The sequence below is a fragment of the Geotrypetes seraphini genome, chromosome 2 (genome assembly GCF_902459505.1).
Source record: "Geotrypetes seraphini chromosome 2, aGeoSer1.1, whole genome shotgun sequence".
Taxonomy (NCBI): Eukaryota; Metazoa; Chordata; class Amphibia; order Gymnophiona; family Dermophiidae; genus Geotrypetes; species Geotrypetes seraphini.
Window position 1 is genome coordinate 354,289,063 of NC_047085.1, and position 541,230 is coordinate 354,830,292.

The following is a 541,230-nucleotide window of genomic DNA, read 5'->3' on the forward strand; positions in this document are numbered from 1 at the left end:
TCACCAAGACAGGGCGCGTTGGCAAGGCGGTCTTGGTGGTTGACATCCAGGTCAGATACTCTCAGCCAGGCAAGGCGTCGCATAGCAATTGCCAGAGCAGAGGCACGGGAGGAGAGCTCGAAGGAGTCATAGATTGAGCGTACCATGAACTTCCTGAGCTGAAGGAGGGTAGAAATTTGTTGCTGAAACAATGGGACCTTGCGTTCAGGGATGTACTTTTGCAGAGCAGAAAGTTGTTGTACCAGATATTTCATATAAAAAGAAAAATGAAATGAACAATTGTTGGCTCTGCTAGCCAGCATGGCATTCTGGTATAGGCGCTTTCCAAATTTATCCATTGTTTTACCCTCTCTGCCAGGAGGGGTGGAGGCATAGACACTGGAACCATGAGATTTCTTGAGAGTGGATTCTACTAGGAGGCTCTCATGTGGCAACTGGGGTTTATCAAATCCCGGGATAGGGATGACCCTGTATAAACTGTCTAGTTTCTTAGGGGCACCTGGAACAGTAAGGGGGTTCTCCAAGTTTTTATAAAACGTCTCCCGCAGAATATCATGGACGGGGAGTTTGAGAAATTCCTTGGGGGGTTGGTCGAAGTCCAAGGCTTCTAGAAAGGCCTGGGACTTCTTGGAGTCGGACTCGAGTGGGATGGAAAGAGCCCCAGACATCTCCCGAAGGAATTTTGTAAATGAGGACTGCTCGGGCTTGGAGGTGGATTCAGCCATGGAGGGTTCCTCATCAGTGGAAGAGGCATCCTCCTCGGTACCGAGGGGGGATTGCTCCCATAAGTCAGGGTCCCTGATGGCCGGCTCAGCATGGCGGGTTTTAGAAAGGGACTTGCCAGATCTCATGGATACGGTGCCGGGGGATGAAGACCGGTGCCGATCTCTGTCCCGGGAGGAGTGGTGTCGATCCCGGTCCCGAGACGATCGATGTCGATCTTGGGTTCGGGATGGGTCCTCCGCCGTGCAGGTCTGTAATGTAGGCTGTGCCGATAAGACCGGCATCGAAGTATTCATCGGTACCGAGGGGGTGGCCACTGGCGTAGTGGTGCGAGGCTCGGGCCGGACCGGTACCGGAAGGAGCGGTGCCAGCAGGGTTGGGAGCAGTTCCTGAAGCTGGTGCTCGAGTTGCTCCTGTAATTTAGTTTGGAGGATGGCCGAGATACGGTCCTCCAATGGGGGCACCGGTACCGTTTTACTTTTCTTCGGTACCATAGGTGCCGCTCTACGCTCCGGTGATGAGGAGGCCGATGAAGAGGCACTCACCGTTATCGGAGCGGAGCGCTTACGGGACTTGCGGGACGTCGGAAGGACCGGTGTCACCGCCGTGGCTGGAGGGCGCTCGAGGGAAGTGGAAGGCTTCTTAGCTGGCTTACCTGGCGCCATCGACCCCGCAGAAGGATCAGGTGGTGTCGATGTTGACGGTGCCGATTTCGGCGGTGCCGTCGACGTCGGGGTCGGATCCATAGCAGAACCGGTGCCGAAGAGGAGATTCTGCTGAATTTGTCTATTTTTAAGTGTGCGTTTCTGAAGAGTCGCGCAGCGGGTGCAGGTGTCAGCCCGATGTTCCGGACCCAAGCACTGTAGGCACCAGTTGTGTGGGTCCGAAAGGGAAATCGGGCGTGCACACCGCTGGCACTTCTTAAAACCCGGCTGAGGGGGCATGAAGGGGAATACGGCCTCAGCGAAATCAAAGCCGGAGGCTTGTATGATGGCAACAGGCCCCGCCGGGGCCTGTTGAAAAATAAAGGAAAAAATGAAGTTTTTTTTTTTTTTTTTTTTTTTTGTAAATTAGACAGAAAAGAAAAACCCGAAGGAAAAAAGCAGAAAAAATCAGAATAACGCGAGCGGGAAGGCAAAAAAGGAGTGTTCAACAGCCGTTGAATACCACATGCGTCTTCTTCGCTCCGCGGAAACGAAGAAACTGGAGACCACGCACTCCTCCGTCGGGCGGGAAGGCACTCGCGCATGCGCGGTGCGGCCAACTAGAACTTTCTAGTTAAAAAGGTCCGTACCGGGGCTCCGTCGGTGACGTCACCCATACGTTAAGAATATGCTGCCTGCTTGTCCTGGGATAAAGGGACACTACTCTGACTGGGAAGCAGTCACGAACGGTGTCCTGCAGGGGTCAGTGCTGGGACCACTGCTGTTCAATATATTCATTAATGACCTGGAAGTAGGGACGAAGTGCGAAGTTATAAAATTTGCGGACGACACAAAACTCTCCAGTAGGGTTAGAACTGTTGAGGAATGTGAAGAACTACAAAGGGACCTGAACAAACGGAGCGAATGGGCTAATAAATGGCAAATGTGCTTCAATGTAGAGAAATGCAAAGTCTTGCACATGGGGAAAGGAAACCCGATGTACAACTACACGATGGGGGGATGGTATTGGGGAAGAGCAACCTAGAAAGGGACTTGGGGGTTTTGGTGGACCAGACAATGAAGCCGGGGGTGCAATGCGCAGCAGCCTCAAAGAAGGCGAACAGAATGTTGAGCATTATCAAAAAAGGAATCACTACCAGAACCAAAAAAGTTATCCTGCCGCTATATCGGGTGATGGTGCGCTCGCATCTGGAATACTGTGTTCAGTACTGGTCGCCGTACCTTAAGAAGGATATGGCGACACTCGAGAGGGTCCAGAGAAGAGCAACAAAAATGATAAAGGGCATGGAAAACCTTTCATATGCTGAGAGGCTGGAGAAACTGGGGCTCGTTTCCCTGGAAAAACGGAGACTTATTGGGGACATGATAGAAACTTATAAGATCATAAAGGGTAGAGAGAAGGTAAAGAGGGACAGATTCTTTAGACTGGCGGGGGAAACAAAAACGAGAGGGCACTCAAGAAAATTGAAGGGAGACAGATTCAGAACAAATGCTAGAAAGTTGTTCTTCACTGGATACCTGGAATGTGCTTCCAGAGGAGGTGGTAGAGCAGAGTACAATTTTGGGTTTCAAAAAGGGGTTGGACAAGTTCATGAAGGAAAAGGGGATTGAAGGGTAAAGTTAGAGGGGTACTATACAGGACAAAATATCTTAAGTAAAGGATCACTTACAGGTCACGGACCTGGGGGGCTGCTGCGGGAGCGGACTGCTGGGCACGATGGACCTATGGCCTGACTCAGCAGAGGCGATGCTTATGTTCTTATGTCTTGTTCTAGGCGTTTGGGGCTTGGATGAATATTTGGACAAGAATGTGGTATAAAGATAGATGTAGTGGCAGTCTGGACAATCAAATGTATGGACGATTTTTGGAAAAAAGTATACAGTACTTTAGATGTATTTTTCGAGAATGGACATTTGTGCCCTGCCAACTTTGGGCAACTAGAGCCCTATGTCCAAATTGGAGTTAGATGTATGTTTTGATTATGCCCCTCCATTTGTATATTTAGAGGACTTTAATTATCAAGCTTCTTTTTGAGACAGCATTTTTATACAATGTGGGTATCCAGAAAAGACTTGTTTCAAATGCTTAGGTTGCTTGTTCCTGAACTTGTGCATGTGGTCTCATTAATGGTGATTCATTCTATTGTATTTTTCCTTTTTATTGTGATTTCCTTATCTCTTTATTGGGAAAACATGTTTTTCCTTTGTGAGAGGATGGTTGATTACAGTGAAATGCAATTAAAAAAACAATTCTTTCTTCTGATTCTTATCTTCTTGATGTGCAAGCTTATTCAGTAGAATTTTCCAGGTTACATGTAATCTATTGATCATTACTTGTGGGTCTTTTTATATATATAACAGCTTTAGATATAGTACTAACAGTTCGTGTATGTGTATATATATATATATATATATATATACATATATATATGTATATATATATATATATGTGTGTGTGTGTGTGTATATATATATATACACATATAGATAACAGCTTGTGTATATATATATATATATATATATATATATATATACATACACACACAAGCTGTTAGTGCTATATCTTTTAAATATTTAATACCTTTAGGGTTCCCTTTACTAAGCTGCACTAGCGTTTTTAGCGCACGCTAACCCCACGCTACACAAAAAATGCTAATGCAAGCTCTAAGGAGGCGTTAGCCTGTAGCGCACGTGGCTAAAACCCCTAGCACAACTTAGTAAAAGGAGCTCTTAATGTATGAACTGGTGGGTCCTCCTTTGCTGCTATTCCACTAATGGTTGGTGTACCCAAGGGCTCTGTCTTAGGACCTCTTCTCTCTCTACACCTCTTCCCTCAGTGCCCAGATCTTTTCCCATGGCTTCCAGTATCACCTATATGCTGATGATTCACAGACATACCTCTCTACACCTAAAATCCAAGAAAAAGTCTCAGCCAATCTGGCTGATATTGCTGCCTGGATGTCTTGCTACTACCCGAAAGTAAACATGTCCAAAACTGAAGTGCTCCTCTTTCCTCCCAAACCCTCTGCTCCTCTCCCTCTCTTCTCTTTCTCTGTAAATCAGGGGTGTCAAAGTCCCTCCTCGAGGTCGCAATCCAGTCGGGTTTTCAGGATTTCCCCAATGAATATGCATGAGATCTATTTGCATGCACTGCTTTCATTGTATGCTAATAGATCTCATGCATATTCATTGGGGAAATCCTGAAAACTCGACTGGATTGAGGCCTTCGAGGAGGGACTTTGAGGAGGGACACCCCTGCTGTAAATAATACTGTTATCTTTCCTGTCTCTGCTTGTGACCTTTCATTGCCCACCCACTTCCAGCAGACTGCTGAAGCCTATCACTTCTATCTCTACAACATCATCAAAATTCGCCCCTTCTTCCCCGAGCACACTATCTGGATCCTTTATCTGTATCCTTCTACTCCATTTCCAATTCCAGACTTCATTCCTTTCATCTCGCTGCCCCGTATGCCTGGAATAAACTACCTAAGTCCATCCACCACAATTCTTCCTTTCCCTTATTCAAAGGTAGGCTGAAAACCCCAATTTTTGAGACAGTCCTCAACCCCCTCTGCTCACTGCTCACCACTCTAGCCAACAATTTAACCACTCCCCTTAACTGTAACCCCACCCTAGCATGTTTCTGTCTTGATAGTTTAGATTGTAAGCTCACTTGAGCAGGGACTGTCTCCTTTTTGACTCTGTACAGCACTGCGTAAGTCTGGCAGCACTTTAGAAATAATTAAAATGTAACCTGCTAGTTCCCCAAGATAAAATTCTCAACAATGTAGTCGTTTTAGCCAAGAGTATAATTTAGGGCTCTTTTTACAAAGGAGCGCTAGCCCACTCTCTAGGCTAGCCGCTACTGCCTCCTTTTAAGCAGGCGGTAATTTTTCAACCAAGCGCACTAATCTTGTGCGTGTGTTAAAAACGCTAGCACACCTTAGTAAAAGGGGAAGTAACAGATTTACATTTAAAAATGTCCTTATCCCAAAATTTTAATGTTTGTATTAAGTATTTAATACCTGGTTTTAAGAATTTGAGTTATCCAATAGGCAGCTGTTTAACTAACTGGATAAAACCCCAAAAACCCAAGCTTAGGCTTTAGGTTAAAATTTTAATACCGGGATAAAATAGGTAAGTAAAAGAAAACTATCAACAGCTGATAAGCGCAATAAATTTTAATGTGGCTTTGCACTTAATTTTGAAAGCACTAGTTTTTTTTAATTATGTTGTAAACAATAATAACTATTTCTCCAAGGGAACTGATACTTTGTTTTTCTTCTCTCACGGGTTCTCTGCCAAATGGATCCAGATAAGCAGATTTCTGATTTTTCCTTGGTTTCGGGTTTGATTATCTTGCGTTGGGTACCTTCTCCTTCTGTGTTCTTGCTTGTAGAATCTCCTGCTCTCCTTGGCAATTTTAGAATTCTCGCCAGCACTGCTGACTTCTGCAGGATATTTGCTTATCCAAAAAATTACTGGTTGCAGATACAAGACTTTTTTGGATAAGACTCTCGCATTCCAAGCAGGTAAATGGCAATTTTGGCTGGGTAAATACATTGGTGAAGCTATGTTGTCTTATGATGCATTTCGTAAAGAAATTAAGTCAGTGCTGTTTGACAAATTTATTGGGTACTATTGTTAGCAAAACTCTACTTTGAGTATATCTAAGCAACTGTTGTATTTTTTTTTTACTATTTGTATTTCGCTGATTGTCCAGCCTTCTTTGGTGTAAACTGCCTAGAAATCGTTTGGTTATGGCTGTATAGAAGAATAAAGTTATGGACTTCACTATAACCTGAGAAATAACCTGATTTCATATTTTGGTATTTTACCCTACTCATTATTTCTACTTGTTTACTCTGACTTACTGTCAAAACTTTTGGCAAAATATATGAAACAAAGAAATCAATTTTTTTCTTATGAGTGATCCTACCAGTCACAGTTCATAGTAAATAAACTAAGAGTGTATATTCAACAGTGTGATATTCAAAGGATTTAAGTTTCTAACTTTGAGAGTTATGCTTCTAATCTGACTTCTTTGAAAATTTGCTAGTATGTTAACTAAGCTACTATGATATTTAACTTGCACATCCCTAAAATAAGCTTTCTGTCTTCTAAATTACTGCGGCATCTTGTCTGCATCAGCATAAAGCTTTGATATCCATGCTTTGGTGCTTTATTGATCTGAGTGGTACTGAGAGAACACTGTCACAATGTTATCATAGTTTCCTGTGAGTGTATGAAAACTAATGCACAAAAACAAACTACTGTGTGTGTCAAATGAGGTGTATAAGTTATATCTGGCCAAATCAATTTGTGATGTTGAGCTCATAAAGCTGAACTGATGGTGGGTGGGGAGGGGAGAAGTCAAACAAACGGAGAGAGGCAGAGAGGTACAGAATGAACAAATAGGATCAAGAAATCTATAAATTCCTTTCTGCCTCCCCCTCCCCTCCCCCCTCTTCTCTTACTGTGAACTATTTGCAGCCATCTGGATACTCTAGCTTGTCAGGGCTCAGACACTTCAGTTCTTTACACTTAGCTGTGGGCAATATGCCCCCTCTTATTCATTCAGATTTATTAACTGTATTTTCATGATGAGATTCACCCAAAGCAGTTTGCAATACATTGAATAGTAATCAGGTAAGAACATAAGAATTGCCATACTGGGATAGTCTGAAGGTCCATCAAGCCCAGTATCCTGTTTTCAACAGTGGACAACCCAGGTCCCAAGTACTGTCACCAACCATCTCAGGACAACTGGCCCTGAGCGACTGGGACAAGAAAAACACTTGTGCGGCGGCTGCGGGCAGCACAAGGAAAAAAATGGGAAGAAAACACCACCACATCAGGTAAGTCAAGGTTTCTTTGTCACAAACTTGGGCTTTATTCTTTAGTTCAAAAATAAACAAAAACTTGGCCAGGATGTTTCTGCGAATGAAAAATAGTCCCAAGAAACAATAATCAAAAATATATGAGCAAACAGTCTCAAAGTAAACTCTGGTAAAATATAGCTTCCAAATTCATACAGCATAAGCCTTTCTCAAAACTGGGCTGGTCCCACAGCCAATACTCAGTGCATACATTTGAAGAAAAACAAACTCCAACACAAAAACAGTCTTAGGGCTGATCACTTCAGCCTTATTCAGAGCTATGGCTCTGACTCTTCCAGCAGCAGATGTACTGGCCAGGCAGTGTGCTCCACGTGGTAACAAATTGCCAAAATAGACCCACTATCCCACCACTGAATACGCGGGGCAAACCCCACTGCCTGGGACTACAACAGTCCTTTTCTCTCACGAGAAAACAGAAAATTGTAGAGAAAAAACAGATAAGTCTTTTTAGTTCTTCAGAAGCTACACCGCTCTTCAGCTCCCACAGGGTTAACACAAAACTTGAAAGTCACTCAAATAGCAAGGGCTCAGCTACTCACTCAGGTAATATCAGTTGCTTGCTTTTTATGCAACAAACTTCCATCGGAAGGACTTCATTCAAAGGCTCAGCAATTGGCTCCGGGTCTAGCTCCATATCATGAGGCTCCTCAACCATACAGAAAGGTGTTTCCTCTCCAGCCTCTGTCAGCTCCATGCATTCTAGCAGTTGACCATTATCCAGAGCTCTCAGCCCTGAGTGCTGCTGCCTGTCCTTCTCCTCTGCTCTCTCCGACTCTCTAGTAGCTTAGTTCTGTGAGAGAGCAGTCTGCAGCCCCGCCCCCAGCCTTCAGGTAAAACGGATTTCCTGTAAGCTACCTTAGGATTGAGAGGGGGATGGACAACCTGCACTTCTGCTCTTTGACTCCCTCTAGAGGTCAAGGAGGAAAAGTCATCTACTGAATCAGATGGAGGTATAAATGGGCCAGTAAGTGAAGGTTTTGCTTTTAAACTATGCACTGCTCTGGGGACACTCCGAGCAGGCATAGGCTGCATACCACAGTACCTACCTTGATCCCAAGCAGTGAAACAGATTTTATGCTTCTTATCCTAGGAATAAGCAGTGAATTTCCCCAAGCCATCTCAATAATGGCCTATGGACTTCTCTTTTAAGAAATTATCCAAACCTTTTTTAAACCCTGCTATGCTAACTGATTTCACCATACTGATAAGTATTATCTTTATTTGTACAGGCAGATTCACAACCTAACTGTGGTACCTGGGGCAAACAGAGTTCTAAGTGACTTGCCCAGAGTCATATGAAGGCTGGGATTGAATTTGCAACTTTCAGGGTGCTAGAGCAACAGCTCTAACCTCTCGGCCACATCTCACAGGACTTTGTGTGATCAGCTTTTCATTTTAAGTAAAGAATCCTGTACCAACCATGCAAACTAAATGCTTCAGCTTTCTGCAAAAGATTATGCACTCAAAAAATATTCCAAAGTGCTGCTATCAAATCTTATAATTAAGCTTATGTGTTTCACTCTCTGAAAGCTTTGCACTGTTTACTATCTGTAATACACTTACTTGTAAAGTTTTCTCAATGCATATTTTAACTTTATTTTACAAAGCCAATTATTCCTGTCTATTCATGCATTTTGTGGTATTTTCTAGTACTATGTCCTTGGAGAACATCTGTCTTGCCTAGAACATTTATGATTATCAATTGTAACAGGTTGGCACCATCTTGTGGCCATTTGAGAAACTACAAAGATGAAGAACTAATGATGCAATAGGCAGAAACACAAGTGCAGATAAAGGCCGAATGGCTCATCCAGCCTGTTCATCTGCACAATCCACTATCTCCTCCATGTTCAACACTGTTGAGGTCAAAAATAAAAATCATAATTGCACAAAGTATGCATGCTTGAAGTCATTCAATGTTTTGGATTTGTGGGTTTTGTTTTGGGTTTTATTTCAGTGGGGGAAGGGAAGACATGATTCCATTTCAAATCAGTGTGTAATTTAAGGTGGTAAGCTCTGGAACATGAAAGATTTACATTTTGCAATCTTGGTATTAATTCGTTAAGGTGTTTAGATATGACTGGCAAGCTACTAAAGCACAGCGACCCATGCTATTGATAACACATGCTATAGTGTCAGTTAATTAAGCAACCAAGAAAAAGTGTGGAACGGACCCTGCACATTAGCCTCAAGAACAATCAATTTATTATAAACATACTAGTCTTATAGCCCGTTACATTAACGGGTGCTAGAATATATGTGTGTGTGTCTGTCTTTATTTCTTTCTCTCTCTCTCCTTAGCCGCTTTCTTTCTTTCTGTCTTTCTTTTTCCTTGGCTGCCCATCACCACCCCTTGCCTGCTCCCCCTGTCCATTCTCCCTTCCTTTTACCTCCCCTGTGTCCACCACTACCCCTTCACTGCTCTCCTTATGCAGAAGCAGCCCTTCTCCCTTTGTTTTACCTCTCCCCTGTCCATCAGCACCTCTTTCCTTCTCCCCCTGTCCAGCAGTAGGCATCCCTTCCTTTTTCTCCCCCTTCCTCCTTCTTATCCCTATGATACACTTACCTTGCTCTGCCCCTGATCAGAGGTTCCCGACAGCCGCCCAGTTGCACCCATTGGAAAAGTTCCCTCTGCCACATCCCGCACTCCCCTGACGCGACTCCCGCTGTCTTTTTTTCTGTCTCTGTCCCTGGCCCCCTTTGTCTGTCTGTCTTTCTGTGTATCTCCCTGCCCCTGTGTCTTTCTTCTTTTCTTTCTGTCTCCCTTCCTCCCTCTGTCTGTCTATCTGTCCAAAGCAGCATTCCCTCCCCCCACACCAGTTCCCTGTGCACCAGCATTAGCGTTTCCTCTACCCCACTTTCCCTTCCCGCGGTCCCAACTACAAACCTGGTGATTCCAGCAGCGTGTACAGCAGTCTCCACACGCTGCTTCGGGTCCTTCTACTGCCCTTATTTGCTCTGCCGCGTCTCTGATGACATCATCAGAGACGCAGCAGAGCAAATCAGGGCAGTAGAAGGGCCCAAAGCAGCATGTGAAGACTGTTGCACATGCTGCTCGCCACCGGGCGGCGGGGTCAGTTAAAGAGCCTGGGCGCAAAGTTGCTGGGCCGCGATCCCTCTCCTCCCCGCTGGAGGTTGGCGGCTGGCTGCCCGACTGGTGGAGGCGATCGGTGCCGCAGCTCTGTCCCGGTGACCTCCGAGCGGCGGCGCTGGGTGCATGAGAGAAGCCTGCTGCCTGAAGAGGAGGAGCGGCGGTGTCTGAAGAGGCTGAGCTGCGTCATAGACCTCAGCTGGCTGCAGCGGTGGTAAGCCCGATGCGTGATAAGCGCGCATGCGCACTCTCATGTCCACGACGGATCAGGGAACATGACTTTAGAGTGCGCATGCGCGACTAACATTTTATTATTATAAATAAAACATTAAAACATATGTATGGAATAATGCAAGCCTATTAGAGAGTTCAGTATAAAAAGGATCAAAGACTCTCTAATAGGCTTGCATTATTCCATACATATGTTTTAATGTTTTATATGATTTTAATAAATTGATTGTTCTCGAGGCTAATGTGCAGTGTCCCTTCTCCACGTTTTCTTGGTTTCTGTATTATGATTTTCTTGGTTTCTGTATCATGGAGTTGTGTTTTCCTTTCTGTTGTAGAACTTAATTAACTCAGCACCATGTTTTTATGGAGATGACTCTAACCCAGGGGTGGGCAACTCCGGTCCTCGAGGGCCAGAATCTAGTCGGGTTTTCAGGATTTCCCCAATAAATATGCATGAGATCTATTTGCATGCACTGCTTTCAATGCATATTCATTGGGGAAATCCTGAAAACCCGACTGGATTCCGAGCCTTGAGGACCGGAGTTGCCCACCCTTGCTATAACCCGTATGCATTAACCTATGTTAACAAACTGACCCCCAGGGCAGTCTGAAGAAATTGATGGAGAAATGACGGACGAGATTAAATGCAACTGCAAGGGAGGCAATGCAGTTATCATGGGTGACTTCAATTACCCGGGCATAGACTGGAACCTAGGCACCTCTGGCTGCGGTAGGGAGACCAAGTTCCTGGATGCTGTAGGCGATTGTTTCCTGGAACAACTTGTCAAGGAAAATACGAGAGGAAACGCAATTCTGGACTTAATTCTAAATGGACTATGAGGACCGGCACAAGGTATAGAAGTAGATGGGACGCTGGGAACCAGTGATCACAATATGATCCGCTTCGACCTGAACACAGGGACGAAAGATTGATCCAGAACAACGGCCACAATGATGAACTTCTGAAAAGGAGATTACGAAGGGATGAGACTCATGGTGGGGAAGAAAATTAAGAAGAGGATAAGCACTGTAAAAACGCTAGAGCAAGCATGGTCCCTTTTTAAGGACACAGTCACCGAAGCACAAAATATACCGCGTATCAACAAGGGACCCATGAGGAAAAAGAACAAGGAACCGGTGTGGCTCACTGTAGCGGTGAAGGAAGCAATCAGAGACAAGAAGACTTTATTTAAGGAATGGAAAATGTAAAAAACAGCTGAAAACTGGAACAAGCACAAACAGCATCAAAGCAGGTGACATGAGGGGCCAAAAGAGACTACGAGGAAAAAATAACCAAGGAAGCGAAAAACTTCAAGCCATTCTTTCGATATATTAAGGGGTAACGACCCGCGAAGGAAGCGGTGGGGCCGTTGAATGACCATGAAATAAAGGTAGTGCTAAAGGAGGACAAAGCCATCGCCGACAAACTGAACACATTTTTTGCGTCTGTGTTTACTGAAGAGGATATACACAACATATCGGACGCTGACAGGCTATACGTGGGAAATGAAGATGGGAAACTGACAGGGTTGATGGTCACTCTAGAAGAGGTATGCAGGCAGATTGATAGGCTTAAAATGATAAATCCCGGGGATCGGATGGCATCCATCCGAGGATAATCAAGGAACTGAAAGGGGCTATACCTGAACTGCTTCAACTAATAGCCAATCTGCCGATCAAATCGGGAAGGATTCCGGAAGACTGGAAGGTGGCAAATGTTAGGCCAATCTTCAAGAACAGTTTGAGGGGTGATCCGGGAAACTACAGACCGGTGAGTCTTACATCGGTACCGGGAAAGATGGTAGAGGCGCTGATAAAGGAACGCATCATTGAGCACCTTGACGGACACGATCTGATGAGGACCAGCCAGCATGGCTTCAGCAAAGGAAGATCTTGCTTGACGAACTTGCTGCACTTCTTCGAGGGAGTAAACAGGCAGATAGTCAAGAGTGACCCGGTTGACATTGTATATCTGGATTTTCAGAAGGCATTCGACAAGGTTCCACATGAATGTCTACTTCGAAAAATTGTGAGCCTTGGAATCGAGGGTGAAATACTCACGTGGATTAAAAACTAGCTGGCAGATAGGAAACAGAGAGTGGGGGTAAACGGACTGAAAAAGCGTCACCAGTGGAGTGCCTCAGGGTTCAGTGCTTGGACCCATGCTCTTCAACATATTTATAAACGATCTGGAAATTGGTATGACGAGTGAAGATGCACGAGGATTGCGAAGATCTGCAACGTGACATAAACATGCTTGAGAGATGGGCCGCGACATGGCAAATGAGGTTCAACATGGATAAGTGTAAGGTGATGCATGTCGGTAACAAAAATCTTATACATGAATACAGGATGTCTGGGGCAGTACTTGGAGAGACCCCACCAGAAAAGAGACTTGGGAGTACTGGTCGACAAGTCGATGAAGCCGTCCGCACAATGTGCGGCGGTGGTGAAAAGGGCGAGCAGAATGCTAGGAATGATTAAGAAGGGGCTCACGAACAGATCGGAGAAGGTTATCATGCCGCTGTACCGGGCCATGGTATGCCTTCATCTGGAATAGTGCGTCCAGCACTGGTCGCCGTACATGAAGAAGGACACGGTACTACTCGAAAGTGTCCAGAGAAGAGCGACTAAAATGGTAAAGGGGCTGGAGGAGTTGCCGTACAGCGAGAGATTAGCGAAACTGGGTCTCTTCTCCCTTGAAAAGAGGAGACTGAGAGGGGACATGATAGAAACATTCAAGATACTGAAGGGAATAGACTTATAGATAAAAACAGGTTGTTCACCCTATCCAAGGTAGGGAGAACGAGAGGGCACTCTCTAAAGTTAAAAGGGGATAGATTCCATACAAATGTAAGGAAGTTCTTCTTCACCCAGAGGGTGGTGGAGAACTGGAACGCACTTCTGGAGGCTATTATAGGGGAAAACACCCTCCAGGGATTCAAGATAAAGTTAGACAAGTTCCTGCTGAACCGGAACGTATGCATTTAGGGCTCTGGTAGGGCACTGGTGTTTGACCTGGGGGCTGTCGTGGGAGCAGACTGCTGGGCACGATGGACCACTGGTCTGATCCAGCAGTGATAATTCTTATGTTACTGCATTTTAATGAACTGGGTCAGAAATTAAACACCTTTAAAATGAGCATGTTTTTACATGTTGAACATTAGATTTAAAAAAAAAAAAATTAAAATTGGAGATGTAGAACATTGACATTGGGGTATTGCTAATATTGGATTGAGTAACTGAATGACACTCAGATTTTAGTGTGCTGCTAAAATTGACATTTGCGATCAGTGTAATAAATTAATGGATATACACAATCCCCTGGATTCTAAATAGGCTTGCCCATAACTGGGTGCTAGAATTTGCACACCGAACTGAGATCTGCATGCAACTTAATGAGGAAATGGGCACCAGTTGGTCACTTATTTGGTGCTAATTGATGCTTGATTGAAGTTGTATGAAGTCCTGTGCACCACTCAAATAGGTACATAGCGATGGGAGGAGCATAGTTGGGTCATGGGCATTCCTTAAAGTTAGGAACCAAGCTATCGGGCATAAGTCTGTTGTCCAAAGCTAGTTGTGACCTGTACACTCAGGCAGTATTCTATAAGGTTAGGCACCTTTTATAGAATGGGAGCTCGGATCTTTTCCATACCTAACTTTCAACATTATATTTAGAATTTTCTCCATTAGTAAAAAGCCCAATATAAAGCACATGCAAGCCTTTAAACATGTTTACACAGCTCCATGCTTGTGCTCTTCCTCTGCTTTCTTTGGAACTGGTGTTTCTGATTCCCAAGTTGCTTTGCTTAGTTCTCTAATAAAATTGGACATACTTCTAGATGACTGTCTTCGTGATTATGGTTGTGAGACCATTGCCCTCGCCCTACTTTTTTTCTGTGTGTTTCTGATTCCCCGCCATAAGACCAGGGTCTCACCCCTAATATTTTGGTTCAGCCCACTTTCCACCTCAAAGCTGATCTTGAGTCTCTGCACTGAAACCAATCTCATTCCCAATGTTTTTTGCTTCATCCACTCCCCATCCCAAAGCTGGTGTTTCTGAATCCAGTTTCATCCCTGATGTTTTGGATCTGCCCACTCTTCATCACAAAGGTAACATCTGAGGAAGTAACGCAGATTGTCATGGCAACTGAGCTTTGAGGCCCACAGGATTTTTCAGCATGGTATGAAATTAAATCTTTCTAAGGACAAAGCTATGTGGGCTTCACATTGCCTTCCTCTTCCTCCCATTCAAATTGTTCTAACAGTTATCTTGTTCCTCTCTTTGACTGAATTACAATCCTTGGCTACAAATTGAAATCACTACTAACTTTTGATTCTCAAATTGCAGCAGTTTTCAAATCCTCTGTATTTTGCACTCTGATACATCCAGTGAAGCCCTTTATTGCTTTTGAGGATTTGAAATCAAATTTGTAATCCTGAATTATATGTGTTATTACAACTCCCTTTGCTTTAGATTAAAACAGATACTGATTCACAAATTACAGCCTTTCAAAATATGGCTGCCAGATTTTTACAGGTAATAATAGTAGATTAGGACATAAAACTCCAGCTCTTAAAAAAACTTCACTGGCTACTAATAGCTTTAAATCCAGAAAGTTCTTCATATTAGTGTTCCAGTATACCTTTTTGACTTTCTTATTCCCTATCACTCCACTCGCCCCACTCATTCTATAAGCAACCAGCCATAACTTCCTTCTCCAGCCAGCCACCTTCTTGATACAACCAGGTGCGCTGCTACAGTATCCTGATTTATGGCCCCTTGGAGTGGAACCCATTTTTCCATCATCTGAAAAGAGAAGCAAATCATGCTCGTTTTAAAGCAGCTTAAAAACAGAATTTGTTTCTCTGGAACACAGGCAGGGTTGAATTCTAAGCTCTGTGGACTCTAATGAAACACTAGCCCTTTTTGTCAGCCTTTTTAAAAATGGTTTTAGGTGGCTTTATTCAGGATTCTACATTTTGTTTCTCTAGGTTTTAAGCTCTTTTATTGTAAGTACTGCCAATTCCATGAAGACAATCACAGTGAAAGAGTGAGAAATTTTTTTAAACATTTCTATTTCATGGGGGGCTAGGATATCTAATCTATTGTAATCTTCAATTTGTGAGTTGCACATACCTATACAGGCTCAAGGCGATAGATCAAAGAGGAAGGGAAAGTTGTAGGGGTAGGGGGCATGGAAAAGCAAGAGCAGGGACATAGAAGTAGGGGGTGCTATACAAAACTTGATATCAGAATCAAAAACTGTGAAAGGCACAAGACCTCTGTTCTGTAACAACATAACAATGTCTATGTAATCCGTAGCCAGGCACAAGCAAGAACTCCTACACTGTAGTCTTACTAAAGTGTTTTGTGATATTTTGCCTGTTTGTGTGTGCTAACCTGCACATTACTTGATTTTTCTAGAAATATTTATTTGGAAGGGGGTGTGATATTAGCAAACAGCGGGTGTTCCTGCATTATCCAACTAGTGAAGTGGTTCTCAATCCAGTCCTTAAAGCAGCCCTAATCCCATCAGGTTTTCAGGATATCCATATTGAATATGCATGAGATAGATTTACATGCCAAGGAGGCAGTGCATGCAAATCTCTCTCATGCATATTCATTAAGGATATCCTGAAAACCTGATGGCACTATAGTGTGCTTCATGGATTGGGATGAGAAGCACCAAGCTAGTGCATTATGATTAGCACATGCTAACCAGAAAATGCATAGTTAATGCAGGAGCGCTTACTGCCTCTTAAACAGGAAGCGTAGAATGCACTTGCATTAATTCTTTGCATGTTAATGATGTCACAACATATGTAGATTTGTGCTGACACTTTCATTTTTGTTCAGACATGCATACATGAGCTGTTATCTCCCATCCATATTTTAAAGTTGCAAGCACTTGTTCCAGTCACTGAAAAAAATAAAGACAAAACTGGAGTTTAAATCCCCCAAACTGAAATTAAATCCCCTCAACCAACTCTCTATGTAGCCTAGATCTGTCAAAATTTTTCTCACATTGTACGTGCATCAATAGCCATTATTTCCTATGCATTGCACAGAAATATTTAATGGCCTTATTACCATTGATTTTTAATGCAATGTGCACCCATGTGAACTATGCAAGTTAACACCTACACACAACTCCTTTTTGCATTGTGTGGCCAGTAATGTGTGCATACATCCAGCAGTAGCTTCGGCTTGTGGTAGCTTTCTGTATCTGCCCCTCTGAGCATTTAGAACTGGGATGGAGCAAGATCTGGTGTGTAGGCTGGATGGTCTATGCACTGAAACCCCAATTGCACAATACATCCATCGTTTTGCCAGCCTTGTGAACAGGTGCATTGTTTTGCAAAAAGAGAACTCCTTTCTGCAGCTTCCCTCTCCTATTTTCTTTCAATGCCTCCTTTAATCGACACAACAGACTGCAGTAGTATTCCTTATTAACTCTTTGGCCCCTTGGAAGATAGTTATTACAACACTTTCCTTGAAGAACCTGAGTGCCGTCATGGCATAGACTGTTGTTTTGTCTCAGGATCAAAGTGGTGCAACCATGTTTCATCAGCACTAGTCTTTCCAAAACGTTGGCACCAGCTGCAAAATCAACTTGGAAGTGTCCACTCAATGTTGTTTCTCATCAGTATGCAAACATTTTGCACCCTCTTGGCTGACAAATTCTACATACCCAGCTGCTCATGGATTATACACCCAACATGTTCACTGGATATCTGTAGTGTCTCAATTGTTTTGCCATTCTGCAGACCTCCTCAGGGGAGACAGCTCTAGCTTCGGCCCATGAAGAAGCCATACTACTGGTAGAATGCGCCTTGATGGAATCGGGAGACCGTTTCCCAGAAAGAATATAGGCTGACAAAATGGTTCTACAGATCCATCTGGAAATCATGGACTTGGAAGCAGGAGCATCGTGCTTAACCGAATGAGTCATCACAAACCTCTCCTGATTCACCTCACAAGCTGTGACAGCCTTTGCTCACTGTGACCTGTTCTGGGAACATGCTGCAGCCTGCCTCAGCTCACTTACAGTATCTGGAGTCAGAGAATCACTGCCTCTTGCTGGGAATACCTCTTCAATACTAATCTTCGAGCTGCCAGTCAGACCACATGCCTGACTGCATTTCCACCCCTGCAGACCCACGGATGCACTCAGGGACGGGCAAAGGTGAAAAGATGCAGCCAGCACCCTGCGAGACACCGCCACATCACCTACAGATCCCAACAGCCTGCGCTCGAACCTTTGTTTGGCAGAAGGAGAAATATGGGGGCAGCCCCAAGTTCCTGTAGCAGGTGTCAGCTGCAGACCGAAGTCTGTGTGATCTTAATGCAGGCAGAGCTGAAGAATCACTCAGAACACAAGAAATCCTGAAAAAAGGGATGAAAAACACAGAATGAAATAATAAAATGGAGAGAGCAGAACACACTCCCGCTGGTACGCATGCAAAAGGGAAAAACTGTAGGTGGAGCAAGAGAGCACAGTGAAGTACAGCAGAGGCACAGAGAAAAAATCCTGAGTGGCTTCCTTCTGCAGATGGCACGCGATCATTGGGACACAAACAATCTGTCTAGAATGTCTCACCTATTGCACTGGAAAAGATGTTAAGCCCTTAATGCACGGTTAGTGCATGCTAACCAGATACTGTAGAAACATGTTGAAGAAGAAGCTCATTAACCTGTCCTGGGGTCCCCCAGCCAGTCGGGTTTTCAAGATATCCCTAATAAATATGTATGAGGCAGATTTGCATACCTGTCACCTCTATTAAATGCAAATCTGTCTCATGCATATTCGTTAACTCAAATTCTTAAAACCAGCTATTAAATATTTAATACAAACAAGAATTATCTGAATCAATTCAATTTTAATCTTATCTCCCCCACAGTTCATTTCATTACAGTATTTTTACAACTTACCAATACTTAATTTATTAATAAATATCGGAACAATTTAGTCAGTGAACCTAATCCCCATCACTCACACTCACTTCCCAACTTTCACACACATACTACAGTCATTATGATTACTTTTATCCAAAACTGGATCTTGATTAGTTCATTAGTCCATAATCATCTAGTCAAAGAGGCTTCAAACTGAGAGTTGCTCAACAGTCTAGCACATGAAAATCACAGTTTCTTAAACACAATCTCTGTCCTCATGATGGTCCTGTTCTTCAATTCATAAAGCATTCAGCTCAACACAAGACTGTGTTTCGCCACCTGGCGTCTTCAGAAGCTGTGTTTGCAAGGCTCACCAACATCACAATTTCACCTACAATACAAAATCATTCACATACATTCCCTTTCATTCATACTAAAACCTCACCAAATTCTTTAAAACACCTTTCACCTACCAGTAAACTACCAGGTGGCGAAACACAGTCTTGTGTTGAGCTGAATGCTTTATGAATTGAAGAACAGGACCATCATGAGGACTCCATGTTTGAACATTTTGTCCCCTGTGAGTCTTAGCCGTATCCTGAATAGACTCCAATTGTATTCTGCCATACCTGTTCTGACATCTAACCACCGTCTGTGCAATGTAGTATTTCTGTTGGTGGGGGAGGGAGGGAAGGGGGTGGGAGGGGTTCTTTCTGAAAGGTAGGGGTGGTTTGTTGTTTGACAGTGGCTGTGGAGAACATAAGAGTCCAGTCCTCCGTGGTAGCTAGTTTCTATTGTAAACATTGTTTTACACTTTTGTTGTTCCTGCTGTTGTCACTGCTTAATAAAAAGATTTAAATATATAAAGGTAATCTTTTACAACACCTTGATAACTTCCCCTAACAGATCCAATGAACAAACTGGAAAATCTTTAGGGTTAACAATTTAAAAAAAAAAATAAAAAATTTGGACATTGTTGGAAATTGGCAGTGAGTAACACTTTAAAGCTTCTAAGGGTGGGTGATAAGAGCATATTATTTGTACCATTGATGATTATTAAGTGATATATTTATTGTTAATTTGTATGGACATATTGTCACACTTATTGTAAATCTGAAAATGAATAAAGAAATAATTAAAAAAAAGCTTCCAAGGGTTCATGTTTTTAAAATTGCAAATGAAACTATTTTTCTTTGACAAATAACCAACTCCCAACTTTTTAATATTGCTCATTTTCAAGGTGCAGTTAGATGTGAGAAAGAAAAACCAAGCACAATCAATATAAACCATGCTGAAACAGTTTAATTAACATGTCAAGAAAATAACATTAAAAGGAGAAGGAAAGATAAAGAAGAGTTTGTGGTGATGGAACACAATGACATAGCATAAATTTGCAGTGCAAAGCACTGCCATGAATTTACATTATTTTAATGTACAAAAATATTTTTAACACTCTGAAGGTAATCTCAAAATTTTGGATTGATTTGTCATTCAATACTTTGGCTGACGAGGTCTGAAGACCTTCTGTATAAATTCTATGGCTACAAAAATACTAGGAAGGCTGAGATAATCGGTCCTCTGCAGTACAAAAAAATTTACCTGATTTGTTACAAAGTCTTTGAGCCCGAGATAAAAAGCCAGTTCACAAATACATAGATTGTGGTTGTATGCCCCAGAGGCCAAGTAACAAGATTTAGAACTCCTTTTACAAAGGTGCGATAGCGTTTTTAGCGCATGCACCAGATTAGCGCATGCTATAGCGCGCGCTAGCCGAAAAACTACCGCCTGCTCAAGAGGAGGCGGTAGCGGCTAGCACGCGTGGCATTTTAGCACGCACTATTTCGCGCATTCAGGCCCTAATGTGCCTTCGTAAAAGGAGCCCTTAAACTCAGGCAGCAAAGCAAGAAGCTTAATTGTGGCTTAGCTGTGACCCCCAGCATTTTGTATATTTCATTGCTATCTGAGTTATTTTCAATAATTTTGCCATGATGAATTCCTGCATAAATATTTGATAATGGCTAAAAAAAAAAATCTCAATAAAACCAGCATGTGAAAAAAGCTCAAGTGAAATAGAAGCAGACTTCAATCACTATTCATGTTTCTAGTGTTACACCTGAGTCCAACCCTTATAATGTGCTTTCTTTCTAGAATATCCTGAGAAAAATTGTTGTGTTTTATTTATACTGATGAGATCTTTGATTGTTCCTATCAAATCTAGTACATGGCATTGACATTTAGGGCTGCTTACAAAGGGTTACATCCAGAGCTGTTCCAAATAGCATATTTTATTATTTGGCTGAATATGAATAATGAAAAATATTATTTGGCCAAATACGATTAATGGGCAATGAGCTTTAACATAACAAATAATAAAAGAAGCAACATGAAATTGAAGATCATATTGTGCATGATTTGGCACAATAGAGCACAAGATTATTTGTATTCGAATTTAAATCACTATTCAGCTGAATAGGAATAGTATATTTGGGGCACTATTTGGAGCAGAATCAAATCGAATATGAATATTCAATACAGCCCTAGTTACATCCCATTAGGAAAAATTCTTAGCAAAAGTTATTCCCTGCTCCCCCCCCCTAACACCGAACTCCTGGAATCACAAAAATCATAGGTCAAAAAAGTACTTCTCATCCACAAGGCACTCTGTCCCTCCGCTCCCCCCCCCCCCACACTTTTACAAAAGCGTAGTGTGGATTTTAGTGCCGGCCGCAGCATTAACAGCTCCGAAGCTCATAGAATTCCTATGAGCGTAGGAGCTGTTACCGCTACTGTCGGCCCTAAAAAACGTGCTATGCTTTTGTAAAAGGGTGTGTGTGTGTGTGTGATTCAACACTTTTACCATCACTTACTCTCTTGTTGTCTAACCCCACAGAGCTACTGTAAAATAAACTGCAGAATAACCTTTCAAGGTATAATATAAATAGTATTTGTGCTCAATCCTTAATGCTATCATATGAGAAACTGCCATTGTATATAGGTATCTAAAACAAAACACATAAAATATTAGAAATATAGCACTTTTAACTTTTTCCTTTTTTGACCTTTTTTTTTTGCCTATAAAAATGTAGATCTTTCTGTTGAAATCTACAATAATACTGGTAACTTTAAAAAAAAGCCCAACAACACGAGTACGCTAATCATTGAGTTTTGCTCTGCAGAAGCGTGATCTGGAATTTAAATGCACTGATTCATTAGCAGACAGTTTCTCACAGTATTTCCTGTTTCAGAGGCAGCAACACCTGAGTCCCAGTCCTTGGAGGCTTATCATGTTATAGGTCTGCTGTGCATCCTGCTCTGATGAGGTAGATGGTGGCTCTTGACATCAAAGCTGCGTCTTCAAAAGGTTGGGATGGTTCCAGTCTCCCTCGAATGTCTCATCCCTTGCTCTTTTTTCCATTTCCTTCAAAGTATTTTTAAATACATTTCCATGTTCTCAGGTTAAAAAGGAGTGTGTCTTTTATCATGTCTCTGGAAAATTGCTCCCCTTGAGGCATTTGTACCTCAGCTCTCTCTCTCTCGCTGGAAACTGGCTGATAACTGTCACAGTTCTCTGATGAAGATCAATACAGAAGTCACTAGACTTATTTACAGTATATGCAGTAGGAGAGGAAGAGCATACAAAAAACTCAGAGTTAAAAAAAAACCCCACTAACATTCATTTTCCTCCTTAGGAGATATGGAATATTTTGGTAGATCTGTTTGTTTTGTCAGTTAAACTATTTGACCAATGATTTCAAAACTACAGCTTTTTGCTCTTTGTATTTATACCCCTGATGGAAATCCCAATTGTGGGACTGAAACATGAAACCTAAAATATGTCAAAATATAAGAAGCCCAAGATCCACCTAGTCTGAAAATGTACTTCCTGATGCAACAGACTCCAGATGATCTCTGGATCTCCCTTCACACTTCTACCTCTAACCCTCTGTTGTAGTTCCTTCCTATTTCTCCTACTGTAAACCGCGTCGAGCTCTACGAACGTGGAGATGATGCGGTATACAAACCTAAGGATTAGATTAGATTAGATTCATGGCTAAAATTCCTTTAAGCATTATTGAATTCTTATACTGGTTTTGTCTTCTGCCCCCTTTCTGTAGAGGCATTATTTCTAGTGGTATGCCTTACTCTACCTACTTTGGGCCTCGTGGCATGTGTTTTCTTTCCAGATCATCCTTTCCAATGAGATAGATTGTTTCCTGAACATCAACATACTCCCTTATAGCATTATCCAGTTAGGCAACAGGTCCTCCTCTGACTGCCTTTCTCCTTCCTTAGTGCTATCTGAGTGTTTACTGGAAGCGATGAGTTGGGGCTGCAGCAGCTGAAAAGCCCGAACTGATATCTGTCCCGTCTGGACTTTTGCAGTTGCGATTATTTAAAATATGCCAAGGCAACAGAGCTGCTTCAGGAAATTGGACTTCTGCCAGACTTATTTGATTTTGGTTTTCAATTTTTTCTTCCAGTTTATGAATTATTTTAAATTTTATTCCATTGTTTTTACCCCTATTCTTTTTATTTTATTAACTGAATTCTATTATTTAACGGTTCCTCCCTTCAATTCCTTTTTACATATTACTTTAATTCATTTAGATATCATTTACATAGATGGTGCTCCTATCTATGAAATATTCTACATACTTCTCTCCTCTCCACTCCTTCCTGCCCTCCATAGTCACCCCCACCCTCTTCTAACCCCTTCCTCTGTAATGTCACCTAGAGCTTGTATAGGTACGTGAGACGCACAAATGGAAGAAATAAATAAATAAAATAAATAGATTTATTTCTTGTGCTTTATTTATACCGAGGCGATCTCTGAATAACTGTATCAGATCCACCTTCTTTCTCTCATTCTTTAGTAGCCTAATGGTTCGTACAGTGGACTAAGAGTTAAGGGAGCTGGGGTCCAATCCCACTTCAGCATTTGTTCTTAATTATGAGCCCTCCAGAAACAGAAAAATATCTACTGTACTTGAATGTATAAGACACCTAAACGCCTGAAGGCTACTGGAGTGGTGTACATTCAGATACTGTAGGTGTTTTTTTGTTCCTAGAGAGCTCGCAACTAAAAAAAAAATCGCAAATAACTGAGGTGGAATTTGAACTCTAGTCTTCTGATGCTCAACCCACTGATCTAACTATAGGCTACCCCTCTGCTCTTCATGGGTATCAGTGTGGCCATTTTATAAGACCAACTGTCCTATGCTGACACACAAATATCTAGGCCCCTTGATATTCCTGTTTATAATTTGGATGTTTCAGTTTGTAAAATGAATGTTCATGGCTTGGCGTCCATATGCTCAGCTGACTAATAACCAGAGAAAAACGACATGTGGAAGGGCATTTTTAAGACGTCCTAAACAATTATCCTGATCTCAAGCCACAGGAACTCTTTCATTTTGTAGGCTTCAGTGACAAGGAGTTTCATTATCCTTTGGCCTGAGGTAAGTTCTCATACATTTGTCACATGTAATTGTACTACTTGGAACTTGAGTAAGGCTTAAGGATCATCGTCTATGCTCCGGTTGCAGGTGCATTAGCTTCATTGGGTATGTTCAGATAAAAAATGGCACCCTACGTACTGAATTAGACTGTGTTCTTTCCAACGCTTTTTCAAAGCTCTGTGTTTTGATTGTTGTATTGTGCCTCTGTTTTTGTTGAAAATTGTCCTCTTGACACTTAATGCATCTGACATCAGCAGGATTAGGAATTGGATATTTAACTATTGGAGGCAAGCACGTTTATTTCTTTACAGCAAACAGAGGCCTATCAGGCACACTTAACCCCTATAGGTATTCAAGACTGAGGGAAAAACCTATGCATCTACCCCAGGGTTTGTTCCTGATGTAGACTGTATCCTGAACATCAACATACTTCCTTATACCATTATCCAGTTAGGCAACAGGTCCTCCTCTGACTGCCTTTCTCCTTCCTTAGTGCTATCCAAGTGTTTACTGGTGCTTCCACCGTTATCCTCCCAATCTGCTTCACTGGCAACTTCCTATAGGATCTACTATTAAATCATTCATACATTTATCCCCTGTCAATCCTCTGCTGCCCTACGTTGTCCTATCTGCTGGTCCTGCACCACTGTAGACCTAATTTATATCCTATTCTTCTTTCTTTCTTTTTTTTTTTTTTTTTGTTGCCCTGTCAATCTTGACTAAATACAGAAAAAAAGGAAAATGAAAGAAGATAAAGACCATATGGCCTTTCTAAGTCTGCCTATCCATGTCATCGACTTTCCCTTCCTCTCCCTTAGAAAGGAAGGACAAGTTGATGGAGTGGATAGGCAAAACTAGATATAGGGGAACTAGAAAAGGTTCAAAGAGTGACCAAGATGATAAAGGGGATGGAACACCTCTCGTATGAGGAAAGACTAAAGAGGTTAGGGCTCTTCTGCTTGGAAAAGAGACGGCTGAAGGGAGATATGATTAAAGTCTACAAAATCCTGAGTGGTATAGAACGGGTACAATATTTACAAAGAGTAGGGGACACTCAATGAAGTTACAGAGTAACACTTTTAAAACCAAAAGGAGGAAATATTTTTTCACTCAGATTATAGTTAAGCTCTGGAACACAGAGGATGTAGTAAGAGCGGTTAACATTGCTAGTTTTTAAGGTTTGGACAAGTTCCTGGAGGAAAAATTCATAGTCTGTTATTGAGACAGACATGGGGGAAGCCAATGCTTGCCCTGGGATTGGTAGCATGTAATATTGCTACAATTTGGGTTTTTTGCCAGGTACTTGAGACCTGGATTGGCCAACGTGAAGGCAGGCTACTGGGCTAGATGGACCATTGATTTGATCCAGTAAGGCTATTCTTATGTTCTTTCTTGAATTCAGATACAGTTTTTATCTCCACCGGGAGGCCGTTCCATGCATTCACTACCCTTTCCATGGAAAAGTATATTTTGAGGATTGTAAACTCCATAGAGTAGAAACTGTCCATTGTCCCCTTCTTTCTATAACAGGTCAACTAAAGTTAGGTGTCAATTAAGCATATAAGTTATAGAATACTAGCACTTAAGCATGAGACTGTTACAGTTCCACGTGTAATGCTAATTGAGCACTATGCCGGTGATCGAGGCAGACAACGTGCCAGACTTTAAGAATAAATGGGATACCCATGTGGGATCCCTACGAGGGTCACGATAAGGAAATTGGGTCATTAGGGCATAGACAGGGGGTGGGTAAGCAGAGTGGGCAGACTTGATGGGCTGTAGACCTTTACTGCCATCATCTTCTATGTTTCTATTCTATAATTATAGCATACAACTCGCTTAATTCACACTGGAAAGGGGAAGCTGCATGGGTGGGGCACATGCAGGTCCCATATTTACACACATAATTAACAGAATTCTGTAAATTATGCGCTAAAGTGCCGCATTTAGGTGCACGCATTAGCCTACTAGTGACATGGCATATGTGGGCGTGCCTAAAGATTGGCGCATCAATGCTTAAGATTGATTAGGGTAGCGGAATCTGGGCGCTGAGATACTGTTACAGAATTAGTGGCTTGCGCACTGTATCATGGCATCTAATTTTCGGCGACCTTCATAGAATGGCCCTCATGCACGTGTCTGTAGTGTGCTATTTACATTTTGCATAATCTACAAGTGATTAATAATAAAAATAATAATTATAATAATAACAGAGTACAGACGTTCCTTTTCTACATAGCTTTGAATATAAAGCAAACTTAACTCAAGCGACTTTCTACCTGGATTGAAAAGCTGTAGTTATGCCAGCAAGAGTTCCCAAAGCCTGGGACATTGTATCGGTAGCAGATCAAAGCATGGCTTTAAACGGTCTGTACATGGTACAGAACGGTTAGTGTTCCTACAACCTAAAGTCTCTCAGTGTATATAAATAAAATATGGCTGTTGTAAATATTGCATAGTATTCCAATTGCGTGCTTGTCATTTTTAGTGCATGCATATTATAGTGTTTTCTGAAAAGCACAATAGAAAAAAATATATCTTCAGACTAAAGAAGATCGCTCCCGTCATACACCACAGGCCGTTCGACTGTCAGATGATAAAGCACCTTTTTCGAGATGAACCTGCACAAAAGAAAGCAGAAAGAAACAGCAGGTTAATATCAAAACTGAAAACAACAGAATTATGGCTGAATCACCACCGCCGATTTCTGCTTGACTAGTAACACAGATGCTAAGTATTATAACTGGAACGTTAAAAGGCCCAATTCATCACTCCTCCCTCTGTTAATTTATAGATAATGTTATTTGGATTTAGGGCTTAATTAACCCAAACACAGAGATGCCTATTTACTACGCTGCACTAAGCAGGTAAGGTGAATTAGTATATGGCAACCGTGCAGTGGGTTGATTGCATGTGTATTTCCACATTTGCTGCCTAACTGCCCAACTGTTAACGGAGCCAGTGACATGAAGCAGTTACAACTTCTTAGAGTGTGGTGCAGTGATTAGAACTACAGCCTCAGCACCCTGAGGTTGTGGGTTCAAACCCCGCACTGCTCCTTGTGACTGTCACTTAATCCTCCACTGCCCCGTTAGATAGATTGTGAGTCCACCGGGACAGATAGGGGAAAATGCTTGAAGTCCCTGTATGTAAACTGCTTTGAGTGAGGTGGTATACAAGTCCTAATCCCTTTCCCTTTAACAGGTGCAACTAACTGCATCACATTATCTGCCATACAATTTGGGAGGGGTGGGGAAATTCTATAACAGGATGCCTTCAATTAAGTGTCCCAAGGGGGGTAGGGGTGATAGAAACTCCATTCTATAATGGAAACTAGGTGCCTAGGCTCCATTAAAAAATAGTATCTTAACGTGGTATCAGCGCACCTAACATTTAAACACCCGCAGCTACACTAGCCATAGAGGTATGGGTAAGGGTAAAGCATTTGATAATACCACCTTTCTGTGGAACAACCAAAGTGTTTTGCACATTTCCCTGAATTCTATCAATGGCACTAAAAATTGGATGTGTGCCCAATTTGCATGCAAACTTTAATTGAAAAATGAGCCAATTAGCTCAAGAATTGGGCTCTAACAATGGGGGCTTAATAGAATCAATCAGGATTTACATCAGGGTTTAGTTTAGTCTGGGGTGTAGAGGAAGAAGTTTGTAAATCCTGGAATTTGGCTGTGTTGTTGCGTGGGGGGAGGGTGGAGGGAGAGGATTTAACATAAAACTTATATAAAGTGAGTTAAACTGAGCTTTGTTTTTGTAAGTCTATACCAGTGGTTGGCAAACTGCGGCTCTTTAGCCACTTGAGTGCGGCTCGCGGCTCGTCTAGAGCAGGGGTGCCCAACCTGCTTCCCTTCCCTTCTCATTGCCCTCCCCCAAGCCACCGCCATTGGGGAACAGGCCGCCACTGCCGCAGGGGAATAGGCTGCCACCACTGCCATCGGGGAATAGGCTGCTACCGCCGCCATCGGGGAACAGGCTGCCGCCGAGTTCTGAGCTCTCCCTGCTTCCCTTCCCCGTAATGAGGAGTGCGGGGCCAACCAACTTTCGCCACCCGACGTCAATTCTGATGTCGGAGAGGAAGTTCTGCGGCAGCCTATTTCCTGGCGGCACTGGTAGCATTTTCCCCAATGGCAATGGCTTGGAGGAGGGCAGGGAGGGAGAAAGAAAGAAAGGAGGGGACAGGGAAACAGAAAGAAAGAAGGGAGACAGGACACAGACAGAAAGGGGGCATGGAGAAAGAAAGACAGACATGGAGCATGGGAGCATGGAAGGAGAAAGACAGACATGGAGCATGGGAGCATGGAGAGAGAAAGACAGAAAGAAAGAAAGGGGGCATGGAGAGAGAAAGAAAGAAAAAGTTGAGGGAGGGAATGAGGTCTGGAGGAGAGGAAGCATACAGGATTTTGAAAGAAGGGAAGAAATATTGGATGCATAGTCAGAAGAATAAAGTGCAACCAGAGACTCATGAAATCACCAGACAACAAAGGTAGGAAAAATGATTTTATTTTCAATTTAGTAATCAAAATGTGTTCGTTTTGAGAATTTATATCTGCTGTCTATATTTTGCACTATGGCTCCTTTTTACTAAACCGCAATAGCTGTGTTTAGCGAAGGGAGCCTATGAGCATCGAGAGCAGCGCAGGGCATTCAGCGCAGCTCCCTGCGCTAAAAACCACTATCGTGGTTTAGTAAAAAGGGAGGGGGTATATTTGTCTATTTTTGTATAGTTGTTACTGAGGTGACATTGCATAAAGTCTTGACCTATTTGAAAAAAATCTCAGAATATAAATGATAATTAACATTTTCTTTGTGTACAGTGTGCTTTGTGTTTTTAAAAATTTTATTGTTGGTAGATCATTTTGACTTAGCCACGAAGGTAAGGGAGAGGGAGGGAGGGGAGCTGCTGAAAGACATCTAGTAATCCTTGTAGGCTTGACTGTGCAGGGAATTATTTTTGTAAAATCATGTTTTGTTATGTGACTGGCATTATTTAGACTTTAATTCCTATGAATGAATAGAATGAAAATGATATAAAATTGCTTCCTTGTTTTTATTTATTTATTTATTGAAGGGCAGTGGAGAGAGTGTGGGCTGAGGATGCTGAAGGGAAATGGGGGAAGAGAGAGTGGGGAGAAGATGGTGATTTATAAATTGACAATTGTACAGAATATTGTTTCTTTTTATACTTTAATATAATAAGTTCAGTATAAAACTATTCAAGGCTTGTGTGGATAGGATCAGGTAGTTTGTGGGGATGGGGACAGAGCTCATGGGGACAGGGCGGGGACAGAAACAAATTTTTTCCCTGTGTCATTTTCTAGGCTCTGCCACGAATCGATTTCAACTACGTGCGGGTGAGCAGGGTGTCAGTTGGGTTGATGTAGCCATTGTAGCGCAAGCGGGCACAGGGTATGGCTCTCAAAAAAAAATCTTAATCGTTACACTGCTGATTTTGGCTCTTTCGATTAATGAGTTTGCCTAGGTCTACACTGGTCTACACTGTTCGTTATGTTATTCAGTAAGTGTGCTATATTTTTGGGATGTGTGGCTATAAGAGATATGTTCGTGATTTGTTCCCAATATTGTACCCTGTTGTTTCCCCGAAAATAAGCCCTAGCATGATTTTTAAAGGCGCTCCTAATAAGCCCTAATTAAGATCAACTCCCAAAGCCTCCCCTCCACCCAGAATGTCCTTGACACTCCCTAACTCCATCTCTGACACTAGCGCTGACCGATTCGCCAAAAAAATCAAACTCGTCAATTCAGTGACCCCCCACCCCAGTAAGACTGACATACCTCCGTTCCAAGGCCTCCTAAAGCAGCAGCAGTGGCAGTGCTCTGAACTGGCTGCTTAATGGCCTTCCCTGCTGGGGCCTTCCCTCTGCCGTGTCATGGTGGGATGGTCAGTGGGACTCTGCTGCACAGGGGGATGGGAGGGAGGGATAGGAAGATACTGCAGAGGGAAGACCCGGCCATGGCGGGGAAGACCGCAAACCAGCCCATTCATAGCGCTGCCGCTGCTGCTGTTTTTGGAGGCCTCAGAGTGGAGGTATGTCAGTCTCATGGTGGGAGGATCGGTAGGTTTCTGCTACACAGGGGGATGGGAGGGATAGATAGAAAGATGCTGCACAAGGGGATGGGTGAGAGGGGAGGAAAGATGCTGCACATGGTGGAGGGGAGGGGAGAAAGGAAAGAGGAAGAATTGGGGTGGAAGAGAGGTAGGGAGAGATGATTGTTGTACATGAAAAGAAAATAAGGCATCCCCTGAAAATAAGCACTAATGTGTTTTTTGGACCCAAAATTAATATAAGACAGTGCCTTATTTTCAGGGAAACAAGTTAATATTCATGCTGCACTTGTTTCAGTAAAAGACCTTGTTAAATTTAAAAAGAAACCAAAAAAAAAACACCCTGCCTAACTAATTAACCTGGTTAAAATTTCCTGGTGCTAAATTACCCAATTTTCAAAAATAGAATAACCTATTGCCAGATTTCCAACCTTCTGCAGGCAGTCAACCATTTTTCACCCCTGTCTCCTTTACAGAAGGCTCTTCAATGTGCAAAAATCCCCTTAGGAGTAGAAGTCAATACTGAAAGTCAGAATCAACTCCTCAGCTCGATATTAAATAATATGTAGGAACGATACTAAAAAATAAAAACTTAGGAAAATGCACACTAACCCACCCCGTCCCCTTTTTTCAAAGCCGTGCTAGTGACTGCTGCTGTGATAACTGCCTCGGAACCCATAGAGATTTAGGGCCCCCTTTACTAAGTGGTGATAGCGTTTTCGCGGCTAGAACTAACTCTTCAGCATTTTGCTGGTTTCCAATTTAGTGTTTTTTTAAGTTGGTGGTGGAAGGTTCATCGTCTTTCCTACTTATTATTTAATATCGAGTTGAGGAGTCGATTCTTCCTCTATCCCAGGTGACATTTCTTTCCCTCCCTGGGCCACTTGATGTGCACTTACCTGGAGAAAGTATTGTCAAATATCAAAGTGTAAATGCCAGTATTTCTGACTTTCAGCTGCCCTCTGATGATTTCCTTGTGGGAATTACACCGTGTCATAGGAATAAGAACCTGTAAAGATGAGGAGAAAAAAATACCTACTTTTTGGTTCTGCTCTATAAGGCTGAGGTTTCCATTGTTGGTTTTAACTTTTTATAAAATATCTATCAGCGTATAACAGCATTCCAACTTAAACGGTTTATTAATAGGTGGTTTTGGATTTACAGTGCTTTGTTTTCTAGTGCAGTATAACGTAACACTGATAAGGGGTTAAGTTTCACACGGCAGGGTCCAGTGCACAGTAGTACCTGAGTACCTGGAGAACTAGGTTTGATTCCCACTGCAGCTCCCTGTGGCTCTGGCAAGTCAATTAACCCTCCATTGCCCCAAAATTAGTACCTGTATATAATACGTATATTAGGGTTACCATATGGCTCCAGAAAAAGGAGGACAGATTGAGACATCCAGGTTTTACTTCCATTGCTTATTCAGATACGGCAGCACATATCAGCTATTCCCCCGATGTGTGATGCCGTATCTAAATAAGTTAGACCACTGGGGGCCAGAACGTGAGAAAAATGAATGGAGTGGAACAAAGAGGTACAAAAATCTTATTACCTCACATAACCAAGAACACAGTTCATCAGAAAAAGCAGTTACTGGCAGAGAGAAAAACTTGAAAGAATATTACCCCTGATGTAGCCCTGTTTTGGGTGAAATGTGGCCCGCATCAGATATTTTTAAAGGATTTTGTCAATAAAGCTCTGATTATTAAAGTATTGGGATCTGCTTCATGTTTTTACGAATGGATAAATAATTTCCATGCAACCTTAAGTAAGCAGGTTGATTGGAAGCTCTGATAAAAGGCACTTATGTGGGGGCTTGAATGCATACTTTTCTCTCAGCGCAGACTTTCTTAAAGTGATAGTGCCTTGAGTAATGAGCTGTATATGGGGGAAATAGAACTGCCACATAGTGAGGAGTCCTTCTCTATGGCTTGCGGGAGCTTGGATTTTAAGGTAGAAAAGTTACTGCATTTGACCCCCAGGAAACAGTATAGTCCAATACCAACCTTACCTTGCACTGGTCAAGAAGGGCATCTTCAGATTCCTGGTAGACAACACTGAAGGATATGCTCTTTGTGTCAGAAGAAAACAACCAGCTAACTGTAATGCCCACCTCAGCCACCGTTAGGCAGATAGTGCTATAGGTGCCAGATCTGATGAACAGCTCCCTGTTGCTATCCCCAAAATTTGAAATGTCTTCCAGAGTGAGAGGCAGTCTTAACCTGTACAGAACATGGAGCAGTACTTCAAAAGCATAACAGAACAACTTTTTTAAAGGTAACATAGTAAATGACGGCAGATAAAGACATGAACAGTCCATCCAGTCTGCCCATAAGTTATACCCATTAAAAAATACATGATTAAATTAGCTTGTCTCTTCTTTGATATTTCTGGGCCGTAGACTGTAAAGTCTGGTATTGTCCTAAGTTCCAAATGCTGAAGTTGCCCACTCCAGCCTACCCAACCATCCCGTTGTTTGCAGGATATCTACCGTAAAGTCTGGCCAGTAACATCCTCATGTTCCATATTAGCGGAGTTCCCATTGATGCCCTCCCCAGCCCTTCATACACCGAATCATCATATATGGGACACAGACCGTGCAGGTCTGTCCAATACCGGCCTTAGTTCTTTAATTTACATCCTTCGTTTTCTAATTAGAGATCCTCTATTTTTATCCCACACTTTTTTGAATTCCAGACAATGATGAACCGACAAAGAGAAAGAACAGGAAGAAAGCTGGTGTGAAACCACCACTGATTTTGGGTCAAAGAGGCAAACAGCGAGAAAGAGGGGAGAGAAAGATTGTGCAATGAAAAAAACAGAAATAAGAAAAGGGGATCAGACAGAAAGTATACCTAGGAATGCAGGGTTCAGTGTTACTGTTTGTTGAAAGGGCTCAGGAATGTTTCTGGAAATCTTCCAAATATGTACTCATAGGTATACGCAGGCACTTCCTGCGTGTTGTCACCACCTGATGCCTGCACCTTCACCAGATCCCTGCATACATAGTTTATGGGTGCACACCTTGCTATGGATTTGAAGGCTTTTACTCCCTGTATAAACTAAAACATATCCGTCTTACTCAATAGTGCCTGAAAGAGTTCACCGATTGTACTAAGTGCACTCACGTCAGTTCTCCAGACTTCAACAGGCATATTTCATTCTCTTGTGTGCCTTGGAAATCCTCCGAGTCATCAGGAAACAGTGAATTAAATGAGTTATTCCTGTAATAGACAAGTATGATGATTTGTGCTATGTCATACTATCTACAACCATATGAAAAGAGTAGTTAAATCATCATGGGACTTTTTTTTTTTAACTAAAGAGCGTTAATCACTTAGGACCATATTCTTTAAACGGTGTCCCAATTGAAGGCAGTGGTAGGCATCCTACTGCTGTCTAACCAGTTAATTGGGATGCATGTTTTCTTTAAAAAAAAAAAAAAACACCCGAGGCAGGCTGCCTACACTGTAGGTGTCTGTCGTGGGTGCAGGGAGGAGCCTAGGTACGCTTAAGCTCACCCAAGGCTAGGCGTGGGCATGGTTTCACCCGGAAGTGGCCTTAGGCGAACTTAAGCAGCCCTAGGTGCTGGCCTATATTTCAAATAGTTGTGGCTGCTAAAATGATCGTAGCAAGAAAATCTCCTTGCTGCAATCAGCTGAGTGCCCATGGCAGGGAACCCCTGAACCCCACTGCAAGTCAGCCAGCTAGAGGGATGCCCACTCCCTCTTGCCAGCAGCCCCCCAAACCCACCACCCACCAAAGCCTACCCAGACCCCTCCATACCTTTAAAAGCAAGGCCGGCCAGAGGGATGTCTACTCCCTCTAGCCGGCAAGCCTGCCTCTTCAGAATGGTGGGCCTTCCCCTTCCGGTGCATCCTGGAATGGCCTAAGGGGAGGGGCCTAAGACCCTGATTGGCCCAGGCGCCATAGAAGGGGCTTTAGGCACCTGGACCAACCAGAATCTTAGGCCTCCTTCCCAGTGCATTCTGGGATACACTGGGAGTGGCCTAAGACTCCGATTAGCCAGATCCCTAATGCCACTCCCATGGGCATGGCTTTAGGTATCTGGCCAATCAGAGTCTTAGGCCTGTTGACTAACACCTTTTGGTTTTTACAGCCCCTGATGCAATCCTTATGAGGGTGAAATATGGCTGAGTCGAACTTTTAATTATTTATGCATTCATGATTTTATGTGGTGAATAAATTTTGCATTGGAGTTTTGGATCTCTATTCTAATCTACTGGTTTTTTGAATCCTGGATCTTATGGATTGCTGCCCGTTTGTTTTCTTGCACATTAAATGCAACCTCCCTTTTACACTTTAGGAATTCCACAACTACTATGGTCACTGGAGAGAAGTGGTCTCAAACTCAAACCCTTTACAGGGCCACATTTTGGATTTGTAGGTACTTGGAGGGCCGCAGAAAAAATAGTTAATGTCTTATTAAAGAAATGACAATTTTGCATGAGGTATAACTCTTTATAGTGTATAAATCTTTCCTTTTGGCTAAGTCTTAATAATAATATAGTAATTTATAGCTAAAGAGACATATGATCAAGAAACTGTTTTATTTTACTTTTGTGATTATGATAAACATACTGAGGGTCTCAAAATAGTACCTGGCGGGTCGCATGTGGCCCCCGGGCCACATGTTTGAGACCACTGCTGTAGAGCAGGGGTTCTCTCCCAAGTCCTTGTGACATACTCAGCCAGTGAGGTTGTTAGGATATCCACAATGAATACGCATGAGAGAAATAAGCATGCACTACCTCCACTGTATGCATACCTATCTGGTGCATATTCCTTTCAGGTTTCCTGAAAACCTGATTCGCTACCTGTGTCCTGAGGTTTGGCTTGAGAATCACTACTGCAGAGGAAGGTAATGTGATCTGTAGGTCACTGAGATGGCTTTCATTGAGACTGGAGGTGCACAGGTGTCTCCTTCTTGGTAGGTGGAGAAATGAGGGAGGGAGGCCTGGAATAAATGGCCATAAGATCTCGGGAAGTGAAAATTGGTTGTGGTCCCTGTAGCAACTATTTTCACTTTAACAATAACAGGTTAAAAATGTCACTCATTTTTACAGCTGAGAGGGAAGAGATTGAAGAAAAGAAAGAGGAAGCTGAGGAAGAGTAGGAATACACAGGGGAGGAAGAAGAGACTGAAGAGGAGGCATATGAGATGGCAGCTAGAGAAGCAACCCCAAGCATGCTTGCACTGGAGCCAGTGATCCCAGAGGAGGGCGAAGCAGGAGGGCCCCCACCCCTGGAAGCCATCCTGCAGGGGAAGGGGAGAAGAAGGATGAGCAGGATGTACAATAACTGGGCACAATCTTTCCTCTACAGGGGGAGCAGCTATAGGGGGAAGATGACAATCTTCCTGCACTTGAGGACACATCAGACCCTGTTCCACATTGCCTCTTAAAGCTGCTGTCCACATAAGACCAAGCTATTATAATCGCTGAGGCCCATGTGGGTGACCATGAGGCTCAGAAGGCAGGGTTGTTCTATGAGGTCCAGCAGCAATTCAGGCCCCTCAAGCAGGACCTACTGCTAGACTTCACAAACCTACTTTGGATCCTAGGCCTCTTTGTCACCCAGATGGAAGCCAGAAACATGGTGAAGGACCAGGATGTGATGTCATAAGGAAGCTGAGATTGGCACGAGCAGCAGGTGGAAAATGCTGTTTGCACTGGCAAACATTTCAAGAGGTACACGGGGTGGGGGGATGCATGGCATGGAGGGGAAGAGCAGGGGGGGCTCATGGTGGCTCGGCGATGCCGGGCACCACCATCCTGGGTGCCAACCTCCCTTGCAATGCCACTGGGCATACTGCAAGGCTACATTGCCACCCCATAGCTGTGTATATGATGCAGACATGTTGCAAAGCTGCCTTTGGCCCAGGGACCTTCTCTCCCTGTGAAGAATATTATGAGGAGGCAAATCCCTAGGGAGATGGTGACATTCTTCTGCCAATAGGACAATGAATCACAAGAAAGTCACAGTGCTTTGGAACTCCCTCCTATTATATCTGTGTACAGAAAAATCTCTTAAATCATTTAAATCACACTTGAAAGCCTATTATTTCAAACTGGCATTTGACCTTAGTTCTTACCACTTGTTTAGTTCTTCCTTTACTTTCTTCTTTTCGCATTTTTAACCTACCCTCTTGTTCTTACGCTATTTGTTCTTACTTCTTGATATTGTAAACCTTTCCTGCCCTTGTCATTTTCGGCCTCTTTTACTAAGCCGCACAGAAACAGCCCCAAAACCCTTTAATTCTCTATGGGCTTCGGGGCCGTTAGCGCAGAGCTGCCACTAGCGCAGCTTTGTAAAAGAGGCCGTTTGTGTCTAGTATTGTTAATTGTACCGGGTACATTCTCCTGTTGTGTTTTATTTTATCGATTTTAATTATTTCCCATTTTTATTTTTTTTTTCTCTATTGTTAACCAGAAATAAAATTGTATCTATCCATCATATGTCCTTATACAAGAATTCCATCTAGCCCACAAACGTGAGAGAAAGTTTTCACATTTTCAAAGAAGCAAAGAAGAAAAGGAAGATCTAGGACATTACATCCTAAAATCTTAAGCACTGATATCACAATTTAAGTCCCCTTAGAAATCAAAAAATAAACAAGTCAGATCTTACTTCTCATTAACCTGCAGAAATAATTCTAGTTGTGTTGGATCTCCCCAAATATAATCCTTATTTTGCACATGCAGCACACATTTGCAGGGAAATTTCAAAAAGAATGTAGTGCCTAGACCCACTGCTCTTGGTTTCAAAGCTCCTGAGCTGTGTGGGTCTAGCCACATCAGGGAAAATCATAACTCACCATCTTTCTTTTAGCACTATACTTCTCACGTAAATACATCCATACTACCCGTGATCTTTCTAAGATGCTATACACAGCCCACACTCGATACCTTGTCTCTGATGCAAAACAATGTATTCGCCATGTGTAGCCCAATAGGTTCAGCAGCAGGTAAGAAGTACGTCGTCACTGCTATGACTACCTGTGTAGTATCCCCACCACTTGAATACCCCTCGCCAGCCACAACAACCATTAGTCAGTTACATCAACACAAAGCGGAGAGTACATCACATGATCAGCACAGTTGCTTGTGTGTCAATGACAGCATATCGCTGCAAGGTATATCCTAACCAGTTCATAAAAAGTCATCGCCACAGGATATTTAGAGGGGTGGGCGGAGGTGAAGGGAACACCTTCATGCCACAGGTACATTAGACAGACTGTGAGCCCAACGGGACAGATAGGGAAAATGCTTGAAGTATCTGTATGTAAACTGCTTTGAATGCGGTTGTAAAACTATAGAAAGGCGGTATATAAGTCCCAAACCCTTTCCCCTTTCATGTAAAATAGGAGAGTGCTAATACCCGCCCTTTCAGACACAGGACATAAAAAGGGAGAAACATATTTTAAACCAATTCTCAATTAAAGTAGGTTATAGTGACATGTGTACCTGGGACTTTTAAATGTGACTTTCACTACAGCACTCCCTAGAGTGCCTCTCTGCTCTGCTGGGTTCAGCTGCCCTGTGGCCATCTGTAGCTGTAAGAGGGGTATTGAAAAGTTCTCAGCCCAACCAAGAAGAGAATGACGTGGATATGGTTCAATCAATGATATAAAACAATGTCAAAGCATAGAATTTTGTTTCTGCAAATGGGCACTTAACGAAATAAGATAACACTCTTTACAGCTACAGTGGCACAGTAACGCTCAGAATTTAGGAAGTTGGTTGGTTGGACTGAGAATTTTCAGCGCCATCTCCATAATACAAGCTAGAATATACTGGGTTTTTTTACATCTTTGGGTGGTGGGAGGGGACTCAGTGACCAAAGGGGAGTAAGGGGGGGGGAAGGGTCATGTCTTAATCTTTCTAGTGGTCATCTGGTCAGTTTGGGCACCTTTTTGACCCTTATTCATTTTTTAAACAGGTCTAGCTCCAAATGTCTAATAAAAAGCCCTGAACATTTTGTTAAAGGTTTAATTACCGGTATCCCTGCAGAATGTCCAAGTCCTAAGCCTGCCCTAGGCCCGCCCAAAACACCCCCCTCCCCCCTTTATGATTTAGATGCACTGAAGACAAAACAACTAGAAAGACATCTGGAAGATCAGTTATGAAAATGCCCGCTTGGACGTTTAGACAAGTAAGACGTCCAAGTACCAGTTTATGCTTTCTTTTGGATGTCTATCTTTTTTGAAAATGAGCCCCATAATAATAATAATAGCAGCTAAAGGAAAGAGAGTTGATGTACCATTTTAGGTACACAAGAATTTATTTTCTCCTAATTAAATCAGAAATAGCTCCCCTCCCAACCCATCTCTTATGTCCTCTTAAAACTGTTTTTACCACAGCCCATCATGTCTGTCACAAGCTAGTTTAAATTTCTTTACAGTGCCAACCACCACTGTAATTCAAACATGTTTCGAGAGAGGTGTGGGGAGAGGGTGTCATCAGTAAACATGGTGAACTTTTCCTGTGTGATGCTTTTGCTGAAATATATCTTCCCTGGTGTAAGACTATGGAATCAATATTCAGTGTGGTTTAAGCAGGTTGTGTTTTTAATGAGAACTGGGGCCTCAAACACAACTTTAATGCATGATATAGTGAGCCCTCAAAATCCACCCAGAACCTACTGTACCTACATAAAGATGACACCTGTAGGCATAAGGACTATTGTTGTGGTGTACAGATGGGTACAGTAAGTTTTGGGTAGGTTATAGTGACATGTGTACCTGGGACTTTTAAATGTGACATTCACTGCAGTACCCCCTAGAGTGCCCCTCTGCTTTGCTTAGATGTCTGTGTGGCCAGTTTGCTGCTGTCTGCTTGGATGTCCCAATAGCTTGTGTTTTTTTATTTGGCCAAAAAGATAGACGTACTAAGGGTCAAAACATCAAGATAGGTCATTTACAAAAAAAAAAAAAGATAAAATGTCTTGCTGTTTTGAAAATGGACATTTTCTCTACTGGATTTCTGGATGTCTCTGCCTCCTTAGACATCCTATCGAAATACCCCACTGTGTTCCAAAATTGTCTTGTTTGGCACTGCATTTTATATTTCAAATTAACCCCCTCTTTGATGAAACCGTGTTAGGGTAAAAGCTCCGATGCTCATAGAATTCCTATGAGCATTGGAGCTTTTACCACCACAGCCCGTGACATAAAATTCTAACGTGGCTTAATAAAGGAGGGGGGGAGGTTAAAATATTGAATTGTATTTCATAATATTTGATTAAAACAATTATACTAGTGGATTATATTTTAATGAAGGAGTATCCTAGCAGTTAGAGTACTGACCCGACAACCATGGAAGCCTGGTTCAACTCCCACTGCCGCTCCTTGTGGTGCAAAAATCACAGTGTAGGCCCTCCAGGGACTGAGAAATACCTACTGCACCTGTAAGTAACTCACCTTGAGCTATTACTGGAAAAAAACGGCGTGAGCTAAATGCCAAATAATTAACAAAGCAGCTAGTATCTCAGCAAACTTTCTTACTATTATTCCGCAAACAACTGAAAACCTGGCTTTTCAGCAAATTGTAGCTCTATCCTTCCCCCCTTTCTCTCCCCCCTTCTACACATAAGTTCATGTAATCCTTTTTCTTCTTCTCTACCCACTATTTTAAGTTCTTGTAAACCGTGTCGAGCTCCATTCTCATGGAGATGATGCGGTATATAAACTTAAGGTTTAGATTAGATTAGATTACTAGAAATTAAAAGTATTCTAAGCACTGATGATGCTAGTATCTTCACCAAGCCGGAAACAAATCATTTACATATAAAGGCTCATATACATGTCTGTCTGGCTTGGGCATGAGTACTCCAGGAGACCACAGAGCAGCTTCTCGGTGAGTTCCTCAGTCTTTCCTTCCTCAGATTACTGAACAAGAATGTCATATCTCTGAGAACAGGAAATCTATTTTAGCTCACTCTGTTTTTGTTCGTGTGCCACACTACTTACATTTTATTATTAAGTGAATAGCTTGAATCTAAACAGTGCAATGTTGTGAATATTCCTTTTTTGACTGAAATTTCTTTGTGAGGTTTTATATTTGAAATTTTAGAAGAGGGAATGATGCAGTAGGGTTACTTGTTGCAGCTTGTTTTGTGTGAAGATTATGTGGAATAGTCTGCATTGTTTTTATTATGTCATTTCAATTTTTATTGATTGTATGTATTTTCATCTTGTTGTGAACCGCTTTGAACCTTTTTTTGGTACAAAAAAATAAATTATTATTATTGTTTTATTGTAATCTGCCTAGGTTGTAGGCGGAAAAGAAATATTTAAATTTAATAAATAAATAAAAATAGAGAAAGGGAGACTTTTGATTATGTTGGTACAGTCTGTTGGTTCTAAGTAGAAATCGAGAATCTAATGACTAGTTTAAAGAAAAAAAAATCCTCTGAACTGTAAGCCAACATTTTACAATGCCAAGCAAACGTTTTCTTGATTAAACTGAAAGGGTTATATACCATGTGCAATATTTATCTTTGAAAAAAGACTCAAAACTTTAGATGCCCGTTGGGAGGATTTCTGGATTACAGGAGATGCAGGACTTAGTTTTGATATGACAAACTACAAAGGTCAGCTTACGTTTACATCACTGACTCAACAGAGGTTGAGATGAGTAAGCCTTGTTGCTGAAAGTAGTATCTCTTGTTCTGCAACTTCAGAAAGCAATATAAAAAAATGTAGAAGCTGGCAAAAGTGCTCTAATTAAGTACACACTTTTAAGATACTAACATTTCATTGCTGCTGCTATTTCCTGAAGCAACACCACACTGAGCCCCAGAAAAACTTAAAAGACTTCGATTGCTGTGACATAAGTTGGATCTAATCAACTGCCTTTCCAAATCCTCACTCAAGGTAAAATACAGTTGGCAGATCTGTGCCCCACAGGACTTACAAATAGAGAATGACACGGGGACAAATTCCCCGCGGAAACTCATTTTCCCATCCCATCCTGTCCCCACTTGTTCTTTTTCTGTCCCTGCCCCATTCCGGCAAGCTCTGTCTTCATCTGCACAAGCCTCAAACACTTTAAATCATAAGTGTTCAAGGCTTGTGGAGTTAAGGCAGAGCTTACAGGAATGGGGCAGGGACAGTGACAAAACTCATGAGGACGGGACGGGGAAATTGAATTCCTTCGGGGACAGGGACAAATTTGTCCCTGTGTCATTCTCTATTTACAAATCAAAGCTGACAGCTGAGGCAATAGGCCGAGGTTAATTGCAAATATTCTGCTAACTGGGCTGGCTTGTGGATCTCCCAGGACAGGTGTGGGAACCTCTGTAACAGAGGAAGATATGACTTACTTAATGTTACAAAGAACATGAACAGGAGAAGCAGGTTTTGAACCCTAGATTCTCCAGGGCTCAGCCCAAAATTCTAATCACTTTATCTTCACACTTTTTTTAAAATTATTATTTATTTATAAATTTCAACATAATATCAAGCATTGAACTTGTACAGAAAAGAAGTTAAGCCAAATACAATCTACAACAAACCCAAAAATATATATAAAAGGACATAAAAGTTACAATGGCTTAACTTTACTCAAGTCCTCAAATTAGATGCAAAACTTACACATTTAGCAAGAAAATAAAAGTAAACTTAAAGAATCACTATCTTAAGCTGAGAGCAAAATGTATAACTTTCTAATGAGCTTAAGATTTTCCTTTATCCAACCGGGATATAGACAAGAAAGTAGTTAATTGAAAAGATTCATAGAAAACATACTTATTCATTTGGTGATGGACAATACACTTGCATGGATGACACAAGTAAAAAGTAGCCCCTAAAGCTAACACTCCTGACTTAAGTAATAGAAATTCACGCCTACGCTTCTGCGTCTCACATGATAAATTGGAAAACATCTGTATTTTATGTCCAAGAAATTCTTTCTGTTTATTCTTAAAGAATAGACTCAAAATCCATGGAGAGCTACTGAAATTATTAGTGTTGCTGGGGTCGCAATTTCTTTATCTGACATCTCGAGTAATGCTGAGACGTCCATTGCCTCTTGAGCACTAGACCTCTGATGCTGACTTTGACCACCAGCTGGTAGATAAGCCTCCACACTTTTTAAACTTAGGTGAGAGGGAGGACAAACAACATTGTACTTAGGTACTTCAATTCCCAACAAAAGGGCAAAAAGATCTTGGAATCTGATACTTAAAGCCTGGGATCTCTGTATGCCATATTACATATAGGGAGGCTATTCACATTGACTCCAGTATATGCAGTCTATGATAGGTAGGCAGTGAATGAGGAGGTCTTGATGACAAAGACGCGGGGCAAAAGTGAATAGGAATATGAACTAATATCTATTATATCAAGAATGAGGTGGCCGGGGGATTCAGAATCAGATTCTAACCTGTATGCTCAATCTAGTAAGAATACAGAACTGGAAATTATTTACTCAAAGATTACATTCAAGGATAGCAAGATAATTCAGAAAGTATAAAACTTCACAACCTACCCTGATTAGAAAAATACAAAGAGATATGCACAACCCTCAAATCACCTGAAGAAAAAAAAAAAAAAAAAAAATATATATATATATATATATCCCTGGTCTAAGTTTGTATAGAAGAAAGGGTAAATATATTTTGCTGTATGTTTTTCCCATGTGAGTGACTGGAGGGAGTCTACATATCCTCATCTTCAAATGTAGCATATATTGTTCAATGCAAAAAAATGTGAAAAAGGATGGTATATTGAATAGACAGGTCAAATGCTTAAGATCAGACTGAATCTACACAGAAACCACATCAGAAACTATAGTGCTAACTAGGTTGATACTTCTGTAGGATAGCATTTTGCCAAACTAGATCACTGCACTAATGACTTAACGGTGAGAATACTAAGAGGAAATTTCAAAACCATCCAGGAATGTAAAACCTTTGAACTTAAAATGATGAAATATTTTGGCACCTACAAGACAGGATTTATCAAAGTTCTGGGTTTCCGTGCGACCCAGCTTCTCCCTCCCTCCCTTCTGTGCCTCCCTCTGGCGGGTAGTTTTCTGGCTGGCTCCCTTGCTGCAGTTCTCCGCAGGCAGTGACGGCTCCTCGTGCATGATCTGTGGCTGTGTCAGAAGCGTTCTCTCTGACGTCACGACGTCAGAGAGAAGGCTTCTGAATCAGCTGTGAATCACACGTGAGGAGCCGACAACGCCCGCAGACGACTGCAGCAAGGGAGTCAGCCAGAAAATAAATACCCACCGGGAGGCACAGAAGGAAGGGAATACTTCCAGCACAACCACTGATTGCGTGAGGAGCCAGCCACCACCGCCCACAGCTTTCACCAGAAAAACAATTGCAGCATGGTAGCCGGCCAGAAGGGAGGAAGAAGGTCGTGTTGGGACTCGAGAGGGAGGGAACACAAACTTTGGACAAATGAGGAAGGAAGGAGGGCACATGAGCCATAGGATTGAAGAATGGAGGGAGTGAGGGGGAGGGAATTGGGTGTCTGAGAGAGGAAAAGAGATGGTGCATATGGAGAGATGAAGAAAGAGGAGAACTTTGGGCAGAGAGAGGAGGGAGAGAGAGAATTATTGGATATGGTGGTGGGAGAGGAGTGAGATAGAAATGCATGGGCGCGGAGAGGAGGGGGAGAACATGCTGGGCAAAGGAAACCTCCTGGACTGTTTGTTTGTTTTTTTAAGTACAGAGGGGGAGGGTATTAAAAGAAGTGCTAGATTGGGCATGGGGGGAGAGCTTATGGGGCCAGAAACAGAGGACAGAGAGAGAAATGGGCAATGGTCTGAAGGGAGAGAAGTTGAATCTGGGGTGGTGTGGAGGAAGAGGGAAAGAGATACTTGAAGGGAGAACTGTTGGGAAGATAAAGGGAGAAATGGGAGACCTGGGGGAGGCAGGCAGGCAGGGGGAGAGATGGGGTGGGGAGCAGTTGGGAAGAGAAAGGGAGAGAAGTTAGACCTGGGGATGGAAAGGAGGTAGGGAGAAATTTTAGGCCTGTGGATGGAAGGCAGAGAGATGCAGCATCTCTCCTTTTTTTCCCTCCATTTCATTGTTCAGTATGAAGGGGGGAGGGAAGAAGAAAAACAGAAAAGAGAGGGAGCAAAATGTTATACCATGGGGATAGAGGAGGAGAGATAGAGGAGGAGAGATGGACCCATGGGAGGGCAGGAAGGAAGAGAGCTGGGATATGAAAGGGGATGGAAAGAAAGGTACAGGGAGTTATAGCCTAACCAGTGGAGAGAGAGAGGGGGATTCTGAAAGTGGTAAGCCATGTGAATGAGGTCAAAAAGGAGATGACAAGATGAGTGAGAGAGCAGTGAGTACAGTGGTAGAAATGTGGTAATGGGGAGGAGATAGCAGGAAATAGGAGGCTGGGAAAGGAGTGAGATGGGAAATGGGAGAGCTAGGGACTGAGAGAAGATGGAGAATTGAGAGGTAGCTGAACATTTAAAAAGAAGAAGGGTGAGAAAGAAGGCACGATTTGAGTGAACAGAGGCAAAAAAGAAAAGAAAAAGTTAAGAAAGCTGAAAGGGAAAAATCAATATGTTGGAGACAAGCATAAGGAGGAAATGGAACAAGAGAGGAGAAAAAAAATGAACAGCAGACACTGGAAATAGAATTAGTTGAAGATAGACAAAAAGCAGAAAGAGAAACTGGGATCAAGATGATGGAAAAACAAAATATCCAGACAACAAGGTAGAAAAAATTGTTTTATTTTGAATTTATTAACTGGAATATGTTAGCTTTGGGATATGTGTATCACAATTATTTTTGTATTCAGTGGCATAGTCATATACAGCTGATTTAGGAGAGGGATTGGAACCCAAAATTAGTGGATGGGCACCAAAGTTTCTCCTTGCCTGAGTGCAATTTACAAATACTTGAGCTATTGGGGATTCCCAAGCCTTGCCAACTGAAGACATCTTCCTCCAATCTGGCAACTCAAAACCTCCAAGCTTTGCAGCCAATGGCAATATCCTCAAGCTGCCACTGCTTTCATGCATGCATGAAAGCCAAAGGGGGGGGGGCAGGGAGGAGGGAAGGTAGCAGCTCTGCAATATTGCTGCCAGCAGCAGAACTTGGGAAGTTGGAGGGGGAGGAGGTGGCTGTCAGTTGGAGAGGCTTGGGGATCCCTATTAGTTACAGCAGGGGAGATGTTCATTTTGAGGGAGCCTAAGCTTAAAGTGGGAGGCCCAAAAAAACAGTAATATTTACCCTGACTGAACGATGTTCCACGTGCACTGCTGATAGCTGATGCAGCAACCCTGCTCTGATGAGGCTCACCATAGCTGTAATAGAAGTGAATGGGAAAACCAGGAGCGCGCATCCCTGCTCATTAGAGTGGGGATGCGGAAGCCTGTGGCTGCTCCCACTGTCAGCGGGGCACATGGAGGATCACTCAGTCAGGGTAAGCATTACTGTTTTTTGGGGTTCTTCTCCACAATATCCCTTTAATGAAGGTTTATTATTAGATACGTACATCTTCTATTTTTAGTGATTGCAAATTTGGGACCTTCTCAGCCTTTTTTTTTCTCATCAGCTAGTGTTAGTGTTTGTGCGGCCCCAGAAAAAATTTTTTCCGGACAATGCAGCCCAGGGAAGCCAAAAGGTTAGACACCCCTGATTTAGAGTATATTGCAGAGAAAGGATAAGCAAGACCCTATCAGGCATGCATTTATACCATCCTTTGGATCAACTCATGAGAACAGTCTTTAAGTTTATTGAATTTACTAACCACCTTTTTCATGAAGAGATTCATCCAAAGTGGTTTATAATACATTGAATAGTAGTTAGGTACTCTTGGCCATTTTTCCTTATTAAGCCCAGCAGGTTCAAAATCTAACTGTGGTACCTGGGGCAGAGACACAAGGACCAAGTTGGGATTGAACTTGCAACCTCAGGACGCTGTGGCAGCAGCTCTAATCACTAGGCCGCTCTCCCCCCCCCCTAAATGGCAGAATCTGAGTGGATTAAGATGATGGAAAGCTGGTGAAATGGAAATATACTAGCTCCCGAATTCTATAATCTTAGCACCTAAATATAAACATTATTTATGTATACAAGTGTTCTAATCTTGTACTGTTCTAACTCCCATTAGTATAACATCTCCAATCTAGTTGTGAATATACCTCTGCAACCTTTAATCCATTTCTCCAGTATATTGTGAATGTACCCTTAATCCTATGTCTCCAAGGGATTGCGAATGTTCTGGGCTCCTGGGGAGGACGGGCTATAAAACTAACTAAAATAAATAAATTTGCATAGTAAGATAACATCAGCTACATTATTAGCATTATGCCCATGAAGTAACACTCATGTGGGTAAATGATGATTAGGTGCTACACATCATTCTATAAACGTACCCCCAAATCTATACTGTATATTGCACCTATAAAATTTGTGCTGATCAGGATGGTGCTTAGCGCGATTCTGGCTCCCATATTCTGTTACGCAATTTGCTCTCAGAGCCCTGCATTTTAATGCCCTTTGATATCCAAAGAATAAATAGGACTCGTACATAGCTGAGCATAATGTCCGAATGTATGCAGAGTTTAATTCGTGATAAGGCGTATGGGGACAGACTTAAAGATCTCAATCTGTATACTTTGGAGGAAAGGCGGGAGAGGGGAGATATGATAGAGATGTTTAAATACCTACATAATGTAAATGCGCATGAGTCAAGTCTCTTTCATTTGAAAGGAAACTGCAATGAGAGGGCATAGGATGAAGTTAAGAGGCGATAGGCTCCGGAGTAATCTGAGGAAATACTTTTTTACAGAAAGGGTGGTAGATGCGTGGAACAGTGTCTGAATTCAAAAGGGTCTGGGATAGGCACGGCGGATTTCTCGGAGAGAGAGAGAGATAATGGTTACTGTGGATGGGAAGACTAGATGGGCCATTTGGCTTTTATCTGTCAACATATTTCTATGTATTAAAAAAAAATAGGGGATAGGATTTGATATACCGTATATGCTCGAATATAAACCGGGATTTTTAGGCCCAAAAATGGGGGTCCCGGTTTATATTCAGGCTAGCGTCCAGCGCTCAGCACCCACCTGCCCCCTCCCAGACTTATTGCAGGCTTGCACCCTGTCCCCTCCTCCCTGCCCTGTCCATTGTACCTCCTCTGCCGCTGGAATCCCTGGTGGTCCAGAGGTGTAGCGGGCAGGAACAAGCTTTCCATGCTCATGCCCCACTACTAACCCGGTTGGTTAATACTGCAAGTTCCAGCTTCAGACACTGACCGGTACTGAGCAGGAGCGCGCCTTGGCGCTGCTGCTCAGCGCTGAGCAGCTTCCTGAATGGCTCCTGCAAGTTCTCGTGAGAATTTGCAGGAGCCATTCAGGAAGCAGCTTAGCACCAAGCAGCAACGCCAAAGTGCACACCTGCTCTGCTCAGCGCCTGAAGCCAGAACTCGCGGCAGCAACTGACCAAGTTAGCAGCGGGGCATGAGTGTGGAAAGCTCGCTCCTGCCCACTATACCTCTGGAGCACCAGGGATTCCAGTGGCAGAGGAGGTATGATGGACGGGGAAGGATGGTGAGCCTGTGAGGGAGGGAGGGAAGGGGGCTGTGTGCAGTGCCTGAAAGGGAGGGGGCTGGGTGCAGAGCTTGACAGAGGAGGGAGGGAAGTGGGCTGGGTGCAGAGCCTGATAGGGGAGGGAGCACTGGGTGCAGATCCTGGTAGGGCAGGGCACGTGAATATTAAGCCGCCTGACTTATATGCGAGTCAACCATTTTTCCTCCTTTTTTGGGGGGAAAAATGGAAGTCTTGACTTATATTCAGATCGGCATATATTCGAGTATATATGGTACTGCCCTTTTGCGGTTACAATCAAAGCAATTTCCACATTATATACATGATATTTTGTACCTGGGGCAATAGAGAGTTAACTGACTTGCCTAGAGTCACAAGGAGCTGCAGTGGGAACTGACCTTGGTTCGAAGGACAGTGTACTAACCATTAGGCTACAGGGAACCATAACAAGTAAAACTAGGAAAAATTATTATTGAGTTTAATAATCAAACATTGTGATTTCTAAAATGTTAGTATCATGATGTCCTAGTTCTCTTTGCATTATTCCAAAACCTCAAAAGTTCACAACCAGGAGATCAGAAGCGAAGCTTGCTATTTGTTGAGTGAATTTGATTTGAGACTATCAGGCCTATTTAACACCAATTTTTCTCTTTCAAACATTTGCAGGTATAAAACAACAAACATGGAACCACAATATTATGAAGAGAGTGATTTTGAGCATTATGACAGCCATTATGGTCCTTATGCAAACAGCACCACAGAATCCAACAAGCAAAACAGCATCTCAGAATCCAACATGCATAACACCTTTCTGCCATGCATGTATTCCTTCACTTTCGTCTTTGGACTGGTAGGGAACTCTCTGGTCCTTGCTATATATATTTTCTATGAGAAGCTGAAGAAACTGACTGATGTCTTTCTGGTGAATCTGGCCACAGCCGATATCCTCTTCCTGTGTACTCTTCCATTCCTAGCCTATGATGCTGCAAACCAATGGATCTTTGGCCTTTTCATGTGCAAAATCCTGCGGGGCCTGTATGCTGTGAACCTCTACACGTCCATGTTGACTCTCACTTGCATTACTGTTGACAGATATATTGCCATTGCACAAGCCACCAGAATGCACAGATTTCAAGGGAAACAACTGGCTTTGGGCCTCGGAATCTGCACTGCAGTGTGGGTGGTTTCTGTCATAATTGCCACACCACAATTTATTTTCAACAAGCAATTTACAATCGACAACAAGGTGAAGTGCTATCCGCAATACAATCCGCCTCATCTTCAGTTGATGGTAAATGGACTTCAAATGACATTTGGCTTCATCTTACCTCTCCTAGCTATGATCGTTTGTTATGTAATCATTATCAACACCATAATTCATGCCAAGGGACTTCGGAAATACAAATCATTGAAGATAATATTCATGGTGGTAGCAGTGTTCATTGCTACTCAGCTCCCTTACAACACTGTGACCCTTATTAGTACCATAGACCCAGCTGCCAATATGCATCTAGACTTCATCCGTGCATTAACTATAACTGAAACTATTGCTTATTTGCATGGCTGCCTCAACCCTGTTCTGTATTTCTTTATTGGTGTGAAGTTCAGGAAAAACTTGGTGAAAATCCTGAAGGATTTCGGATGCGCTGGCCCTCGTGGAATTACCAGTGCACTGAAAACAAGTGATGCCGACAGTTCTAAAACATTCTCTGCATCAACTAACGTAGAAGCCACCAGCATGCATCCAATATAACATGATCTAAAGAGAGCCATCAGCTCCAGTGTGGCCTCAATAAACAATATATAAAGCTGTCTGATATTTTAAATATAGTTTCTGTGCAGTGCTGTTTTTCAAGACTGGGTAGAGAAGAAGGAAAAGTTGACTTGAAATCCATATAGGTCCCATCATAGGACTGCTGCAATACCTGTCGATTGGTGATTACGCACTCAATATCATTCACTAGTAAACAAGTTTAGTGCTTTCCTGGGACTTTCCTGTGTGATAAGTCCATTACTGGCACAGCTGTAAAATACCACAAGAAGAGTCCAACAGGACAAGATCCCACAAACACCGAACAACAGAGAAAGGAGTGGGAACGGACAATGAGCAATCCACAAGAGCCAGCGGCATGAGTCAAAGCCTTGTTTATTTTGATCCAGGACATACAGTAACATGGACCCGACACAGTACTGTGTTTCGACGAACCTTGTACTCTGTTGGATTGGATTTATGCATCAAGAAAGAAGCCATTTTGCTTTGTGAATTCCAATTTACAGTGACTTCTGATGCAGGCGCTTATGTTCGCCGAAACACAGTACTGTGTCGGGTCCATGTTACTGTACGTCCTGGAGTAAAATAAACAAGGCTTTGACTCATGCTGCTGGCTCTTGTGGATTGCTCATTGTCCGTTCCCACTGTTTTCACAGCTGTAAAATAGTCATTTTTTTCAATTGTTGAATTTCTGGTCCTGCACGAATATTAGCGTTAGTACATGGCCACTGAAAAAAATTAACACAGGAACCCTTACTGACTCCTATTTAGGAGGCGCTAAGGGCGCCCATGATAAATCAGCATTATTCAGTTAGCACACACTAACGTCAGTGTGCTAGCTGAATAGCACTTCCATGCCTATTTCTCACTCATGCCACGCCCCATTCAAAATATAAATAGAAAAATATAAATACCGTGCAGTTAGCGCACTGAAAAGGGACAATTCCATACAAAGCTCTACAGCATCCTGTGGTAAGCATTTTTCAGAGCACTGAGCCTATTAGGGCTTCATGCACCTTAGTAAAGGGCCCCTTGTTTGTTATTTGGCATAAAAAAATCTTGTCAGCAAAATCAATTAAATGCATATTAACCTATTTTGCCTCACCCTTAGTCATTTAATTTCAGGCACCTCTCCGGTTTTACCTTGTTTAATTTATTATTGTATCTATCAATTTCTTTATTTTATACTTGGATCATTTAAACTGATTACTCTGGTACATTGTTAGAACTTAGCACCTAATATGTCTTATTTCCTTTTCCTGAACTAATGTCTTTTCATCTTCTATTCTATTTCTGATGCATTCATTCATTTCATGACTATTATCCCACCATGGATGCACTTAACATTTGTTAATGACATTGTTATAATGTGCTCCTTGTTGGAGCACGCATATTGTTGGCTTTGTATTCATTTTTTATAAAATCAATAAAACTCTTTGAACTAAAAAAAAAAAAAAATTCTAATGCAGGGGTGGACAACCATGGTCCTCGAGAGCCACAACCCAGTTGGACTTTCAAGATTTCCACAATGAATATGTATAAGATCGATTTGCCCAGAATAGAGGCAGTACATGCATATCAATCTCATGTAAATTCATTGTGGAAATCTTGAAAACCTGACTGGGCTGTTGTCTTTGAGGATTATGGCTGCCCATCTCTGTTCCAGCGTGCTTAGAAATTTTTATTAGACTGAATGTGTGAAACTAGCCAAAAAATATCCTGAAAATAAGAAAAAAAAAAAATTCCAAATTACATTAATGAACTGAAAAGTTTTTGCCTGCGCAGAGCCCTTATTCTCAGTCAGAAATCTTTGGAAATTTTACTTCTTCTGCTAGAGCTGAGTCACTTTCATATATAAGGAATGTTCATTTTGGATGCTGGATGGGTGGGAAGAGACAGAAGAGGAGAATGCATAGAAAGGGCATAACAAGTAGAGCATGTGTGAATTTTTAAATTTCTATCCGGTGGGGTGTCCAAACCAAGAATAGGAAATTCCTTCCGTCAGCATTTACCACAACAATGTAAACAAACCTTCAATATGAGATTTTTCCAGCAAAAGATAGTATCCTTCAGTGTAAAGTTCTAAATACATTCTTCTCTATTGGTCATTCCAAAAAGTAGATAATTTTTATTGTGCAATAGGTTTTACTGTAATAATGAATAAAGGACTTTACAGAGAAGGAACTCTAAAGAATGGCACAGGGAAAAACTCTGTCCTTATCCCTGCCCCGTCACCATCCCCGCCTCATCCCTGTGGGCTCTGACCTTGTCCCTACCCTTTCCCTGAAGACTCTGTCCTCATCTGCACAATCCTCACATACTTATAATTTTATAGTTAATTTTTTTTAATTAAAGTATAAAAAAGGACAATGTTCTGTACAACTCTTATATGTAAATCATAAATAGAGCCTTTCATTTTGATCTGGTTTTGATACAACTTTCCCAAAGATTCAGTTGCCTGTGTTTTTATATCATCTGGGAAGATAATTGGATTCTCTATGAGACAAGGGTATAGAAGAAAACCAACACAGTGTAGCGGATGAACCGAAAAGTAAGTGTCCGTTAAATGGTGGAAATGCTCCTTGATGCCAGCAACAATGGATGAATCTATTGTAGTAACAGTAAGATGCTTAAGCAACTGGGCACATGATGGAAGGATGTTGCAGGTGGTAGGACCATGTTGGGTCCTGCTCCATTAGCAGACTAGGTCCTTTTGATTTGAATGTGGATTTCCATTTTCTATGTGGATTATTTTGTTTGTTTGGAAATTGGTTTTTCAGTATATATTTGGAACTCTGACTCTTTCATTAAAGTCCATATCAGGATCATCGTGTTTCCACAGTGTTTTTTTGGTTTGTTGTGGTAGGAGTCTGATCAGCAGACAAGACAAAAATGATATCATTTAGCAGTAGTTCATTAAAAAAAAAAATTGCAGAAGCTGATTTTGGGTTTAATCATTGAATTTAGTTGCCAGTTGTCTAAGATGTGCTAAGTGTTTGATCTTTTATTATTAATTTCAAAATAATCACACAAGTATCTACTTGTTCATAGCAATACAGAATAAGTAATCAAAAGAGCAAAACAAAAAAAGTTATACAAGAAATACAATATACTTCTTCCTTAGACCACAATATTTAGAGAGGGTGTGAATATAATGATAAGGAGATGATTATAGAAAGAAAATAGAAATTAGATGAAGAAAAAGCTCTAATGTGAATACATCCCCAGTCTTTATAATAGCAATCCAAAACAAGCTAAGAGACTTAGGTGGGCAACTTCTTTAGATCAATAAAGGCTCTTATTTGCTCTGGCTGATAATATACATAAGTTGTACTCAAATATTTAATATGACATTTACATGGGTAAACCAGCAAAAATGTAGCCCCTGAGGACAGAACTTCTTGTCTCAAAGCCAGAAAAGGTTTTTCTAGATTCTTGAGTTTGTCTCATCACATCTAGATAAATCCACATTTTTTTCCCCCCATAAAATAAAGCCTGGGAATTCTGAAAATACAACTTCAACACTAAGGGTTCCTTTTACTAAGCCATGGTAGAGATTTCTACCGCAGCCTGGAGCACTAAATGCTCCGCTGCTCCAATGTTCAAAAGAAATTTTATGAGCATTGGAGCTTTTAGCGCTCCGGGCCACAGTAGAAACCTCGACTTTTCAGCATTCAGGTTATAGTTCAATCTCTTGTATTAAGTACCCAGGATTATTGTAATGTTATTTACTTGGGATCCTATATATATAAAAAAAAAAACATCAAGAGATTAAGAATTATTCAAAACACAGTGATTCGCCTAATTTTTGGTCTGAAAAAATCTGAACCTATCACCCCATATGCCCTCCAATGTTACCACCCCAGAAGACTTCTTGTCAGCAACTATGGCTGTCTGCTTCTTAAGCTTTTCAAACAGTCCCACGAATTCAGCTGCAGCCTCACCTCTCCCCCCCCCCAGACTAGGGCCTCAGAACTAATGACTTCTGCTCAAAGAGCGGCAGAGGCCATGTCTTTGTTTCCACTACCTCTACCGGGAGCCTATTCCTTGAATCTACCACCCTTTCAATTAAAAGAGATTCACGTCATGCGTATTTATGCCACATAGATATTTAAATGTCTCTATCATATCTCACATCTTCCACCTTTCCTCCAAAGTACACATATTGAGGTCTTTAAGTCTGTCCCCGTACGTCTTATGACAAAGAACACCAACCATTTTAGTAGCCTTCCTCTGGACCAACTCCATCTTTTTTATATCTTTTTGAAGGTGTGGTCTCTAAAATTGTATACAATATTCACAATGAAGTCTCACCAGTGTCTTATATAGAGGTATCAATACCTCTTTTTTCCTACTGGCCATCCCTTTCCCTATGCACCCAAGCATCATTTTAGCTTTCACCATTGCCTTTTCAACTTGTTTGGCCACCTTAAGATCCTTACATACTATCAGTTCATCTCAAAATATCTTTCTGTGCTGGGCTAATACTCAATTAGAATTTACTTTAATAAACAGTTAAAATTAAAGGTATTACATATTATTTTTTTCTTAAAGATGTTTTACTCTTCATTTATTTTATCGGTGAGAAATTTTGGACCAATGTATTGCATACTGTTTATCGATATAGGGTCGCAATGAAGGCAAATTCATTCTAAACCTATTGTCAATATCAAGAAATTATTTTTCATTCGAGAGGTTGTCATATAAAACAATTTAAATTCTAATTCAGACATCACTTGAGTAACAGCAACATAAAATTCCTCCATTATCAGAAACTGTAAAGTAGCACAAAACCATGCAAATATGCTACTCAGAAACTATGTAGCAAACAGAACCTATAGATAGCAGACTTACATCACTTTAGGCTCAATTTAGGCTCTTAGGTAGGAAGCTAAAATTCAGAGCCTCCAGGGCACCGGACCCAAGAGACAGGATGAGCACCAGAGTCTCAATGTGTGGATGAGGTGATGGTGCAGGGAAGAGGGTTTTCGATTTGTTAGGAACTGGGCAACATTCTGAGGAAGGGGGAGTCTATTCTGTAAAGTTGGGCTCCACCTTAACCAAGGTGGAACCAGGCTGCTGGCATCAACATTTAAAAAGGACACAGAGCAGATTTTAAACTAGAAACTAAGGTCAAAAAAGCATGATTCGGAACAAGGTATCTTTAAAAGATATCACCATAATAGGGAAAACAGGGCATTCGGATAAAGAGGTTACAGTAGAGGCCACAGTAGACCAGATTTCCTTAAACACAAAGCAGACTGATTTTAAAGATTGCAAATTATTAATGCCAACTGCTGGGCAAATTATAAATAGGAATGGCAAATATAGTTTGAAATGTCTGTATGCAAATGCCAGAACCCTAAGTAAAAGATGGAAGAATTAGAATATATTGCACTAAATGAAAACATAGATATAATAGGCATCTCTGAAACCTGGTGAAAGGAAGATAACCAATGGGACACTGTCATACTGATGTAAAAATTATATCACAGTGATAGGGTGGATTGATTTGGTGGAGGCATATATGTTATATGTTAAGGAGGGCCTTGAGTCAAATAGGCTAAATTTTATACAGGAAACAAAACACACCTTGGAATCCCTATGGATAGAAATTCCATGCGTAAAGGGGAAAAGCATTCTCTTCCCAACTATCCTCTGTGACAAATCTAGCTCTCTTACTAGCTTCGACACAGGATTAGGGAAGAAGAGCAGGAAACCCCGTTGCAGGAGAGCAGATCAGGTTGGCCCTGCTGATGTTATAAGCGCTGACTTCACTGTGACTAACCCAGGAGCTAAGAAACTACAGCTCCCAGAAGGCCAGTCTCAGCACAGGAAGCTGTCACTGAGACAGGCACAGCTGCAAAGAGATTTCTCTCCCTTCCCCCTCTTCAGAGCAGGGAGGGGCGAATTAGAGGGGGTTAAAACAGAGCAGCTGAGAGAGAGTCAGGAGAGGAGGAGCCGAGGAGGCTTCCGGGGGGGGGGGGGGGAAGCAGCCTGGAGGCAAACGGGAGAGATTCATCCACAGCCCGAGGAGGCTGGAGACTGGCAAATGGTGGACACAGAAGAGCTTACTGCTGACCCAGGGAGTGAGGAAGGAACCCCAGGGGAACCCATGGAAATCCAGGAGAGTCTGGTAGGACCGGAGGAGGTGTCCATGGACACTGATAAGCAGTAAGGGGATGTGTATTGCCTGTGTCCACAGTAGTGAAGCTACCCGTTATGCCAGTGATAGTTTAAAGGGGAGTTGTAGTTCTCTCCCTGCTGATAATGAACTGTTAATTGCTGCTTGAAAGCTTTAGTTGTAAAGCTAGCAAATGTTTTGGCATTTTTTTTGTTCTCTCTGCTAGCAGCCAAGCTGAGCCGAGAGCGTTCTTCCTCACAGCTGTGCATAATTAATTACTTGAAAGGCACAGCAGGGAGCTGTGCTGAGAGCCTGCACGGACCTTGTGAATTCTGTGCTAAAGAAGAGAATACGGTTTACAGAGCTGAAGCAGCTTAGGGAAAGTTACTAAATCCAAACTACTCTGGTGAACAGGACTTAACAAAGTCCAGAGGCTGTGGAACTGTAGGTTAAGATGAGACACACCCAAAAACCTGGACACTGGATTTCTTTGAAAGTTTTGCTCTGTTTGAACAGCTTGTGTTTTGCCTCATAGTTTTGAGTGCTTGTTTTGAGGTCTGCTAAGCAGAAGCATTTTTTCTTTTGTTCAATGCAACCAGTGAACATAATAAAACCTTTGTTTGATTATTCTACTCTACTGGATTTTGAGGTGTGTGAGTTTCTTTTCCCTTGCCTGTTTTTTCTTTTGGTAATATCAGGGAATCTGATATTATACCTTAGGCAGACGCCTAAGAAGGCCTGAAGGGTACCCTGGTTAAAGAGTACACGTATGGACAGGAACAGTCACAGTGTTCCAGCTCGCTGCCGTGAACAGGAGCTGGGCAGGTGTGACACCTCTCATCAAGCATCTCTCCCACCCACCCCCAGGTGGGAATGTACCACCATCTGCCTGACCGGGATTAACAGGCAGATACTAACGAACTGGGTAACACAATAATACTTCAACTACCCCGATATTGACTGGGTAAATGTAACATTAGGCTATGCTAGGGAGGTAAAATTCTTTGGTGAAATCAAGGACTGCTTTATGGAGCACCTGGCTCAGAAACCAACAAGAGGCTAAGTAATTCTAGACCTAATTCTTAGTGGAGGGCATGAATTCATGCAGGAGGTAATGGTGATGGAGCCACTTGATAACAGTGATCATAACATGATTAGATTTGATATAATCTCTGAAGTAAGTACATACAGGAAATCCAATACAATAGCATTTAACTTTAAAAACGCTTCTTTAGAGGCAAATTAACTCCCCCTCCATCCTTTGTATATATTTTTTTTGTCTTGATATATTTTTTACCACCTCTTGTACCTCCCTCCCCTATCATGTTAGTCTTGTGCAATATTTGTAACCTCCTCCCACTCCTCCACATTTAATTATCATGTGGTGGTGTGTGTTTTTAATGTTTGTTTTTAAATATTTTTATTGACTGTAAAACCATCTAGTTAAATTTTGATGGACGGTATATCAAAGAAATAATAAACTTGAAACTTAGAAGAACAGCTGTAAATGTCAAAAATTTACATCAAACATGGATGTTATTCAAAAAACACCATCCTGAAAGCCCAGACCAGATATATTCAATGTATGTACTTTGGCATTTGTGTCGCAGCTTTTAGAAATCAAGAAAGAAATTACTAAATAAAAAATGAGGAGGAAGGCTAAACAGCAGCCAGCATGGTTAACAAGTGAGATGAAGGAAGCTATTACAGCTAAAAGGACATCCTTCAGAAGGATCTGACTGAAAATAATAGGATATAGGTTATCAAGTAAACCAACCCTCTAATGAATCCCCTATGATATTTCCAAGCAAAGCATACCCTTTATATTGCTATTATCTTCAGGTAATGTTACTAATTTCAATAGGATAAAAACGCCTCAGAACTGGAGCCACAAACCCATCAGGGTCTCAAAAGTGATACAATCACTATGCTCCTAATAGGAAACCACACACCGATTTGGTGTTCCACTAAATGTCAACAAGAATGCTATACTTCACTCTATCATGCTGATGTATTATATATCACAACGGGGATTCTCAGAACGCCACCCTGTCCAAACAGGAACAGCACTCGTCACTTATTCCAACCCAATTATGCGATATGAAGTACTTTTATGCTTTTTTAAAATATATTTTGTTATAAATTTATCTTAATTTCATATTAAATACTGAATTCTCCATTTCATTTCATTTCTTTTAGAATTACTTAACTCATTTCATTTCCTTTCCTAAATGCTAAGGGGCTCATAATTGAAAGAGAAAAACGTCCAAAAACCGGCCTAAGTCGGCACTCGGACGAACATTTCTGAAAAATGTCCAAGTGCCGATAATAAAACCGGATTTTGGACGTATTTCTAAACGACCTAGGCCTTCATAGTGCTGCTCAACGTCCAAAGCTAAATGGGGCATTTTGGGAGGCATGTTGAGGGCGGGAATTGGGCGGGACGTGGGCCAGCTTAGACTTAGTCGTACAGCATGTATAACCCAAAGTTTAACAACAGAGCCTAGACGGTCTAAGTCACAAAAATCCACCCAAACTCACTAGATAAGCACAGAAAACACATAATACAGACCCCCCCCACACACTACCCCAGTGATCACCAACCCCCCCACCCCATAAAAATTTTATTCACAACTTTAAATTTCAGCCTCCAGACCATCATCACCTGGCCACCTGGCATGGGAAAGCCTAGTCGTCCATCCCAGAGGCAGCTTAAGTCATCTTGGGGGTGGGTTAGGGACCCATAGAGAAGAGGACCCATGCCCATAAGCCCCTGTAATCACTGCATTGATACATATATATGTGCACTGCCCTATACACCCCTTAAACCCATTTGCTGGCATATAAGTGGCTCCTGCAGCCATAAGGGCTATTGGGGTGGTAGATAAGTGGGTCTAGGGGATTCTGGAGGTGGTTTTGGGGGCTCACCATAACCTATAAGGGAGCTGTAGGGAGGAGAAGACATGGCACTCTTTTTGTGAATTTCACAGCAGTGCCCTGTAAGGTACCCCACTATTTAGGTGGCATGTCTGGGTGTGCAGTCCATCACTTTGCAGACCCCTCCCACGTCCAACAGGGCTTGTTCTAGGCGTTTTGGACTTGGACGGAAAGTTGGACGGAAATGTGGTATAAAGATGGACGATTTAGTGGCTTGGACGATCAGATCGGCAGGACGTATAATTAGACGATTTTCGAAAGTAAAAAAAAGTTGGACGTATCTTTCGAAAATGTGTCTTAGGCTCTTTTTAACTTTGGACGACTTGCGAGATGGACGTAAACGGACTTAGACGTCCCTTTCGATTATGCCCCTCTAATTGGATTTAAACTTAGCTTTATGCTGTTGTTGCACTAGTCCCCACCAACGTGTTTCGAATCTTCCTCAGGAACAACAACAGCATAAAGCTAAGTTTAAATACAATTAGCTTTTAGGAAAGGAAATGAAATGAGTTAAGTAATTCTAAAAGAAATGAAATGAAATGGAGAATTCAGTATTTAATATGAAATAAAGATAAATTTATAACAAAATATTTTTTTAAAAAGCATAAAAGTACTCCATATCACATAATTGGGTTGGAATCAGTGAAGAGTGCTGCCATGCTGTTCCTTTTTGGACAGGGTGGCATTCTGAGAATCCCCGTTGTGATATATAATACATCAGCATGATAGAGTGAAGCCTAACAGGAAACAACATAAGGAATGGCGAGTAAAATGCAATGCACTGGTATAGAAGGCAAAGAGACATTGAAAAGAAGATAAGGTTGGAGGCAAAAACACATAGTAAAACCTTTTTGAGGTATATTAAAAAAAAACAAAATGCCAGGAAAAGAATCAGTTGGACTGCTAGATGACCAAGGGGCAACAAGTGCGCTCAGGGAAGACGAGGTCATAGCAGAGAGATTAAAGGAATTCTTAGCTTCCCTGTTCAACCTCCCATTAAACAGAAATGGAAGATGGGTGGGGGGATGGGAGAAACGCTGGATGGGAGGGCAATTGGGATAAGAGAGATGGTGGAGCCAGGAGTGGTAAAGAGGAGGAGAGATGATAATCCTTGGGGTGGTGGGGAGGGAAGGAGGAGGAGGAAGAAAAATAAGGGAGAGATGCTAGATGGTAGAGTAGTTAGGAACAGAAAGGGAGAGGTGGTGGACCCATGGGTGGTGATGGGGAGGGAGAGAGAAAGGGAGAGATGGTAGACCTGAGAAGGGTGGGGAGAGGAGGAAGAGGAAAAAGAAGAATTGAGATAAGCTGGATAGGTGATACGAGCACAGGGTAGCAACACCAGAGTCAGAGAATGAGAAGATTAGAAAGAAAATCACCAGACTGCAGATGTAAGATAAATGATTTTATTTTTAGTGTAGTAACTGAAATGTGTCGATTATTAGTATTTATATCTGCTGCCTCTATATTGCACTGTACAAGGGGAGCTTTTTAATCGTAATTAATTGTGCAATTAAAAATTTTAATTGATGTACATCCCTAGTATATACTACTATTTTCGGACAAGTGAGCACTGTAGTGTACACATAGGATTTATGTGAGGCACTTCATTTACTTTATGGAGTTTATTATGGGACTCACCCATGACGGTGTGTAAGAGCAGTGATTCATAAAGTCATGTTCACTCATGACAGTTCGTTACATAATTAGCTCTGAGATAGGCACCCAAAGATTATTCAGTGACTTTTTTTTTACTCTGGAGGGTGAGCCTCATTAACATTTTTATTATTAAGAAAACATCATTTTGATTTGGTACACACATATAACCTTCAATTAAAGATTCTACAGGTTTTTACACTTCAGTAGCTCATGTGATTATTTTGGGCGCGTTTGAATTTGCTACAACCTCCAATTTACAAGAGTGGAAACAAATGAATCCAGTTTTAAGCTAACTTATACTCACAGTTCTGCAGTACTATGGTCTGGCGAGTCTTCAGTGTGACTTTCTGTCTGGATGGAGTCAGTATCTTGCACTTCATTAAGTTCTTCGTCTGTGATAATATGAAACACTGTATCTTCAAGTATTTTGGAGGCTTCATCTGTAACTACCATACAAATCAAAATCAAGGTGTCTGTTACTATTCTGTGCACCCAGAAGGTACAGTATTTCCCCATATATATGCCGCCCCCATGTACAGGCTGCAGCAAACAGTGATCTATGTTTTAAAACCGGTAGATAAGACGCCCCATGGCATTAGCCGTGGCTTATCTTACCGGTACATTACCTGCTGGACGGCTGCCGGCTGCCTCCTCGAATCTCGCATCCAGCGGTGCAGGGCAGTTGCGATCTTTTCGGCATCCAACGAGAATTGACGGAAGCCATTCAGCAAGCGGTACGGGGCCAGGCTGGATGCCGAAAAGATCGCAACTGCCCTGCACCGCTGGCCGCAAGCTTCAAAGAAGCAGCAGGCAGCCGTCCAGCGAGGGACGTATTTAAGGGAGATTTTAAAAAGGTACGGGGGGTGGGGGGGGTGATTTAAAAAGGTACAGGGGGTGGGGGGGTGATTTTAAAGGTTTAGATAGGCCGCCCCATTTAAGTAAGCCGCACCCCATAGGCAGGTTTGTAAAACCCATGTATAGGCTGCGGCCTATATATGGGGAAATACGAAACATTTTGCTAAGGCCTCTGGACCCTGTAAAATATCACCACAGACCTAAATTACCCGGAGAGATAATCAGATACTGGAGCTGAATCATCATTATCTGCACAATGGTGACAACTTACAGACCACCTTGATATCCAGCAACCAGTATCTGGAGAGCAGCCAGAGCAAAATATCAGTGTATACATTTAAACACCACAGCCATTGTGGAATTTAAATATTAACCTGTACATTTCTAGTAAACACATTTCACTGCTCCAGTGTAGTTACATACAGTAGAAGGGGAGTCAACTTGCCACTCATTAGTATCCAAATTAGGGGGAACAAAGTTTCTTTGTTGAAGTAAATGACAAAAGAACAGGAGAAACCAGGTTTGGACAAACTTTCTACTTTCAAAGGTCTCAGAAGAATTGAGGTCTTGAGAGAGAATTTATTTTTTATTTTTTTTAAATTCTTTATCGATTTTTCAAACTACAAATGCGCAATACACATCTCCCTCGTTATTCGCGGGGGATAGGGGCAGAGCGAATAGGGAAATACTGCGAATATCCGGCTCTGACCCACCCTCGCCTCCCTCCCCTGGCATCCTGGCCTTACCTGGTAGTCTAGCGGGCTTTCAGGGCAGGAGCGATCTTCCTACGCTCCTGCCCCGTGCAGATCGCCAATAGGAAATAGCTGCTGTGAGTTCCCGTAGTCTCTCGAGATTACGACGAGAACTCCCCACAGCCATTTCCTATTGGCGATCTACACGGGGCAGGAGCGTAGGACAGGAGCGTAGGAAGATCGCTCCTGCCCCGAAAGCCCGCTAGACCACCATGTAAGGCCGGGATACTGGGGGGGAAAGCAAAAATATGGGTTTGTTTTTTCCCCCTTCCCCCCAAAAAAAATCACGATTATGTGAAATCGCGAGTGCGGAAACCGTGAATGGGGAGGGGGAAGTGTAAATGATTCACATATTTGCACATTACATAATAAGCGCAACAAAACTTACAAATACTACTGCATAATGAAATTTCCCCCACCCTCCCAGCTAATAAACAAATATAATAAAACCTTCATGAAATTATTCATAAAATACTTGAATCAATTCCAGTTCTATTCCCTTCCCCCCCCCCCTCCAGGATGTGTATGTTTACTTGACTATAAAATTAAATTAATTATTCCTCTTTACAGTATTTAGCCAATGGCTCCCAAACATCCATAAAATTCTTAAAACGTCCCTGTTGTATGTCCTTGCAATGTTCCATTTTATAAGTATAACACATGGATTCCCACCAGAATGTGTAGTTCAACCTATCCCAGTTTTTCCAATTTCTTAAAATAAGCTGCATGGCAACCGCTGTCATTACAAAAAGTAGCTTGTTATCTCACAGATAATTGTCTCTCATAAGTGTACCAAATAAAATAGTATCATAAGATTAAGCCACTGGATTCTCTAACATATTTACTTGGTCCAAATAGACCTCCAAAACTGCAGTATGAAGGGACAATAGTAAAGTAAATGATCTAAAGTCCCAGCTTCAAGATGACAATGCCAGCATCTATTAGACTTGGAATCATCTAATTTATGTAAATGAACAGGGGTCCAGAAAGCTCTGTGTAATAAGAAAAACCAAGTTTGCCTCATAGATGCTGACACCGTACATCTCATCCTCCAAGTCCAAATTTGTGGCCATCTTTTTTTGCTCAGCAGAGCAGTCTTGAATGCATGTGTCATGACTTCTAGGGCTCCTTTTATCAAACCGCGCTAGCAGTTTAAAGCACGTAATAGCGCACATTAAACTGCCGGCACGCTAGCCGCTAACGCCTGCCTTGAGCAGGCGGTAGTTTTTTGGCCAGTGCAGGGGTTAGCGCGTGATTAAAAGTCATGCGCGCTAACCCCGCTAGCACAGCTTGATAAAAGGAATCCCTAGTCTAAGCACTAGACGAATATTGTTCAATGCAAGAACTGTGGGACAATGGCGGCCACCACTGTCATTCTGGATTTTTTTGCTTGTTTTCTTTTGTTTTTTTGCAGCTGGATGCAGGCCATAGGACTTACGTTGCATTATGCCTTGGCTGGAGCATGTGGACTCTAAGCAGTACAAAGCGAGTCTAGGCTGAAGCAGTGCCGCTTGATTCCCTGAATGTCCATTGAGGAAGTGCCTTCTTTTTCGACATCATCGAAGCCTGCTCGAAACTCATGGACAATGGTAACGATGTCCTTCTGGTGCTGCTGGATCTCAGTGTGGCGTTCGACCCTATTGACCCATCCTCTCCTCATTGGAATCCAAGACATTGCGCAACAATGGTTCTCCTCTTTCCTGAATAATAGATTCCAAAGTATTCTGTGTGTGGCGCAGTGGTTAAAGCTACAGCCTCAGCACCCTGAGGTTGTGGGTTCAAACCCACGCTGCTCCTTGTCACCGTGGGCAAGTCACTTAATCCCCCCATTGCCCCAGGTACATTATATAGATTGTGAGCCCGCCGGGACAGACAGGGAAAAATGCTTGAGTACCTGAATAAATTCATGTAAAACCGATAAATTCATGTAAAACCGTTCTGAGCTCCCCTGGGAGAATCGTATAGAAAAGGGAATAAATAAATAAACAACACACTATCAAAACTGATCAAATATGGTGTTCCACAGGGGGCTCTGCTATCCCCCCTATTATTCAATCTCTCCATTAGACCTGTCCTATACGGGATCCGGAAGGTTCGCCCCCCACATTTCGCCCCCAGCAATTCGCCCCTCACATTTCGCCCCCGCACATTTCGCCCCCCGGATGTTTCGCCCCCACACATTTCGCCCCCGCACATTTCGCCCCACACATTTCGCCCCCACACATTTCGCCCCCGCACATTTCGCCCCTGAGCGTTGGATTATGTGTACTGCACATTTCGCCCCTGAGCGTTCCTCCGTTCTCTCTCTCTCACTCTAACTTTGTATCCCTTCCCACCTCCCCTTTCTGGTCTGAGTCATTCTTTTCCTCTCTTTATCTTTCCCCTACCCCACCCCCAATTGTAGGTCCAGCATCTGTTCCTTCCCACCCTCTTTTCTGGTATGGGTCACTTTCTCTCCTCCCCTCCCCACTTATGGTTCCAGCACTCTGAAGCAGCAGCGGCCGCCGATCCTGACAATCTCACTTACCCGAAGCAGTAGTGGCAGCCTGTGAGCAGAGGCAGTGCCGTAAACAGGCTGCTTTCGGCCAGCCCTGGCAGGGGTCGGGGGAGACGGGGCCATGGGGGGGGTTAATGGGAGCTTTTAGCCCAAGTCCGACGTGGACTTCATGAGCTGTTCGGAGCAGTTGTCGGTTGGATTGGGATCGAGGTGAGCTGGAGTGACGGGGAGGGTTTCAGGCTTCTCTCTCTCCTCTTCCAAGTCTGTCCTTCCTCCCGTGGGAAGAACTCTTAGCCTTCGCTCCGGGCCTAAAGTTGGCCCGGGTTCTGTGATTTGACCCCCGAGGCCTCTTTCTCTTGACAGCTCATGTCCCAATGCCAGAGTTGGAGGAGGGAGAGGGGGGGGGGGGCACCGCCGCTCACTTCGTTTTCCACGAGGTGAGCTGGAGTGACGGGGAGGGTTTCAGGCTTCTCTCTCTCCTCTTCCAAGTCTGTCCTTCCTCCCGTGGGAAGAACTCTTAGCCTTCGCTCCGGGCCTAAAGTTGGCCCGGGTTCTGTGATTTGACCCCCGAGGCCTCTTTCTCTTGACAGCTCATGTCCCAATGCCAGAGTTGGAGGAGGGAGAGGGGGGGGGGGCACCGCCGCTCACTTCGTTTTCCACGAGGTGAGCTGGAGTGACGGGGAGGGTTTCAGGCTTCTCTCTCTCCTCTTCCAAGTCTGTCCTTCCTCCCGTGGGAACAACTCTTAGCCTTCGCTCCGGGCCTAAAGTTGGCCCGGGTTCTGTGATTTGACCCCCGAGGCCTCTTTCTCTTGACAGCTCATGTCCCAATGCCAGAGTTGGAGGAGGGAGAGGGGGGGGGGGGGCACCGCCGCTCACTTCGTTTTCCACATAGACCCTCACGAAATGTTTCCAAAGAAAAGTCGCTTTGGTTTTCCCCGTCTCCTCCCCTAACTTTTCGCTCTTAAATCTGGGGAAGTCTTGGCTTTTCTGACCCTAACTTCATTCACTTCGCAGCCCAGGTGAAAAGGGCAGGAAGGAGGTGCGTTTTCTTCTCCTCCTCTCTGGCTTTGGGGGTAGCGGTGGCCAAGTGGCCTTTTGGCCATTGCTTCAGCTGCTTGAAAGGAGCCGGTGCTGGCTGTGGGCTGGCAGCACCGCCGTCCATGACAACACCCACTCCCTCCCGCACCGCCGTCCAAGTGGCCTTTTGGCCATTGCTTCAGCTGCTTGAAAGGAGCCGGTGCTGGCTGTGGGCTGGCAGCACCGCCGTCCATGACACCACCCACTCCCTCCCGCACCGCCGTCCAAGTGGCCTTTTGGCCATTGCTTCAGCTGCTTGAAAGGAGCCGGTGCTGGCTGTGGGCTGGCAGCACCGCCGTCCATGACAACACCCACTCCCTCCCGCACCGCCGTCCATGGCAGGCAAAGCACACAAGAAAGCCCCCACCCCACCGGGGATCGCGGAGGGGCCCAGGCAGTGAAACAGGTGAGACGGCAGCAACTAAGCTCATGTTCCCTTTCGGCGGACCTGCGGCTCGTCGGAGGCGCGCGGCGTACGCTCCACATCAGCAGCGCCTGAAAAAGAAAAGTCAGGCGCGCTCCGAGTCAGGCGCGCTCCAAGACGGATTTCTTTTTCCCCTCAAAGGCAGGGGCGAAATGTGCGGGGGCGAAAAATACCTGGGGGCGAAATGTGGGGGGCGAAATGTGAGGGGCGAATTGCTGGGGGCGAAATGTGGGGGGCGAAACTTCCGTGAACCGTCCTATACATAGCCCAAAAATATCAAATACAGATTCACTCCTTTGCGGATGAAATTCAACTGTACCTACTGCAAGGAGAACCCTGTGATGCCCAGATTGCAAAACTCCTAAACTGCTTCTTAGAAATCAAAAACTAGATGTCTGTCAACAAATTACAACTAAATGCCACCAAGACTGAACTCTTTTTGGATCCACAAAGAACGCTGCAACCGTGCCCATCCCTCGCTGCATTGTACTCGACTATTAAAACTGCAAAAGACCAAGTGCGCAGCCTAGAAATACTCCTTGACTGCAACCTGTTATTTTACTACCTCAGAAAAATAAGGAACTACTTTTCAGAGTCTGACTTCGCCCAACTACTCTATGTCTTAATACTACACCACATGGATTACTGCAATGTGCTATTCATCAGGTTCGCGGCGAAAGAATGTACGTCGTCTCCAGCACGTTCAAAACGCCGCAATCAGACTCTAGCATTGGCTCACTGGCTGCCCATTAGAGCCTGATGCTAGTGTTCAAATCCTTGCACAACATGGCGCCGGGCTACATGATGGGTAAACGTCTTCCGTAAATGCCGAACCAGTCCCTCCGCTCCCAGGATGACATACGCCTCAAAACGTCCCCTGGTCGTGCCCTTCGACTGCAAACCGCCACACAATTGAAAGGATTATTAATATTGAATGACACTGCCTAGGATCCATGATAGCTGTTACAGGGAAACACAAGTACTATGAGAACGAGCAAGGCCAGAAATTTTTCAGCACCTGATGATAGGTGCTTGACAGAATCACACCCTCCCCGCACGAGATAAGCAAAGGGGGTAGGGGAAAAAGTATCCAATCCATAAAGAGGGGCTGGGTATACAACCCACGAGCTAAGCTAGTTGTTTTCAAGACATGCTGATTGGGAATTACCCTCTCAACATGAGGTAAGCACGCGTTTGTATATCCAATCTGGAAAAAGGGGATGGGGAAAAAGTACAATTTAAGGGAGGAAAGTTACCTGTAAAGCAGGGACATTTTTTCCATTGCTGATGAGCTATGTGATGACAATCTGAATAAGCCTCCTACTCGTGGTCCCTCTGATGGAGTGATGATAACCGGTAATGTATTGATTCAAACTCTGTACTTAATCAATGATTATGGCTAGAAATATTGTATATATGTAATAAAACTTAATTTGTATACTATTTTAATTTCCTGGCATTCTGTCCAGTGCGGAAAGTGACTGAAGGTCTTAAGTGAAGCCTTTTTAAATAGTAATACATTAATTGGCGTAGTCGGCAGGATTTCTCTAAAGAAAACCTGAGCGCTCTTGTGATACAGGAATGTTCAGGAAGAGAGAGAAATCCTCAAAAGAACCTACAGAGGTGCCCGGCTGGACCGAGGCACCGTATAATTTAATAGCACAAGAACTAGCCAATAATCATGGATTAGCAGAGTCATGGGAAAAGGTTCTGGGAAGTGCAGAACCAATTGATCTTGTACAAGTTTAGAAAAATGCCCCGATAAATCGGGTGATGTCGTTTAGAAAAAAAAAATGCCCCGATAAATCGGGTGATGTCGTTGCTTTGGCTCAAAGGAGCCGGGTATTAACTTCTGCATACCGAATAGTGCACATTCGGTTATGCAAACAGCAGTTCAGGAACAAATTAAAGCAGAACGGGCGCAGGTGGAAATAGAGAGGCGTTGTCTTATGCTGGAATGTAGTGGTAAACTTTGAAGAGATAAGTTAGATCACTATCAAAAGATAGCTGAGGAATCTGCAGTTCATATTGCTGCCATAAAATATAAGAAAAGGCACGGAAAAGGCGCGGTCGAGTAAATAGGATGTTGGAGTAAAAGTTCCTTTGTTTGAAAGAGTAAACTGCAAAGGGAGGGATTTTCACCCCCACCTTTTTCCTCCTTCAATGCTAACACGTGAAAGTTCCTTTGTTTGAAAGAGTAAACTGCAAAGGGAGGGATTTTCACCCCCACCTTTTCCCTCCTTCAATGCTAACACGTGAAGGTTCCTTTGTTTGAAAGAGTAAACTGCAAAGGGAGGGATTTTCACCCCCACCTTTTTCCTCCTTCAATGCTAACACGTGAATACTAGGCAGAGGGGAGGGGGAAAGAGACAGCATGGGGTCTGTCTGCAATTCTACGAATGTTGCAAAAACAGGGATCGATATTTAAAATATGCTTAAATATTAACAATTTGTAATGAAATTAATAATGTAAACAAGGAACCAAAGGGTTTATGGATAAAACTTTACCAAGCCTTATGCTATTTGGAGTTCCGATTAGCCGATATAAGCTACTTGAAGTTAATTGAAAGTTGTTTTGCTGTTCAGGAAACAAAGAAAGTTTATTTAAGTTTGAAAGAGTTTCTGTAGGGTAGATCTATGCTGTTAAGAACAATGGAGGTAATTTAGAAGCTATTTGTCTGATGTAGCCTGAATTTTTTTTTCTTTTCCTTGTTTCTTTAAGAGATGGTTAAAAGCAGGGAGATAGTCTGTAGAACGAACGTACAAGAATGTGGAAGAAAGCTTTGTGAGACGTGTTAAGGAAGGATGTGCCTTTTGTTGTAGTAACAAGCAGGCTGACTAGTCACTGTCTGAAAGCGTAACAAGCAGGCTGACTAGTCACTGTCTGAAAGCTGGCCGCGGACTTTTCAGCAGTCCGAAATAAGTTTTTAAGAACGATAAAATAATATTGGAAATGTTATAAAATGTTAATGTATATTCCTGTAAGTAGGTTTCAGGTTTGTTTGAACGTGCCCAATCTCAATTTGCATTCCCATGGCAAGGGAGACAATTTACTTTTACTAGGCTACCACAGGGATGGTTACATAGTCCTACCATTTGTCCTCAAATAGTAGCGGAACATTTAGATGAATTTCAGAAATTCACCTCTATACAAATTTCTCATTATGTTGACGACATATTGATACAGGGAACAACGAAGGAAGAGGTGCAAGGGCAGTTGGATTTATTAATTGACTATATGAAAAAAGAAGGGATGGGAAATAAATCCAACAAAAATACAAGGACCGGCAACGTCGGTAAAATTTTTAGGAATTCAGTGGAATAGAGGATATGGGGAAATCATTGAGAAAAAATATTAGATTTTCCCACTCCAAAGAATATACAAGGTAACTAGTAAAAAATATGAGTTTATGTGGGGAGAAGAACATCAGGTTGCTTTTGCCAAGTCAAATAGAGTAGGATATGCTCAGGAACAAAGTATTATTAAATGGAAATGGTACATTTCCCAAAGAGCTAAAATAGGTGAGCATGGGGTAGCTACTTTGCATGAAAAAATAGCTAATATTCCTAACGAAGAGCTGGAAATCATAAAGCCAGTATATGCTCATGAATCCCCAGTGAAATGGGGAGTGGAATATCTTTTTACTGACTCCTGGTCGGTCGCTAATGGTCTTGCTACATGGTTAATGGGGTGGAAGTCCCATAATTGGTTAATTCATGGTAAGGAATTGTGGGGTAAAGAATTGTGGCAAGACATAGAAAAAATTGTACAGGAGACAACAGTGTCAGTATTTCATGTAGATGCACATATGCCTGTTGATTCAATGGAACGATTGTTTAATTCCCAAGCAGATGCTGCAGCTACCATTTCTGTAACAACTACTAATGAAATTCCTAAGGTGGAAGAATGGTTGGAAGGTACAGCCATTTGGACACATCAGAAAAGTGGACATCTTGGAGAAAAAGCTACTTACAGGTGGGCTCAGGAACGAGGGATTCCTTTGACAATAGATGTGATCAAACATGTGATCGGAAAATGTCCGGTGTGTCAACATATCAAGAACGGGAAGTACCACATAAGGTAATGGGGCACGGGGTGATTTGCCAGCCCAGATTTGGCAAATGGGTTTCATAGGACCGTTACCCGAAAGTCATAAATGTAAATATATGTGTACTGCTGTAGATTATTACTAGCATTCCCTTGTGCTTCTGCGTCACAATGGAGCACTCTAAGGACTTTAGACATGATTATTCAGTATTATGGTATGCCCTTACAAATACAAACTGATAATGGATCACATTTTACGGGAGGGCAGATAAAAGAATATGCTAAGGAAAATAATATTGAATGGGTATATCACATACCCTATTATCCCCAGGTAGCGGGATTAATTGAACGGATGAATGGACTTTTGAAAGAGGCCCTTAAAAAACTAACTACAGATGACAAATATGGGCAGTGGAGGGATAATGTAACCCCCAATTTGACGATTAGGAAACTGTCCATAGCCAAAATCTGGATTAGCAATCCTAAAGGACCTCCGGAACCAGCGGAGGTGATTGCAATCGGGAAAGATAAGGCTCTCCTTGTAATGAAACCGGGAGTGGAAAAATGGGAATATGTCCCTCAGGAGAAATGTTATTTGAGAGAGTAATAATGTTTTCTGAAACTTGCAGATATACGTGTGCCTTGGAATCCTTGGAATATGGTATGGGGTAAGAGGCGCTGCCCCCGGGCGACGTATTACAATTAAAGAAGGGGTCGTTATGTCATGGAGATGGAAGCATTCTTCAATGAATCGGAAGCAAGATAACTTCACTTGCAGCACTAACTCCAGATGTATCATTGCAAATGTGACAACAAGAGACCATACATGGACTACAGAAATTAAAAGCAATGAACACACTAGAAATGAGCAGATATGGAGGACCGTGTTTAATAAACAATTTCAAGCACTAGAAGTACAATGTAATGATACTCATGTGTAAATATGTAGTGTTACCCCTCATACTAGGGGAACCTCAGAAGCAATTTTTCTGGGCACCTAAATTTAATTTTACTCCACATTGCAAGGGCGAATTTGTAAATTACAATCAATAATATATGATGTGTGTGAATGGACTATATTATTGAAATAGCACCACGCGTAATATGTGTGGTGACTAATGAGCCAATAATTACCAAAAATGATAGTACCCTTTGCAGGATGCTTACACAATATGTCAACACTTCTTTGGCAGAATCAAACTTATGTTTGAACACCTGATATAGGATTTAGAACAAATGTATTCTGGGAGAACAACTTTTCCGTTCCAAATTGGGATTTAAAGTTGGGAAAGTTAAAAGCTATAATACTATGATAAATCAGTCCATAAGGAATTTGAACAAAAGCATCACCAGATTAGTAATTATATTAACCATAGTAGTACTTGTTCTGTCCTTGTGGAATTGTTATGTGGTTTATGGACTATGCTGTAAATCAACACGGCCCACGATGGTATCCTATGGCAGTATCACTCAATAAGGACCGAATGTGATACAAATGTGAAACGTATGATATGAAAGGATTATTAATATTGAATGACACTGCCTAGGATCCATGATAGCTGTTACAGGGAAACACAAGTACTATGAGAACGAGCAAGGCCAGAAATTTTTCAGCACCTGATGATAGGTGCTTGACAGAATCACACCCTCCCCGCACGAGATAAGCAAAGGGGGTAGGGGAAAAAGTATCCAATCCATAAAGAGGGGCTGGGTATACAACCCACGAGCTAAGCTAGTTGTTTTCAAGACATGCTGATTGGGAATTACCCTCTCAACATGAGGTAAGCACGCGTTTGTATATCCAATCTGGAAAAAGGGGATGGGGAAAAAGTACAATTTAAGGGAGGAAAGTTACCTGTAAAGCAGGGACATTTTTTCCATTGCTGATGAGCTATGTGATGACAATCTGAATAAGCCTCCTACTCGTGGTCCCTCCGATGGAGTGATGATAACCGGTAATGTATTGATTCAAACTCTGTACTTAATCAATGATTATGGCTAGAAATATTGTATATATGTAATAAAACTTAATTTGTATACTATTTTAATTTCCTGGCATTCTGTCCAGTGCGGAAAGTGACTGAAGGTCTTAAGTGAAGCCTTTTTAAATAGTAATACAGGTCCTACTCCTACTTCATACTAAACCACTGGAATCGACTGCCCCTGCAGATCAGATCCTTTGAAGGACTCCTCAGCTTCAAAAAATCAATAAAAACATACCTCTTCACCTAATAATAATAATAATAATAATTTTATTTCTTATATACCGCTGTACCGTGAGGTTCTAAGCGGTTTACAGTATAAACAGAAGAAATGCAATAAGTAAGATTAATTAACCCCTGCCCCTGACCGATGGACTACAAAGAAACATATGTTGGTACCAGAACCAGCGTGTGTCACGTAAGGAAAACTTGTATTGTAAAATCTTGCACTATAACTGTGGCAAATCTAACCTGTAAATTGTCTATTAGGATAAAACTTGCACTGAAAACCTTTCACTGTAATGATAACTTTGGCAAATTGTAACTGGTAAACTGTATATTAATATTACACCCTAAAATATGTCAAGTTAGGATAAAAACTTGCATCGTAAACTTGTGCTGAAATTATATATGTTTAACCTGTAACCCATTCTGAGCACTTTGTGGACAATGGGATGGAAAACGAATTAATTAAATAAATAATATATGTGAGTAAATTCATTCTCACACCATTTTGGATTTGTCCCTCCTCCTCCTCCTCCCAAGTCTCTCCTACCTCCCGCCCTCCCTCCTCTGGTGACTAGAACTTCCAGCGCTGATCCATTTAGTCCTGTGGTGAATGACACGTCTCTCTTCCCTCCTCTCCCCACCCTCACCGTTACCAGCATATCCCTTTCTTTCCCCTGCCTACCTTCCTGAAGTGACTATCATTTCAACTTACCAGCAAGCCTAGAGGCTGACGCTGATACAGAAATAACTGCAAGCAGGATCGGTCCGGGGCCTTGAGCATCTGTGCATGCTTGAGGCCTGCCAGCTTCCTGAGCATGTGCAGATGCTCAAGGCCCCAACTGGCCCTGCTTGCCGTTATTACTATGTCTGGTGAGTGTCAGCTTCAGCATCTAGGCTTGACGAGATCCCAATTTTGGGGCTCAAAAACCTCAGCTTATATTCAAGTATATACATTATATATTTTATCCTCAATAATTGTCAAGAGATCCTTACCTAGTTACTTGTTTGCTATGTAATATAAGCAGCTACTTTTATTGTTCTTCATATCTAAGTTGTGATTTGCGTTTAATCAAAAATTTTAATAAACTTGAAACTTGATATCTATTTAAGAAAATGGTTGAGTCTGATACTAACCAGTGACATCATAGGTATGTAGTGTATCTGAGGCTTGCTGGGCTGGTTGTTTTCCTGCTTCAGTTTCAGTCTCAGTCTCAGAATCCACCACGCTGTTGAATTTATTAAAGCAAGCCTGACAGCAACGCTCCTTCTTGCTGCTGTGTTTCGTCATCACATAGTTGTTGCTGCAGTAGTAGCAGAAAATGCGACCGCACAAACTAAATTTTGAAAAAAAAAAAAACCAACAAAAAAACCCTTAGCATTATTACTTATGCATGCTAAAGGTTTCACTAATAAATAGGATCCATTTACAAATATTTTGCATAGGACATTTATGTGGAAAGTGGATGCCCACAGGTTGGGGAGTATGTAATTTAACATATATTCTACAATGCAGAATGCAGAGCCTTATGTAAAATGCATATAAGGGTATGGAATAAGGGGGCATGTATTTGATACACAGTCAAACCTTGGTTTATGAGCATAATTCGTTCCAGCAGCATGCTTGTAATCCAAAGCACTCGAATATCAAAGCGAATTTCTCCATAGGAAATAATGGAAACTCAGATGATTCGTTCCACAACCCAAAAACTTTACTTCGCTCATTTAGAACAGTCACTACACTCCCGCAGCGTCAAAGAGAGAAGAACCATTGGCTCAGTTGTGATGATGTGATGCGTGCATACTGTCTGTACTCATATTGCAAGACTTTGCTTGTATATCAAGTTAAAATTTAATCAAATGTTTTGCTTGTCTTGTAAAACACTTGCAAACCAAGTTACTTGCAATCCAAGGTTTTACTGTACTATCTTTCTGTGGTACAACATAACATAACATAAAATTTTATTTAGAGCTTGCTGAGCCTTACAGCTCACACCGGCTTACAAAAGAGTCAAGCTGAACAGAAACAGCAAGAATATAAATCTGACATCATTAAGCAAGTTTTAAAAAAGGTCTGAATATTTTCCTAAAAGAAAAGTTCATAAGTCATTAAGATGGACTTGGGGAAAATCTACTGCTTATTTCTAGGATAAGCGGCATAAAATCTGCTTTACTTTTTTGGGATCTTACCAGATGCCCTGGGTTGGCCACTAATGGAAACAGGATCCTGGGCTTGGTCTGTCCCAGTATAGCAACGCTTATGTTCTTATGTAACATAGTCAACAAAAGAGCAGAGACCTGAGTGTGCAAGCACTGATTTTACCACCTACTCAAGTGTTGGATTTTATAAAATTGGATGTCAAGGAAGTTAGGCAAAAAAAGAATCTTTTCAGGTAAACTTAAAGAGGTAAGTAGAAATGCCCCATTAATCACTGGTGGAAACCCTATGTCTAATGAGCAGTTAGCTGACATTTATACCTGCCTTAAAGTAGGGCTGGCCCAGAAGCATCTGACATCCTGTGCTAATGCCATTTGTTCCCAATCCTTGGAGGCTGCCAATATGTAAGTTTTTGCCCGGTACTTGTGACTTGTATTGGCCATCGTGAAGATGGAATACTGGGCTTGGGAGATCAGAACCAGGATAGTTATGCAGGAACTTCTAGTACAGAATTAAATCCCTGATGAAGCAGGTGAAACACTGGCATATTTCCCAGTTACCGTATATACTCGAATATAAACGAACCCGAATATAAACCAGGTTAACCTTTTTTTCCCAAAAAAGGAAAAAAGATTGACCGGGGGGGGGGGAGAATATTCAAGTGTAGTGCCTCGCCTTGCCCTGTCAGGGTCTCCACACTGGCCTCCCTCCGTCACTGCCCTGATATTCTCTGCACCCAGCCCCCTCCCCCCCACCAAGTTCTACACCTTCCCCCCTCCCTCCCGATGCCTTGCAGGCCTCCACCGGGCCTGCTGTGAGACCTGATGGTCCAGTGGTAGCCATGACAGGAGGGATCCCAACTGATTCTAATTATTTTTACCTCCCTCCCGCCTCCCCCGCATACCATAAGTATCCCTGGAGATCCAGCGGTGAATTGCGGCAGGAGCGACCTTCCTTCTATCCTGAAGGAAGTGATTTTATGTCAGTCACTCACTGACATAAAGGGCTCCTTTTACTAAGCTGTGATAGCGGTTTTAGCGTGCGCTTAGCGCGTGCAGAATTGCCGCGCACGCTAGATACTAAGGCCAGCACTGAGCTGACGTTAGTTCTAGCCGCATAGCGTGGGTTTAGCACGTGCAGCAATTCTGCGCACGCTAAAAATGCTATCGCTTAGTAAAAGGAGCCCAAAGGGTCTCTTCCATCAAACTGCGCTAGCAGTTTGTAGCGCAATGAGCTGCACTGAGTAGCCTGCACTGCTCCTGATGCTCATAGAGTTTCTATGAGCGTCAGGAGTAGCATGGGCCATTCAGCGCAGCTCTCTGCGCTAAAAACTGCTAGCGCAGTTTGATAGAAGAGGCCCAAATTGTCTCAGTCATTTTCTTATATCTTTTGATATTGAGCCTATTGGTTCTTGATTTTATTTTCATTTCTTCACCACCACCACATTTTCTAAGGAAACTTTATTAATCTTCCTAGCCAACAGGTACTTATATTTTTTTTTTCAGATTTGTTATGCTGTTTCTAAGTTATTTCCTGAATATATTTTTCAGTTTTGGCATTCACTTCAATCTTGGTTACAAATTGATTTCCTTTATACTATCAGCTTGACAAGAGATTATAACACATGGAGGCGTATTTTCAAAAGAACATCCAAGTTAGAATTGGGAAATCCCACTCATAGTATCTAAAAAAAAACCCTGTCCATCTCACAGGTATTTTTGGACAGGAAAAACATTGGGGTTTCCTGATTGAAAATCAAGGCAGGCGTTAGCGGCTAGCGCGGCCGGCGGTTTAACGTGCGTTATTATGCACGTTAAACCGCTAGTGCGGCTTGATAAAAGGAGCCCATAATGTCCAAATTATGAATACCCAAAAAAACAGGGACAAGGACATTTGTATGAAAATGGCCACACAGATGTCCCTACAGAGCAGAGGGGTAGCCTGGTGATCAATGCAGTGGACTTTAATCTAGGGCATCCAGGTTCATATTCTACTGCAATTCTGATATTTTAAATAGTGTACCCTATAGAGACAGGGAAATACCTACCATACCTGAATGTATACCACCTTAACAGCCCTCATGCTTGCAGGTATCTTCAATATTTAGGGACCAGAATTTAAAAGTTGAAGTGGGATTTGATCCTGGGTCCCCTAGTTTACAGTCTATCACTAGGCTACCCTTCAGATCTGCTTCAGGGGTGAGAAAGGGAGGGAATAGGGACTTACGTACTGCCTTTTTGTTGCTTTGGCATTTCAAAGCTGACATTCAAAGTGGTGGATACTGGAGGATTAAGTGACTTGCCCAGAGTCACAAGGAGCAGCACTGGGATTTGATCTCACAACCTCTGGGTGCAGAGGCAGCAGCTCAAGCACTGAGCCACTGAAGGATTCATGAAGGATCATGCCTTAATCCTTTCAGTTGTCAGCTGTTCAATCAGAGCATCTTTTTGTACCCTGGATGTGACTGAAATGTGTAATAACAATGACCTTTTCAGACTTGGATGTTTCCTCCTATTCGATTATCGCTGTTGAATGTCCTTCTTTTGCCCTCCCCGGTAGTTCCACCCCAAATATGGCCCCTTGCTATTTGGACTAACTGTAGTGTGGGGTTTTCAAATTCTGCCTTTCAAAAATCGTGACTTTGGATGTTTTTGGCAGATAGACTTTTTGGGGGGCCATTTTGAAACATCCATCTACTTTGAAAATGAGCGCCTTAGTTGTAGACCTTCTTCTCCAGGCCAAAGTATTAGACCCTGTTCCACCACAGGAGAAAAAAATGATTTTTTTTTTCTATTCATGATACTTTTTTAATCCATACAAAAAGGAGGCTTGTGCCCTATACTTGATTCTGGGGATGCGAACTGTTTCATTTTCAAGGAGAAATTCAGAATGACCACTATTTCCTCCATGCTCAATGAAGGAGATTGGAATATGTACTCTATAGTTTGGGAACTGCAGTCTTACAGAACACTAACTAGAAACGATACCATAAGCTTTGTGATGGCAAGACACAGAAATCAGACAATACTTGTAATGCTTTTTCTGAGATTCCGGTACCTTAATAAAGTCACATGTGGGTCATGTGAATTGTGGTATATGTATCAAAAGGGGAATGCAGAAAAATATAAAGGTATACAGAGTTGTGATTGCAGACTACTGAACCAACAGCATCTATATAGTAAAGAGCGGATAGTGTAGCTGGTTTTAAGAAAGGTTTGGACAATTTCCTGGAGGAAAAGTCAATAGTCTGTTATTGAGAAAGACATGGGGGAAGCCACTGCTTGCCCTGGATCGGTAGCAAGAATGTTGCTACTCCTTGGATTTTGGCCAGGTACGAGGGACCTGGATTGGCTCTGAGGAACTGTGGAATGAGGCATTATGACATCACAATCTCAGCTCCGGAATGTTGCTCTCATTGGGGTTCCAGAATCTTGCTATTCTTTGAGATGCTGGAATGTTGCTACTCTTTGGGTTTTGGCCAGGTACTAGTGACTTGGATTGGCCACCGTGAGAACAGGCTATTGGGCTTGATGGCCCATTGGTCTGACCCAGTAAGACTATTTTAATGTTCTTATGTTTTAAAGACAGGGAAAAGAACAAGAGAAAGTAGATGGCTGTTAAATTGGTCTTCCCCTCCAATTGCTTTATTAAACTGTGCCCAGTTTCCACATTCCTAAAATCTTCTCTGTCCATTAGAGTACATTGATCCTCCCAAAACTAGAGCAAAACTGTTGTCCGCACTGACCGGCAATGATGTTTCCGCACCATCCAGCTAAACGGCTTCTGACAATCTAGGCAATGATTAACTTCTGTGTCAACCAGCCATCGCTCTTCTGCTCGGATCTTCTGTTCGAATTCCAATGCATCAGATTTCTGCCAAAGGGCATCCTTATCTCTATTAAAAAACGCACATATATTAAGACAATACTGGAGATAATGTTTTACTTATTTCCACAGATACAGTAAAACATACACAAATTTAAAAAAAATTAACTTTATTTATGAACACACACACCTAGGACAATATCCTGCAAGGTATCAAAAGGATCAATATTATCAATCACTAGTTGATTACCCGGCGTTGCCCGGATATTTATTTATCCCAAAATGTCCAACCCCCTACATGTCCCACCCCCCTATGTCCCACATGTCCCACCCCCCACGTTACCCCCCCCACATGTCCCATATGCCCCACCCCCATGTCCCAACTCCCTACCCTCCACATGTCCCAAAGGAATGTCCCTCTCTATGGGGCTGAACTTAGACTTAAACGGCATCGGGAGTGTCGGTATTCATCTCTGCGAGCCCGAAAACTATGGGTTGGACATTAATATCTGTCGCTTTTGATAATTTTAACATATCACCCCCTTCCCACCCCCACAGTATTTTACCCCGTCCCACCTGCACAATATTTTTCCCCAGTTAGTAAGTCATATGTGTACCAAGTTTGGTTGAAATCTCTCCATGCGTTTCAGAGTTATGCTGAGTATTCATGTGTGAGCCCGAAAACACTATGGGGTAGATACTAAAATCTGTCATTTTCAATCATTTTTACATATCCCCTCCTTCCCACCCCCACAGTGTTTGTCCTCAGATAGTAAGTAATGTGTATGTCAAGTTTGGTTGAAATCTGTTCATGCATTGAAGAGTTATGCTGGAACATACATACATACACACACACACATATATTCAAATTATAATGTGAAATATTTGACAAAATGAATACAATACAACTAACGCAAAACGTGATTATAAACAACATTTTTAGTTTCACCTCCTGGAGCAAGAACATATAAATTCTTGGGTGAACCCACCCTTGAGCAAGCAACATAGAGTTGTGGGCCGCGAGACCCCCAGAACATATCACCCCAGGTAGTGAGGGATCTGCATACCAAGTTTCGTTCAAATCGGTCAAGCCGTTTTTGCGTGATCGCGGCACATACACACATACATACCTCCGATTTTATATATATAGATTTTGTTTAATATCTACCTCAAAGCATTAGCTGAACAGAATTAGTTGACATCTAAAAATTCTACATTTATGCAGATGTCCCCTAATTCTATATAAAGTGCTCAAAATTGCACACGCGATGTCAAGCATGCGTCCAAATTGTGCATGCAATTTAACTGCTTTTAAGAAACCAATTATCACCAATATTTGGGTGCCAACTAGCAATAATTGGAATTTACACGTGCATCTTTATAGATACTACTAGTCTTATAGCCCGTTACATTAACGGGTGCTAGAATATATGTGTGTGTGTCTGTCTTTATTTCTTTCTCTCTCTCTCCTTAGCCGCTTTCTTTCTTTCTGTCTTTCTTTTTCCTTGGCTGTCCATCACCACCCCTTGCCTCTCCCCCTGTCCATTGTCCCTTCCTTTTACCTCCCCTGTGTCCATCACCACCCCTTCACTGCTCTCCTTATGCAGCAGCAGCCCTTCTCCCTTTGTTTTACCTCCCCCTGTCCAACAGCACCTCTTTCCTTCTCCCCCTGTCCAACATTAGGCCTCCATTCCTTTTTCTTCACCCCCCTGTCCATCAGCACCTCTTTCCTTCTCCCCCTGTCCAGCAGTAGGTGTCCCTTCCTTTTTCTCCTCCCCCCCTCATTCTTATCCCTATGATACACTTACCTTGCTCTACCCCTGATCAGAGGTTCCCGACAGCCGCCCAGTTGCACCCATTGGAAAAGTTCCCTCTGCCACATCCCGCACCCCTCCTGACGCAACTCCCGCTGTCTTTCTTTCTGTGTGTCTCTGTCCCTGGCCCCCTTTGTCTGTCTATCTTTCTGTGTATCTCCCTGCCCCTGTGTCTTTCTTCTTTTCTTTCTGTCTCCCTTCCTCCCTCTGTCTGTCTGTCCAAAACAGCATTCCCTCCCCCTCCATTTCCCTCCCCCCACACCAGTTCCCTGTGCAGCAGCATTAACGTTTCCTCTACCCCCCTTTCCCTTCTCGTGGTCCCGACTACAAACGCGGTCCCGAGTCCTTTGCCGCCCCCCCTTCCCTTCCCATGGGCCCGACTACACATGGCGATTCAAGCAGCGTGTGCAGCAGTCTCCACACACTGCTTCGGGTCCTTCTACTGCCCTGATTTACTCTGGCATGTCCCTGATGACATCATCAGAGATGCGGCAGAGCAAATCAGGGCAGTAGAAGGGCCCGAAGCAGCATGTGAAGACTGCTGCACATGCTGCTTAAATCGCCAGGTTTGTAGTCGGGCCCGCGGGAAGGGAAGGGGGGGCGGCAAAGGACTCGGTCCCGGGCAGCGGAAAGTTGCTGGGCTCCTCGGTGGGGGTGCTGAGCGGCCGCGATCCCTCTCCTCCCAGAACCCCCTCTCCCCCTCCCCCCCCTGGAGGAACGGAGATCGGCGGCTAGCTGCGGTCCCGGCTTGTGGAGGCGATCGGCGGCTGGTGACGTATAAGTGCGCATGCGCACTCCTGCGACCACAGACCTACTGATCACGGAAGCACGCAAATAGGAGTGCGCATGCACGGCTAGCCTTTTATTATATAGGATTAATGGCAGCACACTAATTGCTCAATTAGTACATAGCCATTAATTCTAGAAATAGGAAATCGAGCAATATCCGGGCGTAGCACAAGTGGCCTTTAAAGCACAGAAAAGACCCGCGTAAGGAGCACACTAAGGGCGCTTTTGCTGTAGTTTTGGTAAAAAGACTCGCTGTGACTCCTAGAGGTAGATGTCCAAATCCAGGTGCAAAAGCCCATAATGTGGGACAAATAAAGAAACATAGGGCTCCTTTTACTAAGCTGCGATAGCGTTTTTAGCGCACACAGGATTTTTAACGTGCGCTAAACCCGCGCTACGCGGATAGAACTAACGCCAGCTTGATGCTAACAGTAAGGTCTAGCATGTGCGGCAATTCAGCGCGCAATAAGCGCGCGCTAAAACCGCTTTCGCAGCTTAGTAAAAGGAGCCCATAATGAAGCAACGCTCAGAAGAAATTCTACGCAAATAATATACGCACTTAATTTGCACTAGTAGACCAAACGTAGGGGAGGAACATGCCTTGCACATGCGTACAATTTGCGGTAAGCGCACCTTTTGTGCACATGTCCAGTCAAAAAAACTGGAAATGCAAGCACACATCAGCGCCTTTAATCATTGTAGTTCTCCCCTTTTTTCCAGTCGAGTATGTTATTGTTTTGTCTAATCGTGTATGTTTATTTTGTTAAAGTTATGTTAATTTGCATTATCTGTTTTTACCCTATTTTAAAATGTATAACCACCTTGAAATAAATTGATAAGCTGGTATATAAAATCCTATATAATAAAACTCTAGAGCTCGCATGCGCTCTTGAAAAATTGTGATCCCTGGCGCCGTGTTTTCTGATCCGTGGCCACGTTCCATTTTAGAACGCGGTCAGGGATCACTCTGGCCACTCCCCTCCTCACTCACCAATCCGAAGCAAGCTCCTCACCAACCAGAAGCAAGCACTTCACCTCCCGCCCTCGCTCACCGCTGCTGCTGCCCCTGCCGCTGATCCTTCTCTTCGGGGCAGCCTGCGATCGTGGCCGGCTTTGGCGGGCCTCGGTGGCACATTCTCTCTGACGCACGGGATCGCGTTGGGAGGGAGCGTGCTTCCGGGTTGGGGAGCGGCCTCTGAGGTTCGCTGGGGCCGGCCACCACGATCGCGGCCTGGAGCAGGCCAGAAGACGCCGGGATGCAGGGAGGGTAAGCAGGGGAATCAATACAGGGGGCCAGAGGGAGAGGGAAAGGGGGCTGCTTTGGGGGAGGGGTGTGCTGGGGGAGACAGAAGGGGCCATGGAGAGATAGGGAGAGGGAAAGGGGGATACTTTGGGGGAGGGGTGTGCTGGGGACAGACAGTTTTGCACTGGGGGAAGACAGAAGGGGCCATGGAGAGACAGTTAGGGAGAAGGAAAGGGGGCTGCTTTTGGGTAGGGGTGTGCTTAGGGCAAACAGCTTTGCTCTTGGGGGGAAGACAGAAGAGGGCCATGGAGAGACAGTTAGGGAGAAGGAAAGGGGGCTGCTTTGGGAGGAGGGGTGTGCTGGAGGCAGCCAGCTTTGCTCGGGGGGGGGGGGGGAAGACAGAAGGACATAGACAGCGGCCAAGGAGAGATAAAGAAACATAGACAGACAGACACACATATATTCTAGCACCCGTTAATGTAACGGGCTTAACGACTAGTTTTTAATAAACTTGAAACTTGATGAGCCTTTCAAAAATTGTGCTTAAATTTTTAAAAGTGCAGGAGAACAGGCACAGATGCAGAGGCGCCAAGGTTGGCCCATCCCAAAGCTGGACATTAACCATCTCAATGCTGGAGATTGAAGGTCAATGAGTAAAGTTTTTCTCGTGGGCCCCAGCCATGTCCTTTCTGAGAAGAAAGAAAAGAGGGAAGAGGACGTTCTCTTTCTGAAAGGAGAAGAGGATACATCTTTCTGAGAGGAGAGTAGAGGACATATCTCTGAGTAAATATACATTATTCTTTGATAATTTGGGGAATAAAGGTTAAAATTGTAGGTTCCTTTACATAGAAAGTTTAGATCTTAAAAGAGCAAACTTTCTAAGCTAGTTTCCATAGAATAAAAGCCTTTTATAGTTTTACACACTTGAACTTTCAGCAGCAGAATGCTAGACCATCATCTTGACTGCAACTGAGCACTTTAAAGACACCCTGCCTGATATTCAAAGTGATTTTAAGTGGGCAGGAGAGGCTCCTGTTGCCCTATTCTGAGGCTGATCAAGGATCTACCCCACCCCCTTAGGCCAACATCTTCACTGTAGTGTATCATTTCCCCTCTCTTTCCAAGCTCCCTAGATGGCTAGCATTTCCCCTCCCTTCACTACCCCTATCACCAGTGGTCAACATCTCCTTTTCCTTTCTCCGTCTTCCATAACCTCAGGTGGCCAGCATTTTTGTTTTCCTATCCCTTATTTTCAGCATTTCCTCTCCTTTCCCACCTGTGTCCAATCTCTCATTTTCCCTTTCCTACCAACCCCCCCCCCCAAGTATATAACATCTCTCTTTCTCTACCCTATGCCCCCAAATGTCCAGCATCTTGCCTTTCCTTTCCTTCCCTCCCCAAGGTTTCCAGCATTTCACATTCTCTTCTCCCTCTCTTTGCAATGTTTTTTTTTTAATTTTGGTTTTTGCTCACTTTCCCTTCCATACTCCAGCCTATTCTATGTCCAGAATTTCTTGTCTCCCATGGGAGCTCAGAACGGTTTATATGCATTTATTCAGGTACTCAAGCAGTTTTCTCTGTCTGTCCTGGTGGGCTCACAATCTATCTAATGTACCTGGGGCAATGGGGGGGATTAAGTGACTTGAGTAGGGTGACAAGGAGCAGCGTGGGTTTGAACCCACAGTCTCAGGGTGCTGAGGCGGTAGCTTTAACCACTGCGCCACACTCTCCCCAGGATGGATAGAATGGGCTCCTGGGTTACACGGTATTGGAGGATGACATTAACAAAGGGCATGGATAGCAGCCCAGCCCGGCTCCTGATGTCAAGGACACTGAAGACGTTTCCAACAATAACCAGCAAGCTACTTCAACACTGTGTGATACAAGGTATATCGGTGACGGGACTAAATCGCGCCAACAACTGAGCGCAGACAACTGAGCGCAAGGTTGACGGCGCGCCGAAGAAAAGCACTATTTTAAAGGGCTCCGACGGGGGGTGTGGGGGGGGAACTTTACTTAACAGACATTGTGCTGGCGTTGTGGGGGGTTTGGGGGGTTACAACCCCCCACATTATACTTAAAATTGAACTTTATCCCTAAAAAACAGGCAAAAAGTTTGGTTTCAAGTCTAATGAGGGGGTTACAACCCCCCAAACCCCCAACGCCAGCACGATGTCTGTTAAGTAAAATAGGGGGGGTTCCCCACCAACAGCAGCTCCTGATTGGTGAGGCCCGACTTTAGTACAGGAAGAGGCGGTTGGAGCATACAGCGAGTGATTTCCTTCACTCACTGGCCCTCTGGTTGCCCTCTCCTACCTCTCCAGCTGCCCTCTCCTGTCTCCCCTGCCTAAAAAACGTATTCGCGTTTTTTTGAAATTCGCGGGGGTTCCTGGAACGGAACTCCTGTGAATTTCAAGGGAGTACTGTACTTTAAAAAGAGATTAACAAGAAATAAAAAGAGGCATATTAAAAGAAATGTCTTATCAAATGTTACAAAAAAAATACAGGACAAGTTCACACTAACGTACATGGAATGAAAGGGAAGAGGGGTAGGGAAGGTTTTTAAATACATCGAAGTAAAATAAAAAAAAAGAAAGGGAGGTAAATGGAGAATGGAAACACAATGGGACAGGGATCGCTTCAAAAGAAGCGTTTTGGTGTATCGAAGCAATTCAGCGTATTTTTCCAAAGATGAACGCCCATTAAACAGTATAATAGCATTCCGTGCCGATTTACACTCCCAAATTTAGGCACCAGGACTTATGCCTGCTGAAATCAGGAGTAATTCTCTGGTATTTTATAACCCTTTGTGCACATTTTAGGAATGCCCTTGACATACCCATGCACCTCGCGTGGCCATGCACAATTTTAGGTTGTATGCTATGTGATTTGGGCACATTGATATAGACCAGTGTGCAGCAAAATGTTTGCCCAATTCCAAATTAGCACTGATTAGTACCCAAGTATTGGCACTAATTGACTCCCCAATCAATTTAATTGGGCACAAATCTTGGATCGGTGCCATATATAGAATCTGTTAGGAAAGAGAACAGCATTAGTGAGAACCCAGAACCAGTGGACACCTCTGCCAAAAATACCACAACAAGTATGTCTGCCATGTTGGACGACAGCCCACAGATGCCAGATAAGGATCAGTGCCCGCTGCGCAGAAAAGCTCTGTCTAGACTTGCAGTGGATGGCACTCAAAGTCACCTCAGTAACTTGATCAGTATGACATTTACAATAGAAAGCTAAGCATAGTTCAAAGGAGAAAAAGGCCCGTTGTTATTTCATCATTTTCCGTCCTGGTGGTTGTCACCTGTAACCTTTAGCTGTAATGCAGCATAGCTCCTGTTCACCAGCTATATTTAGTGCGTCTTTATTCCTATCTCTGAAACAGCTACCTCTTGCACAGAAATAAAAAGAAAACTCAACACACACACTCTAGGGAACTCTGGCTTATACTGTATAGAGCTATGGCAGAAATATTGCAGCCATCCCAGCCGGAGGTGCTGTAGCAGAATTATATATAACTCCTGTTCATCAAGTTGGTATGGCCCTGAATCCAAGAGCACGCTGGACTAGTGAGCATCCTGAAAAGATCTATGCACAAATAGTTTAAAAAACACAAACCTGAAAAATTGCTTGAGAAAAAAATAAAATATACAATAAACATATTCCTTCAAATAAAACAATTTAGGGATTTGGACTTATATAATGCCTTTTTTGTAGTTATACAACCACACTTAAAGCAGACACCGTGGAGGGAGTGGAAAACATGAAAAAGGATCTGCAAAAGTTAGAGGAATGGTCTAATATCTGGCAACTAAAATTCAATTCAAAGAAATGCAGAGTAATGCATTTGGGGATTAATACTCGGAAGGAATTGTATATGCTGAAAGGTGAGAGACTGATATGCACGGAGGGGGAAAGGGACCTTGGGGTGATAGTGTCCGAAGATCTAAAAGTGAAAAAAAGTGTGTGACAAGGTGGTGGCTGCTGCCAGAAGGATGCTGGCTGTATAAAGAGAGGCGTAACCAGCATAAAGAAGGTGTTGATGCCCCTGTACAGGTTGTTGGTGAGGCCTCACTTGGAGTATTGTGTTCAGTTTTGGAGGCCGTATCTGGTGAAGGACATAAGAAGACTTGAAGTGGTCCAGAGGAGGATGACGAAAATGATAGGAGGTTTGCGCCAAAAGACGTATGAGGAGAGACTGGAAGCCCTGAATATGTATACCTTAGAGGAAAGGAGGGACGGGGGAGATATGATTCAGTCGTTTAAGCACTTGAAAGGTATTAATGTAGAACAAAATCTTTTCAAGAGAAAGAAAAATGGTAAAACCAGAGGGCATAATTTAAGGCTGAGGGGTGAGAGACTCAAGAACAATGTAAGGAAGTTCTTCTTTACGGAGAGGGTGGTGGATGCCTGGAATGTGCTCCCGAGAGAGGTGGGCAGACTAGAATGGTCTGTGTTTGTATATAGCCATTTGGTTGAGGATGGGCTGGGGAGGGCTTCAATGGCTGGGAGGGTGTAGATGGGCTGGAGTGAGTTTTGACGGAGACTTCAGTAGTTGGAACCCAAGCACAGTACTAGGCAGAGCTTTGGATTCTTGCCCAGAAATAGTTAAGAAGAAGAAAAAAAAATTAAATTGAATCAGGTTGGGCAGACTGGATGGACCATTCGGGTCTTTATCTGCCATCATCTACTATGTTACTAAGTTTACATACAGGTACTTCAAGCATTTTCCCTATCTGTCCTGGTTGGCTCACAATCTATCTAATGTACCTGAGGCAGTGGAGGCTTAAGTGACTTGCCCAGGGTCACAGGGAGCAGCACGGTTTGAACCCACAACCTTAGGGTGTTGAGGCTGTAGCTCTAACCACTATGTCACACTCTTGTCTCTTGTTCAACCAATCATTGTGTTATACTACTGTTGAATCTACTTCAAAGAACCTGTCCCCATAAATACATTAATAGAGATTATCAAGGAATGTTAGAGAATTTGTTATTTGCTAACCTTATGTAGCTTAAGGATCAATTTTTAAATCCAAATCTTTCTGTTTTTATTTTCAGTCTTCTTGGCTTGAAGGGGAGGTGGGTTCAAACTGTTTAATGAGCCCAATGTTTAATGACAAGATATTAGACCCCCGTTTTGTATGTTTACAATCTTAGCCCAAAAGCAAAGCAATGGACCATTAAACAGACCTTATTTCTTAAGCAGGAAATTTAATCCTTATGTTTTTTGACATTGGTTATAATATCGTCATGTCCCCAACAGAGTCACGAGCAGGGTTATAGCTTCTAGCATTGTATATGTTCTCAGTCCTAGTCTAAAAGTCAAGAAGGAGTCACCATCAGTTAATACTTCAGTCCCTTACATTAGAATCTTAGCCAAAATGCAATTAAGATCTTATACTTGATCTGAGCTATCATCTTTAATTTTCAAATATATATGTCTTGGCATTTTAACACTTGCTACTGGCTGAAGTTTCTTCACTAACAAACTTACAAAAAGTATCTGAATTTTTACATTTAAAATCCCTTTTGACATATGAATACACATGCAGTTAGAGAAAGAACGCTTGAATTTATAAAGCAGAAACCCTGAAAAACCAAGAACTCAAAAATCTAACTGCATATTGATCTGCAGTTTCAATGACTTCTTCCTATATATGCAGACATACAATTCCCAGCTGGAGGCTCTGCTATGTGCATGTGGCATTTAAAAGCTCCCAGGGTTGCCACAGCGAGAATATGGAGCAGCAAAGGGCAACTGAGCTCTTTTGTATTTACCCATGTCAACCACACCAAGCAGTGGAATGGAGAAACAGAGAACACCAATAAGAAACGAAAAACCACTTGCAAATGTTTAAGCAATCTTTTTTACCAACCACTTAACAATATACTTCTGTGGTTGTGAAATGCCACAAATGCGTAAGATGCCTTCAGTGAGAATATTAGATAGATGGAGAGAGATAACAAGTCACACTTAGAGAAGGAAACGAGCAAGCAATTTGCTGCTATCACTGCATGCTCCTTCCACGATTCAGTTGTTTGTCTCCCTAACCTATTTGGGGGTGAAGTCTACTTTCAAGAAGGCTGTAAGTCTCTAAGCAAGTAGACTTTCTAAAATATGGTAGAGTTTTGTCCTACTGGGCTTACTACCCGAATAATTTTGCAATGAGCCTGCTCCTCAAGCTTAGCTATATTTGGCCAGATATGCATCTTGTGATTATACTGGTGCAAATAATGTACTTTATCTAAAGCCTACAAGTTCTATCTTTGCAGGATTACTAGCCTCATGAACACTCAGGCCCATACAAGCAAGAGAAGAAAAGGTAAATGCATGAAACATCTAATCTCCATCCTTATGACAGCAAGTGATGCAAATTGACTTTGTCACTAGAAGTATCAGGGTTGTAGTCATTCCTTCTGATATACCCCTATTACAACATCTAATTATCCATCCCTTCCTCCTTACTGCTACTATATCGAGCCTTATATTGCTCCCAGTTGAAAAATAGTAAGATATGATTCTAGGGATGACATTTACACAGGGGATTTAGTGCTAAATAAGAGAGACTCAACTGCACCAACAGAGCACTTCTCACCCTCATATAAACAACCAAAGGGGATTGGCAGCCTTAGCATCATACCTCTCACTTCAGCAAGAACACAAAGGGCTAGATTCACAAAGCAAACTGATCGTGCACCGACCGGTTTGCGACCCCTTTACCACCAAATTTCCCTCCGGCCTGATTCACTTATCTCTCCTGCGATCCGCTTCCAATCCATGCATGCAAATGAGGGGAAACGCATGCAAAGTAGACAGGAACGCGATTCACCACAGAAATTTTGTGCTGGCTGATCAATGCAAGAAGCGACTGCTGGGGACCAGTCGAAAACGTCTTTCCGACTCTCCTGCTCTCTGCACGCCCCGAATGCTGCCCTGCTCTGCCCCGCACTACGAGTCCGTGGTTTTAACCCACGGGTTAAAACTATGGATTCGCTGGACTACAAAAGTAAATTAAAAACTCACGGCTCACAAAGGTCTTGACGCATACGCAGACCATCTACAGATGGTCAGCTTGTGCAGACCAGCTACAGATGGTAGCTTGTGTAGGCTACATGAGAGTGTTCCTCCGAGCGCCCTCATTTGAATGTTTCCATTTCGTGAATTTGTCAGACCTTCCCGGATCAGGCCCCGATCGGGCAGGTTCGTGAATCTAGGCCAAAGAAGGGCTTGGTGGGCCCAACCTAACACTCCCAATATACAAGAGTGGCTTGGTGGCGGTAATAGTTCCCACCCACTGTGAAGACAGTGGAACTCAGTTACCCTAACAAACCCCACCCCATATTACTTCCCAGTCCTATTTCTTCTTCTGAACTGTATCCAACAGCTTCTTTTCCCTGTCTCTTCTCCCTTGCATTTCCCTCACTCATCCACTGTTCCTTCATGCACACTGCTCTGCCCCTTATTCCGATATCTACTGAACTTCTCTCTCTTCTCCCACCCTTTCACACTCTCACCCCACTACCTTTTCTTCCCCTCCACTGATCCTCTCTTCCTATCCTTACCTCAATTCACACGCTCCTTTCTATCTTTAACCCCTTTTATCCTTTCCTTTTTGTGACCTGAGTTTCCCTCATTCTGTCCACCTTCTCTCCTTTTCCTCTTTTTATCTCACATACCCCTTTATCTTTCATCCCTCCCCAGGCCTAATCCTATTTCTCTCCCCGGTTTGCCACCCTAAACTATCCCATCCGTACAACCAACCCCTCTCCTTGGAAATCTTTTTATTTATTTATTTAAAAATGTATTATTAGCGCCATCCTCTAGTTCTGTGCAAGTTATAGAATAACATCCAAAGTTAAAACACAAACCACAAAATATCGCACATATTGTACAACAGCGCTATAAAATAACTGCATGCTAAACATTCTTCTTACTGTCCAAACAATCAGGAAGAAAAACTGCGTCTGAATAACTCTGTCTTTAGTAACTTCCTAAAATTTAATAAAGTTGCTGCTTTCTTTACTTCAAGAGGTAGATCTTCCCTAATACTGCACCCTGAACTGTCGACAGACCCCAGACTTCACCTGTTTCAAGGAGGGTACCTTCATGCCCATTTCCATTTTTTGTCCCATTTCCTCCTATTTTACCTTTCCAAGATTCAATTCCACCCTGTTATCACCTATTTGTGCTCCCCTTCTATTTTCCCCCTCTTGTTCCCTAAACTGCTCCCCCCTTACACCTGCCAGGCCAAAAAAATGCACTTCTCCTGCCACCATGATGATGACTCAACCTCCCTTTTTTTTTTTCTTTTAATGATCCATGGAGACAGACAGGGAAACATGTTTGAGCACCTCAATAAATTCATGTAAACCGTTCTGAGCTCCCTGGGAAGAACGGAATAGAAAATTGAATAAATAAATAAAATGTTGCTGGGGAAGGGGAAAAGTCAGGGACCACATCAACAATATTTTGAAAAGGAAAAATGCACCACCTGTCACAACCAGGCTCTACCCCGTGCTCTGCCTCCTGCCCCTCCAAGCCACTCACTGCTCTGCCTCCCCCCAACAAAAAAATATAACTGCAGCTAGGACAGCCATACATGATTCAGCACTTGAAGGCCACATTTGACGGCTGAGGGTGGGAAAATACAAGAAGTTGTACTCTTCAGCCCCCGTTGAATCAAAATCCCCCAATACATGTATGCTTCCCCCATACAGCATAGTTACTTACCTGTAGTCGGTGTTATCCAAGGACAGATATTCTTAAGCTCGTGCTTACTACTATGGGGAATTCAGGAAACGCCTAAAAACAAATCTGTTCCTGAAATATTTAGGAAACCAACCTGTACAATCTTAGCCCTCAACAAACGATCGCTAGAATTGTCAATCACTAAGTCTGTACTTTGTCTATTCCATTCAATCTGTAACATTTCCAATCATTGTAAACCGCATAGAACTTCACGGTCCTGCGGTATATAAATTGTTGTTATTATTATTATTAACATCATCCATGGAACCCAGTACGGACACTGCCAAGTCCACTGTCATTTTAAATGTTTAGACAGTGCCTTCATGCACAACATCATCTCACGGGACCATCAGTTCAGTAACAAAGCTAAGAAGCCAACTAAGGGAGGTGGGTGAGTTGTGAGAAAATATATACCTGCTGTCCTTGAAGAACACCTGCAACAGGTATCTTTGTTTACTTCAAGGACAAGCAAGCATAATATCCTCACATGTGGGATTCCCAAACTGCCAGCATCATGTCCCTGGAAGAGGAGCCTGGCAAAACCCTATAGGATCGGAGGGAAAGTTGGCTTTAATGAAAGATTAGGTTCTTACCTGGATAATCTTCTTTCAGTTAATCTATTATGGTGTGTGTGGTGATTTATCCGTTCCCATGAACTGGACTTTCAGAGAGAGAGAGAAAGAGAGAGAGAGAGAGAGAGAGAGAGAGAGAATACTTATAGTTTCAAGCACTTTTCCCAAAAAGGTGGAACCCCAGTCCACATCTCAGTTAAGTCCCAAAGCAAGCTTCACTGGACAAAGGACAAAAGACAAAAGAGGAGGCTAACGGGGAAATTCCCCGCCAATAACAAACAATTCTGGTCTGCTCTGTAACTTAGAAAACAAGAATTAGAAGAAAACATTAGAACAATTGAAACACAAACACAGAGAAACAACCTGCTGTGTGCAACTGGCACTAACATTAAGGGAGCCAAAGGCTGAGGAATATACTTATTCATCCAGGTGTCTAGGCATGTAGCCATCTCACAGACAGGAGAAGAATTCCAGGCCTGGGACACAGAAATATCTGAGGCAGAAAACAGGCGATACAGAAAAGACATAGGGTGGGCCATATGAAATTTGTAGTAGCTTAACTGAAAGATTATCCAGGTAAGAATCTAATCTGTCATTCAGTTACATCTATTCCGGATTCCATACGTGTGGGGACATACCAAAGCAATGGCTGACGTCAAAGGAGGGGCAGAAGAGCCTGCCCGCAATACTGAGGACCCAAAAGCAGCATTCTACTGAGCCGCTACATCCACTCTGTAAAACCTAGAAAAGATATAAAAAACAGACCAAGTAGCTGCCCGACAGATGTCTGTGGGAGGAAAGGCCTCAGACTCTGCCCAAGAAGAGGCAACACTCCTGGTTGAGTGCACCTTGAGAGAGACTAGCAGTTGTTTCCTGCAGGCAATGTACACTGAAGAGATTGCCATGTGAATCCTTCTAGCAATAGAGGCCTTACACGCTGGTCTGCCAAACCGGGAGTGGATGGTAAACATGAACAGGTGGTCAGAAAGGCAAAAGTCATTTGTCCTTTCCAAGTACTAGAGTAAAGCTCTGTGGACGTTCAGCTTCTTCAAAACTCTATCTTGTTTGCCAGACCCTGTGGACTGGAAAGCAGGCAGACAAACTTCCTGGTTGATGTGGAAATCTGACACCACCTTTGGGAGAAAGGATGGCACAGGACGCAGAGTGATGCCCTTAGCTGTGATTCTGAGGTAAGGTTCTCTGCAGGAAAGTGCCTGCAGCTCTGAGATTCGCTGCACCAAAACAATCACCAACAGGAACACAGTCTTAATTGTGAGGTCCAACAGAGATGCATCTTTGAGGGGCTCATACAGAGCCTTAGTGAGATCCTTCAGAACAATGTTAAGGTAACAAGTCAGAAAGGGATGTCGCAGAGGAGGCCTCAATTGAAGAGCTCCCTAGAGTAATCTAGTCAAATCAGCATGTGCCATCAGCGAAGATTTGCAATCTTGTGACAGGAAGCAAGAGAGACCGGCCACCTGTACCTTAAGGGAAGCAACATATAGGCATTTCTTCGGCCCAGCCTGAGGCACTTCTTCAGTCCGGCATGAAGGAAAGCCAGGATGACTGGAATGGGAGGTTGAAGTGGTTCCACTCACTCCTTAGCACCCCATTGCTGAAAAGCCCCCCAGGCCTTTGCCTAGGTAGCCAGATTAGAGGCTTTTTAGCAGTGTGGCAATAACCACATCAGAATAGCCTTTGAGTACTAGTGCTGAGCTTTAAGACCAAAGTGCTGTGGAGTCTCCATGGAGACTGGCCCCTGACTGAGAAGACTGCAATGATGAGCCAGTCTGAGACTGTCATCCTGCTGAAGATGGACCAGCTCCGCATACCAAGGCCGACGATGCCAATTCAGAGCCGCCAGGATCACAAGACCCAGATGAGATGCAATCTGGTGGATGACCCTGTCCAAAATGGGCCTAGGAGGGAATACATAAAGGATACCGAGAGGAAGCCATGGTTGGACCAACCCGTCCAACTCTGCACTTCCCTCTTCCGCTCTTCAACTAAAGAAGCGTTTGGCCTTCGCGTTCTTGTCCAAAGCCATCAAGTCCAACACTGGTCTGCCCCAGTGCTGCACAATCAGATCGAACATGCAGCAACATTTTACTGGTATCCTATATATGGTGTTTTGCCTACTCTTCCCCTCTCCTTCTTTGATGGTGTTGGCCTGATGTTCCCCACTGCTGTTGCAATTTTGCATTTTCTGTGGGTGACGGTTTGATACCACCTGCTTTCCTTTGTCACCTCCATACGCTGGTTTAAACGTCTAGTAAAATATTGCCTTAATTTTTCAGCAAGTAACCTTCTACCTGCCATAGAAAGATGTAGGCTGTCTCTACAATATAGTCTTTTGTTTTTCCATATATTTCCTCATCCTCCGTGTATCCTAACACCTTTTTGTTGACACCAGATTTTGAGCCACTTGTTGAACTTCTTTGTATTATGATGAACCTGATCTGTCTGCCAAGAAGGAAGCTTCCAATGGCTCTAAGTCAGTGGTCTCAAACTCAAACCCTTTGCAGGGCCACATTTTGGATTTGTAGGTACTTGGAGGGCCTCAGAAAAAAAAATAGTTAATGTCTTATTAAAGAAATGACAATGAGGTAAAACGCTTTATAGTATATAAATCTTAACATTTGGCTATGTCTTAATATGGTAATTTATAGCTAAAGAGACATATGATCCACAAACTATTTTATTTTACTTTTGTGATGATAAACATACCGAGGGCCTCAAAATAGTACCTGGCAGGCCGCATGTGACCCCCGGGCCGCAAGTTTGAGACCACTGCTCTAAGGGTACTGTTTGTAGTAAGCTTGCTCCAAAGGGGCATTACAGCACCATGATATGAAAATTCAGATTGACTAAACAAGATAGTGGTAGAAAACAAAATCTCAGGAAAACTCACACATTGCATTAACCCAAATCCACAAAATGTAGCACTAAGGAGATTCCATTACTCACTACCAATGGATGAAAATATCTTACAGAATATTCAGTTTTAGGTAGGAAAAAAATTGCAACATCTGTTAGGCAAAGAGTGTGACTGTGAATGCCAGTGGGACTCAGCTGAACATCTGAGTTATTCCAGAGAAAACTAAGAGAAGAAATAGAATAATTGCTTGGGATAAAAATAGTTGAAGCTAATATTTTCAATGTAGGGAGGAATCAGAGGTCAAGCAGATTTCTATGGCACATTGTAGATACAGTCACACTGAATATAGTAGAGGGTGTGTGTTGTAGCTTAAAGGGCAAAGAAGTCAAAGTAATACTGTATAACTGGATAAGACTTCTCAGTATGCAAATAAGCAAAATATATGTCTGGCTTATAAAGTAAGTAAAGTGTTCACATACACTCAGAATTGTGAAATTTGACCAAGAGCGTTAGCTCCTATAGCCAAACCCACCTCCCCATCATTGTGTATGACTTATTTTGAAAAAGAGCTTGAAATGAACATACTGTTCAAATGCTCAAATAATTTTCAATGGCAAAAGAGAGAAAGACGTTCCCACTTAGCTTTCAACTGTGTCAAGAGGTCCCAAATTCTTTCTCAAGGGACCCAGAGGGTGATATAAACTGCTCAAAATGCCAAGGAATTAAGAGAAGTGTGATACGGGCAAAACACCTTGTAATCATATACATAACGTAACTTTACTTCACTGCTTCATATGAGAAAGAATTTGGGACCTGTTGACACAGTTGAAAGCTAAGTGGGAACGTCTTTCTCTCTTTTGCCATTGAAAATTAGTTGAGCATTTGAACAGTATGTTCATTTCAAGCTCTTTTTCAAAATAAGTCATACACAGTGATGGGGCGGTGGGTTTGGCTATAGGAGCTAACGCTCTTGGTCAAATTTCACAATTCTGAGTGTATGGGAACACTTTACTTACTTTATAAGTCAGATATATATTTTGCTTATTTGTATACTGAGAAGTCTTATCCAGTTATACATTATAGACACAAACATGAACCCATAAAAGATGCAGCAGAAGCAGAAACAAGTATCATACACAGGGCACCTGCTCACAGATAAGGGATTGACCACAGATATGCTAGCTCAGCGTGACATGAAGGGCTACAGCAGCTGGTGAGGATGATGAAGTGCCTTGCCAAGTTCTCTCCCCAGCTGCCAATTATTATAATGTCTGAAAAAGAGTGCATAAAACTGGGTATTAAATGAAAATGGAAAATGTCACAGCAAAAGGCTTTATGTGAGATGAGGTAGAAAACTATTTATTTAAAAGATTTCATAACCGCCTATAACTAGGCGGTTTTACAAAAGACTTGTATAAATGCGCTGTCTCACAAATATATATCCTTGCATAGGTATTCTAGAGAAAAACAGGGGTCTCAAGTGCTCCCGGCCAGAGGCTTGAGGTATACTTCAAAGCCACTGACTGATACTGTGAGCTATCATCGGTCCCGTTTATATTCTCTATACCAATGACTAATGGTTTTTGTATTTACGTTCTCTTCTTACGTTTTTACGTTCTTTTTTATTTTTTAAAAAATATTTTACTAAATCAGTTCTTTTGCCAGTCTGTGCAATTCAAAATTACTTAGCTTTTTTTCTTCCTCGTTGACTCTTTATTCTCCCTCTCATTAACTCTACGGAAGATCTCCGTTTCGCACCCGTACATTAACAAGGGGCTTCTTCAGGAAAGCGCCAAGGGCCGCTGTAGAAAAAGCAAAACAACCTTAATTTTTATTCATATTCCTTTAAAAAGTTAAATCTAATGTTAACTTTATCACATATAATTGTGACTATTTGTGTTTAACAAAGCTACGAGGCATAGCACTTGGAGACTCCGTCATACCGATTATTCTCTATAGTTTTTGTATTACTATTTTAGTTTTTAATTATATACTGGTTACTACCCTAACCTTAGTCTAGGCAGTCTGAAGACCACTTGGGCACAAACGGAGGACAACATTAATAGTATTACACATTGTCCAAACATACCTCATAGTATCCCCAGCGTAGTTCTACTATTTTTCTATTGCAAAATGGAATCTCCTTCCTCATAGGATTCCCACAGCATAAAGAGCGGAGAATGAACCCGGTGCTGGGAAACCGGACTTTTAAATCCTAGGAAAGCGTCTGACGTCACTTCCGGCGAACAACTCGCCGGAATTAAACCGTCGGAAGTTGGACCAACCCATCCCTTTGACATCTGCACATGACATCATGAATTATTCCCCATGCTTAACATACTGGAACTTCATTCGTACAACCCACTTCATAGCCGTAATGTAAATGTCTGTTAGCTTACCCAGATTAATATATCCAACACAATTAGACCCCCTAGCTTTTTTTATGTATGTATATTATTAAAAGAAGGTCTGCCAATTAATAGCCACATTTAAACCTTGGGGTTGTAAACACCCTAGGCGGTCAATCCACCTCTGTTCTCTTTTTAACAGCTTTTTCCCTCTATCCCCTCCCCTTACTGATGCCTCAATTTTGTCAATTATCATACATTTTAGCTGGTCAAACTCGTGGTTACATTGCAAACAGTGTAATACCAGCGGAGCCTCCTTCCTGCGATATTTTAAACAGGATTTGTGCTCCGCCATTCGGATGTTGAATTGTCTAGTCGTATTTCCTACATATATTTTTTGGCATGGACACATGATAACATATACTATATTATCTGATTTGCATGTGGTGATGTGACGTAATTTATACTGTCTGTGATTTATTGGATTTACAAATACATTCCCTTGAATAGTCAAGGGACAAATTTGACATCTCCCACATTTTGAATGGGAACCCTGACTACTTGATGGCCACTCCGGATCTGGTCTCAACTTAAGGTGTTCCCTAAGGTTCCTAGCTCTAGTGTAAGTTAATCGTAATCTGGAATCTTCAAAACAAGGACTACGTTGAACTATTCTCCAGTGGTTATGAATGATTTTGGCTATATGTTCAGATTCTACGTTGTGCCTAAGGATAAATGTTTGAACCGCTTCATCACTATTAAACTCACTATCTTGTCTTTGGGAATTACCCGAATTAGCTACTTCAGATGGTTGTAAGAGCCATTCTGGATGATTGTATTTATTGTATTTTTTACCGATGGCCAGAAATTATATCTACAAACGAAAGGGGTGGCCATGGGAGCCACATGTGCCCCCTCAGTAGCCAATCTCTATATGAAAAATTATGAAGAAACATTTTTAATATCTCATCAATGGAACCTGTATATAGCAGGTTGGAAAAGATACATTGCCGACGTCTTCATGATATGGCAGGGTACCCAGGACCATCTTTTGGAGTTTGTTGATTGGCTTAACAGTAGGGATAGTAATATTCAATTTACTCACAATCAATCCACTTCGGGAATCAATTTTTTAGACACTTGGGTTAGTATAGCAGGGAACCATCTTGAATCTAAACTATATATTAAGCCTACAGATGTCACAAGTCTGTTACAATATGACAGTTGTCACCCCACGGCACTAAAGAATAGTTTACCGTTGGCCCAATTTTTGCGCTTTAGGCGCGTTTGTACTCATATAGCTGATTTTAAATCGTCAGCTAATAGGTTAACAAAAAATTTAAAGAGTAGAGGGTATCCAGGCAGTGTGCTAAAAAAGTCGTATCGTAGGGCTAAATACAATCATCCAGAATGGCTCTTACAACCATCTGAAGTAGCTAATTCGGGTAATTCCCAAAGACAAGATAGTGAGTTTAATAGTGATGAAGCGGTTCAAACATTTATCCTTAGGCACAACGTAGAATCTGAACATATAGCCAAAATCATTCATAACCACTGGAGAATAGTTCAACGTAGTCCTTGTTTTGAAGATTCCAGATTACGATTAACTTACACTAGAGCTAGGAACCTTAGGGAACACCTTAAGTTGAGATCAGATCCGGAGTGGCCATCAAGTAGTCAGGGTTCCCATTCAAAATGTGGGAGATGTCAAATTTGTCCCTTGACTATTTAAGGGAATGTATTTGTAAATCCAATAAATCACAGACAGTATAAATTACGTCACATCACCACATGCAAATCAGATAATATAGTATATGTTATCATGTGTCCATGCCAAAAAATATATGTAGGAAAAACGACTAGACAATTCAACATCCGAATGGCGGAGCACAAATCCTGTTTAAAATATCGCAGGAAGGAGGCTCCGCTGGTATTACACTGTTTGCAATGTAACCACGAGTTTGACCAGCTAAAATGTATGATAATTGACAAAATTGAGGCATCAGTAAGGGGAGGGGATAGAGGGAAAAAGCTGTTACAAAGAGAACAGAGGTGGATTGACCGCCTAGGGTGTTTACAACCCCAAGGTTTAAATCTGGCTATTAATTGGCAGACCTTCTTTTAATAATATACATACATAAAAAAAGCTAGGGGGTCTAATAGTGTTGGATATATTAATCTGGGTAAGCTAACAGACATTTACATTACGGCTATGAAGTGGGTTGTACGAATGAAGTTCCAGTATGTTAAGCATGGGGAATAATTCATGATGTCATGTGCAGATGTCAAAGGGATGGGTTGGTCCAACTTCCGTCCACTGTTCCCTCTAAGCTGAGCAGGAGTCCTCCACCCACAGTCTCACCAATAGAGGGTGCTGTTTTACTGTCACATTTTTCAATTGTGAGGGACAGGCAAGTTCTGCAGGACTCCAGGGAACATACCTGTCCTTAGCGACTGAAAATATTCCACCCCCTAGTGGTAGCAATGCAGCTGGAGGACACCTGCTCAGCTTAGAGGGAACACGGTTCCGACGGTTTAATTCCGGCGAGTTGTTCGCCGGAAGTGACGTCAGACGCTTTCCTAGGATTTAAAAGTCCGGTTTCCCAGCACCGGGTTCATTCTCCGCTCTTTATGCTGTGGGAATCCTATGAGGAAGGAGATTCCATTTTGCAATAGAAAAATAGTAGAACTACGCTGGGGATACTATGAGGTATGTTTGGACAATGTGTAATACTATTAATGTTGTCCTCCGTTTGTGCCCAAGTGGTCTTCAGACTGCCTAGACTAAGGTTAGGGTAGTAACCAGTATATAATTAAAAACTAAAATAGTAATACAAAAACTATAGAGAATAATCGGTATGACGGAGTCTCCAAGTGCTATGCCTCGTAGCTTTGTTAAACACAAATAGTCACAATTATATGTGATAAAGTTAACATTAGATTTAACTTTTTAAAGGAATATGAATAAAAATTAAGGTTGTTTTGCTTTTTCTACAGCGGCCCTTGGCGCTTTCCTGAAGAAGCCCCTTGTTAATGTACGGGTGCGAAACGGAGATCTTCCGTAGAGTTAATGAGAGGGAGAATAAAGAGTCAACGAGGAAGAAAAAAAGCTAAGTAATTTTGAATTGCACAGACTGGCAAAAGAACTGATTTAGTAAAATATTTTTTAAAAAATAAAAAAGAACGTAAAAACGTAAGAAGAGAACGTAAATACAAAAACCATTAGTCATTGGTATAGAGAATATAAACGGGACCGATGATAGCTCACAGTATCAGTCAGTGGCTTTGAAGTATACCTCAAGCCTCTGGCCGGGAGCACTTGAGACCCCTGTTTTTCTCTAGAATACCTATGCAAGGATATATATTTGTGAGACAGCGCATTTATACAAGTTGCTAGTGTGACACACAATATCTATTAAGTGGTTTTACAAAAGAAACAATCATATAAAAATAAGAAACATACAGCACATGTTATACAAACATGAACAACATTTCCTTAATATCAGCCATATTTTACAGCACTCGACAGCATATCAATACAAAAACATTCATGACCCAGAAAAAAACATTTTTTGAAATGCTTCTACAAATAATGTCGTTTTCAGAAGTTTCTTAAACTTCTGAAAATATACAAGAGCTCTTAGTGGTTGAGTCAACTTATTCCACAGCGTTACTCCCATAAAAGAGATAGTGGAGGACCTAGTACTCTCCTAGTGCACTGCTAAGAAACCTATCAATGACAATCGTACTGCCCCTTCAGATCGTAATGCTCTGAGTGGCCTGTAAAGTGCCATAGCCTGTGGCAAATAACATGGGATCCCTTGGTGAATGACCTTGAACACCAACACTATTGTCTTAAAAATAATACGTGGTTGTACAGGCAGCCAATGAAGTTTTTTCAACCACGGCGTTATAAGGTCAAATTTTCTTAGACCAGAGATCAACCGTGCAGCAGCATTTTGAATCATCTGCAGAGCGCTTACATTGCATGGTCGTAATCCTGAGATAAAGGGCATTATAATAGTCTAATTTTGAGATTTCTACTGTCTGCGCCACAATGCGAAAATCAAATGACATCATCGGCTTTAGTCTTCTCAGCAACCGCAACTGAAAAAAAGCAGATTTTACTACGGAAAGCATCTGATCCTTCATACTAAGGGTACTGTCCAACCAGACCCCTAATATTTTCAGTTTTCTCTGTATCACAAGTGTCTGATTACAAATGTCTGCATCACAAATGCCTGATGTCTGACTATTTAAGCACATAAACCTGGTAAACCTCTAAAGCTCCAGTATAACAGAGAAGAGCCTGGCTTTGCTATAGGGACAGAAACCAACAGCATATGATAGATTTCAGCCACAGAACAAGAAGAAGCACAAATCAAAGCACTTTTGGATATACCAGTAGTTTTTGGAGTGCAGCAGTTCTATTAGTTTACCTACAAGCAGGCCATGGTGGTGGTATCAGATCATAAACCCTCTGAGGTCATAAAGTGTAAGCAGATACTAGGTACACAAAACAAATAACTGAAAAAGATGTTAACGCACCTTCAGCGACAGCAGATAGATATCAAATAAAAGTCCAGAATGATTTCATATCCCAAAAGATACAAGGGGTTGGATCTTTGGGACGAGTGTATACAAGGCATCAAAATAAGGAAAATAGGAGATGTGAGGGGGCATTTTCAATATGACGTCCAGCTTGGATGTTTTGCAGAAGATGCACAAAAATCCAGTATCAAACATGATCATTTTTAAAACTGCAAAACATCTATCTTGGGTTTTGTTGTTGTTGGGTTTTTTTCAAAAATGGCCATTTTTCAAATGTGCATCTACCTTTTTGAACCTTTTTTTTTTTTTTTTTGGGGGGGGGAACAATTCCAAAAGAAAAACACACAAACCAAGTCATTGGGATGTAGGAGTGATCGGTATTTTTAGTAGGCTGGCCACAAAGACATCCCAGCAGAGCAGTGGGGCATTTCAGAGGGCACTGCAGTGAACTGCACATAAAAGGTTCCCGGTACACATCTCATCATAATCTCCTTATATTGTATGATGAGCCCTCCAAAACCCACCAAATACCTACTGGGTCCAACTGTACACCACACCAGTAGTCCTTATGCCTGTAGGCGCCACCTATATGATGGTCCAGTAGGTTTTTGTTGGTTTTAGGAGGGCTCACATCTTCTACCACAAGTGTACTAGTTAGAGTGAAACATGGACCTGGGTCCCCTTCGCTGCAGTCCACTACATGGACCACCAGGTTACTCCAGAGATCTGCTTGCTGCTCCACTGGGACTGTCCACTTACATCTGAAGCAGGCATACAGGCAGGTATGTAGTGTTTTCATTTACATCTTTGGAGGGTGGGAGGAGGGTCAGTGACCACTGGATGTGGGGAAGTCATGCTATATCCCTCTGGTGGTCATCTGGTCGCTTTGGGCCCCATTTTGTCCCTTGTCATTAAAACAGGTCTAGCCCCAGATATTCAAATTGTGCCCTAGATGTATCCTAAAATGTTTGATTATAGCAGAAAAATGGGTCTGAGCACTACACATAATTTCATTACATTATTATTTGGACTGTGATTTTGTTGATGGTTGGAAAAATGTTCAATGAAAACAAAAAGGAAGAACCAACAGGGTCTGCAGTGAAATGTGCGAAGACAAAACAAGGAAAACTGCAGACCCACGTACAAACTTTGCCTGTATCATTGTACGTGGATCTGCAGTTTTCCTTGTTTTGTAGAAAAATGTTCAAGTGATAAGCCTGCCCTGGTCCCGCCCACACCACACCTCTAAAATGCACCCTTGAGATTTAGATGGACTGCGGACGAACAGCACAGATATCTGTCTAGGAAACAGGTTTTGAAATTAGGATATTGAAAGGGTTTGGTGAGAAAAATGTCCATCTGACCCTTCAGGCTGCTTTTTGGACGTTTTTCTGTTTTGAAAATGAACCCCATAGAGGCACATTTTTAAAGCACATAAACGTACACAGTTACATATGTTACTATGCAACTTTATAAGTCTGTGACCTTTGAACATAAGAATAGCCTTACTGGGTCAGACCAATGGTCCATCCAGCCTAGTAGCCCATCTTCACAGTGACCAAGCCCAGTCCCTAGAACTTGGCAAAAACCCAAAGAGTAGCAACATTCCATGCTACCAATCCAGGGAAAGCAGTAGCTTCCTCCATGTCGGTCTCAATACTAGACTATGGACTTTTCCTCCAGGAAACTGTCCTTTCTTAAAACCAGCTACGTTAACCACTCTTACCACAACCTCTGGCAACGTGTTCCAGAGCTTAACTAGTGTCTGAGAGAAAAAAAAAGAGCCACTAGATTAATCACAATGATGCTTTACCTTCCTGTATCCGCAACAAAGCTGAAGGAAATCAAAACTGCCACAGGAAAAATGACAAGCCTTCTAGCTGTCATAAAGATCATAGAGGTGGGGGTGGGGGTGGGGGACAGCATACAAGAGTAAGGTGCCTTCAAAGCTGAACAATAACTTAAGGCTGGAGCTCAGCATGCCAGATGGCATTTTGTTGTGGAGACAGAAAGCAGTCGTTCCAAAATCCATGTGCAAAGTAGAAACTTAAAAAATACTGTACAAGCATCACACCTTAGACCAGGGGTGCCAAAGTCTCTCCTCGAGGGCCGCAATCCAGTCGGGTTTTCAGGATTTCCCCCATGAATATGCATGAGATCTATTTGCATGCACTGCTTCCATTGGATGCTAATAGATCTCATGCATATTAATTGGGGAAATCCTGAAAACCTGACTGGATTGCGGCCCTCGAGGAGGGACTCTGACACCCCTGCCTTAGACTGACACGAGACTTCAGTAAGCTAGAGCATGTATCAATTGGCCAGAGATGAATAATATATAGTTGAAAACTTTGTTTGGACAATTGTAGCATTTATTGAGTGCATAACACCCCAGAACCAGAAGGATCCTTTAGACCAGGGGTCTCAAAGTCCCTCCTTGAGGGCCGCAATCCAGTCAGGTTTTCAGGATTTCTCCAATGAATATGCATTGAAAGCAGTGCATGCACATAGATCTCATGCATATTCATTGGGGAAATCCTGAACACCCGACTGGATGGACTTTGAGATCCCTGCTTTAGACTACTTCAATCTGCTCGTCACATTTCAGCTGCTGATTCTTCTTTATTGCAGTCTGTTCACAACTCTACAGAAGAACCTATCTTCCTTCAATGCTGCTACAATCATGTAAACCGTTCCTTCATATCACCATGATCCTATCCGCTTCACATAAAATTCAAACTGCTTGCTTTCACTTACTAGTGCATTCACTCTACAGTGCCTCGTGGCCTCTCGTCTCTCATTTTATCACATACCTCTAGTCCCAGGCTTCTCTCAGAGGAAAGGCTGCTCTTATTTAGGTCCTTCTCCTTCATACCAAATTTTGATTTTATACCTTCAAGTTTGCCTACTCCCCCTCCTCCCTGTTTGGTAAGGTACATCAGAGTCATGGGATGAGCTAGCCTAGGCTTAGGTCATCAGGGGTGTAGCCTGGCCTACCTCAGGTAGTGATCTGGTGGGGGGGGAGGTAAATGTCCAGATTCAGTTCCTGTCCATGCCAGGGTCGGGGTCCACTGGACCACCACGGTCTTTTTGTTAGGAAGCTGAGAGGGTTCCATAGGTCCACCAAGAACATTTTATTCATGGTAGGTTGGGCGGGCAGGGTGGTGGCATCACCAGAAGACCATTTGGGACAAGGTGATCAGGTTAGTGAAAGAGAAGGGGAATCATTAGACATCCTTTCTCTCAACCAACCCTTCAAATGCTGCCCCAGCCCTGGTGTTATTTTTTCTAGCACTAAATGTGCCTGACAGAGAATTTTTTTAGCATGCTGCTGGCATCCCACTGGATACTTAATGACTGCATTTAAATACATTTAAATGCATTTACATACAGTCTGCGCTAATGTTTTCAGCACCAGAGCCAGTGCTAAATCGCCTTTTAACACCAGTGTTAGGTTTTGAACATCAGCCCACAAGTGCCTAGAAGAGCTGCCCTAAACCAGTGTTTCTCAAGTTCTTCAAGCCAAGTACCCCCCTAAGCCTAACAAATACTAACTGAGTACTCCCGTCCAAGCTCCACCCCAGACCCGCCCAAGCTCTGCCCCTGACTCCACCCCCATAATAACAGTACTAATTGTAATGCAATTTCTTCCATCCATTTTTCATATACACACAATATATTCCTATTAATACATAATGGGGCTCAAAATAATAATAAAAAATGTCTAAAAAGTGGCCTAAATGGGTACTTGGACGATTAAAAACTTGATCTTCCAAGTATCCATAACCAAAGCTGGTTTTAGACTTATCTAAAACCAGCTTAGGTATTTTGCCTGCCTCTAAACGCATAGAGCGAAAAGAGGCGTTTTTAGAGGAAGGGAAAGGGCGAGAGGTGGGCTGACCTATACCTAGGTGTACAGCAGGTATAACTAAGGTGACCATTATGTCCCGTTTTGAACGGGACAGTCCTTTTTCAGATCCCCTGTCCCGTTGTCCCCGCTCACAGCTTCGGGACACCAAAATGTCCCGTTTTCAGAGAGGGTGTCCCGAAGCTGTGTGGGGATAAAGGGACAAGGGATCACAGCCTGGATTCAGCAGCATCATCACTCGGGCCCCGCTGACCCTCCTATTTCTCCCTCCCATGCCGACCCTCCCAGTGAGATGACCGAGCAGCAAACATCCCTCCAGTAGTGTTGGCAGTCGCACCATGCTAAACAAGCTGCTTTGCGGCTTTCTCCTGCTGGTGAGTCTCTCTGCCACGTCACTGATGACGTCACCGTCAGGAGAAAACCGCGAAGCAGCCTGTTTAGCATGCTGCGGCTGCCAACGCTACTGGAGGGAGGTTTGCTGCTCGATCATCTCGCTGGGAGGGTCAGCAGGGTTCGCATGGGAGGGAGAGATAGGAGGGTCAGCAGGGGTTCGGCTGGGAGGGGGAGAAGCGGTCTGCCTCAGGTGCCCCAAGGCCTGGCACCATTACCTTCTTCGGGCAGTAGCAGCGTTTACAATTCGCTGCTGTTGTTGGCTTCAGGCCTTCCTCTCTGCCAGGTCCTGCCTATTTCCTGTTTTCATGAAGACAGGACCTGATAGAAAGGAAGGCCTGAAGCTGGCAACAACATTGAATTGTGAATGCTGCTGCTGCTGCCCGATGAAGTTCAGGACACCAGGCCTTGGGTGACAGAAGGAGGAAAGGGAGCAGAGGGGGAGAGAATTGGAGAGAGTGTTGCTGTACCCAACTGGAGGGAGAAGGAAGATGAGGGAGGGAATGAAGGAAGATGTAAGAAGAGATGCCAGGGCATGAAGGGAAGGAGGAAGGTATGCCAGACCAAGGGAAAAGGAAGGGGGAAAGGAAGGAGGAGATGTCAGAGCATGGAGCGGGAGGGAAAGATAGAAGAAAAGGAAAAGAGAGAGATGCCAGGGAATCAGGAAAGGGATGATGCCAGACTGTGGGGTGGGAAGGAAAGAAAGGAGAAGGTAAAATTATGGTCTTACCTGTTAATTTTCTTTCCTTTAGAAGCAGCAGATGAATCCAGACTAGTGGGTATAGCTCACATCGACCAGCAGGTGGAGATAGAGAACTGATTAACAGTTGGCCTTAAAGCCTGGTGTTCCCTCTGTTGCTTCAGTTATGCATTTTGCCCAAGCAGCCCGAAAGGAGCATGAACATCCACAAAACTTCATTCCAGTAGAAAATGTGCCATCAAATAATACAATTACCAACCATATCCCAACTGAAACCATAAACAAACACCCTACATATATCCAGTGCACTTGGGGAGGGGCTCTGGATTCATCTGCTGCTTCTAAAGGAAAGAAAATTAACAGGTAAGACCATAATTTTACCTTCCATAGCAAAGCAGCAGATGAATCCAGACTAGTGGGATGTAGCAAAGCAAACTCAAACCGGGTGGGACGCCAATGCCGCCTCCGCCAGCACTGCAGCGCCAAAACTTGCCTCCGCGCTGGCCGCTACGTCTAACCGGTAATGCTTTGAAAAGGTATTACCCGATGACCAAGTGGCCGCCCGGCAAATTTCCTCCAAAGACATCCCCCCGGACTCCGCCCAAGACGTAGCCAAAGCCCGAGTGGAATGAGCATGAAGGTGCTCCGGTACCTTCTTACCTGTCAACACATAAGCCGAAGCAATTGTCTCCTTGACCCAACGCGCAATGGACGCTTTAGACGCCGCCATCCCCTTGTTCTTACCCGCGAACAATACAAAGAGATGGTCCGACCTACGAAAATCATTCGTCACCCCCAAATAATGGAGAAGCATACGCCGTACATCCAGTAGACACAAAGACAAAAATCGTTTACCCCAATCCTCCTTCCGGAAGGACGGGAGGAATACACTCTGGTTCACATGAAACGAAGAAATCACCTTAGGCAGGAAGGATGGCACCGGCCGTACTGACACCCCTGTCTCAGTAAAACGTAAAAAGGGTTCTCTACAAGAAAGCGCCTGAAGTTCCGAGACTCGCCTCGCCGAAGCCATCGCCACCAAGAACACTGTTTTCAGCGTGACATCCTTCAAAGTTGCCGCTGACAGGGGCTCAAAAGGTGCCCCCTGCAATCTCCCAAGGACGAGTTTAAGATTCTAGGATGGACAAATTCGCCTTACCGGCGGGCGGATATGTTGAACCCCTTTGAGGAAACGGACCACGTCCGGCTGCGAAGCTATCGACGCGCCAGCCACCCGGCCCCTGTAACAAGCAAGGGCCGCCACCTGAACCTTTAAAGAGTTATAGGCCAATCCTTTCTCTACGCCTTCCTGCAGAAAGGCAAGAATAGCCGGCAGCGAAGCATGAAAGGGCGCGATTCCCTGTCGTCCGCACCAAGCCTCAAAAATCTTCCAGACTCTCGCATAGGAGGTCGAAGTCGAAATCTTCCTAGCTTTAAGAAGTGTAGCAATCACCTGCTCCGAATAGCCCTTCTTCTTTAGCCTTGCCCGCTCAAGAGCCAGGCCGTAAGACCAAAGCGAGCCGGATCTTCCATCCAGATTGGGCCCTGAGTGAGTAAGTCCGGAGTTACCTGGAACGTCACCCGATCGCCTACTGAAAGCTGAATGAGATCTGCGTACCACGGTCGACGCGGCCAATCCGGAGCCACCAGGATCACCCTGCCGTGAAAGAGAGAGATGCGTTGCAACACCCGCCCTATCATGGGCCAAGGCGGGAACACATACAGAAGGGAATTTGGAGGCCATGGGAGGGCCAACGCGTCCACCCCCTCCGAGCCCTTCTCCTTGCGTCTGCTGAAGAAGCGAGGCAACTTTGCATTGCGGGACGAAGCCATGAGATCCAACTCTGGCAACCCCCACCGACGGACTAGCAGGCCGAACGCTCGAGCCGACAATTCCCATTCGCCCGGATCTAGAAAATTTCTGCTGAGGAAGTCCGCTTGCACGTTTTCGTGACCTGCAATGTATGCCGCTGACAGAAGCGGAACATGCCTTTCTGCCCACTGAAATAATCTCCTTGCCTCTTCGGCCAACTGCGGACTCCGAGTGTCCCCCTGACGATTGACATATGCGACTGCCGTGACACTGTCCGAAAAGATTCTGGTCGGCCTGGCCTGAATCAGGGACTGAAAAGCCCTCAGCGCCAATCTGATCGCTTTTAATTCCAACAAATTGATGGGCCACTGGGCTTCCTCTACGGACCACACTCCCTGCACCGACGCTTGCAGGCACTGGGCCCCCCAGCCTGGCATCCGTTGTCACCACCACCCAATCCGGCGTGGCTAACGGCATGCCCCGCCACAGGTGCAACTCGTGGAGCCACCACTGCATGCTGCGAGCCGCCCGAGGACTCCATTGGAGACGCACATTGTAGTCCAGAGAAGCCGGGGACCAGCGAGAGAGAAGCGACTGCTGTAAGGGCCTCATGTGGCCCCGAGCCCAGGGGACCACCTCCAGAGTCGCTACCATGGAGCCCAGAACTTGCACATAATCCCAAACCCGAGGTCTGGGCGACCCGAGAAGCAGTCGAATCTGAGTCTGCAGTTTCTCTCCCCGGTCTCGGGGCAGAAATACTCTCCCCAAAGCCGTGTCGAATCTGACCCCTAGATGCACCAAAGACTGCGACGGGGACAGAAAACTCTTGGGAAAATTGACGATCCACCCCAACGACTGGAGGAGAGAGATTACCCTCTGAGTGACCGACAAACTCTCCTGTCTGGACGAGGCGCGGATCAACCAGTCGTCTAAGTAAGGGTGTACCCGAATCCCTTCCTTGCGAAGAAAGGCTGCTACCACCACCATGACTTTGGAAAAGGTGCGGGGAGCCGTCGCCAGGCCAAAGGGCATTGCCCGAAATTGATAATGCTGGCCAAGAATCGCAAACCTCAGATACCGCTGATGCGGAGGCCAGATCGGGATATGTAGGTACGCCTCCTTGAGATCTAGGGACGTGAGGAACTCTCCCAGTCGAACAGCCGCAATGACCGAGCGTACCGTCTCCATCCGGAAATGGCGAACACTGAGAAATCTGTTGACCACTTTGAGGTCCAGCACCGGCCTGAACGACCCCCCCTTCTTTGGAACAATGAAGTAAAGGGAATATATCCCGCGGCCTACCTCTTCCGGGGGCACCGGTACCACCGCCCCCAGATCGAGCAGCCCCTGAAGAGTCATGCGGACCGCCTCTCCCTTGGCCGCCCCATGGCACGGGGACACCAAGAAAGAATCTTCGACGGGAGAGGCGAACTCCAACTTGTACCCTTCTCGAACAATGTCCAACACCCACTGATCTGACGTGATTGTGGCCCACTCCGCCTGGAACGCCGAAAGCCGGCCCCCTAAGGGAAAGGCGGAGGGAGCCAAGCTCCCGTCATTGCGGAGTGCGACTTGTTGGGGTACGTGTTGGCTGACCTGAAGAGGGTTTCGTCGTACGAAAGGAACTCCTCTGCTGAAACCTAGGTCTCGCCGCAGAGAAAGAACCACCGGCTGATCTAAAGAATGGTTTACCAGACCTGGATCGCCTCCCATCTCTGAAGCGCGGTCTAGACGAGGAGGACCTCACCGGGGGCCTAGCCCTATCCTCCGGGAGACGCTGAGTTTTGGTATCCCCAAAATCCTTCACCAATTTATCTAGGTCATCTCCAAATAATAACCCTCCTTTAAAAGGGAGTTTCACCAGCCTAAGCTTGGATGCAGCATCTGCTGCCCAATGTCGGAGCCATAAGGATCTGCGCGATACCACTGACAGAGACATCTGTTTCGCAGATGCTCGAATAATGTCATATAAGGAGTCTGTCAAATAAGCCAAGCCCGACTCCAAATCAGCCAGTTCTGAAGGGACAGAACCCCCGGACTCCATTAAATGGTCTGTCATCCCTTGCGACCACTGCAAACATGCCCTCGCCGCATACGAGCTGCAAATCGCGGCCTGTAAGGTAACCGCAGCTACTTCAAAGGACATTTTTAGCGAAGACTCAATCTTCCTATCCTGCGCATCCTTTAACGTAACCCCCCCTTCCACCGGCAAGGTAGTCTTTTTAGTTACCGCTGCCACCAAAGCGTCCACCCTAGGTACCCTAAACTTTTCAAGTTCAGTCGGGTCAACCGGATACAGGAGCCGCATGGCCTTTGCCACTCGCAAACTTGCCTCCGGCGTATCCCATTGCGCCGCGATCAGCTCCTGCATGGCTTCATGCACCGGAAAGGACTTAGGTGGCTTACGTGTACCTGCCATCAGGGGGTTACCCGACACCTTAGTCTCTTCCTGAGAGATATTCAAACCCTGCAAAGCCTTAGAAATCAAGGAGGTCAGCTCCTCTCTATGAAACAGCCGGAGCGCGGACGGATCATCCACTTCCCTGCCCGGGGGATCCTCTGCCTCCCAATCTAAGACCTCCCCTTCCTCTAATGATTCAGGAAGGGAAAAAGGTGATAAGGGAAGATTACCTTCTGCGTCCACGGTCGCGAGTCTGCGTTTCTTCGCCCCCTGCGACCGCCCAGGCGACAGCACAGGACCCGTAGTTGGGCCGGCCTTAGCACCGGTTAAACCCGTGGAGGTAGAAGGCCCAGGGAGAAACGGACAGGTCGCCGGTACCGACTGGGCCGGCTGCGAGCCCTGTAGCAGAAATGCTCGGTGTAATAACATCACAAACTCCGGGGAGAAGGAACTCACCCCCAGTAAAGTTGCCTGATCACTGCTAGGGCGCGCAGCCGCGCCGTCCCCTAGCGACCCCGGCTCCCCGACCGCCGCTGACCTCCCCTCAGCCGCGGAAGAGCCTTGCAGTCCCCCCGAGTCGCCCTCAAGGCCCGGGGACGTAGACCGTGCCTCACTGACACGGGAGAAGGCTAACTCACACGCTTGCAGCAAAGCATCTTCTGCCGGTGTGTCCCCACACCCTGCAGAGCAGAAGCCCGACAGTGCTCTGCGCTTCCCACAGCGCGAGCACCGCTGAGTAGCCTCTGCTGCCATCGCTAAAAACGGCGATTCAAAAAAACTTTTTTTTTTTTTTTTCACACACGCGGCAACACGCCGCCGACCGCTGACTCCGCCCCCCCCCCCCGCGACCGCCGGAACGAACACGAACGACCGACTAACAAAAGAGGAGGCAGACAGCAAACAAAGTAACTCACCAACCGGTCCCCGCTCTAACTGCAGTCGGGTTACAGCTGGTAATCGCACTGCAAGCCACACGAACACAGCATGGCTCAGCACAAGCAGGAAGACGCTGGTTTTTTTTTTTTTTTTTTGTACTGGAATGAAGAACTCCAAGACGAACTTCCTGCAGTGGCCCAAGAACCCACTCAAACCAACGGAGGGGAGGGTGGAGAAGGGACCTGGGAGGGCCCAGGTGTAGCTCCCAAAGCCGGCACCGCTCAGCCAGGCACCCCTGTCCTACTGAAGAGACCGAGTCTCAACAGAGGAAGCCACTGGAACACCACCAAACCGGCCCCAGCCAGAATCCAGGAGCTAGTAGAGTAAGCTCCAGTCCTGTTGGGAGATAGAGCAAAACTGAAGCAACAGAGGGAACACCAGGCTTTAAGGCCAACTGTTAATCAGATCTCTATCTCCACCTGCTGGTCGATGTGAGCTATACCCACTAGTCTGGATTCATCTGCTGCTTTGCTATGGAAGAGAGAGATGCCAGAGCATAGGGGATGGGGTGGTGACAGAGAGAGAAAAATGGAGAGGTAGCAGAGCTGAAATCAATCATGTACAAAGGAGAGAAGGGGCACAGGATAGATAGTTTATGGAAGAAGCATAGAAAGAGGGAAGATGCTATATGGAAGAGTGAGAGAGAGAGGGCGGACACTGGATGGAAAGGGCAGAGAGGACAGTGAATGGAAGGGGCGAGACAGAGGGTGAACAGTAGATGGAAGGGGTAGAGAGAGGAAACAGACACTGAATGGAAGTGTGAGGGAGAGGAGGGACAGCCGCTGAATGGAAGTGTGAGGGACAGGAGGAGCAGACGCTGGAAGGAAGTGGGGAGGAGAAATAAAAAAAGGGCACATGCAGGATTGAGGGAAGAGGATTGAGTTAGTTACAGGAAGGGGTGAGGGAAAGAGGTGGCAAGCTATAGGTAGACACAGTGAAAGAGGGAAATTGAGAACTGAATAGTAAAAAAGAATTTAGACAGAGGCAGAAAATAAATTGAGAAGGAAGACCAGGGAAGAACAGGAGGAAGGGAGCGAAGATAGAGATGCCAGAGCAGGGGGGAAGGAGAGGAGACAGATACCAGATCTGGGAGGAGGAAAAGAGGAAGGAGACAGATACTAAATCTGAGGGGAAAAAAGGAGAGAGATATGCTAAAATCTGCTGGGAGAGAAGGAGGGAGGAAGGAGAGAAGGAGAGAAAGAGGCAGAGAAAGGGGAGGGGGGTTGTAAGCACATTAGAAAGACTACAGAGAAAAAGGCTTGGACGAGAGGGGAAAGACAAAAGGCAGATGCAGGACTATGGGAGGTTCAGAGGGGGAGATAGAAGGAGACCTGGAACAAAGGTAGAAAGGAGAACTGACACTGGATCTGGGGAAGGTAACAGAGGGAAAGAGAGAGAGAGAGATCTGGACCCAAAGGGGATGGGGATGGCTCTTGATCCCATACAGTTCATCTAGAACTCTCAGATCATCTTCACAATGTACTTTAAATGTCCCCTCTCTTAAAATTATAGGAACCCGCCGTGCTTCAATTTTCTCTGTAACGGCACCAATGTTATGGAATTCTCTTCCATTATACTTAAGATTAGAACAGGATTTAAAAATATTTAAAAAGAATCTTAAATGTCTTCTTTTTAAAGAAGCTTTTAACTGACAGATTACAATTTCTCTTTTTTTCAGATTTCCTTTCAGTTTCTCATTTTTTCCCTTATCTCCCCATTGTGTTTTCCTTTTATGTAATCTTTAAATAAATATTGTATTTCCTCCCCACCTTCCTAATGTTATCAGTTGTCTTCTTGTCAAAATTGTTTCCCAGTATGTTTATATGAATAGTAATTGTATAAGTAAGTCTACTCTATTTTATTTATGTAAAACGCTTTGAAATTTTAAAAGCGTTTAATCAAACAATATAATAAACTTGAAACTTGAAACTTGAAAGAAATGTTGGATGCAAAAGAAAGAAAGAAAGATTGGATGCACAGTCAGAAGGAAGTGCAACCAGAGACTCATGAAATCACCAGACAACAAAGGTAAGAAAAATTATTTTATTATCAATTTAGTGATCAAAATGTGTCTGTTTTGAGAATTTATATCTGCTGTCTATATTTTGCACTATATTTGTCTATTTTTCTATAGTTACTGAGGTGACATTGCATATTTTAAAGTAATCTGCCTTGACATCTTTGAAAAAACCCTGAAACTCATAAATGATAATTAACATTTTCTCTGCTTACAGTGTGCTTTGTGGTTTTTTTATATTTTATGTTAACCATTATGAATTAATAAGATATTGTGTGTACATGAAAATGAATGGAAGAAATTGGGGGTGGGACTGGGGGGTGGGGCTAGGGCGGGATTGGGGGGCGGGACTGAATATTAATATACTAGTCTTATAGCCTGTTACATTAACGGGTGCTAGAATATATGTGTGTGTGTCTGTCTTTATTTCTTTCTCTCTCTCTCCTTAGCCGCTTTCTGTATTTCTGTCTTTCTTTTTCCTCGGCTGTCCACCCATTCTCCCTTCCTTTTGCCTTCCCTGTGTTCACCACCACCCCTTCACTGCTCCCCTTATCCAGCAGTAGCTCTTCTCCCTTTTTTTAATCTCCCCCCTGTCCAGCAGCACCTCTTTCCTGTCCCCCTATCCAGTAGCAGGCCTCCCTTCCTTTTTCTTCCCACGTCTCTTCCCCTGTCCATCAGCACCTCTTTCCTGCTCCCCTGTCCAGCAGTAGGCCTCCCTTCCTTTTTCTTCCCCCTACCCGTCGTCTCTTCTCCTGTCCAGCAGCACCCCTTACCTCATGTCTGCCCTCCGCCAACAGCCGCCGCGGCATGCAGCCGCTGACACATTAACGGGTGCTAGAACGGGTGCTAGAACGGGTGGGTGTGTCTGTCTTTATTTCTTTCTCTCTCTCTCTCTCTCCTTAGCCGCTTTCTGTATTTCTGTCTTTCTTTTTCCTCGGCTGTTCACCCATTCTCCCTTCCTTTTATCTTCCCTGTGTCCACCACCACCCTTTCAGTGCTCCCCTTATCCAGCAGCAGCCCTTCTCCCTTTTTTTTATCTCCCCCCTGTCCATCAGCATCTCTTTCCTGTTCCCCCTGTCCAGCAGTAGGCCTCCCTTCCTTTTTCTTCCCCCCTCCGTCTCTTCCCCTGTCCATCAGCATGTCTTTCCTGTTCCCCTGTCCAGCAGTAGGCCTCCCTTCCTTTTTCTTCCCCCCTTGTCCATCAGCACCTCTTTCCAGCTCCCCCGTCCAGCATTAGACCTCCCTTCCTTTTTCTCCCCCCCCATCTCTTCCCCTGTCCAGCAGCACCCATTTCCTGCTCCCCGGTCCAGCAATAGGCTTCCCTTCCTTTTTCTCCCCCCGTCTCTTCACCTGTCCAGCAGCACCCCTTACCTCATGTCTGCCCTCTGCCGACAGCCACCTCAAGCCACCACGGCCTGCAGGCGCCGACAGCTGCCGTGGCCTGCAGACGCCGACAGCCTCCGCGGCCTGCAGACGCTGACAGCCGCCACAGCCTGCAGACGGCAAGAGCCACCGCGGACGACAGCCTCCACAGACATCCGCCTCGGGAGAGAGAGAGAGAGATGCGCGTGGTAAGCGCGCATGCGCACTTCTACCTGTGAAGACCTACAGCGCACGGAAAATGGAACACGCTGGGAAGAGTGTGCATGCGCGCTTAGGCTTTTATTATATTAGATGTCCCGTTTTGATGAAAAAATAGATGGTCACATTAGGTATAACCAAACCTTTTGACAGGTTGCCTAGTCGGCACTTATACGTTTTGACTTAGACCAAGTCAAAACAGGTATAAGTACCGAAAAAGGGCCCGCTGAGCTGATGGCAGCTGGTGCGAACAGCTCAGTGGGCTGGCAACCTACCCATCCCCCCACCACAACCATCATGGCAGGAGAGATGGCTCATCTCCCCTGCTGCGATGCGATCACCCCTCTACCCAAACTGCCGCGACTCGGGGGTGGGGCGATTGGGGTTTGGGAGGGCGATCATGGGAGGGGGGTGCGTCAAGGGCAGGAGGGCCTGGGATCCCTCCTGCCTGTATATTAGTGGGGGTGAGGGGTAGGGGGTTCCCCTGGCCAGGAAGGCTTGAGCTCCCTCCTGGCCCGATTGTAATCGGCCGGGGCATTGCGGTTCACCAGGGAAGGAGGGCTTGGCCTCCCTCTTGCCCCGATCATTGTGGGGGGATCGCAGCTCGCCGGAGCAAGAGGGCTTGGGCTCCCACTTGCCCCAATCATTGTGGGGGGGTCGTGGCTCGCCGGGCCACAAGGGCTTGGGCTCCCTCCTGCCCCGATGTTGTCGGGAGGGGGGTGGATTCTGTAACCGGTGTTGTTTTTGACAGACACCGGTTACAGAATTCAGCTTTTAAGCAAAGGACTGGCTCCTCCTTTGCCTAAAAGCCCTTGTTTTGGGCGTTTGAGACTTAGGCTTTTTTTAGGTTGATGATATGGTGGAAGTTTAGACAGGGCTTATTTGGGGGGTAGGTCTTATTTTCGAGGAAACACGGTATATGAGTCTGTAATACATTGTGTACACTTGGCAACTTGGCAACATGGTAATAATAATACATCACAGTCATAGAAAAGGAAAATGTTTGGTTTATAGAAAAGGCATTACTGGGTGAAAATGGACTTGATGAAAATCAACAGGACAAAAAATAACACAATAGAGTAATTTACAAACTGAAGGTGAAAGACCCTGGAGCACAAAATCAGTAGCAATACCAAATATGACTGGAACTCTTGGAGCAACACCAATGAGACTCTCAAAATATTTTGAAATTTTAAATTTTAAAGACATAAAAAAAACTACCCTACCTGGAACAGCATATCATTTTGCACCAATCTGATTCCCTGATCCTTGGCAGGTCCCAAATGAATGCAGTTAAATAGTCAGAATTGGCTGAAATGTATCCCACATGAAGATATAATAATAATAAGCTACGAGTTCAAAAACAGCAGATATTTCAGCGATATTCAAATAATTTGTTAGCTCATGGGAATTTGAACTCCAAACTTCTTTACCCACATATCTGCAAATTAATAGATGGGTGAAGAGTGTTGTAAAGACAGTCAACTGATTCCTTTGCAAGGTTAGCACTTCAAGGTCTGACCCTTACCTGGCCCAGATGGTAAGGGTTTATACCCCGTTCTTTTCTGTTTCATTATATTTCATTTTATATTTACTTATCGCTTGTCTTATGGTTACTTTTTTTTTTTTTCATTTGTGTCAGCCACTATCCATACAGCTAAGCAGTTTAATTTAGGAGAGCATAAAGCGCCCTCCGCATATATTAAGTACCATTGCCTAGTCACATAACAGCACTGAATATGCCATTTGTTTGTTTATTAAATTCTGTGCCCAGCATTTATAATAGCGCATCCACTACAGTAGCTGAATATTGACCCAGAGGGTTTTTTTTAATGCAAATTAAATTTCACTTTCTGGTGGGCAAATCTATGTCAGTGTATAAATATGAAAAAATGAATGCTGATTTGGCAGGGAACACAAAAATATTCAAATTAGGGTGGGGTCCATTGGCGTCTTTTGTAGAATTGTTGTAGCTTTATTTTTACTGATATAGTACTTGCACATCCAGGGATGGGAGGGTGGGTATATCTTTATATGATTCCTTGCTCTTTTCTTTGATGGTTGGGAAGGGAGGGGGGTATTTCTGGGTATTGATAAACTGATTCTGAATGTTTATAAGTTTTTAATTATTATGGTTATGACATATATGTTAGGAATGCCCTTTTTGTAAGATCTGAAAATTTAATAAAGATTTATAAAAAAAAAAAAAAAGATTAACACGATAAAAAAGAATACACATTCCTACCCAACATATGTAACCCCATATTTATGTCAAGAAGAAATTATATGTATGGGCAATAAAGGAATAACTATATTTAGTTTTTTCTCAGTATCAGGGATTAGCCTTCCAAGACACATTCTTGTATCTTTGCAATGTATGTTAATATTAATTTCCATTTTATTTATGTCTACCGTTGCAATTTGTACCTGTATATGCTTTTTTTTTCTTTGTTTATAAATAAGCAAATCAAACATCATATAATCCATGTGCCATACAAAAGTTCATAGTATATAGCAAATATTCATCATGTGTGTCTTTTATGGTATTCTTAACTGCAAGATTCTATGAGGCCTATTGATCTTAGATTTGAAAAATGGATTCCTTGCACGCTGTGATACCTTTCACTGGACCAATATAAGAATTTTTTTCAGATCTGATTAATGTATGATAAGCTACACAGGTCCCTTTCTCAAATTAAATTATAAAACAACCAAATGTTATATACAAACTTATAAAATGTTAGCAGAAAAGGGCATATTCTTAAAGGACTAATTACCAAGGTGTGTTAATGCAATCAGGCATTTTATTTGCCCTTTAATGCTTGTTTAACAGCAATAATATATGCAGATTGTTTAGGTTACTATGAAAAACATACCCCCTCCTTTACAAAGTCGCACTAGTGTTTTTAGCACTGGCTGCCACGGTAACAGCTCCTAGAATTCCTATGAGCGTCTGAGCTGTTACCGCTGCGGCCAGCGCTAAAAATGCTAGTGTGGCTTTGTAAAGGAAGGGGATAATGAGTTGTAAAGCATGCAAATGCATGCAAAACAACTTAACGAGCATTTTCAAAACACAAAAATGTCTAAAAATCATCACTTGGATGTTTTTAGGCATGTTTTAGGTGGGATTTGTGCAGGCTCTGGGCTAGATTAGACTTGACATTTTGCAGGACGTCCTAGACAGAACTTAGATATTCCAAGCTAGACCTGTTTTAGAAGCATCTAAGTGCCAAAAAGGTACTTACACTGACCAGATGATCACGGGATTAAATAATGACCCCCCCCCCCACACACACACACACACATTCTCCAAGAGGCCACTAACCCCATTCCACCCCAAACTATGAATAAAACAGTATACTGTATACCTGTCTGCAGAACAGCAGCATCTGGTATGGGAAAGGTTAGTAGAGCAACACACAGGTATCTTAAGTAGCCTGGTGGGTGGGTTAATGGGCCTTAGAGAGGATGATCCTGGCCTATAAGACATTCTAATCATTACATTTATGGTAGAAAGTGTGAGGCCACAGAAACATCCATGTTGAAAATGTCTAGACCATTTTGACAAGGGAGGGACCATCATTTTAATGGACTGGCCCAAAACCTACTATACACACCTGTCTCCCATCCCAATAGCCCTTATGGCTGCAGGTGGCACTTACAGTATATGGCAGTATAGAAGGAATTTGGTAGATTTTGGTGGATTCACACTTTTCAACGTAAATGTAGTGGTTAGAGTGTCTTATGGACCTGGGTCCTCTTTTCTATGGCTAATTAGACCATCCACCAGGCTACTTAAGAGACCTCTGTGATGCTCTACTAACTTTTCCCATATCAGATGCTGCTGTTCTACAGATAGGTATGTATTATTTTATTTATTTTTATTGGAGGGAGGGCTGAGTCCACCAAAACCTACTACAATCCTACTATACTGCCATATAAGTACTATCTGCAGCCATAAGGGCTATTGGGGTAGAAGATAGGTTTGGGGTAGTTTTGGAGGTATCACCATACATTAAAAGGGGATTATGATGAGATGTATATCTGGCACCCTTTATTTGAGGTTCACAGCAATGCCTTCTAAGGTGCCCCACTACTCTTTTGGTGTGTCTATGTAGCCAGTCCATTACAATGCTGGCCTTTCCCATGTCTAAATGATGCCTATTTAGACGTTTCTAACTAGGACTTTTTGGGGGTCCAAAATGGCAAATAAAGTTAGACATCATGGTGGGCAAGACATCCAAGTAGGGGGGTTTAAAAAAATTATTTGGATATTCCATTCGAAAAAGGTAATTTCAATTCCTCTGACTTTGGACATTTTGCGGGAAACATCCAAAGTCGGACTTAGACGTCCTATCGAAAATGGCCTCCCAAGTATATCAAATAATATATCTAGTATTATTTTTCTTGCCCAGAAGCAATTGATTATTAACTCATGACCCAATGCTCCCAGATGGCAACTTAAAGGAGCTAGAACTGAAGACATTCACTAGTACAAACTCACTTCCCTGAAGAGCTCCATCTCCCTGTATTCCCCCACACCAAATGTCTACCTCTCTCAATTTCTGGTTGGTAGTCCAGAGGATTCTGGGGCAGGAGTGAACTGCAGTTGCTGTTGCCCTTGCCAGCACTGGTGCTATTATTAAGGGTCATGCTTCCATATAACAGCAAAAAGCCACAAGGCTACTTCCAGGGGTCACTGGCATAGTTTTGGACCCAGCACCAGGAGGAGCAGGAGCAACTGGAGATCATTCTTGACCCATAATCCTCTAGACCACCAGGTATTGGGAGTTGTAGGCCTGATGGGCCTATGAGAGGGTGGGTGTCTTTAGGGAGTAGTTCTTTGGGAAGGGGGAGTCTGTATATGGGTATGTTTGGTGGGGAACATTAGGGGTGGATGTCTATTTGGGGTGGGGGTCTGCAGGGAGTGATGTCTTTGGGGGAGGTCACCATAGCTATTTTGATGAGTAGACTGTGCCGGGCAAGATTGAATAGACATCACTCCTGCTCATTTTGCCCTAGAGCACCAAGGACCCACGAAGGTAAGCCCAGAGGGGAGCCTACAGAGTGAGGTGAAGTCTGGGGTGGCTTATATTTTTTCAAGGGCTGGGGGGATCAGAAGGGAGGGATTGACACCTGTTCAGAATTTTTTTATTCAGTTGGGACCCACATCAATGTCTGACTTGGAAGTTTCAAGTTATATCAGGATATTCAGCACTACCGAAATAGATGGCATTGCAGAGTATAGCTATGATTTTAAAAAGTTTAGATTATTCAAATTATGTGTTTACTATATAGATGAATATTGATGTTATAATATTCATGGTAGAGTTTTTAACCTATGCAAAAACTAACTGTATTTCATTACAAAGGCCCCGTACAGAGCATTTAGAAAGCAATTTAGCCAGAACCAGTGGAAGGTATAAGGTGCCTTAAATGAAACTTCAGTCTTGTGCTACACTCTGCTCCCCACTGAGCTTACCTACTGGCAGCAACTTGGGTACACCCTGTCTCTCATCTTTCTTCCCCAATTATATCTTTCTCATATCTACCATCCATTCTTCCACCTGCTTCCTCCTTCCATCTCTAACTTACATCAGCAGGAGAAGGAGCATTTAATAGTGCACTAGCTTATGCTCTACTCAGTGAGACTGATCTCATAGTATGAGCCACATGGATCGCTATGTATCTTGAAGCCTGAATGATTCTGCATGACAGCAGAAGCTATTAAGTGGCACTCAGCTTGCTAGCAGGGTTTGGAAAGTGGAGGGCAGTACAGGACAGCTTGGAAGGAGGTAGGAACAAAAGCCATGCTTATATGTGCCTCTTTTTCTGTCAGCAAGGGTGTGGAGGGCATGCTGCATTGGGGTTAGGTGATTTGGGATGATGGTAAGCAGACTCAAGTGTATGGGGTTCACACACCCATATCTAATGATGTGCTCTGAATTTAGTTGTTTAATTAAGGAGTTAGCCACCTAGAGCAGACAGAACATGTGTGGCTACTGACCTCCCAGACTTAATGTCCTAGGTGTACTGAACATAAAAGTTGTCAAAAGACAGAGTTTGCACACTAGACTCATTTTCAAACTGATGGATATCAAGCCCAAAGTTTTCTCTCCCAATTTTATGCCACTTTTGTGATGAAATTTAATAAATTGAAAGATGTATCTGCAGTAAAGGTTAATGTCTACGCTACACAGTAACAAAGGAAATGAAGGCAAATGGTCCATCCAATCTGCCACCAACTCCTTCAAGTCTTTTACCCAGTGACTCAACTTCATTGCTTCCATTGTCTTTCCAGATCTGTCCCAAGCAAGCCCAAAATCTGTTGCAGTGGTATCCTCCACCATCTTGGCTAGTAGACTATTTCAAACTACCACTTTTAATTTTCTTTTCTTCAAAACCAACAGCTGTGCTGACATTCGGGCCCCCTGATTACCAAGTTTTGCAAAGGTCACCAGGTTAGTGAGGATGTTGCAAAAATTTGATCTCCCTGTGCTTACTGAAGCTTGAGATTCCCCAAGCAGTTCACTTCAGCCATCTTGGAAGACTGATACTGTTTTTACCATTACAGTTTGGGTACGCAACCACTGCTCTCTGCAGATTATCCCAATGCTTTTGTGGAGGCCTCTGTTCTTTGGGGCCATATTACAACTGTCACTCTAAGAAAGTTAGGTTGTCCCAATGCATTTTTGGAAGTGCTGCATTTTGGGCTGAATGGCTGTTCTGTGCAAATTACACCAGTGCTTCATTACCATCATGTTTCTCTGTTGCTATCATTTTGCTACTATAGAACAAATGTGTTTATCCTAGGTTTAATATTCAACTGATGGTAGCAAGCATTTTTTTTTATACGCCATCAGCATTATTCCCGGATATTCAGTGATGGACTATGTCCAGGCACTGAATATTCGGATTTATGTGGCGAGCTATCTCATAGGTGGTTAAGTGCAATAGTCTGCTCTTAACCGCACAAGCAGCACTACATATAGATAGGATTGATTTTTACACGGTCCAATTTAACTGCTAAACTTAGGGGATAAGTGCTGAATATCAGCACTTAGTCACATAAGTGCTAACTCCATTCCTGGACCACCCACAAAATAGTCAGCTTTGAGTTTAGTGATCTGTGGTGATATTTAGTGGCACTAACTGGTCTTAAAAATTATAAGCTCTGCAGGGACATAAAAATACCTACTGTACTTGAATGTAACGTGCCTTGAGCCATTATTGAGAAAGATAGTATCTATTGGTAAATCGAAATCCAAAATTCAATGCCAGGTATAGTGTGAACTTAAGTAATACAAAACGCTACAAATATCACTCAGGACTTACAGAGCAATTCTGACATACCATAATAGCAGTAACTCCAACAAGTCACAGAAGTACCTACCTAAAAACAGACAGTACCAAAAACACTGCAGTGACCACTAGAACATCAATAAACCTATTGGAAAACTAAACAAACCAGATTAAAACATATCAATCATAGAATCAATGCTAACAGAAAACCATGTCTCTTTCAAACATGCAAAATACAGATCTTTACCTAGTTTAGAATAAGTAACAATATAAAAATAGAAGTAAAAATTAAACTAAACCCCCAAGAAGCTAGAAACTTCATACAGTGCAACACCAGAGAATGACTAACATATTCTAACCACTACATTACACGTTAACAAATGCAAATAAAACAAAAAATGACTTCATTTTATTGGACTAAATGCATTTTTCAATTAGCTTTCAGAGGCTAAATCCTCCTTCCTCAGGTCAGGACAGTATACTGCTGTTATGGTATCCTGTCTTAGACTGAGGAAGGACGTTTTGGTCTCTAAAGTTAGTCAAAAAGGTATTAAGATTATTCCAATAAAAAGATAACACCTTATTTCCATTTTCTACATATTTTACTTATTGTTTATTAACACAGCTACCAAGCTACTTTATCTTATACTAAAAACAAAATTCTTTTTTTTTTTCTATCTTTGTTATCTGGCTATTTTACTTTTTTAATTGTGTCTGGTTTCTAGCATCTCCAGTTTTACTTTCCACCTTCCATCATATCTCTCCTCTCTCCCCCCCCCCCAACATCTGCCCTCTCTCCCCCCTATTTTACCCAGAATCTATTTTCCCAACTTCTATACAGCATCTGCTCCCCTCTCCCCCTTCCATCCATATCTTCCTCGTCTATCATCCAGTGTCATCAACCTCCCTTGTCTCTCCCCCACTTCCATCTGCTGTGCATTCTCTCTTCTTTCTATCCAGCATCTCCCCTTTCCCCTTCCATCAACTTCCACTTCCATTCCTAATCCTCTATCCTTTTGCTCTTTTTCTCTCCACCCTTTTTCTCTTCCCATTAGTATTTCCTAGTGTTTTCTCCCCCCCTCCATACAGCATCAGCCCCCTCTTTCCATCCAGTGTCTTCCTGTCTCTCACCTCATCCCCCTTTCATCATATCTCCCTCCTGTCTCTTCCCCACCTGATAACTGGCTGCTGCTGCTTCTTCTTCTGCCATCCATCAAGAGCAGCATGTCCCATCCTACCTCCAATGTCCAACCCAGCCACTGCTACTGCTTCTCTAAATGAGCAGCAACAGTGGCAAAACAGCCTACCTCATTCTTCTGCGGGGCCGCAATAACAGCCTCAGTCTGCACAGCTGCCGGTCACACCCCTCCATGGTCCTCTTCCGGTTCTGGGTCAGAGCCAGCAGCTGATCTTATTAAGGCTTTATTAAGGTTTTACCTGGCTTATTAAGGCTTATTAAAGTTTTACCTGGCCTAATGATGCCTAAGTTTACCAAGTTCACCCCTAACTACGTCTACTTTTTAGATAGGCGTCATTAGGTGTTGGGGGTGCCTTGACTTAGGTGTCGCTAGGCACCAAGTGGATATCCGCATGCAACCTTAATTAGTAATTTTAAAAATTGTTTTTAAACGGTTTTTAATGGTGTGGTCAATTACCTTGCCATTTAACCAATTAAAAACAATATGGTTGCCTGCAGATTTTATTTAGGCGTCACTAGCAGTGCCTGACCTAGGCACCATTTGTAGAATCAGACCCCATGTGCATTTTAGGTCTGACCTAAATTTTAGGTGAGACAAAGGTTTACATGGTAAACCAGGGTCAGAAAATATCAGCAGGTGTGTTCCTGCAGGATAATGAGAAGAAAAAAATTTAGGCCCTCTTTTACTAAGGTGCGCTAACCAATTAGCGTAAGCTAATCGATTTAGCGCGCTAAATGCTCACGTGTGCATATTAGTCTATGGGGGGGGGCTAGAAAACACACTTTAGTAATTCTATTGGAAGTGCATGGTATGTTCTCCAAAATGCACTACATACAATTCTATGCACTTGCCCTTTTCTTTTCTGGCTTCAAAACTTTTGAATGACATTCCTCCCTCCCTTTGCAGTGAATAGTCTTACTGAAAGTTTAGGCCCCCTCCTGAAACTCATTTTTTTCAAAACTGGCCTTCAGAGGCCGAGACTCGGGTACAGTGGTCCAGCAGTCCTGCCTTATATAGAATATGGCCCTTAGAACCAGATTCTATTAACAGCCCTGAGTGGTGCCTAGACATAGGCACCATTCCATTAGGCCACCTTTTCACTTGCCTAATTTGGCGGTGCCTATGTCAGATGCCTAATGACGCCAAAGTCAACCACGCCTATTCTCCACCCATAAGCACACCTACTGTTTAAGATAGGCATCGCTAGGCATCGAAAGAGTTTGGTGCCGGATGCTTTAATTATTTAATGTATTTATTCTTTTTGATTGGCTGACAACCACCATGGTCAATTACCATGTCGATTAAGCCAATTAAATAATAAAAGTTAGGCACAAATACCAAACTTAGGCGTTGCTAGGCAGCTGCAGTTAAGGACGCTTTCAAATAGATCTGTCATAGCCTATAATAGTTTCAGGAAGACGACCTAATAGAATCAAGCGGGTATTTGTTCCCAAACCTTTTGTGACTTAACCCTCCCCTGGTTTTATCTTTAATCTTTTTTTTTTTTTTAGAATTGTATTTATATTAATTGTTGTTAATCCCTTCCCTCCTTTCATGTTCTATTGTATTAGTAATGATTGTTGGTTTTTAATATTTTACATAATTTTGGAACTTGTGTAAATCGCATTGGATTTGGACTATGCGAGGTAATCAAAGAAATTAAATAAACTTGAAACTTGAAGATACATAATATAAGCGCCGTTTATAGAATGCCCCAGTTTGTGTACAAATAGTTAAATTAGGCGGTAATTGGCACTAACTGTAGTTACATGTGCAACTACCTGTAATTCAATGACCTTAGCATGTAATTCCTTTAGTATGCAATTGTGGATGTGGGAGAGGCAAAGATGGGTTAGGGTGTGCCCAGCCCTTACATTCTAAGTTTACTATCAATTATGCGCCTTACTGACAGCAGTTAGGCACATTTATACCAGCTTTTGAACATGTTTTAAGTGTTCACCACTAAAGTATGGCGCTAAAATGCAGATCTATGCTAGTATTCTATAACAGAAATTATGTGCATAATTTTAGATACAGAATTTGCACTTAATGTCCAGCATTTAGGGCTGGATTCTGTATAGGATGCCCAGTCTCAGCAGCCGCCTAAGCGGTTTTTGAGAATTGCACATGAGTGACCACCCCAATTCTCTAAGCAGCGTCCATGTCACAGGCTCTGGTTAGAGAATTGTGTTGCCGGTGACCTCATGTGGCTTAAGGGATGTGACCAATCAGAATCTTAGGCTACTCCCAGTGTATCCGAGAATGCACTGGAAGAGAAGCCTAACATTCCAGTTGACTCAGGTACCTAAGGCTCCTCCTATGGGAGGGGTATGTCTTCAGGAGGAGTTCCAGCAGGAGGGACTGGGCATCCCTCCTGCCGGTGATCTTTGGGGAGTGGGTGGGTTTGCGACAGGAGGGACTGGGCATCCCTTCTGCCGGTGATCTTTGGGGAGTGGGCAGCAGCAGGAGGGAGTGGGCATCCCTACTACTGGAGGATGTATATGTGTGGTGGCAGCAGGAGGAATTCAGCACTCCTCCTGCTGTGGACATTCAGGGGTGGGGGGCTTCAGTGGTTCTGACAGGAGGGAGTGGGCATCTCTCCTGCCGGATGACTTTGCGGGGAGGATGGGTTCCCTGCTGCAGCCGCTAAACCGATTGTGGCAGAGAGATTGCCTTGCATTTTGCTGGCCTACATTTCAGGCACCTATTGAAGCCCTAGGGAGACACCTAGGGCTGCCTAAGCTCACCTAAGGCCACTTCCGGGCGAAACCACACCCATGCCCAGCCTTGGGCAAGCTTAAGCGGCCCTACGCACCTCCCTAGGTTTGCGAATATGCCTACAATGTAATCACCCAGTAACACACACTCAGGTAATTCTTATACTTAATGAGTATTGGGAGTTCAGATTCCACCAATTCAAACGAACTGGAATGGATCTTAAAACGTCAGCAGAAGTGAGAAATGGAACAAGCTTTTGCTTATCCTTAGTTCCCCCGACCTTTGATAAAGATACTCGAAACGCGTCGGGAAGGGGAACCGGAAGGACTAAAAAGATAAGTTAAATTTTAAACTACATAAGTTATAAAGAAAATTAAGTCATAAATTAGAAACAAAAATTATAAAAGGGAATTATAAAGAGCACCACTCCATTCCAGTTCGTTTGAATTGGTGGAATCTGAACTCCCAATACTCATTAAGTATAAGAATTACCTGAGTGTGTGTTACTGGGTGTTTTACACTATATTGGTGTGTGAACAAAGTTAGGTTGATGGCTCAAATACAATGTAATCAGCCTGCCTTGGGGTGTGGTGGTTTTTTTTAAACCTGCATGCTAATTGGCTGATTAGACAGCGGTAGGACACCTACCATCGCCTACAATCGGGACACCGTTTATAGAATTTGCCTCTTAGTACCTTCCTTACTTTAGGCAATCTTTATAGAATTGCTCCCCTCCCCCTTTATGTGCAAAAGTGGTTTATAAAATTACCTCTAGTGCACATTATAGTACATAAGTCTGAAAATTTGAATTTTACTTGGGATTTTATGATTTTTTTAAAAAGTATATTTATACCATGCACAGGATGTATAGTTCAAATCCTGCTTCTCCGATTTATATGCATTGTGATCTTGGGAATATCACTTAACCTCTATTACTTTAGGGAAAAAGCTCAAGGTATAATCCTTCTTTACCTGTACATATTTTACCTAAACTTTTGATTTGAAAGGCAAGTAATAACAACTGGAATGAAGTTGTAGCCTAATGATTTGAGCAGTGGGCGAAGAAACAGCAGCCAGGTTCAAATCTCACTGCTGGTCCATTGCCTATGGTGCAAACCTAGATTGTCCTTCTGGGACAAAGAAATATTGAGAATGCCTTGATCCTCCATCCATTCAGGCTTGGAAGTACCACTTGCAATATATCTGTACCATAAGCAATTTTAGGGCTATCTGCTTGAAGGTTTGGGAGAAATGGGAAAAATTGTGCGGTCCCTTAACTCAATTTTGTTTGTAAAAGAACTATCTCACCTTACTGTATCTTATTATTCTTGGGTATAGATGGAGAAGTTTGTACAGCCTGGATGGATGGAGGGGAGAGGGGATTTATCATAAAACTTATATAAAGTGAGGCTAAACTGAGCTTTGCTTTTGTAAGATTACACTATTTGCCATGCTATACATGTGCTGTATTTCTTGGATCTGTGTGGCCATAAGTTCATGACTGCTTATTTGTTTGCTGGCTCCTAAAATTATAATAGTCATGCTTCACTTGTTTCAATAAAAGACCTTGTTAAATAAAAAAAAAAATGTAAAAGAAGCAAAAATTTGTTCAAACAGCAATCTGATTGATGCTTTTCCCAAATCTCCATGATGATGGCTCTGGCAATGTGAAATTGCATCAGTTTCCTTTTGAGACAAGTTTGACTTTTTCAATGATTTATTTTCTCAATTTGATTCTCAAGGCAGTGTGTCAAATGAATTTCCCTGAAACTTAACCTTTAAATGCCTTAATTTGGATCTCAATCCTTTAATTTAGTCTAGTTATACCAAGGGGTGCACAAGCCAGTCAGGCTTGCAAGATATGTGTAATGCATGACATAAATCTACATGCAGAGAGAGCACTGCTTCAAAAAGGTTACAGATTTTGCCTTCAGGCAGAATGCTGGTGGATCACTTAGGCCTAGATTATATAAATGACGCCTATATTTAGGCACCTAGATCAGTGCGCCTAGCCGATCTAGGCGCCTGACAATTCTTTAAAAGACCTAATCGGTGCCAATAGTTAAAAATTTGTACCTCGTAATTGACATAAATTATACGTAATTGGATGGTAGGCGCCTAAATTGGTAGTCCAAGGTAGTCCAGGTAGTCCAACGCGCCTACCAGAAAGTAGGAATGGTTAGGGGGCAGATTGTGGGTGTGTTTTTTTCAAATAGGCGCCTGTTTTGATTTAGGCCCAGAAAACCCTGGCTAAAATAGGATGCGGCTAAGGTTAGGACAACTATTGATGCCTAAGCCCGATTCTATAAAGTTTGCCTAGGTTTTATAGAATCGCACCTAAGCGCCACACTACTCAGCGTCTATCTTTTAGGCGCCATTTATAAAATCGGGGGCCTCAGTGCTCAATGCTGTTCATTCGAACTTGCTGCTAAATGTCTGGTCATTAAGGGGGCATTTCGATAACTGGGAGCCTCCATTTAGGTGCCCTGAGAACAGGTGGGGAAAGCCTATCCTATAATAGCATCTGGGTGCTCAGGTTCCATTACAGAATACTAGCATGACCTGGAGTCAGCGCGTCCACTGTTACGACAGTCTTAGAGCTCATGTGAGTGCAGGTGCTCAAATGCAGCAGGGACACACACAACTTACAGTGTGTAAATGGAAGCACCACCTCTTTCATTTGCATGCTATGTAAGTTAACTACGGTATAGTCAGGGATAATAACTGTAGACCCAAGGTCAGAAAAAGTCAATAATATCTAATTATACAACTGACCTAAGTTGGTTACAAAACTCATGGAGAGTGATCAAAATAAAGTTTATAAAAATAATAATAATAATAATAATAATAACTTTATTCTTATATACCGCCAACAATCTTGCGACTTCTAGGCGGTTTACAATAACGAGAAACTGTACATACAGCGAATTACAGAGTATAACAGTGTACATCTGATGATAAGAACATTAAAGATAATAACTACAGTTCGTATGCTGCAGGGCCGTGATGTGCCATGCGGCTTACGAAGGATTAGAGAAATTTCATAAATAGAATGGGGTATTCATAGTTAGTGATTAGGGGTTAACAGTTTACAAGTTACGAGGGGGCCTGTTGTTTTGGTTCGTTACCTAGGTGTTTCGAGAACAGGTAAGTTTTTAGGTGTTTCCTAAATTCTCCATAGTTGTTTGTGTGTGTAATTAGTTTTTCTAAGTCTTTGCCCCATAAGGCTGCTTGATACGATAAGAGTTGTTGATGGTATCTTTTATATTTGCATCCTCTGGCTGGTGGGGAGACGAACTTTAGGTGTGTACTTCTCTCATGTCTGTTGGTTGGGAATGAGAAGAGGTCTGTTATGTATTTAGGGGCTTGACCATGTAGTACCTTGAAGCAGAGACATCCTAGCTTGAACTTCGTGCGTGCCTCCATTGGCAGCCAGTGCAGGAGTCGGTAGGAAGGGGTTATGTGATCGGACTTCTTCAGTCCGAAAATCAGCCTGACTGCTGCGTTTTGTATCAGTTGAAGTCTTTGCATTTGCTTCTGGGGGATTGCCAGATGGGTAATGTTACAATAGTCAAGGTGGCTTAGTATAAGGGATTGTACTAGAATTCTGAATGCTGAAGCGTGGAAGTATGCTTTAATGGACCTAAGTTTCCAGAGAGTGAAAAACCCTTTTTTGATTAGGGAATCCACATGGTCTTTCATGGTTAACCCTTGATCTAGTGTCACCCCCAGAATCTTCATCTTTGGTTGAATGGGGTAGTTAAGATTGTTAATGAGTAATGATTTTGTCGTATTATGTGCATGTGGCGAGGCTATAAAGAATTTAGTTTTATCTGAATTGAGCTTCAGTTTGAATTCTGTGGTCCATTGTTCCATCAGGTTTAGCGCTTCTGTTGCTATGGGGGTGATTTCAGAGGGTGACGTATTAAACGGGATAATGATTGTGAAGTCATCTGCATAGCTGAATACTTTTATACCTCGCTTGGTTAGCTGCGTACCTAGTGAAGATATATAGACGTTGAAGAGTAGAGGGGATAGTGGGGACCCCTGTGGAACGCCTGATGGATTTCTCCATATTTTAGAGAGGTTGTAGTTGAAGCGAACTTGATAGGTGCGGGTTGTAAGGAATCCTCGGAACCAGTCAAGCACCTCACCTCCGATGCCGATTGCGTCTAAACATTGTAGCAGTTTTCTGTGATCCACTAAGTCGAAGGCCGAGCTCATGTCGAATTGCATGATTAAGGCATTATGGCCTTTGCTGAATAAGTTGCGTATGTATTCTAGGGTCGCTGCAATTACCGTCTCGGTGCTAACCAGAGGTCTGAAGCCAGACTGGGTTTCATGTAGTAGCGAGAACTGGTCAAGGTAGTCCATCAATTGGGTATGTACTAGACCTTCCATTATTTTTACGAAAAATGGGATGGATGCTATCGGTCTATAGTTAGTCGCTGATGTTAGGGGTTGTTTACGATTTTTCGGGATTGGGGTGATTATAATGTGACCGTTTTTCGATAGGAATTTTCCGTTTTTGAGATTATTGGACATATGACTCCATAGTGTTAGTTTAAAGTCTAATGGGGCTGCTTTCATAATTTTGGGGGGACAGGTGTCTAGGATGCTGTTTGATTTAGTATATTTGTTGTAAAGCTTTGTGAAGTTATTCCATTCTATTTCCTGAAAGGAGTTCCAAAACATGTCCACTGGTATTTCATTTTCATGTATGTTGGTTATTTGATGTTCATCTGTGTTGTTTGTTGGGCAGTTGTTCCTTAGGTTTGCAATTTTTGAGTCGAAGTGTTGTGCTAGTTCGTCTGCTGATGGAAGTTTTATGTCGTGCATGGATTGACTGTGGCGTGTGGTGTCGAATAAATTTTTAACCAGGTTGAACAATTCATGAGTGTTGACTCCTTTTGAACTCGTGTTGGATGTATGTATTTTGGATGAATAGAATGTTTTTCTTTTTTCTTTTATCAGTTGTTTGTAGTCCTTTATGTTTGATCTCCAATTGTTCCTGTCAGATGTTTCTCATGTTTTGTTCCAGATCCTTTCTAGTCTTCGAATTGATTGTTTCATTTTAATAGTTCAGAGTCGAACCAGTTATTGTATTTATTTGAGTGGTTTGTTCTGTTTCGTTTGGGAGCTATTTTGTCTAAGATGGATGTGCTTGTTTTCGTCCACTGTTCCCAGAATTCACCCTCTTCGTTTATCTCCTCTCGCGATTCGTAATGATCCCAGTATTCCTCTGGGTTGATATGGCCCCTTGTGAGATGTTCTTTTTTTATCTTTGGGTGAGTTTTTTTTTCTTTTGGTTGGTTCCAGATTAAGTTAAAGTAGTAGGTGAAATGATCGGACCAGATGTCGTGGTTCCAGGTTCCGTCGGATATGGAAATAATGGGATTTAGGATTTCTTTTGAGGACATAGCTACCAAATCTAGCTGGTGGCCTTTTACATGGGTTTGTGTGGGTGGAGGGAGAATGAAGTTGAGTGAGGATAGGAAGTTTTTAAAATCTTTTGTGTCGGGATTGTCTTCGTTCTCTAAATATAGGTTTACGTCTCCTACTATAATATTATAAGATGGAGTGATTGAATTGTGTAGGATGAATTCATAGAAGTCTTCTCTGGCCAATGACCAGCATTTTGGCGGAACATAAAATAGAATACAGGAGAGGTACTCTTCTAGTTCCTTATTACTTATTTTGCATGCTAGTGTTTCTAATTGGTTGGTTATCTTGGAATCTACTAATTCAAGTTCAAGATCTTCCTTGAGGATAACTACTAGACCTCCCCCTCTTCTATCTTCACGGTTTAACATGTGAATTTTGTAATTATCTGGTATTAGGTCATTTAGTATTGGATCCTCTTCAGACTGTAACCATGTTTCCGTTAGAAAGAGGCAGGCTAGATTCTTGTTGATGATCCAATCTTTGATTAAGAAAGCTTTATTCCTCACTGATCTAGTGTTGAGGTAGGCGCAGGGAATGGAGGTAGTTGTAATGGGTATGGTGGGTGTAGTGATTTTGATAGGTTTTATTTCCCTTGACCTTTTATTGAGGGTACGGTGAGGTCTACTGTTACTTGTGATTATTTTAATATGATTTACTCTTTCTTCCTGTTGGTTAATTAGGAGCCTAGTGGGTGTGTCCGGGTCGAGAACGGGGATAAGCTTTGGATAGAGTGATATAACGTGTTTAACGTTATTGCTTAATAAATAAATCAATAGGATTAATAGGAGCTTCATGTTTGCTGGTTTTTGTGATTCCTTCCAGTAGTGATTGTTGAGGGAGCTGGCAAAGAGGTAGGATTTAGCTGGTTGTTTCTGACTTGGAGGTCAACTGGTGTTCCGGTGGAGCTATCTTTGGGCGTAGGTGTTCCACGTAGGTGTTCCACGCAGGTGCTCCACGAAGGACGCTGGGCCCTTTTGAGAATGTAATGTCCTCCGGCTGGATCGGGGGGGGCGGAGCAGGGCTCCCACGCCGGTCCCGATCTGGCTGGCGTCTGTTTGGTGCGGGCGCTGGGTCCTTTTGAGAATGTAATGTCCTCCGGCTGGATCGGGGGGGGGCGGAGCAGGGCTCCCACGCCGGTCCCGATCTGGCTGGCGTCTGTTTGGTGCGGGCGCTGGGCCCTTTTGAGAATGTAATGTCCTCCGGCTGGATCGGGGGGGGGCGGAGCAGGGCTCCCACGCCGGTCCCGATCTGGCTGGCGTCTGTTTGGTGCGGGCGCTGGGCCCTTTTGAGAATGTAATGTCCTCCGGCTGGATCGGGGGGGGGGCGGAGCAGGGCTCCCACGCCGGTCCCGATCTGGCTGGCGTCTGTTTGGTGCGGGCGCTGGGCCCTTTTGAGAATGTAATGTCCTCCGGCTGGATCGGGGGGGGCGGAGCAGGGCTCCCACGCCGGTCCCGATCTGGCTGGCGTCTGTTTGGTGCGGGCGCTGGGCCCTTTTGAGAATGTAATGTCCTCCGGCTGGATCGGGGGGGGGCGGAGCAGGGCTCCCACGCCGGTCCCGATCTGGCTGGCGTCTGTTTGGTGCGGGCGCTGGGCCCTTTTGAGAATGTAATGTCCTCCGGCTGGATCGGGGGGGGCGGAGCAGGGCTCCCACGCCGGTCCCGATCTGGCTGGCGTCTGTTTGGTGCGGGCGCTGGGCCCTTTTGAGAATGTAATGTCCTCCGGCTGGATCGGGGGGGGGCGGAGCAGGGCTCCCACGCCGGTCCCGATCTGGCTGGCGTCTGTTTGGTGCGGGCGCTGGGCACTTTTGAGAATGTAATGTCCTCCGGCTGGATCGGGGGGGGGGGCGGAGCAGGGCTCCCACGCCGGTCCCGATCTGGCTGGCGTCTGTTTGGTGCGGGCGCTGGGCCCTTTTGAGAATGTAATGTCCTCCGGCTGGATCGGGGGGGGCGGAGCAGGGCTCCCACGCCGGTCCCGATCTGGCTGGCGTCTGTTTGGTGCGGGCGCTGGGCCCTCCATAGAACTCTGTAAGGAAGGCTTGAAAACCTCCCATGGGTGAAGAGTTCACCTTCCAGTCATTGTTATTTTATAAAAACTTTGATCACAAACTCCAAAAGATATTGTTTGGCTCAATTTCAAAAAATTTTCACATAAAGGATTTCAATATGTTCAAAAGTCACTGCATGTTGTAGTATATGCAAAATGGCACTTAGCTTAAGCAGGATTTGGGGGGTCCCAATGCGGCCCCATTTCGTTCTCTGCCTCAGGGGACCCGAGTGATGATGTTCAAACAGGTTCCTGGTTAAATGCAGCTGGTAAATATGTACTCATGACTGAGAAGTAATTCACTACTGGAAAAACTGTTGGTTAAATCTTGAAATTTCAAAAGTTTTTGAAATAGAGCCAAACAATATCTTTTGGAGTTTGTGATCAAAGTTTTTATAAAATAACAATGACTGGAAGGTGAACTCTTCACCCAAGGGAGGTTTTCAAGCCTTCCTTGCAGAGTTCTATATCTCTGAGTATTTTTATAAACTTTATTTTGATCACTTCTCCATGAGTTTTGTATAATTAGATGCTATGTAAGTTAGGCACACCATAACAGAACAGAACTTAGGCACCCTGCCAGCACTTTTTTGTGGGTAAGTGCACGTAAGTACTTGTTTGTAGGTTTGAGTAAAGGCACGCACCTAGATTGCACAATTGCTCTTTATGAGAGTAATGTAAAAAAAATGGCCCCTTGGGTAGGCACTATTTTATACAGACAAGCAGGCGCCTACTTGTTTTCATAAAATACTAGTATACATGGCAGAGAATGGACATTGAATCGCTTACTTGAGAACTAGTGTAAAGGAGGTGCATACATTACACACAAAGATTAAGGTAGTTCATAATTTAGGTACATAAGTGCTAGCACCATGCATGCTCTGGCCACACTTTACCCCTGTGCCTGCCCATCAGTCAAGTACACGCCACCATGTCCCTGGCACATACTTTTGCACCCGTTGGTATTTTATAAGAGGTCACTAATGCACACATGTGGCCAAATATCAACATTCCCTCCAAGGAATAGCCTGGTATGAGGGGGTGCTGAAAAGTTTTCAGCTCCACCAACTTCCTAAATTCTGAGCGTTATTTTGCCACTGTAGCTGAAAAGAATGTTATTTTATTTTGAAAAGTGCCAATTTGCTGAATCATAATGCTACGTTTTGGCATCGTTTCAGATCATTGATTGACCCATGCCAATGAAAAGTGTGGAATTTTCAAGTGTGGAACTCAGAGCCGTCATGAAGTTCCTATTCCTGCAGAAAACTCCAAAGGAAATCCATGAACGTATGATGAAAGCATTGAGTGACAAATGCCCATCATACTCCACAGTGAACATAAGAACATAAGAATTGCCGCTGCTGGGTCAGACCAGTGGTCCATCGTGCCCAGCAGTCCGCTCACGCGGCGGCCCTCTGGTCAGAGACCAGCGCCCTAACTGAGACTAGCCCTACCTGCGTACGTTCTGGTTCAGCAGGAACTTGTCTAACTTTGCCTTGAATCCCTGGAGGGTGTTTTCCCCTATGACAGACTCCGGAAGAGTGTCTAATCTTCGGTTTAAAAAAATGGGAACACATTACCCCTTACTTCCAAAAACTCCACTGGTTGCCTGTGGAATCTAGAGTTCTCTTTAAGTTTGCCTGCATTAGCTACAAAGCCGTTTTCGGGATGCTACCAGCTTACCTTGCCTCTCAGTTCACTTTAAACTGTTCCAACAAGAGCGCCCACAGAATAAATCTATTCAATTATCCCTCCCTGAAATCATGCCAATACAAGAAGTTCTTTGACAGAATGTTATCATTCCAGGCAGCTAAACTGAATACATGGCTTGGAAAACCCATACTAGAGGCCATCTCTTACGCTGACTTTAGAAAACTACTGAAGACATGTCTGTTTAACAAGTTCTAAATCTCAAAGCATGTCCTACCTATCTCATCTTCAAAGCATGTTCTACCTATCCCATCATCAATTCCCAACATCTGTCCACACCTTAATCACGCCACTGTAATAACTTTCAATCCTCAGAGCTATCTGATGAACTCTTTCAACCGTTATTGTATTTCAGAATGAATGCTTTTGTACTTCTGACCGAATATTCTATGTATTTTTGACCGAACATTTGGCTTGTATCTCTATCTCTGACTAAATGTATCTTCAGTTGTATCTTCTGTTGTAAACCGTTTTGAACTTCTGGTATAGCGGTATATAAGAATTAAAATTATTATTATTATTATGTTTAACCTATAAACATTTCTGAGCTCTTTGGGGAGAACGGGATAGAAAAATGAATTAAATACATTTATACATAAATAAATAAATAAAAGGCCCCTCATTACTGCTCCTCTAGGAATTTCTGCTACAAAGGAGGAGGATTTTTATTTGAAATTGACTCCTGGAAGTTTCAGCTCATGTGTTAGTAGATTGATGCCTCCATCTCTTGAGGTATAGTTAACATTTTGGAAATAATGCACCTTGAAAATATTTATGCAAATCACATTGTTTCTTCTGCATAATAATGAGTAGTGTTGCACGCAGTGTTGCATGCACGCAATGTTGCAGCAAAGGCAGATCGTGTTTGACAAACTTGCTGCACTTCTTTGAGGGAGTAAACAGGCAGATAGACAAGGGCAACCCAGTCGACATTGTATATCTGGATTTTCAGAAGGCGTTTGACAAGGTTCCACATAAACGACTACTTCGGAAAATTGCAAGCCATGGAATCAAGGATAAAATACTCATGTGGATTAAAAACTGGCTGGAGCATAGGAAACAGAAAGTGAGGGTAAATGGACAATATTCGGACTGGAAGAGCTTCACCAGTGGGGTGCCGCAGGGCTCAGTGCTTGGACCCATGTTTATCATCTTTATAAATGACCTGGACATTGGTACGACGAGTAAGGTGATTAAATTTGCGGATGATACAAAGTTATTCAGAATAGTGAGGACGCGAGGGGATTGCGAAGATCTGCAACGTGACATAATCAAGCTCAAGAAATGGGCATCGACATGGCAAATGAGGTTCAACGTGGATAATAATAATAATAATAACTTTATTCTTCTATACCGCCATTTTGAAAGAGATGCAAGCACATTTGAATAGAAATATGAAGAAGGTAGGCCTGGGCTTTCGGGGATTCCAAGCAGCCTTGTTGCTGTGTCAGGGGAAAGGATAGGAGTCCATGGAAGTATCCAGGCATGCTTGTTTCCTTTTGCAATACTAGAAATTCATCATCCAGGTGGTCTTATTGTGTTGCCCTGAAGGGAGCTGTGGATAATCAAAGAGTCTAATACATTAGCCTTTTTCTCATTTCCACTTCCTTACCCCCCTCGCTAATTCTTTCACAATGATGTGGCCATAAGAAAATTAGGGTCCCTTTTATCAGGACGCAGTAGAGAGTTTTAGCACGAGCTGGTGAGGTAAATGCTCTGACGCTCATTCAATTCCTATGAGTGTTGGAGCATTTACCTCACTGGCCGGCATTAAAATGCTCTACCGTGGCTTAATAACAGGGGACCTTAATGCACTTTCTTATACAGGATATTTACTATTTATTTAATTTGATTTCTTTAATGCCTGATTTAAAATATGCTACAAGTTATCCCCTCATTTAAGTAATTAGCACATGCTTAAGTTTTTGTTTGTTTTTTGATTTTATTACCTGCTTTTTAGGAGTTCATTCAAGCTTTTATCATATCCTTACTATTAGGACACTAGAATTTCCTTTTATAATGGTACTTTATTTTTCCAATGCTCAATTTAATACCATACTCTCCTGAGGAGCTCTTGGCACTCCTCCAGAACTTAAAAAATCACACCCTCTTCTTTACCTTTTTTTGTTTTATCATCCCACACAAAGGAGAGCAAATCTGTGCTCCTAAATGTCACCTGCTGATTTGGGTAATTCAGATGTCCTCTGTTCCCTCCAACAGAGCACAATACCTTTGAAAACCTTCCCTCCCCCCCCCAGTCTCTCTCACTGGCAATGATGAACATCAACTTTAGAATCCCAGGCTGGGCCGCAGATGTATTGTGATAATTAAATTTCACTAAAAACACCAAAAAATTCAGAATGCAATGAAGTACAGTTTAATAGCTTGACAATCTTTCTACAGACCTGATTAGCTCTATCAATCGCTCCTCAAGGAACTGCTTGGTTCGCATTAAATCATCCACATTGGCCATCAGTTTCTGCTCGTTATTCTGCCTCTCTGTCTCTGCCTTGGTCAGCTTGTCTTGGTATTCTTTGACTTGATCACCTGCTTTGGTGAGTTCTGTTTGTGTCCTGTTTAAAAGAGAAAAAAATTGTGTGTATGGTTAAATCAGATTCTTTCCTGATAGCGAGCCAACCTCCAATAACCACAAAATCTTCTACTGAGACAATGTTAACTAAAGAGGTAGGTGCAGAAGCAAATAATTGTGACTGCACAGAGCTACTTGTTAACAACAGGGAGGATAGAGAGGCAAGACATGAAGATATGTAGAAGGAAGACTAAGGTGGGTCCACTCCTTTTCAACATATTCATAGGGGATCTGACTCAAGGGCTTCAAGGTAAAATAACACTATTCGCCAATGACGCCAAACTATGTAATATAGTAAGTGAATGCAGTTTACAGAATTATATGGCGCAGGACCTGCTTACATTGGAAAGTAGGTCCTCAACCTGGCAGCTAGGCTTCAATGCTAAGAAATGTAAGGTTATGCACCTCGGAAGCGGAAATCCATGCAGGACGTACTTCTTGAATGGAGAAACTTTAACTAGGACTTCAGCAGAACGAGATTTAGGAGTAATCATCAGTGCAGACATGAAAACTGCCAATCAAGTGGAGAAGGCTTCATCTAAGGCAAGGCAGATATTGGGTTGTATCAATAGAAGTTTCGTCAGCCGAAAGCCTGAAGTCATAATGCCGTTGTACAGGGCCATGGTGAGACCTCATCTGGAGTACTGTGTGCAATTCTGGAGGCCACATTACAGAAAAGATGTGCGCAGAATTGAATCGGTTCAGCGGACGGCCACCAGGATGATCTCGAGGCTCAAAGGTCTCTCGTATGAAGAGAGACTGAACAAATTGCAGCTCTACACTCTCGAGGAACGTAGGGAGAGGGGAGACATGATCGAAACATTTAAGTACCTCACGGGACGTGTCGAAGTGGAAGATGATATTTTCTTTCTCAAGGGACCCTCGGCCACAAGAGGGCACCCGCTCAAACTCAGGGGCGGAAATTTTCATGGCGACACCAGAAAGTATTTCTTCACAGAGAGAGTGGTTGATCATTGGAACAAGCTTCCAGTGCAGGTGATCGAGGCAGACAGCGTGCCAGACTTTAAGAATAAATGGGATACCCATGTGGGATCCCTACGAGGGTCAAGATAAGGAAATTGGGTCATTAGGGCATAGACAGGGGGTGGGTAAGCAGAGTGGGCAGACTTGATGGGCTGTAGCCCTTTTCTGCCGTCATCTTCTATGTTTCTATGTTTCTTTGTATATGGCTTATTTAGATTTACAATGGGTGTATTGATGTTCTAGTGTTCACTGCAGTGTGTAAGATGCTGCCTTTTCCTAGGTACACTCTTGTTATGTGACTTATGGATTATTACTAAAAATCATGTTTTTTTTTCATATAGAGGAAGGGGAGTGTTAAAAAATTATCAGACCCTGGTGTCACATATTCTAGATACGCTACTACTCAAGTTTATGGAGGGAGGGAAGGAAGAAGGGCTTTCACAGCAGCAACAGCTGCTGTCCAAGAAGTGACACTGAGGGTGCATCTTGGAGGATGGTAATCTAGTGCTGCCTTAGGATGCCATCTGGAGATCAAAAACAGGGAATAAAGAGGGAAATAAAAAAAAAAACCTGGATGTCTGTCAACAAATTACAACTAAACGACTCCAAAACAGAACTCCTTTGGATCCACAAAGAGCACTGCAACTACATCTGTCCCTCTTTACACTGGGACTCATCAACCATAACTGCAAAAGAACAAGCACGCAGCCTAGGAATACTCTGTGACTCCAACCAATGTTTCTATGTTTCTTTGTTTCAAAGATGCAATATCTAGAAGGCTATTGGACAAATTCTACTGTCTGTGCCCCAGTGCTGCACAGGGATACATTATCATAATGACTTACATAGTGGTATTTCTGCAGAGTACAACAGCCAGGATGATTTTTGGCCTGAAAATGTATGATAGATTAGCTCTCTTAATAGTACAGTTACACTGGCTCCCAATTAAAGTATCTTGTTCTATTCATAAAATCTTGCAGGTATAAGCTGCTAACTGATCATGTGACAGACTATAGAATTACTGATATCCAATCATAACTGCCATTTTTCAAACCATGTTTGCCTGTCTGTATAATCTACATGTATACATACTAACTCTGCACATGCGCCACCCAAATTCCACCCCCTGTGTTCACCCACCAGCAAAGCGTGCATCATCTTGTAATGGCACAGACTTTTATGCCCAATTTATTTCTTAAGTACTCCTTTATGCATGTTAAGAGGCATACTTAAGAAAATGTCTTCATAAAATCACTTCCTGTCGGGGAATTTGAATGTGTCTAGCCCCAAAGTGGACAAACAGCCACTGGGTTGAATGGATGGGCAGTCACGCTACTATCAGACTGACCTCTCCAAGTTCTTCTTTAATGACACTTTCTCATCTTCATGCATAGACAGGGTTGATTCATAGTCTGTCAGTTGGATCTGGGTTTTGCTCAGCTGCTCCAGTAGATCAGAGTGTGAAACCTGAAAAATGTTTTTAAAAATATTTAAATGCGTAGATATAACCCCCCCCCCCACACACACACACACACACACATTTTACTAAAGCGTGATAGTGGTTATTAGTGCAGGGAGCCACGCTTAATGCTAATGAGCGTCAGGAGCAGCGCGGAGCATTCAGCGCAGCTCCCTGCGCTAACCACTATCGTGCTTTAGTAAAAGGGGGGGCACAGTGTTTCGCTGAGTTATTTATTTGTTTAAGACTTTCTATACCATTTTAACTGAGAGGCAGGACAAAACGGTGTACAGAGTAAAACAAAACAACAACACCAAAAAAAGAATGGAACTACATCTCAAAGTCAGGAGAGATCATCATTTATCCAAATACTTAAGAATCACACCACACGAGTAATAATGATAAATAGCTGTAATATAATTTATCCCAGTTTGCTGCAATGTGGACACTGAGGTCCTCAAATAAGCTAAAAATTAATAATAGATGAATTCCTTGGTATTCACTTTCAGTCCTTAAGTGCCACCAATAGGTCGTTTTTTCAGGATATCCCTAATTAGCATATTTATGAAAGAGATCTGCATGTCTGCCACCTCCATTGTATGCAAATCTCCCTCACACATATTCATTAGGGACATGCTGACTAACTTGCCCTCAAAGGCTGGGTGGCCCTCAAAGGCTGGGAGTGGTACCATTGAACTAATCTAGTACATTTGTGAATGGTTTTCCAAAGTTAAAGCTCCGTCAGATCAGTGCAAAATGATCTAACTGGTACATATTTTCCACGCAGTGGTCAGTTTTTCTTAAATGATGTAGTTGGTTAAATGAAGCCTGGATATTCAGGGCCTCATTCTGTATATGACACTTAGAATGGCAGGTACCTAGCAAATTGGTATCTGCCACATGTCAATCAAATCTAGATTGCTTGTGTCCAGTGACCCCTTGAATATTCACAAATATTAATAAATATTAATTAAATGGACTTCAACTGCCATAAAGGGATCAAGACTCAGGGAAAACATATCTCTACTAAAGAGTCTGAACTTTTTTTTATCATAAGTATGCTTCGTAAACAGGCTAGCGAGTTTTGGATGTCTCCTGGTGAACTGAATCTTATAAGAGATGCAGTTTTAGAACATGGGAAGGATTACAATCATTGCTTCATCAACAGAAGACAGACTGTGGTGGTTTGGTATCCACTTTCCTGTATAAAAGAAAGGGGGGGTGCTATTTTTTGTACAGCTTGCACATTAATTTGGATGTTATCATAAGTTCCCAGGTACATCAGAGTAACCCTTTTCACATTTTGGCCCGGATTCTGTAAATGGCATTCCGACTGTAGGCAGCGGTAGGCTAGCTTACAATGTAAGTAGACACGGCTGCTAAGCTTATCACGACAAGGGATCTCCCTGCCGCGATAAGTTTAGTGGCAGTACCAGCGGCTGCCTGTCCCGCCTGAATGAACACGACAGGAAAGATGTGCAGTCCCTCCTGCCAGAACCCCACCCCCACCCCCCTGTAGATCGCTGAAAGGAGGGATGCCCAATCTCTCCTGCCGTAACCACACCCCCATAAATTGCGCAGCTCACCAAACCCCCCTGACACCCCTCCCCCCCACTAGAGCCCCTCCTAACCCTCAGACCTCCTCTAAACTGTTAGGATGGACGAACAGATGGGTCTTCCCTCCGTCCTTCCGGCAGGCCCGCCTCTATCGGAATGAGGCAGGGGATGCACCGGGGAGGGGGCCTAAGGCCTGACTGGCACAGGCATCTAGGCTGGAATCTTAGGTTGGCCCATAGGTGGGGCCTTAGGCACCTGGGCTAACCGGAATCTTAGGTTGGCCCTTGCCTATGGGCAGGGCCTTAAGCACATGGGTTAACCTAAGATTCTGGTTGATCCAGGTGCCTAAGGCACCTCCTATGGGAGGGGCCTATGGGAGGGGCCAATCAGGCCTTAGGCCCCTTGCAGGTACATCCCACAATGCACCAGGAAGGGGAAGGCCCGCCTCATTCTGACGGAGGTGAGCCTGTCGGCCGTCGGCCGGAAGGAAGACCCGGCCGGCTGGCGATCTATGAGTGAGTGGGAGGGTTCCAGCAGGAAGGATTGGGCATCCCTCATGCCGTCGATTACAGGGGGAGTTCCGGCAGGAGGGATTGAGCATCCCTCCTGCCGCATTGGTCCGGGGGAATGGAGGGCTGCTAAACTTATCGCGTTAGGGAGATCCCTTGCTGAGATAAGCTTAGCGGTCACATCTACTTACAACTCGATTCTCTAACCGGCATCTGTAAGATGGACATCAGTTAGAGAATCGAGTTCACTTTAGGCGGCCTTTGCCTGATTCTATATGGGACGCCTGTTGGCTTCTGAGACCGGGCGTCCTATACAGAATCCGGGCCTTTGTGTTGCAAGCTCCTTCATTACATTATTAAATTATTTAGCCTGTTTTATTTTGCTTGAGACTTTTCTCCAATTATGAAATACAGGGAGTTTTTTTTCTCTCTAGCTTGTTTTCGGAACGGACCTATGATAAAAAAGTTCAGACTCTTTAGTAGAGATGTGTTCTCCCTGAGTCTTGATCCCTTTATGGCAGTTGAGGTCCATTTGATTAATATTTATTAATATTTGTGAATATTGAAGGGGTCACTGGACACAAGAAATTTGGAAGATATTTATCTTTGTTTTCACTGTGAGTATTTGTATCTTCCTTCCCAATTCCTAATAGATTTTCATTTTGAATCAAATCTAGATGCCATTCATAGAACCACGCCTATCGGCGCCTAAATGCACCTCTTGCAGCCTTCTATCGGTCGTGCTGCAGCAGTCTGAATTAGTTGCAACTAATGCAAACTCTTTTTGGTTTGACCAGTGTACAAGGCATTGAGCATAAGAACATAAGAACATAAGCAGTGCCTCCGCCGGGTCAGACCATAGGTCCATCCCGCCCAGCAGTCCGCTCCCGCGGCGGCCTGAACAGGTCACGGCCTGTCTGAGTCACCAGAAGGGGCCCCCTTGCCACCTTGGTTTCCCATTGAGTCCTATCTTCCCATCGAAGTCCTAACCCTCCAGTCTTGCACATGCACGACCTGGTTGGATTTCTATACTTATTACCTGGTTAGCTTTCTATACCTGTGTTACATCCCAGCACCTCTCTCAGTATCCCACGATCCCCCTATCCCTCAGGAATCCGTCCAATCCCTGTTTGAATCCTTGTACCGTACTCTGCCTGATCACTTCCTCCGGTAGCGCATTCCAAGTGTCCACGACCCTTTGGGTGAAAAAAAACTTCCTTGCATTTGTTCTGAACCTATCTCCCTTCAGTTTCTCCAAATGCCCCCTCGTGCCTGTTGACCCCTTCAGCCTGAAGAATCTGTCCCTATCCACCCTCTCTATGCCCCTCATGATCTTGAAGGTCTCTATCATATCTCCCCTGAGCCTCCTTTTTTCCAGAGAGAAGAGCCCCAGCCTATCCAACCTCTCGGCGTATGGGCAGTGTTCCAGCCCTCTTACCAGTTTCGTTGCTCTCCTTTTGAAGTAGTCTATTTGTGATGTTATCATGGCATGGACCACTGTGGTCAGACATGTCTTTTCACTATATGGAGAGAGATTTTGTAGCTGCTGAAGATGATAGAGACGATTTTTAAAAGTTGTTTGAATTTGTGGGATTAGAGTAAGTGATGAGTCTAGCAGTATCCCAAGATTCCTGACCTGTGATTTTAGGGGGAGTTCATACTTCCTAAAAGATATTTTGAAGTCAGGTGTTTGTCCACTTGTGGTAAGAACTAGAGAATGACACGGTGGCGGTTTACCCGCGGCCACCGCATTTTAGCCGCGGGTCACCCGCCGAAAACGGGGAAGAAAACTAGCAGTCGCTGCGGCGACGGGGACAAGGCCATTCACCGCCCGCGGGGCGGTGAATGGTCTTGTCCCCCGCAGTGAGGCATGAAGGATCGCGCGGTCCCCGCAGCTCACACCCGCCCGCCCAATCGATTCCAGTGTCCAGCCAGCTCTCTCCCCTCTCCTCACCCCAGTCCGCAGATCCTCCTCCTCGGCGACCCGCACGCTACCAGAGAGCCGCGCACAGTCGCCGCTGCTCAGCCTCGATCTTCTGCTCTGACGCAACCGGAAACAGGAAGTTGCAGCAGAGCAGAAGATCGAACACTGAGCAGCCGCGCGTGTGCGGCTCCCTGGGAAAGCGCGCAGGTTGCCGAAAAAGAAAACCCACAAACCAAGGTGAGGAGAAGGGAGAGAGCCGGCCAAACACCAGGATCGACCGGGCAGGCAGGTAGTGGCCGCGGGGACCGTGCGATCGCTAGTGTTCCCGGCTCAAATTGGAAGGAGGGAGTGAAAGAAAAAAGGCTTATATGGATGCAGCGGGGACGGTGACGGGGCGGTGAATGGGATGGCAGTGGCGGTGACGGGGCGGTGAAAGGGATGGCGGTGACGGTGACGGGGCGGTGAAGGGATCGGCGGTGACGGGGCGGTGCAGAGGATGGTGGGCCGGTGACGGGGACAGATTTTTTCCCCGTGTCATTCTCTAGTAAGAACCTAAAGAATCACTGTTTTGCTTGGGTTCAGGCAGTTTGTTGCTGTTTACTCAAAGCTGTGGGTAGAGCTGGTTCAATGGGTATGAGCAGACACATAGAAACATGATGGCAGATAAAGGCTAAATGGCCCATCCAGTATGCCCATCCCTAAGAGATCTCACATGTCTGTCCTACACTTTCTTGAATTCAGACAGTCTTTGTCTCCACCACCTCTACTGGGAGACTATTCCATGCATCTACCATCTTTTCTGTCAAAAGTATTTCCTTAGATTATTCCTGAGCCTATCACCTATTAACTTCATCCTATTCCCTCTCATTCCAGAGCTTCCTTTCAAATGAAAGAGACTCACCTCGTGCGCATGTATGCCACATAGTGGGAGAGGAATTCAAAATCACCTTGTTCGCTGATGACATTTTACTAACTGTAAGTGACCACCTTTCTTCCCTCCCTTGTATTAAACAGGAACTGCAAATGAATGGGCCCTCTTGGGATTTAAAATAAATGCCACAAAATCAGAGCTTTTGAATGTCAATGTAGATACCACAACAATTGCATTTCTCAAGAGGGACAGGCAACTTCTTACATTCAATATTTGGGGATCAAAATCACAGCCAACTTGTTGTGACTTTATAAACTGAACTGTGGTAAACTTCTTCAGGAACTCTCCATAACACTTCATCATTGGCACAGGTTGAGCCATTAATGGATAGGAAGAGTGATAGTTGATGGAACTCCTCATATGAGGAATGGCTAAAGAAATTAGGGTTCTTCAGCTTGGAAAAGAGTCAAGGGAGTAATGACCGAGATCTACAAAATCTTGAGTGGTATAGAACAGGTAAAAGTAAATTGATTTTTTTTACTCTTTCTAAAATTACAAACACAAGGGAACACTCAATGAAGTTACATAGAAATACTTTTAAAACAAATAGGAGAAAATATGTTTTAACTCAATAATTAAGCTCTGGAATGCATTGCCGGAGGATGTGGTGTCAGCAGTGTTATGCCATGGCTGGCCAGGGCAGCCTTTGGCAGTTATATGTAGCCACTTTGGCTAATAGGTGTTAATCTTCATGTCTGCTTGCTTTTTAGCTGCAATCCTTGCCTTACATCTGTGCCAGACAATTAGCCAGCCTTTTCGTGAGAGCAAATTGTTATCAGCTTGTGTCATATCTTATACTGTTTCATGTCTTGCCGAGGAAGAGTTCTCATGCTAATGGAGGGTTCGAACAGCAGTTAACATTCCATCTGTGAAAGTTAGGAGATAAGGGAGATACCTGTTGTTACTGCAGAAACAGCAGTGTCTGTGTGTATAAGAGATTCAGCACTTTCTGTGCTATATAAGACTGAGAGTCACAGACTGGACTTTGAATCTTGCTGCAGCCTAGGGAGTGCCGTGGATTGGGTCCTTTCCCTTGATCAATCAGATTCCTGATCAGTATTGGAAGGGGGCGTGCCAGACATGGTGAAGTATTCTATTTGGTATATATAGATATTCTCTGCTGATATCTTTTATAATATCTGATGTCTATCTGCATTAATTGTATATTATCTGATGTTTATGCAATAAAGAATCATATTACTCTGAAGCTTTGGTGGAGGTGACTTCTACATACCCATGTTAGATATACACGTGGCAGAACAAGCAGTTAGAATCTGGGTTTAAAGAAAAGTTTGGACTATTCCTAAAGGAAAAGTTTATAGTATGTTTTGAGATGGACATGGGAGAAGCAACTGCTTGCCCTGGATCAGTAGCATAGATTGTTGCTATTATCTGAGTTTCTGCCAAGTACTTGTGACCTGGATTGGCCACTGTGGAAACAAGATACTGGGCTAGATGGACCATTGGTCTGATCCAGTATGGCTATTCTTATGTTCTTATACTATGGATCTTTTTACTGTAGTATCTATGATGATACGTTCAGATCCCTCAGTTCAGGTTGCTGAAGGTCTCCATCTCTTTCTGCCAATTCCTCCTTTATTCTGATCTCAACTCCTATGCTCATCCTCTTTTCTTTGGCTCCATCTTCCTTATCTCCTCTAGTACTTTCTCTATCTCTCACATATCCCCCACCTTCTCCTATTTCTTACTAGTCATATTCCTTATAAGCACATTCTCAGGCAGGCACTTAGCCCCTTTCATGCACCAGCCTTACAACTGCCATACACACACGCACAATCCAAAGATAAAAAAGAGTAATTGGGCAAATGAAGACAAACCAACAGACTTTCATTACCCAAACACTGAAGGGCACAAAAACAAGCCAAAACAAGGGCAAAACTAACACAACAGATTAGATGTGTAAAACTGCTGTCCCACAGTGCCACAAAGCTGTCCAGTTTTCAGAACAGTCCTAATGAGTATTAATGAAATAGATGAGCATGCAGTGCTTCAGCTGAACACAGATATCTCATATGTACTCATAAAGTGTATCCTGAATATCTGATGGGTTTGCAGCCCTCCACGACTGCAGTTTAACCTCTGGAATAGGCGAACAGGAACAGCATATACAGAACTCAAAATCTGCGTCTCCTTCTCTCTTTAACCTCCACACTTGGGTCCAAGTATCATTTCGGGGTGAGGCTTCAGACAATATTCTGTAGGTCTTTTTTAGTCAAACTATAGACACAGAAACATGAGGGCAGATAAAGACCAAATGGCCCATCCAGTCTATCCATCCGTAACATCCACCGTGATAGTATGTGAAGAACTTAAGGGGGCCAAACATTTGTAGAAGTGAGGGCGAAAACTAGAAGGAATGGCCAGTAGGAAAAGGAGATATTGATGCCCCCTGTATAAGACTCTGATGAGACCTCATTTAGAATATTATGTTCAATTCTGGAGACCACACCTTCTAAAAGATATACAGCGCTGGCATTTAACTGAGACACGATAGGCGGCCACTTTTAAGGCAGCTGCCAACAACAGCGCTGGTTACAGAATCCGAGTTATCAAATAACATCAGCTACAGACACATAAAACTTGCCCTTCATTCTCTGCTACTCAGCCCCCAGAAGTATATGAAGACATACACATCTTTAGTCCTATCAAGAACTGGAGATAATTTTGTTCTTCTAAAGAGAGGCTGGTAACTCATTCAAGATCCTTGAGCCACAACTAAAAAATCAGTTGCCCTGACAATGCAAGAGGTCCCTCTCAAACAACAGACGCAAGAAAAGACTACAAAAAAGTTCTAGAGAGACACACCCCCTCCCCTCATGTTGTGAACACAAGTGCTTCAAGTACTTTAACTAACACGTGTTCTTTATGGGGAAGCACCACAATACTTGATCCAGACCCTGAGAAAGCACAGTTACTTACCGTAACAGGTGTTATCCAGGGACAGCAGGCAGATATTCTTTACACATGGGTGACGTCACCGACGGAGCCCCGGTACGGACCTTTTTAACTAGAAAGTTCTAGTTGGCCGCACCGCGCATGCGCGAGTGCCTTCCCGCCCGACGGAGGAGTGCGTGGTCCCCAGTTAGGATAAGCCAGCTAAGAAGCCAACCCGGGGAGGAGGGTGGGACGTAAGAATATCTGCCTGCTGTCCCTGGATAACACCTGTTACGGTAAGTAACTGTGCTTTATCCCAGGACAAGCAGGCAGCATATTCTTTACGCATGGGTGACCTCCAAGCTAACAGAGAGGGAGGAGGGATGGTTGGCCATTAGGAAAATAAATTTTGTAACACAGATTGGCCGAAGTGCCCATCCCGTCTGGAGAAGGCATCCAGACAGTAGTGAGTAGTGAACGTGTGAACTGAGGACCAAGTGGCAGCCTTGCAGATTTCCTCGATTGGCGTGGAACGGAGGAAAGCCACAGAAGCAGCCATAGCTCTGACCCTGTGGGCCGTGACAGCACCTTCCAGTGAGAGACCGGCCCGAGCATAACAGAACGCAATACAGGCAGCCAGCCAGTTGGAAAGCATCCGTTTAGAGACAGGACGACCTAGACGGTTAGGATCGAAGGTCAGAAAGAGCTGAGGGGACGAGCGGTGAGCCCTGGTACGGTCAAGGTAGTATGCAAGGGCACGCTTACAGTCCAGCGTGTGCAACGCCTGTTCCCCAGGATGAGAATGGGGTTTAGGGAAAAAGACAGGCAACACAATGGACTGGTTGAGGTGAAAAGCCGAGACCACCTTGGGAAGGAATTTAGGATGGGTACGCAGAACCACCTTGTCATGGTGAATAACAGTGAACGGTGGATCGGCGACCAGTGCATGCAGCTCACTAACCCTCCTGGCAGAGGTGATGGCAATGAGGAAAAGCACCTTCCATGTTAGAAGTTTGAGCGAAGTTGTGGCAAGAGGCTCAAAAGGAGGTTTCATGAGGGCTGATAAAACCACATTCAGGTCCCAGACGACAGGAGGAGGCTTCAGAGGTGGTTTGACATTGAAGAGGCCTCTCATGAACCGGGAAACCAGTGGATGAGCCGTCAGAGGTTTTCCGAGGATAGGCTCATGAAACGCAGTGATGGCACTGAGGTGGACTCTGATTGAGGTAGACTTGAGGCCAGCGTCGGATAGAGAGAGCAAATAGTCCAGTACAGTTTCCACCGCCAATGAGGTGGGATCGTGATGATGCCGTCGACACCAAGAGGAGAACCGGGTCCACTTCTGATGGTAACATTGGAGGGTGGTCGGTTTCCTGGAGGCGTCCAAAATGCGACGGACAGGCTGAGATAAATTTTCTGGAGAGGTCAGCCCGAGAGAAACCAAGCTGTCAGGTGGAGCGAAGACAGATTGGGATGCAGTAGAGACTGACGTTGCTGCGTAAGTAGAGTAGGAAACACAGGAAGAGGAATGGGCTCCCTGGAGCTGAGCTGAAGAAGGAGGGAGAACCAGTGTTGGCGAGGCCACCGAGGAGCGATGAGAATCATGGTGGCCCTGTCCCTGCGGAGTTTGGATAACGTCCGCAACATCAGAGGCAGTGGAGGAAAGGCATAGAGGAACCGATCCATCCAGTCGAGCAGGAATGCGTCTGGGGTGAGACGATGAGGAGAGAAGAGTCTGGAACAGAACTGGGGCAGCTGATGGTTGTGAGGGGCTGCAAAGAGGTCCACCTGCGGAGTGCCCCAGCGAGCAAAGATGGAGTGGAGTGTTGAAGGGTCCAGAGTCCACTCGTGAGGTTGAAGGATGCGGCTGAGATTGTCGGCCAGGGAGTTCTGTTCGCCCTGGATATAGACAGCCTTGAGGAAGAGATTTTGGGCCGTGGCCCAGGTCCAGATGCGGAGAGCCTCCTGACAAAGGAGGCGAGATCCGGTGCCGCCTTGCTTGTTTATGTAGTACATGGCGACTTGATTGTCTGTGCACAGGGGAAGAACCTGAGGGCAGAGAAGGTGCTGGAAGGCCTTGAGAGCATAGAACATGGCTCTGAGTTCTAGGAAATTGATGTGATGTTGACGCTCCTGAGGGGTCCAGAGTCCTTAGGTGCGTAGATCTCCGAGGTGAGCTCCCCACGCATAGGGGGAGGCATCCGTGGTGATGATCATGGAGTGAGGGGGCAGATGAAAGAGTAGACCCCTGGAAAGATTTGAGGAGTTCAACCACCATTGAAGAGATTGCTGAAGAGACGATGTCACAGATATGGGATGAGAAAGAAGATCCGTGGTCTGTGACCATTGGTTGGCAAGAGTCCATTGGGGTGTCCTGAGGTGGAGTCGTGCCAGGGGAAGCACATGTACCGTCGAGGCCATGTGGCCCAGGAGGACCATCATCTGTCGGGCAGGAATGGAGTGATGAAGGAGCACCTGACGACAGAGGTGGAGCAGGTTCCGTTGACGATCGGAGGGGAGAAACGCCCTCATTAATGTGGTGTCGAGAACTGCTCCAATGAACTGAAGTCGCTGCGTAGGAAGAAGATGCGACTTGGGGTAGTTGATCTTGAACCCCAGGAGATGGAGGAGGAACTCCTTAGGCGGTTGTTCAAAATCCAGGGCCTCCAGAAAGGCTTGGGATTTTTTGGAGTATGATTCTAGAGGGAGAGACAAAGCTGCTGACATCTCCCTGAGGAACTTGGAGAACGAGGATTGCTCAGGTTTGGAAGTGGTATCGGGCGCTGAGGGTTCCTCGTCCGATGAGGAGACATCCTCCTCGGTACCGGGAGGGGATTCTTCCCATAAGTCCGGGTCCCGGACCTCCGGTTGTGCATGCCGAGAAACCGGGGTGGAAGGCTCGGTATGGTGGGTCTTAGATAGAGACTTGCCCGAGCGCACCGAAACGGTACCGGGAGAGGAAGATCGGTGTCGGTCCCGGTCCCGGGAAGAACAGTGTCCTGCCCGGTCCCGAGGTGGATCTGTAGTGGTATGTGAGGGAACTACAGGATGGGCACGGAGCTGTTCAGCCGAGAGAATCGGCATGGATGTATTAAGTGGCACCGATGGGGTGGATACCGGTTGTTCGGTGCGGGGCTCGAGCCGGTCTGGTACCGAAAGGAGCGATGCCAGGATAGTGGGTAACAGGTGCTGGAGTTGATGCTGCAGCTGTTCCTGTAATTGCTTCTGGAGGATGGCCGCGATGCGGTCATCCAGGGGTGGCACCGGAGCCGCTTTCTTTTGTTTCGGTTCCATAGGTGCCGCTCCACGCCCCGGCGATGAGGAGGCCGATGACGAGGCACTCACCGAGATCGGGGCAGAGCGTTTCCGGGGTCGGCGTGAAGCCGGTAAGGTCGGTGCCGCCACTGTGGCTGGGGGGCGCTCGAGGGAAGAGGAGGGCTTCTTAGCCGGCTTACCTGGCGCCAGCGGCGCTGATGTCGGATCGGGCGGTGTCGAAGTGGTGGGAGTCGATTTTGGTGGTACCGCCGCCGCCGCCGTGGATTCCATCGCAGACCCGGTGCCGAATAGGATGTTCTGCTGGATCTGGCGATTTTTAAGTGTTCGTTTTTTAAGAGTGGCACAGCGGGTGCAGGAGTCCGCCCGATGCTCAGGACCCAAACACTGCAAACACCAATTGTGTGGGTCAGTGAGGGAGATCGGGCGTGCACACCGCTGGCACTTCTTAAAACCTGGCTGCGGGGGCATGAATGGAAATACGGCCTCCGCAAAATCAAACCCGGAGGCCTGTATAGTGGCAACAGGCCCCGCCGGGGCTGGTTCGAAAAAGAAGAAAAAGAAAGTTTTTTGTTTTTTTTTTTGCAAATGAAAAGAAAAAAGGAACCCGAAGGTAAGAAAGTAAAATAACAGGAAAAATTCGCGAGCGGGAAGGCAAAAAGGTAGATTTCAACGGCCGTTGAAAAAACACACGTCTTCGCTCCGCGGAAACGAAGAAACTGGGGACCACGCACTCCTCCGTCGGGCGGGAAGGCACTCGCGCACGCGCGGTGCGGCCAACTAGAACTTTCTAGTTAAAAAGGTCCGTACCGGGGCTCCGTCGGTGACGTCACCCATGCGTAAAGAATATGCTGCCTGCTTGTCCTGGGATAAAATATGTTCCAACCCATATGTTGCGTTCGCAATCAGCAATGAAATTGTCATTCAAATGTGACCAGGATGTGCATTATAAAAAGACCTGGATGTCAGCTATTTTTTTAGCTAGCCCTAAATTGTGGAATGCTTTGAATGGATCATTAAGATTATGTTCTAACTTTGAATCATTCAAAAAAATTATTGAAAACCCACTTATTTGTAAAAGCCTTCTATGAATAAGGAATTTCTGCTTTAATGTACTTCTCCTAGGATTCTGTTATTTGCTGAATTTGTTTTTATTTGCAGAATTTGTTTTTTTAAGTTAGTATTTTTACTATGTGTTTTAGTTGAATTTGCATTTTCTATAGGTCTCAATTTGTGTACGTTCATCTTTAATCCGCCTATTTGCTAGCCGGAATAAAAATTTTTATAATAAATAAATAACTATTTTACCTTCAGCTCCACAACTTCTTCCTCTACAGCAGTCCGTTTTTGCCTCTCATGCTCAAGTTTCTGTGTTGCACGCTCAGATTCTTCAGCAACAGCCTAATGCCATTGATAAAAAAATGTCTGTTGAAAATTCAGTACATTGAAGTAGACATCTTACATTATTGTTACTTTCATTATATCTTAGACACTATGGGGCTCATAATCGAAACTGAAAAACGTCTACAAACCGGCCTAAATCGACACCTGGACAATCTAAAAGACAAGTCATCCAAGTGCCGATAATCAAACCGGGTTTTTGACATATTTAACCAGGTTTTGACATATTTAAACAGGGTTTAGACATATTTAAATGGGACCGCCTCACAAGTATAATCAAAACCTTGAACTGGTTTAATCTCATCTCCTCTGCCACGATCCTCACTCCGAAGTGCCACGGTTTGCGGCACTTCGGGGGATCGCTATCACGACAGAAGAGATAGACAATCTCTCCTGCTGAGATGCGACCCCCCCACCCCCAAACCAATATGGGCAGGAGGGAGCCAAACCCCTCCTGCCGACGATGACCCCCCACTAAGATACAGGCAGGAGGGATCCCATCCCCTCCTGCCCATGACACCCCCCCACCCCCCACTAAGATACAGGCAGGAGGGAGCCCAATCCTTCCTGCCCACGATGACCCCCCTCTAAAATACGGGCAGGAGGGATCCCATCCCCTCCTGCCCATGACACCCCCCCACCCCCCACTAAGATACAGGCAGGAGGGAGCCCAATCCTTCCTGCCCACGATGACCCCCCTCTAAAATACGGGCAGGAGGGATCCCAGGCCCTCCTGCCCATGATGCACCCCCCCACGAACCCCCAATCGCCCCCTCACCCTGTGACCCAAGCCCGTCACCCCCCTGAACCCTTGATCACCCCCCCATCACTCTGTGTCCCAAGCCCATCCGCCCGGCAGGCCCTAAGGCCCGCCATTCAGTGGATGGCGGGCCTGCCGGGTGGACAGGCTTGGGGACCCGTCTGCCCAGCCAACTGATTGTAAGAGGGGGTGAGGGGGGTGGGAGGGCTGGTCAGGGGGTCACGGGGTTAGGGGGTGCGATCAGGGGTTTGGGGGGACAATCGGGGGTTTGGAGGGGTGATCATGGGGGGTGCATCGTGGGCAGGAGGGGTTGGGCTCCCTCCTGCCCGTATCTTAGTGGGGGGGGCATCGTGGGCAGGCGGGGTTGTACTCCCTCCTGCCTGTATCTTAGTGGGGGGTGCGTAGTGGGCATGAGGGGTTGGGCTCCCCCCTGCCCGTATTGGTTCAGGGGGGGTGGATCGCAGCAGAAGAGATTGGGCATCTCTTCTTTCATGGCAGTTCGGGGGGAGTGGATCGCGGGCAGGAGAGATTGGGCATCTCTCCTGTCACGGCAGTTTGGGGGGTCTGATCGCGGCAGGGGAGATGAGCCATTTCTCCTGCCGCGATCGTTGAGGGGGTGGAATGTGGATTCTGTAACCGGTGTTGTTTTTGACAGACACCAGTTACAAAATCCAGCTTTTAGGCAAAGGACTGACCCCTCCTTCGCCTAAAAGCTCTTGTTTTGGATATTTGGGACTTAGGCTTTTTTTGAGATTATTATAAGTTGTAAGTTTAGACATAGTGGTTGTCTGGCCATTTAAACTGCTGAATATAGAGGCAGGCCATTCTCAAAAAAAAACCACCTCATTTTGAACGTTTTTGGGTTTTTTTTAGAATGGACATTTTCCTTGCTGCTACTTTTAGCGTTTAGGGCCTTAGGCCAAAAGGGGACTTAGACGTTTGTTTTGATTAAGCCCCTCTAAGCGTAGATGTAAGTGTTAACACTTGGGACCTGGGATGGCCACTGTTGGAAACAGGATGCTGGGCTTGACAGATCTTTCGCCTGTCCCAGTATGGCAATTTTTATGTTCTTAATACCAGTTCTACGGCTTGTGTACTTTCATACTAATCAACACTTTATAAGAGGTTATGTATTGGCCACTTGCACAAGTAAATGACTAAAGGGCATAGTTATCAGTGTAGGTTACCATTAAGGTGCGACATTTTACTGTTAACTCCAATTATTAGTAACTAGTCCATAGGTCCTATATAGATTGGCCAAAGTTACGTGACGGAATCTGCACATGGATCAAAAGATTCCCAAGCAACTTAATGAGGAAATAGGCACCAACTGGCTACTTAATTGGTGCTTGATTGAAGTTGTGCACGGATCTCCCCTGCACACTGTTCTATAACTTAGGGCCCCCGTTTATCAAGCCGCGGTAGAGCATAGAGTCTATTAAGTCAATTGCTCCTCCTACAGCTAAGTAGTTTAGACACATTTGGGAACATACATATTTTTGGAAAAATCTGGATCTTTTGAAGTGTCTGACTGTGGGTGGGAGGGGGATGAGCCGGTGAAGACCTTTTCCCTTTCCAGTGCAGCAGTAATCATCTATTACGCACGGGGATCTGAGGCTCTCCCCACATCATGCAATATTCATTATTTAATGAGATTTGATGCAAATTAAACTTTTCAACGAACCTGTGGTGCAATTTATTTATTTTTGAATATATAGTGAGAAAGTTATTGGATTTAGAATTGATTTTCTTTCTCGTGCCTGTATATTGGATATTTTGGGGGATATGGCCAGGGCTCCCATTTATAGGCGCAGCTTATAGAATGCGGTAAGTTATGCTCATCCCTGACCACAGTTAGGCCATGTCTATGGCTAGTGTAACTGCAGACGCCTAAATTCAACGCACACTTATACCAGGTTACGCTAGTACTCTGTAAAGAAATTAGGGCATCCAGATGCCATTATAGAATAGGCTCTCACTGCATGACACTGAGGTGCCTAAATGGAGGAATTTACTTATAGAACTACCGCATAACCTTTGACAACTGACCCCAAACACTTAGCATTAGAATGCTCTTTTCCCATTTATTATATATTACCTTCAGTTTACTCTGATAATTTATAACATTTGCGCTCAGTTGAAACTTCAGGGCAGAGATCTCTTCTTCGCTATCTTCCTGCAAGCTTTTCGCCTGCTTCTCTGCTTCACTCAGTTTGGTCTGTAACACAGAAACGGTCACAGCACTTTCCTCCAGCTCTCTCAGTTTCTCTTGCAGGTTTTCATTCTCATGCCTGAGAGTGGCCACGTCACCATGAAGCCCTTCTTTCTCGTTCATCGACAGCCTTTTCATTTCTCGGAGCTGCTCATTGACCAGACTGAGCTTCTGCTCAGCATCTTTTTTCTCAGCTATTATGGCACAGACCTGGACACCTAGTTCTGCCATGTCTGTGTGTGACTTATTAAGGTTATCTTTGGATTCCATATTGTCTAATCTAGCCACACCTACATACTCCTTTTTCTTCACTAGCTCTTCTCGAAGGCATGGCATATGGTTCTCCAACTTTGCTCTGTGAAGTATTTCTTCCTCCTCCTTTTTCATCACCTCCTCTTTTTCTTTGCATGGCACGAGATCTACCACATGCTTCCTGTTCAGTGTTTCAATTTGTTCTTTCAGCTGCTGAACCACTGATGTGTGCTCACCAAGAACAACCTCCGTGGAACTCAGCTTGCCCTTAATTCCATCTTTTTCTTCTGTCACCTGTTGAAGCTTTGATGTCAGTTCTGCAACCTTCATCTGTAACTTAGACACTTCAGACAAATGACATTCCCATTGTTGCTCTGCAAAAGAGAGCCTGGAAATCATTTCTTCTGCCTGTAGTTGAAAATCAGTTTGCTCCAACTGTATTTTCTCCAGATTGTCTTTCTGTCTGGTCAAGGTTTCAATGAGTTTGGTTTGATTAAGTGATGCTTTTTCCATAATTTCCTTTTCTTCTTGTAAAACCAAGATTTGTTTTCTGCATCCCTCCAACTTTTCAAGCAACTCTTTATTCTGGCTCTCCTTCTCTTGCAGCACAATATCCTTTTCATTCATCTCCTTCCTAAGAGAGTCTTCAATCCGTTTCATAGAAGATCGACTTTTCTCCAGCTTGGCAATATGTAGTTCTGTATTCTTATGCTCCTCTTCTAATGCAGAGAAAGAACCTCTTATTTCATCTTCCCGCTGCTTAAGTTCTTTATAATCCTCTTTTAAAGCATATAGTGCTTCTTTTACCATTTGCATCTGCCTGATCGCATTTTGCAAGTCTTCATACAAGGTTTTATTTTCTTCCCGAAGGCTTTTCTCCTTTTCATCCACAGACACCATGGCATCCTCTATCTGACTCTGCAGCTGCTTCTCAGATGATCTCAGCTTTGCTAACTCACCTTCCAGATTCTCTTTTGACTTCACTAGCCCTTTCTGGTTTTCTTCCAGATTATTCTTTATTAGTCTCAGATCTTCATTCTCCATTTGCAGCTTCTTCATCTTATCAGTGACTTCACTAAATTCCATTGTTTGCTGATGAATGTGTCCCTCCAAGTCTCTTACAGTTTTATCGAGGTGCTCTCTATCACCGGTAAGATGACTTTTCAGTTTTTCAAGGTTTTGTACATTTTCATTCTGATGTGACAGACGGTCTTCCTGAAATTGTACTTGTTCCATTAAGTCTCTTATTTGATGATCATGAGCATTTTTTTGATCAATGAGTGCTTCCTGAATTTTTTCTTTTTCTCTTCTTGTTTCTTGAAGAGTTTCATTCAGTAATTTAGAATGTACCAATGAATCCTTGCGCTGCTCTTCAAGATGTGCAACTAACATTTTCTCTTCTGTGAGATCTTTTTGAAGCTGGTTAACTTCACCTTCTATGGTTGCAATTCTCTCCTGCAGTTTCATAATTTCCTCTTTAGATGCTATATCAAGATCACTTAATTTTGTTTCAGCTTCTTTTTGTACTTCTTCTGCCTTGCGTAGTTTTACAAGTAGTTCATGAACTTTAAGGACAGATTCATATCGAGTAGCTGTTTGTTCTTCTTTTTCACTCAAAGCAGTGTCAATTTTTGCAATAAGATCAAGATTTTTTTGTTCAGAAGATGCTAGCTTTACCTTGAGCTCATCCATGTCCATGTCTTTTACAGCAATAACTGTCTTGGTGGTTTCCAGTTCCTGAGTCAAAGGCTTTAGCTGTGATTTATACCTCGTATTTTCAGATTCCAATTGATCAACCTTCACTTGATATTCCTCTCGCTTTCTGGCTGCATTCTGTTCCAGAACCTGCAGGCAATTCTGCAACTCCTGAATTGTATTCTTAGTTGAATGGGAGACTTCACATTGTTTTTGTAAGTTCGCTATCATTTTGGTTAACCTAGTGTTTTCTTCCATAGTGCTATGACTTGCTAGCTTGTCTATTCGGCTTTGCTCTTTTTGGATAACTAAATTGCCCTTTAGCTCTTGGTTAGCCTTTTCCAGAAACTCGATGTGGCTCTTCATCTCATTCTGTCTGATTTCCGATTCATCAAACTTAATGCACATATCATCTAAGCTCTCCAGTGGTTCTATTTGTAAAGAATTATTGCCATCGAAACTGGGGGAGCGTTCTTGTGCCTAGTGAAATAAAGAATATAACTGGTTGAACTGATATTTCAAGGAACAATTGTATAAAAAACAAATGTTAGAATCAAAACATTAGGTTTTTAATTCAATAATCTTGTTTCTGTTAATATACACAGGAGTCCGTACTTTAGCTGTTGATTCCCATTAACCACGAATCTGCATAAGGGTGTCACTTTAAGATCTTGAACTCCTCCCCTTCTGTAGTGGAGAACAGCTCCCTCTTCGTATGGTATCAAAGCAATCAAACTCCACTGAAACAGAAGAAAAGAGAAGGAGGGGCACGGGGGAGCATCACTGGCAACAAACTTATTCTGTTCTGCTCTGAAACTTATGCAATAGAACAAAGATCAATAAACGACAATGTAACTTAGAACAACAAATCATGCACATGAGCAGCTATGAATCAATCTGCTAAGAGCAACTAGTAGGGGTTAGAGACCTCCAAAAGGGAAAGGAAAGAAGGAGCCCCTTGTTCCTGCAGTGATGTCTCGGCTGAATCTGCTTTGCCTCCGCAGTCCAGGGGAGCTGTGTCTTCAATTAATGGCGCTGTGGAGACCACCTGAGCAGAAGGGAGTACTGGAGCAGGGGCATATGAGCTTTTGCCCAAGGAACAACCTCCAGGGAGGCCACTTTAGTGCCTAGCACTAGAGAATGACAAGGTGGCGGTTTACCCGCGGCCACCGCGTTTAGCCGCAGGTAACCCGCCGAAACGGGGAACGAAAACTAGCAGTCGCTGCGGCGACGGGGACAAGGCCATTCACTGCCCCGTGGAGCGGTGAATGGTCTTGTTCCCGCAGTGAGGCATGAAGGATCGCGCGGTCCCCGCAGCCCACACCCGCCTGCCCAATCGATCCTAGTGATTAGCCATCTCTCTCCCTTCTCCTCACCTTAGTTTGTAGGTTTTCTTTTTCGGCGACCCGCACGCTATCAAAGAGCCGCGCACCCGCTGCTGCTCAGTTTCGATCTTCTGCTCTGACGCAACCGGAAACAGGAAGTTGCAGCAGAGCAGAAGATTGAACACTGAGCAGCCGCGCATGCGCGGCTCTTTGGGAAAGCGTGCAGGTCGCCGAAAAAGAAAGCCTGCAAACTAAGATGAGGAGAAGGGAGAGAGCTGGCTAAACATTAGGATCGATTGGGCAGGCGGGTGGGGGCTGCGGGGATTGTGCGATCGCCCGTGTTCCCGGCTCAAACTGGAAGGAGGGAGTGAAAGGGAAAAAGATTCTGGGCCAAGGGGATGAAGACGGAAAGAAAAACCCACAGCAGGAAAGAAAGGGAAGGACAGGCAGGTGAGCCAGATGCTAGAAGCAGGGGGGGGGAGGAAGAAAGAGGGAAAAAAGCTAGATGGGGTTGAAAAGAAGAGACACACTGGTATGGAAGAGGAAGATAGGGGAAATCTGGACACAGGAAGGTATCAGAAAGAGGGGAAATTATGTGCATGGGGCATAGGGACAGAGACATAAAGGGGACATGCCATGGGGATGGTATATGGACACAGGGGGGGAGGCAATGGCAGATACATAGGGGTGATATTAGAATGGGGAAAATAGGAGCACAGAAGCGAGATGGTTTGTGGGGATGGGGCAGGGACCGAGCTCGCAGGCTCCAATGGCTTGCACAAATTACATTGTAACGTGGCACGAAAATAAGAGGGAGGAAGGTAGATAGGCCACGCGAGAGGAGCTGAAGGGTGGTAAAAAGGAACAGATGGTAAAGGAGGGAGGGAAGGGTGGTGGTGGAAAGGAATAGGACAGACATTGAAGGAGGGTGGAGAGGAACAGACCCTGAAGGGAAATGTGGAAGACAGAGTGGGAAGAAGACAGATGCCAGACTATGAGGGAGCGGAGGGAAGAAGATGGGTGCTAGACCAATTGGGGGGGGGGGTGAAGGGAGAGGCACAGTAACAGCAAATGGAAGACGCAGAGAGAAGACACACAGTGGATGGAAGGAATTGAATGAGAAGATGTGGAAATCAGAAACCAGACAACAAAGGTAGAAAAAAAAAATTATATTTATTTATTTATTTTTTGCTTTAGGATAAAGTAGTATATAAGTTGTGTTGATAAAAATTTATAAACAAAGCCCTGCCAGCTGAACATCTCTTTCTCTAGTTCAGCAGCAGGAACTTTGATTTATAAGAAAGGAATAAGCTAAATATTACAGTACTAAGGCTTATATGGATGCAGCGGGGACGGTGATGGGGCGGTGAATGGGATGGCAGTGGCGGTGACGGGGCGGTGAAAGGGATGACGGTGACAGTGACGGGGTGGTGAAGGGAACGGCGGTGACGGGGCTGTGCAGAGGATGGTGGGACGGGGACGGGGCGGTGACGGGGACAGATTTTTTCCCCGTGTCATTCTCTACCTAGCACCTCCAGGAAATACCAGGCCATTGGACTTGGAAAAGCCAAGATCTCCACAATCTGCTTTCTGAGCTTCTGTTTGTATGGCTCAAGAAGAAAAACACAGCCCTGTGCCATATTAAACCACACTCCCAGATAGTCCAAGCACCAAATTAGATGAAGGTGACTCCTTCGGAAGATGACTGTCCATCCCACATTCTCACCACCTGCTGAACCATGTGCTCGTCATCCTCCAGAGGTACTTGGACACCCATACTGTGCAGGTGGGCCACTAAAACCACCATCACCTTGGTAAAGGTGCAGGGAGCTGTAGACAAACCGAAAGGGAGTGCCACAAACTGGAAGTGTTCCAGAACATGAAATCTCAGATATTTCCTGTGATCTGGAAAGATGGGGGATGTGCAAATATGCCCCTGACAAATCCAGAGAGACAAGGAAATCTCCCAGAGCTACTGTCACTATGACAGAGCAGACCATCTCCGTGCAAAAACAAGGGACCTTTAGGGTCTCATTTACTGACTTCAGATCCAGAATGAGCCTCCAATCTTCAGTGCCTCTCTTGGGCACAATGAAGTATAAAGAGTATCTGCCTGAGCCCGACTCTTCTTTGGGAACTGGTTCTATGGCATGAATATGAGTCATTGCACTGTCGCTCGGACTCTGACCTTCAACAGCCGTCCGGCTGGGGAGTCAAGGAACAGATCCATCACCATGCACTTGCGTTTCACCCCATCACTGCACAGATCTTCTGAGTAGGATCTCTTCACCTAATATGGCAACCGTCAGGAAATTTGCACCAAAAATGGGCCGTTGGAGCTAAATCCATAAATAAAAAAAATAGTGATTTTAGGGTTTTGGAGGAGGGGGAACCGAATCCTAACCTCAAAAGCCCTGAAAAATGAAATCATTAGACCCGCCCTCCCCCCTGATTTACCTCCCTGTGACTTCTGGTGCTTGTCAGCTTGTAGCAGCCTGCCTGCAGGGAAAAGGATTTCTGCCTCAGAAATTGTCAGAACTGGACCGTCAATGGTTGCCGGTCAGAAGGACCTTGACCACTGACTCCTATCCCCAAAATTCCTCACACTGCGACCGGAGGGGGTGGGGAGAAACTTCGCAGCCAGCTGCCTGATACCCAAAGGGTTGTTACACAAGGACCTCATAGTCTGTGCTCCAACCCCTGATTAAATCAGCTGGTGAGCAGCTCCCAGGGGAATAGACCCTGAGCTCCTGAAGGGACACAAAGCAGGTTGGCTCCACAGGTACTCTATGAGATTGGCCTGGGAGCAGCTGTCTATCCATGCAGGACAGTCCACCCATGCAGCAAAGTAAGCTCAAGAAGGGGGCCTCTGAGCACTGATGCCATAAAGAAATTTGAAAAACCAATGGAAAAATACCCCAAAAGAACAAAAAGAAAAAGAGCAGATCAGAACACACCTTCTGATTGCTTAAAGAAGGAAAAACTGAAGATGGAGCTGTTCTCCACTACAGAAGGGGAGGCGTTCAGTTAGTGGGAATCAACAGCTAAAGTACAGACTCCTATGTATATGTACCAGAATCGAGGCTTGTATACAAAAGGGTATAATTCTGCTACAGTAGAATCTCAGCTATCCAACACTCATGAGGATTGGTGGATACCGGTTATCTGTTTTTCTGGTTAATTGAGAATGTGTTAGAAACCTTGTCTAACACAGTCTCAATTCCAGCCCAACCCGAAGCACCAGCATGGCAGCGGTCCTGAGCTGCAAAGCCCTCCTCCCTCCTTCCCTCAAGCTCTGAAGTGGCAAAAGCAGGCAGCATCCTGAGCCGTGAACCCCCTTGCTCCCTCCCTCTCTTCGTTCCATAACCAAGCACAGCTAGTCAGCAGGAGGCAGCCTTAAAACAGGCTGCTTGCAGCCAGCCCTGGCAGGGCCTTTTTTCTGATGTGTTGGAACTGACACATCAGAGGAAAGGACCTACTGGAGCTGGCTACCGTGAGAATAGGCTACTGGGCTTGATGGACCACTGGTCTAACCCTGTAAGGCTATTCTTATGTTCTTGGGAGGGGCATGGGCAAAACTGCCACTTACAAAATACTTTAAGTTATGTGTGCTCTTGCTATCTTTAGATGCCCCCCAGTTATACCAGGCCTATATTTTAGGCACCCTGATAATAGAATCTGAGCACCCAGGTGCTAATATAGAATAACCTCTCACAGCACTGTATTGGGGAGCCTAAAAGGAGGCCCCAACTCATAGAATCATGTTACCTCCCATTGGGATTTTATAAAGCTTTTTCAGTGTGCCCCCACACACAAAATTAAGCACATGGAAAGGGTATGCCTGTTTTACACAATCTGTAAATAGGTGTTCCTGGAGGAGTATTTGAGGGAGTATAATATATATAGTTGGTTTATAACTAGGCATATACATGCATTTACTTCCTCATTGCCACAGAAGTAAATTTATGTAAGTGCACTTCTGCACTACTAAGCCTGATTCTGGATGTCTATTTTATAAAAGTATATTGATATATTTGTTGTCTTTACAAAAACAGTTTTATCTAGGCACTTTTTTCTCAACTTTGTAATCTGTGCCATTATAAAATTAAGTCTAACTAGAACGTTTGCAAAGATGCACTAAATGAGAGTGTGTGAAAGGGGAATTTCTCAGGGTAGGTGGTTCCATGAGGTGCCACAAGGTGGAGGGGAGAGGAATTAGGAAAAAAACAGATTCCATTATGCAGGTTCCAGTTCATATTCAGGCAGGGCTTCCATAAATATCTTATGCGAATCCTGGTTGAATGTTGGCTAGGACCAAACTAAGTTCTGGCAGCTAGAACAAATATGACAAGAGATGGATATTTATTTCTGCTGCCTGGTCATGGTCCAGCATTGATTATCCAGGGCTATTTTAGCCCGTGAGAGTCAGCATTTAAAAAAAATGCTAACCGCTGCCAATTGGATTTTGACTTGGAACCATGTGATACAGTGGTTAGGAGAGTATGGTGCAATAGGTTGAGCTATAGCCTCAGCACCCTGAGATTGTGTAGGGTTACCAGATTTTCCCGAAGGAAAATCCGGACCCATGGCCACACCCTGCCCATGACCATGTTTGCTGTTGCCCTCTCAACGTCGGAAGCTTTTCAAAACCCGGACAAAGTTTTGGAAAAGCCGCCTGGACCCCCGGACATGTCCTCAAAAGGAGGACATGTCAGGGGAAATCCGGTTGTCTGGTAACCCTAAGATTGTGGGTTCAAACTCTGTGCTGCTCCCTGTGACCCTGGGCAAGTCACTTAATCCTCCACTCCCCCTGGCAGACAGATTGTGAGCCCACCATGACAGATAGGGAAAATGATTGAAGTACCTATATGTAAATCGCTTTGAGTGTGGTTGTATAACTACCAAAAGGCGGTATACAAATCCCTTTCACTTTATTTTACTTAGCTTATTTTAACCTAAAATTACCTGCAAGTATCCACTCAATAAACTATTCATACTAGAACTGCGACTGGGCGGTTTCCACATATGTACATGGGAGCCAGGTACAATCAGTGTCCTCCTGCAAGTTAAATGAAACAACAAACCTATGAAAAGCAGAATTTTGTTGGCATCCAGAGCAATAGTAAAATAATTCCAAGAGCATCACCATCAAGAAACAACAAAATACAATCTTCATCGTCATAATAGTAAATGCGATTTTCACAGCCACTTGCCTAGGTAAAAATTGATTCATGAATATAAACAGACTGTCTAATTGAAAACAATGTATAGACTATATTTTCATATCTAAGCACTCTGTAGTGCGGCTGCACTTTGAATACTGTGTGCAAATCTGATCGCCACATCTCAAAAAAGATATAGTAGAATTAGAAAAGATACAGAGAAGAGTAATAAAAATGATGAAATGGATTGGGGCGACTTCCCTAAGAGGAAAGGCTAAGGCCTAGATGCACTAAAGAGGATCGATAAGGTTGTGTGGGTCTGTTCCGATCTGATTTTTGGCCGATTCAAAAAGAGCAGTTCATGCACTAAAAAGTTTGCAAATGATTCACATGGATGTTCGTCATAATCCTCGACTCTACTGTCCAATCGATCACTGTGAGAGCAACCCTCACACATGCGCAGAGCCAGCAGGGAAAGCCTGAACATCTGAGAGGCAGGGGAAGCCCCAAAAGCAGCCTCCTGCCACTCAGCTGTTCGGGGCAGGAAACCTTTTTTCTTTTTTAATGGACACAGATGCTATGTGTGTTACACACACACACAATAGCTGCCTCATTAAAACAAAAAGAAAAAAAAAAGCCCCCCCCCCGATGACAGCCCTCCCCAATGGCCCCGATGAATATGGTAGCGAAAATCAGCAGGAGGGATGCCCATTCCCTCCTGCCATTCACCTCCCCCCCCCTTGCGCAAGAAAAAAATGTCAGGAAGGAACAACTATTTTACCTCTGATTAAACCTAGAGGTGACTCTGGAATCAATTTGGATGGCACTAGATTCTCTTCATAAGATATGTGCTGGGATCTCATCATTCATACAAATTCATTCTAATAAACTACAGAAATGTAAAGAAGATATTAAAGTCCAATCTGAAAAGATAAAGGTCTTGGATCAGAATGTCTATAAGGTTCAATCTGTTCAATCTACTATGATGCAGGAAAAGATGGTGATTGAACGGAAAATTGAAAACTTTGAGAACTTTACTCGAGAACTAAAGCTTAGACTTTTAAATTTTCCTAAACTTCTCCTTCTCGGGACTTATTTTATAGGTTTTTGAAAGAAATGTTTCAATATTATGAAGAGGGCCTTCTACCCCTTCAGAAGGTATATTTCCTACCAAATCCTATGAAGCGTTCTTGTCCCAAGGCTGATGAATATGTTGGGGATGTATCAGCAGTTTGAATCTTACTAAGATCTTGGAGTCTTCTGTAGAAGAAGTTATATTGAGATCTACACTGTTGGTATAATTTGTTTTTCAACAAGATAAAGAGGCACTTATGAGACTTTTCTTTAAAATGAAAGTAACAAAATTTTTGGATAGTAAGATTTCTATATTTTCTGATATTTCAAAATGGACTGAAGAGAGAAGGAAAAGATTCCTGTCACTAAAGCATTTGTTATTACTTTGGGGGCAAGATTTCGGTTACGATATCCTTGTAAATATTTGAGTTATTTTTTAACAACATTCCTATGTCTTTTTCAAGCCCTCTCAATTACAGTTTTTTCTTGAAGAGAAAGGTGTGATAATTTTTCATGGCAACCCCGACTAACAAAACCATCGATTCTTCAGTCAACTTAGATGGAAGAAACTTCTATAAACCTTACTATAAAAATCCTAGGCATCACCATCGACCAACAACTCACGCCCGACACCCACACTGACCTCTTAACCAAAAAATGCTTTAGCCTACTTTGGAAATTATGCACACTAAAACCTTACTTCGACTTCCCATCGTTCAGACTGCTAGTTCAAATCTCTAATTCTAAGCTCACTGGACTACTTCAATATAATCTACCTGGGTTCCCACAAAAAAAACATTAAGAGACTAAGAACATCCAAAACACAACAGTTCGGCTAATCTTTGGCCTGAAAAAATCTGAGCACATCACCCCATTCTTCAAAAAATTTCACTGGCTACTAATTGAGTTCCAAAATCATCTTCAAATCTGGCTGCCTATGCTACAAGACACTATTTGGCACCTCTCCTAACTATCTCCTGAAACACTTCACCCTATAGTTCAACCTCCGCCTCTCCCGAAAAACACTTCTATTTTCATTCCCAATGCCCAAGGGTTGCCACTATAAAAGATTCCTGGACAGGACCCTGTCCTTCCAAGCAGGCATTTGGAACAATACCCTAAACAACCTTCTCCTGAACTTGCCATCATATCAATCTTTCAGAAAAAAACATGAAAACCCACTTATTTGACAAGTTTGTCTGATCTTCCAACCTTACCTTCCAGACCTTTTCATTCTTCTTCCCCTCCTCTCACTCAACTCATCTCGCCACTCTATGGCCCACCCTCCCCCTCTCTAAGCCTACCCTGTAACGTTACTGTTCTCATGTACCTTATCCCCCTACATGTACTGATACCTGTATCCACAATTTCCAGATTGTACTCTTCTTTATTGTATACCGTCTTGAACTGAAAAGGTATGACGGGATATATTATCTGGTCCAAATCCATATAAATTAGGTCAATATATGTAATGAATGTTAATACTGCTATTCCTAAATATCTTTATTCCTGTAATTCCTCAATTAATTGGAATTGTCTCTCCTTTATGTGGACTATTTAGAGTTAATTGAAATTTCTTGGTTAACTTTTCTTGTTAATTTAATGGAGTACAGTGGTGCCTCGCATAACGAACGCCTCGCACATCGAACGCTGCGCACAATGAACTTCTTGTCTTGATTCGTACAACGGACTTCGTTTCACACAACGAAGTCGCCCGAACTGCATCCTTCCGCGCAGGCACTGCGCTTAACTGCCCTCTCTCACTTGTTTCCCCCGATTATCCAGCATCTAGCCCTCCCCCCCAAACACTTCCTGTTTCCAGCGAGGCGGCCCGCGTCAGAGAGGACAGGGTATCGAAGCGCGAGCGAGCTGCGGAAGTGGTGTTGGTGGTGGACGGCCTCAGGTATGAGTTAGGATGGTGGGGTGGGAAGGGGAGGCCTGAGAGCGAGCATGCGCGCACAGGGAGGAGACGGGGAGAGACGCGCTGGATTGGCAACTGTTGCTCTCTGTCGCCTCCCGGCTCCAGCGGCGTGACAGTTTTCAAACAGGCGCGTGGTTCTTTCTAAGCAGAACCACCAGCTTTAACGGCGCTGACTCCCGACTACAGCCTCCAACAGATGACTGCTTCCCATTGCATCCGGCCGCTGGCAGGTCTCGCGCGCAGCAGCCAATGGGTGCCAGCCACGAGTCGGCCAGCACCAGAGGGGGGAATCAGGAGAGACGAGCATCAGAGGGTGGAGGAGAGGCAAGGTAGAAGAAGAAAATCAGAGAGGAGGAGAGAAGCAGAGAGAGAGAGATTGGACAAAGAGGAGGGGATGGTGAAGGAGGAAGAGAACAGAAAAGGAAAGCATAGGAGGAGCATTAGAGAGGGAGAGGAGAAGACAGTTTGCCAGCCTGAGAAACTCCCTAACCCCTTATGCTGCTGCACAGGGAAATGGGGAAAAATGACAGACAGACAGCGGGAGGGAGGGAGACAGAAAGAAAGAAAGAAAGACACAGGGGCAGTGAGAGGGACAGAAAGACAGACAGAGATAAAAATAATAACAAAAAATTTATCTTTTTTTATGTCATCTTAGCATATTTTATGCTACAGAACGAATTATTTTTTTTTACATGTATTGTTATGGGAAAACGCGTTTCACATAACGAACTTTTCGCATAACAAACTTGCTCCTGGAACCAATTAAGTTCGTTGTGTGAGGCACCACTGTATTGTGTTTTGACTATTTTCCTTTTCCTTGATTTTTCTTTGATGTAATAATAAAAACATAATAAAACCAGAAATAGGTCCAATCAAAGTTTGGAAGGAAATTCGAGACATGAGAAATCTAACTACTGATAACTTCCTAGAGGCCTTGTCCTACCTCCATGTGGATGAAACTATGACAACAGTGTCATAACAGATTGATATCTGGAATGCATGCTTAGCAATGGCATTAGAAAAACAGTCCCTTTAAAGAAGTCCTGTGCTCTATGAATAGGGTTAAACATATATCTCTATCATTTATTTTTTTCAGTTTTATACCCGTCCTTCCCAGGAGCCCAGAACAAGTCACACAGAAGTTTCAGGAACAATAACACTCATGTTACAAGGACAGTAACTAGCTACAGAATCAGTACACATGTGCTACAGAGAATTAAGACGGGTTTCAATAACACATGCTATGGGGAACATTGAGTACAAACATGCTTTAGTGAATCTAAGAGTGGACAAGCAATATAGAGTCTCAGAATGAGGAACTAAGAACACACATGCATTAGTGAATCTAAGAGTCTACAACCTATCTAGAGTCTCAGACTGATATTCACATGGCTGCAGTAGATAAGAGCACAGCGATGGCTGACAGATTCAGGTGATTCAAGTTACGGCATGCCAGGTCCCGGTCGGTTAAAGTTTGAGACCAGGGGTGAGGTGATTCCTGAACAGTAGCGTTTTTACTGCCTTCTGGAAGGGCAGTAGGCTATCGATTTCCCTGATGGCAGAAGGGAATTGGTTCCATAGTTTAGGCATACTGTAGGAGTTTGATCACTTCCAGGTGGAGGCGGTTTCCTGGAAGATTGGACAGCCTGAGTTCAAGTTGCGATCAGAGGGGCCACCGAGGGTGGTAGATTGGGAACTTACTTGGTAAGGGGGCCATGTCGTGGAAATGTTTAATGGCCAGCATTAGTTTTTTTAAGATGGAGCGTTGGTGTATTGGGCTTTGTTCAGTGCGGGGAAGATGTGATCGAAGGGCCAAGGTTCTATAGGAGTCTCACTGCTGCGTTCTGGACTCTCTGTAGTCAATGTTGCTCTTTGGCCAGTAGACCTGTATAAAGACCCTTGCAATAGTCCAGGCAGGATAGTATGAAGGCATATAACAGCTAGGTGAAATCTGTTTCAGTGAAGTAGTGGCAGATGGGTTTAAGTTGTCGTAGGTGGATACTGGTCTGACTAAGAGTCAGACCAGCATCCATTGTAATGCCCAAGTAGGACACTTGGTCTTTGGGTTCCAGAATGGTGTTGTCCCAAGAGATATGTGGACGAGAGGCGAGGCAAGTCTCTCGGCAAATCCATAATAGTTCTGTCTTAGATGGGTTCAGTTGAAGTTTGTTGGCTGTCATCCATGCTTTAATCTCCACAAGGCAGATCTGCGGAGACTCAAATTGCGTGGTCCGTGCTTTGCCCAATGGGATGTAGAGTTGTATATCATCTGCAAAGGAGTGGATGTGGATTCCTGCCTCTTCACAATTTCAAGGGCCGGTCTTATGTAGATGTTGAATAGTAGTGGGAACAATAATGCACCTTGGAGTACTCCGTGGTTCGTGGTTATCGGTTTTGAAAGTACCAAGTTCGCCAGCATGCGTAGTTGTCTTTGGACTGATCCCGATTTCAGATAGTTTGATAGTAGGATTCCATGGACGAGCATGTTGAAGGCTGCGCTCAGGTCAAGTTGGATAAGGAGTACATCCTGGCCTTTGTTCATATAATTCCAGCAGTCATCTATTATATCCTGGAGTACTGTTTCGGCGCTGTAATAGCAACTGAAACCCGATTGGTGTGAGAAGAGGATATTCTGGTTCTTGATGAATGTAGTTATTTGGTGTAGCCCAAAAAAAACTGGGAAGAAAAATTCTAAAGAAATAGCACATTCCCCAAGGTAGCAAATGCAAAAATGAAAATTATAAGTGGCTCTACTTAGTGAAACAAAGATGATTCAAAACACTGTTTACACACATTTTTTGTGCTCAGAGATCTGGTTGTCAGATTACAGTACAAGCCCGCATGGATGAGCGTCTGAAGTAATCACCTCTAATCATAGCACGTGAATATGTGTATATATCTTTTGGTTTTTTATATTTGCAAATTTCATAAATGAAAAATCAAAAAAGTAATACAAAACTTATCTGAAAAGTTGGCTGTAAGGGGTTCAGAAACACGTTCTTAGGTTCTGATGCATTTCACCAAAGCTGTATCAAAGAACCCGTACAGATGGAATTCTGCCGCACACAACCACAGACTTGATTCAAAAGCTTATGAGAAAGGAAGTATTGATGTCCCTGTATGACTCTGGTGAGACCTCATTTAGAATACTGTATACAATTCTGGAGACCACACTTTCAACTTCGGAACTTGAGCTCTCTCCAAGTTTTCCGCAAACATCTGAAAACCTGGCTTTTCTCAAAAAATGTAAGTCTCCCTCCAACTTAGGAATCAAGGAAACTCTTATATATTGGCATCCCAAGTCCTCTAAATTTTCTTCACACTTCTACCTCTAACCCTCTGTTGTAGTTCCTTCCTATTTCTCCTACTGTAAACCGCGTCGAGCTCTACGAACGTGGAGATGATGCGGTATACAAACCTAAGGATTAGATTAGATTAGATTAGATTAGATAAACAGGATAGAGTCAGTCCAGAGGACGGCTACTAAAATGATCAGTGGTCTTTGTCATAAGACATATGGGGACAGACTTAAAGATCTCAATATGTATACTTTAGAAGAAAGCCGGAAAGGGGAGATATGATAGAGATGTTTAAATAGCTACATGGCATAAATGTGCTTGAGGCAAATCTCTTTCATTTGAAAGGAAGCTCCGGAATGAGAGAATGAAGTTAAGAGGTGATAGGCTCAGGAGTAATCTAAGGAAATACTATTTTACAGAAAGAGTGGTAGATGCATGATGGATAGAGGTAGTGGAGGCAAAGACTGTCTGAATTCAAGAAAGCATGGGACAGACATGCGGGATCTCTGAGGGAAAGGAGGAGATAGTGGATGCTACAGTTGGACAGACTAGATGGGCCATTTGGCCTTTATCAGCCATCATGTTTCTATGTTTCTAACTATAAGTGCAGGGTTTCTGTAGCTTATTTAGCACCAAACACAGGATGATGAATAAAACTGAATTCTAGCCCTGCAGATTTATATCACTGGCCACAGCACTACATAAACAGCCCACACAACAAAGATATGAAGACGGCATAGGCATCTAAACAAGATGATACCCAGCAATGATTAATGCTGCACTGTGGCTTTTGCAACAGAGCAAAACCTTCCATCCTGTGATATGACCTATATACTCCCATAGCTTGCCTTAGCCTCATTTCTAGCTGACAGCATATCATTGGCCGAGCAAATACAAAAAGAAAACCAGTGCCTTTGTTATTAATTGCCTGGGTATTATTTGTTTGTTGGGCACAGATGTTGTTTTTTTTTTATTTGGGGAGGGGGGTTAATAAAGAAAATGTATTTTATGATTCTGCAATTTAGCTCTAATTTTAGAATTCTAATTTGGTCTTATATTCTGTAATTTTGTATGTTTATTTTTATGGAAACCACTTTGTTTAAAGGCAGTATAGAATTTTTTTAAATAAATAAATAAATAAGCACGGACAACCAGAAAAGGTAAGGCGATCCATGTTTGTTAGATTTATTAAGACCCTCAATCGTAACAACACAATATATGCCAATGTGCCATCTTGGGTCAGACCAAATATCCATCAGCCGATTCAAAAGGATCCAAGGAAAATATATTTCTTACTGGTCCTGTGTCCCCTCCTCAAATATGCTGTAACTCACGTGCTCAAACCTCTACTATGCTGTGTCTCCCAAATATATTCAAGCTCTGTGCGCACATTCACTCTAATCCCATAAAGATTCTCCAGGATTGACATACTACCTGACCTTCATGTTTTCTTACAATTTCAGACCGAGGTACTTTGGATACAAAAAAGTGCTCTCCAAATTCAAATAAATGAAAATGTTCTAAAAGGCAAAACCAATAAAAGTTCAGACCTCAATTCTATATATGCTGCTTAAAAAATTGGGGCTGTCTAGTGCGTTGCTAAGTGTAATTCTATAAAAGGCATACTGGATAGAATTGCACCTAAGTGGCCTATGCAACCTAACTTTTAGGCGCACCCTATTTATGTCAGAGTTTTCTTGGCCTAAATACCTGTGCCCAAGTTAGGTACACATTGGCTCATATTCTATAATCATATACATAACTAAAAAAACCCACCCAAGATTCACCCCTAACGAAGCCCACTTTTAGCTAGGCGCTTTGAACATGGCGTCTAACTTTTACAGAATCATGCCTACCAAGTTATGTGCTTAATATTCAATTAACCTTAATTCCGAGTGCCAATTATTGGCGCCAATTAAGCCTATTAATCAATTAAGTTAGATGCCCAAATTGGCTAGTTACGCCGATATAGGTGTTTAACTTTAGGTGGACTTTATAGAATTTGGGGGTCACTGCCTTAGGGAGTAGAAAATTCATCTTGGATCTGGTATCTCAGGTAAGGTTACCAGACATCTGGGAAAACTCAGACATGTCTTCTGTGTAGAGGACTGTCTAGGTGCCAGGAGGGATTTCTAAAACCTAGAAGTTTGTACGAAAGTCCCTAAGCTTGGGGCCGCGTCTGAAGGCTCTCTGCGCATGTGCAGACAATGAAAGGATGCCATTCGCACGTATGCATGCACGTGACATCATTGCATTGACATCCTCGCCTACGTAGATGTCCTTTAGACCTTGGGGAAGGGCTGGGGGCAGAATGAGGCAGAGCTGGAGGTGGAACGGAGCTAGGGGAGGAACGGAGCAGGGCCAGGTGTCCTCTTTTTTTTAAAGAGGAAATCTGGCAACCCTAATCTCAGGCAGTAGTAGGATTAGCTGGAAGCCAGTGCATCATTTGAGAACAGGGCAACAAGAGTTAGCACAGTCTCCAGGAATGGCAAATTCAGAGATGACTCAGCATAGAAAGATGTCTTTGGAACAAGTTGGGGTATATAGCAGAAAAGAAAAAGTCGGTGAGCATATCATATTTCCAAATTTAATGCTCACCGAAAACAGGAAGTTGCATCAGAGGAGGTGGAAATTGACAGAGGGAAAGTTCCAAGCTGGCCAGACAGCCTTGTCTTCAGTGCTGCTAGTCACAAAGGTAAGTTTGAAGGCCTGGGGGAAGGGAGGAGGGGGAGGGAGACTAACCCTCTCTTCTACTAAACCATGCTAGCGGTTTTAGCACAGGGAGTCGTACTGAATGCCCCGTGCTGCTCCCAATGCTCATAGAGTTCTTATGAGCATCGGGAGCAGCACGGGTCATTCAGCGCGGCTCCCTACGCTAAAACCGCTAACATGGTTTAGTAGAAGAGGCCCTAAGAGCAATCAGATTGGGCGGGAGGGGGGAGAGAGAGAGAGAGATGCCAGATTATGATGATGGAGAGCAGGAAGCCTAATGCATTAATGAAATTAAACTTTATTAATGTGTATTAAAATATTAATTTCATACATATTTGCTTCTGAACACAGTGTACAAGACCTATAAGTAAGACAATCACCAGGGTCCAATTCAAAAAGATGTGGAGAAAAAAATACCTCAGCCCATGGGCACCTCATTGAAAAAAAAATCAAAATACTTAAGAGGTATTATTGTGGTGCTCTCTTTCTCTAAATCTTGATCTCAGCTCACATAGCTGACTAATCTATGCAAATATACATCTCTCTGATAATTCAGCCATGTTGCTTTTATTCTCCACTCTGATCTCCAGAAACCGAGCTATATTTAGAAAGGACATAAATTTCTGTTTATGGAAAGTAGCTTGCGTTACTTTCCATAGACAGATATGAAACTCCTCAAACTATATGTCAGGGGTCTCAAACTACAGACCACAGACTAAAGCTTAGCGTTTCAACCATCTGGCACCTTTCAATCCAAGTTCAAATTCAATTTATTTTGACATACTGAAAATCAAGGCAGACAGCTTAAGGGGTTTATAAAGCCAAAGTACTTAAGAGATGGCTCATAAAAACAAAAAAGATGCATGAGGTTAGAGCAAAAATGCCAACAAAAAAAAACAAACCCCACATGAAGAGGAGAAAAGGTTACAATTTAGATAACAGTGCAGGGAAGGGGGATAAAACATAAGGGTTACTTTTACCAGTGGTAAAAAGTAGCTTTAGTGAGCCCTTACATGGTTTTTCTCCTATGTGCTAAGGACATGTTTAATGCAGCAGTAAAATGGCCAATTTTCCAGGGTTTTGTTTGTATTAATGGCCAAGACTTCCAGCAGCAGCCATTTTCCTCGCTGAAAGAGCATGGGAAGGAGCAAATGGAAATCACTTCTGCCCCAATGTTATTTCTAAACCACCAGGGAAACAAGGTAGGCCTGGGGTTCTTTCTCTGGGTCCTGGATGGAGGTTGTTGGTGTCTACTCAGATAGGGAGGGGAAACGCTGCCTTTTCTTGTTGGGGGGAGGGGTGTTGACGGTATTTTTTTTTTTCATATTTATTATTTTAAAAAAAATAATGAATGTCCAATCATCCAGATTTTCCATTATCCAGACTCCACTCTGCCAAAAATTAGTCTGGATAATCTGCATTCTTCTATACTTCTATTTTTTTCAGGGATTCAAGACAAAGTTAAACAAGTTCCTGCTGAACCAGAACGTACGCAGGTAAGGCTAGTCTCAGTTAGGGCACTGGTCTTTGACCTAAGGGCTGCCGCGGGAGCAGACTGCTGGGCACGATGGACCACTGGTTGGACCCAGCAGCAGCAATTCTTATGTTCTTATGGAACACATTGCCAGATGTTGTGGTAAAAGCAGATAGCGTAGCTGGTTTAAGAAAGGTTTGGACAAAATTCCTGGAGGAAAAGTCCATAGTCTTATTAAGACATGGGGGAAGCCTCTGCTTGCCCTGGATCGGTAGCATGGAATGTTGCGATCCTTGGGTTTTGGCCAAGTACTAGTGACCTGGATTAGCCACCATGAGAACGGGCTACTGAGCTTGATGGACCCAGTAAGGCTATTCTTATGTTCTTATGCAGTTTGCTGCATTTCCTTTGTTAATGTCAGTTCTGATGTGGTCTACTTTTGCTTTGAAAAAGGTTGCTAGTTCTTGTATTTGGTTGTTAATTCAGTTGGGTTAGCTAGGAGGTGTGTTATTTGAAATAATTTTTTTTCAAATCTGGTTTTCCTTTTCCATTTTGTTGTGGGGTTTTGTTTTTTTTTTGCTTGTTTTGCTTGGGTTTTGTAGTGGTTGATCTTTTTTTCTCCATGAGATTTTGTCTTCTTCGGTTTTGCTGCTTATTCCATTTTCTTTCTAGGACCCTGCGTTTCTGTTTCAGTGATAATAGTTCTTTTTTCACTATTAGGATATATTTTGTCTAGTACTACTTCAACCTTCTTGTTCCATTTGTTGATGGCTAGGATTTTTTCTTGGTTGTGAAGTTTTTCATCCATTTTTTTTGCCAGAATACGATATTATCTATTTTACCTCTGGTTTCTTTGGTAATTCTGATGTCTTTTGTGTTCTTATTTTGGGGTTTTTGCCAGTAGATGGTAAAATGCGCTAGGAAGTGGTCTGACCATATTATGGGTGTTCAGTGTTTTGCTATTATCTTTGCGATGTTTTTCCTTTTACTATTGCTTATTATAAAGTCTAGTTGGTTACCTTTATTGTGGGTTTTTTGGAAGGATAAGATCTCTAGTACAGAATGACACGGTGACAAAATTCATCACCGTTCCCCTCCCCGCGGGAAATAATCCCATGTCATTTTCTAGTGTCTATTTCAACCTCAGTCCTTCTACACCAGCATTCTTCAAAGCAAAGCTTGCGGGTCAGTGGTTGTGGCCATTCATACTGATTCTTCCTTCTTTCCTTAAAGAATGACATGAAGATGGTTTCCCGCGGTTATCCGCAGGGGTGGGAACGGTGATGAATTTTGTCACTGTGTCATTCTCTAATCTTCCAGGAAAGAGAGAAACTCTAAGGTGCCTTTGTCTTCTGTTTTGTCTAAGTGTATGTCTTGTCTAAGGGCTCCTTTTACAAAGGTGCGCTAGCATTTTTAACGCACGCACCGGATTAGTGCGCGCTATAGCACACGCCAGCCAAAAATCTACCGCCTGCTCAAAAGGAGGCGGTAGCGGCTGGCGCATGCGGCAATTTAGCGCACGCTATTCCCCGCGTTAAGGCCCTTTGTAAAAGGAGCCCTGAGTGTTTTGTCTAAGTGTATGTTCAGGTCTCCTGCAAATTATTTTTTTGTTTATACAACAAAATTTGACAAATCAACAAAAGTCATCATTTCAAGATACAGTATAAGAATTTCAGCAGGTCTCGCTCAAAAATGTTTATGTCTGATTAAGGCTTGCTAAGTCCTCAGAGCTGAATCAGCAACAAGCTTGTAATGAGGGGACTTTTGCACCTCTATCAACTCTGTTCTCTGTATACTGCTAGAATTGAGGAGGAAAAGGAAAAATAAAGAAACACACAGACCACAGAGCTTCCTGTCTGAGTCTCTCTTGTCATAAGCAAACTTGCTGCTCTAGCCACAGATCTAATGCTCTATTCCTGCTCTCTACACCAGAAAGAAAGGCTTTACTTCACAGTTATATATCATATTCCAAGTTATCTTGATGAACACATAGCACTTTTGCAAAACAAAACAGGAGCTCACTTTGATGTTTACTGCATTGCACGTGCACTCCAGCATCACGCTCCTCAGTACATTTCTCCATTCTCAGCCCACCCACATTTTTCTCTAGCCCATCTCTCTACATTTACTGTATTTGTGCTTCTCCCACAGACCCCGGTCACATTATTTGCTGGGGTCAGTTTCTTATAGCATTTTTTTTTTCTGTTTCTCCATTATCCCAGTCATAGAGAAAAGTCTGCCGCACTCTATGCTACGCATTTGGTATAAAACCTGCAATACCACCAATCCAGCTCAAAGGACAAACTAAATATGAACCACTTTTAAGAAGCGATCCCCTTTCCTGATGTTATATCCTCCCCCCTCTCTTCCTCTCTTTTTAATTTGTTTTTAATGATGTAATTATTAACTTTCCCTTTCCCCTTAAGCTCATGTTCGTATTTGTAATTTGTCCATTCAATGTTCACAATTCCCCGCCTCTTATAATAATTTATTTTAACCTTTCATTATTAACATTGTAAACCGGCCAGGTGCTCGGCAATGGTCGGTATATTAAAATTAATAAACTTGAACTTGAACTTCTTACTAATTTTGATCAGGTTTTTATATAACTGCTCAAGACACGTGGAGGGGCATTTTTGAAAGGACTTCCAAATCAGAATACAGACGTCCATCTCATGTCCAGAATGAACACCCAGTACACACATATTTTCCAATAGGAAATATGTCAGGTTTTCCTGCTTGAAAATACTACTGCTACTATTTATTATTTCTGTAGTGCTACCAGGAACACATAGTGCTGTGCATTAAACACATATGAGATGGTCGCAAGAGCTTACAATCAGGACAAAAAGGGGGAAATGGATGTTCATGTGCTAAGGATATCCAGCACAAAGAGTGGCATAGTAAGGGGAGCGGGGGAGGGTGGTCCGCCCCGGTTGCCATCTTGATGAGGACGCCAGCAACTCTACTCTTATCTGACCCCTTGCCGCATGTGCGCCTTCCCTTCCCTCTGACACCCCAGACAGCATGCGCCCCTCCCCCACCAGACACACACACCTTCTGATCTCCCCTCTCACGAAATCCTGGAGATCTAGTGGGCTGGGGGGGTCGGATCAGATCACCCACCAGCTCGAGAACCCTGCACCCTAGACCCTGCCCACCCCATACCTTTTGTCAAAAATCAGGCAGGACAGATGTCCACTCCCTCCTGCCTTCAAGGGCCGCCTCTTCATAATGGTGGCCCATCCCCCTCCCGGTGCATCTTGTATGCACTGAAAGGGGTCTAAGGTCCTCATTGGCTCAGGTCTAAGGGAGGGGAAACGGCCTCCATTTTTAAAGAGGTGGCACTTTAAGGTAGGAGGGAGTGGGCATCCCTGCTGCCTGATTTTCGATGAAAGGTACAGGGGGGCGGTGTCAGGGATAGAGATTCCGAAACCCCCCAGCCCACTAGACCATCAGGATTTTGTGGGAGGGGGAGGGGTGATCGGAAGGCGGGGAATGCTTGGTGTCAGGGGAGGGATGCCAAGGGGTCCCAGTTTTGGCAGTGAGGGAGGGGGTGTGCACACTCGGAAGTGCGCCTCCAACCTGGGCGCCCCCTATCCTCTCTACGCCACTAAGCACAAAGAATTTCCAACATATGAATGGCAAAAAAGCAGGGACAAGGATGTCTGCCTGGCTGCATTCTTAGAAAAATGGCCACACAGATATATCCCTGCAGAGCAGCCTAGTGGTTAGTGCAGTGGACTTTAAACTAAGGGCTCCTTTTACTAAGGTGCACTAGCGGTTTTAGCACGCACTTAACGCACACTACAGTGCTACACGCACTAAACGCTAACGCCTCCATAGAGCTTGCGTTAGTATTTTTCATTTAGCGTGTGGTTTGCGCGCGCTAATCTTGAGCGCACCTTAGTAAAAGGAGCCCTAAGACACTTAAGTTCAAATCCCACTTTAACGCCTTTATTTTGTAATCGTGCGCCCTCCAGAAACATAAAAAATGCATACTGTACCTTTAAATTAATGTATTCCACTTTCAGTCTTGCAGGTGGTTTATATATTTAGGTATAGTATGTATTTTTCTGTTTCTGGAGGGTTCACAATAAAAAAAGCAATACGAATTGAAGTGGAATTTGAACAGAGTTCCTTGATTTAAAGTCCACTGCACTAACCACTTAGCAACTCCTCAGACTTACTTCATGCCTTGCTAAGAATGCCCACAATACCTGAAGCTGTCATAGAACCCGGCATCCCCTTTCAGTTTCACTTTCAGGGGAGAGAAGCATGAACCACTAGGGCATTACAATGTCATGCATTAATCCCTACAGTGGTCAGCTGTTCAGTCAGAGTACCTTTTCGTACTCTGGGCTGGACTAAAATAGGTCTAATTTAGGAAATCCTTTTTAGACTTGGCTGTTTCTTCCCATTCAGTAATCGCTGTTGGACATCCTGATTTTGGGCCCTCTGCCTAAAGCACACACCCTTGTTATTTGACGTCCCTTTTCTGCCTTTGCAAAATTGGGATCTGGATGTTTCAATTACATCGATGTCCATTTGGGCATTTTGATACATCCGTATGCTTCGAAAATAAGCTTAGAGTCCATCGTGTTTGGAATCTCTTCAACTTTAAATCCTTTCTAAGGTAAAAGTAGGAAACTAATTGTATTAAGAGGAGATCTTTGTCAAGGCTTGCTATTGTCCCCAATCCATGCCCCCGGGCCATTTATTTTCTGTCTTTCCCCCTCCATCCTTCTCTAAGCGATTCTTCCCGCTTTCCCTCCTACCATTTATTATATTTGCTCCCTCCTTGTTTCCTTCTCCTGTTCTATCAGCTTGATCCTTTTCCTCTCCTTCTTTCCCAGGATCATATCCCTCACCTTTCTCCATTCACTTCCCTGTTCCTGTCCTTGCCCTCTCTTGCTTTCCAAGAGCCTCTCCTCTTTCCTACCTTTATCTTTCTCTCTGTTTCCTCATGACTCTTGGCCAATTCCTCCCCCACCCTTTGCTCCCTTTTTCTTCCAGATGGTATTTCACTCTATATTTATCCCTTCTTCTCCCAAATCCTCTCTTCTTCCTTCCTCTCTATTCTCTCCACCTCTTACTCCCTGCATAAAGATCAACAGTTTCCCTCATGATTCTAGTTAAATCTGATCCCAGCCCACAGAAGTGAATGGATGCATTTTGAAGAGATGTTCTTCCTCCTCCCACTGCTAGACAAGGGGGCACAGAGGACATGAACTGGCCAATCAGAGTCTGAGGGAAAAAAACATAGGAGGAGCACAGAGGAAAAGAGGGAAAATGACAGGCCAACAGTTGGAGAAAGAGCAGAGAGCTTCGATCTCCACACAGTTATGCACAGCTGTCTTTCCAATTCAACTCAAATCCCTTTTTTTCAACCTAATTCCCTTGATTCCACCAGGACTGCCAAACCCTGTGGCAAAAGGCTAAATTCTTCAGCCCGCACCATGGCAATGGAAACAAAGGAAACCCCCAGACAATAGGCTCTAGGGGCCCGATATTTAGGTTCGGGAGACATTCCAGCTTTCTCCTACAGTTGGTGGCGAACCTGGAAATTCAATGCTAGACTGAATCGAGTGACTGGCATTGAATTTCTGGGGTGTTTTTGGCTGCTAAAACCATAGCAGGTTAAGCTGATATTCATCGGCTGGCCAGCTACAAATAAATCTGCTGTTTATGCGGATCCATCTGACCACTCAGCTTAGTTGTTCAGCCAATGAATATATAGTGACCGGGCCAGCTAATAAATGCTAATATTCAGCGGCCATCTCACACTGAATATTAACGCTTAGCTAAGTGCTATTTAACGGGCCAGGAGCCTGGTCGGTTAAACAGCACTGAACATCAGATGGTATATTTATATATTTTCTTAAGAACATAAGAAATGGCTTCGCCAGATCAGACTCTAGGTCCATCCAGTCCGGCGACCAGCACTCATGGAGGCCAAGCCAGGTATTCCCTGCTGAGAAACCTTGTTTACTCTTATCCCCCAATGTGATTTGCAAGAAGGTATGCATCCAACTTGCCCTTGAATCCCAGAATGTTGGTCTCCCTCACGACCTCCTCTGGGAGAGAGTTCCAAGCGTCCACCACTCGTTGCGCGAAACAGAATTTCCTGATATTTGTCCTGGGCCTGGTGCCCCTCAGTTTCAGTCCATGACCTCTTTAAGCATTCCCTTTGGTCTGACCCACTATATATAATTTAAATGTAATCAAGAATACAACTAGAAGAACGCAACAGATTATTTTAGACATGCTCAAATAAAGCAATTAGTTTGTTACACTACCTTGCAAATGTTGGCCATGCAGCATCTAAATCATAGTCCCTTGGTGCCAAGTCAAATTGAATCTCAGTCAGCTCATACAGTTGGCCAACAATATCCGAATTTTTCTTGGGCTTCAAAAAAGGACTTCTTGCATAATACCAGTCACTAGATTAAAAACAAAACAAAATTGCCTCAATAAAGCAAACAAAAGGAGTGCTAATATACAAAGGTGTGAATTGTCCATTCAGCAATTTGTACAAGGAATTAGTCAAATCCCAGAGCTGGATGGATAGAATTAGTTGTGCTCACTTTTTATAACCTGTGAAGTTTTAACAAACTTCTACATAACTTTCTGTCATCAGTGGCAGGTTGATAAAGTGCTGGACTCCCAAAGGGTTAATTACGGTAATCATAACGTAAAGCCTACACCAGCTCAGCATTTTCCACAAATAGATTCTTCCAAGAGTTTCCATAATAGCAATCCAGTGCAGAGCAGTTCTTGCCTGTGGTAACTATAATTAGGACTTTGAGGTTTTACATAATCAGACAGGCTGATCCAGTCCTGTTCTTATGTTGGTTTTGTGTCACTGAAGGCAAAGAGTTTTAAGCTCTTGATGTCCCAGTTCTTCTCTTCAGATTAGCCAAACTTCAGCTTCCTGCATGGAATGGGGCAAACTCAGAACCAGAACAGCCTGTTTGGCTGGTGTGGGTTGAAGTGCTAATTCTAAGTTTGCCACTCATTTCAAATCCTGCTTCCTTGTATACAGTAAGGCAGGAATTTATTTTGCATCTCACCTCAGAACCCTATGAACTGTAAAAAGTAATGTACTCCGTGCTCCCGTGAGAGAAATTTAAATAACCATTAAAATTCAAATGGAACACAGTTCAATCTCACTGGAGGAAAAAATCCTTAGTAAATTAGGTCTCAATGGAGAGCAATTTTCAGTTGAATCGTACTTGTAAATCATCACACATGTAAATGACTTCAAAAACTATCTTTGTTAGGGGGAGGGTTCTTATATTCTGGGTTTCTGTACCTTCATTGACCTTCATATTGTGTAATATCAATAAAAATTATCTAAATTTAAATTTAAAAAGACAGTATTTGTTATGTTTCTAGGATATTTAATGCTCTTAGCATATTCTAAATTCTTCATAGCAGCATTTCAGCAGTAAACAGTATATTTCATCGCATACTCTAAAAACACAGAGTACAGTATTCAACGGTCAGCAGGTTTTAAATTGCTGATAGCCATGAGCTGAATTTAGGGCAGCTATTCAATGCCAGGCCACGACCAGGCTCCAGCATTGAAATCTGAGTTAGTGAGGTCACACTCCAGGCAATATTCAGCTTTATTTGACTATCTCCCACTGAATATCCCATTTCCCAGACTGGCCAGTGACCGCCAATATTCAGCAGCTGGCCAGACCCGCCTAGAAAAAACACAGGTCATCTTTGGCCACTAGGCCTTGGCGGGCCAGCTGCTGAATATCAGCTTGGCCGGCTAAGTCCACGCTGGTAAACTTTGACCCAGATATTCATGCTGGTGGCCGGATACAGCCCCGGCACTGAATATCTGAGATTGCCTCCAATCGTGGGAGGTAGCTGAGCTGCCTCCTGCGGTCTCAATATCAGGCCCCCTGAAGTTAACCAGGCACTGGCCTGGTGCCTGGTTAGCTTGGTGCATGAAATTAAGACAACCTTTTTGGTTGTTCTAACCTTATCCAAATACTTGCCCAATAAGCAGATGGAATATCACTGCAAATCAGGTAAATTCCAGTTTGCCCCCACCCCCAATTCACCCCTATAACTGTCCGGGCAGTGCCATGATGGTTAGAGGAGATATTCAGCATCACTGCCTGGTTAAGTGCCATTAAATATCCCCTCCCATTCAACTTATCATTGTTTAACCAGGCAGGAATCTTTCCTGCTCATTTAAACCCTTTTCAATATCGACCCCCGAGTAGTTAAATGTCGGCAACCAAAGTAAGCCAACAGGTGGACTGTGTAGGCTCATCTGCTCCCGACTTAAGAACGAGATATTAAATGTAGTACTGGTGTCTGCTTTATGAGGCACTGTCTATAGCTTTTGTTGGAAGTACGTCAGCAAACTACCCCTCCCCACATATGCTATATTCTTTAGGGTCAATATTCAGCCGGCCGCAGTGAGCAAAGGTATTATTCCTGGATACTGAATGCCAGGCTATGTCCAGGTTTCAGCACTCAATACCTGGTTTATATGGAGCTAGCTAACACATGTCCTGTTAAGTCAATATTTAAAACTTAACCGGTCATGGGTTGCCGCATAAAGGTAGGACTGTGTTTGATGTGGTCCGATTTGTGGCCAGTTAAGTGCAGAATATTGGCACATAGCGCCAGCTCTGCCCCCCTGAACACCCTCAAAATAGCTGGCTTTCACTTAGGCGTTAACCGCTAATTTTTATGAGCAATAACAGGTTAAGTGTTGCTGAAAATAAGTGGATAGCCCCGAATAAATGATTTAACCAGTCAACGGCCGTTTCCAGCCGGATAAATCTTTTTGAATATCAGCCAGTGTGTTTTTTATATAACTGACAACCTTACAAAGAGTCATTTTATAGAGGACTTTTCATTCATAAAGACCTTTTTACCCTCATAAAAGGGCTTTTATAAAATTACCATCAGAGGTTACATGTGCAAAAATGCACACAGTGACAAGAAGGCATGTACTTTTCTTTGACCCGGGAAGAGTGCAGGCAGAGTTGCAATTTACACATGCAGTTTACAAATTTGTGTTTGTGCACAAACTTTTGGCTGGATTTAGTAAATGGTGCCCAAAATTAGGTGGCATTAAGATCTGTGCTAAGCACCAGTTCTATAAAGATCGTTTAGTGCTAACTCACCTTTCTAGAACAGTGCTTACAATGGATTTCCTAGTGTAAAGGCTCATGCCCAACTGATGACAAGCACAGTAGTAAGGGGCGGGGGGAACCGTCCCAGGTACCATCTTAGTGGGGACGCCAGCATCTCTTTGCCCCCCCATATCACTCTTGCGCCCTCCCTCCCCTCCCCCCACCAGACCACTTTAAATCTTCGACAGTGTGTGCAATTTCTAATCTAATCTAATCTTTGGTTTTTATACCGATTCAACCCAAGAGGAGGGCTCAACTCAGTTAACAAAATATTAGTAAAGTTATACAGGAGATTAGAGCAGAAACTATATCTCTGGCCTGATGCTCGCGCTGGTCTGGCTCTCCTCTGAAATCATATCTTTGTCACGGGGATAGGAAGTTACATCATAGGAAAAGCCAACTGCCGGTGCAAGCTTCTCGCGCTTGTGAAGATTTAAAGAGGTACGGAGTGGGAAGGGAGGGCATGAGTGTAGCATGGAGGGCAATGAAGGAGCATGGGGGGAGGCAGAGAGGAGTGCACAGGGGGCACCACCGCCCCGGGCCCCTCCTTCCCACACTATGCCACTGGTTAGGCATGCAAATCCAAGTATTCTATAATATTGAGCCTTATTTCTGGGATTGCCCTTGACCCACTCATGCTCCTCTTATGGCCACACCCACTTCTGAGTTGTGCACTATGAAATTTAGAAATATACATAGGCGTCGGAACGGGGGGGGGGCCACAGGGGCCGTAGCCTCCCGAAAAATTGGCACTACCCCAGCCCCTTTCCCTCCCGTCAGGTTCTTCATCCGCAGGACTGGGTTTCTTCTGCCGCATAGCGGCAACAGTACTGCCCCAGGCCCCTTCCCTCCCAACCCCTGTCAGGCTCTTCACCCGCGGGAATAGCTTTCTTCTGCCGCTCAGAAGCAACAAGCAGGTGCACGCTTTGGTGCGCCTGCTTGGCAGTGAGCAGCTTGTTGACTGGCTCCCGTGAATTCTTGCAGTCAAAGAAAAGTACATGCTCATTGCCGCTTTGTGGCAGAAGAAACCCGATCCCTCAGTTGAAGAGCCTGACAGGGGAGGGAGGGAAGGGACTAGAGGGGGAAGGGAAGGGAGCTGGGTGCAGTGTCTGTCAGAGGGGGAGGGAAGGGGGATGGGTGCAGAGCCTGACAGAGGGGGTTGGGGGAATGGGGATGGGTGCAGAGCCTGATAGGAAGAGGCAGAGGGTAGGGAGTTGGAAGTTGGGAAGGCAGAGGACATATGCGCAGGGGTTGGGAAGACAGATACTGCACATACTGGGAGAGGGTTGGGAAGGACAAATGCAGGGGCTGGGGGGGTAGGCAAGGAGGAAAAGAGAGGGGGGGCTAGGTGTAGTATAGTGCCTGACTGAGGGGGGAGGAAAGGGGGCTGGGAACAGAGCCTGACATGGAGAGACTGTGTGCAGGGGGTAGGAAGTTGGGAAGGCAGGGAGGACAGATGCTTAGGGGTTGGGAAGACAGATAGAAACATAGAAAGATGACGGCAGATAAGGGCTATAGCCCATCAAGTCTGCCCACACTATTTACCCACCCTCTTTAGTCTACTGACCCCCTAAAGTATAATTGTAATTATACTGTCACTCTACTGACCCGCTCATTCAAGTCCTAGTTACCCTATCCCTTGGCATGACCTCGTAGGGATCCCACATAGGTATCCCATTTGTTCTTGAAGTCTGGGATGCTGCGTGCCTCGACCACCTGCACTGGAAGCTTGTTCCACTGCTCAATCACTCTCTCCGTGAAGAAGTACTTCCTGGCGTCTCCACGAAACTTCCCTCCCCTGAGCTTGAACGGATGTCCTCTTGTGGTCGAGGGTCCCTTGAGAAGAAAGATATCATCTTCCACCTCGACCCGTCCCGTGATGTACTTAAATGTCTCAATCATGTCTCCCCTCTCCCTACGCTCTTCGAGAGTGTAGAGCTGCAATTTTGCTCAGTCTTTCTTCGTACGGGAGACCCTTTAGCCCCGAGACCATCCTGGTGGCCATCCGCTGAACCGATTCAATTCTGAGCACATCCTTACGGTAATGTGGCCTCCAGAATTGCACACAGTATTCCAGATGAGGTCTCACCATGGCTCTGTACAATGGCATCATGACTTCAGGTTTCCTGTTAACGAAGCTTCTCTTGATACAACCTATCATCTCCACTTGAGTGGCTGCTTTCATGTCAGCACTGATGATCACTCCCAAGTCTCGTTCTGCCGTAGTCCTGGTTAAAGTTTCTCCATTCAGGGTATAAGTTCTGCAAGGATTTCCGTTACCGAGATGCGTGACCTTACATTTCTTGGCGTTGAAGCCCAGCTGCCAGATCAAGGACCAACTTTCTAAAGTACGCAGGTCTTGCTCCATAGCATCCTGTAGATTATAGCCGTTTACTATATTGCATAGTTTGGCGTCATCAGCGAATAAGGTTACCTTGCCTTGAAGCCGTTGAGTCAGATCCCCAATGAATATGTTGAAGAGGAGTGGGCCCAGAACAGAACCCTGTGGCACTCCGCTAGTCACCTCCGACATTTTAGAGAGGGTACCGTTTACCACCACCCTCTGAAGTCTGCCACTAAGCCAATCTTTAACCCATGCAGTTAGAGTCTCTCCTAATCCCATCGATTTCATCTTGTTCAGCAGCCTGCGGTGTGGGACGCTGTCAAACGCTTTGCTGAAGTCCAGGTACACGACGTCCAAGGACTCTCCTGAGTCCAGTCTTCTTGTTACCCAGTCAAAGAAGCTGATTAGATTGGACTGGCATGACCTACCCTTGGTGAATCCATGTTGGCTGGGATCCCGGAGATTTCCCTCGTTCAGGATCGTATCTAATTTATACTTAATTAGTGTTTCCATGAGTTTACACACTATTGAGGTGAGGCTTACCGGTCTATAGTTCGCAGCCTCAGCCTTGCAACCCTTTTTATGTAAAGGAACGACGTTGGCTGTTTTCCAGTCCAACGGAACTTTCCCCATACTTAGTGAGAGATTGAAGAGCACTGCCAACGGTTCCGCCAGAACATCTCTCAATTCTCTGAGCACTCTTGGGTGTAAATTGTCCGGTCCCATGGCCTTGTTTACCTTTAGCCTTGCCAGTTCGTTGTAGACATCCCCAGGTGTGAACTCAAAATTCTGAAACGGGTCATCCACGTCTTGTTTTATCATCAACTGTGGTCCATATCCCGGTGCTTCGCAGGTGAAGACTGAGCAGAAATATTCATTTAGTAGTTTCCATCCGGTTGTCTAAGGCGTACTATACCGTCTGTGTTCCTTTTCCTATCACTGATATACCTAAAGAAGGATTTGTCCCCTTTTTTAATGTTTTTTTGCCAGAGTTTCTTCCACTCGAAGTTTGGCCTCCCTAACTGCTGTTTTGACCGCTACGGACCTGGTCTTATATTCTACTTTAGTTTCTCTTCTCTGCGTACGTTTGTAGGGAAGAAATGCTTTTTTCTTCTCCTTAATGAGGTGCGAGATCTCTTCAGTGAACCATTGGGGTTTGTTGTTTCTTTGCCGTTTATCTACTGATTTTATGTAGCGATTAGTTGCTTCGTGTATGGATGATTTCAGGTACGACCACATAGTTTCCACATTGCCAGTCTCTGCTTGGTCCTGCAGCGTCTGATGAATGAAATCTCCCATGCGTGCGAAGTCGGTGCCCCGGAATTTGAGCACCTTTGTTTTTGTAATTGATTTAGGGGATCCTTTCCCAAGGTTGAACCATACCATGTTATGGTCGCTGGAGGCTAGCGTATCCCCTACCGAGACCTCTGAGACTCTTTCCCCGTTGGTGAGTACCAGGTCTAGGATCGCCTGGGCCCTAGTGGGCTCCGTTACCATCTGTCTGAGATGTACTCCTTTTATGGAGGTCAAAAGCTTCCTGCTGCTGCTGGTTGTTGCTGAAAATGTGTTCCAGTCTGCATCAGGCATGTTGAAGTCCCCTAGCAGTACAGTGTCGCCCCGTAGAGTTATATTCTCTATGTCTTCAATTAATTCTGTGTCCATGTCTTCCGGTTGTCTTGGAGGTCTGTATACCACACCAAGATACAGGCATTTTTTGCCACCTCTTGCCAGGTTTACCCAGAGGGACTCCCCGGTATACTTGACATCAGTGATCCTGGTGGTTTTGATGTCCTCTTTAATGTATAGTGCTACCCCTCCACCTACTGTACATACTGGGAGAGGGTTGAGAAGGACAAATGCAGGGGCTGGGGGGTAGGAAAGGAGGAAAAGAAAGATGCTGCACAGGTGGAGTAGTGGAAAGGGAAAGAAAGAAATGCTGCCAGTGGGGGAGGGAAAAGGAAAAGAGAATTGTTGGACATAGGTGTGTGGTGTGAAAGGGAAAAAGAGATAATGTATATGGAGAAAGGAAAAAAGAGGGAGAATTGTTAGACATGATAGTAATGGAGAGGAGGGAGGGAGAAATGTTACACTTGGAAGGAGAGATGACCCAAAGGGAGAGATGTCAGATCACTGGAATGGGAAGGAGAGAAAGAGAGATGCCAGACCACAGAAAAGAGAGGAGAGAGATGTTAGATCTCGGAAAGAGGGAGGGAAGGAGAGAGAGATTCCAAACCACGAGAGAGGAGAGAGATTCCAAGCTATGGGAAGGAGAGGAGAAAGATGCCAGACCATATGAGAGGGGAAGGGAGAAGACAGAGATGGCTGACCATGGGAGAGGGATGAGATGGTGCATAGGGATGGAGGGGAAGGGGAGACAGAGGGAGAAGATGGTGCACAGTAATGGGTGCAGCAGAAATGCTTCTTATGGATAATAGGAGTAGGGGAGAAGAAAGAGGGAGGAGATGGTACACAGGGAGATGGAAAGGGAAGGCATGGAAAAGTAGATTTTGAGAAGAAAGCAGGAAAATGGAAGAAAGTTGAATGTTAAAAGTTAATGCTAAACATGAATGTATGGCAGAAAGTGAAGGAGAGAAAAACAGCAAATGGATGAGGTGGCCCTGGATATACAGTTAAGAGCACAGACAGAAGAAAGTGCAGCCAGAGACTGGGAAAGACAGTATGAAAACCAAAATCACCAGACTACAAAAGGTAGGGGAAATGATTTTATTTTCTATTTAGTGACTGAATTGTGCCAATTTTGGGAATTTACATCTGCTGTCTATATTTTGCACTGTTCAGGAAGAAATTCATTTATTTCTATTTCTCTGGGGTTGTACTACATGCAGAGTCTTGACTCTTAGGGCTTCGTTTATATATATTAGTACTTTTAGTTTGTGGTCCCATATTTGCATAGGGGTTATCTGTGTTCTGGTAGAAATGAATGTTGAGAAGCATAAGTACAGTGTACTTTGAGTATTTTAATTTTGTGGTTAACCATTATGTATTGTTAATAAGATTATATTGTGTGTGTGTATATATGAAAAATGAATGGAAAAAATGGTATTACAATTAGTACTATTATGGGGGCGGGGTCTGGGGCGGAGCTTGTAGGCCCCCAAACAAAAAAGCGTTCCTCTGCCTATGGACATGGATATTATAAAATTGTGACCAGGACAGTTGCATACAAGTTCAAATTGGCGCTAATTCAATTGGCCCCAATAATGAATTGTTAGCACCTAGCTGACTATTTAGTTTGCATGAGCATCTGGGATCTGTGCCCACATTATGGCACTCAACTTTGGGTGACCTATACAGAATCCAAGGATTTGCGCATGAACATCGATGCCTACTCCTTGAGCAGGTGTAAACGTCTGAGGCTTCAAGTTAGGTGTGATTTCTAGTGCATCTAATATGTAAACTGCTTTGATTGTAACAACAGAAAGGCGGTATATCAAGCCCCATCCCTTTTTCTGATTTCATTTGTTTTGTCCCAAGTATTTTATAAAGATACATTAGCACCTAGATAACTTAATAAAATATCCTCAAAATATACAACTAATTGACCTTCACACATAAGCAGCCTGTTATATTATTACTCCCCCACTGTCCACACAAGAGCTCTTTTATATACTATGACTCACTTCCTGTTTGACAGGAAGAACCATAGAGAGTGCTCCAGAGCTAGCCAAAAGCAGCCTCCGAGAACTGCTGCTGCTCTGAAGCTACTTTTCACCAGTACTGATACACAGGGACCACAGTGAGTATTCTTGGCCTGGTTGGGGGGGAGGGAAAGAGGAAATTACTTTCCATCTGTTGTGGGAGAGAGAGATAGCTGCTAGCCCAATTCCTCCCATTTTGGAGATATTTATTGCACCGTAGTGTCTGTCCTCACCTACCTCTGCAAATGTATAACAATTTTTGTGGTTTGGCAGTTCAGGAAGGGCATAATTTGTAAAGCCAGTCACAGATTCAGTAGTTCTACACTCTATTACACTTCTCCCTCCAAATCCGCGGTTTCAGCATCTGCGAATTCGGTTATTTGTGATTATTTTTTTTTGATCAGTTTTCATTTTGGGAGCTATTTGTAAGCCCTCTTAGACCCCCCTTAAACCTTACCTGGTGGTCTAGCGAGTTTATGGGGCAGAAGCGATCTTCCTATGCTCCTGCCCCGTGCAGATCACTCATAGGAAATGGCTGCCGTGAGCTCTTGTAGTCTCTCAAGACTACGACGGGAGCTCACGGCAGCCATTTCCTATGAGTGATCTGCACAGGGCAGGAGCATAGGAAGATTGCTCCTGCCCCGAAAACCCGCTAGACCACCAGCAGTGTTCTCCCTAGGGCCTTTTAGCTGGGCGGTCCACCCGGGTAATTTTGATGAACGCACGGCTAAATTCTGCTGCTGCCGCAGCTGCTCAGCATTTTAAAAAAAAACTGGCTTGAAGATTTCAGTCTTAGCCCGTAGTGAACTTATGCTCCGGGGCTCTAACATATGCATGCAGGCTTCCCTTCTCTTCCCTCCGAAACCGGAAGTTATGTCCGGGGGGGTGGGGGAGGGAAGAGAAGGGAAGCCGGCACGCACATGTTAGAGCCCCGAAGCATGCGTTCGCTACGAGCTAAGGCGGGAGACAGGTCAGTGAAACTTACAATTTGATCTTCTTGCTGCCAGGTCCTGCCTAATTTCTGTTTCCGCGAAGGCAGGACCCGGCAGCATTTCCCCAATAGGTCGATCGTGAGCTTAGGCCGATCAACCTTCCTCTCCCCGACAGCAGAATTGACGTCGGCAAGAGGAATGCTGGTCGGCCCGAAGCAGGGAAGCAGGGAGAGCTTGGGGCGGCAGCAGCGGCTTTGGGGCCTGTTATCTGATGGCGGCGGCTTGGGGGCCTGTTCCCCAATGGCAGTTGCTGTGGCAGTGGCTTGGGGGAGGGCAGGGAGAAAGAAAGAAAGAGGGTAAAAGGTAAATCGTGCCAAACGAACCTGACTGAATTTTTTGATTGGGTGACCAGAGAGCTGGATCGAGGACATATGCTAGATGTAATTTACTTGGATTTCAGCAAAGCCTTTGATACAGTTCCTCATAGGAGGCTGTTGAACAAACTTGAAGGGCTGAAGTTAGGACCCAAAGTGGTGAACTGGGTCAGAAACTGGCTGTCGGACAGACGCCAGAGGGTGGTGGTTAATGGAAGTCGCTCGAAGGAAGGAAAGGTGACTAGTGGAGTCCCTCAGGGTTCGGTGCTGGGGCCAATCCTATTCAATATGTATGTGAGTGACATTGCTGAAGGGTTAGAAGGAAAAGTGTGCCTTTTTGCAGATGATACCAAGATTTGTAACAGAGTAGACACCGAAGAGGGAGTGGAAAATATGAAAAAGGATCTGCAAAAGTTAGAGGAATGGTCTAATGCCTGGCAACTAAAATTCAATGCAAAGAAATGCAGAGTAATGCATTTGGGGATTAATAATAGGAAGGAACCGTATATGCTGGGAGGAGAGAAGCTGATATGCACGGACGGGGAGAGGGACCTTGGGGTGATAGTGTCCGAAGATCTAAAGGCGAAAAAACAGTGTGACAAGGCAGTGGCTGTTGCCAGAAGGATGCTGGGCTGTATAAAGAGAGGCGTAGTCAGTAGAAGGAAGAAGGTGTTGATGCCCTTGTACAGGTCATTGATGAGGCCCCACTTGGAGTATTGTGTTCAGTTTTGGAGACCGTATCTGGCGAAAGATGTAAGAAGACTTGAGGTGGTCCAGAGGAGGGCGACGAAAATGATAGGAGGCTTGCGCCAGAAGACGTATGAGGAGAGACTAGAAGCCCTGAATATGTATACCCTAGAGGAAAGGAGAGACAGGGGAGATATGATTCAGACGTTCAAATACTTGAAGGGTATTAACGTAGAACAAAATCTTTTCCAGAGAAAGGAAAATGGTAAAACCAGAGGACATAATTTGAGGTTGAGGGGTGGTAGATTCAGGGGCAATGTTAGGAAATTCTACTTTACGGAGAGGGTAGTGGATGCCTGGAATGCGCTCCCGAGAGAGGTGGTGGAGAGTAAAACTGTGACTGAGTTCAAAGAAGCGTGGGATGAACACAGAAGATTTAGAATCAGAAAATAATATTAAATATTGAACTAGGCCAGTTACTGGGCAGACTTGCACGGTCTGTGTCTGTGTATGGCCGTTTGGTGGAGGATGGGCAGGGGAGGGCTTCAATGGCTGGGAGGGTGTAGATGGGCTGGAGTAAGTCTTAACAGAGATTTTGGCAGTTGGAACCCAAGCACAGTACCGGGTAAAGCTTTGGATTCTTGCCCAGAAATAGCTAAGAAGAAAAATTAAAAAAATAAAATTAAAAAAAAATTTAAATTGAATCAGGTTGGGCAGACTGGATGGACCATTCGGGTCTTTATCTACCGTCATCTACTATGTTACTATGTTACTATGTTAGGGCAGGCAGGGAGACAAAAAGGAATGAAGAGAAACAGAGAAAAAGAAAGGGGGCATGAAGAGAGAAAGAAAGAAAGGTCATGGAGAGAGGAAGAAAAAGTTTGGTGAGGGAATGAGGTCTGGAGGAGAGGAAGCATACAGGCTGAAAGAAGGGAAGAAAGATTGGATGCACAGTCAGAAGAAGAAAGTGCAACCAGATACTCGTGAAATTACCAGACATGGTAGGAAAAATGATTTTATTTAAAATTTTGTGATCAAAATGTGTCTGAATTTATATCTGCTGTCTATATTTTACACTATAGTCCCCTTTTACTAAACCGCAATAGTAGTTTTTAGCGCAGCTCCCTGCGCTAAAAACTGCAATCGTGGTTTAGTAAAAAGGGAGGGGGGTGGGTATTTGTCTATTTTTGCATGGTTGTTACTGAGGTGATAGAGTCATCTGCTTTGACCTCTTTGAAAAAACCCCGGAATAGGAATGATAATTAACATTTTCTCTGGGTACAGTGTGCTTTGTGTTTTTTTTTAATTTTATTGTTGGTAGATCATTTTGACTTGGTCATTTTAAAAGTAGCTCGCAAGCCCAAAAAGTGTGGGCACCTCTACTCTAGAACATCGCTCCTTAGTTTTATCAAGTGGTGCAGTGTTCTCCCTAGCATCTTTTAGCCGGGCGCTCCACCCAGCTAATTTAGGTGAGCGCTCGGCTGCCTTCCTCTAATGACACACTTCCCCCATGCCAGCATTTTGCTTTGGGGTATTTACGGCTGACTTACCTAAGCCGTATGGCACCAGCACTGCCCGATTCGCCGAAGGACTACATGTTTCCCCCTGGTCTCACCTTTAAAAGTAATTACGGCAGCATGTGGAGGATCACTGGTGCTGTAGCGAACCTAGCAGGCTGCCTGCGGCTTCCGTAGCATGTTCCCTCTGCCGCGGACCCGCCCCTGATGTCAGAGAAGGGGCAGGACCGCAGGCAGAGGGAACATGCTGCAGAGTCTGCCGGCAGCCTGTTAAGTTCGCTACAGCCAGCGATCCTCCGCAGGCTGCCGTAATTATCTTTAAAGGTTCGTCCTTGACAAGCGGCAGCCAAAGCGCGGAAGATGACCTCTCTCACTGGGTGTGGGAAGCAGAAGCGGTAAGGTCCAGCCTGTTGCGAGGACCCCGGCAGGATTGCCATAGAGACACTGGATCTGGGGACGGGGACTAGGAACTTTCAGACCTTCCTCATCAAATGGTGATATGTAGATCAAAATAAAATAACAGTAAACATAGTCCCTATTGCCTCACGTCTCTAACTTCCTTCAGTGCTGGCTTGCTTATCTTTCTGTCAAGTTTCAAGTTTCAAGTTTATTATGGATTTGATTAATCGCTTATTCAAAATTCTAAGCTACCTTCCTGGTTTTTGCTGCTCTACCTTCCCGTTTTTCTTGCTCATAGCTAGAAAATTGGTCTATATAATGTATTTATCATCTCTGTTAGTCTTTAATCTGACTTTCTGCTGGAATGTTGCTTAAGGTCTCATGCGAAGAGTGATGCATGGGTTGTATAATGCAGCGAAAAAAGACAAAAGGGTCCATCCACATTGATTAATTCTACCAGGGATGGCATGTTTCCTCTGTGGATTCTCTGACAGCCTCTACTCTTTTTTTTTTCCTACACTTCCTCATCCTGTATATTATCATTTTACATCTACTTTTACTCATGTAATAGTATCTACCTGCTTCCCACACCGTGTTGGGTATTTATCTTGGAGGGGGGGAGAAAGCAGACTTGAACCAGAAGACAAGGCAGATGCTGGACTAGAGGGGGTAGAGAGGGGAAATCCCCTGAACCGAGGAGAGACAGAGATGCCAGGCCCTGGGGAGGGGGAAGACAAAGAGAGTGAGAGAGACAGAAAGACCTGGAACAAAGGTGGGAGGACTCAAAATGTTAGCAGAAGGAAGATAGAGAAACCTGAAACAAAGGGGAGGCAGAAGAGAAGGGGGCAGATGTTGGACTTGGGGGTGTATAGAGGGAAGAGAGAGAAAGAGACTGCAGAGAGGTGGAAAGATTCTGGACCAGGGAGGGAGAAAGGAAGAAGTGAGAGGCAAAGAAAGACCTGGAAGAAAGGAGAACAAATGCTGGACCTTTGGGGGGAGGGGGGGGTTGTAAGCAGAAGAAAGACAGAGAGAATGAGGGCCAAAAGGGAAAGACAGGAGACAGATACTGGACTGTGGGAAGTGCAGTCAGAAGAGACAGAGGGGGGAGACACCATGAGGAAGAACAGAGAGATGCAAGATCAGAGGAGGGAGAGAGAGGGATACATGTTGCCAATAGGGGTGGAGGAGAGAGGAAGAAAAGTTGAATTCATGGAGTACTCATGGTTGGGGAAGGGAATGAGTTTCAGAGGAGAGCAAGCATGCAGGAGGCAGAAAGAAAAAAATGTTGGATGCACAGTCAGAAGGAAGTCCAACCAGAAACTAACTAAATCACCAGACAACAAAGGTAGAAAAAATGATTTTATTTTCAATTTAGTGATCAAAATGTGTCAGTTTTGAGAATTTATAATCTGCTGTCTATATTTTGCACTATATTTGCCTATTTTTCTATAGTTGTTACTGAGGTGACATTGCATATTTTAAAGTCATCTACCTTGACATCTTTGAAAAATAAAACAAATATAAATGTCAATGAACATTTTCTCTGCATACAGTGTGCTTTGTGTTTTGGTTTTGTTAATTTTGTGGTTACCATTATGAATTAATAAGGTATTGTGTGTACATGAAAAATGAATGGAAGAAATTGCATTCACTATTATAATGGGGCTGGGGTCAGAGGCAGAGCTTGGGCTGGTGTACTTGGTTGGTATTTGTTAGACTTAGGGGGTACTTGGCTTGAAAAAGTTGAGAAACACTGGACTAGGTGACTATGGAGTTCACTCAGTAAGGGTCCCTTTTACAAAGCCACAGTACCAAGTCTCCCATGGCAAATGCACAAAAGTCCATTCAATTCCTAGGGGCTTCAGTGCATTTGCTGGGGCAGAATTGCTATCGCAGCTTTGTATAAGGAGTCTTAAGGCAGGAAAGCAATGTTACTTACCGTAACATTTGTTATCCAGGGACAGCAGGCAGCTATTCTCACTAGTGGGTGATGTCATCCGACAGAGCCCCGATACGGACATCTTGCAAGCATGTCTTGCTTGAAGAAACTCAGAAGTTTCGAGATGCCCGCACCGCGCATGCACCAGTGCCTTCCCGCCCGATGCTCCGGGCGTGTCTCCTCAGTTCAGGTAGCTAGCAGAGCAGCCAACCCAGGGGAGGTGGGTGGGACGTGAGAATAGCTGCCTGTTGTCCCTGGATAACAACTGTTACGGTAAGTAACATTGCTTTATCCCAGGACAAGCAGGCAGGTATTCTCACTAGTGGGTGACCTCCAAGCTAACCTCAATGGGATGGAGGGAGAGTTGACAACTTAGGAGAACAAATTTTGTAACACAGTTTGGCCAAATTGCCCATCCCGTCTGGAGAAAGCATCCAGACAATAATGAGAGGTGAACGTATGAACCAAGGACTAAGTGGCAGCCCTACAAATCTCCTCTATCGGTGTCGATCTGAGGAAGGCTACAGAGGCTGCCATTGCTCTGACCCTATGTGCTGTGACCTTACAGGGAAGGGGTAATCCAGCCTGGGCATAGCAGAAAGAGATACAAGCCGCCATCCAGTTGGAGATGGTGCGCTTCGATACAGGTCGTCCCAACTTGCTTGGATCAAAGGAGACGAAAAGTTGAGAAGCAGTTCTGTGTGGTTTGGTGCGATCCAAGTAGAAAGCCAAAGCACGTTTACAGTCCAGAGTGTGAAGAGCTGATTCTCCAGGATGAGAATGAGGCTTTGGAAAGAACACTGGAAGCACAATGGATTGGTTGAGGTGAAATTCAGAGACCACTTTAGGCAGGAATTTCGGGTGAGTGCGGAGGACCACCTTGTCATGATGGAATACTGTGAAAGGTGGGTCCGCCACCAAGGCCTGAAGCTCACTGACCCTGCGAGCAGATGTGAGGGCCACCAGAAAAACCACTTTCCAAGTGAGAAACTTTAGTGGAGCCTTGCTCAGAGGCTCAAAAGGAGGTTTCATAAGCTGAGAAAGGACAACATTTAGATCCCAAACCACTGGAGGCGGTTTGAGAGGAGGATTGACATGAAAAAGTCCTTTCATAAATCTGGAAACCACAGGATGAGAAGAGAGAGGTATCCCTTGTAGAGGCTGATGGAAAGCCGCAATAGCACTCAGGTGGACTCGTATAGATGTCGACTTGAGACCAGACTGAGACAGATGTAAAAGATAGTCCAAAACAGAGGATAGGGAGGCTCGCTGAGGCTCCTTAGAATTGGAAATACACCATGAAGAAAATCTAGTCCATTTTTGGGAGTAGCATTGACGAGTAGCAGGCTTCCTGGAAGCCTCCAAGACATCCCTCACCGCCTGGGAAAACTGGTGCGGAATTACGTTGAGAGGAACCAAGCTGTCAGGTGGAGAGACTACAGGTTGGGATGAAGCAGAGACCCCTGATGCTGAGTAAGCAGTGAAGGAAACACTGGAAGTAGGTACGGTTCCCTGCTGCTGAGTTGAAGTAGAAGGGAGAACCAAGGTTGCCTGGGCCACCGAGGGGCTATCAGAATCATGGTGGCATGTTCGGACTTCAGTTTGACTAGAGTCTTTTGAATGAGAGGGAATGGCGGAAACGCATACAGAAAGCGATTCCCCCAATCCAGCAGAAAAGCATCTGTCTCGAGGCGATGAGGAGCGTAGATCCTGGAGCAAAATTGAGGCAGCTTGAAATTGTGGGGAGCCGCAAAGAGGTCTATCTGAGGCGTTCCCCACTGAACAAAGATCTGGTGAAGGGGCTTGGAGTGGAGTGTCCATTCGTGAGGCTGGAGAAGACGACTCATTTGTCCGCCAAGACATTGTCCCTCCCCTGAATGTAGACAGCTTTGAGGAAGGTGTTGTGGCGAACCGCCCAATCCCAGACTCTGAGAGCTTCCTGGCAGAGGGAGGCCGAGTCCGTGCCCCCTTGCTTGTTGACATAATACATGGCGACCTGATTGTCGGTGCGAATGAGGACCACCATGTCGTGAAGCAGATGTTGAAAAACTTGAAGAGCATTGAAGATGGCTCTGAGCTCCAGAAGATTGATTTGATGGAGTCGGTCCGCACTGGTCCAGAATCCCTGAGTGCGAAGACCATCCAGATGAGCTCCCCAGGCATAGGTCGAGGAATCGGTTGTGAGAACCTTCTGGTGGGGAGGAGAGTGAAACAGCAAACCTCTGGATAGATTCGAAGAGGTCATTCACCAAAGCAGAGACTGCCGAAGAGCAGGAGTGACGATGATGTGTCGAGTCAACGGATCCGACACCTGAGTCCACTGAGATGCCAGAGTCCACTGAGGAATCCTGAGATGGAGTCTGGCAAACGGCGTCACATGATCTGTAGAGGCCATGTGGCCCAGGAGGACCATCATGTGTCTCGCTGAGATGGACTGGCGAGAAGACACAGACTGGCAGAGATGAAGAAGAGCGTCCATGCGCTGAGGAGGAAGGAATGCTCGAAGCTGAATGGTGTCCAGTACCGCCCCGATGAAGGGAAGGGACTGGGTAGGCTGCAGATGAGATTTGGGAAAATTGATCTCGAAGCCTAGGCTCTGCAGGAAGCAGATCATGGTCCAGGTCGCCGAAATGACCTTTGGAGCTGACGGGGCCTTGATGAGCCAGTCGTCGAGGTATGGAAATACCTGAAGACCCCTGTTCCGGAGTGCAGCGGCCACCACCACCAGGCACTTCGTGAAGACTCTGGGAGACGAGGACAGGCCGAATGGAAGCACTTGATACTGCAGGTGTAGATGTCCCACCCAAAATCTGAGGAACCTGCGGGAGGCCGGATGAATGGGAATGGGAGTGTAGGCCTCCTTGAGATCCAGAGAGCATAACCAGTCGTTCTGCTCGAGGAGAGGGTAGAGAGAAGCAAGAGTCAGCATGCGAAACCTCTCCTTGACTAGGAATTTGTTGAGGGCCCTGAGGTCCAAAATGGGTCGCAGGTCGCCCGTCTTCTACGGAACAAGGAAGTACCAGGAGTAAAACCCCTGGTTCAGTTGGTCCGATGGGACGGGCTCCATGGCACGAAGCCGGAGCAAAGCCTGAGCTTCCTGGAGAAGAAGGGCGGTCTGAGTCAAGTTGGAAGGATACTCTCTTGGAGGGTGGTCCGGAGGGACCCAATGGAAATGAAGAGAGTATCCTTCCCTTATGATAGTAAGGACCCAGAGGTCGGTTGTTATGGCCTCCCAGCGATGATAAAAGTGATGGAGGCGCCCTCCGATGGGAAAAACAGGGGGAGGCAGAACAAGGTTGGTTATGCCCTCGACGAGACAATCAAAAAGGCTGAGTGGTCTTAGGGACAGCAGGCGACTGAGACTTAGGCTGACCCTTCTGGGGAGGCTGGCGCTTCGCCGGTTGCCTTGCAGGTGGAGTTTGCCTCGGCTGATAACGCCGCTGATAAATCAACAGCGGACGAGAAGGTCGAGACTGCTGAGGCTTAGGCTTCGGCCTAAGGATAGATTGGAAGGACTTTTCATGGTCAGACAACTTCTTCGTAACAGTCTCGATGGATTCGTCAAAAAGATCCGCCCCAGCACACGGGACGTTCGCCAGGCGGTCCTGAAGATTCGGGTCCATATCAATGGTCCGCAACCAGGCCAACCGGCGCATCGCCACCGAGCAGGCCGCCGCTTGGGCTGAGAGCTCGAACGCATCATAGGCAGATTGCATTAACTGAAGCCGAAGTTGGGACAGCGAAGCAACCACTTCCTCAAACTCAAACCTAGCCTGGGACTCGATGTAGGGAGTGAACTTCCGAAGCACAGGTAGAAAAAATTCCAAGTAGGCTGCAAAGTGGAAATTGTAATTCAGGACTCGAGACGCCATCATCGAATTCTGATAGATGCGTCGACCAAACTTATCCATGGTTCTGCCCTCACAGCCAGGAGGCACTGAAGCATAGACCTGGCCAGGATGAGACCGCTTGAGCGAGGATTCGACCAGGAGGGACTGGTGAGAAAGCTGAGGACCCTCGAAGCCTTTATGATGCACCGTGCAGTACTGCGCATCCAATTTGCCAGGGACCGCCAGGATAGAGTAAGGAGACTCGAAGCATCGCATGAAGGTCTGGTCGAGGAGCTTGTGCAGGGGAAGTCGCAAGGACTCCGCCGGAGGACGAGGCAAGTGCATGGTATCGAGATATTCCTTGGAGTATCGAGACCCAGCATCGAGAGTAATGTCCATGTCATCTGCCATCTGCCTGAGGAACGATGAAAAGGACAGTTGGTCCGCCGTCGCCGGTCTGCGAGACGGACTAGAAGAAGAAGAGGCTTCAGGCTCCAGAGAGGCCTGCGAGCAACAGGACGAGTAGAAAACCTCAGGGTCCTCGAACTCCGGGCCCGGAGGAGGAGACCCAGTCGAAGCAGCATACCCCAACCGAGGCAATTTCTTCTGAGGCGAGACGGTCGAGTGCCGAGAGGAATGCTTCGAAGAATGTCTGGATCGATGCCCCTCCCGATGCCTGGAAGGGGATCGAGCCCGCCTGTGAGAAACTGGTTCAGACGCCGCCAGGGAGCAGATTGGACTCGACGCCGTCGATCGCAGAGGCGGAAAAGTAGGCGCCTCCCCCGACGACGCCCAGGTTTGATAGGGGGTTCGGAAGAACTCGTCCTGCTTCCTGCTATGCCCAGGACTGGGTGGCCCCGAAGGTGGACGCCACACTGAGTCATGGGGCGGAGTAATCGGTTCCAAGGGAGGCAGGTCACTAAACGAGGCTTTCCTCGAGGGGATGGGCTCCAAGGGAGGCATATCACTAAGGGAGGCCCTCCTCGAGGGAATCGGTTCCAAAGGAGGTACAGCGCTAACGGAGGACCTCCTCGAGGACCCGGACACCGCTCGCCGCTCCTCCTCGCCGAGCAACGAGGTCGTGCGGCGAGGAGGAGGAGGAGGGGGCGGTCCGCCCCTCGAAGCCAAAGCTGGATGGTCACCCTGGATGGTGGCAATCAGCCGAGGCCCCATGGTCTGCATGAGCTCCAGGAACTGAGCCTCCAGAAGGGACCGCAACGAAGCCGATATGGAAGGATCCGCACCAAAAGAGGGCCCTTCCGCACGGTCTCCGCGCTCCTTCGGTGCTGCGTGCTTCTGCTTGCCAGTCTTCGGCACCTTGAACACCACCGGTGGAACTGTCGGGGTCGATACCTGCTCCGAGGAGACGGAGGAAGGCACCGGCGCCGAAGCCGGGGCCGAAACCGGTGTGAACGATGCCAGTTTCAGGAGGCCCGAAGCAGCCGGGGAGGCAGAGGGCTTCGCGGAAGGAGTCGAAGCACCCGTCGATGTCGAAGTCGAAGCTGCAGGATCCGATGAAGCTTCCATCTTGAACATGGACTCCCACAGCAGACAGCGGCGCTTAAACGCTCTCGCCGTCAAAGTGGAGCAAGGCCGGCACGATTTCGGGAAGTAATCTGGTCCCAGACACTGTAAGCAGCGTTGATGAGGGTCCGTGAGCGAAATCGCGCGCTGGCACTTGCTACACTTTTAAAACCGTAATCGGCCGGGACATAGGCCGGAAAAGCTCCGCCGCAAGGTCAAAGGCGGGGCCCCAGCCCCGCGGCCGACCCGGTATCGGAAGGCAAAAATTTGTTTTTTTTATTTTTTTAAAAAAAGAAATCAAAGAAAGAAATAAATGCACAGGGAGAGCCAAAAGAACTCAACCCCCGCGCAAATAGAAGGCAAAAAAAAAAAAAAGATTCAATGGGCGCAAATTGAAGATAGACTTCTCAGCTCCGCGGAAGAAAAAGAACTGAGGAGACACGCCCGGAGCATCGGGCGGGAAGGCACTGGCGCATACACGGTGCGGGCATCTCAAAACTTCTGAGTTTCTTCAAGCAAGACATGCTTGCAAGATGTCTGTATCGGGGGCACTGTCGATGACCATCACCCACTAGTGAGAATACCTGCCTGCTTGTCCTGGGATAAGGGGTAAGAACGTCTTCGGACACCAGCTAGCCCGCCTGCTTCAAGGGCTTTAAACTAGGTAAGTCGGGGGAGGGTACCCATTCACATATTAGTGCAGAAAGGAATTATCCTGATGAGGTGAGTCGAAACTCCGCTTCCATGTCCAAGTTAAGTAACCACATTGCAAACAGTTCTTTAGGAGTCACACCGACTCGGGTAGAATACGCCTCAAAGGGACTTAGCAAACACAAGATATGGAGGGCCATGTATGTCAATGCACACAGTTTAGGTAACAAAATTCTAGAATTGGGGGCTGAAATAAGAAATGCCGACCTAGATGTGTGGCAATATCTGAAACTTGGTTCACGGACTCACATGAGTGGATATGGCTATACCGGGCTACAATCTACTTCGTCAGGACAGAGAGGGCAGGTTAGGAGGGGGGGTAGCTCTATACATTAAAGAGGACAATCAAAACCACCAGGATCACAGATGTCAAGTACACCGGGAGTCCCTCTGGGTAAACCTGGCAAGAGGCAGAGAAAAATGCCTGTATCTAGGTGTGGTATACAGACCCCCAAGACAACTGGAAGACATGGACGCAGAATTAATTGAAGACATAGAGAATATCACTCTACGAGGAGAAGCTGTACTGCTAGGGGACTTCAATATGCCTGATGCAGACTGGAACTCATTTTCAGCAACAACCAGCGGTAGCAGGAGGCTCTTAACCTCCATAAAGGGAGCACGTCTCCAAACAAATGGTAATTGGGAGCCCACTATGGCCCGCAGGCGATCCTCGACCTGTACTCACCAACTGGGAAAGCATCTCAGAGATCTCAGTAGGAGATACGCTAGCCTCCAGCGACCACAACATAGTATGGTTCAACCTTAAGGAAAGGCTTCCCTAGATCAAATACGAAACAGAAGGTACTCAATTTCCGGGGCACAGACTTCGCACACATGGGAGATTTCGTCCATCGGACGCTGCAGGACCAAGCAGAGACCGATGATGTAGAAGCTAAATGGTTAACACTGAAATCAACCATACATGAAGCAACTAGCCGCTTCATAAAATCAGTGAATAAACGACAAAGAAACTATAAACCCCAATGGGTTCACCGCAAGAGATCTCGCACCTCATTAAGGAGAAGAAAAAAAGCATTTCTCTCCTACAAGCGCACGGAGAAAAGAGAGGCAAAGGTAGAATATAGGACCAGATCTACAGCGGTCAAAATGGCAGTTAGGGAGGCAAAACTTCGAGTGGAAGAAATTCTGGCAAAAAACATTAAAAAGGGGGGCAAATCCTTCTTCAGGTATATTAGTGACAGAAAAAGGAACACAGGCAGGATAGTACGCCTTAGAAGACCAGACGGAAGTTACGTGGAAGCAGATTCCGATAAAAGCCGAACTACTGAATGAGAATACTTCTGCTCGGGTCTTCACCTGTGAGGCACCGGGACAAAACGGTTTCGCAGTTGAAGGCAACACAAAGCACAGAAGACCCGTTTCAGAATTTTGAGTTCACACCAGGTGAAGTTTACAGTGAACTGGCAAGACTCAAGGTGAACAAAGCCATGGGACCAGACAATTTGCACCCAAGAGTGCTCAGATAATGAGTGATGTCCTGGCGAAACCGTTGGCTGAGCTATTCAAATCTCTCCCTAAGATAAGGTGAAAGTTCCCCTGGACTGGAAATTAGCTAATGTCGTTCCTCTGCATAAAAAGGGTTGCAGGGCAGAGGCTAGAGCGAATTAGAGACCGGTGAGTCTCACATCAAGAGTGTGCAAACTCATGGAAACACTAATTAAAAGCAAAATTGGGACACGATCTTGAATGAAGGGAATCTTCGGGATCCAGTCAGCATGGATTCACCAAGGGTAGGTGCCTGCCAATCCAATCTCATCAGCTTCTTTGACTGGGTAACAAGAGAATTTGACTTGGGAGAGTCTTTGGACGTCGTGTACCTGGACTTCAGATAAAGCTTTTGACAGGTGTCCCACACGCGCAGGCTGCTAAGCAAGATGGGAATCGATGGGATTAGGAGACACTAACTGCATGGGTCAATGATTGGCTGAGTGTCAGAACTTCAGAGTGTGGTGGTTAATGGTACCCTCTCTAAAACATCAGAGGTGACCAGTGGAGTGCCGCAGGCTCGGTCCTGGGGTCCACTCCTTTTCAACATAATCATAGGGGATCTGACTCAAGGGCTTCAAGGTAAAATAACACTATTCGCCGATGACGCCAAACTATGTAATATAGTAAGTGAATGCAGTTTACAGGAATTATATGGCGCAGGACCAGCTTACATTGGAAAGTTGATCCTCAACCTGGCAGCTAGGCTCAATGCTAAGAAATGTAAGGTCATGCACCTCGGAAGCGGAAATCCATGCAGGAATGTACTTCTTGAACGGAGAAAACTTTAACTAGGACTTCAGCAGAACGAGATTTAGGAGTAATCATCAGTGCAGACATGAAAACTGCCAATCAAGTGGAGAAGGCTTCATCTAAGGCAAGGCAGATATTGGGTTGTATCAATAGAAGTTTCGCCAGCCGAAAGCCTGAAGTCATAATGCTGTTGTACAGGGCCATGGTGAGACCTCATCTGGAGTACTGTGTGCAATTCTGGAGGCCACATTACAGTAAAGATGTGCGCAGAATTGAATCGGTTCAGCGGACGGCCACCAGGATGATCTCGGGGCTCAAGGGTCTCTCGTACGAAGAGAGACTGAACAAATTGCAGCTCTACACTCTCGAAGAACGTAGGGAGAGGGGAGACATGATCGAAACATTTAAGTACCTCACGGGACGTGTCGAAGTGAAAGATGATATTTTCTTTCTCAAGGGACCCTCGGCCACAAGAGGGCACCCGCTCAAACTCAAGGGCGGAAAATTTCATGGCGACACCAGAAAAATATTTCTTCAGCAGAGAGAGTGGTTGATCATTGGAACAAGCATCCAGTGCAGGTGATCGAGGCAGACAGCGTGCCAGACTTTAAGAATAAATGGGATACCCATGTGGGATCCCTACGAGGATCAAGATAAGGAAATTGGGTCAATTAGAGCATAGACAGGGGGTGGGTAAGCAGAGTGGGCAGACTTGATGGGCTGTAGCCCTTTTCTGCCGTCCATCTTCTATGTTTCTATGAACTACTGTCTCTGTGCTATATGTCTTAAACAAAAAACAGATTGCCAGGATGCAAAGCATTAACTAATTCAACACGAGTTTGAAGTTGGTTGACTATCACTCCTCAAGTACAGTAGTTTTGAAAGAAATGGAAGGTTTGATACTAGCCAGTAGTTATTCGGAATAAGAGGATCTGCATTACTTTTGTTCAAGGGTGGCTTAAATGCTACTGGAGCACTACCTAAGTGTCAAACCTTAAAAAAGGAAGTCGTATTGAGCACTGGAAAATAATTAATAATAATTAACTAGAAAATAATGCACATTTAATTTTCCCCACCACCAAATTTTCCCGTCCTGCCCCCACCCGGCTACTTTTTTTCATGCCACCTGGCTGGAAAAAATTTATGGGGAGAACACTACACCAGGTAAGGCTTAAGGGATGCCGGGGGGGAAGCAGTGGGTGGGTCAGAGCCGGACCAAATATTATTTGCGGTTTTTTTTTAATATTCGTGGACTGGCTCTGCCCCTAACCCCCATGGATACGGAGGGAGAAGTGTATTCTTTTTCCTCTTTTCCACTCTACTGGAACATGCCAGAATTCGTCAAAAGTAGAGGAACCATCTAGGAGAGAATAAAGTCTTCCTAACAACACATCAGTTGTGAAACTACTAGTTTTCAAAGAACTTTGAATAAAATAGTCTAAAGGCCAGATACTGTAAGAAGCAGGGGTTGGCAACCTCAAAGGCCAATGACTCAGTTGGGTTTTCAGGATTTCCCCAATGAATAGGCATGCAATCTATTTCCATACAATCCTGAAAATCCAAGATTGCCAACCCCTGGTATAAAGGCAAGTAGAAGATTTGACAACTTATCTTTATACATGATAAATGGCCCATTTGTTTAATTAGGTCAGTGGAAAATGCAGTTCTAAACTTAAATGATTAGGTTATCTGTTTATAGTTATTATTTCTAATTACATGGTCCTGCCAGATGGATAAATATCATCTCTATACAATAAATTTAGGCTGGGATTCCGGAACTTGGAGGACAAGCAGATGGCTGGCTAACGGCTTGAGCTCCCTCTCTAAGAGCATTTTTCAGTTGAATTTGAATAATAATTTTTCTTCTGATTTAAAAATAAATTCCTGAAAATGATTTCAACTAAGCAAAAGATCCATGAAGTTCCTTCTAAGTCAACTGGGAAGACAAAAAGAATGAAAGAAGGACTCTCAGTCAAGTGAGGTTCCTCTGCCAATGGATGCTTTGGACTTATATTGAAGTGCTAGAAGAACTAAGGAAAATAAACATTAATATAACGGAAGTGAAACAGGAGATTAATATTATAAATAATAAATTTGACATATTAAACAACAGAATGGACAAGATAGAAAATAAAATGGAAAAGATTGAAAATTTACAGCAAAATTACAAAGAAGATCATACCATATTAATGGACATGAAAAAAAAAATTAATTGATATGGAAAACAGATCGAGAAACCAAAATTTAAGAATATTGGATTAAGAGAAGATGTTGAAGGAAAAAATATGATCTCTTTCCTAGAAGAGGTTATTCCAAAAATCTCTCCCAATAAAAACAAAAGGAATAATAGAAATAGAAAAGGCACACAGGATTGGCAAGAAGAAACATCAAGAAAAAGAGAAACCAAGAACTGTTATATTCAGGGTAAGAAAATTTCAGCATGTTTAGATATCCTACTAGCTGCAAAGGAGATGAAAAAATCTCACATATAAAGATATCTAAACTGTCTTTTATTCAGGATTTTGCTAAAGAAACTGTACAAGTTAGGAAACAATTTTTACTCCTAAGACAACCATTGAAAGAAAAAGGTGCTAAATATGGATTATATTACCCAGCATCTATGAGAATTACATATAAAGAAAAATCTTTTCAATTTGAAGATCCAGCAAAACTTAAAGAATTTATATCATCTCTTGAATTACCTATGAGTTAAAATATATTGGTATCTGAAAGATGAATGAAATATATTTTTAATAATATTTATTTAAAGTCTTTTAAATAGATAAAATATTTATATCTAGAAAATATAGGAAAAATATAATTTTTATATGCTTTAAAAGGATGTAAAATGGCACCTGAAAATGATCTACCAACTGTTTTTGGGAATAGTTTTTAAAATAAGAGAAAGATTCCACTTAAGAATAGTGATAGCAGTAAGTAAACAAATATTCACATTTACCTGACGTCAAGGAAACAGAATGAAGAGTGATTGGAATTTTGAAAGGGAATTCTCAAGAACCTTAAGGAAGGCTGGACATTTTTCTGAAGTGATTCTAAAGAAGAAGAACAGAGGTGATAGGAGAGAACAGCTGGCTGTGAAAATGAAAGAGACAGCTTCATTATAATATGGACTAAGAATTTGTTGAACAACACAGCAAAGAATAACAAAGTACAGCCGGATACAGGAAGAGCTGATTGATTCTAGACATGAAACACTGGTGTAAAGACAATAATCTAAGAAGAACAGACAAGAATGTAAGAACTGAAACCCTTGGAGGTGGAACTAAAAGCCTTGCAAGAAGGGAATAGCTACTTGATAGGGTCTTTTTATGGCTCTGGCATTCAAGCAGTGGATAATAAAGGATTAAGTAACTTGCTGAGGGACACAAGGAGCAGCACTGGGATTTGATCTCCAAACCTCTGGGTGCAAAGGCAGCAGCACTACCAGTGAGCCACAGACCTTCTCTCTCAGAAAATTACAGAGCACTAGTCCTAGAGCAAATGGACTCGGGCTCCTGTGTAACCCATGGATTATGGTGGGCTTTAAATGTTAACACCCAAGAAAGTTGCCTGGGTTACCTACACATAAATCCAGTCTAGAAATAAAAGTGTTTCTTTTTAGCTTAATCTTGGGCCCTTTTTACTAAGCTGCTAGGCAGCTCATGCACTACCTAACACAACTTAAAAATAGCCTAAAGTGTCTAAAATATCAGAATCCTTGTTTCTTTTCTATGTGCTGCCTGATTAGACTAGAATACATGACAGATCTTATACATCCGTCACTTATTCAAAAAAAATTGGTATGTGGATGCAAATGGGAAAAATAGTGATATTTATTTAGTAAAGATGAAAGGAAAGATGAGTACAAGGTTTGAATGGAATGAATGGAATATGTACACTTGAGAATATGAATGGTTGTTTAAATTGGAAAGATTGATGTTTCCCTTATTGAAACAAAAAGTAAAATCGTATATTCAGATTAAATTGTTTCGGTAATATATTCATAAATATAAATGAAAAAATGTATATTAAATTTCTTCATATGGATTAAGATGTATGAATAGAGAATTTCGTCAGAATATTTAATATAGTGGGAAAATAATAAAATAAAATAAAAATAAAATAATAATATACATAAATACAAAAAAAAAAAAAAATAAGTATATATATATATAAAATGGATATGAGGTTTACAACGCTGAATTGGGAGATATGTAAAGAGGAAAAACAGGAATTTAAGTATTTAAAATGTTTCAACTTATAGAATATAGGGGAAATAATGAAAATGAATTGCTTGGGAGGGGGAAGAGGGCTAGTCTGATAGTTTGACTTCAAGTTATCGCATTCTAAGAAGGGGTGGGATAAGGGAGGGATGTAGGGATGGGTTTCGGGGATTTTATTAATATAATCTGTAAGAAATTAAGGGAGAAAAGAAATATATCTTATAATAAATTAAGGGAAATATAAATTTTTACAAAGAAAATATACATTGCATAATTTATTGAAGTTCATATTTGTTATTAATAATTCTAACAATGGAGCTTAAAATATTATCGCTTAATGTTAATGGATTGAACCATCCTATCAAAAGAAAGAAAACCCTTTTATATCTGAAACAACAAAATATAGATATCTGCTATATTCAAGAGACACACTTATCAGCTATAGAAATCTAAAAAAATTAAAAAATACATGGATAAAACATTGTTTTTATGCACCAGCTGTAAATAAAAAAGCAGGAGTTGCAATTTTGGTAAGCAAGAGATGTACTGTAAATTTCAAATTATTTCAGCTGATCCCTTAGGAAGATGGTTACATATAGACATAAAATGGGAAATACTACCATGACACTGTTCAATATATACGCACCTAATACGAACCAAATTGAATTATTTAAAACTCTGCAACAAATATTATTACCACATGGCTACTTCAAACTTAGTGGTGCTGGGGATTTTAATGCTGTTATAGATCCAATTATGGACAAAAAACCTAGTAAAAATATGAAATCATTAGGATTAGATAATTTAGTAACAAATTGTGATTTGAAAGATATATGGCGAATATTTCATTTTAATGACCGGGAATTTTCATTTTTTTCCCATGTTCATAAATCTTTTTCAAGGATAGATTATATATTGGTTTCAAATTCATTAGTTCAACTAGTAACACAAGCCTCCATAGATCCAATTATTTTATCTGATCATGGTGGAGTGTGGATTAAAATTAAGATAGTTGATAAAGAAGACAATAGACCTATATGGAGATTTGATAATGCCTTGCTTGTTGAACCAAATTTTATTGAGGAATTACAAGTGAAAATCAAAGATTATTTTCAAACTAACAATACAAAGGATATTTCAATAGAAATATATGGGATGCTTTTAAAGCAACCATTAGAGGTCAAATTATTTCCTTTTCGGCATATATAAAAAAAAAAATTAAAGAACAATTTAATAATTTGGAAAAAGATATAAAATTACTGGAATCTAAATTAATTAAAAAATGGGAATATTCTACATTACAAGACCTCTTGAAAGCTAAAGGGAAATATAATGAATATTCTTCTAAGTTAATTAGGAAAGATTTATTTTCTCAACAAGCATTGTATTATGGAAATTCAAATAAGGCGGGAAGAATATTGGCAAATTATCTAAAAGCTAAAAAAAGGAAAACAAAAATAGCAATGATAAAAGATGAAAAAGGAAATATTTATTCTCAAAATGGACCGATTATAAAACAATTTTTAAATTTTTACAAAAACCTGTATTCTTCTGAATCTTACTTGGATAAAGAAAAAGATGGTAAAAAATTTTTAAAATCAATTAAGGGACCGAAAATTCCTGAGCATATAAAAGAAAATTTAGAAAAGCCAATATTAATAAACGAATTGCAAACAGCATTGAAGTCCCTTAGAGTTGGATCCGCTCCAGGTGGAGATGGTTTTACTATAGAGTTTTATAAATCATTTCAAATTACCATATTACCATATTTATTAAATTTATATCAGACTCAACTTACTAAAGGATATATTATGGGTACCATGGCTGAATCGTTAACTATTGTTTTACCAAAGCCAAATAAAGATCCCACACTGGTTTCCAATTACAGGCCTATTTCTTTAATTAATATTGATGGAAAAATATTGGCTAAGATTTTGGCTATTCGTTTAGCTAAAGCTCTCCCTTTTATTATTGGAATACACCAAACAGGATTCATTGCTCAAAGACATTCTTCTAACAACACTAGAATGGCATTACATATGTTGACTTTGTCCAAAACCTTAAAAGATCCAGTTTTCTCTGTATCTCTTGATGCAGAGAAAGCTTTTGATCGTGTTGAAAGGACCTTTATGTATCAAGTGATGGAATGGTTTGGAATTGGATCAGGATTCGTTCAAATGGTTCAAACTTTGTATAGTTCTCCTGTTGCTAAATTATATATTAATAATAATTTTTCAGAAGTTTTCAAATTGCAAAGGGGAGTTAGACAAGGCTGTCCTTTATCTCCTCTGCTTTTTGATATTGTATTGGAACCCTTATTATTAACTATTCAACAGACAGAGGAGATAGAAGGTATTCCGCATAAAGATCGAGAATATAAGATTTCAGCTTATGCAGATGATATATTGCTCTATTTGAGAAATCCTGAGACAACCATTCCTTGCTTACTTAAGTTAATTGAGAATTTTGGGAAATATTCAGGATATAAGATAAATTGGTCCAAATCAGAAGTTCTTCCACTCAATGTACATTGTACAAAAGGCTTATTTTGATTCATTTCCTTTTCTCTGGAAAGAAAGATGGAATAAAATATTTAGGAATTTTTATTAAAAACACATTGGAAGAAACAATAAAAATAAATGAAAAATTATTATTGCAAAAGGTCACGGAAATGTGTGAGCAATGGAATCCTTTACACCTTTCATGGTGGGGGAGAGTTCAAACTATTAAGATGATGATTTTGCCTGTAGTTTGTTATCAGTTGGGCATGCTAACTGTATTTTTTCAAGGGTCCTTTTATAAAAAGTTAAATAGCATTCTATTAAAATTTATTTGGCTGGGGAAAACTCCTAGAATAGCTTTGGTATCTTTACAAAGATCAATTTCAGAGGGAGGGGTAAATTTTCCAAACTTTTATAGGTACCATCAAGCCTATATTTTGCGTCATGGTATGTATTGGATCCTCCCAGAACTCATGGAAAAACTCCCAGATTGGTTATATATAGAATGGCAACTCATGTCTCCAATTCGATTGTCACATGTTCTCAGTATCAAAATGCCTAGTTATAGTAAAGATAATAAAATACTAGCAGATACATGGAAAACTCTAAGATATATAAGCAATTTAACAACTATTCCAATTTACAAATCTACAAATCAATCTATATGGGTAAACTCCAGGATTCAAATTGGAGGAGAAAGACTACTCTGGAAGCATTGGATGATAGCAGGAATACGTATATTAGATGATATCATTTCTAATGGTACTATGCTTGAATTTTCACAGTTGCAACATAAATTTGGACTGAATAAATCAGAAAATTTTAGATGGATGCAACTGAAGCATGCCATTCAGGCGGGGTTCCCTGACTGGAAAAATCTTAATAATCATTATAGTATGGAATTCCTTTGTTTTCAGACAGACTTCCTGGGTCACCAGGCCTCCCAGTGGTATAAATTATTAAATGGATTTACTAAGAAGAAATTAAAAACTGGTTTAAGAGATATTTGGAGCATTGAGATTAAGCATGAAATTACTGCATCTCAATGGCCACGAATTTGGTCTTGGAGGATGAAATGTACGGTTTCAGCATCTATGAAACAAACTTGGTTTTTTCTGTTGCATAGAACGTTATGGACCCCTGTTAGATTACAAAAACTAGATAGTTCTTTGTCTAATAGATGCTGGCATTGTCATTTAGAAGTAGGAACTTTAGATCATTTATTGTTTCACTGCCCATACATTATGAATTTTTGGAAATCAATTTGGGACCAAATTAATAATTTATTAGAAAACCCAGTGGCATTGACTTATGATACTGTAATATTTGGTATGGAAATGAGAACCAAAAGTCAGATTTCGGCAAATAACAACAAATTATTACTAATAATGACTGGAGTTGCCATTCAACAAATCACATTTAACTGGAAAGATTGGAAGAGATTAAACTACAATTTCTGGTGGAACTCTTTATGCCATATTTATAAAATGGAAAGGTTTATTGCAGTACAACGGGGCTATCTTAAAAGGTTTCAGGATATATGGAAACCATTAATGAAATATTATAAAGATTAAAGTAAAACTGATTCCCTTATATTAATTATTATTTTAAGATGCAGGGGGGGGGGTATTTTAATATCACATGTTTTATATGATAATAAAATATATGGGTGGGTGGAATGGGATAGGGATGGGGTTAAGAATTTATGAGATGTATCAATGAATAATTCTAAGTGATGTATTTATTATTTATGTGAATGAATATATTATAACACTTTATGTAATCTTGAAAATGAATAAAGAATACAAAAAAAAAAAAAAAAATTTAGGCTGGTTTGGGATCCCTGCATTTAAAGAAAAAACAGATGTGGTCAGAACCCAATGCTAACTGCATAGAGCTTCTGAGCATCAACCCTGCTATTTTCTGCTTAGAAGAGATCACAGGGCATTTCAGCACAGCCAGATCTGCATCAGTAAATCAAAATAAATGACTAACATAGCTAGTGTTTTAATGGGAAAACTGACCTTAGGGAAATAGAATTTGTACCGCTTCAACATTAAACGAGAGCACTCAGGTGGCATCCTGCCTGGTTTCCACTATTTCTTTGTAGAGTTTATAGTTCATGAGAATGATGCGTTAAGAACTGGATCTGTTTGGTTTTTAATCTACTTTTCAAAGGATATAAAATACAGGAGGTTGCTGGTATATACATTCACGTGTGCTTGACCCTAGTTACTTTTCTATTTGGTATCCCATCCATACCATGTTTTCAGGACTCTAATAGGGGTGGATTATTTTCATATCTGTGCATATGCTCAGACGACATACACACCTCAGAAAGTAGGCTTCTTGAGTTCAGGGTTGAACTTCTTAATCTTTTTTAAAAGAAATACCATTCTCTCCTTTATCCGTTCAGGTTACAGAACGCTTACAAGATATGACAGGAAATGGAAATTCTGGAAATAATTATTCACTTTGTCCAACATTCTGTCAGTCAGAAAGATTCTCTTCCCATGTACCTGGTGACCTTGTTGTTCATGAAGCACTGCTGTAGGGTGTCAGCCAGACGCTGATGTACCAGAGAGTACCGAAGGAAGGCTCTCCCCTTTCCCAGGGAAGTTTTCAGCTAAACAGAGAGATGCATGACAAATGAGTAATAAAACGGAGACATGTATGCTTCTATTGCATTTCATAATCTTCTTAAGGGGTCAGTATCTTTAGCCATCCTGAAGTAAACTCAAAACACTACTGCACTTAGTATAGGTGGGGGTTCCTGGTTGAGTGGGAGGGGCTTCCATTGTGACATCACAGGAGTGCAAGCAGCCTTGAGCAGGGTCAGTATGTGAACTGCTTCCTATGTGAAAAAGATAAATGGAGGCATGTTTTCTGAACATGAATGATCTCAGTCTGATTTACCATTCTCCCCCCCACCCACCCCCCGCTAATTATTTCCTTTACCAAAACAGGTGCACATCTTTAGAAGGATGGCATGGCAGAAAGTTGACTTTTGATAAAAGATCAGGAAAAAAAAAAGCAAGCAACCCCAGTGGCTCCTTAACAAGCTTCTACCTGCTAAGCAGCAAGATATATTCACTCTGCATGATATTCAGCACTATATAACTGGCCATGGGGGGAATTCATCAAAGGGCGTTAATCACATTAGTATACGTTGATGATTAGTACGTGCTAAACACTAAAGATGCCCCTTATATTCCTATGGGCATCTTTAGCATTTAGCGAGCGCTAAAGTGATTAGCGCACACTAATGCGGTAGCCTCCACTGATAAATCCTTAGTCAACTAAGTTCTAATATTCACCACGAAATGGCTGCTGAATATTAGCACTTAGCGGCTAACCCGGTCACAAGCTATGTCACATGACATAACCAGTTAGCTCCAATATTCATTGGCTGACTAGCTAAGCTGAGCAGCCAGATAGACCCACATAAATAGCAGGTCTATCTTTGGGCGCTATAACTTAGCCGGCCAGCCAAAGAGTATCGGCTTAACTGGTTATGTTAAAAGCGGCTAAAAATAGACAAGTAATTCAATGCCGGTTGTCAGATATGGGCTGGCACTGAATTTTCAGGTTCACTGCCAACCGTGGAGTCAGCCTCGCTAACTCCTACAGTCTGAATGTCAGCCCATGTAGAAGCCCGGCATTCTCTGCTCAGGGGCTGACTAAGTGGGCATTGCAATGTCTGCAGTGATTATACAGAAAAAAAGCAAAATCAGAAGTGTACCGTATATCAAAAGGCCCTTTATGGCCATGGTACGAATATACTATGAAGAATCCCCGTTAGATTTTGTTTCAAATACATGTGGATGTATTTGAATGCTTCTCTCAGTTACTCTCACCATTCTGCTCCTCAGATAAATCTGGACTGGGAGGGGAGGGTACTACATGAATCCCTATCAGAGTATCCTGCTGATCCAGGCACTACCAGGAGCATCTGACATGTGAATTCAGAGACTTTTTTAAAAAGAGGTTTGGCTAAAATATGAAGATTTTGTGGTGGAGACGTGTGCAAATATCAACATGATTTTGCATATTCTATGCATTTGTGAACTGTATTTTAATAACGCTTTGAATACACTATTGTAATTTCATACGTCTTCTCAAATTTATAAAAAGTATAGGGCTCCTTTTACAAAGGCGTGTTAGGGCCTTAACGCGCGGAACTGCGCGGGCTAAAATGCCGCGCACGCTAGCCGCTCCCGCCTCTCTTGAGCAGGCAGTAGTTTTTCGGATAGCACACACTAATCCGGTGTGTGCGCTAAAAACGCTAGCGCACCTTTGTAAAAGGAGCCCATAGTCTAACGGGATTAGGAAAGTTAGATTAGATTACAAAATTAATTAGATCAAGTAGAAACAAACAGAAAAAGCAATGGATTCCAGAACTGCATTCATGTTTTCAACAAGATACCAGGCTGTGTCAAAAAAAAAAACAACATTTTATAAATAAGAAAAGCAGAGGTTGTTATACCGTTTTCCTTTTGTTTCTCACTGGTGCAGTCTCCCACATCCCTCATTAATCTCTTATAATCCTGCATGGGAATGTGAAACTGATGCAGGAGTTTCCCTGTGGCAGTGTTAGAGAATAAAGAGAGGAGAGTGGCTTCTACCCTACCACTTCCCACCAATAACAGAGGCAAGCAGCAATGTAAGATGTTGTGAAGCAGCTGTGAAAAGCGGTGAATCTTCTTTTGCCAGGCACAGCATAATGACTACCAGGACATAGCACAGGATGATGAAATAGAGGACTCCATGCACAAAGGGGATGGATGAGCTCATCGCTTGGCCAATAATGTATATGTACAACCTGCAGTAATCACATGGTTAGGCTCACTGTAGCTTTCATCACTGGCCTGGAAAAGAGCCCTCAGTAAATTAAACCTGAGGAATGGCACTTTTCAGATGCACGTGTAAATCGTGACGCACATAAATTTATTTATTTATTTTAAAAATGTATATACCGCCTTTAAACAAAGCAGTTTCCATAATTGCTTTTGGTTAAAATGCCCTTTTAAGGGCCAAGTTTATAATCAATTTTTAACCTTTTGTTATTTTTTATCCAACCCATCTATGTTTTACCTATCCTATATCAATTGTAGTTCTTCCCTATCTTCCCATAATGTTGCCGTATGTCTGTGTAAGTCACCTGTTTTCCTTGTTTTTCACACGTCTCAATGTAATTTTATAATTTGTTTTTATGTAATTTTATTTTGTTAACCGCTTAGAAATTAGAATAAGTGGTCAAAAAAATATTTTAATAAACTTGAAACTTGAATTGCATTTTATTATTGATTAAGTAAAGGGGTGGGGGGGAAATATTACTTTCAATTATTTGTAAGTTCAAAGTGCTTTTCTTTGATTTGTTATATGTTCAGATTCATATGTAACGCACTGTTACTACTTGAAAATCAATAAAGATTTATAAATAAATAAACAAACATACATAATTGCAGAATACAAGACAAAATTACAGTTCTAAAATTAAAGCTAAATTATAGTACCATAAAGCACAGTTACTTACCGTAACAGGTGTTATCCAGGGACAGCAGGCAGCATATTCTTGACTGATGGGTGACCTCCAAGCTAACAAAAAGAGGGATGGAGGGAAGGTTGGCCATTAGGAAAACAAATTTTGCAAAACAGATTGGCCGAAGTGTCCATCTCGTCTGGAGAATGCATCCAGACAATAATGAGATGTAAAAGTATGAACTGAGGAGCAAGTGGCAGCTTTGCAGATTTCCTCAATAGGAGTGGAACGGAGGAAAGCTACAGATGCTGCCATAGCTCGGACCCTATGGGCCGTGACAGAACCTTCCAGTGTCAGTCCGGTCTGAGCATAACAGAATGAAATGCACGCTGCTAGCCAATTAGACAACATACGTTTAGAAACAGGATGTCCCAATTTATTCGGATCACAGGACAGAAAGAGTTGGGGAGCTGATCTGTGGGGCTTAGTACGGTCTAAATAGTAAGCCAGAGCCCGCTTACAGTCCAAAGTATGCAGAGCCTGTTCTCCAGAATGCGAGTGAGGTTTCGGAAAGAAGACAGGCAGAACAATGGATTGGTTGAGATGGAATTCAGAGACAACCTTAGGGAGAAACTTTGGATGTGTACGCAGAACCACCTTGTCATGATGGAAGACTGTAAAAGGTGGATCCGCAACTAGTGCATGTAGCTCACTGACCCTCCTGGCAGAGGTGAGAGCAATAAGGAAAAGTACCTTCCAAGTGAGAAACTTGAAAGAAGCGGTAGCCAAAGGTTCAAATGGAGGCTTCATTAAGGCGGAAAGAACCACATTGAGATCCCAGATAACAGGAGGGGCTTTAAGAGGTGGTTTCACATTAAAAAGACCCCGCATGAACCTGGACACCAAGGGATGAGCTGAGAGGAGTTTTCCATGGACTGGCTCATGAAACGCCGCAATAGCACTGAGATGGACTCTGACTGAAGAAGACTTGAGACCAGAGTCAGATAAAGAAAGAAGATAATCCAACAAGATCTCCACTGCAAGGGAAGTGGGATCATGATGATGGAGAAGACACCAGGAAGAAAAACGTGTCCACTTCTGATGGTAACAGTGCAGAGTGGCCGGTTTCCTGGAGGCATCCAGAATTGAACGAACAGGCTGGGACAAAAGAGTATCATGAGAAGTCAGGCCGAGAGAAACCAAGCTGTCAGGTGCAGAGACTGGAGGTTGGGATGTAGAAGAGTCTCCTGATGCTGTGTAAGCAGAGAAGGAAACAGTGGAAGAAGAAAAGGTTCTCTGGAACTGAGTTGAAGTAGAAGGGAGAACCAATGTTGCCTGGGCCACCTCGGAGCAATCAGAATCATGGTGGCTCGTTCCCTCTTGAGCTTGAACAAGGTTCTCAACATGAGAGGCAGAGGAGGGAAAGCGTACAGGAACCGATTGGACCAATCGAGGAGAAATGCATCTGCTGCCAGACGGTGAGGAGAGTAGAGTCTGGAGCAGAATAGGGGCAGCTGGTGATTGAGAGGAGCTGCAAAAAGGTCTATCTGAGGAGTGCCCCACTGAGCGAAGATGGACTGCAGAGTGAAAGGATCGAGTGTCCACTCGTGAGGCTGGAGAACTCTGCTGAGCTTGTCCGCCAAGGAATTTTGTTCTCCCTGAATGTAGATAGCTTTCAGGAATAGATGGTGATCCGTGGCCCACGCCCAAATCTTCTGGGCTTCCTGGCACAAGCTGCGAGAGCCCGTCCCTCCCTGCTTGTTGATGTAGTACATTGCAACTTGATTGTCTGTGCATAGCAGGAGGACTTGAGGAAAGAGAAGATGTTGGAAGGCCTTGAGGGCATAAAACATCGCTCTGAGTTCGAGGAAATTGATATGATGTTTCATTTCCTGGGCCGTCCAAAGTCCTTGAGTTTGGAACTCGTTCAAATGAGCTCCCCAGGCATAAGGGGAGGCGTCGGTGGTGATGACAAGTTGATGAGGAGGTAGATGGAACAGAAGACCTCTGGATAGATTTGAGGATGTCAACCACCATTGGAGAGACTGACGAAGAGATGATGTTACAGATATGTGACGTGAGCAAGGATCCATTGCTTGGGACCACTGGGTAGCCAGGGTCCATTGAGGAGTGCGCAGGTGCAGACGGGCAAGTGGTGTGACATGAACTGTGGAGGCCATGTGACCCAAGAGTATCATCATTTGCTTGGCAGAGATGGAACGTTGTGGAAGCACCTGCTGACATAGAGATTGAAGCGTTTGAAGACGGTTGGATGGCAGAAACGCTCTCATGAGGACTGTGTCTAAGACTGCTCCAATGAATTGAAGTCTCTGCGTAGGGATGAGATGAGATTTGGGTAGACTGATCTCAAACCCCAGCAAACGTAGAAATAGGATGGTCTGGTTGGTGGCCTGAAGAACTGTTTGAGATGAATTGGCCTTTATCAACCAATCGTCCAGGTAAGGAAACACCTGAAGGTGGTGGGAACGTAGAAAAGCAGCCACCACAATCAGACATTTGGTGAACACTCTTGGAGAGGAGGCTAGGCCGAAGGGTAGCACCTTGTACTGGTAATGACAATGATTGATCATGAAGCGTAGGTACTGTCTGGAGGCCAGATTGATTGGTATGTGAGTGTATGCTTCTTTGAGATCGAGGGAACATAGCCAGTCGTCTTGATTGAGAAGAGGGTAAAGAGTGGCTAAAGAGAGCATCCTGAACTTCTCTTTGACTAAGCATTTGTTGAGATCGCAAAGATCTAGGATAGGTCTGAGATCTCCTGTTTTTTGGGGGACTAGGAAATAACGGGAGTAGAAACCCTGCCCCTTTTGCTCCGGAGGAACTTCCTCTATGGCGTTCAGAAGGAGGAGGGATTGAATTTCCTGAAGGAGGAGGGAAGACTGGGGAGTGTGCAAAGCAGACTCTTTTGGTAGACTTGTGCCTGGGAGGGTTTGAAAGTTGAGAGAGTAGCCGTGGTGGATGATGTTGAGGACCCATTGGTCCGAAGTGATAACTTCCCACCGGCTGAGGAAAAGAGATAGACGCCCTCCTATGGGTTGAGGCAGGAGTGGTGAAGTTTGGATGCTGGCTATGCCCTGGAGAATCAAGTCAAAAGGGCTGAGTCGGTTTTTGTTGTGGAGGCTGTTTGACAGGTTGCTGCTGCTGCTGTCTAGGTGTTTGCCTCTGCTGCTGACGTTGCCGCCTAGGTTGTTGAGGGGCAGACTGTAAGGGACGAGCCACATAACGGCGTTGGTAAGTCGATTGCTGTCTGAAAGGACGTGCTGGTGGAGGCTTCTTTTGGTTTTAAGAAGGGTATCCCAGCGTGTTTCATGAGCGGAGAGCTTTTGGGTAGTTGAGTCCATGGATTCTCCAAACAGCTCATCCCCTAAACATGGTGCATTAGCTAACCGGTCTTGATGGTTAACATCAAGTTCGGATACCCTCAACCAGGCTAAGCGGCGCATGGCCACAGACATAGCCGTTGCTCTAGAGGTAAGTTCAAAGGTGTCATATATAGATCTTACCATAAATTTTCTGAGCTGAAAAAGAGAAGAAGAGCATTGGTGAAAGGCCAAACATTTCCTCTCAGGCAGGTACTGCTCAAAGGAAGCCATGGTGGTAAGGAGATGCTTTAAATAAAAAGAAAAATGAAAAGCATAGTTGCCAGATCGATTAGCTAGCATCGCATTCTGATAGAGACGCTTACCAAATTTGTCCATGGCTTTGCCTTCTCTACCAGGAGGGACAGAAGCATACACACTAGCTCCTGAGGACTTTTTAAGTGTGGATTCCACCAGGAGAGACTCATGTGGGAGCTGGGGTTTATCGAATCCTGGAATGGGGATAACCTTATACAGGGAATCCAATTTACGGGGAGCTCCCGGGACAGTGAGAGGAGTCTCTAAATTTTTGTAAAAAGTCTCCCTCAAGATGTCATGAAGAGGGAGTTTCAGAAATTCCTTTGGAGGCTGGTCAAAATCAAGAGCATCTAGAAAGGCCTTAGACTTTTTAGACTCAGCCTCCAAAGGAATGGACAGAGATTCACACATGTCTTTTAAAAATGACGAAAAAAGACGTGGAATCATGTTTGGAGGAAGGATCAGGAATATCAGGCTCATCCTCCCCCGAAGAACACTCACCTTCTGAAAGAAAAGCTCTTCGGAATCATCCCACAGATCAGGGTCTCGAATATGGGAACTACGGTCCCGAGACTCAGGGGTGGATGGTTCCAGGTGTCGGGACTTGCGTACCGACTTACCCGACCTCATCGAAGCGGTACCGGGAGATGTTACCGGTAGCATCGGAGCCGAGGTCTGTACCGACTGGTGTTGAGTTGTCGGCTCCGGTGCAAGGATTGGCATCGACACCGATGAGGCCGAGTGTAGCGGCACCGAAAGAGAGGAAGTAGATAATATAGGTCGTTCCACTCTCGGTACCGGCGGCTCAGACGAGACCGGCACCGGAAGGTTCGGTGTCAGGATAGCTGGAAGGAGTTGTTGGAGCTGCTCCTTCAGCTGTACCTGTAAGATGGCCGCAATGCGATCATCAAGGGAGGGCACCGGTACCGCCTTTTTTCTTTTGCGGTACCTGCGGTGCCGCTCTACACCCCGGAGATGAGGAGCCCGATGTCGAGGGACTCACCTCGATAGGGGCGGAGCGCTTCCGCTGGCGCCTCACGGTCGGCAGGACTGGACTCGCTGCAATGGAGACCGGAGGGCGTTCCAGCGGGGAAGGCTTCTTAGCCGGCTTACCTGAGTGCTGCGACGCCAGCGCAGTGTCGCGAGGTGTCGACGAGGATGGTGCCGACTGGGTAGGAGCCGATGCCGGTGCCGATGTTGCGGGGTCGGACATCTCGGTGCCAAAAAGCAAGCGCTGTTGTATTTGGCGATTTTTCAATGTTCTTTTCTTAAGTGTGGCACAGCGGGTGCAGGAGGAAGCCTGATGCTCCGGACCCAGGCACTGTAAACACCAGTTGTGTGGGTCCGTAAGGGAGATAGGCCGTGCACACCGCTGGCACTTCTTGAACCCTGGCTGAGGGGGCATGAACGTAAAGACGGCTTCTGCCAAATCGAAGGCCGAGGCCTCGATGGTGGCAGTAGGCCCCGCTGGGGCAGACCGAACAATCAAAAAAAAAAATAACTCGATGAAGTAAACTTTTTTTTTTTTTACAACAGAAAAGAAAAGAATAAAAGGGCAAAAAGACCTGAAAAAGAATACGCGAGCGGGAAGGCATTAGAAAAAATTTTCAACAGCCGTTGAAAATGCGACTTCTTAGCTCCGCGGAAACTAAGAAACTGGGGACCGCGCGCCTGTGTCGGGCGGGAAGGCACTCGCGCATGCACGGTGTGGCCTCTAGAACTTTCCAAGTTCTTAGAGTGCAATCACTCTAAAAGTGTCCGTACCGGGGCTCCGTCGGTGCCGTCACCCATCAGTCAAGAATATGCTGCCTGCTTGTCCTGGGATAAAATACATTTTCTTTAAAAAAAAAAACATTTACACCCAACAAACAAACAATACTCAGGCAATTAATAACAAAAGCACTTAAGAATCCACTTATTGATTCGAACAAACAGAGTCAAGACAGAAGTTACATCTACCAGGGAATATATTAATATGAAGGCTGAACAGCTCTACAAATAGGCGTCCACAAATAGCTTGGTTTTCAACAGCTTTTTGAAACTAAAACAGTCGGTGCTTTAATCTTAAGATGTCCCGACAGCTTATTCCAAAGTGACATTCCAGTTACTGAAAACATTTTAGATTTTGTAGCTACATATCTCACACTTTGGAAACTATCTTTGTTTCATTAACACTATTGTAGTCTGTGTGGCAGACAGCGTGTTTCCGTCCATCAGCAACAACAACAAAAAAGTATTCTTATCTAATCTCTTTGCAACTATGCATGTGGACTATGTGAGGCCATCTGCTCCAGACAGAGAAATAATATGTTAAGTTTAGCATTGGTGTCTCATTTATATTAAAGATGGGGGAGTGACAAAGCTCATTTGATTTTCTTCTGATACCATATGTCAGCAACTACACCAGTGGCTCATATCTTTGAGTAAATCCTATTTAATCTTCTCTTTAATCCCCTTTGAATAAATATTTTCTGTACCGAGATTTTGCTTCTACAGAGCTGCTGAAGTCAACAAACTGAGAAAGTGTAATAGACTGGCTGCCTCAATGAGATTACTGCCGTGTACAATTTATAGAAGGCAATCAGTGAGAGGGGAAAACAGGCAAAATACACAAAGACGCAAACCAAAAGCAGTAAAGGTAGCAGGTTCCTCCCTGAAAGGACTTACAATATAAGCAAAGTGATAGATTGAAGAGGAAACATAAGGAAACAGAGATGGAACAAGAGAACTGATGTTGAATGATTGATACATCAAGGAGGTAGAGGGAGCCAATCTTATAAAAAGGGTCAAGACAGAGTGGGGCGAGAGTTGAGGTGCGATGTATCTCAAAAAAGATATAGTGGAATTAGAAAATGTACAATGAAGGGCGACAAAAATGGTAAATGGGATGGGACAACTTCCCTATGAGGAAAGGCTAATGCAACTAGGGCTCTTGAGCTTGGAGAAGAGATGGCTCAGGGGTGATAAAATACTTAAGGCCTCTTCAATCAAACTGCACTAGCAGTTTTGAGCGCAGAGAGCCGCGCTGAATGGCCCTTGCTGCTCCCTTTTTATATATTCTCCAAAAAGCACAGTGCTAGCCCGTGGGTTTAACCTGCGGTTCTAACCCACGGGTTTAAAGCGTGCTCTGTTCCATAATCTGGCTTTACAAATTGAAATGATTCCTTTCAAAATGTCCACTCGTAGGGCCAACAAGTAAACTGCAGCCACCTCTCCCCCTTTATTTTGACCTCGCTTGTGTGAAGAGCAAACGCATGCGCAAATCGCATCTACAACCAATAAGGATAATCTGCGCATGCATCTCAATCGCTCTATGGGATCGCTGTAGGGTGTATGTCTGATCAGATCATTTGCATGAAGAATCTGTAGTGAATCGGTCGCTCGGCAAAACTCAGCCAAGAATCGCCCAACGATCCAGATCGGTGAGTTAAGTGAATCTAGGCCTATGTGGCTTCTAATTTTCAATCATAAGGAGACAGTGTGACTGCAAAGGTAGGCGCGGCTACACATGAGGGTATGGCTATTGGGATGGATGCTAAAGTCAGAGAGATTGCTGCATGGAAAAGGCTCACAAGTGGAATGCCCCAAGGGTCTGTACTGCAACTTTCGTTGTTTAACTTATTCATATGACATGGAGACTGGAGTGATGAGGAATGGACTCACAGTTATGGTACTAAATTAATCAAAGTCATTAAAATTTATGAGAATTGTGAGGATATGCAGAAAAGTCTTGTGAGAATGGACATCTAAGTGGCGGATTAAATTTAATGTGGATAAATTAAAAAGTACTACACATAAGGAAAAATAATTCTCAACTACAGATATCAATTGCTGGGTTCTGAGTTAGGAGTCACCACCAAAAAAAAAAAAAAAAAGATCTTGGAATTATCATGGAGAATATGTTGAAATTTGCAGCGCAGTGTGCTGTAGATGCTAGAAGAGCAAATAGAATATATTAAGAATTATTCAAAAATAGATAAAAACAAAAAACTGAGAATATCACTGTGCCTCTGTAGATCTATAGGTCCCTAATGTGTCTGCACCTTAAGTATAGAGCAGGGATGTCAAAGTCCCTCCTCGAGGGCCGCAATCCAGTCGGGTTTTCAGGATTTTCCCAATGAATATGCATGAGATCTATTTGCATGCACTGCTTTCATTGTATGCTAATAGATCTCATGCATATTCATTAGGGAAATCCTGAAAACCCGACTAGATTGTCGCCCTCGAGGAGGGACTTTGACATCCCTGGTATACAGGTTCAGAGAAGGAGTACAAATTAACAATTCCTTTATGAAGAGAAGCAACATAAGTTAGGGCTCTTCATCTTGGAGAAAAGTCTTAAAGGTGATATAAAATTATGAGAAGGGTAGAATAGTTAAATAGGAAATGGTAGTTTAGCCTATTATGGACAACACAAACCATGGAAAACGACCACCATGTCAAAGAAAATCCAAAAGAAAAAGTAGGAATGGATGCCACCACTTGGGATCACTCCTCAGGAGTCTAATATTGCAATGTTGTATCTCAAAAGCCCAAGCTCATCCTAAGCAGTATGAAAGACAATTGATCTTAGTCTCTATATGGCCATTGTTTTGGCACTGAAAAGTGCCTTCCTATACAGAAGTGTTTTTTGAGAGTATTTCCCTGCTCTATATGTACATGAATAAATGGCATTGTGAAACTACGTGATCCCCAATGATGGCATCTATCCATCCCTACTGTTTAGCCTATTAAGCAACACAGAAATAAGAGGGCATTCCATGAAATTAATGACCAACAGATTGAAACAAGTTGTTGAAAGCTTTTTTTCAAGCAGCGCATAATTAACCTGTGTAATCTGCTATCAGAGGATGTGGTTAAGGCAACCAACATAGTGTGACTCAAAAGAGATTGGACAAGATCCTGGAGGTAAGGTCCAGCAAAAATTATTAGCCAGGTAGACTTGGGAGAACCACTGTTCATCCCTGGAAAGGAATTATGGGAAACGGATCTATTTTTGAGATTTGCTGGGTAATAAACACAAAAATAATTGTGACCCAGGCTGGTCACTGTTGGAGACAGGATGATGAGCTCAATGAATCCCAGTCTGACACAGCATGGCTTTTCTTATGCTCACTTCAGAATTTGTAGCTACACCTCTGATAACTGGAGTCTGCCCTCTGTGGATTTTGCAAGCGTGGCTCTGATAATGGGCATGTTGGGGTGATTCCTGCTTTACCTTTTGGAAAACTGCAGGCCTGAAACTTAGGCTAAGAACCATCTTTGCTGTCCTGAAGCATTCTGGATGTGGTTATAAGATCTGTGGGTGCACAGCCAAGGATATCTACCATCAATGGATCTCTGTTGCCATGTGAACGTGGAGGAGAGGTAGCTTCTCATCTCTGGTTATGAATAGCGCCTTATGCTGTTATCATTTTAGCATGCCTGGCTGTCTCCCAAGGCCATTCCACAAGAACACTATTCATTATTCCTCTGTGTGACCAGAAAGCCCCTGCTGGACTGGTTCTGATTGGTCCTCTATGGGTCACACCTGTGCACGCCCTAAGAATCTGTGCGCTATCCTGAGATAGATAATTTGGGGTTTGGAGGAGCTCAGACCTATAGTTGTGTAGCACCTTTGCACTATGCAGAGGACAATAAGAACTGATAAGAAAGAATTTCCCTTGTGTGTGTTTGCTCTTGGCTAAGAGCTAGGGAATTGGACACTTTGTTTTTGGGACACTGGTGAACTTTGTCTCTGATTTACAACTTGCACCGCGAAGGACTGGCAATCGTTTGCATTGGCTGTTACCGGAAGGAAGCGACCTTGTGCTGACTGAATGAGGTTTCTCCATCTGCTGGACTACTTTTAAGGCTCGCTGTATGCCTGTAGCCTAAAGAAGATAAATCCATCACTTGGGGGAGCTGAAGTCTGTTGGACCCAATGGTGAGACAGAAATCTATCTCTTAGGGCCTGTTTTACAAAGCCATAGAGATTTAAAGGGCTTCGGGGCTGTTGCTGTGCGGCAGTCGCTAGCGTGGCTTTGTAAAACAGGTCCTTAGTGATTACATATGTACTAGTTGTGTGCTGACATATCTTCTGAGATATTTTTGAATAATTATTAGTTTGTTATTGTTTACAGCTGGCTATATATATATATATATATATATATATATATATATATAAATAAAATTCTTATATTTTCATAATAAAATCAGTTTTAGATAGTCTGATCTCATCATTCTAATAAGACTGCGTAAATCTGAACCTGGCTGGTAGCAGTGGATGAACCCTTTCCCTAGACATGAGTTACAGATGCTTATCTGACAGCCTGACAGTTTTATTGCACCCAAATTAGTGCTACAGGCAGATGAAGGAGCGATGCCAGGCACTGACATATGGATAGATCAGACTCAGTTGCTTACCTCTGCAATAGACTTAACAAAGCGGATTCCATCATTAGCTCCTTTCACTTTGGCTAGACAGTCACAGAAGTAATCCCAGTAGTCTTTCCTGCTTCCCAGAAGTGTAAATTTTTCCTTCTGGTCAAACTTCATGGAAAACACCCCAAAGAATAAAACAAAACAAAAATGTCAGCACAAAAGATTTGTCACAACGGTTAAAATATGAATCTTTTTATTCAAAATAACTGAAATATTTCTAAACAATGGTTTATTTCCTAACGTTTCTCGATGATTTAAGGAGCATATAGTCTGTAGTTTAAAACACTACTTTCAAAATATTTTCTTAGGTGTTTGAAAAACATTTGTGTGACTGATAGTAGGATGACTGTTTTGCAGAAGCTTTGAAGCTCTCTCTTCCTCTGGTATTATACGCACAAAGAGAAGGATTAGTTTGATTCTTCCATTTGCTCTGGCAAGATTGTATTAACATACAAAGTCAAATCCAAACATGCACCTATGATGTGCATGTAAAGTTTTATGATTTCTGGTTGAAAAATCATGCTACTTCCACAATTTATTCATTTTGTATTAGGATGTATCTCACACGTTTCCAGTAAGCGACATTCTAGTTCAGTAGATTGTCCTCAGAAAGTTTACAATCTAAGAGCTCCTTTTACTAAGCTGTGGTAGAGGTTTCTACCGCGGTCCAGACCATTAAATGCTCTGACACTGCTCTGATGCTCATAGGAATTTTATGAGCTTCGGAGCAGTGTCGGAGCATTTAGCGCTCCAGGCCGCAATAGAAACCTCTACGGTGGCTTAGCAAAACCCAGCGTAAGCTTATAACTGAGTCAACAGAGGATAAAGAGACTTGCCCAAGTTAAAAAAAAAGCATCACTGAATGAGGATTGGTGCATTTGCAATTCTGAACAGGGATTGGTCCCTTCACTGGCAACTCGATGAGATGGGACCAATCACTGCGTGGAAACATGAAGCAACATGCTAAAACAGTGCAGGCTAGAAATTGGATCATCAAAAGTGAAAAGTACCACAACGACAGCACTCAACTTCAAAAAAGGGAATTATGATGCTATGAGGAAAATGGTGGGAAAGAAACTCAACGGCAACGCAAGGAAGATAGAGCCTTAGAAAAAGCCTGGCCCTACTCAAGGGCACGGTGCACGAAGCACAGAACCTGTGCATCCCCAAGTTCAGGAAAGAGTGAAAAAAAATAGAACAAAAAATCCAGTGTGGATAACAAATGCAGTGAAAAAGGTGATAAGTGACAAAAAAGCAACGTTCAATAAATGGAAAAAGGACCAAACAAAGGACAACCAAAAGGAGCACAAAGAACACCAGAGGGAGTGTCACCGAGTGGTAAGGAAAGCAAAAAGAGAATATGAAGAGAGACTGGCGGGAGAGGCAACAAACTTTAAATCATTCTTCAGGTACATTAAGGGGAAGCAACCAGCAAGGGTGGAAGTGGGACCCTTGGATGATGGAGACAGAAAGGGAGTAGTAAAAGAGGAAAAAGAGATAGCTGACAAGTTAAATGAGATCTTCACGTCAGTCTTCACGAGGGAGGACACAACCAACATTCCGGAACCCGAAGAAATTGTAAATGGAGATCAGGATGATAAACTGGTCCAACTAGAAGTGAGCCGAGTGGATATCCTCAGGCAAATAGATAGGCTAAAGAGCGACAAATCGCCAGGTCCGGACGGCATTCACCCAAGGGTACTCAAGGAACTAAGGAACGAAATAGCAGAGCCACTTCGACAAATATTCAACCTATCCTTAAAAACTGGAGAGGTTCCGGAGGACTGGAAAATAGCAAATGTCACGCCCATCTTCAAGAAGGGTTCAAGGGGTGACCCGGGAAACTACAGGCCGGTGAGCTTGACCTCGGTCCCGGGAAAGATGATGGAAGCACTGATTAAGGACAGCATCTGTGAACACATAGAAAACAATGGACAGCTAAAGTCGAGTCAGCACGACTTTGAGGGGGTAAACAGCCAGGTGGATAAAGGGGAATCCATAGACATCATTTACCTTGACTTTCAAAAAGCCTTCAACAAGGTACCACACGAAAGACTGCTTAAGAAGCTATGGAACCACGGGGTGCAAGGGGAGGTCCACCGATGGATCAAAAACTGGCTGGCAGACAGGAAACAGAGGGTTGGAGTAAAGGGCCATTACTCGGACTGGCAATGGGTCACGAGTGGAGTTCCGCAGGGGTCGGTACTGGGACCGCTCCTGTTCAATATATTTATTAACGACCTGGAGGCAGGAACAAAATGTGAGGTCATTAAATTTGCGGATGACACCAAATTATACAGCAGGTTTAAAACCACGGAAGACTGCGAAGATCTCCAAAAGGATCTGACGACACTGGAAGAATGGGCCAAAAAGTGGCAAATGAGCTTCAACATAGGGAAATGCAAGGTCATGCTTGTAGGGAAAAAGAACCCGATGTTCACTTACAAAATGGGGGGATCACCGCTAGGGGTAAGTAAACTGGAAAGAGACCTGGGAGTGATGGTGGACACAACATTGAGGGCATCGGCGCAGTGCGCCACAGCCTCAAGGAAAGCAAACAAAATGTTGGGTATCACAACCAGGACGAAGGAAGTCATCCTGTCACTGTATCGTGCAATGGTGCGCCCGCATCTGGAGTACTGTGTCCAGTACTGGTCGCCGCACCTCAAGAAGGACATGGAAGTACTTGAGGGAGTACAGAGAAGAGCAACTAAGCTAGTAAAGGGTATGGAAAACCTCTCATATACTGACAGACTGAAAAAGCTGGGGCTATTCTCCCTGGAGAAGAGGAGACTTAGAGGAGACATGATAGAAACCTTCAAGATCCTGAAGGGCATAGAAAAAGTAGACAGGGACAGATTTTTCAAATTATGGGGAACCACAAGTACAAGGGGGCACTCGGAGAAACTGAAAGGGGACAGGTTTAGAACAAACGCTAGGAAGTTCTTTTTTACCCAGAGGGTGGTGGATACATGGAACGCGCTTCCGGAGGCTGTGATAGGCAGAAGCACGTTACAGGGCTTCAAAAAAGGTTTGGATAGGTTCCTAGAGGACAAAGGGATTGAGGGGTACAGATAGGAGTAGAGGTAGGTTATAGGGATAGGAGCAAGAGGTAGTTATAGAAATAGTCAGGGACCACTGCTCAGGCAATAGGCCTGATGGGCCGCCATGGGAGCGAACCGCTGGGCGAGATGGACCTCTGGTCTGCCTCAGCGGAGGCAACTTCTTATGTTCTTAGTACTTATTATTAAACTCTGCACAATGAGGTAAGAACTTCTCCCCATTTTGGGAGCTTTCTGGACAGGTTTTGTTCTTTTTTTTTTTAGGGGGTTGATTAGAGGGCATAGAGAGAAGAGGGTATTTAGGTTAAATCATTGGCTTTGCTATTTCAAGCCTCCACAAAACAAATCTGGCAGGGAGCATTTCCTCTTAGCTGGGCAGAGGAAACCATAACGTATCCGGGAGTAATTATTCCACCAAAACTGAAAAAGGTGTAAGTGACAAATCTGTGCCCCTGCTAACTTACACTTGGCAATGGCTTCAGATGTGGCAAACCTATCCATTCTCTTTGGTTGGCAGAATAATTCTCTATATTAGCCCTTAAATGGCTATATATGTTTCAGATGCTACTGCTCTTTTTATTACAACGACATGAAGGTCATCTTGATAAATGCTTGTTAGAATGGTAAGAGAGCTAGACTACTTTCGAAGAAAATAACACCACCTTGGGAGTTAGGAGGTTTGGGGATGCTCATGTTGCTCTCCAGAGCATTTAGAATAAGACATCTTAATGATTGATTTCAAAGTACTGTACTTCGTACTTCTCTTTTACAGCCTTGGAAACCAAGCTGCTTCCTAATGAACATTTTAGTTACATGTTACATGCAGCAAAGGCCATTCACAAAGGCCACTCAATAAAGTGCCCAGTGTACGATCTTCAAGTTATTGAAAAGGGTTTTGCAATGGCATGGACACCAATCTATAGTGACACCTTTTCTCCCTTTACAGAGCAACAAAGATTTTCCAGCCGGTATTCATACCAAGATGCCAAAAAAGTTGGGCAGACAAAGAATCCATTATCTTTATCAGCTCATTGATAAGAATGGTAAACTTGCAAGCTTGAGCACGGAATTTAACCTGGTCATCAGGAGATGCATTTTCTTATTCTCAAGTGAAACACTGTGTAGACTCGCTGTCATTACCTTCCCTGTATCCTGACATTCAGGAATCCTGACCATAGCTCTCTCTCTAGATTCCTAAAAGCTCCGTTGAGATACCATCACAAGGAGGTAAGCAACCAGAGCTAAACAAAGATCTACTAGCTCAGACTTGGGTCACAGAACTACATCTAGACATTCTAGCAGATTGCCTGAAAACTGGATTAACTACTAGTAAAATGGCCTTCTGTTGTACAGGGGTTAAACTGTGGAATTCACTTGTCAGCCAATTACTAAAATGTTGTGAAAAGGGCAGTTTCAGAAAACTACTTAAGACGCAGTTATTTGTAAATGCCTTTTCCTAGATAATGATTCTTCATGACTGCAGCTGGTTGAAGAATTTTCCTATGATGGTCTCAAACTCATGGCCTGGGAGCCACATGGGGCCTGCCAGGTACTATTTTGAGGCCCTGGGTATTTTTTTTATCATAATCACAAAAGTAAAATAAAACAGTCTCTTGATCATATGTCCCTTTAGCTATAAATGACATTATTATTAAGACTTAGCCAAAAGGAAAGATTTATAAACTATAAAGAGTTCTACCTCATACAAAATTGTCATTTCTTTAATAAGATATGACAATTTTGCATGAGGTAGAACTCTTTATAGTTAATTTCTTTAATAAGATATTAACTATTTTTTCTGAGGCCCTCCAAGTACCTACAATTCCAAAATCTGGCCCTGCAAAGGGTTTGAGTTTGAGATCACTGGTATAAGCCTATCGGCTTTCATTTTTATAGTTGATCTTCTGAGGATTATTTGTTCATGTCTGTCTGATCTTATTTGTTTTATAGCATTATGTATGTAAAATTATGTAAACGGTTTAGAAATTTTTAAAATAAATACTTATCATTTCTATAGTGATGCCAGATGCACACAGCAATGTACAATACGTTAACTATGTAGCATAGTAACTGACAACAGGTAAAGATCTGAATGGTCCAACTAGTCTGCCCAATATTCGTACACATTATACATTCATGGTTACATTGTCTTTATACCTTTAATATTTAAGGACCATAGACCATGGAAGTCCAACCAGTACCGTCTTTAGATTCCCACTACCGGAGTAGCCATCAAAGCTCACTCCAGCCTATCCTAAACATCCTGTCATCTGCGAGATACAGATTGTAAAGTGTGCCCAGTACTGTCCTCACGTTTCCATCCTAAACTGAATTGCCATATACCGTATATACTCAAATATAAACTGAGATTTTTGTGCCCCCCCAAAAAATGGCTTTCCCTTTGACATCACTTTCGGGTCCCGCAACCAGGAAGTGATTTCATAGGGGAACCAGGCCAGAACGAGCAAGAGGCCAGAGAAGCTCACGCTGGCAAAGATTTTAAAAGGTACGGGAGAAGAAAGGAGGGCATACGTGTGGCATGGGGGGGTGGAGAGGTACCAGTGCCCCCACCAAGACAGCCCTAGGGCGGTCCACCCCCACCCCCACCCCTTACTCCCTTTTTTTGCTGCTTATGCTTCCTGGGCAGGAGAAGGGGTATAACAAAGGGAAGCTCTGAATGTACTTGCTACAGCACCCTCAGAGATGGCTCGTATATTCAGGGTCAGAGTGTGGGAAGAGCTACAAGTTACTGCTTAGCAGCAATATTCAGATCATTAACTGGGTTAGCGGCCTGGACAAAGGTAAAAAATAAAACCGTTGTCATAACTTTATCCAATCACTTATCCAGGTACAGCTCTAAATATTGATGATACCCAGATAAATAGCGCAGGCCAGAGCACACCCAGATATTCAGTGCCATCTGTTATTCAGATCCCGTCAGCATTTAAACTAAACTAAACCTTAAGTTTGTATACCACATCATCTCCACAGAAGTGGAGCTCGGCATGGTTTACAGGAATTGATATAGAAAGGAACTCCAAAGAAAAGTAGAAGAACTTGGTACAGAGAAGTTTAGAGAGACTTAGTATATCGAAGAGGGAGAGGTTGTTACATTTTAGAGAAAAGCCATGCTTTTAAATGTTTTCGGAAGAGTTGGAGGGAGGTCAGACTCCCAAGCGGGATAGTAAAGCTGTTCCAGAGTTCGGTGATCCTGAAGAAGAGGGATGCCCCTAATTTTCCTGCATGGGATATGCCCTTTAAAGAGGGGAAGGATAGTTAGAATTTTTGAGTAGATCTGGTGGTGTTGGGATTCGAGGAGTTCCAAGAGAGTGGGGAAAGGGGAGGAAGGATGCTTACTACTGAAGACTGAATATTACCCACATCAAATCTGTCTCAGGGATTATGAGAACTGCGACAGGGAGAGCAGTGGATATAAAAGATTGCTAGTGGACATAATGAACCATAAATCCCTTGACTTTTTCTTTAAAAAAAATACCTCTATAAGCAGTTCCAGTTTTGAGGCAGTAGAATGATTTGCTTACTTGCAAGAGGTACTCGAGCTTGTAGGAGAACTTATGCAGGGCATTACTGTCATCCGTGATAGGCTCCCCGGTTTCTTTAAACTCATTGCTTAACTCCGTCACAGCATCTTTAAAATAAACAAGAGAATGCATTAAAAGGGAGGCATTGAGCTGACACTGGATCTTGTTTCAACTCTCCCACTAAGGGCTGATTGTACCAATACAGGGGCTAGGCAAGTGCCCCTTCTGGCTTTATGTTATCTGCTACAGAGCTGCACTGCCACAGCTGTTCATTCATGTTGCTTTCTAAACTTTAATGGCCCTGTTGTGAGAAGTTGAGAGCAGGAGGGATGCTCAGTCCCTCCTGCTCCGAGGTCCGACACTCCAAATGGCGGGCCTTCCCAGCCCCTGTGCATCATGTGATGCACAGGGAGGGGCCTAAGGCCCTGATTGGCTCAGATGCCTAAGGCCCCTCCCAAGAGGGCATACTCAGATATTCAGTGCCAAGGGGTGGGGCCTTAGGTGTCTGAGCCAATCAGGGCCTTAGGCATGGAAGGAGCGGGGGGCTCCTCCTTCCCTCACTACACCACTGAACATAGGTATACAACAGGGATCTGGATATGTTTTGCATATTCTGCAAACTTATAGCCAACTCAGTGGAAAGTTCCACATACTATCATTCACATGATCTCTCCAAGTTCAGGGCCAGGATTCTGTTCTCTGTTAGCATGGCGTTAACGTGACCATAAGACAAAAACTCAACAATATTCACAGGAGACAGGAGAGGCTCCTACCTGATTAAATCGTTTGGGACCACCCAATCACTGATATTCAATGGTTCATAACCAGTCACTGAAGAGGAAGAGTTGGGAAGGAGCCAACAGTTATGTGGGTTCTGGCAATATTAAGTGACAGCATCCGTACAGCCTAAATTCACTCAGCTAGCTGTGCAGTCCCCAGCTGAATACTGGCCGAGACCTGCATAACTTTTGAAATTGCGTTCAGCCCCTCTGATCCTTTCCCCTCCCCACAACCTTGAAATTTCCTCCTTTCTGATTCCGATCCCACACACCCAAAATATCCCCCCTTCTTCCAATCCCCCCAGTAAGGATAAAAAAAACCTCACACCCTCAGACACGATAGGCCACCCCACACAGGTTCTACCTAAGATCCCTGGTAGGCTAGTTGGGGCGGTTGGGGCAGAAGCAAATCCCACTCGCTCCTGCCCCTAATGGAGTGGTCTCCAACCTTTTTCATGTAAAAGGCTACAGTATGAATACAAGAAAGCTGTGACAGCCACCAAAAGATTTCAAGCTAACACATACTACAAATTTTAGGAACCACTTTGACCTGCTTGTTGAGACTGGCTATTAAAAATGAATACTAATATTGATTCTACAACACTTCAAGTAAGTTTCAAGTTTATTAAGTTTATTATTTACTTGATATACTGTCTATCCAATATATCTAAACGGTTTACAATACAATATAAAAAAAAAAAATTCTAAAAACAGTTGTATTTAAAGGGGGGGGGGGTTGCATAGATAAAATAAAAACTGACATGAAACAAGGGGAAAGTGGGGCAGGGGGTACATAATAACATTGAGAGAAGAAAATAAAAAAGGAAGGGGAGAGCTCCTTGAGAAAAGTTAGTTTTCCTCGACTGATAGTTTCAATGTCATGTATTAGAAGTGTCTTTGAAAAGAAATGTTTTGAGTTTGGATTTGAATTTTTCCAAGGAAGATTCTAATCTGAGGTCAAGGGGCATGGCCTTCCAAAGTGAAGGGGCCGTAACTGAAAAGACTGTCTTACTATCAGTAGTATCGTAGACAGTTTGGCAGATGCAGGGTATTACTAATAGAGTCTGAGAATTTGATCTCAAATGTCCTCAATAGGGTGTAAGGGGTAAGGAATTTATCAGTAAAAGCTGGTGTGTTTACAAGTCTAGTTTTAAATGTGAGAATAAGTAATTTGTAAGTTATACGATGTGGATTTGGAAACCGATGGGCGTCACAGTATACGGTATATTTTAAAAACTCACTTTATTTTGGATTGTCAACGGTAGCAAATTCCATACATAAGACACCTGAGTAACGTGACTAAAGAGATTGCAGTTACTATATCAAGTGGTTAAAATTGAACTTAACACATTTACAGGATTTGAAGAGCATTCCAGCCAACTATTTGAGGGCCACAATGGAAGACTTCATGGGCCATGCATTGGAGACCACTGCCCTATTGGTTGCTGTAGCAAAGTGACTGTCGCAACCTCCAACTGCTTTTAACTGTTAATCCCTTAGTCACTGGTTAAATGACTAAGGGGTTAAACCCATATGCTGTTTTAATAATTTCCATAACAGATGAACTTCCTAACCCCTTACTGGTCCTGTTTGTCTGTTTCGAATAGATTATAAATTCTGTCGAGCAGGGACTTCTCTTATATCTTTGTATACAGTGTTGCAGTATAGAAATTTTAAGTAGTAAAAAGGGTTTGGAGGACTCTATTAACCAGTAACTGCTGAGAAAGCATGGAGACTGGAGATTGCTACTTCCTAGATTTAGAATATGCAACAAAAAAAAACAACCTTCCCATTAAGATATGTTGGTTGTTACCAAGTTATTAACATTGGTCACTACCAAGTTCAATTCCGTATGCATCTTGTAGGACTCTTCGATCTAGTAATCAAAATGTACTCATCATCCCCTCGATAAGAGAACTCTTCTACGACACTACTCACAAATCCATCTTCTCTGTTACAGCTCCCACCTTGTGGCATGCTCTTCCTGCTGATCTTCGTTTAGAAAACTCTTTAGATAAATTTAAAATCAAATTCAAAACTTGCCTTTTTAAAGACGCCTATAACTTGTAAACCCTGATTTCCACAACTATTGTTCCTTTTTTGTAAAACCTTTTTGACAATCAAAACGCTTCTTTTGAAGCAACCCCCCTCTCCACCCAATTGTACTTCCCTTTCATTTTGCCTCCTTAATAATTCTCCTCTCCCCATTGTTTCACTTTCGTATCATGTACGTCAATGCATAAGTGCTTTCCTCCTTTTAGTTTAGCCATGTTTTTATTTTATGTTTTTAATTTTTATATTCTATTTTATTGTTAACTATTTAGATACTTGTCTGATAAACGGTATATCAAAAATAAAGAAACTTGAAACTTGAATGCTGGCTAAATGGACCATTAACCTGACAGTATGGTTTTCTTATGTTTTTGTATAATTATTCTATTTAGTTTTTCATAAGTAACATGATCATGCTCTTTAGTTCATGTATTTTCCAGTTTTTGTGCATGATAATAGCTATTTTGATTCAAACACCTTTATTAAGGAGCTTTATCTGACTGTCTTCCAGCATCCGTGTGGATTTTCTCTCACTAATCAATGTAGCCTTTTCTCTCTGCCTGTTGTGCAGTCTGGTGTGTATGTGAGAAAAACTGTCCGGTAGTGGGGCAACAGGGGGGTCCTAGTGGTCACGTGACTGCTCACATTAGAAGATCTGGATTTAAAAGTGAACACCACTGTGGCATCTGCACAACGGCGCCATGCGTCAAAGGAGCACGCCCAAGGATCTGGTTATATTCCTTGGGGACAGCAATGCAGGTAAGTAGGAAAGCATAATTTACTGAAGGTATTGTTTCCTTTTCTTCCTTTTTTTATTATTGGTAAGATTTTTTATAGGTTTTAGTACTTAACATTTACTAATCAAGTTTCAAGTTTATTAGATGACTTGATAAATCGCTTAATCAAATATTCTAAGTGATGTACACTTTAAATTTAACAATTATTAAATATAAAAAACAAAAACAAACAATACAGTACATACAATTATTAAATAATGGGTAAGAACTCTTGATTATTAACATTGATAAACATAGGAAAGAGGGGATGAACTACAATTCATAAAGTAAAGAAGAAACTGAGGGGAAACACAAAAGGAAATAATTAACACAGGTTTCATATAGAAAAACATAATACTAGGACTAAAATTATGATATAAAAGCATCTTTAAAAAGGAAGGTTTTAAGTTCAGTTTTAAATTTTCCAAGTTCTTTTTCCTCTCGTAAGAAAATAGGTCTATACGAGTCACACGTTAAAGATGGAAATGGGTGGTTTTATTCCAGTTTGAATAACAAACCGTATTACATGAGGTGGTTGTTTTAACCGCTATCATGTTAGACAAAATCTGATTCCTATTTGTGTGAAAATGGTTAATAAATGTAAAAAGCCATCCAATCAGCTTTTCAATTGCAAATGTCTTTTGTTGAACTGTCGGTCTATAAGGTCAAAGATAGAAAATCTTTATTTGTTGATTGATCAGTTGCAACCTGATTTGATATGTTTAATGGAGTCCACAAAAACAACAAAGATGCTGATATCCCACGAAGAAAGCCAAGCTGACAGAACAAAGTGGGAATGAAAAATAGGCATATGATGATTTCCCCAATGGTGAACACTAGTAGAACAGCACACCTTGCCATTTTTATGCTTCCAAGTAGATTTGCAAGGGCACCATGCCTCTACATGGTACAAAGTTATAGGTCAATATTTACTTCAAAAACCTAAAACAGGATTACGTGACATTTGGAGCTTAGAGATAAATTATAATATCTCAGCAGCTCAATGGCCTCAACTTTGGAAGCGCAGAGTGCAGTGCACAGCCTCAGCTTCCATGAGACAATCTTTGTATTATTTTATTATACAGAATTCCCTGGACCCCAGTGAAACTGCAAAAAATTGATAAAACGCAGACTAACAGGTGCTGGCATTGTCATTTGGAGGTGTACGGAGAGGGTGGTTGATGTGTGGAATGCGCTCCCGAGGGTGGTGGTGAAGAAAATGGTGGCAGAGTTCAAACTAGCATGGGATGAACACAGAGGATCTCTAATCAGAAAATAATGGGCATATATTGAAGGAACTAAGGCCAGCAGTGGGCAGGCTTGCTCGGCCTGTGTCCCATACATGGACTATTCAGTTGAGGACAGGCTGGGGAGAGTTTCTGTGGCTGGGATGGTTAAGATGGGCTGGAGTGAGCTTTGATGGAGACTCCAGTAGAAGAAACCTAAGCACACTGCTGGGCAGGGCTCTGGGTTTCTTGCCCAGAAATATCTAAGAAAAAGGACCGTTTAAACTAAATTAATTTATGGAGCATGTATGGTTGAGCAGACTGGATAGACCACTCGGGTCTTTATCTGCCGTCATTTACTATGTTACTATGACAGCAAGGTGTGATATGTACTGTCCTACCAAGGAGGTGTAATAACCACCATTTATCGAAAACTCACCAATAGGAATAAGCTTTTATATTATCAGAGTTTCCATGTAAGAAATTTAAAAAGATAATTTAACAATGAACCAGTTTCTTAGATGGAAAGATTATATTCCTCCCCAGGAGTGGTTGAAATGAAAGGATTATCCAACGCATTGCATTATTGCAGGTCACAAGATACAGAGAAAAGAAGCAATTAAACCTGACAGGTAATACAGCAGATTGAGGAAGAAGAGATGTAATGAGGCCAAGCAAGCAAGATATATAGGAAAAAATTCTTTACTGTAGCAACTCAATACGGCTGTGTTTCAGTATTAACAGCTGCATGAGGAGTCAATGTGCCTGGGTTTGAAGAGCCAATATCTTTCTGACTTCAATTCAGGTAGTAAAATAAATGGCACTAATTAGTGGCCAATGCAATTAAGGTGGTGTGCAGGTTTCTTTAGACAGCTGCCTCACTCATTGGTATTTAACTTTATTTGTGACATTCAAATGACCTCTTTTTTTTTTTAAGTTTTACTATGCCGCTGTGAGACTCATAAAATTCCTATGCTGGAGCAGCGTCGGAGCATTTAGCACCCCAGGCCACAGTAGAAACCTCTGCCACGGCTTAGTAGAATAGGGCCAAAGTTTTCTTTATATTATGTAAAAAAAAATTATTTTTTTCAGTTTTTAAAATTTGACCCCTTTTTAATGAGGGAAGCGTTTTCCAACAAGGTTTTACCAAAATGAGCATTTTTGAATTACTTTCATAAAGAGTTTAATTTTTAGCTTCACTTTACCTCCCCCCCACCATTTACTAAGCCACGGTAGAGAATTTCACCGTGGCCTGGAACGCTAAATGCTCCAACGCTGTTCCGATGCTCACAGGAATTCTATGAGCATTGGAGCATTTAGAGCTCCAGGCTGTGGTAGAAGCCTCTACCGCGGCTTGGTAAAAGGGGAGGGGAGTTGTTTTAAAAAAACACTGCCCCCTTAAAATTATGATTTTTTTCAGCATTTTTAATAGTCATGTTTGCCTCCTTTAATTTTGCCTGTTTTTGTTCTGATGTTCTTACGTGTAAAACCTCTCTTATTTGGTTTATTTCAAGGCTTTTGGTATGCTGTTTTGCCTCAATTTTATTTTTTATGACTTAGGGGTCCTTTTATCAAGCCGCGCTAGAGGGGTTAGCGCGTCGGACATTTCATCACACGCTAACCCCCGTGGCCGGCTAAAAAACTAACACCTGCTCAATGCAGGCGTTAGCAGCTAGCGTGGCAGGCGGTTTAACGTGGGGTATTATGCGCATTAAACCCCCCTACCGCAGCTTGATAAAAGGACCCTTTAATTCCTTTTTACACTTCCTAATTTTTTAACCTCTCAGTAGCAGCAGTGTTTATGTTCACTCCCTTCTGTACGCTGTGCCACTATGTGAGATTACTACTATCTAATCCTATGAACTAGTTATGCCTGCACAGCTTCAGTGCGTTTAATGGCTGGGATATCTTCATATATCTACTACTACTACTCCTGATCATTTCTATAGCGCTACTAGTCATACACAGAGCTGTACATCAAAACATAGAAGAGACGGTGCCTGAGTGTGTCCCGCAGTACTTCATTTTTTGATATGTTATGCACGTATTAGTATCTAACACAGATTACCGTATTTTCACGCATATAACGCGCGCGTTATACGCGTTTTTACCTACCGCGCATACCCCTCGCGCGTTATATGCGTGAGCGCGGTATACAAAAGTTTTAAAACATAGTTCCCACCCCGCCCGACGCCCGATTCACCCCCCCAGCAGGACCGCTCGCACCCCCACCCCGAACGACCGCTCGCACGCGATCCCACCCGCACCCGCATCCACGATCGGAGCAAGAGGGAGCCCAAGCCCTCTTGCCCGGTCGACTCCCCGACGTCCGATACATCCCCCCCCCCCGGCAGGACCGCCGACTTCCCGACAATATCGGGCCAGAAGGGAGCCCAAACCCTCCTGGCCACGGCGACCCCCTAACCCCACCCCGCACTACATTACGGGCAGGAGGGATCCCAGGCCCTCCTGCCCTCGACGCAAACCCCCCTCCCCCCCAACGCCCGCCCCCCCCCAAGAACCTCCGACCGCCCCCCTGCCGACCCGCGATCCCCCTAGCGACCCCCACGACCCCCCCACCCCCCTTCCCCGTACCTTTGGTAGTTGGCCGGACAGACGGGAGCCAAACCCGCCTGTCCGGCAGGCAGCCAACGAAGGAATGAGGCCGGATTGGCCCATCCATCCTAAAGCTCCGCCTACTGGTGGGGCCTAAGGCGCGTGGGCCAATCAGAATAGGCCCTGGAGCCTTAGGTCCCACCTGGGGGCGCGGCCTGAGGCACATGGGATCCCTCCTGCCCGTAATGTAGTGCGGGGTGGGGTTAGGGGGTCGCCGTGGCCAGGAGGGTTTGGCTCCCTTCTGGCCCAACTACCAAAGGTACGGGGAAGGGGGGTGTGGGGGTCGCCAGGGGGGTCGCGGGTCGGCTGGGGGGGGCGGTCGGAGGTTCTTGGGGGGAGCGGTCGTTGGGGGGAGGGGGGTTTGCGTCGAGGGCAGGAGGGCCTGGGATCCCTCCTGCCCGTAATGTAGTGCGGGGTGGGGTTAGGGGGTCGCCGTGGCCAGGAGGATTTGGGCTCCCTCCTGGCCCGATATTGTTGGGGAGTCGGCGGTCCTTCGGGGGGAGGGATGTATCGGACGTCGGGGGGGGGGCATCAGGCTTTCAGGATGGGGACAGACCTTCAAGGGGGGACAGTGCACGGAAGTCAGGGGGGGTGAACGGAGAGTCGGGACAGCGCACGGAAAGTCAGGGCGGGCGAAAGGAGCGTCGGGCAGCATGCGCGGTATACCCGTGAGCGCGGTATACCAAAGTTTTTGTACATATCATCGTGATTTCTGCGCGCTATACCCGTGTGCGCGTTTTATACGGGTGCGCGTTATTTGCGTGAAAATACGGTAGTACCTTGTTTCCCCAAAAATAAGACCTACCCCGAAAATAAGCCCTAGCATGATTTTCGGGCTAGGTCTTAATATAAGCCCTACCACAAAAATAAGCCCTAGTTGAAGTGCTGGATTCGCCAGCAGCAGCACTTTACCCCCGCCCCCTTCCCCACACACAGTTGAACCCCCGCTGACCCTTCCATCTCTCCCTCCTATCTGAACTCCGCCAACCCCGAGACTGACATACCTTCTTCCAAATGGCAGCAATCTAAACAGGCTGCTTCGTGGCCTTCTCCCACCAGGACGTTCCTCTGTCGCATCACTGATGATGTCATCAGCAAAGCGGCACATGGAACGCCCTGGCGGGAGAAGGCAGTTAAGCAGCCTGTTTATATTGCTGCAGACGCTGCAGTTTGGAAGAAGGTATGTCAGTCTCACGATCAGCAGGGTTCAGCTGTGCAGCAGGGGGGATAGGAGGGAGGGATAGAAGGATGCAGCACCGGAGGAATGGGGGGAAGGGAGGGATAGATGCTGTGCAAGGGTTCTGCTGCACAAGGGATGGGAGGGAGGGATAGAAAGATGCTGTGCAAAAGTTCTGCTGCACGGGGGGGATGGGAGGGAGGAAGGATAGGAGGATGCTGCTGAGGGAAGGCACAAGGTGATGGGTGAGAGAGGAGGAAAGATGCTGTACATGTGGGGGAGAGAAAGGAAAGAGGAAGAATTGGGGTAGAGGAGAGGAAGGGAGAGATGATCATTGTAAATGAAAAAAATAAGACCTACCCCAAAAATAAGACCTAGTGTGTTTTTTGGGCCCAAAATTAATATAATACAGTGTCTTATTTTCGTGGAAACACAGTAAAAGGATCCCAGAATTAGAAACATAAATCATTTGTATATCACGTTCCTAGCTTTTCCCTTACAAATCTAGCCAGATTAACCCCTTGGTTAGCCAGCTAGATGCATTTGAAAACTTACCTTTAATAAATACTGCCCTCATCTACTATTGTTAGAGCCCACAAGATTTCATAGCAGTGTCATCAGAGTTGCACATCAGCAATATAGTTACTGATAGTTAAAAAAAAAAAAAAGATATATCTGTGAAGTCCATAAAAATAACGACGTCTGTAAAATTGTCAGCCTGCACCTTGTATTTTTCTATGTTGTGAACAAAGTAAAGAAAACAATTTCCCACTGTGATTTATAAAAAGAGTGGCTTGCAAGTTGTGCTAAATATTGATTTGCAACCAATGCACTGTGTGCAAAAAAGAAACAGGTCTAATGTGAGAACGCTGGATGTAATAGAGAGCTCAGCTGGAACGAGGAGCCGAGTCAATTAGTGCGGTGAGGATGTGAGGGGGGCATTTTGTTGTTGTTATTATTTTTGAACATGTTCACATTATGTAAAACATGGATCTGTAAATGTCAGGTTGTCAGTATAAATTGAACAAATTGTCAGTAAACAATGTTGCCGTGAGTTTGTCAATCTTTAGTCATCTGCTGTGGCTCCTTCACGCCTACAACAATATTTCTGTACCAAAACAAAGCCTTGATATTAGGACTGCATTTCAGCTTGTCTGCTTCCTGGCACTGCTGCTTCCTCTGTAGCTACTCTACAGAAAAAAATAGTAAGAAATGTGACTTCTAAAGACTCAAGTTTGCTGGTAAAGTGCTCGCAGACCCAAGTTGATTACTCAGGCTATGACCTCGTCAGGTCAGAGCAAATCCTGGGATCGGCCTGACCCACACTGCTGTACATGTACTCACCCACCTTCTACGTACAAGGCTACATTCCTTCAATGAACTGTTTCACCTCTCTGTCTACCGTGTTTCCCCGATGGTAAGACACTGTCTTATTTTTTTTAGAAGGCCAAAATATGCTCTAGGGCTTATTTTCGGGGGGATGCCTTATTTACCCTTTCAATGTCTTTCCACCCTCCCTCCACTCCGGCCCAGCCCAGTATGAAATATTTCCTTTTGTTTCCCTCCCCTCTCTCTTCTCCTCCCTCACCCACGAGTCCTGCATCTGGCCCTCTCCCTTCTACCTACACCTGGCAACATCCCCCTGCTCCGCGGCTCTCTTCAGCAACTCGTCAGCAGCGGTAATCAAGACAAGCTGCCGACATCGAGGCCTTCCCTCTACGAGTCCCGCCTTTGTAGAAAAAGGAAGTTGAAACAAGCGGGACTCGCAGAGGGTAGGCCCCGACGTCAGAAGCTTTTGTCGATCGCTGCTGCTGAGTTGCCGAAGAGAGCCGCGGAGCAGGGGATGTGGCCGGAAGCAGGTAGAAGGGAGAGGGAGATAGGAAGGCTGTAGATCTCCGGAGCATGACACCGACCCCGGCCAGGATGATTTCTTTTTCAGGCATGCAACTTACAAGTCCGGCGTCGCGGCGGGAAATAGCCATGCTGAGCAGTGAGCTCAGCACTACACAGATGAAAGCCTTGCTTGCTGATTGGTCCGGCGGCACAGCCGCCGGACCAATCAGCAAGCAAGGCTTTCATCTGTGTACGTGCTGAGCTCACTGCTCAGCATGGCTATTTCCCGCCGCGACGCCGGACTTGTAAGTTGCATTCCTGCGTGACACACTACCGGAGCCACGGCAAAGGTGGAAAAGAGCCACATGCGGCTCTGGAGCCGCGGGTTGCCGACCCCCGCGGTAGACGGAGAGACCACACGGAGTCACCCACCGTACCACCCGATTCGGGTAAGCGCAGGTATCGGTGGGTGGCTTATTTGCGGGGGGGGTGCCTTATTTTACAATTTTTTCTAAAAAGGGGGGCTGTCTTATTTGATGGCCCTGCCTTATCATCGGGGAAACACGGTAGTCCCAGATCGGTTTCTATAACCATGTTTAAGCTCAGGGGACATAAAATATCAAAATATTTAGAATTACTAGGGAACTAATAAGAGAAAGAATGGATTCAGTGGACAGCAGTGCCTCTTATGGGTTATTAGTGCTTACCTATGCAGTTCACAGGGACAATTTACTTTTCATGAGGGCAATAAACTCTCCAAGGCCCTTAGCTGGAGGAAGGGAGGTGACTTACTCTCCAATGCCATAAGTAGAATACTGAATTCAATTAAAAAAAAGTCTATTAAAAAAAAGGAGAGAGGGTACAAGGGATAACCCTGCCTCATCCCTCCAGCCAAATCAAAGAGACCAGGAAAACCTTTATTAATTCACACACAGGCCTTCAGGTTGATATAAACACTTGGAACCAACTACAAAAGCCCTCTCCTAAATCCACCCAAGCTAGACGCTGATTCATAAATACATCAAATAAAAGAATGTTCTCAGTGGTGGCTCTAAGGTGGTGGGACTCCCTTCCTAAGGAATTAAAACTAAAAAAGGACACCAGAAAGTTCAAGAAAGAGATAAAGACCATCCTCTTCAGAGACTACTTCAACTACCGTATTTTCGCGGATATAACGCGCGCGTTATACGTGATTTTACGTACCGCGCATACCCCTCGCGCGTTATATGCCTGAGCGCGGTATACAAAAGTTTTTAAATATAGTTCCCACCCCGCCCGACGCCCGATTCACCCCCCCAGCAGGACCGCTCGCACCCCCACCCCGAACGACCGCTCGCACGCGCTCCCACCCGCACCCGCATCCACGATCGGAGCAAGAGGGAGCCCAAGCCCTCTTGCCCGGCCGACTCCCCGACGTCCGATACATCCCCCCCCCGGCAGGACCACTCGCACCCTCACCCCGAAGGACCGCCGACTCCCCAACAATATCGGGCCAGGAGGGAGCCCAAACCCTCCTGGCCACGGCGACCCCCTAACCCCACCCCGCACTACATTACGGGCAGGAGGGATCCCAGGCCCTCCTGCCCTCGACGCAAACCCCCCTCCCTCCAACGACCGCCCCCCCCAAGAACCTCCGCCCGTCCCCCAGCCGACCCGCGACCCCCCTGGCCGACCCCCACGACACCCCCACCCGCCTTCCCCATACCTTTGTGTAGTTGGGCCAGAAGGGAGCCCAAACCCTCCTGGCCACGGCGACCCCCTAACCCCACCCCGCACTACATTACGGGCAGGAGGGATCCCAGGCCCTCCTGCCCTCGACGCAAACCCCCCTCCCTCCAACGACCCGCCCCCCCCAAGAACCTCCGACCGCCCCCCCAGCCGACCCGCGACCCCCCTGGCCGACCCCCACGACCCCCCCACCCCCCTTCCCCGTTCCTTTGGAAGTTGGCCGGACAGACGGGAGCCAAACCCGCCTGTCCGGCAGGCAGCCAACGAAGGAATGAGGCCGGATTGGCCCATCCGTCCTAAAGCTCCGCCTACTGGTGGGGCCTAAGGCGCGTGGGCCAATCAGAATAGGCCCTGGAGCCTTAGGTCCCACCTGGGGGCGCGGCCTGAGGCACATGGGCCAAACCCGACCATGTGTCTCAGGCCGCGCCCCCAGGTGGGACCTAAGGCTCCAGGGCCTATTCTGATTGGCCCACGCGCCTTAGGCCCCACCAGTAGGCGGAGCTTTAGGACGGATGGGCCAATCCGGCCTCATTCCTTCGTTGGCTGCCTGCCGGACAGGCGGGTTTGGCTCCCGTCTGTCCGGCCAACTTCCAAAGGTACGGGGAAGGGGGGTGGGGGGGTCGTGGGGGTCGGCCAGGGGGGTCGCGGGTCGGCTGGGGGGGGGGGGGTTTGCGTCGAGGGCAGGAGGGCCTGGGATCCCTCCTGCCCGTAATGTAGTGCGGGGTGGGGTTAGGGGGTCGCCGTGGCCAGGAGGGTTTGGGCTTCCTTCTGGCCCAACTACACAAAGGTACGGGGAAGGCGGGTGGGGGTGTCATGGGGGTCGGCCAGGGGGGTCGCGGGTCGGTTGGGGGACGGGCGGAGGTTCTTGGGGGGGGGGCGGTCGTTGGGGGGAGGGGGTTTGCGTCGAGGGCAGGAGGGCCTGGGATCCCTCCTGCCCGTAATGTAGTGCGGGGTGGGGTTAGGGGGTCGCCGTGGCCAGGAGGGTTTGGGCTCCCTCCTGGCCCGATATTGTTGGGGAGTCGGCGGTCCTTCGGGGTGAGGGTGCGAGTGGTCCTGCCGGGGGGGGGGATGTATCGGACGTCGGGGGGGGCATCAGGCTTTCAGGATGGGGACAGACCTTCAAGGGGGGACAGGACTTCAAGGGAGGACAGTGCACGGAAGTCAGGGGGGGTGAACGGAGAGTCGGGACAGCGCACGGAAAGTCAGGGCGGGCGAAAGGAGAGTCGGGCTGCATGCGCGTTATATGCCTGAGCGCGGTATAGAAAAGTTTTTGTACATATCATCGTGATTTCTGCGCGCTATACCCCTGTGCGCGTTTTACAATGGTGCGCGTTATATCCGCGAAAATACGAAGGCAACATAGAGTAGATAGCTGGCAACTCCCCATTAGGAACACAACATAGAACACGATACAAGTATTATATGTGAATATACGTAGGATGCTGGACTACAATATAAATGTATACATATATGTAGGATGATTGATTATGGTTTTAATGTATCTGTATTGAAAATCATCACAAACACCTTTACAGAAGCTCATGTATTGTAACCCCATTGTAGAAGCTCATGTAAACCGCTCTAAATTGACTCCCCAGTCATTAGAAGCGATATAGAAGCTTTCAATAAACATAAATCCCCAATATATGCAGTTGAAAACCTTCTCAGCATCAGTACGCAGAAGGCAAGTCGATACCATACACTTTCTACCTAGATGGATTAAATTGACAACCCTACATATACTGTCAGAGCCCTGCCTCTAGGCAATGAAACCTACCTGATCAGGATGGATTGGAAAGGTTTTGGGTGGGCAGGGGTGTTAAAAATGAGGAAACAATTGTTACATTGAAAGTGAATCTATCTTATGTTGTGGTTTTGATTCAGTTTGTAATTGGCTATCTGTGCTAAAGCTGAGTCGCCGTATCTGTTTCTGGATTCTTCCATCTACTTAGAACTGTGCTAATTCAGTTTGGCTTGTTATTTTATAACATTCTTCCAAAATCTTTTTTTTTTAAAGTGTCTTCCATACCAGTGAGAAAATCAGATGGCATACGGAACCGAAGGGTACATTGTTAGTATTTATGAACACTACCTCTATACCTTGCAAATATCTTCACATAGTGGGAGGGGTGGGTTAGAAGGGGGTTACATTCTGTTGTCTAAAAAAATACAATTCAAAATGCATTAGTTGTTTCACTGATATGCAATATATTTTACATTCTTCACCTGAAATATTATAGAAATATTTTTAAATAATCAAGAAGCCAAGGGGCCATTTTACTAAAGTATGCTAAAATTATCAGTTAATGATTTTCGCACAGCATTTTATTGCACATTAACTGCAAATTTCACATGGCAGTTTTTGAAGGCTTTCCCGCTTTTTTTGCAGGTCATGCACTAATGGTCCCATTAACACAATATTAACTTACTGTAGGAGGAAATGCTCCACATTAATCATGCGTTAGCCAGTTAGCCAAAAAGGAGGTGGTGGAGAAGAAAACAGTAACAGAGTTCAAACAAGCGTGGGATGAACACAGAGGATCTCTAATCAGAAAATAATGGGTATACATTGAAGGAACTAAGGCCAGTCCTGGGCAGGCTTCAATGGCCTGTGTCCCATATATGAACATTCAGTTGAGGACGGGCTGGGGAGGGTTTCGATGGCTGGGATGGTTAAGATGGACTGGAGTGACTTTGATGGAGACGCCAGTAGATGGAACCTAAGCACACTGCTGGGCAGGGCTCTGGGTTTCTGGCCCAGAAATATCTAAGTAAAAGGACCATTTAAACGAAATACTTAATTTATGAAGCATGTATGGTTGGGCAGACTGGATGGACCACTCGGGTCTTTATCTGCCGTCATTTACTATGTTACTATGAATTAACTAGTTACTGGAAGATTCTATAACAGACACCTAAAGTTCAGCACACCTGGCCAACCTAGGCATCTAACTTAGGGCTAGATTCTCTAAGCAAACCGATCGTGTACCGATCAGTTTGCGACCGCTTTGCGACCCAATTCACTAACCTCTGTCCCGATCATCCTCCGATCAGCGCATGCAAATGAGGGGGAACAGTATTCAAATGTAGGCAGGCAGCAATTCACTAAAAAAAAATATGAGGGACACCAACTGGGCTGACCGATCAAAAATAAGCGACTGCTGAGGACCAGTCACTCAGGTCCTTTCCGACTGCCCTGCCTTCTGCCGCCCTGCTTCTCTGCCCCAATCTTTTTTTGCTCTCTGCCCTGACTTTTCTGCCCTTCCCCACTGTGCACGGGCTCGAAAGTAAAGTTTTAAAGAAAAAAAAAATTGCTGCTTTTGTTTAAGCATTGATAGAGATAGATTCTGACACTTCTGATTTAGTATCTAAAGTAAATCTGTCTCTCTAAATTTCAAGCGTGGGCCCAGTCTGTCCGGATGAAACTTAACGCGTCTAAAACCAAATTATTATGGCTTGGCCCAAAATTGGATTGTTTTCCTAGTTCTGTAACATTGGCTTCTGGATCTTCTTTACAAATTGAGTTTTCTGCTAAGATTCTGTGAGTCCTCTTTGACTCCTTGCTTTCTTTCAAGGAACAAATTAATTCTGTGATTAAGAAATGCTTTTTTTAATCTGCGTATGCTGAGGAAGGTCAGACATCTCTTTTACCACCGTCACTTTTCTATTTTAGTTCAGTCAATTATATTATCACAGCTGATTATTGTAATGTCATCTACCTCAGTATTACAAAAATCTGCCTTTATAGATTACAACTGGTCCAGAATACAGCAGCAAAACTGATTTTTGGGAAATGTAAGTTCGATCACGTGACACCATTGCTTCAGAGTCTTCATTGTCTTCCTTTTTATTTTAGAGTTCAGTTTAAATGTGCTTGTGTTATTTTTAAAATTCTTTATGGTATCTTCACTCCTCTAGTTCCTTTATCCTGGAATCTTTACAGATTCTCTTTTGCAAGGGGCAACAAACAATATAAATTATTTCTCCCTTCCAGAAAAGGGATTAGAGGAGTTAAGATTTTGGCCAATCTTTGATTTTTAAATTTTCTAAACTTTGGAACGATCTACCGCTCCTTATAAGAAGCTCTGGTTCTCTTCTATTTTTTTCGTAAGCTTTTAAAAACCACTTTATTCACTAAACATTTTGGAAATTAATTCTTTTCAAAATTTTTCTTTTATGGTTTTATATTTTTTTAAGTTAACTATTGTAAACCGGGTCGAGCTTTCTTAGAATGAAGACTCGGTATATAAAGCCAAGTATTAGATTAGATTAGATTAGATCTACAGGCAAAAAAGATGGTCTGCGCATGCTTCAGAATCACTCACTAGCGATCTGTGTAGTCAGAGGGGGGCGTTCCTCCGATTGCCCCCATTTAAATACTGACCCTTTGTGGATCAGTCGGCCTGCCGGGGGTCAGCCACAGATCGGGCACGATTGACAGGTTAGTGAATCTAGCCCTTAATTATTTAAAAAGCTTAATCAGTGCTGATAACAAGCAATTAGCACCTTATAATTGGCTTAAATTAAAATTAATTGGCTAATGGGCACCTACCACTTTTAAGTAGGCACTTAGTCCAAGACACCTACCAGAAAGTAGGCATGGTTATGCAGCAGATCATACGTGTTTTTGTGTAGGTGCTGTTTTGGACTTAGGTGATGGTAGGCGCCTAACTTAGGCACCAGTATTTAGGCCAAGAAAACCATGGCATAAATAGGGTGTGCCTAAGGTTCAGAAGCCTACCAGTGCCTAAGTCTATTTTAGGCACCGCTAAGTGTGATTCTATATACGGTACCTAGCTTAAGATTGGCATGCTCTATGTGTTGCGTTCCTAGGTGCCTATGTTTTAGGTGTCATTTACAGAATTGGGGCCTTAACGCTTCCATGCCATAGGCTCAGACAGAAATATTCTTAAACATTCAATAATGCATGGTTAAGCACATGGAAACATGGAAAATACCACAAAACTCTTTAATGCATTTGTTCAGAAACCAGTTTTTATAGGTTAACCATTCTTTAAGGGGCAAATTCTATAAACGGCATCCCAATTGTAGGTGGCAGTAGGCATCCTACCACTGTCTAACCAGCCAACGGGTACGAACGTTTTTTTTAAAAAAACATGCCGAGGCAGGCTGCCTATTTTGTAGATGTCTTCGTGAGTATAGGGAGACGCGTAGGGCCACCTAAGCTCGCCCAAGGCTAGGCGTGGTTTCGCCCAGAAGGGCCTTTGGCAAGCTTAGGCAGCCCTAGGCATCTCCAATGTAAGCCAACAAAATAATGGCCTACATTTCACATAGGCGTGGCCACTGAACTGATCATGGCAAGAGAAGGAATGCTCAGTCCCTCCTGCTGGAACATACACCTCCCCCCCTCCCAGCACACCCGGACCCCAAAGTACCTTGTTTTAAGCTGGCCGGTCGGCCAGATGCTTCCTCTGCCTGGCCAGCAAGCCCGCCTTCACTGAATTGCCTTCATGGGATGCACTGGGGAGAGGCCTAAAGTCCTGATTGGCCCAGATACTTAGGCACCTGGGTGAACTGGAATCTTAGGCCTCTCTCCCAGTGTATTCTGGGATGCATTGGGAGTGGCCTAAGATTCTGACTGGCCAGATCCCTAAGGTAACTCTTATTCTGATTCTGCTTTTGTCACTGGTCATCAGTCCACTGAAGTGTTTAGCAAAAATCCTTCTAAGGCTTGCATTTCCTTAAAAGTGGACAGTAGAATTTGTACAGTCAGGTTATTCAGAGCCAGTCAAGATTTTCTCTTAATATCCATTTAATTAAATACACTGCCTAGAATTGCTCTTGATATACAGCACGTCTAATATTTAGTTTTAATATGCTTCCCCCTCCCCCTTCCTAATGCCTTCTTGGCGTTTTGAGTATGCTGTAGTTATAATGGCTGGTTGTATGCATTAAGCCTGCAGACTGTCTCTCTCAGCTGGAAACTCAGCAAGACAAGTTGTCAGATCAGTCTGAAAGACTCTGAAAGCAGCCTAATTTAGCATGCAGTCATATGTGGGATAATTCATCCATTGCCCGGCTCAGCCTGCCAGTGTAAAATGAGGCTTTGCAGGCAGCTGAGCTGATGGCTGTATGATAAATTGAGTAATTTCTATTGGTAGGAGGACAGCCTAATTGTTTTATACTATCATAAGAACATAAGAAAAGCCTTACTGGGTCAGACCAATTTTCCATCTAGCCCAGTATCCTGTCTCCACAGAGGCCAATCCAAGTCACAAGTACCTGGCAAAAACCCAAATAATAGCAGCATTCCATTCTACCAATCCAGGGCAAGCAGTGGCTTCCCCCATGTCTATCTCAACAGCAGACTATGGACTTTTCCTCCAGGAACTTGCCCAAACCTTTTTTAAAACCAGACACAGCTCTACCAGCTACCAGCTCTTAACACATCCTCTGGCAATATGTTCCAGAGCTTAACTATTCTCTGAGTGAAAAAAATATTTCCTTCTATTGGTTTTAAAAGTATTACTCTGTAACTTCATCAATTCTTTGTAAATCTTGATGCAGTAAAAAATCAATCTACTTATACCTGTTCTACACCATTCAGGATTAACATAAGAACATAAGAATTACCGCTGCTAGGTCAGACCAGTGGTTCATCGTGCCCACCAGCAGTCCGCTCACGTGGCAGCCCTTAGGTCAAAGACCAGTGCCCTAACTGAGACTAGCTTTACCTACTTACGTTCTGGTTCAGCAGGAACTTGTCTAACTTTATCTTGAATCCCTGGAGGGTGCATTCCCTTATAACAGCCTCCGGTAGAGCATTCCAGTTTCCACCACTCTCTGTGTGAAGAAGAACTTCCTTACATTTGTACGGAATCTATCCCCTTTTAACTTTAGAAAGTGCCCTTTCATTCTCTCTACCTTGGAGAGGGTGAACAACCTGTCTCTATCTACTAAGTCCATTCCCTTCATTATTTTGAATGTTTCGATCATGTCCCCTCTCAGCCTCCTCTTTTCAACCATCTCTTTTCCAAACTGAAGAGCCCTAACCTCTTTAGTCTTTCCTCATACGAGAGGAGTTCCATCCCCTTTATCATTTTGGTCGCCCTTCTTTGAACCTTTTCTAATGCCACTATATTTTTTTTTAGATAAGGAGACTAGAACTGAATGCAATATTTAAGGCGAGGTCACACCATTGAGCGATACAAAGGCATTATAACATTCTTAGTCTTGTTTATTATCCCTTTTCTAATAATTCCTAGCATTTTGTTTGCTTTTTTTGGCCACCGCCACACATTGCGTGGAAGGTTTTAACGTATTTTCCGTGATGACACCTAAATTCTGAGCATTATTTTGCTACTATAGCTGAAAAGAGTTATCTTATTTCATTAAGTGCCAATTTGCAGAAAGAAAATTCTATGTTTTGACATTGTTAATTTGTCCCCGTTCCCGTGGTTAACCGCAGGAAAAAATTTCCATGTCATTCTTTAAGGAGAGAGGGAAGAATCAGAGTATGAATGGGCATAGTCACTAACCTTCAAGCCTTGCATTGAAGAATGTTGGTGTCGAAGGACTGAGGTTGAGACAGACACTAAAGAATGACACAGGATGGTTTCCTAAGGTTATCCATGGGGACGGGGACAAATTCAGTGCCCGTGTCATTCTCTATAATCAGATCATTGATTGAACCATATCAATATTATTCTCTTCTCTGCAGAGCTGAGAACTTTTCAGCACCCCCTTGTACCTATCCAACCCTACCTTGTTACACCCAGAAATGGTCAGCTATTATTCAGCTAGGGGACCCTAACAATTTCTGGGAAAAGGTTTAGAACTGTTAAACATAAATCAATGAACCATATCCATATCATCCAAATTCCATGCCATTCCCAAATACTCAAATTAAAATTTTGATTCATTTATATTTTACTTCTTATATAAGTGGAGCTTTTCAATATTTGAACTTTGCTGGAGGAATTGTGGGTTAACAGGTCATTTCTTATATATATGGTGGTCTTGTTCTCTCTTACAAGCATTCTGGGCGCACATTAAGAATACTGTGAAAGCAATTTGTAGATATAGACTGAACTTCACTATTGACTGTTTTCTTTTGGGTTGCAGAGAGAATGTGGCAGCATCACAAACCGGAGACAACTCTTGGCATATCTACTTCTGGCTCCACAATGGTTATTGCCTGCAATTAGAAGCATAATGGCCCCAAATACTCCTTGAAAGGAGGACTGAAGCTTTGTAGATCTCAGACAAGGAGAAAATTGCTTATACACTTAAAAATAAATACTGTGACATATGGCGATCCTTTGATAATTATAGCCCACAAAGGGATAACAACTGAATTCTTTGGTCTCCCTTTACTTTCCCTACTGTTCTCTGACTTACTCACTCTACCGAGACCTAGATTTCTTTCTTTTACTTAATCTTCTTTCTTTCCTTTTCCTCCCTTGTTTATATTACTTTATTAATTACTTTATATTATTTATCTTTAATCTTATCTATTGTTTTGCCTTTTGTCTTTGTTTTGTTCTATTTCTATCATTTAAATTTCTCCAGAATTCTACTGTTCAACGGCTCCCCCTTCTGCTTCTATTCCTTTCTCTCCTCTCTTCTACCTTCCAAAGTATTTAGATCAATTCTGTCTTGTTAAAATGTTTATTTTATTTTTATTTTTCCTCTAACTCTACTTTTCACTTCTCTATTACCCTCCAGGTACTTTAGTTAGATTGTGAGCCTTCGGGACAGTAAGGGAATTTTTCAAGTACCTTTCTTATTTCTAATCTTAATGTATATTTTCTGTAAACCGCTTAGAACCTAACGGATGTAGCGGTATATAAGAAATAAATTACATTACATTTATTCTGTATCTAATCATTCTGAGGAATATGCACTTTTGGTTGGTGTAATGAATCATCCTACTGAGAATGCAACCATCATGCTTCTTTTTTTGGTTGATTATAATAACATAGTAACATAGTAGATGACGGCAGATAAAGACCCGAACGGTCCATCCAGTCTGCCCAACCTGATTCAATTTAATTTTTTTATTTTTTTTTTTATTTTTTCTTCTTAGCTATTTCTGGGCAAGAATCCAAAGCTTTACCCAGTACTGTGCTTGGGTTCCAACTGCCGAAATCTCTGTTAAGACTTACTCCAGCTCATCTACACCCTCCCAGCCATTGAAGCCCTCCCCTGCCCATCCTCCACCAAACGGCCATACACAGACACAGACCTTGCAAGTCTGCCCAGTAACTGGCCTAGTTCAATATTTAATATTATTTTCTGATTCTAAATCTAATGGTTACTTTTTGTTTTATGTTTTCTTTACGTGCAAATTTATGTCTCTATTTGGATTTCTTCTTTTGCGATGATAATTTGTTAGACCTTAGATTTGGATAATAAAGAAGTTATCGGTATGCTTCACTTTTAAATGTCAATAAAATGTATTTCAACAACAAAAAAAAGGGAGCAAGAAACCATAAAATCCTAACCGAGTTAAGTCTTCAAACTCCTTTTCCAGCAACAACAGCTATGAGTTAATTAATAAAAGTGTCTACCAGCTGCACAGTGAGCTGGTGCAGTTTTTACTCATTCCAAGTAAATAAATCCCAAGCTCTTTCAGGTTAGCAGGGAATCTCCCTGTGCACTGCAATCTTCAGGTCTTGCCACAGATTTTTTTTTAACACCTCTTCAGTTAATACTCTAAGATATTATATTTTTATTAAACCTCCTTCAGTCCTTGTGTATCACAATCATATATGCTGTCTAGCCAAAGACCTCAGAAACACCACTCCTTCGTCCCATATAGGTACTATTTTCCGGGGAGAATTTTGTGTTAAATCCTCACTGAAGAGGTGTTTTTGGAAACTGTAAGGGCTCCTTTTACAAAGGTGCGTTAGGGCATTAACGCGCGGAATAGCGTGCGCTAAAATGCCACGCGCTAGCCGCTACCGCCTCCTCTTGAGCAGGCGGTAGTTTTTCAGGTGGCACGCGCTCTAGCGCATGCTAATCCGGTGCGTGCGCTAAAAACGCTAGCGCACCTTTGTAAAAGGGGCCCTAAGTGAAAATTGCAGCCATTGATTTTTGCTATTGAACAGATTTTTTTTAAGTCATGCCAGTGCTTTGACTGAACCACTTAAGGACATTCAGTTTCTTCTTGTTCAGTAACTCAATTGTTGCTCTTGTTTTATGCTTAAGATCATTTTCCTGCTGAAAGGTGAATCTTATCCACAGTGCCAGGTCGATAGTAAGCTGGAACAGGATTTGCTCCAGGACATGCCTGTAAGATTTACAATATCCATCTTTCTCTTGATCTTCATACTTCTCTCTGACCCTGCTGCTGGAAAGCATCCCTACAACTTAGGGCTTGTTTACTAAACTGCAGTATGTTTTTGCATTTATTGCACCTTAAATGCAAAATATAAGGTGCAGTACAAGTGCATTTACTGCACAGGGCAGCCATGCCTACATTCCATGCCTACACAGATAAACATAGAAACATGATGGCAGATAAAGGCCAAATGGCTCATCCAGTCTGCCCATTAGAGAGCTGCATGGGAACGGGGACGACGGGAATCCCGCGGGACCTGCGGGCATCCCGTGGGTTCCCCCTTTGGGTCACGGGTATCCCGTGGGGACGCCCCTAGGGTCGCGGGGATCCCGTGGGGACGCCCCCTAGGGTCGCGGGGATCCCGTGGGGACGCCTCCGAGGGTCGCGGGGTTCCTGCGGGGCTGGATGTACTCAGTCGCGCGGCTCTTCTCCCTACCTTCTCTGCTTGCAGCACAGAGCCGAACTGAAGTCTTCCCGACGCCAGCGCTGACGTCGGGAAGACTTCCGTTTGGCTCTGTGCTGCAGGCAGTGCAGGTAAGGAGGAGAGTAGCCTCGCGGTTCGAGTGGCTACCAAGGGAGGGGGCGGTCCGCCCCGCCACACCCCGCCCCGGTTGCAGCACAGCCAGCCAGGTCCCCTTACTTTTGTGGCACTTCCCCGACTGACCGACAACAGCCCCGGTCCGACAATCCTCCCTGCCCTGTAGCCGCGAATCTAAATTATCTTCTTACAGCAGCTGTAATAAGGTAATTTAGATTCGCAGTTAAGGGCAGGGAGGTTTATCGGACCGGGGCTGTTGTCAGTCGGTCGGGGAAGTGCCACAAAAGTAAGGGGACCTGGCCGGCTGTGCTGCACCCGGGGCGGTAGAGAAGGAGTGGGGAGAAGGACGCTGAAAGGCCATGGGGAAGACGGGAGGAGGGGGGGGAAGGACTCTGAAAGCACTTGAAGACAGAGGAGGGAGAAGGACGCTGAAAGCACATGGGGAATACAAAGGGGTGGAGAAGGACGCTGAAAGGCCATGGGAAGGGCGGGGGGGGGAAGGACTCTGAAAGCACTTGTGGAAGACAGAGGGGGGAGAAGGATGCTGAAAGCACATGGGGAAGACAAAGGGGTGGAGAAGGATGCTGAAAGGACATGGGGAAGACAAAGGGGTGGAGAAGGACGCTGAAAGGACATGGGAAGGGCGGGGGGGGAAGGACTCTGAAAGCACTTGTGGAAGACAGAGGGGGGAGAAGGATGCTGAAAGCACATGGGGAAGACAAAGGGGTGGAGAAGGACGCTGAAAGGACATGGGGAAGACAAAGGGGTGGAGAAGGACGCTGAAAGGCCATGGGAAGGGCGGAGGGGGAAGGACTCTGAAAGCACTTGTGGAAGACAGAGGGGGGAGAAGGATGCTGAAAGCACATGGGGAAGACAAAGGGGTGGAGAAGGACGCTGAAAGGACATGGGGAAGACGGGGGGGTGGAGAAGGACGCTGAAAGGCCATGGGGAAGACAGAGAGGGAGAAGGACGCTGAAAGGACATGGGGAAGCAGAGGGGGGAGAAGGACATTGAAAGCACATGTGGAAGACAGAGGGGGGAGAAGGACGCTGACAGGACATGGGGAAGATGGGGGGAGAAGGACACTGAAAGGAAATAGGGAAGAGAGAGTAGGGAGAAAACGCTGGCAGGGAAGAAGACAGATGCCAGACTATGGGGGGAGCGGAGAGAAGAAGATGGGTGCCAGACCAATTTGGAAGGGGGAAGAAAGGGAGAGGCACAGTAACAGAGCAAATGGAAGATGCAGAAGGAAGAGAGACAGTGGATGGAAGGAATTGAATGAGAACATGAGGAAAGCAGAAACCAGGCAACAAAGGTAGGAAAAGAATATTTCTTTTTTTTTATTTTGCTTCAGGATAAAGTAGTATATTAGTTGTATTGATAAAAATTTATAAACATTAGAGGCTCTGGTAGAAACCCATTTGCAAAGTATGTATTCTTCCCAATTAATATTTTCAAATTAATAAAGTCTTTTTGCTTATTTGTAAACGGGTTTCTACCAGAGCCTTAATTCAGTAGCATAATTAAATGAAATAACTATTTCTGAAGTTTATATGGACGGGCGGGGACGGAGGGGATTCCTCGCGGGGACGGGTGGGGACGGAGGGGATTCCTCGCGGGGACGGGTGGGGACGGAGGGATTCCTCACGGGGACGGGTGGGGACGGGTGGGATTCCTCACGGGGACGGGTGGGGACGGGTGGGACTTTGGCGGGGACGGGTGGGGACGGGTGGGATTTCTGTCCCCGCACAACTCTCTACTGCCCAATCCACAGTAGGCATTAATCTCTTCAAGTGGGTGCATCTGCACTATCCACCAAGATATGGAATGCAGAACCCCAGCACCTAATGAGGTGGAAGCACAGGGTGACCACTCCCACTAGATTATAAGGGAAACCTCTGGGGAAGCCTTGGGAGAGTTGGGGGGAGGTCGAGTTATGGGCAATGGATTCTGTTTGGGTGGGAGATCCTATGGAGGACTGAAATGGGGGGGGTCTGTTTTTTGGGAAGGCCTTGTTTCTAAGGATAGTTGTTATGAAGCTGATTGGGGAGTGGGACCGGCCGGGGGATGATCATATTTCAGGGATACATTTTCAGCAGACGATTGGGGTGGGGGGAGAACCATAAAGCTGTGACATTTTTAATGCATTTGTGAAGCAGCTGCTGTACTATCAGTAGCACGTGGTACCATGCAGTATGCTTTTGTGTTCATTTGGTGTTTTAAACTGAGCATTCACAAAAACTTTTCAATTAATGACTGTTATGTTGTATTTTTTCTTTATAAAGATTTTTATTTTTATTGAATTTTGATAATGTCTTACTAGTGCCAAACTGTTTCCATTTTACAATGATAGAGTTAACAGTGCCCCAATGGTATATTCAAACACAATGGAATTTTCTTACAGACTACACTCAATCTTTGACTTTGAATAACTTTATCCAGGAGTTGTTTTGGAAGTTTTGTGTCCAGCATGTTTAGGCCTTTGCTTCAAATACACTTACGGTGCCAGAATTGGCCAGCGCCTGAAAAAAAATGGCGCTGGTCCCACGTCATTCAAACTATGGCATCATTTTGAAAATCGCGGTCTGTGTCAAAGATAGGCGCTGGAAATGTAGGCCAAGGTTTTACAGGCCTACATTTCTCATGCCTATCTTCAACACAGAATCAAGCTTAGTGGCGCCGAACATCAACCCCACCCCTAACCACGCCTCTTTTGATGATCGCGCCAATAAGCATCTGCGTAGACATGATTCAGGTGCCTTTTTTGTAGGTGCCTCATGGCGCCTTATTTTTTTCCTTAATCAGTTTTCAATTGAACAGCGCAGTTAATTACCACATTGTTAATAGCTAATTAGCACTTAACAGGCGCTGTTCAGGCACTGTTTTCAGAAACTGGGACTTAGTCCAAACGAAATAGCTTGATTCTTCATCCTACTGTGACTGGACATAAGTGGGATCTACCTAATTTACTATGGGTCTTGTTGTGGCAATGTTTGGAACCAGAAACAATTCCGGCCTGCTATTACAAAGGCTATGAAGATTTATACAAATCAATAATATCATTGCTAGTTTAATATTCCTAGATTTGATCTTTCACATCAAAAATGTCAAGTAGGTTGTGTTTATCAACTGATCAAACTCTTACTCTAATGCATTTTGAACTGTATTTTTTAGACAGTAGAATGTGAAAAATATGCAACGGTGTGAAAACTTTTACAAGGCACCGTACTACTATTATAGCACTATTCAACGTTCATAGCACCATACGCTAAGATGCAATCGCTGCTCCACAGAGTTTATAATCCACTCAAGATAGACAGAAAGAAACAAAGAAAATTCAGGTGTTTTCTTTATTCTTGGAAAATGGCTCAGCACCACCTGGGTCTGGAAAGGAAAATAAGGTTTTAAAACATTCTCATACAGCTGGGTTTTCGGGCTGACGTTCAATCAGACCAGAGAGAGAGCATGACATACCAATTTGGAAAGTCTATTCCCAGCACAAGAACAAAGTGGAAAGGATGGAGTCTGGCGTAGGCAGTGGAGAAGAACAACACAGAAGAGACTAATTTACCTGACAAGCGAAGCTCCCAAGGAGGGGTGTAGGGAGAAATAAGAAAACAGACATAATCAGGAGCTGCTGAATGAATGCACTTTTAGGTGAGTACATGTACAGTGCAACCACCTAAACAGAGGCAAACATTTTTAAATGAGACAATGAGCATGTGGCATCTTCCACCCTACCATGTAAATCTCTGATGATCCTTTCTAACTGGTTCTCTCCAGGACTAGCAGCCATCATGAGAATCAGAGGGTCCTGGGTTTCAGCTTGGCACTCAGCGAGACCAGAAGAACACCGCTGAAGTTACTTAACACTCCATTCTGTCTTTCGTCAAAACTTCAGAGAATGAAAACAGAGAAAAAGAAATGAATTTATTCAGCATGACACTCTCAAAGACAGATCAATAATGATTCTCTAGTGTCTTTTACATTATGGCTGCTAAGCTGCCTTAAAACATTTTTTTTGTCTTCCCAGACGAACTGCAGCTGCTCAGACACTAAGAGGAAGGTCGATGCCTACTTTTAGTTCTCATGACCTTGCATTGCTTTGTCATCCATGCCAATGTTTTGAAATCATGCCTTGTGATGGCTAGATCGAATGACTCCCCCCCTTTCTAAGTAAATACAGTGCATTTTAAAAATCAACGCTGCCCATGCTTCGGTTTAAGATTTGGTTTTCCTCTCTCCCTGTTAACAAGCCACTAGTCGCAACCACAACTTGCCAAGAAAGCAGCAGCATAATTCAGTTATCCTTCTTAATGCACCATTGTCAACATGAGCCTGCTCTTCCTCAACTCCCCCCTAGAATAGCTCAACAGTGCAGGTAACCCACATAACCCTTCTGCGCACAAGGAAGGCAGTTCTAAAACCAGGCTGTAGGTGTAAGTGCGTGCACCTAAGTTCTGATAATGCTTGCACAACTGTGCGCTCTGTCCAGACTCTACCTAGGTACACGCCTATCCTCAAATTACACGCTATGTATAATACATGCACGTTTATAGAATAGCGCTAGCCCATTACCCATTAGCTAATTGAGCAGTGGACTGAATGTGGCACCTTGCCAGGGAATAGTCAGAGCTCTCATAGAGCTCAGATATTCAGTGCCAGTACTGGGGCCTAATTTAGACCACTGAATATGGCCACCCTTCATGTATTTCTGTATTAATCCCACACAAGTTATAGTTTCAAGGTATGCCTTACAATTCCTTTTAATCATGCCTGTGACACAAAAATATTCTCCATGTTTTTGCCTGGGTTTGTTTTTGTAACTCCAGTTTCCAGAGCATTCTGGGATTTGTAGTCCATTACTTGTATTTGCATCTGGACTACAAACACTAGAATATTTAAATGCCTACGCACTAAAACTCATGCTACACAAGGTTTTTCTTTGTATGAGTCACAATTTAGCATGAACTAAAATACTACTTAAATCCTCTCCAAGAACTGGCCTTAGAACAACTACACATAGTGAGTAGACACGCTATCCAAACAAGCTTGGCATGCACAATATTGAAGAATCCCTTCAAGGAAAACCCCCCCATAGCCCCCATCCCATCTAAGAACCAAGAAACCTCTCCAAAGATATCTCCTCCCAGTAATAAAGAAGTACCTGCTGGGATCTAGACCAGACTCATCTCCATACCATCTCTTTTGAAAACTACCAATCTGCACACATTTCCATCTCTTTCTTTTGCTGACTTTAGAAGTTATTACCAACCAGTAATTAGCTGCGCAATAATAATTATAAACAAGAGAAGAAAGCAAATAGAATAGAGCTCATGAAATTCTTTCCAGGTGAACCAAGATAGCATTCATGTTCGACCGATTCATCTCCTAATCAGAAGCCACACTAAATTTATTTTTCCTTCTGTCTATTCCTCGTGTAATATGTTGTACCTTCACCATTTGCTTTCTGTAATTCGCTAATTGTCCAGCCCTCTTCAATGTGAACCGCCTAGAAGTCATCTGACTATGGCGGTATAGAAGAATAAAGTTATTATTATTATTAGATTAGATTTGGTCCTTAAGGGAATGCAAGGAATAGTACAGGAGTTAACTGTGTTGGGTCCGCTGGGAAACAGTAATCATAACAAGATCAAATTTGAGCTGATACTGGGAGTGACGTCACAAAAGAAATCTACTATACAGGTATTTAATTTTCAGAAGGGTGACTACAATAAAATGAGGAAAATGGTTAAAAAGAAGCTAAAAGGATCAGTTGCAAAAGTTAGGACTGTAAACCAGGCATGGATGTTACTGAAAAATACTATCGTGGAAGCCCAGATCAGGTGAATTCTATGTATCAGCAAAGGTGGAAAGAAGAGGTGACATAAAAGAGGCTATTAGAGGTAAAAAAAAAAAATAAAAAAAAACCCCAAAAAAAAAACATCCTTTAAATAATAGAAAAGGATCCGAATGAAGAAAATAAGAGACACAAGCACTAGCAAGTTAGATGCAAAGCACTGATAAAGACAGCTTAAAAAGAATATAAAGAGAAACTTGCAAAAGAGGCAAAAACTCATAACAATTTTTTTAGGTACTTCAGAAGCAGAAAACCTGTGAGGGAATCCATGGGACCGTTGGATGATCAAGGAGCAAAAGGGGCGCTTAAGGAGGATAAGACCATAGCAGAGAGACTGAGGGCTCCTTTTATCAAGCCGCGCTAGCGGGGTTAGTGTGTTGGACATTTCATCACGCGCTAACCCCCGCAGCCAGTTAAAAAACTAATGCCTGCTCAATGCAGGTGTTAGCGGCTAGCGCAGCAGGCAGTTTAACGCGCGGTATTACATGTGTTAAACCCCTACCGCAGCTTGATAAAAGGACCCCTGAATAAATTCTTTGCTTTGGTCTTTACGGAAGAAGATGTAAGAGATCTACCTGAACCAGATATGTTTTTCAAGGGTGATGATGTGGAGGAACTGAAAGAAATCTCGGTGAATCTGGAAGATGTATTAAGCCAAATCAACAAATTAAAAAGTGATAAATCGCCAGGACCGGATGGTATACAGCCCAGGGTACTAAAAGAATTCAAACATGAAATTGTTGTAACCTGTCGCTAAAATCATCTTTAGTACCTAAAGATTGGACGGTGGCCAATGTTACGCTGATTTTTAAAAAGGGTTCAAGGGGAGATCCGGGAAATTACATATCGGTACATAAGAATAGCCTTACTGGTTCAGACCAATGGTCCATCAAGCCCAATGAAAAGGATAGGTCCCAATTCCTGCCCCATACTTTCTCTCTGTCATTTGCAAGACAGATGCATCTGGGGACATATCTTAGAGGTAAGAAATTAGCTCCGAAACATGTCCATTTATTGTCAGCTTTACCACTCTTTTATATAATTTTACATGAGTCAATGTCGTCAGCATGTGACATAAATACAAACCATATATGGACACAGGTCACATGAAACTTTAAAAAAAAATAACAAGCATCTTCTATCTAAAGGCTGAAGTCCAAAGGGTGCCTTGGTCAGCAGAGCCTTAATCTTATCTAAAGCTGCTTGCAAATACAGCTATGAAAACAATTGAATTCACTTCACAACAAGATAACACACATCTTCTCAAACATAAAATGGCCTTGCAGTATTTCAGAGAAGGAAAAACAAACAGGGTCTGGTTTTCTTACAGCTTCAAACATAGCCTAAGGAAAACTACAAGACGTGTCCCTTCACCCAGTAGCCCGTTCTCACGGTGACCAATCTAGGTCTGGGTGTCATCATAGACAATATGATGAAACCTTCCATTCAATGTGCGGCGGCAGCCAGAAAAGCAAACAGGATGCTAGGGATTATTTAAAAAGAGATGGTTAACAAGACTAAGAATGTTATAATGCCCATGTATCGCTCCATGGTGCGACCTCATCTGGAGTATTGCGTTCAATTCTGGTCTCCTTATCTCAAGAAAGCTATAATGGCGCTAGAAAAGGTTCAAAGAAGAGCGACCAAGATGATAAATGGGATGGAACTCCTCTCATATGAAGAAAGACTAAAAAGGTTAAGGTTCTTCAGCTTGCAAAAGAGACGGCCGAGGGGAGATATGATTGAAGTCTACAAAATCATGAGTGGATTAGAACAGGTACAAGTGGATCAATTTTTCACTCCTTCAAAAATTACAAAAACTAGGGGACATTCGATCAAGTTACAGGAAAATACTATTAAAACCAATAGGAGGAAATATTTTTTCACTCGGAGAATAGTTAAACTTTGGAACGCATTGCCAGAGGTTGTGGTAAGAGCGGATAGCGTAGGCGGTTTTAAGAAAGGTTTAGACCAGGGGTGCCCAACACGTCGATCGCGATCGACAGGTCGCTCGCTCAGGCGACCCCAGTCGATCGCAGAGCGGGTTCCCTTCTTCCTTTCTCTTTTTTCCCCTCCTGACTGGCCTGCTCCTGAATTCTGCTGCTGCCTCCGCTGCTCAACATTATAAAAAAAAAAAAAAAAAAAAAACGGCTTGGAGAATTTATGCTCCGGGGGCTAACTGTGCTTGTACCGGCTTCCCTTCTCTTCCCTCTGAAACCGGATGTCAGGGGGGGGGGAGAGAAGGGAAGCCAGCACGCACATGTTAGAGCCCCGTTCGCGGGCTAAAGCGGAAGACAGGTCAGTGAAGCGTGCGATTTGCTCTTCTTGCTACCAGGTCCTGCCTACTTTCTGTTTCCTCAAAGGCAGGACCCGGCAGCATTTCTGCCAATAGGTCGATCTTGGGCCGATCAGCATTCCTCTCCCCGACGTCAATTCTGCCGTCAGAGAGGAAGTTCTGGCCAGCGGAACTTCCTCTCTGATGGCAAAATTGACGTCGGGGAGAGGAATGCTGGTGGGCCTGAAGCAAGGAGAGCTTGGCCGGCGGCAGGCGGCTTTGGGGGCCTGTTATCCAATGGCAGCGGCAGTGGCAGTGGCTTGGGGGAAGGGCAGGGAGGGAGAAAGAGGGCAGGCAGGGAGACAGAAGGAAAGAAGAGAAACAGAAAAAAAGAAAGGGGGCATGAAGAGAGAAAGAAAGAGAGGGCAGGGAGAGAAGAAGAAAAACGTTGGGGGGGGGAATGAGGTCAGGAGGAGAGGAAGCATACAGGCTAAAAGAAGGGAAGAAAGATTGGATGCACAGTCAGAAGAAGAAAGTGCAACCAGAGACTCATGAAATCACCAGACAAGATAGGAAAAATGATTTTATTTTAAATTTAGTGATCAAAATGTGTCTGAATTTATATCTGCTCTCTATATTTTACAATATGGTCCCCTTTTACTAAACCGCAATAGAGGTTTTTAGCACAGGGAGCCTATGAGCGTCGAGAGCAGCGCTGGGCATTCAGCGCAGCTCCCTGCGCTAAAAACTGCTATCGTGGTTTAGTAAAAAGGGAGGGGGTGGATATTTATCTATTTTTGTATGGTTGTTACTGAGGTGACAGTGCATAGAGTCATCTGCTTTGACCTCTTTGAAAAAACCCCGGAATAGGAATGATAATTAACAATTCTATGCGTACAGTGTGTGTTGTGTTTTTTTAAAATTTTATTGTTGGTAGATCATTTTGACTTGGTCATTTTAAAAGTAGCTCGCAAGCCCAAAAAGTGTGGGCACCCCTGGTTTAGACAATTTCCTGGAGGAAAAAGTCCATAGTCTATTATTGAGAAAGACATGGGGGGAAGCCACTGCTTGCCTGGATCGGTAGCATGGAATTTTGCTACTCCTTGGGTTTTGGCCAGGTACCAGGACCTGGATTGGCCACCTTGAGAACGGGCTACTGGATTTGATGGACCATTGGTCTGATCCAGTAAAGCTTTTCTTATGTTCTTATGGATTGAATGGGGTTTGGTGCATTTGTTGCGGGGACCCCTTTATAATTAGCAGAAGACAAACACACACCCCTAGATGATGTCTACACATGGCTACCTTCTTTTAAGTTTGCACTGAAGTCATTAACGTCTGTTTGTAGTCTTTATCTCCCAGCAATACAGGATCAACTGTGTTTGAAAAGTACAGATAAGTGGAACAGATCCCAGCACCTGAAGGCTCAGAAGCATGACAACTTTCACTCAGATAGTAGAATGAAAAAACCATGTAGTTCTACCTTGGATGAAGTGACAGATGTTAAGAGCTCCTGCCTTTTTTTTTTTTTTTTTTTACTGTGCCATCATTGCAACAAGTATTGCTTCATCCAAAGCCTTTGCCATAGCCAACAGCACTTAAGCAATTATGAAGCAGGTGCCTGAGGGATAATGTTCTGGCAGCAAGCCAATAGAAGGCAGCAAATGGTCAGATAATGAAATCCAGGGCCATTGCTACTGATGCTGATTATAGCTATTATTAATACTGGGGTCAATATTCAAAGTAATGTAAATGGCCAGGGGAGGCTCCTGGTCATTTAAATCATTTGTCTGGGGGTAGCCTGATACATTCAGCAGCACTTAACCAGATAGTGTCATTGAATATACCCAGCTGGCGCTTAAACTAAAACTGGCTATTTTGGGGGTGGTCCAAAGGCAGAGTCAGCAATTATACAGTTAAGTGCCAATATTTAGCACTTAACCGGAGAGGTTAACCACATCTGGCTGTGTGGCATTCTATAACACTGGGCTCCTAAATCCATTACATGCAATCTAAAAGCTGGGAGCTTTAAAAAGCTGTGCCCATTAAGAGAAAAAAAAAAAGGTTTCCTGCCTCTCAGCTATACAGGCTTCCCTGCCGGCTCTGCGCATGTGTGAGAGTTACTCTTACAGTGATACATCAGATCAGAGAGTCAGGCATTATGTCGAACATCCGCACAAATCATTTGCATGCAAACCTTTAGTGCATCAATAGCTCTTTCTGAATCGGCCAAAAATTTAGATCAGTGCAGACCCACATGGTCTTACTGATCATCTTAGTACATGTAGGCCTGAATTGTTTCAATTGAAAGGAAACTCTGGAATAAGAGGGCATAGGATGAAGAAGAAAGGAGTCAGCCAAGAAAATACATCTTCACAGAAATGGTGGCAAATTCATGGAACAGCCTCCTTATGGAGGCAGTGGAGAAAGACTGTATCTGAAATCAAGAAAACTTGGGACAAGTATATAGGACCTCTATAGGAGAGAAAGAGATAGTAGATGGCAAGGATGGCAGACTGGATAGGACATATTGTCTTTATCTGCTCTCACTTTCTATGCTTCTGTTTCATTTTATTTATAACCAAACCACTCATAATAGACGCCTAAAACAAAACATCCCTATCAGCTATTTGGCAGCAGAATCCTAGTCATTTGTGCCAGACATGCAGGAAAGAAAACTTAGACAAATTCGGCCCATCAGAAGATCTAGGATCAGATGCTGAGACTACAACTGAAATTACAAATAGCAACAGATACATGTGGCATGATCAAAATTGATATGTTCTTTGAAAAAAAAAAAAAATTACAGCAAATCTGGATGCTAGCCTGGAAAAGAGGCATAATCATGATGTTTACTGCAAGTATGACCTAGGTATAGTGTCCATGAGAGATCTAGCTGAGCACAATGATCTTCTGGATCCAGAGTAGCGAAACTGGAGATACTACGCAAGTCAAATAAGCACAAAACAAACCAATTCCACTGAAATCTAGACCATAAGCATGAACGTCTAAAATGATATCATTCAATTCATAGTCTCCCACTTCCAAAACGTTCTAGATGGGTTTAACAGTTCTCAAGTCTTAGTTGCTTTCTTACATTAACAATCATATATGAATGGCAAAGATAAGATTATCATAATTCTTTTGAAAAAAGAAGTAATAAAGGTTCACAATCAGTTATTGCACTGTTAGGCAGATGGTTACCCATGGAAAGGGATCTGTCATTAACTTACTTAGTCTGAGCACGATAGTTATATCAGTCCACAGTGATTCAACTCATTGTGCATCAGATCTAAAAGCAGGATGGATGTATTTTAATAATTAAGCTCTTATTCTCAGGTTCACTTCCTCTGTTATAGACCTGAGGGCCTTTACTTTATGATATAGAGTCTAATCTATAGAATAGTGCTAGTTAATATTTAAGCGCCCAATTGCTTTCAAGGCCCTTTCTTTAATGAGCTCACCAATAAGTTGGCTGATGGCCATCATTCCCTTGTGTCGGTGAACAGGGTTTAGAATACTCCTATACTGTTTAATGTCTACACGTCCTTCTTTGATCTAGGTTTTTCATCTCTGGGAATGAATTTATTTATTTATATGCTGATGATATGCTTCTGTTAATTCCAGTGAATAAGGTTCAATACATTACTTTGAGCATATTTAGCAAATGTATCTCTATGACGGAAAATTGCAGTTCATGACATGGGTTCAGACCTTATAAAGACAAGACTTAATTGCTTTAGTTGGATCACTCAATTAGAAATATACCTGCGCCAGTGATTTATCTTTAAAGGTTGAACACACCTCCAAAGTACTGGGTATTATTCTCAATTCGGTAGTCCTTTGAACCTCAGATTAACCATATAAGTAAAACTGTATTATTCAGGCTTTGCCAACTTCGACATATGTGAGACAATACAGCACTTTGATGATAAACATTTTGCAACCATGGTTCAAGCATTTGTTTTAACTCATTTAGGGCTCCTTCTCCAAAGCCGTAGTAGCAATACCTCTGAAGTAAATGCACCATAGTCCATTCAATTCCTATGGGCTTCGCTGCATTTACCATGGGAGAATTGCTACCGTGGCTTTGTACAAGGGGCCTTTAGACTACTGCAATAGTCTTTATTTTTCTCTCACAGTTAGACTATATACAAAGCTTCAGCTACTTCAAAACACATGGTTGTGGGAGATGAGTGAGGTACAGATGCATTGGGAAGAGAGAGATGAGAGGGAGAAATGTTGGATGATGTGGTGGAGAGGGAACCGTGTGATGGATGGACAGGGACGCAAGAGGGGCTTCAAGGAGGTGGAGAAGGTGGGAAAGAATACAAGGATCAGACTTTGGGAGGGAAAATAAAGTTGCTCAGAGGGAAGGCTTCCAGATAAAACCACAGGCAGTGTGGTGGGACGGAGAGAGGAATGTTGGACATGGTGGTGAAGGCAATGGAGAGAGAGATGTGGCATGGTGCTGGAGAGAGGTGATACAAGGAGAAATGTTGGGTATGGGGCTGGTGGGCATGGGTGAAAGATGCTGAACATGGTAATAATAGTAGAAATAAAGTACATAATATAAAATGTAAATGTAATAATTACATTTACATTGTATATGTAATAATTAGATTATATATTATGCACTCTATTGATTATGTACTTGAATTCCTCCCCTGGTCCATGGAAAAATTGTTTTGCATGAAACTGGTCCCTGATGCAAAAATGGTTGAGGACCACTGTGTTATATGGTATGAGCAAACAGAAGCTTTCTCAGGGAGTATCCCTATACCCTTCCCTCCTATGTTTCCTCTCTAGGGCTGAACATCTGCTTTGAAACAAACTGAGGAGATACAGGATAGAGAAAGTGATGGGAGGTTGGAAGAAAGAAAATGCTAATGAGGTTCTCTACACAGAATCTCACAGGAAGGGATTGACTACCCAAGAGTTCAAGAGTAATGTGCCTATTGCACTAGAAACAGACTTTTCATGCATTCCATTTTATGCAGTTTCCTTTGAGTATTGATCACTCTTCCATGTTTGGTAAGTTCAGCTGCAGGTATAAATGCACATAGCTGTTAACAAAGGCTTTTGAGCATCAGCCCCTCAGACAATTCAAAGATACTTAAGAGAGTGGCTGGAAATATAAAAACCATGGCCTGGCACAATTAATTTGTCGAAAATGTGTATTTGCCTAGGCTGTTATATCTATTCCAGTAAGTGTCATGTTATACCTCACTCAGAGACTCCTCCTGAGATAGTTAAGAGTGGAGGCTGAGCGCTTTACTATCTATTATCCTGGTGCTGACATCTCCATTGCTGCAACTCCTGGCCCACTGATGCTCCATTTCATCTGACCTTATTGAAAAGCAACCTGTAGCAGTTTAGGACTCCCCAGAAGGTCAAAGTCTGGAGCAGTTACTTTATTTCCTCTCCTTGCCTAGATTAGCCCTGTGACAAAGCTGCACTCAAATAGAATTTACAACCAAAAATTGGAAATAAACTAATAAATGACATAAATACAGTCATTTCAAAATAGAACATATGCAGTTCTTATTATGTTTTCTGTTTTTAATAGAAGGATAAAAGATTTAATGTGTAGAAGGAGAGAAGCATGGAGGAGGGAGATGGAAGCTGAAAAGGGATTTAGAAGAGAAAAGAAGGTGAAAAAAAAAAAATTGGATGAAATATGGAGAGAAAACTGGAAGAATGACAAAGAAAAACAAGGTTTGATTGGAGTGTCTAAAAGGAAGCTGAGTACAATGACACACACACACACACATATATATATATATATATTAGTCTTTAAGGCCCGTTACATTAACAGGTGCTAGAATAGATGTGTCTGCCTGTGTTTCTTTATCTCTCTCTCCTTGGCCGCTGTCTTAACCCTTCTGTCTTCCCCTCCCCCCCCCCGAGCAAAGCTGTCTGCCCCAGCACACACCTCCCCCCAAAGAAGCCCCCTTTCCCTCTCCCTAACTGTCTCTCCATGGCCCTCTTCTGTCTTCCCCCCAGAGCAAAGCTGTCTGTCCCCAGCACCCCCCCCCCCCCAAAGCAGCCCCCTTTCCCTCTCCCTCTCTCTCCATGGCCCCTTCTGTCTCCCCCAGCACACCCCTCCCCCCCAAAGCAGCCCCCTTTCCCTCTCCCCCTGGCCCCCTGTATTGATCCCCTTCTTACCCTTCCTCCATCCCAGTGTCTTCTGGCCTGCTCCTCTTCAAAGCATCCTGCGATCGTGGTGGCCGGCTTTAGCGAAACTCACAGGGCCGCTCTCCAACTTGGTAGCACGTTCCCTCTGACGCGATCCCGTGCATCAGAGGGAACGTGCTACTGAGGTTGGAGAGCGGCCTTCGAGGTTCTTTAAAGCTGGCCACGATCGCAGGCTGCTCTGAAGAGGAAGATCATCAGCGGTGGCGGTGGCGGCAGCGGCAGCGGTGAGTGAGGGCAGGAGGTGTGTTCCCTGCCGAGGACACGGGCAGGGAGAGAGCTTGCCTGCGCTTCCGGTTGGTGAGTGAGGGCAAGAGGAGGGGAGTGGCCAGAAATGTTCCCTGCCGCCGGGTTCTAAAATGGAATAACGGCCACGGATCACGCTGTTTTCACAGCGCATGCACCAGTAAGCTTTAAGAACGCTACATTAACGGGTGCTAGAGCAGATGTCTGTCTGTCTGGGTTTTTTTCTTTGTCTCTCTCTCCTTGGACATCTATCTGTCTGTCGGTTATTCATTCTGTCTGTGTCTCTCCCTGGCCCCCTGCCTACCTGTATTTCTCTGTTGCGCCATGCCTGCCTGTCTCTCCGTGGCCCCCTTCTGTCTCCCCCCATCCCAGAGCAAAGCATGACTGTTTTCTGCCCCCCAGCACACCCCTCCCCCCAGCAGCCCCCTTTCCCTCTCCCCCTGTTGGGCCATGCCGGCGTACTCCGTGGCTTCCCTTCTGTTACCCCCCTGATGATTGCTGTATGCCCCCCTCCCCCCAAAGCAGCCCCCTTTTCCTCTCCCCATGGTCCCCTGTTGTGCAATGCCTGCCTGGCCCGTGGCCCCCTTCCGTTTCCACCCCCCTCCCATTCTTACCCTCCCTCCATCCCTCCAACTGGAGCTGATGTTGGTCTAGGATAGGGACTGCATCGTTCACCTCTCGGCCCAGATCGTCGAGCAGGTTCTCCTGCTTAATGGTGATGGGCGGGGCTGCAGGAAGACTGTGAGTGTGACAGCAGCGGCAACCCCGGCTCCTTCTTCAGTACCATGTTGGGAAGGTGGAAAGCGGCCTGCGAGGTTCGCAACAGCGGCTGGCGAACCTCAGCAGGCTGCTTTGAAGAGGAGCGTCAGTGGGAGGGTGGAGTCGCTGGCGTGTTCTGCACACTCACGCGCCTCCAGCTAGCGCAAGCGCCGTGAGGGACTGGCACAGAAGGCACACCTCACGCCACCAGGAATCATGATCTTTCAACAGCGCATGCGCGCTTAGCCTTTTATTATAGTTGATATATATACTAGTCTTTAAGCCCGTTACATTAACGGGTGCTAGAATAGATGTGTCTGTCTGTCTTTCTTTCTGTGTCTCTCCCTTCCTTGGCCTCTGTCTTTCTTTCTTTCTGTGTCTCTCCTTGACCACTGGCTGTGTGTCTTTCTTTCTGTCTCTCTCTCTCCTTGGCTGCTGTCTGTCTGTCTGTCTCTCCCTCTCTCCTTGGCCACTGTCTATTTGTATTTCTCTGTGTCTGTCTTTCTGTCTCTCTCTCTCTCTCTCCTTGGCCACTGTCTGTGTGTCTGTCTATCTTTCTGTCTCTTTCCCTCCCTCCCGTTCCCCACCTGCACCCCGTGCCCCTTCCTTTGGCCGCCCCAGCCCACTCCACCCCCTCTGCAGCAGCGCCATCAGCCTCCAACAAATCCTCATCCTCGACCCACCCAACAAACTGAAATTCACCCAGAGGGGAGTGTGGAGGCAGAGGAGAAGGCCGTGCAACCAGGGAGCGGCAGTGGTTGTGGCCTTCCCTCCCCTAGCTCCATAGCTCGGTCACCGCCACCTCCTTCTCTCCCCAATGTCAGCTGAGAACGTGCGCAGGTGCCACACTCTCCAACATTTCTCTACCGGCCACGGAGCAACGGTCGCATGGAGCCACGAAGATTGAAGTGTGCATGCGCGCTAAGGGTATTATTATATATATATCTTCGTGGCATGCGCGCTAAGGGTATTATTATATATATATCTTCGTGGCATATATATATATATATATATATATATATATATGCCACGAAGATTGAAGTGTGCATGCGCGCTAAGGGTATTATTATATATATATATATATATATAATATATATATATATAATAATACCCTTAGCGCGCATGCACACTTCAATACACACAAAGCAGGCTAAAATTGGTTGAAAACCACAGGCAATATGGATCTGCAGGTCAGGCCATTCTATCAAAACTACAAATCCCAGAATACAAAATGATAACACCAGAACTGATGTACTAATACACTTGTATGCCTGGAAATCTGTACTCAGTCATTAGAGTGTCAGAAGGCTAAGTCAATTATCTAATTAACTACCAAAAAATAAAATATAATAAAGTTTGTGGCAGTCAAGTATGTACAGTACTGTTAACTTACACTTAAAGGCTGTTCTGGTGAAATCTTTATTTAGGGCACCCCTTTTTCTAAATACGTATGTTTTCATCTGGTGGAAATCTCTGATGAATGTATATTTAGAAGAAGGGGTGTCCTGTCCAGTTCTTTTCTTTATTTCGCTGGCAAGCTACTGCACTACTTTTTTAAGAGCAGCATAAGCCAAACACCAATCGGAAACCACACCAAAACTGTGAAAACACATTTCATAAAGCACAGAGGCAGAGTGAAAACACTGGTCATTTTCATAAACCAAATTGTTTCCATGCCTCTTTCTACTTCTGGACATTATTTTCGCAAAGCACTCTGCCTCCGATACTGATGCTGACAACTGTTTTTCTCTGGCTGTCCCAAAACTAAACTTTTAGGGTTCACGTCACATGATGCACTATTCCAGGAAGAGAAAAGAAGTACAAAATGCAAAAACAAAGGAGGGGAAGGTCGGAGCAACGAGACTGTTTGTCGCTTGTATCGACCTTCTGTGGCTTTGGAAGTTGTTTTATTACTGAACTGCTGACATCAAAGTGAGAGGAAACACTAAGGCTGCCAAGGGGGGCTGAGTGAAAAATATTTACAGAGCTTCCCCGCGTGGGCTCAGCTAGCAGCAGCAACTCACTAGTACAAACTCAAGTTTCTCTCGCCTGTAGATCCTGGCATGAACAAGCTCACCCGCAAAACTAGTGACAGAAGCGTGGCCGCACTCCCGCCTCGGCTCAGTAACGCCCATCGATCGTTTCCTAAACGGAGACGTCAAACTTTTGGTACTGGACAGAAGAGCAAGTGCATTACCTCCCTCTCGGGCAGCCATGACGCGGAACTTCCTAGTAGATTGCACTACAAATCCCATGATCCCCGACGCCGGTCAGCTTTCCAACATGCCATGTGATGTTATGGCTCCTGCCCGTGACTCTTTAGTGGCGGTTTCTGACTTTTTAGGATAGTCCCAGACAGTGGAAGTCCGGCTCTCCAGTTCCAGCCACGATCGGTGGTTTGCTGTGTTGTCTAGCAAATTTGCATACTGGTTTTCATAAATGTTTTACATGTCTAAACATGCAAGGTGTCCATTTTTATTGACAAAGTTTCAAACTATACTGAAACAACTTTTATACTACTGTACACAGAAAAATATGTATGTGTATATATATATTTCATATATCACTTAGGGTTACCATATGTCTCCAGAAAAAGGAGGGTGAATTAAAACATCCGGGTTTTACTTCCATTGCAGGTCTGGGTAAAACCCGGATTTCCAGGATTCTCAGGATCTAGGGCAGACAACCTTAAGAATAGAATTCTCTTTTATGACAGCAGCAGTCTGTCTTTCAGTAGGGAATCTCCATGCTCTTTCACTGGTCTCTGTAAAGTCCCGCCCCCTATGATGCAGTACTTTTCTTCTGTGGGTGGGTTGGCAGAGAAGGACCAATGATGTCAGCATAAGGGGAGGGGACTTCCTGCAGAATGACAGAAAATGAGTCAAAACAATTGGTGCAAGTAACAGACCTAAATGGTAGGCAAGATAAGTGGAAGCTGCTGCAGGGAGTGATTGTGGGGCACTGAAAGAGGTATAAAATACAATAAATATATTCCAGAAAGAAGCAAAATAAATAGTAGACAAAGTGAAGTGAGGGGGGACTGTGGCAGGAAATATCCATATTCTGTACTCTTTCCCCATAAAAGCACTGAATCTGCCAGTATCCAGCAGGATCTCCCAGGATCTTGCAATTCTGACCCCAAAGAGGGCTGTATACACCTGGATTCTGCATCTTTCACAACCTATAAATGAGGAAATATCCATTCCGTGCACTTCTTCCCTATCAAAAGCAGAGGACCTGCCAAGATCCTGCAGGATGTGTCAGGATCCTGCAATTCTGACCCCAGGAAGGGCTGTATTCCCCCTGGATTCAGCACCCTTTACCACCTATAAAGCAGGAAACATCCTTTCCTGCACTCCTTCCCCCATCTTTTATGTATAGGGCAATACCCTCACCTTTCTGTCCTACTCTGTCTCTGTGGTATAGCTTGTATCTCAGTAGTACAGTGTCCCAGACTTTGTCCTCATTCCACCATGTTTCCGTGATGCCGATGATGTCTAGGTCATCTTTTGTGCTTTAGCCTCCAATTCCCCCATTTTATTTCATAGGCTCCTTGCATTTGTGTACATACACTTAAGTTTGCAGCCTGTTACTTTTTTTCACTTTCTTCCTCCTGTCTCCCTCGCTTCTGTCCCTTTCTATTTGTCGGGATTTCTATCTTGCCTATTATTATTATAAAACTTTTTTTATTGGTAAATGGAATAACAACTCACAAGCGGAGAATACAGACAAGGATGATAAACATTTCCAAAAACAATCAAATGAGGACCCCCTCCCCCCAAAGAGGACTGGACTCTGTTGTCCTCTTCAGGAAGCAAAAAGGCCCAAACTCCCCCCAACTAGCCCAAACCCCCCCTGAGCCCCCCCAACCCCCCTCCTCCCCCCCACCCCCACAGAAATGTCCCAGGTCAGACAGGTGGTGCAGAGTACAGTTGCAATCTATTCACAATTTGACTACGACTGCGTGGGGGCAGACAGTCCAAGTAAGGAGACCAAGTGCAGATAAAATCACGGCTCTTACGAGCAGAGGAACATGCCAGCCGGGCCTCCCAACACACCAACTCATGTAATTTATTTCTCCAATACCAAACGGAGGGAGGCACGTCGGCCAGCCAATGGTTCAAGATACATTTTTTCCCCACAATATAACATTTGCTCAAAAAATAATTTTTCAGCAGAAGAAAAAACAGAGAAGTGAGCAAACAACATGTGATAAACAGAAAGAGGGACAGGAACTCGCAGAAGGTCCTGCAGGAAAGAGGCCAGAGCCCCCCAAAACCCCTGTATACTCTCACAGCTCCAAAAGCCATGAAAGTAAGAATTCACTTCTGTATTACAAGTGAGGCAAATCTGGGTGTCCACACAACCCATATAGAAGGCTCGGCTCTGGGAGGCATAGGCTCGCAACAGGGTCCTGTAATGGCACTCACGTAATTCCGCATTAAATACTAAGGCCGGGACCCGGCGAATAGCACGGAGCAACCAATCCGAAATCCCTCTGCCAAGCCTCCAAAAACTGAGGAAAAAATCATGAGGCCCCAAGGCCGCCAGCCGCCGCTGAAAAAAAGAAACTGAAATCTGAGGTTTCCGGATCCTCCCCCCCCCTCCAGAAATGCTCTGAACTGCATCCCAAAGGACAAGGAAGAGGGAATCTCTAGGGAGCGAGTGCACATAGTGCTGCAACTGACAATGCGCGTAAGCAAGGCCAAGAGAAGACAACCCTCCACGCTGCAAATCAGCGCAAGACTGCAGTTCCCCTCCCTCCCGCAAAACCTGAAAAAGAAATTCACAACCCTTAGCCCATCCATCTTCCAAAGATGGAAGGTCCCAGCCCCGGGAGGAAAGAAAGATTACCAGTCAGAGGCAAAAGCACACTAGCCCGGGGATCCTGATGCCACAGGGGAAGTATCCGCCGCCACACCATCCCAAAGAGGGCGAAACAAGACGCTACGCCGACCAGGAATAGGCACCTCCGCCAGCCGCGCGTGGAGAAGAGACAAGAGATGAGCAGGGATAGAAATAATCACGCTCAAGGGAGATGTCCATATATAGAGCTGTACCCAAAGCCCAGTCTCGGATATGCCGCAATAGACACGCCCAGTTGTAAAACCTAAGATTCGGCACCCTGAAGCCTCCCTGGCCCCACGAGCCCACCAGCAAGCGCCACCTCAGCTTAGGCTTCCGACCCCCCCAACAGAACCGCGAGAGCAAAGAGTAAAAGGTCCGGATGTCCCGTTGTAGCAGACACAGGGAAGCGTCTGCAAGACGTACAACCACCTAGGGAAGAGTACCATCCGAAAGAGATGCACCCTCCCCATCAGGGATAGCGGCAGATCACGCCAATTTAGCCAGAAGGGATCCCATAGAAGTCAAGAGTCGCGAGACGTTCAGTCTATAAAGTTCCCGCACATCCATTGATAGTTGAATTCCCAAATAGCGGAAAGAGGACTCCGCCCATTTCAATGGAAAAGTCCCACCCCAGGACTCCCGGAGTCCCGCGAGGAGGCCAACGCCTCAGACTAGTCAGATTCAGAGCAAATCCCGAGAAATCCCCCGAATTCCCGAACGCTCTCCAAGAGAGTAGCCAAGGAGCGATGCGGATCAGATAAAAATACCAACAGATCATCCGCGAAAGCTGCAATCTTGAAATGTGCGGCTCCAAGTAAAGACCACGGATGTCCACATTAGACATGCAGCTCCCGAATCAGGGGAATCTAAATAAAGAGCAAAAAAGCAAGGGCGAGAGAGGGCAGGCCCCTGGCGTGTCCCCCTCCGAATTGGAAAGGGGGCCGAGAGGCCCCCGTTCACTCAAGATCTGCGCTGTTGGATCACTGTATAACGCCTGGAGAGCATTGAAAAAGAAAGGGCCAAATCCGTACGCACGAACTACAGCAAAGAGGAATCCCCACCCCACCCGGTCAAACGCCTTTTCAGCATCAAAACTAATAAGCAGGGGCGGGGGTGCCCCCACGCCAGCCCTCTCCAAGAGCCAACAAAAATGCGATGAATGTTTTGGACACCGGACGATCCTGGCACAAAACCCGCCTGCTGATCAGAACTACCAGAGAAGGCAACACCCGGGCCAAACGATTGGCCAATACCTTAGCCCATCAATTTCGTTTCAAAATTCAACAAGGAAATAGGGCGATAGGATTCTGGCAAGACCGGATCCCGGTCCGGCTTGGGAAAAACAATAATCTGCGCAAGGTTCAAATAGCGGGGCAGAAAACCTTTAGCCACACTATAAGTTAAATATGTCCGATAAAATCGGGCAATCTCGGAAACAAGCAGCTTATAAAACTCCCCTCGGAAAACCATCGGGCCCCGGAGCCTTGCCCAATGGGCTGACGCGAATCACACCCTCCACCTCCTCAGCAGTAATAGGACAGTCCAGCATTTCCGAGTCACTGATTCGACAAGCGGGGCAAATCCAGACTATCCAGATAGACCCTACCATCCAGGAGGTCCGGGACGGGCGGCTCATACAAAGCGGAAAAAAAAATCTCGCAGAATACGGCTAACATCCTCAGGTTTATGATGAAGAACTCCCCGTGAATCTCTCAAAGCCGCCACCCCTGACGCCCCACGATGGGAGTGGGCCAGCCGAGCCAATAGCCGGCTACTTTTATTGGCAAACCGGAATAACTGGTATTTAAAGTGATCCCCGATGAACGCTTCGCTCCCCGATGCAAGAGTTCATTCAATTCCTGCTGAGCCTCCAAAAGCTGCGTCCGGAGCCCCCAGCGAACCACTACTCGCATATCGTCTCCGCAGAGAACAAAACCCGCCGCTCCAGCGCTAACACTGCCCTGTGACGTGTCTAGTTTCATGGGCCGCAAACGCCAAGATCTCCCACGCAGAACCGCCTTCGCCGTTTCCCATATAGAATGGGATCCTCTCTATGTTCCTGATTGGGTATATTGAAAGTCCGCCCCCATTTTTTTCAACAGAAAATCATGAAAACGAGTGTGTTCCGGTACAGATGACATGGAATATACCCACCGGGCTACCACCTCCCCTGGCGGGCCCCCACTGCCAGTCCAAACTCACCCAAGCGTGATCGGAAATCTCGATGGGGCCAAGCACTGCATCCTGAACCATCGGGAGTAACTCCCTGGACAAAAGAACTAAATCTATCCTCGAAAGTGTACCATGGGCCCTAGAGAGATGGGAATAATCCCGGTCCACCGGGTGCAAAACCCGCCAAACATCCAATAGATCAAGTGAAGTGGCCAAAAGCTGAGCCCCCGTACATGACTTGTGGGCCTCCCTCCCCACCGAGGTAGAGCGGTCTAGCCGAGGATCCGGAACCTCGTTAAAATCCCCCCCAAGCAACAAAGGAATTTCCCCAAATTGTAACAAAAGAGTGCGCAATTTCTGAAAAAATTTGGCAGAGGGATTATTAGGAGCGTAGAGGTTGCATAACAACAGGGGTTTATTGTTAAGAGTAACCGAGGCGATCAAATAACGGCCCTCTGGATCCTTGAGGACCTTATGAGTCTGCAGCGAAAGGCCCTTACGAAAGAGAATTACAACACCACCCTTGCCCCCCAGAGCCGGCGCCTCCAGATGTTCCCCACCCACCATGTACAAAGCTTAGCGTGTTCCCCTGAGGTTAACCGAGTTTCCTGTAAAAAACCAATGAAGCTCGCCTCCGATTAAGCTGCTGTAAAATTTTAAATCGTTTGATCGGAGAATGGATACCCCCCACATTCCAGGAAATCAATTTATGTTCCAGAAAAAACAAGGTAGAGCGATCTATCTTGCCTATGATCCGGTGAGTCTTCCCTACAATCTTCTTGCATGGTATCCTCTGGGTATACCGTTTCCCAAACCATCAACTCTTGATCGACTGTCAGTTTTCCCCTTCTTCTTAGTTTAAAAACTTCTCAATTTCTCGCTTGTTGTTACTTGCAAGTAGCCTTGTTCCGTCTTCGCTGAGGTGGAGTCCATCCTTGCTGTATAGCTTGCTTCCCCCAGAACGCTGTCCAGTTGCATATGAAATGGAATCCTTCTTCCTTACACCAGCGACTCATCCACGCGTTGACTGCGTGCAGTTCTGTCTGCCTCTTCCTGTCGGCCCTGGGTACCGGTAAGATCTCTGAGAATGTTACCATCAGTGTTCTGATCTTCAGTTTCCTTCTTAGCATCCGGGGGGCTTTCCCCTCCCCTGTGCATCAAGGGAAGGTTTTGATGCCCTTTCAGCATTACAATGGAGAACTTCTGTATGTCAGCTTAAGAAATGGTACATGGCTGCAGAATTTAGAGGGAACATTGATCCTGGTCTATTGGGAGAGATTGCTCTCAAGACCTCAGCAGGAAAAATCATCACTGTACAAGCAAGAAAAAAATCTCATGGGGGTCAAAGTCAGTGTAACTTTCTCTAATCTGTAATTTCCCCAAAAACAATATGCACAAAGAAATAGGTATAAAAACAAAAGCCAAACAGGACAGTCTGTTCTGCCCTTTTATGTGGCAATGCAACCTATCCTTAAAAACTGGAGAGATTCCGGAAGACTGGAAAATAGCAAATGTCACGCCCATCTTCAAGAAAGGCTCAAGGGGAGACCGGGAAACTACAGGCCGGTGAGCTTGACCTCAGTCCCGGGAAAGATGATGGAAGCGCTGATTACAGACTGCATCTGGGAACACATCGAAAACATAGGCAACTAAAGCCGAGCCAGCATGGCTTCTGCAAGGGCAGGTCATGCCTCACTAACTTATTATACTTCTTTGAGGGGGTAAGCAGCCATGTGGATAAAGGGGAATCTATAGACATCATTTACCTTGACTTCCAAAAAGCCTTCGACAAGGTACCACATGAAAGACTGCTAAGGAAGCTATGGAACCACGGGGTGCAAGGGGAGGTCCACCACATTAAGATCAACCAATCAAAATCTTTTAACAGTTCCTTCACTAAAAATAATTGGAACTCGTCGTACTGATATATTTTCTGTCATAGCCCCACAATTATGGAATAATTTGCCCCTGTATCTTAGAACTGAAAAGGATTTAAAGCAGTTTAAAAGTAGCTTAAAAAGTTTCCTTTTTAAGGATGCATATAAGGTATGAAAACAATTTCCCTAATCTTTTATAATTCCATCTTTTTCCTTACTTCTTTTCCTTACCTCATGTTCTTTTACCTCACACCTTTTATTTTATTATACATATGTAATTTTACCCTTCTTTCCTTATGTGTCTGTTAGTCTGTATAATTTTAACTTAATTTTAACTCAATTTTTATTTTTATTTTTTTTTTTCCTTTTTAACATTGTATTAAAGTTTAACTAACCTTGTATTTGTATTATTTTTCTTGTTTCTGTAAATCGCTTAGTAAATTTAAATAAGCGATTCAACAATTTTGAATAAACTTGAAACTTGAAACTTGAATCAAAAACTGGCTGGCGGACAGGAAACAGAGGGTTGGAATAAAAGGCCATTACTCACACTGGCAATGGGTCACGAGCGGAGTTCCGCAGGGTCGGTGCTGGGGCCGCTCCTGTTCAATATATTTATCAACAAAATGTGAGGTTATTAAATTTGCGGATGACACTAAACTATACAGCAGGGTCAAAACCATGGAGGACTGCGAAGACCTCCAAAAAGATCTGACAACGCTGGAAGAGTGGGCCGAAAAGTGGCAAATGAGCTTCAATAGGAAAATGCAAGGTCATGCATGTAGGGAAAAAGAACCCGATGTTCACTTACAAAATGGGGGGATCACCGCTAGGGGTGAGTAACCTTGAAAGAGACCTGGGAGTGATGGAAGACACATCATTGAAGGCGTCAGCACAGTGCGCCACAGCCTCAAGGAAGGCGAACAGAATGTTGGGCATCATTAAGAAGGGTATCACGACCAGGACGAAAGAAGTAATCCTGCCACTGTATCGTGCAATGGTGCGCCCGCACCTGGAGTACTGTGTCCAGTACTGGTCGCCGTACCTCAAGAAGGACATGGCGGTACTTGAGAGAGTCCAGAGAAGAGCAACTAAGCTAATAAAGGGTATGGAAGACTCTCATATACTAACAGACTGAAGAAGTTGGGGCTTTTCTCCCTGGAAAAGCGGAGACTTAGAGGAGACATGATAGAAACCTTCAAGATCATGAAGGGCATAGAAAGAGTGGACATGGACAGATTTTTTAAATTACGGGGAACCACAAGCACAAGGGGGCACTTGGTGAAACTGAAAGGTGAAAGGTTTAGAACAAACGCCAGGAAGTTCTTTTTCACTCAGAGGGTGGTGGACACATGGAACGCGCTGCCGGAGGATGTGATAAGCAGAAGCACACTACAGGGCTTCAAAGAGGGTCTGGACAGGTATCTGGAGGACAAAGGGATTGAGGGGTACAGATAGGAGTAGAGGTAGGTAATAGGGATAGAATTAGGGGTTGGGGGACAAAGGGATTGAGGGGTACAGATAGGAGTAGAGGTAGGTAATAGGGATAGAATTAGGGGTACAGAGTTAGGGGTACAGATAGGAGTAGAGGTAGGTAATAGGGATAGAATTAGAAGATTAGAGGCAGTTACAAAATTAGTCATGGACACTGTTTAGGCAATTGAGCCTGATGGGCCGCCGCGGGAGCGGACCGCTGGGCAGGATGGACCTCTGGTCTGACTCAGCGGAGGCAACTTCTTATGTTCTTTGTTCTTAATTACTCAGTTTTCTTATATAAGAACAAGTTTAAATGTTTTATGTTAAGATATATAAGTAAGGTGTGCTCTGTGGACTTAATTCCCCAGAGAAGGCGGGAGCCGGCAAGCCTTGATCATGTGCAGATGCTCAAGACCACACTCCAGATCACCATACAGCATCGGCGGCAGGTGCTTACTTCAGGTTTAGTGGCTGCAGCAACATCTTTCTTGGCATCGAGAGCAGCAGTAGCAGCAGCTTTTTTCAATTGTAAGCTTAATGCCGGCTGAGGAGGGATATCCATGAAGGGCAGTAGTTGCCTATATTAGGTTCGGTGGCTGCATCAGTAGCAGCAGCTTTCTTCAACAGTACACAATGCGGCTGAGGGGAGGGCCTTTTTCTTAGAAGGACATGGAGGCCACTAGTTCTCCAGGCTGCTTCGCATGCAGTTCACTCCTGCTAGAGCTGCCACCTCTCCTCCTTTCTACTGTAACCCCTTTTATCTCTCTTTCTGTTTACACTCTTCATCCTCCCCAACTATGTACATTTTTCCCAGCTCAGGGAGACTGGGTTGTTTGATCAAGTTCTCAATGGCTGGCTAAGTGAGGGGCATCCATGAAAGATAGTGTGCTTGCTTAATACATTGCTCTGCTTGCTTAATACATTGAGGGCAATGTGGGGATTATGGAGCTGAGCAATTAGCATGGATAGCTGGACTGGATAGGGCATACAGGTTTGGTGGGGGGGGTTCTGTTTATACCATCCTGTTCTATAGTATGTTACTGTTTCTTATCTTTAAGCTCATGTAGCCACTAGGGAACCTTCATGGGCAGACCCCAAAATACATTTTCTCAAAGGCTTCTCAAGCTACTAGGGAATGTGGAAAAAGAAATCTAAAATCAGAGGAATTGTTTAACCCATTGTTATTGTAAATGTGTGGTTTTGTGCTAATAAAAATATTTAAAGTTAAAAAAAATGTGTTAAAACTTATGGCAAGGATGTCTAATCTTTGTAGATTTTTCCCACCAAGATCAAAATTTCTAATCTTGGTTTATATACAAATCAAACATTTTTCCTAATTTTATGTAGGAAAAAGGTCACCTCAGTTTTTATTTGGATCAGTTTATATATGAGTATATACAGTAGGGTGTGTGGAGTGGAAGGGAAAGAGAGATGGTGTACATGGGGAAAGGAAGAAAAGAGAAATAATTGTTGAAATGATAGTGGTGGGAGGAGGGAGAAATGTTACACTGGGAGGGAGGCGAGATGACTCAAAGAAGGGAGAGATGTCATATTCTGGAGAAGGGTGATGGAAGGAGGGAAGCAAGAGATGTCATATCACTGGAATGGGAAGGAGAGAGAGATGCCAGACCAGGGAAGGGAAGGAGGAGAGAGAGATGCCAGACTGCAGGAAGGAGAGGAGAGAGATGTTAGACTACTGGAATGGGAATGAGAGGAGAGACGCCAGACCAAAGAATGGAAGGGAAGAAGGGGAGAGAGATATGCCAGACTGCAGGAAGGAGAGGAGAGAGATGCCAGACTGTGAAAGGAAAGGAGAGGAGAGAGATGTTAGACCAGGATGGGAGAGAGACACTGGAAGGAGAGAGAGATTAGACGGAATTGGAAGAGGAGAGAGATTCCAGAGAATGGAGAGGAGAGAAGAGAAGGGGATGGAGAGGGGGAAAGACAGACATGTCTGACCATGGAGAGGGAGAGAGGGATGAGATGGTGCACAGGGATGGAGGAGAAAGGGGTGACAGAGGGAGGAGATGGTGCACAGCAATGGATGTGGCAGGGAAGAGATAAGAAGAAATGCTTCTTATGAATATATGGGAATAGGGGAGAAGAAAGAGGGAGGAGATGGTACACATGGATAGATGGAAAGGGAAGGGAAGGGAAGACATAGAAAAGTAGATAGATTTTGAGAAGAAAACAGAAAAAATGGAAGAAAGTTGAATGTTAAAAGTTAATGCTAAAGATGGATGTAGGCAGAAAGTGAAAGAGAGAAAAAACAACAAATGGATAGAAGGTTCTGGATACACAGTTAAGAGCCCAGACAGAAGGAAGTACAGCCAGAGACTGGGAAAAGATAGTTTCAAGTTTCAAGTTTATTAGGTGACTTGATTAATCGCTTAATCAAATTTCTAAGCGATGTACACATTAAAATTTACATTTGTTAGGGAGCAATACAATACATACAAATACTTAAATAAGACTAAATTGCACTCAGATTAACATATTCTAAACATTGGGTAAGGAGGGATGAAATACAATTCATAAAGTAAAGAAGAAACATTAAGGGAAGATACAAAAGGGTAATAAATAACAAGGTATAACAAAGTAAAATGGAGAGTGATAAGATAATAAAATTAGGTTGCGAAGGCATCTTTAAAAAGGAAGGTTTTTAAGCTACTTTTAAATTTCCCAAATTCCTTCTCCTCCCTTAAAGAAATAGGGAGGGCATTCCTTTTTTTTTTTTTAAACATATGTTTATTAACAGTGAAAAATATACCGCCCAACAGGGCATAACATTAATCATCAAAAAGACAAAAATCAGTCCAGTACATATGGAAAGCAGAACAGTAGCAATACTTCCCCAAAGTTTCCCCCGCACAGATATAATATACAAAAATAGAATAAAAACAGTGAGAGCAACGGGGGTAGAAGCAGTTAAGTACAACTGCAAGGTTAAGCCGCCCATCTGGAACAGTGATCTCCCACCTTTTTTTACCATAGGAATAACCCCCAAACACCACACAGAATTCAGGATACCAATCGCACACTACAACATCCGTCCCATACAAACCTTTCACTCATATCCCCGAGCATCTCCCTCCCTCCCCCCCCCCCCCGTCCCGAAGGCACCAGAGTATAATAGGAAAGAATGTAAAAATGAATGTAAAAATCATTTAGGATGCGCAGCAGGGGACTAGTCAGGATGCATAGAATAGGTCTGATCTAAGGAGGCCCCCGCTCCCCCTTCCGTGCACACGACGGCACCAGGTCCCGCATCTCGCCCATAAGCCAGCGTAGTGCTGCTTAAGCACGCTCGGTGTTCTAGCATAGGATCGAATTTCAAACTGAGCCACCTCCCGAAGTCGACTCCTCCAGTGTTGTATCGGAGGGGCTCCTCGGACATCCAATAAGTCAATATCAATTTCTTCACTACTAGAATAGCGTTATAAAAAATCTGCATTGAGGTGTGGTGAAACCCTGATCCTGGAGGGAGGTCTGCAGACCCAGGAGTATGAACCCATAGTCCCATTCTACAGTACGTTGCACCGCTTGTTCCAATAAGGGGAGGGCTTCCCGCCACACACTCAGCCGAGGGCACTCCAAAAAGGAATGGATATAGGTACCGACGCGGCTCTTGCACTTAATACAGGAACCGCTATCCCAGAGTCCCATGCGTGCCCCCCTCTGCGCCGTGAAATAGCCCGGTGAAGGATCTTATACTGGAGTTCTTGGAATCTGCAGATTTAGTGTAGGAGTATAATGTAGCAAAGCAGGCCGCGAATTGCGATTCAGAAATATCCTGCCCCAAATCCCGCGCCCAGGGGTGCGCACTGGGGTAAGTACCGATATAGCGAGAGAGGACTTAAGATGCGGTACCAGTGCGCAAGGGAGTTTGTTTGGGCTGGGTGGCCGAAAAAAGGATATCCAGAGGCCCTTGTCCCAGGCCCCAGCAGCTCCTCTACGTTCCGTCTCCCAGTAGTGACGTACTTGAAAGTAAGAAAACAAATAGCATGAAGGGAGGCCCCACACGTCCCGTATCTGCTGAAAGGAGGGGAACCCAGTAGGAGACAAATCAAGTAGGTTTTCCATCAGCATACATCCTGGGCCGCCCATTGCTGAAATACAGATCTACCCCTGCCCGGTGGAAACCTGGGTTACCCTCTAGACGCATGAAAGGAGATATGTCCGGGGCAGTTGCTGTCTACGCCTCCACCAACGCCACGCCAGCCTAAGCGGACGCAGAAAACGGAAACAAAGGTGTATCGCCTCCCAGGATCTTCTTGTCGATGTATTAGATTCATAAATTGAAAAGGGGCACTCCAGCCCGCCATCCATCCCGGGGGAGTAACGTGGGCACTCTGTGTAGCCCTCGTGGATCCAGCGGAGAAGAGAAGCAACGTTATAAAGCCGAATATCCGGGACATTGAGTCCCCCCAAAGATTTATCCAAGATGAGTTTGGACATCGCTATCCGAGGAGTGCGGGACCTCCAATGAAACGGGAGATAGTGGATTTGAAAACAAGTTCGTCCCTTCTGGTAAGCCAAAGCGGCATGGTCTGTAAAGGATACAAGAGTTTGGTACCAGAACCATTTTTACCAAGGCCACCCGACCCAGAACCCCCAGCGGTAGTTCCTGCCAAGCCTGGCACAGTTTTGCAATAGCCTCGAGTGGTCGGCGGATATTTGCGTTGTAAAGTGTAGGTAGATCAGTGCTGAGGTATATTCCAAGATATCTCATCGGTTTAGTCGTGGGTGCAATGGGTAACACCGCATGCCAGGGCTCCGCCCGACCCCCGGCCAGTAACAGTAATTCCGATTTACTACAATTAACTTGTAAGCCCGACAATGCACCAAAAGCTCGGATCACCTCCAGAGCTCTGGGCAAATGCAAGGAGACCTGATCCACATAAAGTAAGATGTCATCAGCAAACAAGCTGATTTTACATTCCTGTCCCCGTACCATAATTCCCTGAATGGTCTCATCCTGCCGAATTTTCGCCGCGAGGGGTTCGATAGCCAAAAGAAAGAGGAGCGGGGAAAGAGGGCACCCCTGTCTCGTACCTCTCTGTAATCCGAAGTCCTCAGTTAAGCCCCCATTTATCATTAAGCGCGCCCTGGGGTTCTGGTATAGAGCTGATGCCCAGGCCAGAAATTCGCCCTGAAATCCACCCCGGCGCAGGACCCAGAAAAGATAATCCCAAGAAATGCTATCGAATGCTTTCTCCATGTCCAGGCCCGCCACCGCCTCCTGGCCTCTTCCTACCCTATCATGGATCGCCCCCAAGACCTTCAGCAAGTTCATAGAGGCGTATCGGCCCGGCACAAACCCAACCTGGTCTGGGTGAATAAGATCGGGGAGAATACCATTCAAGCGCCTCGCCAAAGTCGGCCAGGAGCTTAATATCCTGATCCAGAAGGGAAATCGGGCGGAACGACCCCACCAGATCCGGGTCCTTACCCGGTTTAGGGAGCAGGACTATGTGCGCCATGTTATCCGGAAAGGAACCCCCGTCCTCGCCACCTCATTATACATTGCACTCAGGGGCTGTGCCACCAAATCCTCGAGGATGCGGTAGTATTCGGGACCAAACCCATCCGGGCCGGGCGCCTTTGCCAGTTTAAGAGACCGAATGGTGACACGGAGTTCAGCCTCGGTTATAGGTAGGCTCAAGGATGCGGCCTGATCCTCCTCCAGGCTGGCAGTGATAAACCCCTGAAAAAGTCCCTAAGGGCATCTCATCCAGTGGTCGCTTACCATATAGGGTCTCATAATACCTAACAAATTGTTCCGCAATTTGGCTCTCCCCTTCGTGCCGAGTGCCCCCAGCATTGGTAATAAGTTGACGTTTCTTATATGGTCTCACTAGATTTGCCAGAAGTTTCCCTGTCTTGCCCCCCCATCTGTGCATGTTATACCGTTGAAACGCAAGGGTCTGCTCCGCTCGTTGATGAAGTAAGGTCTCAATGCGATCTCGTATTGTCTTGTATTCCTGTCTCTCCTTGTCCGAGAGAGAAGAGATATGGGCCCTGCGAAAACCGTGCAATTGTCTCGTGAGTGACAAGAGCTCTGCTCCCCGGGCCTTGCGTTTAGCCGCAGTATATGCGATCACGTGCCCCCTAGAACTGCCTTGGAGGCATACCAGTAAGATATCGGTCCAATGTCAGGGGTATCATTAGTGGCCTGGTAGTCTGCCCAGCGTGCCCTGAGAAACGTCCGGAATTCCTGTCTTGGTACAGGTGCAACGCCATTTTCCAAGAGGAGACCTTACTGCCGGCTGCAAGGTCAAGGTAAGATCCACAGTAGCATGGTCCGAAATCGTGGAGTCCACTATCTCCGACTTAGCAGCCCTAGAGAACAACCTTTGATCTAGTAATATGTAATCCAGGCGGGCGTACACTTTATGTACATGGGAATAAAAAGTAAAATCCGAATCATATGGGTGCAATGCCCGCCAGACGTCCACCAGCCTAAATGCTGTGTCAGGAAGCCCACCCCTTGTTGTCATGATCCCTCAAACTACCCTGGGAGGTTTGCAATCCACCCCCGGGTCTGCAGTGATATTCATATCCCCCCCAGGACCACCTGGTATTCCGGGTAGCCGATATTAGAGAGAGAACTGTGGAGAAGAATTTATGACAGTAAGAGTTGGGGGCATACAAATTACAGAGTAACAGTTTTAAACCCCAGAGTTCCCCCAGCACAATTACATATCTCCCCTCCCGATCAGTCATTGTTTATGCAAGACAAAGGGCAACCTCTTGTGGAATAAAATTGCCACCCCTCGCCGTCTTCCCCCAGAGTGGAGGAGTAAACATCCCCGACCCAATTTCTCCGCAATTTAGAGTGTTCAATCTGAGTAAGGTGGGTCTTTGCAGGAAGCCACATCCGCTTTAAATTACGCAGGCTGGTAAGAATACGAGATCTCTTTACTGGGGACCTGATGCCATCGACATTAAAGGTGACAACCCTTAGATCAGCCATAACAGTGAGAGAATAGCTTTGTGCTGCACAGTAACCCGGAGGGGAACATCCCTCCAAGAGTGTGAGAGTTCATCCATTCTCCACCATCCAGACAGGAAATGGTCCTGTGCAGAAGGAGCAGATAGGCCCAGACGAAGCCTCCCAGCTAAGCTTCGCTGCCCTCGGTATCTTTGTGCCCCCTATTCCCGCCCCCCATACCCCCAAACATCCCCCCGTACAAATCCCGGACTCAACCACACACTCCCACTCACGCCCCCCCTCACATCCCTCCAGCATCCCTCCTCCCCCTACCCTATCCCCCATGCTGATCCCTCCCCACCCTTAAATTTATCCCCCAACCTGCCCGGAGCCCTCCCCCCCACACACCGATAATTCCCCTGTCATATAGTCCTGGTACAGAATAAAAACATAAACATTGGACAAAGAAAAGGTAATACCAACAAGTCCAAATTGATCTCTCCAGAGCATCCTTGAACTGCTCCAAAAGGGCCCCGATCTGGTCAGGATAACCAGCGCTGAATAGGTCAGGTAGGGTCCCTCAAAATGGAGTGTAGCCGAAAGTTGTGCAGGAGTCCGTATGGAGACACGGGCACCGAGGCCCCTCACAGCCATGCGCGGGTCACCCAGGCGGCTCCGTCAGCCTGGGATCGGAAGCCATATCCGAGCTGGGAGAAAGAAAGGGCCCCACCTCCGCAGCGACGGTAGGAGTCCCGCATCCCCACGGTGCACTCTTAAATTAGTCAGGCATGTGTCCTCTCTGCAAGCCGGGCTCATAGGGACTCCGGCACAGCTCTCTTGAAAGCAGAATTTAGATGCTGAAGGATCTCAGATCAACTGCAACAGGCTCGGAATGACATTAGGCGGGTAAAGTCGCCAGGAACGCCTTGGCCTCATCTCAGCTGTTAAGGGTGAGGGTCTTGCCCTCATGCCAGACCCTGAGTTTCGCTGGATAGACCAGCGCGAATTTAACACCTCTGTTGTGGAGGTCTGTGCAGGAGGGTGCCATGAGCTTGCGTTGGGCTGCCACCCGCACAGAGTAGTCGTTGAACATGAGCACTCGTGAGCCCTTGTAATCCAGGGCCCCCGCCTTTCGGTAAGCCCGGAGAAGGAGTTCCTTTTCCCGCCAGTTAGTGTAGCGGGCTATGGCAGTCCTTGCCCTCCCCCCCTCCATGGGCCGGCTTCCAATGCGGTGCGCCCGTTCACATGCAAAGGCCTCCGCGCCCCCGGTCAGGTTCAGGGTTTCAGGGAGCCACGTGCTAAATATAGCGTAGAGTTCTTGCTCACCCACCATCTCCGGGAGCCCGACCAGCCGCAGATTGTTTCGGCGGCTTCTGTTCTCCTGCTCCTCCAGGGCCGCCAGTAACTCCTGGGACGTTTTCTTTAGGTCTTCCACCTGGGCAGTCAGCGTCACGCACGTGTCCTCCTGATCGGACACCCGCTGCTCGACCTCCGTCAAGCGCCGGCTGTGGGAATCAAACTTCTCATTCATCTCATCCACAGCCGACTGGATTTTGTTGAGTCTGTCTGCCAGCACCGCCGTGACCGATCGCGTAATGTCAGTGATCCAGTCACCGGCGGGAATAGTGAATGTGGCCTGCTCCGCCGCCATCTTGGAGGGGGTAAGAGAGGGCTTATCCCGGGTGCCTTTTGCCGATTTAACGGGCATACCCCGTGCCGCTGCGATCGCTCCGGAGGGTTATTAAAAGAGCGGATGTTTATTTCTCGTCCCGCTTGCTCGGAACTGCAGTATGGACGCAGAAGGGCCGACTTTATCGCTGATTTAGTGTGTGTGAGGCAGGAGCTCTCCTGTCGTGCGACTGCTCAGACAGGCTGCATCACGTGACCACCAGGGAGGGCATTCCAAGTCTGTGGTGCTGTACATGAAAAGATAAATTGTCGTCTCATATTAATAATTTTCAGTGAGGGAATAGACAGTAAGTTTTGCTCGTTAGATCTTAAAATTCTCCTTGCAGAATATGGAATAAGTAACTTAAATAAAAATGCAGGGGTCATATTATATAGGGTTTTAAAGATGATTATACACAGTTTATAAGTAATTCTGTGAATGACTGGGAGCCAGTGAGCATTTTTGAGAAGTGGTGTTACATGATCAAATTTTTTGGACTTGGTTATTAGTTTAATTGATGTATTTTGTATAATTTGTAGCCGTTTTATTTCACGTAAAGCAATTCCTTTAAATAAAGAATTGCAGTAGTCGATTTTAGACATCACCAAAGAGTGAATCAATATATTAAGTGCTTTGGGACATAGAAATTTAGAGATGGAGCGAATTTTACGTAACCTATAAAAGGTAGTTTTCACAATGTTACTAATATGGTCATGGAAATTAAGTTTATTATCGAAGACAATTAATCGCCAGATAAAAGGTAGATAAATTATTTTATTTTCAGTTTAGTGATTGAAATGTGTCAGTTTTGAGAATTTACATCTCCTGTCTATATTTTGCACTGTTCACTGGGGTTGTACTGCATTCAGAGTCTTGCATCTTAGGGTTTCATTTGTATTATTTATTTATTATTATTTATTTATAATATATTTGTACTTTTAGTTTGTGGTCTTGTATTTGCATAGAGGTTATTATTTGTGTTCTGCATGTGTGACTGAGGCCAGGTGTTCTGGTAGGAATGAATGTTGAGAATCATACAGTGTGCTTTGTGTAGTTTAATTTTGTGGTTAACCATTATGTGTTATTTATAAGATTATATTGTATATATGAAAAATGAATGGAAAAATTGGTATTACAATTAGTGCTATTATGGGGACAGGGTCTGGGGTGGAGCTTAGTGTGGTCTGGGGCGGAGCTTGGTTGGTGTCTGGGGCTGAGCTTGTGGCCCCCCAAACAAAAAAGTGTTCCGCTTCCTATGTCATGTTATTAAAGAAAGTTGTTCAACAAATATAGAGTCTGGCTCCATTTACTAAGGTGCGCTAGCGTTTATAGCACACGCATGAAATTACCGCGTGCTACACCGCGCGGTATGCTTCTAGAATAATGCCAGCTCAATGCTGGCGTTAAAATCTAGCGCACGCAGCAATTTAGCGTGCACTATTTTGCGATTTAAGGCTCTAATGCACCTTAGTAAAAGGAGCCCTAAGATTACAGAAGTAAGGGTTGGCTGAATAGGAGCCTTTTACAGTTTCCAATATTACTCAGAGGAGTCCTTGCTTTCAGCATAAAAACCTGGGAACAAGACTGTACAGTAAGATGTAGCTGTATCGTGAGATTTAGTTAGCACACAGTCCAAAAATAAAATCCTTTAGTAGTAAAAGAGCTCACAATATTTAACCTCAGTGCTTGATTCTTGGTCCTTCTCTTTCTTAGAGCCCTGAAAGGCCCCTAGAGGGCACCTCATCCACTTGTAACATATTGGCCAGGGTAACGTATTGGCCACGATATTCTCAGTGCACTCAAAGCAAGCCCTTCATTCCGATGGAGATAACCTGGAGAGCAAGACATACTTCACCTGGCAGTTACTCCAACCCAGGATTCCAATCGCTCCTTTCCTTCTTCTCTAGCTTTCCTCAGGACTGGTTACATTGGAAGAAAAACCCTTAATCCCTCCTTTACACTATAGTTCTCTCCAAACTACAAGGTAAGCCTTCCCTGCCATTAGGATTGCCCTTAGGATTGATCCTCAACCTAGTTCTCAGGACACACCCAGTCAGGTTTGCAGGATATCCACAATGAATATGCATGAGATAAATCTGCATGTACTATCCCCATTCTAGACAAATCTATCTCACGTGTATTCATCTTGAAATCCTGATTAGCTATTGAGAATCACTGCCTTAGAAGATCATCCCTCTTTGCATCAGAGATTATCACATACATTTCTGGAGCAAGGACCCAGAATGTGCTTCATGATACTCAATGGAAGGCACATTCTAGTGTCCTGCTGCTGTTACAGAATATCCTAGTTTGTAGTTCTAAAAAATATGGTTATCCCTACAATTGATAATTTCAATTCATTTTATGTTTGTGGGGTATACTGAATTGTTCATGGTGTGTATTTTAATTTTAATCATATACGTCTGCATTTTTTTGGGGAAAAAAATCATTCTACCATCCATCTTTCCATTACAGAAAATATAATGCAACAGTGACCACTATTAGAGAGCTATTTTCAGGTCTGCCTCTTATGCTTCATTTATATTGGCAATTTTTTCAGCTGCAGGCAGAGGGTGCACGAAACTGTGACTTGAAGATCACTTCTCTTCACTCTGGGGGTGAGATAAAAAAGCTGTATTATGACAAAACATGAAAGAGGAATTACATTGAAGCAGAATGTCAACAAGCTTCATATAACTAACTGGAACTTCTGTTAGCAAATATCTTATCAGAACAAAAAACTGTGTGGTTTTTTTTCCAGAATTACCACAAAGCACTAAACAAGTTTTATTTACTTTTTTTTTTTTTTTAACTTTGCAGTAATGATTTGATTGAATGCTGTTACATCTCTTCCGTAAAGACCAAAGCAAAGATTTCAGTCAGTCTCTCCATTATGGCATTATCCTCCCTGCTGCTGATGTACCTAAAAAAACTATTATGAGTTGGCAAGTTTTAATTTCACCCCCTTCACTCTGGGGGTGAAAAAAACAGCAGTATTATGTCTAAACATGAAAGAGGAATTAAATTGAAGCAGAATTTCAACAAGCTTCATTAACTAACTGGAACTTCTGTTAGCAAATATCTTACCAGAATAAAAAACTGTGTGGGTTTTTTTTCCAGAATTACCACAAAGTGCTAAACAAGTTTTATTTACTTTTTTTTTTTTTACACTTTGCAATAATGATATGATTGAATGCTGTTACATCTTTTCTGTAAAGACCAAAGCAAAGATTTCAGTCAGTCTCTCCATTATGGCATTATCCTCCTGCTGTTGATGTACTTAAAAAAAAAACTATTATAAGTTGGCAAGTTTTTCTTCATATTCTTTCTTAGTTTTCTTTATCAATGCTTTGCATCTAACTTGCTAGTGCTTATGTTTATTCTTATTTTCTTACATAAGAACATAAGAATAGCCTTACTGGGTCAGACCAATGGTCCATCAAGCACAGTAGCCCGTTCTCATGGTGGTCAATCCAGGTCACTAGTACCTGGCCAAAACCCAAAGAGTAGCAACATTCCATGCTACCGATCCAGGGCAAGCAGACACTTCCCTCATGTCTTAATAACAGACTATGGACTTTTCTTAAAACCAGTTACGCTATCTGCTTTTACCACAACCTCTGGCAACGTGTTCCAGAGCTTAACTATTCTCTGAGTGAAAAAAAATTTCCTCCTATTGGTTTTAAAAGTATTTCCCTGCAGTTTCATCGAGTGTCCCCTAGTCTTTTTAATTTTTGACAGTGAAAAATTGATCCACTTGTACCCGTTCTACTCCACTCAGGATTTTGTAGACTTCAATCATATCTCCCCTCAGCCTTCTCTTTTCCAAGCTGAAGAGCTCTAACCTTTTTAGTCTTTCCTCATATGAGAAGCGTTCCATTCCCTTGCTCTTCTTTGAACCTTTTCCAGTGCCACTATATCTTTCTTGAGATAAGGAGACCAGAATTGAATGCAATACTCCAGATGAGGTCGCACCATGGAGTGATACAGGGGCATTATAACATTCTTAGTCTTGTTAACCATCCCTTTTTTAATAATTCCTAGCATCTTGTTTGCTTTTTTGGCCGCCACCACACATTGGGCAGAAGGTTTCATCATATTATCTACAATGACACCCAGATTCCTTTCTTGGGTGCTAACCCCCAAGGGATCCTTTTTCCATTCTTTAAAGGATGGTGTTTTTTGGTTGTTTGTTTTTTTTGCTCTAATAGCCTCTTTCACTTCACATTTTAACCATGCCAGTACTAGTTTCCTGTTCTTTTCCCCTTTGTTAATATGTGGAATACATCTGGTCTGGGCTTCCATGATGGTATTTATAAATAACATTCCTGCCTGGTTTACAGTCCTAACCTTTGCAACTGATCCTTTTACCTTCTTTTAAACCATTTTCTTCATTTTATCATAGTTGCCCTTTCAAAAATTAAATGCCGCTACAGTATATTTCTTTTGTGATTGTACTCCAGGTATCAGCTCAAATGTGATCATATTATGATCACAGTTTTCCAGTGGACCCAACAAAGTTATCTCCTGTACTATGCCTTACATTCCACTAAGGACCGAATCTAAAATAGCTCCCCCATGATTGAACATATCTACAGTATATAGATAGTGAGTGACCTGATACACCAAATTGTCCAGGCGCAAATAGAGTCTGTCACCTGGTCAGATCATGCACCGACTTGGGTTGATCTGGCTACTCAGCAAGAGAGCCAAGGCAAAAATACTGCATATTGAATGATAGTTTTCTAGATGACCCAGAGGCAAGAAGTACAGTGGAGACATGGATTTTGGAATGTGTGGAATGTGGAATATGAAGCTTTGCCTGAGGTGGTGTGGGAAAGCTTTAAAGCTACGCTGTGGGGACACCTCATCTCTTTGGTGGCATTCTGTAAAAAACGAAAGCAGGAAATAGCACAGTGGGTTTTGAAAAAGATAGGTAAATTAGAAAGCATGTATAAACATCAAACCTGGAACAGAGAGGTGGGAAAGCAGTTAGAGCATGGAGGGAATTGAAAATCTATGATTTAGAATGCTTTAACTATAATCTACAGAGGTTAAAGCAACGATACTTGAATTTAATAACAAGTCCAGCCAGTTAGTGGCACATAGGTTAAAAATACTGCATATACAAAATAATGTCTTGTTGCTATACACTGCCTCTCGGGATCATGTACGCAAAGAAAGGAAAACAAAACAAGGCAGTGTTTTGTAGATTTACAGCAAATTATACTCTCTGGAAAGAGGAGTGGACCATAAGCAGGTAGAGAATTACCTTGCTTCTGCCCAAATGGGGAAGATACAGTAGGAAAATACAGTATGTATGGATAAGCCTTTTAATATGATTGAAGCCTTAGGATCTATGAAACCTGGAAAGTCCCCAGGGCTTGATGGTTTCACAGTAAAGTTCTATAAGAGCTTCCAAGATATTCTTCTGCCTTCCCTGTTACTCTTTGTTAATTCCCTGGAAGCTGGTAAACAGCTACCTTTTTTTATGGCAGGAGTGACTGTTATCCCAAAGGAGGGGAAGGATTCCTTGAACTGTGAGTCAATCTCCCTGTTGGATATAGATACAAATATTTTCACTAGGATATTAGCAGATCATTTGATGAACTGGGTTCCTTGTATTTTACACCCTGATCAGTCGTGTTTCATTGCTAGAAGACATGTGTGGGATAACTTCTGTAATTAATTTGAAGGATAGTGCATTTTGTTCGAGACAGGAAACCATGTTCTTATCGATTGGCGCTGAGAAGGCCTTTGATAAGGTCTCTTGGCCCTTCATGTTTAAGGTGTGGAAGTTATTAGGTTAGGACCACGGGTGAGGAATTGGATACAAATTCTATACTGTAACCTGTCGGGAGCTTACAAGGTGAATTGTAGTTATTTGGAAATGTTCCCTTTATAGCGAGAGACAAGGCAGGGGTGTCTCCTATTGTTTTTCTTATTCACCGTAGTGATTGAGTCTTTTGCTCAGAGAGTATGGGAGAATTTAAGGATTACGGGATCAAACTAGGAAGGGGGATTAATAATAATAATAATAACTTTATTTTTGTATACCGCCATACCCAGGGAGTTCTAGGCGGTTCACATCCATTAAACAAAACTTAATAAGAAATTACAATAAACTATATTTACAAGTAAAGAAGATATTGGAACAAAATTAACAAGAAATTACAATTGATCATGGTTACAGTTGATCATAATTACAAGCAATGAGGTGATGAAGGTGAGCATGCGAGGGGGGAATGAGTAGGTCATTGGAGTTAGTGAGATGGGGGAGATCAAAAAGAGGGGGGAGGGGACCGGGAGAGTTGGGTCATTTGAGGGAGGGGGGAGAGAAATGGAAGGGAGGGGATTAGGGATATTGAGCGTGGAATAAATGAGTTTTGAGTGTTTTTCAGAAATCAAGGTAGGTGTGGGCCTTGAGCAGAATTTGGGCTAGCCAAGTGTTCTGTTTGGCTACCTGGAAGGCGAAGGTTTTGTCGAAGAACCTTTTGAGGTGACATAGTTTTAGGGAGGGGAAGGCGAAAAGATTGATTCTGCGGGAGTTCTTTTTGTTGCAGTTCAGGATGAAATGAGGGGTGAGGTAGCTCGGAGATAGCCCAAAGACAGTTTTGTAGCAGAAGCACGCAAACTTGAATAGGATTCTAGATTCAAGGGGTAGCCAATGTAGTTTGTGGTAAAAAGGGGTGATGTGGTCCCATTTGTTTAAGCCAAAGTTTTTGGCCTCTTGCGCTATTTTTTCCTCATAGTCCTTTTTGGCATCCCTCGCCGCCTTGTGACATTTCTTCTGATCATCTTTATGTTTTTTCCATGCTTCGGTTGTTTTCATGTGTTTCCATTTTTTGAAAGAGTCCTTCTTTTCTTTTATGGCTTCCCTCACCTGTCTGGTAAGCCATGCCGGTTCTCCCTTACCTTTTGTTCTCCCCTCTTTGGAGATCCTTGGAATGTGGAGATTTTGTGCTTCTGTGATAGTATTTTTCAGTAGGGACCATGCCTGGTCTACCGTTTCTAGTTTGTCCACCTTTTTCTTGAGTCGTTTTTTCACCATGGCTCTCATGTGATCGTATTTGCCCTTTTTAAAGTTTAAGGTTTTGGTTAGGGTTTTGGCATGTTTTCTATTCCCGATGTCAAGCTTAAATCTGATCACATTGTGATCGCTCGTCCCTAGCGGTACCGTAACTTCTACTTCTTTTGTTGGACCCGTGAGGCCATTTAGTGCCAAGTCCAGGGTGGCGTTGCCTCTTGTTGGCTCTTTTACCATTTGTTCCAAGAATCAATCCCCTAGCGCCTCCAGGAACTTGGCCTCCTTGCCGCAGGGTTTTAAAGGCATACATTTCCGGTGCCTACCTTTCAGGTGATCACGACTAACAGAGGCGCTTTTTGATACCTAACGCCTACAGTGCCATTAAGGGCTCCTTTTACAAAGTCGCGCTGGGGCCTTAACGCATGGAATAGAGTGCGCTAAATTGCCGCGTGCTCTAGCCACTACCGCCTCCTTTTGAGCAGGCGGTAGATTTTCAGCTAGCGTGCGCTATAGCGCACGCTAATCCGTTGCGGGCACTAAAACCGCTAGCGCACCTTTGTAAAAGGAGCCCTAAGTGTCGTAAAGCGTCTCCAGAGCCATGATGAAGATGCTGTTTTTCTAGGTGCTAGTAGGCAGCTACATTTTTTTTTTAAACTATTTTAATTCTGTATAAGCTGCTGTTTCCACTTAAGTTAGGTGCCGGTAAGGTGCCTACCAACGCCTAACTTAAGACATCGTTTCTAGAATCCGGCCTTAAGTTGTTAGCTTATGATACGTGTACCAGTTGATTTGTTCAATAAAATTATTAATTAAATAAAAAAAAAAATCTTCAGCAACTCAAGAATATCATCCTATAGCTTCAAGCAGTGCGAAATACTACAGCCACACAAGTGCTGAAACCACCCCCATGAACATCTTAGATCAAAGTTTTGTTACTCCACTGATACTTTGCTTGCAACTCAACCAATGTGGTATACCTCATCCTACACAAAAATATAGCTTGAATGATGTGGGAGGGTGAAAAGGGAGTGGGAGTTGCTGGATCATGGGCTCAAGGAGCCTGAGGCACAAGAAAACCAACTTGTCTGGTACTGGTTTTAAGGCTCTGCCAGCAGCCAGTCAAGCCATTCAAATACGAGCCAGGCTGGTTGAATAGCAGCCAGTTAGCAACCCTATGTGCTCAACAAATAGAATGCACCAGGGCTTGGATCCCACCCCCCACTCAAATGGGATTCCAGCATGTACTCACACTACTTCTGGGTTCCAAGTCTTTCCCTCTTGACTCAGATGTGGGACTAACATAGTTTCTCTCTCTGCCTCCCTATGAGGACAGGAAGAGATCTCTCAGGATGATCCCTCCTTTCTCTTTTCTTAAGGCACCATAGGTTAATTCTCTATAGTTCACTGAAATGTAGGCACCAGAATGATGTGCAACTTCCATTATAGAACATAGTGTAAGCCTGCACTTGCAAGCCTAAATTTAGGCATGAGCAATTCTGCTAACTCAATGGTAGGTGTAAAATGCTTGTGCCTAAAAATAGACAGATAGGTGTATAAATACTAGTATTCTATATCCCATTCATAGAACTACCTGACACATTCCTGACTCACTCATGTCCCTTCCAGGTCTATGCTCCCTTTGGAGTTGTGCACTCTGGAATTTGAACTTACAACGTATGTTCTTCCTTACCAGTGGCCCAGCAAAAAATCCTTTTGCCCGTCCACTATCACCCTGTTTCCCTTCTTCCATTCCTATCCAAGATACTTGAGCGTGCTGTTCTCCATCACTGCCTGGACTTCATCTTGACAGATTCTCGATCCTTTACAATCTGGTTTTCACCCCAACACTCCACAGAGACTGCCCTCACTAAGGTCTGCAGTGACTTGTTCATGGCCAGATCTAAGGGCCTTTACTCTTTCCTCATCCTTCTTGACCTGTCTGCTACCTTTGATACTATAAATCACAGCTTACTCCTTGATACTCTGATCTCGTGTGGATTCCGTGAATCTGTCCTCTCCTGGTTTGCCTCCTACCTTTCCCAATGCACCTTTAGAGTATGTGTTGGTGGGTCCTCTTCTGCTGCTACCCCGCTAGCAGTTGGTGTACCAAAGGGTTCTGTCTTAGGACCTCTTCTCTTCTCTCTCTACACCTCTTCCCTTGGTGCCCCGATCTCCGCCCATGGCTTCCAGTATCACCTATATGCTGATGACTCTCAGATCTACCTCTCTACACCTGAAATTTCACCTAAAGGCCAAGAAAAAGTCTCTGTTTGTTTGGCTGATATTGCCAAGACTAAGCTGCTCCTCCCCCTTTCTCCATCTCGGTAAATAATACTGTCATTGTTCCAGTCTCCTCTACTTACAACCTTGGAGTGGTGTTCGATTTCTATCTCTCATTTCCTATGCACATCCAACAAGCTGCTAAGACCTGCCACTTCTATCTCTTCAGTATCACCAAACTTTGCCCCTTCCTCTCTGAGCACACTACCTGGACCCTTGTCCACGCTCTCGTAACCTCACGCTTAGATTACTGTAATCTACTTCTAACTCGTCTCCCGCAGTGTTGCCTCTCCCCCTTGCAATCTGTGCAAAACTCTGCTGCACAACTCATCTTCTACCAACCTCGCTATGCTCATGTCACCCCTCTCCTTAAGTCACTTCACTGGCTCCCTATCTGCCATCACATACAGTTTAAGTTCCTATTCCTGACCTACAAATGTGTTCATTCTGCTGCCTCTCAACATTTCTCCTGTCTTCTCTCTCCTTCCCAGAGAACTCTGATCCTCCAATAAGCCACTCTTAGCTGTACCCTTCTCCTCCACTGCCAATTCAAGACTTTGTTCCTTTCATCTAGCTGCCCCCTATGCCTGGAATAAATTACCCGAGTTTGTCCGTCAATCCCTTTCCCTTCCCGTGTTTAAAAGCAGACTGAAAACCCACCTTTTTGATATAGCTTTCAATCCTTAACCCTATGCCTCTGCCCTCCAACCCAGCCAGCTGATTAACCGTTCCCATTAACTGTATCCATGACATCCTTTTTGTCTGTCTTGGCTGTTTAGATTGTAAGCTCTTTCGAGCAGGAACTCTTTTCTTCTTCTTTGTGACTCTGTGCAGCTCTGCATGCATCTGGTAGCGCTATAGAAATAATTAATAGTAGTAGTAGCAAGAGTGAGAGGCAACTGGGGTGGTGACACACCTCCCCTGCCCTATTCTCCACCCCCCCACCTCCCCCCACTTCTTCCCCGTCCCCTCCTGCTGCACACGCGCCATTTCCCTTCCTCCATACCTCTGTAATGTTCATGGTGAGAGCAGCAACCCCCAAGTTGCTGTTGCGCCAGCATCGGCTCATCCTCTGACATCACTTCCTAGGCGCGGGTTCAGGAAGTGATGTCAGAGAAAGAGCTGATGCTGGCGTGACAGCAGCTTGGGGGTTGCTGCTCGCATCACAACCATTATAACAGAGGTCCGGGGGAAGGGAAACGGTGTGCACATATGACAATATGGGGTGGGAAAGGAGGGGGGGCAGAAAGGAGGATGGGTGCCTGCGCCCTCACCAAGAGAATGTCCCCCATCCCCCCCTCTTACTACTGTTCCTTACCACTGTTCCTTACCAAAACAACCAAGTTTTCAAAATGTTTGGAGGTGCTAAACTCAAAGAAATTACCTCTAACTGGACAAAGTCAAGGGGTTTGCTCAATTTTGGGGATGCTCAAGCACCCTCAGTGCTAGCTCCTATGTTCCTTACAACATTCCCCCTTATCCACTTTTGATCTCTTGTCCTTCTCAACCACTTTTTAATCCCAATCTCTTTTTTTCTGTCTCTCACCTTCTATTCCTCGTCTTCATATATTTATTTAGGATTCCTTTCACATAGGAAGGTTTCAAATAAGATGATTGGCTTAGTAGTGTTCTAGGGTGGAGTTGAAATCACAGAAAGGAAGGTTATCGGTGAAGTGCCTCAGGGACTATGCCTGGATCCAGTTCTATCTAATATTTTCCCAATATGTGATTTTGTGTATCCGCATTTGCATCCGTTGTGACCAATATTCCCCATTCGTGCTGCTGTGTTCACGAATTCTTGGATCAGCTCTTTAAAAAAATAGCTTTCTTTCACCTCAAAGTCAGACATTTGCTTCCAGATATGGCCCCCAATTGTCTGGAGAGTAAATTACAGAAATCTACAGGTACTCTAAGTGCTGCCTCATGCAGAAACCTAACCCCTTTTTCCCCAACAGAATCTATTATTCACTTTCTGCAGTTTTAAGGTAGAGAATGAAACGGGGACAAATTTTTCCCCATCCCCGCAGGAACTCATTTGCCCTGTCTGGTCCCACGAGTTCTTTTCCTGTCCCTGCCCCATTCCTGCAAGCTCCGTCCTCATCTACACAAGCCTCAAACACTTGAAAATCATAAGTGTTTGAGGCTTGTGTGGTTAAAGCAGAGCTTACAGGAATGTGACAGGGACAATGACAAAACCCAAGGGATGGGATAGGGAAATTGAGCTCCTGTGGGGACGGGGACAAATTTGTTCCCGTGTCATTCTCTATTTTGACGCACAATGTGTGCTGCTGGAACCTTATCTAACCTCTTTAGGGTGATAAATCCTGGCTGACTGGCATTATTAGCAGAGTGCCTTCATGTTAAAAATGTGTCCACAGCGCCCTCTTGTGATGTCTTTGGTTCACAGCAGAGATCTTCAAGCTGCACTCTCCATTACATTATGTTTGCATTCATATAGGGCTGTCAAATTAATTAAAGTATGTGTCACACATTCAGCCTAGCTGCATCTTGAATTAACTATACTGATTTCATAACAGAAACTGCTAAACCAAGGAACAAAGAATTATCATATTCAATTGGAATTAAGTATCAATAATTGGACTACAGAGGGAAAAACAGCCTTAAACTACACAACAATAGAAGTTTGTGAATGGAAATTTTAGCCACTATTTTTAGAAGATTTCTCATAGCACTGTAATCATGCCTCCATAGGTGCCAGAAATGTAGGCCAGGGTTTTCCAGGCCTATATTTCTGGCGCCAACCTTTGCCAGAGGCATGATTCTCTAACCAGTGTCATTGTGTGATCGACACACGATTAGCATCCGCTTGTGAGGAAGCCACTGATAATGGCACCGAGTATCTGGGCCTTCTGTTCCTTCCATCTTGCTCTGTTATATATGTGGAATGAATTTCCTGTGCAGGAGCCTAATATACCCCCTCCTTTAAAAAACTGCGCTAGCGTTCTTAGCGCCAGCTGCCATGGTAATAGCTCTGACACTTTGTAAAGAATGGGGATAATTATTAATATTGTAATTCTTTATAAAAATAGTTGCGTTATTCTGGTATGCATAGTGTAATAAAAGGTGTCAGTTTAAGGTCTATTGTAACCTGTACTAAATCTCTAATATGGTAAGTGCATAATGTTTACATGTAATTGTAAAGCAGACGATTAATTCCATTTGTTTTAAAGTATGATTCACTTTTTTTTTTACTTTGCAGTTTGTTTTGACTAGCATTATTGCAATTGGAAGCTCATTAATAAAACTGGGTGGCATAACCATTGGGTATATTTTTTGGAATATATTTTCTAGTGCATGTTCCTTTTCACACAATAAATATTGATTTGCTATGGCATTCTGTATTACAGAATTGTAGCCAGTGGTTAGTTTTATCTATGGTAATTCATTTATGATTTTATAGGTATATTTTAACTTTATTTTGTATTTGGTGTAATGTTCTTGACTATTGTAAAAGACTTTTATTTTTAATTTGCGAATGTTTTCATCAAGGATATTTGTGCACTGCTTTTGACATACTTGCCGATATGATAAGTCGTTTATGATAAGTTAATTGATTAATCATTATTATATATAATTCACTATTTTAAACATGTTTTAATATTATCTGATTTTATCACAGTTGTTTTGTTATTTCAAATATGTTTTTAATGTTATTTAATCTTGTTAATATTTTTTTATTTAGTCTTTGTTATGTTTTATCGTTGATTACACTGGTCAACAAAAAAAGTTTTCCTTTGCTACTGAGAACTTAAGAAGTGTTAGTTAATTTAATGACGCTGATTTCAGATCTGTAATTGAAATTCAGCTAGCACGTCAGGTTTTGAGATACACATTACTGATTTTTTAGACAGTTTGCCATATCGGCACAATAGTATGAGTATGAACTGTGTCTCACCAAACTTGTGTTAAGGAGTTTACTCTGAAAACAAACAATAAGGAGACATGTTACAGCATATATTAATGCCTCTCTTAACTCACACAATAGTGATGTCAGCATGTTCAGAAATGTTTGAGACACTTGCTTTTATGCTTGTACTGTACATTTGTCTCTCTTTGCAAGAACTAACAATAGTCTCCCATCATACTGGAATTGGTCTTTCCCTGAAAGCTGCTTTCCATCATCTTGATATCTTGATGAAATATTTCCCCATGCTCATCGCTGACATCACCAAGACTGGGTAGGAAGAAGTCGAGGTGAGAATGCAAGAAGTGCATTTTAAGTGACATTCTGGTACCCATTAGCTGATATGCTGTCAGCACGTTCTCCACAAGCTCAGCATATTGTGCTGCAGATGTGGAAGGAGGAATTGGAACTGGATTCTCCAAGTCATGAGGAACAGGTTTAATTGCTGATGGGCAATCAGAATACACAATTTCTTGCTTTCCTCTTTGTGAATCTAGCAATTTTTGTCATGCAAAAATAACAGTCTGAGCGATGATTTGTTGGCTCACGCCACACCATAGGTACAGCGAAAGGCCCTCTGTGTTAATCCAGAATAGCAGACAGCGCAGCACACATGAGGTGCCCACTCTTTATCTTGGTCGCCAACTGTACAGCCAAAATAATGCTCGTATGCACTTTGAAGTCTGCTGGACAGACTCTTTTGCTGATCTGCAGACAGAAAAGAAATTATCAGGATGGTTAACACAACCTAATCTGTTCATAATAATTATAATAGCTTAGACAAAAACAAACAAAATATAAAAATTCACAGGTAGAAAAAGCAGCACAATCACTTTTTAGTATAAACTTTCGAATTACTGGTATATGTGATCGATGAGCTTTCCTAAAATGCAATACTGTGTTACCGAAACAGTAAAATACCAACGCTTCAAGGTAGCGTTATGACTTATGACAAAAATGATATAAACACAAACTGACACATAACTTAAAAACAGGATGTGATAGACGAAAACTGTTTTCCAATGTAGAGTTAGCATATGGCCCTTGTTACGGTACGGGTGACAGAACTCCAGTAGCAAAATGCTTATTGACCTGTGTTATCATTAAGAAATGTATTTTGTATATCACTGAGATTGTTCAGTTCTCTTGATTTGTTAACCACATTGAACTGAAAGGGTTTACAGTACAGAAATGTGATTTTATGTTATGTTACTATCAGGCAGGATCTTAGGATGACAGTCTATCACACAGCCATGAGATTTATTCATGTATTTATTTAGAGCACTTATATACCACTTATAACCAGTGTTCCCTCTAAGCTGAGCGCATGAGCGATCGCTCACTATTTTCAGTGGCGTTGCTCATACATTGTCTCCTGTCGCTCACTCGAGGGGGGCGGAGGTGAGAGGAAGCGGCGGCGACCTTAGGAGTATTTTAAAGTTGAAAGATGCAGTGGCAGCTCCTCTCAAGATCCACGACTGCATCGGACTTCCGACGCAGGTGGGGATTCGTGAGAGGAGCCACTGCCACATCTTCAGTGGTGTACCAAGGGGGGGGGGGGCGGTCCGCCCCGGCTGTGCAACCCCCCTAAGGCTGCAGTCGGAGAGGAAGTTCGGGCCAGCCAATCGCTGCCTGGCTGGGCTGAACTTCCTCTCCGACGGCAGAATTGATGTCGGGGGAAGCAGAGAGAGCTTGGGGCAGCCGCGGCAGTGGCTTTGGGGCCTGTTTCCCTCGATGATTGCGGCAGTGGCTTTGGGGCCTGTTTCCCCCAATGGTGGCAGCAGTGGCTTTGTGGAGGGTAGGGAGAAAGAAAGAAAGGGGGCAGGCAGGGAGACAGAAGGGAAACAGAAAAAAAGAAAGGGGGCATCAAGAGAGAAAAAAGAAAGAAAGGGCAGGGAGAGAGGAAGAAAAAGTTAGGGGAGGGAATGAGGTCTGGAGGAGAGGAAGCATACAGGCTGAAAGAAGGGAAGAAAGATTGGATGCACAGTCAGAAGATGAAAGTGCAACCAGAGACTCATGAAATCACCAGACAAGGTAGGAAAAATGATTTTATTTTAAATTTAGTGATCAAAATGTGTCTGAATTTATATATGCTGTCTATATTTTGCTCTATGGCCCCCTTTTACTAAACCGCAATAGTGTTTTTTAGCGCAGGGAGCCTATGAGCGTTGAGAGCAGCGCTGGACATTTAGCGCAGTTCCTGCGCTAAAAATTGCTATTGTGGTTTAATAAAAAAGAAGGTGGGTATATTTGTCTATTTTTGTATGGTTGTTACTGAGGTGACAATGCATAGAGTCATCTGCCTTGACCTCTTTGAAAAAAACCCAGAATAGGAATGATAATTAACATTTTCTCAGCGTATAGTGTGCTTTGTGTTTTTTAATTTTATTGTTGGTAGATCATTTTGACTTGGTCATTTTAAAGTAGATCGCAAGCCCAAAAAGTCTGGGCACCCCTGAGCTAGAGCGTTGAAGCTGTGTATTTCTATTTTATCCCCCCTTTAACAAAACTGTGGAGCGTTTTTTAGCGCCAGCCGTGGTGGTAGCAGCTCTGATGCTCAGAATTCTATGATCGTCAGAGCTGTTACCACCGTGACTAAAATCCAGACTTTTACCCATAAGGAGACCAAGCTATTTTGAGAAATACATTTTTTACATCTAAAATGTTGTTTTACTCGTGGAAGCGGTTCTGAACATTCCCTCCCAATGCTTTGGAAAACTGAGTTCATGATACCTACGACTAGTGAGGTAATTAAATTTGCAGATGATACAAAGTTATTCAGAGTAGTGAAAATGCAGGAGGATTGCGAAGACCTGAAACGTGACATAAACACGCTCGAGAAATGGGCTGCGACATGGCAAATGAGGTTTAACGGGGATAAGTGTAAGGTGATGCATGTCGGTAACAAAAATCTTATACACGAATACAGTATGTCCTGTGCAGTACTTGGAGAGACCGCCCAGGAAAAAGACTTAGGAGTACTGGTCGACAATTCAATGAAGCCGTCCGTGCAATGTGCAGCGGCGGCGAAAAGGGCAAACAAAATGCTAGGAATGATTAAGAAGGGGATTGCGAACAGATTGGAGATTATAATGCTGCTGTACCGGGCCATGGTATGCCCTCACTTGGAATATTGTGTATAGCACTGGTCCCCGTACATGAAAAAGGACACAGTACTACTTGAAAGGGTCCAGAGAAGAGCAATTAAAATGGTTAAGGGGTTGGAGTTGCCGTTTAGTGAGAGATTAGAGAAACTGTGCCTCTTCTCCCTTGAAAAGATGAGACTGAGAGGGGACATGATTGAAACATTCAGGATAATGAAGGGAATAGACTTAGTAGATAGAGACAGGTTGTTCACCCTCTCCAAGGTAGAGAGAACGAGAGGGCACTCTCTAAAGTTAAAAGGGGACAGATTCTGTACGAACGTAAGGAAGTTCTTCTTCACCCAGAGAGTGGTGGAAAACTGGAATGCTCTTCCGGAAGCTGTTATAGGGGAAAGCACCCTCCAGGGATTCAAGACAAAGTTAGACAAGTTCCTGCTGAACCAGAATGTACGCAGGTAAGGCTAATCTAAGTTAGGGCACTGGTCTTTGACCTAAGGGCCGCCGCTTGAGCGGACTGCTGGGCATGATAAACCACTGGTCTAGCCCAGCAGCAGCAAAACATTGTATAGCAGGAAATGGTTTCAGAGAACTTGAGAGCTTCTTGTTCTGTCAGTTCTTGTGGCTAATCTTCAGTGTCGGTGTGAGTAACTGATCTGGAAGTTCATCAGAAACTGACACATTGTTAACACCGTTACAAAACCAACAAAGCTGTGAGGAAAAAAAAAAGCTATGAACATTTTTGATTCATTTTACTTAATGAACAGACCCTTAAATTTGCTGGGGTACTTTGTATATATTTATTTAATTCATTTTCTATCTCATTCTCTGCAAAGAGCCCAGGACAAGTTACAGATCAACATACCAAAGAAAAATGGGGAGACCTAATGATCCACAGTGAAAACAATCCACCGATGAAAACAAAAACAAAAACTGTGGATACAGATGTTCTGGAGATAATTTATTAAACACTGACATATAAAACCATGAAAATTCAATTTAAAAAGTACAATGATAAAAAATACTATGATAAAAATCCAACTGGACCCTACATAGTCTGTGTTTCGGTGAACACACCTTCCTCAGGGGTCCAATGGTTTGCAACCTCACATATAAAGAATTGGACTGAAAATAGTCTATTGTCTTTAAACACACATATTTTCCAGAGTTGACGCAGGTAGTAAAATGAGGAAAATACCACCTGAGAGGTGTGGTTGGAAAGTGATAGGTTGGGGTCACAGAGTATTCCTAGGCTGCGTGCTTGTTCTTTTGCAGTTATGGTTGATGAGTCCCAGTGTAAAGAGGGACAGATGTAGTTGCAGTGTTCTTTGTGGATCCAAAGGAGTTCTGTTTTGGAGTCGTTTAGTTGTAATTTGTTGATGGACATCCAGGTTTTTTTTATTTCCCTCTTTAGTCCCTGTTTTTGATCTCCAGATGGCATCCTAAGGCAGCACTAGATTACCATCCTCCAAGATGCACCCTCAGAGTCACTTCTTGGACAGCAGCTGTGCTGCTCTGAAAGCCCTTCTTCCTTCCCTCCCTCCATAAACTTGAGTAGTAGCGTATCTAGAATATGTGACACCCGGGTCTGATAATTTTTTAACACTCCCCTTCTTCTATATGAAAAAACATGATTTTTAGTAATAACCCATAAGTCACATAACAAGAGTGTACCTAGGAAAAGGCAGCATCTTACACACTGCAGTGAACACTAGAACATCAATACACCCATTGTAAATCTAAATAAGCCATATAGTGCAGATCAATCCTGTACAGTCAGTGCTAAAAGAAAACCATGGCTTTCATAGACACAGAACACAGAAACACCCTTACCCATGTGGAATAAGTAATCACAAACTAAAAATAGATATACAGTCAAACCTCGGTTTGTGAGTAAACCTGTTTGCGAATGTTTTGCAAGACGAGCAAAACATTCTCGCAAAACGAGTGTTGACTCGATTTGCGGGCACCCCCCTCCCCCCCGAGAACCGGCATCGCTCCCCCCCCCCCCCCGCTCGAACGAGAGGGAGAATTAGAAGCCTTGAGCATGCGCAGATGCATGCTCAAGGCCCAGCAGAGGCAGGAAGTTCTTCAAGCAACACCGGCATGTCCTGTGGGTTGCGTGTCGGTAGCCAGACGGGGGTAAGTTTCAAGTTGTTCTGGTGGGTGGTGCCAGTTCATGCGGGGTGCTGGTTTGAGCGGGGGGAAGCAGCGCTGCTGGCCTCGGGGGAGGTGGGAGGGTGGGAATGTATCAAGCGAGTTTCCATTATTTCCTTTGGTGGAAACTCGCTTTGATATACGAGTATTTTAGTTATGAGCATGCTTCTGGAACGAATTATGCTCATAAACCAAGGTACCACTGTATGTAGACAAAAGTTAAACTGAACCACCAAGAAGCTAGACTCTATATAATACAAAAACCATAGAAACAGTGATGCATGTCCCCTAATATTGTGCAAAATAAAGATAGCAGAATGTAAATTTGAAAAAAAAAACCCTGAGAAACAACAATCACTTTACAAATTAACAAATAAAAATAAAATAAAAATGCAAAATAAGATAATACCATTTTATTGGACATTTTTCAATTAGATTTCATAGGCAAAAACCTCCTTCTATCTCTCCCTTCCTCCCCTCCCCCCTGTGGTTTTCAGCATCTCCTTTCCTCCCCTCAGATCTAGTATCTTTGCCTCCTTCATCCTCCCCCATGATCTGGCATCTTTCTCACCACTCCCTTCCCTAGTAACATAGTAGATGATGGCAGATAAAGATCCGAATGGTCCATCCAGTCTGCCCAAACTGATTCAATCTAATTTTTTTTCTTCTTAGGCATTCTAATGCGCTTCCATAGATACGATGAAGACACCTACATTTTGTGTAAAACAAGTTTTAAATTGTTTTTAAATGGCTTTTACCAAATAAGTTAGGTGCTGGTAGGGTGCCTACTGGTCAAAACAAAGAAAAACTGTAGAAACACGTACAATGATGCAGGCTAAATTTATTGTATCAAATAATTGAATGCGGTTAATAATACGTCCTTAAAAACAAACCAATGGACCCGACACGGTCTGTGTTTCGGTTAACACACCTTCATCAGGGGTCCCAGGTCGATGGAGGATCCAATAAAACCGCAAACAAAAAACTGCAGCTCGCCTCGATTTCCGGGCTGTAACCAGGGTGCATACTGGTGCCTAATTTAAGGTGCTGTTTAAGCCCTTTACATTAACGGGTGCTACAAAGCAGCCCCCTTTCCCTCTCCCCCCTCCAGCTCCTCCCTGACTGTCTCTCCATGGCCCTCTTCTGTCTTCACCCTCAAGCAAAGCTGTTTGCCTCCCAGCACACCCTTCCCACAAAGCAGCCTCCTTTCCCTCTCCCCCTCCAGTTCCTCCCTGACTGTCTCTCCGTGGCCCCCTTCAGTCTCCCCCCCAACAAGCAAAGCTGTCTGCCTCCCAGCACACCCCTCCTCCCAAAGCAGCCTCCTTTCCCTATCCCCCTCCAGTTCCTCCCTGACTGTCTCTCAGTGGCCCCTTCTGCCCCCTCCCAAGCAAAGCTGTCTGCCTCCCAGCACACCCCTCCACCAAAGCAGCCCCCTTTCCCTCTCCCCCTCCAATTCATCGTCTTCCCTTTGATTCAAGGTCTCTCCCTACCCCTTAAGATGCAATTATCTCTCACCTCCCAGTCTGGCCACCGTAATTTAGCATAGCTGTCTCAATACCCAGTTTTTTCCCTGTGTCTTTCTTTGGTTAATCCTCTTCCCCTCAGGTAAAAGATCGGCCATCTTCCTTGCTCTTCCCTCGATTTCTCTCCACTTTGATCCAGTATTTCATACCCTCTTCTCCCCTCCCCTTCCGCGGGTCGGGGCGTCATCCTTACATTGTCCGCTCCCCGCAGGTATGCAGGTCGGCGAGTCACCGGCAGAGCCAGCAAAATACAGGCTGCTTCCAGGAAGCATGGAGAGAGAGGGCCGCTGCTGTTCCTCCTCGCCTGCCTTGCGTCCCCTTGCTGCTGCGCTCAGCTACCCAGGAACCCACGTTACACTCTGGGTGCGCCTCCGGGTCCCACATGCACCAGCCGCCACTGCACACATCCAAAGAGGGAGCAGAAGGAACGGCGGTGGCGACAGCGGTCTGTTTCGCAGTGAGTGAGGCTGGAGGGGGGGAAGCTCCGATGTTCCCCTGCCGCCGCGTTCTAAAATAGAATCCGGCAACGGATCACAAAACACAGCGGCAGGGAACACAAAAACCCCTAAGTGCACATGAGCGCTTAGGGTTTTATTATATAGGATGAGCCTTACTGTCCTATAAAATGGCAGTCTGTGCTCACATGGTAACTATTTATAATGACTGCACACTAATTAGCAACATTATTGCATGGCTAGTATTACAAAAAATGGAAAAATCGCCCATTTTACTGCTATGGTTAAAATGGCCTCTGTACGCAGTAAAAACACCCAGCATAAGGGCCACACTAGTCTAATTTCAACTGTAGCTTAGTAAAAGAATCCCTAGATTTGTTGTAGTAGAAAGACATTCATAAATACTCCACCTGCCCTTCCAATTATCAACCCATCTCCCTCCTCGTCTTCTTAGTTACTTGAAAGTGCTGTTCACTAATGCTGCCCGATTCAGGAAAAAAAATTTCAATTCGATTCAGCCTATTGAATTGATTTTTCAATTCGATTCGGAATTGGGTGTTTTTTTCAAACATCCTGGTGGGTTTATTTTTACAGCCTCTTCACCCCCTTTGGCCTTCTCCTAACCACACTGGCACTGTGGTGTAAACAAAATAAACAAACAAAAAAGACTTTCATCTCTTTGTTAAATCCTAGCTCACGTTTTGATACACATTTCAAATCTGACATAATGTAATCACAAAACAGAAAATAAAATTATTTTTTCAACCTTTTGTTATTCAAATCTTGTTGGTCCCCAGGCTCTGGTTGTCCTTCTGATAACTTGCTTGCCAGGGTCTCCTTCTTTCTTCTTCCTCCGTGCTAACCATCCATTTTCTATCTCTGTCCTTACCCTTCCGTTTCCCTTCCCCCAGAGGTCTGGCATCTTTCCTTTTTTTCATCTCCATCCACAGATCCACCTTTTCCTCAACTAACCCTCCTATCCAGTATCTCTATCCCCCCCTCCACACCATCTATTGTGTCCAACTTCTCTCCCTTTCTATTCCTTCCCTCCCTAAATCCCATTGTCCACCAATCTCTCTCCCCTCTCCTCTGTTTATAGACCCCATTATTTCTTCCCCCCCAAAGTGCCAGCAAATGCACTTCTCTTTGAACCCCCTCCTTTTACCTCCCTCCCTCCCTACCTCTGCATACTTCTACACCATGGGACCCCCCTCCCCTGAAGGTCTGTCCCCCATTGAAGGTGCCGTGCCTGTCCCCCTGAAGGCCTGTTGCCACCACTCCTGAAGGCCTTCCTGTCATCCCTGAAGGCCTGTACCCCCCAAGGACTACGCACCCCCCCCCTCCCCCGGAAGGCTTGCATGTTCCCCCTGGCTCCCACGCACCATTTACCTAATATCAGCAGCCTGCAAAGAAGATCGCTGGTGCTAGCAATCTTTGCAAGCTGCCTAGGTCTTTCGGAGCTGTTTCCTCTTCGCGATCCTGCCTCTGATGGCAGAGGAGGGGGCAGGACCGCAGCAGAGGAAACAGCTCCGAAGACCTATGGCAGCTTGCAAAGATCTACTAACACCAGCGATCTTCTCTACAGGCTGCTGATATTAGGTAAATGGTGCGCGGGAGGCCAGGGGGTAAGCTGGACACGAGCACTTCCTGAATGACTCTCCCCCTTGCCCTCTAAAGCAGGTACGGCAGCGGCTGGCCAGCAAGAAGCAGCGCTGCCGCTCCTGCTTTAGGGGGTGAAGAGGGGAGGGTCAGTTGCTGAATCGGGAGGCTGTTTTTTTTTTTAATCGATTCGAATCAGATTCACCCGAAGTGAATCGGTTCACCGATTCGAATCGTGAATCGGGCAGCACTACTGTTCACCACCATTGCCTTGACTTTCTGTCATCCCTAGCTGTTCTTGACCTACTTCAATCAGCTTTCACTCTTTGCACTCTACAGAAACTGCCCTTGCTAAAGGCTCTAATGACTTGTTCCTGGCCAGATCCAAAGGCCTCTATTCTATTCTCATTCTTCTTGATCTATCCTCTGCTTTTGACACTGTAGACCACAACCTTCTCCTTCATACCCTGTCCTCATTTGGATTTCAGGGCTTTGTTTTTTCTTTGCTCTCTTCTTATCTCTTAGATCGAACCTTTAGTGTGGATCCTCCTCCACTGTTATACCATTATCAGTCGGGTACCCCAGGATTCTGTCCTGGGACCTCTTCTTTTCTCCATCTATACTCATTCCCTTGGGGCTCTGAACTCCTCCATGGTTTTCAATATCACCTCTTTGTTGTTTGTTTAATCTTTAAAATTTTGTATTGTAAAGAAACAGTATAGCCACAGCCAAAGTACAATAAGGCTGAGACCTCAAACAGTAACTTGTCAGAAAAACAAGCGAAACAGTAAAATGTCCCTAACAAACAACTCTGCAATACCCCCTCCCCCAGAACGCAGAGGATAATCCCACAAGTCCCATCCCCCCCCACCCACACAACCAACAACCTAGACAAGAGACATGGTGAGAAAACAGCTTCCAATAATGAAATGTCATTCAGTATATCAAGAAAACAGTTAAATACCATTCAGCATATCACCTCTTTGTTGACAACTTCCATATCTACCTGTCTACACCAGAAATTTCTACAGGAATCCAGGCCCAAGCCTGCCTGTCCAACATTTGCAGGAAGTGGTTGAAGGAGTATTGCAGCAGGACTACTGCTGCTGAATTTTTGAGAAGTGTATTCCTTGTGTTTAAATATTTTGGACTAGAAAGAAGATTGCTGTCTGTTTTTTCTCTCTAGTGTTGACTCTGACGCTGCTCTGGTGAAATGTGGCCACATCAGGCACATGTTACATTACATTTCTTTTTGCTCCATATATTTGTTTGTTCTGCTCTTTGTTCTGCCCCTGAACAATGGTCAATCAGGGACTTCCTTAGACTCCTCTCTAAGGAAGTCCCTGATTGGTTGAGGTGCCCCAGGCCCCTCCAAAGGGAGGAGCCCGAGGCGCCTCAGCCAATCAGTACCTTAGGCCTCTCCTCGTGCATTAGATGATGCACGGGGGTGGGGCCTAAAGCCGCTACTGGGCAGCGGGCAGCCAGAGCAGAGCACCAACTTTATGGTGCCGGGGTGGATAGGCCATGCCGGGAGGGGGACAAGGGCCGTGCCATGCCGGTCGCAGAGAGGGAGGGCGAAGGTCATGCCGGTCGAGGGTGGGGGACGGCCATGCTTGGGGGCGCGTTTGTGTGGGGGGGGTATTTTTGACAGGCCTGCCTGTCTTTTTTATTCATTTTTTGTAGGGGGCAGATATTTTGCGTGTGTAACACATGCAAAATATCTGTGGCCATGGGAAAAAATGAATAAAAAAGACTGGCAGGCCTGTCAAAAACCTGCAGACCTGTCATTAACTCAGTTACCGACAGGTCTGCAGCAGTCGGGTTTGTCAGTAGTAAAACCCGACTCAAAATAGCCAAGCAATTGTTAATGAATCAATCACTTGGCTATTTTGCATGGGGTTTTACTAATTTGCAAGGGAGGATTGGGATCGGATCGCTATAGGCCTTAGTGAATAGTGCAGGAGGGAAATTTGGTCGCAAAGGGTTCACAAACCGATTGGTACACGATCGGTTTGCTTAGTGAATCCTGGCCATTGTGACACGGGGTTCCACATTAGGAAACACCACCCATGAAAAGGACGTAACATAAAACATAGTAACATAGTAGATGACGGCAGATAAAGACCCGAATGGTCCATCCAGTCTGCCCAATCTGATTCAATTTAAATTTTTTTATTTTATTTTATTTTTTTTTTTATTTTTCTTCTTAGCTATTTCTGGGCAAGAATCCAAAGCTTTACCCGGTACTGTGCTTGGGTTCCAACTGTCAAAATCTCTGTTAAGACTTACTCCAGCCCATCTACACCCTCCCAGCCATTGAAGCCCCTCCTCTGCCCATCCTCCACCAATCGGCCATACACAGACACAGACCGTGCAAGTCTGCCCAGTAACTGGCCCTAGTTCAATATTTAATATTATTTTCTGATTCTAAATCTTCTGTGTTCATCCCACGGCTTCTTTGAACTCAGTCACAGTAGGTGTCATTGTTGAAGAAGATACTTTGAAACTCTCTCCTCAGTATGCAGCGGTGGCTAAAAAAGCAAATAAAATATTAGGAATTATCAAGAAAGGAATGGAAAACAAAAATGAGAATGCTATAATACTTTTGTATTGCTCCTTGATGCGACAACACCTCAGGTACTGTGTGCAATTCTGGTCACCACATCTCAAAAAAAGATATAACAGAATTAGAAAGGTACAGAGAAGGGTGACAAAAACGATTAAAGGGATGGCATGACTTCCCTATGAGGAAAGGCTAAAGTGGCTAAGGCTCTTCAGCCTGGAGAAGAGATGGCTCAGGAGAGATATGATAGAGTTCTATAAAATACTGAGTGGAGTAGAACAGGTATCGTTTGTTTACTCCTTCCAAAAATACTAGGACTAGGGAGCATGGAATGAAACTACTAAGTAGTAGGTTTAAACAAACCAGAAAAAATATTTCTTCACTCAATGTGTAATTAAACTCCGGAATTCATTACCAGAGAATGTGGTGAAAGCAGTTTTAGATAGCTTCCTAAAAGAAAGGTCCATAGGCCATTATTGAGATGAACTTGGGAAAACCCACTGCTTGTTTCTAGGATAAGCAGCATAAAATCTGTTTTACTCTTTTGAGATTTTGCCAAGTACTTGTGACCTGGGTTGGCCACTGTTGGAAATAGGATACTGGGCTTCATGAACCTTCAGTCTGTCCCAGTATGGCAGCTCTCATGTTCTTATGATTGGGATCATTTGACTGGAATTACAAAATCTTGTAGGCATACAAATAGTTTGATAAATGTAAAAAGTTTGTACGTGCTATTTTGACACAAAGTAGGTGAGTCATTTGAATAGGTCATGCTGCTGGAACATGGCAAAAGAGTGTATACCATAGTTCTGCATTTTGCTCCCATTTCAGGAAGTACATATGTTCAGTGGTTCTTTGTTTATATGTTCCGATTCTCCTAGGAATAACAAAACTACAGATCTATAGCAGCCTTTCCAATTTGTAGAAAGATACTGAGAGGAATTCAGTGCTAGACTACATAAGCTCTCATTATAGGCATTGAAAAGATCATTTGCCTACATTCCAGGTTTTACGACTCAAGAGCAGTTGTGAATTGTTTGATTTTGAGTTCAATCATTTTATTGAAAATTATTATATAGAACAATAAGGCAACAATGACCAATACAGTAATCAAGTATCAATACAAACGATATATTCAGGGCCTATCATTGCCTCAATAAGAAAGTCTAGGTAGGAAACGTCCTACCGAAACCTCACATAACGAAACCAGAGAAACCTGGCCAGACGTGTTAAATGTATATATGGACAAACATCAGACATGATAATTACAATATTTCTTATTTGTACAGTAATAGTGTTTCAGAGAGACAGAGTCAGGTTGCAAGGGGCTGCAGGGAAACTTAGTAGTTTAAGTAATCTCAAGAAGGTCAAGTAATGGTGACCAAATTTTTCTGAAGCGGCCTAGGAAACCACGACGCTCCGCTGCTATACGTTAGCATAAAGACATATTGTATTCCACCATTCATTATGAGAGACATTAGTAAAGTCCTTCCAGTTAGCTAATATAATACGAATGGCAACCAACATCATGAGTTGTAATAATGGTATTTTATCTCTAGGTATGGACATAGAAGATGCTGTCAAACTGATCATAAAAACGGATAGGATAATGAAGGAATATCAATATTGAGTACTGTATTTACTTGAGTCCAGACATTTCTCCAATAAGTCTGTAATAACGAGCAATCAAATATCATGTGTTTCAATGTACCTATTGATGATTTACAGGACCAGCATAGAGCATTAGAGCGATCTTTTTGTAATTTAGAGAGTTTATTAGGCGTCCAATATGCTCTATGTATCAAAAAGAAAAAGGGAGTTCGGAGTTCAGAGAGGTTTGCCGGCAGGAGGGCTTGGGATCCCTCCTGCTGGTCATCAGGGGCTACGGGGGGGAGTCAGCAGTAGAGCACATTTGTGCACTGTAATTCACAGTGGGGGTGAGTCAATGGATGTTACACCTCCTAACCCTGAGTGGGTATAAAGAGTGGACAGCTGACGCTTTGCCTTACTAGCGTTTAGTTGTGTAAACTGAGGATTCCCCCATTACACTTTACTCATTTTATGTTATGTTGTTTAGTGTTTGAACCATTTTCCTTGGCTCATGCTATTTTTCACTTTATCCAAGAAGAATTTTTGGAATTCTACTTGTTAACATAGGCATCGTTAGGCATGGGAGGGCACGTCTACTAGGGCATTACTAGGCGTCCTAACAGTTGGGTGCCGAACTCTTAAATTGCTTAATTCGTCTTTTTTTGATTGGCTGAAAACTAGCCTAACCAATTACCACGCCGATTAAGCCAAACTAAAAATTAGGCCCGGATTCCAAACTTAGGCATCGCTAGGTGACTGCATTTAGGGCACCATTTATAGAATTTGCAGGTCCCTGTCTACAACTACTAATGGGGAGAGAAAAAGCAGCAGACAGACAAAAAGAAATGGAAAGAAGATGGAGTCATATACCTTTATTGGCATGACAATTTTAAATGTGTTTCTGAAATATGCATTCATCAATTAAGGTTAAAAAAAAAAAAAGCTAGAGGAAACTAGAAGGGCTAGGAAAATGTGAAAAGGATTTAAAGGGTTACTGGAAAGGGGAGATAGTTCTACTGGTGGCAAAAAGCAGATGTAAGGGGAAGATAGGCTAAGTAAATTGGGAAAAGGCTGAGAGTGGAGCTGTGGGGAGAGGAACAGAGGGGGCTAGAAGGAGTAAAGAGAACTGGAAGGAGTCATTGCCTAGGAGAAATAATGATGCTATGAAGAGCTTGAAGAGGCAGAAAGCAGCCATTCAGGTGACAACAACTAAATCCTTTATTCACTGCTGTTTGATCTATGCTTTTGTAGGGGAAAATTTTAAGTCACATGTTAACAAACTATTTCACAGAAGTATGGGATAAGTTCCACTTATCAGAAAATGTGGCATCATTCAAGGTCCTACTGTTGACCATGTGTCCTCTATTCACACTCAATCTACAAATTCCAAAAGTGGTACATTTATTTTTTTAATATCTAGATTCATTTTAAAGCCAAAAATAAATGCAACATATTTTACAGATATTTTACACTTTAACAACACTTAAATTCTATCAAATTATATTTATGACAAATAGATATATCATCCCCACTTTATACATAACCAACAATTATTTTTATTTTTATTTATTTTTTGAACACTCCCCCCCTCAAGTCTATCAATATAATTTTTCATCAAATATTTTGGTCTCTTTAAACATTTTAAAACAGTCAGATCTCTTTGAACCCATAAACACAGGGAGTTTGCTGTCACTTTCATATGCAAAGGAGCATCAATAAACAACCTTTGCAAAAATGTTCATGTATGTTGGTTTTCCCAGGAACTTTGCATGCTCATAGCTAAGGCATGAGACTACCAAATCCCTGATGGTGTTGTGGAATACATCTCTGCTATTGTGGTGGGAGACTCGATCTTGAGAGAGGTAGACAGTCACGTAGCTGGAGGAAGGGAGGACCGGCTAGTGACTTGTAAAATAGATTACTGTAATTCATTGTTTTTAAATATTACATATAAGGAACAAAGGCGACTACAAATTATACAAAATATCGCCATTAAATTAATCCATCATGGTAAGAAATACGATCACGTAACGCCCTACCTAATAAATTCGCATTGGTTACCTATTAACCAAAGAATAACATATAAAATAGCTTTATTAGTATTTAAAACAATAACTACCAAAGAACCACAGTTCATTGACCGCCTTCTAATTCCACAAACCTCAAATCGTCTCCTTCGATCTAATACACAAGATCTATTAATGGTCCCCTCATTAAAAACAATAGGAACCAGACGCCACGACATCTTCTCAGTCAAGGCACCACTTGTTTGGAATACCCTTCCTTTGTACATTAGAAAAACTAAAGATCTCAACTTATTTAAAATTAATTTAAAAACATTCCTCTTTAAAGCTGCATTCAACCTCTAAAATTTTTATTCTTCCACGTAAATATTAATTTCAGTCTCTCATACCCAATCCCTAATGTTTTTACCCTCCCCCCTTCAACCTTCTTTTTCTCCGCACTAGGAAACAAAAAATTTTGTAACTTTTCCCTTTCGTTCTCTCCTATTCACTCATGTTTTGTATAATCTGTCAGTATTGTCAGTTTGTAATTGCTCTGTTTTATTTATCGTAGAAATTTTATTAATATTTTAAATGTTTTACCCCAATTGTACATTTTATGTAATTCGCTTAGAAATATTAAGCGAACCATCAAATTTAAATAAAACTTGAAACTTGTCTCCCAGGGGTCAAGACACGAGACCTCACTGATAGGATCGAGAGGATCCTGGACGGAGCAGAGACAGAGGAGACTGCGGTAATAATCCACGTCGGAACGAATGATGTGAGCCGGAGGAACTTCAGCATGGCCACACTGACTGACCAGTTCAGGGTCCTGGGACGAAAGCTGAAGCGGAGCACACGGAGGATAGCATTCTCGGAGATCCTGCCTGTACCGAGAGCAGATGCAAAGAGGCAGGCAGACCTCCAGGCTGTGAATGCATGGTTGAGGAGATGGTGCCAGGAGGAGGGCTTCCACTTTGTGAGGAACTAGACGTCCTTCTGGGGAAAGAGCAAGCTCTACCGGGGGGACGGCCTGCACCTGAGCACAGCGGGAACTAGACTACTGGCAGCCAATGTGAGGAAGGAGATCGAGAGGGCTTTAAACTGAGGAGAGGGGGAAAGCCGACAGCTGATCTGATGTTGACGCTTCGGACAACAGTATCCAGAACAGATGCTGAACGGGCTGAATGCAGGGAGGAAGCAGAGGGACTGGAGGATCTTATGGTCAGACAGCGAGGGAAACATCAGGTAAAGGGAGCTTGCTGGGAGAAGACTAAGGGGCATGGAGACACAGGGGGACTGGGTGGCACGAGGGCGAAAGCTGAGGGCAATATAGAGGTACCACAAGGCGAGGGGGATCAAACAGAGGCTCAAGGGATGATAGCCCAGGAGGGGGCCGGTAGGGCTAGAAAACCCAGAGGAAAAGCGGGGAAGTGGGGGTGGCGGGAATGTGGGGAAGCTGAAAGCTAAGAGGGTAAAGGCTGAGGGCAAAGCAGAAGCACAGGGAATGGGAGAACTGCCCGAAATCCAAGGGCAGGCGGCCCAGGTAAATGCAGAGGTGGAGGAAAAACGACGGGACCTACGGTGCTTATATGCAAATGCAAGAAGCCTCATGGCCAAGATGGGTGAACTAGAAGTTGTGGCCAAGGGGGAGGATGTAGATATAATTGGAATTGCAGAAACCTGGTGGACAGAGGAAAATCAATGGGATGTGGCGCTGCCGGGGTACAAGCTCTACAGGAGGGACAGGACCCACAAGAAGGGGGGAGGCATAGCACTATATATAAAGGACTCTATCCACTCGGTCGGGATGGATATGGCAACGAAGGCAGAGGGGCTGGAATCGCTATGGGTCAAATTTCCGGGAAACAAGGGTGCAGGCATAAAACTGGGGCTGTACTATCGCCCACCTGGTATGCCAGAAGGAGTCGGACACGACTTGGAAGAGGAACTGAGACAGGAATGCAGGACTGGAAGTGTAACAGTGATGGGGGACTTCAACTACCCGGGAATAGACTGGAGTACGGGTCACTCCAACTGCATTAGGGAAACAGGATTTGTAGAAGCTGTGAGGGACTGCTTCATGGACAGTGGGGAACCCATAGACATCATTTACCTCGATTTTCAAAAGGCTTTCGACAAGGTGCCACATGAAAGGCTGCTTAGGAAGCTGTGGAACCACGGGGTGGGAGGGGATGTGCACAGATGTATCAAGCACTGGTTGTCGGGTAGACTGCAGAGGGTCGGAGTGAAGGGCCAATATTCTGACTGGCGGGGAGTCACAAGCAGTGTGCTGGGGCCGTTACACTTCAACATATTTATCAATGACCTGGAAAAGGAGGCAAAGTGCGAGGTTATAAAATTTGCAGACGATACCAAACTGTGCGGCAGAATTAGGTCCAGGGAGGAGTGTGAGGACCTGCAAAGGGACCTGGACAAGCTGGAAGACTGGGCAAACAAATGGCAAATGCGCTTTAACGTAGAAAAATGCAAGGTCATGCATATAGGGAAAAAGAACCCGTTGTTCAACTACAAATTGGGGGGGGCATTGTTGGGAGACAGCAGACTTGAGAGAGACTTGGGTGTGCTGGTGGATGCATCACTGAAGCCATCTGCACAGTGCGCAGCAGCCTCGAAAAAAGCCAACAGGATGCTGGGCATCATAAAGAGGGGCATAACAACCAGGACGCGGGAAGTCATCATGCCATTGTATCGAGCAATGGTGCATCCACATCTGGAATACTGCGTTCAGTATTGGTCGCCGCACCTCAAGAAGGACATGGCGGTACTTGAGAGAGTCCAAAGGAGAGCAACGAAACTGGTAAAAGGGCTGGAACACTGCCCATACGCCGAGAGGTTGGATAGGCTGAGGCTCTTCTCTCTGGAAAAAAGGAGGCTCAGGGGAGATATGATAGAGACCTTCAAGATCATGAGGGGCATAGAGAGGGTGGATTTTTTTTCACTCAAAGGGTCGTGGACACTTGGAATGTGCTACCGGAGGAAGTGATCAGGCAGAGTACGGTACAGGGATTCAAACAGGGATTGGACAGATTCCTGAGGGATAAAGGGATCGTGGGATACTGAGGGAGGAGCTGGGATGTAAAACAAGTATAGAAAGTTAACCAGGTAATAAGTATAGAAACCCAACCAGGTCGTGCATGTGCAAGACCGGAGGGTTAGGACTTCGATGGGAAGATAGGACTTCAATGAGAAACCAAGGTGGCAAGGGAGCCCCTTCTGGTGATTCAGACAGGTCATGACCTGTTTGGGCCGCCACGGGAGCGGACTACCGGGCAGGATGGACCTATGGTCTGACCCGGCGGAGGCACTGCTTATGTTCTTATGTTCATCCCTTCCACCCCTGTGAAGTCCAAAATACCATATGATGTGTTATCAAGAAACGTAACAAATCAAATGCTATTATATACATTGTCATGTTTCGGAAGACCGCTGTGCTGAGGTTGCTATGCTAAGTCATTTTATCTCAAATGAATAATCTTTGATTGCTGTCACAGAGGATACCTGAGAAAGGCTTAGACTGCTGAAGCACAGACCACAGTGAGTCCCCTTCCATAGCATCAATATTTGCATTTGAGATTGTGTTCAATAAATCCTGTGTTATTCAACCAAATACTTTATTTGTTTCCCATTTCTTTTTGTTGTACTTTGTTGATTTATGTAGGATCCATTTGGGTTTTTTTTAAATGTGTGGCGCAGTGGTTAGAGCTACAGCCTTGGCACCCTGAGATTGTGGGTTCAAACCCCATGCTGCTCCCTGTGACCCTAGGCAATTCACTTAATTCTCCACTGCCCAAATACATTAGGTAGATTGTGAGCCCAGGGGACAAAATGCTTGAGTACCTGAATGTAAACCACTTAGGCTCACCAATGGGAGTCTTAGACCCCTCTCAGTGTATCCTGGGATGCACCAGAAAGGGGGCCTAAGGCCCTGAGTGGCCCAGCTGCCTAAGGCCCCTCCTCGATGCATCCCAGGATGACATGGAAAGGGGAAGGCCCACCATTTTGGAAGAGGCGGTCCTGCCGGCAGGAAGGAGTGGATATCCCTCTTGCTGGCTTAGGGGGTTGTCAGGGGAGATGTTTGGGGTATGAGGGAGTGTTGAAGAGTGTCGAGGAATGGCAGGTGAGTGTTGGGTGGGTGTCAGGGAGTGTCAGGTGGGTGTCAGGGAGTGTCAGGTAGGTGTCAGGTGGGTGTTGGGAATGTTGGGGGATCGAGTGGGCCGGTGACAGGAGTGAGTGGGCATCCCTCCTGTCAATTGGATGTGGGGGAGGTGTCAACAGTGTTAGGGGTTTGGGGAATCGACGGGTCAGCGGCAGTGGGCATCCCTCCTTCCAGTTGAAGAGGAGTGTTTCTCTGTCCATGGCAGCTGACTCAGCTGATCGCAGCAGGGGAATTCCCCCCCCCCCTCCCATCAGCTGAGCAGTAGGGACTTCAGGGAACTCTGCTGGCCCAGTTGATTGGGGAAAAATTCCCCTGCTGTGATTGGCTGCTGCGGTCTAGCAGTAAAGATAGGCAGCTGAAATATAGGCCAGGGTTTTCAAGACCTACATTTCAGCCACCTATCTTGGCGTGAATCGCGGCTGGTTAGCTGCTTTAGTCCACCTAATGCCACTTCTGGCATTGGCCATGCCTACTTGCGACCTAAAGCTAGGTAGCTAGCCACGATTCCATTGGCCATTTCAGCCGCCTTTTATGTAGGTGTCGGTAGGCACTTCAACATTGCCATTTCTGACGGCATTTTTCAATTATTTAGAAATCGGCAGGACGCCTACCGATGCCTAAGTTTAGGTGCTGGTTTTAGAAGCTCCCCTGATAGACTAATTCCCATTCTATATTAGAAAGGAATAGAGAACAATAAAAAAAACATTAAGTAGATTGAGTGGTGGCTGACCAATTCTGCCACTAGTAGTTCAGGGAAGTAGATAATTTCCAGAGCATTAGAAAATTAGAGAAAATAATGGCAATGCCACACCCTTGTTCTGACAACTGAGAACAATACTGCATAATCTGGAGGAAGACACTGTATAAGGTAAGGTTCTTTGCTTAGCAGAAGCTAGGTCTCTGTTAGACATCCAATCTCAAGGTCTGACGAAACTAGGGAATTGTAAATTAACTAAGGGCATAAAGCTCCAGCAATCCAGTAAAAAAACAAAAAAAACCCACCCAGGTTGGGAGTGATTTCGATTTGCTGGGCTATGCTCTGCACAAACAGCATGCAAATCATATGCGCGCTATTTGTGTTAAGTATTCTGCTGAAAGGGGGAGGAACTGGCACAGTTGTAGGCATAAACTCTTCTGCCAGGCCCAGTGCAGTTCCTGATCACCGGAGTTCTCAGACAAGCTTTTTTGGTTTTTGTTTGGATGCAATATGGATGCAGCTGCTGTGTGTGTTTTGTGCGAGTGTGTGTCCTGGCCTAACAGCTGTGACACGGGACTAGAGAATGACACGGTGGCGGTTTACCCGCGGCCACCGCATTTTAGCCGCGGGTCACCCGCCGAAAACGGGGAAGAAAACTAGCAGTCACTGCGGCGACGGGGACAAGGCCATTCACCGCCCACGGGGCGGTGAATGGTCTTGTCCCTGCAGTGAGGCATGAAGGATCACGCGGTCCCCGCAGCTCACACCCGCCTGCCCAATCGATTCTAGTGTTTAGCCAGCTCTCTCCCTTCTCCTCACCTTAGTTTGTAGATTTTCTTTTTCGGCGACCCGCACGCTATCAGAGAGCCGCGCACCCGCTGCTGCTCAGTTTCGATCTTCTGCTCTGACGCAACCGGAAACAGGAAGTTGCAGCAGAGCAGAAGATTGAACACTGAGCAGCCGCGCGTGCGCGGCTCTTTGGGAAAGCGTGCAGGTCGCCGAAAAAGAAAACCTATAAACTAAGGTGAGGAGAAGGGAGAGAGCTGGCTAAACACTAGGATCGATTGGGCAGGCAGGTAGTGGCTGCGGGGACCGTGCGATCGCTAGTGTTCCCGGCTCAAATTGGAAGGAGGGAGTGAAAGGGAAAAGGATTCTGGGCCAAGGGGATGAAGTCGGAAAGAAAAACCCACAGCAGGAAAGAAAGGGAAGGACTGGCAGGTGAGCCAGATGCTAGAAGCAGGGGGGGGGAAGAAAGAGGGAAAAAAGCTAGATGGGGTTGAAAAGAAGAGACACACTGGTATGGAAGAGGAAGATAGGGGAAATCTGGACACAGGAAGGTAACAGAAAGAGGGGAAATTATGTGCATGGGGCATAGGGACAGAGACATAAAGGGGACATGCCATGGGGATGGTATATGGACACAGGGGGGGGGGCAATGACAGATACATAGGGGAGATATTAGAAATGGAGAAAATAGGAGCACAGAAGCGAGATGGTTTGTGGGGATGGGACAGGGACCGAGCTTGCAGGCTCCAGTGGCTTGCACAAATTACATTGTAACGTGCCATGAAAATAAGAGGAAGGAAGGTAGATAGGCCACGCGAGAGGAGCTGAAGGGTAGTAGAAAGGAACAGATGGTAAAGGAGGGAGGGAAGGGTGGTGGTGGAAAGGAATAGAACAGACATTGAAGGAGGGTGGAGAGGAACAGACCCCCAAGGGAAATGTGGAAGACAGAGTGGGAAGAAGACAGATGCCAGACTATGCGGGAGCGGAGGGAAGAAGATGGGTGCTAGACCAATTGGGGGGGGGGGTTAAGGGAGAGGCACAGTAACAGCAAATGGAAGACGCAGAGAGAAGACACACAGTGGATGGAAGGAATTCAATGAGAAGATGTGGAAAGCAGAAACCAGACAACAAAGGTAGAAAAAAAAATTATATTTATTTATTTATTTTTTGCTTTAGGATAAAATAGTATATTAGTTGTGTTGATAAAAATGTATAAACAAAGCCCTGCCAGCTGAACATCTCTTTCTCTAGTTCAGCAGCAGGAACTTTGATTTATAAGAAAGGAATAAGCTAAATATTACAGTACTAAGGCTTATATGGATGCAGCGGGGACGGTGACGGGGCGGTGAATGGGATGGCAGTGGCGGTGACGGGGCGGTGAAAGGGATGGCGGTGACGGTGACGGGGCGGTGAAGGGAACGGCGGTGACGGGGCAGTGCAGAGGATGGTGGGCCGGTGACGGGGCGGTGACGGGGACAGATTTTTTCCCCGTGTCATTCTCTACACGGGACATACACTCACACACAAAGCATACACAAACAGCTACTGGCAGCTCAAGACCTGCCGCAAACTTTTGCTCAGTTAAGAGATGGGAGTTTCCTTCTTTACATTACAAGGAGTGCTCATTTTAATATTAATGAGCTCCTGATAATGCATTTGCCTAGGGTTCGCAGTGGCTGCTTCCATGATTGTTAAAAGCATCCCAAGAACCCTATTGTGCATCAGAGGCTAAACTGCCTTGCAAGTAAGACTGGCTACAACCTTTACTTCCACTGCAAACATATGAGAATTGGGGCCTGAGTAGTTTAGCCTTTTTCTTGTAAATTAGAACCACTTTTTATGACATTTTCTCATAATGCTGAATCCTTTTCACACAGGAAATTATGTGCTTCCTTACACGACAGTACATTTTACTTCTGAGTATGCAGTTAGAGAAGCTGATTTTATTGCTTTCAAAAGACCTCCACATCTGCAGACTTGTATTCCAGTGCATAAGGAGTTCTGCAAATTTGTGAGTATCCCATTTATTTAATTATTTATTCATTCTTTTACAATAATATTGTGATTATGTGGGGGAACAAAAATGCAGAATTTTGGATATTAGTGTTTTAAAAACATATGCAGCCATCTCTGGTCATTCATCTGTTGAAACAGAATTTTGTGGTTTTGAACCTCAGCTTTGCTGGGTGTCTTGTGGTTAGAATTGAGACATGCTTGCTTTTCATGTATTTGTACTATTTTCACAAAAATAACTTTATTTTAGAGAAAGGGAGAGGCTGGTTCTGGTTAATGATAATCTGCCATCATTAAACTTCTTTGTTTTACAGCCCTTATAAGTTAATTATTTATAGTATCCTGGAAACTGTCTTGTATAATAGTTCTTTTTTTCTCTCATGTCATTTTGGATTAGGGAGATATAAAAAAATATTTTTGGCATTAGGCAGCTTCTGTGGTAATGCAAGCTAAGGTTGGCCACCCGTTTATGAGACAGACATCCTCTGTATGTCTGTTTTTATCACAGTTGATAACCAACAGTACATTTCAGTTCATCCAATTAGTGGCAGTATCAATACAGGAGTAGTAAAAGATGGAAAAAATACTGTTAGATGCAGCATCTTGTTTATAGAATAGGTTCAATATACAACCAACAACCAATTGAAATGAATAATAATAACACAAACTGAAATGAATAATAATATCCAGAAAATTCATGCTGCTAGGGATTCCATTATCAGAGGTCCAAATTATTTTTCATAGAGAAGGTAGTTGATGCCTGGAATGCCCTTTCGAGGGAGGTGGTGGAGATGAAAATGGTGACAGAATTTTTAAAAAATGCATGGGATAAACACATAGGATCTCTAATTAGAAAATGAATGGATAAAAGCCAAAACTTAAATGATTGCATGTGCATTTGACGTGTCGAGGGGTGCATAGATGGTGACTCCAACTTTGAAAAACTAAAGCACTGGACAGACTTGCACAGTCTATATCCGGTATATGTCAAAGTGGATTAGAATAGGCTGGAGTAGACTTTGATAACAACTCCAGGTGCTGAAGGTTGATTTTGTGTTTGGATCTGAGATGCTTCATGTTGAAAAGATTTGCAGTGTTGCCCTTGAAGATTTTATTTTGTGGCATACTGCTCTGTCTTTGCGCACATTCTCTTTTCAAAGGTAGAACTGAAATGATAGGTTTGTTTAATAGCATACTTCTGATTTTAATAATAAGAAATATATTAACAAAATTAATTGATTGTTTTAGATGGATTCTAATTATACTTTATTACATCTATAAGTATATTTATATTTATGATTCGTTTCCTTAAATGAATAGATAAAATGAAATGTATGAATGGTTGAGTTATATGAAATACATAATAAATTGAGTGAAGATAGAGTGAAATATTATAATGCATTTAAGTTTTATTTTATGAGATACTTTATTATATAACTAGTCTTTAAGCCCGTTACATTAACGGGTGCTAGAATAGATGTGTCTGTCTGTCTGTGTTTCTTTATCTCTCTCTCCTTGGCCGCTGTCTGTATCCTTCTGTCTCCCCCTCCCCCCGAGCAAAGCTTTCTGCCCCCAGCACCCATCTCCCCCCCAAATGTCTCTCCATGGCCCTCTTCTGTCTTCCCCCCACCAGAGCAAAGCTGTCTGTCCCCTTTCCCTCTCTCTCCATGGCCCCTTGTCTCCCTCCAGCACACCCCTCCCCCCAAAGCAGCCCCCTATCCCTCTCCCTGTCTCTCCATGGCCCCTTCTGTCTTCCCCCAGAGCAAAGCTGTTTGCCCCAAGTACACCCCTCCCCTCCCCTCCCCCAAGTACACCCCTCCCCCCAAAGCAGCCCCCTTTCCCTCTCCCGCTGACTCTCTCTCTGGCCCCCTTTCTCCGTCTGTCCTTCTGTCCCTCTCCCTGCCCCTGTGTCTTTCTTTCTTTCTGTCTCCCTCCCTCCCGCTGTCTGTCTGTCATTTTTCCCCATTTCCCTGTGCAGCAGCATTTCCATCCCACTTCCCTTGCAGCAGCAACATCATTTCCCTCCTATCCCCCCCTTTCCTGTGTAGAAGCAGTAGCAGCATTTCCCCCCCACTCCCCCTTTCCCTTCTCTTATCTTCTCTTCCCTGCTCCGTTCAACCCCTCCCCATCTTTTACTGCCATTGTCGATCCGGCCTGCTCCTGACCTTCCCACCGCCAACAAACCTCGGGACTCCAGCCGCGTAGGCAGCACTTTAAACACGCTGCTTCGCGGCCTTCTACTGTCGATTTCCTCTGCCGCGTCTGTCTCCGATGATGTCATCAGAGACGCGGCAGAGGAAATCGGCAGAGAAGGGCGCGAAGCAGCGTGTTTATAGTGCTGCCTACGCCGCTGGAGCCGGGAGGCGACGGAGAGGGCAGGGGGTGATAGCGGCCGGCAGCCGCCGCTCCGCAGGTGGAGAGCAGGGAAGGACGCGCATGCCACTTGTCTTGCCTCGCGTGAGGCCAGACCGTAAGCCGCGCATGCGCACTTCCTATGGGTCGCTACAGCTCACGGAAAACGGACGCACGCATAGGAAGTGCGCATGCGCGGCTTACCATTTTATTATATTAGATTGTTTCCTAAAATGAATATATAAAATGAAATGGAGGAATGGATAAAATTAAATTTATATAAAATATTAAATGATTGAAAGAATTTTATAAATTAATTTACTATTTTTAAAGGAAAGTGTAAAGGAAATTCTAATGTATTTTTTTATATTATGATGGATATTGTAAACATAAGATAATTTATATTATGCATTTCTTTATTGAAATGAATTTATGTAGATTTTTATGTAATAGGTTTGGGATATAATTAAAGGAATAATTAAGGGGGGTTTTAATATATAGATTGATTGATGTGTATGGTGAAAAGAAATAGAGAAGTAGGATCCTTGGGGGAGGGGTGGGTGGCTGGTCTGACCTTATGTCTTCAAGTTATCATAATACAAGGGGGGAGGGTTATGGGAGGGAGAAGGGAAGGGATTTTGCAATCTTATAAATATACAAATTAAAGAATTAAGGGTAAGGGAGGATGTTATATATTGTAAATTAAGGGAAAAGAGTTTTACACAGAAAAATTATAAAACGATGAAGTATTTGTTGCAGTTCAGGTGTCTTAGGAATAAATATCTTAATGGAGCTTAACGGCCTCAACCATCCAATAAAAAGGAAGAAAACTCTTTTGTTTTTAAAACAGCAGAATATAGATATATGTTATATCCAAGAGACTCATTCATCAGCTATAGAGTCCAAAAAGCTAGAAGGAGGTTGGATAAAACATTGCTTTTGTTGCCCCAGCTGTTAAGAAAAAAAGCAGGTGTAGCAATATTAGTGAGTAACAAATGTAATGCTACGTTTAAGTTGATTGCCGCTGATCCTGCAGGAAGATGGATACATGTAGACATGAGCATGGGAAATACTACCATGGCGCTATTCAATTTATATGCACCTAATTCGAACCAGATTGAATTTTTTACAAATCTCTACAACAATTGTTACCACTGGCTGCTTCTAAATTAGTTGTGGCAGGGGATTTTAATGCTGTTATGGATTCTTTAATGGACAAAAAACCTAGCAGAATTATGAAATCATTAGGATTAGATAATTTGGTACAAAATTGTGATTTGAAAGATATATGGCGAATATTTCATTTTAATGATTGGGAATTTTCATTTTGCTCCCATGTTCACAAATCATTTTCAAGAATAGACTATATATTTGCTTCAAATGCATTAGTTCAGCAAGTAACACAAGCCTCCATTGATCCAATTATTTTATCTGATCATGGTGGGGTGTGGATTAAAATTAAAATAATTGACCAAGATGGTACACCTGTATGGAGATTTGATAATACATTGCTGGCAGAAACAAGTTTTATAGAGGAATGATTATTTTCAAATTAATAATGTGGAAGATATCTCTATGGAAACACTGTGGGACGCTTTTAGGGCAACCATGAGAGGTCAAATTATTTCTTTTTCGGCATACATTAAAAAACAAATTATAAAACAATTTTATAGTTTGGAACAAGATATAAAGATATTAGAATCAAAATTGATTGACAAATGGGAATACTCTACATTACAAGATCTCTTGAAAGCTAAAGGGAAATATAATGAGATTTCTTCTAAAATGATAAGGAAAGATTTATTTTCTCAAAAGGCATTGTATTATGCAAATTCAAATAAGGCGGGAAGATTACTGACAAATTATTTAAAAGCAAAAAAATGAAAAACAAAAGTAGTGGCGATAAAAGATGAAAAAGGAAATGCTTTTTCACAAATTGGTCCTATTTTAAAACAATTTTTATATTTTTATAAAGATCTGTATTCTTCTGAGCCTTATTTAGATAAAGAAAAGGATGGATTGGAATTTTTAAAATTAATCAAGTGGCTGAAAGTTCCTGATCATATATAAGAAAGCTTAGAAAAGCCAATGTCAATAAAAGAGGAGTGTGTGGCGCAGTGGTTGGATCTACAACCTCAGCACCCTGAGGTTGTGGGTTCAAACCCCGCGCTGCTCCTTGTGACCCTGGGCAAGTCACTTAATCCTCCATAGCCCCAGGTACGTTAGATAGATTGTGAGCCCACCGGGACAGAGAGGGAAAATGCTTGAGTACCTGATTGTAAAAAAACGCTTAGATAACCTTGATAGGCGGTATATAAAATCCTAATAAACTTGAAACTTGAATTGCAAACAGCATTGAAGTCCCTTACAGTTGGATCCGGTTCATAGACAACAGCGCGAAAGACAAAAGCGTGCGCCGACAATTGAGCGCAGCGTGCGCCACCGCGCCGCTCTAAATTACAGTTTTTAGGGGCTCCGACGGGGGTTTTTGTTGGGGAACCCCCCAGTTTACTTAATAGACATCGCGCCGGCGTTATGGGGGGTTTGGGGGGTTGTAACCCTCCACATTTTACTGTAAACTGAACTTTTTCCCTAAAAACAGGGAAAAAGTGAAGTTTTCAGTAAAATGTGGGGGGTTACAACCCCCCACACACCCCCACAATGCCCCTACAATGCGGTGCGATGTCTATTAAGTAAAGTGGGGGAGTTCCCCCCCACGCCCCCCCCCCCCGTCAGAACGCTAAAAACAGTAATTTAGAGCAGCGCAGCTGCGCACGCGGCGCTCAATTGTCTGGGCGCGCCTTTGTCCTGGCGCGCTTTTGACCTGACACCATTGGATCCACTCCAGGTGGGGATGGTTTTACAGTAGAGTTCTACAAATCATTCCAAATTACCCTATTACCATATTTGTTAAATTTATATCAGACTCAACTAACTAAAGGTTGTATTACAGGTACCATGGCGGAATCATTAACTATAGTCTTGACAAAACCAAATAAAGATCCCACACTGGTTTCAAACAACAGGCCTATTTCTTTAATTAATGTAGATGGAAAACTTTTAGCTAAAACATTGGCTATACGTTTGGCTAAAGCTCTTCCTTTTATTATTGGAACGCACCAAACAGGATTCGTTGCTCAAAGACATTCTTCTAACAACACTAGGCTGACCTTGCATATGTTGAATTTGTCAAAAGCCTTAAATGATCCTGCTTTTTCTGTATCCCTGGATGCAGAGAAGGCCTTTGATAGAGTTGAATGGACCTTCATGTATCAAGCGTTGGAATGGTTTGGTATTGGTTCAGGATTTATACAAATGGTTCAAACATTGTATAGCTCCCCTGTTGCTAAACTGTATATTAATAATAATTTTTCAGAAGGTTTTAGGTTGCAGAGGGGTGTTAGACAAGGCTATCCCTTATCTCCTCTGCTTTTTGATATTGTATTAGAACCCTTGTTATTAGCTATTCAGCAAGCGAAGGAGATTCAGGGTAGTCCTCATAGAGATCGGGAATATAAGGTCTCTGCTTATGCGGATGATATATTGCTCTATTTGAGAAATCCTGAGACAACCATTCCTTGCTTACTTGAAATGATTGAGAAATTTGGAAAATTTTCAGGATACAAGATAAATTGGAGTAAATCAGAAATTCTTCCACTTAATGTCCACTGTACAAAAGGTTTGTTTGATTCATTTCCCTTTCTTTGGAGGGAGGATGGAATAAAGTATTTAGGCATTTGGATTAAAAATACATTGGAAGAAACAATGAAAATAAATGAAAAATCTTTATTACAGAAGGTAACAGGAATGTGTGAGCAATGGAACCCTTTACATCTTTTGTGGTGGGAGAGAGTCCAAACTGTTAAGATGATGATTTTGCCTGTGATTTGTTATCAGATGGGTATGTTGCCACTTTATTTTCAAGGGTCCTTTTATAAAAAATTAAATATCATTCTTATAAAATTTATTTGGCTGGGTAAAACTCCTAGAGTAGCTTTGGTATCTTTACAAAGGCCAATTTCAGAGAGAGGGGTAAATTTTCCCAATTTTTATAGGTATCATCAATCCTATATTTTGCGCCAGGGTATTAGGTCCTCTCAGAGCTCATGGAAAAACTCCCAGATTGGTTGTGGTTAGAATGGCAACTCATGTCTCCAATACATCTTTGCCAAGTGCTCAGTATCAAAATACCTAGGTACAGTAAAGATAACAGAATATTAGCTGATACATGGAAAACATTGCGATATGTAAGTAATTTAACAACTATTCCAATTTATAAATCTACAAATCAATCTATATGGCTAAACTCCAAGTTCACTTATCTTCTGACGATGGCAACAACAGCAGCGAGTAGATCTTCCTGCTATAGCACTTCTCACGCTGAAAAAAGACAAGGAACTGGATGTCACCAACAGGGCTCTTGTTTCGCCGAACAACGGCTGCGTCAGGGCAATCACATTATCTCCTGCTCCGTGGACGGCTGTGTCAGGGCAATCACATTCTCTCCTGCTCCGAGGACGGAACAGGAGAGAATGTGATTGCCCTGACGTAGTTGTTGTTCGGCGAAACAAGAGCCTTATTGGTGACATCCAGTTCCTTGTCTTTATTCAGGGTGAGAAGTGCTATAGCAGGAAGATCTACTCGCTGCTGTTGTTGCCATCATTAGAAGATAAGTGAACTGTTTTGTTCTTTTTCTGGCTCCCTGTGAACAGTGGTGGCTTTGGTCCCGTTTTGAAAAGTTACATTTTGAAGCATGTGGAGTTTTTTTGCCTATGATACAGAGCAGGACTGGCTTAAGAACTCATTGGGTTGCCATCCGTATATTGTTGATAAGTTGAGGCTTTTTCTCCACCTATTATAAATGTACTTTCATGGGGTATCTCCACCACTAGGCTAATAATTTTTTTGCTGATTGTATTTATATTTTGTTATTGCAATTTGGATTCTTGAGAGACATTTAAATACCTACGTAATGTAAATGCACATGAGTCAAGTCTCTTTCATTTGAAAGGAAACTCTGCAATGAGAGGACATAGGATGAAGTTAAGAGGTAATCTAAGGAAAAACTTTTTTACAGAAAGGGTGGTAGATGCGTGGAATAGTTTCCCGGAAGAGATGGTGAAAACAGAGACTGTCTGAAATCAAGAGGGCCTGGGATAGGCACGTGGAATCTCTCAGAGAGAGAAAGAGATAATGGTTACTGCAGATGGGCAGACTAGATGGGCCATTTGGCCTTTATCTTATGTCAGGGGTCTGCAACCTTTAAGACATAAAGAGCCACATGGACCCGTTTTCAAAAAGAAAAAAAAACTTGGAGCCGCAAAACCATTATAAAACAAATCTAACACTGCATATATTGTTTCTTATCTTAATGCTATATACAGGATCACTAAATTGAAAATAAAATCATTTTTCCTACCTTTGCTATTTGGTGATTTCATGAGTCTCTGGTTGCACTTTCTTCTTCTGACTGTGCATCCAATCTTTCTTCCTTTCTTTCAGCCTCCTGTATGTTTCCTCTCCTCCAGACCTCATTCTCTCCCCCAACTTTTTCTTTCTGTCTCCCTGTTCCCCCTTCTTTCTGTCTCCGTGCCGTCCCCCAAGCCACTCGGTTTGCTGCCACCACAATCGGGGAACAGCCCCCAAGCCACCGCCGTCCCAAGCTTTCCCTGCAGAAGTGTTGTGCTGACCAGCATTCCACTCCCTGACGTCAATTCTGACGTAGGAGAGGAAGTTCCGGGCCAACAAGGCATTTCTCCTCATTCCATCCAGCCTGAGCCCCATCTCTCCTTGATCCAGCATTTCGCTTCTGTGTCTGTCAGAATTACCATTCCACCTATTTTCCAGCATCACCCTTCTTTGTGTCCATCTCACCTATATCCCTATCTCACCACTTTTTCAGAATCTTCATTTGTCTCTGTCCTTATCTTTACGCCATGTTCACCATTTGCCCTTTCAATGTCTTTATCTCCCCCCACACACTTTTTCAGCATTACTTCTATGTCTCTATTTCACCTCCTCTTCATGTCCCCTCTGTATCTCTATCCTTATTCAGTAGGTCCTGCTTACCCTTTCTCTTCTTTGTGTCACTATCTCCATTTTCAGCTTTCCCCCCTTTTCCTTTGTTACTGCACCCTGTAGCTAGAATCTTTCCACCCTCCCTCCACTCCGGCCCAGCCCAGTATGAAATATTTCCTTTTGTTTCCCTCCCCTCTCTCTTTCTCTCTCTCTCTTCTGCTCCCTCACCCACGAGTCCTGCATCTGGCCCTCTCCCTTCTACCTGCACCTGGCAACACCCCCCTGCTCCGCGGCTCTCTTCAGCAACTCGTCAGCAGCGGTGATCAAGACAAGCTGCCGACATCGAGGCCTTCCCTCTACGAGTCCCGCCTTTGTGGAAAAAGGAAGTTGAAACAAGCGGGACTCGCAGAGGGTAGGCCCCGACGTCAGAAGCTTGTGTCGATCGCTGTTGCTGAGTTGCCGAAGAGAGCCGCGGAGCAGGGGATGTGGCCGGAAGCAGGTAGAAGGGAGAGGGAGATAGGAAGGCTGTAGATCTCCGGAGCATGACACCGACCCCGGCCAGGATGATTTCTTTTTCAGGCGTGCACCTTACAAGTCCAGCGTCGCGGCGGGAAATAGCCATGCTGAGCAGTGAGCTCAGCACGTACACAGATGAAAGCCTTGCTTGCTGATTGGTCCGGCGGCACGGCGGGGCGGGGCCGCCGGACCAATCAGCAAGCAAGGCTTTCATCTGTGTATGTGCTGAGCTCACTGCTCAGCATGGCTATTTCCCGCCGCGACGCCGGACTTGTAAGCTGCATGCCTGCGTGACACACTACCGGAGCCGCAGCAAAGGTGGAAAAGAGCTGCATGCGGCTCTGGAGCCGCAGGTTGCCGACCCCCGTCTTATGTTATATGAATTTTCAAGATTAGGCTGATTAATTTTAGCAGAACAATATGGACAAATTGGCAGGTATGAATGTGGGTACACATTTTTCTTGTGGTAATTTCATACTGAAAACACATGTATACTGCAACTTTGCAAATCTTGCAAAGTCTATGGAGTAAACCTCAAAAAAAGTGGGCTTTTGGTCTGGATTTGAATACTGCCAGGAACGGAGCTTGAAGTACTGACTCAGGCAGTCTGTTCCAAGTGTATGTTTCAGCAATAGAGAAGGAACATAGCCTGGAGTTGGCGATATAGCAGAAGGGTATAGATAAGGAAGATAAACAGAGTTCTCTGGGAGGAGTATAGGGAGAGATATTGAGGAACTGCAGAGTGAATGCACTTTAAGTCAATAAGAGAAGTTTGAACTGTATACAAAAATGGATAGGGAGCTCATGAAGTGATTTGAGGAGATGGATGATTTGAGCATAGCGACTCTAATGATGTGGTTGGTGGTAGGTAGGGCATATAATTGCTCACCTAGAACCTGAGGCTTTTTCTTTTGTTCAGAATAGCAAACTCAGCACTACAGGTTTCCAATGGAGAGATTTCCCGATATAGATTGCAAATAATCTCATGCACAGTCATTAGAGAAATCTTGAAAATCCAACTGGATTGAGGCTTTTGAGAACCAAGGTTGGACAACCCTGTGCTAAACACTAGTGCAATATGTATCCTTAACAAAGGTTAATGCACTCATTGTTTGTGCTGAACAATGTCACGTCTTGGTCTCTGAGAGTCACCTATAACATTTGCTACTTCTCCTTTTGACTTCTGCATTGATGTGAAAAAGCAAGCTCTGTGTCACTACCACCTTCCCAAAATCTGTCCTTCAAAGTTATACACAGACTTTCATTATGTGCTGTAGAACTGCAGAGTCCATCAAAACAAGGCACTGACTCTTAAGAAGTCAGGAGCAACATAAATGAACCTGATCTTGTAGGTAAAAGATGGGAGGATCTTGTAAACTTGCTGGTGGCCGATACGGATGGCAGAGTTGCTCACCACAACCGTTCTAGAGAATGACACAGTGACAAAATTGATCACCATTCCCGCCTCCCATAGATAACCATGGGAAACTATCCCGTGTCATTTTTTAGTGTCTATCTCAACCTCAGACCTTTTACAGAAGCATTCTTCAATGAATGGCTTGAGGGTCAGTGGCTGTGCCCATTCATTCTCCAATTCTACCCTCGCTCCTTAAGGAATGATATGGAGATGGTTTCCCATGGTTATCTGCATGGACGGGAACAGTGATGAATTTTGTCACCATCAGCAACTTCCTTTCTTAAAGCCCTTGCACAAGCTCTTCTTCTTTGCTCCCTCAGGTACACTCAACACAACTCCTGCCCTGCTGCGTGCCTCGTCCCTGTCCTCCCTTGTCCTGCCCTCATGTCGTATCCCAAGTTCCTTACCTTACATACGGTTGCAGCCTTCTCCCATCCCTCTACAACCAACTATCAGCACTAGGGTTGCTATCTCTAAAGAAAAAACTATCACAAGCAGTAGCGTTGTAAGGGGGTGGGGGCGGACCATCCCAAGTGCTGTATTGGTGGGGGCACTGACATTTCTCTGTCCCTCCATGCCTGTTTAAATCTTCGCCAGTGCAAGCAACTTCTCTAGCCTGATGCTCACGCTAGCTTGGCTCCCGTCTGAAATCATTTCCTGGTCATGGGGCCAAGAAGTGACATCAGAGGGAAAGCCAATGCCGTAGGCCGGAGAAGCTGCTTGCTCTGGAGAAGATTTAAAAAGGCATGGGGAAGGGAGGGGCGATTGTGGTGTAGGGGTGGGGAAGAAGCGGGGCGGAGAGGAGTGGGGGGGCACCACCATCCCAGGTGCCTTCTAACCTCACTATGCCACTGATCACATGTATGTACATTCTAGATTATGTCACAAACTTAACATAACAGAAGCAGAGCTCCAGTAACCAAACTGCAAAGTGCAAACTCATTCCAGACTTACCAACTGTACAAAAATGGTCATAATAAAAACAGCACCAATGTACAGGACAGGGTGGAGGAATAGGCTAGAGCAATAGGCTAGAAATCAGAGGGCCCAAAATTTAAATCCCATTGCATCCCCTTGTGGCCTTAGGTAAGCCACTTAAACCTTCCATTGCCTTTAAATGGCCAGGGATGGCACTAGCAATCTCACCCCATTTAGGATCTGCCAGCAAAACAACCATAGTAGCCACATAAGCCTTTCAGAGCTTGCTGCTTGTGGGTAGGAGGACTAGAGAGAGTCAAACAACCCTATCTATAATAAGGCAGCAGTACCCTAGAACCCCAGTATACTTCCTACTGAAAACCAAAACAGAACAAGTTAGACTATAACAGATTCTACATCAAAAATAAACTGGATCTCCTGTCCATTTCTCCTTTCTCCATGTCCACCATCCATCTTCCTTCTGTGTCCTTTCCCCATCAGTCTAACATTTCCCATCTGTGATCCTGTCTGTCCTCTCCCAGTGTTCACCATCTGCTTTTCCAGAGTCCCTGTTCCTATCTCTCCCTCTGTGCAAAGCCTGTGGGGTAAATGCAGGGCATGTGCCCAACATCTGTCTTGCATTTATATGATAGGGCAGATGCTCACCCCTGGATTCTATAAAGATTGCCCAAATTTGGGCACCCAAAATCGTAATTAGTTATTCAGCTCCAAGCACTTAACTGGCACTAATTATGATTTGGATACCGATCTCGCTATGTGCTATGCTGTAACAATGGGCACTTAAATTGGATCACACATATCCTAAAAGGGGGTGTGGCCATGGGCGAGTCCATGGCATTCACTAAAGATACACGCAGTGTTAAAAGAATAGTGGGGATCTGTGCCCAGTTTGTGAGCCAGGATTTAGACCAGGTTTCATTGGGCATAAGTCCTTGTGCCCAAAATAGTGGGCTGAATTTGAAGCGCAACACTATTCTACAAAGAGGATGATCCTGAAGCGCCCCTTAAAATATAGTGTTGAGCGCCAAATTTAGTGTTGAGCGCTGAATATAGTGCTGAGCGCTGAATTTTCAGCGCCATTTTTAGAATCTGGCTCTCGGTGCACAGGGACCACATTATGGGGTCCTTTTACTAAGACGCACAAACTGATTTAGAGCACGCTAAAGATTAGAGCGCATTAAATGCTAAGGCGCCCATAGAATACCATGGGTGCCTTAGCATTTAGCACACGCTAATATTTAGTACACGCTAAATCAGTTAACGTGTGCTAAATCAATTAGCGTGTGCTAAATCGGTTTGTACGCGCTAAATCGGTTTGCGCACCATAGTAAAAGGACCCCTTTATGCAGAGGCGGAGGATAATTTACGTACTTGTGGCTCAGCTTTCAAAATCTTGCCCAAAAAAGGCTGTGTTTTGATTCTTATCTTAAATTTAGAGTAAGGAGAGTCCAACCTAAGGTCAAAGGGTAGTGAGTTCCCTAGTGAAGATATTACAGCACGCTAATGTAGAAAGCTTAGTAGGAAATCGAGATCCAATGTTGACGGGCTAGGAGAGGGACCTAGAAAGTACTTTGGATTTGTTGAAATTGCCTGATAGAAGTAACTGCAGGGCCATTGCGCAGCTCCTTTGAAGCAAAGAGATGATTGTTAATGAATTGTGCTGGTAGAGGATGCACGGGTGAAGTAGGCAGCTTCAGAGAGGATAGAATTTTCCTCAGGCTAGGTAGAATCAGAATGCCAAATTTGATGTTTGTGGCCTTGGAAACCGAAGAAGTAGATGCATTTTGCTCAGTGTTACAGTGTACAGAAAAGCATCAGGAGACCCAACGGAATTGGTGCTGGTAAATAGCTCAGATCTAATGTCAAGAACCATAGATAAATAGAATCAAGCCAAAACATCTGGAGAGTGTGGCAAAGATGTGCCTTGAGCTGATGGAGAAGCTAAGGACCCCTTTTACAAAGCTGCGGTAGAGATGCCGCCACGGTCGATGAACCAAAGCCCATGGGAACAGAATGGGCTTTGCTTTGGTGCATTGGCTGCATCAGCATCGCTAGTGTGGCTCTGTAAAAGGAGCCCTAAGTCAATAAGCTTAGAGACTATAAACAACTACCTCAGATGATTCACATGAGAGGGGATAAATTTAGTGTAGAGGTTCTTTTTGGCTGATCATATCCCAGCCTTGTAATCTGTGTGACATCCTTTTTTTTTATTGGCCAAGAATAATTTATTATGATTTTTTAACATACAAGCTATAAACAAACAAACATTACATTACTACTCCTATACAAATAACCTAAATTATACTAAAAAAAAAAAAATACAATTAGTCCTGGGATGTTGCATTTGCTTTATATCACTTTAATCATATCTAAAAACAAATTCCAATATTTTATTAAATTTCACTAAGTTCCCACTTTTAAAAAAGCAAAAGTTTTTTCATATGTTAGCATCATATTCCACCAGTTATTATAATCAAGTTTTGAAAGATCTTTTTAGCTTGAAAATATAGATTTGACAGCTATTATTAATAAGTTTTTTAATAACTGTGCTTTATAAGTTTCTAATTCAGTATCTAGACTAAGAGCACCTAAATTAATTTTTCAAGGCTAGGCTGGTCAAGGTTTTATCTTTTCACTATTTTTTCTCAGAATGGCAGATCTGGCATTTCAACACATGTAGGCCATGTTGGAGCCAGGCGTGGTCTGAAATGATTTGGTACTCCAGGCTTTTGATCTTTTTGTTTTGTGTTTGGTTATTTTGTTGTTCTTCATGCTGCTGTCTGGTGTGAATAATTTTTTTCCCCTCTACTGAGGATTTCTTATGGCAGTGTTTAGCAACCTTTACGAAGCCGCGGCGCACTAAATGTGGTGGCCATGGTTCGAGGCATCCGGAAGTGCACAGACGTTGACACGATGATGTGACGCACATGTGTGATGTCATCACGTTGACGTCCACGAATGCGCGAAGGCTCTCCAAACAGGGATCTGAGCCGCCAGTAGGGGTGCTAGAAGGGAAGAGGGGTGGAGAGAAGGAGAGGCACTGGCACTAGCTGACTGCCTACAGCAGGGGTTGCTAAAGTCCCTCCTCGAGGGCCAAATCCAGTCAGGTTTTGGGGATTTCCCCAATGAATATGCATTGAAAGCAGTACATGCACATAGATCTCATGCATATTCATTGGGGAAATCCTGAAAACCTGACTGGCTTCGATCCCCCGAGGAGGGACTTTGGAGACCTCTGGCCTACAGGATGTGCCTCTTGCCGTGAGAAGCACGTCCTGTGGGCAGTCAGCTGGTGCCTCTCCTCCTCTCCAGAAATTGATGAATGTTGTTTTATTTTTAATCTAACTGATCATCAGTCCCAGGAAAACCATTTGTGCACTTGAGGGCTGTTTTCTGTTCAACGCATTCACCAACAAACTCAAGTAAACCCCCACGCACACGAACAACAACAACAGGTCTGTCTATATGATCTCAGTATCATAAGAAACTAACCAAATGTCAATCACACAGGGTAGGAACTAAGTGGTGTGTCATGCTGTTTTTATTCCCTGTCACTAAGGGCAACAAGAATCTCCCACGGCTTATTTTTCCTGTAAGTTCCAGTTCCTTTTATTCATCCTGTTCATACCAAAAGCTGAAGTTCTTTCTTCTTCTAATTAAAGCCCTCATTGTCCTGCAATTTTACATGGCACGGTTCTTGTCATGCTTCCCTGATGATCTTTTTCTGCACCATGTGCTTGATGTGCAGTAATGGAATCTTGGAACTCTTCAGGAACACTGCTTGTAAAAAGACTACCTCAAGGACCACAAATCAGTCAGGTTTTCAGGATATTCATGACAAATATGACGAGATAGATGGGAGTGCCCAATGCCTTGATTGTATGCAAATTTATCTCATATTTATTCATTGCGAGTCTATCTCATGCATGTTCATTAGGGGTGTCCTGAAACCCTGACTAGCATGCAGCCTTCAAGAAACAGAGTTGTCTCCCTAGTATGGTGTAGGGTTGCCTGATTTTCCGATCGGGAAATCTGAACCCCTAAATCCGACCCCAGGCCCGCCCAGTTTCACTCATCCCTTCCCTGTAAACACCCTAATCCCGCCCCATGCCTGCCCTAGCCCCGCCCCCGCTGCCTGCTCTTGTCAGACAGGGAGGAAATCCATGCATGCATGGATTTCCTTCTTGCCCGACGCAATTTGAAGAGGCTTTTCAAAACCTAGACATTAGGCAAATTGTGAACCTACTGGGAGAAATACTTGAGTACCTGAATGTAAACCACTTAGGCTATATGTGGTCTATAAATAAATTATCTGAAACTGAAATCTCACAGAGTCTATAACAGGGGTGAGCGATGTCGGTCTTCACGGGCTACCACCCAGTTGGGTTTTCAGGATTTCCTGATGAATATGCATAAAACGGAGACAGTGCATGCAAATAGATCTCATCGGGGAAGGACTTAAAACCTGACTGGGTTGTAGCCCTCGAGAACTTAGTTTGCCCACCCCTGGCCTATAACAATGCTTCTCATAAGGGTTCAGCCCAGCCCAGACAGTCTGCTTTTCAGGATCTCCACAATGAATATGCATGAGGAATATTTGTGTACAATAGAGGAAGATACATCTCATGCATATTCATTATGGATATCCTGAAAAAGCATACTGGCCAGTTGGGTCCCCTGGCATCTAGTTGAGAACCACTGGTCTATAATTTTACTTATCTCAGGCAGTTTATTAGAAGCCAAAGAATAAAGTAAAGAAGTGTTTAATCCTTACATAATAGCAAAATATATGCATCTATAATGAGTATTTTATACCTTATACTGGAAGGCATTAAAAAAAATGAGGAGACAGACCTAAATGGAACCTCTCACATTGAAGGAAGGGGATGAAGAACAGCAGTTACAAACAGGCTTGGGCAGGCAAGCAGGAGGCAGGAAAAGAGGAGAGAAAAGCAGAAGGAGAGAAAAGCAGAGCAAAGAACAGGAGAGGGGAAGAAGGAGCAACAGAAGGCCCGAGATTGTCTGGCAAAGTTACACGAGAAAATGGAGTAGATTCTGCGCCGTTCACGGAGGAGGGTGTTTATGAGCAACTTGAAAAACTGAAGGTGGACAAAGCGATGGGACCAGACGGGATCCATCCCAGGATACTAAGGGAGCTCAGAGAGGTTCTGGCGAGTCCTATTAAAGACTTGTTCAACAAATCTCTGGAGACGGGAGTGATTCCTGGGGATTGGAGGAGAGCGGATGTGGTCCCTATTCATAAAAGTGGTCACAGGGATGAAGCAGGAAACTACAGGCCGGTGAGACTCACTTCAGTTGTTGGAAAAATAATGGAGGTGTTGCTGAAAGAAAGGATAGTGTACTTCCTTGAATCTAATGGGTTACAGGATCCGAGGCAACATGGCTTTACAAAAGGTAAATCGTGCCAAACGAACCTGATTTAATTTTTTTGATTGGGTGACCAGAGAGCTGGATCAAGGACGTATGCTAGATGTAATTTACTTGGATTTCAGCAAAGCCTTTGATACAGTTCCTCATAGGAGGCTGTTGAACAAACTTGAAGGGCTGAAGTTAGGACCCAAAGTGGTGAACTGGGTCAGAAACTGGCTGTCGGACAGACGCCAGAGGGTGGTGGTTAATGGAAGTCGCTCGAAGGAAGGAAAGGTGACTAGTGGAGTCCCTCAGGGTTCGGTGCTGGGGCCTATCCTGTTCAATATGTTTGTGAGTGACATCGCTGAAGGGTTAGAAGGAAAAGTGTGCCTTTTTGCAGATGATACCAAGATTTGTAACAGAGTAGACACCGAAGAAGGAGTGGAAAATATGAAAAAGGATCTGCAAAAGTTAGAGGAATGGTCTAATGCCTAGCAACTAAAATTCAATGCAAAGAAATGCAGAGTAATGCATTTGGGGATTAATAATAGGAAGGAACCGTATATGCTGGGAGGAGAGAAGCTGATATGCACGGACGGGGAGAGGGACCTTGGGGTTATAGTGTCCGAAGATCTAAAGGCGAAAAAACAGTGTGACAAGGCAGTGGCTGCTGCCAGAAGGATGCTGGGCTGTATAAAGAGAGGCGTAGTCAGTAGAAGGAAGAAGGTGTTGATGCCCCTGTACAGGTCATTGGTGAGGCCCCACTTGGAGTATTGTGTTCAGTTTTGGAGACCGTATCTGGCGAAAGATGTAAGAACACTTGAGGCGGTCCAGAGGAGGGTGACGAAAATGATAGGAGGCTTGCGCCAGAAGACGTATGAGGAGAGACTGGAAGCCCTGAATATGTATACCCTAGAGGAAAGGAGAGACAGGGGAGATATGATTCAGACGTTCAAATACTTGAAGGGTATTAACGTAGAACAAAATCTTTTCCAGAGAAGGGAAAATGGTAAAACCAGAGGACATAATTTGAGGTTGAGGGGTGGTAGATTCAGGGGCAATGTTAGGAAATTCTACTTTACGGAGAGGGTAGTGGATGCCTGGAATGCGCTCCCGAGAAAGGTGGTGGAGAGTAAAACTGTGACTGAGTTCAAAGAAGCGTGGGATGAACACAGAAGATTTAGAATCAGAAAATAATATTAAATATTGAACTAGGCCAGTTACTGGGCAGACTTGCACGGTCTGTGTCTGTGTATGGCCGTTTGGTGGAGGATGGGCAGGGGAGGGCTTCAATGGCTGGGAGGGTGTAGATGGGCTGGAGTAAGTCTTAACAGAGATTTTGGCAGTTGGAACCCAAGCACAGTACCAGATAAAGCTTTGGATTCTTGCCCAGAAATAGCTAAGAAGAAAAATTTAAAAAAAAAAATTTTTTTAATTGAATCGGGTTGGGCAGACTGGATGGACCATTCGGGTCTTTATCTGCCGTCATCTACTATGTTACTATGTTAGGCACGAGAGAGCAAGGGGCATCAGTGAGAGGTAGCTCCGTCCACCCCCTGACATCATCCACCGGAGCTCCTCCTTAAAAGGGGAGGGGGCAATGGCACTCAGCCATTCGGCGCGCATCGAAGGCAAGCGTTAAAGGCGCTCGCCTTAGCAAGAGCACTTTTGCAAAAGAGCCAAGCCACCGCTAAAGGGGAGCAGAAGGAGACCACAGCAGGCGCAGAGGACACACAACCAGGCAGACACAGAGGACACATCAGGCGCAGAGGACACACAACCAGGCAGACACAGAGGACACAGCAAGCGCAGAGGACACACAACCAGGCAGACACAGAGGACACAGCAGGCACAGGGGACACACAACCAGGCAGACACAGAGGACACAGCAGGCACAGAGGACAGCCACAGCAGATACAGAAGACATCCACAGCAGACCAGCAAGTGGGCAGCAATGGAAGCAGCAGACAGAAGCAGGATGTTGAGCTACCCAGTTTTCTGCACCGTCTGCCATATGTATGACTACTTCCCCTCTGGGAGGTGGTCTTACGTATGCGCTAGATATGGAGAACTAGACAGCCTGAAGAAACAAGTCAGACTCCTGTAGGGCAGAATACTGGAACTTGAGGCACTTCAAGCAGTGGAGGAGGAAAACAGAGATGCAGAGAACATCAAGACAGAGGACACCATCGAGGAAGAAGTCTGAGAGCTGGAGAAGTTCATAGAGGAGGCATACAGGGAGGCCGTGGAAAATCACCAGCAACAGTGGAACTGCCAAGATACACCTACAGAGAGTGTGGACTACCCGACAGACAACCACCAGGAAGAAATGGGTGACACAGCAGCGAGATATGGAAACAGCGGAGGGGACCCACAAGAAGACGAGTCAGGTGCAAGCCAACGCCAGGATGAGAGAAAATGGATGGGAACCAAGGACACGGACCTACGGTTGGAGAGATGGACATACACCAGGGACATGGACTTGCAGCTAGAGAATCAAGAGAAGATAGAGATGACAGCAATTGTCGTAGGGGACTACATCATCAGACAAGTCAACAGCCACATAGCGGGAGGAAGACTGGATCGGCTGGTGACCTGCCTACTGGGAGCCAAGGTAGAAGACATAATGAGCCGCATCAACAGGATCATCGACAGTGTGGAAGAAAAAGATACAGCAGTGGTGATCCATGTAGGGACAAACAATGTGAACAACAGGAACTATAACAGGGAAGTACTGAAGGGCCAGTTTCGGATGCTAGGAAGGAAGCTGAAGACCAGAACGCAGAGGATAGCATTCTTGGAGATCATGCCGGTACCCAGGGCCATCAAGAAGAGGTAGATGGAGCTGCAAGTAGTCAACATATGGATGCGGCGCTGGTGTGAGGAAGAAGGATTCCACTTTGTGCGCAACTGGACGACATTCTGGGGGAAGAGCAAGCTATACAGGAAGGACGGACTCCACCACAGCAGAGATGGAATGAGGCTACTTGCAAGCAACATCAAGAGAGAAGAAGGGGAAATCTGACTGTCGACCGAGAGAGAGAGTCGACGGTTCGGGAACCGGTATACCCGGAGGATACTGTGCAGGAAGATAGAGGAGAAGACTCACCGGATCACAGGCAAGACAGATCGAAAGGGCCACAAGAGGGAAGGAAATACAAGAAAAGAACAGGCTGTAAACTCAAGTGTAAGTACACAAATGCAAGGAGCCTTAGAAATAAGATGGGTAAATTAGAAGAAATGGAGTACCAAGAGGGAGGCAGGGGGGGGCAATTTGCCCCGGTTGCACAGCTTGGGGGGGTGCACAGCCGTCCAGGTCCGGGTCCTCCTGCCCTTCCTTTCCCCTGACCCGCGCCGCTGCAATCTTACAGGCAGTTATTGGCTGGCCTGGGACGTCCTATCCGACGTCAGAATTGACGTCGGAAAGACTTCTTGTCAGCGGGTGGAGGTAAGATTGCAGGCGCGGACCGGGAGAAAGGAAGGGGAGAGATGCTTTTTTTTTCCCGCGGTAGGTTGTGCAGGATGTAGGCAGGCAAGCTGGCTGGCTTTAGCGCAGCAGGAAAGGAGGGAGGTAGGTAGGCAGACAGGCAGGCTGGCTTTGGGGGTGGAGAAAATCTGGAAGGCAGTGAGGGGGACATAAGGAGGCACTGGGGGTACTAAGGACATGGGAAGGAGGCACTGGGGGGCACCATGGACACAGGAAGGAGGCACTGGGGGCACCATGGACACGGGAAGGAGGCACTGGGGGCACCATGGACACAGGAAGGAGGCACTGGGGGCACAAGGACACAGGAAGGAGGCACTGGGGGCACTATGGACACAGGAAGGAGGCACTGGGGCACTATGGACACAGGAAGGAGGCACTATGGACACGGGAAGGAGGCTCTGGGGGCACTATGGACACAGGAAGGAGGCACTGGGGGCACTAAGGACACAGGAAAGAGGCACTGAAGGCGCCATGGACATGGGAAGGAGGCACTGGAGGTGCCATGGACACGGGAAGGAGGCACTGGAGGCGCCATGGACACGGGAAGGAGGCACTGGAGGCACTAAGGACACAGGACAGAGGCACTGGGGGCACTAAGGACACAGGACGGGGGCACAGGGGGCAATAAGGACACAGGACGGAGGCACTTGGGACACCAAGGACATGGGAAGGAAGGAGGGAGGGAATAGAAAGGGACAATTGTTGGGCTTGAGTGCAGAAAGAAAGAAAAGAAAGAAAGGATACACAGTCAATTAATAGATGTCCCCTTTTGATAAAAAAAAAAAAAAAGAAATGGTCACGTTACCTCTGACTTACTTTTTCTGCAGAGTCGGCAGCTGCGCTGAGGTGTAGGAAGGTCCTGCGATGACTCATCTGCCGGCTCTTCTCCGAAAGAAGTAAGTTACGTCGGAGGGGGTGGACCCGGCAGATGCAGTCATTGCAGGACTTTGCCACAACTCCCTGCATCTGCCAGGTCCACCCCCTCTGACATAATTTACTTCTTCCGGAGCAGAGCCAGCAGACGAGTCATCGCGGGACTTTCCAGCATGCGGCTGCTGAGTCTGCTCCAGAGCAAGTACGTCAGAAGGGGTGGACTGGCAGCCGGCAGCTACAGTCATCGTGGGACCTTGCTAAATGAAGGGAGAGAAAGGAGCAAGATTGCTGGAATGGAAGAGTGGTGGAGGGAAAGAAAGGGGGCAGGGTGGTATGGAAGGGTGGTGCTGATAGAATTGATGTACAGAGAAAGGGGAGACACATAAGGGGGAAGGATATTGGAGGGAAAGAAAGGGGGCAGATGCTGATTGAAGAGCAGTGGATGGCGAGAGAAAGGACAGACATTGGATGGTAGTGGGGAGCCTATGCTGAATGGAATTGCAGATGGGAGAGAAATGGGAGGACAGAAAGAGGGGAGCAGACGCTGGATGGAAGTGGACAGAGAGAGGAGAAGGTACTAGATGGAAGGGTTGGAGAAAGAGGGTACTTGAGGGAAGGAGGGGATAAAAGGAGGGCACATGATGGAGAGAAAAGGACTGAGTTAGGGAAACACTGGAGGGGTGAGGGAAAGAGGTAGCAAGCTTTATGTAGACAGTAAAAAAAGGACATTGATGAGAGGGTAGTAAGAATGTAATCTAGACAGATGCAGAAAATAAATTGAAAAGGAAAATGAGGGAAAAAAGGGAAAGGGATTGCAGAGGAGAGGTATGGGAGAGGGAAGGAGAAGAGAGAGATGCCAGACCAATGGGGGTGAAAGGAAAGATGGAAGGGGGAGGCATACAGTTTCTGGAAGGGGCATAGAAGGAGAGAAGATGCCATATAGGGAAAGAGAGATGGCAGACAGTGGATGGAAGGAAGAGAGTTACAAAAAGATGAGGAAAGCAGAAACCACAGAAGAGAAAGGTAGAAAAAAATTTTCTATTTATTTATTGCTTTAGGAGACACGTGTCACTGTTTCTGTGGTGCACACTGTATGCAGAGTCAAGCTTCTTACTGGTTCAACTTAACCTTTGTCTATGTATTTCTATTTTATCCCCCCTTTTACAAAACTGTGGAGCGTTTTTTAGCCCAAGCCATGGTGGTAGCAGCTCTGATGCTCAGAATTCTATGAGCGTCAGAGCTGTTACCACCGTGACTAAAATCCACATTACAGTTTTTTTAAAGAGGGAGGGGTTAGTTTGTGATTACATATTCCATACTAGGCGAAGGTGTTTTCTGTGTTCTGTGTGTTCGAAAAACATGTTTTTTTTGTTAGGATTGACTGCAGGATTGATCTTTACTAGTCTGGCTTGTTTAGTTTTACAATGGGTGTATTGATGTTGTACTGCTCACTGCAGTATGTAAGATGCTGCCTTTTCCTAGGTACTCATGTTTTTCGTACAGATGGGGGTGTGCAAAAAATGATGGGCCCCGGGTGTCACATATGCTAGATACGCCACTGATTAGAAGCTGTAGCACAAAAAGAAAAAGTGGACATCATCGGCATCACGGAAACATGGTGGACTGAGAAAAATGTCTGGGACACTGTGCTACCGGGATACAAACTATACTGCAGAGATAGAGTGGCTCAAAAAGGTGGGGGCATTGCCATATATGTCACGGAGGAAATTGAATCTACTGGAGAGAACACGCCACAACAGATGGGTCAAAATTCCGGGAACAAATGGACTGGAAATGAAGATCAGCATCTACTACCGACCCCCAGGGCAATCCGAAGAAATTGATGGAGAAATGACGGACGAGATTAAATGCAACTGCAAGGGAGGCAACGCAATTATCATGAGTGACTTCAACTATCCGGGGATAGACTGGAACCTAGGCACCTCCGGCTGCGCTAGGGAAACCAAGTTCCTGGATGCTGTAGGCGATTGCTTCCTGGAACAACTTGTCAAGGAAAATACAAGAGGAAATGCAATTCTGGGCTTAATTCTAAATGGATACGAGGACCGGCGCAAGGTGTAGGAGTAGAAGGAATGCTGGGAAGCAATGATCACAATATGATCCACTTCAACCTGGACATGGGGATAAAACATCGATCCAGAATGACGACCATGGTACTGAACTTCCGAAAAGGGAATTACGAAGGGATGAGACTCATGGTGGAGAAGAAGATTAAGAAGAGGATAAGCACTGTAAAAACACTAAAGCAAGCATGGTCCCTTTTTAAGGACACAGTCACCGAGGCACAAAATCTATATATACCGCGTTTCAACAAGGGATCCAAGAGGAAAAAGAACAAGGAACACTGTAGCGGTGAAGGAAGCGATCAGAGACAAGAAGACTTCGTTTAAGGAATGGAAAAGGTAAAAAAACGGACGAAAACTGGAAAAAGCACAAACATCAAAGCAGGTGCCATAAGACGGTAAGAGGGGCCAAAAGAGACTATGAGGAAAAAATAGCCAAGGATGCTAAACACTTCAAGCCGTTCTTTCGATATATTAAGAAGAAACGACCTGCAAAGGAAGCGGTGGGGCTGTTGGATGATCATGGAATAAAGGGAGAGCTAAAGTAGGACAAGGCCATCGCCGACAAACTGAACACATTTTTTGCGTCTGTATTTACCAAAGAGGATATACACAACATACTGGAAGCCAACAGGCTATACGCAGGAGAAACTGACAGGGTTGCTGGTCAGTCTAGAAGAGGTATGCAGGCAGATTGATAGGCTAAAAAATGATAAATCCCCAGGACCGGATGGCATCCATCCGAGGATAATCAAGGAACTGAAAGGGGCTATAGCTGAACTGCTTCAACTAATAGCCAATCTGTTGATCAAATCAGGAAGGATTCCGGAAGACTGGAAAGTGGTGAATGTTACGCCGATCTTCAAGAAAGGTTCGAGGGGAGATCCAGTAAACTACAGACCCGTGAGTCTGACCTCGGTACCAGGAAAGATTGTAGAGGCACTGATAAAGGACCACATCATTGATCACCTTGATGGACACAATCTGATGAGGACCAGCCAGCACAGCTTCAGCAAAGGAAGATCATAGAAACATAAAAAAAACATAGAGTTTGATGGCAGAAAAGGGCCGGCGGCCCAACAAGTCTGCCCACACAACAACCCTCCCTCCCACAAGTCTACTCAAGACAAACCCCCCCACCTGAAGTATCCATCTTTTAAGCAAAACTCTGTGGTACCCCCACCTGTTGGTCCCATCGACGCTTGAAGTCAAGCACGCTACTGGCCTCGACCACCTGGAGACTATTCCATTGATCGATCACCCATTCGGTGAAGAAGTATTTCCTGGTGTCACCATGGAATCTACCTCCCTTAAGTAAACAGGCAGAAAGACAAGGGTGACCCGGTCGACATTATATATCTGGATTTTCAGAAGGCGTTCGACAAGGTTCCGCATGAACAACTACTTTGAAAAATTGCAAGCCATGGAATCGAGGGTGAAATACTCATGTAGATTAAAAACTGGCAGATAGGAAACAAAGAGTGGGGGTAAATGGACAATGCATGGATTGGAAAAGCATCATGAGTGGAGTGCCACAAGGTTCGGTGGTTTGACCCGTGCTCTTCAACATATTTATAAACGACCTGGTAATTGGTACGACGAGTGAGGTGATTAAATTTGCAGATGATACAAAGTTATTCAGAGTAGTGAAAACGTAGGAGGATTGTGAAGACCTGCAACGTGACATAAACACGCTCGAGAAATGGGCCGCGACATGGCAAATGAGGTTTAACGGGAATAAGTGTAAGGTGATGCATGTCGGTAACAAAAATCTTATACATGAATACAGTATGTCCTGTGCAGTACTTGGAGAGACCGCCCAGGAAAAAGGCTTGGGAGTACTGGTCGACAATTCAATGAAGCCGTCCTTGCAATGTGCAGCGGCGGCGAAAAGGGTGAACAGAATGCTAGGAATGATTAAGAAGGGGATTGCAAACAGATTGGAGAAGGTTATCATGCTGCTGTACCGGGCTATGGTACGCCCTCACCTGGAATATTGCGTATAGCACTGGTCCCCGTACATGAAGAAGGACACAGTACTACTTGAAAGGGTTCAGAGAAGAACAACTAAAATGGTTAAGGGGTTGGAGTTGCCGTTTAGTGAGAGATTAGAGAAACTGTGCCTCTTCTCCCTTGAAAAGATGAGACTGAGAGGGGACATGATTGAAACATTCAGGATAATGAAGGGAATAGACTTAGTAGATAAAGACAGGTTGTTCACCCTCTCCAAGGTAGTGAGAACGAGAGGGCACTCTCTAAAGTTAAAAGGGGACAGATTCTGTACGAACGTAAGGAAGTTCTTCTTCACCCAGAGAGTGGTGGAAAACTGGAATGCTCTTCCGGAAGCTGTTATAGGGGAAAGCACCCTCCAGGGATTCAAGACAAAGTTAGACAAGTTCCTGCTGAACCAGAATGTACGCAGGTAAGGCTAATCTCAGTTAGGGCACTGGTCTTTGACCTAAGGGCCGCCGCTTGAGCGGACTGCTGGGCATGATAAACCACTGGTCTAGCCCAGCAGCAGCAAAACATTGTATAGCAGGAAATGGTTTCAGAGAACTTGAGAGCTTCTTGTTCTGTCAGTTCTTGTGGCTAATCTTCAGTGTCGGTGTGAGTAACTGATCTGGAAGTTCATCAGAAACTGACACATTGTTAACACCGTTACAAAACCAACAAAGCTGTGAGGAAAAAAAAAAAAGCTATGAACATTTTTGATTCATTTTACTTAATGAACAGACCCTTAAGTTTGCTGGGGTACTTTGTATATATTTATTTAATTCATTTTCTATCTCGTTCTCTGCAAAGAGCCCAGGACAAGTTACAGATCAACATACCAAAGAAAAATGGGGAGACCCAATGATCCACAGTGAAAACAATCCACCGATGAAAACAAAACCAAAAACTGTGATTACAGATGTTCTGGAGATAATTTATTAAACACTGACATATAAAACCATGAAAATTCAATTTAAAAAGTACAATGATAAAAAATACTATGATAAAAATCCAACTGGACCCTACATAGTCTTTGTTTCGGTGAACACGCCTTCCTCAGGGGTCCAATGGTTTGCAACCTCACATATAAAGAATTGGACTGAAAACAGTCTATTGTCTTTAAACACACATATTTTCCAGAGTTGACGCAGGTAGTAAAATGAGGAAGATACCACCTGAGAGGTGTGGTTGGAAAGTGATTGGTTGGAGTCACAGAGTATTCCTAGGCTGCGTGCTTGTTCTTTTGCAGTTATGGTTGATGAGTCCCAGTGTAAAGAGGGACAGATGTAGTTGCAGTGCTCTTTGTGGATCCAAAGGAGTTCTGTTTTGGAGTCGTTTAGTTTTATTTTGTTGACGGACATCCAGGTTTTTTTTTTAATTTCCCTCTTTATTCCCTGTTTTTGATCTCCAGATGGCATCCTAAGGCAGCACTAGATTACCATCCTCCAAGATGCACCCTCAGTGTCACTTCTTGGACAGCAGCTGTTGCTGCTGTGAAAGCCCTTCTTCCTTCCCTCCCTCCATAAACTTGAGTAGTAGCGTATCTAGAATATGTGACACCCGGGTCTGATAATTTTTTAACACTCCCCTTCCTCTATATGAAAAAAAACATGATTTTTAGTAATAATCCATAAGTCACATAACAAGAGTGTACCTAGGAAAAGGCAGCATCTTACACACTGCAGTGAACACTAGAACATCAATACACCCATTGTAAATCTAAATAAGCCATATACATAGAAACATAGAAGATGACGGCAGAAAAGGGCTACAGCCCATCAAGTCTGCCCACTCTGCTACCTACCCCCTGTCTATGCCCTAATGACCCAATTTCCTTATCTTGACCCTCGTAGGGATCCCACATGGGTATCCCATTTATTCTTAAAGTCTGGCACGCTGTCTGCCTCGATCACCTGCACTGGAAGCTTGTTCCAATGATCAACCACTCTCTCTGTGAAGAAATACTTTCTGGTGTCGCCATGAAATTTTCCGCCCCTGAGTTTGAGCGGGTGCCCTCTTGTGGCAGAGGGTCCCTTGAGAAAGAAAATATCATCTTCCACTTCGACACGTCCCATGAGGTACTTAAATGTTTCGATCATGTCTCCCCTCTCCCTACGTTCCTCGAGAGTGTAGAGCTGCAATTTGTTCAGTCTCTCTTCGTACGAGAGACCCTTGAGCCTCGAGATCATCCTGGTGGCTGTCCGCTGAACCGATTCAATTCTGCGCACATCTTTACTGTAATGTGGCCTCCAGAATTGCACACAGTACTCCAGATGAGGTCTCACCATGGCCCTGTACAACGCCATTATGACTTCAGGCTTTCGGCTGACAAAACTTCTATTGATACAACCCAATATCTGCCTTGCCTTAGATGAAGCCTTCTCCACTTGATTGGCAGTTTTCATGTCTGCACTGATGATTACTCCTAAATCTCGTTCTGCTGAAGTCCTAGTTAAAGTTTCTCCGTTCAAGAAGTACGTCCTGCATGGATTTCCGCTTCCGAGGTGCATGACCTTACATTTCTTAGCATTGAAGCCTAGCTGCCAGGTTGAGGACCAATTTTCCAATGTAAGCAGGTACTGCGCCATATAATTCTGTAAACTGCATTCACTTACTATATTACATAGTTTGGCGTCATCGGCGAATAGTGTTATTTTACCTTGAAGCCCTTGGGTCAGATCCCCTATGAATATGTTGAAAAGGAGTGGACCCAGGACCGAGCCCTGCGGCACTCCACTGGTCACCTCCGATGTTTTAGAGAGGGTACCATTAACCACCACCCTCTAAAGTCTGCCACTCAGCCAATCATTGACCCATGCAGTTAGTGTCTCTCCTAACCCCATCGATTCCATCTTGCTTAGCAGCCTGCGGTGTGGGACACTGTCAAAAGCTTTACTGAAGTCCAGGTACACGACGTCCAAAGACTCTCCCAAGTCCAACTTTCTTGTTACCCAGTCAAAGAAACTGATGAGATTGGATTGGCAGGACCTACCCTTGGTGAATCCATGCTGACTGGGATCCCGAAGATTCCCTTCATTCAATTGTGTCCAATTTGCTTTTAATTAGTGTTTCCATGAGTTTGCACACTATTGATGTGAGACTCACCGGTCTATAATTCGCAGCCTCTGCCCTGCAACCCTTTTTATGCAGAGGAACGACATTAGCTAATTTCCAGTCCAGGGGAAGTTTCCCCTTACTTAGGGAGAGATTGAATAGCTCAGCCAACGGTTTCGCCAGGACATCGCTCAATTCTCTGAGCACTATTGGGTGCAAATTGTCTGGTCCCATGGCTTTGTTCACCTTGAGTCTTGCCAGTTCACTGTAAACTTCACCTGGTGTGAACTCAAAATTCTGAAACGGGTCTTCTGTGCTTTGTATTGACTTCAACTGCAGACCGTGTCCCAATGCTTCACAGGTGAAGACTGAGCAGAAGTATTCATTCAGTAGTTCGGCTTTATCGGAATCTGCTTCCACGTAACTTCCGTCCAGTCTTCTAAGGCGTACTATCCCGCCTGTGTTCCTTTTTCTGTCACTAATATACCTGAAGAAGGATTTGTCCCCCTTTTTAATGTTTTTTGCCAGAATTTCTTCCACTCGAAGTTTTGCCTCCCTAATTGCCATTTTGACGCTATAAACCTGGTCCTATATTCTACTTTTGCCTCTCTTTTCTCCGTACGCTTGTAGGAGAGAAACGCTTTTTTCTTCTCCTTAATGAGGTGCGAGATCTCCGCGGTAAACAATTGGGGTTTATTGTTTCTTTGTCGTTTATTTACTGATTTTATGAAGCGGCTAGTTGCTTCATGTATGGTTGATTTCAGTGTTAACCACTTAGCTTCTACATCATCGGTCTCTGCTTGGTCCTGCAGTGTCTGATGGACGAAATCTCCCATGCGTGCGAAGTCTGTGCCCCGGAAACTGAGTACCTTTGTTTTCGTGTTTGATCTAGGGAAGCCTTTCCTAAGGTTGAACCATACTATGTTGTGGTCGCTGGAGGCTAGCGTATCTCCTACTGAGACCTCTGAGATGCTTTCCCCGTTGGTGAGTACCAGGTCGAGGATCGCCTGGGCCCTAGTGGGCTCCGTTACCATTTGTTTGAGACGTGCTCCCTTTATGGAGGTTAAGAGCCTCCTGCTACCACTGGTTGTCGCTGAAAATGAGTTCCAGTCTGCATCAGGCATATTGAAGTCCCCTAGCAGTACAGCTTCTCCTCGTAGAGTGATATTCTCTGTCTTCAATTAATTCTGCGTCCATGTCTTCCAGTTGTCTTGGGGGTCTGTATACCACACCTAGATACAGGCATTTTTCTCTGCCTCTTGCCAGGTTTACCCAGAGGGACTCCCGGTGTACTTGACATCTGTGATCCTGGTGGTTTTGATGTCCTCTTTAAGGTTTAGAGCTACCCCCCCTCCTAACCTGCCCTCTCTGTCCTGACGAAGTAGATTGTAGCCCGGTATAGCCATATCCCACCCATGTGAATCCGTGAACCAAGTTTCAGATATTGCCACCACATCTAGGTCGGCATTCCTTATTTCAGCCTCCAATTCTAGAATTTTGTTACCTAAACTGTGTGCATTGACATACATGGCCCTCCATATCTTGTGTTTACTAAGTCCCTGTGAGGCGTATCCTACCCGAGTCGGTGTGACTCCTAAAGAACTGTTTGCAATGTGGGTACTTACCTTGGACATGGACGCGGAGTTTCGACTCACCTCATCAGGATAATTCCTTTCTGCACTAATATGTGAATGGGTACCCTCCCCCGACTTACCTAGTTTAAAGCCCTGTGAAGCAGGCGGGCTAGTCGGTGTCCGAAGATGTTCTTACCCCTACTGGTCAGATGGAGTCCGTCTGGTCCCTGAAGTCCTTGTAGCGCTTCCCCATGGTTTAGGAATCCGAAGTTCATATCCCGGCACCATCCCTGCAGCCACTCGTTCGTCCTCTGGATACGTTCATCTCTGGCTCTTCCCTTGCCTCTAACTGGGAGGATCGATGAGAAAACCACCTGCGCAGATCAATCCTGTACAGTCAGTGCTAAAAGAAAACCATGGCTTTCATAGACACAGAACACAGAAACACCCTTACCCATATGGAATAAGTAATCACAAACTAAAAATAGAAATACAGTCAAACCTCAGTTTGCGAGTAACCCGGTTTGCGAGTGTTTTGCAAGACGAGCAAAACATTCTAGCAAAGCGAGTGTTGACTCGATTTGCGAGCACCCCCCTCCCCCCGAGAACCGGCATCGCCCCCCCCCCCCCCCGCTCGAACGAGAGGGAGAAGTAGAAGGCCTTGAGCATGCGCAGATGCATGCTCAAGGCCCAGCAGAGGCAGGAAGTTCTTCAAGCAACACCGGCATGTCCTGTGGGTTGCGTGTCGGTGCTAGACGGGGGGTAAGTTTCAAGTTGTTCTGGCGGGGGGTGCCAGTTCACGCGGGGTGCTGGTTTGAGTGGGGGGGAGCAGCGCTGCTGGCCTCGGGAGAGGTGAGAGGATGGTAATGTATCAAGCGAGTTTCCATTATTTCCTTTGGGGAAACTCGTTTTGATATACGAGTATTTTAGTTTATGAGCATGCTTCTGGAACGAATTATGCTCATAAACCAAGGTACCACTGTATGTAGACAAAAGTTAAACTGAACCACCAAGAAGCTAGACTCTATATCAGGGGTGCCCAACGCGTCGATCGCGATCGACCAGTAGCTCAGGAAGGCAACGCGAGTCGATCGCGGAGCCTATCCCGGGCTCTGTGATAGACTCGTGTTGCCGTCCTGATCTACGGGCCGATCAGCCTTCCTCTCCAGTTTTCTTTCTCCCTAGGGCCTTTTAGCTGGGCGATCCGCCCAGCTGTCATCTGCCGCTGCTGAACAAAAAACCGGGTCCTGCCTTCGCGGAAACAGAAAGTAGGCAGGACCCGGCAGGAAGAAGAACAAATGCTTGTCTCCCGCATTAGCCCGTAGCGAACGCTTGCTTCAGGGCTCTCAACATGTGCGTGCCGGCTTCTCTTCTCTTCCCTCCGAAACCGGAAGTTATGTCCGGGGGGGGGGAGGGGAGAAGGGAAGCCGGCGCGCACATGTTGAGAGCCCTGAAGCAAGCGTTCGCTACGGGCTAATGCGGGAGACAAGCATTTGTTCTTCTTCCTGCCGGGTCCTGCCTACTTTCTGTTTCCGCGAAGGCAGGACCCGGCAGCATTTCCCCTAATAGGTCGATCGCGATCTTGGGCTGATCAGCCTTCCTCTTCCCGATGGCAGAATTGACGTCAGGGAGAGGAATGCTGGTTGGCCGAAGCAGGGAGAGCTTGGGGCCTGTTATTGGTGGCGTTTGGGTCCTGGTCCCCGATGGCAATGGCAGTGGCAGTGGCTTGGGGGAGGGCAGGGAGAAAGAAAGAAAAAGGGCAGGCAGGGAGACAGAAGGAAAGAAGAGAAACAGAAAAAAATGAAAGGGAGGCAGAGAGAAAGAAAGGGCAGGGAAGAGGAAGGAAAAGTTGGGGGAAGAAATGAGGTCTGGAGGAGAAGAAGCATACAGGCTAAAAGAAGGGAAGAAAGATTGTATGCACAGTCAGAAGAAGAAAGTGCAACCAGAGACTCATGAAATCACCAGACAAGGTGGGGAAAATGATTTTATTTTAAATTTTGTGATCAAAATGTGTCTGAATTTATATCTGCTGTCTATATTTTACACTAAGGTCCCCTTTTACTAAACCGCAATAGAGGTTTTTAGCGCAGGGAGCCTAGGAGTGTCGAGAGAAGCGCTGGGCATTCAGCGCAGCTCCCTGCACTAAAAACTGCTAACGTGGTTTAGTAAAAAGGGAGGGAGTATATTTGTCTATTTTTGTATGGTTGTTACTGAAGTGATAGTGCATAGAGTCATCTGCTTTGACCTCTTTGAAAACCCTGGAATAGGAATGATGATTAACATTTTCTATGCGTACAGTGTGCGTTGTGTTTTTTTAAAATTTTATTGTTGGTAGATCATTGTGACTTGGTCATTTAAAAAGTAGCTCGCAAGCCCAAAAAGTGTGGGCACCCCTGCTCTATATAATACAAAAACCACAGAAACAGTGATGCATATCCCCTAATATTGTGCAAAATAAAGATAGCAGAATGTAAATTTGAAAAAAAAAAACCCTGAGAAACAACAATCACTTTACAAATTAACAAATAAAAATAAAATAAAAATGCAAAATAAGATAATACCATTTTATTGGACATTTTTCAATTAGATTTCATAGGCAAAAACCTCCTTCTATCTCTCCCTTCCTCCCCCTCCCCCCTGTGGTTTTCAGCATCTCCTTTCCTCCCCTCAGATCTAGTATCTTTACCTCCTTCATCCTTCCCCATGATCTGGCATCTTTCTCACCACTCCCTTCCCCAGTAACATAGTAGATGATGGCAGATAAAGATCCGAATGGTCCATCCAGTCTGCCCAAACTGATTCAATCTAATTTTTTTTTCTTCTTAGGCATTCTAATGCGCTTCCATAGATACGATGAAGCCACCTACAGATTAACTGTTCCCCTTAACTGTATGCATGACATCCTGTTTGTCTCTCTTCTCTGTGTAGATTGTAAGCTCTTTCGAGCAGGGACTGTCTCCTTCATGACTCTGTACAGTGCTGTGTACATCTGATAGTGCTATAGAAATAATTAACAGTAGTACTAGTAGTATTAAGTGCTAAAACTATAGTGCTATGAGTTTAGCAGTGATACCATTGCCATCCTTAGTGACGGAAACCTCTTCAAAGGAGAAATGGCCTGCAAGATTTCGAACTGCTGTGGAGAAGCACCCGTAAGGGATGGCCTCCAGGCAGAAGGGGTTTAGTGGATGAGAGCCACCCAGAAAGGATGATCCATCCGGACAGAAGAAGGTGCAGCAGCTGAGAAGCAATGGGACAATGAACAGCCCAAGTACAACAATAATCTCCCCTCAAGGCAGGAAGAAGTCTAGCAATTGAGAAGGAGTGGAGCCACAGCCTCAGGAACGTTGGAGATAGTCACAAAGGTGGAGCTCTAGGGCCAGACACCAGAGCTGGAGATACGGGCTAGGTCCAGTACTACAGATCCTCTCAGAACTTGCAACAGCCACCAGTTCAGTTGCAGTCTGCATATGGGTAAGATGTGGAGTACAGCAGGTAAGAAAAGCGGGAGGATAACTGAGAATGGAACGTGGGGGAAGGAAGACAAAAGAGATTTCCTTTCTACCTGGTAACACTGTGTGGGCATTGGTACCTCAAACTATCTAAATGTTTATCTGATATGATGAAGGAATGTATCTGAGATTTTTTTTGCTGTGCTTCAGGAGAATTATTACTGTAAATATTTAAATGTACTTTTAGTATTCTCAATATATTTATAGTTATATCATTAAAATAAACTTGTAAATACTGCCAGCAAGCCTTGCTCACAATCACACTTGTGTTTTGTGGGTTTCCTGGGAGGAAGGGAGTTAGATCTCACCCACAAATACTTTTTTTTCCTCGCTTGCAGGCACCAGCTACCAAGCATTCAGGGCAGACAGAGCCTATCCGCCCCCACACCCCCAAGGTCAGTAAGTGTGGTAAATGTAGGGAGTGTATCTATCATCTGCCTTACATTTACCAATCAGAGCAGACCCTCAGTGCATGGGCACCATGTTACATGTACTGGCAGATAGAATGAATGCTGCTACAGCATGTAACAAAGTGTGGGCTTACTTCCAAAAAATATAGAAAGAAAAAACAGTCATGATGGCATCTACCTAACAAATCCCCCTGCTTTGTGATCCCCTTGATATAGGGTTGCCAGATATCTGAGAAAACCCTGATATGTTCTCTTTTAAATACTTAAAAAATAAAAATACATTTTTAGAGGACTGTCTGAGTGCCCAGAGGGATTTCCAAAACCCAGCAGTTTGTATGGGTTTTGGAAGTCTCCAAGCTCGGGGTCATGTCTGGAGGCCCTCTATGCATGTGTGGACATCACTGCATGTGCACATGTGTCTAATCCAGAAAAAAAAAAATCACTTTTTGAGTCTACCTTCGAATTCTAAGGTCCCAAGATTTGGAATTGTCTTCCAGCCTGCTTGTGACAGATCCCTTCATACCTTCAATTCAGGAAATCACTAAAGACACATCTATTCTCAATGTAATCCATGACATGAACTCTACATTAACTGATCCTTGATGTTACTGTTATGAATTCTTATTAATATTATAAAAACATAGAAACATGACGGCAGATAAAGACCAAATAGCCCATCCAGTCTGCCCATCCACAACATCCAATCCTCCTCTCCCTAAGAGATCCCACATGCATGTCCTATGCTATCTTGAATTAAGAAACAATCTTCATCTCCACCGGGAGACTATTCCACACATCTACCATCCTTTCTGTAAAGAAGTATTTTCATACATTGCTCCTGAGCCTATCACCTCTTAACTTCATCCTATGCCTCCTGCTGCTGACTCCAGGACTCACCGAGCATATTCAGTTCTTGGGCGAACTGAGCATGCATGAGAAATCCCAGTGTCAGCGGCTGAAGGCACGCCTCCGGCTTCTGAGTACAGCAGTAGCACAAGAAGATTAGCAGTTCAGATCAAATGTCTTTGGCTGGCAGGGCTTCGGTATCCCCACTACCATGTAAAGGGTTACTGCAGGTTTGGAGGGAGCCTGAGCCCAAATTGGGGGACCCTGGCACCCAACACCCTCCCACATGGCCTTGCCACTGCCTTAAAGCCATGGCCCAATACTCTCAGAGTCTAAAGGGGTTGGTGCCACCCAACCCCAATCACATTAGCCACCATGATCAAACCCCTAGCACTGGCCCCTTTAGGATGTGGCCTGGGAGTATTGGCCTTATCTTTGAGGTCCAATGCTTCTGGAACAGTAAAAAGCTGGGGTTAGTTTACCATCATTTTATGGCTAGAAGTCCCGTTTGGATTTTACATAGTAATGAGCTACTTTACTTGGGGTTACTATATTTGCCAATGGAAAAACTCAGACATATGGTTCTGCCCTGTTCAGCCTCCAGCCCCACCCCCATAAAGCATGTCTGTTTTTTCCTGACCTCCAGGTTGCGTCTGGAGGGCCTCCAGCATGCGCGGATGCTTGTGATGTCATCTGCGCATGCTTGTTAAAGGCCGTCCAGACACGACCGGAGCTCACGGTTTTTCCAAAACCCAGACAAACTGTTGAGTTTTTGAAAGTCCATCTGGGAACCCGGACAGTCCTCTAAAAAGAAGACATGTCTGGGGTTTCCCAGACATCTGGTAACCCTACCTTTTAAATGCATATGCATGTTATGCATCTCATTACTATGTAACCCATGGTGACCTAAGAATCCTGCAGCAGTGCAAGACAAGCTGATTTAGAGCCATTTAAGTCATAATAAAGGACAAATAGCATGAGTTAAGGCCCTAATACAGCGTGATAACTCCACCCTCCCTCAACCTTTAATATCCTACCCATTGGATAACCTTTTGAGCGATTTACAACAGGTTATGAAATAGAACAAACCGAGAGAAAGATGCAGAGCAGAAATATGAAAAATTACAGTTTTAAAAATAGGACAGCAAAGAGAGAAAGCTTAGCTGTGCATCCCAGGGATTGTCAATCTGGGCACCCAGGTCACCCGCAGCAGGGCATACATTTTGGAAAGGTAACCTAGCCAAAATTTATCTGGTGAAAGGAAGTCTATCCTAGGGGTATTTCTGAAGCAGCTTCACTTTGGCTGGTCAGTGCTGATGGTCAATGCTGGCCATCTGAAGTTGCCTAGGTAACTCAGGTCAATCAAATTCTAGGTTTAAATGCCATTGAACAACTTTGTTTGATTAACTTTACCTAGTTATGGCCTGCTATCAGCCTCTAACTGTGAAATGACGAGTCTGGTCTTCTGTACATCTGTTTACTTCATGTTGCACAAGATTTTTTTCCCCCTGAAGTTGATAACTACAGAAATTGAACAGTAAGCAGTTTTTCATTGGCTTCCCCTTTAAACTCAGTATATAAAAGGAATAGGCTCCCTTTGCATTGCTTAGTTACACATCCACCTTCTGCTTTTTCAGTTGCTGCTCATCTCATCCTCTTAATTACAAACCGCCGATTGATCATATATTTCTATAACTCATCTTCCAGCTGTCGTCGTCTTCAGTGTTTTCCTTCTTCTTCCCATTTATACGTTTTCAGTCTGTTCTAAAGCTTAATAGCCTATGCCACTGAATTATGTCCGTAATCTGTCAAGACAATTGCTAAAGGAACAGTGCTAACAGCATTTGAGGTCTTTTTCATCATTCTGTGGTATCCATGACGAACAATTTGTCTTCTATATATCTAACATGAAATTGTATTACTACAAAAGAGCTCAGTGAGCACTAAGCAGGCATAGGCTAGCTACAGCTCTAGTTTGAGCAGATCTGAAAGTATCACGTTTCAATAGGGAAGGCTTGAGATTTGCATTGGTACAATACTAGAGGGAGTTCTAAGCCCTATAGTAGAGTTCTAAAAGAAAACAAGTCTGTGAGAATGTTTCTAGGAGTCCTGCATGCAATAAATATAATAGTCTATGGCAGTGGTTCCCAACCCTGTCCTGGAGGAACACCAGGCCAATCGGGTTTTCAGGCTAGCCCTAATGAATATGCATGAAGCAAATTTGCATGCCTATCACTTCCATCATATGCAAATCTCTCTCATGCATATTCATTAGGGCTAGCCTGAAAACCCAATTGGCCTGGTGTTCCTCCAGGACAGGGTTGGGAATCACTGGTCTATGGGATCCTTTTACAAAGGCGCGCTAGCGGTTTAACACTTGTAATACTGCACGTTAAACTGCCAGCCGCGTTAGCCGCTACCGCCTTCTCTTGAGCAGGCGGTAGTTTTTAGGCCAGTGCGGGAGTTAGCACATGATGAAAAGTCACGCATGTTAACCCCGCTAGCACGGCTTAATAAAAGGAGCCCTATGTTTCTGTGTTTTATTGAATAATCATTGGGTGGGGTGGGGGGAGAAAATGATTGTGCTTTTATTAACTTATTATATGATATATATTTGTGCATTGCACTTTTGAAGTTTAGAAAATCAATAATTTAAAATTTAAAAACCCCAATAAATGTAACTATTTGTAAACCGTTTTGAAATAAAATGGTATAAAAATTTAAAAATAAAATAAAATTTTGGTTGTACCACAGATAGGACGTAAGCCTATCTCTTCAGAAATAAAAAAAAAAAAACAACAATCAGTGTGTAGAATTGGTGCAACCATCCAGAAAAGAATACCTTACTGATCTGGAGAATGTCAGTATGATACTTGCTATAGTGCAAAGGTTTGGGAAACCTGTTTTACCCTGTGTAGAATCTCATTTGAAAAGGAATTTCAGGAGAGTCTCAGGATTTTTGAAGAACTACTATTTAGGTAGAGGCAAACAACAAAGGAATCCAACAAAGACTGCAGTGCAAGAACAGCAAGCAAAAAAACAAGAAAAAACTGCAATAGGTACAAAGTGCAGGCTGTGTTTATTATACCAAATATTAAATGTGGTCACTAATACCACCTTTTTACAAACCAAGGCACATTTTCCGAAACACGGACCGTGTCGGGTCCCTTGGTTTGTAAAAAGGTGGTATTTGTGACCACATTTAATATTTGGTATAATAAACACAGCCTGCACTTTGTAAATGTGCAGTTTTTTGCCTACTATATAGGTAGGCTATATTCTATTCCTAAAAGAACCTACATCTGAGGCAGAAGGGAGCAAAAATACATTTTGCACAAGTAAGAGTACCAGGGTTCCACCATAAAGGTCTGGGATTTACAACAGTACATTTCTGTGAACAGCTTTTACCCTCTGACAAGAACTGTGACATTTTGAACTGTGCAATTACCGTACTGTAACATCTGAAATACCATCAGCCTATTTTGTGTAAAGATTAATAACTTTGCTTTGTGTTACACACTTGTTTTGGGAGTAGAGGAGTAAGGAGAATGGATATCCATTATATATAAGTTGGGAACTGTGTAACTGTTTAAGGAGAGTGCCTCTTTCATCAACTGAGAGAGTAAAGCTCAAGATTTTGGAGTTTAACATCTGGTGTGGTCTGCCTTCTTGGAGTGAGTGAGTGGACAGACTGATGCGTGCTTGCAACAGCACCCCCAGCTTTAAAATTAGTCTCAGCCCGTGTCCCAACAAGTTCTTTGTGTACCCCTTCTGCTATCATCCGGGCAGGGACCAGCAAAGAACTAAAGGATTTAAAGATACTGGTGGGGGTGGAGTTAAGTGATCCCTGGTCTCCTGGAGGGAGAGATGCCAGGAATCTTTTGGCTGACACAGATCCCCAAGCCCCATCAGCCATATCACTGCTAGGTGGCCTAAACCCACTCACTTTGAATTCACTCACCCAGGTTACACCAATGAAATAAAGTACAAATGTAGATATGTGGTCAAGTGATTATATTTGGTCAAGTGATTTTGCATTGGAGAGAAGTCCCTGATAAGAATATCCAGTTCTTTATTTGTACCTTTCCCCCTTTCAGAAGGCATGCAAATTTATAGCAGAAAGTTATTTGCTAGGCAAAATCAATACAAATATTTGTACCTTACATCTGATGATGTTGGGTAGGAGGCCCTATGATTTTTTTCAGATGCTGGCAAAACTCATTTATATCTAAATTAGTTGAACATACAGTATTTCAACAACTTAATTATTTGTATAAAACAAATGTCCTTCATCCTCATCAATTCAGATTTTGCAAAGGCCACAGTACAGAAACAGCTCTAACTCTATTGGCCTACATTCAATCTCATATTGACCAGAACAAGACAGTAGTCGTTTTATCTCTAGGTCTTTCTGCTGAATTTGATGTACTGATCACCCACGCCTATTCTCTTGACTCTCAGGTAGGTATCTCAGGAATTGTCTTCTCATGGTTTAACTCATATCTCACAAATATAGAATACTCTATTCATGGCACTGCTTTTTAGCTTCATTCAATCCCTTGGCCTAACAGCCTTCACACCCACGCAGATAATTTTCAAAACATTAACTACAATTCAAATTGGTTGCTGAATCATAAAATTAAATTAAATCCAGAAAAAGCAAAAAATGTTTTGTTTAACAGAAAATATCCAGCTTTCTACCCAAAGTACAAATGATGTCTGTTCCAATACAGTGAGTTACATCATTAAAAATCTTAGGTATAATCATTGACAACGATCTATCCTAAGGATCATATTTCATTTGTCTCCAAGAAAAGTTGGTTTGTACAATCACTATTCACTGATGGAGCTCTAAGATACAGCGGCGTAGTATGGAGAGTGTGAGGGGGGGCAGTCTGTGCCGGGTGTGGTCTTCCTTGGGGTGCCAGCACCCTTCTTCCTCTCTGCCCACGCGCCCATCTCTCACCTCTTCAATCCGTTCAAAATGCTGCTGCGCGACTCATATTTCATGAGAGCCGCTATTCTCACATTACCCCTCTCCTCAAGTTGCTTCATTGGCTCCCCGCCCATTTCCAAATACAGTTTAAACTCCTCTTTCTGACTTACAAGTGCATTTGCTCTGAAGACCCCCCCCCCCCCCGATATCTCTCCTCGCTCATCTCCCCCTATATTCCCCACCCCCCCCGTGATCTCCGCTTGTCGGACAAGCCCCTCTTATCTGTACCCTTCTCTTCCACTGCAAACTCCAGACTCCGTCCCTTCTTTCTTGCGGCGCCATATGCCTGGAACAGGCTTCCTGAATCAATAAGTCGTGCTCCGTCCCTGGCAGTGCTCAAATCCAAGTTAAAAGGCCCACTTTTTTGAAATTGCTTTCAACTCTTAACTCCTACTCACTGCTGTCAGATACCTAGACCCACTATAATCTCCCCAACCCTGAAATGTCCTGTCTAAATTAGATTGTAAGCTCTTCTGAGCAGGCACTGTCTATTGTGTGTTAGAATGTACAGCGTTGCGTATGCCTTTCAGCACTATAGAAATAATAAATAGTAGTAGCAGTTGCCCCCTTCCCACTCCTCCCTCTGTCATGCACGCGCCCTTCCCTTCCCCTGTACCTTTTTAACTTTGGCGCAAGCAGCCGCCAACTTGCTGCCTGTGTCTGCTTCGGCACTCTCTCTGACATCACTTCTGGGACCTGGGCCTAGGAAGTGATGATGGAGAGAGCATTGAAGCGGACACATAAAAAACGTACAGGGGAAGGGCACATGCACACGACAAGGGGGTGGGGGAGGGGCACCACTCACCTTTGTTACGCCACTGCTAAGATCAACGATCATTGTTATGGTCTTTGCATAATATTGTTCCAAACACTAGGCTTGACTATCAGAGTATAGAACATTACTATGAAGACTCGGAACTCTTGAACCAAAATCTTCTTTAATGCAGTAATCAAACAAGGGGGGGGGAAACCACCTTACAGTTCAGATATGTTGGACAAGAATTTTGCCTTGCATGAGAGGCTGGAAGCTTTAGTAACATGCTAAGAAGTAACACTGTTTATACTTTTCCATTGGTAAGATCTTGATGGAATTTCAATGGACTTGAAGGGCTCATGCAACCCTAACTGGACTGAATAGGTATGACGGGATATAAATAAAGCTATTATTATTATTATCGCAACCTTAGAATTACAGGGTTCTCAGTGACAATTTTCAGTATTTTTAACTCCGATGACAACACTCACGAGGATTTGGAGAAACTCTGTTCTGGTGTTAAATTAATAAATAAATCCACACATGTCATTGAACACCAAATTGCCCTACAAACCTCCACTTCAAATTCCTGAGAATGACTTTCGGTACAGTTAGAACCATGTAATTCTAAGGTCACGATATGAGGAAAACAGGAGACACAATGGAAACACAATGGAAGAGTTTGAACCAATTGTAGAGAACCAGGTGAAGAAACTACTGAGAAGAGTGAAACCTCATTTCCAAAATGTCAAGAAAAGGAAATACACTACTCACACAATAGCTATCCTTCAGAGCAAATGGATGTGTCTGATGCACAATCTTGACATCACTGTGATATCATCAGCATACACCTACATGGCAGACTGTCACAAAAAAGGAAAAAAAAAATCTTAGGAGCCTTTACCTAGGCCAAAGCACCTGTGGTTAAAGGCACTTTGTCTATCTTCCAAAGACCATTGGTTCAAATCCACACAAACCCCCCTAACATGTTAACAGCAGAAGTCTTGCAGTGCTAGCTGTAGTATCATCAGACTATGCTAGGGGTTGTGGCAGCCATTTTTACTATGGATGTTATGGGGATTACTGGCTGAAATTCAGAACTCGCTTAAACAATGGCAATGTGGTTTAAGTAAATATTTTGTCCAGTCCAAAAGCACTATCAATAAATGTTCAAAAAGTTTGTCTGGATCAATATAAGATTTTAATAACTTATGATAAGTTCAAAAAGGACACCTCAGCCCCACCACTCCACCGCATGTAATATTTTCTATAGCGGGAAGCAAGTTGTGGTGCTTCATCATTGGCTGTCACTTTTTGTTTTTGCACTGTTGTTTTTTGTTATTTTTATATATATGTATGTGTATTTTCTTTTAAATTTTTTAAATTTTTATATCTCAATAATTTAAAGAAATAAATATTTCCTTAACACCAAACATAGTGTATAGTTTAAAAGTAAGTAGTACTTATCTCAGCCAACACCTAGGGAGTCTGACCCGACATGTTTCACACACCAAGTGTTTTATCAAGGGTCTCCCAAAGCTGCCGCTGTCATCCGACTCCATATCTAAGTGAGAAAAAACAACAGTGCAAAAACAAAAAATGACAGCCAATGATGAAGCACCACAACTTGCTTCCCGCTATAGAAAATATTACATGCGGTGGAGTGGTGGGGCTGAGGTGTCCTTTTTGAACTTATCATAAGTTATTAAAATCTTATATTGATCCAGACAAACTTTTTGAACATTTATTGATAGTGAAATTCAGAACTGGCATCTGCATAACTAATTAGGCAAAGTTAGAATTGCTTTTTATGCCATCCTACATGTCACATATTTGTCCTTTGTGTATGCATCCTTGCAAATTTGTGCTATGTTTACTGTTTATGGAACTTACTGTATTGGCCTTACTGGAAATAGATCAGGGTGGTTTACAAAAATCAAAATATTAAATTTTTTAAACTGGGTATTTGCAAAATAGGGCTTAGGCACCCTGCGAGCACTTAAGCAGATATGAGTGCACATAAGTGTAAGTGCTAGTAGTCTAAACATTGACCCTTTTATATGGCCAAAGTTTATGCTGTTAAACTTGATCAGATCAAAAAATGATGGGGAGAGGGGGTAATTCTCCAACTAGGCATGTCTCTTTAGGCATTCTGAGAATGTGGAGGATGCACAGATTCTCTTAGAGAGTACTAGCGGGACCTAGTATCAGCATGCTTTATATTTATGTTCCCACACTTACATGGCCATAGAGCTGCAGATGTGTAAATGCAGCAGGGATGTGCATAACGTACAGTATTCAGTAAGTCATGTGGTGTGTCACAGGTACCTTCAGGGCAGTAGCTCTTAAGGATATCTGTGACAGGACTTTGATTTGCCTATGGGCCAATTTGGACCACACAGGAATGTCAGGAGACACGAACTTCAGACACACTACTTTTAGTACAGTTTGGTAATGATTATTCTTTATTATTCTCAGTAAAAAGGGAAAACAAGACTTCTGGCTCACAAGTCACAATGCACAGTTCATCAGCGAAGTAGAAACCAAAACAAAATGGTCAGAAATCAAATTGTCAGAATGCTCCTTCCAGCTCTCAAAAGAGACCTTTCAGCATTAGCAGTTCATGCATAGTCCAGTCCTGCTTTTGTCCATAGCCATGGGCAGAAAGACCCCCCCCCCCCCAAATGGTTTTTACCACCTTTCAGTCAGGTAAGCTTTGTTGCCTTGGCTTAAGCAAGTCTCTAGTTTACTTCAGCAACAGTTCATTTATATAACAGTGAAGAAACAGTTTAATTTCAATTTGTAATTAGATTTGTGTAGGTTCTGGCAAAGTCTGTACTAGTGCTTGGACTCTGGTCACAAGTGGGTTGGCTACTGGCCAGAGAGTGTGCTCTGTGCATTGGAATTATTCAATTATAAATTCCCTCTTTCCTACCACAAGAAGAACACAGAGCTACCCCACTCTCCTCCACAATGGGCTTCTGCTTGTACAACCCCCACTTCAAACAGGGGAAAACAAACGTTAGCAAAAAGAAAAAAAAACTTTCATTGTTTTCTCAAAAGTTTTGTCTCTCTCATTCCTTAGCTAGGGTTAACAGCACAATACCAACTGTCTTTTCAATTTCTCAAGGCAAAACACAGTTTGAAAGTTCTTTCCAAAATCAAGCATTAATTCTTGCTGGCTTTAACAGAGCAGCATACCTCCATCTCTAGCTCCTGGCTTAACAGGCTCTCGTCTGGCCCCATCTCTATAAGCTGTTCCATCTGGGTCTCAGGTTCAGTCAACTCCTGCTCAGGCAACCCCAGCTCCACGGCCTTCAGTGGTTCTAAGCCATTCAGAGCTCTCAGCCCTTCCAGCTCCCTCAGCTTTTCCAGTCTGGCCTTTTTCTGTTCTAACTGCTCAGCTCTCTTGTGCAGCTAGGCACAGCCATGCCCCAAACCACCAGGTGTAGTAAATGACCTGGTAGTTCTAGTTACTTCCCTCATGGGACTAGAGGGGAAAACTGGCATGATGTGTCCTGTTGGATGCAGGCTTTTCTGTGCTCCTACTCTCTCTAGTGGCTCGGACAGGAACACCCTCAGACTGTCTAAATTGAGTTTCAAATTCAGGCATAGTGTATGTATCAGGCTCCTGTGTGCGCACTGCCTCAGGGACGCAGCTAGCAGGCATGGGCTGTATTTCAGAGGTGTAACTGGGAGCCTCACTTATATACCATAACATACATACCATTTTTTATATCCTGCAATTATCAGCAAGGAATATCTGCGGCGTTAATGCACAGGAGGTGAGTCTTTTTTAAATGAAGGAAAACTCAGATCCTGATTTTCTATGGCTGCGGGGTTTTAGCATCCCACTAACAAAGGTATTTTTAATACACTCGGGGGAGGAGGGGTGAGAGGCAAGGGAGGGAGGAGAGAATGCATTGTCCCCACAGTTCAGCCCTGGGCCCCTCCAAAATTGGAGGGCTGACTCCGCCCCTGCTTTAAGGCATGATGCACCCAGGCCAATGGAATAATTCTGTTTTCAAAGTGGTTTACAAGTAGCATTATTCATTTATCATGGTAGTCAGCAAAATAAACTGTGCACATTAACCCCATCCCCCCCAGCTATTTTACTAAGCCATTTTAGAGATTTCTACCTTGGACTGGAGCGCTAAATGCTCTGATGCTCATCGAATTCCTATATGTGTTGGAGCAGCATCATATTACACTCTGGGCTGTGGTAGAAACCTCTACTGCAGCTCAGTGGCGTACTAAGGGGGGGGGGGCGGGGGGGGGCCAACCTGAGGCCAGCCCTGAGGCCAGCTCCCGGTCCAGTTCCCCCCCCAACGCCGGGTGTCCCGTCTGGAAACAGCCTGCACAAGATCGCGATGCCAGCGATCTTTGCCTGCTTCGGCTGTTTCCTCCGCCGCGGTCCTGCCCCTCCTCTGACATCAGAGGAGGGGCGGGACCGCAGCGGAGGAAACAGCTGAAGCAGGCAAAGATCGCTGGCATCGCGATCTTGTACAGGCTGTTTCCCCAGATAGCCTGATGCTGAACGCGTGGATGCGACCCATGCTGTTAGTGAAAGCCCGTGATCGTGGTCCAGGAGCGTATACTGGGGGTATGCAGGAGCCTGGGAAGCAGAAGAGCGAAGAAGGCGCCGCACATGAGCCAGCTCGGCCAAGCAAGAAGCAGCGGGTCTCGAGCCAGAGGAAATTGAAAACGGGCCATGGGGAGAGGTATGTACCTCCACTGAAGAAGCGTCACCTCGGTGTGAGCTTCGGAGAGTCCCACTTTCGTGAAACGGAATGCTACCTGGAGGGCGGCCTGCGCAAAGTGCGGCCCTACTACTTCGTCCAGAGCTGGCCGCCTGCGCCTCAACGAGGAACCGGTCCAGGATCTGAACATTGTACTTAAGGCGAGTCCTTTTCTTAAATATATAGTCAGGACTAGTCTCCAATTCCACCCCCTTTACCCTTCCACAAGTCGAGTTTCTTTTACCACAATCTTTTCTCTCGAATCAGCCACCACCGCCCCAGAAAGCCAGCCTGTCCCCTCCAAGACAACTAGTTCTCACCCCCAAGTCTGTACCCTAGTAAGGCAGTCAGCCCACTTGCAGCCTGTACTCCAGTGAACCAGTCATCTCATCCACCAAGCCAATCACTAACCTTCCTTCATCTTTTAGCCCACTCCCTCACAATTAGTCTATATACATCCCCCAGGACCCTTGCCTTTGCAAACTAGTCAGTCCTTAGTGCACCCTACAAGCTTCCTGCTCTTCTTGAATCCATGTGGTGCAGGAACTCTTACATTGCTCTTGGCTTCTCAAGTCTCAGGAGATCAGCCTGAGAGTTTCTGTACTATTTATGCATTTATTTATTTAGCCTGTCCTCCCAAAGGAGCCCAGAACGGGTTACAAAGTACATCCACAATATAACTGAAACAGGACAGAGATGACATAATTTACAATATAGACATGACAATAAAACATATACACTAAGTAGCATGTGGTGAGATTAGGTGGCGAAGGTGCTTTGACTCTTGAGTGGCATTTCGACCACAGACTACAAAACCTTCAAAAAAGAAACAAAACCCTACTCTTCAAAAAATACATAAAACCAATATAACACAATCAAACATGTTCCGAACACCTCCTGCAATTCCAACTACTCCTCAGCAAATTAGAAAATGTTCAACCTATTCCTTAAGTACTTCTTAATATCTTAACAATATCTTATCTTCACAACAATTCTTATGTAATCTGCCTTGAACCGCAAGGTAAAGGCAGAATAGAAATCACTAATGTAATGTAATGTAAATGGTGCGGGGAGGCCGGGGGGATGAGCAGTCCTTCGTGGTCGTGGTGGGGGTGAGTGGTCCTTTGGGGGGGGCAGCAGGCCTTCAGGGTGGGGGGAGACAGGCCTTCAAGGGGAGGCACAGGCCTTCATGGGGGGGACAGGCCTTCATGGGGGGGACAGGCCTTCAAGGGGAGGGGGGACCCTGGTGTAAAAGTACACGGAGGGAAAGGGGAGGGGTTCAAAGAGATGTGCATATGCCGGACTTTGGGTGGGAAGAAATAATGGGTCTGAAAATAGAGGAGAGGGAAAGAGATGATGGACCATGGGTTTTAGGGAGGTAAGGAACAGAAAGGGAGAGAAGTTGGACACAAGGGATGGTGTGGAGGGGGGATAGAGATACTGGATAGGAGGGTAGTTGCGAAAAGAAAGGGAGAGATGGTTGACCCTGGGGTGGTGGGGAAGGCGGGAGAGATGCTGGATGAAAGGGTAGTTAAGAAAAGGTGGATCTGTGGAGGGAGACAAAAAAAAGGAAAGATGCCAGACATCCGGGGGAGGGAAGGGAAACAGAAGGGGAGGACAGAGATGGCAGATGGATGTTTAGCACAGAGAAAGAAGAAAGAAGGAGACCCTGGCAAGCAAGTTATCAGAAGACAACCAGAGCCTTGGACCAACAAGATTTGAAAAATAACCAGACAACAAAAGATAGAAAAACTAATTTTATTTTCTGTTTTGTGATTACAATATGTCAGATTTGAAATGTGTATCCTGCCAGAACTGGTGTTAGACCGCAAACGTGAGCTAGGATTTAACAGAGAGAGGAAAAGTCCTTTTTGTTTCTTTATTTTATTTACACTACAGCGCCAGTGTGGTTAGGAGAAGCCAAAGGGGGATGAAAAAGCTATAAAATAAACCCAATTGGGCAGGAAAATCGAATCGATAAACCAATTCAATAGGCTGAATCGAATCAAAAATTTTTTTCCTGAATCTGGCAGAACTAGTTTGCGCTACTGTCTTAGACTTTAGGACCTGGGATTGGGGAGAGATAGCATCCTCAGTACTTTATAATGCAAGTGAAACGAGGATTTGGTCAGACTTTTGAAGGGTCTGCAGAAGAAAAATATTGTATAGGCCGGGGACATGAGACAGCAGGAAATGGGAACTTTTCTTCCTTCTATTTTTGTGAATGGAAAGGCTGAGGATGTCAGAGAGTTCAGTTAAAATATGTGCTTTATAAGAAAATATAATAATGTGTTTTATAAAGTTTATAGCATTGGTGGCCTACTCGCTAAGGCAGTGGTCTCAAACTCAAACCCTTTGCAGGGCCACATTTTGGATTTGTAGGTACTTAGAGGGCCTCAGAAAAAAAATAGTTAATGTCTTATTAAAGAAATGACAATTTTGCATGAGGTAAAACTCTTTATTTTATTTAATTCAATTTCTATCCCAACCTCCCAGTAGCTCAGAATGGGTTACAAGGTTTATAGTTTATAAATCTTTCCTTTTGGCTAAGTCCTAATAATAATATTGTAATTTATAGCTAGAGACATAGGATCAAGAAACTTTTATTTTGCTTTTGTGATTATGATAAACATACTGAGGGCCTCAAAATAGTACCTGGCGGGCCACATGTGGCCCCGGGCCGCAAGTTTGAAACCAGTGCGGTAAGGTGTTCCTAGTGGTGGTGGTGGCAGCGTGTCAATGTGTTGAGAGGAAGAGGTGGTCTGGGAAATTCTGCTCAACAAACTCCGGGCCCATTTCCACCCCCCAGTTAGTCCACTCCACTTAACTGGTTCACACACTGAGTGGGTCTTTGGGTGTTGTTTTGGGATCTTTTCCAGTGGTTTGTCAGTATCTCCTGGTCCAAGGCACATTTTTGGCTGCCACCGGCAGCATTCCCAGATGTTCAATGCTGGGCCATGCCTTGGCACCAGCACTTAATAGCCATGTTTATGCAGGTGGCTATAACTTGTACAGTTGTGTGAAATATTTGGCTGTTAACTAAGCCCCCCTTTTTCTAAGCCACGGTAGAAGTTTCTACCATGACCCAGAGCACTAAATGCTCTGACTCTCATAGAATTCCTAGGAGCGTCGGAGTACGTCAGAGCATTTAGTGCTCTGGGCCATGGTAGAAACCTCTATCACCCATTAGTAAAAGGAGGGAATTAAATGGTTATGTGCTGAATATTAGCACATGACTACATGTGCAGTCTGGGCCCCAAACTACCCACAAAATAGCCAGCTCTGTGTTTGTCAATCAGTGTTGGTATTCAGAGATGCTAACCAGTTAAGCAATATTGTTTAAAGTACTTGGTTAAAGTACTTAAGTAAAATTTAAGGTAAATGCATATTTTGATATTTAAGTAAAAGTAAAAAGTATAATGAAAAACAAATTAAAAATTTACTCAAGTAAATGTAAAAAAAATAATGCTTGCTTTTACAAAGTTGCGGTATAGGTTTCTACCGTGGGTTAGTGAGGTAAATGTTCCGACATTCAGGGCCATATACTATAAATGGCATCCCAATTGTATGCGGTGGCAGATGTCCTACCACTGTCTAATCAGCCAATCGAGACACATGTTTTCTAAAAAAAAACAACAACAAAAAAAACAACCCCCGAGGCAGGCCGCCTACAAAGTAGGCATCTGTCATGGGTGCAGGGAGGCACCTAGGGACGCTTAAGCTCGCACAAGGATAGGCGTGGGTGTGGTTTCACCTGGAAATGACCTTAGATGAGCTTAAGAGGCCCTAAGCGTCTACCTAGGGCCACAATAGGTTCCTACATTTCAAATAGATGTGGCCACTAAACTAATCGCAGCAAGGAAATCTCCCTACCGCTATCAACTGAGCAGCCACAACAGGGAACCCTCAAGCCCCACCACAAGACGGCTGGCAGGAGGGATGCCCAGTCCCTCCCATTGCCACCCTGGAAACTCCCTCTCCATACACACTGTTCACGGCAGGAAGGATGCCACAACATCCCCGACAGGAGTGATGCCCATTCCTTCCTGCTAGCACCCCCCTAACTCCCCCCCCCCCCCTGCCATATCTTTAACAAGAAGGCCAGCCGGAAGGATGCCTACTCCCTCTGACCAGCAGGCCTGCTTCTTTAGAATGGTGGGCCTTCCCCTTCCCGATGCATCCCAGTGCATCCATGGGAGTGACTTTAGGTATCTGGCCAATTGGAATCTTAGGCCGTTCCCAGTGCATCCCAGAATGCACTGGGAAGGAGGCCTAACACTCTGGTTAGCCTAGGTGCCTAAAACCCCTCCTGTGCGAGGGGCCTTAGGTGCCTAGGTAAATCAAGGCTTTAGGCCCCTTCCCGATGCATTCCAGGATGCACTATGCAGGGTAAGACCCACCATTCTGAAGAGGTGGGCCTCCCGGCCAGAGGGAGTAGACATCCCTCCAGCTGGCCTTCCTGTTAAAGGTACGGGGGAGGGGATCTGGGATAAGGGAGTGAGCATCCCTCCTGCTGGGGATGTTGGGGAGGTGCCTGCAGGAAGGAGTGGGCATCCCTCCTGCTGGGGATGTTGGGGAGGTGCCTGCAGGAAGGAGTGGGCATCCCTCCTGCTGGGGATGTTGGGGAGGTGCCTGCAGGAGGGAGTGGGCATCCCTCCTGCCTGGGCTGCTGAGACCAGGCGTCCTATACAGAATCAGGCCCTCAAAGAATTCCTATGAGTGTCAGAGCCCTCACCGGCTAATGGTCGAAACCTCTACTGCAGCTATGTAAAAGGAGCCAAAGTGCCTAAAATACAAAGTCTGTTCAGCAAGAATTGCTAACAGATTCAGCTTCCTCTCCATTTGAAAGTGACCCAACTCATCTTACCAGCTGGAACACAGGCAGCTCCAATGTTCTTTTAGGCTATATTCACTGAACAGTAAAATTTAAGATGAAATGATCCACTGTTTACATGATGAGGTTTGCAATAGCAAAATCCTTTTCCCAGTTTTGCTGTTTCATTTGGTTTACTGAGGAATTGTCATTTATCTCTCACATCCACTTTTATTTTTAACTGCAAGCATCGAATGTAACTAGGTATAAGTATTGAAAATTGCCAAAATTATTACTTCAATAAAAGTAACAAAATGTTGTCCTGTAATTCATTACAAGTAAAAGTATCAAAACTTTTAGTTACAGTAATTAGTTATATTTACATACCCATCTTTTTATAAAGCCACGCTAGCGGCTGCCATGTGGCAAAGGTACCGAAGCCCATTAATTCCCAATAGGCTTTGGTGCAACTACCGCGAGTCACAACAGTAATCAGCTTATTATAAGAGGGCCTTTGTTAATATATAGCACTCGGTTAAGTGTTGCTGAATATCAGTGGATAGCCCCGCACAGGTGATTTAACTGGCCAAGAGTGTCTTCTTCCCAGTTAAAATCACTTTATCAACCCTTTGGTTTCTGAGTGTCTGTCATTCTAGGGGTGGGCATGGGATTTTCCATGATGTACATGTGGGGTTTTCTGTTTTTCCTTATTTCATATGTATGTGCATTAAGTGAGTTCCCTGATATTATTATTAGTTTTATTTATTTTATTATTATTATTTTTTTTAAAAGCCTACCCCTGATATTCAGCCAGCAGCAGTCAGCAACTGAATTTAACCTTGATTTTCAATTTCAGGACCTAATCTGAGCTCCTGCATTGATTTTTCTGGGTACTGCTTGGCTACTGATGTTATCCAGGTATCGGCTGATTATTCAGACCAGCACGAACAACCCAGATAACTCTTCTTCCCTTCCCCCCCTTTTACCAAGTCGCAGAAAAGGATTCTACCTTGGCCCAGAGCACTAAATTCTCCAACACTGCTCTGACGCTTATAGAATTCTTATGAGGGTCAGAACATTTAGCGCCCCAGGCCGCAGTAGAATCCTCTATTGTATCTAAATAAAAGAGGGACAAAGTTAGGACAACCTTTTTGCTTGACCTAACTTTGGCCCCTTTTTATCAAGCTGCCTTAGGGTTTTTTTTAATCACAGGCTGATGAGGTAAAAGCTTCCTATGAGCGTCAGAGCTTTTACCGCAGCGGCCAGTGATATAAAGACCCTAACACAGCTTGATAAAAGGGGGCCTTTGCCTGAAGACTTAAACTGAAAATCACCATTAACCGGGTAACTCCTGGCTCTGCCCCTGGACTGTCCCTCCCAAATTGGATGATGTCTTGGTAGTCAAAGCAAATATTCAGTGGAACTATCCAGTTAAATCCCACTGAATTATCTGCCCCATAATTTGTGTAATATTCTTCTTTTGTCCTCACAAGCACATCCTGATAGAGCTGTCTTTTTTTATCTAAGGAGTCAGAATTCGCATCAACTTCCCTGGCAAGTGGACATCCTCTGAACCGACAGGTCTGTTTCTTCACACCAGCAATAGGATAGTACAGAACAGTTTGATTTACCATCTTCCAGTGAATTCCAACAAAATAGTGGTTAAATCAATATTACAAGATGGATTTTATTAGTGTTATTGTTGTTATAATTATTTGTATAATGCTACTAGATGTACACAATGTTTTATAGACACATATAAAGTAACAGTGCCTGCTTCTTGAAGCTTGCAGTTTAATAAAGACGGACAACGGGCAAATAACCATCAAAATGTGTTTATGTGTTCAGGAGCAAGTATTTTGAGTTAAAACAGTGGGTAAATTGAAAGGAATGGGGCAAGTAAGAAAAGAGTTACAGAGTGCATTTTGAGTGCATTTTTGAAAGCTGGAAACAAGTTTGATTTACTAAAGTGCATTAACTTGTTAAGGCACATTAGTGTATATTTAACTTATACGAGGGATCTTTAAAAAAAGTTTCCGCGGGGGGCGCTAGCGAGCCCGATGAGCTAGGTAGCTAACTGCGTGTGCTCCGACGGTTCCGAATCAATACCTAATCAAAACGCATCATTATTGCCCTTTGCGTGGTACAAATATAATTTCTGCGTGTCTAAATGTCTGCCGGTAAGCCCCATAAGCGCAAAAGCGCTGAGCCTCCGTCGCCGACGAAACTAGATACCGGCACGCAGGGAGACACGTCTTCTGCGGCCATCTTAGAGGAGCTGAAATCGATCAAAGAACTAATCCTGGAAACGAAACAGGACGTCGGGGATATTAAAACAGACATTGCTGCATTAAAAGAAGAGCTCACCTCAGTGCAATCGGCTACAGCACTCTTGGAGTCCAGAACAACGGTCATTGAGACCAACGTGAAATCTCTACAGAAACAGGTGAACCACGTGGCAACACTCGAGAGGGCGCTTGAAGACGCGGATAACCGCGCAAGAAGGACCAGCTTCCGACTTCTTGGACTACCGGAGGGTCGGGAAGCCTGTGACCTGGTGGACTTTTTAGCAGTTTTGCTACCACAGATCCTAAAGATGAATGATGACACCAAACTAGATTTTGACTCTGCCTTTCGCCTGCCACAGCCCACCGTTTTTCACAAGAAATTTCCTAGACCTGTACTGATTACATTACTAAGGCATCAGCAAGTGCTTAAAATCATGCAGCAGGCTAAATTGCATTCACCTATTACATTTGAAGGGAATAAAATCTTACTTGTTCCTGATTTGGCCAAAGAAACAGCCAAAAGAAGGAAGCTTTTGTTATCTTATAGACCTCAACTTAAGAATCTTGGTGCCAAGTTTGGCATGCTGTATCCTGCACGAATGAGAGTTACTTTTAACAACTCCACTAAAGACTATCTCAACCCTGCAGATTTAGCTGATTTTATTGAATCTGTGAAACCAACTGACATAGACAAAACTTAGTTGCTGTATCCCTGACAAGTAAGGTATCACTCACACCTCTGGATCTACATGAGCTATTCAGTTTGAAATGTGTTTAAATTGCTTATATTTTGACTACCTGTTACATTACATGATTTGGTAATGATGATGCTAACTGTTATCTCAAATTAGAACTGTTGGAGCCTGCTGTTTAGGCTTATCTCACTTGTCAGCTTTCTGACCCAAAGGATTTCACCACTGTTTCATGCAGTTTATTTTGCTATTGCAGTTCATAATGAATGTTATTTGTGCAGACCTTGATGATGTATTTTATTTCAGGCAATTTATCACCACCTATTGGGATTCTAATACCCCGATGCTATTGACTTAAAGTTTTGATCCAATATGCATTTTTCTTGCAATGTATATATGTCATTAACCTGTTTCTCCCTAAACGTAAAAGGTTTCAACAATCCAGTAAAGAGGATTAAACTTCTACGATATACTGAAAGATATAGCCCTGACATTATATTTTATCAGGAAACACACCTGAATGATACTGAGGCATTAAAGATTGCCCCAAGATGGACGTATACTCCTTTGTTCTCACTATCTTTGGGAAAAAAGAACAGTGTAATTACCCTGATAAGAAAGCGTGCAGATATCAAAATATTATCATCATCACATGATATGGACGGCAGATGGCTTCGCGTCACATTGGATATAGGAGGTTATCTCTTACACACCTACAATATATACGCTCCAAATCAAGATTGCCCGTTGTACTTTGAAGCTTTGGCCAATGATATTAGTGGTAACGCTTCTCATCCAATTATAATGGGAGGAGACTTTCAAGTTTCAAGTTTATTAAATTATTTGATTAAACGCTTTTCAGGATACAAAGCGTTTTACAAAGAAATAAAATTGGATTTCTTAAATCACAAATACATCGTAAATAAAAATAATTACTTTAAAATAAAAAAAAAAAAAACGAACTGGGGTAACAAACACATGAAACAGTAGGAAAGGAGGGAAAAAGAAAAAATACAATAAAAAAATTAAAAAAAATGTGTTAATCAGATTAGGTTAGAACATAAGGATAATGTGAGAAAAGAATTTGCAAACATGAAAATCTAAAAAGAGGGGATATATAATCTGAGTTTAATACAAGACGATGAGATTAAGAATCAACCGGAAAATAACCTTTTAGTTAAAGGCTTCTTTAAAAAGAAAACACTTTAAACTATTTTTGAATTTTTTCAAATCTTGTTCAAGTCTTAAATAAAGAGGGAGTGAGTTCCAAATAGTTGGGGCTGTAACCGAAAAGATCAACTTCAACTTGATCCTGAACACAGAAAAGGATAGGAAATCTAAATCTGTCTACCGGAAATCCAAAGCTTGGCACTGTTTACAAGACTTGCTATATCAACTGAAATTCGTGGATCCATGGAGATTACAACACCAAAATGATGAAGCATTCACCTTTTTCTCACCACCTCATGCGTCTTATTCAAGAATTGATTTCTTTCTAATCAGCTACTCGTTATTGTATAAGGTTGATTCTACTGACATCCAACCTTTATCTGTGTCAGACCACTCCTCCATTACACTAACTTTACAGGATATCACTCCTCCGAAACTCCCAAGCTCATGGAGGTTCAACTCATCCCTATTACAAGATTCAACTTTTAAGGATCACATTGTTGAACATATCAATACTTATTTTACAATTAACAAAGTGGAAGAGACTTCATGGCAGACCACTTGGGACACGTTTAAATCTTATATAAGAGGGATAATAATATCATACGTAGCTAAAAAGAAATCTGAACATAGACGTCAACTGAAAGCACTGGAAATTCAAATGTCAGCTTTGGAATCCTGCCTCATAAATGATATTTCTAATATCAAACTCCAAACTGACTTAAACAAATTACGATATGAATATAATCTACAGTACAGCTCTGCTGCTGCGTCTGAGGTGTTAATTCAGGCTGCACATTATTATGATACATCTAATAAGGCTGGTCATCAATTGGCACAGTATCTAAAACTGAAAATGGAAAAAACAGCAATTCCAGCCATTAAAACGAAAACTGATATGCTCATAACTTTGGATAAAGAAATATGCAATCAGTTTCATTGTTTCTATCGGGATTTATACACATCAGAGCATCCTTCAGTAACATCTATAAAAACATATCTTAACAATTTAACTGGACCTAAATTAGATGAACAGGATGATGAGATATTATCTGCCCCCCTGGACTTAGACAGTATTAAAGTTGCATTGAACTCTATGGCCAAACACAAAGCTCCAGGACCGGACGGCTTTCCTGTGGAATTCTACTTGTCCTTTCAAGATACGATTCTGCCATACCTACTGTCTTACTTGAATTATCTGATTAGAGAAGGGGAGGCGAAGGGCTCGTTTACGGAAGCCATGATTATTGTCTTACCAAAACCTGACAAAGACCCATTACTTGTGGCCAATTACAGACCTTTATCATTGATAAATATTGACGCTAAGTTATATGCAAAAATTCTGGCGACTAGACTTCAGCTTGTTTTACCAAAGTTGATTCACACTGATCAAAATGGTTTTATGAAGGGGAGACTCGCCAGTGATAACTCCAGACTATTTTCTCACATTATATCACAAATTTCAACCTTGGACTCACCATATGTAACAATTGCTTTGGATGCGGAAAAAGCATTTGATAGGGTGGAGTGGTCGTTTATGTTCCAGGTTTTATCATGGTTTGGTTTTAAAAATCCATTTCTTCAAATGATAAAGGTTCTATACTCCCATCCATCAACGAGACTTCGCATCAATAATATCCTGTCAGAAAAATTCTATCCATCTAGGGGCACTAGGCAGGGATGTCCCCTATCACCGTTGCTGTTCAACTTGGCACTGGAGCCTTTGTTGATTGCCATTCGATCTAATGCTTCCATACAAGGATTTCAACTCTCTGACTTGAATTTAAAGTTGACAGCATACGCAGATGATGTCCAAATTTACACTCTATTGGAATCTATACCGACTGTTCTTGAGTCAATAACTGTCTACTCTTCAGTCTCAGGATATAAGCTCAATTTATCTAAATCAGAAGTTATGCCGCTTACAAGATTGCCTTGCGGTGAGGATATAAGGAATTTGGGCCTTAAATATGCCCCCACTAAAATCAAATATCTGGGGATTTACTTTGGAACTTCCATAGAGGAAACTCAAGCATATAACATATCTTATATAATGGATATCATTACCAATACAACCTCAAGATGGTCACCTCTGAAATTGTCGTGGTGGGGACGTCTGGACTCCATTAAAATGGTACTAGCTCCAAAAATAACATACATATTGTCTATGATTCCATTTTTGTTTCCCTTAAATGTTTATAAGAAATTTGAGTCTACATTGGTCAAATTTTTATGGAATGCCAAACCTCCTCGTATAGCATTTAAAGAAACTCAAGTGCACCAAAGAAAATGGGGGGGTAAATTTCCCCAGTTTATACGACTACCATGTAGCCTTTTTATGTAGACAGGGCTCACAATGGCTTCTTGACACGTCTGATTTATACTCACCTGCTTGGTTAAAATTGGAAAGAGCCTTAGTACCTGAAGAAAATCTTGGATACTTACCATTTGCTCACAAAGCCCGTTCAGTCAGCAACAATGTCATACTCTCATCTACTATAACTGCACTTTTGGAACTGTACAATATTGCTCCTGTACGTTGGAATGATACTATCAGCTCCCCTATATGGAGAAATCCCTGCTTGCTAATTCAAGACCGCTATATTGAATGGAAGTCATGGCGCAGGAAAGGTATATGGAACATTGGTCAATTATTAACAGATTCTAAATGTTTAGATTTTGAAACTCTATCTAACACCTATGATATGGAACCTTCTCGTCAATATGAATGGATTCAATTGAAACATTGCCTCACGTTGTATCTCAAAAAATCCAATTTGTCAGATGTAACCCCAACCTTGTCCTGTTGGGCTACTTTTATTAATTTGGGCAAAGGTCAAGCTTCGGCTTGGTATAAATTATTGCACAAGCATAAATTCATACCTCCTGTAGTGCTTTATGATATTTGGGCTCAAGATGTTTCAACCCCTGTAGACCGGTCTGAATGGAGTGAAATATGGCTTACGTCTTTTAAAGCATTGAAATCCACATCCATTTGGCACTCTGTTTTATTTCTATACCACCGAGCGTACTGGACACCACTCAAACTATCTAAACTAGGGTCTTCTGTTTCAAATAAATGTTGGTCTTGTTTGTCTGACATAGGAACTCTAGAACACATGATTTTTAGGTGTACTCACTTGTCACAATATTGGTCTGATGTATGGTCTACTATTAGTCAGATCTTGCATATAAATGATGCCATATCATTTGATATTGTCATATATGGTGCTAGTGTTTTAAAAAAGCATCAACTAGATAAATATGAAATTAGATTGCTTAAATGTTTACTCCTTATTGCAATTAAAACTATTTTGTCTCAATGGAAGGATTTTTCCTTGTTGCACTATAACGCTTGGTGGAATATGGTGTGTCTGTTCTCCAAATATGAAAAGATAGCTGCAGATAAAACGAACTCTAACCACACATATCACAGAGTGTGGTCTCCTGTCATGGACTATTGTTCCTCAGAATAGTGCTATATCTGTATATCTCACGGTGGTTTTTGACTTATTTTTGTTATCTGATATGACACGGTAATACGATGTTCATTATATTTTATTCTGATTTCTATAGCCATTGTATTTTTCATCTGTGCGATCCATTGATCACTGATTGTTATACTGCAATGACAGACCTGTTGTCTTTTGTTATCTGTTTTGTTATGTTTAACAAAAACTTCAATAAAAAATGATTGAACTTAAAAAAAAAAAAAAGTTTCCGCAATTATTTTTTAACACTATTTATTAATTATTTCAAAAGCAAATTTAGATCACTTTTCTACATAATCACCCTGCTAAAGGGGTACTGCTGAACATGGGGAGAAAGGAAGGGAGAAGGGATACCGCTGAACATGGAGGGAAGGGAGAAGGGGTACTGCTGGACAGGGAGATAAAAGGAAGGGAGAAGAGGTGCTGCTGGACATGGCAGAAAGGGAGGGAAAGGAAATGTGCTACACACTGGGGAGGGTGAGAGGGTGCATGGGGAAAGAGCATGTTGGGTAGAGGGGGTGGGAAGGAGGGATGACACTTGAGGGAAGAGGCAAGGACAGAGAGAGAAAGTGTGCAGGAGGGAAAAAGTGTTGGACTCATAGAGAGGACGAGATGGATGGGGAGGACAGAAAGGAGGGAAGGAGAAATGTTACACTCTGGGGAAGGGGGAGAGGGCAGAGAGGGAAAAGTTGGACTCATGTAGGGAGAGGGAGAGAGAGAGATGTTGGTTGGGGAAGGGAAGGAGGACCAGAGGAGAAGCATGCAGAAGGAAGAGAGAAAAAAATGTTGGACTGGTGGAAAGTGAGGGAGAAATGTTGGACTGGGAGGGGGAGCCAGAAAGGAGGAAGGGAAGGGAGATGGACTGCAGGGGGCAGAAAGGAGGAAGGGAAAGAGAAATGGTATACTGATGGGGGAGGAGAGATGACGAAAGGAAGGGAGAGATATCGGATCAGGGAATAGAAGGTAAGGAGGGGAGTCTGATAGCACTATAGAAATAATAATAATAATAGTAGTAGTAGTAGTAGTAGTAGTAGTAGTAGTAAAGAGAGATGCCAGATTATGGGAAGGAGAGGAAAGAGATGCCAGACTGGGAAGGGAGGAAAGGAAGGAGATGTCGTCAGACCTATGGTGGGGAAGGAGGAAAGGAGACAGATGTCAGACCATGGAAATAGGGAGGAAAGGAGAGAGAGATAGTAGATTTTGAGAAGAAAGCAGAAAAATGGAAATATTGAATGTTAAGTTAATGCCAAAGATGGATGCAAAATAGAACAAAACACAAAAAACCCCTCATCAATACTGGGCAAGTTTCTCAAATAGTATCTTCATATAACATTTAAAGGCTTTTAAATATTTAAATGTGTTCATAAGCTCTTCAGCAAGGCACCACAGCAGCGGTATAATGTCGCTGGAAAGGTGCTTGAATTTTAATCATAACACATTGCATGGAGCAAGGATTCTCGTTTCTACTGGAGTGGCAAATGTTATGGCTCTACAAAAGCTGTTTAACAGTAGACCACTTATCTGAAAAGGCTCCAACACAGTCTGTGTTTCGCTACGCTGCATCAGGAAGCCGGAAGGATAAGCTTTTTATATTGATTTTATTTGCAGTGTGCAGTGCCTGAGTCCTTTGGTCTACACACTTGATGTTGAAAAAAGGCCTGCCCCTCATTATCTCTCTTCACTTCTCTCCCCCTATGTTCTCCCCAGTGAGCTCCACTCAACGGTTAAGTCCCTCCTATCTGTTCCCTGCTCTTCCTCTGCCAACTCCAGACTCTGTTTTCCTGAGCCATATGCCTGGAACAAACTGCCTGAATCCTTATGGCAGGCTCCGTCTATGGCAGTGTTAAAGTCCAAGTTAATATAGTAACATAGTAGATGATGGCAGATAAAGACCCAAATGGTCCATCCAGTCTGCCCAACCTGAAGTTAAAAGCTCACCTCTAAAGCTGCTTTCAACTCCTAACTCTTCTCACCTTGGGTTCTGCATCCCCCAACCCTCTATGTCATGTCCGTCTGTTCAAGTTAGAATGTAAGATCCTCTGAGCAGCGGTGTTCTATTTAAGGTCAAATGTACAGTGTTGTATAAGCCCTTCAGCGCTATAGAAATGTTAAATAGTAGTAGTAGTGTCTTATCATGCAAAATTTATGCTCATTATTTAAGCTTTGCCATCTTTCCATGTTCTCTGCTATGCTCCACGATATGAATGAGTTTTCATCTATTACAAAGATACAAATTTGTCCAGTAGAACTTATTGCTTGAGTGCAATAAATTCATACAACTAAGATCCTTTGGATTCCTTTTACAAAGGTGCGTTAGTGCCTTAACGCGCGGAATAGCGCGCGCTAGCTGCTACAGCCTCCTCTTGAGCAGGCGGTAGTTTTTCAGTGCGCGCTAATATAGTGCAAGCGCTAAAAACACTAGCGCACCTTTGTAAAAGGAGCCCTTTGTACTGGTTCTTTTCCATACTTTTACTCCTATCACTCCACAAGGGGAGTGCTTACAAAAAGGAACAAGAAGGAAGAGGACTGACCATAGATATACACCTTACTCTTCTCCACATCTCCATTATCAGTTCCTCTAAAATAGTCTTTTCAAATCTACTCTGATATTGTTAGCCCAATTTTCACATAACTAAATAAATAATTGTTCTTTTTCCTTAACTTCTGAACAATTAGAATTCCACCAACTGAATGTTCTCATTTGAAACTGTTTTGCCAACAGTTTAAGCATGTATTCAATGTTAGACCTTAAAAAATAAGAAAAAAAAGCAATATAAGCAGGATTCATCAATCAAAACTGTTTTCCTCCGGGCAGTGGCATACCAAGGGGGTGACGGTCCGCCCCGGGTGCACGGCTTGGGGGGTGCACAGCCGGCCAGGTCCGGGTCCTCTTGCCCTTCCTTTCCCCCGGCCCGCGCTGCAACAATCTTACCTCCCACCGCTGACAAGAAGTCTTTCCGACGTCAATTCTGACGTCAGAGAGGATGTTCCGGGCCAGCCAGGCAGTGATTGGCTGGCCCGGAACGTCCTCTCCGACATCAGAATTGACGTCGGAAAGACTTCTTGTCAGCAGGGGGAGGTAAGATTGCAGGCGCGGACCCGAGGAAAGGAAGGAGAAAGGCACTTTTTTTTCTGCGGCAGGAAGGGTAGGATGTAGGCAGACATGCTGGCTGGCTTTAGCGCAGCAGGGAGAGAGGGAGATAGGTAGGATGGCAGGCAGGCTGGCTTTGGGGGTGGACAAAATCTGGAAGGTAGTGGGGGGACATAAGGAGGCACTATGGACACAGAAAGGAGGCACTGGGGCACTATGGACACGGGAAGGAGGCACTGGGGGCACTATGGACACAGGACGGAGGCAGTGGGGGCACTATGGACACAGGATGGAGGCATTGGGGGCACTATGGACACAAGACGGAGGCACTGGGGGCACTATGGACACAATACGGAGGCACTAAGGACAGAAGGAGGCACTGGGGGCACTAAGGACACGGGAACGAGGCACTGGGGGCACTAAGAACATGGGAAGGAGGGAGGGAACAGAATGGGCAATTGTTGGGCCTGAGTGCAGAAAGAAAGAAATGAAAGAAAGGATACACAGTCAATTAATAGATGTCCCCTTTTGATGAAAAAAATAAATGGTCACGTTACCTCTGACTTAATTTCTCTGCAGCAGAGTCGGCAGCTGCGCTGAGGTACAGGAAGGTCCCACGATGACTCATCTGCCGGCTCTACTCCGGAAAAAGTAAGTTACGTCAGAGGGGGTGGACTCGGCAGACGCAGTCATTGCGGGACTTTGCCACAACTCCCTGCTTCTGCCGTGTCCACCCCCTCCAACATAACTTACTTCTTCCAGAGCAAAGCCAGCAGATGAGTCATCGCGGGACCTTCCAGCATGCGGCTGTTGAGTCCACTCCAGAGTAAGTACGTCTGAGTGGGGTGGACTGGCAGCCGGCAGCTACAGTCATCGTGGGACCTTGCTGCATGAAGGGAGAGAAAGGAGCAGGATTGCTGGAATGGAAGAGTGGTGGAGGGAAAGAAAGGGGGCAGGGTGATATGGAAGGGTGGTGCTGATAGAATTGATGTACAGAGAAAGGGGAGACACATAAGGAGGAAGGATATTGGAGGGAAAGAAAGGGGGCAGATGCTGATTGAAGAGCGGTGGATGGCGAGAGAAAGGGCATTCATTGGATGGTAGTGGGGAGCCTATGTTGGATGGAAGTGCAGATGGGAGAGATAAGGGAGCAAATGCAGGAAGGAAATGGGAGGAGAGAAAGAGGGGAGCAGACGCTGGATGGAAGTGGACAGAGAGAGGAGAAGGTACTTGTTTGGAAGGGTTGGAGAAAGAGGGTACATGATGGAAGGAGGGGATAAATAAAAGGCGGGCACATGATGGGGAGGAAAGGATTGAGTTAGGGAAACACTGGAGGGGTGAGGGAGAGAGGTGGCAAGCTTTAGGTAGCCAATAAAAAAGGACATTGATGAGAGGGTAGTAAGAACGTAATCTAGACAGATGCAGAAAATAAATTGAAAAGGAAAATGAGGGAAAAAAGAGAAAGGGATTGCAGAGGAAAGATGTGGGAGAGGGAAGGAGAGGAGAGGAGAGAGATGCCAGACCAATGGGGGTGAAAGGAGAGATGGAAGGGGGAGGCATTCAGTTTCTGGAAGGGGCATAGAAGGAGAGAAGATGCCATATAGGGGAAGAGAGACGGCAGACAGTGGATGGAAGGAAGAGAGTTACAAGAAGATGAGGAAATCAGAAACCACAGAAGACAAAGGTAGAAAAAAAATTTCTATTTATGTATTGCTTTAGAAGACATGTCACTGTTTCTGTGGAGCATTGTATGCAGAATCCAGCTTCTTGCTGGTTCAATTTAACCTTTGTCTATGTATTTCTATTTTATCCCCCCTTTTACAAAACTGTGGAGCATTTTTTAGCGCCAGCTGTGGTGGTAGCAGCTCTGATGCTCAGAATTCTATGAGCGTCAGAGCTGTTACCACTGTAGCTAAAATCCACACTACAGTTTTGTGATGACATATTCCATACTAGGCAAAGGTGTTTTTTGTGTGTTTGAAAGACATGGTTTTCTGTTAGAATTGACTGCAGGATTGATCTGTATTAGTCTGGCTTGTTTAGTTTTACAATGGGTGTATTGATGTACTGCTCACTGCAGTATGTAAGATGCTGCCTTTTCCTAGGTATTCATGTGTGACGTGTGGCTTGTTACTAAAAATCATGTTTTTTGTACAGATGGGGGTGTGTCAAAAAAAGATGGGCCCTGGGTGTCACATATGCTAGGTACGCCACTGCCCCATGCGCCTCCTTTCTGTATCTAGCTAAGCCACATGAACTTATCTTTTAAAGTTTTCTATGCCCTTTTATTGCAGTGTTATAGGCCATTTTTAGATTTACACATTTACCTGAAATCTCATTAACCTGGATAATTATTTAAACAGCTGTGAGGCTTCTTTCATGGGCCTTTTTGCTTGGAGAGGCCCAATAATCATATATTCTGACCCCCACTCCTTGCTACAGTTTCCAGAGTTGGGTGGAACACTGGCATATCTATGTTCCAGGAGACACACCCCCTTTGCTGCTTGTATTTTTGACCATGGCAAGCTATCTGTTCAACAATTCCTAAAATTCATCTTCAGAATGATAAAACCTTGATATTATCATTCACTAAAATTAAAGTATCGCTGGAATTCTTATAAGATAAAGAAATGCTGTTGAAATTATACTTTAATTTAAAACAGATCACCTATTTAGGTGAAAGGGTATATATATTTCCAGATGTCTCAAAATGGACACAATCCAGGAGGAAAGATTTTTGATTTTTCGACCAAAGGTGATTGCTTTAGGGGTAGTGTTTCAGTTGAGATTTCCGTGTAAATGTTTTGTCTCATATCAAGGGAGTAAATATATTTTCTTTGAACCTGCCCAATTAGGTTTTTTTCCTAGAGGTTAAAGGAATCTCAACACAGTCTGATTGAAACAGGTTATTAATGCGGTATTTAATTAATGGATAGGATAATATCTTAATATTGCTCTATTTCCTTTTTTGATTTTCTTTTGTATATGTCCACTTTCCCGAGGGGTTTTCTTATTTTGTCTCTTCTTCTCAGATTGTGGACTGTATTAGATAAATGTTTCATTGTTTATTTTTTGGTCCTTAGTCCTATAACTAAGTGAGTTTATACTTTTGTATTGCCTTTAACATCTTTGTAAATTGGATGTATTGAAATGATAAATAAATAAATTTTTTTTAAAAATTAAAGTCTTCTATAAATGCCATTCTCAATTCTCTCTCTAAGGCTCTGTGTCCAGCTTCCCTTATTGGGTTGTAGTTATTTCCATCTCAGAGATGACTAAAGTGCTTCTCTGTTCCTCTTTACCATGAAAAGGAATCAAAGTCTAGTGTTTTCATTTTCTTACATCTATAGGGACCTTCATACCAATTGTCTTACTTCTTGTTTATAGCCTGCTCAGGTATTATCAGCTTTGAATCTTTCAGATTCATCTTCTTCCTTTTTAATTCATTAAAAAAGTCAACAGAAGACATATGTCTTTTAGAAGGTCTTGCAAATCTCAGTTTCTTTATTTTCTCAAGAAAAATGTCTGCTGTGCATTCAAAAATGGTGATGCATGCTCAGAAAATGTCATGAAGTTCTGAGCTGTGAGAAAACAATTCCATCCTGGTGTTGTCAGATGATGTCATCGACTTGCATGCATTACTAATCCTGCTGTCTATGGAAAACATCTGTTACAGGTGAGCAATATTGCTTTAAACATAGAAAATGCTTTATAAAATTAACCGCTTCATGGCAAAGAAGTGGAAAGGAAGAGATTAGCTGGGATCTGTGGCACTGCACCAGGTAGTGAAGTTGGACAAACTAGATGGGCTAAATGGCCCTTTTTTCTGTCATATTCTATAACAATTATAGAAACAGGGCTGGGAGATTATATTATTGCAAACAACTCATTCTTCACTCTTTTTGATGGCAAAGGCGAGGAAAGTTAAAAAGACAAAACCAAAAGGCAGAAATAGGAGGCATAACCTAGTAATGGGTTGGTGCCATCAGGCTGTTGCTCCTTAGTGATCAGAGGTATCAGTGGTGCCTGGGTACAGGGCCATAGGAGTTTAAGAGACTGAATGTTGGACAACAAGCTGCCTTGATTATTCAATAATCCCTGGTGGTAAGGCCTGGGGAAACAGGGCATTGGATTAAGCATGGGATTTTGTGTGATCATTTCTATAAAAACAAACAAGGGGTAGAGACCAATGTCCTATAAGTGTTCATGCTTCTTCAGCTGGCAAATAAAATAAAAATGAGCCAATAATCAAAAGATATCTAAGCAGTTCAAAAACAAATCCATCAAAGTCAGAAAGTATAAAATAAAACAAACAAATTTTATTAGGTATAATTATGCTGGATTATAGCTTTACTGGTTAGGGCGGGCTTAAGCTCTGTGGATGTAGCCTAGCTCTCTGGGAGTAGAAAAGCTCTCTGGGGATTTAAGTCCACAAAGCATACCTTACTTATACATCTTAACATAAACACTTAAACTTAATCTTTATTAATTCAATTAGTTGGGCTCCTTTTACTAAGCTGCAATAGCGTTTTTAGCGCATGCAGAATTGTAGTATGCACTTAACCCACGCTACCTGGCTAGAACTAATGCCAGCTCAATGCTGGCGTTAGCGTCTAGCACGCGTGGCAATTTAGTGCGCGATAAGTGTACGCTAAAACCACTATCACAGCTTAGTAAAAGGAGCCCAATGTTTTAGGATGCTATTATTTCTTAGCCTAATGTTGTATTACTTAGACTTGTGTTATTTTTATTGCAACATTCTGTATGACTTTGTAATACTAATGGCTATTGCATTGTTGTTGTGAAACACCATGAACTGATGGTTTGGTGGTATATAAAAATAAACTATTATTATTATTATATAAGAAACTGAACAAATGCCACATAAAGTGGGGGGCAGAACAATAAGAGAAGGAAGATTAATTAAATCAGTCAGAAGTCTGTTTAACACAGATACTTCAAACCTAACCAGTAAAGAGAGGGGGGGAGAATAAATGGGAACAGAAAAGTAGGTAAATACAGCCAGATCCTTTACCAGCAAAATTAATGTAATGTAATGTAATTTATTTCTTATATACCGCTACATCCGTTAGGTTCTAAGCGGTTTACAGAAAATATACATTAAGATTAGAAATAAGAAAGGTACTTGAAAAATTCCCTTACTGTCCCGAAGGCTCACAATCTAACTAAAGTACCTGGAGGGTAATAGAGAAGTGAAAAGTAGAGTTAGAGGAAAAATAAAAATAAAATAAACATTTTAACAAGACAGCATTGATCTAAATACTTTGGAAGGTAGAAAAGAGGAGAGAAAGGAATAGAAGCATGATGAAGTGATGAAGTGGAGCAAGTAAGTTTAGGAGGAGCGATTGACGTTTCCAGAAAGGGCTTCTTCAGGGAAGAGACTTGACCGACAGTTCCAGGATGCCTATGTCTCCTCCCCTGAGATGTTCTCCCATCCATGCATTCCCTCCCAGATACACTGCCCGTGCCCCAGCCGCTCCAAGGAGGCTGCCCCAGATGAGGCCCACGGTGAATGCAGGATTCTCTCCTCTGCGGGAAATTAAGCAGGATGAGCAAAGAATATAAGCAATAGGTCCCTTCTAGGATTCACTATTGAACACCTCCTAAAAATGGAGACCCAAGGACAAAGTCTTCCAAAGTGTCATTGCGAATACCCTGAAATATGAGTTCCTAATATGGTCTAGAATGGACTATCCTAAAGGAGAAGATGGCCAAAAGATTATGGTAGGAGGAGTAAAAAGTACCTTGGAGGAGTAGAGTGTCAGAAATGCTGCAAAAAATGAGGGGAGACCTGTACCTTGAAGTTGATACAAAAGAGTCAAAATTTTAAATAGAATGCAAATAGATCAGAAGCCAGTGTTCGGATTGAAGTATTGGAATCACATGGTCAATTTTTTGTATTGAATAAAATTTTGATCAGTATATTCTCTACTAACTAACTGAAATATCTTTAATTGTGTAATGAGAAGTCCTTGATAAAGGGAGTTGAAATAATCTAGTCTAGTGCTGACAAGAGTTAGTATAAGAATACATGCAATATTGAAGCATGCCAACTGGACAAAAGGAGCACATAAACTGGATTTTTTTTTTCTGCTATTGTCTACTAAGGAGCCATTATCCAGTGGGATTCTTTCTAGGTACAAATGTCCTGACACCTGAACTTCATGTTTAGAGGATTTAACTGGCTAAGTCCTGTTCTAGCATATCATTGGTTAAAGTTAGGGCGGTAAGAAGATTGGCGATAAGTTAGGGCGATAAGAAGATTGATAAAGAAGGGAGCTAATTTAGAAGAAGTGTTCAATAATATAATAATAAGAGGTATCAGTGGTGTCTGGGTTCAATAATATAATAATAATAAACCACATTCATACTATGAAGAAGTTGATAATGTATTTTGCAATTCTAAGCAAGGGATTGCTTAAAATACTGCATAATAAGGGGCTTATTTTTTCTTCCCAAGGTATGCAGAGCTATTGGGTTGCTGCTTTTAACAGATACTATAATTTTTACTAATCAAATTCAGTGCATATTGTGACCTGATGTCAGTCAGCTGAAAAGCACAGCCTGGGGTCTACCCAGTACATGCATCTGACTGAGTGGATAAATAGAGGATGGTAGAGAGTAAGGTAAAATCTGGTTTAGAAAGTCCAGCACCACCAATGCTCCTCTTGATGCAGAAAACTTTTATTATGTAGAACAAGGTGGGGGAGGGGGGCGGGAACAACAACATGTAGTTCAAAGACAGTACTGTACTCACAATAGTATCTCTTCAGGTAGCTGTGTCCCAAAACACCACAACTTCGATCAACAGCTTTGTTCTCTTGTATTTTCATTGCCATTAATAAAAAGGGGAAAACCCACTTTGTTTATGCTATCAGCTTTCAGTTCAGTTTCAGCTATGCTTTGGGAGCCAATGCTCTTTGATTAAACCAGTTCAGGGATCTATACAATAAATGGCAGGCAAATCCTCACTTTAAAACTTCTGCCATTAACTTCCATTCACAGTTCATAACATTTTATTTTCCAGGCATATTCTGTAGCCAGACTTTGGTATTGGCTTCCTACAGTTTAACCAGTCCAGCATTCACTTTCATGGAATGGCAAGTAAATCCTTCTCATTAATCATCTGCCACTATTTCCTTTTCACTTGTCTCGGTAACTAACCTGAAACCTCATTGAGCCTTTTAGAAGTAAACCCAATGATAGAGGATCATTCCACCCAAAATAATTAGATATAGTCATCCCACCCAAAGATCCCATTCAGGCTGAAGTGTTACAAAATCTTCATTTTAATACATCACTACTTAAAGAAACAATAAACCCCAATGGTTCACCGCGGAGATCTCGCACCTCATTAAGGAGAAGAAAAAAGTGTTTCTCTCCTACAAGCGCACAGAGAAAAGAGAGGCAAAGGTAGAATATAGGACCAGGTCTACAGCGGTCAAAATGCCAGTTAGGGAGGCAAAACTTCGAGTGGAAGAAATTCAGGCAAAAAACATTAAAAAGGGGGAAAAATCCTTCTTCAGGTATATTAGTGACAGAAAAAGGAACACAGGCGGGATAGTACGCCTTAGAAGACCGGACGGAAGTTACGTGGAAGTAGATTCCGATAAAACCGAACTACTGAATGAATACTTCTGCTCAGTCTTCACCTGTGAGGCACCGGGACACGGTCCGCAGTTGAAGGCAACACAAAGCACAGAAGACCCGTTTCAGAATTTTGAGTTCACACCAGGTGAAGTTTACAGTGAACTGGCAAGACTCAAGGTGAACAAAGCCATGGGACCAGACAATTTGCACCCAAGAGTGCTTAGAGAATTGAGCGATGTCCTGGCGAAACCGTTGGCTGAGCTATTCAATCTCTCCCTAAGTAAGGGGAAAGTTCCCCTGGACTGGAAATTAGCTAATGTCGTTCCTCTGCATAAAAAGGGTTGCAGGGCAGAGGCTGCGAATTATAGACCGGTGAGTCTCACATCAATAGTGTGCAAACTCATGGAAACACTAATTAAAAGCAAATTAGACACGATCTTGAATGAAGGGAATCTTCGGGATTCCAGTCAGCATGGATTCACCAAGGGTAGGTCCTGCCAATCCAATCTCATCAGTTTCTTTGACTGGGTAACAAGAAAGTTGGACTTGGGAGAGTCTTTGGACGTCGTGTACCTGGACTTCAGTAAAGCTTTTGACAGTGTCCCACACCGCAGGCTGCTAAGCAAGATGGAATCGATGGGGTTAGGAGAGACACTAACTACATGGGTCAATGATTGGCTTAGTGGCAGACTTCAGAGGGTGGTGGTTAATGGTACCCTCTCTAAAACATCGGAGGTGACCAGTGGAGTGCCGCAGGGCTCGGTCCTGGGTCCACTTCTTTTCAACATATTCATAGGGGATCTGACTCAAGGGCTTCAAGGTAAAATAACACTATTCGCCGATGGCGCCAAACTATGTAATATAGTAAGTGAATGCAGTTTACAGAATTATATGGCGCAGGACCTGCTTACATTGGAAAGTTGGTCCTCAACCTGGCAGCTAGGCTTCAATGCTAAGAAATGTAAGGTCATGCACCTCGGAAGCGGAAATCCATGCAGGACGTACTTCTTGAAGGGAGAAACTTTAACTAGGACTTCAGCAGAATAAGATTTAGGAGTAATCATCAGTGCAGACATGAAAACTGCCAATCAAGTGGAGAAGGCTTCATCTAAGGCAAGGCAGATATTGGGTTGTATCAATAGAAGTTTCGTCAGCCGAAAGCCTGAAGTCATAATGCCGTTGTACAGGGCCATGGTGAGACCTCATCTGGAGTACTGTGTGCAATTTTGGAGGCCACATTACAGTAAAGATGTTCACAGAATGGAATTGGTTCAGCGGACGGCCACCAGGATGATCTCGGGGCTCAAGGGTCTCTCGTATGAAGAGAGACTGAACAAATTGCAGCTCTACACTCTCGAGGAACGTAGGGAGAGGGGAGACATGATCGAAACATTTAAGTACCTCACGGGACGTGTCGAAGTGGAAGATGATATTTTCTTTCTCAAGGGACCTTCGGCCACAAGAGGGCACCCGCTCAAACTCGGGGACGGAAAATTTCATGGCGACACCAGAAAGTATTTCTTCACAGAGAAAGTGGTTGATCATTGGAACAAGCTTCCAGTGCAGGTGATCGATGCAGACAGCGTGCCAGACTTTAAGAATAAATGGGATACCCATGTGGGATCCCTACGAGGGTCAAGATAAGAAAATTGGGACATTAGGGCATAGACAGGGGGTGGGTAAGCAGAGTGGGCAGACTTGATGGGCTGTAGCCCTTTTCTGCCGTCATTTTCTATGTTTCTACTTTGCAGGTTTTTTTCCCAAAGAAACATGTCCTCTTCCATCTTCATAGCACAGCTGTCAGCTTACAAGCTTCTGATCTGCTGCTGCAATGTGAACAAGCCCTTTCTCTTCATTCAGCAAGCAGTCTGCCTTACATTCTATGCTTCTTACTGTGGAAGCTACTTTTAACTTGTGGCTGCCAATGATACAGCTGCACCATTAACTGCCTTATTCTCCAAAGCAGAATCTTCACCTTTCAAACAATTCACAACTTTGCCTTAGAAATACAGCTGTACCACTTTCAAGTGCTTCTAAAAAGCAGTGCACTTTTTAGTACTTTAACTTTTCGTAATCTGCATCAACTTTCAATTGGAACAGATTCTGAATAACTTTCATTGCAGTCCATTGGCTCAATCTCAATCTCTACCATATCACTCTCTGAGCAGATGTGATTTTCCTGAAATTCTAGTTCAGGGTAGACTATTTTAGACTTTGTAAGGTACCTGGATTGCTTGTTTTTCTCAACTGTATTCCTGTCATAAACCCAGTGAGATTTGGGTTCTAGCTTCTGTTCCTTCCAGCTCCTGCCTTGCTCTGCCTGCCTCTGACTCACTCTTCTGGGACAATTGACTGGCTTCAGGTGTGGACCTCACTCTGATTGGTGGAATCTACTTGGAAGTAATAAACCTGTTTGATCCAGCTTTCTGGCTAAGGAATTGGCTGGTTTGGCATCAGAAATCCATTGTTTAGTTTTTCTGACAATGACAGAATTTTGCTGTGCTGAAGCTATTTCACTAGGTGCCTTCTTAGAAAAAGATAAATAGATATTGGCATGAGCATGTTCCTTGGGCCTAGGAGTGAGTTTTTTTTATGGCCAGCATCTAGCACTTATGGGATTATGCAGAGGCTCACAGGGGCTTCCCTGTGACAATATCTTTATAGACATTTTTTGAAAATTTGTACGTTAGTGGTTCTCTTGCTTGATTTGGGCTTTTTAAAGAAGGAAATTGTGCTTCACCATATATCTATAAATATTAATGCTGAGATGTTGGTTGACTCTTCAAAAATACCATCTGGTACAATAAAAGGAAGTGAAAACCACAAAAGAAAACTTAGTTGTTCTGGTTCCCTGGTAGTCCAAGAGCTAACATACTTTAATATCTTAGTAATTATATTACCTTAGTAATCATTTTCTTAAAACATATTATTAAAGGCAGTGGTCTCCAATGTGTGGCCCCGGCAATCCTCCAATGTGGACCTCAGTTGGCTGAAATGTTCCTCAAGTCTTGTAAATTTGTTAAGTTCAATCTTGCCCATTCAAGCAATGCATTAAGGGCCTGGTTCTGTATAGGATGCCTGGTCTTGTTGAGGGCATCCTATACAGAATCGCGTCTGTCCTAATGGACAGACGCCTAACCACCCCAATTCTCTAACTGGCGTCCATGTCACAGGCACCGTTTAGAGAATTGCGTTGCCACTGAACTGATCTCCCTACCGCAATCAGCTGTGCGCAGTGGCAGGGAACCCCTAAACCCCCCCTCCTTGCAAGTTGTCTGGCAGGAGGGATGCCCACTCCCTCTCGCTGTCACCCCTAACCACCCCCCCCCCACTGTCCACGGCAGGAGGGATGACCAATCCCTCCTGCCATAACCCCCGAAACAACCACCAGCATGAGGGATGCCCAATTCCTCCTTCTACCACCCCTGAAACAAACCCTGGCAGGAGGGATGCCCACTCCCTCCTGCTGGGGTCTTGCTGGCACCCTCCAATAGCCCCAGCAGGAGGGATGCCCACTCCCTCCTGTTGGCACCCCTCTGAACACATGACCCCTCAAACCCATCTAGACTGCTCCATACCTTTATCAGTAAGGCCAGCTAGAGGGTTGCTTATTCCCTCTAGCTGGCAGGCCCGCCTCTTCAGAATGGCGAGCTTTCCCCTTCCCTGTGCATCCTGGGATGTACCAGGGAGGGGCCTAAAGCCCTGATTGGTCCAGGCACCTAAGGCCGCTCTTATTTCAGGGGCTTTAAGCACCTGGGCCAACCGGAGTCTTAGACCACCTTCTCATTGCATTCTGGGATGCACTGAGAGTGGCCTGACTCCGGTTGGCCAGATACCTAAAGCCACTCCCATGGGAGTGGCATCCCTCTGGCTGGCCTGGCTGAAAAAGCTACAGGTGGGGTCCAGGTAGGTTTCGAGGGGGTTGGTAAGTCATGTGTTCAGGGTAGGTGCTAGCAGGAATGAGTGGGCATCCCTCCTGCTGGAGATTGTTTCGGGGGTTTCATCAGTAGGGAGTGGGCATCCCTCCTACTACAGACAGTGTGGGGTATTCATGGGTGGCAGTGGGAGGGAATGGGCATCCCTCCTGCCGGCCGACTTGCGATGGGGTTCAGGGGTTCCCTGCCACAGCCGCTCAGCTGATCGTGGCAGGGGGATTTCCTTGCTGCGATTAATTTAGCACCTGCGTCTATTTGAAATGTAGGCCAGTATTTTGCTGGCCTACATTTCAGATGCCTATCACAGCCCTAGAGAGACTCTTAGGGCCACTTCAGCTTACCTAAGGCTACTTCTGGGCAAAACCATGCCCAGCCCAGCAGCCTGCCTATGCCCATGCTTCGGGTTGGTTTTTTTTTAGGTAAAACATGTGTCCCAATTGGCTGGTTAGACAGCAGTAGGACGGCTACCACTGCCTACAATCATGATGCCATTTATAGAATTTGGCCCTAAATGTCTGAGAAAAGGATTCCCCTAGGCTAGGCATGGCTGAAGGTTGGAACAGGGCAGGTGAAGAGCCAACTATGCCTGCGCCATATGTACTGGGGAGTGTGTGGTGCAGTGGTTAGAGCTACAGCCTCAGCCCCCTGAGGTTGTGGGTTCAAATCCCTGGCTGCTCCTTGTGACCCTGGGCAAGTCACTTAATCCCCCAATTCCCACCAGGACAGATAGGGAAATATGATAAAGTGCTTGAATGTAAACCACATAGGATATAAGTGGTACATAAATAAAATAATTACATACATATAGCCATAGGAGAGATCAAAGGATTCATATTTAAATGCACGTGTACTGCAGTAGTATGGCAAAAACTGAGAAACCATGAAACACTTGTTTTCAGAAAATTGTGGAAACCACGCCAAAGTTTTGCTAAAACGCAGAAGGGTGTATGATGAAAACAGAATTTTCAGTTTTGTATGAAGTATAGACTTCAGTGTGTAAGCCTGAAATTTTTGGGTGGCCGTCAGAGCTTTCTTGTATTCACATTGTGGCTCTTTACATGAAAAAGGTTGGAAACCACTGATTTAAGGGGAATCTTTGGATTCTAGTGTTTTATGTTAGTGGATTAGTTTTCCCAAAAATAAAAAAAGAGTAATTTCAAAACCTAGTAACAGTCTGATATAGTAAATGATTATTTTCCATTTTCAGCAACTGCCAGGGACTTCCCTTCTGAGGAACTGAGTTTGGTGATGCAACCTTTTGTTACCCTCTTTGATACCCCCCTTTCCTGACAGACTACTTAGGCAACTTGAGGAAACTGGCTGGCACTGTGATTAAAGGACTAGGTTCTCCACAGTGCACCTTCAATGAAGCTTACTGGTCAGCAATATACCCCCAGATTCTGTATACTGCGGCCATTGCCACACACGCAAATTGGTGTGCATTGGTGATTCGCATGCACAACTTAATTGTTTAACAAGCCATTCTGCTCAGATGATTGCCAATTAAGAAGCAATTATTGACACTAATTAGAATTTACACACACAACATTTTAAGCATATTCCATAAAGTAGTGCTTGTAACAGTGCATGCATCTCAAAAGGGGGCATGGCCAGGGCAAGAGCATGGGTGGGTCACGAGATTTCCTAAAAGTTAGGTACACTGTTATAGAATATGCTCAATCCACACACACACACAATTTAGGCTTAGGCGTTTAGGCCTGGTTTTCACTGCCATAAATGCCAGAACCTAAATGTTAGTCTCACAGACGGGCACTAAGCATGATTCTATAAGATGCTCTAATCTGGAGGCAGTTTACAGAATTGTGCTAAGCATTGACCTTTTCTGTGCTGATTTTTATAGGTGATATATATAGAATTTACTCCATAGGGGCAATTCTATAATCAAGGTATCACCATTTACATGCCCCAAGAGCATGTAAATGTATAGAATGCTAACACTCATCATAGTGCCAGAAAGGTGCCTAAGTGTTATACTGTAAGGGTACGCTGAACTTATATTGTGCATATTTTCAAAGGATCATACAAGTTTCAAGTTTATTAAAATTTATCCCACCTTCTATAATCAAAGTGTGGGGGGGGGGGGTTTGAATCGGTGCTGGAGGGAGGTTGGTAAGCAGTGGCAGTGTGGGAGGCTAGCTTTGGCGCAGCAGGGAGGGAGGGGAAGCGATCGTCTGTTCTGTTGTCCCCGCACACAGCTTCGGGACGCTGTCCCTGAAAACGGGACATTTCGGCGTCCCAAAGCTGTGTGTGGGGACAATGGGACAGGGGATCCAAAAACAGGATGGTCCCGTTCAAAATGGGACTTATGGTCACCTTAGTCAAAGCGCAAAGCAGACTAACAGTACCAGGGAGTAAACAATTTATTGAAGCAGGTACCCGACATGGCCACATTTTACCCTAAGGTTGCATCAGAGGTATGAAGTTAGAAGGGGATTAATGCACACTTCCCCCTTAAAGCAATCTCATTCCAAACACAAATCAAGCAGCACTTCCTCTCTTCCTGGACAGGACAGATGCTGCCACTTTGTGGAAGTGCTGCTGATTTGTGTTTGGAAAGAGATTGCTTTAAGGCGGAAGTGTGCCTTGTAGCTTTATACTACTGATGCAGGCTTAGGGTGAAATGTTGCCACGTTGGGTACCTGTTTCAATAAATCACAGACTTCCAGGTACTGTTAGTCTGCTTCATGTTTTGGCTATCCTGAAAACCTGACTGGAATGAGAGTACGCCAGGATCAACTTGAGAAACACTGGCATAATGGGACCTGGGTGCCCAGATGCTGTTATAGAATAAACTCCTACCTTGTGACTTCAGGGCCCCTAAATAGAATTGCTTTTAAAGAGAATGATGTGAACAGCATTTTACATATAAAGCGGTTCTTTATGTGCAAAAAATAAGTAGTTACAAATTATGGAGAGAATTCAATAAATGGTGCTGAAAATTCAGCAATGAATATCTTGAGCGCTAAAGATTTTTCTATAAAAAAAGAGAGCAGCCTTTACAGAATAGCATTCAGAGCGGATCCCGTGCCTAATTTTTGGGCACTGCACTTACACCTAATAAAAGCAGATGTAAATTATGGCACCCAATATAGGCATATTTCCCTCATGTCTGTCTCAATAGAAGACTATGAACTTTTCCTCCAGGAGCTTGTCCTAAACTTTCTTAAAACCAGTTACATTAACCATTCTTACTACAACCTGTGGCAATGCGTTCCAGAACTTAACTATTCTCTGAATGAAAAAATATCTCCTCCTATTGGTTTTAAAAGTATTTCCCTGTAATTTCAGCCAGTGTCCAGTAGTCTTTGTAATTTTCGACAGAGTAAAAAATCGATCCACTTGTACCCGCCCCACACTTCTCAGATACACCTTCTCTAACAAAAAAAAAAAATTAACATATATTTTAGTGCGCAGTTGGCACTTGCTGATTTGGGACTTATTGCAGGATGCCTGAGTGCATCCCACAGTAGGCCATTTTAAGCTGCAGCTAGCTCAACAGCTTAGTAAAAGGACCCCTTTAGTATATAGGTCTCAGAGCATTAAAATGAACAACTTACACTGGTTTTTACAAAGCTGAAGTAGAGGTTCCTACTGGGGGCCAGCAAGGTAAATGCTCCGACTCTCAAAGAATTCCTATGAGTGTTGCAGCATTTACCTTGCCAGTCAGTGGTAGAAACCTATACCGCAGTTTTGTAAAATGAGCCCTTAGATTGTTTTGTAGTTCAGCTATCACTCATTTTCACCACTGGTTGCTGCATTGTAGTGCTTTATTTGTGTTCTGTATTCAAATAGCCTTAAATTCTTCTTTTCCAGATGTCCACGTACTTTGAGATGAACCAGACAAGTGAACTTTATGAGAATTCAACAGTAGATTACGCCTATGAAACAACGGAGTATATCTACGATGAATCCAACACACCGTGTCAAAAGGAGGACATAAAAAAATTTGCATCCAAGTTTCTTCCTCCATTATATTCCCTGGTGTTCATTTTCGGGCTGGTGGGGAATGGCTTGGTCATTCTCATCCTCATCAAATACAAAAAACTCCGAAGCATGACTGACATCTACCTTTTAAATTTGGCCATTTCTGATTTGCTGTTTGTTCTCTCTTTACCATTTTGGGCATACTATGCTGCTAAGGAATGGGTGTTTGGCGATCAAGGGTGCAAAATTATTTCAGGTGTCTACTTCATGGGATACTATGGTGGCATTTTTTTTATTGTGCTCCTAACAATAGACAGATACTTGGCGATTGTCCATGCCGTGTTTGCTTTGAAAGTAAGAAGACTTACCAACGGTGTCATTACGGCTGTTGTCCTGTGGATTCTGGTGATATTTGTCTCTTTTCCAGGGTTCATATTTCATAAGGCTCAGAAGGAAGCCAGTCATTACACCTGTAGCCCTCACTACCCCAAAAAGGCAGAAAACTCATGGAAACTCTTTTTCATTCTCAAGATGAACATCCTGGGCCTGGTGATCCCAATGGGCATTATGATTTTCTGTTACACTTTAATTTTAAAAACATTGTTTAGGTGCAGAAACGAGAAAAACAAGCATAAAGCAGCCAGGCTCATTTTTATCATCATGATAGTCTTCTTTCTCTTCTGGACACCACATAATGTGGTTTACCTGCTCCTGGCCTTTCACGATAAAGGGTCACTGAATAACTGTGAAAGCAGCAAAAACCTGGACCTGGCCGCTCAGTGGACAGAAGTGGTTTCATTTATCCACTGTTGTCTAAATCCTCTGATCTATGCTTTTGCTGGAGAGAAGTTTAGGATATATCTCTCTAGCATTTTCCGAAAGCTCATACCAAGCCAGTATCATTGTGCTTACTGCCTCAGTCATCCTGCTGAGAAAATGGAGCGGCACAGCTCCATGTATACACCATCCACCACCGATCATGACATATCTGCAGTCATTTAAAATGGCCCAAATGGGCAAAAATGTTCTAGAGCTTTTCCACGCTAAAAAAAAAATTACAAAATGTACTAAAATTCATTGTAACTGGCAGTTCTTTTGTTTCATAAAAACAGGTATAAGTGCACATAAATCTCCTGCAAACTCAGTCCAGCCAATATTCAAAGTGAATTAACTGGTTGGAAACAGCCACCAACCAGTTAATTCACTTGTTCACGGCTATCTGGTTATTTTCATTGGAACTTAACCAGTTAATGCTGCTGAAAATGACCAGTTAGCACCAAACGTCAAATCGGCTAAGTTGGGGGCATTCCGGAAGTGTTCCTGGGCAGAGTCCAGTTAACAGCCCAATATTCAGATATAACCAGCCAGGTTTAACAAGTAAATAAGATCACACATATAGCTGTCCTATCTTTATCCACTAACCAATGGCCAGTTTTAAGTCTGAATATTAACAGGTTCAGGTTTATTACATTTGCTTATCTGCGTAGGGAAAAATATCCATACAAGTGGTCTCAATATAAAAGAAAGGAACTCCATACATTAAAACAGACAAGTCAAACTCTGGTCTATGGGCCAAATATAGCCCGCGGGGCACTAAAATTTGGCCTGCCAAACATTTCCTGCCATTGCCGAGATTTGGCCCGCCGCTGCTTCCCTCCCTCCATCAGGTGCAGTAGAGCTCCACCATTGTGAAAAGGAGCTGCGTCAAAATCAGAGCCCTCCCGCTGCACGTTCCCTCTGCCGTGGTCCCGTATGTCAGAGGAGCGGTGGCGGCGGCAGGACTCCAATTTCGACGCGGCTCTTCACATTGGCAGAGCTGTGTTGCACCTGAAGGCTGCGCCTTTGGCCTACGTCAGCATCTTGTATCCTATCAAATAAGGAGTTCTGTTATCCATACACTGCCAATAAACGCTATTGAAACTCAAATGTAAGTAGGCTGCTTTACCTGCACAAAGACAAATCCACCATCTTCAGCATTTTAACTAGCACTTCTGAATCATACAGAAGAAAACTTTAAGCCAATTGAAAAGATCACAGTTTCCAGTGTTCATACTGTCCTCTAGTGGAGAGCTAAAATGTTAAGTTTTTATTGATTTCATTTCACTTATAGATCACATTGCATTGCAACAACCCGATACATTTTCCAAATAAAAGATTTCAGAGCCCATAGTTATAATTACTTAACCAATGGTTGGAGAGGTTGTAACCCTATACTTCTACTAAGACTAAGGGGTCCTTTTATTAAGGTGCGCATTTAGCGCGTGCAAAATCGGTTAGCGTACCTTAATAAAAGGACCCCTAAGTATCTTAATAAAAATTCAGCCTGCTACTTAGCTATGTTTTAGATTTCGGTCCCTTATGTGATTGAGTTTGACACCCCTGCATTAAAAGAACAGTAAAAAAAATTACAAGAATGCTCCCAGACAACCAGATCAACCGCCCCCAGCAGAACCCAGCACCAATTAACTGTTATCTCGGGAAAGGCTTTGCAAAATAAATGGGCTTTAAGCTGTCTTTTAAACATTGGTAAATCGGTATAGATCACAATCCCTTAGGCAATTGGTTCCAAAGCATAGGACCCACCGCCCTCCTTAGTGTACTGCAAAATATAGCAGCATCTGTAAGATTCACCTCCCACATTTTGCTCCCCACAGTTCACCTCCAGGTACATATCACCCCCAGAATGTTTGCCGCCATACCTTTTGACTCCAGGATGTTTTGTCCCTCCATATTTCACCCCTGGGTACTTTTTGTCCCCATACTTTTTGACCCCAGGATATTTCACTCCTCCACACTTTGCCCCATGCACTAATGTGAACACCTATTCCCTGCTCATACCACACCCCTTCTGAAAAGTATTTCAAAAATATGGATGCGCTAAAAAGTAGATTATCCCAGAATGTTTTAATTTGTTTTGTGATAAACCTTTTACTGTATGCTAAGGGGCTCATAATCAAAAGAGAAAAGCGTCCAAAAATCGGCCTAAGTTGGCACTTGGATGAACATTTCTCAAAAACATCCAAGCGCCAAAAATAAAAATTGGTTTTGGACATATTTCTAAACAACCTATGCCGCTCAACATCCAAAGCTAAACAGGGCGTTTCGGGAGACGTGTCGAGGGAGGGACGTGGGCTGGCTTAGACTTAATCGTACAGCATGTATAACCGAAAGTTATACAGCCCAGGATCAACGGAACTTGGAAGTTGTGACTTAGACCATGTAAACCCACCTAAAGTTACCAGATGAGCACTGCAAACACATAACACAGACCCCCCACACACTACCCCAGTGATCACCAACCCCCCCACCCCCATAAAAATTTTATTCACAACTTTAAATTTCAGCCTCCAGACCATCATCACCTGGCCGCCTGGCATATGAAAGCCTAGTCGTCCAGCCCAGAGGCAGCTTAAGTCGTCTTGGGGGTGGGTTAGGGACCTATAGAGAAGAGGACCCATGCCCATAAGCCCCTGTAATCACTGCATTGATACTTAAACATGTGCACTGCCCTATACACCCCCAAAACCCTTTTTTACTGGCATATAAGTGGCTCCTGCAGCCATAAGGGCTATTGGGGTGGTAGATAAGTGGGTCTAGGGGATTCTGGAGGTGGTTTGGGGGGGCTTACCATGACCTATAAGGGAGCTGTAGTGAGGAGAAGCCATGGCATCTTTTTTGTGAAGTTCACAGCAGTTCCCTGTAAGGTACCCCACTATTTAGGTGGCATGTCTGGGTGTTCAATCCATCACTTTGCAGACTCCTCCCACATCCAACAGGGCTTGTTCTAGGTGTTTTGGACTTGGACGGAAAGTTGGACAGAAATGTGGTATAAAGATGGACGTTTTAGCAGCTTGGACGATCAGATCAGCAGGACGTATAATTAGACGATTTTCGAAAGTAAAAAAAAGTTAGACGTCTCTTTCGAAAATGTATCTTAGGCTCTTTTTAACTTTGGACGACTTGCGAGATGGACGTAAACGGACTTAGACGTCCCTTTCGATTATGCCCCTCCACTTGTGCATTAGGGACTCTTTAGTATGAAGCATAAATCAAGGAAAATTGGAAATTGTTTTTCTTTAATTTTTTATTTATAAATTTTAACAATTGACAATGATTACCAGTCAATAAAGGAAAAATACAATGTAAACTGAAAATAAAATTAACATTTCAAATTGCTTAAAGGATATCAGCTTATACAACGTATAGTTAGTCCACAATATTCAGAGACATAGCTGAAGAAAAAACTGAAATAAGGCATCCAAAAAAATAAAGATCAGGCAAACTAAAGAGGCAATCTGACTGCTCATGAACAATTCTTTTCAGAGCTAACTTGAGAGCAGAGAAGCTCATGCAGACTCTCTATCAGAAATAAACTTAGGTAACTGCTGTGGTTCATAGAACACATATCTATTACTTCTAAATGTCATAACACACTTACAAGGATATCTTAGAACAAAGGTTGCCCCTAACTGTACAGCCTGAGATCTCAATATAATAAACTGCTTTCTTCTCCTCTGGATTGAACGAGATACATCAGGATACATTCTTATTATATTGGTCAAAAAAGGAACATCTTTATGCTTAAAAAACATCTTAAGCATCCAATCCCTATCTGAATCAATTGCAAACTGTACTATTAATGTAGAAGGAACCTGAACTTCCTAGCACAGATTCAAAATGAATGCTGGGAAGTTTTCTTTACCCAACGTGTGGTGGACACCTGGAATGCGCTTCCAGAGGGCGTAATAGGGCAGAGTACGGTACTGGGGTTCAAGAAAGGATTGGACAATTTCCTGCTGGAAAAGGGGATAGAGGGGTATTGATAGAGGATTACTGCACAGGTCCTGGACCTGTTGCAACCCCCCCCCCCCCCCCATGAGCAGACTGCTGGACACGATGGACCTCAGGTCTGACCCAGCAGAGGCATTGCTTATGTTCTTATGAACCTCAATATCGGACCTCTCTAGAAACTGTGTCAAATCCAAACTATCAGCAGATAAATTCTGCTGATTTGGATTCGTTGGAAGGTTATAGTTGTTGTAATTGATAGATAAAATTGTGAGTAGGGAATAGATTAGGGATTTATTAATCATCTATTTATTTTACCTTAATTAGAGAAAGTTACAGTTAATATTGGGGGGGGGTGTTAAACTAGTTTTAGGGCTGTAGGTTTTCCTTATTTATTTGTTAAAGACAGAGTAGTAGGGTTTCCTGTGACCTACAATGATCAGCGCACCAACCCGGTAGCCACCAAAGAAAAGACAAGAAAGCAGCGACAATACTTACCTACAGAAGAAGTGAGATTCCTGAAAGCCGGATGCTGTAAGATAAAACATTCACGAAGAATCAGTTCTTAAAGACACTAGTTAGCCAGTTGGATAAAAACCAGATTCAAATGCAGTAAAGAAAAGTTAAAGTCGCTTATCTGTCAAGCCTTCATTGTAGCAGCTGATGTTTGATATCCTATTCAGAGGATTAAAGGAGATTTTAATTGGACATGAACAGAACTTTGCAGAACTGAAATTAACAAAGTTGTGAGGCATACAACGGTCTGAACTTAGGGCTCCTTTTACTAAGCTGCGCTAGCGGTTTTAGCGCACGTTAAATTGCCGTGCGTGCTAGATGCTAACGCCTCCGTTGAGCTGGCGTTAGTTTCTCCGTGTAGCGCAGGGGTTAGCGTGCACTAATTGCATTTCCTAAATAAATTACTGTATCTAAACTAAACTAAACCTTAAGTTTATATACCACATCCTCACCACGGAAATGGAGCTCGGCACGGTTTACAAGAACTTAAAATATAAGAAGAGAAAGGAAAGGTTTACATGAGCTTAAATATAGAATGGAAGAGTAAGGGGGAAAATAGAATTACATGTTAGAGAAGAGCCAAGTTTTCAGTTGCTTGCGGAATAGTTGAAGAGAGCCCAGGTTCCGCAACGGGATAGTAAGGTCGTTCCAGAGACCTGTGATTTTGAAGAGAAGAGATTTTCCCAGTTTACCTGCATAGAGAATACCGCGTAGAGAGGGGAAGGATAGTTTATATCTCTGGGCGGGTCTGGTGGAGTCAGGACTCGAGGAGCTAAAGGATAGTGGGATTAGGGGAGGAAGGATGCCGTGAATGATCTTAAAAGCCAGGCAGGAGCATTTGAAATGGATTCTGGAAATCACTGGGAGCCAGTGAAGATTGGACAGGAGTGGGGAGACATGGTCAGATTTGCGTTTTGCAAAGATCAACTTGGCTGCAGTATTCTGGATAAGCTGGAGTCTTTGAAGACTTTTTTTTGTTAGGCATAAGTAAATGGCATTGCAGTAGTCAAGTTATCTGTTTATTAAATTCTATTACTATTCCAAACTTGAAGTCTAAAGTATTTCTTTATATTTACTTTATTATATGTTTTCTGAACATTTCCTTTTTCGAGGTTAAGAACCTTTTTAATGTAACTCGGTTGTTTTTGGGGGTTTTTTTAGAATTGGTCTCAGAAAAGAACCAGGTGCATTAATATATATTTTTATTTTATTATGTTAATCACACCTCTTGGGATAAAGGTATCAATTTAACCCTCGGCATTCTTGACTACAATTAAATTTTATCCAAGGAGGGATACCGTTTGTTTCGGTTAGAGGAGGTGGGGCTACACTAGGTTAGTGAAGTTGTGCTTTTTTAAATATCATTTTGCACTGTTGGATAATAAAATTATGTCTCCATGTTTTCTGCCTCTAACTGGTGAAAAGAAACAATCTTGAGCCCAGTCTTGATTCAGCTTTTGAGCTTCAAGAGAAGCCAGATGTGATTCTTGAACAAAGACAATTGACGGGTTGAAAGATTTGAAGCAGAAAACTAGTTTTTCCTTTTAATTAGGTTTGATATGCCTTTAATATTCAGAGACAAAAGATCCAAAGTAGACATCGAGACATGAAGAGCATGGTAATATGCCATAATGTAAAATATGCAATAGCATAATGAACCTCAGTAATAGACCTAATAACACAAGGCCAATTAGCCAGTCAAAGAAAATCATTAAGTATGTGTAAATTATTATATACATGATTAGCAAAGTAAAAAAAAAGGAAATAAAAAAGACAAACATGAATCATAAACCCCCATATCAAACCACACTCTCAAGAAGAGGAAAAATTGAAGCTCGAGGTGAGAAATGCATTCGTTAAAAAAAGTCATTATTTTCTTGGTCATCTATAAATTTCACTAACGCGGTAGGATCTGTGGACTTAGGGCTCCTTTTACAAAGCCACAGTAACAATTCCCATGCAGCAAATGCGAAGCAGCCCATTCAATTCCTTTGGGCTGCATCACATTTCCTGCACCAGAACTCACTACCGCATCTTTGTAAACAGGGCTCTTTGTGTTGTTACAATAAATACTTTCATAACCAATTTTAGCATTGATAGCCTTAAACCTATGACGTAGCATCAAGAAACACTTCAATTTTTTCTACAGTAGATTTAGCATAATCTCCAGAAAAATAACATTTATTTTCATTCCAAGATAAAGATTGAGCCAATTTATCCGCTTATAAAATCTCTGCAACTTGAGGAAAATGCAAGATTTTAAAGATAAATAGAAAAGAAAAGCAGTTAGTCAGTTATATTACCTTATGTTTTAGCTCTTTTACCTTTGAGGTATTCTTCGATAACAAGGTGAGGATATCTTGTAATTGGGCTGCAATGTCTGGCATATGATCAGCGCCATCTTTCCCCTCTTTATTTTTTGCATGGCAATGTCGGTGTGTCAGCTTTATGCTTTTTAGAAGCAGATCCTCCAGCAAAAGTCCCTTCCAACGTATCCTGTTTTTTGTGGGAACATCTTCATTCAGCTGACAAGCAAAAAAAGGAGGCACTTGGAGTAAAGAAAAATAGATATTCTGTAAAGACACTTCTCTATTTAGCTCAGTGCTTGAACTTGCCCCCCCCCCCACACACACACACACTCCCCCATCCCCCACCCCCTTATGTTGAAGTTTTATCCACCTTTACAAATATTATGTGAGATTATATTGCCTCTTACTGGTAACAAAAGAACAATCCAAACTTTAATTTAAAAAAAATAATGGCATAGAAAGGTGGGGGAGGGGTGCGATTCACCCTTGGCGCCATCTTGGTGAGGGCGTCAGCACCCTTCCTCCTCTCCGCCCCACCCCCCCCCAACCATATGCATGTACCCCTTCCCCTATACCTCTTTAATGTTCCTAGCGCAAGCAGCAATCCAAAGCTGCCGCTCATGCCAGCGTCGGCTCTTCCTCTGATGTCAAGTTTCAAGTTTATTAAAATCGTAATATACTGCCAAATCAGACTTCATGGCGGTGTACATATCATATTAAAATACAAGTGTTTAAAAAATACAAGGTACAACAAAGGTATATCGCACAAAGACTTAACAGTAGAAGACAGACAGACAAACTGGTACAGAAGGGAGGCGGTAAAACTACATTATTTAAAGAGAAAGAACAAGTGGAATGGACAATAGGAGGGGAGCAGATATCACATGAATCAATCATGTTCAGAGAGAATAAAAAGCGTCCTTAACAGGACAGTTAAACGTTAAAAGCGTCCTTGAAAAGATAGGTTTTGAGATTAGACTTGAAGTCTAAAATAGTCATGTCTTCTCTTAAATACTTTGGAGTGGCGTTCCACAAAGTGGGAGCGGTAATTGAATAGATGTATGGTTGCATTGTGTTAATATGTCTCAGGGAAGGTACAGCAAGAAGGTTTTGGGTAATGGAGCTAAGAGTTCTTTGGGGATCATGAGGAATCAGTACTTTATTCAAGAAATCAGGGGTATTGGAAGAACAGATTTTAAACGTTAACAGAAGGATTTTGTATGCTATCCTGTGTTCTATAGTAGAGAATGACACGGTGACAAAATTACCGTATTTTCGCGGATATAACGCGCACCCATGTAAAACGCGCACACGGGTATAGCGCGCAGAAATCACGATGACATGTACAAAAACTTTTGTATACCGCGCTCACGGGTATACCGCGCATGATGCCCGACGCTCCTTTCGCCCGCCCTGACTTTCCGTGTGCTGTCCCGACTCTCCGTTCACCCCCCCTGACTTCCGTGCACTGCCCTGACTTTCCGTGCGCTGTCCCGACTCTCAGTTCACCCCCCCTGACTTCCGTGCACTGCCCTGACTTTCCGTGCGCTGTCCCGACTCTCCGTTCACCCCCCCTGACTTTCCGTGCACTGTCCTCCCTTGAAGTCCTGTCCCCCCTTGAAGGTCTGTCCCCATCCTGAAAGTCTGATGCCCCCCCCCGACGTCCGATACATCCCCCCCCCGGCAGGACCACTCGCACCCTCACCCCGAAGGACCGCCGACTCCCCAACAATATCGGGCCAGGAGGGAGCCCAAACCCTCCTGGCCACGGCGACCCCCTAACCCCACCCCGCACTACATTACGGGCAGGAGGGATCCCCGGCCCTCCTGCCCTCGACGCAAACCCCCCCCCCCCAACGACCGCCCCCCCCAAGAACCTCCGCCCGTCCCCCAGCCGACCCGCGACCCCCCTGGCCGACCCCCACGACACCCGCACCCGCCTTCCCCGTACCTTTGTGTAGTTGGGCCAGAAGGGAGCCCAAACCCTCCTGGCCACGGCGACCCCCTAACCCCACCCCGCACTACATTACGGGCAGGAGGGATCCCAGGCCCTCCTGCCCTCGACGCAAACCCCCCTCCCCCCCAACGACCGCCCCCCCCAAGAACCTCCGACCGCCCCCCCAGCCGACCCGCGACCCCCCTGGCCGACCCCCACGACCCCCCCACCCCCCTTCCCCGTACCTTTGGTAGTTGGCCGGACAGACGGGAGCCAAACCCGCCTGTCCGGCAGGCAGCCAACGAAGGAATGAGGCCGGATTGGCCCATCCGTCCTAAAGCTCCGCCTACTGGTGGGGCCTAAGGCGCGTGGGCCAATCAGAATAGGCCCTGGAGCCTTAGGTCCCACCTGGGGGCGCGGCCTGAGACACATGGTCGGGTTGGGCCCATGTGCCTCAGGCTGCGCCCCCAGGTGGGACCTAAGGCTCCAGGGCCTATTCTGATTGGCCCACGCGCCTTAGGCCCCACCAGTAGGCGGAGCTTTAGGACGGATGGGCCAATCCGGCCTCATTCCTTTGTTGGCTGCCTGCCGGACAGGCGGGTTTGGCTCCCGTCTGTCCGGCCAACTACCAAAGGTACGGGGAAGGGGGGTGGGGGGGTCGTGGGGGTCGGCCAGGGGGGTCGCGGGTCGGCTGGGGGGGCGGTCGGAGGTTCTTGGGGGGGGTGGTCGTTGGGGGGGAGGGGGGTTTGCGTCGAGGGCAGGAGGGCCTGGGATCCCTCCTGCCCGTAATGTAGTGCGGGGTGGGGTTAGGGGGTCGCCGTGGCCAGGAGGGTTTGGGCTCCCTTCTTGCCCGATATTGTCGGGAAGTCGGCGGTCCTTCGGGGTGGGGGTGCGAGTGGTCCTGCCGGGGGGGGGAATGTATCGGACGTCGGGGAGTCGGCCGGGCAAGAGGGCTTGGGCTCCCTCTTGCTCCGATCGTGGATGCGGGTGCGGGTGGGAGCGCGTGCGAGCGGTCGTTCGGGGTGGGGGTGCGAGCGGTCCTGCTGGGGGGGTGAATCGGGCGTCGGGCGGGGTGGGAACTATGTTTAAAAACTTTTGTATACCGCGCTCAGGCATATAACGCGCGAGGGGTATGCGCGGTAGGTAAAAACGCGTATAACGCGCGCGTTATATCCGCGAAAATACGGTAATCACCGTTTCCGTCCCCGCGGATAACCGCAGGAAATAATCCCATGTCATTTCTAGTGTCTATTTCAACCTCTGTCCTTCTACACCAGCATTCTTCAAAGCAAAGCTTGCGGGTCAGTGGTTGTGGCCATTCATACTCTGATTCTTCCCTCTCTCCTTAAAGAATGACATGAAGATGGTTTCCCACGGTTATCCGCGGGGACGGGAACGGTGATGAATTTTGTCACCGTGTCATTCTCTATTCTATAGGAAGCCAGTGGGCTTTGATAAATAATGGTGTGACGTGGTCATATTTTTTGGCCTTAAATATAACCTTAATAGCTGTATTCAGAGGAAGAGCCAATGCTGGTGCGAGCAGCAGCTTTGGGTTGCTGCTTGCGCTAGGAACATTAAGTACAGGGAAAGGGAAGGGGCATGCATGGCAGGAGAGGGCAGGGAAAGAATGGATGGGGGAGCGGAGAAGAGGGGGGAGGTGCACCCCCATCCTGGGCGCCTCTCACTCTCGCTATGCCACTAATAAAACGTTTTAGGGCAGTTTGAACTTCCTGCTCATGTATGAAGTGTCAATTCAGGCAAGCATTATTAGACAGAATGTCACAGATAAGCTGATGATAATGTGTATAGAAAAATAATTCATACTGTTCAAATACAAATTTAAATAACCCTGGATGCAACTCTAACTAAAAGGGCAAGTGCTATATTGAAGTAAATGTGCATTTATAACATAGGATTCCTTTCACACCCATTTCAAACAGTGTTAAGGAATTATTTTAATGTACACTATAACATACCTGAAGAGGGAGATTCAGAAGTCTATATGTAACATTATTTTAATCTAATACAGTGGTACCTTGGTTTACGAGCATAGTTTGTTCCAGAAGCATGATCGTAAGCCAAAGCACTCGTATATCAAAGCAAAGTTCCTCATAGGCCATAATGCAAACTCAGAAGATTCGTTCTACAACCAAAGTTTGCTATGGTGGCCCAGGGGTGGGTACCTGCCTGTGGGTGCTGCAGCCCTTTCAGCATGGTGGCTTCCTTCCCTCGGGGTCCCCGTGCGGCTGCCCTCCCGCTTCGGCCAATGCCTCTGCCGTCCACCAGTGCCTCCCAGCTTCCGATTCAAGCCGGCTGCCACCCTGCAGAAGCATGTGCAGGACCTCTCAACTCCCGAGTCAAGCTGGCCACCGCCCCGACAGCACGTGCACCACGTACAAGCACGCAGGATGTCATGCGTGCTTGTATGTGGTGCGCGTGTTGTTGGAGCGGCGGCCGGCTTGACTCGGGAGTTGAGAGGTCCTGCGCATGCTTCTGCAGGGTGGCGGCCGGCTTGAATCGGAAGCCGGGAGGCGCTGGTGGACGGCAGAGGCATCGGCCGAAGCGGGAAGCAAGCCGCACGGGGACCCCGAGGGAAGGAAGCCACCATGCTGAAAGGGCTGCAGCACCCACAGGCAGGAACCCACCCCTGGGCCACCATAGCTGAGAGCTCGTTTAGCGAATCAACACTTGTTTTGTGAGTTAAGGTTTGCGGGAGTGTTTTGCTCGTCTTGCAAAACACTCGCAAACTGCGTTACTCGCAAACCAAGGTTTGACTGTATTCTGTTTGCTTTGTGGCTTTTTATTTGAAATATGCCATGTTTGAAGTGATATTTTGCAATCTTTTGACAACAAAGCGGAATCCACCATTCTAGGATTTAAAAGCAAACTAGATGCACATCTCCATACGAGAGGCATAGAGGGATATGGGTGACTAAAATTACGCCAGGTGTACACCTGGCTGGGCCTCCGCGTGTGCGGATCGCCGGACTTGATGGACCGAAGGTCTGATCCAAAGATGGCAGTTCTTATGTTCTTATGAAAATATACATATTATTTTGATGGTATCATTATCATCTGACAATGTAAATAATTATGGTATCTGAAAATGTAAATAAAGGATTTATTTGAACATCTATGTATTGCTACTATTTGGGTTTCTACTTGTGGCCTGGATTGGCAAACATCAATTTGGCATTTTAAACTCTGGAGGAAATCTCTGTATTATTGGTGAGCTACTATTCAGCCCTCTGTAATGGAAAAAAAGACACTCCCCGATTTTCAGTGCTACTTAATCGGCCAGGATTTGCTCCTGGCTGGTTAAATAACATTTAGCCTGCTAAGCACTAATATTCAGCGCAAGATGGCTGCTGAATATTAGCTGTTAGCGGCTAACCTGGTCACTGACTTTATTGCACAAATTAGCTGGTTAGCGTCAATTTTCATTGGCTGACCAGCTAAGTTTAGAGACCAGATAGACCCGCATAAATAGCAGATCTATCTTTAGCCACTGTAACTTATCTAGCCAGCTGATGAATATCGGATTAACTGGCTATGTTTCCAACAGCTATAAACGAACTGGAAATTCAGTGCTGGTCACAGGATACAGCCCAGCATTGAATTTCAAGTTTCAGGTTTCAAGTTTATTTAAGCTTGATATACCGCTTTAATTGCTAAAGCAGTGTACATTGTACAAAATTTACTTATAAAGTTTTAAAATATAAGTAACTCAGGGAAAAGACAACATAACATACAACAAATAACTGATAACACATGCTACAAAAGGGAAATGAGTAGGATACATTTCATAAAAATAATAGGAGGGGGGGGATGGGAAAAACAAAAGAGAGAGGGGAATTATCTGAACTGTACCCGTTGTCTGAGTCTCATATGCGGTTAGTCCTAGCTAGCAAAACAAAGAGTGGAAATGTCCTATACAGACTGGTGGACTCAAATATTTCAAAAAAGTCCTTTTATTCATCCAAAGATAACTCAATGATTGGACATGTACATGTTTCGGCCAAGATGGCCTTCTTCAGGAGTCTTAAAAATGCGTGGTTGATATGAATTGATCGGTCCACCAAAGCACAAACGTTCAAATCATGGATGCAGACCTATGGATGGTTTGATCTTCTGAAGGAAATCATACTAGAGCCAAGTCGATATCGTCTGTATTTTGGGGGAAAACCCCAAAAACTATTGGGGGAAAACCCCCAAAACCCCAAAAACTATTGACGAGGCATCTTTTTTGCCAGATGAAAGATAAGGTCTGAGACTGTGTTATTAATGAAAAAGAGAAGAAGATAATAAGGTGCTGGTTGCCTGTGTATTTTAGGGTTTGTACTTTTTGTATTATGGGAGTTTTTGTATGGGAGGTTTTATATTGTGGGAGTATGTATTGTTGATGGTGTACTGTATGTAATGTCATAGCTTTTGTGTGTAAGTTTGTAACCCGCCCTGGGTAAGGCAGGATATAAATGAATAAACAAACAAATTAGCACTTTCGGAAAGAAATAAAGACCACCCTATTCAATAAATTCATTTCCTAGGCAGACTTCCCTTCCCTTTTTCAAAGCTTCTGTTGACCATACTGAATCCACTTTTCCTCTTCAACGGCATCCTGTACTCACTCACCATTCAATGTCTTCTTCACAATTTGTATCCAACCATTCGCTGGCTTTTCAACCATTTTAATGTAACATATCAAAATTATATTGTAACCTATGTATATCTTTCCTCTGGCCAAATTGCACCATGTAACCACTGACTGCCCAGTGACCTCTTCTTCATCTGTACACTGTAATTTGCTGTCTGTGCAGCTAATCTTTACTGTGAACCGCCTAGAAGTCGCAAGATTATGGCGGTATAGAAAAAATAGTTATTATTATTATTATCGGCATAACTGGTTAAATTGCCACAGCTAAAAATAAAACCGGATATTCAATGCTGGTCACAGGAAATGGTCCAGCATTGAATATCCACTAGCATTAGGTAGACAGTGCACGGCCTGGTGCCAGCTGAATATTAGCCCCGAAGAAACTAAACTACTGATAGAGTCTTCTTTTTTTTGTTTTAAGTAAAAATGCACTTGTTTTTGAATCTTTTCTTTTTTGGGGGCGGGGGTACTGTGTTTCAAGATGGTGATCTATTTAACGTTGTAGGGTTCATAAGAAACCTATGTGAAAGAAAAAAGATCTGTCTTATCAGATATCAGAACTGTTCCTTTACCTACAGGTGATTTCCCTTGCACAAATGGTTAGAGCTGAATTGACGCTGGGTATTTACGATCTACCTCTGTGCTGATTCATTTCTCTCTTACCCAGAAGGTGAGCAAAAGGGGAAAAAAATGTGTTCAAAGCATGCACCCTTGTGGGAGGCTATGGCGCTCTGAAAGTTAAAAGGGAAATTTGGTCAGATTGTATGAGGAAAATGTAATGTATGAAATGAACTTCTAAACTTGCAATGGTGTAGTAATAGTAAACGTAGATGAATGGCTTTTGTTTTATTCTTTTTTTTTTTTTCATTACTTTTTTGCTAATATGAAAAATGCCTAATTAAAAAAAAAAAAGAGGAACAAAAAATTAGAATAAAGCTAATCTGAGCATAATTAGCTTCAGGGGAGAATCAGGTTCCAAAGGGAAAGAAAAGATGAAAAATTAACATTCTATACTACTAAAGAGAATTGGAACAAATGAGAACTATCTCCGTGATTTTTTTTTTTTTTTAAAGTCACTTTTATTCAGTGGACCTACATGGCTTCCCAAAAAAAAGCATAACATAGGAAAAAGGTTTACCACAAATCATATTAAAATGTTTTGCAGAAATTTGTCTATTAACACCCACTAAATGCATGGTTTTTGGTTGTTTGTTTTTTTAGAGATTCGTTGGAGAGTTATAGGGTAGGTGGAACAGGTGCCCAATCCCTCCTGTAGGGCACAACACCCCCCGAAACCCCCTTCCCCCCTGAACCCCTGCTGGACCACACATCGACCTCCTTACCGGGGTAGGGGGGTTGTGTATGGCAGGAGGGATTGGGCACCCTCCTGCCAGTGATCGTGCAGCTGTTCCGGGGTGGGGATGTTGTGTCCGTCAAGAGGGATTCGGCACCCTCCTGCCGGGGAAGATTCGGGGGATCGCAGCAGGAGAGATTGGGCATCTCTCCTACTGGGGAAGATTTTGGGGGGTCATGGGGATTGCGGCAGAACAGATTGGGCATCTTTCCTGCCAGGGAAGATTCGGGGGGGGGGGGTCACGGAGGATCACGGCAGGAGAGATTGGGCATCTCTCTTGTCGCAATCATTGGGGGGGGAGGGACAGTTCCAGGATTCTGTAACCGGTGTTGTTTATGACAGACGCCGGTTAGAAATCCTGCTTTTAGGCGAAGGACTGGCCCCTCCTTCGCCTAAAAGGTCCTGTTTTGGACGTTTGGGACTTGGGCGATTTTTTGGTCAAGAATGTGTTGTAAGGATACACGTAGTGGTAGTCTGAGCAATTAAACTCCTGAACGTAGAGGTAGGCCATTCTAAAAAAAACCCTCATGCTGGACATTTTTTTTTTTTTTTAAGAATGGACATTTCCCTCTGCCTACTTTCTGCGCCTAGGGACTTAGACCAAAAGGGGACTTAGGCATTTATTTTGATTATGCCCCTCCACATATATTCTAGGTCGCTGCATTGAGGCAGTAGTGACACGGTGGCACATGGCTTGCAGCTCTTATGATAGGACAAATACAGTATTCCCCTGATATTCACGGGGGTTCCATTCCAGGAACCCCCACGAATGTTGAAAAAACACGAATACAGTTTTTAGCAGGGGAGACAGGAGAGGGCAGCTGGAGAGCTGGCGAGTGAAGGAAATCACTCGCAGTATGCTCCGACCGCTCTTCCTGTACTAAAGTCGGGCCTCACCAATCAGAAGCTGCTTTGACACGCAGCTCCTGATTGGTGAGGTCCAACTTTAGTACAGGAAGAGGCAGTCGGAGCATACCGCGAGTGATTTCCTTCACTCGCCGGCGCTCTGGCTGCCCTCTCCTGCCCAGTCATTCGCAGTTGAAAAATACCACGAATGACCGGGACCACGAATTGCGGACCACAAATTCACAGGTGAGCACTGTAATGTGGCTCAATATAATGTGGACCTCTTTTTTTTTCTTTTTGCTGTTATTTATTATTCTTTGGCTCCCCATATAACCTAGATTCACTTATAATGTGGTCAAATATCTTGGACCCCCTATGTCAGCATTCTATAGGGTCTATGGTGTATTACAACAAGGGGGATGGGATGGGGAGCCAAGATACATAACTCTAGGTGCCTCATGGCCACCATCAAAGTGCATTTCTTAGCCTGCCTACCCTCTATTGTGGTGACTGCGAGGTCAGTGATCCAGTGGAGTAAAAGCCAACAGCAGGTCCCCACGGAGATTGATGAACTCCTGCTGGACTTTGCCCATCTGCTGTGGCACCATGGGCAGCAGGTGTGGAGCAGTGGCAGATGGGGCATTGGCTGCAAGGGCACCCTTCATCTGCCCTCTCTAAATATCCTTTCCTCATTTTGTAGGACCAGTATTCTATCTTCCGCATGCTTGTGAGAGCTCTGTAATGGGTGCAGTATATATATATATATATAGTGGTTGCAGGGCCAACAGCTCAGGGCTGGCCAAGTCACTGCCAGGAGAGGTGGTGTATGTGCAGCACAGACTTTTCTGCTACTCTAGATCTTTCACTAAAAGGTTTTGCATTGCATCTCATACAAGATGGATAATACTATTTGTTTTGCACCTGTGGATGGTGCATACATTTCATAACTAGTGCAAGATGGATAGCATTACGTTTTGCACCGATAGTACTACAGTAGTACCTTGGTTTGCGAGCATAATTCGTTCCAGAAGCATGCTTATAATCCAAAGCGCTCATATATCAAAGCGAATTTCCCCATAGGAAATAATGGAAACTCAGATGATTCGTTCTACACCCCAAAAACTTTAATAGAAAATACAGTACTTTACGTATTTGTATTGCAAGATCTCAATCATTTTGTACAGTCACTACACTGCGGGTGAATTGGGCGTGATGCTTTTATTACGTTCAGCTGCGCTCAGCATGAGATGTGCTTATGTTGTGCGCGCTTGAACTGCGGGTGCATATTACGTTCAGTGATGCGATCAATCAGTGATGCGACGCACATATATTGTGCATATTTGACGTGACACATGTATACTGTATGTGCTCGTGCTGCAAGGCAATGCTCGTTTATCGAGTTAAAATTTAAGAAAATGTTTTGCTCATCTTGCAAAACACACGTAAACCACGTTATTCACTATCCAAGGTTTGACTGTAAATATTTTGTACCTAGTGCAATATGTTTTGTACCACCACTGCAGTGGCACTAGACTTTTTCCCCACAGCAATCATGTGGATGCTATGTTCTTGTCCTGTGAGGCTTTTCAGCTTCACAGGCCCCTTGGGTACGCTTGTTTGTTTATACATTTCATATTTTGAAACATTTTCAGACCTTGCCGATGTTATGCTCTAGCTTTATGATGGCATTTAAGGCAACTTGATTGGGGGCAGCGGAGAAATATGAATTTTACAATAGACTTGTATGTTTGATCCTGTATTTGTAAAATATGACACAGGATCTAGTTGTTTTGGCAAAAGCATATATATTCCACTTCCACGACTTTTCAAAAATGGTAATGTACATGTGATAGGTCAATAAGACAATGGTACTGTGCATAAACTCTATCAAATAGTGCTTCCTTTAATAAACAGACTTCATACAATTAGTCTATCTCTACTAAGCAAAAAAAAGTTATATCTACTGTGTTTCCCTGAAAATAAGACATTGTCATATTAATTTTGGGTCTGAAAAACACACTAGGGCTTATTTTTGAGGCTGTCTTATTTTTTTCATGTACAACAATCATCTCTCCCTTCCTCTCCTCCCCAATTCTTCCTCTTTCCTTTCTCTCCCTACCCCCCTCCCATGTGCAGCATCATTCCTCCCCTCTCACCTTGTGCAACAGAACCCCACCGACCCTCCCACCATGAGAGTGACATTCCTCCACTCCGAGGCCTCCTAAAGCAGCAGGGGTGGGAGTTGCTGAATCGATGAGTCTGTTTTTTTTCAGAAAATCAGGCAGCACTAGTGTCAGGAATGGAGAGGGAGTGTCGGGGAGATTCGGGATGAGGGGCCTTCAGGGGCCAATCTTAACAAGGGCTTATTTTGGGGGTAGGGCTTATTTTCGGGGAAACAGGGTATATATATATAGAGAGAGAGAGAGAGAGAGAGGGGGGCATAATAAAAAAAAACATCTAAGTCCTCTTTTGGCCTAAGGCCTTAAACGTTGAAAGTAGAAGCAGGGAAAATGTCCATTATCAAAAAAAAGTCCAAAAGGAGGTTTTTTTTTATAATGGCCTGCCTCTACGTTCAGCTGTTTAAACACCCAGACCACCACTACGTCTACACTAACAACATATAATCAACCTAAAAAAGCCTAACTCCTAAACGCTCAAAACAAGAGCTTTTAGGCAAAGGAGAAGCCAGTCCATCGCCTAAAAGCTGGATTCTGTAACTGGTGTCTGTCAAAAACAACACCGGATACAGAATCCATCCCCCTCCCCCCCCAACGATATTTGCTGAAAATTCACCTAAACCTAGTAGACCACATTCCCAACTAGAAGTTTCACTGACACAAGAGCTTTTGGCAAAGTGCTACTGCACTCAAAATAAGGATCCTGAGTTTCAGTTTTTAGTTAAGGTGACAGAAAGATCAGGGTGACTTTCATTCTGTGCTCCTTAGCATCCAGATCAGCCATTGTTATCATAGCACTGTCTATGGGGCTCATTTTCAAAAAAGGAAAACATTCAAAAAGTGACATAAATGGCAGATGGGCGTTATTCTTGCCAAACATTACATTAAGGATTTCTATTCCGCCATTACCTTGCAGTTCAAACCCTTCTAATTTGCTATTTTCAAAACCTATATTCTAAACAGATATCTATGCTGTTGATCAGCAGTTCACCTACATCACAAGGGGGCTTATGACTGACCAGATGACCACTGGAGGGATATAAACATGCCCTCCCCCAGTGGTCAATGACCCCTTTACATTCCCCCAAAGATGTGAATGAAACAGTACATACTTGCCTGTATGACAGCTTCAGATGTTATGGCCAGCCCTACTAGAGTAACAAGCAGGTTCTTGGAGTAGCCTGATGGTCAGTGAAGTGAACTATAGAGATGGGGACTCAGGCCCATATCCCACAATTGGGTCCAGTAGGTTTTGGGTGGGTTTTGGATGTCTCACTATATACCATAAAGGGGTTAGGGTGAGATGTGTTCCTGGAGACAAAGGGAAAAACTACAGTGATGATGTACAAGATACCAAGTCTTTAATGAATCGTCATAAAAGATAAAAATATATACATAGAACAGTTTGTATCCAAAAGGATTAATGAGCCTGGCCTCTTTTTGTTTTGGCCCTGCATTATGTAGGAGCTCTCAAGTCTTCACAGCTGTTCACTGCTGATTTCAATTGTTATCCATCAGGTTTTTTTGTATTTATACACTCTAGGACCCCTGAGGAAGGAGTGTTTCTTCGAAATAAGGACCGTGTCGGGTCCAGGTTCATTAATCCTTTCGGATACAAACTGTTCTATGTATTTACAGTCAAACCTCGGTTTACGAGTACCATGGTTTGCGAGTGTTTTGCAAGACGAGCAAAACATTTTTGCAAATCGTGACTCGCAAACCGAGCATTGACTCGATTTGCGAGTCCCCCCCGCCCACGAACTGGCATCGCCCCCCCACCCACAAATGCCGACCCCCCATGAACCGGCATCGCCCCCCCTCATGAACGCTCGCCCCCCCCTGCATGAACCGACATCCCCCATGCGCCCAAACTGAAGGCTTACCCCCCAGTGTGGCACCGGCACGCAGCACCAACCCACAGGAGATGCCGGTGCCCATGCTCAAGGCCTTCTGGCTCCCGCCTCTCTGCCGGTTCTCAGGGGGGGATGTGGAAGCGCATCAAAGGCTTCGGGAGTGGGGGGGGGTCTTTTGGGGATGTGGTGGGGTGGAGCAGCGCCGGTGGCCGAGGGGGGGAGGGGAGGTGTAACCAATCAAGCGAGTTTTCCTTACTTCCTATGGGGAAACTCGCTTTGATATACGAGTAATTTGGTTTACGAGCATGCTTCTGGAACGAATTATGCTCGTAAACCAAGGTTCCACTGTATTTTGATCTTTTATGACATTGCATTAGCAATGTGTACCTGGACCTTATTATATGAAGTTTACAACAGTGCCCCTGAAGGTGCCCCACAGCTCTGCTAGAATGTCTGTGTGGCCAATCTACTACAAATGCTGGCCCCTCCTACATCCCAATGTCTTGTTCTGTGTGTTTTTCATCTGGATGTGTGTTTTTTAATGGTTCAAAAAGATAGAAGCACAGAGCACAAACATCCATTTTAGAAAAAAACAAGCTCATGAGAGTGATAAAGAAAATACTGCTGAAGAAATCAGTATAATAAATTCCCCAGCATATTTTGAACATCACATTGCCAAAAATCCACTCATCTGCAGCGTAACGAGTCAAAAATGGAAGCGAGAAAACAAAGAGCAGGTCTGAGCTGGTGAGGTTCAAGAGATAGACGTCAGTCATGCCCTTCAATTTCTGACAGATTATCACAACCCAGATGACCAGAACATTTCCCAGCAGACCAAACACAAAGAGCAAGCTGAAGAGCACTGGAAGGAAGTGGAACCGAAATATCTCAAAGGAACGACTCTTCTCACATAGGTCACTTTCATAGTCATAACTGTAGTCGTACTCAGTGATGTTCAAGATGCTGGTTGTAGAATTAAATTTCTTCATTTTAATTCACATGAAAAAAATCTGTAATGTCAGGTAAAAAAAACATGTTCAAACACTTTGCATATGACTTGCACACAATAATTTTTAATGGGATCAACTTAAAACCTGATCTGAAATGCTTATTGCTGTCACTGATACACAATTGCTCCTGGAAGATGATGGACTGATGATTCAGAGGAAGACAACCTGAGATTTCCACTTGAGATTTCAGGATATCACCAATGAACATGCATGAAATACATTTGCATGACATTTGCATGGCATGATTCAGATGTTCAAATACTTGAAGGGTATTAACATTACATTACAGACTTCTATTCCGCCTGTACCTTGCAGTTCTAAGCGGATTGCAGTATAAGATAGCTGGACATTTCCAGGAAGTTACAATTTGGGGGACGCTTACACAGTAGATGCAGGGGAGTTACAATTTTAGGGGACGTTTACACAGTTAGAACAAAATATTTTCCAGAGAAAGGAAAATGGTAAAACTAGAGGACATAATTTGAGGTTGAGGGGTGGTAGATGGATGCCTGGAATGCGCTCCCGAGACAGGTGGTGGAGAGGTAAACGGTGACAGAGTTCAAAGAAGCGTGGGATGAACACAGAGGATCTAGAATCAGAAAATAATAGTAAATATTGAACTAAGGCTAGTACTGGGCAGACTTGCATGGTTTGTGTCTGTATATGGCCATTTGGTTGAGGATGGGCTGGGGAGGGCTTCAATGGCTGGAAGGGTGTAGATGGGCCGGAGTAGGTTTTGATGGAGATTTTGGCAGTTGGAACCCAAGTACAGTACCGGGTAGAGCTTTTGATTCTTGCCCAGAAATAGCTAAAAAGAAAAAAATTTAAAAATTTAAATTGAATCAGGTTTGGCAGACTGGATGGACCATTCGGGTCTTTATCTGCCGTCATCTACTATGTTACTATGACATGGAAGCAATGTGTATTGAGGAAGGCCTGGTTGGCACAAACGGCGCAGAAGCTTTGGCAGGGCGCGACAGAGATCTTCCTAGTCATGATCAGAGGGTCTTATATGCATGCAAACACATTTAAAACTTTGAAAAAGTCAGGATGATAAACAAAAGACCAGGAAATCAATATATAGCATAGGAAAAGAGGAATTCACTATTTGTGTGAGATGTTAGGTGGGGCAGAATCATAGAGGAAATCAGGTATAGACATACATAATTATGTATGTAGAGGTATTAATGACTCCATCTTGTTTTAATGACTCCATTTTGGGTTTCTGTCTTTCTGTGTCTCCTCTTCTTCTTGAGGTAAAACTCTAATTAATACCAGACCTCTCAGTCTGGCTTGTGGAAGATATAGGGTTTCACATTTTTGAATACAGATAGTTATATGTATCTTATGAATGAAATATGTGTCTTGGGGGTCCTTTTATCAAGCTGCGGTAGGGGTTTAACAAGCATAATACTGCGCGTTAAACCACTTGCCGTGCTAGCCGCTAACACCTGCATTGAGCAGGCGTTCGATTTTTAGCCGGCCGCAGGGGTTAGCGCGTGATGAAATGTCCGATGCACTAACCCCGCTAGCGCGGCTTGATAAAAGGACCCCTTTGGTATGAGTGAATGGAATCCCATGAGTGATTATGTGCGTGAATGTATATTAAACATGAGAATTGGTTTTGAAAAACAAATTTCATATATTTTAAACCTGAAGAAACTTTAAGGGAGCCTAAAAGGCAACATCTGGAAATAGTTAGAGCCAGAGACACTGTACCAGTCTTCGAGAGGCTCAGAGTAGGAAGGGTCAGCTAGCTTGACCTCCACCATAGGAAAGAGGGGGAGTAGGTTTTTCCTGCTTCACTTCTAATACAGGGACACGAACTTATCAGCAGGCTGGCTTTAACAGACAAACTGTTTGACTTAAGTTTTGAGAATGACATAAAGAGTATTGGATATGTTATAATGGTTTATGCATATTCAGAAATTAATGTAAACAAAAATATGATTTGTGAAAATTTTTTCAATGTCAAAAGGAATTTCTTTGTTCAAAACTTAAGGACAATTGATTGGTTGACAAGTAATTATGTCATGCTGGACAGAAGGTATATATTGGTGAACAACAAAGTAATGAGTGGGGATTTTTTGCTAGAAATGCCAGCTTTTGGCGTCTGTAAAGACCCCCCGATGATGCAAATAATCTTTTGATAAGTGTTATGGAAATAAATAAAATCAATACATTTTTTTAATACATTTTGCGTCATTTGCCATCATTCTTGTACACTTTACACATCTAGAGCAAAGCTAGCTGCTCAATTGACGTCCCAGATGGGACCTGTCGCTTTAGAGCGCGCTTGTGTCAGATTACCCTGCTTAGCATGCAAGTGTATGAGGGGGGTGCTGAAAAGTTCTCAGCCCAACCAAGAAGAGGATGGCGTGGACATAGTTCAATCAATGATCTGAAACAATGTCATAACAGAGAATTTTTTTTTCTGTAAATTGGCTCTTAACGAAATAAGATAACACTCTTTTCAGCTACAGTGGCAAAATAAAGCTCAGAATTTAGGAAGTTGTTTGGTTGGGCTGAGAATTTTCCAGCACCTCCTCCTATATCACTCCAAAAAGAAGACAGTGGGAAAACATATTGTGTGATTTTTCTTTGACACTTATACTGTGAGTACCAATACTGGTTTTCTAACAGAGGAAAAGACCTGAGAAAATTTGAGTGGTGCCTGATGATAGGCTAACTTGCAAGTGTCACTGTCAAGCACCTGCTTATTCTACTACAGTAGACTCTCAGTTAACTGGCACCCATGGGGATTGATAGATGCCAGATAAATGTAATTTCTAGTTGCTTGAGAGTTACTATTAAAAACAAGGCTAACTAATACTATACCCCATACTGTGCCACACCATAAACTGTTCCAGATAAACTACCAGACCTATGGTAGGCAAAGTGTGGGTGTACTCAGATGTGGCGTGCCAAGTTTACACTTAAATTTCTGCCAGAAAAAATGATTTTATTTTCATTTTTATTTAAAGTATTACAGTATTTCTTAGATTTTTTTTCTGGTTGCTTGAGAGTTCTGGTTAACAGAGAGTCTACTGTACCAACATTTTCTTCAAAAAACATTTTAGTATGTCTAGGCATGGCTCATATTTTGAGGACTTTTCCTTCATTTTTTAATAATTATGGCACACTATTATGCGTCCGGGTTTGTGAGACTCCAAATATGGTAACCCTGACTACAACTCTCCAATTCTGGTTACCCTCACTTCGACACCAACCCAAGCAGTCATGGTGAACTCGTGCACTATTTATTCCTTCACCCAGTGCATGAAATTCACACAAGTTACATTAAAAATTCCAGAGACATCACTTCTTCCTGTGTTGAATGAACACCCCACTCCCTCATGGGTGAGTTTCTAATAAGAAATTGAGGAGAGGAAATATCTTTTAAAAGCAGATTTTCTCTGTTTTGCACTGAGAAAATAAAAGATGTTTCTGATTGTCATTTGGCTGAGCAACAGCCCTTGCAGTAGAAATGTAACAAATTCATAAATGGCTGAACAAGAAAAGTGGGAGGTGTTCAGAACTTTATGTAAATTATTCACTAAAGGACAAACAGACAGGCAGATAGGAAGAATTTTACACATTGTAGGAGAATTAATTCATGAAAGGAAACAAAGCTTGTTTGAATAAATAATGAGCACACACTAAATGGAGAGAGCTGAATCAGAATAAGGTAAGTGAAAACCTGCTCCCTATGAGTTAGGAGAGAGGGAGATGGATAGGCTTCCTAGAGGCTTTTAATTTAGAGTTATTTCTGGATGAACAGTATATCTTTTGCAGAGCTTTCTCTGATGGTTCTGGCTGAGATGGGAGACGGCTGTCTAGAAGGGAAACCCTGTGGTTACAGAGCTCATATAAAAGCTAGTAATTCTGAGCTCCAGCATGTGAGTATTTTAGGGGCTTTCCCGAAGACAAGAAGAGCAGCAACCCATGGGAGAACTGCTAAAGGCAAGAGGCCTTTGGGAGCAGCTCATGGCAGAAAGAGGAGAGCATCAGCCTTTGGAAGCACTGCTCAAGGTGTAGAGGTCTGCAGATGCACTATTGGGGCCTGGGGCCAAGAAGAACAGAGGTAGTCTTCTAGAGGAGAACCCTGTTCCTAGTGGTTACAGAGCCCTGTTGAGGGCTGGTAATCTTAAACCCAGTAGCGATATACCAAAGAGGCTCCTCTTGCACACCCAGTGAGAGACAAGACCTCTGGGGTACAATCAATATTAGTTGCCCAGTAGAAGAGGAAGACCCCTGGGGTTCTATTGGCACCAGGGGTCCAGCAAGGGTATGACCAGTGAGAAGACTAGCTCTTGGGAGGACAGTGGTCCTCAGATCCTAAGGAAAGCCTCCAAGAGACTGCAGCAGGCACAAACCTAGCCATCCTGGAAGTTCAATATCCACCTGCCCAAGAGAACTCCAAAAGGAGTTGTGAGATCTGGGGACTGGGTGAGGGTGGACCAGCAAAGGGAAGAGGGACTTAAGCATACAGCCATGTCTATACACTGACTTAGCTAAGGAGCTGAGAGGAGCTTACAGCTACTACCTTGGCAACCAAAACTGAAAGGGTATGAAATGTATAAAAGACTGTAATGATCAGATTTACAGACTAAAGCAATTGGTTTAAGTTCTTAAGTATTTATTAAAAGGATTAAATACAAAGACTGACACTTGTTTAAGATCTGATGTATCCACAAAAGGGTTCAGTTCTTAAGTATATGAATAAGTTTCTGTAAATAGTTCAATAAAAGCCTGTTTATTAGCTTGCCTTATTCATGACTCTTTTTTTTTTCCTGAGGGGAATCCCACCCACTAACACTTTATTCCCCAGGTGGAGGCATCGAGTGCCAAATGAGCAAGGGACCAATGGAGGCTGCCTTCAGGAGGGTCCAGCTCAAACCCAGAGCCACCTTAAAGGGAGCATCATATGAAGGTGTACTGTCTTCCTGCTAAACCTAAAAAGCCTTTAAAGGCAGAAATTTTAGAGGATTCACTTGAACCTATATTGCAGGATCAAGACACTGTTTTTTAATGACATTTCTTGAAACCTCTCTTGAGAAACAGGCTGTTTCAATGATAAAGATAATGAGACTGGATTTTCCTTTTGTGGTCTGAAAATCTGTATTTCACCAGATATTGCTTGTTTAACACAAAGAAGAAGCAATTCTTCTATTACAGCCCAAAGTACTTCCAATAAGAGCTAATTTACCGCTGAAGTACCTTTGTAAATGTATGATTAAGTATAAAGATGTGAAGTGTATATTTTTTAATTCTCAATTGGCTTTTTCTATCTAAGTTTCTTTTGTCATCTACACTGTGCTAGCTAGGTGAAACCCTATGCCTGTGAGCAATTCTGTCCAATGTGAAGAATCACAGATTGGAAGTTTTAGCTTCCTTTCTTTCATTTGTATGATTTCTTTATGGCCTATAAATTGAGCTCCTTTCCCCCAACCATTAGAGGACTTTATTATGAATAATGAATGTACTTGGTTTCTTTTTTGTTTGTCCTTAATTAGAGGATATATTTTTCAGGTTTAAATTAGTTAATTGTATTCACTCTCATGTTTCCATCCGAGATGTTAACTTGTGCAGGATATTGAAATTTCTATAAATAAAAGGTTAAAAAAAAAAGGGAAATATCACACTCATACCACACATTATTAAAAAAAAAACAACAACACCCCAAGAAGCGACAGAGAGCGTTACAATAATTGTATCAATGTTTATATATTTAGGGGCAGACAAAAGCAACAGTAGAGGAGAAAAAGACAATGCAGTCTACAGTATAGTGTCCAAACATAAATTTATTAATGCATAGAAGTCGACTCTACACGATTCATGTTTTAGCTTTAAGGCCTGCCTCAGGAGTCTCTCTGAGACGATTAGGTAGTTGGAACAGTCAGCCTCTCTTCTCTGGCTTCGTGCTTCAAACCGTCACTCTCCTGAGGCTTCCACTAGTTAAAGGAAAAACCTTAAAGCCGCAGCAACGAATATTTTTCAACCCAAGGACCTGGGAATCACAGAGATTTGGGTACAAAGGCCCTGATTATAGAAAAAGTGCTTACCATTAGATGCCTTGATAAGTGCACCCAGCCGATATAGGTTCCTAACTTAGGGGTCCTTTTACTAAATGGTGGTAGAGGTTTCTACCTTGGGCTAGTGAGGTAAATGCTCCGACGCTCTTAGGAATTCTAAGAGCATCAAAGCATTTAACTCATCAACCCACAGTAGAAACCTCTACCACCATTTAGTAAAACCCAGCATTCATGCTTTAATTGTTTCAATCAGCACTATTAATTGACCAGAGCCATTTAAAAACAATTAAAAAATAAATTTGCCAGTAGACCAGGGGACACTCGATGAAGTTACAGAATACTACTTTTAAAACCAATAGGAGGAAATATTTTTTTCGCTCAGAGAATAGTTAAGCTTTGGAATGTGGTGCCAGAGGATGTGGGAAGAGCGGTTAATGTGCCTTATAAAAAATTGGCCCAAAAATGGGGGTCCCGGTTTATATTCAGGTCATCCCCCAGTGACCACCCGAAACCCACCCGGACTTCCTGCAGGCCTGCCTTAGGCCAGAACAGGAGGAATCCCTCCCGTCTCCTGCACCGGCCGACACTAATAATTGCCACCCTCCCTCCTTCCCTCCCTCGCGTACCTGTTCCCTGGTGGTCCAACGTGTAAACCGCGCTGAAATCCTCTTGTAGATTGTAAATGTAGTAGCTAGCGATGCACCCCGGCCTGCACGCAGGAGCGAACTTTTCGTGCTGCCGGCCGGCCCTGCACGCTCCTTGATAGGCTGCCACAAGTTCTCGCAGAATTTGCGGTTCTCGCAACAGCCTATCAAGGAGCAGTGCAGGGCCGGCCAGCAGCACGAAAAGCTCGCTCCTGCGTGCCGGCCCAGGTGCGCCGCTGGCTACTACCTTTACAAAGGAGGATTTCAGCACAGGATACACGCTGGACCACCAGGGAATAGGTACGCGAGGGAGGGTGGTAATTATTAGTGACGGCCGGAGCAGGAGATGGGAGGGATCCTTCCTGTCCTGGCGTACCACTAGGTGGTTTAAGTTAAGGGGAAGGGTTAATCTGCTGGCTGGGTTAGAGGGCAGAGGGGAATACGGGACAATCAGGCCATTGTGACATCACTGATGAGGTTGGCTCTTTTTAGGGGGAAGAGGATACAGGGAAGGAAGGGGGGAGAGTGTTCAGAGCCTGGCATGGAGGGGGACTTGGTTCACAGCCTGGTAGGGAATGGGACTGAGTGCAGGGCAGGGAGGAAGGGGCTGGGTACAGAACTTGGCAGGGAGGGGGGCTGAGTGAAGAACCTGGCAGGGCAGGACACTTGAATATTAAGCCGCCCGACTTATATTCGGGTCAACCTTTTTTTTTCCCCTCCTTTTTGGGGAGAAATGGGGGTCTCGAGTTATATTCGGATCGACTTATATTCAGGTATAAACGTTAGTTAGTTTTAAAAAAAGGTTTGGGTAAGTCCCTAGAGGAAAAGTCCAAGGTCTGCTATTGAGAAAGACATAGGAGAAGCCACTGCTTGCTCTGGATCCGTAGCATGGACTGCTGCTACTATTTGGGTTTTTGCCAGGTACTTGTGACTTGATTGGCCTCCATGAAGACGGGATTCTGGACTAAATGAACCACTGGTCTGAACCAATATGGCTATTCTCACCCTGAAAGTAGGCAGGGTTAGGGGGGGAGTTTAGGCGTAGATTGAGACAGCGCTGGTATTTTAGGCCAAGAAAACCCTGGTGCCTAAGTTGTAGATACCTTCCGGTGCCTAATTTGATTTAGGCACTGCTAGGTGTAAATCTACAATCAGCGCTTATCTTTAAATAACATGTGGCAGGTGCTATGTCACTAGGCAACCTACTGAATTAGGTGCCGCTTATAGAATCAGGCCCATAACCTTTGCTGTTCCAAGTTATGCAATTTATGAGAAATGTTACATTTAAAATTTCCAAGTATTTTGGTCATATAAAGAAATAAAACAAAAGTCAAAGGAAATAAGGTGATACCTTTTTATTGGACTAACTCAATGCATTTTATGATGAGCTTTCGAAGGTAACCCTTCTTCTTCAATCAGAAAAAAAACAAAAGTAAACAAATATCAGTATATATAAGGAAAACATGATAGCATTTTGGGGATAGGAAGAGGGAGGGGTGGGTGGGTGGTCAGGAGACAGAAAGGTGGCAGAGCAGTTTTAAATGTCTTTATAGTGGGAAAGAAAGCCCAGATCTCTGTTAAGTCCTGTCAGGTAGGTATCAAAATACCATTTTGATTTCAAAGGTTTTACGTTCTTGGATTGACTTAAAATTCCTTTTTAGTTCACGTCCCCTTCCGGTTTCGATTATTCGCGGGTTTTCGTTCCCTGGCTCCGCCCCCAAATTTACATTACTGGAAATCGCTGCTCCTGGCGTTGCACATAGGAAACCACTGCTCCCAGCGTTGGACGGAGCAAATCGCTACACTCGCAGGTCAGGTTATTCGCGGTTTTGTATCTTTTTTTAGGGGTTTTTTACAGAAAAACCGCGAATAGCAGACGAAAAGTTATTTGCGGGTTTTCTGTATTCGCTGCCATGCTGTTCCCCTAGCACCGCAAATGCGGAGGGGGAAGTGTATTCTCAAGTATTTTGGGAATCCAAACCAGCTTTGCTCCAAGAGTTCAACCAGAATTGGTATTATCATAAATGTTTTCTTCCAAAAATTTTCCCAGTTTATTAATCACAGAATTTTTTTTATTTTTTCCAGTTGTTTTTCATCAATTCTGCCATCATCAGATATTACAAATCCAACCACTAGCTCAGTTATTTTTCAGAACTCCCCTTCACTAAATCAAAATATATCTCTATATGAAGAGTCTTATTAGTTCATCTGGTTTAGACTTCTTAGGCTTACTGACCTCAGTAGTACCTCCTGTATGCCACTAAACTTTTAGATCATACAGAATAATGGTACCCATAGTCGTCATTGGCCATTATATTAACTTTTTAAATATTTTAAATACTTTAATATAAATCAATGTAAGTATAAATACCCATCTTCATCTACGCGGATGGGGGTAGGCACTCCGACATAGATCTATGTTTTGCCCCAAAGGGCTGTATCAAGGAAATCCCCCTTAAATCCAACGGCTCATGCTCCCCGCTGCATTTTGTGCAGCAGTGGTGATTAAGAATGTACCCGGAGTAGCTGTAAAGACTACAGTACCACCTTACTAAGATAAGTAGTTTTTGTTCCTTTTTTAGGAGCTGTGGATGTTTTTAGAACTTATGTTATATAGTAATGGTGGGTGAGACTGTGAACAAGCAATGATGGTCTCTTTACACAGTTTCTCTGTGATATTTCACTGGGATATAGTTGTGGGTCTGAGCGTTCACTATTAAGCACGTATCATATTTGTGTGGTCATTTTTTATATACAAAGAGATTTATAGATTGCTGCTGGGTGACTAATCAAAGCAGTATTTTCAGTATCCCTTGTTTTGCCATTATAATTCCCTCTTATAATAAGATCATCAGATATTGCCACATTATATACCATATATTTTTTTTCTTTTCTATGTCTATGATGTCAGGAGTGTTGCACTCCAAATGCTGTGCGGTTTACTTTGTGTCTCATGATATCTTAACCTACTAATTTTTATCATCTTTTCAATAGAAACATAGAAAAAAAGCGGCAGAAAAGGGCTATAGCCCACCAAGTCTGCCCATTCCAAGTATCCCCCCTCCTGAATTCACTCCCTTAAAGATCCCACGTGAGTATCCCATTTTCTCTTAAAATCCGTCATGCTGCTGGCCTCAATCACCTGCAGTGGGAGTCTGTTCCAATGATCCACCACTCTTTCGGTTAAGAAGTACTTCCTGGAGTCGCCATGAAACTTCCCTCCCCTGATTTTCAGCGGATGCCCTCTGGTGGTCGAGGGTCCCATGAGCCAGAAGATATCATCTTCCGACTCGATACGTCCCGTGATGTACTTATACGTTTCAACCATGTCTCCCCGTTCTCTTCTTTCCTCAAGTGAGTACAGCCGCAATTTTTTTAGTCTTTCTTCATACATGAGATCCTTGAGCCCCAAGACCATCCTGGTGGCCGTTCGCTGAACCGACTCGATCCTCAGCATATCCTTTCGGTAGTGTGGTCTCCAAAACTGAACACAGTACTCCAAGTGAGGCCTCACCATGGATCTGTATAACGGCATCATGACTTCAGGTCTCCTGCTGACGAATCCTCTGCGGATACATCCCATCATTTGTCTTGCCCTGGAGGAAGCCTTCTCCACTTGATTGGCAGCCTTCATGTCTTCACTAATGATCACCCCTAGATCGCGTTCCGCCATGGTCCTAACCAAGGTTTCACCATTTAGTACATAAGTTCTACGCGGGTTTCTATTACCCAGGTGCATTATCTTGCATTTTTTAGCATTGAAGCCTAGCTGCCAAGTAGTTGACCATCGTTCCAGCAGCAGTAGGTCGTGTGTCATATTATCAGGTAATAAGCTTTTGCCTACTATGTTGCAAAGTTTGGCGTCGTCAGCGAACAGTGATACCCTTCCTTTAAGTCCTTGCGTCATATCTCTTATGAATAAGTTAAATAGAATCGGGCCCAGGACTGAGCCCTGCGGCACTCCACTGATCACGTCCGATGCTTCGGATGGGGTACCGTTCACCATCACCACCATCAATGATATGATCCCAGTTGCTTTGCTACAATAAAACCATACTTTTTTTCAGATTAATTTAGTCCTACTAATATTACTATTTATTCTTTCTATAGCTCTACCAGATGCATGACAGTCCTCAGTCATGGTCTTGTTTGTAGTCAGTTTGGGTTATTACAAATCTGCGAGAGCGATGCTGCCACCGTAAATGCACTGAAGCCCGTTCAGTTCCTATGGCCTATGGGTTGGTGCATTTAATGCAGCAATATTGCTACTGCAACACCAATAATAAATACAGCAAACAAAGGGGAAAAGGGAACATTGCGAATAATAGGAAACTAATCAGACCATAAAACTGATATTTAGAATAAAGCATACACAAAAATCATAACCAGTGAAATAAGTACAAATTCAGATAAATCTCTAGAGATAAATGTATAGAGGCTGTGTTCCCCAGCAAACATCCACAATTGCTTCAGGGATGGGGAAGGGTTATTGCAAAAACCATATTGAAAAAAAAATATGAGTTTTTAGAATAGCCTTGAATTTGGTAAGAACATAAGAATAGCCTTACTGGATCAGACCAATGGTCCATCAAGCCCAGTAGCCCATTCTCATGGTGGCCAATCCAAGTCACTAGTACCTGGCCAAAAGCCAAAGAGTAGCAACATTCCAGCATCTCAAAGAATAGCAAGATTCCAGAACCCCAATGAGAGCAACATTCCAGAGCTGAGATTGTGATGTCATAATGCCTCATTCCACAGTGCCTCAGAGCCAATCCACATCCCTAGTACTTGGCCAAAATCCAAGGAGTAGCAACATTCCATGCTACCAATCCAGGGCAAGCAGTGGCTTCCCCCGTGTCTTTCTAAATAACAGACTATGGACTTTTCCTCCAGGAAATTGTCCAAACTTTTCTTAACTTTTTTAGGTTCCAGTTACAGAATCTGTCCTTTAGCATGTGTTAATTTTTTTGCTGTTCAAACACATACCAGCCAATATTCAGCTGGCGACAGTCAGCATTTTTTTAAACACTGTCTGTCACCTCTAGATTAGCCCCCAGTATTCAGTGCCAGGTCATATCTGAGCACCAGTACTGAACAACGGTGTCTAAATGTCAGGGGAATGGCTGCCGAGGCCAATGCGTGTCCCAGCCAATATTCAGCTGGGGTCCACACAACACAGTTAATTTAGGACAGCTTATGAGCTGTCCTAAATTAATCCACTTAGAGATCGGGGCGCCGGCACTGAATACTGCACATAACTATGGGTTCCTATCACCGCCCCCAGCACCGTGCCTGATTTGCCCACAGAGGAAATATTCAAAAGCACTGGATACTTTAATGCTGCTGAACATTTCGATTTAGGGGGTGACGAGCCTCTGCTGCCCACTTAAATCACTTAGAATATTGGCTGGATGGTAAATGCGAAAAAGCATGCTGCACTTCAGTGAAAAGGCCCCTTAGTCCCTACAGGGAAGGATTTTTGATAGATAGCTGCTTGCATTAAATAGGTTGACCTGGTTCTGTGACATTCTAGAGAGAATGAATTGGAAGCATCTTCTGCCAATTTTAGCATACGAGTTGTGGAAGGCATAAAAAAGGAGCATCACGGTTTTCTTTGAGACAATCATTTGGCAAGGCATGCTCACTCTACCTATCGATCTGTAATTTATGAGTCATAAAATCCTTTCTCAAAAAAAAAAAAAGATACTGTATGTGGGTGAAATTGCTGATCTTCAAAAAAAAGAAAAAAATACACAGTGACAAATTCACCACCATGAAATTCTATGCATTTTTAGGTCATTGACCTGCTTGGAAAAAAAAAAAAAAAGATATATTATGAACCTAAGAGAAATTGATAGGGATGATACTGAGTTTATCTGAGAGTTGCTTGAGCACATGGCTGAAACGACAAAATTCTCTAAAGGGGCAGTACATAGGAACAAAATCTTCCCACCCCTCCCCCTTCAACAGCAATTCCTGTCCAGGATTCATATATTGTCAATAAAGGTAGCATGTAGAGAAATGTACATTTTGATATGAAATTCTAATATTCTATTGAAGCTTGTCACGTAATTTACAAGTGAGAGTACTTACCGTTTCTATGCTGAGGTGGGCTCTTTCTGCTTCAGTCACACTGCATCTGACAGCCGGGTTTGATCCTCTTCTGATTGTAGAGCGAATAAATTAAATATTTCTCTCTCTACTCTTTGGCTTTTTTTTTTTTTTTTTTTTACATACCTCAATCAGCATTCTAGGAAATATGCTTATCTGATTTCATCATGGTTCAGTTGGTTTATTACCAAGAGACAAGACTACAAAAACACAGGGTGTTTGAAGAGTGGCTCAGTGGTTAAAGCTACAGCCTCAGGTTCTGGGTTCAAACCCACGCTGCTCCTTGTGACCCTGGGCAAGTCACTTAATCCCCCATTGCCCCAGGTACATTAGATAGATTGTGAGCCCACCGAGACAAACAGGGAAAAATGCTTGAGTACCTGAATAAATTCAGGTAAACCATTCTGAGCTCCCCTGGAAGAACAGTATAGAAAATTGAATAAATAAATAAACAATCATATATACTTACTAGTGTAAAGGTCATACAAGTAAGAGGAGACTTGTTCTATTAATTCATTTCAAACCTATTTTCTAGTGACTCAATGTCAAATTCAATATGATAGTTATCAGGCCAGGACCACATAACTTTATTTTGTTAAAAAAAAAAAAGATTCCTGGTGCCCCTGAGCCCCTTCTCACCCCACCCCCATCCTCCTGCCAGCCTATGGTATACCCTCATCCCCCTCCCAGGCTCCCCCACTCCCATGTCTAGGTAGGGCCCCCTAGGCCTACCTAAATACCTGATGGTCTAGTTGGTGGTCATAGGGGGTAGGAGCACAGCCCCCTTGCCTAGGAAAATGGTTGCTACAACCTCTCATGGCAGCTCGCAGTACTTCAGGAAGAGGGTAGGGAGAGGAGATCAAGACCAGGAGGCACAAAAAACCCTGAAACTGCTATCTAGAAGTTAACTGGACACTAGCCAATATTCAGATCAGTGAACATAAGAACATAAGAATTGCCGCTGCTGGGTCAGACCAGTAGTCCATCGCGCCCAGCAGTCCACTCATGCGGTGGCCCCCAGGTCAAAGACCTGTGCCCTAACCAAGACCCGCCCTACCTGCATTTGTTCTGGTTCAGCAGTAACTTGTACAACCTTGGCTTGAATCCCTGGAGGGTGTTTTCTCCTATAACAGACTCCAGAAGAGCATTCCAGTTCTCTACCACTCTCTGGGTGAAGAAGAACTTCCTTATGTTTGTACAGAATCTGTCCCCTTTTAACTTTAGAGAGTGCCCTCTTGTTCTCTCTACCTTGGAGAGGGTGAACAACCTGTTTCTATCTACTAAGTCTATTCCCTTCAGTATCTTGAATGTTTTGATCATGTCCCCTCTCAGTCTCCCCTTTTCAAGGGAGAAGAGGCCCAGTTTCTCTAATCTCTCACTGTACGGCAACTCCTCCAGCCCCTTAACTATTTTAGTCGCTCTTCTCTGGACCCTCTTGAGTAGTACCGTGTCCTTCTTCATGTACAGTGACCAGTGCTGGACACAGTATTCCAGGTGAGGGCATACCATGGCCCAGTATTGCGGCATGATAACCTTCTCCGATCTGTTCGTGATTCCTTTCTTAATCATTCCTAGCATTATGTTTGCCCTTTTCGCTGCCGCTGCACATTGTGCAGACAGTTTCATCGACTTGTCAATCAGTACTCCCAAGTCCCTTTCTTGGGGGGTCTCTCCAAGTACCGCCCCGGACATCTTGTATTCATGTATGGGATTTTTGATACCGACATGCATTACCTTACACTTATCCACATTGAAGCTGTCCATGGGGACAACGGGACAGGCAATCGCTTCCCCTCCCTCCAGCGCTGAAGCCTGGCCCCTGGAACGGCCCCCACTGCAGCTGCCTACCGCCTCTTCAAACACCCTCCCGGTCCGCCGCCGACCGCCACAACTAAAGCAGTAAGGTCCAGTTACTGGCCCACAAACTTTCTTCCCGACGTCAATTCTGACATCAGAGAGGAAGTTCCGGGCCAGCTGATTGGGGGCAGGATTGGGGGCGGGGCTAGGGTGGGATTGGGGAGGAGCTAGGGCAGGATTGGGGGCGGAAGAGACAATTAATAGATGTCCCGTTTTGATGAAAAAAATAAATGGTTACGTTATTCATGTCAAAGTTAACTTTCTATTGTTTTCATTGCTGAACAAGATAAATGCTCTTATGCCTTCTAATTTAATTTCAGTATTTGGACTGAGATTTTAAAAATTATTATTAAGCTATGAAAAGAGCATCAAAATTTGGAACATCAATGATAAGGGTGAAGAAATGCTAAGTACACTAGTGAAATACCCCCCTGATGGTCCTAAAAATGTGTGTTTTCTTTTAATGTTTTCTTGATTTAGGCGGTGAACAAGCAAGTAATGGGTAGAGGGCCTCAGATGGAACAATGAAGCAGAGTCACATGCTCGGCTTTATTGCAAAAACCAGAAAAGGCCTGTGTTTTGGCATGCGCAAGACAAGGGAAACTGTGCCCTGTAATATGTGCTCTTTATGATTGTTCATACTTGACTCCCTTTTGTTGGAAGAATTTGTATATCGGTTGTTAATACTCTGACCTTTGACACAGTCATTTGCCGAAACCCGGACTGTGTCAGGTCTTGGAATAAAGCTGCTTCTGAGCATGTGACTCAGCTTCGTTATTCCATCTGAGGCCCTCTAAACATAACTTGTTTGTTTTTTGGATCCTTTCAGTACTGTTTTCCCTCTGTTACATTCTCTTGATTTAGACGATGATGCAACTAATTGGAATGCTATTCTGAGATGTTAATATTTATGTGCAGAATGGAATTCCGGCACATGTGCAGATGTGTGTGGATATGATTTTTTTCAGCTCAGACCTGTGTAGAGCTGTAGTTGCCTTTAACACAGGACCAGTCAAATACTTTGTGGCTACTAATTGAAGATTGTCCCAAGAACTTCAACACTTTGCAGAACGCTAAGATCAACTTTGTGATTTAAACCTTACTTTCTTTGAACCTCAGAATACCATGCGGTAGCTTAAAGCACAAGCAGACACCTTCACAGGTTCTTTTAATTATTTTGGTTTTTATCTTTTATCCTTCAGAGTTATCAATAGCATATTGTTGTTTAAAACACCATCTTATTGTATTTATAAGGTGCGATTTACTTATTTACAGTGACATACCTAGCATATGTGACACCCAGGGTCCATCATTTTATGACCCCCCCCCCATCTATTTGGAAAAACATGATTTTTTGTAGCAATCCACACGTCACACAAGAGTGTACCTAGGAAAAGGCAGCATCTTACATACTGCAGTGAGCACTAGAACACCAACACATCCATTGTAAAACTAAACAAGCCAGACTAGTACAGGTCAATCCTACACAGTCAATCCTAACAGAAAACTGTGTCTTTTCGAACACAAAGAACACAGAAAACACCTTTGCCTAGTATGGAATCACAAAGTAACCCTCCCCCTTTTACAAAACTGTAGTGTGGTTTTTACAGCTCAGATGCCAACGCTAAAAAACGCTCTACAGTTTTGTAAATGGAGAGATAGAATAAAAATACGTAGACAAAGGTTAAACTGAAGCACCAAGAAGCTGGACTCTGCATACAATGCAACTCCACAGAAACAGCAATGCATCTCCTCTAAAGCAAAAATAAATAAAGAAATAAATATAATTTTTTTTCTACCTTGTCTTCTCTGGTTTCTGCTTTCCTCATCTTCTTGTCACTCTCTTCCTTTCATCCACTGTCTACCCTCTCTCTGCCCCTTCTATATGGTATCTTCTCTCCTATTCCCCTTCCAGAAACTTTATGCTTCCCGCTTCCATCTCTCCCTTCACCCCCATTGGTCTGGCATCCATCTTCTTCCCTTCCCTCCTCCAATGGTCTGGCATCTCTCTCCTCTCCTTCCCTCTCCCACACCCCCATGGTCTGGCATTTCACTCTCTCCTCTCCCTTCCCCCCACTTCCATCAGCATCTGCCTCCTTTCTTTCCCTCCAACCAAATTCCATGCAGTATCCTTCCCCCTTATAATAATAATAATAACTTTATTTTTGTATACCGCAGTACCACAAACAGTTCGGAGCGGTTTACAATGCATGAGACTGTACATATACAGCAAAGATACAATGTAAGGGAATGTACTATGCAGTTGAGAGCAGTTTACAATGCAAGGGACTGTACATATTCAGCATAGGTGTTTATACAGCGAAAATACAATGCAAATTTACAATGCAAGAGACTATATATACAGCAAAGATATTTATACAGTGAAAGTACAGTGCGAGAGAATTATAGAGCAAGATACAATGCAAGAGACTGTATAATGCGGTTGAAGCTTTTTACTATGCAAAGATAGTTGTACATATGTAGCGAGGATACAGAGTGGTAAATGACAAGAAAATGCAACCAGTATCAATTATGGGAGGGTGCCAAGAGGGGAGGGGTAAGTAAGGAGGATGGGAGTGTTGGATTGAGGGGGAAGAAAGGAGAGATCGGGGGAGGAGGAGAGGTGGTAGAGTTTGGTTAATTGGAGGGGAGGGGTTAGAGAAATTTATCATAGAGGTAAGATTTGAGAGATTTTCTGAAGGATGAGTAGGATGGGGCAGATGAGATGAGGGTGGTCAGGCAATCTGTCCATCTGCCAGCTTGGAATGAGAAAGTTCTATTAAGGAATCTTTTGTAGGTGCATCCCTTTGGGGATGATAGGTAAACAGATAGGCATTGCGCATGCAATTGGTGCCTGGGAACGCAAAGTGGTGAGACAGATATATCGGGGCCAAGCCAGTTAAGGTTTTGAAGCAGAGGCAGGTGAATTTGAAGATGACTCTCGCTTCTATTGGCAACCAGTGAAGTTTTCTGTAGTAAGGGCTGATATGGTCTGACTTTTTGAGGCCATAGATTAGGCAGACGGCGGTGTTTTGAATGAGTCTCAGACGTTTGATGGTTTTCTTGTAGGAGCCCAAATATATGATATTACAGTAATCCAGGGTGCTTAAGATTAGGGATTGGACCAGCAGTCTGAAGGAGGGGAAGTCGAAGTAATGTTTGATGGTACGGAGTTTCCAGAGGGTGTAAAAGCATTTTTTGACCTGTTCATTAGTGTGGTCTTCGAAGGTCAGGCAGCGGTCTAGGATGACTCCAAGGATTTTGATGGTGGGATTGATAGGGTAAGTTAGACCATTAAGTTGTAGGGTGGTGGTCGTTAATTTGTGGTTGGGACTTGCAAGAAAGAGTTTAGTCTTTTCTGGATTTAGTTTTAGTTTGAACCGAGTGGTCCAGTGTTCAACCATGGTGAGTACTGATGAGATGTGCTGTTCTGTTTCTTATGACAATGAGGAGATGGGGATGACAATTGTAATGTCATCTGCATGTCTCTTTCCCCTTTCCCTGCACACTAGTGCTGCCGATTCAGAGAAAAATATTTCAATTCGATTCGATTCACCCTGTTAAATCAATTTTTCGATTTGATTTGATTCGATTCACTGAAAAAGTCAATAGGTTCTCCGAATGGGAACAACCTAATGTCTCGGCATTTGAGGAAAAGACCACGTAATAATGTTTATAAGATCTATCATATAAATGATTATACTGAAGCAAGGTGTCCTCAGCGAGAGAGGTAAGCGAGGGGAGAGAATTCTCCAGCGCTTTACACAATAAGGCACAGGTTAATCACCCTTTGCCTGCACACCATCATAGGACACTTCACGTGTGCTCAAATTAATCAATGTGATAAATTACACAGCGATATACAATTGGTCAATCACATGAGTGCAAGATCAAACAGGTTGTTCCCACTCAGAGAACTATTGACTTTTACTGCTTTTCTGTGTGAGTAGATAATTAAGCAAATTTCTGATATCCTACAGCTTCCATCCTCAGCCCCCAAGACTCACCAGCCCCCATTCCGATTCTCAGTTTCCATCCCCAGCCTCCCTGCCTATTCTGAGCTTCCATCCCCAGCCCCCAAGACTCACCAGCCCCCTTGTCGATTTCAGCTTCCATCCCCAGCCCCCCTGCCGATTTCAACTTCCATCCCCAGCCCCCCTGCCGATTTCAGTTTCCATCCCCAGGCCCCAAGATTCACAAGCCCCCATTCCGATTCTCAGTTTCCATCCCCAACCCCCCTGTTGATTTCAGCTTCCATCCCCAACCCCCCTGCCGATTCTCAGTTTCCATTCCCCAGCCCCCTCGCTGATTTCAGCTTCCATCCCCAGCCCCTCTGCCGATTATGAGCTTCCATCTCCAGCCCCCCTGCCGATTTCAGCTTCCATCCCCAGTCCCTAAGACTCACCAGCCCCCATTCCGATTCATTTACTTACTGGACTGGATATTAAGTTGCAGGGCAGAGAGGAGAAATGTAGGGAAAGCCAGCCAAAAATAGTATTTGCTGCTGCCGAGGTCTGCTGCACGAGGTCCGCTCGCTCGCCGATTGACTCTCCCACTACTTTCGTTTCTTCCGATATAATTTCCGGTTTCGCAAAACCGGAAGTTACATTAGATGGGTAGAGTCCGGCGGCCGGCGGCATGAAAATCGTCTTGCAGCTGAATCGGTGAGTCCAGTTTTTAGCAAAAACGAACCAATTCGAATCGATTCACCTGATTTGAATCAGTGAACCGATTCGAATCGTGAATTGGGCAGCACTACTGCACACCAATTCCATCAGCATCTGCCCCTTTCTCTCCCTTCACCACGCTTCCATACCACTCTGACCCCATTTTCTCCTTCCACCACCCTGCTATGCTCCTTTCTCTCTCCATCCAAATCAGCAAAGTCCCGCGATGACCACTTCTGCTGCTTCTGCTCTGGAAGAGGTAAGTGACATCAGAGAGGGGTGGGCTGGCAGACAAAGGGAGTTGCGGCAAGGTCCCACGATGACTTCGGCTGTCGGTCCACCTCTCTCCGACATCATTTATCTCTTCCAGCGCAGAGGCGGTAGGCGCAGTCATCGCAGGACCTTCCTGCACTTCAGCGCGGCTGCCATACTTATTCTAGAGCAGAATTGGCAGCCACACTGAGGTGCCGTTTAGAGCAGCGCAGGAGGTTCTGGACTTAGCCGGCTGTGCACCCCCTTGGAGCGTGCACCCGGGGTGGACCTCCCCCCCCCCTTGGTACGCCACTGCTTATTTATTTAAAAATTTATATACCACATAATAACTATGTGGTTTACAAAATTTACTTATCTTTTCTGTTGCTATTGCTGATTGATTACAACCATCTCTCCATCCCTTCCGACACGTTTCAAAAGCTTTCTTCAGGGACATTTCAACACAATGCAACTAGCTGATGCTCAGCAGTGCTAAGAAGGAAGTCAAGCCGCCAGCAGGCTCTGTTTTAACACAGGACCATCATTTCCTCATTCCTTTATTAACCCGTATTCTTCATGGAGGCCAAGAAAAAATTGGCAGGCCCATATGCTCACAGAAAAGGAAGAGCAGGAATTAAATCCTCACAGATGCTTCTGCAAAGGAATGAACTAACCCTTCTACACCTCCCTAAATGTCGCGTTAAAGCTTCCGTGTTGTGCTCAACCTTAAAGTCTTCTGTGCACTGCATTGCATTAGGGCAAATTAGACAATAGCCTCATTACCACTGGATTTTATATGTTGTGCATTGGTGTCTGACATAAAGCTCTGCACAGAGTGAGCTTCTGCGCAAAACTTTTATCTGCATTGTGCGCCAACATCATGCTGGCCCCATGCTAATGTCTGCGCAAGCTTTTTACATTGGACCCTGAGCAAGGAACAGGGACTTGTTGCATTCACCCATGGTCTATGTAAATCTTTAGACAAGTGGTTTGATGAAAAGTAGAATCTCTAACAGGTCCCATACACCTCAAGCAAGTCTGTGAGAGACTCCTTTCTAAAGCAATAGCACTTTATCAGAGGATAGCAGCTTTCTGTGCAAAGGATATTATAGAGGATTGTCCAATAAGGATACAAGTTACAGGTACACACAAAAAAAAAAAAAATCCAATGGGTCTGAAGGGAATGTGTCACATGCAGTATAAATGACCTATGAGATCAGCAGTTATATCCTTTTTGTAGATACCCCTATTATTCTGTACAGCTCAGGTCACAGAATGTCAGTATAACTCATATGGGTCACAAGGTGGCAGTATAATGCAGATTTACAAACATAGGATGTGTAACTGAGCAGGGTTGCTCTTTTTTCAGCTTCACCTTCTGATATGTACCTTGTAAGTCCTATGATTTTAGGTCGATTTTATTTTTTCATTCACTATAGATATACTGTATAATAAAACTAAAATAATGTGAACATTTTCCTTCCCTCCCGATTTCCTCTATGATTGCATATGTCATAATGAATGGTTTCTGATCTCCAAACAAAAAGTAATAGACACAGAAAACCTGAATAAGTGCGCAATATAATTTTTAGATTATGTCATTTATTCAAGGAATAGATTTATTCAACACTCAAATCACCCGTGTAAAAAGTAACTGCCTGCCTTTACTCAATCAGCCAATTGACCAAACCTGGATAAGAAGTGTTCTTTCTTAATTGCCAATGCCACAAAAGTATAGAAAATGGCTATCATAACCCTCAGTCTTTGCTTTTGTGACCAGAACATTGATATTTTGAAATGTACCATATTCTAGAACATTCCAGATTGATTCCAAGCTGAGTAAACTTAGGGGCCCTTTTACTAAGGTTTGGTAGAGTATTGCCATGCAGCAAACAATACTGCAGGCGCACCGTACTTGCCATTGCAGTATAAAAGAGATCTTGGTCTCATCAAGTTCAATGCTGAGCTTTTGACAACTAGATTTAAGCAGTGGAACTTGTTGGATGAAAATGTGCAAATCACAGGTCAGAGGAAGCATCACCAAGCCTTTTCTACCTTCTTCACCCATCAAGATGGGCTCTGCTTCTACCACAATGTGACCAGTCTGTTTGAGGCAATTGGAATCACCTACAACCCAAAAGAATGGAATTTCTTCATTGATAGCTCATCCAGGAGCATCATAGCTCTGCTGCTCCATAAAGAGAACAAATACCCATCTCTTCCACTGGGTCACTCAGTGCACCTCAAAGATGATTGCAACAGCATCAAGATCTTACTAGGCGCCTTGAAGTATGATGGGTATGGTTGGAAAGTCATCAGAGACTTCAAAATGGTGGCATTCTTAATGGGTCTCCAAGGTGGTTTTACCAAGTTTTCCTGCCATCTCTGCCTTTGGGACAGCAGGGACACAAAGGCGCACCACTAAAGGCGAGACTGGCCACAGCAGACTGATTTCTCTGTGGGGAAAAAGAATATCAAATGGGATCCATTGATGGACCCCTAGAAGGTGCTGATGCTACCACTGAACATCAAATTAGTCCTAATGAAACAATTTGGCAGAGCTTAGGTAAAGAGTCAACAGCCTTCAAGCAGGGCCGGATTAAAGGGTAGGCCCAGTAGGCACGGGCCTAGGGCCTGAAATGGTCTGGGGGGCCCGCCGCCAGAATCACCCTCCCTATTCTGCTGTTGCCACTTTTCTTAACCAGCAGCGGCAGCAAACCTTTAAATCAAGTGTCCAACCCGCGGCCCAGCTTGTGCTACCTCGTGAGTCCCAACACAGCCTTCTCCCTTCCTTTCTTCTGCACCTCCCTCCGGCATGTGCTTCGTTTCTGGCCGGCTCCTTTGCTGCCTGTTCAAAGCCATGGGCGTCGGCAACTCTTGCGATCGCGGCTGCGTTGCAAGCGTTCCCTCTTATGTCATGACCACAGATAAAGAAGATCCTGAAGTGGAAGGAATTTCCCAAGAAGCTAACTAGGAAGGAAAAATCTGAATGTTGTTTTAGAACATCCTAAAATGACCACTTATAATTTTGAGAAGGGGTTCCTTGATTGGCAAAATCTAAAAAATTATTATAGTTTGCAGATCCTTTCCTTCCAGATAGATTCGTTAGGACATCAAGCTGCCAGGTGGTTTAAATTAATATCAGAGTTCTTGAATAAAAAACCAAAAAATGGTCTTCGTGACATTTGGAGCATCGAGATAAAGCAGTATATTTCTGCGTCTCGATGGCCACGAATTTGGACTTGGAGATTGAAATGTACAGCATTAGAGCATATTATTTGTACCATTGATGATTATTAAGTGTTATATTTATTGTTAATTTGTTTGGATATATTGTTACACTTATTGTAAATTTGAAAATGAATAAAGAATTTAAAAAAAAAGAAATGTACAGTGTCAGCATCTATGAGACAGACATGGTTTTTTTTATTACATAGATCTTTTTGGACCCCTGTTAGGTTGCATAAGTAAGATAATTCTAAATCTAATAGATGCTGGCACTGTCATTTAGGTATTGGGACACTGGATCATCTGTTGTTCTATTGACCTTTGATACTTAGCTTCTGGAGGTCAATATGGGGTAGAATAAATAACATTTTGGAATCATCAATTCCTCTAATGTATGAGGCAGTTATTTGTGGTACAATATTACAAGTTAAGCCCCTTATAGATCAATATAAAGGTCGTCTTTTCCTTATAATGACTGGGATAGCCATAGAGATGATCACTCGAAATTGGAAGAACTGTAATCGTTTAAATTTTTCGCTCTGGTGGGCAAGTCTTTGCTCTAGTTATAGTCTTGAAAGAATAAATGCTGAGAATTTGGGGCATGGTAATATACATAAATTGATAGGAGGCCCATTGGCATCTTATGTTACCTCATTATAATTGATAATAATTGAGTGTTGTTTATTGTGGTACATATCCAGGGAAGGGTGGGAGGGGGGTATTTATGTCATAAATTGATTTTTGAACATTTACATTTGGGATGGATGGGAAGATATCATTTTGAGAATAGGGTAAGGTTTTTATAGTAATATATGTTTTGGTGTTTTATTGAATGATTATTGGGTGGGCGGGTGGGTGGATGGATGGGAAAAATAGTTGATTATGTACTTGTACATGAGAAAGTTAAATGTGCTGTTATTGTATCATTATTTGTTGCATTTGTTGTATTGCACTGTTGAAGGTTTGAAAACCAATAAAGAATAAAAATTTTAAAAAAAGAGAACATCCTAAAACAAAATTTGCGCTGGTGGCAATGAAGAGAACAGCAGTTCATGCTCAACAGAGTCCAACAGCCAGTCACTTTACAAGTCAAAGGTGGTCGAAGCTGCTGATATCTGTCTCTTCTTCATGAAAAGATGAGTCATTTGCTGATGACATTGACTCAAACTGGTTTTACAAGCACAAAAGATGTGCTAATCACACATTCAGTCTTGTGGCAGCTGGTGACAGTTGTGATGCATGAAAGATTTGCGCACAAGCAAATATTTGACAGGACCATGGGGAAAGCACAGATTCTTAGTAACGGATTTTGCTTCAAGGTGTTGGCAGGTCTTGCACCGAATTATCTTGTTGATTCATTTACATTTGCTAGGTCAAAGCATCATAGGCTTTCTCATGCTTTATTTTCTTTTCCATCGGTCAAGGGCTGTAAATTTAAAAGATATAATCAATGTCTTTTCTCTTATCAGGCGGCATCTTGGGGCAAGGCCTGAATCATTTAATTATGTCTTTAAACACCTATCATCAATTCGTAGTTGACTTTTAAAAACATATTTGTTCTCTAGATTTTTTGAGTAATTGAAGCATCCACTTATTGTTTTCACTAATTCTTTTGTGAACCGCATAGAACTTAATGGTTGTGCGGTATACAAGTATATTTTGATGTTATGTTATACTATGTAGTCAATTGGATTATCAAATATGCAAATGTTGAAGAAGTGGCTGGTCTTACATTCCTCAATCCAATCTGTACAAAATGGGTTTCAGATTACTTAGCCATCTGGTTACGATTGGAGTGGAGAAAACTCGAGAATGTCAACAAAAACTAGGATTAGAACTGATGACTGATACTGAGATGATGTTCCTGAGGAACTACTTCAGCATCATGAAGTCATTGTCAGATACAACTGATATTCTGGAAACTGAAAATTACTGCTACGTATTTTGGATATTTAACACCCCCCCCCCCTCAGTAACTGGAATTTAGAATTACAAGGATTAGTTGATGATATCAACTTGGGCAAAAGGAATTGCTTAAAGATTGTTCCAAAGTTCAAGTTGAGATATGAGGGTACTGAAAAGTTTCCAGCCCAACCAAGGAGAGAATGACATGGCCATGGTTCAATCAATGATCTGAAACAAATGTCAAAACATAAAATTTTGTTTCTGCAAATTGGCACTTAATGAAAAAAGATAACGTTCTTTTCAGCCACAGTGACAAAATAACGCTCAGAATTTAGGAAGTTGGTTGGTTGGGCTGAGAACTTTTCAGCACCCCCTCATACCAGAACAAAAATGACATGAGGCGATGCAGCTGCTCATTTATGCTGTGGTTACAACAAAGACTGAATCCCTGTCCCACTTTCATATGTGCAGGAGTTATAGTCAACCTCCACGGCAAAGACTGAGACTGGAGGTGAAAACTTCTTTTATTTTCTGTCCACTGCAAAGAACAACTTTCCGGCAGTTGAATCTGGAACAAGGGAAGAGGTTGAGCAATACCTGGCAGGTACAAATACTTCTACAAACAGATTGCGGTCATTTCTGAAAGAGGCCAAAGCTTTTACCAGTGCAGCTGTTCGTTTGATATTCAGTCTGAAAAAATTTGACCATGTGACAAAATAGTACCAAAAATTGCACTGGCTGCCAATTGAGGCGAGAATATTGTTTAAGTTTGATTGTATATGTTTTAAGTCTTTACATGGTCTTTTATCTAGTTATTTTCTTGACCACTTTGGAATTTGTTAATAGAAACATAGAAACATGACAGCAGATAAAGGCCAAATGGCCCATCTAGTCTGCCCATCCACAGTAACCATTATCTCTTTCTCTCTCTGAGAGATCCCATGTGCCTATCCCAGGCCCTCTTGAATTCAGACATAGTCTGTTTCCACCACTACTTCTGAGAGACTGTTCCAGGCATCTACCACCCTTTCCGTAAAAAAGTATTTCCTCAGATTACTCCGGAGCCTATCACCTCTTAACTTCATCCTATGCCCTCTCATTGTAGGTATTTAAACAAGTCTATCATATCTCCCCTCTCCCAAATTTCCTCCAAAGTATACAGATTGAGATCTTTAAGTCTGTCCATATACGCCTTATAATGAGGACGACACACCATTTTAGTAGCCTTCCTCTGGACCGACTCCATCCATTTTTTTTTTTTTTTTTTTTTTTATTTATTTATCATTTTCAAACTTATATCAAGCATATTAACTTGTACAGAAAGAAGTTTAACATATAAACATATTACATCAGATTAACATTAAGACAAAGAAAAAGAAGAGAAAAAAAAAAAAATATATATATATATGCCAACTTTACTCAAGTCCTACATTAGGATCCAAGGTTAACAAAATGCGAGAATATTAAGAAAATAATCACTAATATGAATCTATAGAGCTGAGGACTAATGCCTATATTAAATAATGAGCTAATGATGTTGTTCTTCCTTCAGACGAGATGATACCAAGAAATTAGTTAACTGAAATGGTTCAAAGAAAACATACTTAATCTGGCGGTGATTCACTATACACTTACAAGGTTGCCTTAAATAAAAAGTAGCCCCTAAAGCTAAAACACCTGGTTTCAGAAGAAGAAATTCACGTCGTCGCTTCTGCGTTTCACGTGAGAGATCAGGAAACATCTGGATTTTCAGTCCAATAAATTCTTTTTGTCTATTTTTAAAGAATAGTCTCAAAATCCATGCCTTATCTGGCTGAAGAGCCACTGTTAGAATTAATGTCGCTGGAGTTGCCAATTCTTTTTCTGATGTTTCAAGTAAAGTTGAAACATCTAATGCTTCTTGATTGTTAGTCACATATGGTAGAACTTGATTTTTTGTAGGCAAGTAATAAACCTGGGAGAATGGAGGCATACACTCCTCCGTGACTCCCAGTATTTCTTTTAAGTATCGTTTAACCATTTCTCTAGGGGGCACCATAGTGACCCTTGGGAAATTAATCAATCTTAGGTTATTACTACGAGCATTATTTTCCAAAGACTCAATTTTTCTCCTAAGATTTGTATTATCTTTAATTAGTGTCTCTTGAACATTTTTAAAAGATATCAAGTCCTGTTCCATTTTCCCACTAGTCTCTTTAGACAAAAGCATATCATTTTGAAGTTCTTTTATCTCTTTTGTTTGTTGAATTAGTTTCCCTTCTATGTATTGAAAACGGGGACTTATGGCTTTACCTAAGTTAGCCACAAGATCCCATAGTGATTCCAGAGTCACTTCAGTGGGTTTAATTATAGAAATTTCACCCTGGTTAGTGAAAAAATGCTCACCGTCAGTTAAAACCACTTGGGTTCCTCCCTTCTGAGCTTGTCCTTCACTTGAAGTTAATATTGCCTCGGTTCCCCCAATGGGGCTCTCCTGTTGAAGTTCCCCATCTCCCAGGCTCTCCGCTGGTAAACTTGCCTCCAGAGGAGGAGACAATTCAATCCACGGGGTCTCCCCACTCCGTGGAGAGCTTGTGGTCCGAGGCTGTGAGGGCGGCGCTCTAGCGTCAGGGCTGAGAGTGGTGTCCGGCCCAAGGAGATTCGCCGCGGTCCCGCCTTCTCTCAGCGTCTCCAGCGGGCCCACAACTGACGCCGGTGGGGCACTTTGTATCCTCCTCAGTAATTCGTCGATAGTGCCGACCGAGATTCCTGCGGTGTGCCGAGAGGCAGCAGCAGCACTCCGTCCTCGTCTCTTTGGCATGTCTGTAAGTACTAGCCCCTCTCGCCGAAAATTTCTTTATATCAGACGAGTTCTGGGGAGCGTTCCTCAGCTCTTAAGGTATGCGGCCATCTTGGATCGATGATCCGGTGAAGCCGACTCCATCCATTTTATATCTTTTTGAAAGTGTGGCTTCCAGAATTGTACACAATATTCTAAATGAGGTCTCACCAGAGTCTTATACAGAGGCATCAATACCTTCTTTTTCCAACTGGCCATACCTCTCCCTATGCAACCTAGCATCCTTCTAGCTTTCACCGTCACCTTTTCAACCTGTTTGGCCACCTTAAGATCATCACATACAATCATACCCAAGTCCTGCTCTTCTGTCGTGCACATAAGTTTTTCACCGCCTAAACGCCTTACATGGGGTTTGCAGATATTTGACATTCCATCTATTAAGGGATGTGCTTACAAACGATTCTTTTGCAGAATTCTATCTTATCAGGCTGGTATATGTTCTTGGTAATCTTATCTTATATCTTGGTAATTTTATATTAAATTCGAGTACCTATCTAGCATTTAGAAAATTATTAAAAACACACTTGTTTGGTAAATGTTTGAACTAATGAATTGTAATTCACTGTGAATGTCCAGTATCTTTACTCTGTAAACTACGCAGAACTGAGAGGTAGCTACGTATATAAGCATATTGTTATGTTATATCAGTGGTTAGTTAGTTGCTCACAACAAATTTTGTTGCCATGGTGATGCTCTCTTTCCCCCCCCCTTTTTACAAAACCACAAAAGCTGTTTTTAGCGCTGGCTGGTGCGCTGATTGCTGTGCGCTGCTCCGATGCTCATAGAGTCCACATGTTCATGGCAATGCATGCACTTTTATACCTCATCGAATTTTTTTAAAGCCATTTTACATGCGTAATTTGCAAATATTGCCACATCCACACTAAAATGAATTTATTAAATGACCCTCTTACCTATATGAACCTTGAGGTTATAAAAGGACTTACTGAATATTCAGCAATGCCTACTACCAACTAATTCAGACTTCTGACTAAAGGTCCCTTTTACAAAGTTGCGGTAGCAATGGTGCCACACTAAATGCACCGAATCCCATTGGAATCGAATAGGCTTCGGTGCAATCGTCACAGCAGTATTGCTACTGTGGGTTTGTAAAAGGGGCCCTATTTGTTCAGAACCTCCTGTTGCCGCGTTAGAGGTTTCTATTGTGGCCCAGAGTGTTAAATGCTCTGATGCTGCTCCAACACTCCGGCTTAGTAAAGGGGGAGGGAGGGGGGTTAGTCTTAGTTGAACTGGCTTTTGAGATCAAAATGAAATCATGGTTTTCAGTTTGTTATTTGATAGGTGAGGAACTTAATTATGCATCTTCTCGACTTTTGAGCAAAGAAGACAGAACATGGTTTCATATTCTTTTTATTTAATTTGTAATATTTGATGTCATTTTGGGGATTTTATTATGTTGTATTATCATTCTGTGTTTGAGATATGATTATGTTGTCTTTTTATTGTGATATTTTTCTGTTTGTGTCTTTGCTTCAAACTATAATCTGCTTTGTGGCGGCTTGCCGGTTAAGTGGATTATATATTAGTTTAATTTAATTTATGTTAACATGGGAGTGAGATGCAAAATGATGCAAAACAACTCATGATCTGTTATTGTAATTAAAAAAAAATTTTCATGCAAACTCCTTCAGAGATACATTAAAATAAATTCTAAACTACGCCTCCTGGCAATGTAATTTTTTTTTTTTTTGTAATACCTTCCATACTTAACCATTAGCTGCTAAAACATGTGATAAACATAGCACTAAGTACACTGGCTACTAGTCTTCACCTATCAAGTAATGCCTAGATTATAACTGGGATTTTGAAAGATAATTATGGATTGTGGATTTTAGGCTTAACCCATGCTATTTACGGAACGAATCATCATTAGACAAATTCAAACGCGGTCTGAAAAGCATTCTTTATAAAGATGCATTCAATATATAGATAGAACATTCCAACAAACGCAATACCTAGTCCCCAAAGAATTAAATGAATAGGACATCAATATGGAAATTATAAGAGCTTTTATAATCCTAATTTTCTTACTTTTCTCTTCTTTTAAAAGGTCATTAATATTAATCTTAGTCTTCTTACTTTTTTCACGCAAAAGGCCTTTTATATTTAAACTGATTAATCATTCTTAACATTATCTCATTTCTTGAATTATTTCAAAATAATTAAAGCTTTTTCAATCAATTTTTTAAATATTCTTTCTTAATTGACCCTATCCTTGTGTGCAAACCTTAAATGTTCTTTTTTTATAAATTGTATTTCTACCCTTTACCTATTTGTTCCAGTTTGTATTAATAGAACATAATGATTAGTCTGTATAATTTTGTCTCATTTGTATTTGTCATCCCTGGCTTTTATTGTATATTAGAATTATGTAATACGCATTGAAATATTGGATATTGCATATAATCAAAATTTATTAAACTTGAAACTTGAAACTTATAGCTGTAAATGGCTCGTATTTTATCATAACAAAAAAACAAGTGGGGAAGGAACTGTGCACAACACCCTCCTCTAGAACAATTACAATTTATTAAAAATAATCATAAAAACATATCACATATGAAAAACATCAAGCCTTACATAGAGTCCTTTTGCTTATGTCTTTGGATAGTGTAGATGGGCATTAAAAGTTAAAAATGTATTTTACCTGGGAAGGTGAGTCTGTATGGCAGAAATGTGAAGGAGCTCTAGAACACAGAATTGATGCCAAGTCAGACCTGCTGATGTTAGGCCTGACTGGTGGTTGTGAGAAAGTGTCAGACCCGACAGGGAAGAGTTACACAAGATGAAGAGGGGACAGATTCTGGGAGCTGGTTTAGAGAGAAGCCTGCATTGAGAGGAGCTGGTAAGGACTTGAACTCGTATACCACAGAATTTGAAAATGATCTCATGCATCTACAGGGATCTATATGAAACTTACTGGTATGTGAGCAAGAGTAAGAGCAGCATAGTGGAAAATTGAAAAGAGAATTTTATTTGGAATAAATTAGCGGTGCTCTAAGGCAGAGATCTGCAAGCTCAGGCAGCCTCAGACACAGTGGCTCATGCTGAGAGAACTATTTTAAGAGAGACTCACACGGACACTGCTCAAGGCTTCTAAACAGTTTTAGCAATTGGAAGCAAATGTGTTTGTGTGTGTGCGATGGGAGAGTGGCATGTCAAGAAACGCTGAACATTTTAGAAAGGCTACTGAGAAAAGGGCAATTGAACTGACTTTACAACTATCTGATACCACCACTTACATTCTTTTGGACCATGATCCAACAGCTCAGATTAAATCACAGATTTTGTCCTTGACCCAGGTTGGTTTTGATGAAGGATTTGTGACAAAGAATGAATTTCAGTTTTTGAATAGAGAGCATTATACCATCCCATGGATTTATTTGTTACCTATAATCCACAAGAGATTGGCCAATCCTCCGGGTCGTCCTATCATCTCTTCAAGAAATTCAAGTCTGGAACCACTTTCCACATATGTTGATTTTTATCTTAAACCTCTAGTGGAAACTAGCGCATCATACATGAAAGATACAAGCCATTTCCTTATTTGGCTTCAGACAATAGAGACTTTGGATCAATCCTGTATTATGGTGATTTTAGCCATTGTCTCGTTATACACCTCACTCCCACAAGCCAAATGTCTAGAAGTGGTTGCCCAAGCACTAAATTCTCAGATGGGCCCTCACCAATGTCCTACTGAATTTATTCTATCACTAGTCTTTAAGCCCGTTTCATTAACGGGTGCTAGAATAGATGTGTGTGTCTGTCTTTCTTTCTTTCTCTCTCTCCCCTTGGCCACTGTCTGTCTGTCTATCTTTATTTGTTTTTCTCTCCTTGGACACTGGCTGTCTCTCCTGAATGTCTTCCTTTCTGTCTGTCTCACTGGCCCCCTGTGTGTCATTCTTTGTGTCTGTGTCCTTGTGTCATTCCCCCCCCCCCCAGAGCAAAGCTGTCTGCCCCCAGCATACCCCTTTCCCTCTCCCTGACCCCCTTGTGTCTTCCCCCTCCCCCCCCCGAGCAAAGCTGTCTACCCCCCAGCACACCTCTGCAACAAAAGCATCCCCCTGTACCTGCAGCACTGGCATGACACCCTTCAGCCAATCGTGAGTGCTCAGAGCACGACAGGGAGCGGGGCCTGCAGCTTCTTCGGCGTCGGTGAGGAAGGAGAGATTGGCCCAACTCTCCGCAGGGGCTTTGGGGACAGTCTTGTGCGGCTCGAAGCCCTCCTCCCAGCAGCACTCCATACTGCCTTCCTCCCGTCGCCCAGAATAGATGTCTGTATGTCTGGGTTTTTTTTTATTTGTCTCTCTCTCCTTGGACGCTGTCTGTCTGTCATTCTTTGTGTCTGTGTCTCTCCCTGGTCCCCTGTCTGTCCGTCTTTCTTTCTGTCTGTCTCCCTGGCCCCCCTGCTTGCCAAAGCAGCCCCCTTTCTCTCTCCCCCTGTTCTGCAATGCCTACCTGCTCCGTGGCCCCCTTCTGTTCCTCCCCACCTGATTGCTGTCTGCCCCCAGCACACCCCTCCCCCTAAAGCAGCCTCCTTTCCCTCTCCCCCTGTTCTGCAATGCCTACCTGCTCCATGGCCCCTTTCTGTTTCCCCCCCCCCATGATTGCTATCTGCACTCAGCACAACCCTCCCACCAAAACAGCCCCCTTTCCTGCCTGCTCCATGGCCCTTCTTTTTCCTCTTCCCCTCCAGTTCTTCCCCTCCAGCACACCCCTCCCCCCAAAGCAGCCCCCTTTCCTGCCTGCTCCATGGCCCTTCTTTTTCCTCTTCCCCTCCCGTTCTTCCCCTCCAGCACAACCCTCCCCCCAAAGCAGCCCCCTTTCCTGCCTGCTCCATGGCCCTTCTTTTTCCTCTTCCCCTCCCGTTCTTCCCCTCCCTCCAGTCAGCGCTGCCATTCCTATTTAAAATGATCTGCTGAGGTTCGCAGCCGGCTGTAGCGAACCTCACAGGCCGCTGTTCACCTCAGTAGCATGTTCCCTCTGACGCGATCGCGTCAGAGGGAATGTGCTATCACATGGAGAGCGGCCTGCGAGGTTCGCTAAAGCCGGCCGCGAACCTCAGCAGGCCGTTTTAAATAGGAATGGCAGCGGTGACTGGAGGGAGGGGAAGAACAGGAGCGGTAGCGGTTGTTGCGGGAGGGGGGGAGTCGGCGACGTGCAGGCCGCTGTAAACAGGAGCGGCAGCGGCGGCAGGACCATGAGCCCTCCTCCCGCCATCCGCTGCCAGAGCCGCTCCTGTCTCATACGCCTCAAGCCGCGGTCAAGGCTGGGGACTTGCGCATGCGCACTCCTACGGCCACAGACCTACAGCGCACGGAACACGCAAATAGGACTGCGCATGCGCGGCTAGCTCTTTATTATATTAGATTACTGCAGTTGGCTCTAAGAACTTTTTTACTGATGGGTCAAATCTGTACCTTCAAAAGAAGGGGGCTGCTATGGGTGCTACTTGTGCTCCATCTGTAGCATGCCTATATATGAAAGACTTTGAGGAAACGTTTTTACAAAACCACCAGTAGTCCCAAAATGTGAAGGGTTGGAAGCGCTATATTGATGATATATTTGTAATTTGGCAAGGGCCTAACCAAGATCTTCTGCAGTTTGTTGATTGGTTAAACATTCATTTTACTATGAATCAGTCTTCGGTGGGTATTAATTTTTTGGATACCTTGATTACTATTTCCGAAGGCCAATTCGAGTTCAAACTGTATGTTAAGCCCACTGATGCAATCAGCCTATTACAGTATGGTAGTTGTCATTCTCCATCTTTAAAAGATAGTCTCCCACCTGCACAATTCCTTAGATTTAGGCGTATTTGTACACACACTGACGACTTTAAGAGGTCAGCAAACAATTTAGCCAAAGTCTTGAAAAATCATGGGTACCCTGGTTGTGTCCTTAAGAAGTCATATCGTAGGGCCAAACATAACCATCAAGAATGGCTTTTACAGCCTAGACAACAACAGCCCCTTATGGTAGGCATGACAGAAGATTCTGAATATCTGACTTGTGTTCTTCCATACAACACAGAATCTCAGCAAGTTTCAGATATTATTAGAAATCATTGGAGGATTATCCAAAGACACCCCTGTTTTGAAAATGCTAAACTTCGTTTAGCTTATTCAAGAGCACGTAACTTGAAAGAATTGTTAAGTATTAAACCCGATGGGCCTTCTGAGATGGGTTGTTTTAACGGGGCGCATTTGACCTGTAGTAAATGTCAGATTTGCCCTCTTACAATACAGGATCCCTCTTTTGTCAATCCCCTCAATAATAAAACGTACTTTTTACGTCATCACACAACTTGTAAGTCTGACCATGTGGTGTACCTTATTATATGCCCTTGTCAAAAAATCTATATGGGCAAGACTACCAGGTCTTTTAGTATCCGTATGACTGAACATAAATCCTGTCTCCATCTAAACAGGCATGAGGCACCTTTGGTCTCTCATTATGTAACTCATGGTCATTTATTTGAGCAGTTACGCTGCATGGTCATTGACAAAGTTGTGGCATCGGTCTGAGGGGGTGACAGGGGGGAAAAATTGCTTCAGTTGGAATTAAAACGGATTGATCGTCTACATTGTATTCAACCTAATGGTTTAAATCTTACAATTAATTGGCAGCCTTTTTTCAATTAATCTTTTTTCATTAAAGTTTTTTCAAATAACTTTTAGACATATGTTTATTAGATCCTTTGATGGAACATCTGGTTTGCGTTTCACTGCGTTCCACTAGGCACCGTCATTTCCGGTCTTTATGGGCCGGATGTGACCTAGAACGCCATTAAATAGCGGATAGTGTCTTTCTCTGTTTGTCTCTGCACTTTGAGTTTGAGCTTTAGAGGCGAAAGGACGCCGCCGCTTGTTTTTTTTGTGCAGGCTACTGATGGACTAATAGGTAACTTATGTGATTCCCTTTAGGAATCTTTTAGCGATTTTCTCTTGGGACCATTGTAAATCAGAGGTACCGTTGTAAAGTTTAACGGTCAGGAAGAATTTAAATCTAATTTTAAATTTAAATTTAAATGTACGATTATTATAGAACATGGGGTTCATAATTTAAAAAAAAAAAAAAACATCTAAAAAGTGTCCTAAATGACTACTTGGACGATCAAAAAGCCTGATCGTCCAAGTACCCATAACCAAAGCTGGTTTTTAAACATATCTAAAACCAGCTTAGGCCTTTCCCCTGCCTCTAGACGCACAGAGAGAAAAGAGGTGTGTTTAGAGGAGGGGAAAGGGCGGGCAGGGGGCGGGAGGTGGGCCAACCTACACCTAGGCATAAAACAGGTATAACCAAAATATTTACAGGTTGCCTAGTCGGCACTTAGACCTTTTTGACTTAGACGAAGTCAAAACAGGTCTAAGTGCCGAAAAAGGGACCGCTGAGCTGATTGTGGCTGCTGCGATCAGCTCAGTGGCCCGGCAACCTACCCACCGCAACCATCGCGGCAGGAGAGATGCCTCATCTCCCCTACCGCGATGCCATCACTCCTCTACCTGAACTGCCGCGACCCGTGGCAGGAGAGATGCCCTATCTCTCCTGCCGCGATGCATCACCCCCCCCAGACATACAACATCGGGGCAAGAGGAAGCCCAAGCCCTCTTGCCCCGTCGAAACGCAACACCCCCCCCTGACAACATCGGGGCAAGAGGGAGCTCAAGCCCTCTTCCCCATCCAACCACGACCCCCCCGACAATATCGGGGCAAGAGGGAGCTCAAGCCCTCTTGCCCTGGCGATCTCACCCCCCCCCCCCGCCGAGTACGAGCAGGCCAGGGCACATGGGCTGGGTTGGGCCCATGTGCCTAAGGCCCCACCCATAGGAGGGGCCTAAGGCTCCCGGGTCTATTCTGATTTGCCCAGGCACCTCAGGCCCCACCTGTGGGCAGGGTTTCTGTCACCTGTGCCAATCCGGCCCCATTCTGGACCTGGCTGGCCCGCCGGACGGGCAGGCTTGGCACCCGTCTGTCTGGCCAACTTACAGGTACAGGGAAGGGGTGGGGGTAGGGGTGGAGTGGTCGTGGGGTCGGCCGGGGGGGTCGTAGGTTAGCGGGGGGGCCAATCAGGGGTTTTGAGGGGGGCGGTCGTTGGGAGGAGGGGGTTGTGTCAAGCCCATATTGTAGTGGGGGGTGGGGGTAGGGGGTCGCTTGGGCTCTCTCCTGGCCCATTTCTTTCGGAGGAGAGGTCGCCGGGGCCAGGAGAGCTTGGACTCTCTCCTGGCCCGTTCCTTTCGGAGGGGGGTCGCCGGGGCCAGGAGGATTGGGCTCTGTCCTCGCCCTGGAGGGCTTGGGCTCCCTCCCTCCCTTGGGCTCCCTCTTGCCCCGATGTCGTCGGTGGGGGGGGGGGCACGACAGCCGAGGCAAGAGGGCTTGAGCTCCCTCTTGCCTCGATGTTGTCGGGGGGGGGGTCACGTGTTGGATGGGGCAAGAGGGCTTGAGCTCCCTCTTGCCCTGATGTTGTCAGGTGGGGGGTCGTAGTTTGACATGGCAGGAGGGTTTGGCCACCCTCCTGCCTGGATTGTTGTGGGGGGGGGGTTCTGTAACCGGTGTTGTTCTTGACAAATACCGGTTACAGAATCCAGCTTTTAGGCGGACTGGCTCCTCCTTCGCCTAAAAGCCCTTCTGTTGGACGTTTGGGGCTTAGGCGTTTTTTTGGTTCATTATGGGCAAAAAGTATAGACGTCGTGGGGGTGTACTTGTAGATGTAGTGGTGATCTGGGCGTTTAGTAGAGGCAGGCCATAATCAAAACAAGGACGTTTGTTTTGGTTATGGACACTTTCCCTGCTTCTGCTTTGAACGTTTAAGGGGACTTAGACATTTTTTTGATTATGCCCCTCCATGAGTAGTTCTTAAGTAAAACTACCTAATATTTTAATTCTAATTATAAATAAGAATAAAAATAAATTCAAATTAAATTATTTATTTTAAATCTTATCATTTAATGATCGGACTGACTAAGTGAAGCTGTGTGTGTATTTTTCAATTAGGGGTTCCAGTGCAGCCCGTTCTTTACCACCGTGGTTTGTTTAATGAGTTTAAAACAATATATGTGCTTTTTCTAAAAAAGTATTACAACGGTAGAATGTAACAAGTGCTTTATAATTCTGAGGTCACTTAATGGATGTATCTTATGTTTATAGTGACTATAAGAATTGACTAACTTCTTGAAGAAGCCCGATGTAATACAATTTTTCTGGGCGAAACGGAGATCTTTCGTCAAGCTAAGTATTATCTCATTCTAACTATAAATATATAGCACTTGGTAACAGCCAAGTTTGGCCGATTAAGTAATTGAGATAAAACACGATCAATGATAGTCTGCGTTGAGTTTTTCCTCATGATTTGCTCTGGGGTCTGACTGCAGACACTTGAGATTGGTTATCTCAGTGGATTGAATATTGTTTGATTTCACTCTTAACCCTTTCAGGACCAAGGGACATATTTGTCCCATAACTTTAAAATCCTATAAATTTTGATTGGGATAGTCTACAGTTCTAAATTTGATATGTACGGATTCCATATGATACTGCCTTTATGTAAACAAACTGGTTCCGACATTCATTCATTAGCGTCATTGCCAGATTGACGAGAAGATTCACTTGCCACACTGTCCATAAGCCAGAAGTTTGATTTTTTTTAAAAAAAATAATGATATTTCACAAAAAAAATCAATTTTTTGGCATCTGCAAGCCCTTTTTACCATAAAAATGTCATCAAAACCACAAAAATTGGACTACGATCCTTATGGTCCTGAAAGGGTTAAACAAGGTATATTCAATTTTTGGTATTTTTGTGTTATATACACAGTATTTGAAAGGTGTTTTTGATTAAAAAATTATATCATTTAATCATTATTAAAAATTTTTATCAAACTACTATAGTGTCGATGAGTAGACTATTGTCATTTCTGTGCCATATTGTCCCCTAAAACAGTTCCATCCCCATTTCTTCATTCAATGCAACATTTCACCATACAGCTCTACCATCTGTGGCTGTGATCTCTTTCACTGATAGTCAGTTCTTTTAGATTCGTGGTTTCCTGACTGCTGGTTGACCTATTCACTTCTACTGAGCTTTTTGCTCTATGGTATCGTCTTTCACACAGACTCTCTCTGTAGGGAATATCTTCCCCGCAATACTTTCTCCTGTAGTTAAACTCCTGTTCAGTACATCTGACTTTGGACTGAACCAGCGTTCGCTCCTTACTTCATCAGTTAAGCAGAGGAGTAGGCAAAACCTCTGACATTATGATGCTGAACTGTATGTGCAGTACACCACATTAGGTGAATCTCTTCATAAAGGTAGTTAATACTTCCCAATAAATAAATTAAAAAAGCTCTTTAGTAATATATCAACACAACAATAATAATATTTGGAAGGTTATGCATAATTAATTTATATACCACTTATAGTCCAAGTGGTTTAAAATCAGGTACTCAAGTATTTTTCCCTATCTATCCTGGTGGGCTCACACTCTACCTAATGTACCTGGGGCAATGGGGGATTAAGTGACTTGCCCAGGGTCACAAGAAGCAGCATGGGATTTAAACCCACAACCTCAGGGTGCTGAAGCTATAGCTCTAACCACTGTGCCACACACTCCTGTAATATGCATTAGAGAATGACACAGTGGTTGTTACCCACAGCTAGCTGCGGATAACCTGTCAAAATGGGGGGGGGAAGTGCTCACTGCGGGTACGGGGACAAGGCCATCCATTAATCTATTTATCTTCCTCCCTCCCCCTTGCCTTCGCGACGCGTTTTAAGTTTAGAGTAACTTGTTGAAAGTTGCCGGAGTCTATGTGCAATCGCGAGCGTCTGTGGGCGGAAGCTTCTCCTTTGACGCAACTTCTGGTTGCATCAGAGGAGAACGATGCACACAACTGCACGCTGGCTCCGGTGGCTTTCAACAAGTTACTCTAAACTTAAAACATACTGCGAAGGTAAGGGGGAGGGAGGGAGATGCTCGGACTGCGTGAGGGGTGCCGAAGGGTGGTGAGGTGGCGAGAGGGAAGGGTGGTGATGGAAAGGAAAAGAACAGATGCTGAAGGGGGGTGGAGAGGAACAGACACTGAAAGGAAATGGGGAACAGAGTGGGGAGAAGATGCCGAAAGGAAATGGGGAAGACAGAGTGGGGAGAAGACGCTGGAAGGGAAAAAGACAGAGATGCCAGACTATGGGGGAAGCAGAGGGAAGAAGATGGGTGCCAGACCAATTGGGGGGTGGGTTGAAGGGAGAAGCACAGTAACAGAGCAAATGGAAGACACAGAGAGAAGACAGACAGTGGATGGAAGGTATTGAATGAGAAGATGAGGAAAGCAGAAACCAGACAACAAAGGTAGAAAAAAAATTTCTATTTATTTATTTCCTTTTTTTTGTGCTTTAGGATAAAGTAGTATATTAGTTGTGTTGATAAAAATGTATAAGCAAAGCCCTGCCAGCTGAACATCTCTTTCTCTAGTTCAGCAGCCAGAACTTTGATTTATAAGGAAGGAATAAGCTGAATATTGCAGTACTGAGGCTTGTATGGATGCTGTAGGAATACTGGTTCCAGGGACGGGGATGGGGCGGGGACAGTGGTCACAGGGATGGGGCAGGGACAGTGGTTGTGGGGATGGGGCGAGGTCAGTGGTCACGGGGATGGGGCGGTGATGGGGACAAATTTTTCCCCCGTGTCATTCTCTAATGTGCATGACACACTAAAGTGCAAAGTACACTTCTAGACTAACAAAATCTACACTATGGGCTCCTTTTACGAAGTCGCATTAGCAGCTTCAGCGCGCGTGACTTTTCATCACACGCTAACCCCTGCGCTAGCTGAAAAACTACTGCCTGCTCAAGAGGAGGCGGTAGCGGCTAGCACGGATGGTGGTTTAGCACGTGCTATTACGCATGTTAAACTGCTAGTGCGCCTTCGTAAAAGGAGCCCTATGTAACAGAAAATATATATTTTAACAGTCCACAACTTTCTATGTATTTACTTCTCTGTCATAATCACTGAAGTTTTGCATCAAACTGAGTTTCCAGAGATGATAATGGCTAATGGAATATTTTCCTTCATCTGAACAGGGCGTGCTTGCAATTGCCTAGGTCAACGGTCTCCAAAGTCTCTCCTCGAGGGCCGAATCCAGACAGGTTTTCGGGATTTCCCCAATGAATATGCATGAGATCTATGTGCATGTACTGCTTTCAATGCATATTCATTGGAGAAATCCCAAAAACCTGACTGGATTCATAGAAACATAGAAAGATGACGGCAGAAAAGGGCTATAGCCCATCAAGTCTGCCCACTCTACTGACCCACCCCATTAAGTCTGAGTGCTAATGTCCTAGTTCCTTATCTCGACCCTCGTAGGGATCCCACTGGATGTCCCATTTATTCTTAAAGTCAAACACGCTGGTGGCCTTGATCACCTGCACTGGAAGCTTGTTCCAGTGATCTACTACTCTTTCTGTGAAGAAATACTTCCTGGTGTCACCATTAAATTTCCCTTCTCTGAGTTTGAGCGGGTGTCCCCTTGTGACCGAGGGTCCTTTGAGAAAGAAGATGTCGTCTTCCCCCTCGACACGTCCTGTGATGTATTTAAATGTCTCAATCATGTCCCCCCTTTCCCTGCGTTCCTCTAGAGCACAGGTGTCAAAGTCGGTCCTCGAGGGCTGCAATCCAGTCGGGTTTTCAGGATGTCCCCAATGAATATGCATGAGATCTATTTGCATACAATGAAAGCAGTGCATGCAAATAGATCTCATGCATATTCATTGGGGAAATCCTGAAAACCCGACTGGATTGCGGCCCTCGAGGAGGGACTTTGACACCCCTGCTCTAGAGTGTAGAGCTGCAATTTGTTTAGTCTTTTTTCATACGAGAGACCCTTGAGCCCAGAGATCATCCTAGTGGCCATTCACTGAACCGACTCAACTCTAAGCACATCTTTACGGTAATGTGGCCTCCAGAATTGCACACAGTATTCCAGATGAGGTTTCACCATGGTTCTGTACAGTGGTATTATGACTTCAGGTTTGCGGCTGACGAAGCTTCTATTGATACATCCCATCATTTGCCTTGCCTTGGATGAGGCCTTCTCTACTTGTTTGGCAGCCTTCATATCTGCACTGATGATTACTCCCAAGTCTCGTTCTTCTGAAGTCGTAGCTAGTGTTTCTCCATTTAAGGTGTAAGTTCTGCATGGATTACCGCTGCCGAGATGCATGACCTTACATTTCTTAGCGTTGAAGCCCAGCTGCCATGTCGAGGACCAGTTTTCCAACGTAAGCAGATCCTGCGTCATACCATCCTGCAGATTGCTTTCACTCACTATATTACATAGTTTGGTGTCATCGGCGAATAGTGTTACTTTACCCTGAAGCCCTCGGGTCAAGTCCCTTATGAATATGTTAAAAAGGAACGGGCCCAGGACTGAGCCCTGTGGCACTCCGCAAGTCACCTCCGATGTCTCAGAGAGGGAGCCGTTGACCACCACCCTCTGAAGTCTTCCATTCAGCCAATCATTGACTCATGCAGTTAGTGTCTCACCTAACCCCATCGATTTCATCATGCTTAATAGTCTACGGTGTGGGACGCTGTCAAAAGCCTTACTGAAATCCAAGTACACTATGTCCAGATACTCTCCCGAGTCTAGCTTTCCTGTTACCCAATCAAAGAAGCTGATAAGGTTGGATTGGCATGACCTACCCTTAGTGAATCCATGTTGACTGAGATCCCTTAGATTCCCCTCATCCAAAATCGTGTTTAATTTACCTTTAAGTAGTGTTTCCATGAGTTTACACACTATTGATGTGAGACTCACTGGTCTGGAATTCGCAGCCTCTGCTCTACAACCCTTTTTGTGCAGAGGAACGACATTAGCTGTTTTCCAGTCCAGGTGGACTCTCCCCGTACTTAGGGAGAGATTGAAGAGCATGGCTAACGGTTCCGCCAGGACATCGCACAGCTCTCTGAGCACTCTTGGATGCAATTTGTCCAGTCCCATGGCTTTGCTCACCTTGAGTCTTGACAGTTCGCTGTAAATATCCGCTGGTGTGAACTCAAAATTCTGAAATGGGTCTTCCTTGCTTGACTTTGCTTCCAGCTGTGGCCCGTGCCCTGGTGCCTCGCAGGTAAAGACTGAGCAGAAGTATAATCATTCAGTAGTTTGGCTTTATCGGAATCTGTTTCCACATAATTCCCGTCTGGTGTTCTAAGGCGTACTATCCCGTTTGTGTTCTTTTTCCTGTCACTAATATACCTGAAGAAGGATTTGTCCCCTTTCTTGATGTTCTTTGCTAGAGTTTCTTCCACTCGAAGTTTGGCCTCCATGACTGCTGTTTTGACCGCTGCAGACCTTGTCCTGTATTATGTTAATATAATATAATATAATGTTAGCTTCTTTTTCCCCGGAGCGTTTGAATGAAAGAAATGCTCTTTTCTTTTCCTTGACTAGGTACGAGATCTCGTCAGTGAACCATTGGGACTTTGGAGACCCCTGGCCTAGGTACTAGGAGGTGCTGAAAAGTTCTCAGCCCAACTAACCAACTTCCTAAATTCTGAGCTTTATTTTGCCACGGTAGCTGAAAAGAGTTTTATCTTATTTTGTTAAATGCCAATTTGCAGAAACAAAATTCTATGTTTTGACATTGTTTCAGATCATTGAACCATATTCACATAATTCTCTTCTTGATTGGGCTGAGAACTTTCTAGCAGCCTCTCCCTCCCCCCCCCCCCCCCACACACACACTCATACTCACCCCAAAGAACCACATGTTATAACCTGAGAATGGAAACTCTGAAATGACACTAGATCGCATGGTACCACAGGAAATCTTGCACTTCCTTGAGAAGGCGAGAACCGATTTCAGATTGTGCTGTCTAAGATGCTGACCCAGACTGATTCAGAGAGCAACCGTAAATCACAACCTGTGGGCAAGACTCAGAGTATATAAAGGTAAGAGAATGTTTTGGTTATTCTTTTTCCACAGGTTATAGAGAAAAATAAGAGGACAGCAAAAGAGACTTATGTGTTATTGTATTATTTTAAATAAGTGTAGATTATTGAAAGAGTATATACGATAGTGATTAATCAATGGGTGGGTGGGTGGGATAAAATGATTGATTTTAAATATCTGTAAGTTGAATGTGCTTTTCTCGACTTATTATATGTTCTTATACCTGTGTTAATATTTAAAAATCAATAAAGATTTATTAAAAAAAAAAAAAAAGAGAGAGAGAGAGACTTTCTTCCCAAAGTATTCAGTTACTTGTAAAATTCCCTCTCAAGGAATTTCTACTGCTGCTGATGCCTGTGTCATTCTGAATGCTTTACTCTTTGGCAAACAGACTCTGGAGCCTTTAATGTACTGTAAATTTATTCATTCAATTTTCTATACTGTTCTTCCAAGGGAGCTCAGAGCAGTTTACATGAATTTATTCAGGTACTCAAGCATTTTTCCCTGTCTGTCCCGGCAGGCTCACAATCTATCTAATGTACCTGGGGGCAATGGGGGGATTAAGTGATTTGTCCAGGGTGCTGAGGCTGTAGCTTTAACCACTGCGCCACACACTCCCCCATTCAACTCACTGAAATGGCTCTACAACCTGAAAGAAGCTCAATGCTTTATACTATATAGATATTTTTTTTTAATGTGTAAACAGACATACAGCATTGCAAACTCACTTTTTTCTCATTTTAGAAATGTAGACTCTGTTTAGTTTGAATTTTGGCTTCCAAGCCCATGGATGTAACTGAACTACTGTATAATTGCATAATATAGATACTTGGGCTGATATGCTACCTCAGCATCTATGCTACTGTATGTGTCACCACTTAATTTGATTTAGAATGATTAAAGCCAATTATTTGCTATTAATATATCATAGCATTTAAATTAATGTGGTGTGTTGATTTAAATCTACCAGGAAACAAAATGATTGCATTATCAGCAGACATTTTCTGTTATCTTGAGATCCTCCTACTAGGTATGTGGCTACGAAACTAAAAATGTTTTCTCTTGTGGGTATAATAATAATAACTTTATTCTTTTATACCGCCATAACCAAAAGTTCTAGGTGGTTTACACTAAAAAGAGCTGGACAATCAGCGAAATACAATAATACAGTAAAAAATAAAAATATTTGTAAAATAGAATTGCAATAATAAAACTCACTAAGTAATAAACTTATCGAACAAAGTGGTCTTAATTAATTTCCAAAAAAAGCAATCCTGATATCAGCTTACCTTTTTCCTCATTTTGTGTTGCATAGACCATAAAGAGAAACTAGAAACTTCTACTTATTTGCTTATCCAAAAATTAATGGGTGTAGATATAAAACCTTCTTAGATAGGACTCTAGCATTTCAAGCTCGTAGGCAACAATCTTGGTTAGGTAAATGTATTTAGCAAGCTATGTTATCCTATTGCAGTTTTCGGAAATTAATTAAGATCACTTTGTTCGATAAGTTTATTACTTAGTGAGTTTTATTATTGAAATTCTATTTTACAAATATTTTTATTTTTTACTGTATTATTGTATTTCGATGATTGTCCAGCTCTTTTCAGTGTAAACCGCCTAGAACTTTTGGTTATGGCGGTATAAAAAAATTAACTTATTATTATTATTACTAGTGTTTAAGCCTGTTACACTAACGGGTGCTAGAGTAGATGTCTGTTTGGGATTTCTTTCTTTGTCTCTCTCTCCTTGGACGTTGTCTGTCTGTCTGCCATTCTTTCTGTCTGTGTCTCTCCCTGGCCCACTTTCTGTCTGACTTTCTTTCTGTCTGTCTCCCTGGCCCCTTGCCTGCCTGTATTTCTCTGTTGCCCATGCCTGCCTGTTTCTCCATGGCCCCCTTTTGTTCCCCCATCCCAGAGGAAAGCATGATTGCTGTCTGCCTCCAGCACACCCCTCCCCCCCAAAGCAGCCCCCTTTCCCTCTCCCCCTGGCCCCCTGTTGTGCCATGCCTGCCTGCTCCTTGGCCCCCTTCTGTTCCCACCCCTTCCAGAACAAAGCATGATTGCTATCTGCCCCAGAACACCCTTCCCCCAAAGCAGCCCCCTTTCCCTCTCCCCCTGCCCCCTGTTGTGCCATGTCTGCCCCTGTTGTACATGCCTGTTCTTACCCTCCCTCCATCCTGGCTTCCTGGTGTCTTCTGGCCCACCGGCACGAACCGAGGCAACCGCTGCAGATCCTCTTCAAATAGCCTGCTGAGGTTCGCCAGCCGGCTGTAGCAAACCTCGCAGGCTGCTCTCCACCTTGGTAGCATGTTCCCTCTCTCCTTTTCCGCTGTCTGTCTGGGGTTTTTCTTTCTCTCTCTCTCTCCTTGGCTGCTGGCTTTCTGTATGTCTTTTTTTCTTTGTCTCTCTCTCCTTGGCCACTGTCTGTCTGGGTTTTTTTCTTTCTCTCTCTCTCTCTCTCCTTGGACGCTGGCTGTCTGTATGTCTTTTTTTCTTTGTTTCTCTCTCCTTGGCCGCTGTCTGTCTGGTGTTTTTTTTTTCTTTCTTTCTTTCTTTCTTTCTCTCTCTCTCCTTGGCTGGTGTCTGTCTGTCTTTTTTTTTTCTCTCTCTCTCTCTCTCTCTCCTTGGTCGTTGTCTGGGTTTTTTTTTTTTTTCTTTCTCTCTCTCTACTTGGCTGCTGGCTGTCTGTCTTTTTTTTCTCTCTCTCTCTCTCTCTCTCTCTCCTTGGTCGTTGTCTGGGGTTTTTTTTTTTTTTCTTTCTCTCTCTCTACTTGGCTGCTGGCTGTCTGCATGTCTTTTTTTTTTTGTCTCTCTCTCCTTGGCCGGTGTCTGTCTGTCTTTTTTCTTTGTCTCTCTCGCCTTGGCTGGTGTCTGTCTGTCTTTTTTTTCTTTCTCTCTCTCTCTCTCCTTGGACGCTGTCTGGCTGTCTGGGGGGGTGTTCTTTGTCTCTCTCTCCTTGGCCGCTGCCTGTCTGGTTTTTTTTTTTTTTCTTTCTCTCTCTCTCCTTGGCTGCTAGCTGTCTGTATGTCTTTTTTTCTTTGTCTCTCTCTCCTTGGCTGCTGTCTGTCTGGGTTTTTTTTTTTTTCTTTCTCTCTCCTTGTCTCCTTGTCTCTTTTTTTCTTTGTCTCTCTCTCCTTGGACGCTATCTGTCTGGGGGGGGGGGGTTTCTTTCTCTCTCTCTCCTTGGCTGCTGACTGTCTGTATGTCTTTTTTTCTTTGTCTCTCTCTCCTTGGCCGCTGTCTGTATGTCTTTTTTTCTTTCTCTCTCTCTCCTTGGCCGCTGTCTGTCTGGTTTTATTTTTCTTTCTCTCTCTCTCCTTGGCTGGTGTCTGTCTGGTTTGTTTTTTTTCTTTCTCTCTCTCTCCTTGGATATTGTCTGTCTGTTTGTCTTTCTTTCTGTCTGTCTCTCTCCCTGGCCCCCTGTCTTTCTTTCTTACTAGTGTTTAAGCCCGTTACACTAACGGGTGCAAGAGTAGATGTCTGTCTGTCTGGTTTTTTTTCTTTGTCTCTCTCTCCTTGGATGCTGTCTGTTCTTATGTTCTCTCTCCCTGGCCCCCTGCCTGCCTGTATTTCTCTGTCTCTTTGTGGCCCCCTTCTGTCTTCCCTCCCCCCCAGAGCAAAGCATGATCGCTGTCTGCCCCCTAGTACACTCCTCCCCCCAAAGCAGCTCCCTTTCCCTCTCCCCCTCCACTTCCCTGAGCAGTAGCAGAATTAGCAGTAGCAGAATTTTTAACAGCATGGTAATTTATACTTTGTAGCACCCGCTCGACACCCTCCTGCCATTCCTCTAGCTTATAGGAGACAAACCGCCACCGCCCGACACCCTCCTGCCATTCCTGTGCGCCAGATAACAAACCGCCACCACACGACACACTCCTGCCGTTTCTCTGCATCAGCTAACAAACTGCCACCATCGTTGAGATAGCTGCACACGACGGAAGCCGGTGCACGTGCCTGAAGATGTCAGAAGCCGGCACACCCGTCTGAAGATATTGGAAGCCAGGGCGCATGCGGCAAGCTGCTGCACGCGCCCCAAATAGAATACGGCCACTGACCAGAAATCACGGCAGCAGGGATCATGCCGTTTTAACAGCTATGCTTTTATTAGATTAGATTATTATACCCACAAGAGAAAACATTTTTAGTTTCGTAGCCACATACCTAGTAGGAGGATCTCAAGATAACAGAAAATGTCTGCTGATAATGCAATCATTTTGTTTCCTGGTAGATTTAAATCAATACACCACATTCATTTTAAATGCTATGATATATTAATAGCTAATAATTGGCTTTAATCTAAATCAAATTATGTCCCTTTGGAACAAGCTGTCTGATCATTTGAGATTATGTCCTGATCATTACAGTTTTAGGAAAGTGCTAAAAACTAAACTGTTTGTTGATGCTTATTTTTAGAACTACTTCTGTACAAGTTATTTCATTTCTTTTGGAACATAGTTAGTAAGGTAGGATATCCCAGGTTGTATTTTGTTATTTGTTAAGATACAGTATATAGAGCTATTGCTCCAGGATAATATAAATGATTCGTCAATTCTAAGACTTATGTATATTTGTTGTATGGAAACTGCTGAGATCCCAAGCGGTATATAAATTTTTAAAATAAATAAATAAAATGGCATAAAACTAGGTTAGGTTTGGTGCCATCGACTTGTGTTGGAGTCCTAGCGGCTTGATAATATCAAGTTTTCATGGCAGAATACAGAAGTAGATTGCCGGGCCTTTCTTCCACACAGTATAACTTTGCAAGCAGACATGGCCATTGAGCTTATTGTGGCAAGGGATCTCCCTTTTACCGGGCCACACATCTCCCCAAACATCGCTGGCAGGAGGGATGCCCAATCCCTCCTGCCTGGCACCCATGTACCATTGGGGGTGGCCTAAGGGATTTGGCCAATCGAAATCTTAGGCCACACCCAGTGCATCCCAGAATGCACTGCAAATTAGGCCTAAGATTCCGGTTGCCAGAGGGGCCTTAAGCGCCTGGGCCAATCAGAGCCAAAGCCCCTCCCCTTCACCGGGAAGGGGCAGGCCCACCATTCTTGAGAAGGTGAGCCAGCTGGCTGGAGGCAGGAAGGATGCCTCTGGCCGGCCAATGATTTAAGGTAGGGGAGGTTGGGGGGGGGGCTGGGGGGTCCTGTGGGGAGGGGTGGGAGCGTTCCAGCAGGAGGAATTGGGCATGTACGGGGGGTTGGGGGGGTTCTGGCAGGAGATATTGGGCATCCCTCCTGCCGGTGATGTACGGGAGGGTTCGCGGGTGCCAGGCAGGAGGGACTGGGCATCCCTCCTGTCATGCGATGTATGAGGGGGGTCTGGCAGGAGGGATTGGGCATCCATCCTGCCAATAGTCTTCGAGGCAAGGGATTCAACTTCTGCATTATATAAAATTGGTCCATTTGCAAATGAAAAAGATGAGCAACCAGACTGTATATCCCTTTGTTCTTCTTTATTGAATTGTAAAGGAGCAGCTTCCTAATGGTATAAACGCTTATAAATGATAACATTGACAACCAATTATTTGTAAATGCCCTTTTCTAAACATTGATTCCTCTTGACTCCTGATATTCTGATATTCTGTATGTACCGTAATTGCTTGTATAGGCCTTTTCTGGCATCGATTTTCCTGCTGCTGATTTTTGAGAATTTGTATACTTATATTTATGTGTTTTTATTTTGTTTTATAAACTTATGTATGTAATATCATGTAAACCGTTGAGGTTTTAAACGGTATAGAAATTTAAAAAATAAATAAATAAAAAAGTATTTGGGAATATGATATGGGTATGAAGTTAGGTGAAATACAATGGAAAGTGATTTGGTTATCAGTTGTATCTTCACTACGCTCAGCTAGTATAATACAATCTATTTTTTTTTCTTATGCATAAAGCTAACCAGTTGCTGCTGAAATTGTCTAAAATAGATGACAAACAGAAGAATGTTTGCTGGTCTTGTAAGCTGGAAGATAGAACTATATCTGTGTTATCTGCTATATCAGAACCTTTATCTTTTCAAATAGTTATCCTACGGGCACTTGGTATGGATACGCCCAGTTACTGAAAAACCTAATAATGATAACTATTAAACCAATACTATTGAACTGGAAAGATTTTTCAAAATTGGATGACAGCAACTGGTGGAATATGGTGCATTGATATGTTAAATATAAACAAAAATATTTGCAGTTAAGTGGGGAAATTTAAGAAAATTAGGGAATCTTTACATAAATGTTTGTGCGATGTTTGTGTTATGTTATGAGAGAAGTCATTGTTGAGTAGATTTGGGTGTATCAGCTTCTGAGGGAAAAATTTAAATCGCTTTTAAAATGTTCAAGAGATGCCTAGGAGTGGGAGCTCAGCAGTTACATGTCCATGCAGCTGTGTCTCCAAGTTCCGGAATCTGTTTGTGTTATCTGCTATAATAATTCCCTTAACGCGCATGCTCACTTCAATTTTCATGGCTCCATGCGTCTGTAGCTCTGTGGCCAGCAGAATGTTAAAGGATGTGGTATGTGCACACATTCGAGGCTGACATCGGGGAGATAAGGAGACGGCGGTGACCGAGCTATGGAGCTAGGGGAGGGAAGAACACAACCACTGACGCTCCCTGGTCGCATGGCCTTCTCCTCTGTCTCCACTTTCCCCTCTGGTTCAGAGCACTGTTGCAGCTCGCAGGAACTGCGCTCTCTGCCTGCCTGGCGGCAAACCAACACCCCTTACCTCTGAATTTGTTTGTTGGGCGGGTCGAGGATAAGCATTTATTTATTTGCGCTGGAGGCTGGTGGCACTGCCACGGGGGCGGAAGGGAGAGAAAGAGACAGAAATATAGACAGCAGCCAAGGAGAGAGAGAAAGAGACAGAAATACTGACAGACACAGACAGTGGTCAAGGAAAGAGAGAGAGAGAGAGAAAGAAAGAGACAGAAAGACACACAGACAGCGGCCAAGGGGAGAGAGAGACATACAGACAGACAGCAGCCGAGAGAGAGAGAGAAAGAAACAGAAAGACACACAGACAGCAGCCAAGGAGAGAAAGAGACAGAAAGACACACAGACACACAGACAGCAGCCAAGGAGAGAGAGACAGAAAGACACACAGACAGCGGCCAAGGAGAGAGACAGAAAGACACATAGACAGCAGCCAAGGAGAGAGAGAGAGAGACAGAAAGACAGAAAGACACACAGACAGCTGCCAAGGAGTGAGAGAGAGAAAGAGACAGACAGACAGCAGCCAAGGAGAGAGAGAGAGACAGAAAGACAGACAGCGGCCAAGGAAAGAAAGAGACAGAAAGACAGACAGCCAGCAGCCAAGGAGAGAGAGAGAGAGACAGACAGAAAGACAGACAGACAGCAGCCAAGGAGAGAGAGAGACAGACAGAAAGAAAATCAGACAGCGGCCAAGGAGAGAGAGAGACAGAAAGAAAGTCAGACAGACACATCTATTCTAGAACCCGTTAATGTAACGGGCTTAAAGACTAGTGTTAAATAGTATGGTATTATTGCAGCATCCCAGGACTAATTCATTACATTGGTATTGTTTTGTTTTGCATTGTTCTCCACTTTGGATGTTCAGGGAGATTTTGCCGATGACTGAACAGGTGGTTTGCCTCTTGAAAAGATTCACTGAAATCTTTGTGGATATATTTGGAGGCTGATGGTGCAGGAGAGATTTAAATTGCAAATATCTTGAGCTGATGTGCTACAGTGGTTGGTTGTACTAGCTCTTGTGCTGTAGATAAGGGATGAATAGTTTGAAACTGTGGTGTTCACCTTATGTCTGTGGACAGAATCTGGGAGCATGCTCTGTTTTGATCCTGAAGAATTGAATTTGGCTGTGAACAAAGCCCCCCAAAATGCTTGCCTGTTTACTTTGCAAAAAAACCAACCGGATAGCATCCAGGACTCCTTTGCAGCGAGGTGTGTGAATTAAAACCATTGAATGTTGAATGATGGCCTCAGACTGACGGGCCAAGGTCAATACCGAAAAGTATTTGGGGGGGGCAATTCTACAAAAGAACACCTAGAATTACCCACCACTTGTATCTGATTAAAAGAGTCAAGACCTTCAGTCAATCTTTGGTCTTTAAACTCTCTCAACTTTGGAATGATCTCCCCTTTTTGAAAAGGAGTTCCAGTTCATTTCAATTTTTCCATAAATCTTTATCATTTGTAAATCATTCCCTGTTTAATTGCTGTAAAACGAGTTGAGCCTTCTCAGAATGATGACTCGGTATACAAAGTTAAGCTTTAGTTTAGTTTATAGCTTTTAAAACATTTTTTTTATCCTTTTTATAATGAGATCATTTTTTCTTTCTCAAACCTGTTCCTACCTGTATTATCCTTATATGTTTTTCTATCTTATAATAATTGCATTTCTTCCTGATTTTCCCTTCATGTTCCTATTTGTATTCCCATATTTGTAATTTATGTATTATGTACTTAGGGCCTGTTTTACAAAGCCGCGCTAGCGGCTGCTACGCGGTAACAGCCCCGAAGCCCGTAGAGATTTAAAGGGCTTCAGGGCTGTTGCCGCACGGCTTTGTAAAATAGGCCCTTACTGTGTTAACCTATTTTTTATATACTTGTGCTTCGCCTAGAAATTTATTGATAGGCAATTATATCAAATTTTAATAACACTTGAAACTTGTGTCATTGATGTCACTAGTCACTGAAGGCAGCTCTCTGGGTGTGTAGCATGATAGGATTAATTTTGCTAGATTTAAGAAACTATTGCTTAAACTCTACTCTGAAAGAATCTGCCCCCCACCATCTGCCTTCAGAGCATTGAATACCTGAAACAAAAGAAGTTAAGTGCCCAATCGGTGGCTAACAAAAGAGGTTGGGTTGGTGCAGAAGAGTTAACTGAAAACGAAAACTGTGGAGATGGTGATGTTCAAGATGCAGGCTTTATTTAAAAATATACAAATTCATAATCCACCCAAAATATATCTAGGTCAGGGGTCTCAAAGTCCCTCCTTGAAGGCCGCAATCCAGTCGGGTTTTCAGGATTTCCCCAATGAATATGCATGAGATCTATGTGCATGCACTGCTTTCAATGCATATTCTTTGGGGAAAATCCTGAAAACCCGACTGGATTGTGGCCCTCAAGGAGGGACTTTGAGATCCCTGATCTAGAGTTAACTACCTCTGTTCCTCAAGAACAGTATTTGCCCCCAATATATTGTGAATGCACCTCTATTTCCCTTACTGGATTCCGGCCCTCGAGGACCGGAGTTGCCCACCCCTGGTCTAGGGCAGTGGTCCTCAACCCTGTCCTGGAAGCCAATCGTGGTTTCAGGCTAGCCCTAATGAATATGCATGGTGCAGATTTGCATGCCTGTTACTTCCATTATATGCAAATCTCTCTCATGCATATTCATTAGGGCTAGCCTGAAAACCCAATTCGCCTGGTGGTCCTCCAGGACAGGGTTGGGGACCACTGGTCTAGGGCGTAACAATAGAAAATGAATGGGCCTCGGCGCATTTGCCGTAGCAGACTCGCTACCGCAGCTTTGTAAAAAGGGCCCTATGTCAACATTGCATGCATACATTTATGAGCTCATTTTCAAAGCACTTAGACCAGGGGTGGGCAACTCCGGTCCTCGAGGGCCGGAATCCAGTCGGGTTTTCAGGATTTCCCCAATGAATATGCATTGAAAGCAGTGCATGCAAATAAATCTCATGAATATTCATTGGGGAAATCCTGAAAACCCGACTTGGTTCCGGCCCTCGAGGACTGGAGTTGCCCACTCCTGACTTATACACATAAAATAATATAGGTTTCTAAGGTAGTCCATGTGTCCAAGTCTTTGAAAATGAGCCCCGTATTCTATTATACCCAGAACTGTTTTATTTATTTATTCAATTTTCTATACCGTTCTCCCAGGGGAGCTCAGAATGGTTTACATGAATTTTATTCAGGTACTTGAGCATTTTTCCCTCTCTGTCCTGGCAGGCTCACAATCTATCTAATGTTATTTAAGAAATGAGATGCAAACACTAATCTGCAATCTTGTCGAATTTTGTACCCCTAGGTTGACGCAGGGGGGTTCTTAAAATGAATTGGACAGAAGCAGCGAGCACCTCTGATATGGCATACAACGACAATTATGACAGTTTCCCAACCCCTTGCAGTAAAGAAGGCATCAAGAACTTCGGGAAACAGTTCCTGCCAAGCCTTTATTTGCTTGTGTTCATGTTTGGCCTGCTGGGGAATTCTTTAGTGATCTGGGTCTTGGTCCAAAAGGAAAGACTGAAAAATATGACAGATGTTTACCTGTTAAATCTCGCAATATCAGATTTGATGTTTGGCTTTTTCCTTCCCTTCTGGGCTTATGACGCAGCTGACCAGTGGGTTTTCGGTAAGGGGTTGTGCAAAATCATTTCTGGGGCCTCTCTGGTTGGCTTTTATAGTGGCATATTGTTCATAATGCTCATGAGCATAGACAGATACCTAGCAATTGTTCATGTCGTATTTGCTATGAAAGCAAGGACTGTTACATATGGCACTATCACAAGCATTGTTGTCTGGGCACTGGCCGTTTTGGCGTCAACCCCAGAGATGGTATTTAACGAATTGCAAATTGATCAAAACCACATAACTTGCCAGCCAAATTATTCCAGCTATTCCAAAACCTGGAAACTCATCCACAGTTTGGAAATCAGCATTTTGGGGCTACTGATCCCATTTGCGGTGATGGTTTTCTCTTATTCAATGATCATCAAGGTTTTGCTTAGATGCAAGAATGAAAAGAGGAAAAAGGCAATCAGGTTGATCTTTACTGTGATAGTTGTGTTTTTTATTTCCTGGGCACCGTACAATATCGTGTTGTTCCTACAGCTACTTTACGAACTGGATATTTTCAATAGCTGCACTATCAGCAAAGAATTGGACTATTCGATGCAGTTGACAGAAGCCATAGCATTGATTCATTGCTGCCTCAATCCAATTATCTATGTCTTACTGGGTGAAAAGTTTAGGAAGCACCTAAGAGTCCTGTTTTACAAATGTGGCTTGTGTGCAATCTTCTGCAATCATTGTGGATTTCTGCATCAGTCTGTGTCGGATTCCATCAGCTCCTCTCCCTCAGTCAACCAGAGAGCCTCGTGAACACTCTGAGCCCCTGTGACATACAATCACAGTTCTGACATAAGGGCAGCTCTTCACAGCATCATTCACCTGGGTTTTCCGTCTTGTGCTAAGCTTATGTGCCTGTCCCTCTGTGGAAGGGTCATTCTCTGCCTTAATAAAAACACTGTCAGTGGCTTCCCTTCCCTCCCTTCCTTCTGGAAGGATAGTTGTCGATGTTGTTTGTATGGACAAATGCAGTGCATTTTTTTTCTAGCATAAAAGATGCTGGTACTCAAATACAAGGCCATTCTTCAGGAGTGGAGTGATCACTAAGGGACCCACTCACATTAGCTGGGCCCCCTGCAAACAGCCACAAAATCCATGAAAAGGCAGTCCCAAGTGTGCAGAACCTGAGCTCGTTTATTAATACTTGGGGAACACGGGTCATTTTATCAAGCAATTGAAAAGGTGCCAATACTTAGCACCCCTGAGCACCCCCTCTCTCAAGAAAAGCCCTGGACAAATAAGGCAAGAGACCTTGAGACAACTCAAAAAGCTAGACTAAAATGTGTTACTCTGTGGCTAGACAAGGAAGATCCCATAGAACATTCTCTTCTGTTGCTTGTTTTTGTCAGCAAATAGATGCTAACAGACGGACTTGAGACACTTCCTGCATTTATAACTCACTATGGACCAGGGCTGCCCAAGTCTGGTCCTCGAGATCTACTGGCAGGCCAGGTTTTCAGGATATCCACAATGAATATGCATGAGAGAGAGATTTGCATACCAAGAAGTCAGTGCAGGCAAATCTCTCTCATGCATATTCATTGTGGATATCCTGAAAACCTGGCCTGCCAGTAGATCTCAAGGACCGGACTTGGGCAGCCCTGCCATGGACATTTTGCAAATCTTTCTTTCATGTTTATAACTGTAAAAGCTCTGTTTCCAAGGCTGATTTTTCTATCTTTCAGCCAGGCTACATGACAATTAACATGTTGGGGGTAATTTTCTAAACATTTTCATTTTCTAAATCCTTTTTCACCCACAGAAGAAATCTTGTATATAATTAGCCCAGGAGTTAAGGACAATTCTATAATCTTGTGTGCATAAATGTCTAGAATGTGCGTTATTAAATGTGTTATGTGTGCACTTACCTGTGAAAGTGCCATAAGGGTGCTTGACTTCTCTTCTGCAAATTCCGGCCTAACCTTTATAGTCCATATTAGTTAGGGGTTGTACACATGAGTGGAGGAGGAGCAAGACATGGGTAAAGCTCCAGTAACATGCGTATGGTTTGTGCAACCGTGGGCATCTAAATGTTACGTGCATCAACACCAGGTTACACTAGGATTCTACCGCATGTCCTCCGGGTGGCTAAGTGGAAGCACCTAGGTGGAGAATTATCCTCAAAGTAGATGTGAAGAATGTTCGCACCTAGTTTTACATGTCATGAGAATAAACATGTTCAAGGGAGGAGTATGAGGGTAAAACATGAACAGAGTTCTGAAGTACACACATTATAAAATATGGACATACATTTACATCTGTACAGGAAGTGATGTAAACATATGTGATTGCATTTACCCACTATTATTGCAGTTTGTGGGCTGTTATATAGAGATACATAAACACATGAGTGTCTTTATCAAATAGCCCCCAAAACACCTACTTAGACCTCCTACCTAGATGTCTTTTCATATCTTTCAGGATAACATGCAGTCTTTTTCTCTAATTCATGCATGTAAAAGGCCTCTTATAAAAATAAGTCAAACCTAAAGTATGTGGTCTGCAAATAAGTACATATATGTAGAGTAGGTATGCTCAGGGTAGGAGTTTAAATGGAACAGGGGCAGCAGGCTATTTTGTAAAGACACAAGTTGTTTAGGAAAATACCTATTTTATAAGGGGCACCTAGATTTAGGTGCTAGGAAAGTGTCTTATTTGAAGCCTGTTCTATAAAGAAAGGTAGGTACCTACTTTTCATTATAGAGTTTTAGCACAACTAGCAGAAAATGTGCCTACAGTCAAACATGATCAACCAGAGACAGTAGTATGGTTGGGTAGGAGGCGTCTGGGACAGTGGCACCCCCTACCCCGTGCCTTCCTCTCTGCCCCTTCCACACACACCCACCCTCCACTCTTTCCCTGCCCCATTCACAGTTTCTCCAGCCTGCTGCTCACGCTGGCATTGGCGATGTCACTTCCTGGCCCCGTGACATGGAAGTGATGTCAGAGGGGCCAGGCCAGCATGAGCAGCAGGCTGGAGAAGTTGCTCGTGCTGGCGAAGATTTAAAGAGGTATCGGGAGGCGAGGGAGGGAGCAACCATGGTGGGGAGGGCAGAGAGGTCCCAGCGCCCCCATTATGATGGTGCCACTGCCATAGAGCTGGTAGTACCTGCTTGTACCTACATTGCACAGAACCGTGCATAAATTATAAGATTTTATAATCCATCCCCCAATATTCAGTACTATTTAACCAGTCAACACTAGCTACTGATCGCTTAAATAGCATTTAAACAGCTAACCACAAATATGTAGTAGGAGACAGCCAAATATTTGTGGTTAGTGTATAGTGGCTAACCAGCTATATCGTAGGATATAGCCAGTTAATACTGATATTCAGCGTTGGGTTTAATGGTTAAAAAAGGCTGCTTAAATAGCAGGCTTATCTTTAACCACTAGGAACTTAACCAGTTAGTGCTGAATATCAGTTTAATTGGTTAAGTTCCAGCAACCAGAAATGAAACCATAAATGCAAAGCCAATCACCGTATATGGTGCGACATTGAATTTCCAGGTTCAGAGTAGAGAATGACACGGGGACAGGTTTGTCTCCGTCCCCACAGGAACTCAATTTCCCCATCCTGTCCCCTTGAGTTTTGTCGCTGTCCCTACCCTATTCCTGTAAGCTCTGGCTTAACCGCCCAAGCCTCGAACACTTATGATTTTAAAGTGTTTGAGGATTGTGCAGATAAGGACAGAGCTTGCAGGAATGGGGCAGGGACAAGAAAAGAACTCGCCGGGACAGGAAAACGAGTTCCCGCAGGGACAGGGAATAATTTGTGCCCGTGTCATTCTCTAATTCAGAGTTAACAGCGGCTGCCCACCACTGACTGAATATGAACCCCTAAATGTGTAAGAAAGGCTGCACCCAAACTCTGCCTATGTGAACGCCCACCCACAAAGTATGTACACTTGTAGAATATCACTAAGGGGTATAGTTATCAATGTGGGTTACCAATAACATGTTACATTACCACTAACTCATGCTAGTTTGCTACAGGTCATTTTATGCAAGGAAACCTAGTTACTAATAACCTGGGTTGACAGTAAAATAACGTCTTAACAGTATTCCATGTTGATAACTACATGCCCTTAGATAAAACTGCTCATTTACATGTATGTGTTCACATACGAGTGGGTGTTGAAAAGTTCTCAACCCAACCAAGAAGAAAATGACATGGATGTGGTTCAATCAATGATCTGAAACAATGTCAAAAACATAGAATTTCATTTCTGCAAATTGGCACTTAACAAAATAAGATAACATTCTTTTCAGCTACAGTGGCAAAATAACATTGTTTTTTTGAGGGCATACAAGGGGCCACTGAAAAGTTCTCAGCCCAACTAACAAAGTTGGGGCTGTCTCCATCAAGGGCTATACACTTAGGACCAGATTCTCAATGCAGCAGTAGCCTTAATTGGTTTAATTGGGTTTAAGTGGCACGATAATTGGTTGCGCCAACCCAATTAAAAATTTGTTAAAATGAAAGTCCCGACTACACGACCCACCTGACCGGCGCCTTGGTCCATGGTTCCTACCAGTATCAAAGGCCAGAAATAAGCATGGTTAAGGGTGGTGCCGGCCTTCAGAATCACTAAGCAACACTTGCTGTGAAGGACCCTAGGCACCGGAAATGTAGGCCTATGAAACTCTGGCCTATATTTCCGGCACCTAGGGTCCTTGCTAGGTGCCGATATGCCCGATTCTATACACTGCCTGTCAGTGATTGACAAGTGTCAGGCACCTGTTTGCTAAGTGCTTGCATCATATATAGAAACATGGCCTCAGTCTAATAATTTCCACTTTTCTCGTTCCGTATTTTTCTGACAGAATGAAAAAAGTGGAAAAATCACAGGACTAAGTATATAGCCCTCGATGGAGACTGCCCCATCTTTGTTGGTTGGGCTGCAAACTTTTCAGCAGCCCTTCGTAGTTGAGGCAAATTTGTGATCTACATACATAAGTTATACAATACGCATATATACGCAATCTGATACACGTACACCTTCTTCAGAGCAGATATAAATTTGTATAAGACCATCTATATGCACTACTTCTGAGAGTTATTTGATAAAACTCATAGCTGTTCATGTTATGTTTATTACATAGATGCCATTTTGGACATTTTACTTAGGTGTCCTGATATGAAATTAACCCTGAAACAACCAGCATTGGTAAATTTTATGCAGAGCGTAGGAACTGAAGCAATCTTGGATTTTATGCAAAAACACTGAGAAACATTGAATACTTGTACCCTTAAAAGGATACCAAATTAACCAAAAATAAAATTTCTATATCTAGAATTTATAAACACCCCAAGAATAGAAACCCTACCTATAATTTTGACCAAGCTGGTGACTACAGGATACCAAGAGGGAAGTGAGTGGCTAGAATGCCCTTCTAATGGAGGTGGTTAGGATAAAAAAAAGAGTATCAGAATGGCATGGGATGAATACAGAGGATCTCTATCTGGCAGGAGAATGGGATCAAAAGAAAACTGAAGGCATAGCATGGAGCTGCAGGTACAATTCTAAAGCAAGGCTCAGAGGAGGTAATTTGCGTGTTCTGCACAGAGCAGCAGGTATGACTCTAGCCACCTCGCTGGCCAGACTAGATGGACCAGGCTGGATTTTATCTGCAGCTTATTGCTATGTTCATATTTCACTCTTAGTAATCACAGCTTACCCTACACCTATTATTTGCTTAATGTGTGAAGTACTCAGACCCGCAATCATAACTGTTCAGTGTAAAACCAAACTGAGGTTGCCGTTGGGACCACCATTGTCTTCACTGTCCCGACCGCCACGTAAACACTAAAAAATTACTCTTAATATAAATATAGTGGTGGTTGGGACAGTGGAGGCAATGATGGTCCCAATGGCAACCTCAGTTTAGTTTTAAACTGAACAGTTATGGTTGCGGATCTGAGCACTTCACATATGAAGCAAATATGTAGGGTTAGCTGAGATTAATAAGAGTGATTCATACAGTTTCAAAACTGATGTATCTTCCTATGTGTGCATATTTGAATGTAAAAATGTGATACTGCATGTCTAGTGATATGTTAAACTCTTAATTTATGCAGGCATTGCATATTGACTTGTATATTGAATGATACTCAAATATATGTTTTGTAAAATTTTGTTGTTCTAAAACATGGATCACTTTTGGAGACTGAAGCCAAAATAAAACATTTTCTTTGCAGTAAGAAACTAGTACTTAAAAAAAAAACAAAAAAAACTCTACTCTGTATTTGAAAAATCATAAATCTTCTGTCTCCCCTTCCCCTGATTTTAAATAATGGATAAATATCTGCTAAAACACCTCTGATGAACCTGGATAAACACACAAAAAAACACCATTTCCTGTGGTACTTTCTCACCCCTCCCATGGCTTGTTTTGTATCCCCCTCAAACGTTGCATCTTTTCTGCACTTGCAACTCCTAGTAGCATAAGTATGCCTATTTGCTTGCACTGGAAGAAGTGCTCATCAATACTACCTGAGGGGCACAACTACAAATAAATACTGATTTTTTTTGTAGCCTTAAACAACACCTAATTAACTGGAAAATAAACACCTAAATTTAGAATTTACAATCACCTTAGAAACTCTAGCTATAAACTTAGACCAGATAACTGACTAACCCCTCCCCCCTCCCTTTTACAAAACCATGAAAGCGTTTTTTTACTGCTGTCTGGCATGCTGAATGCTCTGCGCTGTCCCCGACGCTCATAGGAACTCTATGAGCATTGGAGCAGCGCACCAGCCAGCGCTAAAAATCGCTTTTACGGTTTTGTAAAAGGGGGGTAAAACAAATACCAGCCTAACTTATATAGTGTGTATTAGCAAGGGGAGGAGAAGTTTACAATACATGTGGATGGAGTATGGGCAGATGGGACTCCCAATAACATGCATAACTTAGTAAACTGCATGCATCCTTACCACATTGTCTAAAGTGGTACAACAATAATGTTTACATAATATTGTAACAAAAAATATAGGGACCCTTTTACTAAAAAGAATTATGAAATGGACTTAGGTGAATTTTAACACAGGACTTTCCCATGTGCAAAGCCTATTTTTAATGCGGGCCAAGGTACTATATAAAAATAAAACAAAAGACAAAGAAAATAAGGTAATATTTTTTTTTATTGGACTAATGTATGATGAGCTTTTTTTAATAGAGCATACGAGTAAAGCACATTAGCAAGTACAATAAAGATAATGGCAATTCAGCCTTCATAAGATCACTAAAAGCTTCACCTTTCACAAATAAGCAAGGATGGTGCAGAGCTTGGCTGCCGAGAGGAATGGACATGTGATCTGTTGCTCCTCCCTTCCTGCATTATTGAAAGCTCTCATACTTAAGATTTTTCCCTCTCTGAGGTGAAATCTTATATCAACTGGAAGAATAACAGTATGGCATCCAGAAAACAGACAAAATTGGAGACTGCCTTTGCAGCTACGGGTGGAGAAGCCCCTGTAATCACTACATTGATACTTAAACATATGCACTCCTCTATATACCCCCAAAACCTTTTTTTACTGGCATATAAGTGGCTCCTGCAGCCATAAGAGCTATTAGGGTGGTAGATAAGTGGGTCTTGGGGATTCTGGAGGTGGTTTTAGGGCTCACCGTGACCTATAAGGGAGCTATAGTGAGGAGAAGACATGGCACCCTTTTTGTGAAGTTCACAACAATGCCCTGTAAGGTACCCCACTATTTAGGTGCCATGCCTGGGTGTTCAGTCCATCATTTTGCAGACTCCTCCCACATCCAACAGGACTTGTTCTAGGCGCTTTTGACTTGGACGAAAAGTTGGACAAAAATGTGGTATAAAGATAGACAATTTAGCGGCTTGGATGATCAGATCAGCAGGACGTATAATTAAATGATTTTCGAAATGGAAAAAAAATTGGAAGAATTTTTCAAAAATGTGTCCTAAGCTATTTTTTACTTTGGACGACTTGCAACTTGGACGAAAACAGACTTAGATGTTCCTTTCGATTATGCCCCTCTATATATATGTACAAGATATCTAAATGAAGGCCACAGGATTGTTCTGGGATTGGATTATTAGCTCATAAAATATGCAGTGAAGTCATATTGCAGTGTTTTCATATTGAATAGTGATAATTAATTAAGGGGAAATAGAATGACATAATAGGGTGTGATAGTAAATTGAATTAATTTTATTGTTCATCTTGCTTCTTCACTGGGTATTAGTATGGGAATGTAATATTGATTTTAAGGTTAAGAATGAATTTGGATTTGGGTTTGATGTAATTTAAAATTTTCAATTGAATTCATGAAATCTGCATTTATTCTTCATATATACATTTTTTAAATTATGTATATTGAACATATTTTAAGATGTATTAACTATTCAATAAATTATTTGTGGATCGGATATATGAAATGTTTATATATTTATTACATACAAATATGAAAATATATGAAATATCTTTAATATATTTAGGTATTAAGATGCTGTTTCATAGTGTACTTCAATTAATGAAATGGCTGTATGGCAAGTCCTTAATAACCAAGATAATCAAGTTTGCAATAAATAGTTAATAGTAGTATATTACTGGGGAGTCTCAGAACTGCCACCCTGACTTTCAAATATCAGTGCAGCAGCACTCGTCACTGTTCTCATCCAGTTTTATGACAAACTATTTATAGAACTTGTTTTTATATTATATAATTTAATTTTACTTTAATTTCATACTTTAAATCCTATCTTCTTGTTCAATTCATTCACTTCTCTTCTTGCATTGCTTTGCAATTCAATTCATCTTTTTCAAATAAAAGTACTATACTTTAATTATAAGTGCTTATTTCATTCCTGATATCTCCAAATAGCAATATTTATAGACTTAACTTAATCATGTTGTTGCACTGCCCCCACCAACGCGTTTCTATTCTTCATCAGGATGGGACTAGTGCCACAACAACAACCTGAGCTCAAGAGCTCTGCTTATCCCGCAACCATTTTAGAACTTTCAATATGTTAAATAGAAGATTGATTAAATTGGTAAAATCCTTAATTCCTGGAATTTCTTAATTTTCCACACACATCCAGATAGGGAGGGAAAGGGAAGGGGAGGGTGTAGGGTAATTTATTTGTTTTAATATTTGTTCAAATACAAGTGCTGTTAATTGTTGTATCTGTATGCACTTTTTGTAAGTCTTGAAAATTAATAAAGATTTTTTAAAAATAAAAAAATAAGCAAGGACAAGAAAAGTCCAATATATTCCAAGGTAAAGAGAACTATACAATGCAATCCTCCTATGTTTGTCTCTTATCCAAAGGAGCTCACGGTAGCATTACCATCTCAATTTGCACATGCATTTTTACTATAATTTTTTATTTTTGCATATTTTTGCATTTTTATTTTTGCATATGTGGCCATTAGTGCTTGAGACCTGCAAATATATTAAGCGGGAGCATTTTCTGGCTCCTATTTAGGAGCAACTAAATGCTCCTGTGCACAGGAGCCAACTTTTCAAAATGATTGGGGGTGATCAAGCTCCACCCCCCAGACCCCACCCATGCTCTACCCCGGACCCCACCCCCATAATAATAGTACTAATTGTAATGCCATTTTTTTCCATTAATTCTTTCATATATAATAATAATAATAATAACTTTATTTTTCTATACCGCCATAGTCAGACGACTTCTAGGCGGTTCAACATCGAAAGAAGGCTGGACATTCAGCGAATTACAAATGCATGAGGGGAAAGTTACAGAAGAAAGGGTAGTAGTGGAGGGAAATATAAGAGGGGTTGAAAGTGGGAGGGAAAGTGAGAGGGGTAGGAATTGCCTGAAGATTGCTTTGGGTTGTAGGGGGAAAAAGCTTAGTGAGCGTGGATTGGTCTGTTTAGGTGATGAATATACACACAATATAATCTTATTAACAATACATAAAGGTTGACCACAAAATTACACTACACAAAGCACAGTGTATGGTGCTTCTCAACATTCATTCCTACCAGAACACCTGGCCTTGGTCACATGGGCAGAACTCAGATAAACCCTATGCAAATACATGATCACAAACTAAAAGTTCTAATATAAAAAATGAAACCGTAAGATGCCAGACTCTGCATGTAATACAACAAATTAATTTATTCCTAAACAGTGCAAAATATAGACAGCAGATGTAAATTCTCAAAACCATCATATTTCAATCACTAAATTGAAAATAAAATCATTTTCCTACCTTTGCTGTTAGTGATTTTATTTTTCTAATATTTTTCCAGTCTCTGGTTGAACTTCCTTCTATGTACTCTTAACTGTTTCCAGGGCCTTCTTATCCATTTGCTGTTTCTCTCTCCTTCTTCAATTTCTGCCCTACATCCCTCTTTGGCATTAACTTTCATATTCAACTTTTTTCAATTTTTCAGCTTTCTCAAATCTATCTATTGCTCCATATCTTCCCTTCCCATCTATCCAGAGCACCATCTCCTCCCTCTTTCTTCCCATCTTTTCTTAAACAGCATTTCATGCATTTCTCTTCCCATCCCTGTCCAGCATTTCCTCCCCCCTTCCCCCCCCCCCAGTGGTCTGACATCTTTCTCCTCTCTTTCCCACAGTTTGGCATCTCTTTCCCCTTTATGGTCTTATATCTCCCTGTCCTTCTCTTCCCCCTCTCACCTACCTTGCTCTCCTCCTTCTCTTCTCTGGTCTGGCATCTCTCTCTTCTTCACTCTCCCTCCAGTAGCCCAACATTTCTCTCCTTCCCTTTCTCCTTTGTGGTTTAGTATCTCCTCTTCTCCCTTTCCCTCCTCCCTACCATGGTCTGGCATCTCTGTCCTCCCCTTCCCCTCCCCCCACCGGAGGTCTGGCATCTCTTTCTTTTTTTCCTCTTCATTCCCACAGTCCAGCATTTTTCTAATGACCCCCCATGATCTCCCAGTGACCCCCCCCCTGCATTCCTCTCCTCCACAGGATCTGATAAGGCAACTACTCTTGCACTCTTCAGGCCACTGGCAGTGTAAATGAAGTAAACACTCTGTCTGCTGTGGCCCGGAAGCTTTCCCTCTGCAGAGACAGGAAGCAACAGCAAAGGAAAAGCTTCCGGGACACGGAAGGCAGCAAGTTTACTTCCCTTACACTGCTGGCGGCCCAAAGAGTGCATGAGCGGCTGCAGCAATGGATCACACCATCCTCAGATCCACTATTCTCATTTTCTCAACTACTCTTTCATCCAGCATCTCTCTCCCTCCTTCCCCACTACCACAGCGTGCACCATCTCTCTTTTTCTCTTTCCAACTACCCTCCTATCCAGTACCTCTGTGCTCCCTCCCTGCCTATCCCCCCTTGGGTCCAACTTCTCTCCCTTTCTTGTTCCTTCCTCCATCCCATTGCCCACCATCTTTCTCCCTCTCCTCTGTTTCCAGGCTATTATTTCTCCTCCCCCACTACCCTCAGTCTGGCATATCCCCCTCTCTTTGCACCCACCCCTCTCAATCTGTGTACTTCCAGAAGAGCTACACTAGGGGTTCGCCCGAAGACCGGCATGTTCCCCCCTCATCTCCACCCTCGTCCAACATCTCCATGGCATTTCCAGTTTAACTTTTAAAAGTAATTACGGCCTGCAGAGGATCGCCAGCCCTGCAGCGAATCTAACAGGCATCCCGTGGCCTCCACTGAATTTCCCTCTGTCATGGTTCCGCCCTTACTCTGGTGTAATGGCCTGTTCCCATCTGAGACAGACCATGGTAGAGACAAAGTGCTGTGGAAGCCGTGGGAAGCCTGTTAGATTCGTTGCAGGGCCAGCGATCCTCTGCTAGCCGAGGGCTATTAGTGCATCTGCGCTCACATGAGGTCCTCAAAATATTGAGGGTGCCCACAGAGCTGACACCTATGTTCTAGTTAATACTCGATAATGCAAATGCACTAGTTAGATAACATTTCCATGTCTACCCCAACCCATGACATTCTCCTTTCAAGAAATTACAAAAATAAATAGCACACAATTAGCATGAACTGACAACCAAATTACTGCAAAAACACTTTAGCATGCACATTAGCTATTTTTCCTGCCTTATATGCACATTAGCATTTAATGCAGTTTATGAAAAGGACCCCTTGGATAACTTCATAATAAATATGCAAATAGCACGGGCATAGTTTTATTTCATTTGGCTGTTTCATGGAGGCGGGGAGGGTGTGGCTTGACACATGGAGGGCATTTTCGATAGGACATCTAGGAAAGACATCCAGAAATCCAGTAGAGAAAATATCCATTTACAAAATCACAAGACGTCTTTTTTTTAATGATCTATCTAGACGTTTTGACCCTTAGTGCAGCTATCCTTTTTGGCCATTTTTGAATATGAAGATGTCCAAATTAAAAATGCACAAAAACAGGCCATTGGGACGTCCAAGCAGCCAGCATTCTTGGCAAATTGGCCACCCAGAAAGCTGAGCAAAGCAGAGGAGTATTCTAGGAGATACTACAGTGAACATTTATTTATTCATTCATTCAATTTTCTATACCGTTCTCCCAGGGGAGCTCAGAATGGTTTACATGCATTTATTCAAGTACTCAAGCAGTTTCCCTGTCTGTCCCGGTGGACTCACAATCTATCTAATGTACCTGGAGCAATGGGGGGATTAAGTGACTTGCCCAGGGTCATAAGAAGCAGCGTTGGTATGAACCCATAACCTCAGGGTGCTGAGGCTGTAGCTTTAACCACTGCACCACACACTCCCCTTTAAAAGTCCCAGGTATACTATAACCTGCTTATATTGTATGTTGAACTCACCAAAACCCACCCAAAACTTACTGTACCCATCTGTACACCACAACAATAGTCCTTATGCCTGCAGGTGTCATCTTTAGGTACAGTAGGTTTTGGGTGGGTTTTGGAGGGCTCACCATATAATATAAGCAGGTTATGACGACATGTATACCTGGGATTTTTTAATGTGATGTTCTCTGCATTAACCCTAGATTGCCCCTCTGCTCTGCTCAGATGTCTGTGTGGCCAGTTTGCTAAGAATACTGGTTGCTTGTATGTTCCAATAGCTTGTTTATCTGCATTTTTCATGTTCGAAATTCCTTTCTACCTTTGCTGTTTGAGCACTTTATTTGATTGGGTTGGTCCCAGTCTCTTCCATTTTCCATGTGTTAGTCTTCTAATTCTTTTCCATTACTTTTCTCTCATCTTCTTCCTTCCCTTCTCTACATCTGTGTGGCGCTGATCTTTTGTTTTGGGTTTTTTCCTGCCTTTCTCTTCTTGTATATCTCTCTTTCTCTCACCCTCTAGTCTTTGGTCTTCATTTCACTTCTCATCTACCTACTGGCTTTTCCCCCATCTCCCTCTCATTCCCTCTCCAGTTTCCCATTGCCCCTTCTATATCTCCTGTCCCCAATCTCTTGCCCCCTCCTCCACTTTTCACCCACTTTCAAAGCCCCCCATTCCCATCCTCTGAAGTCGGAAGCAATTTTGGGTGGATTCAAAGTCGGTAAAAAATGTATATAAAACATAAATGATAAATTTATCATATATTATAATGCTTGCGCCCTGGACCTAGATCCAGAACAAAAAAATGTAAAGCCTAATATCAGTAGGAGTCAGAGCTGGAGCTGGAGTCGGACAGTAGAAAACAGAGGAGTTGGAATCAAAGGTGAAGGTTTGGTGTACCGACTCCACAGCCCTGATTTGTACTCACCCTCTTAGTCTTCATCTACTGTACCCTCCACTGTATCTCATTATCCAAACAGTCCTAGCTTCATCCCCATCTCTCCTTCCTTGCCCAGTTTTCAACTTCATTTCCACCCTCACTCAACCACTTCGGTCCTATCCCCTTTCTCCCATATCCCTCAATGGTATCCCCATTCTTTTTCAATGTCTCTCATCCTCTCTCCAGTCTTCCAGGTCATTCACGTTATGTCTAAACTGTTCCTCACATGTCATCTCCTTTCTTTCCCGTTTTCTCCTGTCCCTCATTAAATGCCCTCACTCTCTCAAACATCAATATAACCCCACCACGGCCAGCTCAAGGGACAGTGGTGCCCCCTCCCCCATTCCTACAAACTGGTATCGTTCCCCCAATTCCAGAGGATGTGGTAAGAGTGGATAGCGTAGCTGGTTTTAAGAAAGGTTTGGACAAGTTCCTGGAGGAAAAGTCCATAGTCTGATATTGAGAAAGACATGGGGGAAGCCACTGCTTGCCCTGGATCGGTAGCATGGAAAGTTGCTACTCCTTGGGATTTGGACAGGTACTAATGACCTGGATTGGCCACCATGAGAATGGGCTACTGGACTTGATGGACCATTGGTCTGACCCAGTAAGGCTATTCTTATGTTCTCAAGTCTCCTCCTCCTGCTGGACTAGTTGAGGCACTGGCTCAGGGCACTGATGATAAAGTGTACTAAAATCTCAGTCCAGCATCTATCCCTCTAGAAGTCTGAAGGTAGACTGGACTGGAATTTTGTCACACCATCTCCCCTATCCAGTACTATGTATGGGAAGGTCCGGCGCACACGCACACGCATTTTAGCATGCGCTAAATCCGCGCTATGTGGCTAGAATTAACGCCAGCTCAATGCTGGCATTAGCGTCTAGCTCGCGCTATTCCACGTGTTAATGCCCTAACGCGGCCTAGTAAAAGGAGCCCATAGTCATTGATTCATTTACTAGAGTGATTTAAGGCTTTGTAAGTTCTAAGGTCATTCTGTCCTCTTATGTTTTGTTTGCTAATATCTCACTTTATGGAAGAATTGTACGAATCCTGCTATATAACATGCACCGCAATAGCCTGAATCCACATATAACATAATCATGTCTTGGCTCCCTTTTATTTTTACTTACAGTTGCTCTCCAAGCACTCAACTTCAGTCTGGCTACTGCCTGCAACCACCCCCTGCACCCAATGGCATAGTAATGAGGGAGGGGCAGTTCGCCATGGGCGCCATGTTGGTGGGGGCACCGGCACCCCTCCTCCTCTCCGCCCCCCACTTCTTCCCACTCCTCCCCTAGCCACGCAAGCGCCCCTCCCCCTTCCCTTCTCCTGTACCTCTGGTTGCTCACCACCATGAGCAACAACTTCATCGTGCTCCTCACGACTACATCATCTCTCTTGCTGGTGTCGCTTCTGGGTGCCGCGCGTAGGAAGTGATGTCAAAGGGAGAGCCGACAGGGTCGCGAGGAGCACATTGAAGTTCTTGTTGCTCATGGCAGTGAACGACTAGAGGTAAAGGGGAAGGAAAGAAAAAGGAGGGGGGCGCATGCACGGCAGGGGGGCTGTTGGGGGTGGCGATGCAAGCAGGGGAGGGGCGCCACTGCCCAAGACGCTTCTCACCCTCCCTACGCCACTGCCTGCACTCGCTTGAAAAACACTCCAACCAATGTCTAGCTATGCTGAGGGGTTAATCTCCTGGGCCCACATTTACTCTGGCGAATGCCTAGCTACACTGGGCCCCCCCCCCCATGCCTGCTTGAAAAACACTCCAGCCAGTGTCTAGCTATGGGAACCTACCTCAGTGTGCCTGCATAAAAACCACTCTGGATAATGTCCACCTACAATGAAGGGGAGCCTGTAGGTAAGCTGTGTTTATGTGACTGAAAACCCCACTATGACGTGACTGCACGCCACACAATGCTATTTTATGGGCCCTAATCATCGCATTATATTGGAGTTCCACTGTAGTTTAGTAACTCCTTAGTTAACTAGCTCAATCCTTCATAAAAATAATTCCTTTAATTTTAACGTCTGCAAATGGTGATTCATGCACACAAAAATGCTCAATGGCCCCAAAGTTTCAGGCAGTTACACATTTTGGCGGTGAAAGCCCTATTTGGAAGTGGGTATTTATCTGTTTTCTGTTTGCCAACAACAAAGCTTTGCACCTAGTCTGCTACACATGACATTTTATTCATATTCAAAATCAACAAGGCATTATGATGCACGCTCATGCCAAGCTGCCCATTCATTTTGAATTTGGCAAATAGTGACGCGAAGGCTAGTTTTCACAGAAAAGCTAACTGCCTCGTTCAAATATACTTATTTATTGCCAGTCTTAGCAAACTTTCACATGAAATGGCCAAAAACCCAGGTGAATCCTGCGAGTCTGTATCGCAACTATTCCTTCTTCAGTAAGGCCTAATACTTATAAAGAAAAACATTTTCTTCCTTCTCTCTCATCCATTATAAATCTTTGTTCTTTTCTGTCGTCATGCTAGACAGGTTTATTTTTCTTTAATGCAACTCTTCTTTTACTGTTAACATTCTCTTCAACCCTATATCCCTCTTTTCCCTCCAGTCACTTTCAGGGTTCCATATATAGCAATGTATTTTAATATCAGAATTGGAATGAACCACTTTCTTTTCTCCATCTTTGTTTCTCTCCCCATATCTTTCTTTATTCATCTCACTCATTAGCCCTTTTCATTTTTCTTTGTCTGATCACATTGCTCCCCCCCGATACAAAGTTCTATTGATCCTCTTTCTTCCACCTTGATATTTTCTTTGCACTCTCTTTTCCAAATATATCCTACACTTTTCTCACCTCTGGTATCTTTGCCCTTCAAACAGGCTTCATCTCTCCTCTGCTGAACTTTTGCCCTGCTGATCACTGTTCTCTTTCTCCCCCTCCCTTTTATTCTGAAAGTTCTCACCATAATATCCATAAATTCAGGGTATGTGGATGGTCATGTTGTCATGGGATGTTTTCTACAATGTTTCAGTATGGTAGAAAAACAACCAATACTAAAAAAAAAAAAAAAAAACCCTTAAAAAAAAAAGCTTTAGGGAGGATATGCACTAAACCTCGGTTCATAGTCAGTGGCGCGCAAGACACCAGCACACCGACAATGCAGTGCAAGAAAGAAGCGCGCCGCGGGAAAACTTATTTTTAAAGAGCTCCGACGGGGGTTGTTCACTTTACCGCATAGTTGGGAGGGTTTGGGGGGTTGGAACCCTCCATTATAGAGAAAACAGAACTTTTTCTGATTTTTTTTCAAGAAAAGTTCTGTTTTCTCTATAATGTGGGGGGTTGCACACCCCCAACAGCAGCACGAACACTATGCAGTTAAATGGGGGGTTTCCCCCCACATCCCCCCCCCCCGTCAGAGCTCTTTAAAAATAAGTTTTCCCGTGGCGCGCTTCTTTCTTGCATGGAATTGTCAGCGCTGGATTGTCGGTGCGCTGGTGTCTGGCGCGCGATTATCCAATCACCCTAAACCTCAACTTCAAAAATGCTCCCAAAGGATTGTTATTCACAGTTGGAATCGCCACTAATAGCAAAACGTCCAAATCATAAGCCGGCCCTAGTCCCACCCACACCACGCCTCTAACATGCCTCCTTGAGATTTAGACAAATTGCAGATGCACACCATAAAAATCTGTCTAGAAAATTGGTTTTGAAAATAGCAAACTGGAGGGGGGTTTGGTCCGAAAAATGTCCATCTGCCCCTTTATGCTACATTTTGGACATTTTCCTCTTTCGAAAATGAGCCCCAAAACCAGCTCCTTAACTAGAACTGCCTGCTTTGCTGTTCTTTATGTTTTGATCAATGGCTTTTCTGGTTTTGACATAGGGCTCCTTTTACTAAGGTGCACTAGCGTTTTTAGCGCAGACTGCGCGCCAAGAACTAACGCCAGCTCAATGGTGGCATTAACGTCTAGCGCACACTAAAACCACTAGCGCAGCTTAGTAAAAGGAGCCCATAGTTGCTTGTGCTGTTCTCCCCCTCTCTCTCTGTGATTGATTGATTGCTCTGCCATGGCATCTGTCATGTATTCTCACTCATTCAGTATGTCAACTTTTAAAAAACATACTATGCATTTGCCCACATAAACATCTATATATGCCATTATTCTAATCATTTATGGCTATAATCAGTGCAAAAATGTTAGCACCCATTTTACAGAAATACCTCCTAAAAGACCCCAGTGTATACCTGCCTTTACCTGCCTTGGAAATCTTATCTTTACATTGTGTGTGGATGTAAACTGGTATATTTTAAATTACTTCAACAATGTTGAAATCTGAAAGCAGAAGTGTTATTTTTAGTAAAACAGTTAAATATATTTTTAAATGACGGTGGTTTGTGAACCATTCCAGATTTTTTTAAAAAAATGTCACTGTACAAAAATGAGTAATTATATCTACAGATGAGTAATTCTACCCACTGCATTTTCAGAGCTGGGTTTCTTAGAAATATTCCTCTCACTGGGCAATTACAAATGCAGTCTGCCATACAGTATGAGGGTGCTGTATCACAGTCAAAAATCAAATTATTAAGATGAAAGGGTGGATTCCAAGAAAAGCAAAAGCAAAGTGTTCTTTGGAAATATCAAAATTAGTAAGTGAAAGTCTATTTTCCTTTCTAGTTTTCACGCAGACCTCTTCAGGTTGGCATCCAAGCATGAGCTTTCAGCCTTTAGTCAGGTATAATCAAAGCAATGTCAAGGTGATGGGAGGCCTGAAGCAACTTCTACAAGCAGCCCTCCCCCCCACCAAAGAATTCATCACTGAGTCCCCTTGCCTTCCTTTACTACCATTAAGGCCTTAATGTTTTCTTTGGTCTCCAGACATAATCTGTGGGCAATTTACCTTCTGTCAATATTTCCATTAAATTCTAATATGGACGGAAATCATACACGCCTAGCGCCTTACCCCTACCTTCTATGATTCATTCCTTCCCTTTCACCACTCTTATGTTTTTATTGCAACCAATCTATTCTTCTCCTTTCCTTATGTTTCCAATTTTGATAATTTTGCCTATGAGCATAAGAAACACCACCAAACAATCCAATGCCCTGATGCAGCCCCAGAGCGAAACGCCAGCTAGCTTCCATCAGCAACTTTTGGAAAGACAGCGGGAGGATTTACATACTGCCTGCAATTCAATACCCTACCTAAGCTAAATTCTTTGCATTTTCCTCTTGTCTTAGACTGCAAAAATTTTTGAAAACGAAAGACATACATTAACATACTAGAGTGTGAGCTAGCATTGAATGTTGATATCAGGCAGTAGAGGGGAGGAGCCAGTGAGGAGTTATCCCTTTCCAATGCGGTTGTTCAGTTAACATACTACATAACACGCGGTGATCTGAGTCGCCTTCCTCTTTTTGAAATACTATATACATTAACACACATTGAAGACAGGGTGGGCAAGAAGATATTTTGCCACCATTTTCTCACTGATATAGAGCATATTTACAACATATAAAAGAGAGGTATTTTTGGAACAAATTTGTTTTTCTCTCTGATTCCCTGTATATATATTTTTTGACAAGTCACTTAATCCCCCATTGTCCCAGGTACATTAGATAGAGTGTGAACTTGCCAGGACAGATATGGAAAAATGCTTGAGTACCTGAATGTAAACCACTTGGACTATAAGTGGTATATAAATGCTTAAATAAAATAAATAAATAAGATGAAAACTCTTAGAAGGGAAGTTATCAACATAGGCTACTATTAAGATGGGTTAATTTACCACAACTAGCTACTAATAACCCAAGTTAACAGTAAAATAACCTGTCTTAACGGTAGCCTATTTATATGTCAAATACTACTTAAGTATCCAAGTGATATTTTTGTAGGTAAATGTACTGTAGACTTCAATACCTAAATGCCAGTGTTCTATTAACTTAGGCAGACAGATGGCATGTACGAGGGGCCAATGAAAAGTTCTGAGCCCAACCAAGAGGAGAATGATGTAGAGCCATGAAACGTACAAGTTATTCCACACTTTTCTTGACACTTTTTTTTTTTGTTTCATGTCATGTATTTTCAGTGGCCCCTCGTAAATGTTTGAGAGTTGTTACAGAATTGCCCTTTATGTGTTTGAGATTTTGGTATTATTAGCTGGAAAATGTTTAAAAAGACTGGAGGGAGGGGATAGTCTATTTAGACATTTTTCAGCTATTACTGGTAGGCCCAGATTAATTTCCTGCAGTGTAATTGGAGTATGAGACAGTGTGGAAAAGATACAGAAATCAATTAATTACCCTTTCAAACTAAGAATGAGTTCTTCAAGAAACTAATATGTACCAAGTTTAAAACAAAATTGCTGCTATTTTATGATTTTCCTTCCTCACCTCCCATCCAACCTGGGGCCTTTTTTCGTAGAAAATCATCCCTGGTTCTACGTGTATCCTGATTAGGAAGGGATGTTCCTGGGGGAATACTCATGTTCACAAGTTAGGTAAGTCTTGTCCAACCTAGCACCTGGCTCACATTTAGCTTGCCATCTCTACAGGGCACCTCCCGTCATGGTGTTCAATGCTGTTTCATCTTTCTGACCTTAGTAAAGATGACTCTATCCTCTTTCCAGCAAAGATCACCAAATTGATGCTGCCACTGTGCTGTACTGACCCATGACAGTACAGAGTGGCAACATTTTAAAGATTAAACACTTGGAGGCTGATAGAGTGACTGGGGGACAAGGAGCGCACTCTGCACTGCTGCTTTAACTCTATCATGGGAAGTTGAAGGGGAGAGAAAGACTGGGAGAGAAGAGAGAGTGCCAGAGTAGACAACTGGGAAGGACAGAAATTATATGGGTTATAGATGAGTAGAAAGATAGATGGGGAGAGGACTGGAGGGGGAAAGAGAGAAGGAGGGGTGGGAGATTTGTCCACACAAGGCCTTGCAAGTATTTAGGTTGGCCCCGCCTCTACAAGTTTGGTGCCTCCCATCCCCACACCCAGTTCAATATATACCCTCTATCTACCTTAAAATTTGTCTATTTCCATTTTTACATGTTGTCATCAGTGGCAATGTTTGACATACGCTGCCTGGGGCCTGCTCTGGAGCCTTCCCTCTGACCCCTTTTGCCTGGAAGTTGCATCAGAGGGGGTGGGGTGGGTCACAGGTTAGGCTCCAGAGCAGGTCCCAAGCAGCTTATGTCAACCACTGCCACTGCTGGCAGCATCTAAAGAAGGAGAGATGTAAAGTTTAAGGTAGGTGGGGGACTGAGAGAAGGAGAAGATGCTGAATCGGGAGGCGGAGAACCAGAAGGAGAGACACCTCTGGGCTGAGAAGAATAACAGCAGTGGCTAAGAAATCTATGGGGGAGAAATGCCCCCTTTTTGCCTCTCTCCCTGCATCCCTGATATTTTATTCTCTAGCCTCTTAGACCTGTTATAAAATATATAAACACCAATAATAAAGGTTTATATCTTTAGTAGCTAAAGATATATCTTGTAAACATATACCTACACTGTTTATATTTTTGTAATGCTTATCTTCTAACCGTAAAACTGAGTGGCTAATGAGTCATATTATCGAGTCAACTAGCTATGTTATTTTTACAGTTGCATGTACGTGGGATGATTTTATAGCTAGTTGATTGAGCTAAACAAATTGGCTTGTGGTGGAGAGTGTGGTGCAGTGGTTAAAGTTACAGCCTTAGCACCCTGGGGTTTTAGGTTCATATCCATGCTGCTCCTTGTGACCCTGGGCAAGTTACTTTGGGCTAGATTCACTAAGCAAACCGATCGCATTTAGTGCTGATCTTTTCTGGCACCCATTTTTGAGCACTGTTTATAAAATCCAGCCCTGTGTGTGCAAATTAATTGGACAGTTTGCAATCTGCCCACCATGCTGCAGAGTCAGCACCTACGATATACTAAAGAACTTGGTATTGCTAAAAGGTTACAGCAGTTGACAATTGTTGAAAGAGTTAACATAAGAACATAAGAACATAAGCAATGCCTCTGCTGGGTTAGACCTGAGGTCCATCGCGCCCAGCAGTCCGCTCACGCGGCGGCCCAACAGGTCCAGGACCTGTGTAGTAAACCTCTATCTATACCCTTCTATCCCCTTTTCCAGCAGGAAATTGTCCAATCCTTTCTTAAACCCCGAAACTGTTCTCTGCCCTATAACGTCCTCTGGAAGCGCATTCCAGGTGTCGACCACACGTTGGGTAAAGAAGAACTTCCTAGCATTCGTTTTGAATCTGTCCCCTTTCAACTTTTCCGAATGCCCTCTTGTTTTTTTATTTTCTGAAAGTTTGAAGAATCTGTCCCTCTCCACTTTCTTTATGCCTTTCATGATCTTGTAAGTCTCTATCATATCCCTTCTAAGTCTCCTCTTCTCCAGGGAAAAGAGACCCAGGTTCTCCAATCTCTCAGCGTATGAAAGGTTTTCCATCCCCTTAATCAGTCGTGTCGCTCTCCTCTGAACTCTCTCGAGTAACGCCATATCCTTCTTAAGGTACGGCGATCAATACTGGACGCAGTACTCAAGATGTGGACGCACCATTACCCGGTACAGCGGCAGGATAACTTCTTTCGTTCTGGTTGTAATACCCTTCTTGATTATACCTAGCATTCTATTCGCTCTCTTAGCGGCCGCTGAGCACTGTGCCGTCGGCTTCATTGTCATGTCCACCATTACCCCCAAGTCCCTTTCCTGGGTACTCTCAGTCAATAACATCCCTCCCATTGTATAATTGTGCCTCGGGTTTCTGTTTCCCACATGCAATACTTTACACTTCTCAACATTGAACTTCATCTGCCATCTCTCAGCCCATTCCCCTAGTTTGTCCAAGTCCCTTTGCAATTCTTCGCATTCCTCCTTCGTCTGAACTCCATTAAATAGTTTGGTGTCGTCCGCAAATTTTATTATCTCACACTTCGTTCCTGTTTCTAGATCATTTATGAATATATTAAAAAGCAGCGGCCCGAGCACCGAGCCCTGCGGAACACCACTCGTGACCTTCCTCCAGTCCGAGTAGTGGCCCTTCACTCCTACCCTCTGTTTCCTTCCCTCTAACCAGTTTCTGATCCATCTATACACGTCTCCGTCCACCCCATGGTTCTTCAGTTTCCGGAGTAGACGTTCATGAGGCACCTTGTCAAAGGCTTTCTGGAAATCTAGGTATATGATGTCTATGGGGTCTCCTCTGTCCATCTGTTTGTTAATTCCCTCGAAGAAGTGCAATAAGTTAGTCAGGCACGATCTTCCCCTGCAGAAACCATGTTGGCTGGATATCAGAAGTTCGTTTTTTTCAAAATGTTCATCGATGTTTTCTTTTATCAGTGCTTCCGCCATTTTCCCCGGAACCGAGGTCAGACTCACCGGTCTATAGTTCCCCAGGTCACCTCTTGATCCCTTTTTAAAGATGGGCGTAACGTTGGCTATCTTCCAATCCTCCGGGATCACACCTGTTTTCAGAGATAGGTTGCAAATTTGCTGTAGTAGCTCCGCTATTTCCTCCTTTAGTTCCTTCAGAACCCTTGGATGGATTCCATCCGGACCTGGGGATTTGTCAGTTTTTAGTTTTTCTATCTGCCTGTACACATCATCGAGGCTCACTTCCATGGATGTTAACTTTTGTGCTCCCAGAGAAGGATTGGAACAAAAATGGCCTTGATGTGCTGCTCCGCAAGATCCGAGCAATGGGCACTGTGGATCATAAGCTAGGCAGTGAACGACCATGCTCAATTCACACATGTTTACACATTATGTTGTATGCAATCTTGTACTAAGCCAGGAGGATGTACCGCAAACATACCGAACAACTTGCCAAATAGCAAGAGAAACAGGAATAAGCCAGACAACTGTGGTTAGGATAATTCATGATGATCTGAAATTAAAATGTTTTAAAAAGCATTGTGCCCAGGGCCAGATTAAAAGATAGGCCCAGTAGGTACGTGCCTCAGGCCTGAAAACATCAGGGGGACCCACCAATGTGGTGCTATGACCAGGGCCAACATTAAGTGAGAGCAAACAGGGCAGCTGCGCTGGATCTGCTATCCGGGCATCTCTTCCCCTTGCCGGATCATCTCCCTCCCTTCCCCTCACCTTTGCAGCTATTTTCCAAATCAGTTTCTCTCTAAGAGAGGGGCCCTGATGCAGCAGCTATTCTCACTAGTTGCATGCGCATGGCTGCCCCAAAGCTTGTCCTCTGATGCGATCTAGCAGAAACCGGAAATTGCATCAGAGGAGAAGCTTCAGGGTAGCTGCGTGCAACTAGTGAGAACGGCTTCCCCGTCAGGGCCCATCTCAGAGAGAGAAATTTGGTTTTGGAAAGCGTCCGCAAAGGGTGAAAAGGGAGAGAAATGGCCTGATAAGGGGAGGAGGTTGAGTGGCGCTTTAGGTTTATTGTGTGGAGAAAGAGGGAGACAGGAGCTGAATGGAAGTGGGGGGGGGGGAGAAGGGAGCAGACACTGTAAGGAAGTGGGGAGGAGAGGGGAAAAAAAGGGTGCATGCTGGATTGGGGGAAGAGGACAGAGTTAGATACTGGAAGAGGTGAGGGAAAGAGGTAGCAAGCAATAGGTAGACACAAAGAAAGAGGGAAATTGAGGACTGAATAGTAGGAAATTATTTAGACAGAGGCAAAAAATAAATTAGAAAGGAAGACCAGGGAAGAAAAGGAGGAAGGGAGAGGAGAGAGATGCCAGAGCATGGGGGGAGGGGAAGAGACAGATACCAGATCTGGGGGGAGGAAAGGAGGAGCGAAAGATGCTAAAATCTACTGGGAGGGAGGAAGAGATGGAAGGGAAGAAGACAGATGCATACCATAGGGGGAGCAGAAGGAAGTAGATGGATGCCAGACCAATGGGGAGGAGGGGGAGATGGAATGGAGAAGCAGACATTTTCTGAAAGAGGCATAGAAAGAGAGTAGATGCCATATGGAAGAGGCAGAGAGAGGGCAGACAGTAGATGGAAGGAAGAGAATGATAAGAAGATGAGGAAAGCCGAAACCAGACAACAAAGGTAGAAAACAATTTTCTGTTTCTTTTATTTATTTCTTTTTGCTTTAGGATAAAGTATTATTGTAACTGTGTTGATAAACGCTTATAAACAGAAAATGGAAATAAGATGATCCTTTTTTTTGGACTAATTTTAATACATTTCTTTACTAATTCAGAGACCAAAACGCACTTCCTCAGGTCAGGACAGGGTTACTGTGACAGCAGTATAATTTACTGATCTAAAGAAAGAGGTTTTGCCCTCTGAAAGCTGAGAAATGCATTAGTCCAATAAAATGGCAGGCACTAAATTTTTTTCCCGCCATATCCCATGCCTCCTACCCAAATGCAAAATATAAATTGGTGGGCTTCCCAAAGCTCTGCCAGCTGAAGATCTCTTCCTTTAGAAAGGAATGGGGAATTTATTCAGAGATGTTTGGGGGTTGCTTAGAAGAAAAACTGTACACTGGCACTGTTATGGTAATCTTTGTTGTTTGTTTTGAATTTTAAAATAAAAGAAATAAAATGGAAATAAAGTAGTAAATAAATGGGGGCAGGGCAGAGGGCTGGGCAGGGTGGGGTAGGGGCCCTCAAAGAATTAATCCTGCCCCGATTGTGCCCAAGAGTTAACTTTACACAACAAAGATACATTTATAAAACTGTGCAAGCAGCTTTTGACCAAGTACACAGAGCACAGCGTTTGGGCTGAGCTGAAGCAGAGCATCATTGACAAGTCTAAAGATCAGTGGAGGCCAAGGCTTAGAGCGTGCCTTCGTGCAAAGTGAGTGCACTTCGAACTTCTGCTTAATTGAAACATTACTTTTTGACCATATATTTTTCTGAAAGATATGCCATAAAACTTTTTGATGCATTTCTATTCAGTTTACAAGGTAGTGTTATCGTGTGGAGGGAAATATTGACAATATTGTACATGAACTTCATTCAGGACACATAAGAACATAAGAATTGCCATCTCCGGACAAGACCCTGGGTCCATCAAGTCCAGTGATCCGCACACACGGAGGCCCTGCCAGGTGTACCCTGGCATAGTTTTAGTCCTCATATCACTGTATGCTTCTCAAGGGAGATGTACATCTAATTTACCCTTACCCATATCACTCTATGCCACTCTTAAGGAGATGTGCATCTAGTTTACCCTTAAATCCTAGAACGGTGGATTCTGCAATTACTTCCTCTGGGAGAGCATTCCAGATGTCCACCACTCGCTGTGTGAAACAGAACTTCCTGATATTCGTCTTGGACCTGTCCCCCCTCAGCTTCAGTCTATGTCCTCTTGACCGTGTCACATTGGACATTGTAAATAACTGCTTTCCCTGCTCCATTTTGTCGAATCCTTTCAGTATTTTGAAAGTCTCGATCATATCCCCTCGCAGTCTCCTCTTCTCAAGGGAGAACAACCCCAGTCTCCTAAGTTGTTCCTCATAGTCCAGGTTCTCCATACCTTTCACTAGCTTCGTTGCTCATCTCTGCACCCTCTCTAGCAGTTTTATATACTTTTTTAGGTATGGAGACCAATGCTGGACGCAGTATTCCAGGTGCGGTCTGACCATGGCTCTGTAGAGCGGTATTATAACTTTCTCTGATCTACTCGTAATTCCCTTCTTTATCATGCCTAGCATTCTATTTGCTTTCTTGTCGCTGCCGCACATTGTGCCAACGGTTTCAGGGTCCTATCTATCAGTACACCCAGGTCCTTTTCCTGTTCAGAGTTTCCCAGAGTTACACCTGGCATACTATATTTGTAATCTTTATTTTTTCTGCCTAAATGCATCACTTTGCATTTTTCAACATTAAAATTCATCTGCCATTTATCTGCCCACTTCTCCAAATGATTTAAGTCACTCTGGAGTTCCTCGCTGTCCTTCTGCGATCTGATTGCCCGGCATAGCTTTATGTTGTCTGCAAACTTGATGATTTCACTGGATGTTCCTTCTTCCAGGTCATTTATGAAAATATTAAATAAGGTGAGTCCAAGTACCAAGCCCTGGGGTACACCGCTAGTCACTTTTTCCCATTCTGAGAACTTCCCATTTATGCCCACTCTCTGTTTTCTGTTCTCTAGCCATTTGCCTGTCCTTCTTAGTATATCTCCCTCTATTCCATGTCCTTGTAATTTCCTGAGAAGTCTTACATGTGGAACCTTGTCGAACGCTTTCTGAAAGTCCAAGTATACAATATCTACCGGTTCTCCACTATCAATTTGTCTGTTCACTGTCTCAAAAAATTGAAGTAGGTTCGTCAAACATGATTTCCCTTTCCTGCACCCATGTTGACTGGCTCTCATCAGGTCGTGTGTGTCTAGGTGCCGGACTATGCTATCTTTGATCAGCGCCTCAACCATCTTTCCAGGGACATGAGACTCACAGGTCTGTAGTTGCCTGGCACTCCTCTCGATCCTTTTTTAAATATCGGCGTGACGTTCCCGATATCTGTCCTCTTTTGATTGACAGGTTGGCAAGTTTTTGCAGTAGTTTTCCGATTTCAAATTTCAGTTCTTTTAGGACTCTCGGATGAATTCTGTCCGGTCCAGGAGATTTATCACTTTTAAGTTTGTCGATCTGGTGGTAAATCTTGTCCAAGTCCTCTTCTACTGTGGTGAGGCTGTCCTGTATGACTCCCTTGAACACTTTCACTGTGTCAGGTATTGTTGTGGTGTCTTCCTTTGTAAAGACAAACGCAAAGAAGGAATTCAGTCTGTCTGTAATTTGTTTGTCATCCTTGATGCACCCTTTTCCTCCCAGGTCGTCCAGCATTCCCACCGCCTCCCGTGTGGGATTTTTCCCTTTTATGTATCTAAAAAAGGGCTTGAAAAGTTTTGGCCTATTGCGCTATTTTCTCCTCGTAGACCATTTTGGCAACCCTCATCGCCTTGTGACATTTTTTCTGATCGTCTCTATCTTTGTTCCAAGCTTCGGATGTTTTTGTGCGTTTCCACATCTTAAAGGAGTCCTTTTCATTTATGGCTTCCTTCACCTCTTTGGTAAGCCACACCGGCTCTCTTTTGCCTTTGGCTTTCTTTACTTTAGACATCCACGGAATGTAGAGGCTTTGTGCTTCCGTGATAGTATTTTTCAGTAGGGACCATGCCTGTTCCACCGTTATGACTTTGCCCATCTTTTTCTTGATCCGTTTTTTCACCATGGCTCTCATGCTGTCGTATCTTCCCTTTTTAAAGTTTAAAGTCATGGTTGAGGTTTTGGTACCTTTCCCTTTTCCGACATCAAGTTTGAAGTTGATCATGTTGTTATCGCTCGTCCCCAGCGGGACCGTTACTTCTACTTCCTTTGCCGGACCTGTAATGCCATTTAGGACCAAGTCCAAGGTGATGTTTCCTCTCGTTGGCTCTCCTACCATCTGTTCCAGGAAGCAGTCCCCTAGCACTTCCAGGAACTTTGCCTCCTTGCCACAGTTGGAGGTTCCCAGGTCCCAGTCTATCCCCGGGATATTCAAATCCCCCAAGATTATGACATTGCCTGTCTTACATTCTTGTTTAATTTCCTCTAGCATGTACGAGTCTGTCTGCTCCCTCTGTCTCGGCGGTCGGTAGTAAAGGCCAATCTTTATGTCAGCATCGTTGTGTCTGGGAATTCTGATCCAGAGGGATTCCAGCTTCTCTTTCTCTTCCGCCATAGTCTCTCTCACGGATTCTAATCCTTCCCGAACATATAGGGCAATATCTCCACCTTTCTGCCCCACTCTATCTTTTCTGTATAGTTTGTATCCCTGTAGTACTGTGTCCCACTTGTTTTCGTCATTCCACCATGTTTCTGTTATGCCAATGATTTCCAGTTTGTCGTTTTTTGCTATTGCTTCTAACTCTCCCATTTTGTTTCCCAAACTTCTAGCATTTGTATACATACATTTGAGTTCCCTTTGTGTTACCTTCATGGACTTTTTAAGCTTAGCAGTATCTACTGTTTCTTCCATGGTATCGTTTTCTGCTGCTGTGTTGTCTTCCTCATTTGCTTTGTGGTCGACTCCTCCCGCACTAAATTTCATAAGAATCGGCCGGGTTCTGTGGAAGATACGACAAAAAACATTTTGGTGTGGTGTTTTTTTTCCAGTTCACAGTGTATGTGCTCATTTCCTGCATCATGAAAACACCAATAAACATTTGTTGTAATCTCAGAAAACCCCGCATTCATTTGAGAATCAACAGCTACATTTATAATGTAGAGATTTCCTAAGAAAATAAAACCTAATCATAATATGCCAAGACATTTTTTTTTTTTTAATGTTTCTATCTGACTTGATGTTTTGGGGTTTTGTTTTGGGTTTGTTTTTTTCTTCATTTTAGTCACAGCACAATAACAGCCCCTTTCCAAATAACATTTATATTAGGAAGCTGTAATATGTTAAAAAAAAAATATGAATCAACTGTTATAATACATTCCGAATGAGCAAAGCTACTTTTTCAGAAGTGTGAAGAACCATCATATTTTTTGTAGCTTGTTTGCTCACAATATTGTATTCTTTGACCGTGAAGTTCTATGCAGTTTACAATGATTAAAAATGTTACAAATTGAGTAGAACTAACCAAGTTAGAGATTAGTGACTAACAGTTCTAGAGATCATTTGTTGTGGGAGATTGTGCAGTTCAGCTACCTAAGTACTTCAGGAACAGATATGTTTTTAGGTGTTTCCTAAATTCCCCATAGTTATTAGCATGCATAAGTAATTGTTTCAGATCTTTTCCCCATAATGCAGCTTGATAAGAGAAAAGATGTTGATGATGTTTTTTAAATTTACATCCTCTAACCCAGGGGTAGGGAACTCCGGTCCTTGAGAGCCGTATTCCAGTCAGGTTTTCAGGATTTCCCCAATGAATATGCATGAGATCTATTTGCATGCACTGCTTTCAATGCGTATTCATTGGGGAAATCCTGAAAACCCGACTGGAATATGGCTCTCGAGGACTGGCGTTCCCTACCTCTGCTCTAACCGGTAGTGAGACAAACTTCAGGTGTGAGCTTCTCTTATGTCTATTGGTTGAGAAAGAGAAAAGGTAAATTATATATTTGGGTGCTAAACCGAATAGTACCTTGAAGCAAAAACAATCAAATTTAAACTTCGCACGTGCTTCCATCAGCAACCAGTGCAGGAGTTGGTAGGAATGGGTTATGTGAGCAGACTTCTTCATCCCAAAAATCAGCCTGACTGCCACATTTTACATCTTTCACTTCTGCAAAAAGCGTGACACTGTAATGTATCATTTTATGGTTACCCCCCCTATAAAAATTTCCTTTCATGATGTCATTTGTCATCTTTTCTGGGCTTCTGAAAGGGACCAACCGCCTAAATAACTCCAATTCACAGCTATCATAGCGGGACAAGAACAGAGAAACGATAAGCTAGGAAATGTTTGCTTTATCTTCTAACCAAATCATTTGCTTTCGTTCTCTGATAATTTAGGCCAGTGTCCCAAAGCTGTGCTCGGGGACAACGAGACAGGTGATCATTTCCTGTCCCTACCTGTCGCTCAAAAAAAAAAAAAAGCCTCTCTCCTTCCTTTCCCTGGGTCGGCTGCTATCTTACCACCCTGCTGCTGCTAAAGCCGACAGGAAGTCTTCTTTCTGACGTCAATTCTGACGTCGGAAAGGACGTTCTGGGCCAGCCAATTGCTGCCTGGCTGGCCCAGAACATCCTCTCCGACGTCAGAATTGCCGTTGGAAAGATGACTTCGTGTCGGCTCTAGCAGTAGCAGCAGCAGGGCGGTAAGATAGTAGCCGACCTGTGGTAAAGAAGGAGGGAGGCTTTTTTTGCGCGGCAGGGAGGGAAGGAGGTAGGCAGGCAAGCAGGCTGGCTTTGGCCAGTGAGGGAGGGAGAGAGGTAGGCAGGCAGACAGGCTGGCTTCGGGGGTGGTGGTGGGGGTGGGACAAAGTGTGGAAGACAGTGAGAGGGACATAGGAAGGAGGCACTAAAAACTTGGGAAGGATGCACTGGGGGCACTAATGACAGGAATGGGTACTAAGGACATGGGAAGGAGGCACTGGGGGCACTAAAGACATGGAAATGAGGCACTGGGGGCACAGCCAGCCGCTCACACCAGCAGTGAGAAATCCTGGGCTCCTTTTGGGCATCCCTGCACGTTGTCCCCAAGCACAGCTTCGGAACACAGAAATGTCACATTTTCAGAAAGAAAACAACTAGACTCTAGACTCTAATTGTTCTCTTTCTGAAAATGGGACATTTCAGCATTCCAAAGCTTTGCTTGGGGACAACGGGACATGGTATCTAAAAACAGGACAGTCCCTTTCAAAATGGGACATATGGTCACATTATGTTTCCCTGAAGTCAGAATCCAGAAGAGAGGAAGGCCTAATGTTGTCAGAAGGGGAAGTTTGGAAGCCAACCCTGATCCCAGGACTGCTCCCCCTCTCCCCCGGTAAATCTGATTTTTTTTTTTTTTAAATCTACTTTATTTGAATCAATTCAGCCAAACTGAATCAGTGATTCAGAAATCACTACTACAGAGACACTGCCATAACAACCTTCAGTCCTGCTTTTATTTATTTATTCAATTTTCTATACCAGTGGTTCCCAAACCTGTCCTGGGGGACCCCCAGCCAGTCAGGTTTTCAAGATATCCCTAATGAATATGCATGAGAGAGATTTGCATACCTGTCACTTCCATTATATGCAAATCTCTCTCATGCATATTCATTAGGGATATCTTGAAAACCTGACTGGCTGGGGGGTCCCCCAGGACAGGTTTGGGAACCACTGCTCTATACCATTCTCCAACAGGAGCTCAGAACAGTTTACATGAATTTATTCAGGTACGCAAGCATTTTTTCCTGTCTGTCCCAGTGGGCTCACAATCTATCTACCGTATTTTCGCGGATATAACGCGCGCGTTATACGCGTTTTTACCTACCGCGCATACCCCTCGCACGTTATATGCCTGAGCGCGGTATACAAAAGTTTTTAAACATAATTCCCACCCCGCCCGACGCCCGATTCACCCCCCCAGCAGGACCGCTCGCACCCCCACCCCGAACGACCGCTCGCACGCGCTCCCACCCGCACCCGCATCCACGATCGGAGCAAGAGGGAGCCCAAGCCCTCTTGCCCGGCCGACTCCCCGACGTCCGATACATCCCCCCCCGGCAGGACCACTCGCACCCCCACCCCGAAGGACCGCCGACTTCCCGACAATATCGGGCCAGAAGGGAGCCCAAACCCTCCTGGCCACGGCGACCCCCTAACCCCACCCCGCACTACATTACGGGCAGGAGGGATCCCAGGCCCTCCTGACCTCGACGCAAACCCCCCTCCCCCCCAACGACCGCCCCCCCCAAGAACCTCCGACCGCCCCCCCAGCCGACCCGCCACCCCCCCTGGCCGACCCCCACGACCCCCCCACCCCCCTTCCCCGTACCTTTGGTAGTTGGCCGGACAGACGGGAGCCAAACCCGCCTGTCCGGCAGGCAGCCAACGAAGGAATGAGGCCGGATTGGCCCATCCGTCCTAAAGCTCCGCCTACTGGTGGGGCCTAAGGCGCGTGGGCCAATCAGAATAGGCCCTGGAGCCTTAGGTCCCACCTGGGGGCGCGGCCTGAGGCACATGGTCGGGTTGGGCCCATGTGCCTCAGGCCGCGCCCCCAGGTGGGACCTAAGGCTCCAGGGCCTATTCTGATTGGCCCACGCGCCTTAGGCCCCACCAGTAGGCGGAGCTTTAGGACGGATGGGCCAATCCGGCCTCATTCCTTCGTTGGCTGCCTGCCGGACAGGCGGGTTTGGCTCCCGTCTGTCCGGCCAACTACCAAAGGTACGGGGAAGGGGGGTGGGGGGGTCGTGGGGGTCGGCCAGGGGGGTCGCGGGTCGGTTGGGGGGGCGGTCGGAGGTTCTTGGGGGGGGCGGGCGTTGGGGGGGGAGGGGGGTTTGCGTCGAGGGCAGGAGGGCCTGGGATCCCTCCTGCCCGTAATGTAGTGCGGGGTGGGGTTAGGGGGTCGCCGTGGCCAGGAGGGTTTGGGCTCCCTTCTGGCCCAACTACACAAAGGTACGGGGAAGGCGGGTGGGGGTGTCGTGGGGGTCGGCCAGGGGGGTCGCGGGTCGGCTGGGGGACGGGCGGAGGTTCTTGGGGGGGGTGGTCGTTGGGGGGAGGGGGTTTGCGTCGAGGGCAGGAGGGCCTGGGATCCCTCCTGCCCGTAATGTAGTGCGGGGTGGGGTTAGGGGGTCGCCGTGGCCAGGAGGGTTTGGGCTCCCTCCTGGCCCGATATTGTTGGGGAGTCGGCGGTCCTTCGGGGTGGGGGTGCGAGTGGTCCTGCCGGGGGGGGGGGATGTATCGGACGTCAGGGGGGGGGGCATCAGGCTTTCAGGATGGGGACAGACCTTCAAGGGGGGACAGGACTTCAAGGGGGGACAGTGCACGGAAAGTCAGGGGGGGTGAACGGAGAGTCGGGACAGCGCACGGAAAGTCAGGGCAGTGCACGGAAGTCAGGGGGGGTGAACGGAGAGTCGGGACAGCGCACGGAAAGTCAGGGCGGGCGAAAGGAGCGTCGGGCATCATGCGCGGTATACCCGTGAGCGCGGTATACAAAAGTTTTTGTACATATCATCGTGGTTTCTGCGCGCTATACCCGTGTGCGCGTTTTACACGGGTGCGCGTTATATCCGCGAAAATACGGTAATATACTTGGGGCAATGGGGTGATTAAGTGAGTTGCCCAGAGTCATAAGGAGCAGTGTGGGTTTGAACCCAGTGCCATAGTAAGGTGGGTGAGGGGGCGGTCCACCCCGAGCGCTGGCACCAACACCTCTCCACCTCCGCCTCTTCCCATTCTTCCCCTCCATGCATGTGCACCCCCCCCCCCTCTTGAAGAAGTTGTTTGCAGCGGTCAGCAACATGCTGTTTAAAACCCTGTTGGCTCTACCGCTGATGCCATTTCTGGGTGCCGCATACAGGAAGTGATGTCAGAGGGAGAGCTGACAGGGTCATGAGGAGCACGTTCATGACCACCGCAAGCAGCAACTTCAACTAGAGGTACCAGGGGAGGGGGGGGAGCACGTGTGGCAGGCAGGATTGGGGAAGGAGTGAGGGTTGGAGATGAGGAGAAGGGCATCACTACCCCAGGTGCCTCTCACCCTTGCTACGCCACTGTTTGAACCCACACCCTCAGAGTGCTGAGGCTGTAGCTTTAACCACTGCACCACGCTCCCCACTTCACCCTACAGCCTATTGGCTGGCTAAGCTTCTTTAGGAATGTCTGACCAATGGGCTACAGGGTTGGATTTAATTGCCAATAATAACTCTTAACTGGTGTTAATTGGCACCAATTTGCATTACTGTACATACTGTACAAAGATGCTAGTGTAAGTTGTATATTGCATACCTGTAAAGGGGGCATTAATATGGAAGGGACATGGGTGGGTAAGGGATATGTAAGGCACTTGTACATTAAGTTTATCCTTACATAACTGAAAATATTTAGGTGTGAGCAGAGATGGCCCTATAACGAGGCCAACTGAGGCGGTGGCCTCAGGTGGCACTGTTGAGGGAGCAGTATCCTGCTGTCGGCCTGCTTACCTGCCGATTGTTTCTCTCTACCACTCCCCTTCTTGGCATCTAATGCTTTCATCCTTCCCCCCCCAAAATCAGTATTTTTCCCACTTCCCCCACCCCTCATCTACCTTCAATTTGTCAACTCTATGAATCGCTACTGCCGCCCGGCAACTTGTACAACAAATTGAAGGCAGTTTTTTTGGGGGTAAAGAATGGGAGATATACCAAATTGGGGGGGTGGAGAATGGGACAGCTCTTGTCCTACACCCATTTTGGATGCTGGGGGGGCTGGCAACTCATCCCTTGCCTCAGGCAGCAGATTGCCTTGAGCCGCTCCTGGGTTTGAGCATTCACACCAGCCTTTGACATGGCATAAATGCTCATGCCTAAATTTAGGTGATCCAATAATGACTAGTATTCTATAATGATTCAGCACCCAGATGTGCTATTTTGCAATACTTGCTTAGTGCTCAATGTTTTTACACCTAACTTTTGGTGCCCTTTACCGAATCTACCCCTGAATGGCCTGCACCACGTCATGTACCAGATCAAGGGAACTGTAGCACCCTGAAACAATTTTTACTTTGGCAGTGTCCCACCTCAAGTGGATTTTGACCTTGGAGCTACCCTGCCCCAAGCCAAATTCACCATTCACATTTATTCTCTTATAGCCAGCTTCTCCTCCCCTCCCACCCCCACCCTCAAGATTGTCCCAAGCCAGAAATGAGCCCTGAATGACACACCTCCCTGAACTCCTATCCCACCTATTGAGTCATGGCCAAGCAGGGAAAGCAATGGATAGGACTCGCTTTTGGAGCCCCTGTCTTCCTTGCATCCTGTGTGGCCACATTGCCCGCTATAGCCCTGGCCTCCCCCCCCCCACTCCCACCCCCATCTGCATCAGCTTCCTCTCTCTCCATTGATCTTGCTGCTGTGCTCCCCTCCCTCAAAGCTACCAGCTCTGCCATAAGTTTAAATATGATAACAGGAAGTACCTGTTTTGTCTAAAAACTCAGCACCTGCTAAACTATTGTACTAGTTACAAGATTCTCAAGATAAGCCACATTGTCAAGCATATCCACTTCTAGCCTCTTCATTTGAGAATCTTTCAGCCAAATTGTACCTCTTCATAAAGTATATCATGATTTACTTTACAGAATTTGATTGCTCGCCTTACCAATAAGTTTGAGGGAAGTCACAATACAATTATAACAGATTAAGTCCAAGAGGATCCTCCAAATTAATTCAGGGTAGGACAGATTGAATTCTTCCCTAAATAACCCAAAGTTTACCCAATCATTCCTGCCTGGAGGGAGGATCTGCAAATTCCAAACTTTTAAGTACAGAAAATGTTTGTATAACTTTTTTGACTCTATGATGTAGAAATATCTAACATCTCTAAAGAATTATTTAGCTAGCATTACTAACTTATTGGACAAAGGCCCTTAGTTGATAAGCATACCCTTATGTAAATTGCAGCAATTAAATATCTAAACAAGTCCAGATATATAAATTCAATTTCAAAACAGAGGCTGTATTCACATAGAGAGGCTATGTTCAGATTTCAAAGTAGGTGTAGGTAGGGTGGAAAAAAGGAATGTTTCAATGAGCCTCTAATGCTGATATGGATTTCCCATTTCACATAGGGAATCCATGTCTGTACAGAAAAATATGGATGTTGATATTTACAGCTGCCCCAAGGCAACACCCACCCCATTAGAGCAGGGTGGTTTTAAGAAAGGTTTTAAACTGGTTTTAAGAAAGGTTTGGACAATTTCCTGGAGGAAAGTTCATAGTCTGTTATTGAGAAAGACATGGGGGAAGCCACTGCTTGCCCTGGATCAGTAGCATGGGTTTGGGGTTTTGACCAGGTACTGGGGAACTGGATTTCTATGTTTTCCACACATGCCGCTTTCCAGATTTGCCGCTCCCTCTATAGATGGATGGATTTTGATATACTGTACAGTAGGGCCACCAAACTAAAATTGATTTTTTGGACATTTCGGTCCAAATATTGGAAGGTAGGATTTTCACATCCCTTTATAGAAAGCCAGTTACCCGTAACACTATACTCCACTTCAACAGTTTTCATCCTTTTAAGTTACGTTTTAATTTGCCTATAGGACAATTTCTACGGATTCGGAGGGTCTGCTCTTCTGTGGAAGAGTATAAAATACAGGGTATCAAGTTGACAGACAGACTGCGGAATAGAGGATATCCAGAGACATCTATAAAGCAGGCATATTTGAGGGGAAGGTATGTCCAGAGGGAACTTCTTTTAAAGGAACCAAATAGCTCCCCTCGGATGGATAAAGACCGCCTGACGTGCATTCTCCCATTCTCAAAGGCAACCAAGATGATGGTGGGCATGTTGACGAAATTCTGGTATATTGTTCAGAAACATAAACCTTTAGAAAATTTCCCTATCATAGCTTACTCACGGGGGATGACACTGGGTCAACGATGCAACTTCCAGAGATACGGGGTTAGACAAAGGGAGACGGGGGGTTACCATGGGGCATGTGGTAGATGCCAGTGGTGCCCCTCTACGATCCAAGGGGACACATGGATGGTTCCAGGTAGGGAAATAGTTTTCAAGTCAAGATCTATTACTGATTGCAATTCACAGGATGTCATTTATGCGATAGTCTGTCCTTTGGACCTGGTATATATAGGTCGCACGAATAGGAAGATACGGGTGAGATTGACTGAGCATAAATTGCGTATAATCAACAAGATAGCTCAAGCTCCTTTGGTAGAGCACTGGCTTAGGTATAAACACACGATAGAGGAATTAAGATGGAGTGTCATTAATGTGGTCACTGGGTTGGAGGGGGGGAAAGATCAGAAAAAATTAAATGAGAATGAGTAAAGGCATATTTTTATGCTGGATACGATTGAACCACGGGGTTTGAATAGCGAAATCGAATGGATGTCAGTGATTGGATGAATTTCGGGCGAATGAGAAGCAGGGGGCGGGCAAATCTGTCATGAGGTAGGAAATTTAAATTACGAGGGAGGGACGTCGTCGCCATCTTTCTCATATTATAGCTGGAGTCGGATGACAGCAGTGACCTCGGTGAGTTCAACAGCTATAGTTTACATGGAAGTATATCGAGTTGTAAATGTATTTGGAGAGGTAGCAGGACACGATTATAAGTTACAGCTTCCTTTCTTTACCATATAGGGAGACCCTTGATACAGCACTATTTTCGGTGCGAAACATGTCGGGTTTGACTCCCAGGTTTGGCTGAGATAAGTACTATAAGCACTTTACATTTCTACGTATTTATGATATTTATCAATATTTATTTAAGAACTAATTAAGCATTATCATACGAAGTAACAACACTAAAATGGGCAGCCAATGATGAAGCACCACATAATTCTTCCCGCGGTAGAAAATTATTACAGCAGTGGAGTGGTGGAGCTGAGGCCTCCTTGAAGACACTGACTGTGTATACACAAGATTTTGAATGAATCCAGACCCTATTATATTGGAAGCAGTACAGATTACTCCAGCACCCATTTTATAAGACTCTGGCAGCATAACTTGTAATTTCCCAACCATGTCCTATTTTGAACCCCCATTTTCTACCTAAAAACTGTCTGCAGGCACCCAGCCTGCATACATCTTAGTTTTTTGGACAAGATTAAAAACAAAACATTTTTTTCTCCACTTGGAAGAATATAACATCTTTAGTCAGTAACTTGTATTGGTTACATTTCCAATTGTTTTAAGTTTTGTGGAACCTATGACAAGAAAAGTTCACAAATTCTTTAACACCATACTGCAGTTTAAACACAGGCTTCTGCTCTGAAACTGCAAGTTATGTTTGTTAAGTCTGAGAGATTATAATGAAGGGAAAATGCGTATCGTTCAGGTTGATCAAGAATATCATTTGATTTTTGGTGCACAGCCACAGACTTGAAAAATAAGAGACTGGCTATTGGCAAATAATGTTTCTGACTCCTAGCTAAATTCTGAACCCTGCTAGTTTTAGCCTCTTATGACAAAAATACCTTGCACTATCCTGTCCTTACAGTCATATTCCTTCCCTTTCCAGAAAGCTAAATCTACCATTTTACCCCTACATAAAGAGATACATTTTCAAAGATTTTATCTACTGTTACAGAGGTAAATGTTTTATTGATTGACTGAGTGAATGAAATGTATTAACTATCTTTATGAAGAGATTTACCAAAGCAAGTACAGTTTAACGTAAAACATACAATTTTGTTAACAGCATAACAATAGTAAAATGACCAAATATAAATACAATTAATGAGGTAAATTTGAAAACAGCAAATTGAAACCTAGGACTACCATGAAATAGTATAAAAATATGCACTCAAGTTTTACCCAATAACTTTAAGGTTATTTTGTTCGTCAGCATTCCCTGTTTGTCTGTTTTGATTTATTAAATTGTACATCGCTTAGTAAATTAAATAAGCGATCCATTAAATACCAATAAAAACTTGAAACTTGAAAACTTGCACATTAAACAGCCCTGAATTCAGATAAAGATATAATATGATGACTGCGATCTATAACCCCCAACCCTAACCTTTAATTTGGAGAATAGAATAGAAGTCAACCCAGGTAATACCAACTTTATTTTATTTATAACCTTTTCATTATTACATACCCAGCAAAAAAAAAAAAAAAACCCACTTGTACAGAAAATGAGGTAGTCTGAATACAACTTCATAAAGTATAAATCATACCTTACTACAATTTACAAAGAAAATAAAAACTAAGGAAAAAAAATTGACTAACTCACTCAAGTCCTCAACCTAGGATTCCAAGATTACACATAGGCGAACAGTAAAAAAAGAAAATACAACAATATAGCAAGATGAACTACAGATAGTGCTGGGGTAGGAGCAACTTCATTAACTATTGAGCACTTGATTTTCCTTCATCTAGCTGGGACATTGCCAAAAAAGCACTTAATTGTAAGGGGATTCCAAGATGGCCACGGCACAGCAGTGCTGAGAGGAATGCATCTGAACCGCTCCACTCAAAACTTTTTTTTTTTTTAATTTATTTATAATTTCAAATAACAAATCAAGATTCACTTGTACAGAAAGTGATTACAGCAAAAGAAAAAATAATACATAATCCAATTTTATGAAGAACAGAATATTATGTAAACACTCAAGTCCACAATAAGATCCACTAGCTCCCCTGGGGTGGAGAGGCAGTCGGAAGTCGGCATGCGGTTCCCCCCCAGGTTCCCGGGGACAGCGAGATAAACTACTCAGGTTCTTCGATTTTGCAGCAGAGCCTGAATGCCCACAAGGATGTTACAACATTGGATTCAGTACCGACCCAGGAGGAACGTGGAGGAGAGAAACCTTTGGTTGGTGAGCCTAACCTTTCATTACAAGATTTGCAGACTTTTAATATTGTAAAGCCCCAAGAAGTGACTTTGGAAGCTCTTTGGGATCTGACTGCCAACTTGGTTAGAACAGTGAACACTAATTATTTTCAAATTGAGGCGAAAATAAAATCTCAGGACAAAGAAGTTCTCCAGATAAAACAAGACCTAGGTGAATCAAAATTAGATATTCAGAATATTAAAGATCAACTTAAGTCTTCTAAATTACTTCAAGAGACTCTAATTAAGGATAATGTTAATTTAAGAAGGAAGACAGAGACATTTGAAAATTTCTCTAGGAATAATAATCTTAGATTGATTAATTTTCCCCGAATCTTAACAGTTACTCCAAGAGAAATGTTAAAACGCTATTTGTTGGAGATATTAGAAGTTCTGAAAGATTTAATGCCTCCTTTCACCCAGGTCTATTACTTACCGAATAAAAATCAAGTTCATCAGGAAAGGAATCAAGATCCAATTGATGTGTCTGCTTTACTTGAAGTGTCAGATAAAGAAAGTGCAACACCTGCAACACTGATTGTGACCTTAGCTATTACATTGGATAAAAATTGGCTTCTGAGATTATTCTTCAAAAATAAAGAGAAAAAGTTTCTTGATCTTAAGATACAAATGTTCCCAGATTTGGCAAAAGTCACACAGAAGCACAGAAGAGAGTTCTTACTATTAAAACCTGGAGTCTTAGCTCTTGGAGGCACTTTTTATCTTCGCCATCCCTGCAAATGTATAGTACAATATAATTCCCAGAAAAATGTTTTCTTTGAGCCATACCAGCTAACGGCTTTTCTATCTATGTCCCCCCTAGAGAGGGAAAAGAAATAAGAGCTTTAACATATTAGGCGCCTGATTACCAGTTAACTGTGTTCCACGTATCTTAAGTTTAACATATTTTCTTATCAAAACTTTTTATTTCTCTTACTGACAGCTCCTGAGACCAACTTTAAACTAGAGAAAAAAAAACTTTAAACCAATAGTGTGAGATTTTAGACTCCAACTTTCTCCCAAGACAAATTCTAAACCGATGAAAAGGGAAAGGGATTGGGACTTTTATACTGCCTTTTTGTAGTTTCACAACCACAGTCAAAGCGGTTTACAAACAGGTACTTCAAGCATTTTCCCTATCTGTCCTGGCAGGCTCAAAGTCTGTCTAATGTACCTGGGGCAGTGGAGGATTAAGTGACTTGACCAGAATCACAAGGAGCAGTACAGGGTTTGAATCCTCAACTTAGGGGTGCCGAGGCTATAGCTCAAATGCAGTGGAAATTGCTAGCAAGCTTATGGCCAATAGCCTTCAGAGGCTTATTAGGCCTACAAACCAACTCTTAACTTCAGAAATAGAATCCCAGTCATTATATTTGATTTCATAAAGTTGAGGACAATCATGTGGGACAATACACTACAAAGACATTTAATAAACTGTTATCAATATCAATATATTGATCACAGCTGTTTTAGTAGGGAGTTTAAATATCAGGTAAAAAACGCCGCTGCCATCTTGCCTGATAAATTAGTTAAGTCGGATGACAGAATGGCTCTGGTAGATATGGATTTCATCATATTTTAAAATATATTAAAATGTAGTTACGGCACGACATAATTGTTATATATTTATTTGCAGGGGAGTGTCCTTGATAAAGCTTCATGCGAGACATGTTGGACTGAAATTCTTCCCAGATATAAATTACTTGATTGACATGATTATGAGAGCTAAGTAAAAATTTATAACATTCTATTATATGATATGATAAGAACTAAAGACCTATGATGATAAGGCACATAAAGCTTAACACTGTGAAAGTTAAACTGAGCATGGAGTACTGTCGCTGAGGTCATGTTAAAATATCTTTAATATTGGGATCTGGATGTGCGACTCAGAATTAATGTGTAGATACTGTTAATAAATGACATTCTTAATTTGGTAATGTTAGCATGATATCATTAGTCTTTTTGTGCTGGAACAAAAGTTAATTATTTGCCTATTCAAATCGAGCAGAATACCTTTGAAAGCCAATGTTTGTTCATGTTGCTATGGTAATCCATAGCAACATGAACAGGTGACAGGAGTGGAAGCGGGTGAATGGACGCTCAAATCCCTGACGAAGCGTTGTGGATGGATGTGGAAGTATTGCAATGAACACGCTTGAATTAGCTTTCAATTGACTTCCCACAGAGCATTTTTTGTTCCTGCTTTCTAACCCCAGGACTACGTTTAAACAGCTATTTGTTCAGATAAGTGACTTTTATGACACTACTCATGAAAAATTATTTAAAAAGTTTATAAAACGAGATGTGTGACTCTGAATGTGCTATTTGGGAAGCTTGTTAGAGCCCTGGTTAGACACTGATGTCTTTTCTCCTTTTTTTGCTATAAATTCTGAGGCGTAGCCCTGGTTTCTGAGGGGTATTTTTGTGAATTTGAGATTTTTTGGACATCCTTTCTTGTGTATTTGGATTTTTGTGCTATGGTAATCCAGCCATAATCTAGGTCCTGCGTCTTTCAGAACATTAGACTATGGGCTCCTTTTACGAAGCCGCGTTAGCAGCTTTATCGCACGTGACTTTTTTATCCGCGCTAGCCAAAAAACTACCGCCTGCTCAAGAGGAAGCGGTAGTGGCTAGCGCGGTTGGCAAATTAGCGTGCGCTATTACACGCATTAAACCGCTAATGCGGCTTTGTAAAAGGAGCTCTATAAGCGGTGCAAAATAAATAAAGCCCATACTCTAACTATAAAATGGCCTCAAAGTGGTTCAGGTAATCATCCATTTTCTAATTATTGCAAGTCACTGACCCCAAACAACAAATGCACGGAACAGCCACCAAGCCAGGAAAGAAGTTTCTCCTTCCCCCAAGCCCATGTCTTACCACATATGCAAGGCTTTTATCTACTGAGAGGGCCTAGTAGAATGATTGAAACTGATGCTAAAAATTCTTAATATATCCACTTTTAGAATCACCTGATGAGTCCCAGTCATAAAGAACCAAATTGACTCAAACCACATTTTAGCCCATTCCTTCTACCAGCTCATACTGTTAACCCAACCTCTGCCCCTCTCACTTAGCCAATCACTCTCGCACTTACCTGACCTCTTATGGCTTGCAGTTCAGGCCTAAGGCCTCAAATCTTTACTTCTTCTTCCTCCCACATCCAACAGAGATGGCCAAAAGTAATTGATTTTTCCATTTGCCCACAGAAGAATTACTGTGGTGAAAGTAGAAGATTCCACACATGGCCTCACAAAATTCACCAATGTCTTTCAGTCCTGCTCCAGAAGAGCCACCTTTACAGTGGACAGAGTGATTAACTCTCCAAGCCAGGTCAAATCTTTGACTTTCTAATTATAGTGTTATGTTTAGTGATAAAGACACTCATTTGCTTGGAACCAGACAAACCACAATCTCATGCGAGCCACGAAATGGCTCTGTTAATAATAATTTTCTGTCATGACCAATCTAACAGACGATGTAACTTTGCATGAACCCTATTGTGAACCTCCTATTGTAAGGCCACACTAATTCCTAAAGCTGAGTAAATGGATTTTGCATTAAAGATGCAATATTTCAGCACCAGTTTCCATAACAGATGAAACACCAACACTTTTAGACAGACTGTGCATTTTCTTCCTAATGCTATGTGACTGATACAGTTCTAAGGAAACAATTGCAAATACTGCTTCAGCCTTCTTATTTTTCCTTTTCTCATACTTACTGTCATATTTCAAAATTATTGCTAAAGAGTTAGTGTAATAATGATACTGGTGTGGGAGATTGAAAGTGCCATAGCGAAGCCTGAGGAAACCAGCACCTTCTGACCTGTATAGCAATGAGTACAGAACAGCTTTAAGATCTAGCTGAAAGAATTTTATTTTATTTTATTTTATTTTTTTGTCTTTTAAGTTTTTTATTGAATTTTTTTTCCATTTAACAACAAGTGTCATAAATTTTCATACAATTATCTTAACAATACACTTGATATTTTTATAATATATTTTATATATAACATTTCTTGTCTTATTTTTCTTATGGTTTTATATATCATATAATTGTAATTATTTTTCTTATAAAGTTATACAATATATATATTGTAATGATTTTATCAATTATTATTTAAATATGAACCTTTTCCCCCTCCCTTTATTACGTTATTTTCATGTAAGAATATCATCTATTATAATATTTTATTTATAATGTATGATAAAGAGAATAATTCCCTCCCCTTAACCCCTCCCCCCCTCCTTCTTTATACTATTTTCTTATCATGGGAAAATGAAATTCAAATATTGCAATATTCTGTTAATGGTCCCCAAATCTTCTTGAACTTATTCATATATCCTTTTTGTGTTGCAAATGCATGTTCCATCTTATATATATGGCAAACTGAGTTCCACCAGAAATTATAGTTCAATCTGTCCCAATTTTTCCAATTATGTGTAATTTGCTGTATTGCTATTCCAGTCATTATAAATAAAAGTTTGTTGTTATTTGATGAGATTTGACTATGGGCTCTCATTGTAGTACCAAATAGAATTGTATCATATGTCAAGGCTACTGGATTTTCTAACATCCTATTTATTTGGGGCCAAATTGATTTCCAAAATGTTAATATGAATGGACAATAGAATAAAAGATGATCTAATGTCCCTGCTTCTAGATGACAATGCCAGCATCTATTAGACTTAGAGCTATCAATTCTATGTAAACGTGTAGGGGTCCATAGAACTCTATGTAAAATAAAAAACCAAGTTTGTCTCATAGATGCTGACATTGTACATCTTATCCTCCAAGACCAAAGTCGTGGCCATTGAGATGCATTAATTTGATGCTTAATCTCAATGCTCCAAATATCTCTAAGACCATTTTTTTTTTTTAATGTATAAATCCAGATATTAATTTATACCACATTGCGGCCTGGTGTCCCATGGAATCTATCTGAAAACATAAGAATTCCATACTATGATAATTATTAAGATTTTTCCATTCAGAGAACCCTGTCTGAATGGCCTGCTTCAATTGCAACCATCTGAAATATTGTGATTTATTTAAACCAAATTTATTTTGCAATTGTGAAAACTCAAGCAGTTTACCTTTATTTATTACATCTTCTAAAATACGAATTCCAGCCATCATCCAATGTTTCCAGATAATTTTAAAACCGCCAACTTTGATCTTTGGGTTAAGCCATATTGTTTGAGTCGTTGATTTAGTTATTGGAATAGGAGTTAGATTACTTATATATCTTATAGTTTTCCAAGTATCCATTAATATTTTATAACCTTGCCATTTGAATACTTATCACATGACTCAGACGTAAAGGAAACATTAATCTCCATTCTAACCAGAACCAATCTGGTATATGTTCAATGGGTTCTGGGAGGATCCAATACATACCATGACGCATAATATAGGCTTGATGGTACCTATAAAAATTTGGAAAATTTACCCCTCCCTCCTCAATTGGTCTTTGTAAAGATACTAGAGTAATTCTGGGGGTTTTTCCAAGCCAAATAAATTTTGTTAATATTTTATCCAATTTTTTGTAAAAAGACCCCTGGAAAAAAATTGGTATCATACCCATTTGATAACAAACTATTGGTAAAATCATCATTTTTACAGTTTGCACTCTCCCCCACCAAGATATGCACAAAGGATTCCATTGCTCACACATTTCTGACACTTTTTGTAATAAATTTTTTTCATTGATTATCATAGTTTCTTCTATAGTTTTTGTAATCCAAATTCCTAAGTATTTTAATCCTTCCTCTTTCCAAATAAAAGAAAATGAGTCAAATAAACTTTTTGTACAATGTACGTTGAGTGGAAGTACTTCTGATTTATTCCAGTTTATTTTATATCCTGAAAGCGTCGCATTTTCAGTCCAGCTTTCTATTCGACCTTCTCATGTACTTACTGGTCATTTGCTGAATTCTGCTCTTCGCAACACCACTACTTCATGATTGATTTTAGCAAATGGAGGCTATTCCTTGCATTCTTTAAAATGTGTTCACAACCTTCCAGTCTCAGGGAAATGGCACAGAGTGGTTGAACCAAGTGGTCTTCATCTATCTTGTTACTATGACCACTTCCTGAGCTTAAAATTTGCAGTCTGCTCAAATAAAAGAATCCTATTACACCTGCCCTCATGACTGATTTTTTTTTTTTTGTTCAACACAAACCAATTTGAACAGTAGAAGGATAAACTAATCATATGTAGATCAGGAAAGCAATCAGTTTACTAGTGTATGGAAGTTTTGTGGTGTTGCTTGAGTTTTAGGTGTGTCTGGCCCAAGGAACAGCACCTATTGGAAAGGCTTCATCTGTTTATATTTCTCAGCTCAAGAGCAAATACAGTACCATATAAAAACCCTAGGTAACTTGATTAATTTTATTTCATCAATTGAAGCTCAAATAGCTCAACCTTTTAAGAAGGCTTTTGAAAAATTACATATCTTAAAACAGGTTTGGGTTTATCTGAAAGATTAAGATATTGGGCAGGTTGTACAAGCACTGATACCTTCACACACACCTCATTCATCCACTTTCACCTTCACGCACACCTCATTCATCCACTTTCACCTTCACGCACACCTCATTCATCCACTTTCACCTTCACGCACACCTCATTCATCCACTTTCACCTTCACACACACCTCATTCATCCACTTTCACCTTCACACACACCTCATTCATCCACTTTCACCCCGAGACACACTTTACCCAAGTCTTTTTCACACCTGTTTTCCCAACAGATAGACATGGGTTTGCAGATAGAGGAAAGGGAAATGCAGTAACACAGGAGAGTCAAATCTACAATCACAACACACAGACGCAAAGGAGTGGAAAAGTCCAAAAGAGACTGGTGAACTCAAAACTGTTTCACAAACACTCTTTATTTCTTCAATTCAACACACACCGACTCGACATGTGCATGTTTCGGCCCAAATGGCCTGCCTCAGGAGTGTCACAAATCTGTGTAAGAATCAAATGATTCACATCCGATGACCATTTCAACCTCACAATAATGGTTCAAAAAGAAAACGTATTGAATCACGCTGTGAAAAACGCCACCATTTGCAACCTGCATTCGGCAAAAAAAACCAAAAAAAAAAACCGGGGAAATGCACCATTTTGTCACACTATTAAGAGTAGGTCTGGCTAGTGATTTCATTCATGTCATAAGCGACTCTCCTTTGACCCAGCTCTAGTTTTCTCATATTGGCAATTAACACCTGTAAATTGGAGCTAATTAAAAGTTACATGCACAATTCAGAACATGTGTGTGTCAGTTGCAGTGTGCAAATTTGAAAAATACTTGTGCCTAAGTTAAGCGTGCATTGGGTAGATCAGAGGCATTCCTAAAAATTAGATGCATTGTTATAGAATATGCCCGATGCACGCTTAACTTAGACAAAAGTATTTAGGCCTGGTTTTAGGTGGCCTATATGCCTATGTCTAAGTTGTGTGTTGCACACCAGCACTAAGCACAATTCTATTAAAGGTATATGCACCTTTTACAATTACATTAAGCACCGTTTTAGTTGGCACCAGTTTTTTAAGGCACATTTATATATAATATGGCCTTAAGTGAATAATTTTAAAAGGCATTTCCATAAGTGAAAACAGTGTTTATCATGAGATAGCAACATAGTAAATGGTGGCAGATAAGGATCCGAATGGTCCATCCAGTCTTTCCAACCGTACACGCTCTATAAATTAATGATTTAATTTAAACTGTTCTTTTTCTTAGGTATTTGTGGGCCAGAAACCCAGAGCTCTGCCCAGTACTGTGCTTAGGTTCCACCTACTGGAGTCTCCATCAAAGTTCACTTCAGCCCATCTAAACAATCCTAGCCATCGAAGTCCTCCCCAGACCATCCTCAAATGAATGGCAATTTATCATAACAGCATCGTTACACTGGCTTTGTAAAAGGAGCCCACAGTTAAACTAACATCACACATAAAAAAGTGCCCAAATGGTGTTATTCAACAGGTTTCACCTGTTGTAAAATATTATAGAAGCAGTTATTAGACATCTGTGAAATCTCTCCCAAATCAGTTATAAAACTTAATGTAGAATCAACCAGTCAACCCCCCCTCCCCCTCCCACCCCCACACACACATACCTTCTCCCCTCTCCATTGCAAACTGCAACTGTGGTGAAACTGCTGCTAGGTGAAGGACTTTAATTAAAAAGTCCAGTGTGCCAGGACTGAGGGTCCATATAAATTATTAGTTAATTTAAAACACCTAAAGCAGTGCACAAGTTGAACAAATGAGCCTAAGAAATTCTGAAAGCCCAAAAATACACTTTATGATGCAAAAACTCAGTCTTGCACTGGGCTCAAAAATGAAATGATTTACAAACAACAAAGACAAAACCCAATTATAATTTCAAGGACAAAACAATTAACCTCCCCTTTTACTAAACCACGCTAGCGTCTTTTAAACATCGATTGCAGCGGTAACAGCTCCGACGCTCATAGGAGTACTATGAGTGTTGGAGCTGTTACTGACGTAACCAGCGATAAAAAACAGTGCGATTTTGTAAAGGGGGAGGAGTGTAAAATAGCTAAATCACTATCAAAATAATATTTAAAATCCACAAAATCAAAAATTAATATGGGTGCACTAAAAATATAGTCAAAACCAAAATGGTACCATAAATCTACAGATGTCCTTAATAAAACAGGATTCCTTGTAATCTTTCATGATTCAAATTTGGCACCAACAGACGCAGTAGTAAGTACTACGTGGGAAATGCGCCGCAGCCCATTCAATCTCTATGGGCTCAGTGATGTAGTAGGGGGTGGGGGCCGGTATGCCCCGAGAGCCATCTTGGGGGGGTACTGGCACCCGTCCTCCTCTCCGCCCCTCCCCCACTACCACATGCCCCCTTCCCTTGCCCTGTACCTCTTTAATGTTCCTGGCGCAAGCAGCAACCGCAACCTGCTGCTCATGCCTGCGTCAGCTCTTCCACCGATGTCCCTTTAAGGACCCGTGCCGAGGAAGTGATGTCAGAGGAAGAGCTGATGCTGGCCAAGCAGCAGGTTGGGGTTGCTGCTTGCGCCGCGAACGTTAACGAGGTACAGGGCAAGGGAAGGGGTGCGCTTGGAAGGAGGGAGCTGGGAAGGAGTGTATGGGATGGAGGGCGGGGAAGGGGCGTCGACACTGTATGGGCTTTGGTGCTTTTGCCCTGCTGGTCTACACTATTCAGCTTGATAAGAGTCCCAGAAATTCTTGCAATCTAACATAATTCAAATTATTTTAAAGTACAATATATGTATAGAAATCATATATCCACAAATGTCTTTAACAAACAGATATCCTTGCAATCTCTTAAAAAAAAAAAAAAACCCCACCCCAACCCAGACAAATCCATTTCCATATTAAGACCTCAGGAGCTTACTGTTAGAAATGTAAAGATAAAGCTTTGTCCCTTGCTATCTGTGTTAATGAACTTTTTTCATTTTTTACGGTGGGAGTTGGATCTATTTTTTGAATTTTTTTATAGTAAGTCTGATCATCGATTTTCCTTAATCTCAGTGAAGCATCTCTACCATAATTACAATTGCTCCCCCTTTATAAACAGATTTTTATTATTATCGTGGGACCATTAAGTGTCTTTTTTAGTCATTCTTTCAGCTCAAAGCCCACACAGCAGAATTTATCTGCTGACAGTTTGGACTTATCTAATTTCCTGGAGAAGTCGGATATGGAGATCTAGACCTCAGCTACATTATTGGTACAATTTGCTGTAGATTCAGATAGGGATTGGATGCTTAAGCTGTTTTTCAAATACAAGGATGTTCCCTTTTTGTCTAATGTTAGAAGAATGTGTCCAGATGTGTCTTGTCCTACCCAAAAGCAAAGGAAACAATTTTTGATTTTGAGACCGAAGGTCATTCAGTTGGGAGCAACCTTTGTTCTGAGATATCCCTGCAAGTGCGTTATGGTATTTAATGGAAGCAGATATGTATTTTATGAGCCGCAGCAATTATCCAAATTTATTTCCGCTAAAGTACAATTTATAGAAGCTTCCTGAGTTATTCCAGTATGTTAGCTCGCCACATCTTTAGCTTTCCTTTAACATTTATTTGTTTATGTTAATTTCAGCTTAATTTCAGCTCCTTCTCCATATATATGGTGGACTAAGTACAATCTGTATAATTTTTCATTATTTCCAGTAATATGAAATATTTTGTAGTGATATTCTTTAGATATACAGGCTGTTATTGCTTTTTGATTTTTATAGATTGTCAATTGTTAAAATTAAATAAAGAATTATAGATATAGTCATTCTTCTTTAGTAAGGGAATACTAGACTCTGTGAAAACTTAGGAAAAAATAAGCACTTAAAATCTAAAATAGCCGATATAAAATGTTTATGTTGCTATTTTATAAACATAAGCATTTATAGTCCCCTATTGAGCCATTCATACTTTAAGAGGTTTCTGATTCTAAAATAAATACCCTCTACCACAGGTAACTAGCGTGTAAACATCCATTTCAGCGTGTATTTTACTCTACAGCAGCGGATCCTTTTCTAGAATACTAGCAGAACTTAACATGTCCATACCTGGATGCGTCAGTAAAAATTTGTACATGCTTTCTACAAGTTTTCTCTACATATACTATACAACATATTCACCAAACTAATTCTTTACTGATTTTCAATTCAATTCAAAGTGCAGAAAATTTTTCAAACAAGTACAAAGAACAGCACTTACATCCAATCAAATAATACAAAACAAAACATATTTCCCCCCCCACCCTCCCTCCCCTCCCTGGATGTGTGTGAAAATCAAGTAAGAATTAAGGACATACTATTACCGTAATCAGATTTAACAAATTCTGTTAACGGACCTCCATATTGCTCTAAATATTTTATGATGTCCCAATATTTCTGAATTCATTTTTTTCGTATTTATAACATTGACACCAAAAGGAAAAATTTAGACTATGGGGTCCTTTTATTAAGGCGTGCTAAAGATTAGCCTGTGCTAAATGCTAAGGCAAGCATTCTAATCTATGGGCACCTTATCATTTAGCGCGTGCTAATGGTTAGCATACCTTAATAAAAGGACCCCTTTGTTTCCCATGCTACAAGCTCTCATATCATGTTTACCACACAATATGGCTATTCCATGTCTTCTATGCTGTTTCATCATGCACGCTTGCCTTAACATTTTTGTCAAGTCGTGTCATACTATGCTTGCCATGCTATGTCTCATCATACCATGTTTTGTCTTATTATGTTTTACCGTGTTTCTTAACTGTCTGCCAAACAATGGTTGCCATGCTATCTTCTAACACACTATATCTGAGAGTGTGCTACAGTGGTTAAAGCTATATAGCCTTAGCACCCTGAAGCTGTGGGTTCAAACCCATGCTGCTCCTTGTGACCCTGGGCAAGTCTCTTAATCCCCCCCCCCCCCCAGATACATTAGATTGACTGTGAGCCTGCTGGGACAGACAAATAAAAATGATTGAGTACCTGAATAAATTCATGTAAACTGTTTTGAGCTCCCCTGGGAGAATGGTTAGAAAATTGAATAAAAGTAAATTAAAATGTACATAACTTTATCTGAGCAGAGATATTCTTGGGGTTGGCCTTGAGGAGAGATTAGAATTTATACATAAAACCGAACTAGCGGTTTTTAGCACTGGAAGCCGCGCTGCGTGCTGCTCCCAACGCTCATAGGAACTCTATGAGCGTCTGGAGCAGCGTGGGGCATTCAGTGTGGCTCCCGGCGCTAAAAACCGCTAGCTTGATTTAATAAAAGGGGGTCTTAGTTTATTAAATAAGTGGTGGTAATGCTATGCATAATAAGCTGTAAACTCTAGCACTCAAATAATCCAATTTGCAAATGAAGATATGAACAAATATCTAATTTAGCTGGAAGACGTTATCAAACAGCCTTAGTTAACTTCATTTAATAAACTTTTGATATATATTCACTGGTCCTCAGCGGGCCACCACACACTCAAATACATTCATAGTGAATGGCTTTACGCTCCCACTCGTCATTGGAACCAGCCCGATTTTATATTAAATTTGACTTGCATTAATAACGGTGATATATAAATACTAAAAGTACTTAGCTTCTAGTAGTATGCTGTGCAGGGAGAATGTGTTCTAAATATCAACATGTTTCGCCCGTTAAACTCATTGGGCTTCATCAAGATGTATACTCCCTTTAAATGAACTTGCAGCCACCATTGCACAAATGTGAATTTGAATGTGAATTGCACATTTGTGCAATGGTGGCTGCAAGTTCATTTAAAGGGAGTATACATCTTGATGAAGCCCAATGAGTTTAACGGGCGAAACATGTTGATATTTAGAACACATTCTCCCTGCACAGCATACTACTAGAAGCTAAGTACTTTTAGTATTTATATATCACCGTTATTAATGCAAGTCAAATTTAATATAAAATCGGGCTGGTTCCAATGACGAGTGGGAACGTAAAGCCATTCACTATGAATGTATTTGAGTGTGTGGTGGCCCGCTGAGGACCAGTGAATATATATCAAAAGTTTATTAAATGAAGTTAACTAAGGCTGTTTGATAACTTCTTCCAGCTAAATTAGATGCATAATAAGCTGGACATTTTGTGAGTGCAAAAGATCAGGTGTAAATACAGATACAGTAGATTAATTTCAGCGGGGTAATTTTCAAAAGTAAAGCATGTGTGTACTTTCCTTTTAAAAACTGGTATAATTTCTGGGCATTTCTGACAAAAAAATTAGACGTTCCATTAAAAAAAAATAAAGTGGCCGTATCTTATCTATGTTGCCTTTCATGATGACCACCAAACTAATGTTTTCAAGAGTGCTTTATTTTTTAAATCTGAGTTTAAGGAACCAAGTACTGTATACAATTTTTCAGCATTAATCTTTTCCTGCTCCTATCTTGTGCAACTGGCAAGTCCATACATGCGTGCCTCCCACCGTCAAGGGAGCACACAGGATACATATGTAGGCTAGTTTGCATATTGTAGCCTTTATTTTTGTTATTGTCTCTGCTCGGTTACTCTGCTTCCTGCTGCATGACAGCTACAGGCAGAACAAATAAAACAGGAGGAAACGGAGCTTGCCCATTTCTGACAGATATAAGAAAAAAACAAAACAGAAAAACTCCTGAATTGTCAACAGAAATATGTGGGAGTACTGCATTTAAGAAAATCTCAAATATTTTCTTGTGCAACAAACATTTGTTGTAAACATACCGCAATCACCCTGTTTCTGGAACGCCAATGAGCAGAATATGTAGGAAACTAAAGCAGACTGCAATTTATACGCGACCAGGGAAAGAAAGGGGGTTGGGCCCCTGCTTACTTCTTAAGTTTCCCACTCAAATTGCTTGAAGTGGGGAGAAGTAAGCCACAAGCCTTTTAAGGAGTCAACAAATATGTCCTAGATATCACTGAGTTTCCTAACTGCAAAGAGTTTACAAAGACCACAGACTGTGCTAAGAGAGTACCCAGGATGGTGTGAATAACATGAAGAAAGACCTGGTGAAGCTTGAAAAATGGTCTGAAAGTTTGGCAGCTAAACTTTAATGCTAAGAAATGCATGGTCATGCATTTGGGCTGCAAAAACCCCGAGGGAACGGTACAGTTTAGGGGGTGAAAAACTTATGTTCATGACAGAGCGGGAGTTGGGTGTGTTTGTATGTGATGATCTTAGATTGTATGTTATGCCAAATCTTTAAAATGGAGCGGATAATAGCCATACAGCAGGGGCATTTTAAGAAATTTAGAGATGTTTGGGAGCCATTAACAAAATATTGTACAGAATGAATATTTTTTTCCTTTATTCATACATGTCTGGGGGGTGGGGGTGGGGGGGGAGGGAATACTTTGTGATTTCTTATGCTTAAGTACAATTGTTGGGTATAAGGGGGTGAGGGATATTTGATGCGAGTTAAACTTCGATGGTATATTAAGTGATATTAAAGTATAAAATGATTGTATCTTATGTTACACTTATTAAAAGTTTTAAAAATGAATAAAGACTTATAAAACAAAACAAAAAAAAGACCCCATATTTATCAAAGATCTAGAGATGGGAATAACTAGTGTGATAATTAAAGTTGCTGATTACAAAACCCCAAAAAACCAACATTCAACAAGTTGTGATACTTCAACCGAGCCATCAGAAAAATTATCTGGAAGGTATCACAACTTGTTGAATGTTGTTTTATAAAAGAGTGTTCCACGTTTTAACGCTTAACACCCTACTTACTGTGCAATCCTTCAACCGAGCCATCAGAAAAATTAGATTCCAGAACTTGGTAGCAACAGGAATGGCTGTGTAACTGCTGTGCTCCTCCCTTGGGCACACTTAGGGCCTGATTCTCTAAAAGTGTGTCCCGATTTTAGGCAGCTGTAGGCGTCCTACAGCTGTCTAATCAGCCAATCGGGATGCACGTTTTTTTAAAAAAAAATGCTCCCCAGGCAGGCCTGAAGGCGCTTCCGGGAGCCTAGGGAGACCCGCAAGATGCCTAAGCTCGTCTAAGGGCCTTAGGCTGAACCTAGGCGGCCCTACGCGTCTCCCTAGTAGATGAGAAGCTTAAAAATGTAGGCCAGCAAAATGCTGGTCTACATTGTAAGTAGACGCAGCCGCTATACTAATCGCGGCAAGGGATCTCTCTGCCGCTATAAGTATAGCAAGCCGTGGCCCCCTGACCGATCGCTGGCAGAAGGGTGCCCAAACCTCCTGCCCGAAGACGCACCCCCCTCCCCGACACTACCGACCGTCCCCCCCACCCTCGACATTACCGATCGCTGGCAGGAGGGTGCCCAATCCCTCCTGCCTGAAGACGCACCCTCCCGACACTACTGACCGCCCCCCCCCCCCCCGACATTACCGATCCCCCCCCCCCCCGACAATATCGGTTGCTGGCAGGAGGGTGCCCAATCCCTCCTGCCCGAAGACGCACCCCCCCCGGCGCTAACAACCCCCACTCCACCAAACCTGTTCTTACAGATGGGTCTTGCACGTCGAGCAAGCAGGCACGCCTCGTCGAAATGAGGTGGGCCCGCCCCTTCCCGGTCCATCCCGCCGAAGCCTAAGGCCTGATTGGCCCAGGCTCTAGAAGCCTGGACCAATCAGGCCTTAGGCATAGCGGGTCCGCCCATCTCTACTAAGTCTAAGGTCTGATTGGCCAATTTAAATTTTATGTAATACCAACATCTGATGGTTTTTAAATTGTACATCGCTTAGATATTGTAATAAGCGATTCATCAAATGTGATTAAACTTGAAACTTACAAATCTCTAATTTCAGGCTTGATGGCTGTGAACAGTGGATCACTGAATGTGAGATTAAAATGGTCCAGTGCCAGTTGGACCATAAAGCAATCCTTGCTCTCACAAAGAAATTGGAAGATTTTGAAAACAGGGAGAGGAGAAATAATTTAAGAATTGTGTGACTTCCTGAGGCTATTAAGGGGAAGGATATGATCAGATTTCTGGAAGATTTTATTCCTAAAGTGCTCTCTATAACCTTTTCTCAGCCTCTGGAATTTGAGAGGGCTCATCGGATCCCATTAAGAAAGAACAACACTGCTATTGGCCCCAGGCCCATAATATTTAATTATTGAGATTTCCACAAGTGCTGGAAATTTTGAAAATGGCCAGGAAAAAAAAAAAGAATATAATCTGGCAGGGATCCAAACTGGTTTTTCCCCGACTTTGCAAAGGCCACAGTGGCTACGAGGAAGAAATTTTTGGCACTTCACCCAAATCTGAAACAAATGGGAGCACTGTACAGGCTATTTTATCCTGCAGTGATGAAGGTCACTCACAGTAACGAAAGTATTTTTTATGAGGATCCAATTAAATTACAAGAGGTTTTACCATTTTCCTTTCTCTGGAAAAGATTTTGTTCTACGTTAATACCCTTCAAGTATTTGAGATATGATTCAGACATTCAAATACTTGAAGGGTATTAACGTAGAACAAAATCTTTTCCAGAGAAAGGAAAATGGTAAAACCAGAGGACATAATTTGAGGTTGAGGGGTGGTAGATTCAGGGGCAATGTTAGGAAATTCTACTTTACGGAGAGGGTAGTGGATGCCTGGAATGCGCTCTCGAGAGAGAGGTGGTGGAGAGTAAAACTGTGACTGAGTTCAAAGAAGCGTGGGATGAACACAGAAGATTTAGAATCAGAAAATAATATTACTGGGCAGACTTGCACGGTCTGTGTCTGTGTATGGCCGTTTGGTGGAGGATGGGCAGGGGAGGACTTCAATGGCTGGGAGGGTGTAGATGGGCTGGAGTAAGTCTTAACAGAGATTTTTGCAGTTGGAACCCAAGCACAGTACCGGGTAAAGCTTTGGATTCTTGCCCAGAAATAGCTAAGAAGAAAAATTAAAAAAATAAGAATAAAAAAAAATAAAAAAATTTAAATTGAATCAGGTTGGGCAGACTGGATGGACCATTCGGGTCTTTATCTGCCGTCATCTACTATGTTACTATGTAATCAATCAATCAAATCTGGCAGGCTTGGTGAGTAAAATTGTACAGTACTTTTAAAAAGTCTGGTTGTTTTTTTAACTGAAGTTTGGCCTCTGACTTGTTTTGAACATTTGTTACCATGGTTACAGAAGAATTACTGACAGTTCTGTTAATGTGATTTTATGGAAGATTAAAATTCAAAATGTTCCAGTTTAGAATGCTCTGGCATCTAGAGTGCTGGTTCATTTTTTCATTGCTGCAGTTCTTCTGCCTGAGCATTGTTATGCCTTCCAAGCCTCATTGTGGTTTATGCTCCGCCCCTTTCAGCATTGTGCTGTTAAGGATCGGGAGCAGGTCAAAAACTTCATTTAAAGACTGAGTGCAGTTTCACTGAAGAAGAGGAAGAAAACTGCAAATAACATTTACTTTTATTTATGAGCAGGCAGTCTATCAAGAGTGAAAGGCACTTTCTTGCTCCTGTCCTGCCTTTACAAGGGCCCCCCCTCTCCCATCTCTGCTTTTTCAGGTCAGAGAAGGTGCCAGCAGGGGGAAGGGGCAGAGCGTGAGCATGCTTTAAAAGTTCAGCATTCACCTCCTCTAGGGATAGTCAGCGCAAACCGCTCCAATCTATGGCTGCAGGAGAGGGACAACGCGGATAACAATGCAGGCAGCCCGCATGCGGGTCACTCACTGTATTGTCTCTTTGTTCATTTCGGTGAAACATCGGAGAGTTTTCTTTTCTACCTTCCATTTAAAGTGAGGTTGCAGCTTGGATTTCTCTTTTCCCAAGTGTTTGCTGAACTTCTTGTTAACACCGATCCCAGAGTCCTCGGATCAGGTCATTAGCAAGGACTTCTAACTGGCCATTTAAGATCAAGCAGCGTGGGAAAATGGCTATGGTGGTATGCTATCTAACCAAGAGGTTTATTGGATATTTTGAATCTAATACAGGAAACTTGTTTTCCAGACTTGTTAACAGTGAGGGAGAGCAACTTTTCAAGACACGCCAGGATACACTCAGGTGCAAGACTTCTTCCTGCTCATGGATTCAAGCTCTAAATGTGTGCAGTGGGCTGAGGGTTTTCTTCTAGTGTACTCAGGCTACTTGTTTGGGGTGTGTCCTGTTGGGAATTGCCTGAAGCTGTGCTATTTTTCTTTTGTCATTCTTGGTTATTGTGGTTCATAAGATTGAGTGATGTCGTTTGGCCTGAGTGGGAACCTGCAGGTTGTCGATAGATGGTACTTGCAGGATTAGAATTATCTGAAATTACATGTATAGGGTTTTGGCTAATATTTTAGTGTTGCATAGTTGGATATCTGGATAGTAGTGGCAATTGGTTGAATGCATGGATGAATAGTGATTGAATTATAAGGGATGAAAGATTTTGTGTGTTTTGGGTTTTTTTCTAGGCAGTATTGATTGGATACTACTAGAATGAATGAGTATGGTATTGTGATTGGTTTATATGGATTGAATATGTTATTCAGGGAATAATTAATGGTAGTGGTACTTTGATGATTAATTTAAATTATTAAATTACCTAAGAAATTAATCTACATTGAATATTCATTAAATATGATCATACTTTACTGTTAAAGCGGGGTAGTGTCTCATGTATCAATTTATTTAATGATAAAGGGGCTAATTGATTTATGTTGCATACTGTTTAATTGTATACACAATGCTTAATAACATTTTTAGCTTTTTATGATGGATGATTTCAATTTATGTGATTTTATTCATGAAACATGGGGGATAATTTGGGGTAGTTTTAGAATGCCTAGTGGGGACGGTGATTGCTAGTCATTATGGGTGCACCGAAGTTTAAGAGATACTTATTGGGATGGGTTGGGGGAGGGGAGGGGGTATAGATTGGAATCCTAGATGTGGGGGAAAATTTTATTGACTTATGTGTTCAAAGGGAAATCAAGAGAATATTTGGTAGTATGGTATAATCACTTAAAATGGATTTAAAAATATTTTCATTGAATGTCAATGGACTAAACCATCCTATTAAGAGAAAAAAACACTCAACTTTTTAAAACAGTAGGAGGTGGACATATATTTTTTTCAGGAAACTCACTTATCTGCTATTGAAGCGGCCAAGTTAGAAGGGGGGTGGGTTAAGCATAGTTTTTTTGCTCCTGCTGTGGGAAAAAAGGCCGGGGTGGCTATCCTAGAATATAGAAAATGCTCAGCTGCATTTGGTGAAGTTACAGCAGACCCTATGGGAAGATGGATTCAAGTGGATATGAGCTCAGGAAAAGATATTCTGAGCTCAGGAAAAGATATTCTGAGCTTCTTAATATTTATGCTCCTAACGTAAATCAGGCTGAATTTTTCAAAACTCTTCAGCAGATTATTCTGCCACTGGCTATTTCTAATTTAATAGTAGTGGGGTATTTTAATGCTGTTATGGATCCATTGTTGGATAAACAACCCAGTAAGATACTAAAATCAATGGGTTTAGATAATTTAGTACAGTCCTGTGGCTTGAAAGATTTATGGCGGATTCTTCATTTTAATGCTCGGGAATTTTCTTTCTGCTCCCATGTGCATAAATTGTTTTCAAGAATAGATTACATTTTTGTTTCAAATCAATTAATTCAGCAGGTTACAAAAGCCAGCATAGACCCAATTATATTGTTGGATCATGCTGGAGTTTGGATTGAATTTCAATTTGCTGAAAAAGATTGTAGTAGACCTGTTTGGAGATTCAATAATACATTGCTTGCAGATTCAAACTTTCTTGAGGAATTTCAAATAAAAATGAATGTTTTCAACTCAATACCTCAGAGGAAATCGCTTTAGAAACATTGTGGGATGCTTTCAAAGCTAAGGGCTCCTTTTACAAAGGTGTGTTAGGGCCTTAACATGCGGACTAGTGTACGCTAAATTGCCGCAAGTGCTAGCTGCTACCGCCTCCTTTTAAGCAGGTGGTAATTTTTTGGCTAGCACATGCTATAGCTCGCTAAAAACACTAAAAACGCTAAAAACACTAGCGCATCTTTGTAAAAGGAGCCCTAAGAGAGGGCAAATCATTTCGTATTCGGCATATATTAGGAGATTATTAAAAAAATGAATTTTCTGATATGAAACAAAATATTAAGAATTTAGAGTCACAATTGGCCTCAAAATGGGAACAAAATACTTTACAGGCCCCCTTGAAAGCTAAATGTAAATAATACAATGAGATTTCCTCACAATTGGCTAGGAAAAATTTGTTTTCTCAACAGGCTCTGTGTTATGGAAACTCAAATAATGCAGGAAGATTATTGGCTAATTATCTAAAAGCCAAAAAAAGAAAAGTAAAGATTGTGGCTATTAAAGATGAGAAGGGTAAAACTCATTCTCAAATTGGAAATATTTTAAAACAATTTCTGAACTATTTTAAAGCTTTATATTCTTCTGAGCTTTATTCATATAAAGAACTTGAGGATTTAGAGTTTTTAAAATTAATCAAGGGGCAAAAAAAAAAACACATGCGAGCTGGGGAAGCACAGAGAGGTATGTATTCAAATTCCTAAGAACTTCACGCTGTTCTTGATTTGAATCACTTAATTGTGGTCTCTGAAATCTCCAGGTCTACCTCCACATAAAGAAAAGACATACGTGAATAACCAGACTGAAATATTGTATGGTCTCACCCTGCTTATTCTTAGAAAAAGAAAATTAACATTAAATGTATTAAATAACCATTTACATTTGCTTTAACATTATTACCTATCTCAGGGTATTTTTTCTAATCCTTTCTGGAAATTTAACCCTTTATTTGGCATTGCTTTGTTGCTCAGAAGTAACAAGTGTTTCTATGGCTTTTATGGGAGACCTGCATCTCCAAATGCCAAAAAAGAATGCTAGGAATGATTAGGAAAGGGGTGGTAAATAAGACTGAAAATATTATAATACCTCTATATCACTCCATGGTGCAATCTCACCTAGAGTATTACTTTCAGTTCTAGTCGCTATCTCTCAAAAATGACATAGCGGAATTAAAAAAGGGTTCAAAAAAGAGTGACCAAAATGATAAAGGAGATGAACTCCTCTCTTATAAGGAAAGGCTAAAAAGGTTAGGGTTCTTTAGCTTGGAAAAGACACAGCCGAGGGGAGATATGACCTAAGATTCTGTAAGGAGTTCAAGTCTTTCAAAAAGGAATTGAAAACTTATTTGTACAAGCAATCTATTAGAGTGAAAGTTTGCACAAAGATTCTTTTAGGGTGAAATGATTTGAAAGACATCTGTACTTAGATAATTGAAAGAAGGAGTGATGTAGTTTTGCCATCATTATGAAGAATATGCGCTTCATTTTATGTTTGTTTTATTGTAACCCGCTTAGATTTTAAGCGGAATAGAAATTTTAAAAATAAATAAATAAATGTTTGAGGTCTATAAAATCCAGAGTGGTGTAGAATTGGGTAAAAGTAAATTATTTTTTTTACTCTATCAAAGACTAAGGCAGGGGTAGGCAATTCTGGTCCTCGAAAAACAGAGCCAGGTCAGTTTTCAGGATATCCACAATGAATATGTATGAGATGGATTTGCATGCATTGCCTCCTTGAGATGCAAATCTATCTCATGCATATTTTTGTGGATATCCTGAAAACCTGACCTGGATCCAGCTCTCGAGGACCGGAATTGCCTACTTCTGGACTAGGGGATACAATAAAGTTACATGGGCAAACCTTTAAAACAAGTAGGAAAATAACATTTTTTTACTAGTAACAGCGGCTAGAATACTTTTTTGGGCTTAAAAAAGGTTTTGATAAATTCCTGGAGGGAAAAGTCCATAGTCTGCTATTGAGACAGACATGGAGAAGGTACTGTTTGCTCGCAGATTGGCAGTATAGAATTTTGTTACTATTTGGGTTTCTGTCAAGCAGTTGTAACCTGGATTGGCCACTGTGAAAACAGGATACTGGGTTAGATGCACTGCGAAGGGGAAAGTCCACCATTTTGAAGAAGTGGGCCTGTCGGCTGGAGGGAGTGGTCATCCCTCCTGCTGGTCTTCATTAGAAGGTGTGGGGGGGGAGGGTCCATTTAGCAGTAGCCGAGGCATGAGGGAGTGGGCTTCCCTCCTGCTGAACTTTTCCTTTGGTGTTTGGGGGCTATGTCCAGCTGGGGGGAATCAGTGAGCAGGCAATCCTGCCAATCCTGCAGGGGGGGGGGGACGGAAATCCAGCACAGGGTCCTGGCACAAACAGTGAGCTAGTAAAAGAAAAATTACTCCCACTACAGTATTTTTTTTACCATGATGTCAGAGCTTTGTGCAGCTGGGCCATGGTCTCAAGAGGTATCGAACAGAAATAACGGAAAGTGTAAATTTAATCCAGGTATATTTCAGTTTTGATCCTTTCACATCTAACAAACTAAATACAATTAAGTCAGGCAATAGCAGGACCAGAGGACATGTGGAAACCTACAAAGGGCATTATTTACTTTACTATCAAAAAGGAATCATTTTGGCAAAGTCAGTGCTTTAAAGCTCTGTAATAACCTATCCCAGGATCTGCTGATCTCTAGCTCACAGCAAGGACAAAGCAAGAAGTATTCAGTATACACTGAAAACAACTGCATGTTCGCAAATCCCTGTAAAATAATCAGTCATTTTTCACTCGACAATACAACTGCAAACCAGAATAGCAAGCTCTCCTCCATTGCTAAGGTAAAGTGCAGGCAGAGAATGAATGTGTGATGCCAGCAGAAGATTCAAAACAGAGAAAGTACTTTCTCTGCAGAAGAGAGATAAGATGTAAGATAATAAGAGCCAAGTCTTCACAGATAACACAAAAGGCTGCAAGGTAAGGGTAAACCAACAGTGAGCTTGCCAAGACATCTAACCCAGTGCTGCTGTGGGAAACAGGTCAGAGTTTCCTAGCAATGCACTGATTGGAATAAAAGCAATTCATTGCCTGTTTTTACAATTTGATTTTTACAGGGAAATTACAAACAGTTTTACATAAGCATTATCAGCATTTTACTGGGGGCAGACAGCATAAAAGAATGTGTTAAGGTAGGTGATCAATTGCTGCGATGTGCGAACTGCCTCTTCTAAATGCTCTCTTGCTGACTTGGGCACTGAAAGGATGCCGACAAGTTCTCATGGTATGTTAGGCTCACACAGAGAAATTAAACAAACAAAAAGGCAAGAAGAAACCACATTTAGGGACATCTTGTGTCAAATTTTTTATTGCATAAATGTAAATATATGAGTCAACAATTTCAAAAAAAAACAACAAAAAACTCCCACCAAATACCCACAATTACATTCAGTACAATAATCCTTAAAAAAAAGTTAAGACACAATAAGATCAAGTCTGCCATCTAGCAACTCAACTCCTTCCTGGCTTTTATTAAAATTATTTTAATTATGTATTCTTTGATCTCAAAACTGGCATCAGATAAGAAAAATAAATCAACTCAATCAATGAGAAAGTTATTAGGAAGAACATATGTAAAATCAAAAGATAATCAAAATCTTGAGACTACATGTAAATATGTACTTCTTCTGAGGTTACAATCAGGCTGGTTTCTAAATTTGTTAAGATGAACTGTAAACATTTACCATGATTACAGAAGAAGGATCTTGCTTCACTTTCTTATTTAACAGTTTCCCTAGTCTTTCTTATAAGACATTTTGCACTTTTAAAACTTAATTTTTCCCACTACAAAAATATATACTGTACCCAGAGTTAATTTCCATAAATGAGATCTCAAAAATGTGTGCCAATAAAAAATCTGCACTAAGCACTAATTTTATAAAGGGCAGGCACCCTATATAGAAAATAGTGCTTAGTGCAAATACCTGCTAAAATCTGGTGTTAACACTAGAACCCAAGTTAGAACTGAGGCAGTATTCTAGAATACCTTTGACGCATCCTGGCCTTGCCCCCTTTAGATTTTTATGCTGGTAGAGTTAGACACCATGCCTTTTAGAATACCATGCAGTCATATGCATGCACAAATCTTAAGTGGTTCCAATTAATTTCAATAATTGTCAGCACCCAATTGATAGTTAAGGGCTCGTTATTCAGTTTGCACATACCCAAATTTTATGCACACAAACCCAAGAGCCGTGTATAGAATCGGAGGGGGGGGGGGAGAGAGGAGTTAAGGGCTCATTACTCATTTTGCACAAGCCCAAATTTGCACAAGTAAGTCTGGGTACCATAAACAGCATAGAAACATGATGGCAGATAAAGGCCAAATGGCCCATCTAGTCTACCCATCGACAGCATTATCTCTTTCTCTCTCCAAGAGATCTCACGTGTCTATCCCAGGTTTTTTTGAATTCAGACACAGTCTCTGTCTCTACCACTTCTGGGAGACTGTTCCATGCATCTACCACCTTTTCTATTAAAAAAAAAGTATTTCCTTAGATTACGCTGGAGCCTATCACCTCTTTTTTTCAGGTGAGCCGCTGACAAGAAGGTTGTCATTTGGCTAGGATCAAATAAAACATATTTTTGCATTTGATATAATATCACACATTTACATGGGTGACGAAGGAAAAAGGTTGCCCCAAGAATGATAACACCTGGCTTTAACAACAAAAATTCACATCGACGTTTTTGTGTATCTCGTGACAGATCTGGAAACATTTGTATTTTATACCCAAGAAATTCTTTCTGTTTATTTTTGAAGAAAAGTCTTAATAGCCATTTCTTATCCGATGCTAAGGCAACTGTAAGAAGAAGTGTTGCCAGCGTTGCAACCTCCCTGTCTGAGAGTTCCAGCATCGCAGAAATATTAAGCAATTGTTGATCATCTTCCTTTAGTTTTTCTTCCCTTTTAATAGGTAAATAGTACACTTGGGTGAATGGCGGTAACAGTTCCTCTGCAATTTCTAACACCTGCATCATATAACGTTTCAACATGTCTTTAGGAGTTACTGCCGCAACACTAGGAAAATTAATTAGTCTAAGATTGGTGTTACGAGAAAAATTTTCTAAAGACTCCAATTTTCTCCTTAAGTTAATATTATCTCTCACCAGTGTTTCTGTGATTTGTTTAGAAACAAGCCTATCACCTCTTAACGTCATCCTATGCCCTCTCATTGCAGAATGTTAATGTAATGAAACAGCTACAGGACCCACTAATCAGCCATGGGAAGCTAGCATTATAAAAGTAATCCTACACACTCATTTATGTACCCTGGGCCATATCCCATGTCCGATGTCTAAAAAAATTGGTGCTGAAAAACAAAAACAGCACAATTCTATAAAATGCTTCCAAAGTTAGGCATAGTTTATAGAATCATGCATAGCGCCCATCAACGTGAAACTCACACTGAGGCACAACCATTTAGACCAATGAAAGCCAGGCCTAAATACCTGTGTGCGGATCGGGCATATTTTTATAAGTGTGCCTAATGTTCCTCCCCACACCCCCTTTTGAAATCTACACACTAGAATTTACAGACAACCACTTTAACGAATATGCTTAGACGTTGTGCAAGGAAATTCTAATTAGTGCCAATTACTTGTTAATTGCCAATTATCAGTGCTGATTAGCTTGATAAACAATTAAGCTGTGTGTGCGCAAATTTGTGTGGGCAACTTTGGCCACACTATACAGAATCAGGTCCCCCATGTGTGCTTCAATGCATGCATCACTATCACTCATGTGAATAAATGTATACTTACCTGCAAAAGCAGAAGCATGGCACCTAAGTGCTATTCTTTAATGGTGCACTTAACCTACATATCATGAAAATGCAAAGGGGGGGGATCTGAATTACATGCATAATTTACAGATTACTGTATATTATATGTATGCCTGCCTACCACATTTAACTGCACTAATACCAAGTTACATTAGCATTCTTTAATGAAACCTAGCTGCCTAGATGCCATTATGGAATTGGCTCTCAATGCACATCCTTAAGAGTGCCTACAATCGAGACAGCCAAGTGTAGAACTGGCCTCTCAACTCCCAAGCTCTAACAGCTAATCTAAAGCCAAACATTGTGTCTAAGGGCAAAT

General features: G+C 43.5%; 4 protein-coding genes across 9 annotated transcripts; 3 read left to right on the top strand and 1 right to left on the bottom strand.

Annotated features, from left to right (window-relative positions):
• Positions 1 to 25,262: 25,262 nt before the first annotated feature.
• Positions 25,263 to 273,431, bottom strand: FYCO1 (FYVE and coiled-coil domain autophagy adaptor 1). Of its 5 annotated transcripts, none has more exons than XM_033930418.1 (18): positions 273,216 to 273,431; positions 259,422 to 259,577; positions 232,650 to 232,756; positions 226,028 to 226,153; positions 213,022 to 213,128; positions 180,730 to 180,873; positions 163,754 to 163,847; positions 155,403 to 157,943; positions 152,452 to 152,544; positions 139,944 to 140,062; positions 137,427 to 137,594; positions 77,860 to 78,009; positions 73,094 to 73,293; positions 60,401 to 60,542; positions 33,188 to 33,283; positions 32,071 to 32,281; positions 30,956 to 31,065; positions 25,263 to 26,595 (listed from the first exon to the last, which is right to left on the bottom strand). In XM_033930418.1, the coding sequence occupies exons 2-18, from the start codon at positions 259,477 to 259,479 to the stop codon at positions 26,520 to 26,522; spliced, it is 4,542 nt and encodes a 1,513-aa protein (XP_033786309.1). In that variant the 5' UTR covers positions 259,480 to 259,577; positions 273,216 to 273,431; the 3' UTR covers positions 25,263 to 26,519. The 5 variants fall into 5 exon arrangements, with proteins under 5 accessions (XP_033786309.1, XP_033786311.1, XP_033786308.1 ...); XM_033930420.1 differs by having other exon boundaries at positions 60,401 to 60,488; positions 259,422 to 259,575; positions 273,093 to 273,253; XM_033930417.1 differs by having other exon boundaries at positions 259,422 to 259,575; positions 273,093 to 273,253.
• Positions 39,908 to 49,718, top strand: CXCR6 (C-X-C motif chemokine receptor 6). Its single transcript, XM_033930422.1, has 2 exons — positions 39,908 to 39,937; positions 48,275 to 49,718. Exon 2 carries the CDS (start codon positions 48,291 to 48,293, stop codon positions 49,359 to 49,361), a length of 1,071 nt encoding a protein of 356 aa, XP_033786313.1. The 5' UTR covers positions 39,908 to 39,937; positions 48,275 to 48,290; the 3' UTR covers positions 49,362 to 49,718.
• A 52,409-nt stretch (positions 273,432 to 325,840) lies between the features above and the next one.
• LOC117353907 (C-C chemokine receptor type 5-like) lies at positions 325,841 to 404,080 on the top strand. 2 transcript variants are annotated; one of them, XM_033930423.1, is made up of 3 exons: positions 325,841 to 325,891; positions 377,167 to 377,220; positions 401,752 to 404,080. In XM_033930423.1, the coding sequence occupies exon 3, from the start codon at positions 401,752 to 401,754 to the stop codon at positions 402,862 to 402,864; it is 1,113 nt and encodes a 370-aa protein (XP_033786314.1). In that variant the 5' UTR covers positions 325,841 to 325,891; positions 377,167 to 377,220; the 3' UTR covers positions 402,865 to 404,080. The 2 variants fall into 2 exon arrangements, with proteins under 2 accessions (XP_033786314.1, XP_033786315.1); XM_033930424.1 differs by lacking the exons at positions 325,841 to 325,891; positions 377,167 to 377,220 and adding an exon at positions 389,998 to 390,047.
• Positions 404,081 to 475,886: 71,806 nt separating this feature from the next.
• On the top strand, positions 475,887 to 476,939 carry LOC117354895 (C-C chemokine receptor type 4-like). Its single transcript, XM_033932850.1, has one exon. The coding sequence runs from the start codon at positions 475,887 to 475,889 to the stop codon at positions 476,937 to 476,939; it is 1,053 nt and encodes a 350-aa protein (XP_033788741.1).
• The last annotated feature ends 64,291 nt before the right edge of the window (positions 476,940 to 541,230 follow it).

Excerpts from the sequence above, each read along its gene's own strand:
- CXCR6 (XM_033930422.1), top strand. The coding sequence starts at position 48,291 with ATGGAACCACAATATTATGAAGAGAGTGATTTTGAGCATTATGACAGC.
- FYCO1 (XM_033930418.1), bottom strand. The coding sequence starts at position 259,479 with ATGATGGCTGCTAGTCCTGGAGAGAACCAGTTAGAAAGGATCATCAGA. Across the intron at positions 180,874-213,021 it reads ATGAACAACAAGGTCACCAG|TGACTGGTATTATGCAAGAA; the intron begins GTACATGGGAAG and ends TTTTTAATCTAG. Across the intron at positions 78,010-137,426 it reads CGATTGATAGAGCTAATCAG|AGATAAGGATGCCCTTTGGC; the intron begins GTCTGTAGAAAG and ends GTTTTTTAATAG.
- LOC117353907 (XM_033930423.1), top strand. The coding sequence starts at position 401,752 with ATGTCCACGTACTTTGAGATGAACCAGACAAGTGAACTTTATGAGAAT.
- LOC117354895 (XM_033932850.1), top strand. The coding sequence starts at position 475,887 with ATGAATTGGACAGAAGCAGCGAGCACCTCTGATATGGCATACAACGAC.